Source organism: Pleurodeles waltl, chromosome 8, assembly GCF_031143425.1.
Source record: "Pleurodeles waltl isolate 20211129_DDA chromosome 8, aPleWal1.hap1.20221129, whole genome shotgun sequence".
Taxonomy (NCBI): domain Eukaryota; kingdom Metazoa; phylum Chordata; class Amphibia; order Caudata; family Salamandridae; genus Pleurodeles; species Pleurodeles waltl.
Genome location: NC_090447.1, coordinates 332661468 through 333238183, shown reverse-complemented (window position 1 = coordinate 333238183; position 576716 = coordinate 332661468). Strand labels below are relative to the sequence as shown.

Below are 576716 nucleotides of genomic sequence, written 5' to 3'. Positions count from 1 at the left end.
CTCTAAATTTATTTGGAATTCTAAACTCTCACATTTAAGCTATGCTAAGCTTAAAATTGCTCAAATTAATGGTGGACTTGGATTGCCATATTTGTTTCAGTATCATAAAACATTTATTTAAAAGCAAGGTTCTTTATTGTTCAGACAAGTTGATCCAAATAATACCCCGAATAACTTCAAATTGAACAAAAATTTGTTTCCCCCTTCCGGTAACAAGCACTACTATCTATGTCTAATTTCAAAAGGATTGCATGATTTTTCACTATTATCACATCCACTAAATTAATTTTACAAGAGTTGACTCTTTATTTCAATCACCTATTTTTGTGACTGCTAAATTATCTCAATAGCATAACCCTCTGGTAAAATGTAATCATACGATTACATTCTGGAAATCCTAGATTAAGCTGGTATTTTTTATTTGAGTGATATTTGTGATAAAGATATCTTTTTACCTTTTTCAGAACTAAAACGTAAACTCTCCCTACCTTTGGCAAATATCTGTAAGCATAATTGTTTATGTAACTCCATACTTATTTGTGTTCCAAACACTTTAGCCAAATGGACCTTGGGCCTGGGCTTGAGAGGGGTAGACTTCTTGGCAGTGAGAGGGGCATGAGCACTAGCAGGGGAGCAGGGGACGACTTGGAAGGGGAAGGGTTGGACTTGGGGAGGGAGGAAGAACGCTTGAGGGGATCATGGGGTGGGAGAGGGGTTGGGAACCAGGATAACTCTGAGAGGAACACCTTCTTAGACACATGTGGGGTAGTCATGGCAAAAGGATTTGGAAGTGGAGGGAGAGGGAGTGGTTTTAAGATGTATTGGTGTGGATGTTTTGGGTGCAGGTGCGTGCATGGAATGCTTGTGGGTGCTGGATGTCTGTTGGGTGGGTGAGTGGATGTATTTATGTGTCTTGGAGAAGGGGAAGGATCTGCAGGGAGATGCAATGCAGATGGGTGTCTGTAGGTATGGTAGATGTGTTGTATATAGGGGTGTCAGTAGTTGTGGTGGGTGAGGATGTGGTGACTGGGGTGGATGTCTGAAGGTATCAATCAATCAAAAAATGTATTAAGTGCACTACTCATCCATTAGGGTCTCAAGGCGCTGGGGGGGGAGGGTTGCTGTTTACTGCTCAAAAAGCCATGTCTTGAGGTGCTTCCTGAAAGTTAGGAGGTCCTGGGTCTTGCGTAGGTTGGTGGGGAGGAAGTTCCAGGTCTTGGTGGCGAGGTGGGAGAAGGATCTACTGCCAGAGGTGGTGCGTTGGTTGTGGGGGACTGTGGTGAGGGGGAGGTCAGTGGAGCGGAGAAGTCGAGTAGGTCTGTGGAAGTTTACTCGTTTATTAAGGTAGGCTGGTCCAGTGTCGTGGAGGGATTTGTGAGCGAGGATAAGGACTTTGAAGATGATCCTTTTGCTGATGGGCAGCCAGTGTAGGGATCTGAGGTGAGTGGAGATGTGTTTGTGGCGGGGGAGGTTGAGGATGAGATGTGCGGCTGCGTTCTGGTTTCGCTGGAGCTTTTTCTGAAGTTTGGCTGTGGTACCAGCATAGAGGGCATTGCCGTAGTCCAGTCTGCTGCTGATGAGGGCATGGGTGACCGTTTTTCTTGTTTCTAAGGGAATCCATTTGAAAGTCTTCCGTAGCATACAAAGGGTGTTGAAGCAGGAGAATTATATTGTGTTGATTTGCAGGGTCATGGAGAGAGATGAGTCTAGAACAAAGCTAAGGTAGCATGCAGGTTTTGGGGGTGGTCCGACGGCGGTGGGCCACCAGGAGTCATCCCATACTGTCTTGTTGGGGCCTAAGATGACGATTTCTGTTTTGTTGGAGTTAAAATGGAGGTGGCTTGCTGTCATCCATTTGGAGTCCGACGTGCAGGTTTGTTTTTGGTTGTGGAAGGGTTCCTGGTGAGGGAGATGATGATCTGGGTGTCGTCTGTGTAAGAGATTATGGTGATTCCGTGGGGGCAGAGGATGTTGGCGAGGTGGGCCATGTATATGTTGAAGAGGGTGGGGCTGAGGGAGGATCCTTGGGGACCCCGCAGATGATCTTGGTGGCTGGAGACCGGAAGGGAGGGAGGCAAACTCTTTGGGTTCTTGTGGCGAGGAAGGAGGCGAGCCAGTCCAGGGCCTTGTGTTGGATTCCTGCGTCAAAAAGGCGTGTATGGAGGGTTTGGTGGCATTCAGTGTCAAACGCTGCAGAGAGGTCCAAAAGGATGAGAGCGACGGTCTTGCCCTTGTCCACTCTGGTTCTGATGTCGTCTGTGCAGGCTATGAGGGCGGTTTCAGTGCTGTGGTTTTTGCGGAATCCAGACTGGGAGGCGTCAAGTGTGTTGTTTTCCTCTAGGAAGTGAGACAGTTGGGCGTTCACTATCTTCTCAGTGACCTTGGCGGGGAAGGGGAGAAGGGAGATGGGACGGTAGTTTGTGAGGTCTTCTGGGTTTGCTTTGGGTGTTTTGATGAGCGCGTTGACTTCGGCGTGCTTCCAGATGTCTGGGAAAGTTGCGGTGTCGAAGGAGCTGTTGATTACAGCATGGAGCTGGGGAGCGATGACTTGGCTGGCCTTGTTGAATATGTGGTGGGGGCAAGGGTCTGTGAGGGAGCCTGAGTGGATGGAGTTCATGTTTTTTTCGGTTTCTTCGTCGTTGTTTGGGGTCCAGGTGTGTAGTTGGTTGCTGTGGGGGGGCATTGTACTGTTGGTCGTGTCGGTGGTGACGACGGTGGGTGCTGATGCTGTGAAACTGTTGTGTATGTCTATGATTTTGAGGTGAAAGTAGTTGGAGAGGGAGTTGCAAAGGTTTTGGGTGTGAGGGGGGTCGATGGTGCTGGATTTGGGTTTGGTGAGCTCTTTGACGATGGCAAAGAGTTCCTTGCTGTTGTGTGAGTTATTGTCTGGGCGTTCTTTGTAGAATGAATGTTTGGTGGTCTGGATGAGTTTGTGGTGTTTGCGTATGGCTGTTTTGAGGGCGGAGAAATTGCTCATTGAGGGTTCTTGGCGCCATGCGTTCTCAATTTTGCAGCATTCACATTTGGAGGCTTGGAGTTCTGTGGTGAACCAGGGGGCGGTCTTGATGGTGCGGGTGTTGTTGTTTATTTTAAATGGGGCGAGGGAGTCTGCGCAAGTTGTTAATCATTGTGTGAGGTTGTGGGCAGCAATGTTGGGGTAATTGGTGATGGGGTGGAGCTTGTGTGAGTTTGGCATTCAGGTGTTCTTTGGAGACCTTGTCCCACTTTCGGTAGGTTGCGGTGTGTTGTCAGTGGTGGGTGGGGGGTTTCATGAAGGGGAAGTGGACGCAGTGGTGGTCAGCCCAGTGGAGTTTGGTGGTGTGGGTAAAGGTGACATGGTTGCTGGAGGTGAAAATTGCATCAAGCGTGTGTCCTGCTGACTGAGAGGGTGAGGTGACCAGTTGCTTGAGTCCAAGGTTTGTGAGGTTGTCTAGCAGGGTTGTAGAGTTGTGGTCGTGGGTGCTTTCCAGGTGAAAGTTGAGGTTACCAAGGAGTATGTAGTCTGTGGAGGTGAGACGGTGGGAGGTTATAGTATCAGTGATGGCGTTGCAAAATGGGGGGCGGGGTCCTGGTTGTTTGTAAATGAGGGTTCCTCTAAGGGTGGTGTTGGCGTTGATTTGAATTAAAAAGTGTAGGTGTTCTATGCTGTCTAGGGTGTCTTTGGTGTTGGTGGAGATTTTGATGGTGTTTTTGTGTATGATGGCGATACCTCCTCCTGGCTTGTTTATGCGGTCTCTACAGGAGATTTTGTAGCCTTCTGGGATGGCTATGGCTATGCCGGGTTCTGATGAGGAGTTCATCCATGTTTCCGTGAGGAAGGCGATGTCAGGGCATATGTTGTGATCAGGTCCCAGAGCTCAATGGCGTGCTTGTGGACAGAGCAGGTGTTAAGGAGTATGCAGTTAAGGTAGTTGCGGGGGTTGTTGTTGTTCTGGTGCGTGTTGGGGTTGTTGTTGTGTGTGTTGGTGGTGTTGGGGTTTGTGTGAGTGCAGGAAAAACGGCATGAGTGGCATGTGAATGGTCCATGTGTGTGCTTGAGGTTGGCCTGGGCGCAGGCAGGGCACTGCCCTGGTTTGAGGGCGTGGAGTTTGGTGGAGGAGTAGTACTGCCTTGGGGGGGTCGGAGCAGCGAGGGCCAGGGGGACCGGCTTAGGCGCGGTCCAGGCGCGGACGGGCGCAGACGGGCTTGCCTCTGGTGCGCCTGTGGCGCGCCAGCGGCTGCCATTAAGAAGGGGAGGTGGGAGTGAGGAGGCAGCTGGGAGGCTGGAGGGAATGGCCAATGTGGTCGGGCCGCAGGGGACGCAGCGGCAGGGATCGGGAGACCGGCAAGAGCCGGCTGGGAAACAGGCGGTGCAAACAACGAGGGTAAAATGAAAAGGAATTCAAAAAGGGTATAGGAGCAATTTAAAACTGCAGAAAACGAAAAACTATTTACAAATACCGAAATACACGCAATACAAAAAGCATAGCACAACTTGATATGCCTACCACTAGGCACCAGGGATGAGGCGCAGGCGGGTGCCTGCGGGTGGTGGAGGGCCTCGAACTCAGGTATGATATTGTGGTGACTGTGGGTGAGACAGATGTAGTGGCTGGATTGGTGAATGATAGTGTGGTGACTGTAGGTGTGTCAGGTGTATTGTCTGTGAAGGGGGTCTGTGGGGCAGTCTGTGTAGGTAGTGGATGTTGGTGTGTCTGCAGGTAGGTGTTGTCTGTGTGCCTGCCTGTGGTGGGTCTTGTGGTGCTTGTGCTTGTCAGTGGTACCCTTGTCTGTTGAGGTGGATGCATGCCTGTGGGTAAGTGTGCTTTAGCTGGGTTTCGGGAGAGGGATTTGGGATTGTGAAGAGGTAGGGGGGACAGTAGACAAAGGGAGACTGGCTGCCATCAGTGAGGAGGCCAGAGCCTGAAAGGATTTCTGGAGGCCAGCCAGAGCACTGTGGATGCGTCCAAGAACACATTGCTCTGTTGGACTTGAGCTGCCAGTCCCTGGGTGGCATTCACAATGGTGGACTGACCCACAGAGAAGGACCTCAGTAGGTCGATAGCCTCCTCACTGAGAGCAGCAGGGCTGACTGGTGCAGGGTTAGATGTGCCTGCAGCGAAGGAGATGCCCACCCTACTGGGTGAGCAGGCACGGGCAACTGGGTGGAGAGCTTCAATGAGGGTGGTGGTACAAGGGGGGTGGCAGACAAAGATGGTGATGGGGTGATCCCAGATCGGTCCACTACCACCAGGGAGTGTCCACTGGAGGATTCCAAATAAGAGGCGGTAGATCTGGCCTCCCCCGTGGCACCCCCTCACTCTTTGTCCCACTGGGTCCCTCGCTCTCACTGGTTGCAGATTCCTGGGTCCCGTGGGCTGCTGCTTCCCCCCTCACCTGTGCTCCTCCGTCTTCCCCTGGTGATGCTGATGTACACAAATAGAGAGATAGAGAGGGAGGGGGAGAGAAAGAGGGAGAGAGATAGGACAAAAAAGGGTTAACATATAGTTCACATACACACTGGTCAACAAGCACATCTGTGACAATACTTATCCTGGCTAGGCCATCGCAGGTGCCAATATATATTACCTACATCATGTCACAACATTTCACTATTACCCACACCTGTATTGCAACCCTCACACCTACATCAACTTCTAAGTAGGACAGCACAACTGGAGTTATCCACATAATGACTACAAAACCCATTTCTGCTGGCACAGCATGCCCTGGATGCAGAATCGATTGTACCCTGAATACACATCATACCTTTCCATGCCCCTATCACCCATTAGATGCCCAGATGACTGAACAAAACACTTCTGGCCACTACAGTTACAACACATGATCAGACCATGCCCTCTGTAACACATCTATTATATTGAAGACAACTCCACTCACAGACTACACAGCACCTGCCTGTCACATTACATGCCAGCCCAAATACTTTGTACAGTGATGCCCATGCAGAAATAAACACTGAATTGGCCATTACAAGTCAGACACCCAAACAGTTGACATCTGATGTGCAAAATAAGAGTCTGTGGTATAGCCATTTGAATAGTTTGACCCAATCATAGGGCCCGTTCACCAAAGACATATATATCACAACTGATCATTCTATCAAGTGCATTTACAAAGGCCCATAGATCACATATGACACATCCATATTCAATCACTGAGTGCAGTGTCCCATAAGTGTACTTCAGGTACACACATATTACATTATGGTCCACTTACAATGCCACAACACATGGAGTCACACCTGTCACACTGCACAACATGACAACTCCACCCTCAAACACCATTCCAGAAATGAAAATACTTGTCACAGAGCCCAGACAACACACATCTCAGCCCGTAAATGTCATGATGCATTAGGCACACATGGACCAACACCACTGCCTATACACCACTTACACATCCCACTACTACATGAGCCAGTCAGGTGAGACAAACTCAACATTAGTTTCATACATACATGCCATGTGCCATGCAATAGACCAACCTCTCCTAATCTGCCACTTCTGCTTGGCCAAGGCAAGCAGAAACGTCCCAGCCCATCAGATGTGCCCCCAAATTACCATGAGGACATGATGTAGGCAGTACCTCTGCAATGTAGCACATCAGTTCCTAATCATTGTTATACATCCCATACACATACCATGGTGACATATACGAGAACTATCTAGGCACTTACCACCTCTAGTACCATCCCATTGGTTTAACTGTAACATCCCCACAAGTATTGCACCTAGGAATGCATGATGTCTGCAATCAGACATCATCATGTATCAGTATCCCTGTTTGCCAAACTTCACATACCCTACAGTCAGCAAATAACCTATATATGGCAATACAGCTATCAAATCAATAATCCAGTCCCATGAAGGCCACATTTGTTGTGGAACTCTAATGACAGCCCCACATTCAGTCAAAACCATTACCAGTTCGTCTAGTCCCTGTGATCAAACTAGAATCACACAGTAGCATATACAGGTATGCTACACAGATGGGAGAGGACTGATACCTCAGAGCCACTAATGCAGATGGATGGAGCTGGTCATACCCAATGCTTAGGGTGATACAAATACTCACATGCATTGCATAGACAGGATGGTCTCACATATGCAGCTATGTCATTTGACCATCTCCAGCTTCCAGACATGGAGAGGTCCAGAAATGGGAGATATACATACACTGACAGTAAAGCATGCCAAAACGTATACTATATATACTGAGCCAGGGTACATAACACCCATTTCCAATAGATGATACACAGGATGTAATTACAACAATGCCACTTTGCCTGCAGTGAGGCTCATAATCCCCATTAAGCCCAGCTAGTGCCAGGATAGAGTCAGTACTCACCCCCTTGTGGCTGTTGTGCTGCCCTCAAACACCCATCCACCTGATGGAAGGCCACCACCAAAATGTGGACCATCAGTTGGGCCAGGGTCCAACAGGCACCGCTTCCTCATTGGGAGGACATCCCCAGCTGGGCCTCCGCGGTCTTCCGGGCCCAGCGTCTCAGGTCCTCCCACCATTTTCTGCAGTGGGTGCTGCACCGGCTGTGGACCCCCAGGCCCCGCACTTGTTTGGCGATGGCACATGAAATCCCTTTCGTCTGATGGGCGTTCACCTGCACATACAGAAGGAGAAAGTCAAGGACAACACATGACCCATACCAACAATAGTGGACAATACACATCTAACTCACCAAGTGCTCACATATGACCATCCTCTTGGCCCAAATGCCTCAACTCCATGCCCCCTGCATGCATGTACTCCCTCCCCAGTACCCTTACCCGTTACACCATCACACACACCCCTATCACACGTGACTATAGCATTGGGCTTACTTGTTCCTCTGGTCATACACTAGTAGGACCCTGTCCACGAGCTTCACTAGCTCTTCTGGGGTGAAGCCTGTGGCCTACCACCTGCAGGATGTGATATGATGGCTCACAGAGACAGGACACAGCAGTTCAGCTTGTGGAGGTCTTACTTGCAACTGCATCAGTGAGCAAAGCTGTAGAAAATGGCGGTCACAGCCAGCACATACAGGACCATCATCACCAGCATCACCACCAGCGGTGATTGCCATTGGCTCCAATCCTCCATAGGCAACAATGTTGTCCAATTAGAAGCTGCACGGCGGTTGCGACCACCTACTACCATGACAACATATGCCAGTGGACTTAGGTCACTGCCAACTGTCCTGTGCCGGTGGCCAGACGGCTGCCATTTTGTGCACATATTATGCCTTGTAGTCGCTAAATAAGTGTAGCATACACAATTATGTCCACACTGTGGAGTAGGCATATGTTGTGCCATTATAGTTTTGCTAATGCATGTGAGATGCATGTAACAGCGATGCTTCAACGTGCACATAATGGTATGTGTCAGCAGTGTGACGCATGTCTGTAGTGTTAGATGTGTGCAATGATGACATGTTCTGCTTACATGTGTGAAGTACTTATCACTTAGTACATTTTCAACTCTCTATCCTAGATACCCTGCCATGAGGAGATTAGACATACACCAGCATACCGACCATTAGTTGACCTTGTTACCATGGAGGACAGGCATATCATAAAGACCTATAGTCTGAATCGTCAGACCATCATGGATCTATGTTCCCAGTTGGAGCCTGATCTTTTGCCTACCATACGCAATCCATATGCCATCCCTCCCACAGTACAAGTTCTGTCAGTGCTATACTTTCTTGCTACTGGCTCCTTTCAGAATACAGTGGGCTTGACAGCAGGGATCTCACAGCTCATGTTCAGTCGTGTGTTGAAGGATGTACTGCGTGCTTTATTGAAACACCTGGACAGCTACATCAGGTTCCCCCAACATGGAGATTTGGCCTATGTGAAGGCAGACTTCTATGATAAGGGACACATCCCTCATGTGATGGGGCAATAGATGGCACCCACATAGCCTTGGTCTCTCCCAGTGCCAATGAACAGGTGTATTGGAAGAGGAAGAACTACCACTCGATCGATGTTCAGGTGGTGTGTCTGGCAGACCAGTACATTACACAGGTGATAGTCTGTGCATGACTCCTACATTCTAAGGAATAGCAATGTCCCACCCATGATGGCCTTGAGAGGGCTTGGCTTATTGGTATGTATACATTTTGATGTGCGTCTGTGTTATGGCACCTGTCATCACATTCTTCCCTGTGGCTGTACCTGTATTGTAACAGGTCCTACGTAGCTGCACACAGGTGACTCTGGCTATCCTAACCTTCCCTGGATGTTGACACTAGTGAAGTACCCTGCCATTGAAGGGGAACTCCATTTCAATGATGCCCACGGCAGGACGAGGCGTGTAATTGAAAGGACATTTGGCCAATTTCAGGTGCCTGGACGTCTCTGAAGGTGCTCTCCTCTACACTCCCCAAAAGATATGCCAGATCATAGTTGTCTGCTGCATGCTCCACAAACTTGCCCTGAGACGTCAGATACGATTGCTAGCTGGTGATGACGAGGCAGCTGGACCAGTGGCTGGTGATGCAGACATGGAAAGCGATGACGAGGCAGATGAGGATTGTGCAGCTGACTCTAGGACTGAGCTCATCAAACAGTACTTCCAGTAACATACAGGTATGCTGAATGTATATTTGCAAGTGATGTGTATCCATGTTGATCATGGTACTCCTGATTAGTATCATCAGTGATGTTGTAATGTGTTCCTATCCTTATGTGTGTGTTTGGGGAAGTGAGCACTTGAATGTAAGGTGCAGATTTTACATGTAATTTATCTTACATGTGTACTCACTGCAGGTTGCTAGATTCACATCTTCTATGGACAGACCTGTGCTGAACTATGTGTCCTGCATTCTCCTTTTCTTATGTTTTTCCACTACCCACTGACTGTGTTATGGTAATCAGTGCCTCTGTGACTTATGGCTTGAGGCATTCATGCTCATTAGTCGTTGGTAACTGTTTACAGAATAGAGTTTTGCACATGACAGATGGCAGCTACAGTGAATTGTCATGTATTTCTTGTGACTGGGGATGTAGAAATGTCAAGTGTTTTGCCCTGCTTCAGTGGCAATCTACACTGGGCTGGACAACTATGTACTGCATATGTGCATTGTGTGTTACCTTGCCTTCTATGTTGATGTATCTCTGTGTCATGGTCTCTTTTGCAGGTTGGATGAGTGAAATTACTGTAGTGTGTGCCTGGAATAGTGACTACCTTACATCTGCCCTGGGACATATCTGTTGTACTGTGTCTCCTGCAGAGGATGCCTCCCTCTGCTGTCCATTACACTGATGTTGGCTTAAGGGGGCATACCCACATAACATTTTGCAGACAAAACATTTGCACATATTCAAATAAATAAATATGCTGTTGCTGTGTTCAATAGTGTTTATAGGGCATGCAGGGGAAATGTGAACATACAATCTATGGTGCATACAGTGACAAAAAGGTGATGAGTGTGGTCATGGTAGCTGTAATCATCAGAGTAGGTGTCACAGCTGTAGGTAGCACAGGTCCAGTGTCCAAGGGCCATGGGGAAAGGAGTAATGTCATTGAAAAGTCAACAGGGTGTCTCACTGGCACACAAGGGAGAGAAATCAGGATATTTTAATTTTCTGGCAGTGGGCTTGGTCTTGGCACCTGCCTTAGCTGGGTGTATGGATGGATGTCCACTTTGCGGGGGGTTCATTAGCTATAGAGGGAGGGGTGCCAGAGGCCTGTGGTTCCCCTGGAAGGCCCCCCATTCCCCAGCTGCGGCAGATGTGGAAAGCTCATATGTGATGTGGTTAGTGGAAGGGGCCTGCTGGTGGGTGGTGGTAGCAAGCAGCTTGGTGTTGAGGTCCCTGAGCACCTCTGCAATGGAGGCAATGGTGGCATTGTGGGCCTGCCACTGCTGCATGACCCTCTAGTTTGAATAGAGGTGCACTGTTCCACTAGAAAGAAAGAGATAAGCTTACCAAAAGAGATTGAAAGTAGCGACTAAGTACTGAGTGAATTCAGAAGAATTCAGGAGGGCCCTCAAGCACCCACTTGGGTGACAGGTATCATCATCGGGCTTACTCCTCACCAGGCTGGTGCTGCAATGTCTGGCGGGCTACCCAGTATTCTGGGTGGCACTCAACCAATGTAGAATTACTCACCTGCTGCATGACCTCCTGGTGGTGTTCCCTTTTCAGCCTTTGGTTCTTCCCCAACATGGTAATAATCTGGCCCATCCTGCCCGGGGATTGTTGGTATACTCCCAGGACTTGGGAGATGGCTTACTGGTCAGTTGGCTCCCTTGGGTGCCCTGTCCTCTGGCCCACAGGTTCCTTAACATGCCTCTTGCCCCCATGTGCCTGTGCCCCTGGCCTGGTGTGCCCACTCCCAATGTCACCAGGACCTTCATTGTTTTGGATGTGAGGGGTCATCTTAGGTCCCTGTACTGTGGGGCACACTACTGATTTAACTGTCCTTGGGACGCAGGTTTGGGGATGAAGGGTTGGCTGTGCTGTTGATGCCACAGGGTGGGGGGTTGATCCGGGCAGGGTGAGGCAGGGAGTGGTGGACTGACCAGGTGTCCCAGATGGGCCAGGTAAGTCATCAATGTCCAGACATCCAGAGACGTTGTCCTCTCTGGGGCCTTCATCCTGAGGAGGGCTGGCTGTCTCTAGTAACCTCTCCATGAAGGCAGTGGCAGGGGTACCTGTGGATGGAGTGAGAGGCAGTTAACTGGTGGAGGTGTGATTAATTACCTCTTCGTCTGATGCGTAGGGTGGCTTGACATGATTCCCAGCAATAGCACTGACAGATGCAGCACTGCAAACATTGTTTGTGGATAGTGGATTGTGACATGTGTACCATGCACCATTGAGGATTGGTGTCAATCAGGCTAGGTAACTTTTGGTGGATGGGTGGGTTCAGGTCCTCTGTGATGGCTCACATGACAGGTGTGCCCTGTTTGCTTGTGGCAAATCAGGCTTGCTAGATGTGAGTGGGGATGGCTGTATATTGCAGCTTGGTGTCCAAGTAGGAGGAGGTTATATGTATATGTATGATAACTTGTTCTGTGTGTGCATTTGGTGCATGGGGTTTACCTTCTTACTTTCTAGCCTATGCTCAGTCCATTTCAGGGTCGTTGATCTGGATAACTGCCCATTAGGTTTGGTGACAGGGCAGTGGCTTTGTTTTGCCTTGTATCACATTGTATAGTGCCGTGGCATTGCTGTCATTGCCATGTAGTGGTCCTCAGTCAAAGCATCCAGTTGGTGGTGCTAGTGCAATAGTCACACATGCAAGAGATGTGCTGTGAAGTGGACATAGCAGGTTTTGATGTAGAGGGGCTAGTGCATTGTGGGAGTCGTAGTGATTGTCATTGGCACTGCTAACTGTGCACGTGCCAGGGACCGTGTGGGCATTGGGGCTGTATGGTGGTGTGGCATGCAGGAGAGGGCCATTAGGTGATTAAGAGGGAGGTGTAATGGGAGACTGAGTGAATTAGGTAGTGTTTGGGTGGTGTGGAAGCATGCTGGACAGGATGAATATGTGCCAGGGAAGTAGTAGTTAGCAGAATCCAGTCATCCGGGTATTCCAGTCAGACCCTCTGGGTGCAGATGTCCAAGACCTTCTCCTCCCACAATGTGAAATCTGGGGGGGGTCCACCGCCAGTCTTCTGGACGGCAATTTGGTGGTGTGATGTCTTGCAATGCACCTTTCCTCACTCTTCCTGATGTCCTCCTTTGTGTGTGGATGGTTACCTACTGAGTTTACCCTGTTGACAATTCTCTGCCATAACTCCTGGCAGTGGATGTTTGCTGGACCTGTGCTCCAAACAGTTGTGGCTCTACCCTGACAATTTCATCGACCATGACCCTCAACTCATTATCTGTGAAGCATGGGTGCTTTTGTTCGGACATGGTGGTGGTTGTGTTGCAGGTGGGGTTGTATATTGTGTGTGCGAGGGTGTGGTGTAGGGTCCTTGGTGGGTGGAGTTGTTTTATTTGTATGTGATGGTGGGTTGTGGTGTTTGTGTGTATTTGTTATGTCTGTATTGTGTTGTTCGTGCAGTTGTATGGTGTGTGCTGAGTGAGATGTGTATGTGTGCCTAAAGTGTAAAGGTGGCGTCTGTCGAGTTTTTGCCTGCTCTTGGTATAGGCAATTGTCATTTGAGTTGCAAAGGTTTGTGTGGGAGGTGTTATATTGTGCAGTGAGTAGGTGTGTCTGCTGTGTGTATGTGTGTCAGGTGTGGGGTTTTCGAACTGGTATTGTATTCTGTCTGATGTGAGTTTTTGTGTGTGGCTGTTCACACTGCCAATGGTTTTCCGTCATGATAGGACCATTGTGCTCATTTGTGGGTCGTACTCTGGTGGGTTGTAAGTTGTTGGGCTGGCGGTGCTGGTGGTGGGACCGCCTCTTTCCTGCCCACCTGTGTCCTAGCTGTGTCGGATTTTTGGCTGCTTAGTGGTGATCTTCAGTGTGTGACTCTTAATACGGTGATCGGATGCCCACCAACCTGGCGGTCTTTTGGCGGCTGCCACCAGAGCGGTTTCCGAAAAGACCCCCAAAGTCTTAACGAAGCCCCAAATGTAGAACTTACGGAACTCCGGTTAATACAGGAAATTTGAATCTGAACGAATACAACTATAGTCTCTTGGAAACGGTTCAAAGGTGCCAGAAGAATGTGTATACGTGCTGAACTTCTAAAGGCAGTAATACTTCCAAATCATAAAGGTGACACAGAGCAACACGCAGGTGTTTATTAGTCTTGTGACAAGACCCCTGGATGATGTAGGACCCGATTCACAGAGGTGTTGCTGTGAGTAGATGTGATTATCTCTTCTAGAACTCCTGACTTACACCTGAATTACAAGAGCAAGCTACTAGTATACCTGATTTACTCCTGCAATCCAGTAGTAAGGCATGTGTAATTCTAAGCAAATCATATGTGAATTGGTTGTATAGTATATAAGAGGTTGTGAAACAGAATGGGGTTGCCAATATCAAACTTTTTTAAGTTACAACATATGGGTGCAGTAGACCAGTACTAATCAAATACCACATAATGTGGCATGTTTCTTATAGTTTAGGGTCAAAGATGAACACATGGCTTTTCATGTCTGAGAACAAGAAAGTAAATTAATAACATTGACAAAAATTGTTAATTTGTATTGCAGAACGGGTGTTAATGACTATGGTCAGCGTTACTGCAATGTGCTGCCTATACATTTTTTGTTTATAAAGTGTGGCTTCTGAACATTGCACCGCATACTGTGAATCATTGATTAGTATAGAAAGAAGCCCCTGTCTTTAAATTATTTGTAGAGTCTAACAATGTATTTGCCATTAGATGCAGCTTGGGGGTTTTGGATGGCTTTGAGTAAGGTGTAATGTGTTGATGAGGTGAAAGCAAATAGAAGTATAAAGTAAAAGGATGCTCAACTTAAAATAACATTGCAATAACAGTAATCTAAAAAGGCAATTTTTTTAATTTTTAATGCTGTGTTCACATGATTTATGTACACGACAGTAAACTATAAATGCAATACAACCAGAAGAAAAATTGTGTATGGAGAATGCTGCACACATGGAAAGAGAAAGCAATGAGAAGAAATAAAGATATTTCCCCTTGTTAGGCCTCTGCCGGCAGGCGCACCATTTTGGTGCAAACCCAGGTTTAAAAGTCTTTGTAAATCTGGGTTTGGATCAACATACGTGGTGGCCATGCTCCACCCATGCCTAACTTTGAATTTAATAAACCAAGCAAATTACGCAAAGTGGCTTTGCGTGGCCAAGTAAGTGCCAAAATGATTTTGAGTTGGGCTGCACCACAAAAGTGACACACCTCCTATGCAAAAATCTTAGTAAATCTAGGCTTGATTAATTATGAGGGAGGAATCAAGCGCTTCTTGGTAGAGGTTCAATATTGCAATGGTAGAATACTGGCACGTCTCGGAAGCAAATACGTACTTTGGGATAGAGCACCTGTACTTCTGTTTTTCCATTTCAAGCACTGGGCTGCATCCCGCCAGAAGAGAGCAAAGGGGGTTGGGCATGGTGTGTAATCACTGCCACGAGATTAATCATGCGCTTTTTGCGCATGTATTAGTCTCTGAGGCATGTCACGTTGTTGCAGCTGCCTGATTGTCACTTAGTGCATTTCCCTGTCTGGAGGGCTGGCCTCCTCTCGAGACTTGTGCTGCTTGGTGTCCGAGGCAGCTGCTATGCACTGGGACAGCATGTTTATCTTCAGAGCCCTGGAGCTGTGGGTTCATGGATTTTATTCGGTGTTCCATGTTTCTCAGCACACAGGCACACAGGGACAATATATAACTCTGAATAACGGTCCAAATATATCAAGTGGAAACAATAGTCAGCTTCAATTACGCTTGCTAATGAAACTCATAAATCTTAATATGCTGGCTTAAACAAGTGAAGGACCAGTCAGCACTGAAAGAAAAGATTGCTGTTTATTGGATTGACTTATTTAGTAGAGACCGAGGTCTGAGAATAAGCAAAGGGTGATTAGTGCGCTAAAGTAATACCCAGACTGTATCATGATGGGCTTAGTTGGCTCAGCACAGAAACGAGGGCCTGCTTTTATGAGCTTAAAGTGTGTAAACTGTATTCATGTATCCAATATTTTCCTGAGTCAATGTTTTATTTTCAGACAATGCAGCAAGGAAACAGTGTGCAAAGATTGCCTCTTTTGACTTGTAAAGTTACCAGTGGGGAGTCTCAGCACTCATGGTGGAATTTCCACACTTGGGGCCTGATTTATGAAAAGTTAGCACCGCCTTTACGCTATTTTTGACGTAAAAGCGGTGCAAAATTACAAAATTAGGGGCATATTTATACATGTTTTGCGCCACATTTGTGTCTTTTTTTACGCAAATTAGTTGCAAAACGAACTCCATATATATACTTTGGCGCTAGACGGCCAGACAAATCTTGATTTGCACAATTGTTTAACACCTGGGTCAGGGAAAGCATCAGGGGACCTGTGGGCCTATTTCCATGGTGGAGGGACACCCCCATCGACACCAGAGGGACAGCGGAGGATGGGGACCCCATCCCAGGTAAGTATAGGTAAGTACAGGTAACAATTTTTTTTTTAAAGTGCCATTGCCAAGTACATGACACTGGGTGCAATGGCCATGCACATGGGACCCTGGTCCCCTGTGCTGGACATTGGGGTGGTGGGCATGACTCCTGTCATGTGGTATGGATGGTTTTGTGTCAGAAAATGACACTAGGCTGGTTAGAGTCTTTTTTTAACTCTAACCTGCCTAATGTCATTTTTTGGTGCAAAACACCCTTCTCCCATACCGCCACCCCCAACCGGCTTGCATCATTTTTTTTATGCTAGCCTACCCTTTGTGCCGGCTTGCACCATTCATAAATATGGTGCCTGGCTGGGGCTCAAGAATGGTGCAAGCCAGTGCAAAACTTTCAGATGCAAAACTGTTTTAGTGCAGTTTTGCACCAAAAAGTATAAACATGCCACTATGTTTTGTAAGTTTGTACTGCTTTTGCATCAAAAAATGACATAAAGGCGGGGCTAACTTTTCATAAATCAGGCCCTTGGGGCAGAATCCCTGTGCAGTGCACAATAAAATGAAATACCACTAAACAAAAAATAGCGTAAACAGACTAACACAAATCAGGTTACCTAATGGTCCACTGCTGTTGACAAAATCAGTGACTGCCAGTACATGAATGTTAAAGTGATAAGGCATTAGGCAATTGCAGTCTAGTTGCCTCTTTTAAGGTCACAGGGTGAGATTTGTCAATAGCCCTCATCGTAAATGGAAGACCCCTTGGGCTGGTTTACTACTAGACTATTAACATTATAATATCAATTAGCCAAAATCAACTACTATAATATTGTGAAGGTAAGTGTACATTGGGAACTATATACCTATTCTTAACTTCCTATATATGTACCATGACACTATATTTCAAGGTACACTGATATGGAGTTAAGAACAGTAATCTATACTTATGTATTCTTGTCGTCATGATATTTTGCTACTTGATATCTTGCCTCAGTATTTTGGGAGGTCAATGTTTGGCCTCCATAATCCAATATACTTCCTCAGGGGTAACCACCAAAACAATGGATTAAAACAGTTTCACAGCTCAAATCTGGTAGTATATGGAAAGGATGGTGGTTTTCTGCATCAGGTAGCCTGACCCAGTAATTCGGAATTACAGCATTGATGTTTTAATATCAAACTGCCAACATATCAATTCTGCAATATTGAGTTCCATGACTTCAATGAAGTATATAGATGTTAAACTGGATTTTTAAATATAAAGTTGCCTATATGCACTTACCTTGATAATAAAGTGATAATTGATATTGCAGAGTCAGTATTTGTAAATGCTGATATTTTGGTAGGTCATATTATGAAATCCAACAGTCTCAGCACACAGGCACACAAGGGCATTACATAACAGTCCAAATACAAGGATGTTGAGTAATAAGTGCATTTCCAAATTCACAAAGGAAATATAAGCAAGGTCTGGGAGTGCCCCATCACCCGGGAGTGTTGGTCCTGAATACTTGGAACTTTGTAAGAGGTGATTAGAATTCTGATAAATAGAGATCATAAAATGGCGATACTCTGGGGTGCTCTTGGAATGGAGGGCCCATGGGGCAGAAGCAGCTAGTAAACTTAAGCTGTACAATAGTCAAAAAAGATATAGCTCACTACTGGTGGTCAGGGGATATTCTTCTTTTTTAGGTTTCACCTGCATAGCGCTTGTACTGTGCTCTTTTGTATTGAAAAAAATATATTAAAATGGGCTTAGAACCTGCTCCATACTTATCTGAACTTACCATTTTTTCCTTCCAATGCCACTTGAATTTTCTTGCTTCTCACTGGCCAGCACATTGTCTGCTTTCTCTTCCTGCTCATCCTGTTTTGCTTTTATCCTTGCATGGAGATTGGACCAAGTACACCTTCTGGTAAATGGCCAGTGTCCTTCCACTGGCTACTCATTTGGCAGGTACTTTCTTAAAATCAATTCTGAACAACCACTCCATAGGAGTGCATGTGTTTGTAATCTTTTGCTCCTTTGCTGGAACATTATAAAGCGCAAACACAATAGCAGGTATTGTAGTGCTTTACATGTGCACCACTTACATTTCACAGGGACTCTCATTCACTGCATTCTCCTCCCTCCCACTGCCTCTCTAGGCCCGGTTACTTTCCCCAATGCTGCTCCTACATCCTGAATCCTGTATGCCTTCACTTGCTGTCTCCACTTAATATGTCCCCCTTTATGTATATTATATGTCCCCCTTTATGTATGCATCTTTGCATGGAACAACCCCTCCTGCCTCTGGCGAACCCCCTTTGTTCCCCTCTCCTCCCTCATATCCTTTTTTCCATTCTCGGACTTAGGCCCATATTTATACTTTTTTTGCTCCGCATTTGTGTCATTTGTTTGTGCAAAAGCGGCGCAAACTCACAAAATACAATGTGAGTCTCCTGTAGCCCAGTCCCTCTATTAACCCCCTCTGGCATCGGTGCTCCTCTGTGCCCTTTGTAGCCTCATTGCTCCTCTGAGCTCTCTTGTATCCCAATGCTCTGCTGAGCCATCATAAAGCTAAACTAATTCACTTTCTGCTTATAGACCCACAACACATGGACTCCCACAAAAATGCTCCTCTTCACTCTGCCCTTAAATTATTGACTCTGACTGACACCTCTATATCACCTGTTAAACACTTACACTGGGCAGCTTTTGGGCAGCTTTTGGGACAAGATGTATTGTGCACCTAACTTCTCTGAACCTCTTTGTTGTGTCATTGTTAGGACCCATGAAGTACTTTACATAGAATGTGGTTGCCATCTATGAAATACTCAGTTTTCAATCAAGGTGCGATATATGAACCCTTATATGGTACCTCTTTCGCTGCTTCCTGCTGCTATCTGTGACTTTATTCTATTTTGCATTTGAGTGATACTTCTGAATAGATTTAAGTGTGCACATGGGTGACTCCTCTGTGTGTCTCTGTACCATGCTGCTACCTATCCAATTGTACTGTTTCACCTTCTAGGGGATGTCTCTGAATTGACTTACCAAGAACATGCTGCCATCTATGAGTTGTTCTAGTTTACAAGTGTGTGCCACAAGGTAATTGTTAACACATGAGCTTATTACGCTTCATCTTGCTGCTACCTATGAATTGTTTTTAGTTTTAGACTAAGCAGTGCCCTTGTTAGCGCGTCGGACATTAATAAGTAAACTTACAAGGGGAGGCGAATAGGTCAATGAACCTTTTGACTCGCATTTAAGATGTTCCCACCATAGATTTAGTACATGCAGACCAATAATCAATAACCAATCAGTATCATCAATAATCAATGAAATCAATAACATATATAATCAGTTAGAGTCAGTAATTATCACACACCATGACCTTTCAGTCGTGAATAACCACACTTTTTAGTAAAAGTTAGAATATCTATTTCCCTATATTAACAATGCTAATGTCACGTAAAATAATCTCAAAATCAAATAATAAACATACAGGAACATCACCGGCTGCCCAAATCAGTGAAAGAAACGTAATCTAATCAAAGCTTGAACAATTATACATTCTAAGGTTGCGGTGCAAATTAATAACAAGAAGAACTGCACAAACGATATTACATACATTTAGATTCCGCAAAGGAAAGACATCAATTGTTACTCCGTATAGCAAACTCTCATTAGTGAGGATCCTTATCTAACACCAGATTAGCATTAGCATGTGGGGCTTCATGCAGAACAATTTAGTCAACATAAATTTAGAAAACATCTAACTATGGCTCTATCAAAATAGTGTGGTTGGTCCCTAGAAAGAAAAAGCAAATGGGCATAACAAAACACGTGCATAACGGTATACCTCTACTCAAGTGGATCAGCAAGCTAAGATGCTCTTCATCATTAGGACATCAGTTTGATCAGCAAGGCATCAGGATTCAGAATCAAAGTTCAGAAAACGCAAAGTCTTTAAGCATTAAATTAAAGCACATCTCTAGATGCTCAGTATAGTAGTGGCCTTTCGGCAAGAAGAAAATGGGCAAATGCGCTATCTTCCATCAGTGCAGTCTGGCTAAGTTAGATTTTCTCAAATTACTTTCCATGTCCCTATTGATTAAGGGATAGCATGTTCACACTTTGTCCAATAAAACTAAAACTTCAAATCTATAATTTCTACTGGTACTTAGTTCACATGTTGCTGATTGGCTTCTCTTGTAATGTCCTCATCGTCCAGCTCGTCAGGTAACAATACTGTTGCAGCATATACTCCAGTCAGTGTCTCCATTGCTCTCCTCCTAAGAAAGTCAGTCTTACACACATTACACTTATATTGTTACATTTAGCAAGAACAGCGTCTTCTAGCATGCAGTTCTCATGAGAAAGACTTTTAGCTACAAGCACATTTGGACAGTAAAGTGGAAAACTACAATTTTAATTCTCTTGTCACGGTTTCGGGCGGGTCTGATCAGGACTTTGGTTGGGACACCCCTTGAGGTCACCGAATATCCTAAAGAGGTAGTACACTGGGGCAGAGGAGCAGCTAAAGGCATACACGGAAAGGACAGCTATGGATAGGCACAGGAAACAGGAAAGTAAAAGCAGAGCAACCCTTGTGTGAACAAACAGGAAACGGATTACCAGTGGACAAACACGCTGGGGTTGTACACAGAGTAAGGCGCAGAACCTCCCACAGTGACAGGAAATCTCAATGCCTCTGTGCAGTTTGCTCTTACAGATAGTCACCCTGCCAGCCCCATAGAAAGGAGGCAGCAGAAGTGATTCTGTCTCTGGACCCTAGAGCACAAACAAGGATAGTACTTACATACACAGGACACGCTCTTGTGGGTCCAGCTGGAAACACAGTGACGATTCCTGAGAAAACAGCAATAGCACACTGTCACTGTTAGGCACGAAATACAATGTATAACACTGGATGGGGGCTGGAATTGCCTCCTGTAAACCAGGAGCCAACCCCAGTACACAGGAGGACACGTATACACTGGTGAAGACTGATAGAACACTTACCAGACACAAAGAACCAAGAAGAAACAGAAACAGAAGGGAACAAACAAAGAGGCAGAGGCAAGAACTAGGAACAGGCTCAGGCTGAAGCAAAGGCGGGTCTAGGACTTGAAAACAGGGCGCAAACTTCTGGCTGGGACAGACAGAGGGGGTTATTCTAACTTTGGAGGAGTGTTAATCCGTCCCAAAAGTGACGGTAAAGTGACGGATATACCACCAGCCGTATTACGAGTTCCATAGGATATAATGGACTCGTAATACGGCTGGTGGTAAATCCGTCACTTTTCCGTCACTTTTGGGACGGATTAACACCTCCTCCAAAGTTAGAATAACCCCCAGAGACAGGACTGGGAAACTGAGAACAGGCTCTGGCTGGAACAGGCAAGGACAGGACTGGAATACAGGGAGTAGGAAATGAGCAGTAAACAGGACTGGGAAACAGAGAGAAGGTTCAGGCTGAAACAAGGCAGGAGCAGGGCAGAGAAACAGGAAACAGGATCAGGCTGGAACAGAACAGGAACAAAACTGGAACACCATCCGACAAGGGGTCTGTAACACAAAGGAATCGAAGTCCGATGCACGACGGGGAGCTTGAGGAAATGGCTGCTTATAAGCAGTTCCAAGCTGGGCTGCACAGGAGAGGTTTCAGGTGTGTGTGGTTTCGGACACTTGCAAGTCCTGGAGGAGAGGATCCAGTGAAAAGGAGCAACTGGACTTCTCCCATTGAAAACAATGGGAAACAGAATCCGGGTTTTCCTGACTACCAAGCTGTGCATTATGGGATTTGCAGTCCCAAGAAGCAAATGTAGTCCTCCACAAGTGTACCATGGAGAAAAGAGAAACAAACAGGAGTCAGCAAGGGACTCTAGATAGGTGTTCAAGGTGATTCCCAGGCTTCTGACAGTCCCCTTACAGCGCCCCCTGGAAATGGGACGACAGAGTCGTAACATCTCTAAGCAGACATTTTATTAATGCCTAAGAAATACAGCTTGACATGAGGCCATGCAACTAGGCCAAGACCTTCTCTAAGTTAAGGCCTACAATTAATAAAGCTAAGACATAATGCATAACCCTTAATATGATATACTACTACATTAATCAAACATAAGCTCCATATTTCATATTAATAAGCAATTAATAGGTACACTTGGTGAACATTGACGGCCACTCATGTGGACACATTTTCAAATGTGTGCATTATTTTTCTCTATATTATTTCATTTTCTATGCAAATCCATCTCTCAGATACATACATATTCATTAATATTTTTATTAAAACACCTGCTCTATCAATCCCTCCACTGATGACTAAATGTGTCATCACACTAGACTATCACTCACAAATTTTTGCATCAGCTAAAATTCTGTCATTTGAATCCCTTCAAATATTTGTTCCCTTTTCCAATTTTCTTTGAAAAAAAATTCCCTCATAGATCTTTCATCAGCTCATTCAGTATCTATCAGGAGTATGGCTCCTGAAAATTTGTCAGCATGTTAACCACAATAGTAGAAAACTTGTACATTTTTATAGAACTCCCAACAACTCCCACTGAAGAAATTATTGCTCCAAATATATCTCCCACTATCCCAGAAGGAGACTCTCTCCTCTGTCTCATATGATGTAATTCAGTCATTTTTGGAAACTTCTTTAAGTCATTCTTTTGAAAAATCTTAGGGAAAACTATTCCCAAATCACATGTTCCATACCATCCTTTTGGAAGACGGTAATTAGCATTAGGACCACAGATGTAATATATCACAGGAATCACTGGATCCTGTCCATTCAAAATAAATGCCCATTTACTCTGAAACAAAAACACATTCTACATTCATTTGTTCCCACAAATAAAGTGTCAGTGCATGATTTAGGCCTATATGTACAAAGTTTCTCTACATGTTGTGCATCTAGAGCTAATTTCCCTTGTGTTTTAATTGCACTATAAGCATAATCATTCTTGTAAGTCCCTTTCTCTAACCTTTTTTTAATTTCTCCTTCAATGCCTTTCTCCTGTCATCAACCATGACAAACTGCTTCAGCAACTTGTCTAAACCTTGGTTGAACCAATCGTGCTTGAACAACCGAATCATGGCATCCCTCCCAACATGTGCTTGACCATGATAATACCTAACCATTTGAGACAACAGACTATTAAGCAAAACCAATTGACCCTCTTCTGAAACCCACAAGTCATCTTATCACTGTACACATTTAATTTTGCTCCATGAACGTTTTTCCTCCATCAACACAATTCTGCAGCATGTTTAATTCCTCCAACTTGTCAATTACTTTCAGTGCAAAACTTGGGCATGTTTCATCTTCTTCAGGTAATAGTTCCCACTTATCTCTGAATAATATACAGCTCAATGCGCAAAACCTTGTGACTTGATCCGCATATCCATTTTCCATTGACATGAAGTCCTGAGACTTCAGATGCGCACTGCATTTCACCAAGTCAATCTTTTCAGGTATTTGAATAGCATGCAACAGATTTTAGTTCTCTCACCATTCCTCACTGGTGAACCAGAAGAAGTCACGAAACCTCTCTGTGACCATAACTGACCAAATTCCTGGACTATTCCAAATCCATACTGACTATCTGAATAGATGGTAACTTTTAGCTGAGCAGAAACATGGCACGCTCTAGTAAGGGCTACCAGTTCCGCTGATTAGGCAGAATACACTTCTCAAAGCCAAGAAGCTTCCAGGATGCCAGTAATTGTGCACACAGCATATCCTGCTCACAGTGTCCCTGTATTGTCTCTTAGACAAGAACCATCAACAAAGATAATTTGGTTATTCTCTTCCAATCAAGTGTCTCTAATGTCAAGTCTCGGTTTTGTGCACAAGTCAGTTACCTCGAGACAATCATGCTTAATGTCTTCCAATTTTTCAATTTCAACATTCTCATTTGGAAGTAAGGTTGCCGGGTTCAGCATTGTACATCTTTTCAATGACACATTTGGTGACCCTAGAATACTTGTTTCATATCTGGTCAATCTGACACCAGTCAAATATTGGGTTTTCGTCTTTGTAAGTGAGATCTCAATAGAGTGAGGGACCATCACAGTCGAGAGATATCCCATCACAATGCCCTCACACTGTGTAAGGCTCTGTCGAACCGCTGCAACTGCATGCAAACAACCTGGTAAGGCTGCTGCAACTGGGTCCAAAGTAGCTGAAAAATATGCTTCTGGGAGGTTTACTCCTCCGTGGACCTGCATCAAGACAGATAAAGAACATGCATCACACTCATGACAAAACAATGTGAAAGGTTTCGTGCAGTCAGGCATAGCCAAAGCTGGAGCCTTGTACAGACTCTCTCTCATTTCAGTGAATGCTTTCATTCCAGCCTGGTCTAATACTATGGGATCAGTGACTTCTTTGTGAGTCAGTTTCTGCAATGGTCTCAAAATGACTGAAAAATTGGGAATCCATTGGCGACAGTAGCCTACTATCCAGAGAAACATCCTGACATCTCTCTGTGTAGTCAGGGGATTCATTTGCAATATAGTTGTAACCCTTTCTCTGGATATCTTTCTTTACCCCTTCTTAGTCTGATGACCCAAGTATTTCACTTCTTTCTGACAATATTGCAATTTAAGTGGGGCCACTTTATGACCATTCTTTCCCATATGGTTCAGCAAGGCAATTGTGTCATACTTGCACTCGTCCCTGGTTTTGGATGCAATCATCAAGTCATCAATGTACTGTACCAAGGTCGATTGGAAAGGCAATTCCACTGACTCCAAATTCTTTTTCAAGATCTCATTGAATATAGAAGGTGATTCTGAAACCCCTTCAGGAATTCGACACCAACAGTAAACTCAGTCCAAACATTTGAAACAAAAGAGAAATTGGCTGTCCTCATAAAGGGACACAGAGAAGGCTTGCGACATGTCAATGACAGTGAACCACTCAGCATCACTTGGAATCTAAAACATTATCACAGCTGGATTTGGCACCACAGGACAACATTTGAACACAATATCATTTACCTTTCTCAGATCCTGGACAATTTGAACTTTCCCATTATCAGTTAATTACATGGGCTGCTCAATACTTCCTTCAAAACCCCTTGTTTTACAAACTCTGCAGTTATTTGGGCAACCTTCATAAGGACATCTTGTGGCATGTGGTACTGGGGAATTTGAGGAAAAATAGCATTCGTCTTTACAGTAACTTTAACTTGTTCAACTCCCTTTATCAGAGGTATCTCATTGCCTGTCAGATCCCCCACTTTCTCCTTAATCGTTCCCTACAAATCAGGATGAAGCTCCTTCACTGTGAATTCTGGGAAAAATTAAATCAGAGGGTATTCAGAGGGTATTCCTCATTTATTGTCTCACACTCTGCCTCTGGGGCTTGGTCATCTTCATTATCGCTATAGGTTTGAATCTCAATTCCACCATTTGAACAAGTAATCAAGCATCTTGTTTCACACAGCAAGTCTCTTCCCAGTAGGGATACTGGACTTGAATCACAGACTCCGAATTTGTGCGATCCCTGGAAGTTGCCAGTTTTAACCTGAACTGGTTCTGTAATTGGGTTGGTCAAATTCTGTTTTGCTACTCTTACAATCGGAACTGTTTTACCTGAAAGGGGCAGGTGTGGAACCTCAACTGATTTTACTGTAAAACGTGTAGCTCCCGTGTCAACCAAGAATGAAACTCTGTGACCCATGACTTTTCCCTTCACATAGGGACCTCTCTGATCTACTTCTAAGGAGGTTGCAAGCACACATGGCTCCTCATCTGAACTTTCGCTCACCCAATCATTGTTTATTCCATTCTCACTGTGAAATGGGAATTGGTGTACTGTGTTATTACTTTGGTTAAGCTTCTGACTTGTGACCTGTTGAGAAAGCAGCATTTGCTGCTGCTCCATTGGGCTCAAGGTATTTGAATTTGCGGTTTAGGTAACATGGGAACCGGCTGTTGCATTGGCTGCAACTGTGTCATTTGTACACATGGCATTTGCACCTGCTGCATGGGTTGAAAATTCTGCATTTGATTCACAATAGTTTGAAGATTTAGATTAGGACCTCTTATTTTCGGTCCTCTCATGTTCTGGAACAAATTGGTGTCATTAGTTTGCTGAACAACACCCTCCTGCACCAACATCGGACACTTCCGTTTCCAATATCTGACGGCTCTGCAAGCGTGACAAGGCAACAATTTCTTAATCCCCTGCATGTCATTCTGAACTACTACAGTACCCAAGTCTGGTCCGCAATTCACATTATCTCTGCGACCTCTACCTCTCATCAGGGGCTGAAATACCATGTTTCCCTGCTGCTGTCGTGGGAGTTGTTGTGGAAAATTCCCTTGCATGCCTTTCTGAGCAGCTTTAATATGCAACACCATCGCCTTCTCTTTCATCTTTTTCTGCTTCAACATAATTTCATCACTACAGTATTTTGCATACTGCAACACCTCATCAATCAGCTTTGCTTGTCAGCAAATCAAATGACTCTTAATCATCTGGCTAGTTACAGGTTTCAATCCTTCCACAAATCTGAACACATGTCCTTCACTTCAATTGTCTCTGTACCACTGTAATGCTGAACGTCTGTAACAATCTCTTATAATACGCATGTATTGATTCCTTTGCTTCCTGAGCTGTCCTGTCAATTCTCTGCCAATCAATGTTCTTGGGCGAAATTCTCTCTTTCAAAAATTCAATCACCTTATAGCAATATTTCATTACTTCAGGAGATGGTGTACCTGCAATTTTGTATCTCTCTCTGGTTCTCTTGTTGGCCAATCTTTACTCCTCTTACGTTCTATCCATAGATCAGCTGGGACCACTATCGCTAATAAGGTGTTCAAATCCTCCCACAGGCACTTTGCAAGTTTTACAAACCTATCTGTTTGCTGGTACCATTGTACTGGCTTCTCTCTCAATTTTGGATAATCATTTGTAAATGATAGAATGTCACTTCTACTTCAAAGGACATGAACAAAATTCCCTTCTGGAATCTCTCTCATTGGTAAAATTTTCACTGGGTCTTAGTCTTGCTGCACATTTTCGAGTCAGCTCCAAAGAATCCCATTTCTTTTTGTCTCTTTTCTTTACCCATCTGCCTTCCCATTTGTCTAATGCTCCCCAAGTCTGGGCACTTTGAAGTAATTCTCTAAAGTGTGCCTTCATTCCGGAAAATCTCATGTATTCAAAATCTTTAGTCTCAAAATCTAATCTGTAACTCCTTTTCAGATGCTTCATTTTATCTATTTCTATGCCATACTTCTCTGCCAGGTCTGATAGCTTCTGATGCACATTGCTCACTTCCCTTGTAATCTTTGGGCACAGATATCTCCACTCTGCTTCTGTGTAGGATTTTAACTTGTTCACACCCATAGTTCCCTCAATGAGCTCACGCACTTCCATGCTTAGCCTAGTGTGATTCAAGTACTCTTCTCCCTTCCGAGCACTTTACAGGTTACTCAGCTTGTCTAACCATTAAGTCAAGTGCTGAACAGTCAAAACTTGCAACAAGAGGTTGCTAGCTTGGACAGGTGATACCTGCTGCACAACTGCATTTGGGGTCTGTGGTATCAGTAATTTCAAACTCTGACTAATGTGTGACCCGACCATAGTATCTGGAAGTACTCCGAATGGACTAATGTCTAACAGTGATCTTGATATGCCAAAAGTCTTTCCCACAGGAGAAACTACTCTAGTGTTTTCGTTATGACCTCCCCGATTACATTCTGTGTGCTGACACCCTGTTCACAAACGCTGGGTTTCTTTTGTGCAAATAAGGGTACGACTGGACCAACAGTAATATGTGGAGATATAACATCTGGGGTTGGTCTGTTACTTAAGTTACGTGGGAGAGTAACTCCCATGTTCTGATTCATCATTGAAGACATATCTGACTGTGTCCCTGTTACTGGAGTGAATTTCGGCATGACTTGTGGCTGCGCATGGGGCAGTAAAAGTGGAGTTGGCTCTTTCTGAACCAACACTGGTCTCGGAAAAACTTGTTCTGTAGGCACAATTAAGTTTGTGGCCATTTCCAAAATGGGTATATCAGGGTAAATTCTCTGGACCTGTGGCGGCTGCACCTGATTTTGTACCACTGGAATAGTAGGTGTATTAAGAATACTCTGCATCAGACTCTGTGTCAGGCTATTATCAACCTGCACCAGACTCATTGTCCCATTAACCTTTTTCGAGCTGTAGGGTCAGCACTGGACTATTCTCTTGTGCTGCAAATGGTGGTGGATGATTTCTAAATAACTGCGTAAGAAACTCATCGTAGTCTGACTCTTCCTCCGCTGTCGAGGATTTTCTAACCTCCTTACTCTCGGAAGGGCTTCTGTTAGACTTTCCAGTAGCTTTCCTGCTGGAAATAACTTAGGGCCAGATGTAGCAATTTCAGAATTTGCGATTCGGAAATTGCGAGTCGGTGCGAGTCCGAATCGCAAATTTTGAAGCAGAACGATGTCTCAGACACGTCTGCGAATCGCTATGGGGTCGCAAAGACCCACCTCATTAATATTAATGAGGTGGGTCGCATTTTGGGACTCCATAGCGATTCCCTGCACTCACAGGGATGGTGGCCTGCTGGAGACAGCAGACCTCCATGTCTGTGACTGCTTTTTAAATAAAGCAGTTTTTTTTTTTTGTAATGCAGCCCGTTTTCCTTAAAGGAAAACGAGTTGCATAACAAAAAAAATAACGAAACCATTTGGTTTAGTTTTTTCAGAGTAGGCAGTGGTCCATTGAACCACTGCCTGCTCTGAAAAAACATTTTTGGCAACATTCACAAAGGGGAAGGGGTCCCATAGGGACCCCTTGCCTTTTGCGAATGGGTTACCACCAGTGTGACACTGGTGGTAACTGCGAATTGCTTTGCGACCGCGTTCGCGGTCACAAAGCAATTTAGCATTGCGGTGCGAGTCGCAAATAGGAAGGGCACACCCCTTCCTATTTGCGAGTTGCATTCACATTTTGCGAGTCAGTACCGACTCGCAAAATGTGAATGAGCATCGCAATGTGCATTTTGCATGGCGCAAACTGCGATTTTCGCAGTTTGCACCATGCAAGATGTTTCCTACATCTGGCCCTTTATTTCATGCACGGTCTCGTTTCTCCAAATTTTCTGAGCGCTGTCCCACCTAGCCTCTGTTAATGTTTTTTCGTCCTTTCTCATTCTCCTCTTGAATTTCAGTTGCTGTTGCAGTCTGGCTACTAGCTCCCAGATCGCTAATGCCTCAGAATGTGCTGGTCTCGGAAGGGTCTTCAATTCATATAGCACCATCCTTAAATGCTGTTAAACCCTCAAATTAAACAATCCATTTGTAGGAAATGCTGAGCTTCCATCTTTCTCTGTCACTTTGTACCATTGCTTTAGTCAAAGACATGGCACAATACCCTTCTATTCCATTACAATGTAAGCTGGTGTACCTTCTGGTGGTGTAGCCTCGCCCATACTCGTTGCAATATACGTATCTCCCCTTGAAGCACTTTTTAAAGCTTTGAAAAATGTCTTCTCTTTGACCTTTATGTTATTCAAAATCAAATCAGGAAATGACTTTTAATCCCAGAATTCTCTTCACCCACCTTTTTGACCAATTGCGCCTCACGGACAGCTGCCAATCTGTGCGTAACACTATCTCAGCGGTGCTCCAATGACATCACAATCACATGTACTGTGGCTGACAAAGTCTGGTGGCTTGTCCTACCAAACTTCGATTCACACAAAACTAATGCAAAAATTGAGAGCACTAACCCAAAATCAAAAACCAAAGCTGCTCGTTCACTATAGGAAAGGTAACACAATTGCTTCAGAAACTTTATGGAGTTTTCACTGACAGCTCTTCCAGCTCTTCCAGCTACTCCTTCTTTCTCAGCTTCACTGATTCGCAAACAAAATTCGACCTGCACATTTCACTCTCAACTGATCAGTGGGTCTGTCCTGGTGCACATACGATTTACCAGATCTCAGTCGAAATTGTCTTTCACTCACTTTGACTCACACTCTGACTTGTCGACAATGCTCAATTGACCTATTAAACCAGACAAATTATAACATTAAACCAAGTGTCTCACACACTTTTCAAAATACTCCGTACATCAACAACCACTTGGACAATTGTGAGCACAAAGCGTCACACATATGTGAAGTTCGATGACTTCCCTACTCTCACACTGCAGAGTATGCACACTCCTTCTATAACATCATTTGGAGTACGCAAACTCCCTAAACCCTCACAAACATCACAATTTACCTGCGGTTTGCATAAGCTGTTCTAGTGCAAAACCTTCTCCATTCACACGATCACTATAATGCCGAGAACCTCCTCAAACAACCATTGGCAGGCTCCAAGATTCTGGGAAGTCATTTCAGGACTTAAGGGAACATTTTCTCTCCAATTTGTACCATTGAAAAAAGAAATACAAAACCTATACCGGGCATCTATAATGGGCTCTTAAGGAAACAAACCATCCTCTGCTACCACGTTTGTTAGCACGTCGGACCTTAATAAGTAAACTTACAAGGAGGTGCGAATAGGTCGATGAATCGCAATAGGTTTTGACTCGCATTTAAGATGTTCCCACTATAGATTTACTACATGCAGATCAATAATCAATAACCAATCAGTAACATCAATAATCAATGATAATCAGTACCATATATAATCAGTTAGAGCCAGTAATTATCACACACCAAACCTTTCAGTCATGAATAACCACCCCTTTTAGTAAAAGTTGAAATACTTATTTCCCTATGTTAACCATGCTAACATCACGTAAGATAATCTCAAAATCAAATGATAAACATACAGAAACATCACTGGCTGCCCAAATCGGTGAAAGAAACGTAATCTAATCAAAGCTTGAACAATTACACATTCTAAGGTTATGATGCACATTAATAACAAGAACAACTGTGCAAACGATATTACATATATTTTGATTCAGCAAAGAAAAGACATTGATTGTTACTCCATATAGTGAACTCTCATTAGTGAGGATCCTTATCTAACCCCAGATTAGCAGTAGCATGTTGGGCTTCATGCAAAACAATTTAGTCAACACAAATTTAGAAAACATCTAACTATGGCGCTATCAAAAAAGTGCTATTGGTACCCAGAAAGAAAACGCAAATAGGCATAACAAAACACATCCGTAACAGTATACCTCTCCTCAAGTGGATCTGCAAGCTGAGATAGCCTTTGTCATCAGAACATCAGTTTGGTCAGCAAGGCATCAGGATTCAGAATCAAAGTTCAGAAAACACAGAGGGGGTGATTCTGACCTCAGCGGTAAAAGGCCCTTACCGCCGGTCAGAAGTCCGCCATTATACCGCCCGGCTGCGGTAAACCGCCACGGTCATTCTGACCCGCAACTGGCAAACCGGCAAAAACCCGACATCCACGGAAGGCCGCCTCATCAGCGGGCAGCGATAAACTGGAGATTACCAAACCTCCACCGTCACGCCAACACAAACACGCCCATGCCATTACGACCCACGAATCCACGCGGCGGTCTTTCAACCGCGGTATTCCATTGGCGGTACACACCGCCGCGGTCAAAATACACATACCCTTACAAAACACAGCCACATTGGACAATTCGAAATACACACACCTGAGATACATACACACACCACTCCCACACACCCAATACATTATAAAACACACACCCACATCACTCACAAACCCCCATAAATCGAAAATCAGAAACAAGGCCCAATACACAGAGAGAGAGCACAGGGAACGCAAACCACAACACACACAGGAACCCAACTCCATCACCCACAATACATCTACGCACACATCACCACACACCACCACTCACATCACCACAAACACCACCCCACACCTCATCCACACCACCCCATGGCACCCCAAAGACACCCCAGGTTCTCGGACCAAGAACTCAGGGTCATGGTGGAGGAAATAATAAGGGTAGAGCCCCAGCTCTTCGGCACACAGGTGCAGCACACCACAATAGCCAGGAAGGCTGAGCTATGGCAAAGGATCGTCGACAGGGTCAACGCTGTGGGACAGCATCCCAGAAATCGGGAAGACATCCGAAAGCGCTGGAACGACCTACGGGGGAAGGTGCGCTCGATGGTCTCAAGATACAACATCGCTGTGCAGAAGACTGGCGGCGGACCCTCACCCACTCCACCCGAATTCACAGCATGGGAGCAAGAGGTCTTTAACATCCTGCATCCTGACGGCCTCGCTGGAGTAGCCGGAGGAATGGACTCTGGTAAGTCGAATCTCAACTACTTCACCCCCCCCCAACCACCAGCATGCCAACCCACACCCCCACCCTCACCCCCAATCCCCCAGCACACATCCTCCCTGCCAAGTCTCACCAGCTCAACCCACCCAACCCAACACCAATCCCTGAATGCCAACACAAACCATAGACACCCATCACCTATGCATGACCACTGCACATACCCATCCACCCCCCCAAACCACCCTCACATCTCCTCCCACAAGGGAATGCCAGCACTGGGGGACAAGGGCACCCACAAATCGCATGACATGGCACACACAATAGCAATAACCATACTCTTTTACCCCTGCAGGGCCCGAACGCCAACACACCGGCCAGGAGGGTTCAGATTTGTCCATCCCACCCCCACAACAGGCCCCCAGTGATGACAGCAGCTCTGTCGACCTAGAACCTGATGACCAGCCCGGACCATCGGGGACCTCTGGACAGTCGGTTCCCCACACACAGACACAGGCCACAGCAGACCCAACCCCCTCTGGGAATATCAGCACAGCTCCCACCCAGCGGGCCCATGCCTCTGTCTCCAGGACGCGTCAATCAGCGGTGTGTCCGCCACTACAGGGCACCCAGGCTGACCCACCACCCCAACAACAACAGGGACCTGGGGGCAGTGGTAGTGGGCACACCGCCCAGGGGACAGAGGCCCGGGGAAACAGGGGAACTGGGAGGGCTGCTGTGCGACAGGGGGGGAGGACAGGCCCAGGGAACCCACTCTCCAAGAGGCCCTCACCACCATCATGGGAGCATACCACCACTCCCAAGAGACGATGGCGACGGTACTGGCCAGGTTCCAGGAGATCCAGGCACAGCAGGAGGAACGCTACATGGGGTTCAGAGACGAACTCAGGAACATCGGGGCCGCAATGGGGACCATCGTCCTGGCCCTCAACCGGATAGAAACCACATTGCGGGACCATGTGGCACCACACAGGGCCCCTGTCACTAGCCAGGACCAGGAACAGCCTACCACCTCCGCCGGCGCTAGTGGACAGGAGGCCCCCACACAACGACAGGCCACCAGAACCCCACCTCCTGCTGAAGAACAACCACCCCGCAAACGGAACCTGAGATCACAAAAGAAGACAGAGTAGGATGCCAAGACCCCCGCCAGCATAAGATACCCCCTGATGTCATCCCACTGTCCCACATTGTCACCCTGTCCAACCTTAAACTGCCCCTGCTCCATCCTTCCACAGGCATATGGACAATGCACCTGTGAAACTGAGAACTGGACTCTGCCATGGACATTACTCCACCCCCTCCCATCACCGTTTTACTATCATGGACCTATATGTAGCACTAACAATAAATCACTATTTACACTGAAAATATTCTGGAGTCAGCTTGTATTCTTCACAAATGTATTACACACAACGGTTCAATTATGTTCAGTTAAATTGTGATGACAACTACCAATGTCAATAAGCTTTAGTCCATGGGCAAACAAAGCAGAAGTCACGCACTGGGTCATACAGCTCTGAAAAGGGAAGGGAAAGTCAAAAATCAGTTAAAAGGAACTGGGGGGAAACACAGAAAGTAGAGATGCAGGAGGCCTTAAGTAAATGTAAAATGGCGTGGGTGATTCTTACCTGTGTGCTACTGAAAATACTGTTGTATAACTGTGTCCCTGTTGTCTGTGTCGTCCCCGTCGTCTTCCTCCTCTTCACTCTCCACAGGCTCCACAGCTGCTACAACACCATCATCTGGACCATCCTCCTGCAGGAAAGGCACCTGGCGTCGCAATGCCAGATTGTGAAGCATACAGCAGGCCACGATGATCTGGCACACCTTCTTTGGTGAGTACATTAGGGATCCACCTGTCATATGCAGGCAACTAAACCTGGCCTTCAGGACACCGAAGGTCCTTTCTATGATCCTCCTAGTTCGCCCATGGGCCTCATTGTACCATTCCTCTGCCATGGTCCGGGGATTCCTCACTGGGGTCAATAGCCAAGGCAGGTTGGGGTAACCAGAGTCACCTATTAGCCACACACGTTGTCTCTGTAGCTGTTCCATCACATAGGGGATGCTGCTATTTCGCATGACATACGCGTCTTGCACTGACCCAGGGAACTTGGCATTTACATGGGAGATGTACTGGTCAGCCAAACAGACCACCTGGACATTCATCGAATGGTAATTTTTCCGATTTCTGTAGACCTGCTCATTGTCTTTGGGGGGTACTAAAGCCACATGGGTCCCATCAATGGCACCAATTATGTTGGGGATATGTCCAAGGGCATAGAAATCACCGTTCACAGTGGCCAAATCACCCTCCTCTGGGAAAACAATGTAGCTCCGCATGTATTTCATCAGGGCAGACAACACTCTTGACAAAACCTTAGAAAACATAGGCTGAGACATCCCTGATGACATGGCCACTGTTGTTTGGAATGATACACTTTCAAAAAAATGGAGTACTGACAGAACCTGCACCAGAGGGGGAATTCCTGTGGGTTGGCGGATGGGGGACATCAGGTCTGGCTCCAGCTGAGCACACAGTTCATGTATAGTGGCTCGGTCAAGTCGGTATCGGAGTATACTATGGCGTTCTTCCATTGTCGACAGGTCCACCAGCGGTCGGTACACGGGAGGATTCATCCTTCTCCTCGCAAGTCCCAGCGGACGGTGCCTAGGAAGGACAACATGGAGTATAGAGTCAAGAAACCCACAGGTACGTAACCACAGCTTGCACAGTACAAGAATCGCTAGTCAGTGAAAGGCTTGTATGTGTGGCAATGCAAGGCCTAGGCCTGTGTGACGCAGTAGAAAATAAGCCATGTGGGCCCTTGAAATGGCGGCTGCCTGACCTGTGAAGTGTGACAATGGGATGTGAGGTCAATGCGCTGGCGTGGCACACCGTGGCGGTAGGCGGTCGAAGACCGCTGTGCGAAGCCGCATTGGTTAACATTGAACCCTATGGGTTTCAGGAGCCAATGACGATGTGCGCCGGCGGTCGCGGTACGCACCGCCGCGGTACGCACCGCTGCTGACGTGACCGCCATTTTATATCTGATTAATCACTCGAGACCTGATCATCCACAGGAGAGGACCTATACTGCAAGTGCTGCTGTGACCTCGGTCTGGAAGAGACAATGGCTGCTGCGACTGGGGAAAGGGCCCCTGCCTTCACTTCTGAAGAGTTGGAGAAACTAGTGGAGGGGGTCCTTCCCCAGTATGCGCTACTCTACGGTCCTCCAGACCAACAGGTCAGTACACAGGGTGCACGTTGAATGGGCTATGCCTGTGTTGAGTGGGGTGGATATAAGATGGTGGGGTGGGGAGAGAATGACAAGTGCAAGGCACGACAGATGAGAGCATGTGCCACATGGCAAGGTTGGGGAGGGGGGCCAATCACATCTAACATGGGGAAAAATGATGATATTTCCTATTCCACCCTGTACATGTCAAATAGGTCAGCGCCCATCAGAAAGTCGACATTTGGCGTGCCATCGCCAAGGAAGTCCGGACCCTGGGGGTCCACAACAGACGGGGCACCCACTGCCGCAAGAGGTGGGAGGACATCCGCCGCGGGACCAGGAAGACCGCCGAGTCACTGCTGGGGATGGCCTCCCAACCTAGGAGGGGTGCCAGTCGTACCCTGACCCCCCTGATGTCCCGGATCCTGGCGGTGGCCTACCCCGATTTGGATGGGCGCGTGAGGACATCACAGCAGACACAAGGGGGTGAGTACCAGCACATTCAGCTATCTTTACGCGCAGTGGAGGTGCCTGGGTGGGGGAGGAGGGCTGTGGGTGACATTAGGCCAGGGCGCTTTCTGTAGTGTAGTCCTCTCCTTTAGCCATGGCCCTGTGCCCCCGCCCCCCAACTCTGTAGGGTGACAAGTACAGCTATCCATGGTCCTGCATCACCCATGTGCGCATTTGTTGTCCCTAGACCTGTTGGCCTAGTCACAAGTACTGAGTAGTGTACCCCGATTGCGCGGCTTAGTGCATGAGGCTCCTGTGTCTGTCCTCTCCGCCAACGGTGTTGACAATGCATGCACTCAACCTGTTTTTATTTCTCCCCCCACCCTTTTTCTTAATCGACTTTTGCATGTGTGCATTAGCATCATCAGGCGGAGGAGAATTGCCACCGGAGCACGAGGGAGCTGTAACTCACAAGGCCCCGGTGGGCCATGGCACAGACACCGAGGCCACCAGTGATACGGAGGGCGAGGGGAGCTTCACTACGGGGACCAGTGGTGACACCAGCGACACCGACACATCCTCGGATGGGAGCTCCCTAGCGGTGGCGGCAACATCCGTGCCCCCCACCTCTACAGGTACAGCCGCCACCCAGCGCACCAGCCCCGCCCTCCCAGCAGCCCCTCAGCCTTCGCTCCGTGCCCGCTCGCCCAAGAAGGCGGGCATCTCCTTCGCCCCAGGCACCTCAGGCCCTGCCCCTGTTACCCCTGCTGCCCTCAGTGAGGAGGTCATTGACCTCCTACAGACCATCATTGTTGGGCAGTCTACCCTTTTGAATGCCATCCAGGGAGTAGAGAGGGAGGTGCATCGTAGCAATGCATACCTGGAGGGCATTCATTCGGGTCAGGCTGCCCATCAACGATCGTTCAATTCTCTGGCCTCAGCACTGACGGCAGCCATTGTCCCTGTTTCCAGCCTCCCTCTTCTAACTGCCTCCACCCTGTCTCTGTCTCCTGTTCCTCAGCCTATCCCATCCACACCATCAGACCAGCCTGCACACACCTCAACACCCAAGGGCAGCTCATCCAGACATAAGCACCACAGATCACACAAACATTCACCCAAGCAACACCCAGATGCAGACATGCCAACAGCCACTACCACCTCTGTGTCCCCCACCTCCTCGTCTCCCTCCTCCCTCCCTGTGACATCTCCACTCACACCTGCATGCACACCACCAACAGCCAGTACTTCCATCACCAGCACACCCTCCAGTACAGTCCGCACACGTGCAGTCACCATCCCCACTGCCATTTACACGTCCCCTGTGTCCTCTCCCACTGTGTCTGTCACCCCCTCTTCCAAGACACACAAACGCAGGCAGCCACCCACCCAACAGCCAACCACCTCACGACAGCCTCCAGCCCATGCACCTTCACCCAAGGACAGCACACCTGACTCTCCTACAACCACCTCCTCTTCCTCCACTCCCATAATCACTACACCTACCCTTTACCTTGGTCCTAAAAAAGTTTACCTCTCCAATCTTAACCTCTTTCCCTCACCTGACCCACCCCCTCCATCTGCTAAGATTCCCAAGAGCACCTCAGCCACCACCAGCCCGGCTTCAAGTGTCACCGTAGTGCATGGATTTTTGAGTCCACCCTTTGCCAGCAGTGATATATCGGTCAGCAGCAAGGGGACAGCCAGCCCCCCCCCCTGGAAAGAGGACCCGTAAAGTAAGGGGCCGCCGCAAGAAGACTGACACGGCTGCCCCCAAGGACCAAAGTTCTGCCACTTCACCTGCCACAACGTCCAGGGGAGGCAAGGCCCCGAGAGCCACATCGAAGGAGGGCAAGGGCAGCAGGGCGGAGAAGTCAGCCAGCAGGAGCGCGGACCACGATTGCCCCACAAGCCCCATCCCGGGTGTGAGGGAGGACACCCAAGGGCCCAGGACACCGTCACCGAAGGGTCCAGCAACTGCACGGTTGGAGGGCGACTGAGCAGGGAGTCCTGGCCAGGTCTGACTCCCTTGAATTACTGGACAAGCACCGCTGAAGAGGGCCCCACCGTGCAGGAAGGCACCGCTGAACAGGGCCCCGCCGTGCAGAAAGGCACCGCTGAACAGGGCCCCACCGTGCAGGAAGGCACCGCTGAACAGGGCCCCACCGTGCAGGAAGGCACCGCTGAACAGGGCCCCACCGTGCAGAAAGGCACCGCTGAACAGGGCCCCACCGTGCAGGAAGGCACCGCTGAACAGGGCCCCGCCGTGCAGAAAGGCACCGCTGAACAGGGCCCGCCGTGCAGAAAGGCACCGCTGAACAGGGCCCCACCGTGCAGGAAGGCACAGCTGAACAGGGCCCCGCCGTGCAGAAAGGCACCGCTGAACAGGGCCCCACCGTGCAGAAAAGCACCGCTGAACAGGGCCCCGCCATGCAGGAAGGCACCGCTGAACAGGGTCCCACCGTGCAGGAAGGCACCGCTGAACAGGGCCCCCCGTGCAGAAAGGCACCGCTGAACAGGGCCCCGCCGTCTCAAGCACCGCTCCGCTGGGCCCTTCGTGTCAAGCACCGCTCCGCTGGGCCCTTCCTCTCAAGCACCGCTCCGCTGGGCCCTTCGTGTCAAGCACCGCTCCGCTGGGCCCTTCCTGTCAAGCACCGCTCCGCTGGGCCCTTCCTGTCAAGCACCGCTCCGCTGGGCCCCGCCGTCTCAAGCACCGCTCCGCTGGGCCCTTCGTGTCAAGCACCGCTCCGCTGGCACTTCGTGTCAAGCACCGCTCCGCTGGGCCCTTCCTGTCAAGCACCGCTCCGCTGGGCCCCGCCGTCTCAAGCACCGCTCCGCTGGGCCCTTCATGTCAAGCACCGCTCTGCTGGGCCCTTCCTGTCAAGCACCGCTCCGCTGGGCCCCGCCGTCTCAAGCACCGCTCCGCTGGGCCCTTCCTGTCAAGCACCGCTCCGCTGGGCCCTTCGTGTCAAGCACCGCTCCGCTGGGCCCTTCCTGTCAAGCACCGCTCCGCTGGGCCCCGCTGTCTCAAGCACCGCTCCGCTGGGCCCTTCCTGTCAAGCACCGCTCCGCTGGGCCCTTCCTGTCAAGCACCGCTCCGCTGGGCCCCGCCGTCTCAAGCACCGCTCCGCTGGGCCCTTCGTGTCAAGCACCGCTCCGCTGGGCCCTTCCTGTCAAGCACCGCTCCACTGGGCCCTTCCTGTCAAGCACCGCTCCGCTGGGCCCTTCCTGTCAAGCACCGCTCCGCTGGGCCCCGCCGTCTCAAGCACCGCTCCGCTGGGCACCGCCGCCTCAAGCACCGCTGGCCTAATGACAGTGTCGGTTCTGTGACGAGCTACTGTTCACGCTTCACTCGGGCCACCCTGCCTCCTCCATTACCTGTGGAGACTGTTATCCACTTGATAGACTGTGACTTTGCACTCCCCAGGATTGAACAGTGGGCAACCCACCCACTGTATAGACTTGAGAGACTGTGGCTTTGCACTCCCCAGGATTGAACAGTGGGCAATCCACCCACTGTAGAGACTTGATAGACTGTGGCTTTGCACTCCCCAGGATTGGACAGTGGGCAATCCACCCACTGTAGAGACTTGCGAGACTGTGGCTTTGCACTCCTCAGGATGGGACAGCGGGCATGGTGGCCCCTTCGTGGATCTGGCGTCATGGACTCATGTGGCTGTGGTGCCCCCCCTTCCCTTCCCCCTGAGGTGCCTGTAGTTTTATCATCTGATGCCCCTGCAGTGTTCTCTCCAACGGACTCAGGTCTCCTGTGTGGGCTTTGCCCATGTGTTGATACACATTGGCCCACGGACAGTTGAAATTTCAGTGACTGTGCAGGACTTATTGCCTCTGTTTATCGGTTACGCAATGTTTTTACTTGATTTTTTATAATTCATTTTGCTATTTTACCATGACTTCAATGAACCTATTTATACATAAATTTAGTTTCTCAATTTAATTAGGTCTTTTCATTATTCCGGGGGGTTTGGGTGGTGTCACTGTGACTTGGTGCTCTGCATTGGTGTGTAGGTAGTTGGGGGGTGGGTGTATTGCGTATGTGTGTGCCCGTAACCCTTCCTTCTCCCCCCTCCCCTGTGTCGTAGGTGCGGTACTCACCGTTGTCGTCTGCGCCGGAGCTCGTACTCGTGGTAGATGAGCAGGTAGACGAGAGCAGGTAGGATGTTCAATTCGGGTTCCAGGCTGTCCTCCTTCCTCGTGGAGTGTATAGAGGTGAGCGTTTTCCCGTTCGTAGTCTGTTTCCGCCGTGTTTTTATCGGCGGGGCTCCCGCCCCGGAAAAGGTGGCAGATTGGTGAATTGTGATAGGGTGGGCGGTACGTTGTCTGCCGCCTGCCTGTTGGCGGTGACCACCGCGCTGTTTGTTTGTCCCGCCGTGGCGGTCGGAGTGTTAAAGTGGCGGTCTGTGTTGGCAGTTCCCGCCAGGGTCAGAATTCATTTTTTTTGACCGCCTGCCTGTTGGCTGGTTGGCCGCCGCTTTATCACCGACCCCCAGGGTTGGAATGACCCCCAAAGTCTTTAAGCATTAAAGTAAAGCACATCTCTAGAGCTCAGTAAAGAATTGGCCTTTCGGCAAGAAGAAAATGGGTAAATGCGCTATCTTCCATCAGTGCAGTCCGGCTAAGTTAGATTTCCTAAAATTAATTCCCAAGTCCCTATTGGTCAAGGGATCGCATGTTCACACTTTGTCCAATAAAATTAAAACTTCAAATCTCTAATTTCTACTAGTACTCGGTTCACATGTCACTGATTGGCTTCTCTTGTAATGTCCTCATCGTCCGGCTCGTTAGGTAACAACATTGTTGCACCTTATACTCCAGTCAGTGTCTCCATTGTTCTCCTCCTGACAAAAGTCAGTCTCACACACATTACACTTATATTGTTACATTTAGCAAGAACATCATCTTCTAGCAAGTGGTTCTCATGAGAAAGACTTTTAGCTACGAGCACATTTGGCCAGTACAGTGGAAAATTCAAATTTTAATTCTCTAAGCAGATATTTTATTAACGCCTAAGAAATACAGCTTGACATGAGGCCGTGCAACTAAGCAAAGACTTCCGCTAAGTTAAGGCCTACAATTAATAAAGCTAAGACATAATGCATAGCTCTTAATATGATGTACTACTACATTAAACAAACATAAGCTCCATATTTCATATTAATAAACCATTAATAAGTATACTTTGTGAACATTGGCGGCCACTCACGTGAACACATTTTAAAATGTGTGCATTATTTTTCTCTATATTATTACATTTTCTACGCAAATCTATCACTCAGACTACATGAATATCCATTAGTATTTTGATTACAACACCTGCTCTATCACCCTAGAACCTCCAAGATTTACTTGTACCCAGTCCTCTGACTAGGCTAAGGACCTTAGATCCTGCTCAGCAGTGCTGAGGCAGCCGCCTTGTTCCTTCGTCTGCTTCTCTGAAGCCGCCTCCTCTCTCTCAATCTCTCTCTCTCTCTCTCGTTCTGATTTCTTCCTTTATTCTGCTTGTTTTCTTGCTGTTTGCCACTGATTTCACTGTTGCTGCTTTGATTCTTTTCACCCTTACTTGAATTTTCAGTGTTTGCTCTTTGCTGCTTTTCACCCTTGCTTGTGCTTTCACAATCGCTATTTGCTTGTTTTCATCTTCGCTTGCACTTTCACTTTCTGCTCTTTGCTTGTTGTCACCCTTGCCAGAGCTTTCACTGTCTGCTTTTTTCCTCTTTTACCCTTGCTTTGTGCTTTCAATGTCTGCTCTTTGCTGTTTCACTTGCACTCTGTGCCTTGTTTGTCATGTTTTGGCTTTTCTATTGTCGTTTTTCCTCTTTCTCACCCTTGTTAATTGTGTGTTGCCTCTCTCTTTTCTCTTACCCTTATTATGCATGTTTTTTCACTGTTCTTCTCTTTTTGCCACCTTGTACCTCTAATCCCACCCTTTTTTTCTTCTGCCTCTCTGGACTTTTTTCCTACTCTTGTCGTTCCTCTACCTCCTAGTGCGCTCCTTAACTAATTTCTTTCATCTCCCCTTTTTCCCTCTTCTCCTCTCCCATGCCCCTTCCAGCCCTGCCCAACACCCATGCTTTTTTCCACCTCTGTGACCTAATTCCTCTGTCAGCTGGCCTGGTGTTTTGGAATGCTCAGTGGGTGTTTTGTACCAAATGTGCACCAAACGTAATCCCGTCTGCATCCATCTATGACTCTTCTGCGCCCAGCACCAAGATCCTAGGTCCTCCATCCACCCACCATTGCTCCGCCTTGACCCTCCCCACTCTCAAACTCCGAATGCTGCTTACCACACTGTGGTACCACACCTTGCAACTCTAAAGGGGTGTTATCCAGTACCTCTTGCAAGTTTTCTTGCAATGTCACACACCCAGCACCAACTTCTCTTGCACCTACAGCACCCCATGCCCCTCTCTCTCACAGGGACAAGTCGCCTCCTACCAATACACCACACTCATATGCATGATCTTCAACACCAACTAACTCACATAGGTATGGAACCTGCTGCACAATCACATCCTTAACCTACTGTTCCTCACCAAATCCTGGCTGAAAACTCCATCAGCCCCTGACATCGCCTCAATCATCCCCACCAGCTCCCAAATCACCCAGCAGGGCTGCCAGCACAAGCCTAAAGGTCAATTCACAATTACTTTCAAGGATACCTCCATCTGTACCACCACCTTGAACACATCCACTGAACGCATCTAGCAGCAACATGAAACAAGTTCAAACTCCACATCACAGCCAACTTCAGCCTGAGTGGAACCCTTTTCTACAGACCACCAGGCCCCTGTACTGATTTCGTCAGCACCATCACCGATTTTTGTCACAGCACTCATCTTTGACTCTAGTGCCTTCATCTCCCCAGAGACACGAACTTTCACCTGGATGATGACGCCAACCTGATCTCAACTGTTCTACTAGAAACCTCAGAAATCTCGTTCTCTACAAACATTTAACTAATCCAACCCACTCCACCAGCATCTCCTGGACCTGATTTTTAGGACAATATCAGAGTTGAATAGCCCTCTCCGATAACCTGGAAAGACCACGCCCCAATCAAGTTCAGAACTGCTGTAAACCTAACACCTGCCTGATGGAAGCATCCCAGTGAAGGACAGGACCACCGCTCTTTCTATTAGCAGGCCCAAACACACCAGAAGCCTAATAAAAGCCATCACCAACTGCAAAAGCTGCATCACCAATTGTGCCAATACCCCGTCTCCCCTCAACAAACGCAAAATCATAAGATCCAGAAAGCAGGCCAGCTGGTACCCAGGGGAAGTTAGCATGACAGAGCATGACTGCAAGCAACTGTAGTACAGATGAAGAATGAGCCACAACATCAATGGTAAAAGCACTTTTAAGTCCACGTTTAGATGCTACTAACAACAGATATAGAACACACATTGTACTGGCATATCAAAGCCAGCAAGAACAGCAGTAAAAGGTATTTGCTATCATGAAACATTTCACCTCCCCAAAAGCGTCACCCTCTTGCAGGACCTTTGCAACAAACTCTGCAGCAAGATACCCTACACATACAGCACCTTTGACCCTGAACTGGTCTCTGCTGTCATCAAATCATATATTTCCATTTCAACCAAAGAAAAAACCTTGACCTTATGACAGATGAAACCACTGCCACTATAAAGTCTACAGCAACACAGGGCCCCAACTGACCACTGCCCCCAAAACAATGTCAATATAGGACTGAAGCCCATCAGCAAAGCTCTTACACCTATCCTCCATGGCTCCATCACCACATCTACCTTTTTGGACACTTGGTAACATACCACAGTCCTCCCAATACTCAAGAAACCCTCCTCAAATCCATCCACAGTTGCCAACTGCAGACCATTCTCCTGATCTCCATTCCTGACCAAAGTTCAAAAGAAAATGAACAACAGATGTCTTTACTGACCACCTCAGCTCCCACCAACTCCCCCACGCCACTCAGTCAGACTTTAGACCTCACTATAGCACAGAAACAGCCTTCATCATCACCACAGATGAACTCTGCATAATCTAGATGGATGAGACATAGCGGCCCTCGTCCTGCTGGACCTCTTTGAATCATTCAACATGTTCTTTCATCCCTTCCTCATCCGAAGCCTAGACAATACAAGGACCCGCTCGCCGCTGGGCCTGCTCCTTCCTCACAGGCAGCACATAAGCACTCACCCTTGCCCCTTACTCTACAGATGCCTACAACCTCATCTGTGGAGTGCTGTAAGGCTCATCTCTCAGTTTGACCCTCTTCAATGCTTATATGATTCAGCTAGTTAGAGTCATCTATATATTTATATATTGTTAGACCTGGAATCCTTGGTGTGGATTCCTCCTAACTTTATTACTCCAGACCAGTCATTTTTGCTGGCCTTAGGACTCTGTGTCCTTTACCGCTACTAACCAGTGCTAATGTGCTTGTGCTCTTTCCCTAAACATGGTAACATTGGCTTATACCCAATACGCATATTTAATTTATGTATAAATCCCTAGTACAATGCACTACTGGGCCTGCAGCACTGATTGTGCCACCCACCTAAGTAGCCCTACAATTATGTCTCAGGCCTGCCATTGAAGAGCCTGTGTGTGCAGTTGAAATTGCCATTTCAACCTCGCAAAATAAACTTTTTACTAAGCCCAAACTATTCTATTTTTGAAACATACGTCACCTGTAAAGTAGGCCCTAGATGGCCCCAAGGACAGGGTGCACTGTATTTAACAAGTGGGGGATGTACTTTTAAGTTGTACATGGTCTGGTAATGAGAAACTCTTAGATTAGTTTTTTAAGCCTGCAAGGCCTATCTCTCACGTAGGATAATGTGGGGGTTGCCTTATTATCATTTATAAGTGTAATTTCTAAATGGGAAGAGATACCTGTTTCATGTTTGATTTCTTTAGAATCCTACTTTAAAATCCTAACTTATGGTGACGTTAGATTTCAAATTACAATTCTAAGAATGGCACTTTTGTAAAGTTGGCATTTCCTCGCCTTAGTCATTTGGTTTGTGCAGCCTGCCTCTGGTCACATGACTAGTTGTACTTGGCAGTTGGGCTTTGTGTATTCCTCCTCGATAGTCACACAGTGGGAGCTTAGGTGTGACTGGATAGGCCATCACTGGCATGATTGGAAGGAGGAACTGGGTCCAGGCTCACTTATACCTGAATGGACTCCACACAAAGGGATGAAGGACGCTCCATTGTCAATTCGGACAGCTTACAACCAGGACACAGGAGGTAAGGAATTCCATGCACTTCAAAGACACTGTCTAGAAGTTTCTCCCACCTTCAAGAACCAGGGCACCCTTGTATAAAAGAAGGACCCCAGACACCACCACTTCAGTACACTTTTGGACCTGTGGATTCTCTGTCAGGAAGAAGCACTGTTGTGGTGCTGAAAGGACTGTACTCTTCTGAACTGCTTCTCTGATCGAGCTGGTGCCTTCCTGTACTGACCTGTTATCTGCTGCACTCTACCCTGGGGAGGAAGAACTGGACCTGGAACCCATCTTGCACCCAGAACTCCAGAGTACCTCAAAGGGCTAGTCTGCTGGCCTCCTGATCTGAGCCTCAGGGACATAAAAACACTCCCCAGAAGCCTCTGGCTGCATCTTCAATGTGTTCCTGACCCCAAGAGGTACCTTATTGGTCCTGGACCCTTGGTGTGGCTCTTCAGCTCTTACATTGAAGCTTTTGGGCTCTTTGCGACACTGAAGAGACCCGTTCCCACCAGAAAATCAGTGTGATCTGCTGCAAGCCTGTCTCTCCACATAGAAAGCATCATTCGCCTGCGGATGACCACCGACATGAACTAGCAGCCCACACATCTGCCATGCCTGGACTACTCCTTTCTCCATGCTGACTACCACCAGCAACACTCTCCGTGCCCCTGGCAAACTTTCTTCAACGTGGAGAGAACTCTTGGCACAAAACTTGAGAAGGCAAACCTTCAGTGGGACTAATCTGGGACTGTATCCAATCCATGCTTCATCATGGGCTGCTTGAACGTTTGACGTTGACCCATTCCAGCATGACCATATATCCTGGTTGGCGATTATGCTTTTAGGAGCTATTTTACAGTTTATTGATTACAAATTAATAACTCTGGTTCTACTGATTGGATTTTTGTCATTTTTATGTTCTTTACTTATTACATTCTGCTCTATTCCTTTACCCTGGTGTGGGAACTTTTTGTGTGGTGTTTTCCCTGTTTTACTGTTTGAAGTGTTGCACAAATACTTTACACATTGTCTCTAATTTAAGCCTGACTGCTCAATGCCAAGCTACCAGGGGTGTGAGCAGAGGTAAATTTGGGGTTTGACTGTACCTTCTCCTGACTAGGATTAGTAGTTGCTGCTTGACCAGGGCTCGACACCCCAATCAACCAGTAATCCAGTTTCTAACATGCATGTAGTGGGGGTTGGATTTCCTTTAGTAAACACCTAGAACATACATGCATTTATAGTTAGGACCATGTTTCCATAGGAAAAGCTTTTTTGGTTTCTCATTACAGCTTTGGTGCTGTTTTGAAGAATCTTCACAAAACGCACTAAAAGAAAAGATTAATCCACCTCAGCTCCTTCGTGGAAAGTTTTAGGTTGATCTAACAAGCTGAAACAGAGAAAGTGGGGGGAGGCTAAATTCATTTCCCCATTAATTTTTCCAACACAGCTACAGCCCAAACGGCACAAGAGCGTGGTCCAGAAAGTGTGTTGTCTGTGATCTGGTGCAAGTTTGTACAGTAGTTTCAGAGAAATCAAACTTAAATAAATAAATATTTTACACTGTGGAGGATCTGCAGAGCAGATAGATCTCAAGATGTGATCTGATTGGCTGCCACCGCACCAACAAAGATGTGATGGCATCATCTTAGCACTCGTGGACTGAGTCCCAGTCATGAAAAAAACATTTAAAAAATATATAATAGGGCAGGGTATGGATACCCCCGTGGCCAAAATAATAAAAAAAAAATGTTTTACTGCAAATTTGTGAATGCTCTATGTGTTGAAAACAATGCCTTCAGGGTGGGCCTGTACCCCTAGGGTGATACAATCTTTTGTTAGGAAGGGGGCATGTGGCCCCCTCCCAGGGCCTCTTTGAAGCACTGGAGACCCCATTCCCCTGGGGTTAAATGCAAATGAGGGATGGTGTGCATGCGGTGCCCCATTCTGAGCCTCTTTTAGACCCTGGGGACTCATTCCCCTGGGCTAATGTGTAATTAGGGAAGGGAGGATGGGCAGCCCCCCACCCAGCCTTGTTGAACCCCCAAGGACTATATGTTACTAGGAGTGGAGTGCATGCAGTCTCCCTTTTCAAGCCTTCAGTAGGCCCCAGGTTGCCATTCCCCAGGGATGACATTGAAATTGACTAGAGTAGAGCATGCATATCCTGCCCCCCTCAAGCCACTGTATGTTCCAGGGGACCCATCCACTGGGGCTTGCTCTTGTATGGTGTCCTTGGGACCCCAATCTCCCAGGACACCTTTCTTCTCCCGCCTGCAAGAGTGCAGGCAGGAAAGTTTAATGTGCTCCAAACTGGCACTCTTGCAATTAGGGAAAAATACAGAATTGCTCCTGCCTAGCGCTAGCAAAAGAAAACTGTTCCCAGGGAATGGGAGCAATGCTGGGTTCCATCTCACTCAGGGTGGGTGCAGAAAGTGAAGCAGATGGAGCTGTGGGGGCATCGGGGCTCTCTTCCACAGACCCGCAAATTGAGAAATGGTGTGGGGTGCCATAGGGGCCACTGGGGCACTCCATTCATCATTGATGACATTACTGTATCATCTGAAATGACATCTTTGATGGCAACACTGTGCACGGTGGGGACATGAGTTACAGTTACTTTAGGATGCAAGTTATAGTTATTTGAGATAATTATAACTTGTGAATTTCAATGGCTTTATTTGTGTAAAACAGTAGGTTTTAAACTGACATTTCCACCTACCTATAACGTCTCTTTAACCCTTGTTTTTTCAGGCAATGCATATTATATGTATACTTATTAAGTAAGAGTAAGTCTCCTTGCCTAGGAGGTTGTGGACAAGGAGTTACAGTATACCAGGGGATGAAGTAACCTGGGACACTGCAACGTATCCTGCCCCAGGGGATGGGATGCTCAGACCAATCATAGACTCAGGGAAAGAGGCACATGCCCCTCCCCTTATTGAGGATTATTAGCCACAGTAGATGGGGATCCCAGGGCCTTGTCAAGGCTCAGGGAGTGGGGAAACACCCATATCCCTTTAATAACAATGTTTCAGTCTCAGGTGATGGGATTCCGATGGGGTCTCTAAGAGGTATAGGAAGGGATGGTGCATGTCTCCTCCATTTTATGAATAACAGCCTTGGGGGATGGAGTCCTCAGGGTCTCATAAGGGCTTGGGGATGGAGGCCTAACACCCCCTTCCCATAATAATGATAATGTGCACCACCAAGTAAAGTCTCTTGATTTGTTTTAATCCTATTAGCTTCTTTGCTTTCATCACACTTCATGATTACAAAATAATGTCCCTTATGTTTGGATTTCTATCTGCTGAATATGTACAGTTTATTCACAGGTATTTGCATTTTGTTGTGTATTACAAGAAATTACATTCCTCAGCCGCTCCTTCACAAACTCTGCACCCCACCAAGATTGTCATATATTTCACTTTACTTTTTTTCTGTGACTGCAAAGTGAGTGTAATATGTAAACACCAATCTACAACATAACCTGACATTTGACCTCTGTCTTTGAAGTGCATTAAATGTGGCATGATAAATAAATAAAAATAAAGGCTCCTTTATGTGTTGCTTGGATTTCAACGACCCACCAAAAATCAGCTGGCGATCCACCAGTGGGTCGCGATACACAGTTTGGGAAACACTGGTCTAGCGGGTGAGGGTCATATGAGGAACAGGGCTCCCAAGACCTGTTTGAAATTCTTCTTTTAACAGAAAGAGATGCATGTTCTATTAACGTAACCTTTTCACACTGTGCTAGCGTGACAGACACCATTTCTTTCAATTTGTACACAACTGTGTAAACTGCTGTCATGTTTGTTCCATACACCATTCTTGACTGAGAAAAGTGAAAAAAGGGAAGACCCATTGTAATATGCCTACAAGTGACTTGACCCTCTGGACCCACGAACAGGAACTTCTGGGACAAGGAATAGTCGGTGGCATGATGTGAGGAGACTTGCTCCTCATGAGTTGGCCCTGCAAGTATGTCCTGAGGATTAGTGAGGATTAGTAAATAAAAGGTGGTTATCAGACCTGTGAATCCACACGGTTTCACTGTGCTTAACACGAAATCGACTCCTTTTAAACGTCCGCCCGGTGAAGAGCCAGTATCCTAGGGTGGCAGGCAAGGCGAGCTGGAAACCACTGCAAAGGTGTGCCTTTTAAGGCTATAAGCAGCCACTGGCCAGTAAGGGATGTGAAAACACCCCAGGACATCGGCATCATCCTCAGCAACCTTTTTTTTTTGTTGGAAGGGGAAGAAGGTCGATGGGAGCAGGGGCTAGGAGGGACAGACAGGCCCCCCAGGCAGATCTAGGTTTAAAGCCCCTCCCCTTTCTCACACACCTAATTTTAATTTCAGGTTGGCAGGTCTGGGTTTTACATCAGACAACTTCCCACCCATTTCAGCAGATTTCTCTCTTCAGCTAAAAGGATATGACACCCTGTACTTTGAGCTATTGAATTTCCTTTTTTTGATGCAGCTCATATTAAATTGTACCATTGGAATCTGCAATCGCACAAGAGTGATTTGAGAATTGAATGATATTTTCCAGGAAAGTAGCAATATGTAGCCATCTAGCCCTGGATAAACTAGTATTGTCTGCCAAGTGCTTATTGTGCTCTATGCACTACCTTGCCAAATGCACTGCATTATTTTTACATCATTGAGCTGTATTACAAGTTCTGTACTATTTAATATTTATTAATATTCGTTTAATGGGGAAATCACATGCACTCAATTATTTTAAACATAGGTTTCTTCCTAAGTGGCCTTAAGGACTAGAGCCTCCAGTCCTTTCTGTAATTGGAAGGGTCAAGTTGCTCTCGTCAAATATTTTTATATTAGATGAATCTTACTGCATGACCATTAGCACAGTAATGTCGTTTTGCTTAATCTCTGGTCTTTGTTTTCACTTTTGTGGGTGGCCTTCTTAGTCGGAGTACTCTGCTAAAGCTTTTGTTCGAACTTCAAAGGTTATTGTTGGCAGCTTAATGCGATGATTGAAGGTTGGAAACACTTAGCAGTGAATATCTTCTGCAGGCACACAAAGATATTTGGTAGCGAAACAATGGCAGACATTGCCAACTTTTGCACATAGTACTAAAAATGTCAGGGCATTAATTTGTCATACACTGAAAGCAAAGCTTTTGCTCTTGTTAGTAAAACCTGTGGGACTAATGTAAAGGAACCGTGACATAATCGTGCTCATGAAGCGTCCTGTATGCAACCCTTTTCTCAGTCGCCGTTTGCGACCAGTAAAAGTACTTTCCCCATGACACAATCCTATTGTGCGAGTCGGTAAACTGTTACCGACTCGCAAAATAGGTTTGCGAATTGCTATTAGGAAGGTGTGCCAAGGTCATCCGTTCCTCATTACGTGTCACAGGGGGGTGTAAGAACGTTTTGCAACCAAGAATGCGGTTGCCAAGCATTCACAATTATCAACAACTTCCCAACAACTTCAAGTTGGTAGTAAACCATTTGTAAATGGGAAGGGGTCTCCAAGGGACTCTTTCCACTTTTCAAATGGAGGTGCAAACATTTTTTAAGAGCAGGCAGTGGCCCCATGGACCACTGCTTATGCTTAGCAAATAAAAAGAACACTTTTAAGTTTTCTTTTTGTAATGCATCCTGTTTTCCTTCAAGGAAAATGGTCTGCATTCCAAAAAAGGATTGCTTAATTGAAAAGCAATCACAGACATGGTTGTCTGTTGACCCCAGCAGGCCACCTCCCTATGACTGTAGCCATTCCCAAATGGGTCTTAAATTGTGACCTGCCTCATGAATATTAATGAAGCATGTTTCTTGTGACCCATTTGTGAGTCTCAAACAGTGTTAAACACACTGTTATACAACCAAGTTTGCAATTTCCTAATAGCGAATCGTTAAGGGTTGCAATTAAGAAATCGCAAAGTGGATATTTCATACATGTGGCCCTTTATGTTTAATGTTATATTATACATTTGTATACTGTGCAGCATTCAGCAATTGCTTGACATCTTGACCTTGTCACGTGACTCAATGTTCAGTTAGTGGCCTGGGCTTTGCCAAGTGGTGTTGATGGATATGTTTCGGGTGGGGATAGTATTGCAACCTAACCAGAGAAAGGGCCTCATTCTCTAAGAAAGGACTCATTACTAAGTGGCGCAGCGCCGCACTAATAAGGTTACTATTAAAATGCAGTTTAGTGAATTCTGAAAAAGCTTTAACTTACAAAAATGTATAAGTTTACATTTGTGAATCAGGCCCTCAACATCCATAAGAAGGCTAACATCTTTACATACGCTCGACAATTGCTCTGTCAAGCCTAGTGGTCACTACATTGGCACAGTGGAATATGTAGGATCCAGCAGTGTAGAAACCATAGAAGAAATGCTTCAACAACATTACTTCTGTAATTTCAGAAAATCCCACATCGGCAGAAACTTTCTCTGCCCAGAAAAATGAAACCTCAGGTACACTCTCCTGACATGAACAAGCTACTGCCAGGAAGTTCTCAAGCCTGCCCAGCGATGGAGTCAACTCTTGCCTATGGCTACTGTGCCCACCTACAGTAATACACGAAGGAGAATTGTGATTTTGAAAGTGTCATGTTGGGAATGCTGGCAATCCCATCTAGTGTCTATCATAAAAAAGATAACAACCATGTAGACCCTAAGCACAATGAAACCTGGTTTCTACCTAATATGCCATCCACTAGGAGCAGGATATAAGATGTAAAGGGATATGCAAACTGTGATCCTATTTCTTTCATATTCATTTTCCTGCATAAGCGCTCCTATAAGGTAACTGCAGCATCATCAGAGCACACCTTCAAATCTCATGCTCAGCACTGAACATACTAGATATAGGCTACACTGTAAACTAATACATTTCCAACTAAACAACATTATTAAGTAATGATTCAGCCACCTCTAAAGTGCTATAAAAGGTATGCCACAGTATACAAATGTTACAATACAATACTATATAATACAGCACCTAGACACTATTCTAATAAAGTCACATTCTTTGCTATACTGGAGGTATTGGTGTGCTGATTCAATTCTCCCTATTTAAGGAAATCACTTGAAATGAATGTACATCTCCTAGAACTAAATAGGGGTAGGGAACTAACCTGTCTAACATGAGGAGACACAGCTTCCGGAAATAAACTGCAAGGCAGTGAATGGCTCCACATGCTTTTGAGACATGGGCCAACTTTGTCAGCTATTGAGTGATGTTCATTCTGCATTATGTTCCAAATGAAGACATAAGTGTACAAAAAGAATGTCTGTGGCCTAGAATGACTAAGGCCCTCGTTATGACATTGGCGGTAAAGGCCGCTTACTGCTGCGGTGGCGGCCGCCAACATACCATCGCTGAGGCAAACATCCATTTGCCAAATTATGACACACACACACTAAACCGGCAGAATACTGCCACACACACAAATCCGCCAGATCAAAGGTAAGTGGTAAAGTGTCGGTACGAACACCCACACCATCACACCCACAAAACATAGCTCGCCACATTATGACCCACGAATCACCACGATAGACATTCAAAGGCGGTAAACCATTGGCGGTACACACCGGCACGGTCAGAATGGCCACCCAAAAACAATACAACAGAACATTGGTGAATAGCAAAAACACACACCTGACACTACTACACACACCACACACACCCACAGCACTATAAAACACCCACCCACATCACCCATAGCCCTTTATGAACACAAAAAATAGCCAAGAGACAGACGGGCAAATCACAGACACAACTACATACACCACTAACACCCAGCCATCCGTCACGCACCCCACACTCCACCACATTATTCAACACCCACTGCACAACACACAACACCCATGTCCCCACAAAGGCACCCCTGTTTCACTGATGAGGAGTTGCGGGTCATGGTGGAGGAAATAGTCAGGGTAGAGCCACAGCTGTTTGGAGCACAGGTACAGCAAATATCCACAACAAGGAAGATGGAGCTATTTCGGAGAATTGTGGACCGGGTGAACGCTGTGGGACAGCATCCACGAACAACGAACGACATCAGGAAGAGTTGGAATGACCTACGGGGGAAGGTAAGTTCCATGGCAGCAAGGCATCAGCTGGACCCCCACCTCCATCCCCACAGCTGACAGCATGGGAGGGGCAAGTCTTGGCAATACTGCATCCTGGAGGACTCACTGGAGTTGCCAGAGGACTGGACACTGGTGAGTCAATATTTACTACCTTTCCCCCCCATACCTCCATGCCATCTCACCCCCTCACCCAAACTCACAACACTCCACTCCATCCCACACAGTGCACCTAAACATATGACTAACCCCAATGCCAAGCCCTGCATGACATACCCATCGCATGTACAGCCCTGCCAGCCCTGCATGTACACCCACCACCTACACATGCACAGCATGGAGAACTAACAATCCCACAATCCATCACCATACACAAACAAGGGGGGCAGGGCAACAGCAACGATATAGGGGAAACTAGGGATGTAGAATATGTCACAGACATGATACATAACATATCACTTACATTCCCGCAGGTGCCCCAGCCAATCCTATTGGCGAGGAGGTGCCACGACTATCCACTCCCCCAACAGAAGATGCCCCCAGTGATGACAGTAACTCTGGACATCTGGATCTGGAAGAACTTCCTGGCCCATCAGGGACCACTGATCAGTTGGACACCTGAGCCCACTCCGAGTCCACCACAGAGCCTCCCCCCTCAGAATCCGACACCACTGCAGTCAGAAGTCGCCTATCTTTATACACCATTTAGTGTCCAGCACAGCAAAGGTGACAAGTAACTCCCGCTCGCATCACACCGCAGAGATCTCGGGTGTGCCCTGATGGGATGGTTCAGTGCCGGGAATCGGGAGCAGCAGATGGAGGGCTGGGCACACAGCAGTTTTCCACTAGGTTTCCTGAGTGAATTTGGAAACAAAGGGTGGAGCTGAGATCCACGAGGCGCAAGGCGAGCGCCAGGGAGCACCAGGAGCCAGGAGCAATAGCCGCGGCGTGTTGCGGCATCTGTGTCCTTTTCCAAACCTGGTGGAACCCGTCTGGGGTCCAATACAGCCACAAAAACAGCAGTAACACCAAAAAAAAGCAAGAGGCGAAAAGCAAGAGACAAGAGAAGTGATGAGCAAGGGAGAGAAGCGTCTGTGTCCGCGCCCACTGAGCAGAACCACTAGGTAACAAGCTACTGTGGAGCTACCTTGGAGCTTTTACATTTAGATATTGATACACTGGAACATTTCGTGACATTGGGACACACTAAGTCTTTGATTATTCTCCCCTCTGCGTGCAAGTCTCAACTCACAACGTGAGACTGATACAAGTATAACTGTGACTCACGCCTCACGCTGGTCTGTGCCCTGCGCCTTCTAACTGGCACCCTGCAGTTCCCCCCTGGAGAGGAGCAAGTAGTGGGTAGTGGGGGGATCGGTATAAAGTAGGAAAGGCAGAGGGAGTGGCGGTGGTGGAAAGTGGCAGTAGTAGCAGTAGTGGAGAGAGGCATGGCAGCAGCAGCAACAGCAACAGCATGAAGCATGAAGGGGCACGGTGAGGTAGTCGCCAGTCTTGATAATCAAGCAACCAGTGGGCTCGTTCTTTCCGCGGCCTAGCCCAGCCATTTTTTGTCTCCAGTAACTACCAATTGCAGATCAAGCACAGGACAGGCGAAGATAAGGTGTCCTAGGAGAGCTAATGTGGGGGCTGGGAAAGTAAAGCCCAGAGCCTCAGGTGGAGTTGAGGTGGAGCGGAAGCGGCTGGCATTAGGCCAGTGCGACTTGTTCCTCTCAGGGGGTGCGGCTTGTTCCTCTCAGGGGGCCCACCCACCCTCCCCGGTCCTTACACAAGAATCCCCCACAGTCTGGTGCTTGGAGTATTACCACAGGCGGTAGTCATACAGCATATAGCATATAGCATACCAGCGAGCAAAGCTCGGCCACGTGGTACGTGTGGTACAAAGTAGGGACCGAATGTGAGTTAGCCTCCGGGAGTAACAGTTTGTAGTCAAGAAGGAGGGAATATACTCAAGACATTGCAACAAGAGGATGCCCAGAGAGACAATGGAGAAAGATCTGCTGTAACCCCATTGGAGGCATCAATTAAAGAATTTGTTAGGAAATATTTAAAAAAGACTCACAGTGTCTCACAGGTGACAAAGGGAAATAATATTTTTGATTTTAATCAGAGTGAAATTGAACAATCCTTAAGGAATGACTTTCAGACCTCAGACTCGTTGAAGATAGAGGACTTATTCCTGGGGGGGGGGAAAAGAGATTATTGGGGGAGGCTCTCGTTGGAACCTAGGCAATCTGCTGGGTCCGCGCGGTATGTGGGTTACATCTGTAAGACCAGCCCTCAGCAGAGTGGCTGGCAGAAACACTAGAACGAGTCCAGCTGGACTCTACATCCCTCCCAAACTTTATTGAGGAACCAAACAAAAGTCCAACCTGTAAAAGAAACAATACCAAAACACCACAATCAGTCTCTCGGCCTCGAAAAGGCAGACTGCAGAATTGCAGTGGACATGGTGCAGCTGGGAGCACCCGGACACCTCCGCACGAGGCCATAATTTAACCAGGTACAGCTGGGCACGAACACTGTGTGGATGAAGTCCAGATACTTCAGTTGCTTGTCCACGACCTCACAGTTCGCTGGATATTGTTGATCGGGTCCTGCCTGGGCTCATGTGGTCAAAGTCTATTTACAGTTTCTGATGCGGGTGCATCTGGAGCAGTGGGGAGTCCACTGTACACAGTTCTGGACGGCATTCTGACTCTGGAGATTGTCTACCTCCTAAGACTGCAGATGACGTGACGGCCTGGGGCACCTGGGAGTCCAGCGGCAGAGAAGCGGCAGTCTTCCCTCTCGTGCCAGACCTCCATCAAGCAGGAGTCTCCTCGAGGCCCTTTCGCGGGCTTCCACAGGACTGTGTGGACTGTGCTTGCCTATCTCAGGCCCAGCAAAAACGTCTCAGAGGAACAGCCTACAGGACCACATCCTAGTCTCCCATGGAGCCACAAGGGTTGTTGATGCAGGGTCCGCTTGCTCGAGCCATCCGGATTCAGGTGCTCTGGCCATAGTGCAAAGTCTTCAGGTGACCAGTCTCTCGATATGAGACCTCCGTGCTTCCGGATGCCTGATGTGGAGCGGTCTCAGATGCATTCTCTCCCAGCGAGATTCCGCTCTCACAGGAATTCATTGGAGGCCCTTGTCCCTGGATTGCGACGGGACTGCGTGGGCTGTGCGGGCCAACGTCGGCCACGCCAAAGGAGTCTCTCTGAACTCCCAACAGGGCCACGTCCTAGTCTTGTGCGACCCCAAGGGTGGATGGTCCAAATGATCTGGTCTGCTCTCACCGGCAGGCGTCTGGTTCACGGAGCTCATGGCAAGTGTTCAGATGATAAGTTTCTACGTTGCCAGACATGCCTTGTCAGCGTCGGTTCTTGTTGCTGACTGTCTCCACTCAGGTGGTGATGTGCTCCTCCTTCGATGATTGGGCGATGCACCACATCATGATGATGATGTTTTTTTCATCCTGTTGCAGATCAAACAGGTGGCAGCGGCTTCGTCAGCGGAAGGACCACTTGATGGACATAGGGGCCACGGCGGGTCTTGTGTGGCCTGTGCAGTCGGCGTCAGGGATGCCATCACAGCCAAGCAGCCGGTGACAGGTGACAGGTCGGTCGTACTGGGAAGCGTGGGGGACCACCCGCATCGCTGTCTTCAGTGACGTCTGCTCACCCCGGTGACTGTCTTGTACTGATGGGTACCTCCTCATCTGCTCGCACGAGTCCTCAGTTGTGTCACTCTACTTCCTTCCACTTTCACACCTGCGATGGAGTTGATCTGTGGTGTGACCGGTCTGTCACACTCTTCTCCTCATTTCTTGTTGGCATCGTGCCACTCTCTCTTCTCCTTGGTGTGGTGTCATGCCACAGGTCACATGTTGCGGCACATGGACCTTGCGCTGCACCTCCGCTGGTACATCTTCCTCTTCGTCCTCGATGTGGCGTTGTGCCATGGGTCACATGCTGCTTCACACGGACCTATCACTGCACCTTCGCTGGTGCATCTTCCTCTTCGTCCTCGATGTGGCGTTGTGCCACAGGTCGCATGCTGCGTCACATGGACCTATCACTGCACCTACTCTGGTGCATCTTGCTCGGTCGCAGCCTCTCACAGGCTGAGTCCTGCGGGTAGGACATGATCTGCTCTTCAGGCAGACCTCACCCGGTCTGGTCCGTTCCCGGATCCTCTTGGTGGACCTCTCTCTTCTCCTTCTCTTCACTCGATGGCGCCATTCTTGCGCCTTGAGGCTGCGCTGTTACGGCGCTCACTCCTGCCATCTGCTCTGGCAGGGTCGGTCAGTTCAGATGACCTGCTCACTGATGGGCCAACAGTGGCCATGTTCCGTCGCTGCGCGGCCAGCTGACATGGCCTCTTTTCCCGTGCGTTACGTCACGCTCTCGGGTACTCTCTCCATCTTCACGGACTTTACCCACATCGTCACATTCTCGGGCGCAGCTCTCTGTGCACGCTGCGCACGTGTCAGTCTCTTTTTTTTCTGGGCGTCCTGTGGCAACGCCTGGCATGTCCCTTTCTTGTCCTGCGGTGATGTCCATCACTGCTGGGTCATGTGGCGTTCTTTCGGCGGTGGCGGCGGACAGCTGCCAGGGGCTGCGCAGACCATGCGCGCTCTCTTCGTACCTCACGTGGCACTTGCGTCCATTTCTCACCGTTGCAGCTTGGCTGGGACAGCTGCAATCTTCTCCTTCCCTTTTGCAGCGTCGCTCGTGTCGCCCCCTTGTCATTTTTAAAGCATGGTGCGCGAGTGCACCATGCTTTAAAAATGACAAGGGGGCGACCGCCCGGCACAATTGGGCACTTCAAAACGACAAGGGGAAACGGCCCTCGGGCATTGTCATTCATTCTTGGTGCTCGATCGCACCATATTTTCACACGCGGCCGCAGCACAATCCTCATCACAATGCCTCTCACCCCAAGCAAGGGATAGCGTTATACTAAAAGGGAGATCTCCATTATGTTCTGCATTGGGAAAGGAAGAGAAGGAGGGTACTGGGGGAGGCGTCAGAGTTGTGAACAAAATAGAAACACTCTCGCCTTCTTCTCCCTTGGGTAGGCAGTCCACCTTTGCTTTAGATACCACTGCTGTACCTGCCCAATCCTTATTAGGTGTATTGTTCCTGATGCAGAAAACCTTACAGGCAATTCTAGAGGTACTGACAGCAAATAATGGCTTGGGTAAAGTACATAACAGTCAATTACAAGGGATAACTGAGGAGTTTAAACAAATTAACAGCAGTATGCCAGCACTGGTATGACCTGTGCTGGAAAGAAGGGATCAAGAGACTGGAAACCTAGATGAGCTCAGAGAAGGAGAGTTGGGAGATATAATAAAGTTATCAGAGCCTCCGTCAGTATATGTTTCTAAACAACCAATGTTGGTGATAAAAAGGAACCGAGGATGGGGGTGAGAGGATATAGATCCTACAGATCCCACCATAATCTCCAAAGAAGTAAGCAGAGTAAGCAAGGAAACATCAGGAGCAAAAGGCCCATAGAGAGAGGGGGAAAGGTAGTCCGGGATAAGAAATTAAGTACAATCCAAGGACAAGGATGGGAAGCGGTTGCCCCAATTAGGGGGAGCATGCTGAAAAGGTACCTAGTGTACCACATAGAGAAGACATTCAGTTAGTAAAGGGAAAGAAGTGCCTGAAAAGAATGGTAACTGAAGAAAGAAGGGAAAATAGGAAAAAAAAGGAAGAGAACAACGTTAGAAGACTGGTAAAAGGGGGGAAAAGTGGAGAAGTAGCTAATTCAGTTTGTCAGGTGAAGGGCAGGATTTTATCCCCACTAAAGGGCCCTGGAAATGAGAGGAGGATAGACAGTCCAAAAGGGAGTAAGAGTAGGTGGGTATATTTGGAACCCTGAGGAGGGGAGAATGGGAGAAAACGGCTGAGGAAGCTAAAGCCTTTCAATCGCACGCGCCTTCTAGAAGATATGGCCCTGTGCCCAAGCTTATGTGAGATTGGGTCAGAAGACACAAAGCAAATAGGGTTTACCTTAAACTCGGAAGGGGTGGGGGTGAAAAAGGCTCTCTTTTACTCTTAAGGTATCAGGAAATTGATATTGCAATGAGAGATGGAGTTAATGAAGGAGGGCATGAGATTGGTTCAATTAAGCAAACCAGAGCTAGAGGGAAGAAATAGTAGAGCCCTTAAGTGCCATGCAGGTCTGCTCCCCAACCAAGTGGAGTACAATTTGACAGGCTATAAAAATCAAAGAATGTGTGTGGATGGCAATAAGGGCAGATTACGTGTAACTGTAGTGACACAGCATAATGATCTAAAACTGAGAAATTGCTTTGAAACCCCTTCCAACCCCCCTTGAGAATTATATTGGAGGGGAGTTGAGTGATGTGGACTAGGAATTATGGGCCAGATGTAGCAAGCAGTTTTGCCCATTCTGTGTCTATGGGAAAATGTGTTCGTACATATGGCCCTAAGCTCTTCGCACCACCATCTGATTTTTTCCTGGAACTTAGGAGGCTATAAAAAACATTTAAAACAAGATCTAATTAAGGGAAGGCTGGAGAAGTGTGATATAATGTGTTTCCAGGAAAGCTGGTTGTGCGAAGAGCCTGAACCAGTAGATGGCTTTATGAGGCTCCTTAGGGGTGCAACTAGGCGAGGTCCAGGGTGTCCCTCCGGTGGCCTAATTACTCAGATTTCATCAAGAATAGCGAACAGACTTACAGAGGTAAAAACTAATTGTTGTTGGTCAATGGCGGGACAAGTACACCTTTACAATAATATTGAAGGGTCTAGACAGATCATGATAATAAATGTATATATACAACCAGGGTTGACAAATGATTACGATATCCAATGGGGTTTATTTGAGGAAGATGCGGAAGTGATATGTACAGGTAAAGTGGAGCATTTGATCTTAATGCTGGGGGATTTTAATCATTAACTAGATCATAATAATTGTGACCTGTCCCTAGTAAGAACCCTGGGATCCCTAGGTCTGTGCTGCATAAATGGACGCATGAATATGGATCGCCCAGCAAAACAGACCTTTCAAATAGGTAATCAGCCATGTGCTATTGATTATGGCTTCATAAATACTTGGCATTATGGAAAAGTATTAGAATTCGGAATTGAGCATATAGCGGGCAGCGATCATGGTCCCCTATGGCTAACAATTGGGCCAGTAAACAATGTCCAAGGAGAAAGAGAAAAAGTGCTGACACTGCAAGTAGAGTACCCACGTATGATAACTACCCAAATAACAGAAAGTAGCTTAAAAGTGCTTAATGAATTTACAGTAAATTATAGAGATATCAGAATGGAGAAAGATCCAAATAACGCTTTTAAGGAATATAATAGGGGAACTGGGTTAATAGTTGACTGTTTAAAAGTAAAGTTAAAAACAACGCAGGAGGAAAAGACGAAGGGAGGAGTACACAGGGTCAACAAAAATACATAGTATAACCAGGAGTGTAGGAACCAGAAGCGGAAGGTGTGGAAATTAGAAAGGGAATTTAAGAAAAAACGCACTACTGATGTATAACAGAACCTCCACATAGCTAAGCAAATTTATAAAATAATCTTAAGGCAGAGAAAATAGGAATATATAAATAGGAATTGGGAGGAAATGACAGATGTGATAAGAACCTAAAATATTAGGGGATTGTGGCAGTTAATAAAGGAGGGGAAAGCTACAGGAACTTTGCGGTGTTTCGTTGGTGAAGATTACTGGAATAAACACCTGTGCAATGTATATAGAGGAATGGATGCTGAAGGAGAATGTGAAGTTAATAGGAAGAGATAGGTAGGAATGTAAGATCAGCTTTTACCCTGCAAAAGCTAAAGTAAATAATTGCAGTGCTTGAATTAACCAAAGCTGCGGGTCCAGACAATTTTTCAGCAATAATAATAATAAATAATATCAACTGGTGGGCCAAATCCCCTTATGCCATGTTTCATAAAATGTTCTATTACGGTCTTTTCCCTGAGAATTGGAAAGGTGCCATTATGACGCCGATTTACAAAAAGGATGACCCAACACAACCAAAAAATTATCGCCTAATTCGTTTATTGGATGTCGGTGAAAAGGTTTTCACAAAGTTGTTGCTGGGGCAATCAAATCCTGGGCAGAGATAAATGACTTGATACCGGTAGAACAAGGCGGCTTCAAAGAAGGTCACTCGAAAAATGACCACTGTTTTAGTTTTTGGTCATTAGCAAATAAGTCAATTGAAGTGTGAGGAAGTTTATTTTGCTGTTTTGTTGACTTTCATGCCATGTTTGATTTGGTGGATAGAAAATTATTATGGAATATGTTAAAACGGTTGGGGTTGATTCAGACCTATTATTTCTCCTTCATGGTCTGCATTCACAAAATTGGGCCCAAGTAATTTTAGATACAAGTGGTTCACTCTTAAAGAAGATCCCTATAAGGAATGGCTTGCGCCAAGGATGTGTGCTGGCTCCATTATTATTCGCTATATTTCTGTCAGACTTACCAGACTTGGAGGTTAAAGGCCTATGCTCAAAAATTTATGAGGTTCATATTTCCTGCTTATTATATGCAGACGACCTGGTGATAGTCAATATGACGGAATTAGGACTACAAAGAAAATTAGATGTGTTTCACTCTTACTGTCAAAGGAAATATAATGGCAGTAAATATGGGTTCCTATGGCCCCTTGAACACTGGACCTGTGCTACAAACAGACTGGACCAATACCCTGGACTTACCTCTACAATCACATTGCACTATTCCATTTATATATTTCACTACAATAAACACCCTTGCACACAACTTGAGTGATAGTGCTTTATGTGAAGAGATTGTGCAATTATGGTAACAGTTACATCTTGTGGAAGTGACCTGAACACTGTGATAGCATGCAAATAATGACCTGCAGCTGTCTATAGTCATCACATCAGTACACAGTTGTTATAACACCAACATCCACAAAATCAGAAGCCATAGGTGACAGTCATTTGAGATGCAAAGGAAGTGAATGCCATCCTGCTACAGCCACACTGAAAACATAAATAATCAGAGGAATGGTCAGTTCCATTGTCTCACCTGTGTGTCATAGAAAGTACTGACGTATATCTGATGTTCTGTTGTCCACATCCTCATCCTCTGCCTCCTCATCCTCACTGTCCTTAGGGTCCAAAGCTGCCAGAGGGGCATTTCCAATCTCCTCCTCCAGCATAGAAGGCACATGTCGTCTGAGGGCCAAGTTGTGCAACATGCAGCATACTACAACTATCTGGTATCCATTCTCAGGGGAGTAGCACAGGGATCCGCCTGTCAGACGGAGGCACCTGAACCTGGCCTTCAGGAGGCTGAAGGTATGTTCTATGATCCACATGGTTCGCCCATGCTGCCCCTGGACAGTGGATTCCGGAGTGTGTCAGGAGTCAAGTTGGGCCTTGGACTGTGGCCATGTGGCCCTTTTGTACTTTGGACTGGCCATTGGCCCATTCTGGACATTGCTGCCTGCATTTATATTCTAATGGACAATGTAGTAGCTGTTGGCATCAAATTACAGTGTTTGTTGATAATTATGTGGTACTTGTTTCATTTTAACCTGTGTCCTGTGACATTGGTTTAACTCTGCAGCTGGTTATGTGTATGGTGTGTGTGTGTGAATGGTGTGTGTTGTGCGTGTGTTGTGTCATTCTCCTTTTCCTCCCTCCCTGCCTTGTGTGCTTGGTGGATGTACTCACCGTTGTCATCTTCGTTGGCGTTGGTGTTCCAGGAGGGCCATGGTGCAGAAGAGCATCGGGAAGACTTGAAGTTCCAGTTCCATGGTGGCGGTGGAGTCCTCTGTGTAGTTGTTGGTGAGTCTTTTGTTTTCTGTGTTCTGTTTCCGCCAGGCTTTTGTTGGCGTTGGTACCGCCCGGAGATCCTGGTGGCTTGCTGTGTCATAATATGGTGGGCGGTACCTTGTCTTCCACCTGGCTGTTGATGGTTACTGCCGTGGTCAGTGGTGTTAACGCCCTGGCGGTTGGTGTGGTACATTGGCTGTCTATGGGAGGGATCACCGCCATGGTCATAATTTGGCAGTAATTACCACCATCCTGTTGGCATTATGACCGCCACTTTAACAGTCACTGTCAATGTCATAATGACCACCTAAGTGTCTTAGACTGTAAGACATCAATAGAAAACAACAATTTTACACACATTCGTCTAGTATCTACCAACTTTGCCAAACTTATTGGGTATTCCACTCTGATTGTGGTTTTTTGGGCAAGTTTGAATGTGCAGCATGCATTTAATTTTTATCAGCCACCCCATCAAATTCACCCACACTCCGATTGTGGTCTTGGTGGCATGTTTGAATTTGTGGCATGGTTTTATTATTTCCAGCCATTTGTTTTGATTTGATTTGATTTAAAATTTGTAAAGTGCAAAAATTTCCCGAGGGCATCAAGGTGCTGTAGTTAAGGCAAACTGCTGGTAACAGAGTCGTAAACCATACCAAAACTAGATCAGGAAAATCTATAGGGTGTAAAGCCAAGCCTTAAGTGCCTTTCTAAAAGGAAAATGTTCAGCAATCACAGTCAGGAACTGGGGAAACACATGCCTAAGTATGGCTGCTGCAACTGAGAAGGCTTTATCTCCCCATTTCTTCTTACGAACTCTAGGTACAGAGACCAAATTGCTATAGCCTGACAGAAAGTTCTACCTGGAATATAACTATGAAATATGTAATTGATTCCAACAGGACTACAATGGTAAAGTGCCTTATGCACAATGCAAATGCCCTTAAACATGATGCATTTTCTGTCTGAAAGCCAACGCAACTCATCCAACCCTGCAGCGGCAGAATGACGGTCAGGAATATCCAGCACAGACTGGCCAGTGCATTCTGTACTATCTGCGATTTTGCTAAATTACCAGAAGTGGACTCCAGGTACAGAGAGTTTCAGTAGTCTAATCTCAACATGACTAAGGCTACCACAACCTGTTTCCGCTCTGGTATAGAGAGAAATGGAAAGATTTTCTTAAGTTTTCTAATGAGCCAGAAGCACATTGCCACTGTGCAATTGGCCTCGTTACTCAAGGATAGCTCAGTATCTAAAATAACCTAAGGAATCTGGCCACCAGCTACTGTCTGAGATTTACTTTTGCATGCCAAAAAGTAACACCCAGGTTTTCACCCCATTGACCTTAAGGAAATTACATTCCATCCATGCCATCCATGGCATCAAGTTCACCCACACTTCGATTGTGGTCTTGTGGGCAATTGTGAATGCGTGGCATGGTTTTAATCCTGATCACCCCAATTTAGCTACATTTTGTGCTCAAGGGAAAATATGAATTGTACATATTTGCTTGCATTTTCATTTAAGTTAGGAACACTTAGAATCAGACTAATAACTTTAGAGTGAGTGTATGATGAATACATGAATACTGAACCTAACACAAATTGAATATTAACCTGAGAAGCACAGGTGCCCTCACACTTAGTAACTTTGCACCTAACCTTCAGCAAGTGAAGGTTAGACATATAGGTGACTTATAAGTTACTTAAGTGCAGTGAAAATGGCTGTGAAATAGTGTGTGCACTATTTCATGCAGGCTGCAATGGCAGTCCAGTGTAGGGTTTGTCTGAGCTCCCTATGGGTGGCAAAAGATATGCTGCAGCCCATATGAATCTCCTGGAACCCCAATGCCCTGGGTACCTCGGTACCATATACTAGGGACTTATAAGCGGGGTCTAGTGTGCCAATTGAAATTGGTAAATGTAGTCACTGTCCTACAGTGTCAAATTTAAAAGCAGAGAGAGCATAAGCACTTAGGTTCTGATTAGCAGAGCCTCAGTGACACAGTTAGGCACTACGCAGGCATACACATTAGGCCACAAACTATGAGCACTGGGTTCCTGGATAGCAGGATCCCAGTGAGACAGGCAAAACACACTGACATATAGGTTTTTATCTATGAGCACTGGGGTCCTGGTTAGCAGGATCCCAGTGACACAGTGAAAACACACTGACACACACTCACAAACAGACCAAAAGTGGGGGTAACCATGCTAGAAAGAGGCTACTTTCCTGCAACCCCCCCCCCCCAAATGAAGGACAATAAGGCTAACCTTGGCCAGTTGAGACTTTATTGTCTAAGTGTTGATAAGTGGAGAGTAGATCTGCAATAGAGTGGTTACTCCCTTTATCATCCACTATCTGGTTACTTCCCTGAAAGGTTAGTATTCAGTAGCATACACGGTTCTGTCTCAAAGGGTCTAATTATGAGTGACTTGTTAAATTGCATGCCATGCTTGAACCCCTGTTTGCGCATTGGACAGAATGATGAGTTTGGTTATGTTTAATGCATCCAAAATTATCAGATGTATTAAATAAACCACCATTCTTTAAATTTCAGCCAGTCAAACAATAGGGGAAAATATACAGTATTTACCGACTCATGCGGATTTTGGTGTGTTAAACATCAAAATCTGCATGTTATTTCCCAAATACTCGTGACAGGTATTATTTATTAATCCCAATAAATAATGTACCCATAGTATCAATATCTATCAGTGGCGATAACATCTTGATTCGTAAGCAGGCCCATAGTGTGTCTGACCTGTGACTGATGTAGCCAAGCCATAACTTCTAGCAATATAAAATGCACTAGCCTATTATTAGGTCCAACAAACCACCCAAAAGCACAGAGTATGGGCGTAGGCATCTCTTAGTCATTTCTTCCACTCACTAAAGGATTATTGGCTTCTAAATTCTCTGGCCCTGGGATGAACTGCATATTTACACAGCCTAACTCCCCTCATGAACAGTGGTAGACTACCCAATCTGATGTAGATGTGGATGAGACACTGAGAGCTTGAACCAGCCTCAAGATAGAGACTCTTGGATGGTTGAGCCCAAAACAAGCTGAGCTTTCATATGGCTTTGGACTACCGATATAATCTAACCCCATGCAGCAACAAATAAAAACAGCTGTAATATTTATTGTAAAATGGGTGAGAGAAAGAGACATCTAATACGTGGCTGAACTGCCAAAATGGATCCAAAAAACCTGGGCTAGTCCAAGTTTCCCCATTTAACTAAATAGTGTGACCTTATGCAAATATTTTATTCCAATGAGTCTCTATTTCAGGTCTCACTTGAAGCAGTGCATGTGCTTTTGTTTGTGAGGCATTTTGCTTGTTTACTTGCAGGGAACACAGAGCCTGCCCATTGCTTACCCTTGGTTGGCTTCATCATCACTCTATTTCCTTGCTTTACTTTGGCCAGTGTGTATGGGCTTCACCTTCTCTTTGTGTTTTTGTCCCTCTTCTAGTGCATGACCTAAGTACTGCTCCCTTTCCCACAATCGCTCCAGTGCTCAAGCTTTAGGAGATAACTTTAATTTTACTTGAAGCACTTTATAAGAGTTCATGTGTTTTGAAGGCCATCTCCCTCATGTACTTCTCTCTCCTTTCTCGCTCTGTGTTGTTACTTGACTCTTCTAACTCTTCTCCATGTGTTGCTTTTCTTCTCCATGTTATGGCTTGCCCAATCTCAGCTTCCTGTGTTGTTTCTTTTCCTCTCCGTTTTGTTGCTTTCCCCCTCCCATCCTCCTGCTCCTTTTTTTTGTTATTGCTTGACCCCTCCCAACACCCTCTGTGCAGTTGCTTGCTGTCTCCCAATTCACTCCATCCCTTTATTTGCCCCTTCTGTCCCTTTCTCTTCTGTTGCTTAGCCCCTCCTACCCCAGCCCACATTGCCCCCTCCCATCCCATCTTACATTGTTGTTTCCTGCTTCCTGCCCCGTGCTGTTGATCACTCCCGCCCGTCCTGACTTGTTGGTTTCTCCCTCTCACCTGGTCTTGCCTTATTGCCTGAACCCTTGAACTCCACATTGTTGCTTACCACTTTACACTTCATCCTGTATTGTTGCTTGTCTGCTCCACACTAAAGTCATGCAAGAAAAAACAAGCATTGGCAAAGCCAGCATGTCTCACCTACACAACCAATTGGTATTTTTCAGTGTTTTCAGCCATGTTGCTCAGCAGCACCGCTGCTGTGCACCATGACTGAACGTTTTTAAAACTTAAAAAAGTGCTATGATGAAGCAAGCACTTGCTGCATCACTTTCAAATACATGAGTCCAAGATGTGCGCTATACCAACTCCTCTTGTGTTTGATTTAATAGACAATAATGCAGCTCCATCTTTAATAAGAATCTAGAATACCTATGGGATGCACAAGACAACTGCCTTGCCTCTTGATTTGTTGTCAGAGCAGAAGGTCTGAATGTGTTTAGGTTTGTTTTAAAATCAATGGGCCTGACTTGGATATTAGCGTGTGAGTTACTCTGTCACAACAGTGATGGATCTACCGTCCACCAATATCTGAATCCCATCATACCCTATGGGATTTAACTTTAAGTGGACAGGATATCTGTCACCATTGTGAAGGAGTAGCTTGTCCGCTAATATCTAAATCAGTCCTTAGGACTTTTAATGAATGTCACTGAGGGCAGTGATGTACTTTTTGAACTTTTGGGTTTCTTGGGACCCAAACTTTGGAATATTCTCTTGTCATCTTTTCAAAACTGTAACTCCCGCCTGCGATTCCAGAAATTGTTGAAAACTTGTCTGTTTCAACATACAGGTTTATAGTTCCCTTGGAGGTCCCGGTTGACAAATACTCTAATTTTAAGCTAGTGCTGGGAAACCTGTTTGGTAGCTATGCCCTTTATAAATTGCAAAATCAATCAATCAAATGGAAGTGAGACCATTAATTTGTCTCAACTCTACTTGTTAATTTATTTGCTAGTGCACCTCTAATCTAATCCAACACATTCCTCCTTCCTGAATGAGGACATTCTGAAATTGAGACACTGTATGGAGGAGAAGAAGGCATTGTTAGGTTTGGTGTTTACTTGAAGAATGATGGTAGGAGACCGGAGGCTGGCATTAGCCGCTATATCAAACATCCAAAGGTGGGATAAAGAAAACACTGCAGACAGTGCAACCATCTGTATGCGCATCCACACTGTGAAACTGCACACCCAGAAAGTCCCCAAGCAGACTGCAAGCGTGCCCACAAAGCAAATTCAAAGAAGGCCCTGGAAAGCCAGCGTGCGAAGTGCTCGCCAATTCAACTGAAACCCAGCCCCTGAAGCATCCCAGAAAGCATTGTGGCTGTGAGGCACAGCCAGAAAACACGCAAGCTCTTGCGAGACTGTAGCACCCATTTTATTGTCAGATGAGGCTCCAATGAGGCAAATAGGAACAGCCATCTTGAAGTCAGGCCATCCAGAAACTGCACAGAATAAAGTGAGGGTGGCCATTTTAGAGTCAGATGAAGCTGGAAAATCCATTGAAATAAACAGCAGGTGCCATTTTAAGGTCAGGCAACGACTACTATCAGCAAATTAAAACACAGAAAATGAATTACAATGCCAAGACCAGTACTATGTCTGAAGAGAGATCTGCAGAAAGCATCCAGAGCTCCATATTTCAAAGCCCTCTGCCCTTTAACCTTTCTGACTCTCAGACAAAGTGTGCAAGGTGGGAAAAGTGGATTAAGCATTTTGAACACTACTTGAGAGTGACATGCTAAAACAACATGGACAAACCAGCGAGAGACCTGTTCCTCAACCTTGTCGGGGATGATATGGAAGATTTGCTTGTGACGTTCCCTCCCGAATCAATAACGATGTACAAGGGATTAATTAAGTGTCTCACAGGCAGCTTTGATCTGCAGAGGAATGTTGACTATTAACGGTACACGTTTAAAACTGCATATCAAAGGGTGGATAAATTAATTGATGATTTTGCTATTCAACTGCGGAAGCTAGCGACCTACTGCTAGTTCCACAAGTTAAGCAATGAGGAAGCAATACAGATATGCATCATTAAAGGGTGTTACTCAACAGGTCTTTAAACAAAGACACTGAAAGAAGCATACACACTCGACAAAATACTGGCCATGGTTATAACAGACGCCAGGGCCACATCGGACACCATCAACATGGAAAATGGTCGAACAAGAACCCTGGAACAATTCCACTGCATGGCAGTAAGCAGTACCAACAAAAATAAACAGTCACCCCCACTGGCTAAGAATGAGAGAAAATGCTATTGCTGTGGATTGGCATAGCCCCACATTGGCACCTGCCCAGCCATGGGGCAAAGGTGTCGGAAGTGTAACATAGACCATCACTTTGCAAGCGTATGTAGGGTGGACCATAAGGCCAGGACGAGGTCCACGAAAGACCAAGGGCCAAAGCGAGTCATCATGCAAGACACGTGGAAACAGACAATCATAGTTCCTTCTCAGACTCAGACGTCACCCTACCACACAAAACCAATGAACATCTGTACCTCATGATGGAAGGTGCAGTTCCAGAGACACAGTCCGAATGCATACAGCTAATAAGAGACAAGGCATCATGAAAACTGTGTCAGTGGATCTCAGGATGGGCGGTCACACAGCACAGTTTGTGCTTGACAGTGGATCCACATGCAACATCATGTGTGCATCGGAAAATGTTAAATTGAACCCCAAGCAACAGGTATGGCCATCAACAGTTGATGCTCTGCAAAGGGCTAGACAGTTTTAAAGACCTGCAGGTCACCCTTTATATCAATGAAACAATAAAGCCTGTAGCTCAGAATCACCACAGAGTTCCAGCACATCTTCAACCGCAAGTGGAGGAAGCACTCAGGAGCTTACTGACACAAGACATCATTGAACCAGCTGACGGACCGACTCCGTGGATGTCCTCCATTGTTACAGTGCCAAAAAAGAACACACAAAAATATGTATCTGAGTGGACATGCATCTACCCAACACTGCCATAGAAAGGGAAAGACACCCAGGTCCCCGTTTGAACAACATGATCAGCTGCCTAAATGGAGCTTATGTATTTTCCAAGTTAGACCTTTGAAAAGGCTACCACCAGTTGGAACTCGACCCTCAGTCACACTACATCACTGCATTTTCCACACACCTAGAACTATTTTGTTACAAACACCTCAGTTTTGGTGTATCCTCCACAGCTGAAATCCTCCAGGAGATGGTGAGGAGAGTAATAAGGCCCATAAAAGCTGTCTGAATCACAGTCATGACATACTAGTGTTTGGCCGCACAAAAGAAGAACACAGCACTGCACTAAGAGAAGTGTGCAATCAGCTGGTGAAAACTGGGCTGACACTAAACAAAGACAAATGTGATCTGGGAAAGGAGGATCTCATTTTCTTTGGGCATATCTTTTCCAGGAAAAGAATGCAGCCAGATCCGAGCAAAGTGGACGCACTGCACAAAGCATGATCCCTGTGGAAGTTGCAGAAGTGAGGTAATTTCTAGGGTTAGCAAGCTACTGCGCTCATTACATCAAAGACTTTGCAACAGTGAGTGCCACACTATGCAAACTCACCAAACAAGGGCATCAGTTCATCTGGACACCGGAGTATGAACAAGCATTTACGGACATTCGGCATGCTTTCGCAGCGGTGGATCACCTTGCATATTTTGACACATCCCTGTGCACTGAACTCACAGTGGATACCAGCCCAGTAGGTTTAGGAGCCATCCCGGCCCAACACAAGCCTAGTTGCGAATCACCGAGGCACATCATTGCATAGTATAAGTAGAAAAGGCATACTCACAACCACAGAAAGAGAGCCTGGCTGTGGTGTGGGCATGTGAACATTATCACATGTTCATCTATGGAAAGCGATTCACAATTGTAATAGACCACCAGACACTGACCACGATATATGGTAACCCAAATGTGAATATTCCACTGCACACTGAGAAATGAGGACTACAACTTCAAAATTGTTCACAAATCCAGGAAAGACCACAATATAGCTGACTGCATGTCGAGGCACCGCCTGCCAAACACAAAACAGACATAGTCCATAGCTGAAGAATACATTAATGCAACAGAATACCCGAACACAGATCACAGTGGAGGATCTGTTACATGAAACAATGAAAGATGACACACTAGAAGCGGTAAAACAACTCATGATGCAACAGAGGTGGAGACACATGAACAGCAAAATCCAGGTCAGGGAAGGGGTCAACAGGAAAGGAGTGCTTGTGTTTAAACATGTGCAAGATGAACTGTCTGAAACAGAGAGAGGGATACTACTTTGAGGCACCACGATATGAATTTAACAGGCCCTTCACCGACAGACAGTCAGTCTAGCACATGAAAGCCTGAGAGGAGTGGTGGCAAAACTAAAAAAAATGCTGAGGGAGAAAGTATGGTTCCCAGGCCTTGACTGCCGGGTGGAGGAGATGATTCTGACCTATCATCTTTGTCAGACCACAGGACGGCTGCTCATGCTGTATGGTTGACACTGGCCATGGACTTCCATGGGAAATTGGACTCTAGTAGGTACCTACTGGTCATTATTGACAAATACTCTTGCCTCCCTCTAGTGCACCAAGTGTCGTCCACCTCAGAAACATCCACCCTACCTGTAATAGATGAGATATTCACAACCTGGGGCGCTCCTCAAATACTCAAAACAGACAATGGGCCACCTTTCTCAGGAGTTGAATTTTACAGATTCATGACCTATCTAGGGATATATCATTGGAAAATAACACCGCTGTGGCCCCAAGCAAATGGCATGGTGGAGTGTTTCATGGGCAACATAAAGAAAGCAGTACAAAGAGCCAAACTGATACAAATATCAGTCATCCAAGCCCTGTGTCAAGTACTCTGGGACAACCGAAACACCCCACACAGCTCCACAAGGTGATGCCCATCAGAACTGGTCTTGGGAAGGAGAAACAGAACTCGTTTACCTCAGCTGGAGAACAAGGCACTGTTGGAGCATAGTGCCATAGTTACACACGACCAATAGGCCAGGGAGAAGATAAAAAGGCAGGCAGACACACAACATCATGCAACTCTCTTCAGACTCAAGCCCGGACACCTGGTACTCGTGCGTCAGCAGCAGACACGAAAGTTGGACAGTTCTTTCTCTAGCCAGCCACTGACAATCATCGGGGAAGCAGGGTCTGCGTGTACGCGCACCAGCGCAACCTGCAGTGAACATAGATTGTAAGCATGTTGAGCTGTCATGGATCATTTTGCAAAACAGTGGTGGGGTAAATTAACTACATATTGGATGGTGGTTGCTGATCCACACTGATTTTTACACAATGAGCACTAAGAAAACAAGCACTGCCAAAGCCTATATGTCTTGTTTCTGTTGTAAGTCTTCACTAAAATGTAAGCAAAACTATTGAACTGAAAAAAGCAAACAAAAAAGTGATGGTTTTCCTTGTTTGCTGCATCTATGAGATAAATAAGTTGTGGTATGACTATTCAGAGTACTTTTGACGTGTAATATAACCGCTTGTCGACTTCAGTGCAGTCACTCCATGGGAGACTGAGTGATGCACCAAATAATCAATAACATGAAGTGAAACAGAAATACACTCTGGGAGGAGCCAAATGCCACTCTTTGTATATTTTAAAAAATTGTAAACAAGAGGTTCTGCAGGCAATATGCTGTTGAACCAGAGATAGTACACAGACATCAGAGGGCATATTTATACCCCATTTGTGCCGAATTTGCATAATTGTTTTTAACGCAAATTCGGCGTTAACCTAACTCCAAATTTATACTTTGGCGTTAGAACCATCTAGCACCAATGTTTTGGAGTGAAAGTCATTTTTTGCCTGCAGGAAACTACCTTGCGTCAATGAGATGCAAAGTAGGCGTTCCCGGGCAAAAAAAATGGCAATATGACCTTAGCGCCACATCCATCCCTGTGCTAAAATCAAGCATGGGACCCTTAAATAATGGGGCTAAGCCGGCTTAGTGCCATTATTCAATGCCTGGACCAGGGCAGGTGCTAGGGGACCTGTGGGCCTATTTCCATGGTCAAAGACCATGAAATGGGCCCACAGGTGTCCTTCCATAGCCCCAAGGATGCCCCCACCCACACCAGAGGGACATACCAGAGTATGGGGGGACCCCATCATCTGGCGAGTAAGGTAATTATAGGTAAGTATATATATTTTTTTAAGAAGTGCCATGGGGGGCCTAACTTGGGTGCTACATGGCACTGGGCCCAATAGCCATGCCCAGGGGACATGTGCACCCTGGGCATTGCCACTGGGGTGGTGGGTATGACTCCTGTCTTTACCAAGACAGGAGTCATGTCCATGGGGTTTGTGCGTCAAAGGAATACGCTAGTCTGGTTAGAGGCATTATTTATGCCTCTGCCCATATTAGCGTCATCTCTTTGACGCACAACCTCCTGTTTCCCCTACACCTCCCCACCTGGCTAGCGTCCTTTTTTATGACATTAGCTGGGCCTTACCGCTGGCTACCTTCATACCATAAATATAATGCCCGGCCCGCGTCTTGGGATAGCGCTATACTTTTTCATGGAAAAACTGCATTAGCGCAGTTTTGCGTGAAAAAGTATAAATCAGGACCCATGTATTTTCAATGAAATTGCACACAAGTGCCTGCAAATGTTATAAAATGTAAATAATGATGGCAATTAAAAGTGGAATGACTACATAACTTTAACTCCTTTGTACTAACATGATATTTTTGAATGTTTCAAAGACATGCTCAAGACCAATGTATTTCCTCTTGCTTGTAAGAAATATGGGTTAGAGGAGCTACCCACTAAAATGTAGATAAAAAGGATCCTCTCCTTTTGTTAGTTAGCTTGATAGAAACCTGCCAAAATCCACCCTTTGCCCTGCAGAACAGTTCATGGAGACTCAAGCTGCCCACAGCTAATTTCTCTGTATGCCCTGCAGCCAATCCTGTGCCTTATTTGTGCCGGTGTTTGCCAGTGTTCAGCTCCACCATTTATTCTTGGGCGTTGTGAAATCCTGCTGGTGGTAGGTTGGGCTCCATGTGAAGGGAGGTGAGGCAGACATTAGTCCCAAAAAAATTATATAAATTGCAATGCCAGCAACTGTAAGGCTCAAGATAGCAGGACAGAAGTTTACTCTCACCATGGCATACTCACATGACTTATCACATGAGCTATCAGTCAACCACTCGTTCTTTTGGGAATCTCACTTTTCGAGGGGGGGGGGGGCATTACACCTGGAGAGGACTCCATAAACCTGAAATGAAATTGTGACATTTATGGAGAAGGCGAAAATGGGCAGATGTTTCTCACCACCACCTGAGATGTGCTTACAGGTGTGAAAGGATGCTTAGGATTTTATAGCATATACTGAGGGCCTTATTTATACTTTGTGGTGCAAAACTGCACTAAGGCAGATTTGCCCCAAAAAGTTTTGCACTGGCTTGCACCATTTTTTAGCACCAGCTGGGCACCATATTTATGGAATGGTGCAAGCCGGTGCAAAGGGTAGGCTAGCTTAAAAAAAAATGACGTTAGGCAGTTTTGAGTCAAAATAAATTATTCTGACCAGATTAGCATCATTTTTTTACGCTAAGGGGCATATTTATACTCTGTTTGCACTGAATTAGCGTCATTTTTTAAAAACTTTAATTCAGTGCAAAACTAACTCCATATTTATACTTTGGTGCTACACCCGTCTAGCACCAAATTTATGGAGTTAAAGTAATTTTTTGGAAGTGGAAACCTACCTTGCCTTAATGAGATGCAAGGTAGGCGTTCCCGTGCAAAAAAATGACTCTATGGCCTTAACACCATATTTATACTCCCATGTAAAAATGGTGCAAGGGAGGGAGGAGGGGTCAAAAAATGAGGCAAAGCTTGCTTTGCCCCATTTTTTAAGACCTGGGTCAGGGCAGGTGTTAGGGGACCTGTGGCCCTATTTCCATGGTGGAACACCATGGAATAAGCCCAGAGGTGCCCTCCCTAGGCCCTAGGGGCACCCACACCCACACTAGAGGGACTGCGAGGATGGGGGACCACATTCCAGGTAAGTACAGGTAAGTGCATTTTATTTTTGAAAGTGCCATAGGGGGCCCTGAAATGGGCCCCCATACATGGCACTGGGTGCAATGGCCATGCTCAGGGGACCCCTGTCCTCTGTGCTGGCCACTGGGGTGGTGGGCATGACTCCTGCCTTTTCTAAGGCAGGAGTCATGTGGCATTGTAGGTTTAGCACCATAAAATGACGCTAATCTGGTTAGAGTCATTTCTTTTTACTCTAACCTGCCTAAACCCATTTTTGGGTGCTAAACCCTCTTCTTCTATACTGCCAGCCCCACCCGACTAAAGTCATTTTTTAAAACTCTAGCCTACCCTTTGCACCGGCTTGCACCATTCCATAAATATGGTGCCCGGCTGGTGCACAGAAATGGTGCAAGCCGGTGCTAAACTTTTTGGTGCAAAACTGAGTTAGTGCAGTTTTGCAGCAAAAAGTATAAATAAGGGCCAATATTTTGTAAGTTTGCGCCACTTTTGTGTCATAAAATGACGTTAATGCGGTGCAAAAAAAGTTTAAATCAGGGACTTGGTGCTAGATGGGTCTAGCACCAAAGTATAAATATGGAGTTAGTTTTGCACCGAATTAGAGTAAAAAAAAATGACACTAATTCGGTGCAAACAGAGTATAAATATGCTGCAGAGTATAAATATGCCCCTAAATATGGCGTTAAGGTCATAGAGTCATTTTTTGCACGGGAATGCCTACCTTGCATCTCATTAAGGCAAAGTAGGTCTCCACTTTCAAAAAATGACTTTAACTCCATAAATTTGGTGCTAGAGGGGTCTAGCACCAAAGTATAAATATGGAGTTAGTTTTGCACCGAATTAGAGTTAAAAAAAATGACACTAATTCAGTGCAAACAAAGTATAAATATGCCCCTGAATGTCTTGCTCTTATATAGATTAAAGTGGGCAGTCCCAAACCCTCAGAGTCAATATACTTACAAATCTAGGTTATTTATAATAATTAGCTTTGTTTATTCCAATCACTGGTGTAACAATCACCGTCATAATAATAAACGCCTCAGCTACTACAAATATTGGCAGAGTGAATAAAAGGTAAACCATCAGTCATTGCTCATCGCAGTACTAACAGTTAGTCTAAAACTACTGTTTTGGTTTGTGGCATTATTATATTGTATAGCTGTATATTTTGTTGCCGAATAATGTAATACCCACGCAAGCATATGGAAGGAAGGTTTTCAAATCCGTGTCTCATAACATTTCACCTAACAATCATTTTCTCCCCTTGCCAAATCGGGGTGATTATATTTCTACCATTCCTACATTACCATTTCTTTAGAGTAAGTGGAAGCCTACGTGCACAGAACCACATATTTGCAGCACGAAGTTGAAAGCAATGCTTTGACAATATGTTAGATACTTTTCACCCTGCTACCCATGGAAACTGAAGCTTGTAAGGGCATCATCCTGCAGAGCTTAGAGCGCTACTGTGTTTTAGCAAATAACTGTAAAATTTAATGTGAACTGCAGCAATGCAGAACATAAGATGGGACTTTTTTAGACAAATAAAACATGTTCAGGTTATATAAAATAAAGAAACGACAAGTCCTTTTTCTAAAGCCTAGTTCAACTGTGCCAAGTAAACACATACAACAATGCACCATTTAAGGAACAAAGACTATGAGAACATGCATTAAGGCCTGTAATACATATTTAACAGTGTCAACACATATAAAATAGTGTTGCATGTGACAATGCCACTGGTTATTTGAAGTTCCATATCACACATATTCATGGCCCGACATAGCAGAGGAGAGGGCTGTCACATTTGTAGTCCACTGATCTTCCCAAGATCACCTCCCATCGTTGACCATGCATTCACTTACGAGGTCCGTCTTCTTAGGCAGGCCACACATGTGCACGTATTTGTGCACTACGTCATTTACCTCACAGACATACGTGCAGCCGTTCCTAACCCAGGGCCTGATTTAGAAAGATGTGACACACTGCAAAGCAGTAAGCTCATATTTCATTATAGCCCTGGGGAGGTGGTGGTCCCTGGGGCTGTGAGAGAGGTCATCGGGCCTTCCCTATATATTAAAAGCATTTTCACCCCAGGGGTCGTGGTCCCCGAGGTGCGGGGGTGCACGGTCCCCCAGTCATATTTCATTATTCACCCCGGGGAGGTGGTGGTCCCCGGGGCTGAGGGGGGGGGGGCAGGAGACCTCCAACCCTATTAAAAAGAAAAGAGTGCCCCAGGGACCTGGCCTACCGGGGGCTTATTAGAAAAACAAGCGCAGCTGAGTCCCAAGATTGCTGCCAACACTTCCTTGTTGAAGCGTTGGCAGCAAATCAGATATCAGCATGAGATCGGGAGTGGTTGCAAATCCTTCACGTCCCTAGATATGCAAATTTGGGTTTCCTTAAATTTCTCAAAAACTGCTGAACAGATTTACACCAAATAACAAAACGTGCTCTTTCTGGACTAAGAGCTACCTTTCTGTCAAATTTGGTGTAATTCCACCCAGTATTTTTTGTGCTGTCTTTGTTCAGTTTTTCCCATGGGAATTAGTATTGAAAATGCTTTAAATTTCACCCTCCTTTATTGCAGTCCCCGCTTAATGGATAACCCCGAAATGTTCCAGACAGCAGCTCACATGACTGTCGAATGTTTTTGGAAAATGTAAAAAAAAATTGTGAAGATTTGTCAAGCAGCGGCATAGATATAGGCAAGCAAAAAACAGTTTTTTTTCATTGAAACTAAGTCCCAACTATACTAGATAATATATATATATATATATATATATATAATGTATTTATTTATATATATATATATATATATATATATATATATATATATATATATCCACTTCACCGCTGACACTGCCTTTCCACTTCCTTATCACCAGCGGTGCCTGACAAGATGCTGCGTCACTGCGTCAATAATCTCCACTCCGCTCCTTAATCCTAAGGAGTTGCCGAAATGTGTTCTGGTGTATGACTTGTTTGGCACATTGAGGATTAAACTTTGTTGTATACTCCCTTTATGGAATGCCTGGTCCTTCTTTGGATTAAGGATATATATATATATATATATATATACATACATGTTGTATATATATATATATATATATATATGTTATAAATATGTATATATATGCAAATATGTATATGTATATATTTATGTATACACACATATATAAATATATATGTGGATATGTATCTAAATACATATATATATATATATATATATATATATATATATATATATTTTCAATGAAAAAACAACAATAGTTAAACCTTTTTTACAATTAGGAAAACTTTATTTATTGCTTCTTCATAAACCACTATTAAATTATTCCTAAATTATATTAATACTTTAAATTTATAATTTATGCACCACTTTTAAATTAATATAATTTATTTGTTTATCAATAAGCCAAACAAACTACAGAAAACTTTACATTTCTAAAAGTATACTTAAAGTGGAGTGGCTTAGAGTGGAGTGGGGTAGACTGGATAGAGTGGAGCGGAATATAGTGGAATGTCATAGAGTGGAATAGCATAGAGTGGAGTGGCGAGAGTAGAATTGCGTACAGTGGAATGACGTAGAGTGGAGTAGCATAGAGTGGAGTAGTGTTGAGCAAAGTCGCATAGACTGGAATTGAATAGAGTGGGGGTAGTGGAGTAGCACACATTGGAATAGAGTACAGTAGAGTGGCATACATTTGAGTGGGGTAGAGTGGAGTAGCATAGAGTCAAATAGCATAGAGTTGAGTAGGATAGAATGTAGTTGCATTCAGTGTAATATCACATTGTGGAGTGGTTTAGAGTGAAGTGGAGTACAGTGGAGTAGCATACAGTGCAGTAGCAGAGAGTGGAATTGCATACAGTGAAGTGTTGTTTAGTGATGTGAACTGGAGTGGAGTACAGTAGAACAATGTACAGTGGCTTGGCGAAGAGTGGAGTGGCATAGTATGTAATGTGTTAGAGTATAATAGCGTACAGTGAAGTAACGTACAGTGCATTGGTGTAGAGTGCAGCGTACAGTGGAGTGAGGTATAGTGTAGTGGCATACACTACAATAGCGTAGAGTGGAATGGTGTAAAGTGGAGTGGTGTAGAGTGGGATAGAGTATAGGAGAGTGGGGTAGAGTGGAGTGGCCTACAATGGAGTGGCATAGAGTGAAATAGCATACAGTGGAGTGGTGTCGAGTAGATTGGCGTTAAGTGGAGTGGTGTACAATAGAATAGCATACAGTGGATTGGTTTACAGTGTAGTGGCATACAGTAGAGTGGCACTGACTGGAGTGTTGTACAACTGAGCAGCACATAGTGGAATACCATACAGTGGAGTGGTATACAGTGCAATGGTGTACAGTGGAGTGTGTTAGAGTGGAGATGTGTACAGTGGAATAGTGTAGAGTGGAGTGACCCCAAGAAAGGTGACCTGAGTAACTGCACAAACTACAGAGAGATAACTCTTCTAGCAACCACAAGGAAAGTGTTCAATAGAGTCACCCTAAACAGAATGACAGAACACGTTGATGCTCAGACGTGAGACCAACAAGACAGCTTCCGCAAAGATAGATCCTGCACAGTCCAGATTGCAACACTGTGCATCATCATTGAGCAATCAATGGAATGGAACTCAATTCTCTACGTTACAGTCATCAATTATGAGAAGGCATCCACAGAAGAAAAAACAAGATTCTGAAGGCTAACACAACCAATACAACTGCCGTCACTCTTGCTTGTGATGCACTTGAAGAGGTGGAGGCCTCCATCTATCTAGGCAGTGTCATAGACAAACAGTGGGGCACAGATGTTGACATCAAGGCAAGAGGCAGCAAAGTAAAAGTTGCCTTCATTCAAATGATCTAGGGCTCAAATGACATGACTCTGCAAACCAAGATCTGGCTTTTTAACGCCAACGTAAAATCAGTCCTTCTATATGGGGCAAAAACCTGGAGGACAACAGTGACCAACACCAACAAAGTTCATCAACACCTGGACTTGAAAAGACAGTGTTGCTGGATTGGTCACACGCTCTTACATGGAACTCTCAAGGAAAAAGGAAAAGAGGAAGGCCAAGAAACACCTAGCGCTGATACCTTGAGGCTAACTGCAAAGCGAATGGTTACATCTGGAGTCAGATTGAAAGAAAAACCTAGGACAGTGATGACTTGAGAGTCCTGGTTGATGGCCTATACCCCAGGAGGGGTAGTAGGCATAAGTAAGTAAGTTGGCCCTGGGTAGCTTGGCACAAAAAGCAGTCTGTATTAACTTAGAGGCAATGTGTTAAATATTTATGCAGCATGTAAACAGTAATATAGTAAAAACACAACAAAAGAAAAATTCCAAACCAATTTAGAACAATGGAGTACATTTTAATAAATGATGAGGTACCAAAACAACAAAAATTAAACCAGTAGAACTGGAGTTATGAAATGTAAAAGTTTTTTTAGTAAAAACTAGCATCTAATAGTTCAAAGTGTCAACTGAGGACACCTACGCGTGCGTGACAGATTCAAATTTTAAAAATATGGCCGACGTCAATTGAGTGAAGTTTGGATACTAGTAGTGGATTGGACCAGGTCAATGCATAGCTTCAGACTTAGAAAAATCTTGAGAGAAATGTTCTATGAAGGTAACATTTAATGAGACAAGGCTACCAGAAGTATCTGAAAAGGAAGTGTCATTGACGGATAGCCTTGGGTTGAAGCCGCAATGAAGACTATTACGTTTTGACTGTCTGAAATAGAATTCAGAAATCTCTGGCAGTGCGAGTCAGAGGACTGTAGCTGAAGACAGTTCCACAAGGCTTGCTACCCCTTTGGCGAAGGACCGCTGAAAAGGATTTGTTGCTGTCGAGAACAATGTGGCAGGCGAAAATGTGATGTCAATCTGACCAGCAGTGAACCTTGGGTGGAGCAGCGCATAGGTTGGTCCTGGTCTCACCCCTGGCTCTCAGCGACGTTTTTAGCACAAAACATTCTAACTCCCCACTTTTGGATTTTGTCTAGTTGGGCACCTTTAGCACCACTTCCAAAGGTCTTAAGGGAGGGGCACCACCTGGAATGTCAGCACCTACTCAAGCTGGGTCCATGTGAAGGTTAAAGATGAAGAAAGCCTTTTGTGCTCCTGTGGCTCTAAACAGCTTGCCAGAAAAACAATCCGTTGTGAGTCACTCTGGAAGTCCTGGGGGAGATGAAGTTCCTGTCCTTGTCTCCAGGCAGAAGGTAGCAGAACAACTGCAGAAAAGGGCAGCAACCTAGCAGGGAAGCAGTCTTGCAGATCAGCAATCCATCAGAGTGGCAGTTCTTCCAGCAGCACAGCACTCCTTTTTCCTGGCGGAGTATTCCCAAGTCTAGAAGTATAGTGACCAGATGGTGTCTGAGGTCCTACTTTTATACCCTGGTGTCCTGGTTCTGTAAGGTAGGAGAAGCTTATGGACAGTGACTTTGAGATGCATGTAATTTCCTGAATCCCCTGCCCTGGCTCCAAGCTGGCTGCAGTGGCAATGTGAGGTCATTGGGCCCTTTGTGCAAAAGCAGACCAGAGGCTATTCAGTTGCATGTGGGGCTGTGCTCAGCCCTGCCCCACCATCCTGGCTGCAGATGGCCCATTCAGGCACGCCTAATCTCTGTATTGTGTGACTGCCTGGGAGGAATTCACAAAACCTGTCAGTTCCAATCAGTCATGTTACCCAAGGCAGGCTGCTGGCAAAGAAGGGCCAAGGACAGGAAAACGCCAACTGTGTAAAAGTGGTATTTTCAAAATTGCAATGAAAAATATGACTTTACCATTAAAAAGTGTTTATCATCAAATTTCATAGTGATCAAACATGACCTAGCTACCTGTTCCCAACTGGAAAGCACAATTTATTAAATGTAATGAGGAATCCTCAATGTTATCTGATGGGATGGGGAGGCTTCACATTAGTGAAAAACAAATGTAGGAGTGTTTCAGTAGCGGGACATGTGAAACTGAAAATTATTTATCCAACCTTACAATAACACTGCATCCTGCCCTGTCCTATGGGCTACCCAGGGCCTACCTTGTGGGTGACTTACATGTAATAAAAGGGTAATTTAGAGGCTTGGAAAATGTTTTTTAATGCCAAGTTCACATGACAATTTAAATCTGCATTTGGGCTAGAATGGCAGGCCTGTGATATGTTTTAGGGTTCTACTTAAGTATGTGGCACAGTACGTGCTGCAGGCCCACTTGTAGCATTTAGTCTACAGGCCCTGGTTATATGGTATACTACTCTAAAATGTCATTACAAGTAAATTAAATATGCCCATTAGGGCATCAGCCAGTTTAGCCATGTTTTTGGGAAGTGAGCACAAGCACTTAAGCACTGATTAGCAGTAAACAAGTACACAGAGTCCTAGGGCCAACAAAAGTAAATTCAGCAAAAGTGGAAGGAAAAAAGCAAAATGTTTACGGGTGACCATGGGGAGAGAGCCAGGTCTAACAGCAGGTGAGATAGATGCTATTATAGTTAGGCAAAATGTTATTGGTCTTCACTGCCTTCCCCAAAATCCTTAGTTTTTTCCCCTCCTTTCCTTTTCTGTATTCATACTTTGCTTTGTAATTTTGTTTGGTTGGTCCTGTTGACCTATCAGAAAAACAAAATAAAATAATAAAATGTCAGAAAAGAAAAAAACTATTATTTTCAGAACTACTCAATTATTTCTCATTAAAGGGCTGATGCTAATAGTAACGATATTTTTCACAGGTTACTTACATATGTAACTGCAAAGTAAATAACTAATACAGACAAGTGGAAGGTAAGTTTCAGATACAGCATAGCAGTATTTGTACTTTATGTACTCAAATATAAAGCTATAACCACACTTACTTCTGGTTTGTATGTGTTTCTCAGACAGAAGTAACAAGAATGAAACTGATCTATGTCATCTCTCAGCACCTGAACAGGTGAAGATGATCATAATTTTATAACCATCATGAAAATCAGGGGAAAAACAAATCATACATATTGTGAAAAAAACATAAATACTGTGCACGTCTGTTTCCTCATCTAATCAATTATGTTCATATATGTAATGTAAACAATCATAATAATTCTATGAGTACATTTGTTTACATCTCATCAACGATGCCAGGCCACTTAATGATATATCTACTGAATGCTCTAACAGTCCTTTCCACCTTTCTGTAAAGGGTTGTACTAGAAGTCAGAATTTAAGATATAGAATTAGTAGATAAGAGTCTTACGAATTGTTGGGCAGCCTGTGATTAAATGTAAGAGTTTTATCATCACATTCAGCTCATCCTGTGTTGTTTTCTAAATATATTGTACAGTGCCCTAAAACTGTTGTTCCACTATGATGGAAAATAATGGCACTAAGAATAAAAGTTTGACCTGACAGAACTTTGTGTTGCTGTGAAGATAGTGATGAGGGTACTGACTTTTTGATCATTCACAGAGTGTCTTTGAATCCTGAAAACTAAATATTTTGTTGCCAGAGTTAAATAACGTGAGAAGGCTTGTTCTGATATACAGTTTGGACAAAACTTTGAGTGCACAGCATTATATATTCAATTTTGAAATGATACTGATTTGCAGTTTGAGATTGGTATATACATAAATCTTCACATTCTGTTATGGTAGATATTGAATACAAGCATTTGAAACATTAATTTTCCCAGAAGTAGCTTACTCAAAAAAAGGTCTGCATTAGGCTGAGTCTCATTAGCAATTATTTGTAGAACACCCACACAGAATTCCTGAGCATCTTGCTGTTGATTTATTGAGAACTGAACATTACCTAGGAACACATCAGTATCTCTAACAGCACTTGTAGAGTGTTATATGTGCTTGTGTGAGGGAAATAAGGCATGAAAACTAGTTAAAGTGTTGCACAAAGGTTGGTGTAGTTCTTTCACAAATGGTAAGTACAGAAGTAGATTTACAATAGCAGTGGCATAACAGTTAATGCCATTGACATTATGGATCTGGTATCCAGGTATTTCCATGTTTTTTTTTTTTCTTACAAGGTTCTTGAGAGTTGTTCGTCATTGGTGTGCAAAACTTTTTTTTTTACTTTTGAAAGACAGTTTAGGTTGTTATACAATTGGATAATCGCCGGGATAAGGATTATGGGGGTCATTTTGACTCTGGCGGTACGAGACCGCCAGGGCTAAAATGACGGAAGCACTGGCAACAGGCTGGCGGTGCTTCCAGGCGTATTACGACCGCGGCGTAGGGGATTACGAGTTTGCACCGCCAGGAAAAGGCTGGCGGAACGGGGAGTCGTGGGGCCCCTGGGGGCCCCTGCACTGCCCATGCCGCTGGCATGTGCAGTGCAGGGGCCCCCTGACAAGGCCCCATGCAGCTTTTCACTGTCTGCTATTTGGAGCCGGCTCCTATGTTACGGCTGTGATCCCCGCTGGGCCGGCGGGCGGAAACCAGGTTTACGCCGGCCGGCCCAGCGGGGATCTCCAAATGGGCGTTGCAGGGGTGCGGCCGCATTGGCGGCCGCACCTCGGTCAGATCTTGCCACCCGCCAAGGTCGTAATGACCCCCTATATGTTCTTTACACATTATTGTATTCAGTGACACAGGAACTGTCTGCATTCATTCTTATATAACCAAAGCCTTTAATATACAGTCCTGTTAATCTTTTTACATGGGATAAAGCAATGTTTTCTATTCCCTCTATGGAAATGGCCTAGCAAATGTTAATTAATGCATATTCCAAGCTGAGTCCTTATGTTTTGTGTGTTGTAATTGCAAAAGCCAAATAAAGAGGAAACTGTTTTCTCTTAATATGTAAATCTTTAATGAGCGTAACCTTGCTGATCCACTACCTATTTTTTGGTTCTTCTATGTGGCCAAATTTCACAACAAAAAAATGTAGCAGACAGTGAAAATCGCGAAGGGTGCAACTGCACCCGCCGCACCCCTGCAACACCGCCGGCTCCATTCGGAGCCGGCTTCTGGGTTGCAGGGCCTTTCCCGCTGGGCCGGCGGGCGCTCTCTTGGCGGTCGCCCGCCAGCCCAGCGGGAAAGTCGGAATGGCCTCCGCGGTTGGAATGAGGGGCTATATGTATTTTTTAGATGGATTTCCTATAACAGCATGCCTAGCAGATGACATAAAATTGTTGACTCTTCCTTTTTGTAAAATTTGACTTCGAAATCCAAAATAACATTTAGATAAATGTTTTGATCTGTTTCTAAATTTTCTAAAGCAGTGTTTTCCACACTTATGTGATTGAAATTGCTCTAACAGTTTACATTTTTTTCTGTATTGGGCATCTCTCAAGTGACATATTGTTTAAGAAAATGTAGAGAGAAATGATCTGAGTTATATCCAAATGTAGGTGTATCTTTAATCCACAAAAGCTTATGAATATGTGGTGCACCTCTTGTTTAATACTCTTTTCTGCAAAAGAAATCAAGTACCTCTCCATCGGGGAATTTTCTTCTTGTTAGTTAAGTAGTTAAACATAGTTTGAAATTTGTGGTTGAAAAATCTGAAATTATTTGCAGTATCTAAAGGACACAATTCACCTGTTGTCTATGAGGAAATATTTGGAAGATTAGCATTTGATTCAAGTACAAATCCACAAGTATTCAGCACAGCTTAAAGTTACAAACCAAGTAGGTGATCCTAAATTTCTGAGCATACATTTTAATTCTCCATGTCTTCCAAACCAATATTCATTAGTTCCTTGTTGACATGATATAATATTGATAAGTTATATTCCAGATTTTTGTCATTGGTTTACACCTTTTCTTCAAAATTATTAGCAGTTATGTTATTAACCCAAGTAACATATTTACAGGGACCTTGCACTGCCGCTGCGTCATTTTTTTTGTTGACACAGCGGCGGCACATTCAATGCTGCATATTTACAAAATGACACATTAGTCATAAGGCGTGACTTTCTCTGTTCTGCATACTTTTTTACCTGTGCTACAACCACCTGTGTCAGGTGAAGTTAATCCTATGCAAGATATGCGTTCCCTCTTAAAATCCAATGCAGACCTGATACATCCATTTTACAAGTTTTTAGGAAAGTGATGCATTATTAGAAAAGGATGCGTAGAGTTCAAAATGTGTCAAAGTTCCTACACCTCCTTAACCCAGGTGTAAAAATGACACATTGACTGTTCAAGAGAATTCTGACCAGCTGAAGTCACTTTACGCACTGGAATATGTCTGTATGTAATTTCCCCTCTATGAGTAGTGGGCCTACACATGTAACAGTCATGTTGTAGGACTCCTTGACCAATCTGGTACCATTGCACCCATGATTTCATCATCCACTACAGCAAGGCAATCTGACATGTACGTTTTGTAAAGGACAGGCCAGGATTGTCACTTTTCCATGGAGCAAGGGGTCCACCAAGACCAGGCTTGCGTACAGCAAAGACAAACAGGTAAATACACACATAATGTAGTTAAAACATGTATTGCCAATTCACATTCCACAATGTACTTGTATTCTCTTACATTACACTGTCACTCGCTGTGTCACACATACTCAGGTCTCTACATACACATATGTACACTATGCCCACTGAAATGTGACACAGACATACTGCATTCATTACGTCTTACATCCACAACCAATGTAAAAGTGTATGAGGGGGTATTCCACCATTTTACAGTCTTTTACATTGGTCCTAAAACATTAGGCTTCTTGCATTAATAAAAATTGATGCAGCACCTCTAAATTTTGATGCATCACTGAAGTTGTGCTAGTTCTGAGGCCAACTTCAGCGGTGTGCCGCCTTTGGGACTGATCTGTTATGGCAAAGTTCCCACAGATGCGTCAGAATTTCTGATGCACCTTGGGTCCTGAAGCCAGGGTGTCGTATATTGTAAATACAGCACATCCAAGGCATCGTAACGGATTCCTGTGCATCGTAAGTATTTTTGACACATTGCTGCCACAACACAGCGATGTATCATTCTTGTAAATATGCCCCTAAGTTTCAGTTTTCATCACAATTGCAACAACATAAGAAGTACAGGCAGTTCACTTTCATACAATAGTATGAAAATGTAGGGAGTATCTTGCTTTAAGCATAGGTCCTCTGAATACAATCTTGTAGCTCATATTCAGAAGCAGATATTTGTACATGATAATTATCATATTGTCCTCCTTTTCCATTATAAAGTAAATGTGGATAACATATGGCTTTTAGACTCTTTCTTAGAGACTAACTGGATGTCATCTAGCTTTTCTCATTTGATAGAGTTCTAATGCATCACCCATAATATCTCTGTATCTGAGTGTAGTAGGTGTATACTGTAATGTTCATATATCTGTTTAACATGGTCTTCTACTGACCTTTTCAATTTGCCTGATTACTATTTCATGTGTAGATGTTAAGTAGAAAAGCGGACGTGATCAACCTCCACATTTAAACAGTGTATGTATTATGATTACTAATTCCCGTACCGAAACACGTACCTTATGTTCTGCAACTCATTGCTTAATAAATCATGTAGCCGCTCCTCAATCTTAGAGAGAGTATTTGCATTAAGTGTGGGATCACTGTTGCCTATACCAAACCTTTAAATTATCTTTGTGCTTGCAATGTTCCATATACTTGTAATTATCTCTAGGTTTGACTAAAAGGCCTCATGTTTTTCCTACACATGTTTGTAGAAGTCTTGCTTCAATGATTACCTTTTTTCTGTTATTGTAATTATTCACATGCTTGATAATTATTCATGTGCCTTCAGACAGGAAGTTTCCAGTCACTTACTTTCCAGAGAGATTCATGTACAACCAATACATCCAGTCAGGGACTTTCCAGAGTGAAACATGTGCCCTTCTAGAAAGTATTATCTACCTATAAATATTCAGTCAAACTTGAGTCAGATGCTTGACTTTATTTTCTGAAAAAGAACCCTTATCCTCTCTCCTGGATCATCTACCATCACAGACAACTCTGAGCAGCTCATTAGACTTCTCGGATCCCAGCATTTTAGAAAAGACGTGTAGTGGGCAACGGCAGGGAATCCTCTTCGCAGCTGTAGCCATTCAGAAATTAGCTTTTGGTCATTCTGACATGTGAGGGCGTAACCTGCAATGAAAGGAAGGACAAGCAAAGAAGAGAAAACAAGGTTAGTGCACTATTCTTTGTTTCTCACCCACAGCAATTCTACAAAAAATAAAAACGTCAAGTCTTGTGAATAATCCCAGCATAAGACTTCCACACTATCTGCTGGAAGTTCAAGAGGCTATTTGCAAAAGAGAATTCAAAAATAAGAAAAGGAAGAACAGTGTACATAACAAGAGCATATTATGTAATCTCCAGCCAGGCAAAAAGCTGTGAACTGTTATCCAAAGCTCATGAAAGGAGTGGAAATTTCTATCCCACAAGAACTAAAGGAGTGCATATTTTCTGTGTTGTTATAAGCATCTCTGAGTGTGTGTTCTTCCAGTGCTCAAATGTTAGTTCAACTAAATATGTTAATGCATGCCAATGCTGATGTAGTGTGTGTGTTCCTTTCCTTTAGTTGACTCTCTTGCACACCCTGAAAGAGGAAGACACTTGGGGCAATCTCGAGCAGGATATCAAGCTGGACACCACTCAGAGGGCACAAGTCTTTGTTTCTTTTATTATTTAATCCCAACCCCCTCCCTCCTAGCATAGCACCTTATTTGAGGTTATCATTCCTTGGTCGGGTGTTGCCTTGGGAGAGCGTATAGTCCAATACCTTCCCTGCAGACAAGTCCTTCAGGTGAGTGGCCCGACAATATGTTGTTCTCCTCAAGGTAAAGTATGGCTTTTTGAAATTTGTCCATACTATTTCAATTCAATTAAATTCCAATAAGCTTTATTTCAGTAACTAGTACCATAAAAGCACAGAACATACATGAAGAAACACCATCACATTTCACATACATAAAAAAATAAGTTAAGACAAAGCTAAAATCAATACATACAATTATAAATACAACTGGGCCCAAAACTTAAACATAAAATTGCACACAGAATACTATGGCACCATATAAAAAAATGTACCTAAAAGATTTTAAAAGTTACAAATCTGTGCAAAATGCAATAATTTGTTCAGCAACCAACAGATACAGTACTGAGAGAAGAAGCACTTCCCTAGATAATTTACAGAGTTAGATGCAAAGATTCGCAATTTTGGACCACAGCTCCAACACAGTCACTGTACAGCTTTTTTGGCCCAACAGCACAGTGGTATTAGAAATACACACACTAATTAACAATTCATTCCACAAAATGTGCTGAACCATGTCCGTCATTGGTAAGGCAACCTGCAATTATGTAACACTATACATGCAAGGCAACTCCACATGAAGAAGGTAAAATCTTTGCTCCATTGATCCACACAGCTCCAAAGAATTTAGTGACAGCAATAACTAAAACATGATCAGTATTTGATTTAAGAATTCATAGAGCTATAGCAAACCTATGGACACCCAGCAGCCTTCAGGCAGGTGCAAGCCGCTTCCTGCGAGGGATTACATAAGCGGGGCAGACAAAAAAATAGATGGGACAAATTTTGAGTAGGGGCGTTACAAGCTGGGCAGACCACACTTACGTCAGATGACCAGCTGCTAGTGAATGATCTTAATGGTAAGGTTCCTACACGAAATTGGAAATACAGCATCCTGTCTTTAGAGGTCGAGATTATGTCCCAAAATACCTCATAGCTGTGCACATCCTTCAGATCAGTAAAAATGTGAGACAACTTAGAATGAATTGCACATGCAGTTCTTCAGAATCTATCATCTTCCAATACTTATTTTTAAAATCAAACTTCGAGGGAAATGCAGCAGTAGTTGGGCAATCCCAGAGCTTGCGCCATCCAAGTGAATACAGTGAAGCCTTGACATATCTAAGCCAGGGAACACTAAGAAAGCGATCAGATTCAACTACAGCTTGGAGGGCTTCGATAAATGAGGCAAACTACTGAGTAGTCCAGAGCCGTCTTCAAAAAAGGAGAGTACGTAAACAAGCTTTAGGGCTTATTCCCTTGATGCCCAAATCCTTGAAAAGAGGAAACAGTGGGGTACTCAATGGTAGACAAACAAGTTTCCTTAAAAAGGTATTTTCTACTGCAGATATTTCTTGAGCTTTGACATAGCCCCATAGATCCACACCATATAAAGTGGAACTGACAGCCTTATTTCCTGAGTTGTACTTTTTTGTTCCGCATTACCGTAATTTATTGACACAAAAGCGGCGCAAACGTACAAAATACAATTGTATTTTGTAAGTTTGTGCCGCTTTTGAGTAAAAAAAATGAAGGTAATGCTGCACAAAAAAAGTATAAATAAGGGCCTTAGTGTCATAGATCTGACGTGCTGGGTGAATCAGTTTGATATATGAGGTGCTGAAGTCCCTAACTAAAACCCCAGTGTATTGTTTTTGCTTCAGCGCCACCTTGGTGATATGGGATTTCCAAGACAAATTTTCAGATATTGTTAAACCAAGGTGACCAAAAGATTTCACAATTTCAAGCGGCGTGCATCCAAGAACTACATTCTCTTTGTATGATTTGTGGGGATTGAACGTCATCAGTTTAGTTTTGGAGGTATTGATCTCCAGTCCTCGAGAGACAGAACTCGTCAAATTGATTTGAGTGTTTCTGTAGACCAATTGGGGTCTTGGAGACTAAGAGAGTGTCGCCTGCAAACAGAAATACAGGAACTTTCCGTGCACCTATACATGGTGCATCTGCCTTCACCATGGCTAAAAAAGGTACAGTGCCATTGATATACAATGAAAATAAAGTTGGAGCAAGGACGTATCCCTGTCGTACTCCCCTTTGCACTGGGATTTTGTCAGTAAGCTGCCCCTGATTTGCCCACCTGACACATGTATAAGTATCCCCATGAAGGCGTATTAGTAAGGAAAGGAGGTGGGGAGGCATTGCCAACTCAAAAAGGACTTCCCACAGCTTGTTGCGAGGTACTAAATCAAACGCAGATTTTAAATCCATGAAGGCAACTTAAAGATTTCCTTTGCCAATTAAGACAGTTTTCCAATATAGCAGCAGGAATCTAAAGACTTGGTCAATAGGGAAATTTTCATACGAAATCCAGCCTGCAGAAGGCTGTGAATGTCATGGTCAGCTACTATTTAATTCTTGCCTTTTTTGTCTTTGTAGGTTCTCCATTGATTAAAACAAGCAGAGTTTCTTCTAATTTGCATTCATTTCCAACAGTCTGTACGTTTTTTTTCTTTTAGGTCTAGTGGAATGAAAACCACTTTTCCTCAAAGTGCATGTACTAATTCATGAGGGTTAAAATTTTCCAGATTTTAGTGCCATTCTAATAATGGGTTGAAAGGGATGACAGTTTGGATTAAAATACTTTCATTTGAAGTAGGTGTCCCTAATTCTGATGGTTCTGGATACATTACCAAATTGTTATGAATTGCATGAGATGTCAGGAAGTTATGATCCACTTTTCCAAGGTAAAAAGTGCATATTATCTCAACATCACAAACATCATATCTTGTTCCACAATTAGTTAAATAGCAACATTTTCCATTCTACTCAGTATTTATTTTTATAATTTTTCCAAGGAGATCAATCCCTTTTTTTTTTTTCATAACGAGTTCCTTGGCAGCAAATGCATATTTGTTTTGGTATTTCTGAAATGGTTTCTTGAAGTGCCAGAATATCAATTTTATAGGCCTGTACGTTAAGCAATGGATTTTCTGACAGATTGTGAGTGTGAACAACATCTGTAGAGTTACAATATTCAGAAACTGCATCAAAGTAGTTTGATTGTACTTAGTGTGCAATAGAGTTAACTTCAATTGGATTTGAGAGAAGTAGAGCATAAGTATGTTGTTCCAATTGTCCTGCTGCTTCTTTCATAAAGTATAATCTGTGTACAAGATTTTTTTTAAAGCAAGTAATGTGTGGAGAATATTTCAATATGATGTAAGTTGAGTAGCACATCTCATTTTGAAGGTATCTTAAAGAATATCCTTGTAGGCTAGTAATGCCCCTAAATGGACAGTTGTCTAAGTTTTGTAGTAATTACATTTTCGTTTGGATCTTTACTTAAAAATCATCAGAAATATCCTCAGTTTGTGAAAGGAAATATTTAGAATGTTGCACATAGAAGTGCAATTTCATTCATAGACATGCTTTTTTCATGTTTTTCCTGAATATCTTCCAAAGTTAAAATAGTTAATATTTTATTCAATACCTACCACAGTACCATTTAACACTTCATAATAATGTCCTTCATGAGTGACTGATGCTACCCAAGTAGTAGATTGATGGTAAGTCTCTTGATGAAAGAATGGTTCTGTGCTTGATGTATGTCTCCAATTTCCTTCAAAGAATTTGCAAAAGTTTAGTCTTGGTAGTTCTTTATTACGTAGTTTACGTAGCTTGTGTAATTTATATTTTCTCATTGAATGGACCAGGCTTTTGGTGCAATTTACGATAGAAATGAACAACTTTCTTTTTACAATATGGTGACCATATTGTTCCTTTATGGGTGTGTCTGTTGTTTTCCTTGCAAAGGGAATTGTTTGTACTGAATTAGCAAGTACACACATTATAAATTGCTTTGATATAATATTCCTAATGTTGTTCCTTCTTGTGACAAATGGCCCTCTTTTGGTATACTGTGATAGTCAGTACACATATAGCTTGTCTTTAAAACCTTTTTGACAGTGACATGCTTGTTATCAATAATATGGTATGCAAACAGGGACTCATTTTGTTATAGGCTTACACAAAAGTCTTTTTTCTTCCATACAGATTTTCTTTTTTTCTGTGTGCCCTGCTTGTGCCTTATTTCTCTTGAGTAAATTTCATGTTTAACTTTTGGCAGTAATTTTTGGTAGGCATTATCTGAATTTGTTGTAAACTTGTGTAGGGAAACAAATAGAAAGAGAATGTGTTATTAATATTATTTTTTTAAATTGAATATTCCCCTTGTAGTTTGAATGAGCAATTGTTCTTGTCATCACTACTTTACAGTATTATTTACCTGTAGTATTTCCAAATAATGTGCAGCAAAAGACCAATTTGTTAACATCCATGCAATGTTTATGTCTGGTGAAGGCATACGTTATAGATACCTTAGTGCATGAGTTAAAGGTACTTGAAATAGCTCTATCTATAACAGCTGAATTTGAATGGTTTTGTGCTTGTAAAATCTGAATATAACTATAAAGACCCTGTAACCTGAGGTTTTTAGTGAATTTCTACGTTTTTTTAATGTTAAGTAAGATGGCCAATCGCAATGTATGGTAGGGGGTTTGGATACAGGACCTGGCATGGAATTGTGCTGCCACCACCCAAGCTGGCTGTTCCTGCCCCCCTTCCTCACTGCCATTCATTATGCAAGTCCATGCCCCTACTCCCTCATTACAGCCCTGTATGGCTGTTGTTCTGACACTGCCCTTCCCGCCTGCCCTGGACAGTTAGCTTGCTGCCCCATTTACCTCCTCCCTACCTTCTGTTGTCTGAGTCAATGCACCAGCCCCCTCCCTCCTGCCTTGCATGCTCTGATGTCCTACCTCTGCCCCCTCCCTCCTGCTCTTCATGGTCTATTATGCTGTAACTGACCCGCCTGTCCAGTATGGTCAGCTTGTTGTGTTTGCCGCTTTCCACTCTGCTGTCTGATGTCCATGCGCATGGCCCTGTCCCCTCCCTATTGCTTTCCATGGTCTGTCGTGTTGCACCGCCATCCCGCTTGCCCTGTATGGTGTATTGTGCTGCTGAAACCCCTGATGCTTGCCCCGTAAGGGCAGGTTGGTACCACTGCCATCTGCCTCCTGCCCTCTGTTATTTGAGTCCCTACCCCATTCCTCCGATTCGCTGTGATCCAATGTACCACACTTGCCAACATTTTGAACTTGCTAAGAGGGAGATTTTGAAAACAAAAACCTGGGGAATTGATTTTCCCCATTGACTTACATTGAAGAAGAGGTGATTTTAGTAGGAGGCAGCTAAAATAAAGCCCTTTTGGGCCAAAAAACATTGTGAGTCTCCTGCCTGAATCAAGTCTGTTGGCATTTATGGTTGTGCTGCACTGCCTCTTTCTTGTGCCCTGAATGGTCTGTTATATTGCCATAGCCTGTCTTGCCTGTCCTGCATGATTGGTTTGCTGCCCTTTCCCCCCCCCCCCTTACCCTGCCCTCCATGGTTTTTTTGCAGTGCCACCCCCTCCCACTTGCCCAGTATGTTCAACTTGTTGACTCTGCACACTCCTCCCAGCCCTCAATTATCTGAGCCCATGCCCATGGCCTCTGCTTCCCCACAGTATTCTAAGGAACAACTAAATTGCTAACATTCTATATTTCATACAAAAGTGTGGCACACCTGACTTAATCTTGATATAATCAAAACTGTAATACGTAAAGCATTTCCTTTAGAAATTATATGCATGAGAGGGTCTTATTCCCACAGAAATTATGGTTAGTGCTCAAATAGCAACAAAGCACTTTTAAATTATTGGCTAGCTTTATGTCCCAAAAGGAATGTGTCCTTGTGTAATGTAACTGATGCTCATGTAAACCACTCCAATACCTTCAGGTCAACCTGCACTATGTAAAACTGCAAAAAAATGAAAAAATTAAGGGGCTTACTTACAAGCATTTTGTACTGCCACTGTGTCATTTCATTTTTTTAAATGCAGCGGTGGCGCTAACCCAACTTACAAAGTGACACTAAAGGCCTCTAGCATCACGTTTACCACCCCAGTGTCATTTATCAATAGCGTTGTATCTGTGTGTGTCAGATACCAACAATGATAAGCAAGGTAAGCGTTCCCCCTTAAAAATTGATGCTGCTGTGACACACCCGTATTTACAAGCTTTCAGAGAAATTATGCACGCTATGGAAAAGTCGTGCTAAGCATTACTAGTGTCACAATTTTAACACCTGGCCAGACCAGGCATTAAAATAACTCCTTGGTATGGGTACATAAGGAGAACACACAAAACACCCTGGCAACCTGGAGGACAACATGGATTTACTCCTACTACAGCTTGGGGCACCAAGAGGACCACACCAACCCCCACCATCACCACCATATCCACCAACATCACCACAATCATCACCAACTGCACCACAGAGGCAGCACAGGAGAAAGGAGCGCATCTACTGCTAGTGGACATCCCTTATTGCCCTCAGGGAGGAAGAGGTCATAACCGTCTACCGGCTGCACAGGGAGTACATCAACCAGCTGTTCCACTTCATTGCGGCCAGAATGCAGGCTAAATAGATAGGGTGACCAACATCCCACCACTGACCAAGCTCCTGACCGTGCTACATATGCTTGCGTCAGGCTACTTCCAGACCACTGTGACACAAGTGGGACGAGTATCACAGCCATCCCAGTCAGCACTTCTTCCCTATGTCCTGGATGCCATCATCCGCCTAACACCCCGCCACATCCTCTTCCCTAACATTCAACAACTGCAGCAGGAGATAAAACAAGGCTTCTATGCCATTAATGGATTCCCACATGTCCCATAGACTGCACACATGTGCAACTTCTTCCTCCTGCTGCTACTGAACACTTATACAGGAACTTGAAACATACCCACTCAATGAATGTACAGGGTATCGTTGACCATCGTGGGTTGATCCTGAATGTGCTGGCCAAATACCTGGGAAGTGTATATGATGCCTACATGTTCTGGCAGGCCATCATTAACCAAACAATCCAAGATGGACAATATGGATATGGCCTGCTTGAGATAAGCAAATAACAAGTACTTAACTGACACAATAACACATAGACATGGGCGACAAAATACACACATAACTGCCTGCCTGCATGGATAGGGACTGCAGGGTGAGGCCTCTGACACATAAATGCACTGTGCTCCAGTACACATATGTAATGCAAAACATCCTGACATACAGGTGAAGACATCTTAACCCAGTTTTACACATGTTGCATGATGTAAAGGCACACACCCATGCATGGCATCTAGGAAATCTGCCCAACATCTCTGTGTGCATAGGAGGTGTACCATGTACACTGGGGGGTGGTCACATGCAACACATATGGGCCATCACCTGTATCATGGCTCACACATCAGGGGCAAGGGGCCTCATGTACAAGGCCCTACTAGTACAATGAGCCACGGGAGTGACATTTTATTCACTCTCTGGTGGCACAGTGTGCCAATCCATATTTACAATGCCATGCAAAGCCACCTTGCGCAGCTTTTCATGGTGTTGTAAATATGGACACTTTTCACGCATAACACTATGTGAAAGGGTCGTTCCAGGGGTTTTGCTTGGGGTGTACCTATGCAACACCCATGGTAGCTGAAGGTATCTGATGCATTCCCACATTTACAAGGTTGGAAATGCAGCAGAACCTAACGCCACCTCAAGGGTGGTTTTAAGAGAGATGCAACAGGGAGAAATGTATTTACTTCTCCCTGTATCATCTTACCATGTGTGCTGGATTTTTGCAGCACTCATAGAAAGAGGGAAATACCTTTGTTTCTGGCTAGGAAGGTGTCCCTTCCTGTACAAAAACAATCCTTAGAATGCAGGCACCCATGTACCATGGTGCAAGGCTGCCTGTGTTGGCACATGGCAGCAATATGTGCAGCACTGGAGGGGGAAAATGCAGAAATGTGCCATATCTTGTAGACACAGTGCATTTATGCCCTTTCCCTGTGGTGTGTGGCAGCACAGCAAGCCATTTGCTGCACCATCCTGTGCTATGGGCCATGTAAATGAGGCACTAGGTGCTAGATGACAAAACACGGCCCATGTGACATGTAACTGTACAAATGGATATTGGCATGCAAAATAACTCCCATCTCATGTGTGAAGTGTAATGCTACACAATGACATCACATACCATGCTTCTGAGAAAGCAGCCTTGGCTGAAAGGTGCTTCTACATACACAAATTCCATCCTGAAAGCAAATGATACCACCTACAACCTCTGATGCAAGTGTGAATGTGTACTTGCTAGCCAACTTGTGTGTAGGTCTAGTTGTATGGACCCCAAATCTGCAAGAGGCCCCAAGTATTTTGCACCACTTCCCCTTTTAGAGACGTAGCACAGTGCAGGAAGTCATGTAGTTGGTCTGCAGATGACCTACAACAAATTGGCTGGCTACATGTGTTGTGTGTACAAATTGGGCACAATGCCACCACACATGTACATAATGTTTTTCACCATGACATGCAATCATGGATTGGGAAATGCCACTTGCCAGATCATGTCACTCAATTGAGATGCGTGAGTGCAAACTGTGTGGATGGCATCATGTCAATTGTAGGACAGTAAAAGGCAGGAACAAATGTAATGAATAGCAACACCAACATCTTGATGAACATGGACCTATACATGTTTCTGTGCCAGCCATGTCTGGCATGTCACCTACAGCTTAGGCTGGACCTACAAAAAACATTCACATCCACCTTCTGTCTCACCACACATGTATTGTGAACTCCAAACATTGAGTGGACTTGAGCGATGGGAATCTGCCACGTCTAAATCTGCTGCAGAAATATGACAGTCAGGAAGTTGAATTGTATAATGTATCTGCCCATGCACTGCTTTTGACATACCATACGGTGAGTGAACAGGCCCCTGGAAACTGCAATACACTGGCATGATCGACATATCATGTGGTCATAATTGGTGGAAGTGCATGATAAACTCAATGCACATAACATACATGGGCAGGACGTATGCAAATGCAGCAATCCAAAACAATGACATTGTTTCTTCTCTTTTATATTTCAGCTGACCAAGGTTGTGGCATCCAACAGTGTGTCATAACACCATTTGGAAAACCACAAACTGAGGCAGAAGAGGCTTGCAACCACACACACAGTCATAGGAGTAACATCGTTGAGAGGACCTTTTGTCTACTCAAGGGCCAGTTTTGCTGCCTGGACATTTTGGGTGGGAGACTCTTGCATTCCCCCCCTTCGTCTGCAAGATAATATTGGCCTGTGCAATATTGCACAATATTTGTGTCAGGGCAAATGTCCCCTGGGAGAAGAACAGGAGGCACCAAGGGAAGATGAGGAGGATGAGCAACCCCATCAACATGCCCTCCAAAACACTGCTGCAGGTGGACAGAGACGTGCACACATTGTGCAGACCTTCTTTAGTTAAGCACGTGACTGAAGGCATGACTGCCAAACATGTCAATAAATGAGTCAAAATAACATATGTCTTTTGTAGAGTCTGTCCCAGTCCAAATAAAAAAAAAACACACCCACATCCAGGAAACCATAAGTAGGCCACAACAGTTGTCAATCATGAGTGAACACTGCCATCATCCCAAAAGTACCAGACACTGATCTCTGAAATGTTTGGTGTGTAATATATGCATTGCCTGTCAAAACAAAAATGTTGAATTGAAAATACTTATATCCAACAATGAACTGTTGGTACAAAAGGAAAATGGATAGATATGAATCACCATGTGATGCATTACGGCCAAACTGTATGTCAAGGTATGTAAGTAGAAGATATAAACTCAATAGGTAAAAGAGTTATGACACTGGTGAGAACATACACTTATTTTGCACTCACATGTATGACAAATAGCAAGTGTATCACAGACAACAGTAGACCTGTATGTGCAGCACAGTGTCATACAAATATTTGATTATTTTGCATGCATACCAATCAATGGCATAGCACGTCACATACTGTTGCCATTATCTCTGAGTACATCAAGACACAGAATGACTTGTAAATATATATGGAACCATTAGCTGTAATGATCAATCCCCCAATCCACCCTACTCACTGTACTTCTGACAAAGGATGTAGGTGGTCATTACAACCCTGGCGGTCGGTGTTAGAGCGGCGGCAAAAACGGCAACAGGCCGGCAGAAAAAAATTGGAATCACGACCGTGCCGGAAACCGCCAACATAGACAGCCACTTTAACACTCCGACCGCCAAGGCGGTACAAACAAACACTGCGGCGGTAACCGCCAAAAGACAGGCGGAGGACAATGTACCGCCCACAGAATTACAACAGAAACACCTTTTCCGGAGCGGATTCACCACGAACAAAAACACAGCGGAAACAGGACTTGGAAGGGAATACGCTCACCTCTAAACACCCCACGAGGAATCAGGACGCCATGGAACCTGAGCTCCAGATACTGGCAGCCTTTATCTTCCTGCTTCTCTACCAGGAACAACAAAGACGGCGGCGAAGACCACGTGAGTACTGCACCTACGACACAGGGGAGGGGGAGGGAAAAGAGAGTGACACATACACGCAACAAGCAATACCACCCCCACCCTCACCCTCACCCACAACAACACACACACTAATACATCATGATACATTACAGTTACACCCCCCAACCCCCCCTGGAAGAATGCAAGGACAAAAGAAAATGAGTCAAATGATTGTAATATATTCAAATACATGAATCAAAAATATATACATATATAAAGATTTTCCCACTACAAACAAATATATACACCAAGAATATAAGTCCAAGGGATTCCACCATCATAGTCCGTGGACCACTGGGCCCAAAATGCATGGGTGAGGCCCACACTCAATATCCGAACAAGACAGAGAGAACACTGCTGGGGCATCAGATAGAAATAAAACAGGCACCTCAGGGGGAAGGGAAGGGGGGGCACCTCAGCCAGATGAGTGCATGACGCCAGATCCACGAGGGGGCTCCATGCCCACTGCTTTATCCAGGGGAGTGCAAAGCCACAGACTCTCAAGTCTCTCCAGTGGGTGGTTTGCCCACTGCTTTATCCTGGGGAGTGCAAAGCCACAGTCTCTCAAGTGGATAACAGTCTCTACTGGTTCTGGAGGGGGCCTTTTGCCCAGAGTGCTTCATCCTGCCAAGGACGGAGGTAGTGGATGCCTTTCTCCACTGGTTCTGGAGGGGGCTTTGTGCCCAGAGTGCTTCATCCTGCCAAGGACTGAGGTAGTGGATGCCATTCTCCACTGGTTCTGGAGGGGGCTTTGTGCCCAGAGTGCTTCATCCTGCCAAGGACTGAGGTAGTGGATGTCATTCTCCACTGGTTCTGGAGGGGGCTTTGTGCCCAGAGTGCTTCATCCTGCCAAGGACTGAGGTAGTGGATGGATCTCTCCACTGGTTCTGGAGCGGGCTTTGTGCCCAGAGTGCTTCATCCTGCCAAGGACTGAGGTAGTGGATGGATCTCTCCACTAGTTCTGGAGCGGGCTTTGTGCCCAGAGTGCTTCATCCTGCTTGTGGCGGCCTCACTGGCCTGCGGTGCTTGTTGCAGCGGTGTCCTGTTCAGCGGTGCTGGTGGCGGCGGTGTCCTTGGCAGCGGTGCTGGTGGCGGGGGTGTCCTGTTCAGCGGTGCTGGTGGCGGTGGTGTCCTGTTCAGCGGTGCTTGTGGCGGTGGTGTTCTTGGCAGTGGTGCTGGTGGCAGCAGTGTCCTGTTCAGTGGTACTGGTGGCGGCGGTGTCCTGTTCAGCGGTGCTTGTGACGGAGGAGTCCTTGGCAGAGGTGCTGGTGGCGGCGGTGTCCTGTACAGCAGTGCTGGTGGCGGCGGTGTCCTTGGCAGCGGTGCTGGTGGCGGCAGTGTACTGTTCAGCGGTGCTGGTGGCGGCGGTGTCCTGTTCAGCGGTGCTTGTGGCAGAGGTGTCCTGTACAGCGGTGCTGGTGGCGGCGGTGTCCTTGGCAGCGGTGCTGGTGGCGTCGGTGTCCTTGGCAGCGGTGCTTGTTGCGGTCTTGTCCGCCGTGCAGGTTTTCTCAGACTTGCCGGTTTTACTGTGCCCCTTCCCCACCTTGGATGGTGGCGCAGCTGTTTCCACACTCCCAACTGTACCCCTGGGAGCGGCTTTAGTGGCAGATTTTTTCCTCTCTCCCGCTGGGCACTGGCCAACTTTTTATGCTTTTGAGGTGGGGGACTGTCCGTGCTCTGGCTCTTTGCCACACTGGCTGCCCTGCTGCCTGGCGCACTCCAGAAGCCAGTTACTGCTGGCACCACTGTTCCCGCAGATGTTGTGGCTGAGGCGCTGGGTTGGGACCTGGAGAGGCGGGCCCTAGAAGACTGAAGGGGTGGGGGACGTGAGGGAAAGAGGTCAAGGTTGGACAGGAAACGTTTTTTGGGCACACTGGGACGGGTAGATGGAGGGGGGTTTGGGAGTGGAGGAAGAGGTAGTGGTTGTGGGAGGTGTACGTTTGCTGACTTTGGGTGAAGGTGCATGGGCTGGAGGCTGTCTTGAGGTGGATGGCTGTTGGGTGGGTGTGTGGCTGCGTTTGTGTACCTTGGGAGGTGGGCTCACAGACACACTGGGAGAGGACACAGGGGATGTGTGAATGGTAGTGGGGGTGGATAGTGCATGTGAGCGGGGTGTGGTGGTTGGTGTGCTGGTGCTGGAGGTAGTGGCTGACGATGTAGTGCATGCAGGTGTGAGTGGAGACGAGACAGGGAGGGAGGAGGGAGACGAGGAGGAGGGGGACACAGTGGATGCAGTGGATGTTGGTATGTCTGTATGTGTATGATACTTACGTGAGTGCCTGTGGGATGTGTGGTGCTTATGTTTGCCTGAACTTCCCTTGTGTGTTGACGTGTGTGCATTCTGGTCTGATGGTGTGCTTGGGATAGGCTGAGGTACAGGGGTTTGGGTCTGGGTGGAGGAAGTTGGAGGGGGGAGGCTAGAGACAGGGACAATGGCTGTCATCAGTGCTGAGGCCAGAGTCAGAAAAGCTCGCTGTTGGGCTGCCTGACCAGAATGAATGTCATCCAGGTATTCATTGGCTTGTTGCAACTGTCTCTCTACACCCTGGATGGCATTCAAAATGGTAGACTGCCCAACAGTGAGGGGCCTGAGGAGGTCAATGGCCTCCTCACTGAGGGCAGCAGGGGTGACAGGGGCAGGGCCTGAGGTGCCTGGGGCAAAGGAGATGCCCACCCTCCTGGGTGAGCGGCCACGGGGCAAACGCTGAGGGGCTGCTGGGAGGGCGGTGCTGGTAGGGGGGGGTGGCGGCTGTACCTATAGCTGCGGGGGGCACAGGTGGGCCCACCACCGCAAGGGAGCTGCCATCAAAAGAGGAGTCCGTATCGCTGGTCTCAGCTCCTGTCCCTGCTGTGGCGCTCCCCTCGCCCTCCGTCCCACTGGTGAATTCAGACTCCATTGTGTCGCCCTCCAGGGTCATGTGGGATGCAGCTCCCTCCTGCTCCGGTGCCACTGCTCCTCCGCCTGATGATGCTAATGCACACAAGGACAGGGAGACCACAAAGAGGGGGGGGGGAGACAGAAGAAAGACATGTTGAGTGCATGCAATACCACTACAGTTGGCGGACACTACAGATACAGAAGCCCCCTGCACTATGCTGTGCACTTGGAGTTCCCTAATAAATTACAGGGACATGGTTTACAAGGCTATGCCCGATTGCTGCACACATGGATGTCACAAGGTGTAGTTGGCTATGTACACAGGTGAGGTGGGGTGCCACAGGGCCTGCCTTCAGAAGGGACCTTGCCTACTAAACTCGCCCTGGCCTAGGGGAACCCACAGCCCACCTCCCCCACCCAGACACCTACAATGCATGCTGAATCAGCTAAATGAGAGTGTACTCACCCCCTTGTGGCTGCTGTGATGCCCTCAAGCGCCCATCCAACTCTGGGTACGCCACCGCCAGGATCCAGAACATCAGGGGGGTCATGGTGCGATGGGCACCCCTCCCACATTGGGAGGCCATCCCCAGCTGGGCCTCCGCCGTCTTCTTGCTCCAGCGGCGAATGTCCTCCCATCTTTTCCGGCAGTGGGTGCTCCGTCTGTGGTAGTCCCCCAGGGTCCGGACTTCCTTGGCGATGGCACGCCAAATATCCTTCTTCTGGTGGGCACAGACCTACAGGAATAGTACAGGGGAAAAGGAGAAGATAAAACCGTCCGCACCGTCACAGTCATTGGCCCACATCCCTACCCTAGCCATGACGCACATGCACTCACCGTCGTTTCATGCACGCCTCATTCTCCCCCCCCATCTTTCATCCACACCATTCCAAACAGCCATTGCCCATATGGCATGCTCACAGTGTACTCACCTGTTTGTCTGGAGGACCATAGAGTAGCGTGTACTGGGGGAGGACCCCATCCACTAATTTCTCCAACTCCTCCGTGCTGAGGGCAGGGGCCCTTTCCCCAGACACACGAGCCATTGTCTCTTCCAGACTGAGGTCACAGCAGCACTTGCAGTGTAGGTCCTCTCCTGTCGAAGATCAGGTATCAAATGATTGAACAGAGAGAAAATGGTGGTCACGTCCGCTGCGGAGCGTACCGTCACCGCCAGCGTACATCGTCATTGGCTCCTGGGACCCATAGGGTCCAATGTTAACCAATGCAGGATTGTGCCACGGTCTTCGACCGCCTACCGCGACGGTGTACAACGCCAGCGCAGTTACCTCATATCCCCTTGTCCCACTTTACAGGTCAGGCAGCCGCCATTTCAGGGGCCCACATGGCATTATTTTGTACTGCGTCACACATATCTAGGCCTTGCTTAAACACTAATACAGCCATATGTTGATTTGCAAACATTTTCCGATTAAGTTGTGTTTACGTACCTCAGAGTTGGTTGACTCTCTGCTCGCTGTTCTCCTCCATAGGCAACGTCCGCTGGGCCAGGTGAGGAGATGGTGCCATCCTCCGGTGTACAGACCGCTGGTGGACCTGTCGACAATGAAGGAGCAACATGTGATCATCACCTACAGACTTGATCATACCACAATCCTGGAACTGTGTGCCCAGTTGGAGGCAGACCTGATGTCAGCTGTCCGCCATCCCACAGGAATCCCCCCTCTAGTGCAGGTGCTGTCAGTACTCCATTTCCTAGCAAGTGGGTCTTTTCAAACAACAGTGGCCATAGCATCAGGGATATCCCATCCTATGTTTTCCAAATTGTTGTCCAGAGTGTTGTCTGCCCTGCTGAAACACATGCAGAGCTACATCATTTTTCCTCAGGTGGAGGATTTGCCCACAGTGAAAGGTGACTTCTATGCCCTGGGACATATCCTCAACATCATAGGTGCCATTGATGGGACACATGTGGACTCGGCCCCCCCACGCAGGAGTGAACAGGTGTACAGAAACCGGAAGAGTTACCATTCGATGAATGTGCTGATGGTGTGTTTGGCCGACCAGTACATCTCCAATGTGAATGCCAAATTTCCTGGCTCAGTGCATGACGCTTACATTCTGAGGAATAGCAGCATCCCTTATGTGATGGGGCAACTCCAGAGGCACCGTGTGTGGCTATTAGGTGAGGACATGGACCTTATACAGTGTAAATAGGTGTCTGGGTCTGGGGATGTCCCTATGAGTTAGTGTGTGTCTAACAGTTGTCCCTCGCCATTTGCAGGTGACTCTGATTACACCAACCTGTCATCGCTACTGACCCCTGTGAGGAATCCCAGGACAAGGGCAGAGGAACGCTACAATGAGGCCCATGGGTGAACTAGGAGGATTATAGAGAGGACCTTCGGCCTCCTGAAGGCCAGGTTCTGGTGCTTCCATATGACAGGTGGTTCCCTATTCTACTCACCAAAGAACGTATGCCAGATCATCGTGTCCTGCTGTATGCTTCACAACTTGGCTTTGTGACGACAGGTGCCTTTTCTGCAGGTGGATGGCCCAGATGGAGGTGTTGTGGCAGCTGTGGAGCCGGTGGACAGTGAAGACGAGGAAGCAGAAGAAGAGGACATAGACAACAGGAACACAGTGATCCACCAATACTTCCAGTGAGACACAGGTAAGAAGACAACACTGCCTACTACATCTGATTTAATTCTACTACCTCTCATCTGTCTGTCATTTTCACCCAGTGTATGGTCACTGAGTTGTCACTTTCCCTTACGATTTCACAGATGTGGGTCCCACTGTGTGACATCTGCTTTGTTTCCGCATGGACTAGAGCTGTATGACATAGGTATGTTGACAATACAATGGACACTGCTATTTCCCTCAGTTATTGCAAATACACAATTGTGAAAGCACAGACTGACTCCAGATTGTTTTGTGATTTAAGGGTGTTTATTTAAGTGCTAAATAGTGGAGGGGGTTGTAAAGTGGTCAGGGGCGATGGTGGAGGAATGTCCATGGCAGAGTCCAGTCTATTAGTCTCACAGGTGCATTGTCCAAAGGGGCATAGGAAGTGGAGCTAAGGCAGTTTAAGGATGGACAGGGTGACAAAGTGGGACAGAAGGATGACATTCAGGGTAGTCTCATTTCTTGGCGGGGGTCTTGGCCTTGTTCTCTGTCTTTCTCCTGGATCTCAGGGACTGCTTGCGGGGTGGTTCTCCATCTGCAGGGGGTGGGGTGCTGGTGTTGTAGTCCTGTGGCGGCGCCTCCTGTCCACTAGCGCCCGCAGAGGTGGTGGGCAGTTCATCATCCAGGCTTGTGTCAGGGGCCCCTTGTTGTGCTACAGTGTCCCTCCTGGTGTTGACGAGTTCCTTCAGCACCCCTACAATGGTGCCCAGGGTGGAATTGATGGATTTTAGTTCCTCCCTGAAGCCCAGATACTGTTCCTCCTGCAGCCGCTGGGTCTCCTGAAACTTGGCCAGTACCGTTGCCATCGTCTCCTCAGAATGGTGGTAGGCTCCCATGATGTTGGAGAGGGCCTCGTGGAGAGTGGGTTCCTTGGGCCCGTCCTCCCCCTGTCGCACAGCAGCCCTCCCAGTTCCCCTGTGTTCCTGGGCCTCTGTCCCCTGAACCGTGTGCCTACTGCCACTGCCCCAGGTCCCTGGTGTTGTTGGGGTGGTGGGTTAGCCTGGGTTTCCTGTAGTGGTGGACACACTGCTGATTGATGTGTCCTGGGGACAGAAGGATGGGCCCGCTGGGTGGGTGCTGAGCTGGTGTTTCCAGAAGGGGGAAGCTCTGTAGTAACCTGTGCCAGTGTGAGGGAAACCGACTGTCCCGAGGTCCCATATGGGCCGGGTTGGTCATCTAGATCCAGTTGTACAGAGCTGCTGTCATCACTGTGGGCCTCTTCTGTGGGTGGAGTGGACATGTTTGGACCCTCCTGTCCGGTGACGTTGGGTAGGGGTCCTACAGGGGTGTAAAGGCATGATTATTGCATCTGTGTTTGCCATGGTGTGCAATGGGTGGGTGACCCTGTCCCCCAGTGCTTGCATTCCTGTGTAGGACCTTGTGTGATGATGGTTTAGGGGGGTGTATGGGTATGTGCAGTGGACATGCTTTGGTGATGGGTGTCCATGTTTTGGTGTTACACGCAGGGCTTGGGTTTGGGATGTGTGGTAAGTGATATTGGGACATACGTGAGGAGTTGGAGTGATGGGGGTGAGGGCGAGGGTGGGGGTATGTGATAGCATGCAGGTGGGTGGGGGATGAAGTAGTGAAAGATTTGCCTTACCAGAGTCCATTCCTCCAGCTACTCCTGCGAGGCCCTCAGGATGCAGTATAGCCAAGACCTGCTCCTCCCATGTAGTGAGTTCTGGGGGAGGAGGTGGGGGTCCGCCGCCAGTCCTCTGAACCGCAAGGTGCGGTCTTGAGACCACGGAACACACCTTCCCCCGTAGGTCGTTCCACCTCTTCCTGATGTCATCCCTAGTTCTTGTGTGCTGTCCCCACTGCGTTGACCCTGTCCACGATTCTTTGCCATAGCTCCATCTTCCTAGCTATGGTGGTGTGCTGCACCTGTGATCCGAATAGCTGTGGCTCTACCCAGATGATTTCCTCCACCATGACCCTGAGCTCCTCCTCAGAGAACCTGGGGTGTCTTTGCGGGGCCATGGGGTGGTGTGGGTGATGTGTGGGGTGGTGTGTTTTGTGATGTGATATTTAGAGGTGTGTTGTGTGAGGTGCTTGGATGTTGTGTGAGTGATGGTGTAGGGTGCCTGTGGATGCTATTGTTCTTTCTGGTGGTGTCTCTCTCTGGCCTTCTGCCGCAATTGTTGACGTAAGGGTTTGCGGGTGATGTGAGTGTGTGTTTTAAATTGTATTGGATGTGTGGGAGTGGTGTGTGTATGTGTATCAGGTGTGGATGTGTTTTGTAAATGTGTGTGTATTTTGAGCGCGGCGGTGTGTACTGCCAATGGAATACCGTGGTTGAAAGACCGCTGCGTGAATTAGTGGGTCGTGATAGTGTGGGCGTATTCCTGTTGGCGTGACGGTGGAGGTTTTGTTATCGCCAGTTTATCACTGACCTTTGGTGTGGCGGACTTGTGTGGGTGTCTGGATTTTGGCGGATTCTGAGCTGTGGGTCATAATGACCGTGGCGGAATTTCCGCGGCCACGGCGGTAAGCGGCTTTTACCGCCAATGTTGTAATGACCCCCATAGACTGCAGCTGTGGGTGAGTTCTCCTCACAAGCATACCTATACGTAAAATCAGCGGAGTCATAATCATGTCCCAATTAGGACATGCTACATTGTGTAGGAGACTTCTAGAGTATACAAGTATTACTTCGGGAGTCAGGATTAGGGGTGGGCGGTGAACTCCGCTCCACTCGCAGAGTTTGCAGAGATTTTCCTACTCCATGCTCCGCTTAGGGAGCGGAGTTGCAAAAAACTCCACAGAGTAGAGCGGAGTTTTTTCCTCATTCGTGCTCACCAATGTTAAGTTGGCGACCACGAGCAAGGAAAATCTTACTCCAGACCTCCTCCCAGTGAGATTTCTCAATGCAGGCATTCACGGATGTTCGCTACTGCTTGCATTGAGAAACCTTCCATTTGCATTGAAGAAGCCTCCGCTCGTGGAGCCATTTACACGGATTATACAGTGCGGGACAAACACACAACGCAAAAAATCAGCGCAAACGGCGTGACCTAACACACTTTGCCACTTGCAGGACTCCATGTAGCGCAGCTGAGTTTTTTGGTCATTTCGCGGAGTTCTGTGTAGAAGAACTTTGCAAACTCCACCCAGGCCTAGACAAGATATGTTTGGGGGGTCAATTACCCTACTCGCCACCAAGAGCAACGAAACCAATACTAGTGTGATGCAAATCTCCCATGGTACAATGACAATGGGGGGTATGGAGAATGGTACGATGAGTATGGTGAAGATGGGGAGCAAGCTCAAGATTTAATATCAATAGCAGCAACATTTGCTGATGTACCAATACTACTCGTGTGTGGTACATGCATACATGACTCACACATTGTCAGAAGAGTGTGATTACAAGAAATAGTGTTACTATCGAAAGATAACACATATCATCACAACTAGTGTGTAGCCAAATTATCTGTCCATTCACAGTGTGAGAAAATCACAATGTGAGAAAGTCATCCTGTTTGCATATACAACCATATTTGAGTGACTGAAAATGTTGACTGACCCTGCATGTACCTTGGGTCTGCTAACCAGGCATAGGGCCACTACACTGAATAAAGGCATACGCAGAAGTGGTACAAGTACAACTTCCAACAACAGACTCCTGTAAATCTCTAGTAGATAATAGGGCAAGGGCAAATCAAACTACCAATAGGTCCCTAGTAGGTAATAGGTCAAGACAGAATGAAACTACCTAAAAGTCTCCAAATCTACAAACATCATTTAGCAATGCAAGTGACAATCTGGATGTGAATGGATACCCATCCCATAACAGTTATTCATGCACATTTGCTCTGCGTTGGAAAGTCATGGGACACGCATTTGTAGAAAGTTGTTGTCATTGCACTCACCCAAAATCATGGATTTGTTACTCACATACTTATGCCTGCCCCTCATAGATATAAACTTGCATCATTTGGTTGTCACATCAATGGGAGATTGTTCCTACTGTCCTTGCTTAGACTAGCCACCTATGGTGTGAGTTACATCAGCTGTCACAATGACTGCATGATACCTTTTTTAAAATCAATGTACATACCATATTCATCAGGTATGTTCACTCAGTCTGTGTGGCTTTGTCTCAGACTGCAATCCACACATATCCTTTTAATAAGCAGCCAGTGTATTAATCTCACTCAATGCAACATCTTCATGTTGTTCCTGCTTCACACACATACAACACCAAGATTGTAGTAATTGCTTTCATTTAGATGTGTTCAATTATGTGTAGTACTGATGTACATTCTATGAGACAACAATCCCAACAGATTTGTTTAGATGGGGATGTCCATGGGGGTGAACATGTCATGGGACATGTGTAGGAGAGCAGGGTGTTAGTGAGGAGACGGACCACCTTGCCATTAGGGAAGGTAGGCCACAATGACAGTCCACATATGTGAGAGGAGGTCAACAGTGGGAGATTCCAATTGAGATCGGTGCCAGGTGTTTTGGCACTGGTATGATCTTAAGCACAGAGCAAAGGAGAAAGGGGCCATGATGTACAGAGAAAAGCTACTGCGTCTTTTTCCTGGTTAAAGTTGCTTCTTCCACATCTTCATCCTCTGATGTATGTGGTGCCTCCTGTGACAGGGGTGTTGTAGGCGCTGAAGTAGAGCGAGGCACACATACATCTACATGAGTCTACATGAGCCCCCTCGCCAACATCGCACGCAAACACAACATCAACATCATCTCCTACGCCGTCGACACCCAGCTGATACTCTCCCTCACCAAGGACCCTACCATCGCCAAAACCAACCTGCAGGATGGAATGAAAGACGTTGCAGAATGGATGAAACTCAGCCGTCTGAAACTGAACTCAGACAAAACGGAAGTCCTCATCCTCGGAAACACCCCGTCTGCATGGGACAACTCTTGGTGGCCCACGGCCCTAGGCACCACTCCTACCCCCTCAGACCACGCACGCAACCTCGGATTCATCCTGGACCCGCTTCTCACCATGACCAAACAAGTCAGCGTCGTCTCGTCTTCCTGCTTCCTCACTCTCCGCATGCTCCGTAAGATCTTCTGCTGGATCCCCGCCGACACCAGAAAAACTGTGACCCACGCCCTCGTCACAAGCCGCCTGTACTACGGAAACACCCTATACGCAGGAACCACCACAAAACTCCAGAAACATCTTCAGCGAATACAGAACGCCTCCGCTCGCCTCATCCACGACTTACCCCGCAGCAGCCACATCTCCGCCCACCTAAGACATCTGCACTGCCTACCCGTCAACAAGAGGATCACCTTCAGGCTCCTCACCCCCGCACACAAAGCCCTCCACAACAAGGGACCCGAATACCTCAACCGTCGCCTCAGTTTCTACACGCCCACCCGTCAACTTCGCTCCGCCAACCTCGCACTCGCCGCCGTCCCTCGCATCCGGCACACAACGGCAGGTGGGAAATCCTTCTCCTACCTTGCGGCCAAGACATGGAACTCCCTCCCCGCCAACCTCAGGACCACCCAGGACCACCTCGCATTCCGGAGGCAACTCAAGACCTGGCTCTTCAAGCAGCAGTAACCCCCTCCCCGAGCGCCTCGAGACCCTCACAGGAGAGTAGCGCGCTTTATAAATATTATTGATTGATTGATTGATTGATACATCAGGGGCAGAAGATTTGGATGCCGTTTCCACGGCAGCTCTCATCTGTGGGCACACATGAGGCAGCACAGAAGCAAGGAGGAGCTGCACAGCCTGCAGCACTGCAGCAACGTCACAGTGAGGGGGTCCCAAGGTGGTAATGAAGGAGTCCTGCATCTGTTCGATGAACTCCAAGACATCTTGTATAGTCCCCAGCCTGCTGGCCAACTTGCTGGTGCCACTTTGTCTGCGCATTTCCTCATGCCTCTACCTCAAGACACCAGTGATGTCAGCCAGGGACAGCTGGAGGCCACAAAGCGGCAGTAGGTGCCTCATATGGAAGCTAAGTTGTCCTTATTCAGACTGAAGCTCCTCTGGACTCTTCAAGGGTACCTGCCAAAGTCTCCATCCCCACCCACACCGTATCTGCCAGTTCCCGCTGGACTCCTACTGCAGTTTTTTTGGAATGTACGTCTTGGGTCCTGGGAGTCCAGGACTTTGGTTGAGCTGGCAGGTGGTGTATGTTGAATGTTGGGTGGATTATCTGGAGACCCCACAATGCTGTCTAGCCTCCCTGCGACTGTGTGTCTGTATGGCACCCATAATTTGCTGGAGGGTATCCGGATTAATGGTTTGCATCTGGTCATATACATCATTGGAGAAGTAAAGGACAGGCAGCTGGCCAGGAGGTATGGTGTCATCCTCTGAAATGAAATGGAGATAAGTTATTTTTGAGCTCTGCTAGATGTTGACATGAGTGATCAAGTGTACAATGAGGTTTTCAAAGGAAAACTTTAAAGGCCTCATTTTCAAGGCCCTAGCAGCAGACTGCACAACTGGGGTGCCATTGAATTTGATGCTCCAGTGGCACAGTGTGCAGGCTCCTAATTTACAAGGCCACACCATGCCATCTTGTGTAGCTTGTCATGGCCCTGTAATTGTGTACCCCTTTCAAGCGTTACACTGTATAGCAGTTGAGTTCCATGGGTGTTGCTGCAGGTGTTCCCCCATAACACACATTGAATCCAAAGTAATGTGAAACACTCACAGTTTTAGATATCTAGAAATGCATCAGATTCCTCCACAACCTCAGGGGTGGCACTGAAGTGGTGCAACAGAGAGACATTTTAGTCTCCATTTTTTGCTATTACAATGTGTGGTCCATTCTGCAGCACACATAGAAAGTGGAAGACGACATTCATGATTGTTCACATTCAAGACAGTGTCTATTTCAGCAAATGAGCAAACACCCCTGCAACACAGGCTCTCCTACACCATGGTGCAAGGGTGCCTATGTTGGCGCTAGGAAGCAGTGAGTACACCAACTCTGAGAAAAGTACAGGTTATGTGTTGCATTTTGGTAAATACAGTGAATCCCTGCACTTTCAGAATGATACAGCCAGGCACAGCAAGGTGGCTTGCAGCACCACTTTGCATCATTTCATTATATATGGGACCCTGAGTTGAACAATGATATGTAGTACACCTGTTTTGCATGGGTATTAATGCACAGTTTTCCAAGATTTACATTACAAATAGATTGTTCTCACAGGCACTGAGTGCCTGCTCTTATGGGATGGGCTCTGTCCTACTGTGTACTTTAGTTCACTTGCATTACCCCATAAAATCCTGATGTGAGTTGTTTATCTGCAGAGTGACACACATCATATGACTCAGGCCCACGCCATTGCATGTGTACAGACTTCCACAGATTATCCGCTTTCGGGTCCTGGTGCACAGGTATGTTGCACATAGTGATCCTATCAAACTCATACATTCATTCTCACATGCCGAAAACACGTCGATCATGTACGTCCATATCAATGGGACTACATGGTATTTTGTTGTAGAGAGCAATTTTTGGGCTCTCAGCCCACATTGTTGCGGTGGCGTGAATGGTGACAAGTGCCTACATTTGAATCCCACATCAGTGGGCGTACCGACTTCAGCCTAAGTTCCTCCATGATTTGTGGTGGTTAGGGGCCATATTTATACTTTTTGACGCAAAACTGCGCTAACGCAGTTTAGCGTCAAAAAGTTTTGCGCCGGCTAACGCCATTCTGAAGCGCCATGCGGGCGCCGTATTTATTGAATGGCGTTAGCCGGCGCTAGCAGACCGGCGCTGCCTGGTGTGCGTGGAAAAAAAACACGTACACCAGGCAGCGCCGGCGTTGGGGAAAATGGCGTTAGGGCGTCTTAAAATGGTGCAAGTCAGGTTGACGCCAAAAAATCGCCTCCACCCGATTTGCGCCATTTTTAACGACGCCCAGACGCCATTTACATGACTCCTGTCTTAGTAAAGACAGGAGTCATGCCCCCTTGCCCAATGGCCATGCCCAGGGGACTTATGTCCCCTGGGCATGGTCATTGGGCATTGAGGCATGTAGGGGGGCACAAATCAGGCCCCCCTATGCCAAAAAAAAATATAAAAAATAAAATAAAATTATACTTACCTGAACTTACCTGAATGTCCCTGGGATGGGTCCCTCCATCCTTGGGTGTCCTCCTGGGGTGGGCAAGGGTGGCAGGGGGGGTCCCTGGGGGCATGGGAGGGCAGCTGTGGGCTCATTTTGAGCCCACAGGTCCCTTAACGCCTGCCCTGACCCAGGTGTTAAAAAGAGGCGCAAATGCGGGGTTTTTTGCCCCGCCCACTCCCGGGCGTGATTTTTGCCCGGGAGTATAAATACGACGCATTTGCGTCGCAGTCATTTTTTTTAGACGGGAACGCCTACCTTGCATCTCATCAACGCAAGGAAGGCGTTCACGCAAAAAAATGACGCTCATTCCTCATACTTTGGCGCTAGACGCGTCTAACGCCAAAGTATAAATATGGCGTTAGTTTTGCGCCGAAATTGCGTCGAAAAAAACGACGCAAATTCGGCGCAAACGGAGTATAAATATGCCCAAAGGTGTTTCTTGGTATCCCTTTGTTAAATCCCTGTTTGACATCCTCCAAACTGAACATTTGGCACAGTGAGACATTGTTGCATCCTACCCCTTCCTGGCATGTGCCACATGCTCCCCTGGTCCACATGACGTGTAGGCTCTGGTCCACCAAAGGGTTTTTCTCTGCCACCCCTTCCAAGGTGTGCCACAAGCGATGCCCAGTCAGACCCAGTGGAGCATGTGTATATGTGTAGGTACCAAGCAGTGCACATGTCCATTCCCACCTCCCCAGTGTTCACAGACTCCCAGTTCCCCCCCAAATGTAATTTTGCCTTGAGGAGTCTCACCTACCATGCAGAGCAGTAGCAGGGTTCCACCATGCCCACACATAACCATTAGTTTGTACACAGATGGTCCAGTGTTGTGCATTTCTGAGATCACCCATCTTCCAATGTATTATTTGTGATGAGTTCCCGTGGTCACTTCTATAGCAGCTGACACTGGTCTGCATTTCCCTGCCTGCCATGTCAGCTGGGTTTAATTTAGTTTCATGCAGGGTACAATAGACATGTTTCTTGCCATGTTGCTATGTGTGTATGTCTCCAGTTGCCCACACCTCGCCCCTCTCGCAGATGAGTTGTTTGTCCTGTGACACAACCATTCCATTCTGAGGATTTACGTCCTAGATTAGTGTGCACAGGCCCGAATGAGACAGAGTAGCTACATGGTGCAAGGATGCCTGCATTGGAGCTAGACATCAGTTGGTGTGCCATCACTAAGGAAAGTACAGGGAGGCCTTGAATTTCAGTGAATACAATGCATCCCTGCACCTTTAACATGCTGGCTGCACTGCACTGCGTAATTTCCTCGTACATGAGGCACAAAGTGAGGTAAACGTGGAATGATGCTGCACTTCACACAATGAAGAATGTGAGTGATGGTTCTGGCCTGGATGTGCTAACTGTGGGAGGTCAGTGCGCATTACATCTCTTTGCTGTTTAACCATAAGTGTGCCAGCATACTACCCTATAGCCTGAAGACAGTGTATTTTAGTGCAGGGGCATGGCTGCCTCCCTCTTTTGACATTGCCTAGTTACCATAATGCCCTCTTCTGTGACTTGCCCCGTGGTTGTTGTAGCTCATCATATGCTGCATCGTGCTGTCCTGAGACTACTGCCACCAACTCCGCAGGGATGACAGCTGCCACCATCTGCTCCAACTCATCCAGCTGCTCCTGGCGTGCTGGACTTCTACCTCCAGTCTGCAATATGGTTGCTCAACAGTTTTCCCTTTGTTCTGTGCTTGCAATCCTGCTAGCACTTCTTACCGTCCATGACTGTCCACTTCACCTCTGCCACACGTTTGACTTTGTCCACTATAGACTGACACATTGCCTCCTTCTTCCCTAACAGCAATTTGGAGGTGTTAAAGAGCTGTTGTTGATGCTCCATCACCTCACTGATTAAGATGTTGTTCTCCTCATCACTGAACCTGCACTTCCTATTCCTCTTTCCCTTCTCCTGGGAGTCTGCCTGGACATCCTGGCTGGTACTGGGGATGTTGGGGTTTCCCTGGGCTCCATGGTCTCCAGGGGTCTCTGCAGTGCCTCCTGTTTGTTTTGTTTTTGCAAAGCGATGATTTGTGGCTGTTTTTCCAATGCTTTAGGTGCAACAGTGACACTAGACTGGCTAGCGTCAGTCACTGTGACGCAAATCAGGCTAACATCACTTTTGCAGCACTAGCATCATTTTTTTAATGATGCAGCACACAGGCTGGCATAATTTTCTTTACGCTACCCCATCCTAATGCCATATGGTATCGTTTTTAAAATACGGCATAAACATGGCGTTAGGATCTGTCATTACAAGTGCTACATTTGGGCTCTTTTTTCACTTGTGCCCATCTTGGGAGATTTGTTTATTGTGAAGCTCCCTAATTTACTTATTTACTGCAGTATCCTCAGTAGAAAATGCTTTCATTTTTTCACTTTGATTCCATCAAAATGACGTTCAATTGTGCTACATTTCTGGCATAAATTCAAAATGTTAGCACTCTAGTTGCTCATTAGAACACTGTGAGCCAGGGAGTTAACTGGCATTCTGCTGTTGGTATTGAAAGTGCATGTTTAAGTCCTCAGGCCAGAATGTTTTCATGAAATAGAGAAGAAAGATATTTGAGAACTCATTTAAAACGTCCTACTTTTTCTTTCTACAGCACTAACCATAATTTGTATGACTAAAGTACACCCCTAGTTTTGTTCCTTTCTAAATTAAGGCCCATATTTACGAAAAATGATGCACAACTGCGCTAGCACAGTTGTGCGTCAAAATTCCTAATGCGAGCTACCGCCATTCAATATTAAAAAAATTATGCACAATGGTGCTAAGGAATGGTTAGCGGAAAACAACATGACGCTAACCATTGTGACATGCCGTAAGAAACAATTATGCTAATGTTGCAAAAGTAGCGCTAGACCGTTTTAAGTCACGTATTTTGACGCAAAACAGGTTAGCACCATATTTAACCACATTAGCGTAAAAAACTATGCATGAGCAAGGAAAAAAACAATTTGAAAGACAAGATGGAATATGCAAGCCACGAGAGACCCCAGGGAGACCTCAATCACCCAAGTACCAGCCAGGAGGATTCAGCAAAGTCCCTGGAGAAGAGAAAGCAGAAGTGTTGCTTTAGTGAGGAAGAGGATGACATCCTGGTCAGACAGGTGATGGAGCACCAACACCAGCTCTTCGTCACATCCAAATTGCCAGTTGGTAGGAGAGACGCCATATGGCAGGCAATAGAAGACAAAGTCAACAGCATGGCAGAGGTGAGGAGGACTGCCACCGATTGCAAGAAGTGCTGGCACGTTTGCAAGTGCAGGACTAAGGAGAAGATAGCTAGGAACCAAAAGGCAGCAGTGCAGACTGGAGGTGGAAGTCCTTCACCACAGGAGGACCTAGATGGGCTGGAGAAGATGGTTGCAGCAGTCATCCCAGAGGAGCTGGTCACTGGACTCGCCAGACAGCGCAGACTACCAAGAACAAACACAAATGTTTGGTAAGTTTCAGTGGGGAATATCTGGTATCTCACAAATGGCAGAAGGGAAAGGCAGATAGGACACACTCAAAGTATGCTAAAGGGTTGCATCAATACACAGGGGCCCTGAATCAAAACGCCCCATCGCCACCCTAGCAACACTTGTACTGACACTCTGGTGGCGCAATGCACTCCAACATATACACAATGTGGACATAAGCCACTCACTATGGCTATACTCCACCATGTAAATATGCAGCACATTGCCTGGAAGTGATGTGCAATTAGTGTGGCTGTGGTTGTGCCACAACAACCCCTATTGCATGTTGTCATAGCCCCTGATCCAACACAACTTGTACATCAGAGACTAGGACTGAAGTCAGTACCACCCCAGGAGTGGTATCAGGATGGCATCTTGCATCTTTCAGCACATCTTGCAGCACACATTGAAATCCCACCTTAGTAAAAATAGCTTGAATATGTACAGGAAGGGACATCTTTCTGCACATAAACAATTTATCCCCTCAACACAGGCACCTCTTCATCATGATGCAACAATGCATTTGTTGGTGCAGGGAGAACAAATCTGTGCAGGTGCAGGGGGAATTGCAAGGGGGTACTGTATTCCAGTGAACATGGCACATCCCTACGTTTCTAAACTGGTGGAGTGTTGTGCAACACAATTTGCTGCTGCACTGAGCTGTGCCAATTGAGCAAAAATCAGGCCTAAAATGTGCAACCTGTGGAATGCAAACCACACAGGGTAAACCCACAATAACTCGCACACAACTTCATGTGTCATTTGGGAATGGCTACACAATTAAACACATTCACACCTGGGGCATGTCTGTGAACATTATGGCCCTTATTATGACATTGGTGGTAAGTCCCGCTTACCACCATGTCCACTGCCGCCAACATACTGCAACTCTGGTGGTATACTTCTGGCCGTATTATGACACACACATAGCAATCCGTCACTATAAAGTCACACACACAAGTCCGGCAGCCCGTAGGTCAGTGATAAACTGGAGGTATCAAAACCCACACCGTTATGCCAACAGAACTACGCCAACAGCATTATGATCCACGAATCATCGTGGCAGACATTCAATGGCGCTAAACAATTGGCTGCACATACCACCGCACTCAAAATACACACACTCAAACAAAACAACACCACATTGGACGATTCAAACTACACACACCTGACACCCATACACACACCACACCCACACCACTATAAAACACACACCCACACTACCCACATCCCTTTATGACTAAAAACAAATGCCACTGGAGAGAGATACAGCAAAAGCACCCACACAACCAGAGCCATGGAACACCATCAGCCATACACCATCCACGTACCTCACAGCACACACCCCAACACATCACCCCACACACCATCACACATACCACTCACACTACACCCATGGCACCACAAAGACACCCCAGATTCTCAGAGGAGGAGATAAGGGTCATGGCGGAGGAAATCATCCAGGTAGAGCCACAGATATTTGGATCACAGGTGCAGCAGACGTCCATTGCTAGGAAGATGGAGCTATGGCAGAGAATCGTGGACAGGGTCAATGCCGTGGGGCAGCACCCAAGAACAAGGGAATACATCAGGAAGAGGTGGAACGATTTACAGGGGAAGGTGCGTTCCTTGGTGCAAGACACCAGATAGCTGTACAGAGGACCGGTGGTGGACCCCCACCTCCTCCCCCACAACTAACAACATGGGAGGAGCCAGTCTTGGCAATACTGCATCCTGAGGGCCTGGCCGGAGTAGCAGGAGGACTGGACTCTGGCAAGTCAACTCTATACTACTACTACCCCCCTATCTGCATGCTATCACATACCCCCACCTTCACCCGCACTCTCATCACTCCACCCCCTCCCACACACCCCACCATCACAGCCCCCCATCCCAATACCCAGCAATGCACGCAACAACAATGCATGGACACCACTCATAGCCCTGCATGGACACCCATCACCACAGCAGGCAACTAGAGAGAATCACCTAGCCCACAAAATAACTACTCACACAAGGCAAAGCTGACAGGGCACTCACAACTATAGAGGTCAGCACACCCATGCACAAGATGTCACACGCAGAAACAGTAACACCGCATTTACATTCCCACAGGTCCCACACCCAACGCCACCGAAGAGGAGGTACCAGCAACAACCATTCCCCACCCAGAAGAGGCCCACAGTGATGACAGCAGCTCTGCTCGCCTGGATCTGGATTCCTGAGAGGTGCAGGGTGGATTTGTAATGTTGTTGCATATGTTTGTGTGTATACTTCTGAAACCAAGAGGAACCTCTGCCAAGGAGAAGAGCTGGAGAAGCTGGAGGAGGAGTACTGCCCCTTTGCCTGTGAATGTGCTTTGCTGGGTTGGCCTGCAGTAGCGAGAGGACAAAGACTGACTTTTGGGTGACTTCCCATTGATGAAGAATCTCCAAGGGCTTGAAACTGAGCTTGCATCATGTTGTTGAAGTCTCAGGGACAAGAAAGATTTCTCTCTGCCAGCACTTGGGCTTTCTGCTGAGAGTCCTGCCTGCCAAGTGGTGCCCTAACCTGTCTCTAGGCCCTTGAAATGTGCAGCTGATGGAAAAGGACAGAAATCTACGCAAAGACCGTCTTGCAGGGAAACTTTCTACGCAGCACCCACTTCGCAGCTGAAAAACGAAGCATTGTCGGCTTCACAGCTAAAATCAACACTCCACCTGCATTGCCGCTGGGTGATCGGTGTAACGTGGCTGGGGAAATAACACGCAACACCAGCAGGGGCTGCTGTGAACGACACAAGCTCCACGCAGCGTGGTTGCTTGATTAGCCGTCATCTTCATCATACTCCCTTTCCCAGACATCATGCAGTGTTTGTATACTACAAATGTAGTGGCACCAAAAAAATTAAAGATAAAACTACCCCACCTGCCCCAAATACCCAAAAAAAATCCTACCGCTAGACCAACACCCCACAACATAGTGACAGATACAATACAAATACACTACAAAAGACTAGTTAAAATACAAATATGACACAGCAGCAACAGAGCACACAGCACAAAAACACTCACTCCAAAAACTCCAATCTACCAACAACACCAGCTCCAAACACCCTCACACAGTCACAGACAGTAAGACTGTGAAGTGAAAGTGAACTCACTGTACCATGTATGCAGGCAGGATTTCCTATTTCATCACCTCCTGGGCCTGTGTGTCACGTTTTCATTTATGCATTGTTTTTTTGGCTCATGACTTTCATTTGTTGATTCTTTCCCATTTTGCCTGACAAGGTCTGTGGACTTGCAACAGACGCTCAGGGGCCAGGCATCATTTTTCTGCATAGGAAAGTATGCAGGTTAATGTGTTTGCATCTAAACGTGTGACGCATGACAGTCATGCATGGTATTCTTTCCCATACAGGCTGACAAGGCCTATGGCCGTGTAATTGACGCGCAGGGGCCAGACATCATTTGTCTGGGCTTGCGGAGTATGGAATTTAGCTGTTTGCGTAAGAAGTTTTTGACACATGACGGACATAATGGAAATTATTTAGAAAGGCTTACAATGCACCCAGATTCACATACCATGTCACGGGGCTATGCAATTATGCTGTCTGCATGGAATGGCTACATGTGTATGCATGTCCGTTCACATCTTGACGGTAATGGTATGGTTAACCTATATGTTTGTTTATGTGTGTGATGCATGCAATGACTGATACCGTGTGAATAGGTGCATATGTAGCTAGACTGTGTCCACATATGTTAGCACATGTGTACTATGGGTGTACATATGTGTTCTACCACATATGTGTGGGTGTACCACATTGTTATGTCTGATGTACAAATGTACTCATACCAACAACACAATAGATATGATGGGCTATGCCCAATACATGGTAAAGCATATGACAGCCATGACAAATTGTACTCATAAGATGCAATGGACTACAGCTGGGTTGACATCACATTACCCCTGGCAATGTGTGTGCATGTGTGTCCACTCTGTGGTGTGTTGTTGGTTTAGCCTTCATGATGCTCTGCTACCGTGTGACATATAATTCCCCTTGCATCTTAGTTGCAGAACATGGTGTATACACATGTTTCAATGATGGTTGTTGTGTGCCTTGTTTGTGCAAAGATATGTGTAGTGTCATTTCAGTAACATATGCCACAGTGGTGTGTTCATGGGATATCAAACCTCACCTATCTATCTTCCTGCATGGACACATGGTGGACTTTGACAAATGCCTGTGTAGTCATATCAGTGCCACCTATGTTTCCGTATGTCGGAACACATGTGAAGGTCATTATTTTCTGTCAATGATCTTGTGATACATATGCAGTTACATTTGTGGTAAGTTGCCTTTTGTTCAGACTCCAATACACATTACCAGGCCTGTGCCATTTAAGTGGTACATGTGTGCAGAGATATCATCTGGCATATGTGTTCATGCCACCAACTAGGTACTCACAATCGACCACATTATTTTTGTTATGACTGTCACATACAATGTCATACCACCGTGTAGCAGTGTTGCAGTCTGGCAAAGATGTCAGCCTACTCTTCATCACTACTGAGGGAGTTTTTATGCCAACACAATCCCACGGTTGCATGTGAAGGCACAGGTTTACGGAGCTCCAGACTACTCAGTCCACTGTGCACATGCATCAGCCCACTGACAATGGCAATAGTCTATGTAGCCTTAGCAGAGGTGTTAGGGTGTTTTGGGAGGGGATCTAGCCTCTTCATGATTGCTATTCAGCAGAGCAATGCACAGTCCCCTGCAGACAGAGACATGCACAATTGTAATCAAATGGACTGGGATATACATTTTCCTATGGAGTACTTGATGTCAGCCTTCCCCTATCATGTACTTAGGACTGGCTACTTACACATGTAGGACATGTCTCATCATTTGGCATGCTATGACGGGCATGATTTTATGTCCTTAGTAATTTCCATGGGCAGCTTGGTTAGGGGTTGTATCTCTGATGTGACTTCTATTTTGGGAAAGTGCCAGGGGACAGATGGTGTTATCTGTCACTGGCTCCTGTCATGTTGGTATGTGATGGGCAACTAACAGGTTATAGTAATGGCAAACATGAGTGGGTTATGTGCTGACCTAGCCATCCTCTCTGTATATATGTTGGGTGATCACATGTAGACATTGATATGTTGCACAGTCAGTATTGGTCTATGTGTGCTCCTTGTCTACATTTTACCACATTACTTGTTAGGAATATTTTGTGTCCTACATTGCTGCCAATCTTTAGGATGCTTACACTTTGTACACATATTCTACAGCAACATTGTCCGGTCATACATGGACAGGATACAACATGTGACTTGTGTAAATTGCAGATGTACACAAAATCTACGACTGGCTACATGATAGTTACTGTCCCACTGTGTGGCTTTGTGAGATTTATTGCATACTACACACACATGACATTGCACCTGCCACAGCACTTGTGTCATCTCCAAGTGACTTCCCATGTTGTATTTCCAAGTATCTGTGGTATCTCTCAGCTGTTAATCCACATCCTTCAATGAACATGGATATGCATTTATTCGGACATTCCACAACCTATGTCATTCTTACCATGACTGTATGATGTTAATGTGTGAAATCGTCTCAGTGTTGCTTTTTTCATTAGCCACATATAACATATCTACTTGTACTCCCATTCATATTTGAATGGGTCTGTAACATGTTTGGACATTGCTGGACATACTTGTACAGCCCACACCTGATTGGCATGTTGGAGACCTAAACATATTAAGGAATTGTGTTACTGTTGGTACCTTGCTCTTGGTCTGGCGTGTGAGTGACAATGAGTGGTGTGTATTGCTATGCGCTGTGTGATGGTATAATACAGACTATACTAGGTTACCTTGCTGACACATGTCAACCATTGTTGGTACTTGCAAACCATTTGCTACCTAGGCCATACACCTGTACCTACATTTTCACATGCATATCCGGATTTGCTGTAGGCATGTGTCAATACAGCAGATTGGTGTGACAAGTGTGTATAGAATGTACATGGGGAGTGGAACACACTCTGCCTACATTCCACCTAGACAATAATTTGGTGGTGCATTGTCCCATTTTATTCTTAGATCCTGCCAATGGGCCATATGTTTAGATAGTGGTTCAGCACCCACTGCTGCTTCATTGGTCTGGCAACACATAGCATATTCCACAGCCAACGTGTGTGTGCCATAAGTGAGGCACAACACACCATATGTTAGGATTGGGTCCAATGGCAGTCCCAGGACATAAGCCCATGGATATACAGTGCAGGCTCTGCCTATAAAGTTGGTTACAAACACTGTACAGTAACTTAAGGTCCATACTTACCAATGATGTTCCCCCTTGTCACACATGCACAGTCCTGGCGTAGCAGCAATACGCATGAGATGTGACACTGTTCAGTTCCTACATTACTTAAACACCATTTGATAACAGCCCCTATGTTATGGATGCCCCCCTTGCATACATCCTGCCAAGCGCTGTGATGATGTGGGGAACGGGCTAGTGCACTTTGCCCACTTAACGGCATGTTATATGTTGTGGTGCATGGATCTAGGCCTTCAAAAGACGCATGCCTGTGAGATACGTGACACTGATGTGTGGCATGGATAACTAAAATCTCTTACATTACAAACTATGTTGCTACCATAGTTGTAACTGTTGTGTTTCTTTCTTGCTCTCTGAGGTATGAGTTACATTCCAATAGTAAATGTAGTGCAGAATGAGTAGACCATGGAGATTCAGGTGCCAAATAATATATTGGTGATATTTACAAAGTGATAATGTTTGTACTGTGAGTATGTGTAGATGTTCTGTACAATTTGTAGTCTACTACAAACACCTGCAGCAGTGTTTTGTAGTTCCCCCTCTAAATGTGCTGCACCATTGCCATCCTCCTCCTTGTTGAGGACATTTACTTGTTCCTCCAAGGGAACATTGGTCCATATACATATATTATGCAAGACTGCACATACTAGTATCATCCTACATACCAGTGGTGAGCATACAACAGGCTTTCTTCTGTCAGGACCAGGCACCTGAACCTTGACTTCAGAAGCCCAAATGTCCTCTCCACCACATTTCATGTCCTTCTGTGCCCTTCGTTATATGCACGCTCTTCCACCGTTGAGTGATTGCCAAATGGAGTCTTCACTCATGGCTGTATGCCGTAACCTTGCCCGGCTGCAAAGGAATGAGAAAAGATGTGTTGGTACTGCTTGATAGTGGTTTGGTATCTACTTTGTCAGTTGTTAGTTTTAGGTGGTGTGGTGACTCAGAATTGCTTCTGGTATAGTGTATGTTCCTGTTTTGTGAAATGATTTCATAGGTCTGCATTGATGGACATGACAATCTTGGGCTGTGGCTCAGGGACCTGGGATTGTAATATTCAATCCAAACAGATGGTTCAGCCTTTGCAAATATGTATTGTGTTGTCCATATTTGTGCCAGTGTCCTAATATTGATGGAACCTTCCACCTCCTTGCACCACAATGGTGTCATATGTAGAGATACCATGGTAGCCCTACAAAGCCAAACTCTGCCTCCATGTTACCATGTGGCACTACACATGCAGTGCAACACACAGTGACCCTTTATAGTAGGTGATAGCTTTGCCAGCCATTAAGTGTACTAAGGTGTGAATCATACATTTGTAGGATGATCAAATGTTGGTACAGTGGAATCTCCAAAGGCCCTATGCATGATTTATCACAGACACTTTCAATACATGCACAGTGCAGGCGTTGGGTGGGGGAACGCCATTCTTTTACATGGGTCCCCATGCATAGTGAATGAAAGGTCAGGTATGTCCTTTATACTCCTAGAGAGTCCTACAATGGCATCCATGATCTTTACAGTATTGCACAAACTCTGTGCCATGGTGGACCATTTTTTGTATATGGCACACACATGGTTGCATTAGGGGGCACTAAGGGTCGCAGTCACCATTTCATGAGGGAGGACAACGGTCAAATCAACATTAACTGCGTCACATCCTAAATTAGCACATACCGTGCCATTCCCACAGTCCCATAACATAAATGCACCATGTACACTGAAGTTGGGTTTGCATTGTTCAAATTGTGACAGCCTACTCACTCTTGTGTCCCTTAGATACCTACCGCTGCGGATGAATAGGAGGTGGAGACAAACAGATGTGTGGTGTGTGTTGGTGAGAGTGTGTTGAGTAATGTGGTGGGATGTGTGATGTGGGGGTCTCCTTGCAGTAATTGTGGTTTGTAAAGGGTTGTGGGTACTGTGGCTGTGTATTTTATAGTGCTGTGGGTGGGTGGGTGTGGTGTGTGTATGAATGTCAGGTTTGTGTTTTTTGTATGGGTCAATGTAGTGTTGTTTTGGTTTTGGGTGTCCATTCTGAGCGCGGCGGTATGTACCGCCAATGGTTTACTGCTGTTGAATGTCCGCCATGGTGATTCGTGGGTCATAATGTAGTGGGCATTGTTTTGTTGGCTAACAGTATGGGTGTTGGTACCTCCACTTTAGCACTGACCTTTGGGCTGGCGGATTTGTGTATGTGGCTGTATTCTGTCGGATTGGTGTGTGTGTGTCATAATATGGTGAAAGGATATTCGCCACCATGGTGGTATGTTGGCGGCTGTCACCATGGCGGTAAGCGGGATTTACCGCCAATGTCATATTGAGGGCATTACTGTTTTAAAATAACAAAACCACTGAAATTTCACAAGTTATAGATATCTCAACTAATTATAACTTGTGCCCTATAGTAACTAAGCTTTGTGCTCTCATCATGCACTTCTAGTTACCTCACATATTATATCACTCATGACATCTTATATGATATTATGGATAACATCATTCAATATCTGAAATGGCATCATTGATAACAACACTGAGCATGTCATTTTTAAAATTGTAACTTAAAATCTGAGTTAATATTAACTGAACTGTGCATGTCATTTTTAAAATTGTAACTTAAAGTCTGAGTTCATATTAAGTGGATTTACAATTACAATTAATTTGAGTGCTCCCAAGCTGAAGTTAGCAGTTATATATGTAATGAGATAACCCGCTGTTAATCTACAGGAGAGTTTGGCTTTACAACAGTCAAAAATGACTAGGAGATTTTCACTGTCAGGGCATGTAAAGCTTAAACACTCATGCCCTACTTTTTAAATGCCATGCACCCTGCCATGAGAGCATTTAGAGCCTATCTGATCGTGACTTATAAGTGCTAAAAAGGAAAGTTTAGGCCTGGCAAATGATTCATTTTGCCAGGTCAAAATGTCAATTTAAAACTGCACTACTGTCTGCAATGGCAGGCCTGACACGTGTTTTACAAGGCTACTGTAATAGGTGGCACTACTAATGCTGCAGTCCACTAGTAACATTTAATTTACAGTGCCTGTGCACATGTAGTATCATTAACTGGGGACTTATAAGTAAATGTAACAATCAGGTGTAGGCCCCTTTTACCATGTTTAAGGGAGAGAGCACAAGCACTTTATCACTAGTTAGCAGGGAAAGAATGCACAGAGTCCTAAAATCTAACCAAAAACAGGTTCAGCAAAAGAAGGCAGATATTTGGAGTGACTGCAGAAAGGGCCAGGTCAACTGTCATGTATTAATGCAAGAGTTAGAAATATTGTTGTGCAAGACTATGATTCCAAACAATTCTCACTCCATTAGGTATATTAAATGCCACTTTTCTCATGCTATATATCAATTAACATGTTGTCTGTGACACAGAATAGCATAAATTCTCACCAAAGTGGGCATATAAAACAACATTAAGGGGCTAATTCCGATATTGGCGGGCTGCGGTCGCCGCCCGCCAAGCGGGAACCGCCAGAAGACCGTACCGTGGTCAAAAGAGCGCGGCGGTCATTCTGAGTTTCCCGCTGGGCCGGCGGGCGACCGCCAGAAGGCCGCCTGCCCACCCAGCGGGAAACCCCCTTCCACGAGGATGCCGGCTCCGAATGGAGCCGGCGGAGTGGAAGGGGTGCGACGGGTGCAGTTGCACCCGTCGCGATTTTCAGTGTCTGCCAAGCAGACACTGAAAATCAATGTGGGGCCCTGTTAGGGGGCCCCTGCAGTGCCCATGCCAGTAGCATGGGCACTGCAGGGGCCCCCAGGGGCCCCACGACACCCGTTACCGCCATCCTGATCCTACAGGATGGCAGTAAAGGGGTCGGAATCCCCATGGCGGCGCTGCAAGCAGCGCTGCCATGGAGGATTCCCTGGGGCAGCGGGAAACTGGTGGACGCCGCCGGTTTCCCGTTTCTGACCGTGACTTTACCGCCGGGGTCAGAATGCCCCCGGAAGCACCGCCAGCCTGTTGGCGGTGCTTCTGCGGTCGTTGGCCCTGGCGGTCCATGACCGCCAGGGTCTGAATGACCCCCTAAGACATCAGAGTGTCCTACAAAAAGACTCTTAAATTGAAAGAGGTTCATGGAGACATTAGAAATGTGTGTATAGATCTTCAATATTTGTTAATTGGAGAAGAAATTGTAAAAAAAAGGCTTTTGTCATTTTTCTTCTTGGCATGGATGACACCAGGAAATCCTATGCTATGTTTTTAAGCAGGATGATAATCCTGCTAAAAAACTCCGCTAGAAAAACAGACATTTGAAAGGAGCAGATTTGGACTGCTGATGGTGATGTACAGTGTTGCATAGAAAACTGCTTCTCTCCTCTCTAGGAACTACCTAGAGTTTGCCGCTTTTTGCATAATTTATGCTGCACCCTAAGCCTGAGACGGCATTGTTTCGATTTATCCTGCTTGCCCTCTTGTGTCTGGACAAATCAATACTTCTCTGAGGAGCTCCAATAAGAGCAAAACATGTGTTAGAGGATACTTTTATCCATTCCAGGTTGGCTTTTATGGTATTTTACCTATCCAAAGCTGTCATACTGTGCCTAGAACGGGTTTTGTCATTGTTCAGCTTGGCATGGATGGCACACGCTAATAAAATGCTTACAACCTTGCTCTAAAAATGGCAAGGCTTTGTCACTTTCTAGCTCAGCATGGATGGAACTGTGCTAATCCTATGCTTCGAAATTCTGCTAAGAAACAGCCATTTGAAGTGAACAGACTTGTAATGTTGAAAGTGTTGTAGAGTATTCCACATAAGGAAGTTGTTTTCCACCTAAAACTTGAAAACTGCCCAGAGTAGTCTACTCTTTTTTTGTCTTATTTATGCAGCGCTCAACGTGTTTGTGCTAGTGTGTGTGTGGGCATGTGTGTGGAGATAGATAGATAGGTAGATAGATAGATAGATAGATAGATAGATAGATAGATAGATAGATAGATAGATAGATAGATAGATAGATAGATAGATAGATAGATAGATAGATAGATAGATAGATAGATTCATGCACCTGAACTCCTTTCTGGAAAGTTTCGAGGTGATTAAGTGGGCCTAGAAGAATGGAGGGCAAAATGTTGCTTTCCTATGTTAATTCCAGATCCGTTCTGCCATTTTCAAGAAATTTGCATTTAAAGAGGGGCTCCGGGTGGTCATAAAAGAGTTAAATATAAGGATATCTGGACTGTTGCTATGAAAGGAGGCAAGTCAATACTGACTTGTGAGCCACATTATGAATACCATGTTGTCGTAGCCATTACAACATTTAGGAACACGGTCCCAGTGTCCTGAAAATGAATGAGAAAATATATAATAGAGCACACCCTGACCCTCACAGTTATGAGTGGGAGCAAAGCAACATCCCCCTTGTTTGACTGACAACAACATGGTCAACAAGTTGTGGCAGCCATTGCAGGACTCGTCATGGTCCTCACTGAAATGCACTTTACAGAATGCCAGGTGTTGAAGATCACAGAAAAGAGCACATGTAACAGGTGAAAAGAGATTATAGTCACTATATAAATAATTTTTTACTTATTTTAGTAATTCTTGTGATTGCTCAGGTGGTTTGACCCTCTGCTGGGATTTAATGAAACATGTTTCAGATGAAACGGTTCTCTCGCTCATGTTTTTCTCTTAGAGGTTATGGAATGCTCTCTAGAAGCAAAGCTGTTGGACATTTTCATTAAGGTCACCTTATCTTCCTCAGCCACGTGAGAATAAAACCTGAAATTCTGAGTAAAACATCACTTCCAATAGCAGCAGCCTATTAGTTGATTCCTCGTGTTCTACTGCAGCTTCCCACAGTGTTCTAATAAAGTATTAGAGTGCAAACATTCTGGATTTATGAGAAAAGTGTGGCACAGGCGAACCTATCTTGATGGAACCAAAACTCTAAAACTGATAAACATTCTAACTGCAGACAGAAAAAACGTACTTTCAACCGGAAACAGTCTGTCAATTAACTCCCCAGGATTTTACTGCAGCATTTTGCAGCATTTTACTGATGCCTCCCACAATCTTCTAAAGCACAATTCAAGGCTAACCTTCTGTATTTATGACAAAGGTATGGTACACCTGAAACCTTCTTGAGGGAGCATCTGTTAAATCTAAAGCATTTCCTTTAGAAATTAACAAAATAAGGGAGTTATTTTCATCATAGAAATTATGGTTAGTGAACTAGAAAGCTAAAATGAGGAAACTTTTTATGTCTCAAATATCTTCCTTATCTATTTGAGTAAAACATGTAATGCAGAGAGAAATATGTACTTCCAACGCCAGCAGCACTCTCTCACTAACTAGTAATAAAATGCAGCACCACCTCAGGCTTCTAATGACCAACTAAAGCGCTACCACGTTTTATTCAAATATGGGATAAGAGCTGTTGAATTTAGAGCCTTTCCTAAATGCAGGCTGAAGTAAATGAGCTTTTCCCAGAGGATTAACAATGTGAGAGGAGATATGGGTTTTAGTGATGTGAGGGGTATCCCTGTTCCACATCTGTTTACTCACGATACCCATCTTCAGGTACCATATTACTTTTCTACCTAATTTTGTACAGCCGGTGTCCGGGTAATGGGTGTGTTTACAAAACGCATATACTCCTAATGCATCATAGGTATGTCACTGTATTGAACACTTCTAAACTTTTGCACTGAAGAGTAACTGTGTGTGCAGATGACAGTTGACGACTTGTGTTCAGCATGTTCCACACTCATTTTTTGGTTCTGCAGAAAAAGTGTCCAACAGGGCAAAGATTCTTCGTAGTAGATACTAAGGTGCATCTTTATACCCGATTTGCGCCAAATTTGCATAATTTTTTTTACGCAAATTCAGCGCATAACTAAATCCATATTTATATTTTGACGCTAGACCCATCTAACGTCAAAATATTGGAGTTTGCACCATTTTTTAGATGCATGAACCTACCTTGCGTCAATGAGATGTAAAGTAGGCATTCCCATTTAGAAAATGGTGCTAACACCATAGCCTCATATTTATCCCCCGTTCTAAAATGATGCACGGGAGGGAGGAGGGGCTAAATAATGGTGTAAAGCTTGCTTTGCACCATTACTTAACGCCTGTGTCAGACCAGGCGTTAAGGGACCTGTGGACCCATTTCCATAGTTAAACACTATGGAAATGTGTCCACAGGTGCCCTGCTCAAGCCTCAGAAACACCCCCACCCACACCAGTGGGGTATGGGTAAGTAATATTTTTAAAATAATTAAAGTGCCATCGGGGCCCAACTTGGGGCCCCCTGCATGGCACAGGGTGCAATGGCCATGCCCAGGGCCCACTGGTCCCCTCTGCTGGCCATTGGGGTGGTGGGCATGACTCCTGTCTTTGCTAAGACAGGAGTCATGTGGTATGATGGTTTTGCATCAAAAAATGATGATAGGCTGGTTAGAGTAATCTTTTTTTACTCTAACCAGCCTAATGTCATTTTTTGGTGCAAAACCCATTCTCTCTTACTGCCAGCCCCACCCAGCTAACGTAATTTTTTTTCTTACGCTGGCACACCCTTTGCCCCGGCTAGCGCCATTCTATAAGTATGGCGCCCGGCTGGTGCTTAGGAATGGCGCAAGCCGGTGCTAAACCTTTTGGTGTAAAACTGCCTTAGTGCAGTTTTGCACAAAAAGTATAAATATGCCCCTAAGTATTATAGGCAGACTTTGGTTATTAAACAGTATTGGTTCATAATGACAAGTTCTACATAACATAGAAGATGGTATGCACCAGGTACAAACCTATATACATTGGCTTCTTTTGGTTTACAAGATGGGCTCTGGGTGAGAGTGTGAGTCATAGTTACCTTAGGGCATGAGTTATGGTCACTTGAGATAACTCTAACTATAACAGGTGAATTTTTATGGTTTGGTACGTTTAAAATGTGAGCTTAACTTTAATGCCCATGTAACCTTTGTTTTTCTAAGTGAATTGTTATGTTTGTTTTACTTTTATTTCCTAGCTATAACATCCCTGTAACCTTTGTTTCTTTCAGTGAATTTTTATGTTATTTTCATTACAATACGCTAATCAAATCACGACCACCAGGCCCTGTGGCCAACCCCTTAGGCCGTGTGCAGCAGTGGTTGGCCTGTGGCCAGACCCTGCAGCAACCCCTATAATCACACAGCACTGTGCTGCGCATGGCCTTTGGCCATGCACAGCAGTAGTTGGCCACAGGTCCTCATGCCCCCTCCCTCAGCCAATTTCAATCCCTGGGACTACATCCACTGGGACCTGGCCTTCTAAAATGTATTTTTTGGGGGCAGATGGGGCCACATGCCCCCCTTTCCCCAGGCCAATCTTGCCCCAGGGTCCCCATCCCCCGGGTCATGGTCTAATATTTAGGCCCTGATTTATACTTGTACCTTTTGATGCAAAACTGCCCTAAAGTTTAGCACTGACTAGCACCATTTTTTAATGCCACTCGGGCATCAAATTTATACTTTGATGCTGGGTGGTGCTAAAAAATGTTTAGAGTCATTTTTTCCCCAATAACCATTGTACCTTGTTGTAAGGCTAAATGATATTAACGGAGGAAAAATGACTCTAATACGGTTTATGAAATGCACCATTTTTGCCCGCAATAGAGTCAAAAACAGAAGCTAATGGAGCAAACAGTGCATAGGAGCCCCAAAATGGATCCCAGAAGCCAGGATAGACCCCAGGGAGACCCCATTCAACCAGGAACCAGCCAGGAGGACACAGACAAGACCCAGGGGAGGGAGAAGAAAAAGAGAAAGTGTTGTTTCAGCACAGAGGAGAATGAAATAATGGTGAGAGAGGTGACGGAGAATCAAAATCAACTCGTTGTCACCTCAAAATTGCTAATTGGAAGGAGAGAGGCAATCTGGCAGGTGATTGTGGATAAGATCAACAGTGTGGCAGAGGTCAGGAGAACTGTGACTGAGTGCAAGAAATGCTGGCATGACAGCAAGAGAAGGACCAAGGAAAAAATGGAACGGAACAGGAAGGCAGCACTGCAAACTGGAGGTGGGAGTCCAGCACCACAAGAGGACTTGGGTGAGATGGAGGAGATGGTCACAGCGGTCATCCCTGAAGAAATCGTCACAGGGACACAAGGACAGGACAGGTCCGAACACCGGGAAACACCACAAATGCAGGGTAAGATGCATGGGGAAATATATGCTTAGATGTCAAGTGCAAGAAGGGGGAGCCACATAGGACTCACACAATGCTTGTCAAAGGAGCGCAGAGGGATACAATGCACATTAAGCAAGTTGCAACATGCCAACGTAAGCCTCACATGTATCTACGCCATGGGAGTGCTATGCACCCTTGACACAAACATAACCTGGACATATTAAGAACACCAGGCTTAAATACCTACGTGTACAAATGCAGCACATGGGATGGATGGCATGTATAATCACTGGTTGTGACATCACAATATCCCTTGCAAGTAGTCACATCAACACCACTAACAGCACCAAGACGTCAGAGACCAGATAGTCAGTCAATACAATTCCTGGCATTACTTCATAGTGGTGTCCCATGCAGTAACACTTTGCAACTGCATTGCCTCATTGCCCGTACGCATGTGTGCTGCATCTCACAGCACACAAGTCATTGCAACTGTCCCAACATTACTCAGGCATGTGCCGGTAACACCACCACACCACACATAGACAACACATCCACATGAGGCAGCGATCCCTATAACACGCAGCCAGGGTGTCCCCCGGGTACATGGAACAATTAACTCAACAGTTGCTGGGGGAATAGCAGGCTGGACCGGTATCATTGGTAACATGCCACTACCCAGACCATCTAAACTGAAGTTGTGTTCAACCACACATATTGATGCTGAACTGAAAGGTGCTACTACAGAAAATATGTACCACAGATATCAAACAGTAGGTCACCACAGTCACAGGCTGAGCCAACAACTATTTGGACACAACCATGTCAGACGCATGGCAATGGGGAAATAAACACACACATACAACACATGGGGTATGGCTGTCACATAATGGCAGTTAATTCCACATCAACTGGCGGGGAATGGTACATGGGCATTGGTAAGACTGCCAGTGCAGTGTTCCCATTGCACCTGGCAGTATGAGTCACACGTTGGGATGGTGGCAGGAAATATGTCTCACATGGTAGCTCTGTGGGGCACTTACTAGACATTATTGATGGATCTAACAAAGTCAGTGCCAGTTGTGGCCTGCATTGGGTGTAACAGGACACGCTGCACTCAGCCGTGCAATTCAGGCAGTGGAAAGGGCAAAGGGGCAAGGTATGGGACACCCTGCACTGCCCATGCCAAGTGCATGGGCTGTGCAGGGGCACCCAGGGGCATTCCACACCACACCACTTCACCAACAACCATTTCATCGGGGTTACACCACCATGCAAAGGCTGGAGGAAATGTGGAGACATGCCTGGAGGGTAGTGTTGAACGTATCACTGGTCTGGTGTCACAGGACAGATGCCATAGCCAGTCTAAGCTGCTGGTAACCTGCCATGTCCAGGCCCTTGGCCCATGGGGCATTACACATTGACAACATTTTCCACTACCACCTCTCCTGTAGGGGGTGATCAATTACACAGTGGCAGTCAGGTGCCCCTTGGACTGGTGCACATTAAATATGAATTTACCTCAGGCCCTGACCTCAGTACAACTCCTGTGAATTGGCTATGTCCATAGACACATTTACCATCAGGCTCTGTCACATAAAGGATGATGTACAGAGCAGAAATGTCATACCCATACTGCCCATCCCTGGGTTCAACCCTGTGCTTTTGTCAGATGAGCTGTACTGTCACCATGCTGCACTCATGTATCATAGTGCAAGGAGGGCTGCATTTAGGGGGATGACATAAGTGTTTAGTAAGGTAAACAACCAGCAAAGACAGGAATTGAAACAGTACTCTGCCAGGTTCATGAGTGCTATGCAAATTAGCAAACAAACACAAATGACAACATAAGGAGACATCAATGGCAACAAGAGCACAGTGTCCTGACAATGCCATCCCTGGGGTGGTGCAAGGTCTCAGCACATCATGGGTGTATGTGAAACATGTATGACTGTGACAGTTGAAATTATCCATTTGTGGTGCTGTGGCATGAGCACAGCAATACACATTGCAAGGCCTCGCCATGCAAATGGATGCAAAGGGAGGGTAGAACAAGATAAGAGGGCATTAAGACACAATAAGGATAGACAACACACTTAGGAGATATGACACAGCCAATAGTGGTAGCTGGGCTTCCATTCATGTGACATGCAGGTGGGGCATAGGGCTACAGACTGCAGCTATGATGTACTGGAACAATCCCTTAGAACTAATGGGCGCATAATAGGCCCCTAGCTCCACAGGAGTATCACTTTCAGCAATGCTCCTGTGGCGTTAAGCACTGCACTGTATTGACAAGGTAGCGTTAAGCCACTTTTTGTGGCATTATGTCATCTTGTCAATATGTACCCTCCTGATCATGACTGTGCATGGAAGGTGGTGCAATGGGTGTTGCTATGGGCGTGTCACAGCAACACCAATTAACTTTTGATGCTGCCTCAGATAAATGGAATATTATAAACTTGAGGTAGGGCCAAAACTCTAACGCCAGCCACAGGGGTTGCATTAGCAGGGTGCAACGAGGAAGAATACATTTATACCTCCTTCTTTTCTGCTTTTCTAATGTGTGCTGCATTCTGCAGAATGCATAGTAAGAGCAAAATGCCAGTAATATTTGTTTATGAGCGTGAAGGTGTTCCTTCATGCATATAAACAACCATATGTGAATGACGATTTGTCTCTTCTGTGTGTGCTGCATTCTCATCTCACACAGAAGTGCCAAAGCACCATTAGTGAATCTTAATGTGCAGGAAGGGACACCTTCATGCATATAAACAGTCACACCCCTCAACGCATGCATCCTTGCACAATGGTGCAAGGATGCCTGCGATGCCACTGGCAGCTGAATCCTGCACCAGTGTGCCCCGTATCCACTAACATACGGTGCATCCTTGTGTTAACAAAGTGACGCAGTGCGGCGCTGATTATTTTTACACAGCACTGTGGTGCACCACATTTACATCAACATGGGCCTAATATGACAATGAGCCTCAAATATCAAATCTGTGACCTGACTTGTCAACTGCCACAACACAGATAGACTGATTTTACACCATGTCATTGCAGAGGATGATGGATCTCCTACGGATCTGCCTGTCCTGGAGTACTCTGATGACCTGGATGACCAGCTGGCAAATATCAGCCAAGAAACCCTCCAAGAAGTCCTTGTAAACCTAAAGACACCACCTCCAGTTGCAAGGAGGAGTATTGAAGTAGCGGATATCCCACAGGCCCCACTTAGCACCCCAATAGTACGACCTGCCAGCACAAACACAGCAAAGGACTCCGAGGACCCAGGCACCAGCTTTGAGAGGACAGTGGTAGGAGTCCAGCGGGAGCTGGTCTAGGAGGTGTGGGTGGGGATGCAAACAAAGGCAGCCAGCCTTGAGGGGATGGGGACATGCAAGGTCACGGCAACAGAACAGACTACAGCCAAACGATGCACGCACTCCCCAATGAGTGGAGTCCAGGATTGTCTGAGGGACATAGCTGCTGCAATGAGGGAGAGGCCACAACAACTGACCTCCCAAACTGGCAGCAGCATGCTTGAGGATAAAATGGACTCCATGTACCGGGAAATGGTCTCTCTCAGGGCAGACCTGGCTGCCTACCACAGGGATGTTGCAGTTATACTTAAAAACCAACAGCTCCTCCTTGCTGCAGTGATGCCATATGTAGTGCCACAGATGGCAGCTGCCAGGAATTTGGACTCCACATCTGCAACACTGAGGTGTGTGTGGTCCCCTCTACCTCCCCTCTACCACCATCAAGGGTAGAGGAGGCACCACACACAACAGAGAATGAAGATGTGGAACAGATCATCTTCACCCGTAGGAGTTCCCGGGAGTACTAGCCCATGCCACATGCGCAGTTCTTCCTTACTCCTGTGCTTGACATAATGCCAGTGTTATCCCTGTTACAGATATTCACTCTTCCTGAACACACTGTTGACCTTTCTGCTATGGACTGCTATTGTCCCTAACTTTTCAATTGACAATTTATGTTCTCCTACACTGAAAGACACTTTACCCATACATGTCACATGACATGTCCCTCAACCCTGGACTTGTAATGTGTCCCAGTTTGATGGATTCCATGAATGGGGTCACAGACCTGGACATTGTTAATAAACACCACCTACACAACCAGAATGTTTATGTGTGTTGTGACACTTCTACTATGCCTAGTATTTGTGATGTGTGTAACATGTCTCAAGTCACAGAGTGTCAGTACAAGAGTGCATGAATATGTGGGCACATATCTATGCACATGGCACCTACATGTTGTACGTCGATGTTGGCTTTATATCCTACAAGCAATTCACTGATATGTGCCCACATGTTGAACACATGTATGCTACACCCACTACACACTGCAGGAATGGGTGTGAAACAGTAATCGGGCAATATCATCAGCTGAGGGTACCAGTAGAACACATTGGTGTGAAACAGAGGGCCTCAAACTCATGTATTATTGCCAATGGTCAGTTTAGCAGGATATTAATGAAATGTAGGCTGTTGTAAAATGTCCCACAATGCCCAAAGTTCTAAAAAAAAAACATACAATGTCAGCTGAATTCCCACACCTATCCTGTCCTATACATGGTCAACATAGTCAGCTTGAGTGGTGGGTACACTGGATGGCAGGTGCACAGGTAAGTAGATGTGTTGTAGCTGCCAATGTGACAGCTCAGTCCTAAGGTGGTGTTGGACATGTCAAGAGAGGGATGGGGATGCAGGATGGAATCCCCAAGACAACACACAATTTTCACTGTACACCCATGGGAAGACCCTGAGACCCAAGCATATGACACATGAAGAAAGGGAGTACCTAATATTATTATTTATTATGATAATGAAATAAATTTAAAAAAAGATATTAACACCTATCCTAATCTAACCTATCCTAACTATACATAACCCACAACATTCCCTAACTACTCTATGCTACACTTACCTAACACATTTAACAACATACTCTAAACATTCGCCCCCACCTCCCTTATAACACAGGACACATGCAGGACAACATACACTAAACTACACATTTACTAACTATGACTAAACAAATATATATACACATTTTTTTTATAAACACATAAAAGCCCCAACATCACCCCTCACCCACCCACCCACATAGTAAAACATAAAAAGTAGAAAACCCACCCCAAAACCTACTTATCCTAACTAACCCACTAACCTATTCTAACCTACAGCTAACCTCCTAATGCCCACAAAACAAAACTGAAAAAAAGAGGATGGAGGGGAGTGAACTTGGGAGGAGTGACATAATGCCATTAAGAGGTTGGCCCTTTTCAGTCTTTTCTTAATGTTCTTGATGGCCTTTGCATTCTTTGTCACCTCCTTTTCAATGGAGTCCAACGTTTGGAGGACCTGTTGTACATCCCTTTGTAAATTATTGATGGTACTCATGTCCATGGCAGCAGGTGTGGTTGGCTGTGTGATGGTACTAGAGGGTGCAGCAGCTGGAGCAAAATTTATATTGGCAGCTGTGGGCCCATGCACAGCTGTGGTGCTTGGTCCAGCCTGTGCTGGCAGCATGGGTCCCCCTTGGCTGAATGTCCACCACTCACCAGTGGATGTCTCCGAGTGATAGCGGCTTGCCATCCTCCTGACCGAGATTCCACTGTCAATCTGTGCCTATAGCGCACTGCCCTCTTCTGAAAGGCACGGAGATAGTCATTATTCATGTTGGCAGCTGTTAAAATGAGACAGGCAACCTTCAGTGTCAGCATTGTGTGGAGTATGTACAGTAAATTAGCTTACTACCTACATTGATTTGCACATGCACTCCTACTCACATTCCGGATAATACAATGTCCCTGATGGATGAAACAACAACGCTGCCTTGGCATCATTTGCTTGACACCATAGCCACCCACAACAAGATTAGGAAACAAACGGAATTAGCTTAGATTTTGTACCATGTGTGTCAATGCTAATGCAGCGTCAAATTCACATTTATCAGGGCCACTATTCCTCTTCATATGTGTAAAATAACATACATTACCAGAAACTTGCATCTGTTATTGGGAGTATGAGATGCTGTTGGTAACCATAAGGGTTCAGTGTTGATAGGTACACATGCAAGCCTGATCAAAATGACTGTCACCTATTTTGTGAGCATCACATCTAACTACACGTTTGTTGTTCCCACCCCCTGTGCCTCAGGGAGTATGGCCATGCAGATACACATCTCAACTGTCCAGGTCATCCACCAATACATGCCCACTCATACATGGAGTCAGAGAGTGGACCATATGTTAGGTGATGACAAAAATGAAACTGGTATTCATAGGTCTATCACTTCCACATTCATGTGTCCAGTTGTAGAAACTCATCAATACGTGATCAGATAATACCATTCCTCACACACCCATAACCATGCCAGCACACAATTGGACTTGACCTGCATGTACGCCTATTACATTCCATATAAGTGTCATGTAAGTGGAGTACAAAATTAGTGGCACCATGCTGAGGGACAATTGGCCACCCAATCCTACATGTACATTACAATACAGGGATGCAGCAATTTGTCTACAAAATGGTGCATCACTGTGTTGTCTGAATGATGGTGTGTTCCAGTGCCATTATATACACAATGGTGCACATCTATGTCACATATGGAGCTACATGTGGCTTGTCATGAACTTGGTTACACAATACTGGCCATTGAGCACCAGAAGCCTCACAAGATATGACTCCCTGCACCTGCATGGGGAACCACTTAAATGTGACAGTGTCACCTTCCAGCCTACTTTGATTTCTGATCATTTTTACAGCTCATCGCTTCTAGCACTGGGTGCAAAACTCATGACTCACTCACACAAAACACTTCAACACTACACAGGACAGACAAGATCACACTTACTGGATACATCTGGGTCCTCAAATCTTGCCACTTAGCCTATGGTGTAGGGGGGAGGGCCACCTGAAATATATGGATGGAAAACCATGGTTAGTATCACATCACTGTCACTACTAGTGGACAACATATGGCAGTATGTACTATTGCAGAGGAGTGAGGATAATTATCTTGGTTGTGGACAGTGCAGCAGACACACCACTGCAAACTCACAATGAGACTGACACTCAGGTGAATGACACCCATACATCTGCACTGTTACACTGTGCCTGAGACTCATGTAGTGCTTCAACCTGCAACCACCATTTGTGGCCAATCTGTAGATGATGGAACTCCATGGAAATAGGGGGAGTTGGGTGACAGATAAATGACATTACCCTATGCAAGCCAACTGACTCAGGTGTTCTGGCTTGTCCTGCAAGGCACACAGAGGCACTTTGTGGAGGACAAGCAGCTAAATAGTTAGTCTGCAATTTACATGCATTGATTAATCCATAACTGAAGTGTCACAGTAGGGTGATGACATCAAATGCCCCATTGCCAGTGCCCCCTAAGGCGGTTATGCCCCCTTTGTAAACATAATGTCAGGGATGACGTATGTGAAAATCTGACATTGTTGCACCACAAATGGATTGTTGTACTTTGTTATCACAATCCACTTACATATGGTTTGCTGGCGGTGTCTTGGCTTATCATACATGACACAATTCTGGGGCACAGATGTTGCCATGGCCTCTAAAATGTGTGACTTAGTGATGTATGTGCATGACTCATCTAACAACTGACTTCCATTGGTAAAATGGTAAGACATGTGAAGCCCATGTCTATACTGGCAGTGACACTTCATTCTGGTTGCATGCAACCTGTCCACAAGCATTGCATGCAGCATGCCAACACATCTGCTACTGTCATTCAAATGCAGTGAACAATAATTAGTTTGACAATTGGGTACTCACCAACAGGGCCACCAATCACCACACCAGGATGGTCCAGAAGATCCTGCTTTCTGGCCACCAGATCAGCCCAGTGATGCTTGAGTTGGTGGTTGTTGCGACTGCTGTGGTACACCCTCTTCAGGTGGTGGAGCACCTTGCCTCATCGCAGCCGCCTCGCCTCCATACAGTAGCCCTATATCACAGGGCCAACCATCTCTAGCATCAATGGGAGGTAGTAGGCTACCAGCCAAAATGAAGCCTCCCAGCTCCTTCTCCCCCATTCTGGTCTGCCTCCCCCTGCCAGACATTGCACTGGGGTACAAAAGTAAAATGTAGTAATAATAAACAGAAATAAGGAAAGGAAACTTAACACCCCAAAAAATCACTAACCCAACTAACCCACCTGTAGAACTAACCCAGACAGACACCCCACAGCACAGGTACAAGGTAAAATACAGTAGACACACAAATCCACAGACAATGGGACAAATAACAATCACATACAACAGAAAAAACAATAGGAGGGACACCACAAGATACAAAAAAGAGCAAGAAGACACCACCAACTCCAAGACACAACCACACAGTAAAAAGAGGCACAGGCTGTAAAGAGAAAGTGAAAGTACACCCACTGTACCATGCCTGAAAACAGGGTATCCTAATACATCACTTCCTATGCCCCTGCGTCACGTTTTATGTTATGCATGTATTTTTTGGACGCATCTGATATTTGTGTGAGTATTTCTGAAGCATTACTTATGTGTGTCTATTTATATTGACGCATTCCTTTATGCGTCGATTTAACAGTAAATCAGCATTGCGATGAGTGCGAAGGTGAAAATCACGCTAAGGGCCCATGGGTGAGGTACTTTGCGTTTGCAGATATTTTCAACACATTTGCGTCATTTTGTTTTATTCTTCCTGATTGAATGTTTTTGACATTTGTTAATGGATGCACCCTGTGTCAACATACAATTTGAGTGTGTTGGACTGCAGTATGGCATTGTGTGTATGGCCACATGTGGTAGTCCATTGTACAATGTGATTTGTGTGTGATTGGTCTGTTATACCAATGTGTGTGTTACAGAATCAGCAGCATCCAACTGTATACACGTCATGCATATGTATGTATGTGTGACAACAGTGTATCCTCATATGTATGACAGTCAGTACCATGCAAAAGTCATGGTATGTGATTGTAAATTGTGTTCACTTATGTGCTGTGTGTAGTTGTCTTACAGAGCATCACATTTCAGAGAACATACACAGCTCAGGCATTGTTGATGATGGCTGATGATTGCAATCTGGCAAATGTTACCCGACAACTGTCTCCATATGTTGATCTTGAGTATATAGATGACTTGTGTGTGGACTACACACATGTCTGACATGTGTACCTATTTGGTACATACTGTGATTGACACACCCTGCCTACATTCCAACCATATCATGTATTGAACACAATCGACAGTTGAAAATCATAATGTTTTGCATTGTAATTAAAATTACTTTGTTATGGACCTACAGCCCTAGCTTCATATGTTCTCATCCATTCTGATGTGCATTCCATAGACATGTCCGTGCAAAGTATGAGGTAATGTGTACCCTGATACGGGATTTGGCCCCATGGCAGTGGCAGGAGTGATTTCCAAGGATGTACTGTGCAGGCTCCATTTCTCCCATTCATTGTCATACCTGGGCTAATCATGTTGAGCATTGTCACAAATTATATCCCCCTCTTGTCACACATGCTCCATGCAGCTATTGCAACTCTCACACTGAGTTGTGTTAATGGTCTGTTCAAACACTACAGTCGCACCATATTTTGACATCCACTGCCTCTTGTGTGGGCCCCTTATGTAGCTCATTTTTGGACATGTTGTTGTTGTGTGTGATGAGCTATTGTTACACAAGTTGGCAACGTGGATGTAATCAATATGTTGTGGTCCATAAACTGTGTCTTTCAGTTGTCACATTCAAGTGATGAGGCTAATTGTAATGTGAGTGATGGTAGCAGTTCACTCTTACTCTTCACATGTGATGTTGCCACAGTACTCTTCAGATTAGTATTTGTGCCATGCTCCCTGAAGTTAGACTCATAATTCCTAAGGTATATGTTTAAGAGATTGAAGACACCAAAGCCAGTGTGAATAAGTGAGGTTTATTGACAAAATTTACAAGGTGAGTTACGTGATTATTATGTGAAGAAGTTCTGTACAATGTGCAGTCTGCAGCATATCCCAGCAGCTGTGTCGTGGTCTTCCCCCCTCATTTTCTTCTCCCCCATCCACCTACTCCTCAGGCAGGTCATCAACCTGCTCATATAATGGTACGTTCATCTGTACACATATGTTGTGCAGGATAGCACAAGTCAATATGATCTTGCAGACCATTTGTGGGGCATATAGGAGGCTGCCTCCTGTGATGTCCAGGCACCTGAAGCTAGACTTCAAGATGCCAAATGTCCTCTCCACAATGGTCTGTGTCCTCCGATGTCTCTCATTATATGCACGCTCTGCTGCTGTGCTTGGGTTGTGAAATGGAGTCATTATCCATGGCTGTATGCCATAACCCTGATCCGCTTCAAAAGATTACAAGAGTAATTTGTTGTTAGGGCTTGCAACAGGTATGTCATGTAGCATGGCAGTTGATATTAAGAGCTGGTTGTGGCTCATATGTATTTGTGGTTTGGTGTTAGTTCCTATCCTTGTGTGATCTTTCCTCAGCACTAGGTTGTTAGACATGACAAATTTGTGTTTGGGTCAAGGACCTAGAACATATGATTTGGATTCCACACTGATAGTCATTATGTATGTATCATACGTTGTATAGTGCACCTTTGTATCGGTGTGCTATCACTAGAGGGGAAATGACACATCCTCACAACACAATGGGGTTAGATGTGGTGGTAACATGGTAGCACTACAGTGCCTGGACATCCCATCCCTTTTGACATGTGCTGTTGCCGATGAAGTGAGACACTTAGGGCCTTTGAAATTGGCTAGTGAAAATGTACTACATGTCTCCGAAAATGCCTGCTCTGCCCTGCAACATTTCAACTATGCAAGAAACCCCCATGTGTGACATGTTACTTGGCAACCCTTTGTTGTCCCTTGCACCAGTTGCTCATGTGTAGCAGTGCACCAACGCTTTCTACCCTGCACCAGGGTACTTGGCTAGCTGCCTTGTGGAGGTGACTGTATCTCTGCAGGATGGTACACCGCCCTGTACATATGCTTTTTTATGACCAATTGGCTCTTTCTGTGTGCAGCAGTGTGCAGCATGCATTTGTGCCACATTCATCTGAATTCATAGCACAGTCTACTTCCTTTTCGCAACCTGCATACTGCACCCCTGGGGTGGTATTTGATGTTGGCACTTCCTCAGGTTTTAGGGGACAGCTACATGTGAGTCTGCATCATCATGATATGCTATGCATCTTGTCGTGACAGACCTGCAGGCCAATTTACAATGTGGCTTCAAGTAATGATGAAATGTTCATCTGCCAGGATGTACATATAGTGCAGGCCATGACTATGGAACTGTGGGATATTACATTGCTCTCTTGGTGTTCCTGAGTGGCAACTAATGTTTGTGTCAGCCATGAGGTGTCCAAGGATGTGTATCCCATTGTCTCAGGATGATCAACATAACTAGCAGTGTCTCTTCTATCTTCCAAAACATTAATATGCATTTCTACTGTCGACACATGCATAGTGCAGGCTATGGGATGTAGCTCAGCTACTTAGCAAATGTGTCCCTTGGCACAGTGCATGTGAGGTCAGCGATGTCCTGTTTTCTCCTACTGGGTCCCACTATGACATCCATGATCTGCAGTGTCTAACTGTGCCTCTGCCCCCCGTTAGGCCATTTCTTGCATCTGGTACAGACATGATGGTATTGTGAGTCAGTGAGTGTTGCATGTGAGGATGCACTACAGTAAGTGTGGATCCACTTTTCACACATCTGGCACATGGTATGAGATGGAAATTGATCTTGTATTCCTATGTGTGTGAGCCAATGCGTCAGGCAGATGTCCGTGCACACTAGAGGTAAATTAGGTATATGTTGATGAGATGCAGTTGATGTAGGCGCAGGTTGTGTGGTGTTTGATATTTGTTCTGGCAGTGATTTGCATGGCATGACTTGAGGCATCTGCACCTATTTGGAAGTTACATGACATGAGCATGGTGTATGCCTTTGACATGTCTGTGCTATTCTTTGTTTGATGTAGTGGTCTGTATAGTTCTGCTGTTATCAAAGTGTACGCGTCTGCATCTGTCCTTCCTGTAGTGTGCCTGTCAGGTTGTGGGTGTGTTATGTACATGTGGGTGTATGTATTAGTGATGTGCCCTAATTGTGCTGTACCGCAGCATGGTGCATATGTGTTATCACCTGCACATGTGTGTAACCCTGGCCATATGTTACTGTAGTGGTGTATGTCTTGTGTGTCCAACTTGGTTGGTGTGTTGTGTGTACATTACTAGATTTGTTGACTTACCCACAAGTAGGCCATTTCCAAATTGTCCATCCTGGAATTGTTCATTGATCGTTCTGTGCCGGAACATGTAGGCATAATGGACACTCACAGGATACTTGGCCAAAATCTTTATGAATAATCCGCGGTGGTCCACTATGCCCTGCACATTAATGGAATGCGTGTGCTTGTGATTCCGGTATAACTGCTCTGTTGCTGCAGGTGGTACGAGCCGGACATGGTTGCAGTCAATTGCACCTAGCACATGCGGAAAGCCATGAATTTGATAGAACCCCTGTTTGTTCTCCTGCTGCTTTTGCTGGGTGTTGGGGAAGCTGATGTTGTGGGTGCAAGGGAGATGATGGTGTCTAACGCCTTTGGCAGGAATGCAGAGAACGATGGCTGTGAGACACCAGCAACCAGTGCACCCATTGTTTGGAATGAGCCACTTGCCAGCATGTGCAGGACAGCGAACAGCTTTGTAATAGGTGGTATGTTGTGTGGGGTCTGCAGGCTGACTGCAATTTTTGGCTCAATGTGGTGCTGCAAATGTAGTATGGCTTGCCGGTTGAGTCTGTAAGTCCTAATAATGTCCAGGTCCCTGAGGCCAAGGTAGGCTGTCCTGGTTCTGAAGACCCTCTCCTGCCTTCTGCATTGCCTTTGTGGACCGCGTTATCGTGCTGGGGATTGCTGGAGTTGTTGCTGTCCTCTGCGCAGTCTAGCAAGATGTATCAGTATCACCTCCATCTTCTCCTGAAGGCTGTAATGTTGCTTCTGTGTGTTCTCCTTAAGTAGTGGTGTGTTTGCCTCCTTTTAACCCCTGCCCTGACTCAGGCGTTAAATTTTGACACAAATCGGTGTTAACATTATTTTTCCAGGAAGAAGACTGTTTAGTCGAAACGTGTTGTTTTGTCTTTTGTTGCACTGAATAAACTCGGAAAATGAAGAACTAATCCTTAACAGAATGCGTTGCCATCAAATCTTGGTTAACAATATATATATATATATATATATATATATTATTACCTAGCGGCGGGCTCTACTAGATAGTTATAGTTAGGACCTAGTTTCTATATAACAAATGTTTATTTACTTGCCTATATCTTTGGTGCCCCTTGATGTATCTTGAGGGACTCCTGGGGACCCACATTTGCTAGTCATGTCAGCTGTTGTCTGGAAAGTTTTGGGGTGATCAGTCCAGGGGGTGCTAAGGAAAAAGTGGGTTCCAAAACCGTTTTCCCTATTCAATTTTCCATAGGGATTTTGAACAGTGATAGCACCAAAACTACTAAACAGAATTACACCAAATTTGGCAGAAAGGTAGGCCCTGGTCCAGAAAGCAACCTTTTTAGGTCAAGCTCCCAAACGCTCTGGCCTGTTGTAATCTCTCTGTGGCCTTTTAGCCAGCCCACTGCACAACCAACACTATGACTCATTCATGGGCTTGCCTTTCAAAAATCTTTTGGTATCATTGGTAAATGCTTTATGTTTGTCCCTCCTTGGGGCGGTTATGTTACCTCCTTGGACATCAACTGTGTTACATGAATAATTGCACAATTGCCAATATGTTTCACTGCAAGTGAACTTCTTTTTCCTTTTGTGTCTCTTCTTCACGTTCATGATCATGGCAGCCATGGCGCTTTGAATCAGCTTGCTTCTGTAAACTGTTTTACTAACTTGAGGAAACACGAGACCCATTGCATTGCAAACGCTTGTTTGTTTTGGTGTAAATCCGTTCAGTAGTTTATGAGAAACTGAGGGGAAAACAAATTTGTATATGTAGTGACACAAAGGACTTGCAGACCCTCCCGATCTTGTGCAGAGGTCTCGTTGGCTGTCAACACTTCATCCAGGAAGCGCTGGCAGCCGTCTTGGGACTCGGTACCCTAGTCCCAGAAATACATGTAAAAAAAAAAAAGAAAAGGGGCCAGGAGCACCCCGGTTGGGACAAGTTACGGAGCCATTCTTTTTTTTTTAGTGCGGGAGGGGACCTCTGCGTCCCCCGCAGCCCTGGGGACCACCACCTCCCTGGGGCAAAATTGAATTTATGTGCAGCCGCCTCCGTGCTACCACTGATGGTACTAGAGACCGCCACCCCGCTGGGCCGGCTCCTGCTGTGTCCTGGGGTACCCACTCCGGGGACATAGCTGTTTACTGTGGCTTGACTGCAGCTTTGAAGTTGCAGTCAAGCCACAACAATCACTTTGGTGCTTGACAGTGGGACCTGTCAATCAGGTCCTGCTGTCAAAACCAAAGCTTTTATCTCTGTCCCATGCACACGTGCAGGGAACAGAGATGAAATGCTACATCAAGCAGGGAGCTGCTGTTAAAAGCAGCTCCCCTTCTTGCTGAAGCAATCGCACTGCAAGGTAAGCCTTGAGGTTTACCCACAATGCCAGATAGCCCGTGAAGGGCATTTTGCTAAATTAACAATAAGTAAATATGTAGGGACCGTGGGTGAGTCCTTGAGGGCTTCCTCACGGTCCCAGATAGCCCATAAAGGGCTAAAAAAGAAAAGAACAATAGTGTGTGAAAGTACTTAGCACTCAGGGTTCGAGTCCAGCTGCTTACCTCTTTTTTTAAGTACAAATGATTTTAATTTTTAAAACTTGAAGATACATTTTTTTATTTTAAATTGGACAGAAAAATCCCATTCTGAGTATATCATACATCAAAGCCTAAAAAACTCTCCCTCTCTCTCTCCCTCTCACTTTATTTTCCTGCGTTTAAAATGTGAGCCTAATTATAAATCCCTGTAGACTTTGTTTTTTTAAGTGAATTTCTCTGTTGTTTTTTAATTCTAATTCCTAACTATAACGTTCCTGTGGCCTTTGTTTTTTTCAGTGAATATGTATATATATATATATATATATATATATGTATATATATATATATAAATGTTCACTGAAAATGTCAAGAGTGGTGTATTATGTGAGGTCATAAGCAGTACACACTGAAGGCGTGAGTTATAGTTACTTCAGTGAACTATATTTGGTGATCGTACCCAGAATGGCGGCTGCAGAATTTCTCCTCATCTAGCTTCAGCCAATCAGAGTGATCACTCCCACTGGACTCATGGTAGACTGTCACTCCAGATATTTTTAACATGTCTAACTATAGTGTCACTTTAACAATTTTTAGAACAACCATAAAAATGCCTTTTTAAATGTTGTTAGGTGGGGCTGCTATGCCCCCGCAACATTTAAAAACATACTTGGTGGTGCCCTTGCCCCTTCTAGGGGCACCAGCAAGATCAACAAATACCAATAAAAATCCCTCACAGGGATTATGGAGCACTCCTTGTCTGATCAGTGAAGAATGTTTGGGGTGTCCCAGTCCCACCCAAGTAACCCACAGGTTGCTAAGCTGTTGGGTGCCGCAGAGGGAGCCCAAAGGTCACCATAGCCCTGCAGACTCCCCAGCCTGCCCTCATCCTGTCTTGTGGATGGAAGCCTGCAACATATTTTTCCTTTTTTCTTTTAACTATATTATACGGGTGCCCTGGTTTCACCTGAGGCACCCTTAACTCTGCTGGCAGTTGAGGGCCCAGAGAGAGGCCTATGGCCCCCGTGACCAAACTGACTCCCCTGCCAGCACTCATCTTAGGTGCCCGTGGGAGATGGTGTTACTATTTTGCTCCTGCCAAGCTGGGAGCAGCTTTTCTTTTGCCCCTGCCAGGCAGGAGCAACCTAGTGTTTTGCCCCCACATGGCTGGGAGCAGCTTTTCTTTATGCTCTTGCCTGGCAGAAGCAATGTATAGTGTCCTGGAGGATGGGATGCCCGAGACTGTAAAATATAGAGCCCTGGGGGATGGGGTTGCCAGGCAATTTTTGGATCAGGAGGCACCTCCACATACTTCTGTCCAGAACTTCATTCCCTGTGGCCAAACCGTGCTGGCCATGGTTTATAACATGTGCAATGTTACTTTGCCACCCAAAGGTGGGTTGAGTGCAGGCATGTTTGCAGGCCAGACCCTATGGCTATGTCCTGCTGCAGACAGCCGAAGGCCATGTCCAAATGTTCAAGAGGATTTGACTGTTCCAGGGGGATTCGTACACCCAGGTCCTGTGGGAAACACTTCAGTGCATGGCTGAAGGCTGGGTTTGGGGGGGTTGACAGCCTGCTGTGGTTTGGGCACAGGGCCTGGCCATAGGCTAAGCCCGGAGGCCAAATCCCATACTGCACTGCCAAAGGCCATCCACAGTGGAAGTTGAAAGTAAGGCGTACCATAAAAACCCTAGAAAGTCACAAAAGAAACATAGCAAAGGATAAGGGCTATTTAAAAATATAATATTTTGAAGTGTTGTCCTTTGGCATTTAACAGAAGTTGACCTAATGTTAAGGCTAAATAAAGTTTGAAAATGTGCATTTCATTTTACAAAGCAAATAATTCCATTCTCGTTCGCCTCACAGAAATACATTCTGAACTATAAACAATCCTAGATTTCTAATTTTTATACTTTTATTTTTATCTGTATAAACATAGGACTACAGTTCCCGAAATGCCTAAAAACCTGATTGAATGAGCTACTCTTCTGAAGTGGGACTGCTTGGGATCTTCATTATCTCTTCCTTCTAATAGTCAACATTTTTAGGGTCGAGCCTGAAGTACTCTGTCCCTGGTGTAATCTCTCTGTGGGGTTTTAAGCACATGTCAAGCCCATCAGTTTGGTTGGTTCCTGGGCCTGCCTTTTAAAATTAGCTTGATTTAATTAGTGATTTAATTAGTGAAAGGCATGCATACGTCATGCCTTTTCCGGTGTTTAGCCCACCTCGAACACACCGGCCAAATACTGAAAACATATGAGGCTTCATGCTTTCTGGATGATTTCGACACATTTTTTTCTCTTTTTTTTCGCACGTAGAGCGTTTTGCATGACATTGACCCTGTTACATGGATATTTGCACTTTTGCCGGTTACATGGAAAATTGCACTTTTGCCGGTTACATGGATAATTGCACTTTTGCCGATATAGTTCACTGTGAGCAAACTTCTGTTTCCTTTTGTGTGTTTGCTTTGCGCTGATGGCGGCCGTCAGCTCGCTTATGTGAAACTATTTTACTTTTCAGTTTATGTGGCAAGAAAAGTCTGATTAGCAGTTTACAACGCTAATAGTTTTAACTCGAGTAAACACGAGGCCCATTCATTGCAAATGCTTGTTTGAAATGTAACAAAGTTGAAAACCTCTCCAACTCTGGTCTTTTTAATCTTTTCTATCTTTAACCTTTGCTATAGGTCTATGCTTACTGAATATGCAGTATTTCCTTTTCTGTGTACATTGTCCTTACGGCCCTTCTGCATACATGGTTGTTTTCAACATTTAGGGGTCATTATGAACACGCCGGGAAACACCGTTGAACGTTGTGGTGATGGTGAACAGAAGACCACCATTGGCGGTGAACAGAAACCCGCCATATAAAGATGCAAAAATCTGAATCCTCCAAACAAATCCCAGCCACCAGTCAATGCCAGGACCTTGTCGGCGGAAATGCAGGACCCCCCACCCTGCCACCGCTGAGTACACAAACTCCATGCCCTCTAAATAATGATGCACAAATCACTGCGGCGGTCAGTGGAAGCTGAACGACCATTGGTGGTACAGACCGCCTCGGCCAGCGAGTGGACCCAACAGTAAGAAATGCACACATTGGCAAGTCTGAAACCCACACACCAGACACACATCCACAACACTATAAAACACTCACAGACATACCCCACAATCCTTTGCAATGACATTAGGACAACTGATACAGAGAACCCCAGAAGCAGACACTGAACGCCACAATACACGATACATACACCCAACCACACAAGAGCACCCTCACCTAGATCCACACAACACACCACACACAACACACACCATGGCAACCCCAAACACCCTCGCTTCACAGAAAGGGAGCTAAGGACCATGGAGGACGAGATACTGAAGGTCGAGACACAATTTTTCGGGGCACAGGTCCAGCACACACCATTCGCCAGGAAGATGGAGCTATGGCAGACAATAGTGAACAAGGTCAATGCAATGGGACAGTATCCCCGCACGAGGGACGACATCTGCAAGAGATGGAACGGCCTGCACGGGTAGGTGAGGTCCATGGCATCCTGTCCAGAAGACTGGGGGAGGACCTCCACTAACACCACCCGACTACACTAACTGGGAGGAAAAGGCACTGGCCATCGTGCACCCTGAGGGACTCACTGGACTCACTGGAGGAAAGAACTTGGGTAAATCCTCTACAATTACCCCATATCCATCACACCTGTAATGCATGCACTACCTCACCCCTCCAACAGTCACCAGGACCACTACCCCACCCAGGCCACATTCACAACATCCAGTCACCCTGCATCCCGACAAACCCACTAACAGGCCCACATCCCTCCCCATGTGCACAGCCACCTACCCCTCCAAGGAATCACAAAGGCACTACACCACCCACAATGCACCTCCACATCCTAAGCAAAATGCAATGGCAACCTCACAAAGGCACTTTGCATGGCCCAAAAGTGGAAAAGCCTGCACAAGACAGCCCAGACCTGTGCCCCCCATCCAATCATGCAATTGTAACAGACATGTACATTCCCCCCAACAGGCACCACCACCCATGCCGACCTGACGGACAGGACAAGGAGTGGCAGTGCCCCACGGGGAGACAGATGCACCACCCGGGACACTGGAGAAGGAACACTGGACAGTGACGAACACTCTGGCCCCTCACACAGTCCTGGAATGTCACCATCCAGCCGAACCACTCAGGACACCACTGACACCCCTACCACCTAGCAAACAACATCAGCCCAGGGCAACCATCCCAACACCTGTGTATCCAGGCCACAGACTGGTGGAACACATGGACAGAGGCCACAGTCACCCCCTACCAACAGGCAGGAAGACAATGGCCCCAGTACAAGTGGTACCACCAGACCTGTGCAGGGGACACAGGCACAGGGGGCTAGGCCCACTGGGAGGGCATCAGTGGACCAGCGGGGAGGCCACAGGATGGATGCTGTAGCCCAGGACGTGATCTCTGAGGTCCTGGGAGCATACCACAATACCCAGGACAGATTGGCCCAGATAGTTTCCACCCTGGAGCAGAGTCAAAGGATGCAGGTAGCACACCACCAAGAGGCCATGGAGCAGTGGAAACTGCACACTGCCACCGTGGCCACCATAGCAGGTGCACTGCTGCACCTTGTTCCAACACAGCCTGAGGCCCCCACAGACCAGGAAGCCCTAGCTACAGGCCAAGATACAGACCGGGCAAAAACATCAGCAGCAGCAACTGGACTTGTGCCACCATCTCAGGACACACAGGAGACCTGCATCCCAACCCGTACAGGCCAACACCAGGCACCCAAATGGTCCCTCAGGCCCAGATGTGGGACAGGAACACCAGCCAAGACCAAGGCCCCCTCAAAGAAGTGACTCTGGCAAGAACTGTCCTCCAAGTGTGCCACTGAACTAACGTCCTCCACACCGTGTAAAAACAACCCCAAAAACTGGAAATGATAGATGGACATACCACTACTGCCAACAAATGCTGCAACCATATAGCCATATTGGACAACCACCAGTAGCCCACTCCCATCACTGTAAACTGCACAATGTAATCCCTGCACCAAATAAAACACCAGTTCACCAATTACAATGTCCCCTGTCATTATGTCGAAACAAATGGAAGTATGGATGCAATTGTCTTATAAATCATGTATTCTTATCTGAGTAGTAGGAATTGCACCCCATACATAACATGTGGTTGTGCCAACAGATTTGTCAAACAATTCTACCATAATGTTACATGTCCTATGCAAACCTGGTCACAGTGACAATATCTATTGACCCAACACCCCCTAGATGAAAAGGCACACTGATGGTATGCTGCGCAGACAGCAATCTAATCGAATAGTCCCACATAGTTACTGGAAGTAGAGTTTTATCAGTTGGTTCCTGGAATGTACATCTTCCCCCTCCTCATCGTCACCATAACTCTCATCCACTCTCTGAAGAAGCTGGTCTGGATATACAGCACCCTCCTCCTCCAAGAGGGGGATAGAATTCCTCACAGCCACGTTGTGCAGCATGAAGCAGGCCACCACTATTCTACATACCTTTTCAGGCTCATAGGCCAGGGATCCGCCAGAGAAATGTAGGCAACGGAATTTAGCCTTCGGGAGACCTATTGTGCGCTCTATCACCCTCCAAGTCCGTCCATGGGCCTCATTGTAATTCCTCTCTGCATCTGTCCTAGGATTCCTCACTGGTGTCAGGAGCCAACGCATGTTGGGGTAGCCAGAATCACCTGAGAAAGGGGGCAAAACAGGACTGTCAATGACAACCCTCAGTGGCAGACAGCCTGGCTGTCTGCTATGTGCCAAAAAGTGTCAGACACACCTACCTATGATCCATCCTCTGTCCCCTTGTAGTTGTTCCATCTTGTGTGGCACACTACTGTTCCTCAGCACAAATGAATCATGGACTAATTCAGGGAACATGGCATTCACATGTGAGATGTACTGGTCTGCAGTACACACCAATTGAATGTTCATGGAGTGAAGGTTCTTCCTGTTTCTGTCCACCTGTTCACTGACTCTTGGGGGGATGAGAGCAATGTGGCTTCCATCAATGGCACCTATCACAAGGGGTATGTTGACAAAGGCATAGAAGCCCGATTTTATGGCATAGAGGTCAGCACTTTGGGGAAACCTCACATAGGACTGCAGGTGTAATACAAATGCATTCAGGAATCTGGACAGTATAATGCTAAACAGTGGCTGTGAAAATCCTGCACCCATGCCCACTGTCACTTGAAATGAGCCTGTGCCCAGGAAATGGAGTGCAGAGAGCATCTGCATTTCAGTAGGGATTGCATGTTGATTACAATTAGCCGGTCTCCAGTAATGCACAAAGTTCATGAATAGTAGCACAAGTGAGTCTGTAATTGATAATGATGTGCGCTCCACCATGGTCCGCAAATCAGCAAGTGGTCTGTACACCGATGGGGCCCTCCCTCGCCACAAGGGTCTGTACCTAGTAGGAGAATCGAACACATGTGAGGAACACACATACATCTGCCCACAATGTTTCCTATTCAGCACAGCTGACATGATTGTCACTGACACATGTGCATAGTAGGTCTGACACTGTAGCAACATGTCCTCAATGATACATCAGGACTGTTCATGTGAGCAAATGTATATTTGTTCATGTCTATGGGTGTTTGGGGACATTAGGGCCTGCATGGGGAAGATGAGGATTTAACAACTGCCTAGTTAGGGTCAAAATGTCTGTTCCCTGTAATCCAGAAATGTTGTGGTGGAAGTGACCTCATACTGCTAGCGGTTGACGTAATAGCGTAGGCGGTGTTTACCGCCGTGCGCCAATTCATTGGTTAACATGGTTGTCAATGGGGATTATTAGCGTATCATTATCGCCGCTGGCGGTGACAGTGCACACCTCCGTAGTGCATACGCTAACTCTTCACCCCAACTTCACTTGACTCCCGGATCTCGTGCATGCAGGTACTCCACTGAGTGTGCTGCTGTGTCCTGCCGCTGGTCATGGAAATGGCACGTGTGGCAGGAGAAAGGGCCCTGTCCTTCACCAATGAAGAATTGGAGAAGCTCGTGGATGGCGTCCTGTACGCCAAGCTCTACAGTCGACCAGAGGTACAGGTGAGTAGGAGGATTGGGGGGCATGGATGTGTGTAATGGTAGTAGATGGCTGTAAACATGTGTGCATGTTTGACACTGTATAGTCCAGGGTTCCTGACATGCTGTGTGTGTGTGTGCTGTTATGCTGTTATAAATGTCCGTTCCATAGTTGACGTATAACCAGCTGTATGTAATGGCCATTGTATGACCACTGTGTTCCTTTTTCTGTGTGTCCCATATAGGTCAGCGGCCATCAGAAGAGGGGACTGTGGCAGGCCAACGCCAGGGAGGCACAGACCCTGGGGGTCTACAACCGGCAGAGCACCCATTGTAGGAAGTGGTGGGAGCACCTGCGGCGCTGGGCGAGGAAGATCTGCGAGGCCCACCTGGGGAAGTCCTCCCAACGATGAAGGTGTGCCCGTAGGGCACTGACCCCCCCTTAGGCAATGCATTCTGGCAGTGGTGTACCCGGACGTGCGTGGGCACTTGAAGGCTGCACAGCACTCATAAGGGGGTGAGTACAGAAACCATAGTATGGATCCTTGAAGGATGTGTGAGTGTGCGGTGGTATGTATGCTGTCTAGTGGCAGGGACTCTGACAGATGCCCATCTATATAATAGCCCCTGTGGGGTGTAGGGTTGTAAGGGTCAGGTCTCCAGTACTTCAGGCCCTTCAGTGCTGTGGGGGATGGCTGTAGAATAGGGTGGTGGCCACTAGTCAGGGGCATAGCCATGTGTATAGTGGCAGGTGCTACATGGTCTAAAAGTTGCATGGTGGGTGTATGTGTGAACCTCTTCTGTACCTCCATTCAGCTATTTACAATTGTCTTTCCTGTTTTGTCTCCCCATCGCTGTTCTCTTGTGTTGTCTGTGTACATCAGCATCATCTGGTGAGGGAGCTGAGGCACCGGCGAGTGGGGATGTAGCAGCCCATGGTTCCACGGAGGCAGAGTCGTCCAACGCCAAAAGGACCAGTGGGTTGTAGGGCGAGGGAAGTACCATGGGGGAGGCAACTACCACTGGAGGTAGTGACTCTGATACCTCCTCCGATGGGAGCTCCCTGGCGGTGGCGGACCCTAGTGGGCCCACCCATTCTGTTTCATCTTCTGCCACCCCCCATACCATCACCACCCTCCCATTTGCTCCCCACTGAGTTGCCCGTGCCCACTCACCCGGAAGGGTTGGAGTCTCTTTCGCCCCAGGCACCTCCTCCCCTGCCCCAGTCAGCCATGCTACCCTCACAGAGGAGGCTATTGACCTCCTGTGAACCATCTCTGTAGGGCAGATAACCATCGTCAATGCCATCCAGGGGCTAGCATCAGAGGTGCAGCAGACCAATGCCTATCTGGATGACATTCTTGGTGCCGTGTCTGGCCTACAGAGATCTTTTCAGGCTCTGGCCTCCTCTTTGACAGCAGCCAGTGTCCCTGGTCTTTCCGTCCCCCGTCCAACCACCTCTACCCCTTCCAGCACCCCACTCCCTTCACCCGTCCAAAGCACACATTCTGACACACAGGCACACACCTCAACACACAAGAAGCACACTTCAAAACACAAGCACCACACCTCCCACCACAGGCATACACATAGCCAACATACACAGGCACACACACCAACATCCACTTCCCCCAGTGTGTCTGCATCTTCCACCTCCCTGTCTGTCTCCTCTACATGCACTCACACAGGCACTGCACCCTCATTCAATGTTGCTGACCCTATTCTTGCAGTCACCGCAAAATCAGACATCCATTCATGCACCCCAGACACCACACCTGCACTCACCACAACGACATTAGTTGACACGTGCAGCACACTCACCAAACTTGCAGACACACAGACAACATACATTGACACTGCTAGCCTGTCTTGTCCCACTGTGACCACCCCCCTCCTTCCAAGACATTCAAACGCACCAAAACACCCACCCATCGCACATCCACAACACCTCAGCATACTGTACAGTCACCTGCAACTACGTCACATACACCTACACCTGTCACAACCACTCCCTCTACCTCCATTCCCACGCCTTCCTCCAGGTCCACCCCAATTGCCCTTAAAAAACGTTTCCTATCACGTGTTGACCTATTCGAACCCACTGGCCCACCCTGTCTCGTCCCTAAACGTGCCCACCTACTTGCCCTGTCCACTCCTCCCACGTCACAGCCCACCCCGTCCGCCTTTCCCATTCCAGTGCTACCTCCCCTGTGAGCAAGAGACCCTGTGCTGGCCCTGGAACATCTGCCGCACCCCAGGCCAAGTCCGCTCCACCTGCCTCAAGGTCCAGATCCAAGCCCCCTCCGCCTTCCAAATGTAAGGACAAGCCCCCCCGTCCAGTCATAGGTCCCCACCCCCACCAGCACCTGCTCCTGTTCCCTGAGGTGCCTGGATGCCCCATTGTTGCCCATATGAGGTGGAGTACCTTTGTACTTGTGGAAGTCAAGTTGGGGCCAGTTTGGCCCATCGGACTACATACTCTGGACTGGCCATTGGCCTTATGTTGCACTTATGTTGCTCATTGAGCTGAATTAAAAATCATGTGTGGCCAGTGTTGTTTATGGCACACTCAGGATCCGTGGATCAACGTTTCTTTGTTTGGGGGTGCTGGGCACATGTGTGTACTTTGGGCAGGTTGGATTTGCCTTGCGTCGGGTAAGTACCTCTTGCTGTGGGGTGTATGGCTTGTGCTGTTGTGAGGGGTTCTTGGTGCGTTGCGGGGTGGGTGGAGTGGGTGGGTATTTAACTGTGCCCTTTCTTTCATGGTTTAGTAGGTTACAGTACTTACCGTCGTTGTCTTCGTCGGCGGTCTCGGTGATGGAGCTACATTGCAAGGAGCAGGGCTGGCATGATCTGCAACTCTCTATCCATGTCTGCTTCAGCGTGTTGTGTGTGCCTCCGGTAAGTGTTTCCTTTTATTTGGTTTGTTTCCACCTGGCTCTGCGTGGCGGTGCTTCCTGCCCCGGAACTGACGGCAGTCTAGTGCTTCATTATTTGATGGGCAGGTAAGACCTTTCTGTTGGGCTGTGGGTGGGCTCTGTCGTCATTGTCAGCACTCCTCTGCTGGAGGTGAGTGGTTTTCAGGCTGCCTGTTTTTCAGGTGGTTCATAATTTGGCGGTCCAGACTGCACCACTGTTGGCAGTTTACCGTCACTGCCGCTGGTGCAGTGTTTACCACTGTGTTCATAATGAGGGCCTTAGTCCTACTTTTACATCTGTGGCCTGCCCTGACTTTTAGTTTCCGGTCACCCTGTCACCAGACACGTACATTACTCTTATTGACTTCTCACTCAGTGTACCGTGATGAGGGGAGGCACTTGTAGAATGTGAGGAGAGAGGAAATGGGATTTAAAAAAAGTTTGCAGGGTGAGGAAGAGAAAGTCAACAAGTGGCAGCAAGTCCAACAATAGCATGGCAGTGCCAATGCTATTAAGAGTCAGGTTGGTGGGTTAATATGCAGTAGTAAAGTATTGTTTGGAGAGTGCATTTTCCAGTTTCTTCCTGAAGAACAGAGAATGTATTTACTGGATTTCGACAAGGACAGAATTTCGTAACCTTGGTACATACAAAGAGGAGGTCTGTCCTCTAATCTTCTCTTTCCTGGCTTCCTGTTCTTTAGTCTTGTGATGTTTTTGTTTCATATCTGCTCTAGCCCGCTGGAGTCTTCATGTTTGACAATAAGAAATAAGTTGTGTTACTGTGTTCTGCTTTGTATGTGGGGCAAAATGGCTATAAAGTAATGCAACTGCGAAGAGGGGGTTCAGTGGAACTTTCTAAGTGCAGGGGTTATCCTCTCAAATTTCCGAAGACCCTTGATGAGATCTACTTCTTTAGGTAAAATTGTGTCTTGTGGGGTTAAAGTGATTCTTCGGAATCGAGACAGATGAGTGCTGATGTATGTATTCAATTATTGATTTATTAATGTTTATATAGCGCGGGCATTAACTAAAGTAAATCATTACAGAAAAAAAGAGTGTACAAGAAACATATACAGCATTTAAAAGGTTGTAAGTGCCTGTTGAAATGGAGTAAGTAAGAGTACGCTTAGTAAGCCCACCGTGGGCGCATACGTGGACAATAAGGAAACAATAAAATAACTTTTTGAAACAACTTGGAAGTATTGGTGACATTATAATGCCAGATGATTATTATAATATATCTAATTGAGAGGATTTAAGAATAATTATTGTTATTTATCGCTTACATATTGTTAAGTTACTAAGGTGAACTACTAGCTAGATCAGTGCTTGACATTTATTTAATACAATTACCAGGGATTAGGGTTGCTGGTACGCAGGATCTTTTTTTGGGAGTATTCATCCTGTTCAGTGCACCTTCTGGCTAATTACTAGAGAATCAAGAACAGGAAGCGCCATCATACTCTGTGAAAACTTCCCTAAATGTAACTCTGTTGAAATGGAGGTAGTGTGGTTCCGTCTGAGGCGAGGCAGGACTGGCACCCAGAAAGCTGTTCCTAAACATTGGTGTAGGAGTAATGGCTTCACAGTGCGGATCATCGTAAAAAAAATGCTCGGCTGTTGTGACCTTATACACGATGTTTACATGATAATGCACAATGTGTCAATATTTTTCCACTGATTTTTCACTTGATGGGCAACAGCATAGTAAAGGGGATGCAGCTTCATGGCCGAACTTTTGCACTTGCCAAAGAACCTTTAATAAATCGTGGTCATGGATATCTATGAGGTTTACCAAACACCAAACGATAAAAAGGGAGCTACACGTGTTAGTAAGGTGAAAGCATTTCTTTGGTTCATCTGTATTTCATTTGCTCTATCTTGCAACATATGTGTTCCCTTTAAAAATGCTTAAAGATCGAGCAGTATTAAAATATCCACATATTAGAATTTTCATTGCTCAGTTCTGGCACTGTAGCACTAACAGGTGTTTTGTTTAGTTCCACGTGTATACGGGGGGCTGGTGCGGGGTGCTTCCAAAATGTACCAGTATGCATATCGTATGGTCTTCGAAAAATCCTTTGTAAATATACGAGGGAAAACGTTTTTGAAACGTCAACATGCACTTCGTAAAGCCTACCGCAGCACGCTCGTTACGCTCGTAGCTCTCTTTGCCCTTTCTTGCATGGCAGTAGTAAGTCAGTAACATAAGACTGGGGCAGACATTCTTAATGGCATGCCCCATCACCCCCTGCTGCTTAATGCACTTATTTTAGCATGGACTAGAAGCGCCCATGACTTCAGCAGATGCTTGCTTGTGGGCTAATAGGACATGATGGGCCTTTTCTGTCGGATGCCCTCCCACAATCCCCCTTCTTATAACAAATGACAACAGCTGTCAGTGACATCAAAGGGCTCAGCGTTCCACATCGCGGCAACAAATACGTGTTTACTCACCCCGTGTAACTCTCAACACACTGGGAAACACGTCAAGCACAGTGGTGCGGGAAGTGGGGGGGGGGGAGGGGTGGGGGCATTTCTGGAAGCTGGGGGCGTGAGGAAAAGCGTGTTATACAGACAGCAGGGCTCCTGTCACCATTTGAAGACCCTTTAATAAAGATACAAATAGCAGAAACATGCTGTCACGTGAACATCACGACAGCTACTTGCGGTTAAGAGACGGTTTTAATGCATGTAATGTAAATCTTCTGGTCATACATTCATATAGCCAACTATTTTAGAATAAGAAGGCTGTTTGCCGCTCCACGGACTTCTCATTCTAAATCCGACTGTCTTACCTGTAGGAATTTCATAAAAGCGATGCACTCGAACCGGAGGATTGTCATTGTGCTGCATGTTTCTTCACTCTGCTTTGTATTTCACTATGTGGGCATTCTCGTTCTTCTACCAGCAGAAATGATAAGTCGACTGCGTGGCAAGAGATTTATATTTTGCTACACACTTTTCAAATCTGAGAATATGGTCCAGGCCAGAATAGCAGGTTTAACACGGCTCCATTTTAAAGAAAGGAGTGCGAGATTGTAAAGCTGTATCTACAATGTGCACCGCATTATTTCCATTTGCACTTGCGGGATTAGGTGTGAAAATGTTCTGCTCTTTCAAAAGAATGCTCTGCCCCGTCCAAGACTTCCAAACGAGTTTTCTCACACTTCACACGTTTCCGCTGCTTTGTTCAGTAAATGGTGTCATGCAATTGTACCATAACTTTTATCGCACAAGTAAATGCGACTATGAACGTCTGAGAGGGGTGGGGGCGGAATGGGGGTAGACTCTCATCCAGTACTGACTGTAACAAGAAATAGACTCAGGGTCCTTCCTGGAACTACGGATACGTAATTCAAATATTACGTAAGACTGTCTTATAAAACTTTGCATATTCTGAATTCGAGACTCAATTATGACTGTAACATTTTTATTTTTTTGCTGAAAACTCTTAAGAGCTGAGATAAACGTAAAACGTACATGCATACGGAGAGCGTTCGGGCGCCAGAGAGGATACCGCACTCCGGCGTCTTTCTGCAGCATCTCTCGTGTTCTGGCAGCAATAAATACTTATATTTGGATGGCATTGATTCTTTTCAACTAAATCACTGGCGGAATGACTGAGGAAACTAAGGATATGCACATATTTCGTTGAAACAACATTTTTATTGGTAAAAGCATACCACTCGCTCTCACCTTAGCCCCGGCTTCACAAAACCTTTTGCCTATTCATGGGACAGTTTTGCTTTGACAAAATATTCATTATGTGGAGGTCAGAAATTAAGAATATGAACCTGATTTGCCATCTCTTTCTGCATTTGTACGGAAAAGTGTCTATGTTGCTACCATTGTTTAGTCAGCCCGGAGGCAAAGACGATGTAAAACTATTGATATCCTACTAAGTTCAAATTTCGTATTAATACGTGGAATTGTATGAATTTCGATTTTTTTCAGCCGATAACACAAAAACTAAATACATACCAAGGACGATATATACAAGTCTAAACAGTTTAAAATTGCTAATATTTTTGGGCAAACCAGGAATTAAAGCTTACACAGAAACATACGTTGATGGTCTTGAAAGAATCTTCTGCTTATTTTAAAGAAACAAATCATCTACTCTCAATAGAAATGGATGTTCCCACCTAGCCTAAACGATAAATGCAAATCCAAGTCATCTACTGCATCGAAAGAAAAAGAAACCTAAAAAAGGTCCACGATCTGTTAAGTCATCTTCTCTCACAATGAAAAATCTTCTGGTTGGAATAAGGCACCATATGTACTATTTACTGCAAAAAAATCGTTTTGTGCTCAGTAATTGATTTTCTGGACCAACCTATGTACAAATTCTTGGGTTCAGAAAATTCCGATATTACGGTGGGTCATTATCAGACCTACCTCTTTAATATACTCATGAAGTTTGTTAGCAATTATGACTCATGTTGGTTGAAGGCCATTAGAGGAATGGTGGCTGCTGGGGTCAGCAGGCCATCATGTATGTGATTGCCTTTTAATAAATATACACTTATTTTGAATGCAGCCAATTTTCTTTCAAATAAAAGTAGCTGCACAAGTTTACTTTTTGGTTGTTTGTTTATGAGTTAGTGGTGGTCCCACAGACCACTGCCTTCTTCTCAATAAATTCTGATTCGATTAGAGGAATTGTAACAGCTAAAAATAATGTAAAACCTTCTTTACTAAGAAGGATACTAAAGTAAGAGCAAATAGTAGGAAAACATTTCTGCATTTAAGACCTTCTTTAAATGTACCAGACACACCTGTATGCATTATTGCTTCTTCACGTTGAGGTACAAGGACACAGCTATCACTTATAATGACCCCACTAAGATCAGAAGGTTTATTGGAATCTGTAGGGGAAGAGAGACGGAAACATCAAAGCCAATTTTACCATGGGCATTTTCATATTAATATTTGATTGTGTTTTAATTTTAATATGAGGTTGACATGATTATTTCTTTCTTTGCATTATTTTTTAGGCCCAGACCAGCCAACCCAATGGCAGCAGAATACTGTACAATTGTCCCAGATATAAAGATGGTTTACCCAAAACCACAGGATGGTGAGTGAAGGCTAAGATTTCAATCAGGTTACCCAGTTCCAAAGTCAGCACCTCAAGCTACTATTAGACCACAAATTCTATAGCCTGATTATATAATCCAGTGTAAGCTAAAGTGATATATCCACTGAAAAGGCATGCTGTGTTCTTCTCAGAAATAATACAAGCTATTACAAGAGAAAAAAATAAAACAGGCAATCGTCTTGCTAATTGCTTGAAAATTAAGAAAGAAAGTGCTTTAATAAATACACATGATATACATATTTATATTGATACATATTTAAAAAATTGCTTTATTCACTACCATGAGTCCTTTTATTTACTGGATGGTAATCCTTCTACTGATGACATAGATACAAATGTATATTCAACTTGTGCTAACTCAGTTTCTGATAGGAATTTATCTGAATTAGAGCAAAACAATTATTTCAGACAAAATTTTAATGCATTGTCATTATTACAAAAATACAAATTCCTGGGTTCTGTATGGCTTTGCTGTTGAATTCTTTTCACATTTTTCCAAACTGTTATTACTGAAATGAAATAATTAAAAATATCCTTTAATTTCTTCATAAGGTAGATGGTACATTCTTAGAGACTATAATATATTTAAGTCCACAGCCTTATTTCTAAATTCTGAAAACAATACAAGCCAATCTCTCCTAGAGATTTATAAATACTTTGCCAGAAAATTAGCACAGCATTTAGAATTGTATTTATCACACCCACTTGGACGAGAACTGCCCAGGTTTATAAAGGTTTTTTCTTCTTTAGATAGTAAATACTAGAATGTTTCTCAATATAACTCACTGTGCACATTTTCAAATCTAATTTCACTATTATGTAACCTTTTTAAAGCTTCAATAGTAATCAACAAATCTTTCTCATCCTTCTTTAAGATGAGGAAAAGGTGCTAACCATTTCTCTCAAACATAGATGTAATAATGGGATTGGAGGAACTCAATACGGTCATGCAAGGCTAACATATCTATTTATACGAATAACATCATGTTCTATCTTTCAGATGCAGATAAATCAATGCTTTTTTTTTTTTCAGAGGTTACTCCTTTTTCATATTATCTGGTTATACGTCACATATTGATAAATAGGAACTTTTATCACATATGAAATATTAGTTTCAATCCATGTTTGATCAATTTGGCTTTTTCTGAAATACTACCAAATACATTTTGGGTATTTTATTCTCTAGGTCACTGAAAGAGAACATTCAATGTAGTTTAAATGATGTCTAGCAACAACTTACTTTTTTAGCAAAACAATGGTGTTAGACCTGACAGCCTTAGGGTGGTCACCCCTAACATTTTGCCTGCCTCCCTCTACTTTGTGAACACTGTTTTTGCTGGTTTTAGGACTCTGCACACTTTACCACTGCTAACCAGTGCTAAAGTGCATATGCTCTCTCCCTTAAAACATGGTGACATTGGTTGAGACCCAATTGGCTTATTTAATCTACTTGTAAGTCCCCAGTAAAGTGCACTACATGTGCCAAGGGCCTGTAGATCAAATGCTACTAGTGGGCCTGCAGCACCGATTGAGCAACCCACATTAGTAGCCCATTAACCATGCCTCAGGTCTGCCATTGCAAGGCCTGTGTGTGCAGTTTCACTGCCACTTCGACTTGGCATTTGAAAGTACTTGCCAAGCCTTAAACTCCCCTTTTTCTACATATAAGTCACCTTTAAGGTAGGCTCTAGGTAACCCATAGGGCAGGGTGCTATGTCGGTAAAAGGCAGGACATATACCTGTGTAGTTTATATGTCCTGGTAGTGTAGAACTCATACATTCATTTTACAGTGCTGTGAGGCCTGCTCCTTTCATAGGCTAACACTAGGGCTAGCCTCATTTACTGTTTGAGTGGTAGATTCTGTTCTGAAAGGAGTAACAAAATCATATTTAGTCTGGCCAGAATGGTAATACAAAATCCTGCTGACTGGTGAAGCTTAATTTAATATTACTATTTTAGAAATGCCACTTTTAGAAAGTGAGGATTTCTCTGCACTTAAATCCTTCTATGACTTACAATCCACGTCTGGCGAGGTTACTTAACAGCTCCCTTGTGCATTTCAGTCAGACACCCCAAAACACAGGATGCTCAGTCACACCTGCACACATCTGCATACTGAATGGGTCTTCCTGGGCTGGGAGGGTAGAGGGCCTGACACTTACATTTGAAAAGACAGTGGCCTGCCCTCACACAATGGCCTGCCAAACCCCCTACTGGGACCCTGGCAGACAGGATGGAACTGAAAGGGGACCTGGTGCACTTCTAAGCCACTCTTTGAAGTCTTCCCCACTTCAAAGGCAGATTTGGGTATTTAAACAGGGCCTCTGACCCTACCAACTCAGACACTTCTGGACAAGATACCACTGGTGAAGAAACTCTGAACAAGACCCTGCAACCTGCCAAGGGGAACTGCCTGGCTGCCCAAAGGACTCACCTGACTGCTTTTCTGCAAAGGACTGCTGCCCCGCTGTTGCCCTGCTGCGTTGCTGCACTCTGGCTCTGCTGAGAAGTGCTTTCCAAGGGCTTGGATAGAGCTTGCCTCCTGTTCCTTGAAGTCTCAGGACCAAAAATACTTCTTCCTGCAAAGATCTCCTTGTACAGCAAAAATTTGATGCACAGACTGCCAGAAACAACACACAGCCTGCATTGTGGTGAGAAAATCACAGCATGCCGAACCGGAACGACGCAGCCTGGCTCACCGAGAGGAGATTGATGCAGTGCCAGTGTTGCGACCGGAACTTCGACGCACGGCCCACTGGATCGACGCATAGCTGAGCCGGAATGACACACCCCTCCTTCCTGCGAGAAGAATCGATGCAGCGCCTGCTGTGCAACAGAAATTTCCCCGCATCGCCCACCGGATCGACACAGTTCCTGTGACTTTGTCCTGCACGCCCAGGATTTCTCTGTAACGTCCTCGGGGTGTCCGAATACCCTGCAACCCAAAGAGGATCCAAGTCAGTGCACTGGAAATCAACACAAAGCCTTCCCTGTGTGGAAAATTATAGACACATCGTCTGTGTGCACCCAGAGAAACCGACACATACCTTATCGTTTTCCACGCATCTCCTCCTCTGCGGTCCGTTGTGGAGAATTTGAACATAAACCAGGTACTTTGTGCTTGCAAGAGACACTTGTTGCTTTTTAAAGACTAAAGACTCTTTTTTATCATTCTCTAAGATGATATTTTAATGTGACCTGCATTTAACCAGATATATATTATATATTTTTCTAAACACTGTGTGGTATATTTTTGTGGTGTTATCCTGTGTTATTGCATGATTTATTGCACAAATACTTTACACATTGCCTTCTAAGTTAAGCCTGACTGCTCAGTGCCAAACTACCAGAGGGTGGGCACAGGATAATTTGAATTGTGGGTGACTTACCCTGACTGGAGTGAGGGTCCTTGATTGGAGTGGGGGTAACCTGACTGCCAACCCAAGTCCCAATTTCTAACAAATGGGACTAATTATTATTACTTAAGTGGTGTCATTTTGATGCTACTTTCTGTAATCTTATACCCATTATTGATGAATGTCCTATGTATACACAAATCCTTCTATAAGAAAATAAATATCAGTCTTTGAGATTTCTATTGAATATCAAGACAATTGTCTATCTCTTACTAAGTTTTCAAATGCAAAATAAATAGGTGGAATCTGTTTTACAGACTTTCAATTTTATCAATATTATGATCAACTTTCTATCCAAGATGAGCATCTTTTTTGATTTATTGACAATGATTTTATTACTTTGTGTATCTGGTTTCTTTTGGAAAAACCTTCCATTGCACCCTATCACTATGTTGAGTATATAACATTTAACCATGCCTATTTTGTTAATGATACTAAAAAATGCTTCTTACCTTTTTTCTATCTCTTTAAATAACTATGATAAAATTATAATTTTTTTCCAACATGGTATAACAAAAGTATTACAATATGTAATAGATCTATTTTCAGACCAACTTAGAGATAAAGAGTTAATCTGGGTTTATCAATTTACTGATTACGACATAAGTATTCAATTCTCTCATATGCAAAGCAGTTTTGTCTTCCCAATTTCATTAGGAATAATTATTCTAAAATTGTTACTGTCGTTACAAATACCTTAGATGTATTGAGGGGGTAATAACCAACACATATAAACACCTTGATGTTCATTATTCTTGCTCAAAAAGTTCCAGAGCATCCATAATATTTAAAATGTTGAGAAAGAATTAACATGAAAGTACAAAATAAAAACGAGACTTTAATGGGAAAGTGTTTTGAAGTCTACTTAGTCTGATAATGTATGGAATAATATCTGGTCAAAAATACCCAGTGGCTGCTAACACTCCACAGACATTATTTTTTACTTATAACAAATTATTATTCAGGCTCTCAATTTCCTATTTTTACTGATTTGTACAGGTAACTAAAGACAGAAAAACAACTGTTTCTCTGTACTTATTTTTAAATATGCAAAAACTGGAAAAAAGTATTCTATTGATTTATTCGCAATGTCGACCCTTATGACTTTCACCAACGGCTATGTGTACTGACAGACGTGGGTGTTAAAATGTTTTCAAATGCAGCTTTAAGCAGCTGGAGATTTGCATGTCTTTATGCTACAATGCTAATATTGTAATTCAGGTGTATTGCGTATGAGTAATGCATTCTATATGTATTCACTAAAGCACCAACCCATAAGACATCATGCTTCTCTGGTGATCTAGCTAAACCTGTGTGTCAGGGGCTGTTTGTGTTAACTCCTGGTTGTTTGGATAGTATTTGAGCAATCCAAAGTTGTAACAATATGCCTGGAATGGTAAGAGGCTTTTGTCATTTTTCTTAGCTTGGTGTGGATAGCACTAGATGATTAAGAGTTGTTCCTCCAGCTCCCTCAAACAGAACTCAATCTTTCAGACCTTCCTGTTACTCATACAGATGTGTTCGCTCCTCTTTCTATATAGGGAGAGGAGCACAAGTGCCCTTCGATTCCCAATATGAAGGTCAGTGGAGAGGTAGATTTCAATGGAGCAAATGAGATGTGATTATTAGGGTGAGTTAATTGCATCAGATCCTTAGGTTTGCCAGACTGTTCAAGGTGACAGATTGGAATTCTACACTCATCGTGTTCACTTAGCATTTCTCTTTCACATGGTTTTCTCCAAACAAAAACACAAGCTAGCTCAAGAGGAAATATTGTGGTTGCTGGAAAATGATGCAAACATATCTGTTTCAAATCTGCGCCTAGAATTTCTCAGTAATCTTGTTTTTAGGAAATAGGAAATGGTTACCATTCAGTGTTATATATTAGATTGGTATATGGCTTCATACTTTAGAGTCATTTTAAGATGGAGAGCATTCATTGTATAAGGGATTCTATCCTGGAACTGTGTAAGGGATTCTCTGCTGGGACTGACAATGACAATGATTCAGTCCGAGTTTATTTTGGGTAGTGCATTTCAGGTCAAAATACCTTCAGGACGTGAGTGGAAAAGTGTTAGATTAAATGATATTCCAGTAGAGCAACTCTATTTTGGGTCCTCTCCCATTAGAATTATGCCTCTGATTTATATCAGAAAGATCTGTAGTTCTCAAGTTGGAATCTGGAAGTGAAGAATTTGGATGTATTCTTTCTCATGCGAGCAAGCCTCTGAGGTTATGCAATTTCCCTCTTTTCCATGACTTGTAAGACCTTAGTTCACCTCAAGATGGACAGAGCAATTCCCATTCTCATAGCTCTCTGAGGCGTGAGACTCCTAATGGACTTTCTTGGTCAGCTTCTTAATCATGTATGAGTCCTGCATGCTGTAATACTTTAAGGACATCTGTAGCTGATTGTTTGAAGGAGGTCAGGGGTTTCTGGGATGTACTGGATCTTTCTTAGTAGTTTTGGTTAGTCTTTAGGGATTCTTGCTCCCTATTAACCTAATGCAAATTATAAAAATGTTTGGTCAGTCCAGATTTGGACATGTGTGCAGCAACACATTAATCCCATCTGTCCTACTGCAGTAAATATTGTTAACTTTTCCATTTCTTTTTTGTCTAGTGTTAAGACATATATGACTAATAATGCATATAGATCCTTCATTTCAGCTGGTCATGTTTCAGTCAACAGAGAGCCAGAGGGAAAGCAGTTGCTAGTGAGAAAAACGTTGTACTTTATATGGATTAGGAGTTCTCCTTGGTCTAGATATTCCGTTCTCTGGGATGTGCGGTGGCACTGAACTAAAAGGAGCAGAGGTCTGATAATGAGGAACATTTGGTCAGATGCACTAATATCAGAGTGCAAAATACAGGTTGCAAACTGGAACCAGTATTTGCACATCTGGTAAAGATTTTTAAGAACCAACTACTACTGTAATAGTAGGTCAGTTCTTAGAAATCTGAGTTGTAGTGGTTCAGAATCTGACCTACTTCATGAATACTAATGAGGTAGGTCACAAATTGTGACTCACAATGATTGGACACCATTAGATAGATAATGTACTGCTGGGGTCAGCAGACCACCATGTCTGTGATTGCATTTCAATAAAGTAAACTTTTATTATAAATGCAGCCTATTTCCCTTAAAGGATAACAGGCCACACTTGAATAGAAACATGTACTTTTTGAGTTTGTTTAAGAGTTTTCAGTGGTCCAGAGCACCACTACTGACTCACAAACAAACCTTTGTTAACATTAACAAAGGGGAGGGAGACACGGACAGCCTTCACTTTTGGGAATAGTTCAGTAACTTTCAATGGTTTACGACCAGTATTTGAATCATAAACCATAGATACACATGGATAGGAATATGATAAAAGCGTTTTGAATTGATTTAATGTGGATTGGATACAGCTCAGACCAATGCTTCAGGAGTTTCTCCTCATATTTTACTTGTATATACACAATCTCCTGGGGGATTCTTGGGTAATCCTATTTTTGGTTTAGTCTCGATTGGATGTAGCACACAATTGTGTGTCAATGGACAGCATTAGACAATTTTCCTCATGAAAAACATTAAATATATGCATTTTTGTTCAAATATGATATTATCTGTGCAAATTTTAAATATCTCAAAGAATTATATTTATATTCTTATAGAAATATTTGGGTATGCATAGGGGAATCATTGATAATGGGTATACATCAAAATGACCCCACTAAAGTAATAATAATAGGTCTCATTGTTTTACTAAAAAAGTAAGTTGCTGCTAGACATGAATTAAAAGTTGGATTTATTAATTTTTGTTTGACTTTTTCAATCAAATAAAAAGACAAAGGACTGACACTTCCAAACAACACATTTTTTTAATTAATAAAAAGTGTCACACTTTGGCACTGTTTGCGTTTTCCTCATTTCCTGTGTCAATCATTGCAAAAGCCAAAGTTTATGTATATGCTTTTAAACTATGTAGCTGTCATTGGAGCAAAAACGTTCCTTTTTCTTCACCTGCCTTTGTTTACACCTTCTACGGATTAGACCTATTCCAGCAGGTGAGTCTGTGACACAAAAAGTGCAAAAGCTACATTAAAGAGAAGGATGGACTGCCCAGCCCCCTCATATCGTTTCCTGGCCCTGATGTATAAGCAAGATGCAATAAGAGCCCAGCTTTGGCCAAGGGCTGCCTGAAGCTAGTCTTACAAAGCGAGAGGGCATTTTGCGATTTCTGTTATACCCAGGGAAACACAGCAAGGATACACATTTGTTAGCTGGTTGCCACAAGATGGAATGACATCTTATACTATGGCTGTACAATAAAAAAAAATATGTCCACACCTGTACGGACTCCATAAGCATACACTATTGCTGCTTGAAAGAAGGTTGTTCTGCTGTCACTCCACAGAGGACCTTTATGAGCATATACTAATGCGGGTAGTAACAAGATTGTTTCAAGATGGATTGAACAGTGTCTACTGAGCAAGCATAGCATAACACAAACCACTTCCTACGCTGGTTACACTGCACTCACACACGTTGTGTTTACCCATATGCTAGCACCAAATGCTTAAGCAACCTGCCTCTCTGTTTGACCCGTCATAGACATGCATAACCACATTGACAAAACCCGACAACAGCGTGACTCTGGTCCTTCTCACATATGGCGTCAAAACACAGACCAAAAGGCAGACACACATCCTTCTTTATTCTAAGAGTAAAAGTGGGCTCCTACTTCACAATGATGTCAAATGTTCTTTACAGAAGTGTTTCCTTCCGCTTTTTCCTAAATTAGAGTAGGGTCGCAAGAGAGTTGATGGACAATGTGATGTCAGTCCAGATCCTGGGTGCGAAGAATAAGAAAGCATGTTGCTTTGTTGACTGTTTTCTTTTTGCCCTTCTTTGTCTCTGGTCTGTTGATGCTATGGCTGTGTGTGTGCCTGGTACCAGCAGAAATGATGAGTATTTCAACCAGACAGGGAGGAATGCCGGTAATGATTTAGTCTATTTACCTCTGCCCCCACCCCAGGCAAAATACTATGAAACCTGAAAAAGAGCACCAAGTACAACCATTTAGAGCTTGCATATCTGGGTAGCGACTCAAGCCATCCAAGTCTTACTCAGGGAGGCGATGAGGGATTAATGACTCAGAACTAAATATATGCAATACAACATTTAATAAATCAGTTGTCCAGCTATTGCTTCATCTTAGAGAAGAAAAGTACTTTCATTAATACACCACACATTTCAAGACAAGTATGGGGACAGTGAAATGAGAATCCAACTGCGTGAAAATAAGCAAGCTCATAGTGATTGAGTAAAATGACTTTGGTCAAGGACATTGGTTGGTTGATAAATCTCTGGTGACCACCATAGTACCTGCAATGCTCTGATCATGCAATTGGAAGTTCCCAGGTGTGCTAAATATGTCTGTGGGCTCCAGCTGCAATAATACATTGACATGGCTGCCTTGTGTCTTTAGTCCATAAAGAGCATTCTTGAGCTGCAGCTGCCTGCTTATAGTGCTGCCCCCAACAGGCCCGGCTCTTGCAAGATATCTTTGTGGACTGCCGAGCAGTCACAGACAGGCCTGGAAGCAATTGTGAATCTCTCACACTGGTTACTGGCCCATAAAATTACACTCAAACAAATGGAGAGCCAATCCAAGGAGTCTCTGAGGTTGGGTCAAATAACACAAGCAACACTTGGAACTGCCTACATACCTGTAGCACAGAGCAGAGTATATTCCAGTTGCAATTCAGCTCAATAAAATTCACTACATTTAGGAGTGTTTGGAGGCCTCTGGAACATGGGGGATCCTCTCAGCAGCAGTGCTCCCCACTGCAGATATCAGCTAGTACTGTCTGCACGGGCAACCCCACCATCTCCCTCAGGCCGCAGAGTTGGACAAATGCACCCTTGAGGCCCACGTGGGGCATCCAGGGAAACACACACCATGGGAAAGCTTCAGTGCCAATCAAGAGTCTCTTGTAGAATTGCAGTGTCAAGGGCGCTTGTATCCTCTTAATACGTTCTCTTCCCAGGGGAGCCGATCTATCTATCTGAGCAGTCTCATCCTACAGGGTCACCTCCAGTGCCCCTCTCTCAGCAGCAAAGCAGGCTCACCATCCAAAGCAGATACTGGTTTCCTTCAGCAAAACATTCCTGACTTCCCAGGTGATGCTCTCTCACTTAGTTTGGAAGATGGCTGTCAGTAATACCAGCTCTTTATCTCAGCAGGTTTTTCAACATCCTGCTGGTTGTCACCTAGCACAGGGACATTGAGAAATCCTAGAACACTGCCTTGGAGTTTCAGTCCCCTTCACATGTTCAATTTCCAGACAGGGATTATAGATTCTACAGACACAGTCTGTGTCTTCTCATGTCAACAGAAAGGAGAAAGGGCGGGGAGTCTGTTGCTCAGAGGGACCCAAAACATGGGCAAATGAAGGGAAGAAAGCCTTCACAGTTTACACTCATTAGATGTTTGTAAGCAACACCAAAATAGTATCCATGCACTTCTAAAGAGACCACGTTCTCAGTCCTAGCACACCACCTATTAACTTGATACAGCCTGGTGAGCCTATACTATGCCACACACATATGCGTTATCCACTCACAATGGATGCCCTAAGGACCTGCTTGTCAAGACATAATGTAAAATTTACAAAGGTGTGACCAACAGGCCACATGCCCTATGCTGGTAGCAAAAAAAAGGACTGCGCAGATGCTTGCAATTCAACACCACCACCAATACCAGTCTAGGCCAATCCAGAGTCCTGACAGTAAGCATGTCCCTTATGAAAGGTGCCCTGCTCGTTCTAAGAAACCATGATTAAAGTGGACCTCAGTACACACACATTGTTATTGCGTGCAAGAGAGACAAAACAGGCAGAAAATACCAGAAAATCACTTTGTGGGTAATTTAAGGCATGGGTGCATGTAAAAGCATGTATGAGACTTTTCCATTTGAAGAATACCAATTCACCCATAAATGCATTTCAGTACTTCGTCAGTGACATGAAGTGTATATAAATGCATCTTTGTTATACCTTAAGAAAAATGCACTGCACCACTTGTTCCTTCCAAAACCTAGGAGGCAACTTTATATAGGTGCTCTATCAGTGTTGCATTGTCCTATGGCCACTGCCTTTTGAAGTGAAAGAGCTCTGTATACATGTAGATGAAAGGCTGAATTGAGAACAGGAAACTTTGGTTGTCTCCCTAGAAGGACGAGAGACTTCAGGATTGAGAAAATGTTTTCCCTTAAGAAAAAAGTAGCAGTTCCCCAGGCATGTAGAGAACCTGTCTTATTTAGCTCAGACACACAAAAGGTGATGAGAGGAATAATTACAAATAGTTTTACCACTGGCAATAAATTTGGGTAGCATTCTGTAAGAAAGCGGGCTATTAATTAAGGTGGATGTGAGTCACTTATTTGTCTGGGAAAAACACACTTAATTTAAACCTGGGACCATCCCCCGGATAGCTATTGCACAGAAAAGATCCGTTTAGAAAATCTGCAAAATATTTAGCACTAGCAAAACAACTAAAAGGTCAAAACACAACACAATCAAAATCTCACAACTAGTACATGCAAAATAGAGAACAATATAATTACTACAATGGCACCAAAGTAAACAAAAATCCAATAAGGGGAAACAAAGATGTGCATTTTTAAAGGTTTAAGGCTAAAGCACCAAGAACAAGTAAAGCTTCAATCTGTAGTAATTGGTCACAGTTTAGTGGGACCTAGGACAATTTCAGGTTGACTGCACGAAGTGTAGGTCAGATAAATCCATTGGGTTCATCATGGTGAAAGATCTTATCTCATGACTTAAGCCCTCATTATGACTTTGGTGGTCTTTCCAGAAGGCTGCTGAAGCCACAGGCGCCAGAAGACCACCAGTGCTGGTGGTCTTCCAACCGCCATATTACGAGTACTGAAGGATTTCTGCCATAATTTGGGCAGAAATCCTCCAGTAGTCGTGCTAGTGGTCATAGGCACATGGGTGGTTCCACTACCGGCCCCACCCTGCCAAAAGGACTCTGCCAGCCATTTTACGACCTGTAATACTGCCTGGCGGTGCCCTGATGGTGGGGAGCTGCCAGCGGTGGAAGCGCCTGATACCGTTCCCTGCCAGGTGACCTCCTTGCCGGACAAGGTAAGTCGACTGTCTGACAAGGGAGGGGGTGGGAAGGTGAGGGGTGTTGTCTGTACATGTGTGAGTGGGTGTCTGCGTGTGTTAATATAACTGTGTATGCGCGTGTGTATGCAAATGTGTATGAGTGTGTGTATAACTGAATGCGTGTGCATATGAGTGTTTGAATGCGTGTGTATGTGTGGTTGAATGCGTGTATGATTGTTGAAGTGAGCGCATGTTGGAATGTTTTTGTGAATGCAAGTATGGATGACTGTGAGTGAATGATAGTATGGATGGATGTGAGTGAATGCACATGAGTGAATGCGTGTATGTAAGTGTTGATGAATGAGTGTATGAGGGGTGCGTGTGGGTGTATGTCTGTGTGTGTATGCAGGGAGGGGGTGCTGTACTGAAAGAGGGGTATGGGGGCTGTGCTGGAGGGGGAGTGGGGATGCTGTACTGGAAGGGCGGTATTGTGATTGCAGGAGGGATTGGGGGAGTCGTCTGCCGGTGACTGGAAAGACATTTTCTGACACCAGTAGCTTTTCCACCAGGGTTTTCATGGCGGTGCTACCACCGTGGAAACCGTGGTGGAAAGCCGACTCGTGATACCGCTGCGGTCTTCGGTGGACCACCGGATCAGAGATTCTAATATCCGGCCCGCTGTCCAATTGCCCTGGAGGTATAGGCAGGGAAGTGGTGGGTTGGCAGAGGCCAACCTGCCACACTCATAATGTGACTGTCTTCACTGTCGGCAGTGAGACTGCCACCATGGCCCTGGAGGTCTTCAGACCGTCAGGGTCATAATGAGAGCTGTAGTATTTGAAATCATAACTCTCCAGCAGGGCAAGGTTGCAGGTTTTATGTTCTAAAGTCCTCTTGAAGCTGGATGACAGATGGATGAGGACCCTCTGAAGCTGATTATTTTGGCAGGAAAAGCTCTGAGCGGGAGACATTTTTGTGGCAGCCAAAGTTCTAGCATTGGGTGAATACATTTTGTGGCTTTGCCAGGTGAAGATATTTACTTTGGACTCAGCCTTTTATGGAGCTTAAAATCCTCCTGCTTGCTGAGCCTGGAGCTATATCCAATGAAGTCTTGTTGAGATGTTGCTGCAAGATCCCACTGAGGCTATGGAGATCAAAACATTTTCCAAGTCCCAACTTCTCTGTTTTTGTGCAGCTCCTCTAGGTCACTTCTAAGGCCACCAGGGCCTTAGGGACAGTGCTTAGGGCCATGACCCACTCCATCCAAAACCACCAGCAAGGTCCAATGCAGTTCCAACTGCTACTGGTCAGCTGAACACTTCATGAAAAAATTACTGTTGCAGCTTGTTGTGTACCTGTAGCCACACAGGAGGCCATCCAACTAACTCTTGGAGTCCAATTCATAGTCATGGGTAAATGTGGGAGCTAAGCCAGCCCTTCAGGTCTCCACACAGATCTCAAAGACCAGATCCAGGCCTCTTCTGTTCCATTGGTCCACACAGTGCTCTGCTGAAGTCTGGGTAAAGTGCCAACTTTGCAGGTTTCACTAGCCAGTGGGTGGGTGTGACTCCTGGACACTTCCTAAAAAATAAGAACAAAGTTCTGAGGGGGACGGGGACATAGCCAAGCCGCCAACTGTAATGGCCATGCAGCTCTGATGTTCCAGCAGAGGATCCCCTAACATTGGTGATTGAAGACGCCCGGGATCTCAGATCAGGCTGATGACACCTGATATGTGGTGAGGAGCAGGGTGGGCACTAGGTGGGGGGGCCGCGTCAGCACAAACAGGGGGAGTGGCTGCAGTATTTGCTGCAGCCCGTGTCCGTCAAGCTACACACCTTGGAGGCCCGAGGCGACAGGGGTCTCGGGTGAGACTGAGGTGGCTGGGCCGCCCTGTGGTTCAGTACCGCCAGGGGACGACCAGCTGTAGGCCCCCCACCCCGTCCCCCTGAACAATGCAACACCACTAAGAGATTCCAGCTGTTCCGACTATCGGGTGAGAGGGTTGACATGATGTTGCGGCCTGTTGCGGCCTCTTTCGAGACTGGCTAATTCACCCTCCTCTATGTGGGAGAGCTGACTTGTACACCGGGGCTGGCTTCCCCCCTCTTCTCTGCCAGCACACTGCGGTCTTCCTGCGGGGGTTACACCCCAGTTTGTACTGGGGCCTATGTGCATTTGATTGGCCTGGTTGGAGGTCTTATAAATATAGACTTGAGTGGCCAGACGGCCCGCACCTTGTGCCTCCTCTGCATTGTACTTTTGAGGGACCTCCACATATGAGGGTTCATTGAGTCATTTATCCATTGATCTTGTGGTGTCCTGCTGCTGTGGTGATAATTACATCAACTGCCTTTTGGAGATTCTGCCGGCTACTGCGTGGTGCTCCACCGGTGCGCTGTTAGGGGGCCACTGGTGGCCATGGGTCTTGGCAACCCAAAACAATAGAAAACATTTGAGAAAAACCGGCAAACAGACATGGCCACAGCTCCGATGCGAGATCCGGAGGAGGCCCAGAGTGGTCAGGTTTGTGACCGATCGTTGGGAGCGGAGGCCATATTGACGGGGTTGAGGGTTGGGTTTTGCGCCATTGACAACAGATTTGACTCCCAGACCAGACTCAATAGCATGAACGGTCGCCTCCACAAACAACAATCACGCCTGGAGGGTACGGATGGTAGAATTTCCGCCATTGCTGATGACACAGCATCACTGCGGAAGCCTATTGAGAAGGTGGAGGGGAGGCTGAAGACTGTGGCCATAAAGAACAAAGATTTAGAGGCCGAAGGCACCGCAACAACTTACACATTGCCGGAAGTGCTGAATCCACTGACACCGGCCGGCTTGACCACTTTGTAGAGAAGTTGCTGACGTATCTATTAGGGCACCAAGGCTTCATCTTAACCTTCATAGTGGAAAGAGCAGACCATACCTTCATCCCTAGACCACCCCCTGGGGCTCCTGCCCGCTTGATAATTTCCTGTCTGCTGAATTTCAGGGACTTTGACACCACCCTCCGACTTGCCAGAGAGAAAGCTCCTTTACAGTATCAGGGTGCCAAAGTGTCCCTTTTTCCCAATTTTACATCTGCGGTGCAGGAAGCAGGCGAACATTCACAAAGGTCAAAGCTTTACTTTGTAAAACTGGTGTACGTTATGGCATGATCTGTTCAACCCAGTTGAGGGTTGAGGTCATTGGTAAAACGTGGTACTTTGACAAACCCAAAGAGGCCATGATGTTTTGTGAGCAACATCCCCAGCCGACCAGCTCGCCACATGACTCTCCACGTGGCAATAATGATCCAGATGTGGGACCCGCCTCGAGCATGGAGCTCTTCCCGCCTGACTAGATGAGTCTTTTTGAACCCACACAGCTGCCAGTTTCGTGACCATGCTATCTATCGTTTGATTGTCATACCACACTACTTCTTAGGACTTCTCACCGATTCATTACCATGTTCTGTTTGGGGCAGTTTCACCCAAATTGCAACTGTCAATTTTACTTGCGTTGTGGGAGATTTCTGTGGTTGTGCTATCATGCTCCCATGGTTTATACTACAATCCCTTTTCTTAGTCTTTAGTTCTTTGTTTAGGGTCCTGTGGGTTTCGCCTGGTAATTGTAGCCCAGGTGTGGGTGGTGGGAGGGGTGTTTTCTGTTCTCAATTTATGCACTGTAATTTTTTTTTTGTTTTGCTATGCTGTCCGTTCCCATTCATGCAGTTTACGCACATGACATCACATGATCCACACAGAGGAACGGCGGCCTCCTTACACACAAGTGCTTTGGGACTTACTTTCATGTTTTGGAATGTACGCAGTTTAAACAATCCCCGTAAGTGCAGGATGGTGCTGCAGTACCTTCGCAGGCATGCAGCTCCTGCAAGAGACGCACCTTACATCTGACGTGGTGCCCCCATTTGCCATCACTTGGGGCCCCCACTGGTACTTTACGAGTTATAGCACCTACTCCTGTGGGGTTGGTATTCTGGTCCACAAATCTGTGCCTTTTCAACCACTGTTGGCCCGGGTGGATTCCGCGGGCAGATATGTATTGGTTGCGGCCTGTTGGAAAAGTGCAGGATCCTGCTAGTCAATGTGTATGCACCCAATACTGACGCAACTGAATTATTTCAAGACATTCACTCCCATATTGATCGCTTTGACGTAGATCATATACTAATGGGCGTTGACCTTAATTTGGCAATAGATCCAGCATTGGATACCACTTCTCATGCACCATCATCTAAGTCCTGCTCCCTTAGGGCGTTGAAGGATCTCTGTTCCACTTTCGCTTTTAGGACCCTTGGAGACCGCACACCTCTGGTGCGTTAGCATATACTTTCCACTCTGCTCCCCACAGCACCTGGTCCCGCATAGATTATTGGCTTCTCGTGGGTCCTGCTGCACAGTGGGCCACAGCGGTTCAGCATCTCCTGCGGACCCTATCTGACCATTTCCCAGTATTGTTATACCTGTGATCTGCAGCGACAGGAAATTGTGGAGGTCCCAGACATGGCATTGTTCGACGCACTGTTCTGTTCATCTTTGTGCTAATCAGTGCTTGACTTTTTTAAATTTAACGAGGGATCGTGGACACTTGGGTGGTGTTGTGGGATGTCTTCATGGAATATATCAGAGAAATTTGCATTTCAACACACGCTGGTGTTCTACATGACATACGTAATGGCCTTGCATGGGTCAAGGCGCAGCTCGCTGAATTCAACCGCGAATCCACTGATGTCGATACTGCCTCCCATCTGGGTCCTCGTAGGCTTCTGCTTGAGGAGCTTAGCGACCTGGCAGAGCGAGAGGTACAATACATGAGCAAGTATACTAAGGCCCGTAGATATGGGGAGGGAGACAGACCTGGGAGACTACATGCCAGATTTCTCCGACCATCTTGTTCCGTATCCCATATACTCGAAATTAAAAGACCTGACAGCAGTATTGCTGCTGGCACTTCTGAGGTTCTGGCAGAGTTTTAATAATATTACTCCAGTCTTTATACTGCGAGAACTGAACCTTTGGGTTGGGCACTACTGGACTATCTTGAAGACATCTCTATGGTCTGGTTGTCATCTGCCCAACAGCAATTCCTTAGTGAGTCCTTCTCTGTCGAAGAAATATCACAAGCGATAGATTCTTTGGCCGGAATGCATGCCCTGGGGTTGGATGGGTTCACCTGAGCGTTCTGCAAGCTATTTAAGGATATTCTTAGCCCTCACCTCCTCCCGGTGTACGCCAACGCCCTTGAGATTGGGGCCCTGTGGGAATCAATGAGAGAGGTGGTCATAGCTCTGTTGCCGAAACCTGGTAAAGACGCTCTAAATTGCGGGTCCTACCGCCCTCTCTCCCTGATTAAATTTGACAACAAGATTTTAGCCAAGATGATAGCCTCACGTCTATCCCTTTTGCTGGAGACGATCATCTTCCCTGCTAAGTCTGGCTTTATCCCGCACCACTCCACTTCCATTAACCTACGCACTATATTTGCAGTGCCAAATAGAATGTCCCCTGAGGTTTTGGCTGCGGTTGAGCTATTAGATGCTGAAAAGGCTTTCAACTCACTTGAATGGCTCTTTCTGCACGCAGTCCTTCGAAAGCTTGGGTTCCCCTGGGCCTACACCAAAATGATCTCTTTGCTCTATTCACAGACCACGGCAGCAATACGGCTTACTGGTGAGTTATCTCCATTTTGTCCTGTAACACGAGGCACACAGCAGGGTTTCCCCGATTCCCATTGCTTTTCATTCTGGCTATGGACCCATTAGTGCGCCCCTTTTGCCAGAGTCATATGCTTGGAGGGCTGCGATGGACTTCAAAACAGCTGTTGGTGTTGCTATACGCGGACAATATCTTGCTGTTCGTCCGTCATCCTGGGATCAACCTTGCATCAATATTGGAAGAAGTGACTCGATTTGGTGCTTTCTCTGGGCTCCATATCAATCGGGCTAAATCAAAGCTTTTCCCATTTACTGATGCTACCCGACTGCTTGAGACGGGGTTCGTTATTCACTTACACAGAGACAGGGAGCAAGTACTGCGGCTCAATCACGGGCCAGTGGTGGAGAGACTTACTGCCCAGGTAGACAGATGGGTGAAACTATCGATATCCATGGCGGGCTGAATATCACTCATTAAAATGGTGGTTCTCCCACAATTTTTATAACTGTTTTTAAACATTCCGATCCCCCTTACCAATTCCTTTTTTGCAACGCTTTGTAGCCTGACTACCCGCCTGGTGTGGGCGGATTGGGATTCATGCATTTGTTGGGAGGTCTTGACTCTCACTTATGAACGAGGTGGATTCAGTGTTCCGCACTTCCAGCTCTACTACCTTGTGGCACAATGTATCATCCGGCTGCTCGTCTCCCGTACTCTATCCCGGAGAGAGACCTTTGGCCCCTGTTCCGCTGAATGCCCTCCTGCCTGGGGATGTCCCTTTACATAGCAGTGACCAGCTGGGCATGCCGCAAGCTTGCACGTGTGCTTAACATGGACACGCTATATATTCTCCTGCCTTAGCACTCATTAATAATCCATTTATACCTATCACTCAAGAGACACTTGTCCACCGCACACTACGCACTTTCCACCTAGATACCTTCAGGGATGTTTTCCCAGGTATTGTCGCTACCAGCCTTGGAGGAGAGGATTTCTGTCTATTGACAAGATGGAAGATCTTTGACCAATATAACCTTTGGAGAAGATGCCTTGGTATAGACTTGATTGCAAAATGTATCATCTTTGTTGAAGTATTAAGTTGATGCTCGCATCAGAGTATCTGTAAACCTGCATTGGAATAAGAAAGCTGATGTTTCCCATCCTTTTTCGGATTTAATTTATATCTTTGCCTTGGTTGCAGGCTATTAATTATTGGGAAGGATTACAAAATTGATGAAGCCTGCAGTTTTCTGTATTATAAAACACTCAAGGAACTGCCCTGATGAAAACGGGCTCCCAAATTAGAGGACTACCTCCGAAACGCGCGTAGGCTTCGTTCCTACTTTTGTTGGTGCAGAGAACTTATGATTTGGTTATTATCAGACAAGACTGAGCGAGAATTGTTATTGAAACAATAGGATTATGTCATTTTGAATTGCTTTACGGCTATTGCCGAAAGAGGAAATGTTTATATTTAACTGTAATCAAATATCTTTGTGAGTTTTAAAAGCTGTATATGTTAATTGTTGTGCTATCACTTTTGTGTTGTCTTATCTTGTGTGGCACTTGGTCTTTGTGAGTCATTGTTGTTGTATATTTGTATACTCGTATCCATTGTATTTAATTGTTTATGGAATATTCATGTACGGCTCAGGCTTTTATTTGCTTAACTTCCCTGTTTTGTACGTGTATATTTATAGAGTGAAGACTTTTTGGTTTTTCTTTTTGTACATACACATTTAATAAATATTACCTTCGAACCCGTTTCTATAAGTTTTTGTTTTGTATTTGTTTATAAAGGTTGAACATTAATTGTAGCTCATTTTCTCCTTGTTTGTACTTATGTTTTCCCAGATGACCACATATTCTCACGCACCGCAGATATTCGATTCACTGATGGCAGGCACTTACAACATTTTGTAATCTGCCGGCTGCAGCGTGCTGTGCGGGCACGCTACGCCACATATCCTTTGGCTTCAGCAGAGTATGCTCTTCTTACCTTGGTGGCTACTGCGGACATGGGTGCCCGCTTGGTATCCAAACTTTATCTATCTTACATTAAAGCTCTTCCGAAACTGGACAATCGACTCAGGCAATCCTGGGAGAGGGATCTAGGTTGTTCAATATCGCAGAAGGTGTGAAACCCATGCTGCTCATAGACCAGGTTTGTTTCATCCAATCAGTGTCACAAATTAGTCCACTTTAAATTCCTTAGTAGAATATACATCATTGAGTTCCAGACATAAGGTTATCTGGCAACCGCTGAGAAACTACTTGCTTACACTTACCACTTCCCCTCCAACGTCTCAGGCACCTGTTGATGCCAGTCAAGGTATGGCCTACCCTGTGAACACTATTCAGTTTGTGTAAAGATTAATGTACTTATGTTTGCATGCCCGGCTTGTTCGCAGTTTTGTAAATGACATTGATATGTATGGCATGTACTGACAATTATTTTTCCCTCCCTTTGATATCACTTCCATGCTTGAACTGTATTGCTGTTTGTTTGTTCCCTGCATATTTCAAAATGATAAATAAAAATGTTTTTTTTAAAAAAAGTCTCAGGGACAACTCTTCCACTTTTCCTGCACATCCTGTTTCCCTTACTGCAAACTGATCCATTGTGCACTATTTTGAGGTAAATTCAACTTGTCAGAAGCTTTCTGCCACTGAAGGGTGCATGTGTGTCATCCATTTGGAAATTAACAGACTCCTCCTCCTCAGCTACACTAATCTAAATTCCTACAGAACAGAAGGCTTTGCTTCTACTTTCATACTTACCTATGGATGGACAGACATTATACTGATGCCTGTCTAGTTAATGAAGTCCCTGGACTTCCATTAGCTATCTTTCCAGAGTGGATAGCTCAGACATACCTCACACCCAGGTCTTCTTGTGAAAAGGCCTAAGCCATTGTTCCTGCTCTGGCAGTAGCTTTCACACCTTACTAAGAGGAAATAGGAGCACCCTACCTTTTGGTCAACAAGGTCTACTAAGTGTGACCTATTTAATATTTTAAAGCAGGTTTTTACCTTTCAAAATGTTTATATTGACAGAGTTGCATGCAAGTATAAAAATTTCAAGAATTAGGCTACACGTGCAGGCCTAAAGCCATTTTTGTTTTGTAGCCTAATGAATGGCACAACATGTGCTGCAGTCCACAGATGACTTGTAACTTTTCCATGCAAATAGTGTATTTCTTGCACCATATACTATAACCTTATTGAGAAGTTAAAGAGGCCAATTAGGGGTTAGCCATTTTTACCATGTGTTATGGGTCACCATGTCTTACGGGTCAGAGAACATAAACTGGGGCCTAGACAGGAATACCTCCATGTGCAAACTTAAAAAAACAGCAATAATAGTAAAAAATGGGGGTGACCACAGAAAAAAAGAGGCAATTTCTCACACATTTCACCACATCATCGGGCATATTTGCACCATAGTGCAAGGGTCCCTGAGTTGCAGGGAATGATTGTTTATGTGTCGGAAGATGTCCCTCCCGGCACATAAACAATGAATAATGGCGATTTGCTAGTTCTTTGTAAGCTACAGAATGCAGCACACATAGAAGTAGCAAATCGTCATTAATTAGTAATTGTTTATGTGTAGGAAGGGGTATCTTACTGCACATAAACAATCATATATGGCGTTTTGCTCTTTCTATGTGTGCTGCAGGATGCAGCACACATAGAAAAAGAAAAAATAAGGAGAAATAAAAGTATTTTTTCTTGTTGCACCATGCAAACATTATTTTTGGGCGCTGCCTCAAAATTACATTTCCTTGTAAATCTGGGGCAGTGTCAAAAAATAATGGGTGTTGCATGGGTACACCCACAGCAACACCTATTGCCTGCCTCTCTGCCGCAGAAAACTGCTTTGGGTAGCCTATATTTACAAAGAGGTGTTAAACCACAAAAAGGGGCTTAACGCCACCTTGTAAATATGGCGCAGGGCACAGCACCACCAGAACGTCACAGAAAATGGCACTAGGGGCTTGTAGATATGACCCATGATTTTCCTTCCATGACACTAAAGGCCTAAGTGGCAAAAGGTATGCCTATTGTGGGTCCCATGTTCATTGTGCCACTGCTACCAAGCTGCATTTGACTGAAGAAATCAAAAATTACGTTGCCCAAGATTTGATTTCTCGTACTCTGGCTCAAAGATAACCTGGCTTTGCAGTTCTTGCTTTACTGTTCCTATTGGAGCAGGGCCGTGGCTGAATTGCATATGGCTGGGTTTAATCTGACGTGACATGGTAGGAAAAAAGGTGGGCTGGAATGCAAACCAGAGAGATGCCAGTGATTAGACTATATGCAAGCATGCCTCCCTTCACCTCTTGAATGTTTTATTCAAACGAGTGCCTGAATCCAGCTGTTTCCTATCCTGTTGTGAGGAGCTTTCTGTGTCAAAGAATGCCACAATCATAGACCTGAAACTGCTTCTAAGGTTGACTGCAGAATGTGCTTAAAAGGGCCATGATGAAGAGCAAGACAAGAATCTCTAGGGGCTAAGTGCAAAGAGAGATGGGATGCTCATATTGACCACCCCAAGTATGCTGCTGGTGTCAGAATTCCCTGATTGAATCAGTGCTGAATCATTGAGACAACAATCACCACAGGTGCACCTCCTAGCATATGATCCCTGACAGGGAATGAAGTACCATCATCACCTGAAGGCCAATGTGCCTCCCCGTCAGTTCACAATAGCCTCACAACCAAGACCATTTCAATTCCAGCACCATTCCAAGACCCCTGGTCCCACCTACCTTTACCAGATTCCCACCCAGGACAGAGGGCGTAACATTACCCAAGCTGAGAGATTAAATCTGTAAGACTAAGGGGGTTCATATCGTTGAATTTATCTTCTGCATACTGTCAAACTGCACAGTGCACAGCACAGACATGTGCTAACCAAGAACTGAGCAAGCAATTAAAGTTGTGGACCCTTTTATATTTTCTTAAGTCCAGATACTGAGATTTGGCTACTTACCTTGCTGTAATGTTGTATGCAACAGATTTAGAATTAACTTAATCCATTAGCACAGAAGATAATACAAATTATCTGTTCGCCCTTATTCAGAACCTGATAATATGTAGACTGCTGATATATGATACTAGTCAGTTTATTCTTAATAGAAATACAATTGATCTATTTTCTTAAAAAGACAACCTTGTAGGGAAATTGATTTACTAAGTGATATATGTGTGCTATTTGAAGTGAATATTCTATCTCAGTACCAACCTTTTGGAGTGCGTTTTTTTACTTCACTACCTCTGGAAAGTCAAAGTCCTTAAGAGGAAGTACATTAAAAGCCAGTGCGCTTACGGTAGCATCTGGCTTCTGTGGATTACTTTTCATTAGAATTGCCCAGTAGCATTTGAGTTTCACTAGTGAGGTAGAACTGACTTGAAAAATTCAATTGAGATCTCTGTAATCACCATTCTACTTTCCTGGCTAGTGTGTGGCTAGGCTTTTGAAGTGGCAAATGGCAGACTTGCACTTCTGAAGAACTGAAAATGGTGTTTTTGAGAGGACGGTTCAGACTGTCTGCTGCCCTGATTTTATGCTTTTGGACCACCTGTTTTTTTACCTTCTTTTCAGTGGGGGAACCTCATAGTTTGGGACTCCGCCACAGTAAACTTATGGTAAAATGGACTGCATGTGTTTGCCGCCAGAGACACCTTATAAAGCAAGGCCTCCTATGACGCATCACAGATATAAGGCCCAGGGCTGGTTACACATGATCACGTTTGTACACATGTGTGCACACGTGAGGGCTGTGCAGGGAGTATTCTTGGCGTGCACAGCCCAAAAACTGCACGTAGATAGCCTGGTGCAGAAGGGACAATGCAGAGTGGGTGGTGACCTGAAGTAGGACTTATGAGATGGGTGTACACATGTGAGGAATAGATAGTCAGTGTGCTTACTGTCTTTTCATTGTAGTGACACTCCATAAAATGTCAATGGGAAAGGATGGTCTAGGGTGCAACTCCAGTTCCCTAGGGTCCACAGACTCCTGAGTTGCACCAATGCACACTGTAACCTGTATGAAAAGAATAATGTAATAGGTTACAAAAGCATTTCTGTACAGCTTATGGGTCATCCAGGAGTGTCATCTTTCTCTGACACAGCTCAAGATAAGGACCCAGTGTTGCTCTGTCCAGCAGCAGGAGGAGGGCATTGCATCACTCAGTCTGCTGTAATTCTGTGCCAGGAACTGGGCCTGAGAGGCCCAGGGAGGAAGTCAGGGAGGAGGGGCTGGGTCTCTTAGAGCACATGTGGCAACTAACTCCTGGACAAAACCATTGTGAGCTATCCCAGAAGACTGTGCAGGAATGTTGGGACAGGGGCGGAGAAGGGATGTGGCACATTTGAATAGGCCACAGGTGCAGTCCTGCTGGACACTTCTGCCCCAACTCAACAGGTCTTGCACAGGGAGGGCTCGCTCCCTTGGCTGTGCTTCTCTGCAGAACACTGAGACTGAAGGCTGATGTCATGAACAACTGGAAAGAAGAACATCCTGACTGTCTACTGGGCCAAGCACTCTGCCCCTGAATTACTTCTGACCCAGAGAGGTGCAAGCCAGGGCCAGGTAAGCCGCCGCCCCTTACACCCTCTGTGGATCCTTTGGGGGACAGACTGGGCCCTGGCGCAAGGAATGCGCACTGCCCAGAAGAAAAGAAGGCACCGAGAAGGAAGACTGGCACAGGGAGTCAGTGGGACTGGCTCCCTAACCAAGTTAGGAACCTTCCAGGCCAACAGGCCTGAAGGAAGTGCTCCTGATTGCAAGGGCTCACCACCTGGAGCGTAATGACAGCAAGATTGTGCAAAAAGGGCCCATGGGAGCCCGAGTAATGGCTGCCGGAAAGTCAGTGACCTTTGACCTTTCTAGTGCGAGTGGTGAAGTGCGAGGAGCTCCGTCACTGCCCTGGTCTCTGCCCTGGGGTTCGCTAGGGCCTAGGGAAGGCCTCCAAGAAACAGAGGAGTGGTGGGGAGTGCAGTCGCACTCCTCCCGTTGTAAAGAAGGGGCCTGGACCCCATCCCAGGGCCTCAATGAGACCAGCCCATTTGTGAAACAAAAGGGGGGATGCCATCACGCACACCCTTTTGCAATGGTGAGAGGGTCCCGGACCCCATCCCAGGATCCTGAGCGGCTAGAGCAAAGCTGGGGAGAAGGTAGAAGAAGGGCCCCAAACCTCATCCAAGGGCCCCACAAAGAAGAGAGGCCAGGGGATGCCATCGCACCCCCCTCAAAGATGGCCTCCGGCAGTGGGCCGGGCCAGCGGCTGAAGGAAAGCCAGGGAGCGCTAGTGCGCACCCTGTGCTGGTCCCGGCAAAGGAAGGGGACCAGGACCCTTCCCAGGGCCCTCAGAGTAGCAAGAAGGATGGCGGAGTGCCACTGTGCTCTCCCGTGTGACCCTCCTCCTCTTGCTCCCAGTGCCTGTGTCTGGTGGGAGCAGGGAGGGCAGGGCCACGGCACATGTCTACCTGAGGAGTGGGCAGACTGACCTGGGGCTGTTGGCTCCCACAGTAGCCTGTGAGTGATGCATGCCTGGGGTGCGAAAAGGGCAGCAGCCTGGGGGGAAGCGGGGGCTCCCTGAGCTGCCCTCCAACTAGGCAGAATCAGGTGGAGTGTCTGGGTAGGACCAGACACCTCAGGAGAAAGAAGAGTGTGGCGCGAGGCCACATGAGGAAAATCAAAAGGAAAGTGAACTGGCTCTCCCCAGCACAGCAGGAGAGCCACTAATTAAATATGCATGCTCTAGAGGGAGAGCCCCATAAGCCCTGCAGGGCCTGAATGGCTCAAGCACCAAACATGGTTGTTTTGAGCTTGTGGTGGTTCCAGGAAGATAGGTCACTACCAACATGACCCAAATGGATAGGAGGGCTGCAGGGGGAGCACAGCCTGCCCTCAATGAGTTGCCCTATGTCCCCACCCTAGGTTAGGTGGGACTTAAAAATGATACCCCCCCACAGGCTCCAAAGTATTTTAAATGAAGTCTTAGCTGGAACATCTGTTCTGGAGAGATGACACTGCACCCTCTAGGGGTTAAGATCATGGCTGCAGTTCCTGTAGCTTGAATTGTGATAACAACAGGATTGTTATAATGGTGAACACCCTCTAGGGGTGAAAGGCTGTAATGGTGGGTGTTTTTACAATAATGATGTCCTTTAAGGATTATGGCCCAAATAGTAACATGTTATGCTAAATGTGTTTTAAAAAATAATTGGTCACAGTGTTGAGGCAAATCGTATGACTTGTGAAAAGTCATATGGCAAGGCATCCCTTACAGGGAAAGATGGTATTGTGCAATGTTTAACAACCAAGTGGTGTCCTTTAGGGACTGTGTCAACTGCACACCAATGTGGAATAGAATGAACCTTTCCCACACCTTTTAGGGGTATGGTTAAACCGTGTAGATCATGTTGAGAATAATCTGAGAGTAATCGTAACAGCACAAATAATTCAAACAGGCCTATACATGTTTCTTGTTCATGCTTATTTGAGTAATGAGACTGCCAGCCACTAGGGATCAAAGTAGATGTACTTTAGTGCCAGTATTAGGTGCACTAACTTCAAGTTACAGTCAAATGTGCTTTGGGATACAAGTAAATGTTTTGCCATGTAGGTTGTTGGATTATATCTCCCCTTGGGAGAGACAAGAATGATTATGCAATGTCAATCAAAATAATTCCATCAACTTGTGTATATTTGTAAATTGTTGCATAGTAATGAGTAGTATGTGTATAATAAATGTACTTTTACTCTATAAAAAGAAAAAGCACAGACTGAACAATCATTATTGAAAGGTATTCTTGAGTGCTCGTGAATGGTGATGACTAGCCCACACCACCTTCCTTGAGTAAGCCTTGGATTTCTCTGCATGAGAGTCAAGCTCTACAATGGGGTGTTTGGTTCCCAGTGGGGGTCGGGTGTGGACCCATTACTTGTGCAGGCCACACAACTAATGACCCAACCTCCAATAGTATTATTCCAGACAGAAATGTGTGTATCTTTGGATTGGAATCATGAACTGAAAAAGAAATATATTTCATACTTGCAAATTAGTAGAATGATGTTAGAAGGTTTATAAGTAATAAAATGTAGCTCTTCTCTGAATTTTTCTGTCCAGAGTGCCTGTATACTGTAAATTTGTTTTGATGCCACTATCCTATAACAACAACTCAATAAAGACTTAAATGAGTTTTAAATATTGGAAATATATTCTGCGCCTCAGGCTACATGAAAAAAATGAGGGGCCTTTTCATCAATCCTTTTTGGAGCATGTAAAGTAGTAATCATTTACATACTCTTAGATGCCAATGTGAATTGGCCTCAAAACATTTAAACTCAGAATAATATGGAAATGTTCATGTACAATTAGTACAAACAGAAAGAACTATGTTATGTATGCACTTTTAGTAAAGTAGATTTGGGTGGTTCAGGGGCAATTCACAAAGGCACATAACATGCGTAAAAGTGTAAGAATAAATGCTTTTATGAATTGGCTCCATGCAATTTAAAACCCAATGCTATATTTTAGGTTTAAGTGGAGATATATTTCCTTGTTTCATACAACGCATTACCATTTATGACATTTTAAAATGAAAAATGGTCTATTTACACAAGCATATGTGTATGGGAGCTTTTAGCTGTCTATTTTCACCGTAGAACTGAAAGTACCAGATCTTTGGATCAGGAAACTGGTCTAAATTAGCAAAAAGACTCAGTTTAGCTTATACTAAGGCCAGTAGTGGGTCTTCCATGAGAACGGAGGAGCATGGCCTTGCTGAAAAAATGCCCCAGAGCAGCTGAAAAATAAAACGTAAAAAAGTTTATTTATTACCATTTTATTTTTTCAGCAACCTGCCCTGAGCCGAGTGTCCGGACAGGGCGGGGTAAGTGCTGCTGAGTGGTAGCAAGGAGCTCTGCACTTATGTTTTAAACTGTGCATGTCCCTTTGGCCATCCGTCTTGCGACGGGCAACTAGACATGCTTCTCTAGCCTAACTGTCTGCTCTTAACAGCTCTGAAGGCAGCAGCAAGATTGGGTAGCGCAGTTTCCTGGGTCTTGAGCGTCAAGGAGAGAAGACAGCAGAAAGAGTAGGACGCATTGGCAAGTCAGGTAGGTAAGTGCCATTTTAGATCGAGCGTAAGCGTTCGACCTGGTGCATACTTAAGTATACTTATAATGTGGGTTAAACCAATTTAATTTGTTGGTTGCAGTGCTCTTTAAATATTCTTGCTCACTAGTGGTCAGTTCTGCCTTTTTCTCCCTCCTTTTTCTGTTTCAGAGCAGTGACCAACTTCTGTATTGTTCTGCTTTGGTTTCTTTATCTGTTGCTGTGATGGACTATTTTTTTATGTTTATTTGGTGGTCCCTTTTTACTGTGCCTGTTTTAGGCTGGTAGCTGCCTGTCTTTTATTGCAGCATTTTATTCCTCCCACCTCCTCCCATGTCACTGACATTTGTTTTGGCTTTATTGCAGTGCTGTCCTTGTTTACCCGGCTGCTAAAATAAGCTTATTTTACTAAACAAATACCATATGCCTTTGCATCTCAAGGCAGAGAGTCCCTGTCTCCAGGCCCCTCCATGCCAGCACTCCTGACATCACACGCAAGGTACTGCTTATCTCCTTTATTGAGGCCATAAATATTCTCAGGCTGCTCTGCTAACCTCTTTAGAGCTTTGTTAAAATTCAAGGCAAAAATGGTTGCAAGACTTTTCATTCTGTTAACATACAAACACTGTCCTTGGCCTGAAGGGTGAAATTCCCTTTCTGTTTACATTTAAGTGGCAAGAAAAGTCCAGGTAGGAATTATGTAGTGTGGTGTTTTGATATTGGGATATTGTTTTACTGTGTCCTCAGGTGCAGTCGGCCTTTGTAAAAATACAAAAGCACTCTTGTTACACAGTACTGCTGCGACAGCTACGTTTTTAAGATACCCATGTTTGTAATGGCACAGATCAATGTTTTTTGTTACCCGGAGTTGACACAGGATCTGTGTGCGGTTTACGTCTACTAGAAACAAAAGGTTCAGTCACCAGAAGTCATGTCATTAGATGGCGCTCATCAACTGAACAGTCAGTATCCCCTACAGACAATGTAACTGCTTTATACCAGCTCCGTTGTGGTTAGAAAGGGTGTGACGGTGCTGATGACAACAACAATTGTAGATTTTATAATGACTTACATGAGTGAGGCAGCTTCCCGAATGTTACGTTGTTAGTAACCAATCCTACCTACATAGGGGTACATAGGGGTATTGGCAATTCCTGACAGTTCCTTACTGTTAAATGTAGAGCACAGCATAGTGGTCTCAGATATTTACCCTTTTTACTATCATAATTTAGTAATATCCTTACTTTAAAAGAATTCATCTGTATAGGTGGGATTGTGAAGATAAAAGCACTATTCCACATGTGCCAAAGAAACGTCACCAGTCTGTTTAAACAAGTTGCTCCAATGATGAAGAAAGAAGTCTAAATGTAAAATAAAAAATATATACGTGAAAGGCAAGTTCGGCACACTATGAAACAATGCTTATTTTATTTAAAATAATCCATGTTCCCCTTTACAATTTCATAGAAAAATAGTTTCTATAAAACCGCACTGGTTATTTTTGTAACAAAATACTGTCTACTAAGAGTGTTGCTTTGTAGTGCTACATAAATAGATATTCACTCTTAGTTCTGTATAGTAAAATTTGTCCACCACAGCCCGATCTCTGCTTCCTTCCGCTGCCTTTCCTGTTTGTATGCCCGTCTTCTGAATGACGAGATTCTTCCCTGTAGACACAAAAACAAGCAACAAGGTGAAGTATCCAGATGTTAATGATAAAGTGTTGTTAGTTTGGTGGCAGGGACTTTCAGCGCCCTTTTTTTGCTTTGCGTGTTTTTTCAGTGGTCAGTAATTTTACAATGAAAGGATTTCTTTGTTCATTTTTGCAGCTCAAAGTGGGTGTGTTTTGACTGTTTTGTTTTCCTTTTTTGTCTCTCCTTTGCGCTCATGCTCATGGCGGCCGTGGCGTTTTGAACTGGTTTCTTATGTCAACTGTTTTACTTTTCATTTTCAATTTATGTGGTAATAAAAGTCGAGTTAGGAATTTACAATGCTAATAGTTCTAACTCGAGAAACGGCGAACCCCAAATGCTTGTTTTTTATTATTTGAATGATACCCGTAATTTGCCTGCTCCACGACTCTAAATACATGGCAGCCACCACTGACTGGTGTTGCACAGACCCTTGGGGCTAGGCTTGGTTGGTAATACATGCGTTGGTGTTCTAGAGGTTGAGTGGTATAATTTCCTGGATGTTGCAATGGGCTCTGTACCTTGGAGAGTGTTTTCAAGTGTGATTGACAAGTGGGTCTTGTGATAAGGCTGAAACTATCGAAGGAATAGAAGAACAGTGACTATGTTTACATCTGCATCGATCCACCACATGTGTGACTATGAGATGAAGGACTCCACCCATTATATACATAATGACTGTTGGCTGATTCCCAAAGGTACTTACATGTAATAAAGTTACGAATGTGAAGTCTTTGCACTCATGGCAGAGTCTCTGCATTAATTGCAGAATCTATGCACAGTGCACTCATTGCAGTGTGCAGTGTGGATTTTCTGATCCACACTGCACAACCGCTTGTGGCGAAGTGCGGAGACTTCGCCACAAGCGCAGAGACTCTGCACTTGTAACTTTAGTACAAAAACAAAATGTACAACAGTGTTAAGTACACTGGTTCCTATTCCCAATGGGGTCGCAATGACCTACCTCATCAATATTTATAAGGTAGGTCACATTGGGAATGGCCACACTCACAGGGATGGTGGCCTGGTGGGGACAGCAGAAGTTCATGTCTGTGACTGCTTTTTAAATAAATCAGTTTTTTTTAAAGGCAGACCTTTTTCCTTAAAGGAAAACAAGATGCACTTCAGACATAAAAATTAAAGATTTTCTTTTCATTTTTTCAGAGTAGGCAGCGGTCTGTGGGACCACTACCTGCTCTGAAAAAATATTTACGCTACCATTCACAAAGGAGAAGGAGCCACTTTGGGACCCCTTACCGTGTGAGAATGGGTTAACTGTGATTGTTTTGCGACATCATTCATGGTCGCAAAATAATCATACATACCATTCAGAATTGGTATTAGGACAGGACGCCCAGAACATGCCCCTTCCTAATGTCGAATTGCAAAACCCAAATTGCAATTCAGTAACGAGTTACTGAATCACAATTTGAGCTTTATATATCCCCCAAAAAATGTTTCAAGTCGCAAATGGGACGATTCTTTGAATTGGCCCGTTTGCAGCTAGGAAAATGCATTATACACGTGGTCCTAGATGTCTTAAATCAGTGGTTTGCAACCTGTGGTACGGGACCCCTGTGTGTCCGCAAAGCCTCCGCAAGGGGTCCGCGACTGCTTAGAAAATTAAATAAGATTAACAGATTAGATCCCCATCTTTCAGTACTGACTCATCGGGGGTCCCCAGATTCCAATAGTGATCCTGTGAGGTCCCCAGAATCCAGTAATGATAACTTGGAGGTCCACAGAAGCCCCCACCTGCCCAAAATACAAAATAACACCATCCTCCCAACCGGCTCCTAAAAACCCGACCGCCACCCGCCTAAATACAAAATTACCCCAACCCCCTAAAAACAAAATAACCCCCACCAAACACTAAAAACCAAAGTACTGACCCCCACCCCAGCACCTTAAAAAAAATACAATAACCTAACCACCCCAAACCCTTCACCCCCGGCCCCCACCCCTGAAAACTACCCCCAACCCTACCCCAGCCCCACTTATCTGACTGCGTCTTCTCCCGATGGATCTTCTTTTTTCTCTGCCTTAACCACGCATGTGCATTGTTCAGCACATGCATGGTTACAGCAGAGAAAAAGGCCTGCGTTGTTCGGGCAAGCGTTGTTCCGCTTTCGTGAACAACGCAGGTGTGGTTCCGGATCCCGTTGTTTCCGGATGTTTCCCCAAAGCAGTCTGGTACACAGCATATTTTCCTCAAGCGATGATCCATGTACTATAGCAGCACAATACGGCGTGAGAAGCAGAAGATTGCTATGTTTTTTGTGCTATGAACTTTCATACTGACAAAGAAGGTTTGGTAGGCAAACACAATATCAAAGTGGTGAAAGTGGGAGTGGATGGAGGAAGAGCTAAGAGTGTTGGAAAGAGCGAGATGGAGGTGTGATTTAAGGTAGACTGCAGAGAACAATGGATTTGCTCTGTTTGGAATTTGGATGAATAGCAACAGAGTGGCAAAACAGAGTACATCCTATGTGGGAGGAGTGGCAAGAGAAGTGAGGGAAGTCAACTGTGAAAATGCAGCGTCTGATGACAGTGGGGTCCAGGGTAAGGGTAGACAAGTCTTCTCCAAAAAGGAGCTCATGTGCTACTGATAGCTCTCCAGCTACCTGTAAGTAGCTCTCCTGTGTGCAGCCTCATCAACTAAATTAGAATCTTGTGCTTGGTTGAATTAATATATATTCACCTAAAGTGAAAAACATGTATTTGAGACAGAAATGTGTGGTTTTTCAAAACTCATAAGCTCATTTGTGGAGAAAAATGGTTGAATTTCCAAGATATGTTTAAAGCTGATTTTTTTTGGTGTGAAATCAAAAGTTGTTGGAGAGATGTATTAATAATATTAACTTGGCACCAGGGGCATTGCACCTATGGCTGTTATGTATTTTACACATGTAGAGGCATTCCAAATTGACAAGGCATTTTTACATTACTGCTAGCAACCCTCCATGATGTACTGAAGTGACCTCTACTGGTAATTTTTGCATTTCGTGGCCACTTTTGTAATCTTGTCTCATGTGGTAGCTACTACTTCTCTAATAACAGAAGTAGCTTGGCAGGATTTTCAATGAACATAAATAGCTCAAAGGTTGGAAACCGCTGGGGGGTAGACGGTGATGGGGGTTGGAGTGAATGGTTACAATTAGATAGAGAGCCAAGCCTCTGATTGGTAAGCATGGAATATAAGCTAATAAAAGTACTAAAAGGGGAAGGAAATGTGTTTGCAAAAGGAAAAGATGGAGTGGAAAGGAAAGGAAAAGTAAGCAGAGTGCAGAAAGCAATATGAATGAAGAACAATTTGCAGAGCGATGCTGCACCAAAAATGACAAAGATACACAAATGATGGATGGAATGTGGAATCAATCAAGCATTCACCCCAGTCACAGATCTGGGTTTAACCCATCAATTCTTTTGCTCACCATGCCACCCCAGTTTGGACCCAGCCATATGCAAATCAGTCTTGACCCTGTTCCCCATGGGAACAGTCCAGCCCGAACTGCCAGGACAGGTCCTCCCTGGACTGGAAACAAGCATCCTGGCACCGGTTTCAGGGTATCACCCTTCACCAGACAGGCTAGCTTGAATCCAGTGGCACAGTGAGCCCGGAACCCACGTCTGGGCATACCCGGCGCACTTATGGCATCAAAAGCAAAGAAACACAAATGATAGACGGACCACAGTGCAAGAATATCTGTGTTGAGGCGATAGATTGTTTATGTGGAGGAAGGTGTCCCTTCCTGCACATAAACAATCTTCAATGGTGATTTGGCAATTCTATGGGTGCTGCAAAATGCAGCACTCATGGAAGTACCAAAATGTCATCTTCGATTGACTGTTTATGTGCTGGAAGGGACACTTTCCCACACATCAACAATCATTCATGGCGTTTTGCTCCTTCTATGTGTTCTGCAGAATGCAGCACACATTGAAGGAGCAAAAAACGAGGAGGAATAAAGGTATTCCTCCTCATTTTGCCATGCTAACGCCACAGATTTATGCCTTCTTGTAAATCTGGGAAAGCATCAGAAGCAAAGGGTGTTGCAGTGGAAAGCTCACAGCAACACCCATTGCATGCCCCTCTGATGCAGAAAACTGCATGGTGGGGACATATTTACAAGAAGGCGTTAAGCCACAAGAAGTGGCTTAACGCCTCCATATAAATATGGTGCAGTGAAAAGCGTCACCACAGTGTCTCTGAAAGGGATGATCCAGTGCCACCAGGGCCTTGTAAATCTTGCCCTTTGTGTTATGAATAACTTACAGTGTTTCCCAGTGTTTTAGTCCATGTGTTTGAAAAATGAAGGGTCATCTAATATTTTTGTCGTCTTACCCTGTAGAATGGGTTTTCATTTATTGTTTTCTCTTTTCCATGGCACCTCTATGCATACAAAGAATGTTTTATTCTCATGTAAGTTAACACATTTTACTCCATTGTTCTCCCTGGCCACCCTAAGGACGATTGCTATAGTTCATGTTTCCATAACAAGTGTTGGTTTTATTGGTCGAATGAATGTCCCTCGCTGGACCTGTTATTGGGAATGGTTTATGCATGCCATAATTTGTAAGTCACGTGTCAAAAACTACAATACAATTTGTTTAAAAACAAATTATGCCGCTGGCACCCGCTGACCCAGACCTTCACAAGGTCACCAAGGTCAAGCATAACATCTTCAAAGTGCAGCCCTGAATGGGATGTTAGTTCATTTGAATAATTAAAATACTATTTTCAGTTCTGTGAACTTGTTAACAGCGTCTGTAGATATGAACATGCTCCTCCTGTCTAAAAACTATATATTATCACCATTAGTGCCTGCACACCTTCCACACTCCACAACCACATATCGACTTCCCCTTCAGCAAACTTGCTGGTGAGCTGTCAACCAAACACAGGGCATTATTTATCCTTGACTTAAGTGTACATGGCAGCGCCTCACCTACCTGTCCTTAAAAGAATCTCTCCCACTCCATGTCTACCCAAGTACTATTGCCTGCATGTCACAGACACTTCTTTGTCCTCAGAATGCTTGTATTTCCCTTGCTTTGACCTGGTAGCACCGTTCAAATAGGAGAACCTCACCTATGAACTTTGGTTGGAGTACCGCATTCCTAGATCTAAGTCCGCTATCAAGGCATATCGCTTCAGCCTCAAAGGGCATCCACGGCTAAAGTCCCCTTTCTTTGACATTGCTTCTCCCCAATTCTTTGCCCCTATCCTCAGCTAACTGTTTATTTCTGATAGTGTACTTAATATTTTTGTCCGTTCCTGTCGAATAATCTCCACCACCTATCTGTGCTGCTACTAAGGTTCCAATACCTAATTTGAGGTTTTTGGCCCAAAGCATTTTGAAATATTCTAATATCCATTGAGCCTAGTGCTGTACAAACTTTGCTGTGCACAGCTCTTTTATTGCCATCTCTCCATTGACACCAATGATTCGGATTTCAAAACATGTTTTTAAGAATCAAGATGTTAAACTGTAATTTTTAGTGTTGCTTATTGAGTCGGTGTAACACTTCAAACTGCATTTCTCGTTGGACTGGAATGCCTGTGGCATCTTCGGAGCCTTATATGAGATTAGACTTTCGCTTTTTAATTATTTATTTGAAGCAATACAAGGTCCTGTGTCACTTAAGCCAACATGCAATATGAGAGTTGGCAGAGTTTAGCCCATCTTTCGTTTACCCACAACTTATAGTTCTCTTTCTAGCCTTTGCTGGTGTCATAATGTTTTGGTGCTTCAATGTGTAAACATTAATGTCCCAGTGTTATAATGTATGTGCTTCATTTGGCATATTTCAATGCCCATCTGAACAACTTAGGATTCTGATGTCAATGTTCCTCTCTGGTGTGCAAGATTTGAAGATTTCAAGTGTTCCCTAAAAATAAAACTAATTTCTGATGCATATTCCAGTCCTCTTCTAGCTCTAAAGCTAGGCCTAAACACCAAGCACTTGGCACCATATTAAAAAAGTTTTTGAAGTGACTTACTGTTGTGGTACTTCTGAATTCCAGGATTCAACCAGCGGCAAGTCAGGAGTACTCCTGGCTTATTCCTGAAATTCATGCAGTAAACTGAGAATACTACAAGAGTAAATCACGCCTTCTCGTACACCAATCTTTGTAAATCTGGCCCTGTGTGTGTCTTTGTCCTGAGATCGTGGGCTGTCTGTATCTAATGTTGCACACATGTGAACACTCTTCTATCAGTAGCGGTTCTATTAAGTATAACTTTCTAAGGGCCCGGCCTTACCTAGAGGTATGAGGGTAGAATAGAAGGAGCTGAAGTAGTGCCTTTTTAAATTTTTGTTGCACTTTTGTAGAAATCCTGACTTATTTGTGAACTCAGTATCCTGCTCTTTTGCAGTCTGCTTACATGCATACTTCGTGTGATAATATTGCCCTGTACATTTATGCATGCCTTGCTAATTTATACAAAGGTATAAATTAGCAAGGCATGCATAAATGTACAGGGCGATATTATCACACGTGTATTTTAATCTTTTATTCACAGTCAATTTGCTTTGATGCCTTTAATGAGAAACCAGTGATAACTCTGGCACCTTTGGAAACAAGGTGCTCTAAGCATGAAGCTTTCTATGAATATGTCAGGGTGCTGAAAAAGAAGTATTTCTACCTGATGAAGGCAACCAGATTCACAAAGGACCTGCTGTGAAAATCTGGAGATTTATTTCTACACGAGTTATGCCTATATTCGGATTAGCAGTGTATCCTTCTTGCGATTGTCAAAGAACTCCATGAGTAGGCCTGAAAATCTGTAGAATCTGGAAATGTATACCTATCACAGCTTTTAAAGCTGTAATAGGCATACTTTTTCGTGTGAGAAATTAATACACAAAAAAAAGAGTTTTTAGTTGTAACTTTGTTCTTTTATGTCCTCAAAGTTTTATAATATTGATTACCCTTTGAGAAGGACATATTTGCCTTCAGAAAAAGAAAAAAAAACGTTCCTACTAATCCCACACTTTTTGAACATTCCCTAGGAATTAACATCTTTTAAATACACTTACATAGGGGTGGGTGGAATTTTTAATTCGTCATTACTCTTGTAACGCAGAATTACTAATAAATTCTGCCACTCCACCAGCAGTGTTATTCAGCACTACTATAGACTACAAATACGTGTGCTGCTACATCACAATACCTCGTTCAGATACTATTCGGGATCCTTTATAAAGGCAAAAACCCCTAGACAGCGGTGACAAGAAGCGTGCATGCATGCCAGAATCCTTGGCTGTCTTACCCTAGATCATCACTGTTGCTCCTTACAAGCAGTGTTGCCAGATTTTAAAAGCCTTCTATAGCCCAAAGCTGTTGAACAACCAGCCCAAAGTAAGCCCAAATGAACCGGTCCCAGCCCAAAAAGTAGCCCAAACTTTTAACACTGAACTAATGCAATCGTAGGCTGAAGCAAACATTTTAAAGCATAAATCAAATTTCTATTGTAAGCAAATATGTGAAACTCACAGTGCCTAGATTATTCATTGCATTACACACTAAAAATGGAAATAAACATGAAAAAATGGTCACTCACTTCTTATGATGAGCAGCAAATTGGAACAAGTAGTAAATCTGGACTTGGTGAGAGACGTAAATCTTTGATTATGTGCACAGCAGTCCTTCTTTGACAAACCTTTTGACATTGAAGCTTGTAGCAGCTACTTTATTTTCTTTTGTTTGGAGACAGAAAGATGAACATCGCTTTGATCAAGTTCACAGCAGTCCTTTTGACACCAGTTTTGGCATTGGAGCCCTTTGTAGCAGGCAGATAATTTTCCTTTGGTTGCAGACAGAAAGCAAAGGCAGTAGCCACTTCCTAAGCCGCAAAATGCTTGTTTCAGAGTGCGAGGTATGCACCGGTAAGTAAACATGGCTGGTAAAGTGAAACTGTGAATGGTTCATTCAGTCACATACGGTTTGATCCTTTCTAGGATTCACAGCTTTTGGATGAACATCACTTTCATCAACTTCACAGCAGTCCTTTTGACACCAGTTTTGGCACTGGAGCCCTTTGTAGCAGGCAGATCATTTTCCTTTGCCCGCAGACAGAAAGGAAGGGCAGTAGCCACTTCCTAGACCGCCAGATGCTTGTTTCAGAGTGTGAGGCATGCACTGGTAAGTAAACATGGCTGGTAAAGTGAAACTGCGAATGGTTCATTCAATCACATACAGTTTGATCCTTTCTAGGATTCACACCTTTTGGCTGAACATCGCTTTCATCAACTTCACAGCAGTCCTTTTGACACCAGTTTTGGCACTGGAGCCCTTTGTAGCAGGCAGATCATTTTCCTTTTCTTGCAGACAGAAAGCAAGGGCAGTAGCCACTTCCTAGGCAGCAATAAACTTGTTTCAGAGTGCAACGCATCTACCGGTAAGTAAACATGGCTGGTAAAGTGAAACTGCGAATGGTTCTTTCAATCACCTACTCTGTTAGCTGCAGGTTGTTTCAAATCATTGGAATGGACATGGAATTTTTTATGGCAGTACTTGAATGCAGCCTTGGTATCAGCTCATTTTACATTCAGTCCTTTTAATTCAGAAACCACTACTACTCATTTTATCATATTGAGCCCACTTGCCCATGTTGCAATAATTAACCTGCAACTTTTTGGCAGCTGGGATAACCTGCTCAATGAATAACTATCTTGTTGAGACGACCGGGGACTACCTGAAACTGCAAGAGAAAGTGACCATTTCTACATCAGTACTGGCATAACTGTGGTAGTCCTAGAGCTAATACATGGCAATTGCACTGTCTTCATCGAAGTAAGGAAAGATAGGTTTTCCTGCTCTTGATACGTTTTGTAGAGCATTCTTGATGCATACCAGTGGTACACATAGGGCACCACAGAAAAGTGTAACTTTTAAGACATCATATATTGCTTGAAAAACATACATGGCTGGTGGTAAAGGGAAACTACAAATGGTTCATTGAATCAGGTTCCGATGCAATTCCGATTTCTCTCCTTTTCTAGCCATTTGATATCGTTTGTAGTGGCAGCAGAAAGGATCACAGACACACTAGGTGCATTAGAATGTGAATGCTGGTGTGTTGGACAATTGTAAATCTCAATCACGAAGGTTGCAAGGAGATGTGGCTGTAAAAGGGTCCAGGCGAATAGTTATTCCCTTTCACCTTTAGACAGGAAGCAAGTCCAACATCCATATTAAGACATGTACCTTTAAGTAGACAAAGCTGGTAACGGGAAACTGCGAATGACTCTTGGCATCATTCAAGGGTTGCAAGAAAGTTAAGTCCAGATTTGCTCCATTTTCTGTGCAGGACGGCTTTAATCCCATAAAGCTAAGGTAGCCGCTTACAAGTGTGTGATAGTTTTGACTATAGTACTTTAGGCACAAGAGCATGGGTTTTCACCCCGCCTACTTCCACAAAGCCACTGATCAATAAAGAGATATCCAGATGTTCCCAAATCTTGTTGCGACCTTTCTTCAAAATAGGGGTGCCAATCTCTACATCTCTTATTGGAATAACTGTGGTGATCTTAGAGTTAATACATGACAGTGGCAGAGGATCCATTAAAGTAAGCTCATGGAAACAATGGATGCCTGCAGCATCAGTGTAGTTATACACTTCTATTCATAAATTTACCAGGTCTGATGTCTTAGCAAATGAGCATAAATTGTTTTGGGACTTCAACCGTAGATCATCTCTACATCTGTACTGGCATAACTGTGGTAGCCCTAGAGCTAGTACATGGCAATGGCACGGTCTTCATTCGAAGTAAGGAAAAATAGGTTTGTCTGCTCATGATAAATTTTATTGCGCATTCTTGATGCATACCAGTGCTAGACATAGGACACCGTACAAAAGTGTAATTTCAAGATATCATGGCACATTTCTGGAGCGTCTTTCCTGCAGGATACTGTGCTAAAGTGTAATTTTAAGGCATCATTGTTCTATTAAACGCTCTACACAATCTGCCATCACTAGTCCTGTGTTTCGCAAGGCAAAATTAATGTCAGGGACAGGCCTCCGTCCAATGTGAGATACAAATACCTGTAGCAGGGCTGGCGTTTTGGTGAGTGGAAAAAACAGTTGTAAGTTTCTCGGATCATCAATTCTATATTACCTGGAATGCTCCTTATTGCTTTCTTAGCAATGATCTTAAAGAACTGGTAAATGCAGCACACAAGTTGCAAGGAAGGTTGCTTTTCTTTCAACAAGGGGAATGCTGAGTGATGCTTTCTGCACATGACGCTTGCCCCATCTATGCCTATTAAATTTCCAATCTCAAGGCTACAAGCTTCAAGCAAGTTCTTTACTTCAATGTCCGTAGCTTAAAGTAGGAGAAACTGGAGTATGGTGCTCTTCTGGGCTTGGCACCGCCAGCAGGATTGCCATGCAGTGCTCTGGGATTGACAGTGGCAAGAGCAGCTCTGAGAAAGTGTTCTTCTGGTCCTATCACTAGAGGGCTGGCAGGCATGGCTCCTTCTGCAGCTAACAGTGGTGAGGGCAAGTCTGAGAAAGTATTCTTCTGATCCTGTCACTAGAGGGCGGGCAGGCAGGGCTACTTTTTGCAGCGGACACTGGCAAGAGCAGGACTGAGAAAGTATTCTTCTGGTCCTGTCACTAGAGGGCTGGCTGGCTGGCACAGCTCTTTCTGCAGCTGACAGTGGTCGAGGGCAGGTCTGAGAAAGTGTTCTTCGTGTCCTGTCACTAGAGGGCTGGCAGGCATGGCTCCTTCTACAGCCAACAGTGGCAAGGGTAGGTCCAAGCTGCATGCATTCCTTGGGGGAGGGCTGAATTTCGCAACTTAAATCATACATACTGCTGTTACATTTTGCAAGCAATTGTGGGGAAGGCACAACAGAATAGGACACAATTCCAATGCGTTTCATTTCAAACTTTATGTAGAGAATATTTGATAGTTTTAGGCCTATTCTATTTCGTCTATCATTTTTCTGCGGCGTCATTTGGGAAAATACCCTTTCAACATGAGCATTGGATATCAGGAGTGTCAACATTTGTATAGCACCCATTGCAAGCTTGTGAGAGCAATGTTTGCCAGCAGCATCAGTATAGTTATACACTTCCATCCGGAAGGATTCCATGTTAGAATTCTCAGGAAATGAACATGGGGATATAATTCTCCACTGAGACTCTAGTACTTCCAATGGGTATGTGAAAAATGTATGTGGTAAGTCAGTTACAGGAGGTTTGCAATCTGCAAGCACTTTTTGGGGACTCAAAACTTCTAACTTTTTAAGCATGCTTAGTGACTCAGAAAGGTGAAATTGATATTCACATGCCAATACTCCAGGCACCTTTTCACAAGGCCGTCCTTTGAAACGGAGATGAGTTTACTTTCTTCCAGCTTCTTACGGAAAGCAAGTCACAGATCCACATCCTCTTGAGAAACATAAATGGCAGATCTTTGTAAATCTAGGCTCTGCATCTGTTCTTGATGATTACTGGTTTAAGTATCCTTTTCAGTGTAGACACGTACAGAGTATATAGGTCGCGAAAGATGTAGAGTGCATCTCCAGATTCTAGCTGAAAGATTTTATTAACAATCTTTATGTCTTGAAGAATAGGCTTTAAGAAAGTGAGGTAAAGTAGGTTGGTCTCATCGTGATACATTTCTTGGAGCATCCTTGCTGCATAGCAGTGTTCCACATAGGATGCTGTGCTAAAGTGTAGGCTTAAGGCATCACATTTTTCTAATAAACGCTCTACACAATCTGCCATCACTAGCCACCGTGTTTCACAAGGCAAAGTTCATTTGAGGGGTATGCCTCCGTCCGATGTCAGATACAATTCCCTATAGTCGGCCTGGCGTTTTGGGGAGTGGGAAAACCAGTTGTATGTTTCTCTGATCATGAATTCTACACTGCTTGGAATGCTCCTTATTGCTTTCTTTGCAATGATGTCCAGGGAGTGACAAATGCAGCGCACAAGTTGCAAGGAAGGTTGCTTATCTTGCAACAAGGTGAATGCTGAGTGATGCTTTCCACACATGACACTTGCTCCATCTGTGCCTGTGCCTATTAAAGTTTCAGTCTCAAGGTTACAACTTTCAAGCAAGCTTAGCACTGCATTTGCTATATCTTCTGCACAGGCCTGATTTAATTCTAGCATTCCAAGGAAGGTGCTTACTAATTGTTTATTCTTTGTGCTGAAATACTTCACACAAATGCAAAGCAGTTTTTTTACTTCAATGTCTGTTGATTCATCAATTAATAAGGAGTAAGGTGATGTTCCAATATCTTTCAGCATTCCGTCTTTGAAGTATGGGCCCAACACAGAAGTAATTAGTGCTGTACATTTGGTACGGTGCATTCGGAAGGCAGGGAATTCATCCTTCAAAATTTCACCATATCCATCTACATTATTTATGGATGTGCAACAAGCAGTTTGTATGGTAAACCTAATTTCTCTTCTTTTCTGGTCATTAGATATTGAAGGAATGGGTTTTACAAAGGATGCCATGTAAGCACTTGCTGAATTACAGTGAGAGCCGTGTTTTGTGGTTGCTGCATGTTGCTTCAAATCATTATAATGGGCACGCAAGTCTATATGGCAGTACTTGCAGGCCGCTTTGGAATTATCCGATTTGACAGGGGCAATCCATCTTTTTAATTCAGGATCCAACTGCCACTCTTTTCTGTATATTTTTTTATATTGTGCCCACTTGCCCAGGGTGCAACAATTAAACTGGCAGGTCAGCTGGGAGCTGATCAATGATGAACTATGTCAAGATGAGAGCCCAGGGGACTACCTGAAACTGCAAAAGAAATTGCAATCATTGTCCCTAGTTCACTGATAATCATGTGTAAAACAATAAAAAAAACACTATCTAGAATTGCCAATGGTTATTGAGCATACCTCTACTTTAAGTGTCCAAGAATGTCATGTACTTATTTTGGGGTACAACACAAGTGAATTCAATGGAGATACAAAGTGGTGTTGACTCTGCTCTGGGGCAAGCGATTTGTTTCAGGGCAGACAATTGACTCTTTGGATTTGTCATGTTTTGAAATGGAGAATGAGCCAAAGGATGGCAACTCCCTCGTGTTCAAGGTTAAATAAGAGGTATGCTCTAGCTTTTAAACTGGTTTTATAATAAAGCAACAACTCACTGATAACAGCAAAAAGTAATACATCTTAATGGACTAACCCTCATACTTACTCAACTTTTCATGCCAAACTCAAGTTTGTGGAAAGCAGACCCAATCCTGTTTTCCCTTTGCATTTTACAGTTCAAGTCCTGTTAATCCCAATATAATGTCAGCCCCAACATGCAAAGATAACATTTGCTACATTAGCTCCGTCATTAACCTATGATAATCAAAACCCCCCCAAATGGATTCAAAGCACAACCTTTGTTCTTTTCACTGCCTTTTATATGCACACGGTAGATAAAGGTGAAATGCAAGTAGCCATCTAGCATTCCCAGTGTGTATCTGCAGTCTGCTCTACTACTGTTCTACTTTCTGGACTTTTCATTAAATGGGCAGCAGACCAACATTTGACTCATTTCCTGCCTCCTTCAGACGTACTCAGGCACTACCCCTACACTTGTTTTAGCGGGCTACCTCTACCCTGGACAGTGGAGGTCAACAGGGCCTTGCAGAAAAATACATCCTTGTGTGAGGTGAAAAAGGTGGCTTGTGTGAGGCGATAGACACCCTTCTGCAAATTGCTACCAGAGGCCAGAACACAGTGACCTAAACTCCGTGAACTTGAACTTAAATTAATGGTAAAGGCTAGTGTTTTGTGTCAAATGCAAGCAATGGCTACGCTGAGCAGAGCATGACTACAAGTGATGTCAATGATTTAGGCACTAAGATCACAAACAGAACCATGCAGTGAGGCTAAGCACTGACCATGTACCTTCATTTTGCTTAGCTCAGCCAATGAGACCAGATTTGTGCTTGCACTGCATGCAACTGAAGAGAAATAAATGAATAAATCAGCTGAACACACAGCTCAAAGTGCATTAAAAACATATGGGAACAGTGATGCTGCATGCAATGGGGCGGGGTTAAACGTGTGGCTATAAAAAACCCAAAATATTCTCTTTCAGGTAGCCACATACATAACTCATGCCTTAAAATAAAAAATAAAAAAGTTAAGTTAATCACTGTATATTATGAAACCTCTATTAGTTAATGCACTGAAAGGTCTGTGTGTAACCAAAAAGCCACAGACTGAAATCTTCACTGCTGCAATGGAGAATTGTGTGTTGTGCAAATGTAAGTCAGTAGGTTAAACTTGCATTACTGGCAGTATAAGATAGACTGCTACCAAACGTACAAAAAGGTTTCAGATAAAATGGTTTAAGTAATACCCAAACTGAATGATTTATTTTTATTTAACTGCCCTGCAAAGCACGTACTGCGCAACTCAGCTGGTAACCCCCTTGCATTACGAGTCTAAAACAATAACTCTTTGTCATCACCAACCTTCATGTGATTCCATCCAGTGCTTAATTTGTGCTTGTTGTTTCCGGTGCAGAGCACCGGCACTTATTTTTGAGGGGCGGCACTCATTTTCCTGCCTCAAGCATTTTCTGCGAGCAAAAGACACATATGGGAAAGACGGAGGAATCCAAAAATGAAAAAGAGTGTCAGAAAGGGACAGAGCAGAAAGCTGCAGGAGTGAGGTGAAATGGCTTAAAATGGACTAAAGAGGCCCAACATGGCTTCAGGATTACGCTGCCCTAGTATTCCGTGTTTGCACATTTAATTGCAGCAGACGCGTGTTTAAGAGGAGAGCTTTGGACACGGCACGTTTTTATTTACAAATTAAGACACTCATTCTTATTCAGTCCTGCCATGCTTTAGATCCTACGCACTCTCAATCCACAATTAGCCCCTGAATATTAAAAATAAGGAATACATCTACTCACAACAAGTCACAAAGGCACAAATTGAAGGACACTTACTTTGTCTTCCGCAGCTGCCCACCAACCGGCCGCACGTCAGTGTAGGTAGGGGCCGTAAGTAACACCTACACAACAGGAAGAGGCTAGGGGGGTGTCTCCCCTCTCCCGAGCCCCAATCTCGCACCCTGGGGCTGGCTTTAATTCAGAGTCCACTCCAAGCGCACAATGGAAGAGACTTTTCGGGGGGGCACCACCACCACACCTGTGCAGGGTGAGGCTCAAGAGAAGAGCCACACACACACGAGACACCACCACGTGCGCAGCAGCCAGTGAGTAAGAGACAGTGTGCAGTGCGCACTTGCTGACGGCTGACTGACTGACGCTCGCAGCGCACGCACGCAGGCATTTTAAATAATGCCGCGGGGGCAGGCCAATAATTTGTGGCTGGGCCATCAATTGGTAGCGCTTTCGCGTGCTACTAGATTGACAGCCCTCTGCCCCAACAATTATTACCATCATCATGATCGCACTGTTCTTCTGATGTCTGTGCCACTCTGTGGCTGTGCGTGCTGTGTGCCGCTGTGCGCGCCCCACGCAGTCGCAGAGAAGAGAGAGGCAGCAGCGCTGCCGCACAGGCAGGCTCAGCCTCAGTGATGATGTCACACACTAGTGTGACGAGAGCGAGAGCCCAGCCCATATTCTTATAATCTCTCATGTGGGGGTGGGGTGGGCCTGGTACAGTGCATGTCCGCTGCTGCGGTGGCAGCGCCGCCCCGCAAACATTTTTTCGCACAGAGGGCTAATAATAGCCCAACAATTAGCCTCCCTCAATTGGGTTTTTTTCCCACACAAATGGGAAAAATATCACCCATTTGTGCAGGAAATCGCCCAATCTGGCAACACTGCTTACAAGGATACCTAGTAGTTAACCAGGGGAAGTCTTTTCCATTGACACCCAGACAGAGCGCAGCTTATCCCAGCTGCAGCAAGCACTTCCTGGGGTCACAATGTATACCTTGGTTGCTGACACCAATTAATGAGCTTCCTAACCACAGGCGCTCCTCTGGGCCAGTCAGCGAGTTTCTTGCTTCAAGGCTGTGTTCCATTTCGTTAGAATAGACTAGATGACAGAAATGTGTCAGTTTGCTAAAAGTGCTGCATCACACTTTTCAGTAAGATTTTATTATGCGGCCACTTTACAGTGCACATTTTTCCAATAAACGGAACAGCAACTCACTAGGAGCTCGAAAAAGGGAAAGATTCTAAGACAAACTGATAAATCTGCCAAGAGCTACCGTATTTCTTAGGGTATCAAAAACAAAATTGGAATTGGTAAAATAGTTTAATTTAGAATAGTTTGTATTTCTAATGTTATGTAAAAATGTTGCTTACTATTTTAAACACTCTTCAGTCGCCTCAGAATATGCTTTTTTATTCAAGTGCGGCATTCCTATAATGGAAACACACATGTTCGAAGATGGCTGTGCTACATCACTCGTGTTTTGCTTGTTTACCAGAGCGGGGGAAGGGCTCATATTGCAGAAAAGGGGCACTTACATTAAAGCCAAGCTGGGGAAGGTACATAAAGTAAAACAGGGTTGGGGAAAGGTGCATTCTCTAAAGCCAGGCACAACCTAGGGGCGTTCAAGATAAAGTGGGATAGGAGATGGGTGTAAACTGTAAAGTAGGGAAGGAGAGAGGGGTATTCACTGTAAAGCGGGACAGGAGAAAGGGGCAAGGAGAGAGAGGCATTTATTGTAAAGCGGGGCAGAAGGAAGGGGCATCCATGGTAGAGCAGGAGAGAAGGTTTACGGCAGGGCAGTGCAGGCGACAGAAATATCTACTGCAAAGAAACTTCTACTAGCTGGGCCCCAACCTGAAGGTAAGGTATTACGAAAGGGCATTCAGTGCCAGGCGTGGCTTTAAAAATGTCATTTGCGCCATGCAGTACAGTGCAAAGCTCGCCCAAGGGCCACTATTGGCTCTGGAGAGGAGAGGGCTGCACTGCGGGTCTGAGGAGCAAGGCGATGCCGGAGTGCATTTGAGGAGCAGGGTGCAGCACTGAAAGGTCCGTGGCAGCAGGGCACAACACTGAGGAGCAGGACAGAGCACACACAGGTCAGAGGAGCAGGCAGAACACCGCACTGACTAGTCTAGGCAGCAGGATACTACCTGAGAAGGAGCACACTGCTGGTATCCTTTTGCACAAGTAATTCTTGGCAGCAGTGCAAAGCACAGCCCGCAGCGCTGGCGCTGCAATAACTGTATCTACACAGACAGACAGTGGCAGGGGGTAGGTACACTGCAGGGCAGGAACTAGGTAGAGGAGAGTAATACACATCTCTGGGGACATAGGACTCTACATGGGTCGGATGTGCCAGCTCATCTTTATGCTGGAGTACAACTTTGCGAGATCCGCCCATCCCTACACTTACACTGCCTGACACTGCAGTAAAACTGCATGACTCTTTAGGTTGGGAAACTACCCAAAAGAGTTTGTTGAACAACCACAAACTCATGTGATTATAGGTGCTTACCAATATTTACAGGTGAACAAATGCCTGCCTTATAGTGAAAACAAAAATAATTTGTTTTCAATAATTTATGTTATGTAAAATATATTTTGAATTCTGTGGGGTATTATCATCAATCTTAACAAAGAAAATAAATAAAAATAAACATTTCAGAGAAGATACATTTTGAGGCAAGACATTAATAAATTATTATTTTCCTATCTTAAACCCACCATAAATAAATTAAAAGAAACATTAGTCAATAAAAAGTGGCTATTATTTTTTGTCAGATTTTCATGAAGTGCACAGCAAGAATATTCTGTTTATGAAGTGTCATATAGTCTTGTCGCGTAGGCTCTTATTATCCTAATGAGACTACTGGATTTTGAGCTGCAAGATCGTTCACAGTGTGGGGGACTAAGTCTGACCCACGGTGAAAGACCCTTGTCACTCTAAATCCGTGTTTTGCTCCGGCTAACTAGCAGTGCCTCATCTCTCCCAAAGGGAAGAGACAATTGGGCAGCCGAGCACATTACACCTTTAGTACTTCCCAGGGAAGTCGTGGTCACTCAGGTCACATATAGAAATGACAAAGGCAGTTTAAGTTTTAAAGATTGGTTTAATAAAAACAACTGCATTTTAGATAGCAAAGCGTGAGCTGCAATAACCAGAACTACACAACACAGTAGGATTGAAATAGTAATGGTGAGAGTGAAGCACAAGAATAAGCCTATCATAGTGCAACTAGATTATGTTCTCTCTAAGTTATATTCTGAGCACAGCATGTGAAGCTCTAAGCCTGCCTTTTAGGTCCCCCGGGAGGACATCAACCCTCATACCTGAGCAAAGGCCTGTAATCTGCATCAGCATCTGCAACGGGGCAGTCAGCATCTAGTTGTAGGTTTCTGGTCGGAATCTCCCTCTGACCTGTACTAGGACTAAGAAGTGTTTTTATAACTAACACGCAGATGTTGTAAGAAAATGTCCCTACGTACGAATGTGTATCTTCTACGAATACTGGAGACTAAACTTCTACCATGTTTACCGGCAATGTTCCAGACTGTAGCCTTGACTGAAGCACAGGGCAATCAAGAATGTATTATTTGAGAACACAGTGCTGAACTAAGCTAAACAGTGAGATAGAAGGAAATAAAAACAAGACCGTAAAACTGGTTATTGTAAAATAACAGTGCAAGGTTGAATAAAATGTATCTAGGGCAAAGTGCACAGCGGCCTAGTATGTTAATCTAACGTGCATGAAGCTATATTAAAAATGGCTACACTACACCCTCCCCTTGTCTGTAGAAAGTGGTTTAAGCCGAAGCTAAAATGCCCTAAGCTAAAAGATATTTAAAACCCTATTCACATTTTACCAAGCTAAGAGGACACACAAGCATACTAATTTTCAAATTTTTAGAATGTGCATGCGACCAAATACCAAATTTAAAGTAAAAATGTCAATTTAGAATAAGTCCAAATCAAGCATCAGTCATGGAAAGCAGGAGATTCTCCACCTCGGCAGATGACAAAACCGGTAAATCCACACCAAAAACTATCAAGGAGCAGGTGTGTTCCAGAGCCCCAGTGTTAACCAAGGCGGCATCCCGTGCAGTGCCTCCAAACGAGTTAATATCAACTTCCACCAGGAAGGGTATCTCGTAATCAGCTTCTCTAAGCAAACGCAGCCGCAGTGCGCATGTCTGGTAGTGAACCCTAATCGAGAACATCAACAGATCAGCATCACTCACTGGGGGACGTTGCTGTGAGAGACAAACGTCTAGTGCATGTGCAAAAGAGCACCAACTGCACTGAAACACGGGCTGCACACAATCCAAAACCAGTCTGAATGACAGAAACCACTCACACTCCAAGTGTTCCAGGAGTGCTGCTCCAAAGTGCTGCATCATGCGTTCACAACACAGCTGCGCTGATGGGAGCGCCCACATTCGTCCTTGTTGCAGCGGGACAGCCATTGCGGAAAAACAACAGCAACAACAAAATGTCGGCTAATAAAGCCAAAGTTATTGGAAATCCCCCAAAAATGCTTCCGAAAATTGAATGAATAGCCGAAGGTATTAAACGGAATATGGAAGAAAAGGTGTGAACGAAACCAGTACCAACAGCTTTGAAAAAATGTGCTAATCCAGCCGTGCTGGACGCATTAAATATACCTACCACGAGTTCACCAAAGTGTCTCGGAAAGTTCGTATTTAACAGGGACTGTATTTCCGCCGATGACCTTGCCACCTGAAGTGCGGAGGTCCCACGTGCAGATGTAAGGGCCACATGCTTCTGAATCAATAAAGCCTTCAGTCTACTTAACTTGTCAAAATTCACCTTGGAAGTAGCAATGTGAGGCCAAATGTCTACCGCCTCCCTAATTTTAGTGTGGGGAAACAAAATGTTCCCGCAGCAAGTAATGACCTTAGTGACCGAAACAACGTAAACTATTCCGGCATGCATGCCACAACAGTCTTCACTATTGAGGAGGACGTAGCTGCCGTTTGAAAGCACCTGGAACGTGCGCCTAATCAAGGGAACTGGAACTCCCTTTAGATAGCAAGCCAAGTTCGCAACCGAGGCATTACACGACCCATGCAAGGATAGCTGCTTACAAATCATCGAATGACTGACTGAAGTCTCACATTCACTACCGCTAAGAAAGGCTTCTTTCATGCCATTGAGGCATTTGTACGAGAAGGGAAGCTCCCACACCTCATGGATGTAACTATCTCCCAACTTTTCATATCTGCCTACCGGAACATGTTTCAAACAAGAAGTGAATTGTAATGTAGAAATAGGCAGATTAATAACCCCCTGTATCAACCACTCTGCTGAGGGAATCTCGGCCACGGTAAAAGGCAATCTTTCTAACTTTTCAATGTTGAGCATGACATAAGTCGCCTCTTTCTTAGCAATTAGTTGTTGTCGCGTCAAATTAAAGGAAAAAAATATTTCCCTGGCACTGATGTGCTGCCACGGAACGCGACCCGCCATCAACGTCTGAAGCGTCCAACCCAACTGCATAATGGGCCTGGTCTGACTCTGTCCATGATATAAAGAAGACATATCAGATTGTATAATGTCTATAGCGGAAGAAACAAAGTTGTTAATTGTATATATCCAGTCGGACAAGGTGTGAATTCCATTATCCACAACAGCTAATGCCTTTTTCATATTTTCCTGATCTATCTGCCTTAGCCGGGCTGCAGCCTCTTGTTGAGAAAGTTTCTATATTTCATTTTATACTTCATACAAGAAACGCTTCCTACATGGTCTCTTCGGACCTGACAAAAAATCTTGTAAGTCAGTGTTATTAGACAGGAGAGTGAGATGTGTCCTAACTGCATCTAGAGAGGATGATTTTAGCCATTGCTGGCACAATTTTCCTACACTATATGTTGTAATTATTTCAGCATGTTCTGGTGATACATAGCGAGGGTCTGACCTACTCGTTCGGAAACCCCTGAGGAGGTGACAAAACATTGATGACACCCGTTGGTATCTATTGGCCACAATAACCACCCACCTAGACGTGTCAGTGAAGTGTTAAATGTACCATTCTGGACCCATTCACTAAGCTCACTAAAAGTTGCATTTGTGTACTTTTGCCAGTTATTAAATTTTGTAGGGGCAGGTATGCTGGGCATGTTTAATTCTCTGATCGTGGCTAAGCCTAAGCAACTGGTCTGTTGTACTGTTTCGTTTAAAAAAAACATTTGAATGGGAATGAGACATGCTCTAAACAATGTTTCTCTACCCCATGTTTGCCAATTTCTTGTTCCCCAAACACTTTTCAAATCAACATTTTGTGACCAATATTCATAACCTTCAATTAATAACCGGGAAACAAAGGAGTCCGAATATATAAATTTTAGGTTGGTCAACAACATTTGTTTATCCTTAGTCGGAGTTATCTTAAAATAATATGACTCAGCATTCTTTTGATGATGCCCAGAAAAATATGTAAATTTATCAAAATAAGTTTTTGAACTCCTTTGCGGGGGAGTTGGGCAATGTTCCCATTGCGTATAGTCAAATATCGTTTTTGGACTGCTCGCTTTATGTATGAAATGGTGCCCATAATAATTATAGCAAAACATGCCACCATAATTGTCTTTAAACTGGTAAACATCCTCATTTTCATAGACAGTATAATATTGCAATTCTATCATTGAGTCAACTGTCTTCACATCCCAATCATCAGATACAATGCCTGGTATTACTATATCATTCATAGATAACTTCAGCACATACGGTATTTGAATTACTTCAGTGGGACCATATATATCAAACATTACTTTATCCCACACAATCCCATCTGGAATTGGCACTGCAGAAATGTTCACAAACGACAAGTCTCTTCGAACCTTATGTGATGAAAAATGTGGTTTCAACACCTCCTCTACCTGTTCAACCGCTGATCTCTCGGGAAGAAAATGACCATGTATCAACAGAAAAAAGGTAATGACAAATCAAATCCAAAGAAAAAATGCCAACATAGTCAATAAAAGCCACAGATAGTTCCATGGAAAAACAAAATACGTATCTTTGAGCCAATGTATCAGCTTACGTGGAACTGACAGGTCAGCAGTCGAAGAGGCAAACGAGTCCGATAGACCATCGTTGTTGTCGGCAAAGTAACCAGAGGCAGTTCGTGCAAAAGGCGTTGCCGTAGTCAATGGAGGATTTGGTGTTTCCCACGGTGGTACACTGTAGACAGCACTATCCGTCACGTTTGTAGTCATGGTGGCTTGATCAAATGTTTCTAAGTTGGTCGTTGTCAGTGGAAATAATGCGAGATCATCATCCACCCTCCCCAAGCTCGGAGAGTCAACAGTGTTGGTATAGACAACTTGAAGCAGAACTTCTTCTCCAGTAGTGAGAGGGATTCAGGAACTACTGGACATTCCTCTTGGTCGGCTGTGTAGAATAGGCCACATGTTGTAACTTGACATTGTCAATAGAAACAAAGCGATTTTCTTTGGCACCTAGCAACGGGGGTAGAATAACAGTTCTGGTACCGTGTATCCCCAACACAGGGACTGGTGCACGATAAGAAGGGCCAAATTATTTTTTCACTGCAACCTTTTCACGCACAAGATCCCCAACCCTGGGAATCCAGCCGGTAGGTGTTACTGGCACATCCTTAATTCCTGTGGAGGCAGCACTTTTAGAAGAGTTATCTTCACGGAACTGCTGACGATCATTTATGTCAAAAGGTGTCTCACACCAGGACCATCAAGATCCGGAACAAACATTCGTGTTCCGAACAGGCACTCATATGAAGTACGAACCCCCAGGGACCTTCTAGGCAGGTTATTTAGTGCTCTCTGAACTCCATACAGGTGGGTTAGCCAAGTACGACCCTTACCTAAGATTCTGGTTGTTAAGGATTGCTTTAAATCGCGGTTTAATCGCTCCATGACAGAATTTCCCTCGGGATGAAATGGAGACGAGTACTGGAGCTGGACCCCCAATGAAGCCATGGTGTCCCTGAATGCCTTTGACGCAAAAGCAGGGCCCTGGTCCGAATGGAATGCCGCAACTGCATATGTACCGACAAAGACTCACAAATCTTTAATAACAGTCCGAGCATCAGCCGAGCGTTGTGGCCACACCCACACAAATCTGGAGCAAGAATCCACAGCGACTAGTATATATTTGTATGCACTATCCGGTGTTAGTGGACCGCAATGATCCAAGTACACACATTGTAATGGTCTGTTTGATATTAAGAGGGGTGTCTGCGGTGGGCGCTTAGCTGTTGAAACTTTCATTTGTTGACAGATGTCGCAACAAAGGACATACTGCTTAGTCTCTCTATAGAGACTAGGCCACCAATAATGGGCCTGCAATAGCGAAATTGTAGCTGCCACGCCAGCATGTGCAGATGTCACCTCCTCATGCGCTGCTTTGATCAATTGTGGCCTTACATCTTTATTGGGGATGTCGCGTACGCCTATGCTACGCCTAACTTCAGCGTTCAGCATACTTCCCATGAAGTATTGGTACTTATTAGGAAATCCTTTGGGATAAGGCGTGCCATCAACTATAGCTTTTACGGCAGCCATAATGTCTGTGTCTGGTTTGGAACTCGAACGAGTCACTGCAGCTACAATGGCAACTGCCACTGCCGACTTTGCGGCTTCATCAGCCAAGGTATTTCCACCAACGTGTATTCCAACGCGTTGGTGCCCAAGTGTATGCACAACATGGACTTTGGGTAGCGTCTCTTTCATGTCTGCTACCTTCCCCCACAGTAGTCTGTGTTTTATGGTGTTGCCTTTCGAATCTCTGAACCCATTCAAGCGCCAGTAATGAAGGTATTCATTAAAGGACTGGACGCAATATTACGAATCACAAACAATCAGCGTGAACTGTGTCAGATCTGTATGTTCTAGTGCCATTAGTAGCGCTTTTAGCTCAGCCAATTGTGCCGTACAATCCCCTAAAGTCTGTGTATAGGTATGTTGGGGACAGAATTTCTCCGCTTCCATATAGCCACTCACAACCGCACATGCAGCAGAATATTGGTATTTCGTTCCAATCGCTGGTTGCGCAGAGCCATTGGTGTACATGACTACCTGATATTGATCAATAGAAATTCCTGAGTTTATAACTTTGGGTCAAAAATGTAGTCTACATCAGTGGCTGTTAAAGACGTAGCCTACTGTATCCATCGTGGTTGGAGTGCTTTTATGTTCAGGACGCTAGCTTTTGTAACAGCCTCAAGGGCCGGAATAGGAGAAACGACTATAATGCGTTTTCCCTGGGCAAGAGGTCTCTCTTTAATAACTGCCATCTGTACAGCAGTGAGAATTTTCTCTGTGGGAGCAAATCGTTGTTCAGCAGCGGAATACAAGTGTGACTTGTATGCAATCAGGACTGTCTCACCTTCAATAAATGTGACATAAGTAAACCCAATGGCCCCAGCTATCACCCTGATGACCAAATGTGTCTTATTGTCCCGTATGTGTAGATGTTTTGCTGCTAGCATATCTGCTTGTAACTCCCGAAGATTATGTGTATGTTCAATTGTCCAGAATTTGCTTGAAAAATCAGGACGTATTAATTCATATAAAGGTTTTATGTGTGTAGCATAATCAGGAAAGTATGTTCTGCCAAAATTTAGAAAGCAAAACAATGATTGTAGTTTTTTAATCGTATTTGGTGGTTGCAATTGTGCACACTTTTCTAAAAATTGTGGTGCTAGGCTCTTTCCTTCATTCGACCGCTCATATCACAGGAACAGGACGCTGAGGAAGGCAATTTTTGATTTTTTTAAATTAAAATTTTAGCCGATTTCGGCAAACCCTATAACAATGCGGGCTACCCGTCTTAAATGTTGTAGCAACTCGTCATCTGTGAGATATATATCATCCACATATGACAACGCTTCAGGGTCTAACTCGTGTAAAATAGCAGTCACACGAGCTGCAAACAGCCCTGGGCTGTTCTTAGACCCCGAGGCAAACAACAGATTTTTTTCTGGGAGCCTAGTGCGCTAAAGCTTGTTAAATCTCTGCTTTTAGGTGCTACATTCTGGCAGAAGAAACCATTTGAGATATCCAAAGTCGTTTTATATTTTTTCCGTACAATGTTGCTCATTAGTGCAGTGCTATGTGAATTTTGTATAGCATATGTACGTGTATGTCCGTTCAAATGTCTGTAGTCTAAGACTATTCTATAGGAATGGTCTGGTTTAGCTACAGGGAATAAGGGATTATTCATCGGCGAGACACAGGGTTCGATCACCCCCTGGTATTCTAATTGTGTAAGTATTTCTCTCACCGGTGCCCTTGCTTCATGTTTTTTGGGATACTGTGGTTGTGGCTGAGGTTCACCTTTAATCGGAATTACATGATATGGAGAATCCCTATCCCACCCTGATTTTTATATAAGGCAGGTGCTTGTGCTAGAGCCCATTTGATGCAATAAGACTTTGCGAGTTCCCCAAAAGATTGCGTGTATAGTGCGTTCAATGTCTCCTTCCAATTGTAAAGCCACTGTATACACCCTATCGGGTTCAGAGACACACATATCTGCTGTTTCAACTTGTATGAAGTCATCAGTTGTTTTCACCTCCAGATGCTCTAGAAGATTCCGGCGAACTATTGTGACCTGTGCCGCGCTGTCTAGCAGTGCTAGTGCCCATGTCTTGTTCTTCAAGAGAACTCTCTTCCTGAGTGGCATGTCTAACTGAGACTGCCGCTACCTTTTTCTTTTTAAACTGTTGTTTTTGTTGTATCGGTTTCTCTTCCTTCTTGACAGAAACCTCCGAACAACGTTGTGATTCCTGTCTTGGTTTCACGTACTCTGTTCTCCGCTCTGACCGCCCACCTCTCTCATTTCTCTTTTCCGGTGAGTCCTGAAAGGAACGAGATTGGCGTGTATCATTGAATTGATATCTATCAGGAGTTTTCAGATTATCCCTATTTCTGAGATTATGCCTATTCTGCGGGGTCTCCGTACGTGGAGATTCTCCTCTTTCCTTTTTAGGTGTCTGTTGTTTTTTCTCCCAGCGCTTCTTATTACCCTCAGGTTGATGTTTAGCATTTTCTTTACAAATTTTTCCTTGAAACTGAGGTTTTTGTGGTCTAGCCCCTAGGCTATCTTGACCGATACTGGAATATGTTTCCGCTATTATTTTTGGCAATTCCTGCTCCTGATCTAGTTGCGGGACGTCACGTAGATGCATACGCACCGCAAGTGCAACTGCCTCCCCTTTAAGATTACTTATTATTATTGAAGAAACCGTGGCAAAGTTGCCAATCAGTTGCATTCTTAAATCTAAGGCTGGGGCAGCCCCGTATTCATCCTTTATTTGTTTAAAGACTTCCGGTAGGTTGGCCAAGGTCGGCGTACCGTGTGCCGTTGTATAGAGCGCGGCAAACACTGTGCCCCAAGTATTACAATGTTCCACTGTGGGAACCATGCCAAATGGTAAACACATAGTTAATATTCTATTTTGACCTGAGGTCCCGTATGGGGAAATACCACCTCCAGCTTATTGATTTTCTGTGCCAGCCAAATTGGCGTCTCCTCCCGTTTTTCTGGAACTTTACCCATGATAGAGTGTACAGTCACTGGGTTTATACCTGGTGTTACTGCATGTGGTTGTGCTGGAGCACCACGCTCTGGGTTTGTATTTAGTGTCTGCATCACAAATTGTACTAAGCGTCTATATGTAGCCGTTAAGTCTGTATATAAACTACGAACTTCAGCCACCGGCATATTTGCAACCGCAGGATGTGGTGTATATGTGGCCAATAAAGGCCAGGTCGGGCCATCATTACTCAGTGGACCTAACCTTACTGGTAATATTGTATGGGATAGGGCACCATCAAGCCAATTATTATGTTCTTGATAAGATAGAGGTATCTCTAGGTATGCGTATGCCCTGTACTGGCCAGACGCGTTCGCAACCGTATATGTGTGAAATGTATTTGTATTCCCATCAACCGCTGGGAATGTGACCAAGGAGTAAAAAATTTCTGTTCTATAGGCTGCGTGGGAGGCCACCACAAACGTGACTGGACCACCCTGGATCGTAAGACCATGTGCAAGCAAATGTACTGTGAGCGGTTGTCTCATATTAAGAGCTATTTGTATTACCTGGGGATTCGCCATTAGAAAAACACCGAGAGTTCAGAGAAGGCACACCAAGACGGGGTCTTTCCTTTTAAGGTTCAAGCTTGAGCAACCATCCGCTATAATTAGGGTTACCTATACCCCGGTGGTGGAAGTCCTCAGTGCCAATGAGACCGAGAGAAACTGGTGGACCTGAAAATTAGAGCCAGACCAATCGTTGGCGGCGCCATGTCGTGTAGGCTCTCATTATCCTAATGGGACTACTGGATTTTTGGGCGGCAAGATCGTTCACAGTGTGGGGGACTAAGTCTGACCCACGGCGAAGGGCCCTTGTCACCCCAAATCCTGGTTGAGCTCCGGCTAACTAGCAGTGCCTTATCTTTCCCAAAGGGAAGAGACAATTGGGCAGCCGAGCACATGACATCTTAGTGTTTCCCAGGGAAGTTGTGATCACTCAGGTCACAACCAGTTCTCTCATACACAGTGCGGTCTCATATATAAATGACAAAGGCAGTTTGAGTTTTAAAGATTGGTTTAATAAAACGACTGCATTTTAGATAACAAGGCGTGAGCCGCAATAACCAGAACCATACAACACAGTAGGATTGAAACAGTAACGAGGAGAGTGAAGCATAAGAATAATGCTATCATGGTGCAACTAGAGTACGTTCCCTCTCTAAGTTATATTTTGAGCAACTTCAGGTTCCCCCGGGAGGACATCGACCCTCATACCTGAGCAAAGGCCTGTGATCTGGATCACCATCTGCAACAGGGCAATCGGCGTCTAGTTGTGGGTTCCTGGTCGGAATCTCCCTCTTATATGTACTGGGACTAGAAAGTGTTTTTATACTATTGATGTGAACAAACACCCCGATGTTCTTGGGTAAGAATGTGTACTGTCTACGAACCATTAAGACTAAACTTCTACCACGTCTATCGGCAATGTACCAGACTGTATCCTTGACTGAAGCACAGAGTGAGCAAGAATGTATTGTTTGCAAACACAGCGCTGAAGCAAGCTAAACAGTGTGATAGAAGGAAATAAAACAAGAACGTGAAACTGGTTATTGTAAAATAACAGTGCGAGGCTAAATAAAATGCATCTAGGGCAAAGTGCACAGAGGCCTAATAGGTTAAGCTAACGCGCATGAAGCTATAATAGAATGGCTACAATACAATGTCAACTTGTGTGTACATCTTTTGTTCAGTTACCATGACAGCTTGCCTTGGCCACTAGGTAGTGGCAGACTTGGGGTGCAATTGTAATGGCATGCCTTGCTGTGATATGTTATCTCAGAGATATACATGTTGATATGTGTCTATGGAGGTATGTATTGACCGTTATCCACCTATCTTTCCCTGGACCCCTCCATCTCTTTCTCTCCCTTTGTGTGCATCAGCATCATCTGGCGGTGGAGAAGGGGCAGAGGCGAGTGGGGAAGCAGCAGCCCACCGGAACCAGGAAGCTGATACCAGCAAGGCTGAGGGACCCAGTTGGACAGAGGACGAGGGGAGTGCCACGGGGGAACTGGATCGACCACATCTTCTTCAGATTCCTCCTTTGATGGACACTCCCTGGCAGTGGCGGATCCATCTGGGACCACCCCAGCAACATGATTGTCTGCCACCCCTCTTACTATCAACACCCTCCCTATAGTTCCCCACCCAGTTGCCCATGCCTGCTCACCCAAGAGGGTGGGCATCTCCTTCACCGCAGGCACCTCTTCCCCTGCCCCAGTCAGCTCTGCTGCCCTCAGTGAGGAGGCTTTTGACCTCCTGAGGTCCACCTCTGTGGGTCAGTCCACTGTAGCGAATGCCATCCAGGGACTGGCAGCTCAGGTACAACAAACCAATGTATTCCTGGAAGGCATTCATGGTGCCCTGGCTGGCCTGCAGAGATCCTTTCAGGCTCTGGCCTCCTCACTGATGGCAGCCAGTGTCCCTTTGTCTCCCGCCCCCCTCCACCTATCTCTTCCCAATCCCCAAACCCACTCCCAACACTCATCCAGAGCACACATTCACACAGGCATTCAACCACCTCAACAAACACAGTTTGCAGTGACAAACATAGCCACCACAAGACCCACCACCGGCAGGCACACAGACAACACCCACCTCCACACACAACATCCACTCCCTGCACTGACTCCCCCACCACCCTCTCCTTCACAGACACTACACCACTCGTACCTGCTGACACAACACAAACTCTCCCTGTTCCTGCCACTTGTACCATCATACCCACAGTCAGCACAATAACAGACTTGCACACATCCACCCCATTCACCACATGCGCACTCAACACAACTACCGACATACCCACATTCAACATCGTCCATACCTGCAGCCACTACCCCAACAGACAGTCACCCATCCAGTATGGCATCTCTCAGCACCTCCTCCCCCACTCCTCCCAAGACACTTAACGCCTGCACTCACCCACCCAACATACACTCAGCACACACATTCAACCCACACACGCACCTGCACCCAAGACACTGACAAGAACATATCTTACAACTACTCCCTCTCCCAAACGCCTTTCCCATGACCACCATTGTGTCCCTAAGAAACATTTCCTTTATGAGTTTTCCCTGCTCCCTGCTCCCTCACCCTCCCCCACCCCATGGTTCCCGGAAGCGCCCTGTGTCCCTCCCCAAGTCCAGCCTTCCCACCTCCCAGTCCTTCCGTGTCACCCCTGGTCTTGCCCATCCCCATGCTAAGAAGTCCACCCCCCAAGGCAAAAGCTAAGGTGGCCCCTACTCATCCCAAGGCCCCCCTGCCCAAACCCAAGGAGCCCCCGCTCAAACCCAGACCCAAACCCAAGGACCCCCTCCAAGGCCCAGACCCCCACCTCCACCACACCCAAAACACCCCTGAAGTGCCTGCCTCCCCCTTGATGCCCCTACATTGTGGAGGTCACTTTGTAGTCAGGTTGGGGACCTGTGTTGTGCCATATGTGCCATGGGCACAATTGACAATGGACTGGGCAATGGCCCTATTTGTATATAGGTTTGTGCCAAAATCCTGTTATTTTATTACATCTGGACAAACCTGCAGTTAGTATCGATGGTGACATACTTATCCTGCCTTTCCTTGGACATGGATGTGTTTTGTTTGGGGGATTTGGTTTGTATGTTTGTGAGTTGTGTGTGTTGGTTGTGCTAGCTGTTGTGCCTGGGCTGCATGTTTGTGTGTAAGCCTGCCATTGGTCCCGGTGCTATTGGTGTGTTTTGAGTCTGTGATATGATTGTGTAGCCCCATGCATGTGTGTTGCTGAGTTGTACATTGTACCTAGTGTGATGTGCTGTGGTGGTGTTGTGTGCCATTGTATGGTTGTTGTGTGAGTCCTTGTGTGTGGTGATGGCTATGTCATATGCGTTATATGCTGTGTGGGTGAGGTGTGACATTTGCTACATTGTACGGGTGTGTGTTGTTGATTTGTTGTGAGTAGGCTTTGTGTGTTGTTGTCACTACATGTTGTAATGTGTTGGTGTGCAGTTCTATGGGTTGGCAACGCATTTGTGAGTTGAGATTGTTATGTTGCGTGTGTAGGTGGTATTGTGTACATGTGTGTTAGCCGATGGCGGTGAAGTGTATGTGGGGTGGGTTGTATATGTCACATGTGTGTTGGCCCTGGTGTGTGTATTAGTCATGTGCATGTGTGTGCTTTGTGTGTGCATATGTGTAGGTGTGTGTGTCTTGGTATGAGTGTGTGGCAGTCGCATGCTGTCCCTAATGTGTGTGTGCTGTGTGTGTGTGTGTTTTAATACCTTTTCCTCCAGTATGTCCTAGGTAGGTGTACTTACGGTTGTTGTCTTCATCATTACTGGTTCGGGAGATGCAAGGCAATCAGGAGCAGTGGGAAGACTTCAAGTTCTGGTTCCATGGCGGCTCCGTACATGTCTGTGTTCCCGAAGGTGAGTGTCTCCTTTTATTGTATTCAGTTCCGCCAGGGTTTTGGTGGCGGTGCGACCGCGCCGGAAATCCTGGCGGTGTGCAACCTTGTAATATACTTGGGGGAAATATGGTTCCGGCCGGTCTTGAGATGCCTACCACTGTCCACAGCAGCCGCTCCGCACTGGCAGTACTGGCAGTGAAATGGCGGTACTCGGAGTGCCAAAGTCGTAATGAGGGCCTATGTGTATTAAATTTGAGTACAATTTATGTATTTTTAGGTCACATGTGCAAGCACTCTGACCTGTTGTAGTCTATCTGTGGGCTTTTAACCACACCCACCTCATGTCCATCACTGTCACTCGTTTGTGGGCTTGCCTTTTAAAAATCTTTTGTTATCATTATTATATTGGGAAGACCATGTCCACTCACCTGAATTCAAGGTTCCGCGGGAGCGAAGAGAATAAAACCATCACCCCTAAACACTATTCTCTTGTGTCTGAACTGAATATGGAACAAGCGAATAGTTTCTAGGGGAAAGAGATAGGGAGCAGGGATTTGGGAAAGGAAGAGAAACAAAAACACTGGTTCACAAAGGAGTGTCACTGTTGTTCTAAGAAAGTTGCTTCAGGGTTTGGTGCAGGAATTTTTAAGACAAAAAAACAAATAAAAAACAACAGAACTACAAATATCACAGAGTCTTTCAGCAACATAACAATAATTAATATAATTCGATTGAGCAATCACCGAGCCTTTCAGCAAAATTAGAATAGCTATTAGCACTTGAATGCTCAACTATTAAACACTCTTTTGTAACTCACAACAAAATCGTTATAAAATCAAACTTGGGAATTTGTCTTTTGTTATTTGTTTTCACACAATAGACTCGCTCCAAAAATAATCAGGATAATTTTGCATAGATATCGAGTGATGCTTTTAGGAGTTCACAACACTTAACTTCAATGCTGCCTTTAAAAATACTTCTCAAGCTGTCTTTGGAAAATAGTCTTTTATCATGGTTTTCTCAGCATCGACAAATGTTTTTCATAATCCACCAAAAGATCACTAACCTCGAGAAGGTTGAAAACAGGGGAACGAGAGGGGATTGCTCGCAAACCAACTTCTCCTGGAATGTTTTTGATTATTTGAGGGAGATGGAATACTGTTCGTAAATTCTCCAGCTGCTGCAAAAGGAATCCGCTCCAGAGAGGGAAGCTCCGATGAAGCCTCACACTTAAATGACGACTCCAGAAAGAATCACGGCAACTCCATCTAAACCTGGAACACTTGAGAGCGAAGGAAGACTTGAAGCCAAGCACAGGAAATACCTTGGGATTTCTATTTATAGACTGGTGGTGAGTCATCGGACACATGCTGGTGATGAGTCATGAATCACTTATTATGATAATTCAGATGAAGGAATTGTGGTGATGAGTCATCAGACACATGCTTGTGATGAGTCATCAAACACTTCTGATGATTCATATGAAGAAATTAGATGTCTCCATAAACCACTTGGCACATAGTTCACAAATGGAACAACACTTGCATTTATCAATATAAACAAACATACCATGTAGTGTTCCTCACTAGTTACAGGGAAGTGCTGTGCTGTAAACACATTCATGACATGTTTCATTGTTCTTCATGCGTGCTGATTTATTTTGTGAGGGTGCAGCAAGAAGCATGCGCGTGTGAGTGCCAGTCCTAACGACCCTCCTTGGGGCGGTTTGATTTCCACCTTGGCCATCGACCCAGTTACATGTATAATTACACATCTGCCGATATCTTTGACTGCGAGTGAAGTTCTTTTTACTTTGGTGTCTGGCTCTCATGGCTTTCTCCTAACCCTAAATAGTATATAATATTAAAATTCCATCACACTTGCAGGAGATTCCGAACACATAAATAAACTCTACAGGGATAGAACTGTGCTGATTCTAATTATGTAAATCATAAATTGAACTTTGCTACCGCAGCTCCTGTTTTGCGGACTTAAGGTGAATTAAGGTGCACAAAATGCTTTGAAAATCAGCCCCAGCATTTCACAGCAAGGTAAGTATTTCCACTGTTCCTTGGGGCAAGCTAGAATAAAGCCCAGACTGGAGATGTGTGACATCTGGAAATGGCAGCTTGAGTGGAGCTGGAGAATTGTACCCAATAGCACCGAAACACAGAAGGAAAAATGGCTTTTCACATGGGTGTCCTGCTCTGTCAGTATGCAGCAAATGGGGGCTTGAGTTGGGACTGCCACACTAGCACAAAGGATTAGGAAATGTATAGCAATGGTCCATTAAATGGGTGCAGCAATGCAGAACTGATCAGAATATCCAGCTGATGATAAAGAAAAAGAAGAAACTAACAGCATGGAGACAAGCAAGATGAAATTATGTGTTCTGCCTACCAACTTAGAAACAATTTAAAACAGGGCTTTAGAAGCCTTAGTGGTCCATTTTGCCCACGTACCAGAATGAAAGAACTTTGCCATATCACAAATTATTTTTGTTCACTTCTTACAAGTCCTTGCATAAAAATGAATGGAGTGCTATATTCTCTACATCACAAAAGTAGCCTTTTGGTGATATTTTGGCCTATTTAAGCAGACAGGCAACAGCTGAGGCACAAAATTAATACAACAATATAACAAGAAAAAGCAGCACCACATTGCAAGAGAAAAATACATTGTAAAATAATGCAATTCCACACAACAAATCAACGTAAATAATAATTCAAAAACAAAATCACAGAACAACAAAACAATAAACATTCAATACAAACCAACACATCGGCAATGTACATACAGCAACACACAAAAATATAAAACACACCAAAAACACAAGGTCAAAACATAGCAATACAATGCACCAATAAAACAACCAGCACACCCACATAATAATAACTACAGTGCACCAAAACAATACCACAAACAACACAAAACAAAACTTGAAAATGCTAGACAGCCCCACATCAGCAGAAAAATACAAGACACCAATGCAACAACTACAAAACTCCCACACAACAACACAATACATACAAAAACAACATTGCAAATTAATGAAACAACATAGCAGCACATAGCAGAACAACACACAACTAACCAGCACAATACCACAACAACACACTTGCACAAAATCACAGCAGCATTGAAAAATACACATTAAGAGTACAATGAGCAATAACATATTAATAGAACACAATTATAAATAATAATAATTCACTAACACAAAACCACAATTTCACAGCATTTTATTGGCATAGTTGTTTCTGCTGTGTTGTTTAGAAGTATTTTAGTCCTTTGTTATGTACTGGTGTATTTTCGTTGAGCTGGGCATGTGTGGTTTTGTGTTTGAATTACTGTGCTATTTTGTATTACATTGATGAATTATTTTGTGTTTCATTAATATTTTTTTAGACTGATGTTTCCTTCCTGGGTTAGTGTTATGTTTTGCTATTCTGTTACATTGGTGTGCACTTTGATGGTAGTCTATTGCCTGCCTTTTGTAATGTTGTGTTATTCTGCTGTTTAATTGTTTTATGTTACATTGTTATTGTACTGTACACTTAGGTCCTGATTACAACTTTGGAGGAGGTGTTAATCCGTCCCAAAAGTGACGGTAAAGTGACAGATATACCACCAGCCGTATTACGAGTTCCATAGGATATAATGGACTCGTAATACGGCTGGTGGTATATCCGTCACTTTACCGTCACTTTTGGGACGGATTAACACCTCCTCCAAAGTTGTAATCAGGCCCTTAATGTGTTAATGGTATCTTGTTATTTTAACCTCTTTTCAAGTTGATTTGTAGTTGTGTGTAAAGGTTTGCCAAGTTATATTTCTTTCTTATTCTTTTTTGCGCTTGTGTGGTGGAATTGAACTTTGTTTTGGCATTTTGTTATGATTGTGATCCGTTGTGTTTTTTATTTCCTTTACAGATTTCAGTAGATGTTGCTTTATTACCAGCCAAACATATCACATTCCCTAAACTTTGTTGTGATAAATAGCTACTCACCCTTTCTAAAGGTAGTAAAGTAACTCCATGTTTGCTCTTCATCCTTTTAGAACAGCTCAAAGCCATGGCATAGACCATGCCTTAACTTAGCCATTCTCAAGATTGCCTTATTTGATCTGGTCCTTGCTCTTCAACATTTAAGGTCTCCTGCCAAACTACATATGTGGTATAGGCCAGCTTCTTGATGAGCATATGACTTGCATGCTTCAAGCCGAGGTGTCAGACTTTGCAAGTGCAAAATCCGAATTCACTGTGAACAAAGGTGCATGGGGCTTCATAAAGGACATTATGAATTACAGTGCAAGTATTGTTATCTCTTGCAAGCTGCAAGGGAAAGGTGGTGCCCAAGAAGCATTCCTCCTCCATTGTGATTGTCAATGGAATGCACAGATGGTTTGCAACCATTTCTGCAGTCACGAAGCATGGAATAGTTATTGCATTCCTACAGGAGGTGGTAATCATTCAGAAGATGTAGGCTGTAAAGATTGACACCTTGTACTCTGTTTATGCAGGCTGCAAACATCAGGGGGTGCAGATAATGTTCACACAGACCACTGCATGCACTGCCCAATGTTACATTTGCAATGTGTGACTGTTTTAGAGCATTGCAAAGTCTGTTGCTTCAAGAGGCAGTGTCACGTTATAGGCATCTTGTGAATGTGAGTGCTGGGCTCTAGGCCTGCGGCCTGGGCTCAAGGCCCACAGGAGGTGGTAAGCATTCAGAAGATGTAGTTTTGTAAAGGTTGACACCTTGCACTCTGCGTATACAGGTTGCAAATGCCAGGAGGTGCACCTATTGTTCATACAGACCACTGCAAAAACTTCCCAATGTTACATTTGCAATGTGTTACTGTTTTAGAGCATTGCAACATGTGTTGCTTCAAGAGGCAGTGTCACAATATAGGCATTTTGTGAATGTGAATGCTGAGCTCTAGACCTGCTGTCCCTTGCAGGCCTCCTTCCGAATATTTGCTATTTTTCGCATAGAGTGTCAGGGGGCTGTTCACAAAGGTAAACTTGTATGTAAGATTACTCTTACACTTTTGAGTAACTTTATTACTTTTTACTATTCCCCATTATCAAATGTTAAGTTACTTTAAAGTGTTGACGTACAGGTCCCCATCCCGTAACATTAAATGCAGAGGTGTCAAACCTCTGAATGAGACACCCCTACATGCTACATTATCTCAGAATCTTTAGTGAAGATCTGGAAATAAACATGCACAGCTTATAGAATTCGTCTATGCCACTGTATTATAACTATTTAACATGGACACGTACCTAGATATCAACAGATGGTTGGTTATGGTGTTGTTAACAGAAGCTTTGGCATTTTTTACATATTTCTAGAACAGGCTTTTGCTTTAAGCCATAACCTACTTTTAAACATACATCTGTAACGCACATTTGATGCGCTCCACCTTTAGCCTTTTTAACACGGAGTAGTTCTTCCACTACAAACCTTAGAGGTTTGTAAACGTTGCACCATATTACTTTTAAAAGGCACAATTACACATGTCTCCAGGGCTTAGGCTAGTCCTTTGCTATAAACACGCACACATGTACACACAGTAACTCAATGCTGTATGTGACTATGATGTTATCACTGATGTCATCAGTGATGTAATAAATTATGTCATTTGAGGTGTCATAAGTGACTGCAAAAATCATGTATTTAAACAAGCCATCAGTGATGTCATATCTAACTAGTGTGCTAGTTTTTTATGGGCGAGCACAAAGTGCTCCGTCCATTCTGTAATCTCTCTTTGGGCTTGAAACCACGCCCATGCCACGTCAGTCACTTACATTGGTTCATGGGCTTGCCTTTTAAAATCCGCTTGCTTTCATTTGTGAAAGGCATGCATACTTCATGCCTTTTCCGGTGTTTAGCCCACCTACACAGCACCGGTAAGGTACCCAAAACATACGAGGCTCGATGTTTTCAGCCTGGAGTCTGAACGACTTTATCTGTTTATTTTCCACGCAGCGTGATCGCGCTGCATTTTTTTGTTGCTTTACAACGCTAATAGCTGTAACTCGAACAAATGCGAGACCTGTTGCATTGAAAATTCTGTTTTTTTATGGCTCACGTAGTGTCAGGTAACTGCCATTTTACTTTTTTACCTAATTTTGTACAGCCTGTGTCCAGCTAATGGTTGTAAGTGTTTACAAAACACATGTGCTCCTATCCTAGTGCATCTTTGTTGTGTAGAGGTACTGAACACATTATAAACCATTGCGTTGAATAATAGCTCTATGTGCAGGTGACAGTTGACAACTTGTGTTCGGAATGTTCCACAGGAGTTTTTTGGCTCTGCGGAAAAAGTTTCCAACAGGGCAAAGATTATATGTAAAACATATTAATTATTGTTAGGAGCTTTGAGTTATTAGACGGAAACATCTCAGCATGACAATTTGTACATGACATAGAAGACTGTGTGCACCAGGTACTAACCTGTGAACATGTTCTTGTTTTGCCTCAGAAGATGGGTTATCTGTAACGTTTTCACCACAGTAGGAAGGCTGAGGTAGCATGATCTTTATCACCTTCAGAACTTTGTTATTTTAAGCAAATAGTCACTCTTTGGGCATGTTTTTCATTGAGTGTACACTTACTAAATACTTTTTAATACTCTGTGGTGTATCTCTCAAGAGAGTTTCACTGTCTGCAAACAGTGTGGTACAGAGTAAACTCCCTCCATAGACTGAACAGTGTTAAAAGTACCTACTTTTTTCTACTCATATCCACTTTATTTCCCAATGTAGGTTGAGTGACTGTCAGGTGTTTGATACAGATTTAGAATGTCCTTAGCAGGACATTAGTTATGTAACAGGGCTTGAGCATCTGAGGTAACTTGGTTTTCCATGAACAGTTGTATATGCAAATTGAACACCATTTGCAGTAGTGATTACACTTTCATCTGTGGCTAATATGCAACATGAACTCAGCTACTTGTGAAGTGTATGGTGTAGGTTCAATTTTGTACATACCATAGGCTAGCTTTTCCTATGGGGGTTGGGTGTATGATAGAAGTAATGCTTCATATTATTATGAACTATTTTGCATTTAATTTCATAGCTCTAACACTATACCCGTTTATAAAGCAATGTGTTCAAAAGAAGCTTGGATGATGTCATCATTTAGGTCATTTGAGATGTCATCAATGGTGTCATAAATTATATTATAGAACATGTTATGAGTGATGTAATATATGAGGTTATAAGCAGTGCATGGCAAGGGCACAAGTTATATTTAGCTCTGCTAGCCATAACTGGTGACTTTCTGTGTTTTTTTAGTTCAAAACGTTAATGTTGTCAGCGACATTTTACCCTAACCATAACATTACATTAACCTTTTTTCAGTGAATTACTAAGGCTTTTTTTTTAACCAAAAGAGACACCTATCTACAAAGTTACATTAACCTGTGTTGTTTTCAGTGAAGTTTTTAACGTAAAGTAAAATTTTATTATCATATGTAAACTTAACACCGAAATTCACCAGTTATGTTTATCTCTGGTAGCTATAACTCATTGACTATGGCAACTATAACTCGCACCATCGTCATGCATAGCTATGTCATCAATGATGTCATTTCAGATGTTGCAGTGATTTTATCAATGATTTCATAAACATGTTATGAGTGGTGCAATATATGATGTAATTAGCAGTACATGGCAACAATGTGAGTTATAGTTACTTTAGGGCATGATTTATAGTTACTGGAGAAAACAATAACTGGTAAATTTCAGTGTTTTTTAGTTTAAAATGTTGAGACTGAAATTTTCACCTAGCATCACTTTAACCTTTGTTTTTTCAGTGCATTTGTGGGATTTTGTAACCTAAAGTAATATCTTGTTATCATACGTAAAGCCATTCCCTGCACAGCCTTGATCAGTGCACAGTGAGGGTTGACCAAAGGATCTAGCTCACAGCCCCCCTCCAAGCCTTTAGGGTACTGTGAACCCTATCCACTGCCCATTTTACTTAATTAAGGGAAGGAGGGCATGCAGCTCCCCTTATGAAGCTTCTATATGCACAGGGTCTCTCATCACTGAAGCCAAACTTCTTAATGTCAGAGAGGAGAGCTCATGGACCCCCCCTCCCTTAGCCTTTAGAGGCCCTTGGGATGCCATCCTCTGGGGCCTTATTTTTCAATAAAGGGGATTGCCCCCCTCCCCAATCCACTACTGGCCCTGGAGACCCCATCCCACAGGGCCTTTGGTTTTTGAAAAAAGGACCCCATTTCCTTGGGCATTATGGGGGTCATTTTGACCTCAGCGGTCTTTTTTAAAGACTGCCGAGGGACCGCCGTGCGGAAGACCGCCAGTGCAGGCGGTTTGCTGCTCGGCCTAATATGACCGTTGGCAGCTCTCCGTCCCTTTACGGACGGAGAGCCGCCAACAGCCATACTGGCGGGAGGCGGGGAAGTGGAGGTTGCTCCACCGCCACGCCAACAGAACACCGCCCAGTGAATCACGTCCTGTGATTCGCCGTGGCGCTGTTCTGTTGGCGGTGTGGTGTCGGCGGAGCTGCCCCCATGGCTCCCGACCCCTCCCGGAGGATCGACGGACCAGGTAAGTCGATCGTCCGTTAGGGGAGGGAGGTGGGGGGTGTTGTGTGTTGTGTGCGTGCATGGGGGTGTTCGTCTGAGTATGTAGAGGGGGTGTGTGAGTGCGTGTATGCTTGTGGGGGTGATGCGTGTTTGGGAAAGAGTGCGTGTATGTCTGTGGGTATGTCTGTATGGATGTGTGCGTGTATGTTTGAATGTGGGTGTGCATGTCTGACTGTGTGTGGATGTTGGCATGTATGTCGGTGTGTGTGCGTGTGTGTGTTGATGGTGCCTGCATGCATGTTGGGTGTGTGTGAGTTATGTGATGTTGGGGGTCGGGGTGGGGAGGGGAGCCCTGCCACCTTTGGAGGGTGGCCGGGGTGGTGAGGGGGTGTAGGGGAGGGAGTCGGGTGGGGGAGGTGGGGGAGACCCCCAGCAGTGCCAGGGAAGAAATTCCCTGGCACTGATAGTGCTTACCGCCATGGATTTCATGGCGGTTCAAACCGGTGGAAATCCACGGCGGTAAGCCGGGTCCAAATACTGCTGGCGTTATAGTGACGGCCGCCGGGCTGGAGACCCAGGTCTCCAGCCCGGCGGGCGGAACGGAGAACCAGTGGATGACCATGGCGGTAACCGCCATGGTCATAATTCCACAAGGTGAGACCGCCAGACTGTTGGCGGTCTTACCGCCGGTTCTCTGCCTTCCACCAGGGTCGTAATGACCCCCTATGTTTTTAATAAAATACAGCCTTGTTCTCTTGCCTTTTTCATAAACATGGCCCCAGGACATGGGGTAACTGGGCTCATATGTGGCAGCATGCTTCCTTCCCAAAGTAATCAAAAAAATAAAAACACCAACGGGTGTTGAATTTTTTATAACACATTTGCAATTTCACCAAGCCTCACAAGTTGAGTGGAACTCCTGCCAGATCATTAATTTTTATGAAAAAATATATGTATATTTTGGCCGTCTGACCTCCCATGTGGCCTAGTAGGGCAGGGTATCCCTACTCTCCCCTTATATTATTTTTACAAACTACAGTCAGGACAGTGGGCTAAGGGTCTGATTTAGATATTGATGGACAGGTTACTCCGTTACAAGGGTGACATATATTCCATCCGCCAAGATCTAAATCCCATTATATCCTATGGGATTAGATTTCAGTGGACGAGATATCCATCACCATTGTGCCAGAGTAATTTGTCCACCAATATCTAAATCAGGCCCTAAGTCCATGAGTCCAGCAATGGCTTCCTGCAACATTTTTCCTGATGTTGAAGGCAGTCAATTAGAGATTTGCTCATGTAGGAGCCTTGTTCGATCAGGTGCACGAAGGTCCAGGGGTAAAAAAAAAAACCTGGACCAACCAGAAGGCTCTAATTTTTAAAATTGGGGTTGAGGGTCTCTCACAAGAGCCCCTCAAACCCAACTGTCCAGGTATAGGAATATATTTGGAGCTTATTATCTCCAAAACTACTGAACACATTTACACTAAATCATAAAAACACACTTTCTTTGCCAAGATTTAGCTTCCTGCCACATTGAGTGCAATTTCGCTCAGTAGTTTTAGCTAAATGCTATCCAAAAAAGTCTAAGTGAAATGCATCAGGATTTTCTGTTTTGCGGACCCCCCTTTTTTCTCAGCCCGCTTAATGGATTACCCTGAAACCTTCCAGGAAAGACCTGAGGTAGGTGAACATTGTTTTGAAAATTTTGTGAAGATTCATGAAATGGCACCAAAGGTATTAGCAAACAAAAAACACTTGGGGGCATATTTATACTCTGTTTGCACCGAATTAGTGTCATTTTTTTTTACTCTAATTCGGTGCAAAACTAACTCCATATTTATACTTTGGTGCTAGACCCATCTAGCACCAAGGCCCTGATTTAAACTTTTTTTACACCGCATTAACGTCATTTTATGACACAAAACTGGCGCAAACTTACAAAATATTGTCCCTTATTTATACTTTTTGCTGCAAAACTGCACTAACTCAGTTTTGCACCAAAAAGTTTAGCACCGGCTTGCACCATTTCTGTGCACCAGCCGGGCACCATATTTATGGAATGGTGCAAGCCGGTGCAAAGGGTAGGCTAGAGTTTAAAAAAATGACTTTAGTCGGGTGGAGCTGGCAGTATAGAAGAAGAGGGTTTAGCACCAAATAATGGCTTTAGGCAGGTTAAAGTAAAAAAAATGACTCTAACCAGATTAGCGTCATTTTATGGTGCTAAACCTACCATGCCACATGACTCCTGCCTTAGAAAAGGCAGGAGTCATGCCCACCACCCCAGTGGCCAGCACAGAGGACAGGGGTCCCCTGGGCATGGCCATTGCACCCTGTGCCATGTATGGGGGCCCATTTCAGGGCCCCCTATGGCACTTTCAAAAATAAAATGCACTTACCTGTACTTACCTGAGATGGGGTCCCCCATCCTCGCAGTCCCTCTAGTGTGGGTGGGGGTACCCCTAGGGCCTAGGGAGGGCACCTCTGGGCTTATTCCATGGTGTTCCACCATGTAAATAGGGCCACAGGTCCCCTAAAGCCTGCCCTGACCCAGGTCTTAAAAAATGGGGCAAAGCAAGCTTTGCCCCATTTTTTGACCCCTCCTCCCTCCCTTGCACCATTTTTACATGGGAGTATAAATATGGTGTTAAGGCCATAGAGTCATTTTTTTGCACGGGAACGCCTACCTTGCATCTCATTAAGGCAAGGTAGGTTTCCACTTCCAAAAAATGAATTTAACTCCATAAATTTGGTGCTAGACGGGTCTAGCACCAAAGTATAAATATGGAGTTAGTTTTGCACTGAATTAGAGTAAAAAAAAAATGACGCTAATTCAGTGCAAACAGAGTATAAATATGCCCCTTAGCGTCAAAAAATGATGCTAATCTGGTCAGAATCATTTATTTTGACTCAAAACTGCCTAACGTCATTTTTTTTTTAAGCTAGCCTACCCTTTGCACCGGCTTGCACCATTCCATAAATATGGTGCCCAGCTGGTGCTAAAAAATGGTGCAAGCCGGTGCAAAACTTTTTGGGGCAACACTGCCTTAGTGCAGTTTTGCACCAAAAAGTATAAATAAGGCCCTTGGTCTATGGAAACTAATTATAACTACCCAGTAATATGTTTATCTAAAATATTACTGTTTTAAAATTACGAAGCTGCTAAGTGACTAAGAAGATGGACAGGCTGAGTAAACAGATGTGGAAAGGTGATATTTTATTTATTTATTCTATTTATGTATACATCTCTCTTTTTAACTACTTTTAGCCTGTTTAAAATTACTATGCCTCAAATTGCTAAAAAACAGACACCACTCCTCAAATTTTAAACCCTCTGTTTTCCTGTCTGAATTAAATTCTCAGTGCTCATGTAGTTCACCCTGTTCTTCAGGAAAAGTTTTAAACACTGCTCCTATTCCAACAAAATGCCTCACTTTTGTCTTGAATATAAAAAATGTTAGCGCTCTAATTGCTCATTAGAACTCTGTGAAGCCACTGCCATTGAGTACTAGGGAGTTAACTGGTGCTAGAAGTACATGTTTGAAATAATGAGGAAGGTATTTGAGTACTCACAAAAAGTGTGACCTCAGTTTATTTTTCTATAGCACGAACCATAATTTCCATGACCAAAAGAAACCTCTCATTTTTAAGTGTCATCTGCACAGTGTACATACGCTGTCTGTGAAATCTATTATTAACAATAAAAAAGCTTAAAAAAGGCTTAGAGCATTCCCATTGGCTTCAAGGTAACTCTTGTTTCCTTGCTTTTTATTGGTCAGTGCCTCCTCCTCCTCAACTCCCACTTTATCCTAGGGCTTCATTTTGTCCCTGCTGTGGAGCATGGACCAAGCACAGATTTCTGTCTGTGGCCAGTCTCCTTCCACTGATCGTAGACTTCTTCATGTACTTTTTAAAAACTTTTATACATGCACTCTTAAGAGCCCATTTGTCTGCAGTGCCTCTCCCTCATGCACACCCACCTTCCGCTGTTCCTGGTCCCTTCTTCATTTTGCTTTTCTGCCACCTTCTTCCCACTGTCCTTTGTTTCTGATCCCTGCCTTTACTTTCAGTTTTGCTGCCATTCCATTAATATGGCCTTTAGGTGCGACACACTTTTTTCATGAATAAAGAATGCAAGCAATCTAGTTGCGCATTACTACTTTGTGGTAAATCTGTATTTGATCACAAAGGAGTTATAAGACAGGATGCTGCTTGTATTAAAAGTGCACATTTCAGTCTGAATGTGGAAATTGTTTCTGAAATGGATGAGAAAGATATTTGGTAATGCACAGGAAGCATGTCATAATTTCAGATTTATAGATTTCTACAGCACTTACGATATGTTACAAGCCAGAGGAACCCCTTATTTTGATCTTTTACTGCAGTATCCTTTGTACGAAATTCATTTATGTTTTACAGCTTTCATTTTATCAAGATAATGTTCAGGTGTGCCACACATTTATCATTAGTGTATAAGGTTAGTGCTATAGGTGTTCTTTAGTCATCAGTGGTGAAGATTCAGTTCATTATTACGGAGTAAACTGAGAGTCTGCTGCTGGTGTTGACAGTTCATGTTTGACTTTGTATGTTAGAATCATTTACTGAAATTAATAAGGAAGAGATCTGAGAACTCATAGAAGTTGTGCCTCACTATCCACAATTTCTTTGACAAGAAGAAACGTCTCATTATTCATTTACTGCAATATCCTGTGTAGGAAATATTTCCAGAATTTTAGTACTCTAGTTGTTCATTAGAACACTTTGCAGCGCTGCCATACAACTCTCGGGAATCAACTGCTACTGTTGGATGTACAGGTTTTGCTCATAATATCTAACTTTATTCTCATATGTCTGAGAAATCGGCCGAAAACTTTCAATGGAGGAGACGAGGTGGGTGAAATTGTTTTTTGGGGAAATTTTTTGCATATTCTTAAATGGTGTCAAAGTTAGCAGTAACCACAAAATTGCTCTTCTCATGAAAATGGTGACCTAACCATATATATATATATATATATTTTAAAAAAAAACCCTTAACCTCTACCACTTTTGAACCATAAAAAAACCCTTACTTCATTTATCTCTACCTGCTCCTGAATACTGAAAATCCCTGATCTTACTTTCCCTATACCTGCCTGTGAACTCTAAAGAACCCTTACCCGTTTATCTCTACCCGCCACTGAACTGCAAAAGAAACCTTAACTCCCTTTACCACTTTTTCATCCTGAACCCTAAAAACTCCTTATCTCCCTTTACCTGTGTTCATCCTTGAATGGTAAAACCCATTACCCCTTTGCCTCTACTTGCACCATAAACCTAAAAACCCCTTCACCTCATTTCACTCCTAAACTATAAAGCTCATTTTGATGAAAAATGGCACACAACTGCACTCAGGCAGTTGTGTATCATTTTTCTTGACGCCGACTAATGCCATTATTTAAAGCCATTTGTGTGTCATATTTATGGAATGATGCACAATGGCACTAAGGAATGGCTAGCGTAAAAAAAAAGATGCTAGCCAGGGGGATGGTGTTAGGGGGAATGGCGCTAGTGGGACAGAAATTACTTTAGGATGGTTTGCGGGAAATGTTTTGCCGCTAGTCAGCTTTGTGTCATTTGCTGATGAACAAGCAGCCAAAAATATGACACCTGTCTAGGTTTAGACAGGAGTCATGCCCACCACCACAATGCCCACCACAGTTCCCTGGGCAAGCCCAAAATACTCAGTGCCAGGCAGGGGGCCAGTGTAAGGGGCCCCCAATGGCACTTTACAAATATAAAATATACTCACCTATACTTACCTGGAATGGGGTCCCCCCTCCTATAGTGTCTCTGTGGTGCGGGTGGTGGCGTTGCTGGGGCTTGAGGTGGGCATCTTAGGGCCCATTCCATGGTGTTGCACCATGTAAATATGCCTATCTGTACTCTAACGCCTGGTCTGACACAGGTGTTAAATAATAGTCCGCCTCCCACCCACTCGTCATTTCTGTGCCGGGAGTTGAATATGGCACTGGGGGCTAGCATCATGATTAGGACGGGAGCGCCTACCTTGCATCTCATTGACAGAATGTGGGTTCGCGCATCCTAAACATGGCGCTAACTCCAATATTTTATTGCTAGATGGGCCTTGCATCAAAATATAAATACGGAGTTAGGTTAGCACCGTTTTAGCGCCAAAATAAATGGTGCTAAGGCAATGCTAACCATCTCTTACTTTGGACCTAAATGTGTTACATAAGTAACCTCTTTGCTGTATAATTGGAGCATGACAATAGAAAATATTTTTGAGAGAGTTTTGGAGGACACAATTATGATGATGAAACCTGTATTTCATATGAGACTATGAAATATTTCCCATATTTTCCAATTCTCTGTGAAATAGGGGTTTTATCCGCAGGTAGCTTCAGGGGGTGTCTTGGTTGTGACACCCCCCCCCCTAATAAATGCTTTCATAGCTTAGTAGCTGGATCTGGTGCCTTGAGTCTGTGTTGTGTTTTATCAGTTTACTGAGTCCTTGTTGTTTTTTCTTGTTGTGTTGATTTCACTTACATATTTTAACTTGTTCATATTTTAAAACACACACATTTTAACTAGTTCACATTTTAACAAACACACACATATTATGTCCAGTTTCCTAAAAAAGTAGCACATCTACTGTCAGAGAAGCACCCCTTACATGTATCAAATTTGCTGCTTTATGGAATTCACAAACCTTGGCAATAGTAGGCTTAGAAAGCTGCACAGTCTCAGGTTTACAGGCATTCTAGAGGCATTCAAACACCCAAAAGGAGATGGGACTAATTCCCACAAATAGTCTAACCACTGGCAGTCACTCACGGTGACATTCCAAACCATCATTTTTCTGCTACTGTGCCAGACTAGACAGAGCACTGTGATTTAGGGTTTGGCAAACGGAGTAAAGACAGATATGGTGACAGAGGACTTTACATCAGTCATCCTGTCTTTCCTCCATCAGCCAAATTTAGAGGTCTGCAAGCCCAGCATACATCTGTATACTGTGGCATGGACTGACATGGAGGTTTCTATCAATGTAGGAAAAGTTTGATGGACAGCTCCAGCACACATGATGGCCGACCATTAAACTTTTCCAAAATGTTTTATTTTTGAAAAACGAACTTCCAAAGATTTTGAAAAAAAAACAACAAAAAAAAACATAATGACCACCACATGATGGGTGCTTTTTTCCGTGGCGGGGTGTGGGGTAATTTCTCTTTTTTATTGCCAGTCACCTCCAGGATACACCTGGCAGTGATGGACGGTAAAAAAAGTTAATCAGACTGTCCGCTCTAAATAGGACAGATGTTCATATTGTTTACCTATGATGGCATCTACCCCCGTTGGGCTGTGAAAGGAACGTTACACAGACTCCACCAGCGGAAAATTTGCAGTCCGCCTGACTCAAAATCAGGTGGGCAGACCACGAATTTGGAAGAGAGGGTACTCCATTACTGATCCAGTAGAGTACCTGTCCACCAAAATCTAAACCAGCCCCAGAGTCCCACTTAATGCAAATCAGTACTGACCCTGCCCCTCATGGGAACAGTCGAATTCCTGCTCCTCATGGGAACAGTGAATTCTCACTCATTCACTTTGAAGCCCACTGATTTTGACTGGAAATTTGAGAGTTCCCCTTCCCCCAAATCTAAGTGACTTTGCTTTGCCCCTGTTTTTTTACCACTACATTTTGTGCAATAAAAGCATTCCCACAGGATATCTAGGTGTGATTTTAAAGAATGGAAAATCTATGCAAACCTATACATACTTGATGATCTTTGGGTAGTAGGTATCCAGCAGACAATATTTTTAAAAGGCTGGTATTTGTGACTTAAGTATTCTTACCATGAGGGAAGTGTAGGCCAAGTCAAGTGAAAACCACTCAAATTTGCCCATAGCAGTGCAGGTACCACAAGCAGCAATAAAGCAATCTTATTTTCCCCAACATCTTTTGAAATTGATATACAAATGTTTTAAAACCATAGCCCATTCTGCACAGTGGCTTGTGATTTAGACTTAGCAGGCCAGCAAGTCAGGTGGCACTAAATTGAACTGACACTCTACCCTCACTGTAGTCCAAGAAAGGTACTCACCTGTTTCTCCAGTGCACCACTCCAAGAGGCACAGGCAGAGGCAAGATAGGTTATTTAGTTTAGGCACCAGGTGAGATTTGTATCATGTTATTCGTTATCATGTTATTCAGCACAGAGTGGCCTTGGTACTGACAATGGATTTACCATTCCCAAAAGTGTGGGGTCCATGTACATATAAAGGTGCACAATTGTTGCTATGTATATGGTTATTAAATTACCCACTTTTTCCATCAGCAGCTGTATGGGCAGCAGATACTTGACAACATGGGTTTGGAGGCTTAGTTTGATATAGATATTCTAGTAATCAGGTCTCAATGAATTTCTGAATAGTCCGCCACTTTTGGCACAGGATGCATTCTAGTTCACATTAGTTAGTTCACATCGTCTTCATATACACAACTATAATGACCTTCCTCTATTGTGTGACATGCAGATCACGGCACCACCAGCCTTGCCAGGAAGAGTGACGCAAACACAGTCACATTGATAAAGCAAATGCTGTGGACACAGACTTATTTCCAAACATTATGCTGCCTTCTAAAAGTAAAGCAACTTTAAAACACGTCCATGCAGATATTAAATACTTGTTACATAAGGGCATATTAGAGCCCCGCATTTTGGTCTCATGTATACATTTTTTAGTGTCCCTAGTCATATATTTCATGAGCAGGTGCCAACTTGGGGATATATGTACAAAACCTATTTTGACGTCACAAACAGCCTAATTCGCTGAATCAGGCCGTTTGCAACCGCATGAAAGGTTTTCACAATGTACACAAGCCAAATTGGGATTCAATATCCTGCTACGGAATTGCAATTTGGAGAATCAGGATATAGAAGGGGTGTGTTTGGGGCGTCCCTTCCTAATAAAGAATCACAGAGATATGTATCAATGTTTTGCGCATTATGGTCACAAAACTTTCACTTTTTAAATACACCTCAAGGGAGGTGGTAACCATTTGCAAATGGGACCCCTTTCCCTTTGTGAATGGTGTAACAAATATTTTAAAGAGCAGGCAGTGGTCTAAGTGACCCCTGCCTAGTCTTAAAAAATGAAATTTAAACGTTTCATTTTATTTTTTGAAACACATCCTGTGTTCTTTTAATGAACCTTAATGGGCCTCATACATTAGGAATTTCAATTATCGCAATCCCTAAAATGTGTACATATGGCCCTTAATGTATTGCACTGCAACCTTTTTGAACTTCTGCACGTTTTTTCTACTAAAACGTATGATCTCATTTTACATGGCAGTACTTCGGCTGTTCCTACTGCAGAATGTCTCAGTATGACAAACAATAATGTTATGAATACAAAACCAACATTTAAAACAAAACTTAGGATTGCATTGCAAGCTCCAAAGAAAGTACCACAAGGGCATTCACAACTTTAAATAGAAACAATATATATATTTTTAGATTCTTAATTCATTGGGGAATTTAACATTTACATCAGCCTAAACTATATTTGGCCCGCTGCGTATAGTCAACAATAGGTTTTAATTGTGGAACAAAACAGACACTTCTTCCAAATCCTCAGAAGCATCCACTGCTACTCGGTTATTGCTTTCTAGGCACCATGCATTTATGCTTAAACATTTTCTGCACAACATACATGGACCGTTACCAATAAGTCTTCTTAATTGGTTCTGGGCCAGAGAAAGCCAGCCCAGTATCAACAGAACAAATCACCATCATGTTTCACTTAATCCTATTTATTGGATGTTCACGTCTTCCAGCTCATTGATATTTGTCTAGTTCTGGGATGCAGAAAAGGGAAAGCAATCCACAAAATAATCCACAGTCTTTTTCTGAGGCCATCTAAACTCAGAACCCAGGAATGAAATGATACACAACAGTCAACTATATGGAATAGGGCCTGGCAGTCTCAATTGTTTCATATATGAGCTGAGATATATTCGTAATTAGAAAAATGTATTGTGAAGAGTGTGAACTCAAAAGAATCTACAAAACCCTCATCTCCAACAGCAACTAAAAAAATCCTCCAAAAAAGAACAAGATGGATGTCTGATTAGTTTTGTTCCAGGTGTTCTAGTGTTAGTTTGAGCAAGCCTTGATATGCTCATGTGCAACATCTGCCAGAGTTCAGGGAAGCAGACCTCCCATCAGAAGGTCTGCCACATAATCACATGTCCCTGCCAATCATTGGTAGGCCAGCATATGGTTCCTCTGTTGATGTGCCCCTAAGAATTGCATTCCTCACACTGGCATGATAGGATGTAGCGGTAGGTCGCCGTCAATCTTCGACCACCAGAGCAGCGCAGTCGCATGGCTTTTAGCTTGGAAGTCTGTGGACGGCAGCAGTGACAGGTTGATCGGAAGGGTTGTTTAAGTACTGTGCTGAAGGAAACCTGTGGGTCTGAGCGAGAAGTTTGACTGCAACGCCCCTCACATCGAGCCAGAAGGACCATCTAGAGGATGAGAAACGAAAAAGAATCAGAGATAGAAATGTTCTTTGATCTAAGTACACATACAAATCTGAATTGTGAACAGTTTGCATTACTCTTTCCTCTAGCTAAGTACTGGCCAATGAACTTAACTTGGACCCTACCACGAAATTACATTTTAAAGACACATAAACAGGTTCAGAAGGAGGATTAAGTACAGTGGATTAGGTTGCAGAATGATCTTTAAGCCAGGGAAGGATTTGTGGCCATGTATTGTTGAAGTGGAAAGCGGTTATCTTTTCAGGGAATCAAGAATGGGGCAAGCGAGCAATGGAGGATTTTTTTAAAGTGATTTGAAAGAGAGAAATCATGAATGATATAAGCTTACTTTTTCTATACAAATTTATTTTTGGTGAGATGGGGCATTGATGAGGCTCCTCCACATGCTGGATTTTCTACCACAAATTGGGGAAAATGGGAGACGATGGGCCTGGTAATAGAAGCACTTGAGGTGTATCTGCAAACAGACTTGACAAGAGAGGACATAAAAAGATTCTACCACAGATGCTTTCATATTGCAATGGTCAAAACTGATAGATGGGCATGTAAATATTTGTTCAGTCAGGAATTGAGGGCACAATGGAGTGCTTTCCTGATTTTCCTGGTAGAGAGTGAAGGAGCAGTGGGTATGTCTTGATCTGCTTAGGAGAGGACTTTGGGCGAGTGGTGCAGGAAGTTTCTTGTCTGACGTATGTATGTATAGTTCTGGTGTGTTTTCATAAGGTTGGGGTATATATACCACAGAATAAGACTTATTTTGTCTAGCTGGGAAGTTTGGGTATGTTTGCCCACCTTTCTAGGTTTGGCATTAGCCAAGGTTTTTTGATTTTTTTATAAGACTATATATGCATAATATACTTCCTTAAAGGTGGTTTTGACCTGTTCTCTTTATCAATTGCTCTGTTGTTGTGTCAGTCACATTTTGCTTCCACACACTACAGCATGGGGGGGGGAGGGTGAGCCCACTTCAGTCACTAGGTAATGTCACTTGGAGTGAATGCCTTTTGTTCTTTCAAAAGGAGCACATCTATAAATGAGAAGGTTCTCTTCAGTGCCAGTGTTTTGTTTTTACTTTATTACCTTTTCCCTTTGTGTATATAGTCTAATGAGACAGCAGGGGCTTTTCTTTTGTACCAGCTCTCATGTAGACCACAGGACACATTCCAGCCTTATTAGTTCCTATTTCCTTCTGAGGGTTTTGTAAAACTTGTTTGTAGTGACATTTGTATAGGACTACTACTATTTCAGAACATACAAAATTGTGTCCATTTGAAACTGTTCTTCTTAAAGTTTTCATTTTTTTGTTTGTGAGCAATGAAGGTAATTTCTATTTACAAAAATCTTACAAAAACAGCATCAACACAGAGGCTGAAGCCAAGAGATAAATTCTCTTTTTATGTCTGATGTTATCCAATTTCTTTTGATTTTACAAAAAATGTGCATGTAACAGTCAGTTACAGGGTTTTTCATCCATGAGTCTGTGGTGCCATTCACATTTTTCTTCCACCCACTCCAGCATACATTGAAGGGTGATGAATCATGTAACATTTTCATATATTATAGGGGTTCTTATAAATGTTTTATCTTTCTTGTGAATAGTTATGTACACAGAGAGCACATGAGCAATGTTTTTTGAGGAGACAGGTGTGCACAGACTTTCTTATATTTGTGTGGTTGTGATGCCAAACGGACAAAAAAGAAAGGTAGAACAATAGGGAAGAGACTAAAGGCAACAGGAGGCCTGGAGGGGATAAAAGATAGGGTAGTCAACAAAAAGGAGATACATTCATATAGACTGTACATTTTATGTTATGTTTAGGTATGAGAGAAGAATGATTGCAAGCAAGTGGGTGGGAAAGCCTCGACCAATGGATTTTCATTTTTTGGGGGCATGAGAAAACACTATGTCCATCTGCAGTTTTTTTCTCTTTATGAGCGAAAGACATTATAGCCACTAGTAGACTTTATTTTAGCGAAGGATGGATGCTCAGAGCCTAACATATGTCAATTGTTGAGAGGGCTCTGTGTTTGTGTTTTAAAATTTGAAAGATTCTCGACATTGGTTGTTATACCAGCAATGAACATAACCAATAATTATCTACCCCCATGAATCTTTCCAGAGGACGTAAAGAAAGCACACGTGCAGCCATCAATGAAGAGGAACACTTTGGTCTTTGAAGACCGTAATAATTATAGACCAGTTTTTAATTAAGATCCATCAATTTCTAGAATCCAAGCATTTGCTTTCTAAAGACCAAACAGAATTCTAGTCTGGAAGAGGTACAGAATTTACTTAATCATGATTTAGGACAATCTACAGAAACAGTAGATAAAAACAGCTTAGTGAAACTATTTCTTCTGGATCAATTGGCACCCTTGACACAGTTTACCATTGAAGCCTAGTTCTCAGACTCAAAGAAACAGACATTGATTGTACATTTCTTGCTTCCTATTCTCCTCAATGCTATACCAAACAAAAGCAGGAGTTCCGAAAGGATCTATCATCTCTCCTCTTCTCTTTAGCATATACATGAAGTGATCACCAGAACTGCTATATTTTACCCTTACCTGCTACAAAAATGCAGACGCCACACACCTACTACTTAAACTGGAAAACTCCAAAAACATAGTAAACTTATGTCTCAAAAATTGCCTCAAAGCTACAAACCAACTGATCAGATAGAACTTTCTTAATCTGAATGCATCACTTATAGAGAGTAGAAAAGTTGTCATCCATTAACTCTCTGGTTACACAAAGTAGGATACCCCAAAAGAAGTATGGACTTTGGAATTTTCATGGACTCTGCTCTCTTAATCAACTGCCATGTGGCCTTACTAACAAGCTTGCTTTCTTAACTATGAAGATATGTAATGTCTTTTTCCTCATCATGGATTTCCTCAAAAGAATTCAAGAAACAACATCACTTATCCTCTCAAATAGCGATTATGTGAAAGGATTGTCTCACAGGAACTCCAGCACAATCATGAGACAACCTCATTAAATAACATCAGAATTCATCTGCAAGGTAATTCTACATTTAAAGACAAACATCTCCCCTCCCATTAAGGCTCTTCACTAGCTACCAGTTACAAGAGGATTTTCATTCAAACTGTAATGTATTATTCACAAGGCACTCAACAAATGGTCCTCAGTACCTCCAGATGAAAATCAACAAATACCTGTTGCCTACAAATTTATGTTTCAGACTAGCACCACGATTAATCATATAACCTTACAGAAAGAGAGCGGTTGGTGGCACTACTATATCCATGCAGGCTGCCAAATTACAGAACAACCTTCACAGAAAAAATAAAGTCCATAGACACTCATCAGGAAAATGGTTAAGCGCTGCCTTTTCCTGCCCTGCCTTCATGGACACCATGACATGAAATTCTCTAAAACCAGAAAACACAAGACTTAGGGGGTCATTCTGACCCTGGCGGCCGGTGACCGCCAGGGTCACCGACCACGGGGGCACCGCCAACAGGCTGGCGGTGCCCCGTCGAGCATTCTGACCGCGGCGGTTCAGCAGCGGTCAGAAACGGAAAGTCGGCGGTCTCCCGCCGACTTTCCGCTGCTCGGGAGAATCCTCCATGGCTGCGGAGCGCTCTCCGCAGCCATGGGCATTCTGACACCCCCTACCGCCATCCTGTTCCTGGCGGGTCTCCCGCCAGGAACAGGATGGCAGTAGGGGGTGCCGCGGGGCCCCCATAAGAGGGCCCCACAAAGTATTTCAGTGTCTGCAAAGCAGACACTGAAATACGCGACGGGTGCAACAGCACCCGTCGCACCTTCCCACTACGCCGGCTCCATTCGGAGCCGGCGTCCTCATGGGAAGGTAGATTTGCCCTGGGCTGGCGGGCGGCCTTTTGGCGGCCACCCGCCAGGCCAGGGCAAATCTCAAAATACCCTCCTGTCGGGGGTAGACTGGCGGGCGGCCTCCGCCGCCCGCCAGTCTCGGAATCACCCCCTTAATCTTTCACTCTATTCAAAGAAAAGCGCTAATCAGCTTGTCTATAAACTATGGAATATCAATGTGTGTCTTTCCCAATGCCAGACCTTTTTCTAGCCCAGTCCCAGTTGCTTTTAGCGATGATTTTTACATATTTGTATCAACTTGTTTCTATTCTAGGAATACGAGGAACAAGCTGCTTTTTTAGTTAGCCTTTGCACTCCATGTAATCAGTATTTTATTTCCAAGGCTAAAGAACATGGTACACAATATGCTAGTTGTGTTGCCCAATCAGGAGACAGCTTCTAACAGTTAAACACAGCTTTGCATTGGAACTATACTTCCAATACTGTATGTGTTGGAAAATGGGTTATTGGTAAGGGCAGGTATGTACCTACACTTAGCAATAGGCCACTAACCTCCACTTAGGTCCAGTTAGGTCTCAGTAAATTAAACCTAGCTCAACCCTTATTAACTTGGCAACGAGCGACAAAGCTTAACTTAGAAGACATATGTGTAAAGCATTTAAAAATCACAAAAAAGTAAATAAGTAAAACACTAAACACAATAAAAATCCAACACCAATTTATAAAAATAGTTTAGATTTTTATCTTTCAAATGGCACCAAAACGAATAAAATCAGATAAGGGGACCTGGAGATATGATTTTTTTTAAAGAATGAATGCTTTCTAGCGCATTCAAAACAAAAAGCGCCAATCTGGTTATCTGATCGCACCTTGACTAGGACAAAGTGAAAGTTTAAGGCTAACCGCGAAGGAGCCTTGCTCGGCTACAGCCCACAGGAGGCCTCGGTCAGAAGTTTACCTTAGGACTTAGTCGTTTTTCTGGAGATGTTCTTCAGCGAGACCAAGTCACCAGTCCAATATGACCTCCTGGAACTCTTCTTCGGATACGCGTTGTGGGAGCCCTCAGTGGAGATTTCTACCTTCGGACTTAATCGTTTTTTCGAGGTGAACATCCTTCGACCGGGGCAAACCTGAATCTTGATCCGACGCCCTTGGAGCACTCTTCGGATACACTGCCTGGGAGATCCCAGTCAACTTCTTACGATCGGACTTAGTAACTTTTTCAGAGATTTTATTCACTGGGACGGACCTGCAAGTCAGGCCGGGTCACGGTTGAGGCAAGCCGGCTAGAGTTGCCACGGCGGGTCGGTCCCATTATGGAGCTTTTCTCCAAAAGTTCCCCAAACTTCTCCAAACTTCTGGATCTTCTTCCAGATGTTCCTTTAAGGGTCTTTTGAGGTCAACAGTTCACCCCAAGGTTCCAGAAGCTCTGAGATGCTCCTTGAGGGTACGGACTACAACTCCCAGAATGCACCTGGTGCAAACTCCTTGTTGACCACTGGGCAGTGGTCAGCTGGTTGGTTTCTTCAGGAGTTTGTGCAGGGGACTCTGTAGCAAACAGGGTGTCCCTCCTTGAACCAGTTTAAGCCAGGCAAAGTCCTTCTTGTGGTGAAGCCCAAGTGTGCAGCTGATGCAATCCTCCAGAGTGCAGTGTCCAGGTGCAGAGGTCCAGCAGGGCAGTACTTCTTCTTCTGTAGTTCTTCCTTGTTGGAATCTGATAGGGATCTGATGTGTGGATGCAGGTCTGCCAGTTTTATCCTTGCTCCTGAGTAAAAATCAGGGGGGTCCTGGTTCTCCAATCAGGGGCAGGGTCCTTCCCCCTGTGATGACCACTTCCTGGGAAGTGTGGCAAAAATCAATCCCAGGGAGCAACATTCTTCAAAAAGCCATCATGGCTGAAAGTGATTTTTGGAGGTTACATCTGGCTGAGCCCACCCACTGGTGTGGCTGCAAATCCTAAACACACCCCTCTCCTGCCCTCTCCTAATCTAATCAAGGGGGCACCTAATTGTCTGGGTTTGCAGGATGTGAGGGTGTTGCTGGGTTGCTCCAAATGTCGTTCCCTGCCTTTGAAGACCAGTTTGGCAGCCCTCCCCGCTTCCGGCTTCCCCATCTGCTGAGGAGAGATCTCCTCCTCCAGGCACATCTCTTTGTGTTGAACCAGGCCACTTCAAACCTCATCCAAGCAGCCTGGCCAGGCTGCCAGAGGCTGGCCAATCAGAGCAAAGCAGCAAAAGCACTGCAGGGCTAAAGTTGGCAACTTTTCAGGTAAAGTGTAAAACTCCTTACCTGAACAAGTTATATTAAATCCCACAATTGGAAGTTGTGGGATTTATTATAACAGTTGATTTGATACCAAACTTGTGGTATCTGTTACTTAAGGGGACTTTTAAAATTAAAATAAAGTCTCCCCATTCTAGCCTATGAAGGCCATTCACTACAGTGAGGGAAAAAACAATTTGGCTGTTTTACTTCACCAGGGCTTATAAAACTATTTTTATAAGGTCCCTGCTTATAGTTACATGGCACCCAACCCTAGGGGCACATAGGGTACAACTTAGGGGTGACTTATATGTAAAAATAAAGTAGTTTAAGACTTTGGAAGTACTTTTAATTCCAAAGTCAAATTTGCACGTAACTTTAATTTAAAAGTGTCCAGGAAGGCAGGCCTGCCTTTAAAATGACACTGGGCACCTCGGCAGTGCACCTATGGGGACACTACCTATCCTGGGGTCCCTAAACCTACATGCCCTACCATATACTAGGGACTTATAGGTAGGTTGACATAGCCAATTATAATTAGCCTAATTTGCATACTGATTGTACACAGAGCGCAGGCCCTGGGACTGGTTAGCAGTGTCCAGAGTACCATTAGAGTCAGAAAAACACCAGCAAAAAGTGAAAAATGGGGGCAAAAAGACAAGGAGGCTCTACAATCAGCCCTGTTTTCTCACAGTATGGTTTATAATATAAATGATGTATGGACCCAGGGGGGGGCAGAGGACAGTCCATCCACGACTATCCTGGGACACATGCTGTACAACATGCAGCTCGTCTGGCGCTGATCCACTATCCTCCTGAGAGGATTGCCATCTATCTCACCGACTAACTTCTGACACTCTGTTCCGGTATGGGGCTAATCCCTTCAATCGTGCCAGGCAGAAGGGTCCACCCACTATGCTCTCTGTCAAGACATACATTTAGGTAGGGACTTCTTGAACATCTAAAACTACTTACACCTTGGTTAGATTGTTTATTTTTTTACTATTTGTGTAATGCTGATTGCTTTGCTTCTATTGCCTAATTGTTACAGCTCACTCTCTATACACCATATTGCGATTGTTTCAATAAATGTATTGAAAACTTATCTCGCATCTTATGCACCGTAAGCTAGTCAGGAGTTATGCCAACAGTTACCAATGGTGTGGATGTCCCCCACACCTTGCTGTGTTGCCATCCTAAACACACAGTCCTGTTATCTGAGTGGGAACCATATAACATGGCGCCACCAACATATCAAGGTCAGGTACTTATATTATGGTTCTCTTGTGCAGCTTTCTCTTGTATGCCTAAGGTGCTCTATTCACCTAAATACAGAGATGTCTGTGGTGCTAAGGAAATATCCTTCTCAGCTATGTAGGTAGCACCTATATTTGTTTGCAGATTACTCAAACTTGAACTTTTAAAGGGATACCCCACTTAGTGTTTCCTTCTCTAGATTGCATTTTAAAATGGCTAATCCAGTAGTTAGTCCAGTAAATTATAGACCTGCTGTCCCACAGCATTTGCTTCATAATGGGCTTCCCAGTGGGGGCCGAGATGGTACGTTTGTGATAGAGGTACACAATGTGTACAAAACTGCAACATTTTACTCATGAGTCAATTTTTCTGCAATCGATGCCAATACAAACACATTCATACATACACTGTAACCAACATTTGACAACACTACAGAGCATAAAACTATTCAGAAATATCTCTGACATATCAGGAACATCAAAATAGCTTCCAAGGCGCCCTACTGCATGTTGTTGAACATGTTAAATTGGGTCTCCTCAGTAATGACGGGGCCACATGACCAGTTCTATCTGCCTACATACTACATCAAAATATGTAGAATTTAGCAGCAGCCAATCTGCAGCCATTATATTGCAATCTATTTAGGGTATATAGACAATTAATTCAGTTTGTAATAAAAATATTGAACGCTGCCCCAGCAAGGGCTGCTCCAGCTGTCCAACAACATTTAGCTACACCTGGTATTAACCAGTTGACTATTAATGCTATTATGGGTAAGGTGGCCACCAAACAGGAGGAAATTCTAATTTGGATTGCTCAAAAAACAAATCAGCTGGAAGCAGTGTTACCCCATGCTGGGCCTTATGATAAGCATAGAATTCTCACAATATGCATGCCATCTATAAGTTTACCCTCTATTTATTATTGTGCTATTTGGTGCACAGCGTTTGCTGCAAAATATACCATAGCTCATGGCCCACCGCCACTTGAAGTTTTTCCAGAGGTGTTAAAAGACATACAAAACTAATACGGGGTTGGCCTGGACTTGGAGATGAAATTAATTGGCAACTTTGCCATGGTATCTTCAAGTATTTTAGAAAAGATAAGAGGGGAAGCAGCAGCACTGGTGGTTCACCACCATTTTGTGCAAATTCCTTTAATAAATTGAGACTTACAAGTGTATAGATCGCGATAATTTTGGGGCTAGACCAAACAAGCTTCAGCTTAAAGGCAATCCTGAGAAGGATAATGCAAAGCAAGTGCAGGGGTCTTCTAAAAAAAGCTGGGACAAAAAATCTAATAAATATAAAATAAAATCATGGGGAGAACTCCTCAGCTGGAGACCCCCGAAAAACTTTATATTTTGCATAACCATGATAATTTAAAATAGCCTGACAGGTATCAGTATACAGATACACGTCCTTCTCATTCCTTTCAGGACTCAGAGAGAGTTGCGCAGTCAGAAAATAGACAAGAGGAGTACATGCAACCAAAAAAAGACTCACAATGCTTCTCCGATGTCATCATAAAGAAGGAAGAGAAACTTACTCAGCAAAAATCCCAATGCAAAAAGACAAAGGTTGTGGGAATTTCAGCAAAATATGCAACACATATCGAGACCATTACTGTGGAACAGGTCGTGGGCAGTCACTCTGCTAGACAGTACAACAGAGGTCATGATAGTTCACCAGAATATTCAAGAGTTTCTGGATGTGAGAGTAACTATCAACTACATAGAAGTCGGAAACCCGGATAGGCTTGTCGCTACTCCAGACCGAGTCTATAAATTAAACATACAAATTGAGGTGGACATAATGTGCACAATTAAAGTAATTTTATGGGAAAGAATAACACTTAGCTATGACATTCTCTTGGCTGAAAAAGATTGGCCACTGGAGTTTGTTAGAACGCCCCCACAAGGGAAAGATGGGATTTTACTGTCTTTCTCAGTGCTCATTTTAGAGCAAGTAAATCAAGTGTATGCCACAGATTGGGGTTTGCACTAGCCCACACACTATACCACAACCATGTGGGGTGGGATATACTCTCCTTATCATGTAATACCAGTAAGGTCAAGCCCGCAAGTGCAACCACAACACCCCATAAAACAAGAAGCAAAAGCTCATGTGAAGGAGAGTACCAGGGAGTAATTGAGCCCTATGCATCTCTTTTGAACAACCCTTTTTTCCCAGTAGCTAAGCCAGATCATTCCCATAGAATAGTCTTAGATTACAGACATTTAAATAGTCAGACAAGCACATTTGCAATACAAAATCCACAGAGTACAGCAATAAGGAACAACATTGCCCCAAAAAAATACAAAACAACCTTGGATATTTCCAACAGGTATTTCTGCCAAACATAGTGCCTGAAAGCAGCGATCTAACCACTTTTTAAATGCTAGGTTTCAAACTCCGAATTTGCTAACTTCCCAAGGGTAAAAGAACAGTCCAGGCCTGATCTTTGCCTGTGTAATATCAATATTGCATGATATTGATCAGAAGCATTGGGGTTTGGCAATGATATATATGTGATGGATGGTGACTTAAACACACATTTAGCCGGGGTAGAATGCATTGTTTTTGGACTTGCTGAACATGGCTATAAATTCAACTTTAAGAAAACAAAAAATGCCTTTCTCAGTTTCCTATTTTTGGAATAAGAGCTTTTAAGCAAAGGGAAGATCCTGACACCAGACTTCCTAGAGAGATGGGTACAATTACAACCACCAAACACCATAAAAAACTAGAGGGTGTGTTGTAACGTCCTGAGCTGCGGCCTTCGGAGCTGGGGGAACCAGATTTAAATCTCAGCATCTGCTCAGTATCCTGTGATTCTAGGTAAATGACTTAATCTCACTGTGCCCACAATTCAGCACCTTGAGACCCTCAGGGGTGATTTGCCACACTTTACAAATCATGGATTTATTTACAATTCTTGTTCGGATTCCTTAATTTTGACAGAATATAGATACCAGATTATGCACAATGCACAAAGCCCGTCCATAGTTTTCAAACAAAAATTGTACACCAGAACAGAAGCAAATACTCAGATTACTGACTGACATGCTTGAACCAAAAAATTTATTCACATGTGAAAACAAAATACTGTACATTTGGTCATCCAGATACTTCTGGGTGCTATTGGCTGTCATGTTCAATGAAGCTGACACAGTAAGGATTGCATATGAATCGCATTCATGTTTCAATGCTGAAATGTGTTTTGTATTTACTGAAAAAATACTGACTGCAGTTCAGAAGGCTGTCATTAACAAAAAAAGACTCGCTCAGGGAAAACACATCATTGTTGTTGCCCCAGTTCCAGCCTTACAGCCTGTCACAAAGGCTAGCATTCAAAATGCAAAATGAAAAAATTGCAAACTTAAGAGTTTTTCCTGTACCTGGAATATCCCATGCCCACTAATATATTTGCCTCTTGATGAACATAAATCTATTATATACACTGATGGTCAGCTCAACCTGCTGTAGGCACTAAACATCAATACTCTGCAGCATTTGCAGCAGTTTATGGAGTAATGAGGGATGGAGTGTTTCACCCTCAACAAACATTTCCACAGTCCCTTGGGGATTGCACTGCACGACTGGCTAAGCTAAAAGCATTGATTTTGGCCCTGTGACATGCAAATCCTGAATTCCCAACACTTATAGTGTGTGATTTGTACTTTTGAGTCCAGTTTTTCAATGACAACCTGCATTACGGGTGCCTCAATGAATTCAGAGACTCTAAAGGAAACACTATCAAGCATAAAGTGCTTTGGGGAAAGGTTGCAGAACTCAAAGACCATCTGCATGGGCTCAATTAATACATACATGGGCCGTCGACATGTTGGAAAACACGTTGTGGGAAACTCACTGGCTGGTGAAGCAGCCAAATCTGCAGTCGTTACTGCAACTGAAGCTGCAATCACTCATTTACATATGAAGGTGGATGAAGAAATACTAGCTGCCAAAATGACTAGGCTGTTGGCAATCCTCTACCAAAAGCATATCCAGCAAAATGTTCCTACCATTTAAGTTCCCACAAAATTCCATATGCAACCCTTCCATGGGTGGGTGATCATGTGAGTCCCAACCAAGACCGTAGGATATAACTGATTCACATGGGGATGTTGTTTCTGCCTATGCTGGTGTGGCGGCTACAATTACCATTTTACAAAATTGGTATTGGTGGCATGGTCTGTACAAACAGACAAAACAGTATGTCCTTTGTTGTGACATTTGCCAGTAAATTAAGGGTTCCACCATTAATCTCCCACTCTAGACACCCCTCTTAGTGTCACACAAGCCTATGCAGTGTGAGTACTCGGACAATTGTGCTTACTTAAATTCTGATGGTGCATACAAATATGTTCTACTTGCTGTAGATTCTTGCTCCAGATTTCTTTGGGTGTGGCCACAACGATTGCTGGCACTTGCACGGTTTTTAAAGATTTGCAGGTCTTTATTAGGACATTTGCAGTAGCTGCATTCCTCTTGGACCAGGACTCTGTCTTTGCCTCCAAGGCATACAGGAACACCATGGAAACCCTGGGTGTAGCTGAGCATTTCTCTTCTCCCTACCATCCCAACGGAAGTTCAATAGTGGAGAGAAAAAACAGAGACCTCCCGTTGTATGTCCCAGATCTTGATGGTCCTGGTGCAGTGGCGGCAAAATCTTTTTGACTGAAATTAACTTTTTCACTGCCTTACAGGAACTCCAAGACTTCCGAGATGAGTGTTCCACTACTCATGCCACTGCTGTGGAAATGAGAGCTACACCAGTACCTGCAGGTTGGATTCCAAATGTTGGGGATCTAGCCAGAGAAAAGATTGCTGTGATGAAATAATTTGGCCCATCATACCATGCGCTGATGCCAGTACTTGGAGTTCAAGGCACCAGAACTGTCATCTTGCCACCATTTGATGGTTGTAAAGGGAAACGCTTTGTCTCCATTGATAAAGTCAAATTGCATCATGTGGCCGGTCCTACATAGTATGCCACAAGTGCTCCAGGGCAGTTTCCTAACCCCTCTCACTGCTCTACAGGAAATACCACTTTAAGCATTAAACAACGCAGACATTATTGCCCCTCAACTGGAAAGGACTGAGAATGAACTTTTACAGAAAATCAGCTCAATGGTATGGTCAGCATTGGTACATTTAATTCAACACTTTCAGGTCCCAACAGGTGGTTCTTGTGGCCAGTGGGTGCAAATGGTTGTCATGCACATTTTATTAACTCTACACAGGGTTTTAAACCAAGCAGACTAGAACCTCATAATAACGAGACACAACATTCAGGAATTGTCCTACATACAGAGTAGGAAAGTTATGTCAACATTGGTTGCAACATTCCACCTTGACAGCTGTAAAAGAGAACCTCTCTCTCCTCTCTGATGGCATGGATTGGCAAGCTTTTTTGTTAGGTCCTAGATCACCACATTCTAAAATATTCTTGTATGCAATATACAATGAAATATGGAAGATTTCACAGAAGGATACTGCTGCTCGTTTAAGGCAATTAGACCAGGCAAATTTAGAGAAAGCATTAGCTGTTGTTGATAATGGGATGAATACATTGTCCACTTACATTTACACAATTAACAACATTGTGTCACCTGTAATTGATAGTATACAAAATATGTCAATTTTACAACAAGCCATAGTCAACTTAGATCCATAATGCAGCTGAGTTGGCCATTGCAGGTTCTGAAATCAAACTGCATGCATTGGAAGCATGTGGACTCAAATCTTCGATCTAACACGAAAACAACAGAAAATGGCAAAGAACAAAGCAACATACACAATGCTTAGTATGGAAAAGTTAGTTTCACAGTCGCTGAGACTCCATCAGCAGTGTGTTTAGTACATGGAGGTATCTCCCTGCCAGTTTCCATGTTTCAATTTGCCTTTCAATTACAAATGTATGAGTGGGGAAAAGGAAGTATTTCTCAGTGGTAGTGATTGTTAAGCTTCTGAAAGAAACTCACTGATTTGTAAACAGCTGACATTACACGGCATGTGTAATGTGTCGGTGGCTAATTTAGCTTGGTATTTGAAGGGAGTTACCGACCCTTGATTAGCCCAGAGTTTCAGTTACTTTCAAATGGAAGTTACCTAATGTTGAATGGTTAAGGCTGTTGTGGGATGAGAGCAGCTGTACTGTAGGTGATTTCCGTTTCTCAAATAGTGATCTTCTGTGGTAATGTGTTAGTTCCCCCTACACATGAGATTAGGAAGTTTGTGGCCTTCCAATCCTGCCTTTAATGTTAACAAGCTAAACCAACTAAAAGCACTATTGTTTCCTAAACATGTGGCGCTTACACATGTCTGTGAAACATCAGGATTGCAAGTGGTGAGGTCTTCCTCCGGAACACAGTTGCTTTTAAATATGAACTTTCCAAGGAACTTCAGAGAACTTGTGAGCCACACTTTTAATACTTCCAACCCAGCAGGTGATGTGCACTTTTTTAAAGACATTGGGTCTGGTTTTATCAGCACTTTCAAGAATGTCTTTGGAGCAATGCCATCCTTTAGATGCTGTCTGTTTTTTTGAGAGGCATACCCCTTGTATTGACATTATTATGCAGTATTTAACTATTATTAGTTCTGCTCTGCAATAGATGTCCCATTCATTTCAAAGATGCATGATAAAGCACTTTAAAGTATCTTTGTTGGAGGAACGAAACAACAACTGGTATTTGTCTTTTTGATCACTATGGTTCTACTGTGTGCAGCCTGTGTTCCTCTGTCTTTGGTGCCCTTTTGAGTGTGCACTGGACGTGTTTCTTGCACAGCAATTGGTACTATCTAAGTACATAGATGTTGTGATGTTCCTGTTGAGGGTTATTTTCTGGAGGTATCCTGTGAGAGGGCATTCTGGCCATGACTATTCTTGCACGCATTTTGTGCAACATGCAGTTTGGTCGGCGCTGAATTCCTTATTTCTCTTCTGTATCACTGTTATGCAGCAGTGCTGCATGATCATGTTTCAGTTCAAAAGAGAGAGACAATACCAGCAGTCAAATAAAGCTGTGCACTGAAGTTTGCATCAAACCACAGTGTTCACCTAGGCCTAGGAAGGATTTCAAGTGGCACAAGAAGGCTTTTGGATCCTCCTCAGTTTCTTGGCCAGGACACTGCTGTAACAATGGAGAGTTAGAAATGAGAACTCCAAACCCAGGGGAGAGAATATCACTGCAATGAGAAAAATATTGTGTTGTAGAGAGAGTGAGGATGAAAAAGAACTATCCTGGTCTGAACTGAGGTTAATGAGGAGTGAGGTCCAGATTTAGTAAGGCTTCCCCTAGCACAAACAGAGGCAAAATGACCCAAAGTCTTGCATGGTTAATATTATCCAGCACAAAGGTTTTTTTTGCAATGGAAAGGCAATAACTGCTTTGTGCTGATCCAAATTACTTTGCATCTAGTGGGTGTTCCTAGGGAGTATGAGTGCAAATACCTTTAGGTTTTGACTCAAAGCCCAATAAACTAAGATAGCCAGAACAAGCTTTTGTCAGAAAAATAACGTCTTCTGGAAGAAGGTGTAAACAAGGGGAAATGTGTTAATTTCTCCAAAACCAACAAACTGCGTGTGCACTGCAGTGCACATCACACATCCAATTAGTAGGATCCTTTAGACTTAACCTAGGCATAGGAATGTTTACTAGGAGCCTATGTTTCCTGTACAAGTGCTATACTAGATTGAAAACACTCATCCCTGTATCATTGTGTGTGATTGTGCATCACTCAAGGCAGCCTGTTTGCGCACCAGCACAGTAAATGACAGCAACAGACTCTGCACTGTTTTTCCACTTAAGCAATGCAGTACAGCAAATTTGTTGTGCTACATTGCATGAACAATTAGTAAATCAGAGCCAGAATCTCTGACAAGGGCCCCAACACGAGAGGTAAAAAATAGCAATGGAGGTGCCTGAATTTGTTCTGATAGAGGGAATATGTCCTTAGTGAATAGTCAAGGGGAAACAGGCTACATATTGACAAGAACAGTGGGGAAGTATGATTTTTTTGCTCAGGATGGTAGAAATCAAGCTACTTTATGTGCTCCCTAGAGATTCTGGGGGTCATTTTGACCCAGGCGGTCCGAGACCGCCAGGGCTAAAATGACGGAAGCACCGCCAACAGGCTGGCGGTGCTTCCTGCCCTATTCTGACCGCGGCGGAAGCGCCGCGGTCGCACCGCCGGGGCCGGCGGTTTCCCGCCGTTTTAGCCCCGCAGTTGATAATCCTCCAGGGCAGCGCTGCAAGCATCACTGCCCTGGGGATTATGACACCCCGACCGCCAGCCTGTTTCTGGCGGTTTGCACCGCCAGGAAGAGGCTGGCGGTAAGGGGTATCCTGGGGCCCCTGGGGGCCCCTGCACTGCCCATGCCACTGGCATGGGCAGTGCAGGGGCCCCCTAACAGGGCCCCGGCCAGCTTTTCACTGTCTGCATAGCAGACAGTGAAAAGCGCAACGGGTGCAACTGCACCCGTCGCACGGCCGCAACACCGCCGGCTCCATTAGGAGCCGGCTCCTATGTTGCGGCCTCATTCCTGTTGGGCTGGCGGGCGCAAACTTGGTTTGCGCCCGCCGGCCCAGCGGGAATGTCATAATGGGGGCGGCATGAGTGCGGCCGCATTGGCGGCCTCATGGCAGTTACCGCCTCCCGCCAAGGTCGTAATGACCCCCTCTGTCTTCTTATTATGTACTTCATTATAAAGATTTTTTTTTATTTTGCAGCAAGTATTTTATTGGTATCAATAATGTTTTGAGGAACAACAGTGAGAACAGTGACATATACGTCCAATGTGGACATCAAAATAAAATGCAGATGCAGAATGTGTAATTGCACTGGTATCAAGCAACTCTAGTATTTGAGGGAGAGGCAGGAGGGGGTGTGCATGCAATAGAAGTAGAAAGAAGGACCAACGAGGATGATGAGAAAAAATGAGGGGGGATGAAGTGAGAGAGGGGGGTGAAGAAAGATGAAACAACGAAACAAGGTGGGAGGAGATGGGTGGCAGGGAAGGGTTGGCCTGTTGGGCGGCGTCCAAGGGTTTTAAAATGGGGGTAGGAAGGAATGCAATGACAGGTAGGAGACCATTGCAGGGGAAGGAACTTGAGTCATGGCTGGCCAGGGCAAGTCAGGGGGTTCATCCTGAGGAAAGGGGGACCACATAAGAAGAAAGAGGTCCGCTTTGTCCTTTAGATTGCAATGACCTTTCATAGGATGCAGTTTTGTACATATCCGTAAGCTATTCCTCATGCTTCAGCAGCTGTGGGGAACTCGAGTGTCACATGATGCAGATCTTGACAGCTGCGAGGGTAGAGACAAGTAGGTGGCGGTCATAGCTTCTCAGCTGGGGGAGAGAAGTCAGTTCATGGAGAAGAATAAGATGGTTCGGGAGTGGCAAGGGCACATACATAGACTGCAATGACCTTCATAGGATGCAGTTTTGTACATAGCTGTAAGCCATTCCTCATGCTTCAGCAGCTGTGGGGAAATCCAGTGTCACAGGATGCAGATCTTGACAGCCGCGAGGGCAGAGACAAGTAGGTGGCGGTCATAGCTTGTCAGCTGTGGGAGACCAGTCAGGCCATGGAGAATAATAAGATGGTTCGGGAGTGGCAAGGGCACATACATAGATTGCAATGACCTTTCATAGGATGCGGTTTTGTACATAGCCGTAAGCCATTCCTCATGCTTCAGCAGCTGTGGGGAGATCCAGTGTCACAGGATGCATATCTTGACAGCCGCAAGGCCAGAGACAAGTAGGTGGCGGTCATAGCTTGTCAGCTGGGGGAGACCAGTCAGGTCATGGAGAAGAATAAGAGGGTTCGGGAGTGGCAAGGGCACATACATAGATTCCGGAAGCGTGGACTTCACCACAGACCAGAAGGGTTAGATGGCAGGACAGTCCAGTAAGATATGGACAATATCACAGGGCACATGATGGCACCACCAGCAGGTAGAGTGAGGCAGCAGCACGCGGGCTGGAGCCATTCCGGGGTCCAGTGCCAACCTTAGAGGATCTTAAAAAACTGAGTTTCATCTGGGTCTTCCGGATTCCCTGATCCAGGCCATCTAAGAGCCCCACCCAGTTCGCCTCATCATACTCCACGGTTGTTTTGAAGCTGGCCATTTGTGGCTGGGAGTAGGGGTGGCAGATCAGGAGAGTGTAGAATCTGGACATTATTTCCTTAAACTGACTCCAGGTGTTATGGTAAGAGAACACCAAAGTACAAGGGATGGACCAGGGCTGGTGGCCCAGTTACTTATCAGGCAATGACATAGTTGTGCATAGTGCCACTGTTGGGTATGGGGCAAGCCACACTTTTCCTGTAGTGCCCTGAAGGATTTGAGTTCACTGCTAGAGAGAAGGTCTGTGAGGGTTAGGGTCCCAGCTCCTCTCTAGGGCCCCAGACAAGCCTGGCATTCCCATGTGGATACTATCGCTGTTCCAGACATTAGCCTTGCCATGTAGGCGTGCATCCACTGAAAGGATCTTGTGAACCCACGTCAAGGTGGCATACATGGCCTTCAGCATGATGCTTGGGGACCCGGTGGTGGCGGTGACAGGAAGATAGAGAGTCTTCAGCTCTGATGGACAACCAGGAGCCTATTCTCGATTGTAACCCATAGCGGGGAATTTTGGAACCGGGGATGCATGTCCACCATTTGTGCCAGGTGCAGGTCCAGGCAGTAATGCTTCACAGAAGGTAGGCCTAATCTCTCTGCGGATTTGTGGGCAATAACCTTCTGGATCACCAGGCAAGGACTTGCTGGACCCCAGAAGAAAGTCTTAATGGCTTTGTTTATTTGATGGGGGGCTGAGAGTGAAATTATTAGGGGAAGCATGCCTTGCACATATGTGAATTGTGGGAGGATAACCATTTTCACCACCTGGCTATTGCTCTAGAGAGAGAGGTTCAGATGAGACCACTTTGCAAAGTCCAACTTCATTTGCTCCATAAGTGGGTCCAGATTGTCTACACCATGTGTTCCAGGCCTCTGTTGACCAGGATGCCCAGGTACCTGTGCCGGGCATTCTTCCATTGGAATAGAAACCGGTGATAATGGTGCATGTTGTAATCTGTGACAGTAGCAGGTCCTCACTCTTCCCCAGTTCACTTTGTAGCCAGATATCACCCAAAAGCATCAATGGTCTCCAATAGTGTGGAGGAGGGCAGGACTGGTAGGGTGCGTTGGATTTAATCTGCATATAAATAGAGCATCAAGGGGCCTCCAGGCGGGGGTATACCCACAATCCGGTGGTGCAAGGATGGCGCCAATAGTTCCACTGCAAGGAGAAATAGGAGAGTGGTCATCCGTGGTAGATATACCTGCAGACCAGGAAAGTGTCAGAGAGAAAGCCCCTGCAGTTGACCTGCGCCGAGGGGGAGCTATAGAGCCATCGCACTCTGGAGATGAAATCATCAATAAGACCAAAATTTCAGAGTGTGGCAAACAGGTCCCATTATATCCTGCGGAAGGCTTTCTCTGGGTCCAGCAATAGTGCCAAGGTCTCGTTCTGGAGATCTGCTGCCAGGCAGATCACATGGGGCAGCCTACGCAGGTGGTTGTGTGATGAGCAGCTAGGGAAAAACCAAACTTGTGAGCGATGAATAAAAGAGGGGAGGACTCGCTTGAGGTTGGTAACCAGTATGCAGGCCAATATCTTTCTATCCTTACCTTCGGGGCGATATCGGCTACAGAGGAAGCGGTCCTTCCCTGGTTTAGGGAAAACCAATATCAACACCCTATAAGATAGTAAATCCAAGGAACCCGAGCAGTCAGCCTCAGTGAAGGCCTCACAAAAAAAGTCCACTGCCTTGGGTTTGATCCATTTGTAGAACTCCGCTGAGAAGCTCTCCTCACCTGGGGCTTAGTCATAGGGTAGGCCTGAGATAACCTATGCTATCTCCTCCTTATTGATTGCACCCAAAAGCCATTCCCTGCCATCCTCTGTGAGGCAGGGTAAGCGGAGGATCTAGGAAAGCATTTGTCTGCACTGTGGCCGGGGCTATTTCCAGGGAGTAGAGGACTGTGTAGTAGGATGCTAACTCATCCTCAGTTTCTTGTGGTTTGGTGACCAATGTCACTGAGTCAGTGGTGACAGCGTGTATAACCATTCCAGCCTCCCCCTGCCTAAGCTGCACTGCCAGTAGTTGTCCCGCCTTCTCCCCTTGTTCGTAACTTCTGGAGTGCATATTCAGCTTTGGAGGTAAAGAGGGTATTGAGGTCTATGTGCATCCTCTCAGGGCTGCGCCTGATGTCAGGAAAAGGGTGGGCCATTTAGGCATTCGTGAGGTGTGCTTTATGTGCTTTTAGCGTCCTCTGTTGCTCCACCTTCTGCCTATCGGACATGGCAGCTTCTATCATCAGCTGACCCCTGATGGTTGCAGTCGCAGCCACCCACAGGGTTAGGGCTGAGTCAACCAAGCCATTGTTGTGCACACCACAATAGGTACATACATGGGCTTTGGGGTGGTTCTTGCCCACCAGGCGATTGTATATGGACAGGCTGATGAGCCAGGGTTTGGGAATTGGGCACGACAGGCCCAGGCCGGCCTGTAAGGCGATTGGGGAGCGGTCTGAGATCTTGCCCTCCAGTATGGAAGTCTCAGAGAGAAGGGGAAGTAAGGGGGATGAGCCATGGACCGGGGACAAGTATGTGTACTCCCGGTCCGGCAGGTGCAATAGACGCCATATGTTGTGAAGACTATGGTCTTCCCTGATGTATCCTATCAGGGCCCTTTCTGCATTGTTGAGTATATCAATAGCGCCAGCACGGTCCAGTACTGCATCCCAGGCCAGGTTCCAGTTCCCACCTATCATGGTGTTGGCCTTGTCAATCTTTGTCAACATGCGGATGAGTAGATGGAAGTCACACCTCTGGCCTGTGGATTCGTACACTAAGCTTGTGCATAGTACTTTCTTTCTACTCTTCATTTTGACGAAAGGATATCGGCCCTCCAGGTTGACTCCGGACTTATGTCCCAAGTGGGGCTTTGACTTTCATATCAAAATGACTACACCATGTTTTCAGGAGGCCAGCAGGCCATCATCAGCCCATGGAGGACAACAGCTATGGATCTCTTTGCCCACACATTCCCGTCTGAGCTTCTCAGCTACCACCTCAATAAAGTCTGTCTCCTGGAGGAGGGCTATGTCGGTGTTTTTGGAACTGAGGTAGGAGAGTACTTTCTTGCACTTGATGTAATGTTTAAGACCACTGATGTTCCAAGAAAGGACATTCAAGGGTGAGTGCGTGAGCATGGAGAACACAAGAACAGAGGTGGAGTCCGGGGGTTGTGAAAAGTGTTGGATGGGAGGGGCAGTCTGTCAAGTCCTAAAAGTAGTCCACTGTATGCAGAAAAAGCAGGGAGGGGGTATCTGTAGGCCTCAGAGGAGGAGGAGTGATCAGTAAAAAGAAGGTGCATAATAGAAGAGGTGCCTAAAAGAACCCAAGAGAGGAGGGGTAGTGTGAGAGAGAGAGAGAGGGAGAAGGAGAGGGAGAGGTAGAGGGAGAGAGAGAGAGAGAGAGAGAGAGAGAGAAAGAGGAAGAAAGAGAGACAGATAAGAGAAATAGAATGGGGAAGACAGGTGAGTGGAAAAGGGAAGAAGGGAAGAATGCACATACACAACACTGCAGTATAAAAAAAACAATTATTCAATACAAAGTACTGTGCAGGGTGCCCTAACAACTGCAATCGGTAGGTCTGAACTGAGCGGTCTCAGCGTCTGGGAGGCATGGGGCCCAGTGGTTGAGAGGGAGTGAGCGTGGGGGTAGCCAAGCCATGTAATGTATCCAGGGCAATGATGGAAGCCAGAGGCCCGGAGGACGGACAGGAAAGAAGGAAATGTCACTAGCAGACTCTGTCCAATGCCAGTGAGCTGGGGGGAGGGTAGTTGGGGAGAAAGGAAGGTAGCCCACACTGTGCCTCAGCACCAGGTGTGGTGGCACTCCATGGGAGGGCAGAGGAGAGGGGATGAATGGAGTCTCATGGAAGAGTGTGGTTGTCTGAAGCGTAAAATGGCAGGGTGCTCAGTGGGTGAGCAGGGTTGGTAGGGTGTCTGTTTATGCGAGCTACCAACAGGTGGGTCTGAGTATCAATCATGCAATAATGAATTATATTAAACAGATAAGCAAAAGATAGCCATGGAGAAAAGAGATCTCTCAGTAACAAACATGGACTTTATACTAATCGTGCAGGCTTCTGGAGGGGTGGGAGGGGCATTCAGAAGGATCAACACTTTGCGGCATTTGTAGAAGCTATCAGTCTGCAGGCAGCCCCGGCTTAAGTGGCGAGTGGGATTTGTCACACCCTCCTGCATGTGCTCTGCCACTGCTTTCAGTATCTTCTCCTTATCCTGTTGCATACAGTGGTTTTTGTCCTGGTGCAGGGTCCCTAAAGCTGTGATGCATGGTCCCTCAGGACAGAGGGTCCTGCTCCACAGCAGAGAGGTTATGGGTGCGCTGGGAGGTGTCCATGGTTCCGTCATGTAGTCTGTCCAAAAAGGCCTATCACTCCCCCTGGTCAAAGAAGTCCTTGGATTTGCTGACTGTGGTCATCCACATGCATGCCAGATCAGAGAGGCCAAATTTGATGTACCATTTTGTGGAGTAGTGGACGGAGGGAGAGGAAAGCCCTTCTACAGTCATTCTTCTCTTTGGAAAATTCTAATGCCACGTGGATTTTATGACCATCAAAGTCATAGGGTCAATGATCCCTTGCCACTGTCAGGATCTGTCGCACCTGCTGTTGTCGAAGGAAGCAGGCTGTAATAGGTTGTGGGCTAGATGAAGCAGAGGCTTGCCTCAGCCATATTCTATGTGTTCTTTACATCTCAAGTGGGGGCGAGAAGGTGATCCTGAGGATGGTTGGCAAGATGTTATGAAGAAAGCTTCTGACATCTGTGCGTTTTGCCTTCTCAGGGATCATGAAAAAGCCCACATTATCTCTGTAACTTCGGTTTTCAAGGTCCACAATTTTTTTGTGCAAGGTGTGGAGTTCCAGGTCCCTCTCCGGCAGGAGCTCGACACTGGATTCGAGGGAGGGCAAGCAGTGGCCAAGCATCTCCACCTAGTCGTGGAAAGACTGACTTTGTTTCGGTTGTGAGGTCTGTTATTTTCTCGTCCGTTGCCTTCAGTCCATAACCCACTGAAGTTATCTCTTTGAGGATCAGGACTCTGAAGGTCCTTGCGGAGGAGACAAAGGTTTTGTTTGGGAGACCACCTCTGTGAAGAGCTTCTGTCTCACCCATTTCCGAGACGCCATTCTAGGCTGATGTGCGGTTGGTCCTTAGCAACAAGCAATGTCCATGGTGAGGGCAATCCAGGTGCGAGATGGTGAAGCGGAGAGGCAGTCACTGAATAGATAAAGAACAGGTATGGCACTTTGTCCCCTGCCAAGGGGAGAGAGGAAGGGTCTGATTTGGGAAGGTAAGTCTGCCGAGACAGGTGAAGCAGAGAGTTTTTTTTCCCTGTTTGAGCTGTCCGTTGATGTGGGAGAGGCGGTACAGTGAAACATCTCCACGCAGAGCCCCTTGGTGTCAGGAGGGCCAATGGGTATAGGAGGGAAGAGTTCCGCAGTCTGTGGCCTCAGGTTCTGCAAGGGCTGCTGCAATACAGCCTGTATTTCCTCTTCCTCATGGTGGGGAGGATGCTAAGGGGTATTGGCAGAGGGCAGGTCCCCTTGGTGGTGTCCACCAGTGCCTGAAAAGGCACCGAACAGTGGGGTTCCCTTTGTTGTATTGTCGTAGGCAGACTGGGGTACCAGGATGTATCAGCAGCATTTCGCTTCCTCTGGTCATATTATGGTGGATGCTAAGGGTCAGCAGCTGCCCAAGGGTGCAGAGTCTGCATCCCGCTCGGGGGAGGTGTCCAGCGTGATGGGAGGGGGCAGGCTACATCTATCTGTGCATGCCCCAGCTCTGCAGGGTCAGTCATAGGGACACATCACAGGTGTGGGTGAGGAAGGGAGGTTAGCTGCTGCTGCTTGTTCTAGGCCTTTCTGGATCCTGGCATGGAGATAGTCTAGTCACAGAAGTTATTGCCAGGGAGCATAAGTGGCCTATGCCCCAGCAGTGAGAAAGCCCAAGGAGGTCGGATGGGAGGCCAAAGCCCTGTTGACAGCAGGGCTTCTCAGCCCCTCATGGGCGGGTTGTGAGGGGTGGGCCACGGCAACAGTAAAAGCACAAGGGAAGGGGCACTTTGAGCTTTCGCGCAACTGTGCAAGGGTATCAGGCACCATCAGCATCAAGGTGTGTTAGGCCCACGGTCTGATTAAAGGGGCAGACTCTGCTCTGCAGGCCTCAGGTTATGTGCACCAACTCTGCCGGAGGATCGGCTACTCACTGCAAGGGTGATTCCATGTGCTGCATGCCAAGGTCAGGTGTGGGCAGCTGTGGGTTTTGAACATAAAAATGAAAGTGAGACAGTTTTTAAAGACTGCATTGTAGAAGGAACGTCTTTTCATTGGAGGAAATTGCTGTATACCTTTATTCAGTACAAAGAAAAATGACATTATATGAACACTGCACAAGCCTATTAACTACTTGAACACTGTGCTAACCATATACACCACCTAGTTAATTGAACCTGACAATATTCATGAAATTCGGCATATTAAAATAAGATATGCCAGCAATTATGTGTGCAAGATTGAAGTTGGGGTTATATGTGCTGTTAGGACTATCCCTCTATAAAAACTACTTACAACACTTGTTTAGAATTAAAGTCATTATTTTGTTTATAACACTTAAACCTGCTGTTCTCCAAGTCCATGTTTCTAAACATGACCATCCTTATGTTAGACACTAACATACCAAGGCCTATATTTATCATTTTTTTGCACCGCATTTGCGTCATTTTGTGACGCAAAAGCGGCGCAAACTTACATAATACAATTGTGCACTAAAAAAGTATAAATATGGACCCAAGTGTGAGATCAATATGCCAAGAATAGCCACTTTTATTCCACAGAAGGCATCATACCAGAGGTGGGCTCTGCAAAGCCAGTGGTGCTGCAGTATACCTAAAATGACAATGATGACACCATAGTAGGCTTTCTAATGTCAAGCATGGCCACAATATATATATGCCAATAATGCTTACCATCATGGCTGGTGTGGGACTCCATGCTGTCAAGGAGGCCCTTAATATGCCATGTCTGGACAGTATTATGTTACTGGTGTAAACAACCATGCTAAGAATTCACTCAGTGTACCAATAATCTCTATCATGTTGTCTCCAGCATCACGCCAGAGGTAGCTCCATTACTCCAAGGATGCCACCAATATGTAATGAATGCCCACCTATGTGTTCGGCATAGATTCCATAACTTAAAGTATGTGCCCAGTATACTAAGGATGGGGCCTGTATCCCAGGATTGAGGTCCATATTATCAAAGATGCTCACAAAAACCATAAGTAGGACAACCTTATGTCTGCAAAGGGTATCATCCTTATAATCCGCAATACATGATGAATGCTTATCATTATGTCATAGCTTTTGTTATTACAGATGTGGTCTTCATAATGCCAAGACTGTCCATGTTATGACAACGGTAGGCATTGTTTTGCCACTGGTGTTTATGCTATGGTAAAGGGTGGTATTTGGAAACAGGAAATAAGATACAGTTTATCATAACAAAGGGGTGATACAGAATTCTAAACATTACACTTGACAAAGAAGCCCATGAAAGCCCACAATGAGCAATTTCCACAAGGAACCACCAGCAACTTATGTTAGGCACCAACATGCCAAGAATGTACTAAGAGGACTACAACTACTCACATTGCGGTGAGCACTATAGGGAAAGAATAGGGAGGAAACTGGCCAGAGTAAATAGCAACTTAATAATGAACTGCACAGTCCTTATAGAAAATAAGGGTTAACATTGATAGTCATTCTCAAGGCAATATGCTAGTTATACCCATTACAAAATTGCAAGGTAAATGTTGATATTAAAGTGGGTAAGGTTTGTTTTTTTAAATCTCTTTGTTTCATGTTTTAATTGCCAATCATACAACTGATAGCACAACTAGCTAGCAATAAAGTACATAGCAAAACAACCCCACCATAGGTCCTGGCACAAAGTTAACATAAACTATACACCGTCTCACGTGAGCTAAAATATAATAATACTAAAGCAACTGTACTTAACATTTGAATCTGTGCGTCATTATTCATTATTTTGATCAGACCACTAGGTTGAGACCGCATAACCAAGGGCACATCGGCCACAATGTTGCTCTAAAGTCACCTGTAGCTGTATGCTATGATACCCACACCTCCATGTCATAGCCACTTCAAGCAGCCACACATGTCGGCAGTGAGATCAATATCCAAAGACACAGCTACTGCTGTTTTCTGGTCCCCACCACCTACATCCATTAGATTGAATATACATCTGATGCTCATGAATGTGTTACAGGCAGAGATTAATCAATTTTGGTTCACATGGATGGCGGCCAGAACTGTTAACTTAATAAAGATTGCATTGGTCAAAAGACTGAATTTAATAACTATTAAAAAAAATGGCCAGTTCTACTGATTGACCCTACTATGCTCCTAAATAGAATGAAAAAATGTGGCAAGGGTAAATGGTGTTAATGGGTGAGAGGGGAGTTGACCTACCACCCCTTGTGGAGAAAAATGATGATGAGAATGGACACTGAGCAGCTGTAAATAAATTGCCCTTGCTGCCTCATGACAAATTAGTATAAATCTGTGTTTATTTTAGGGAGGAGGGCCTCTGGGCCCTGTTCATGTGGTAAGTGGACAAAGGATTTCTCGCCCGGGAGGCATAAACCAGGGTAATGACCAGTTGTGGCTGGCGACTGGGTAAAGTGGCGGGGCACGGGTGGGGGAACAAAATAAAGATAAAAAATTATATAAAAAAAATAACATACCTTAAGCACGCCGCCTCTCTCCACCGTACCGCAGGCACAGGCTCCGAGCATGCCTTGTGGCAAATCATGACGCTGCTCAGTTTAGTTTAGTTTTTTAGATTTATAGAGCGCGTAGTTACCCAAGGGCATCCCAGCGCTAATAGCAGCAGAAATCACGTACAGACGAGAAAACAAAAGTTAGTTACGAAAATAATGGTTTTAAGTTTTTTCCTGAAGATTCATGGCAGAGCTCCAAGGGAAGGGCATTCCAGAGATAAGCAGCCTTACTAAAGAAGGAGTTGCTACCCCAGGCTCTCTTAGACCGAAAAATGTGGACATACCTAAGAGAGGAAGACCGTAAGCTACTAGATGGAGTATATAGAAAAATCTGTTTTCTTAAAAAAGTTGGACCCCTACCATGTAGGGCCCTGTGAACGATACAAAGAGATTTAAAATGAATCCGCTCCTTGATGGGGAGCCAGTGAAGGGTAGAAATAGCTGGTTTGGCAGAGAAATATTTTGGTAACTTAATAAGAAGCCTGGCTGCTGCATTTTGCACTCTCTGCAGCTTCTTTATTACGTAAAGCGGAGAGCTAAGGAACAAGGAGTTTCCGTAGTCAAGCGGGGAAAGAATTAAAGCTTGGATAAGAATTCTTCTGGCGGTGGGAGGAAGAAGGGTGAGAATTTTCCTAAATGCACGTAGGGGACTAAAACAGGTGGAAGAAACTTTATTGGCTTGAGAATCCATGGTAAGCCGAGGATCGAGCCACACCCCCAAACTCTTAACCTGTGTTTTGGGCGGGGAAGATTGTTAAAAGTATCTGAGAATGATGAAAGAGGGAAGGCAGGGGAACCATTGCCTAGGACCAAAACTTCCGACTTCCCATCATTAAATTTAAGTTTGGATTCGATCATGCAATTAGTGATATCCCTCATACAGTGGGAGAGGTTATCCACAGACAAGTCTCCAGAGCTGGAGAGAGACACCACCAATTGAGTGTCGTCTGCATAAGTGACCAGTGAGAGGTTGTGAGGAGCGATCACTTTGGCTAACGGGGACAAGTAAACATTAAAAAGAGTGGGACTAAGAGAGGAGCCCTGAGGGACTCCACAGGTCAATGGGAAAATATCAGAGAAAAAAGTGCGGTCCAAAACTTGAAAGGATCTACCTTTGAGAAAAGAAGAGAGCCAAGTCAAAGAAGATCCTCCTACCCCTATTTGAGAAAGTCTGCAGCAAAGGAAATCATGACCGTGTCGAAGGCTGCACTCAGGTCAAGCAAGATGAAGCAAGCTCAGAGCTGTGTTGATTGGCTAGAGTGCCTTGGCTTGGAGCTTGGGCTGCCTCCCTCCAACCCAGCAACACAGTGCATGGCTGGAAAGAGCACAGTGCGCATCTGTGTTTAACCCCTTCTGTGCCTTGGACGAGATGATCTCGTCCAAGGCTACAGTTCCCCTGGGGGAACTTGGGGGCGCGCTAGCGCGCCCCCCGTGCACCCCCTTCCCCCCCCAAGTCGGGATGGAAGGGGAAGACTTTCCCCTTCCACCCCCGACCCCCCCCACCCCCCCCTGTGACGTCAGCGCGCGAGCGCGCGCTAATTTGTCACAGGGGCCTCCCTAGTCGCGCTGGAAGCTCTGCTTCCAGCGCGATTGAAAAAGAAATGCAAAAGCATTTCTTTTTCAATCACTTGGGAGGCCCGGAGGGGCTTCAAAGGGAAGGAAAAGTATTTCCTTCCCTTTGAAGTCCCTCCGAGGGTTTCAAAAGTCGGATTGCTTGCAATCCGGCTTTTGAAACCCCACTAGACACCAGGGATTTTTTTTTTTTTTATTGAAACAGACAAAAGGGAGCGACCCCTTGGGCAAGGGTCGCTCCCAGGGGGGGCATTTTTTTGAGAAGGCCTTTTCTGCCCCCAGGGGGGGCAGAAACTTCTAGGCACCAGGGACCATTTTTTTTTTTATTTTTTTTTTTTATGTTTCATTTCTTTTTTTTTGGGTGGGGAGCGACCCCTTAGGCAAGGGTCGCTCCCCTTGGGGGAAAATTATATTTTGGCCATTTCTGCCCCCCTTGGGGGCAGATTGGCCCATTTTGATGAGGCCAATCTGCCCCCAAGGGGGGTAGAAACCACTAGACACCAGGGATTTTTTTCTTTGCGTGAATTTCACGCAAAGGGAGCGACCCCTTAGGCAAGGGTCGCTCCCTGGGGGGGAGGGCAATTTATTTTAGGCCATTTCTGCCACAACATTTTTTGTGTTTTTTTTTTTTGTTGTTTCTTTTTTTAGAGATGGGGAGCGACCCATCAGGCAAGGGTCACTCCCCTGGGGGGCAAATTGTATTTAGACCATTTCTGCCCCCCTGGGGGCAGATTGGCCGATTTTAGGTCAATCTGCCCCCAAGGGGGCAGAAACCACTAGGCACCGGGGATTTGTTTTGTTGCGCCAATGTCACGCAGGGGGAGCGACCCCGTAGGCAAGGGTCGCTCCAGGGTGGGGTGGGGGTTGGGGGGGGCAAAATTATTTTAGGCCATTTCTGCCCCCCCGGGGGCAGATCGGCCTAATATTAGGCTGATCTGCCCCCGGGGGGGGGGCAGAAACCTCTAGGCGCCAGGGCAATTTTTTTTTTGTTTGTTTGTTTGTTTTTTTAGAGATGGGGAGCGACCCATCAGGCAAGGGTCGCTCCCCTTGGGGGGCAAATTGTATTTAGGCCATTTCTGCCCCCCTGGGGGCAGATTGGCCGATTTTAGGTCAATCTGCCCCCAAGGGGGCAGAAACCACTAGGCACCGGGGATTTGTTTTTTGGCGCCAATAGGGGGAGCGACCCCGTAGGCACGGGTCGCTCCCGGGGGGGGTGGGGGCTGGGGGCTGGGGGGGGCACACATTTATTTTAGGCCATTTCTGCCCCCCCTGGGGGCAGATCGGCCTATTATTAGGCCGAATTGCCCCCAGGGGGGGGGGGGCAGAACCCTCAGGGCACCAGGGCAAATTTTTTTGTTGTTTTTTTTTTTTTGTTTGTTTGTTTTTTTCGAGATGGGGAGCGACCCATCAGGCAAGGGTCGCTCCCCTGGGGGGCAAATTGTATTTAGGCCATTTCTGCCCCCCTTGGGGGCAGATTGGCCGATTTTAGGTCAATCTGCCCCCAAGGGGGCAGAAACCACTAGGCACCTGGGATTTGTTTTTTGGCGCCAATGTCACGCAGGGGGAGCGACCCCGTAGGCAAGGGTCGCTCCCGGGGGGGGATTTATTTTAGGCCATTTCGGCCCCCCCGGGGGGCAGATCGGCCTATTATTAGGCTGAACTGCCCCCGGGGGGGGGGGCAGAACCCTCTAGGCGCCAGGGCAAATTTTTTTTGTGTGTTTTTTTTGTTGTTTCTTTTTTTAGAGATGGGGAGCGACCCATCAGGCAAGGGTCGCTCCCCTGGGGGGCAAATTGTATTTAGACCATTTCTGCCCCCCTGGGGGCAGATTGGCCAATTTTAGGTCAATCTGCCCCCAAGGGGGCAGAAACCACTAGGCACCGGGGATTTGTTGTTTGGCGCCAATGTCACGCAGGGGGAGCGACCCCGTACGCAAGGGTCGCTCCCGGGGGGGGTGGGGGCTGGGGGGGGAATAATTTATTTTAGGCCATTTCTGCCCCCAGGGGGGGGCAGAACCCTCAGGGCACCAGGGCAAATTTTTTTGTTGTGTTTTTTTTTTTTTTTCGAGATGGGGAGCGACCCATCAGGCAAGGGTCGCTCTCCTGGGGGGCAAATTGTATTGAGGCCATTTCTGCCCCCCTTGGGTGCAGATTGGCAGATTTTAGGTCAATCTACCCCCAAGGGGGCAGAAACCACTAGGCACCGGGGATTTGTTTTTTTGGCGCCAATGTCACGCAGGGGGAGCGACCCCGTAGGCAAGGGTCGCTCCCGGGGGGGGTGGGGGATGGGGGGGGGGAATTTATTTTAGGCCATTTCTGCCCCCCCTGGGGGCAGATCGGCCTATTATTAGGCCGAACTGGCCCCAGGGGTGGCAGAACCCTCAGGGCACCAGGGCAAATTTTTTTGTTGTGTTTTTTTTTTTGTTTGTTTGTTTTTTTCGAGATGGGGAGCGACCCATCAGGCAAGGGTCGCTCCCCTGGGGGGCAAATTGTATTTAGGCCATTTCTGCCCCCCTTGGGGGCAGATTGGCCGATTTTAGGTCAATCTGCCCCCAAGGGGGCAGAAACCACTAGGCACCGGGGATTTGTTTTTTGGCGCCAATGTCACGCAGGGGGAGCGACCCCGTAGGTAAGGGTCGCTCCCGGGGGAGGGTGGGGGCTGGGGGGGGGCAAATTTATTTTAGGCCATTTCTGCCCCCCCTGGGGGCAGATCGGCCTATTATTAGGCCAAACTGCCCCCGGGGGGGGGGGGCAGAACCCTCAGGGCACCAGGGCAAATTTTTTTGTTGTGTTTTTTTTTGTTTTGTTGTTTTTTTCGAGATGGGGAGCGACCCATCAGGCAAGGGTCGCTCCCCTGGGGGGCAAATTGTATTGAGGCCATTTCTGCCCCCCTTGGGGGCAGATTGGCAGATTTTAGGTCAATCTGCCCCCAAGGGGGCAGAAACCACTAGGCACCTGGGATTTGTTTTTTGGCGCCAATGTCACGCAGGGGGAGCGACCCCTTAGGCAAGGGTCGCTCCCGGGGGGGTGGGGGCTGGGGGGGGAATTTATTTTAGGGCATTTCTGCTCCCCCCTCCCGGGGCCGGCTGAGCTAGAGGCCAAACTCCACAGGTAGGCACTTTGCAAAAAACACCTCTGTTTTCTGTGAAAAAATATGTTCTGTCCACGTTGTGTTTTGGGCCATTTCCTTTCGTGGGCGCTAGGCCTACCCACAGAAGTGAGGTACCATTTTTATTGAGAGACTTAGGGGAACGCTGGGTGGAAGGAAATTTGTAGCTCCTCTCAGATTCCAGAACTTTCTGCCACAGAAATGTGAGGAACATGTGTTTTTTTAGCCACATTTTGAGGTTTGCAAAGGATTCTGGGTAACAGAACCTGGTCCGAGCCCCGCAAGTCACCCCATCTTGGATTCCCCTAGGTCTCTAGTTTTCAGAAATGCACAGGTTTGGTAGGTTTCCCTAGGTGCCGGCTGAGCTAGAGGCCAAAATCTACAGGTAGGCACTTCGCAAAAAACACCTCTGTTTTCTCCCAAACTTTAGGATGTGTCCACTTTCGCTTTGGGGTGTTTCCTGTCGCCGGCGCTAGGCCTACCCACGCAAGTGAGGTATCATTTTTATCGGGAGACTTGGGGGAACATAGATTAGCAAAACAAGTGCTATTGCCCCTTGTCTTTCTCTACATTTTTTCCTTCCAAATATAGGAGAGTGTGTAAAAAAGACATCTATTTGAGAAATTCCCTATAATTCACATGCTTGTATGGTCACCCCGGAATTCAGAGATGTGCAAATAACCACTGCTCCTCAGCACCTTATCTTGTGCCCTTTTTGGAAATGCAAAGGTTTTCTTGATAGCAATTTTTTACTCTTTATATTTCAGCAAATGAATTGCTGTATACCCGGTATAGAATGAAAACGCACTGCAGGGTGCAGCTCATTTATTGGTTCTGGGTTCCTCGGGTTCTTGATGAACCTACAAGCCCTATATATCCCCGCAACCAGAGGAGTCCAGCAGATGTAACAGTATATTGCTTTCCATAATCTGACATTGCAGGGAAAAGTTACAGAGTAAAACGTAGAGAAAAATTGATGTTTTTTTCACCTCAATTTCAATATTTTTCTTTTTCAGCTGTTATTTTCTGTAGGAAACCCTTGTAGGATCTACACAAATGACCCCTTGCTGAATTCAGAATTTTGTCTACTTTTCAGAAATGGTTAGGTTTCTGGGATCCAGCATTGGTTTCATGCCCATTCCTGTCACTGACTGGAAGGAGGCTGAAAGCACAAAAAATTGCAAAAATGGGGTATGCCCCAGTAAAATGCAAAAATTGTGTTGAAAAATTGGGTTTTCTGATTCAAGTCTGCCTGTTCCTGAAAGCTAGGAAGCTGCTGAGTTTAGCACTGCAAACCCTTTGTTGATGCCATTTTCAGGGGGAAATCCACAAGCCTTCTTCTGCAGCCACTTTTTCCAATTTTTTTGAAAAAAACGAAATTTTCACTGTATTTTGGCCAATTTCTTGGCCTCCTTCAAGGGAACCCACAAAGTCTGGGTACCTCTAGAATCCCTAGGATGTTGGAAAAAAAAGGATGCAAATTTGGCTTGGTTAGCTTATGTGGACAAAAAGTTATGAGGGCCTAAGCGCGAACTGCCCTAAATAGGCAAAAAAAGGCCTGGCACAGGAGGGGGAAAAGGCCTGGCAGCGAAGGGGTTAAGCAGCTCTATCAAAATTAGCGGTTGGTATCTAAAGACAAAAACAAGTACACATAGCAATCAGTAAGATAGTCTTATACCTTGCCTCAGTATGGTTCAGCAAGCTGCAACAGTATTAGTCAGTTGGACATCTGTTTGGTCAGCATGGTATCGGACTCAGCAATAAAGTTCAAGATAGAAATGTCTCAGGAACGGACATAATAGAATGTTTCTTCTCGGCAACAAAGTTAGGAAAAATTGAGTGTCTCTCCTTGCGGTTCGGAAAGAATAGAGGCTATGAGTTTAGTTCAATGAAAGTAGAACCTCAAATCTAAGATATAACTAAACTGTCTTTCAAATGTCGATGATTGGCTCCTTATCTCCTGTTCCCGTTGTTGGGCTTGTCTGGTAACAAATTTGTATCTGCTTATACCCCAGCCAGTGCATCCATTTTAGTTCCTGGGAACATTGCCTTTACACACACTAAGTTTGACAAAGTATCAATAGCTAGTACACCATTTTCTAGCAAGCAGTTCTCATGGGATAGAAGTTTAGCTACTAGCATTCGGTCACTGCAATGGAAAGTTACAAACCTAATTCTGTAAATGGCCATTTTATGATTCATCTAAGCAATGCAACTTGACATGAGGCCGTGCAATTAGGCCCAAGACCTCGCTAAATTAAGGCCTATGATTAATAAAGCAAATACATAATACATGACCATTAATATGACATACTACTACATTAATCCAAACATGAGCTCGACATTTCACATTAATAAGAAGTTAATAAAGACACTTTGTTATTATTGGTGGTCACTCAGGTAGGCACATTTTCAAAGTTGTGCATTATCTCTCTATATTAAGTCATTTTCTATGCAGATTTAGCATTCAGAATACATGAATATTCCTTAGTAAAACGTCAGTGTTAACAATGTTAAGATAGGAGATGCAGAATGGGTTTATAGTTTGTTTCATTTTGGTCAGTGTAGTCCAATCGCCACCAGGGAGAGCAAATCTGTAAGTCTTTGTGGTTAGTCTTTTTGTCTATAAAGCATGCATATTCTAAAGTACTCTGCTTCTGCAGGAGCTCTTAGCTACCTACACATTCTAGTGGGCTCCAAGCTCTGTGAATCAATATGTCACCACCACCCACCATGCCTCCCCAGTGTCACATTTAACAGTTCATTTGCTGTACAAGAGTTGATGAATTTTCTGGCTTCCAGTGTCTTTCCTGAACTTGGCATGCCTCTAAAGCAGCAAACCAGTTTGAAACTGGTGCTAACTGCGACTGTTTTGCAACCGCATTTGCGGTCACAAAATAATCATACATACCATCTGGATTCAGTATCAGGAAGGGACGCCCTTGTCACGCCCCTTCCTAATACCGAGTCGCAAAACCCAAACTGCGATTCGGTAACAAGTTACTGAATCGCAGTTTGGGGTTTGTCCATCCCAAATAGCATTTTTCAAGTCGCAGGCGGGCCGATTCGCCGTTTGCGACTTGATAACTGCTTCGTACATCTGGCCCCAAGTATTTAAGTCCATTGATTATAGCACGTGCATTTCATGTGTGGATCTTTGGGTGCAGAGAGCACAGTGCTCGGATAAGTAAGTGAATTTATGAGCAGCTCTAGCTTTGTAGGATCCTTGAGCCCAGGAACCTCGCCCTTAGAATGTGGCAGGTTTGTAGCACAGTGCTTGAATTTTGATGTGTTTTCCCAGCAGCACTCTTACTCTCACAGCTAGCCACAAACTCAAAAGGATCTAAAAAGTGTACTTATGTTGTTTGTGAATTACTCTAGGACACTAAGCTCAGTTGGGTTGTGAATCTTGCTTGGCCCTAAGTCTCAGAAGTCTCTAAGCAACAGCTTATTTCCCCTCCAGCCCCTCTGCAGTCTCCGTGCTGAAACCCACACCTGTCTGTGTTTGCCTAAATTACCAATGTGCTACATCTCCCTGTTTAAATCCAGCCTTGTCTATGTAAAAAGACCTATGTTAGAATAATTTAATAAAGTACATATTTATGTTGACTTGAGCCACCAGCCATGATCACCAGTCATGAGCACAGCTCCCCATCAGACCCTTCACTACCCTTTAAAAAATCACGTCGCTTTCTCCTACCCACTGGAGGGGCTTGGAAGGTCTGTCCGCCCTAATCGGAAGCAAAGCGCTATGCACTGTTTTAAGGATGCAGTTGTTTTGTAATCTCCTAATCCTAAAAGAATTGTGCAGTGTTAAATGCTGGAAACACGTCTCCCATTTGAGAATGCCCTAACAAGTGCGCCTTTTGGATAGCAATAAATTCTTATTAGAAAAGACAACCTAAACCACTGTGCTGCATTTTAAATCCCAAATTTATGTTTCTCCAGACCACGCACTTTGAACATATACTGACCCACCAGTATGGATGACCATTGACATCTACACATTGTCGTCATGGGATACGTAACATTTCCTATGCATTGATTAATACACTTATCAGATTAATTTTCTGTATAATTTGTGTGATATACATCGCTCCCACACCCTACACTAGGATGCAAAGCACTCTAAAAGAAGTTAACTGCATGTGAAAGAGGGGCTATGGGAAAATGAAGGACATCGTTGTAGGGCGGTAGTGAGGGAATCCATGGAGAAGGTGATCAGTGGCAGGGTGCGCCATCAAAGATTGTCACATCTGGCACCATCAGCACTAAAGCCGGTCTTGAATTCACGTATTTCTTTCATCAGTCGCCACTCACCAGTAGTGAGGTCTCAGGCAGACTGCAATGGATGCTCTCTGCGCCCAATGCCTGCCCTTTCATATTTAAAGGTTTCATTTATTTTTACACTGTATACAAATGACCTTTCATATTTAAAGGTTTCATTTATTTTTACACAGTATAAAAATGACAAAAACAAAGCAGTGCTTTGCGTACATTTCAGGCTACTAAAATGTTTTGATTGCACTTTCATTACTTCTGGCTTGTGTCACACTGTTCGTAAAGCATCCCACAAAGGTAGTTTCAGGGACCGTTGCGTAGCCTTACCGTTTCCTCCTTATTTCTATAGACAACACTGAACAAAAGGGCTCGAGTCTCCCTGTGGCACCCACGGGCTAATTCCATCACATCACTCTCTGATTATTATTATTAGCAGTGATGTAGCAGGAGTCCCAAAGTCGTTCTCCATCAATTATTTTGTGTTTGTTATGTACGATGTTACCAACTGTCTGGGCCTTGGTGACTTGATCGTCCACTACAGAATAGAAACAGAGTTGTGTTATACATTTGGGAGAACCTATTTTAGTTGGTGGGTGGGTGGATGTGCTTGCCTTAGGGGTGTGGGAGGTTGCTCCCAGGGCATTTTGCAAGCAGACCAATTTTAGTCTTGGAGACATTTTTGACTTCCTTCTAATATTTTCTTCACTTTTGTTCATGTAAAATGGCATTTTGCATTCCCTTTTTTCAAAACTTTGCAGCACATATATACAGGCTCGCTCGTTATACTCAAGTACAAAATTTCCACTCCACCACTTGATTCATTTGAGACCATGGAACAGGACATTTTCAACTACGATGAAGAGATAAATCAATTCAGTGTAATATGTGATCTCATTTGTAATACATTATTGAGGATTACGTGGTTAATGCTGCATAGTTAATTGAGCTCACAACACGGCCACACTACAGTCTGCAAAGGTCCGATACCGCGTCAATGTGCAGCAATACAAGCTGGCAAATATAGTGAATTTGTACATCACTTTTCTTATACAACTGCCCTTGGCCATTTCTATTTTATGGTATTTCTATTGTACTTCATATTAAATCACAGTAGAAATGAATTTCAAGATGATTAAAACATTGTTTGGATGATTATTACAAAATAAAAATCAAGAGAAAAACAGGAAAGTCAAGCTAAAATCAACCAGTTGCCTGCAAAACGTCCATTGTGCTATCCCCGACAATGCCTATACTTGACACAAACGTGATAAGGACAAACATAACAGTTTGTTAGTGGATCCAACCTTATTATCTTTGTAGGTTTGGAAGTGCTCAACTACCAACACCCATGTTGCAATTTCATCGGGGGCATTTTCATCATATCTGGACAGCCTAATGTGCTGTTCATCAGCCACTGCCCACTCCAGGACATCTCTGATTCACAGACTCACTTGGGGCACTTGAGTATTCATCCAACCAATTGCCACCCTCTTTTGTGCCAAGAGGAAAGCAAGCTGCATAACTTTGTAAGACATTTTTCTGCTCTTGGTTTGAGCCACCACACCAATTAGATATGCCTGAGGTGTAATGGATAGATGAATCCCTATAGCTCCCTAAACCACAAAACCATCAGAAGCCACCACTTCCCCACATTGCCAGGCCAAATGTAAAAATGAGGCCTGATCCTCCCTATGCCTGGGACATTGTGCTACCCTTTATGGGTAAATTTTACTGAAGACATATGGGGTAATGTACGTGTGGTGCAGGTAGCTGAAATGATGAGCTTGAATCTACTATTGCACAATACATTGCAGAAAAGCATACAGACCCTACTCCAATCCACATTAGCAAATGGCTGAGATATCTCCCTCTCCCACGCCTAACAAGCTCACATTGGTGGGTGAGAGAGATCCCCCTTGATGGCCTTATAAAAGAGCGTTATCTAATGTCTACCCTCCCCCACCTGAGAAGTCCACCCAACACCTGTTACTTTAAAGGGGCTGCCCGAAAGGTACACTACACTTCTTGAGCTGTATTCTCCAGTTTCACATATTGTAGGAACTGGCATGCTCCTAATTGGATTTTATCCTGAGCTTCCTGAAAAGTAATCCAAATCTCACCAGGGCAGAGATCTCCAGCTAATTTGCAGCTATGCCCCCTCCACAGCTCCATAGACATGTCTTCGTCTATAGCATGAAAAGAAGGAAGGTCCCACAGTTGGAGCTCTTAATCAAAGGGGGCTCTTTGGAGCACTCTTTAAATCACCCTCACCCAGATGGCAGCTGTCTGCTGTATCAGGTAGGGAACCGGTGTAGTGCCTCACCCCCCACTCATAAGAAACCACAGCAGTAGCATGCCATTAGTTGTGCCCCATAGTAACCCTTTTTCCAAGCTATGCAAGTCTGTAAACCATTTCACTGCATGTTGCAAATGGGCTGCATACTAATAATGCTGTATTTTTGGTACAGCCAGTCCCCTGTCCTCAATATCTCTTTTTAATACCACTAAGGCTACTCTACTGCGGTAATGCACCCATAAAAAGGAGGTTAGGAAACTGTCTAGTCTTTGATATACCTCTTGATTAATGGGGTACAAAGAGTTCTGCACAGTATAACGACATCTAGGGCACAAAAGGAAGGTCAAAAGCCCACTTCCTCCAGTACAGCCTAACAAGCAGGACCAGTCCACTGTGTCAAAGGCTTTCTCCAAATCAATGATGACTAGTGCCATTTCCTGCTATTCATCCACTGTTTCATGTAACAGCCTACAAATATTAAGAGGCATGCTTCTACCCAGGAGGAATCTGCACTGATCTTTATGTTCTAGATCTCAAATTACGCCCCAGAGCCTGGTTGCTAGAGGCTTGCAAAGCAATTTTACATCAGGATTGGGGTGAGGGGTCAATACGAAGTGGGATCTCTGTTATCCCCTCCAAGTTTAAGCAAAAGGCATATGATACCCTCTCGCATTGTGAGAGCTATTGGCTTTGCCAATGTCTTTTAGCCATGCTGTACAGCATTTTTTGTAGTGCTATAAAGCATCACAGTGCTATTTTTAAATAACGTTCAACCATGCAATGGGGCTAAAAGTTATGGGAAAAGCACTATAACATCAGGGTTAGAGCTGTTAAAGCAGCATGAAAAGGTACGTATTAGGGGCTAAAGCCCTTCATGTCATTATAGATGTAAGTAGCGTGCCAAATGCTGGTATGTTGTGTGAACTGCAGAACTTAGGGCCTGATTTAGGTCTTGGTGGAGAGGAATACTCAGTCACAAACGTGAAAGATATCCAATCTGCCTTATTACTATCCCATGATATCTTATGGAGATTGTAATAAGGAGGACGGGATATCTGTCACATTTGTGATGGAGTATTCCCTCCACCAAGACCTAAATCAGGCCTTAAATCATTAGGGCGGAAAGCACAAAAAAATGTGGTCTGTTTATCTATCACAGCCCAATCTGATAATTATTCTTGTAATGTAGCGAGTCTAGCCCTTACCTCCCCAAACTCGATGTTCTCTTTTATTGTTGCTCCACCCATGTTTTGGGATTCCAGTCTTGACATTTTATTTGTGAACGTTTTCAGTATAATTCCAGCAGACAGTGATGTTACCTTTCTTAGCGAATCTTATTTGCCTACCGGCTGTATAGCAACATTCTACAGCACAGTTGATCGTTTAGTAAATTGGAATTCATGTGGACATGTCACTGTTGTGTGCTTTAGGGACAATACATTACTAATAAAAATATAATGTAACATGAAGTTGCATGTACACATTGTGACTGTGAACAGTGTTATGGTTAAAATGGAGTTGTATATATATGTTGTGAGCAATTTGATGGGAGATGTGTTGCCATAGTGCTTTTTTCATAGCGCTATAATGCAACACAGTGCTATATTTTCAGGACTTTCAGCCATGAACCAGGGCTAAAAGTTATGGGAAAAGAGCTAGGACCATGGGGTTTGAGGAAGTAAAGAAAAATGGAAAATGGAAAAGGGTACCTGAATTACAGTGTTATGAGCGGAGGGGCACTAATTAAGGTAAACAAATCTGTGCTTGGCCCATGCTCCACAGAACAACAGGAAGTGGCAACAAAGTACACCCTGGCTAATTAGGAGCAGCAAATGAGTGCCAATTAAGCCAAGGAATGGTAAGCAATGGGCGGGCTACAAGCCCTCAAGAGTCTTGCAAGTGAGAACGCATGTGCAAGCACATAAGGCTTTCGGAGGCTCAGCCCTAAAAAGAAAAAAAACAAAGCCTACCACTAATGTGTGAGAGAGGCCCTTCCCTGTACACAACTGAAATGGCAAAATTAATATCTCGCCTATTAACAATCTAGTAATCTCTATAAAAAACAAGAAGCACAATACTGTTTCCCCTTCCCAACCAATCAACCAGGATAGTGAGGTGTCCACATTCCGAGTCCCATCTGGGGTTGGCAGGCACTCCAGTACCATTTAGAACTCCCCTTATGAATATCTCCTAAGTTAAGCAAAGGCAAAGGCATCATAACCCCCCCCCCCAATCTGTCACCCTATTCTCCGACCTCACTCATCTATGGGCCCTCCATCATGGCTGTAGACCAGCCTTCACCTTCATGTGCTGTGTTGGCGGTGGCCATTGTCATGGTGCCATTACTCTGAATTACCACCCTCAATGTGTCCTGTCCCACAGCAGAAGAAAACTCGGTCAGTAGAGTAGTTCCTTTAGACTGCCTGCATCGGTTTGGGGTTCCCTCCAGCCGTGGCTGACTCCTCCTGGAGGCCCTATGTGCCTGTTCAATGACAAAAAAGTTAGATAGGTCTCTTGGTTTCAGCATGTCTTGCACCCGTTGCTCTATAAATTTCTCTGTCGATCTCTATCTGCGCATTCAGGGAAGACCAGAAATCTGACATCATTGGGGCGTTAATGACCCTCATCATCTTCTGCTCGGGCCTCCAACACCTCTGTCTAGGAGCAAACACCAGCCATTTGTTTCTTTAAGGTGGCCACTTCCACCTTGAGATGATCGATGGCCTCCCCGCCGCATGGACTTTCTCTGAGACATTTCACAAGTTTGTGCAGAGGAGAGTAACCTCAATGGAGACCCTTCAATCTTGCCAGTGCTCCCCTACAGCCCTGAATTTATGCCATCAGTGCCATCCTGGAGGGCACTCCCACTGATGACTCAGGGCTGGGGTCTCAGTGCAGTCCACCACACATCTGTCGATAAGCTCCCACTTGGGGCATCCTGTACAGTTCCATTCTGTTGCACTAATAGAGGCCTTGAGGTCTGCTTCTCCCAATATGGTAAGGAGTTATCAATTTTGCATACCTCTGATAGTACCCCTCTACCTAGGGGTGTAAAACAGGTAACAGGCACCAGCCAGGTGGACAAAAGCCACAACATAGGCAGATCATGCAAGTTTATACCACACCCCAGCAGGAAATTCCACAGATCCTCTCAGGCAAGAGGCAAAGTCAGGAGCCCACCAAAATTGACTGCCCCCAAGGGGAGGATGCCTCTGCTCACTTTGTCAATCTCAATGCGCAGTGGAGGGCAAATGATGTGCACAGCACGCTGAGCAGTAGTGTCAGTCCATTGACACTTCAATGTATTTCAGGTCTCTGTTGTCGGGGGAGGGGTAAGTGAGCCGCTAAGTGCACTTACTGCTTGGTGCCCCAGACGGACACCTTCTTGCTCTCCACTGGCAGCCTACGAGGGATGTCGCAGCAGACCCATCTGATCCCCATTTAGAAAGAAGGCCCGAACCCCTCTCTGTACTCGCAGAGGCCACCACACCAGTCACAGGTTTTCCCACTTCTGGTCCTGGGGAATGCAGCTCCTGCCTCATTGTCGACGGCCCTTCAGATGTGAGGATCGGCTGCCTCCAGGTGCCTCACGTGCCAGCTGAGGCTCCATCACCAGCGCAGGACCTCCACAGGCCAGGGGGCTGGTGAATATGCCCCCACCATTCACAGGTTCACTGATGTGTAGCACGAGGACCGGGACTCCAGAAAGGTCCACATTCTGCACAATGTAGCACGCTGGCCCCAGCGTCTTCTTGTTTAGTGGTCAGGCCTGCAGTGCTGAACCACAGTGCCACCACTTCTCACTTGGGTGCAGGAGTTAATTGCCTCCCAAGCATCATGCCAGCTTCAGGGCCCCAGAGAGTCACAACAGGTACAGAAAGCAAGCACATGAGGCCTTCACTGGGGCCCACAGCAAACCCATCCCTGATAGGTCCCTCACGGGCCTCAGTCACGGTGCATCAGAGAGCAGGTAATACCACCTGTGTCTGGGCATCCACCAGAGAGGGGATAGAATGTGGCCCTCAACAGGTATAGGCAAGGGATTCTTGACAGAAATGACATCTACAGCAGGATTATGCAGGATTCGTACGGGCCTCGTGAAGATCTCTTCAAGGACACGTCCTGTCGACCATCTATGAGACACAAAAAGTTACCAGGTGAAAAGTTTCTCCATGGGATTTGTTGAAACATATTGAAAAACTCTTCACTAAGGGCCCCATTCTGATTTCCAAATTATCTCCACTGTGAGATGTTAAGGCCCAAATTAATGAAACCAGTGTGTATCTCCCCTTGAGATAACGGGGATTACAAGTTTTTCCCCCTGAAAAGGCAATAGTATGCTCACATGGGAAACTGGGTCCAATTGAGCATATTTTCCCCATCTATTGGCATATAATGGGCCCAGGTCTGCTGGTATATGTTGGGGGGGTGTTTACTCAGCAGTGGGGAGATGTATGGAGTTGGGGACAGTGGGAGGTCATGGATCCTTTCAATTCAGCTGGGTTAGGGTTTTTCTGCTCCCCCAATTTGATGCACAAGGGTGTGTGAGGTGCAGGGCCAGCTTTAGGGCCATGCGAGCGGTGCAGCCGCACCGGGTCCTGACCTGAATTGGGGGCGCTGACCTCAGGGGTGCGCTGTGTTTAGCAATAACTTAGAAACTTGCAATTTAAAAGCACCTTCTGCAAAGTTCCTTGTTGTCCAGCCTTCAGGAAGCAATTAAAATATCACCATACCTCTTGTGATTAATGTTCCTGCTTGGGAGAGAGATGAGAGGTTTGTCTAGGCAGCTTTGACTCGCTATAAAGTAGTGTAGAGGGTTAATATGCCTGTTGCAAAGAACAGAACTATGGGGCATATTTAATAAAAGTGGCACTGCACTCAGTGCAGCACCACTTTCCTTGCACCCTTTAGCGCCCCTCCTAATGCCACCATGTGTGTACCGTATTTAACTTACGGTGCACAATGTTGGTAGTTAGGGAACTAGCACCAAAATATTTGACGCTAGTTTGGCGCTTTGCCGGATTTCACGTTAATTCTAACGTTAATTCTGCAAAGCACTTAGGGGCATATTTATACTCCGTTTGCGCCGGAATTGCGTCGTTTTTTTGACGCAATTTCGATGCAAAACTAACTCCATATTTATACTTTGGCGTTAGACGCGTCGAGCGCCAAAGTCCATGGAGTTTGCGTCATTTTTTAGCGTGGACACCTACTTTGCGTTAATGAGATGCAAGGTAGGCGTTCAAGTCTAAAAAATCGACTCCCAGGCATGTGCGTCGGATTTATACTCCCGGGCAAAATTCACGCCTGGGAGTGGGCGGGTCAAAAAAAATGACGTACGGCCGCTTTTGCGCCGTTTTTTAGCGCCTGCAAAAGGCAGGCGTTAAGGGACCTGTGGGCTCTGAAGGAGCCCAGAGGTGCCCTCCCATGCCCCCAGGGACACCCCCTGTCATCCTTGCCCACCCCAGGAGGACACCCAAGGCTGGAGGGACCCATCCCAGGGACATTAAGGTAAGTTCAGGTAAGTGTTTTTTTTTTTTTTTTTGTGGCATAGGGGGGCCTGATTTGTGCCCCCCTACATGCCACCATGCCCAATGACCATGCCCAGGGGACAGAAGTCCCCTGGGCATGGTCATTGGGCAAGGGGGCATGACTCCTGTCTTTGCTAAGACAGGAGTCATTTCTATGGGGGTTGGGAGTGAAAAAAAAATGGAGCAAATCGGGTTGAGGCGAAAAAATTGCCTCAACCTGACTTGCCCCATTTCTTGACGCCCAAGCCCCATATCCCCCTACGCCGGCGCTGCCTGGTGTACGTCGTTTTTTTCCACGCACACCAGGCGCTAATTTCTTTGACGCAAAACTGCGTTAGCGCAGTTTTGCATCAAAAAGTATAAATATGGGCCTTAGAGCCCCATTGAAAACAATGGGAGCCTCATTTTAACGCCTGCTCTGTGCAGGCGTTAAAAGTGTCGAAAAAAAGGCACAAAGATTCTTTTTAGATTTTAGATTCCTTTGTGCCATTTTGCCCCCACTTAATGGGAGAACACCCCCCTTGCATACATTATGCCTGATGCAGGCATAATGACACAACGGGTTACAAAGTAGCGCAATGCATGCATTGCGCCACTTTGTAAATATGGAGCAGCGATTTTGGCCTCATCAGGCCACATTAGCGTTAAAAAAAATTATGATAATGTGGTGCAAGGAGGCGCTAGGGACTCTTAAATATGCGCCTATATTTTTTGTGGATTGCTGAGTGGAATAGTAAAGCCAGCTTTTACAAGGCCTCTAAAACAAATGAATGTATATGAAATGGAGGCTTTTTGGATATGAGGGGCACATTGGCTGGGTGGTAGTGAAGGAATCCGAGGAGTTGGTCATAGGGTGGGGGCACCAAAAAAGATTGTTGCACGGGGTGCCACTAGCACTAAAGCTGGCCCTGGTGATGTGACAATAGCTGTCTGCAGCCCCCGCAGTTCCTCAGAGGTCTCTGGGTCCAATACTTCCAGGACCGGAATTATCTGGTCCAGAATTTGAGGATCTGATAATCCTGGTGCTAGAGACACAGGAAAACGTGTAGCAGTTCAGAGCAGTACCTGTCCCAGGAAAACTGTTCCAGGTAACTCATAATGAGGACTAAAGAGAAGATAGGAGTGATTGGGAATCAGACTCTTAAAGGTCCAAAAGATGTAGACAGTGGGGGTAGCAAATCCTATGCTTGCTACTACCAGTTGTCATCACAGGACATCAGCAATGGAATAATCATAAAGAAGAAGCAAGACAAGATGAAATTGTGTTGCCTTTACATTTTAAATGAAACAAGATCTTTGATTGTTTAAAAAACACCCCAGAAGTGTACTTACATATGTGTATTACTAAACCTGGAACAATTAATCAACCTTTGTGAAAGTCACATGATTTGTTGCCATTAAAAGAGCCAACATTGGGACAAGAGAGAGGCAGAGTCTTTCTGAACTATCACTAGTTTTCAGATATATTCTTTGTTAAAGAAGAAGATGTTTGACTCCCTCACAGAGTGCATGACCATGCTATTCCATCGATACCTGGCAGAGCCATTCAACTTAATAGGTTTTATGTCTCAAAAGGAAAAAATAAGGGTATTGTGAAAAACATTGATAAAATACATTGGAAAATGTATCCAATCTTCATTATCACCAGCAGGATCTCCTTTGCTTTCTTTAAGTAGCACAGAGGCAAGTCACACCCTTGATAGGCTGTGAAGGCCTCTAATTAGTGAATTATTGGATTAGGTTTATAAATCCTCAAAACAGAATATTTTCTGGTAGTATTGTGACACACTTCAATCGGCGTAATAACACATTTAAGACATACCAGCAGCATTTTAGGGTACAACTGTTTGGTCTGCAAAAAGCCTGATAGATGGTGCAGGGATTAATGGATTCATGGGTAATGATTATTGTAGTATCAATGATGGATTAAAATGATTATGTACCAGTGATTACATGTCAAAATAGAAAATGTGAGCTCTATGACTGCATTCGTAGGCATGTCATAACAATTTTGAATTTTCTTCCTATTGGAAATTTCAGTTGGGAATTGTTTGCCAATTATGCAAGTTTAGTTTGGTTTAGTGACACCTTTAACTGACTTAAAATGAATGTAACATGTTTGTGGAAATCAGGTGTGACAACAGTATTTATTATTTTTTAAAACAAGCCCTTTGATAAACTCAAATCAATCATAATGAGACATCTTGTTTGAAGACAGAAGTGCTGAAGCAAATGTCTTAGTTAGAAATTACTAATTAAATGTTTACATATTTTGAATAATGACATGTAGAAAAATGAAAAACGTAGAAAAATAATGTGCACGTTTGCAAATGTGACCCCGAAGAATGGCCACCAGTGTTCACGATATGTACTAAATTGTGATTAATATGTACGAAATATTGAAAATGTATTGGATTAATGTAGTAATATGTCATATTAAGGGTTATGAATTATGTTCTTGCTTATTAATTGTAGGCCTTAACTTAGCGAGTGTCTTGGCCTAGCTTGCCAGGCCTCATGAAGAAGCTGTATTTCTTAGTGTTTAATATAAAATGCTGACAGAGTGAACTAACTGTGAAAATGCTCATTGTTTTAATAAAATGCTTAGCAGACAGAAACTTTCTATGGGAACCGACGGCCAGGGGATGAGGTCTCTAGTAATGTATCCAATTGTGTGTAATGTGCATGAGATGTACTTTCCCAGGACGCGCACAAGAAGACACTGACTGGAGACGAAGATGCAACAAAAACGATACCTGACGAGCTGGATGATGAGAACATCGTAAAACAGACCAATCAACGACGTGTGAAGTGTGAAATATTAGAATTCATAGATTTGGTATATGGACACTATTGGACAGAGTAATAACGTATGATTAATTGTCCAATTGGAAATTAGAGGATAGTTTGGGGGACTTTGATTTAACAACATGACAGAGGAGACCAGATTCAGATTTGAGGAGATTTAGGCAGACCGCTGTCGAGAAGAAGAGACTTAAAAGAGATTCGAGATTCTGCCATTGGGCTCATACACTCTGACTGAGAGCCTGATGTTTTGCAGATCAATTGAGGACCTGAGGACGAAGACTAATTCTGCTTGCTGACCCATACCGTGGATAGGTAGATATGACAATGTGACTGAATTGCATTTCCAGGCCTTTCTTTTCTTGGTACCAACTGCGCTGCCTCAATATTTTCCTTTAGTTAGATGTTTTCCAAATTTATGTTTCTAAATTGTTTTGCATGAAGCCCCACATGCTAATGCTAATCTGGGTTAGTTGAGGCTATTCACTTGACAACTGACAATTGCTGGGACAAATGGTTGACAAACTATTTTGCTGAACTCTATGGAATTTGCAGCATTATTAAAAGTGGTTTTACTAATGATCTGTGCTGATGCTTTGGAATGCCTTGTGTTTCAAACTTTGATTAGATCATGTTTCTTGCTACTTGTTGATTAACAAGCATTATTAAATTAGTTTGATTTGAACTGAAGATTAATCTACATGACTTTAGCATTGTTAATAATAGGGAAATAAACTTACTAAACTTTTTCTAAAAGGTGTGGTTTTTCATGGCTGAAAAGTCATAGTGTGTGAAAATTACTGACTCCATTGATTATTGATTTGACTAATGATTACTGATTATTGTGCATTGATTATTGTCTCTGTACTGGAACCATGGAAAGAACACCTTAAACTAATCAAAAGGTTCATCGACCTATATGTGTCCCCTTGTAAGTTTAATTATTAAGGACCGACAAGCTAACAGTTATGGTAGCATAATGATGGTTAGTTCATTAGGGGCTTGCCATATGTGTTTGGTACAGAGTAATAGCTGTTCGCAGTTATGGTGGGGAGACCAATGGATAGTCTCCTTAAGAGCTTGCTATAGGTGTACAGAACTGAGTGACAGGTGTTAGCAGTTGTGTTAGGAGACTGACGGATAGGTACCCCTAGTTATGGTAATAGTTTAAAGATTGATCAGTTCGAGAATTCAGTATTATTGAAATTTGGATTTTGTTTTTCAAAATGGCATTTGTAGAGAGAATGATGTTCCCTTGAGCCCAGAAAGGAATTTCCCAGATCCTGGATCCTGCTAGTAGTGTTGGGTATGGTCCCGGCGTTCCAGTGATAGAGTGAGAGAGATAGGTTGCGCTTGCACAGCTTATGCAAATCACAGGTGAATTGTGACGGATTGGAGGATTTAGGGAGTCTGCGTACTCCAAATGAAGTTTTAGTAGGAATGTGCGTACTCCATAGTATGAGAGTAGGGAAGTCGTCAAACTTGATATGTGTGCAGCGCTTTGTGCTCACAAATTGTCCACATGGTTGTTGATGTACGGACCCTGCGTGGTCTAAGACTCCAGAGTATATTGACAAGTGTATGAGACACTTGGTTATATGTTGTAATCTGTTTGGTTTAGTAGGTTGGTCAGTGTGGTCAACATGTCAGTGTGTGTGTTAAAGTGGGCGAGAGGAAATTCCGACTGAGATTTGGTGAGTCCTATGTGCTCCAGGACAGACCCATTGATCAGTTGAGAGTAAAATTTGTGGGTCGCATTTTGCTTGTGAATCTGGGAGCCCAAGAAAGAGGAATAGCTGCATGAGCGAAAGGGCCATCAGTGAAAATCTGTAAGGTTTCTGAAGCAATTGTGTTACCTTTCATGTAGTAAATGAGCAGATTTGTTTTGAGTTTTTGGTTTTTGATTAGTGCTCGCAATAATTTGCATTAGTTTTGAGTGTATTGGAGTTTAGGAGGACGAGCCGCAAGACTTTGTCAGCAGCAGTACGTGTGTGTGACGTCATTGGAGCAGCGCTGGGAAAGGTTGGTTAGTGAGAAGAATCGCGCATGGATTGGTAGCCATTCGTGAGAGGCAATTGGTTTAGAATGCAGGTGAAAGGAATCTTGGGAGTAAAAGCAATTTCCTAATTTGAACTTGAATAAACAAAAAGTAGAAAAGATTAAGGCCCATATTTATACTTATTTAGCGCCGCATTTGCATTTTTTTTTTACGCAAAATCGGCGCAAACTTACAAAATACAGTTGTATTTTGTAGGTTTGCGCCAATTTTGTGTAAAAAATGACGCAATTGCGGCGCTAAAAAAGTATAAATACGGGCCTACGTTCTTCAAGGGATTGCCCTAAGCAGAGGTACATACATTAGAGCGACTGTAGGAGTCCTACCCCGCCAGAGAATACACCTACTTACATTGTAATGGAGGAGCGAGGTGTCGCACCATGTCTTTGGTTAAAGCAATGGTGTAAGTTGACAAAGGAAAACGGGAGCTTAGCATTTCCTGAGAATGGGAGGTTTAATTTGAGAATTTTGGAGCAATTGCGGATGGCGCTATACGAATTGAGGCCCCTTCCGAGACCAGCACAGTTTGAGGCGTTAGCAGTTTGGGAGCTGGTAGCTAGGCAGCAACTGCAAATGAAATTTGAGAGGAGAGTAAGAAAAGTAGAGAAGAACAGAAGAAGTGGAGATCAGTGACATTACAGAATGTTAAATTGTTTCCAGCAAAGCGCTAACAGAAGCCTCAACATTACTACAGGAGATGTAGTGCCCAAGACGCATAAAGCTTTCTGTGATATAACTCTACAGGAAGCCTATAAACAGCCTAAAAACAGCCAATTCCCTAAAAAAGGCATCTCATCAACTGTAACAAAACCTGGAAAGCACAATTATTCCTCCGGCCATCATTGAAAATGCCTGTTTACTACTATCCAAATGTTTATTTACATTCACAAATACATATAGTCTTAGACAAAATTAAACAAGCATAGAACAATTTTGCTTGTGAGCAACTATGATCACGAAGGTTGAGTAAGAGCGTTTCGTTGGGAGGGTGCCTGCCTAATTTGGTGAACATCCACAAACGTGATTTAGTGGGTAATCACAGATTTTTACTTCTGCATATTACTGCCCTGCAGACAGATGAAAATGCACTTCTGTCAAAGATAAAGCTAAGGAGATGATTTAGACCATGGCAGTCTAACTGCCAAGACGTGTTGACGACGGACCCAAGAAGACCATCAAGGTGATGGTGTTCCACCCGCCATATTTAGATGTTACAGCTCTGCAAGCTGAGGACTAGTGGTGGATTCCTAACAGAGGAAGACAAAAGGAATAGAGGTAAGTAATACACACACATTGTCCCTTACCGATATGTGTCCCCCTGTACTAAACACTACACAACACACCACATACACACCATCATCCATTACAATTCCAACACAACCTAACATGTACAAGCCGAAAACACACATTGACATACATCCATGAGACAACACACACACACCATTAACACTGCACCTACACACAACACAACCACAGCAACCAACACAACTACACACTCAACCTCACAGACACACCCACACATAAGCACAACTACACACATCACAACAACGTCTGCCACACAACAATACTCACCTGAATGTGTCATACAGCAACACAACATACACAACATTGGTCTCACATGCAAGGGACACACATACAGACACAACCACATTACACACCCAAGCACCCTTAACCTCAACCAGCCAGTCCACACATGCACACACATTTGTGTACCGACTCACATACACAATAGATAGCACAAACCTATCTGTACAAGTCCCTCTGCAATACGTACACATGGACACTATTGTCCAGTGTGAGTGTATCACCATTGTAGTGCCAGGATTCATTTTGCAATTAATTTTGACACCACAATGACATTTGTGTATGTGTGCGATATGTGTGTTGTTCCAGTGTGTCCCCAGCCATGTGTGACACTATTGTATTCCCAACATTTGCATGTCACAGTGATTTATAAAAATTACTGTGACATGTATATGCCTGCATTGGTCCAGACCTCCCATGCAGTGCCCACACAAAGTACCCTGGCAATGTGGTGTCCCTACCTTGGGCGACGGGAGGGTCGTGTCTTTTCCATGGGTGGGTGGCAGCTGTGACGGCAGGTGTTGTCTAGTCATGTCCAGTTGAAGATGAGGTGGAAAGGAGAAAAATTTGAGTTTTCACCCCTTCTCACCCCCAATCCGCCAACTCAGAATTGGAGGCTGGACTGCCACTTTTACCTTGGCGATAAGGCAAATCCAAATCTGCATGCTGGGAAGGGTGGCTGGGATCCCGCCGGCAACCACTTTCCCCTCTCCGCTGTCAACATGGGCAGTGTTTCTTGGCATAATGGTGGTTCGAAGGCAGGCTTTCATCTATGGGACGCCAACATCTAAATATGGCGGGCTGCCGTCACGGCAGCGGATGGCTTTCAGTCAAAAATTCGATGGTGGGACCCTTACCGCCAACATCTAAATCAGGCCCTAAATCTCTATCAACGGTGAGACGTAACAAAAGGATATTACTAATCTTGGTGGGATTTGTCAGCAGGAGTAAAAAGGTTTGGATTGAAAGGGTATATCCATTAAGAACAATCAATGGAACTGGCCTTTAGTCTGGTCTTGAGTCCTATAGATATCATTAAGATAACCTTGGAGCCATCTTACCAGGATGTCTGTCCTTTGAGGGGGGGTACTGTTGTGTTATTTGACTACCCTCACAGTGTGTACTGTGTGGGCAACGACACACACTCCTATAATCTTCAATAACTCTTGACTCTTCCACTGCAGAGGAGCACCCAGATACATTCAGAGTGTAGGCATCGCTTGACAGATGGCTTGTCAGTCACTATGCCTCCACTACTACATTTTCCCAGAGCACCACTAGACTCTCTTGAGACTTGCAGTGTTGGCAGCCATCCTAAATCTATTGAGTATACATTCTTCATGATTCAGATAGTTCCTTGCTAGACATTGTGCTTGCATCAAACGTTGTCAAGGACTGTGTTCTCAAAGAAGTACTCTGGATACATATTAGAGACAAAGGATCTAGACTTTGAGTTACACAATACTATTTGAGTCATTTTTTCTAGGATTATGAACTCCATTGCACCTATTGACAGGAGAACCTAGTGACTCCTCTATATTTTACAGACTTTGATTATATCACTTTAGGTATTAAGATATTGCCAGAGGTGGGGAAGTGAATCTACATTGCCCTGAGTGAAAGCACAACACTTGTGTATTTATTATGTGACAGCTGATGAACTATGTCTACTTACTCATTCAGGTTGCAGACTTGATTTCTATCATGCTGAAATTACTTATAGACATAAGAATGTGTAATACAGTTCGGGTTACTCAATACCTTATTTCCAAAGGTTACTTATATCTTTCAACTGTTGTTATGGACTTATCAGAAAGCGCAGCAAGTGGGTCAAACAGAGATTGCTCCAAGGTACATCAGGTCTCATAAATTAAATAGTAAACTGTAATATGATTTACCAAATACTAAGCTAATTATTTCCTGTTGTAGATATTAATGCCTCTGTGTGCATGTTGAGTCTGGCATTAAAAACAGATGCAAGAAAGACATGCAGTGTCTCTATTCCTCTCCTTCCCCATTCCCCATTTCCCAGCTTTTCTACCAATTGGTGTATATATTCCTTGCATGGTTGTCAGTGATTTCAAGGAAGCGAGGATACTGACATCACTCTTTATGGATCTGGATTGGAAGGTGAATTATACTCTCTTGATGGTGCATTCATTCCTCTTTTCAGATTTATTTTATGAACGTATGCCATGTAAGGCAGCTCATTCTCTCATTTGCTACCAGATGTATTAAGTCTTCATTGTTCTCAGATGAAAGAGATTTTGGATTATTCAATATTGAGGCAAATATTCTATGAAATGCAGCCTCAATTGGCTGTTGGCCATTGATGGCACACCCCATATAGTGTTCATGCTGAATATCTGAAGAAAAATATTTTATGCTACTATATTGTTCAATTTACATTCTAATGTGAATATTCACCCAGAAAGTCTGTTGAAAATTAGTAGGAAAAAGAAGGTTAATGACTGTGATGTCTTAAGCTGAAAACTGGTAGGTTTGAGTTTGTTTCTAAATTTAAGAAAAAGTAACTCATTTTCAAAAGTCTGTGAGCTTAGTTGCATGTTTCTCCTGACCTAACTAGTGGTACCTAGAGTAAAGCTTTCATAATATAGCAAATAGGTTATTCAGACTGATACTACTGAATTGGAGTCCCAATAAATGTAGGCATCTGATCGTGTAATGGCCTGTGAGATGCATGAACAACCTAAAAGTGAATATATTCTTATGGCTAGGAAATTAAAGCAGTGAGCACAATAAGTTGAGACATGGTTGTATTTGTCCTGACATCACAAAAGTCTATGAGTCAAAATCTACATGTGTTGTCGTTGTCGATTTCGAGTACTGTAGGCAGGAAGGCCAACGTAGCATCTATTGCCCTGATATAATATGGAAAAACAAAATGCAATCATCACAGGCACATGATGGGGAAAGGCTAAGAACACATCTGTGGTGTCTTCTGTATATGATTTTAAGCAGAATCACATGCATATTAGTTGAATGTTGAACACTGAATTGCATGATGTTGTTGAATCTATTACTGTTGGCTTTGAGCATTCTGAGTCAGTTACCTGTGATGGATGAGGTGTATACCATTAAAACTATTCTAGTGCCAAATTGTTGAAATTGTGGGCCTAAGATGACTTATATTTCTTATTGTATACATTGAGATTGTGTTGTGGAGCAGCATGCATGGCTTATGAGTTGTTTCGTTGAATGTATGTTCCGTGGATAAATGCTGATCCTAGGATGAAGTAATTCTAGACTCCAGACCATTCAAGACAGATTCAGATGCTCACCTAGCAATATGTTGCTCTAATATGGCTCATATGTGGCTTCCATTAGCTTGACCATGAACTAGAAAGTCCTCATGTTCCAACACAGCTGTACTGTTGACTGTCTTCAGCAAGATTTGTTTGAGAGTAGTAGTAGTACATTTTCTACACTTCATTTGGGTAAAACACTGTGATAAGATCAGTTGTGTCTCTCTGCCAGATATACACACTCCTGCAAAATTCTAATGACTTGTTCTTATTTGTTTTTAACATGCATCTAGAGAGCAACATTCTTCTTTTGTTTTTTCAATATAACACTTCAGAAAATTAGGGCCCTGAAAACCAGTCTGGGAAATCCTCCTAATTCTCCTGATTCTTCCTATATTGCAAAGGGAGAATCAGAAAAGGGGTGGCAGACAACAACGCACTTGCTGTCTTGTATTTGAGTACTGACAGGGTCATTGTGTTTGTAGTATTGTTGTACTTTATTCTGCATGATATGTCTTTTGAACCATTTGTTAGGATAGGTTTCTGTTGTGTTGTGGGTGCTTTCTGTCTTTATTGTTAGGCTCGGACACTGCATGCGACTAACCTTGTAAAGTAGTGTCTGTTTCCTCCTCCACGCAATAGGGCCAATTTGACGGTATCGTCTGCAACTGACTCCTTGAGTGCTTTTGATCTCCTCTAGTCAATGGCACAGAGCTCCTCCTATGCCCAATGTTTGTATCATTTTCATTGTGCCATTGAAGTCGATTTCATTGCCAGCAGAATTGCTGTTTATGATGATCGTTTGCCAGAATTAGTCTGTTAATTACTGATTTGACCTCGATATTGTTGCAACATAGTTGACCTTCCTGTACAGGGAAGGCAGGTTATGCAACACATGTAGCTCAAGAAGGTGAACTTCAGTTTCTTCTGCCTATGTCGTTATTCCACACTTCTCATAGTGACTTAGTGATCAGAGGAATACCTGCTCCTTCTGGTGGTCTTTCTGCTGCTCCTGCTTCTTCTTATGCTATTGTTCTTGCCTGTCCGCCCTGACTTTGCAGCACATTAGTTTGTGCTTGGCGGTTCGAGGTTTTCCAGACACATTTAACTTAGACTTGCTCCTCCAGCAAAATCAATTTCTAACTACTTTATTTATATGTTTTCATAGTGTCAGGATGCATTAATTTAAAAGAAATTAGTCATGTAATCAGCATGGTAGGGTAACATATTTTTTCAATCAATCAATCAATCAATCAGTTTGTAAAGCGCACTGCTCACCCATTAGGGTCTCAAGGTGCTGAAGGGGGGAAAGGGGCTGCTACTGCTTGAATAGCCAGGTCTTGAGGAGTTTCCTGAAGGTCAGGAGGTCCTGGGTCTGTTGTAGGTGAACTGGGAGGGAGTTCCATGTCTGGGTGGCGAGGTGGGAAAAGGATTTGCCGCAAGCTGTGGTCCGATGGATGCGAGGGACGGTGGCAAGGGCGAGGTTGGTGGATCGTAGCTGACGGGTGGGAGTGCTTGTTGAGGTAGGCAGGGCCTGCGTTGTGGAGAGCTTTGTGAGCGTGGACCAGGAGCTTGAACGTGATCCTCTTGTTGACGGGAAGCCAGTGTAGGTCTCTGAGGTGAGCTGTGATGTGGTCGCGGCGAGGGATGTTGAGGATGAGGCGTGCGGAGGCGCTCTGTATTCATTGCAGTTTCTTCTGGAGCTTGGCCATTGATCCTGCATAGAGCGCATTGCCGTAGTCCAGTCTGCTGTAGACGAGGGCGTGGGTGACCGTCTTTCTACTTTCGGTGGGGATCCATCTGAAGATCTTGCGGAGCATGCGGAGGGTATTGAAACAGGCGGATGAGACGGCGTTGACTTGCTGAGTCATGGTGAGAGATAAGTCAAGGATGAAACCTACGTTGCGTGCATGGGTGGTGGGTGTTGATGCGGTTCCTAGGGTGGCTGGCCACCAGGAGTCGTCCCATGCGGAGCGGTTAGAGCCGAGGATAAGGATCTCAGTCTTGTCTGAGTTCCGTTTGAGGCGGCTCATTCATCCAGTTGGGGATGGCATGCAGTCCGTCATGGTGGTTGGTCTAAGCGGTGGCCTTGGTGAGGAAGAGGATCAGTTGGGTATCATCTGCGTAGGAGATGATGTTGAGGTTGTGGGATCTGACGATGTTGGCGAGTGGAGCTACGTAGATGTTGAAGAGAGTAGGGTTGAGAGACGATCCTTGGGGAACGCCCCAGATGGTCGTGGTGGCTTCAGACAGGAACGGAAGGAGACAGACTCTCTGGGTTCTGCCGGAAAGGAAGGAAGTACTCTAGTCCAAGGTCTTTTGGCGGATACCTGCGTAGTAGAGGCGTGTGCGCAGGGTGTGGAGACAGACGGTGTCGAAGGCTGCCGAGAGATCAAAGAGGATGAGGGCAGCGGTTTTGCCTTTGTCAATCATGGTCCTGTTGTCGTCAGTTGCGGCGATGAGTGCGGTCTTGGTGCTGTGTTTCCTGCGGAATCCAGATTGGGAGATGTCTAGCGTGTTGTTGTCCTCCAAGAAGCGGGTCAGTTGGCCATTGACGATCTTCTCGATGCCCTCCGCAGAGAAGGGGAGGAGGGAGATGGTCTGGTAGTTCTTGAGGTCTCCGGGGTCTGCTTTGGGCTTCTTTAGCAGGGCGTTGACTTCGGCGTGTTTCCACATATCCGGGTAGGTTGAGGTCTCGAAGGAGCTGTTACTGACGGCCCGGAGCTGGGGAGTGATGATCTCGCTGGCCTTGTTGAGGATGTGGTGAGGGCAGGGGTCTGTAGGGGAGCCTGAGTGGATGGAGCTCATGGTTTTGCTGGTGTCTTCGTCGTTGGTGGGGGTCCAGGAGTTCAGTACGTTGGTGCAGCAGGGTGCTGTGGTGTTGGCTGTGTTGGTGGTGGTGATGGTAGGAGACGCCGATGTGAAGCTTTCGTGTATGTCTACGATCTTGCGGTGGCAGTAGTTTGGAGAGGGAGTTGCAGAGGTCTTGGGAGTGTGGACGGTCGGTGGCGCAGGATTTGGGTTTGGTGAGTTCTTTACTGATGGCAAAAAGTTCCTTGCTGTTGTGCGCATTGCCGTCTATGCGTTTTTTGTAGAAGGATCGTTTGGTGGTCCGGATGAGGTAGTGATGTTTCCGCATGGCTCATTTGAGGGCGGAGAAATGGTTCACTGAAGATTCTTGGATCCAGGCTTTCTCAATTTTCTGCGTTCCTGTTTGGAAGATTGAAGTTCTGCAGTGAACCAGGGGGCTGTCTTGTTGGTGCGGGTGTTGTTGGGTTTTTTGAGTGGGTCGAGGGAGTCTGTGCATGTTTCTAGCCATCGAGTGAGGTTGGGAGCGGCGGTGTTGGGGTCGTTGGTACTGGGAGGTGGAGCTTGTGCGAGGTTGGAGATCAGTTGTTTTTTGGAGATCTTGGTCCACTTCTGATAGGGGATTGGATGTTGTTGGTGGTGGGTGGTGGGCTTCAGTAGACGCAGTGGTGGTCAGTCCAGTGGAGTTCGGTGGTGTGAGTGAAGGTGATGTGGTTGCTGGAGGAAAAAATTGTGTCTAGCGTGTGACCGGCTGAGTGGGTGGGTGAGGTGACTATTTGCTTGAGGCCGAGGTTAGTGAGGTTGTCCAACAGGGTAGTGGAGTTGCAGTCGTTGGTGCTCTCAAGGTGAAAGTTTAGGTCATTGAGGAGTAGGTAGTTTGTGGAGGCGAGGACGTGGGAGCCGATAACATCGGCAATGGCGTCACAGAATGGGGGGTGGGGTCCTAGTGGTCTGTAAATGAGGGTGCCTCTTAGGGTGGTGTTGGTGTTGATGTGTACCTGACAGTACAGGTGCTCTGCAGTGTCTAGGGTGTCGTTGCTGTTGGTGGGGATTTTGATGGAGTTTTTGTGTATTATGGTGACTCCACCTCCAGGTTTGTTGATACGGTCTCTATGGGTGATTTTATATCCTTCTGGGATGGATATAGCGATGTCGGGTTCCGATGAGGAGTTCATCCATTATATTTAGGCTTCCATTACAAGTGAGGTGGAATAAGGCAAGGTATTTAGCACACCTGAATAATACTGTTGTCCCAGGGTGAGGTATTTACCATCTAAGAGAAATACTCTATGCCACGTTTTCAACTTGCAGCCCAGGCATAACATGCTAAATTGACATTTAACACATCAAAAGGTGCACTTTTTGCCTTTTTATTTACAGCCGTTTACCCTGAAGAAGTTTGGCAAGGTAGGCTTAATGGAATCTATCAGGGGAACACTGTTAGGGTGCAGTAACTATGACACAAATCATATTGGAATTTAGCCTTCAATTTTTTTTAGGACTTAATTGTACTTACCCAGCTATATTCATATGGTGAGCTACCCTTTAATTTAAACAAGTCAACTTCTGCCACAGCCGCTCATTCCAATAGCTGAACACTTACTGATTACCTGAACATATCAGAGTTAGCAACAGAGCCAACAGATTGAAATATCAGTGCACCTAAAGCCACAATTACCACTAAATAGACCCGATATCTGAACCACCCCAGGCTAGAAACATCTGGTCTGGTGTCCATCATATTCATGATTTGGTTGAATGTTAAAGGGTGGCTTTGTTGAGTCTGTTTTTAAGACTGTCAGTTGTTCCATGGCCCAAATAATCCAGATTGTGGTTCCTCACAACTGAATTGACATGGCTTCCTGTGTCTTTCACCTATGAGCAATGGTGAGTCTCACTGCTAATAATAATATGGGTGATACATTTATCCAATGAAGAAGAGAGAGGGTGATGCATCTTGTACCATGTGTAGTCCCAAAGTTAAACTAAAGGATCTGATGGTCAGGTCCACTTCATTATTCTTTCATAACCTTCTGTATCTCTTTCCATAAAGTCACCATCAGTGGAAAGGGTCAGCACGTGTTGTAGTGTATCCCTCTGTCCTCAGTCACTCCTGCACTGGTCAGAAACCCATTGCATTGCCCCCAGTAGCACTGGGGTGTAATACTAACGCATCATAACTTTGTATGCATTTTCTTAGAATTGAGAGAATGTGAAGTTTCCACCTGCCCTGTTCAATACAATCGACCAGGTGTCTTGGCATGGTGAGCTCCTAGCCCGTCTCCACACTGGCAACTTAACATAAATTGTTTATCGGTATGTTTTGTCAGGTTTGCCTCATTTAACATTGTATGTTTTGCCTGGTTTCGCTACGGCTCTTAGAGTGACAAACGTGTCAAAGGAAGAGGTATTATTTGGTACGATATGAAAAATGGAAAAGAGATTCTTCCAATTGACCATGGTAAAAAATACTAGCTGAAAACTGAGCAAACTCATAAACTTTAAATTTACAAAGTACAAGAACTTCGAAGATATTTTAAGTTACTCACGGAAACAGCTATTGGCAATCATAAATGGCTACAAATAAGTTATCTAGGTCACAATGGTGGCTTTTTCTAGGATGGTCACGTATCTGTGATCATGGGGACCTCGCTATTAGTCAAAGTGTTTCCTGTAAAGTGACTTACTAGGCCTGTCCAATGTCCAGTATAGCTGCCCACCCCGTTCATCTTAAAATGCACGGTATATATTTCACAAACTGTAATTTCCTCTAAACAAGTGTCTTCCTACTTCAATATTAATCTCTTTCCGAATTTATTGGCAACATTTGAGCTTTGTTTCTATCGTCTACACATAGCAGATGCACTTGTCATTCATCATATGTCAACATGTTAAAAGAGGAACTGAGAGAGTTTTAAAAAGGAATCAAGATAATGTATTTCCCCCATTGATGTTTATTAAAGCAGAGGCATTTCTCTGCGGGAGACTGAGAAAATAAAGCACTTTTTGGCTTAAAAAAATCGGGAGTCTCCCAATTGAATCAGATCAATAGGCATGTATGATTTATATTTATTCTATAAGTCTGGAAACCGGTCAGCGGCTTTGTCTTTTTACCCTAAATAAAGCTGGTTGAATCTGGAGTTTATATTTTTGGCAGGATTAACCCAGAAAGGACTGATAAGGAGTGAGGGCCTAATTCCTGACTTTAAATGTAAATGTTAACATATAATGATTATTTCATTGTAAGAATACGTTTTAGCAAGTGGTATGAGGATAAAAGACAAACGGAAGAGCTTAAGCCTTTTATTCTGATCTTGTTTTGTGAAAAGAACAGGGTTTCTACGGAAACAAGTGTTACGGCTCACAAATCATGAATGGTAGCTTAGATATGTGCAGTCCACATCATTCTAGACAATGATTGTGTTCTATATCAAACTGAGATGCAAGGCTGACCTATGGTCAGACAGAGCCCTGGCCAAAAAAAAAAAAAATACGCCCTGTCCTTGTCAACTAATTAAGTCTTTCCCGGAAAGCCAAATCACTCACCTTGACATTGCACTATCATTTTAAGGAGTTACATCAATGATCCAAGTAAAGGTTTCAAAGTAATCTGCCTTTCGACTTTGCTTTTAACTTTCCATTTCCTGATTTTATTGCAGGTAGCTCCATTAAGCACTCTCTTTTCCTGCTGTCTATTTTAAGCAGTGCATTTAAAGCACACTACATTTCCTATATTCCTACTCCTCTGGGCACGAAATAACAGCAAAGATAAAAGACACCAAATACTCTGAATATGGGCAGTCCATAACCACCTTCTTCTTTTCTTGCTGCGAAAGTTAAGTGCTTGTTGAACTCCGGTACTAAAATGCTGCGAATGTCAGAGCTTTGGGTGTTTTGTGGTATAGATGTCCTATTCGCATTGTTCATACCAGTTAAGACTGGTATGAAGCAGTTCGCGGGGCGAGGTGGCACGCGGGGGTATAATAAGCATTAAAATAAATAAATGAAATAAATCACTTACCTTGTTCCTTGCTGCTCCCGCGCCGCTCCTCTTCTGTCTTGCTGCAGGCACAGGCTCCCAGCCTGCCCTGCGGCCAATCCTGAAGATGCTCAAAGCAGCGTCAGGATTGGCTAAGAGCACCCAGCCAGGCTGCTCCCAGGCAGACTGGGAGCCTGTGCAGGCTCTCTCCAGCCTGGCAACACAGCGGGAGACAGCCTACTGCGCATGTATGTTTGGCTGGCCCGAGGTTTGCAGCTGCTGCTGTTGGCGGTGGGTCGATGCTCCTCTGCCCTAATGGAGGAGCCGCCCCTACTAGTATGTAGCACAGGCAATACCATGTGTCCATTTACAAATTGTCTAACGTATTTCAAAGCAGATTTAGTTGTGCGCCACATTTGAATATGGTTTGTTTTGTTTAAACACGAGCTTTCGTCAACCAAACAGCTCATCAACTAAAACATTGTAGCCTTGAGAGCACTTCACTACAAGGACAAAAGTTTTGTATTGTAAGCCTAAATATCTGCCTCATTTATCTGTAAAGAAATCAGGACTCTCCTTCAACAACTGACTAGGAGAATCTGCAATTTTGACTCTAAACCTCTCTGAATAGATGCATCGTTTGTGGAGTTGGCTTGGGCAGAGCGGGGGCCATGCCGATACAGGATTACAAGTCCCATAACCCTTAGCTACAGGACGCCCCATGTGACGGCGCCAGGAGGTACGTCAGCACTTAGCCCGTGAGGGGCTCCTGCTGCGCAGGTTAATTTGTTTAGTCAGTTGGGGCAGAGTGGGGGCCATGCAGAAGCAGGACTGCAAGTCTCGTAACCCTTAGCTGCAGGACTGCTCTGTGTGACATTGCGCCACAGGCTGCTTCCGCCAGCAAGGGGCTACCGCTGTGCTATGCATGCCCGGGTGGAAAACTGGGCCAAGAGCATACCCGTTTGCAGCCGTCCACGGCTGGACATGGCTGGGCCCCTCTCTTTGTCCTTCCCTATAAGAAATTTGCAATGTAGATTTTCCTAGTAATTTATGACGGAAAGTCTTAATTTTATTAAAGACACGGAGGCGAATATTATGCGTTCTTTTCTCACTTTAATTTTAACAGCAGCAGTCAAGAAACTACAACTCCCAAGAGGATTAGCTGTGGGCTAACCAATGGGAGTAAAACAGATAGTAATAATGAACCAATCGGAACAGGACATAAACCATAGAGAGTACCCTTGACTGCAAGCAGCCCTCTTTTCTTGAACAAGACAGTCAAGTGGAATTATAAAACAACTGGTAAGTAAGTCCAACAATTGCGAAAGACAAAGAAATGGCACACAATTCTTGAACAACGGTGAAAAACCGGGATGACGAAGGAGGAGGAAGGTGCTCTGGAGCGGGTTGTGGAGATGTTTCCAAAGGATTCTTCATGAAGAAGGAACTGATAGAGCCAACGGCGTTATCCGGAAGCTGGAGGCAGTGCTGGAGTCGCTGGGAGGGAAAGAGAAAGTACATATTAATAAAAGTACTGAGGTGGGATAATATTCGCCTCCGTGTCTTTAATAAAATTAAGACTTTCCGTCATAAATTACTAGGAAAATCTACATTTTATGACAAGACCGGAGGCTCTATTATGCACGTTCAAAGCTTGTCAATAACCAGAGAAGAAGCCGTTCTAACAGGTTTGCAATAAAACGTTTTAAACACATTATCATTTGACCAATCTGCCGACCTGAGAATGTCCTCTAAACTGGACCCAAGGGCGAAAGCCTTAGATGCCATGGCCCCCCTGGAAGAATGTGCCCCAAATACAGAAGTATCAATTCCTGCCAAGGACATAACCCATTTGATCCAGCGGGCTAAAGATGCTGAAGTCACTGGCTTGTGAGGTTTGCGGAAGGAGATCAACAATTGATTGGAAGAGGACGTTCTCAGGTTAACAGTTCTTTTTTTGTATTCTTTTAAACAAAGGCCCACACACAGTTTTGGTCTGTCAGGAAAGAAAGGGTAAAAAACAGAATGTAAATTAGTTTTGGTGCGTTTGGAAATGTGGAATAAAACACCTGAAGGTAAGAACTGGCGTGCCGAAACATCTAAGGACTTAACGTCTGAAGTCCTTTTGATAGAAATTAAACATAGCAACATAGTGAGCTTGGCGGAAAGCATTTTGAGGGAAAGAGAAGAATTATCTGGCCAGGAAAGAAAAAGATTCAGAACCAGAGAAACATCCCAGATGTGAGAATATTTAGCGGCAGGAGGCCTAGCGAGCTTGACGCCTTTCAGGAGACGGCAAATCAAAGGATGGGACCCAATAGGATTGCCGTCGATATGTGAGTGATTCAGGGATATAGCAGATCTGTAAAGATTTATTGTGCGGTATGACTTGCCCAAGCCCGCCTGAGCGGCTAGAAAATTAATAATTAAATTTAGATCTGCTGAAAAGGGATTGGAACATTTTCCAAGACACCAGCTTGACCAAAGAGCCCATGCCGATTTGTAGGCCCGTCTTGTACCGGGAGCCCAAGCGTTGTTAATGAGTGCTGAAGCTTCTGACGAAATAGCCCAGGGCTGTTGGGAAGACCGGAAATGAGCCAAGCTGAGAGGGTTAAGGATTGGTCGAGAATCAGATTGTGGGGCTGACCCAGAGGATCTAGGAGGAGAGATGGAAAGGACGGGAGTAAGATAGGGAAATCCACTGCTAGTTCGAGGAGGGGTGGAAACCAAACCTGGGATTGCCAGAAGGGAGTCAAAAGGACCAGAGACGCCTTCTGACGTCTGACTTGGTTTAGGACCCTGTTGATTAGAATAAAGGGAGGGAAGGCGTAATTGAGAGAACTGGACCAGTCTTGTAGGAAAGCGTCCGTAGCTAGGGCTAACGGATCCGGCCGCCAGCTGAAGAAATTGGGAAGCTGGGTGTTGAGCCTGGACGCAAAAAGATCTATTTGGAACGGACCCCACTTCCGTTTTATCTGGCAAAAAACTGACTGGTGCAATTTCCAATCGCTGGAATCCGAGAGATGGCGTGAATACCAGTCTGCATTGGAATTCAGAGACCCCGGAAGATACTCGGCTATGAGGGAAAAATTGTGGGATAGACAAAAATCCCAGAGACTCTTGGCCAGCAGGGCCAGAGGTCTGGATCTGGTGCCTCCCAAGTGGTTGATGTAACGTACCGCTGAAATATTGTCCATGCGAAGCAGAATGGAGCATCTTGCTCTGTGTTTTGTGAAGCTTCTGATTGCAAAGGAGCCTGCAAGAAGCTCTAAACAATTTATGTGCAATCTGGACTCCTCTGCGGACCATGAACCGCCAGTCGATATCGAACCACAGCGGGCGCCCCAGCCTGTGAGACTTGCATCGGATTCTAATACAAGATCGGGCACAGAGGGGAAGATGGATCTGCCGTTCCAGGCCTCTAAATGGGATATCCACCACTGGATTTCCATTACGGATTCCTGGTCCAAGGAGACGAGGTCGGAAAAAGCTAAGCCTCGACGAAGATGAAGGATTTTGAGGCGCTGGAGTGCACGGTAGTGAAGAGGCCCTGGGAAGATGGCCTGGATCGAAGATGATAGAAGGCCGACCACTCTTGCGAGTGTTCTGAGAGAAATAGAGCCCTGTTGAAGAGTATGGATAAGTTCTTTTTTGATTGCGGAAACCTTGGAACGAGGGAGAAATAAAGCGGCCGAAACGGAGTCTATTTGGAAACCTAGAAATTCGACCTGTTGGGAAGGGAGAAGAACAGACTTTTCGAGGTTTATGAGGAAACCGAGATCCGTGAGGAGAGAAGCTGTTATTTGGAGATGCATCAGTAAAGAGGTTTTGTTCTGATGCATGATCAGAATGTCGTCGAGATAGATTATTAGCCTGATGCCCAAGGATCGAAGGTATGAGACGACCGGTTTCAAAAGTTTTGTGAAGCACCAGGGTGCGGAGGATAGGCCGAAAGGAAGGGAGGAAAAATGATACGTTTTTGAATCCCAAAGAAATTGTAAAAACTTTCTGTGGGACTGATGAATAGGAATGGTCAGGTATGCGTCCTGTAAGTCCAGTCTGACTAGCCAATCGAATTGGAGTAAAATATCCCTGAGATGGATAATGGTTTCCATCTTGAAATGTCGATAGACGACAAATTGGTTGAAAGATTTGAGGTTGATTACCGGTCTCAGCTTTTTGTTTTTCTTGTGGACGAGAAAGATAGAGCTTATGAATCCGGAAGGGTCTGGAGAGCAAAGATGGATGGCGTTCTTTCTTAACAGAGATTGAACCTCTAAAGAAATTAGAGAGGACATTTCGAGAGAAAAAATTGGATGAGGAGGAAGACAGTATTGGTGGGGAGCGGCAATAAGTTCGATACGATAACCCTGAACAGTGGAAAGAACCCAAGGGTCTGTTGAGATAGACTTCCACTTTTGTAGAAAGAAACGAAGGCGACCTCCCACGGGAGGGCCAGAAGGTTGGCTTACCTTGAGTATTTGGCGTTCTGGAGAAACGCTGGCCACGATTGCGGAAACCCCTTGCTCTTTGTGGGTAGAAATGGGGTTTGAATTCCTGGGAGTAGGCATTGAAGGAGTTGGAATAACCTCTTGAGCCTTGATTTTTGTATGTGCGGCCGGTAAAGCGGCTCCTACCTCTACCGGCCCTGGAAAAAACACGTTGGTTGAATACTTTTTTCAGGTTTAGTTGTGCCTTATCTAAAGAGGAAAAGGTTGAGACGAATCGACTGACATCCTTGATGAAATTATCGCCAAACAGTTTGCCATCGGCCTGGATGCCGGGGTCCCGAGTGACCAAGTTAGCCAGTTTAGGGTCCATTCTAAGTAGGAGGCCTTTGCGTCTCTCATGGATAATGGCAGAATTTGCGTTGCCCAAAAGGCAAAAGGCTCTCTGGGTCCAAAGGGAAAGATCGAGGGGATCAATAGGAGATTCATCCAGTCTGGCTGACTCAGCTATATCAAAAATCCTTGCCAGGGGACCCACCACGTCCAGAAGTTTGTCCTGGCACGTGGTCCAGGCCTTGTCAACCCCCTTACGTGGATCCTTACCAAATTTAGTAAAGAAAGTGATGAGTGAGTCATCAATTGTAGGAGTAACCGTAATATTGGACTCCAACGAAGGCCTGGGACATTCAGACTTCAATTTGGCTCTCGTCTGCTTATCTAGAGGAAGCCGAAGACGGGAAGCGATATAATCACCTACGTGTTCCAGAGGAAGCCACTCTGTGGAGTTAGGATGATGGATTAAGGATGGATCAAACATTGGAACCCCTTCAGCGTCAACCACAGTGGTAGAGGGGCCACCTGACGCCATTTTGAAACGTTTAGGAGAAGACGGGGAAAAAATATCGTCAGGATTGTCAGATTGGGATAAATCATCCAAGTCCTCCTCATCTGTGTCCAAATTTTTTGAAATTACAATCTTTTTTGGCGCATTTAAATGTTTTAATTTTGATTTGCATTTTGACTGGGATGTCGTATTCTTGGTGGAATTCCCCTCCTTGGAAGGAGGCCTGGGAGGAACTAAGTCCTCGGTCTGGCGTGAGGCAAGCTCACTTTCTGTCTGTGCGCCTTGACGTGTTTGAGAGGAAAATAATTTCCGTTTTCTGCCTTCCCCTGCAGAATGGGCCATAGACTTGGACACCATGGACATAACTGAATTTTCAATATTTTTTGACATCTTGTCCATTGATGCTTTCATAGCATGTTTCACTGAGGACTGGATACATTTATTTAAGTCTTGACTAAAAACAACATCCTCCTCCTCAGAGGCAGATCTTGAGGGAGAACTTCCCATATCCATAATGATAAAGAATGTAACAGAAACGAAAGTCAGTAAAATAATCCCTGAAACCAAGCAAAAACCACTGTGGGAAACGAAGGGTTAAATTGGAGCAAAACGCTCCCGAACTGGTGGCCAAAGCTCCTCCCCGAGGCGGGGTTCTAGATTTCCTGAAAGTGGAGAAGGCGAAGGCGGAGTCCACCACGCGCGCTGTCTTCCGTAAACACGGAAGGCTGTGAGGCCGAAAACTAAGACGAGAGCCGTCGAAGAGGACCGGTAAGCGTTCTTCAACCGGCGCGCATTAGGAACAGCGCGCGCTGTCTAGAGGGGAAGACGGAGTGCAGAATAGAACGCTCAGAGGAGCGCGAGGCAAAAAAACGTCGTGTGCAGGAGAAGAGGGGGCGGGGGGGGGCCCGAAATATTATAACCGCGGTGCGGCGACAGCCAAATATAATTAGAATATTAAAATAACGCTGAAACTAAACTATCATAGCAAAACATAATAATTAACATGAAAGGAAAACATTAAATACGAAGCACGTCAAAGAAGAGTACTTATCTTGACTGCGAGCAGCAAGAAAAGAGGGCTGCTTGCAGTCAAGGGTACTCTCTATGGTTATGTCCTGTTCCGATTGGTTCATTATTACTATCTGTTTTACTCCCATTGGTTAGCCCACAGCTAATCCTCTTGGGAGTTGTAGTTTCTTGACTGCTGCTGTTAAAATTAAAGTGAGAAAAGAACGCATAATAGAGCCTCCGGTCTTGTCATAAAATTATGATTCTGTTTTCACATCCCAGGTAATGTGCTTGCAAGGGGGAAGTGCAAGGGTGATGAGAGTGCTGTTACTGCGCATTCCTCTATAACTATTGATAGCATACTAGAAACAGTTGTAGGCATTGCGACGAGTGAGATTGAATTGGCTGAGTGGAGGCTTTCAATGGCCTCTGGCACTCTTTTGCCCATGTCAGTAACATTGCCACAGGAAGCACCTTTACTGCTGCAAATATGGTCAGGGCCTATCTGCCAGAGACCAACACAAATATAATTGCTGAGCTTGCTCCTGAGCAGGGCAACTCTTCGTCTTTGCAGCAGCCTGTTACCACTGCCACCACTAAGCACAAAAGGGTGCTGGGTAAACCTGTGGCTGTGAAGCAGAAACAGCTCTTCTGCTCCTCTCCTAACAAGAAGCACCTGCTTTCCTGGATTCCGCCTTCAGTGTCCGTACAAAGTCTGTCTGGAACTAATCCTGGCCCCTTCAAACAGTCCATGGCCTCTCAGACTGGAGAGACCTATTTTTTTTACTTTTTAATGATGGAGTCATTGTGCGCAAGGATCGATAACATTCTTGACGAGAAACTTAAACCACTAATTGAACACTTAGACTGCCTCGAGGACCAGTCAACTAGCTACTAGACTCTACTTGCACCCCTCCTGTGGCAATCAGCGGAAGGTCTAGTGCTTCGTTCGCGGCAGAGCAGCAGAATGGGAGTGACTCTATTGTGGCATCTTCTCAGAGTACCTCTGGCATTGTATCTGTGTCTGGTTTGGGTTGTAATGGGCATTCCATCAGCTCTATGATCAGGGAAAAGGGAGGAACAGTTTCTATTGATACCGATCCCCCTAAAAAAATTGTAATTCTGGTCCATCTGAATCTATCTCTGTTCCCAGTGCGCATCACATCGCTGCCCCTCCCAAATAACTTTGAGTCTCCCACCTTCATCTTGCCCATATTTACTCATTCTGGCAGGGGTTTTGTCTCTCAAACGTGGTTATTAGGAGTCCTGGGAACAACTTACAAATAAGGTTGCCAACTGGTTATATGGACAGATGTTTTAGTGCCTGAGATAATTATGGTGAACCAGGTTGGCTGGCTCGGCCTTTCTGCAAAAAACATCAATGGGGGTTGCATTGTTGTAAATTTCAGAAGGTCTGCTTGTGTCCAAGAGATACTTAACAATAAAGAATCTTGCAGCACAATTGAGACTGAGGTTGTTACCCTCCCACTGGGTTATTTTTATAGATTGCCATATGTGAAACTGTTGGACCATTCTTTAAGTACCAATATTTTGGGTGGTATCCCCTGTTCTAATATGTTTTATGCACTTGGTCACCTGGAACAGGTTGACTGACTCTATAGGTGCCCCCTCACTATTATTCAGGTGCCCCCTGGGGATTAGGAGCCTATGATTGTTACTGAAAATCCCATCCTCCTCACTGTGGCAGAGGTTCAACAGGGGGCAGTGGGGCATTCTTCATCTGACATGCCTAACAAGGCACCAGTGCCTATTATAGAATGAGCTAACCAGTGGCCTCTGAGTTACCTATTAGCAATCTTATGGGATGAGATACTGACTGCCTTCGAATTTTAAGTTGGAATGTGGCTGGTCTCAGATCGAAGGTTGCCCTGTCCAATTCTTTATTATTTTATAAGGGGGTATGACATAACTTTGCTCCAAGAAATGTGAGAAACAATGTCCATAACATTTGATGGTTTTCAATTTTGTAGTGCCCCTACAACTCCCTTATGCAGTGGTCTCACCTCGGGGAGGGGGATTGGCAATTAGGGTCAGTACTGCATTAGGTGGAAATGTTTCTATTATTGAGCATAGTGACAGTAGCTTTCAAGCTATAGTTCTTACATTAGTATTAACTTTGTATATTGTGAATTTTTATAATGATTTTAATGCCATTCCCAACCCCAAATTTCCCCCTTTATTCAAATTCATTGCTCATCTGGCAAATGATGTGGCTTGTTCTGGGCACATGCTGCATCTCTGCCTTGCTGGTGACTTTAAGGTGAGGTTGGCCATCAACTTCAAGGACTCTTAGTTGGAATCTTATTTTAGCACTGTCCTCGTAGTGCTGAATTAGTCTAATTTCTTGCCCCCCTTGATATGGTCAATGTGATGGCCTTTTCTGGTTCACCCAGTAGTAAGGTTCACATTTTTAAGGGGCAAGGCAGATCGTCAACCATCGATTATGTGTTTGTTACCCACAATGTGGAGGATCTAATTAGGCAAGGTAAGGTCATTCCATCTAGCTATAATAACTATAATCTTATTGAGGCCATACTATCCGTTCACTTCAAGGGGAGGTTCAGGCAGAATATTGGAGCATGCAACTTGAAACCTAGTACTGACAATTTAAGACTGGTTTGGAGACTGGTGGACCTTGCTCAACCTTGAATGCAGTAATTAAAGATAATCTAGAGCTGTTTAATATGTGTCTGGCTTAGGAGTCCCTAGGTTTATGGGTGGTGGAAGCTTTTTGTTTTCTGGAATCAGGAAGGCTCTTCTGAAACCAGTTAAGCCTATGGTTGACACCCCCAGATGATTTAATTAAGGCCGTTCTGCAGCAAATCGGGCTTTCTGGTCTGCACTTGGCACTAATCCAAGGAATCCTATCTTAGTGGCGCACTTGCACAAACAATACAAACTGATTACAGCCAAGCACTGGCAGGATTTTGCGTCTTCACAGTGGGAAGTTTTACCCCAGGTGTCTGCTCGGAGTTTTAGCGGAGGTGTCTGCTCGGGGTAATAGCATGCTATTTTGGCCCTCCGAGTCAGATGTTAAGTGTTCTGAAAGATCGTCCAGTACAATTTCATGCCATATTGTTGCTAGCCCTTGGGAGGAACATTTTAGGGTTTAATACTCAGCCACCTCATCTCCTGCTTTTTTTCTCATAGATTATGCGTTGGTATCTTATTGTCAGACAACCTTAGAAGAGGTTGAGAAGGCTGTTAATCAAAGCGTGGGTGGAAAGACTCCTTGTCCATTGATCTTATTAAATATGACAGTGCTCTTTAAGTCCCTTTACTTACCAATGTTTTTAATAATTTACCCCACTCTCCTCTACCTGATACTTGGGTACCTCTATAATAGTCCCCATTTTAAAAAAGGAGTCATTCATCCATCGGCTTGTGATCTGCCAATATCACTTATCGATACAGCTGCCACAATTCTTGACTGAATTATTTATAATAGGATTATGACCTGGGATGTGGAGGAGTCTGTTTTGCACCATTGGCAATACGGTTGAGGTGCAAAACAGGTACCATTGAGCTATGTCTTAACCTTAACTTGGTTCTAGGCAAGTATGTGGTGGCGAAAAAAAGTCCCTGCTTTATTTAGCATTCATGGACTTCTCATCAGCATTTGATTGTGTGAATCAGGCCAAACTATGGCACTCACTTGCTGTGGGAGGTCTGGACATAGAGGGTCATTACGAGTTTGGCAGTCACTAGACCACCAGACTCACGGATGGCAGTAGGATCGCAGCCAAAACGGCAGTCCGAGTGCTACATTACAACCCTGGCAGTCGGGCCACCAGGGAACCGCCAGCTCTGCCGGGATCTGTCTGGAGGTGGTCCTAGTCCACCAGGGCAGCACTGACCCCCTTCTCCACCAGTTGCATGAGAATACTGGCAGAGAACAGGAGCAGGGGGCCCCGGGGGGCCCCTGCACTGCCCATGCACTTGGCATGGGTAGTGCAGGACCCCCTGGCCAGAACCCTCGCAATCTTCACTGTCTGTTTTGCAGACAGTGAAGATTGCGAGGGTGCTGGTGCACCCTACAGGCTACAGCAGTGCCCCTGGCTCGATTACGAGCCAGAGCTAATGCTGTAGCCTGTTTCCCGCTAGGCCTGTGGGTGAAAACTTAAGTTTCCATCCACTGAGCTAGCAGGAAGCTCTTATTAACTCCGGGGGGGAGGTCGTCATGTAGGCAGCGGCCTCCCTGTCGGGAGTATGGCAGACGGAGTTTTCCATCCGCCAAACTCAAAATCGGGCCCACAGTCTTAGTTCACTTTCTTGCTTACTTGTTTACTTGCAGAAAGACATGAGGGCCCAGGTTTGCATTAGCATGCAGGGAGATGTGTCAGGGGATATTTTAATCCATTGAGGAGTGAGACAGGTGTGTGTTTAGCCCCCTCTTCTGTTTATTTTCTATATTAATGATCTGCAATCACATTTGATACAGGCCACTCCTGATGTACCGGTTATACAGGGTACACCACACCCCACGCTAGTGTATGCAGATGATGCAGTTGTTGATTTTATGACCTCTCTGGATCTTCAAACTAATTTAAAAAAAATCTTATATTATGGCCTAAGTGTCGCTGTCTCTCGAATATGTCATATGGAAATCAGTACCTCAGTAGTATTAATAATTTACCTGGGTATTATTTGTTCTGCCCAGGGTTCACGGACTTCCAATATTGCTCAGCGTACCACCAAATTTTCAACAGCTAATAGGTCACTGTGCAGTCTTCCTCAGCCTAAGGGTGGGGGTTTTCCAGCCCCAATAATAAAAATATATAGCTCTCAAAGTGTCCCAGGTGTGGGGAATTTCCAACTGTATTGCCAATCAGCAGGAAGAGAACGGGTTTTGTAAAAGGTTATTATTGCTTTCTATCGGCGCCTTGCATTTTATCTGTCACATTGAATTAGGAATTTTCTATATTGTGTAGCAGATTATGGCATGGCTTGCCATTTAGCAAAATTTCGAGGCTGTTCTGACCAAAGAGATTATATGGGACTGTCTGTACCTTGATAAAGGTTTGTCTGTTCCGTGGATTGCATTTGTATAGAGTGAACGTACCAAATGTAATGCAAATTTTGTTCACTGACCCGTCCTCATGTATAGGTGTAAACAAGAAGGTTTTGCCAAAGTACTCCACAACCACAAGGAGTCAAGGTGTCTTAGAGTTATAGAGGGGAACTTTAGTGCAGATAAATATTTCTGTCTAAGGAAACTGAACTTTTTAACTGATTATATTTGTCTTGTTCGCACACGCTTGCATCGATCTTAGCTCTTTCATTTTAGGTATGGACCTATGCAATATTTGCTTTGTTTTCCCTCGAGAATTGTACATGATCTTGATTCCAATCCCTGCCCTTGTGGTGACTTATATGGTCAATCTATGCTGCATTGTATGTTTTGTTTGCAAATTGTATGCCAGCTCTACAAAATTATTTGTAATCCCACTCTTAAAGAAATATTGCTATGATATTGGTCAATGTAGACCTGCTTTTAGATTTATACTGATACTTATTAGTGAGGAAGTTGTTTTTATGTTGAGTTCCTTTTAAAGTCTTGTGTACGAGCTCACAGATCTATACTGTTTTAATCACTGTATTGTTTTAACATTTTCATCTTATCTCACTTTTTGGTGCTATGATCGTTATTTGTGTGTTTTTGTATACTTTTATGGATGTTAAAATGCACCTGATATTGAATTGAATTGAAAGATGCATCTACACATAATACCAAATAAAACAATATTTACCAAAGACCTATAGGTAATGTAAAGAAATATACCTAACAACCTGTGAATTGTTAAATATCCGCCAAATGGTCGTGATGGAATTTGTCTTGCAGAGTAAGTGTTCGGAGCAAACCACCTGTGGTGGAATGAAGCCAAGCTGTATTAATTCAAAACCAGCAAATAGTAAGGAAAATCTGGCAGCATCATGAGCTAGGTGGTGCTGCAGCATGGGGAAAAGTGGAGCCAGGTGATCTGTACCTCTCTTACATGAACATACAAGTGGGATTGTATCCTGGAAGTATTGTCTTTCTTTCTTAATGTATCTTTCATTCTTGTGCTTTTCATCTCTTCTTTAAAGCACAAAGGAGCAACAAGAGTGAGGAGGCGAGCAACAGTAGATTTCACTTGGGGAGATTGACACAGTAATGCCTCTTGTATCTCTTGCAAAACAAGACTGCACCCAGAGCCTAAATCAATGCTAATTCTGTCAGGAGAGGAAGTACATTAGACTGTGGCCAGCCCCACCTTTTGAACTCCAGAGTTGAATGAAAACTTCAAACCAACTTTTGTGTGCATCTGTTCCTGGCCAAACCTTATTATAGAGTACATGGATAAGAACGTGGCAAAGGAAGGAGCAGCCCTCCAAGCAGGATGTGACTGTGAACAAGTGCAGCCGCAAACTGCTGAAGCACGTAATAACACACAAAGGCCCATACGTTTGTGCTGAACTACCATTATAAAAAGGATGCTAATTCAGTGCAAAGAAAGTGCCCCCTATGGCACTTCCTTTGCGCTGAATTAGCATCTTTGTTTTATGCTAATTCAGTACAAACTTAACTCCATATTTATATTTTTATGCTAGACCCGTCTAGCATCAAAATATTGGAGTTAAAGTCATTTTTGGATGCGTGAAACCACCTTGCGTCAATGATATGCAAGGTAGGCATTCCCATCCAAAAAATGACTCAAAACCCCTAGGGCCTTATTTATCCTCCCGTGCAAAAATGGTGCATGGGAGGAAGGCGGGCCTAAATGATGGCGCTAAGCCTGCTTAGCACCATTATTTATGCCTGAGTCAGGGCAGCCATTAGGGGACCTGTGGACCCATTTCCATGGTCAAACCCCATGGAAAGAGCCCACGGGTGCCCACCCAAAGCCTCAGGACCACCCCCGGCCACACCCACACCAGAGGATGGGGGGGACCCCATCCCAGGTAAGTAGGGTAAGTATAGGTAAGTATTTAAAAAAAATAATAAAGTGCCATTGGGGACCCTGAAATTGGCCCCCCAACATGGCACTGGTTGCAGTGGTCATGCCCAAGGGACACTTGCCCCGTGCTGGCCATTGGGGTGGTGGGCATGACTTCTGTCTTTTATAAGACAGGAGTCATGTGGTATGGATGGTATTGCATCAGGAAATGACACTAGGCTGGTTAAAGGCATTTATTTTTGCCTCTAACCAGCCTAGCATTATTTTTGGGTGCAAAACCCCCTTCCCTCATAACGCCACCCCCACCCGGCCAACATCATTTTCCAAGACGTTAGCGCACCCTGTGCGCTGGCTTGCGGGATTCGATAAATTTGGCACCCGGCTGGCACTTTGGAAAGATGCAAGCCAGCGATATACTTTTTGCCACAAAACTGTGTTTGCGCAGTTTTGCATCAAAAAGTATAAATATGGGCTAAAATACATAAATGGTGAGGAAACAGAAGTATTGTAATCAACTCCATAGTTAGCCACCAAATTGGAGGGCTATAACAACTGTCATACTGCTCAAGATAATATTTCTAGTGTCCTTGCATGCAAAATAAGAGCAATGAATAACAGAAATATATGTTGAAAGTAAGAATAGATTCCTGCCTTTTTTGATGGATGAGAGCAAAAATTTATGTATTTCAATATACATTTAACAAAGTGAAACAACATTTACCCAACTGAACACAACCTCAAGTAAGATGAGGTAGACAAAGCAATCTAAATTAACGAAAATCTTGGTTTGATGAGAGAACTCCAGCTACCAAACAAGGGGACAGAGAATCCTTTACACGTTGCCTCCAGTTGGCCTCACAAAAGTGACTCAAACCATTGCAAAGTGTTGTATTGGAATTTGCTTTCCAGAGCAAAACTTGTTTTCTGCAATAAAGTACCCCTAAAGTAACATAAAATAATGCTATGCACTATTTTGCAAAACTTTGCAGTTAAGGGGCATACCATGGTTGGTAGTTGAGAGTTTCAGTACAAACTACACATGGATTTTGACACAACTTCCTATTTATTAACATTAATAGACACGGATTTGCATAAAGCATTATGTATACTTGAAGCATAAGAATGAGAAAAAGTTTTCTTTTCTCCAACGTTTCCTAACTTTGCCTGTGTCCCATAATGTACAGAACACAAAAAGTGGGAAAGTGTTCAAAACTGTTAAATTGTAGCATTTTGTAGTGCAGGTGTACCCTTCCAGTACAAAAACTGACATCACCTATTCACCCTTCCACTTTGGTGCAAAGATGTGTGCATTGCCAGAAAGCAGCCTAAAGTGCACCAGTGTTAGGGGAAGAGAAACAGCACCATATCATAGTAGATAAGGTGTTGTTTGGCTCTTTCCCTTTCACACAACACAGTTACTGTATTGTGTGAAAACAAAGCATATGTGCCCAAAGGTTTGATGAAATGTGATAAGAGAGTACAGACGAATGGGTGAACAATGAAGAAATCCAGGCAAACCTGGAAGGCTTGGGAAACAGGAGTCAAGAATGCAATAAGAGATTTTTGGGAATCCCAGAAGGGGGAAAGGAGACAGGGTAATTGCAAGATGATTATGAATTAACAAATGCAGACATCTTCGCCTGCTCTGGGAGGGAGTAAAACACAATGTTTATTTTAACATCAAAGTGTTCTCCAATGCTCGCACATTATGCACAAACATTGGGGTATGCCTCCAAGTCACTGGGTCCACGTAAAGGACAATAACTAAAAATAGGAAATGACCTTCCTATACATTACAGCTATATTTAAAACCTCTTTGACTTTGGGTAGCACTAATGACTTGATTGTCATTAGTGTGGGTCAGAGCAGGGCCAATTTTACTAATGCCTACCTGGGCAAGTTGGGTATTATTATTGAGATAAGTAATATGATGAAGCCATGGCATCTAACATAACTTGTGCCCAATTTACACAATCACAGTTATCACATCCACCTATGCACCCCTTTGTGTGATTGTCATGCCCAATAGCAGTTCATCCCATCCTGTATGGGCTTCAGTACACAGTGCTCACACCTGCAGAGCAAAAGATTTGTTATTTGTATAGTTGCTAGGTTGCAAAGATGTGCACTATAAATTCACTTTTTGCTTGGAGAGCTCCCTTCTGCTCACTGGACCAACAAACTGCTCCTACAAAAGTTTCTCCCAACTACTCATTACCACACAGTAGAGTGGAACCAAGCAGTTCCATCAAATAGGGGGAACGTTACCCGACACAAGCCCCGGGCCAGTTATAATTCTGGAGAATAATATAAACCTTCCCAACACCCTAAGCATGAGAATAATTAAAAGTCCCTCACCACTGGTCTTTAGCCATGCTTACATCTGTGTCTGCATTAGTAAAAGCAAACCTTGAAATTCTCTAACAAGCAGAAACTGGTACATTATTACCATTTTGCATATACAACAGTTGGCACACATCATTCTAAATCTGTACAGAATTTGACCCCTGTTTCTGCAAAAGAAGAGAAAACCTGTTATGTGTTTATAACCACTCTCATAAATGCGGTCCAGGAAAGACAAACACAACTGCATAGCCCCAGTTATCATTTATAGGAAGGGGTCCACAGATATTCTGTCTTATACCTCCAAGCCACCTTACCAAGATATCTGGTACATAAAAATACAAAGAAGAGATCCTTTTTTGACAGAATGAATGAGTCAAATATATCATTGTCTGGTAACTCCCTTGCTTAATTGATTCTACTCTGAGGCTCACACTTTAACCTGAAACAAGAGAACTGGTCATTATTGGCTCTATTTGCTGGACCCCCTTGCTTGATCAGACAAACAGACTGGGTCATCACCACTTCGTTCCCGATTAACCTTTGCTCTTGTAGAATAATACAATTCCATATTGAGATCAGGAATATATTAAAGTAGGGTTTGTTGATATAGGACTCACCTGTGATCTAGGGTTCCTTCTTGGAATGCTGCAACATCTCCTATACTGTGGCCACAACTAAGACAGTCTACATACCAGCCGCGGCCTGTCCTTTAGGGCGGAGGGGCCAACCCCCCACCTTTTGCCCCTCCTGAAGAGTGTCTGTCAGGCTGAGCAAAGGTCAGCCTGACAGACACTCTTCATGTTCAGCTCAGGCAGCCAGGAGTGAGACATGTGCGATTTGTGCAGACTCCTGGCTGCCTGAGATGAACTTTGCCCTGCTGAGGAGGTCACAGCTAATATGGGCGTGACCTCCTCGGTTCAGCAAAGGTTCCTTGAGGCCCTTCCACTCGGTGATGATGGGAAGCGTCACCCATTGACTTTGACCTGGGCGCTTCAGGTTTAAGCCCTGAAGCGCCCTAGGCGAGTGTCAAATCAGTGACACCTCGTCACAGAGTGGGGTGGGGTCAGAAGTCTCACTGACCCCATCGCACTCTGCGCCGAAGTTGGGACTGCTGCCTTCCCTCATTGGCTGACCTATGGTCAGCCAATGAGGGAAGGCAGCAGTCCCAACCCTCCTGGGACCTCGGAGCTGAAGGTAAGTGTGTGTGTGTTTGAATGTTGATGAGTGTTGTGAATGGATGTGCGTGTGTGAATTAATAAGTGTGAGTGTGAGTATGCTTCCCACCCACCCCCTTTCCTGCTAAAATTACCGTCCTCCACTGCTACATACACCAGAAGTTGCAAAATGATATGCATTACTAGTATTTTCCCTTTCATGGTACCACACCTGTTCTGAAGGCTCTGCCCCCATTTGTAATCAATGAAAGATCACACATTTGAGATAAGTGTGGAAAAAGTTATAAATTCAGTGTTCATTTTAAATTTTTGCCAACTTCATGAAATTATTGAAGTTAAAAAAGCACACATCATTGCTAATGCAATTTCCAAATGTTACACTCCTATATATTTAAAACTTTTTGCATAGTTCATATTCTTTCTAAGGCTGCTCGCCAGGATACCTGGTTATGAAGCCCTGCAGACAAGCCAGTTGCCTAAGACCTAACTACCTAAATATACTGTCCATCCAATCAGTTGCACGTGTTTTTGGGAAATGTCTGTAAATGTTGAAGGCTTAACTCACTGGAACTCCCTCCCACAGCATTTAAGACTTAGGGAAAAGTTTTGAGATTTTGCAGGAAACTTAAAACTAACGTCTTCCATCCTCCCATATGAACTAAATTACCTATGACATTTATCATTATGTCTTGTATAATAAGAAGTCCATAACGCCATAGAAAATACAAACTACAAGCCACTAAGAGGAATTACCAGAGATGCCAAGGCTACTATTGTTGTCAGTTGTTTGTTATGAGCAACAGTATCAAAGCCAGCAAGCAGATTGGAAAGAGTGATGACACATGGGACATAATTGTTATGATCCAAGATTTAAAATTAAAGATGAAGTAGAGAGTAATCATTTTATGTTGGGTCTTTGATAGCCTGTTCGGTGAGACATGCTGAGATTATTGAGACTATGGTGGCATTTAAGTCAGTTAAGCGCAAGTCTTTAGGGTGTTAATATAGGGTGTGGAGGAGTGAAACAGGTGATAGTAGGAGGAAAAGAAGGATCGGTGTAGGGTTTTATATTACAATGCTAAAAAATGGTGTATATTTCTTGAGCATTCAAACCTGCGATTTCCTGCTCAAGTTTCATTACAACCATGATTGTTAAACTAAAGACACCATCATTATTAATTAGTTATTCTTATGGATGCCCTTGCATGATGCTTAGAAGAAATATTTAAAGGATTGATTTATGAATGCCAGGGAACAAGTTAGGTTTCCAGAAATTATTAGCTGGGTAAAAGCTGCATTACTAGTTCATGAAGAAGGCCAACAATAAAATGAGACCGCATAACGCATCAAGAGAATAAGCTACCTCCCTTTTCCTCGCAGTACTTCTGACATATCACTTAATGTCCTAATCCTGTGCAATTTTAAAGCAAAAGTAGATGTTTGGGCGACAAAGGAAATAGAAAATGCCTAAAAAGATCAATTAATGGAATACCATTTTACAAAGCGTCAGTTTTGGTTCCACACATTCTTCCTTTATTTATATGTTGATTACCTTTGGTTGTACCCTATATATATGTTGATTACCTTTGGTTGTACCCTATTCATTTTTATTGAAGGGGTGCCGATTTGGAAGCACTATAGATATTCTGACTTTTATCATATTTCACAGCAATGCATTTACGTTGACTGTTGGTTACACAGCTCTTTTGAACAATAGGCATTAAGGGGCATATTTATACTCAGTTTGCACCGCGTTTGTGTAATTTATTTTATGCAAATTCGGCCCAAACTTAACTCGATATTTATATTTTGACGCTAACGCCGCCTAGCTTCAAAATATTATAGTTAGCGCCATTTTTAGGATGCACGAAACCTCCTCGCATCAATGAGATGCAAGGTAGGCGTTCCCATCTTAAAAATGGCGTTAACCCCCTAGCACCATATTTATACTCCTGTGCAAAAATGATGCACACGGAGAAAGGGAAGCCAAATAATGGCACTAAGCCTGCTTATGTCCATTATTTAATGCCTGGGTCTGACCAGGCGTTAAGGGACCTGTGGACCCATTTCCATGATGAAACACTATGGAATGGGCCGACGGATGCCCACCGTAACCCCAGGAACACACCTACCCACACCATAGGGACACCACAGGATGGGGGACCCCATCCCAGGTAAGTTCAGGTAAGTATTTTTTTTTTTTTACTTTTGGGCCCCAACTTTGGGCCCCTGCCTGGGACTGGGTATTTTTTTTTTTACTCTTGGGCCCCAACTCTGGGCCCCTGCCTGGGCCTTGCCCAGGGGACACTGGTCCTCTGGGCTGGCTATTTGAGGTGGTAGGCATGACTCCTGTCTTTCATAAGTTAGGAGTAATTTTTTGGGTGGTTGTGCGTCAGAACATGACACAATGCTGGTTAGCGGCATTTTTTTTGCCTCTAACCAGTCTCGAGTAATTTTCTGACACACAACCTCCTTTTCCAAAACCGCCACCCCTACCCAACTAGCATCTTTTTTTTTAGATGGTAGCCCAAGATTAGCGCCGGCTTGCGGCATTCCAAAAACATGGCTCCCGTCTGACACTCAGGAATGATCCAAGCCAGTGGTAAATATGCTCCTAGGTTTTTCACATAGCAGCACCAGGACAGTTGTCATAAATGTGAAATAATGAAAATTTTCCAAGTACCCAAGGAGCATATAGAAACAGAAGAACCAAATCTAAGAAGGACTGGGACACTGTTGAATGAATATCTTATTAGATGAGTTTTTCCTGCTTTTAAGTTATGTAATATAGAATGGAAATATTCAGAGTTATGGTGAACTTAAATGTTACAATGAATAGTTAGTGGGCAATCACACTTTAAAACCACATTTGGGTGGATTGATAAGGATTATGTCTAGGTGAAAGCATCTCTTACAAACAATCAAAAAGAGTACAGACAATCCTATGAAAAAGAATAGGAACAGTTTTGTATAGTCAACAGACTTTGAAAATAGATGATTAGTCCGACAAAAAGGAGTATGAGCTGGGACTCTGGGAGAACATTAACTCAGTGACTAACAAGTAATTTTCAAGCATTTATAATAGCCCTCTAATAAAGTTTACTCTTGAACAATTTTTTTTAAATATGCTGACCATTTTGGATCCAAACATTTTGCAGCATTTCATTGATTAGGTAAAACCATTCAAAGTCCGAAGAGAATGTCTACTTAGTTACTAAAATTGCCTTCAGTATGGTAAATAATGTTTTTACTCCTTGTGTACAAGCATATGGTAAAATGGATGGTAATCCATTAGACTTTCATTGGTGGCTTGATCCTTCCCATTATCAACCAAGGTTGTACTATTTAATATTGATAAACTGTTTCAACACCCCAGAGACACCGCTTGCAAAATTGATCCTAAGAAAATTAAATGTGTGGGTTTAAGAGAAGTGTCCCTCTCTCAAAGATCACAGTGAATTCCTTAGAAGCTACTGCACAATTGATTATTATATGATTCTCAAACCACTACCATATTCACCAAAGGCTTTTGGAAAAAAACATTATTTTCTTCCTCCAAAGAATTATTTTTATTTTGCACATATTATGGAGCAATATTTAACCACTCCAAACTGAGCTTACAGAGATTATGAGTAGGCTATGCTAGTTAAAGGTATAGGGAATTTAAATACTCAAAAACTAAATGTTATTGACAGGAAACAACTGTGAAAACCGTTCACATGGGGCTTCCGTTTAAAGGTAGCCCCATGTGAGTTTGAATTGGGACATCTATCTTGGATTGCAAATGGAGAAAGCAAAGGGTGTGGTAGGCAGTCTGTTTCAATGTAAAACACAGACATTGCTCTCTTGTTCAGTAATAAAAGCATGTGTAGCTAATGTAGCCCTTCTTGAAACTGGTGAAGGGTACTCTTCTTGGGGTCCTTAGATCTAAAGACATTTCCCATAAAGCATTTGTTGTTGCTCTTTATATCTTTTGTACTGGGAGAAGGTTATATAAAAGGCAGAAACAAAGTTACCTAACTTATTTTTTATTTATACATTTAAAGCTATTACATGACCACTTCAGAGGAGTAAACGGGCAGAACAAAGCATTCTTGAGCATACCCACTGGACCTATTGTTACAACAAGGCATAATTCCAAATTAACATTTACAGTCAGTTAATGCAGCCACCTCTGTCACGGGCAGCAATGACATCAGGAAAATAATTTTACACCATTGGGCACTAATTAAAGAACATCTCCACACACAAGAAGCACCTATATTCTCTTTCAAGAAAGGGAGAAACCGGAAGGATACTCTCACTTGTGCACTACTACCACAAATGCCCAAAGGAAAGGTGAACACACTATGGGATTTTCCAGCTGTTGTGGGTCACTATAAATGTAGCAATTGTGCGGCATGTAAAATGAGCTTCAATACAACTGAATTTTGCCATAAAGAATACACATTTACCCTACCCACGTTTACTAACTGTAACACACAGGATGTAATCTACGCAATTTGGTGCCCCTGCAGGCTATTGTACATCAGACAAACAACGCAGAAGGTCAAATGCAGAATCCTGCAACATAAAAAGCAGGATAAAATGTAAAACAATGGGTGTACCACTAGTAGAGCACTACCAAATGATGCAACACAAATGCGATGACATAAAATGGCAAATTGTGGAACAAATCTCCTTGGGACCAAGGGGAGTTGACAAGACTATGGGGGTCATTTTGACCTTGGCGGACGGCGGCGCCGTCCGCCAAGGTACCGCCGCTGAATGACCGCACCGCGGTCAAAAGACCGCGGCGGCCATTCAGACATTTCCTCTGGGCCGGCGGGCGCTCTCCAAAAGAGCGCCCGCCGGCCCAGAGGAAATGCCCCTGCAACGAGGACGCCGGCTCAGAATTGAGCCGGCGTAGTTGCAGGGGTGCGACGGGTGCAGTTGCACCCGTCGCGTATTTCAGTGTCTGCTTAGCAGACACTGAAATACTTTGCGGGGCCCTCTTACGGGCACCCCCTACCGCCATCCTGTTCCTGGTGGGAGACCTGCCAGGAACAGGATGGCGGTAGGGGGTGTCAGAATCCCCATGGCTGCGGAGCGCGCTCCGCAGCCATGGAGGATTCACAAGGGCAGTGGTAAACCGGCGGGAGACCGCCGGTTTACCCTTTCTGCCCGCGGCTGAACCGCCGCGGTCAGAATGCCCTCGGGAGCACCGCCAGCCTGTTGGCGGTGCTCCCGTGGTCGGTGACCCTGGCGGTCACCGGCCGCCAGGGTCAGAATGACCCCCTATATCTTAACCAAGCGGGAATTATTTTGGATAGAAAAATGTGGCACCATCAATGAGGGATTAAACACCATAGAAGATTGGCGTCATGCCTCTCTTTAATCCTTCCTGCTCCTTGCTAGTCCTCCTACAGATTTGGCACCCACACTGCCCCGACATATAGCAACTACCATTACATAAGGGGCCACTGACGTTTTATTTAACACATCCATCAGACATTGAGACACATATTCCAGACAATGACTATAACCTATAAGGTTTCTCCATATTGTTTATATGTACTAATGACCTTTTATCATCCGCCCTTCAGATATACCAAAGGGCCCTCCTAATCAGTAGTTGTCCTACTTTTGGACAATTTTCGATGCCCCTTACGACTGATTCACTTTGATTTCTCCCTATTATTCGTATGTTCTGTTGCCTATTCACGCAACACTGGGCTGTATAGACAGATCTGCCACCATGGGACAGAAATAGCCAGCATAGGCTCATGTTACGCATATGATTTGCTATTCATACAGATCGGTTCTTACTATTCGATCCCCTTTTTATAGTACATGATCTCTTATATTTCCCACATTATAATACATAGTGCGCGATCTTTAGACGCGCATCTCAGGCGGACCAGAAAGGGAACTCACGATCTTCCCCTTCATGGTTCCGCGCAGACAGCTTTGCTGTATTAGCTGCCGGCGGACCACAGAGGGGAATACTTTCCAATGGTAGGAGCGCTTGCTCCTTTCAACATGGAAGGTTTTTCCTAAAAAGCCAACACGTCGGACAAACGTGCGGCTTTATAAAATAATCCCGGCTACACGAGTAAAGGAACGGCGATCTATTCAATATCCCGGCTACTTGAGTGGACTTATTAACAATCATAAGTAAGTGCTCACACACATAGATTTATACAGCTGATCCACCCTCATATGCCTATACTTAGGCCATCCTTAATAATTTTATACTTTTTTAGATACCGTGAGCCTCAGCCTACATTTGTGCATGGCTTCCTGTGACTGAACTTCCTTGAAAGCATCCAACAGCATATTGTATCATTTGGATTGATCACAAGTAAGCGCTCACATAAATAGCTTTATACAGCTGCTCCACCATCATATGCCTATACGTAGGCCACCCTTATTGACTTTATACTTTTTAGATACCGTGAGCCTCAGCCCACATTTTTGCATGACTGCTTGTGATTGAACTTCCTCGAAAGCATCCATCGACACCCCTAGACCAAGCTTCACTAATTCGTCGGTCTAGAGTGAACTACTGCGCATGTAAGTAGTTACTGACATCTCCTTGATGATTATATCTCCCACCACACAATGATAAATAGGGTACAATTGTGTATGTCATTTTTCCATTAGGACGATGCCTCTGACCAGAAGATCGTAATCCTTCATTGGATTCCCTAGGTGAGTGCTTATACGAGGCCCCACCTACTATATAATTTATTGAGACTGAGAAAATAGGCCTTTACTAATACGGATATTCATACTATCCCTAGGTGCTACAGACCTGATTTCATTCCCAGTCCTGATGATGACCCATTACTGATTTATGTCTATATTTGTGGTCGAAACGTCAACATGATTTTGAATGTTGATTATAACTGTAAAGAAATTCTATGTGACTTCAGGGCTTCCTGGATTGACGGAGCCATTGGAAGTCCAGACTGTTCTTAAACCACCTTCTGTATACCTTCACTTTCCTTCACAATATTCACTTTCACTGAGTTTTGCTAATTAGGAGCACCTACCAACACAAATACAATCTTTTCTTGTGCCAAAAATGTAATGAAGAAACAAAAGCAATAAAACACTATTTATGCTACAAAGATTGAATATTTGTAATTGCTTAACCAACAGATCACCGTGGAAGTCTAGGAGTAATTCCCCCTTGCTTTGACCATATATTTACTTTTATTCATTACCCTCGTCAAAAGGGTTAGAGGCTATCGCATCCCGATCAGCACAATCACTGAGCCCCTCATCCTCAGCTTACTGCATAAAAGAGTTGGCTAAAACAAGTCTCTGGCTCATTTGACATATGTCATGAATGGTGTTCATAGTTTTTCAAACTTGTATACAAAGTCCCTCAGAATGGCTGTCAATCATTCCATCGCACAAATAGACCAAACCTTATCCCACCACTGATCCTAGTTGGTGATGCAGCACTCCACCAGCTATCACAATGTGAGCTCCCATGAGGAGAGGCACGATCAACTTTTACTCTGCCTGAGAAGGGGAAGGAAGGTCCTCCGCATCCGGGTGGCCTAATAGAGCCACCTAAGGCAACAGAGAAACATTGATATTGGTGATATTCTGTATGCACATAAATACCTTATCCCAAAAAGACTGCACTTGCGGGCATTACCATCATGTATGGATATACTTCCCCTAATACTACACATCCTCCAGTATTCATCAGACATGCCATACATCACTTTTGGATGGACTGGGCTTAGGTATCACCGTAACATGACCTTAAAGGCGTTGATCTTATATTACAGACAAAAGAAGGACTTTGCTGCCTTCTCCCATATCAATATCCAATCCAACTCTGTCAATGTCAGGGAAAGGTCTTGGGGCCAATGTTCAACATAAAACATATCTGTCAGAGAAACAGGCCTATTCAAGGCTTGGTACAGCCAGGACAGAGCCCTATGAATATCTCCCTCTGCCATTATATCTTCAATGCTCGTCATCTCCCACCTCCCTCCTCCCCTCACCTTTGAAAGATGGGGCTAGAGTAACAGCTGCGTGATCAGAAAGAGATCTGTGAGCCACAGCTGAAAATCATTGGTGCACTGGTCTCTCATAATAGGGGCCCCATTTGACTATAATTGGCCCAGACATAGGGTGTCACTTCCCTCCCAAGTCTGAAAACCTCCATCTGTTATCCCTGGGGCGAAGTCGGGATTACCCAGCAATGGCATCAGAGGGGAGGGATATGTAGTAACCCTACTTATCTTAACTTCTCTGAATAGTGCAGTATCACATCAGTCGCCCAGGCCCAGGACCCCAGGATGTATCACACCTGAGGAGGTAGCCACAACAAGTTAAGGAGGGGGAGCCAAGAACGATACTGCTCTAGGAGGCACCAGGGTTTGTCTACCTCTGGGGAGTACCAATTAAGAGCAAGTATGAGCTGCACCAGGCTGTAGCACTGAAAATCAGGGACTCCCAATCCCCCCTCAAGTGGGCCTTGCATCATAAGAGGCTAAACGGGGTGTTTTGTTGTTCCAGATAAAAGCCAAAAGTTTGGACCCTACTGTGTGCATTACCGACTGGGGATCTCCAAAGGAAGGCAATGAGAAAGATACAATAAATGTCAGTCATAGATTGAAACAGAAAAACATTTGAACACCTGTGACCCCGTCACCCCTTACCGCTAGACTAATCTACACATTCTTTACTTATGGCTTTAACAATGCTTGACAAACTAACCATTCTTCACTCTTAAATACATACATTTCTACAGCAAATACAATTTTATTACCATGTGTGCTTTTTCATTGTAACCCTAAGACCTCCATGTGTTCTATGCTGATTTTGTTTTCCTGCACTCATTGTGTAATCAGGTTTACAATCTATTTAGAAACACGTAGTAGGTGCCAGTGAGCCTGCATACCTGTAAGTCATAAATACATATGTGCTTTCAAAACATGAGTTAGCTTTTATCTACAATCTTTTCAGGTTACTTATTTCAGTGTTCTCAAGTAGACTTTTCATTTTATTTTGGTCAGCAATGGGTGTGGACTTGCTGTGTTCTTTTATTTCATACATTGTGTAGCACTTTCTGACAACGTCTATTGTAGTGTTATATTTTCATGTGCGTTTTCTACATTTCCTGTAACATTCCCCCCTTTAGTTCATATTTAAACTATTGAACCTAAGACTTGGTCTTTATTTGGCACTAAATAATAGACATTATTCTAAGAATCTACTACATGTGTTGGTCTCCTAATAGGAACCATCCCTCTCACCTCAGCACCTACTCTTTTGCAGAATGCTCTATGACACAATATATTACTAATAAGGCTAGAGTAGATGAAATCAGTGCTCCCAACAGCCCCAACATCAAGGTTGGCAGTAATGTCAACCACCCACTGAACTAATTATCTGGGGCACCTCCTTCATCTAATATTTTCTTTTGTAGATTAGCAGTGTCTGCATAACTTCTGATAACGTTCCATTATCTACAGTATTTGCTGGAATAAAGGTACAACACACTGTTACTTTTAACTTACATATTGCCCATTTCATGGCTGCTAATAGACCTGGCATCATTGTCGTGTTTTTCCCAAACTTGTTGCCCTTGACCTCTTGTGTTTTTGACCAATTATTTTCTTCCCTTTAGAGAACTGGGCATGTTACCACTGCTGCCCAATGCTAAGGTGTAGGCATTTGTCCTCTAAAACATGGTAGCATTGGCTTCTTCACAGCTGGCATATTTAATTTACTTGTAAAACCCTAGTAAAGTGCTCAATATGTGCCCAGAGCCTGTAAATTAACTGCTACTAATGAGCCTCCAGCACTGATCATGCCACCCACTACAGTAGCCCCCAAACATTTCTCAGGCCTGCCAATGCAGAGACTGTTTGTGCAATCTTGATCTGACACTTCTATCTGGCAAGTGCACCGACTTGCAGGACCAAATCTTCCATTTTATTACATGTAAGTCACCCCTAAGATAGGCCCTTGTTACCCCCAAGGGCAGGGTGCAGTGTACATAAAGGGTTGGACATGCCCTCCTTAAGTATAGCATGCCCAGATAGTGAAAAGCTGACATACCTGTTTCTCACTATTGCCACGCATGTCTCTCCCAGAGAAAAGCATTGGAGTGGCCTTAAAACATCTTTTAAGTCGAACTTCTCAATAGGACGAGATAGAAGTATGGAGTTTCTTGTGCATGGACTCCCAATTTAAAATCACAAATTATGGTGAAGTTAGATTTTAAATTGTAAGCCTGAAAATGGCACTTTTAGAAAGATGGCATTTTCTTACTTTAACCATCCTCTGGCTCTGCCTATCATTGAATACATGTCTGGGATGGATGACAGCTGGACTTTGTTCATTCCCATTAGACAGGCATACACAAAACAAACCTGAGTGTGGCATTAGCATGGTGATGGCCCATCATCAGGTTGATGTGTCTTTCTGGACTAAGTGGGAGGGAGGAGCTGACACATGCCTGTGAGTAGGACTCTGCTCCTCCTCACACAAAGGGCTGTCTAGTGTCTGGAGCCGGGGAGGGCAAGGAAGTGACCCTGGGGACTTCAAAGGACAGGTCTGGAAGTTTCTCCAGCCTTCCAGAACCTGGGTTACAAAGTGTAAAAGCTGTACCCCAGACCCCAATAGGGATTTCACTTCTGGGACCTAAGAGGGAGACTATGTCACCAGGAGGAGCTTGACTGTCAGGAGGGACTACCACTGGACCAGTTGCTGGGCTGGCCTGCTACACCCTGTCTACTGTGCTGCCAGGAGGGACCGCCACTTTGCTTTTGCTCTACTGTGCTGGCTTGCTGCACTAATGCCTGCCAAGAGGCACTACCAGTAAACTGCTGTTTTTCTGTGCTGGCCTGCTTGCACTGTGACTATGTACCAGTAGGGACTGCCCTGGTGACCTACGCCCTGTGTGTTGGCCTGCTGTTCTCCGCTCCCATGGGCTGTCAGAGATTTAAATCACCATGAGTGGCATAGCGCTACTAAAAGAATCATACTGCAGCCAGTGACTGCTGCCTCGGAGGCCGCCGGGTGTCATCTAAGCCTAGACAATGCCACGTCAGCCCTTACTTCTGCTGGGGGAGCCAGTGGAGGACCAGTAGCCACTTTGGACCCAGCTCAGCTCACTTCTGACCTGCGGGGCTGCCCGGCATCACCCTGATGATGTGGAGGCTCCCTGCCTTTGGGTGATCATCACCCAACCTTGCCTGGATGACACAGGGGCTCCCTGCCTCCCAGGCTCATCACTCGACCTCAAGTGTGGCTGCAGGACTCATCCAATCGCCGCTACCCAGGCAGCTACACCGTGACGTCTTCGAGCAAGGGAGTGCTTTGGATTTGGACAGACACCCACCTCCTTGGCAACCAGGAACCTCCACTTTGCAGCCAGAGCCAAAAAGACCGTAGGAGATGCGCACTCAATATTGACATGGACTGGAGCAAGGAGACCGTTCACACCCACACTGTACAGTTTCTATAAAAAGCACCACACACATTGTGGTAACATATTCCCTATGTTGGGAGCGCCCTCAGTTTCTCCCACAATCGCCAGACATCAGGAAGGGACACACAAGAGAAGCCACAAGGTCCTTGCCCCAAACCACCTAATTTGGACACCCCAAAACCATAAGCACCTCTCCAACACCCTGGGGGGAGGTCACATTCATCATTTATTAGAATGACATAACTAAATCCTCGTGCAACTTAATTCATGATAGGACACTTGATTAACTGACTGAATTTCTTTACTAGGTCTAAATTATCAAATAAATACTATTTTCTTTTTCTAAACTGGCTTTGAGTCTTTTTGTGGTGCCCTTTATTGTGTTGCTGTGAATAAGCATTGTACAAGTACTTTGCACATTGCCTTCTTTGTGCCAGGCTACCAGAAGGTAAGCACAGGCTGATTTAGAGTGGGTATCTGTCTCGCCCTGACTAGGATTGTGGCCCCTACTTGGACAGGGCACACACAGGGCACACCCCCTGCCATCAAGAGACCCCAATGTCTAACAGCCGTCATTAGGTTAAGCACATAATGGTGCTGCATCACCATTATTCTCATCATACGCAGCTCTTCCTTAACCGTGTTGAGGCCATTCTTGGTAGTGTTGATAGTCTTAAGATGTTCCAATTGAGTTATCTACAATCATTGAACTGTTGCTCTGGCCTGAACAAACATCAGCATTCTTCCAAAAAATATCTGTGCATCATTGAACAAATGGCACTCCTGCAGAATGTCACTCCAGGTACTTGTACAATAATACTATGCAGTTCTCTTCCTTCGATTGCAATGAGATGGCTCGTGGGGTGTTCATGCAAAGCTGTCAGATTAATTCCAGGAATTATTGAAACCAGAGCGTACAAAGTCGCAATGGTTCCAACCCAGTATGGTGGCAACTGGGCATACAGTAGTTCTCCACACTGCTAAGAATAGTCCATGAGGATGGAGGTGCACACTTGCATGTTAATGTTATCTATATTTTAGTGTTACAACCAATTTTTGGGCCCACATCAACAGTCCCATTTCCTCAGAAAAGGAACAGAAGTTAGTCTCATGACAGTCTGAGGATTCACTGTGCTATCTATCCAAGCGCAACGTGAAATGTAGTCATCCCAGATATGTGTGCACTTCTCTATCCCATCCTAGCCTATTTGATCCAATAGCTTGAGGAATTAGGGAGCACACAAAACAAGACTCATTAATATTTTCCAAACCTATGTCTAACATATGCCGATACCACATATTTTCCTACAAGTGAGTATGGGCATTACAGGTCACATTATTATGATAAGAAAGTTTCCTTTGTTTACATAAAATATGAGGACTAAAGGACTCATTGTTGTAGAAAAATAGAAATGATAGAATTGGGTGACAAAAGGAAAACAAAAAAGAAAAATACATATCTTTTGTGCTGTTCTTTCAAAAAAAGAAATTGCCCAAAACCAGAGGTGGATGTGAATATTTTAACAATTACAATCTTCTTCCCCACTCTTGTTCCATTTACATTGTTGATAAGTGTTATTGAGATGCTGGACATAAACGAACATGGGTGTGGTGTATCCAGGGTTTTCTGCCATCCACCTTCAGGGCAGCAGGGGTCACCATGCTCAGCATGATCGGTCCATTGAAACATGGCTCTCTCCATTTATGAGTGAAATTTCTCACAAAAACTTTGTCTCCTATGTGCACAACTGGGAGGTTGACCTTAATGCTGGCACGCTTCTCCTTTCCCTTAGTTATCTGTTTAGAAATTAACTTTGCAATTTTCGTTAATTTAGAAAGATGCATTTCATTATTTAGAAATTCTGCATAGCTTTCCCCCTCTACACTACTGGTGGCAGGGACTTGTGTATTCATAAATCTCCCTGTCACTATCTAACAGGGCAGCAAGTGATTCTCAGGACTAGGCGTATTCCTATGGGAAATGAGTGCCAATGGTAGTCAATACAGCCATTTCTTATGCAATGTTGCACATAGTTTACTGATCTTACTCTTCAAAATCCCATTTAGGCATTCAACAATGCCATTACTTTAAGGGTGGTACAGAGAGGATAACTTATGCTTTATCCTTAACTGTGCCGTAATGTGCATACATTTTGCGTTGACAAAATGGGTGCCATTGTCAGATCTTCTTCCCTCCCAGAATTCCCCATCATTGTATTGCTTCACTAATTAGAAAGGTAGCTGCTGATTTAGCATCACAATGAACGCATGGTCCTGCTTCAATCCATGGGAAAAGGGCAGGCCACAACTATAAGATACCTGTAGTTGCAGCACCTATCATGTCGCAAAGTTCATGTGAAGAACCTTAATGGGACCTTGTGGTTGTGGAATGTTGGAATTTATTACTTTCAATGTGGGATTAGGAGAAAACCGCTGGCAGACCATGCAGATATGAGGGTACATAGTAAGTATGCTGTGCAGATTAGGAACAAACCAGCCTTGTATTTGCATAGGCAAGTGATCTCTTGAAGTATGAGTTAGTAAAATGTAACTGATCAAGAGCTATCATAAGTAAGGCCCTTGGACATTAATGGTTTACCTGTAGATAGTTGTCTATAGATTAAGTAATTGCCTGATCGGGTACATCCTCTATCCTCCCATGACTGTTTTTCATGTTGAGGATCAGCTTCCTACAGTTTGCACAGATGTACACATGCTATCTTAGCAAAATGTGGTATATCATTGTATGTGATGGAATTAGATTCAGACTCAGGCGGTGAGGCAGTCTGAGTTACCAAGACAGAGACATGTTGTGATGCCGCTGGCACAAGTTGCGCTGTGCGTCTAGATGCATCTTTAGCTGCCCAATCTGCTAGTGCATTACCCTGACACACAAAATCTTGTCCACTGGTATGTGCTGCACACTTCACAACTGCCACAGTCTGTGGTAGTGCAAGTGCCTCTATGAGAGCTTCTATGAGTTTTCTATGCACAACAGGGCTTCCATCTGACTCAAGAAAATGTCTCCTACTATGTCTCATGACGCGGGAATGTACAGTAGTTGTCACATAAGATGAATCTGAATTAATTGTAATAAATGTTCTTTACTTAAGAGCGGCTCTTAGTGCTATCAGTTCTGCTGCTTCAGCAGAATAAGGCCTTGGTAGTGTCAACTGCTTCACTATATGGAGTGTATCAGAAAAGTAATGCTGTGGTGCCCTGAGTACTGCTTCCCCTGTGTATTTAATTCCTGTATCTTGGTCAAAAGTAGAAGAACCATCAATAAAATAGACAATACTATCCAGAATAGAGTCCTCTGTTGCTTGACCAGACCCATTAGGAATGTAAGTTGCACAATCATGCACATCATCCTCAGAATCTAATACTGGATGGACAAAAATGTTGGGTGTTCACCGTAAGACACTTCAGAACCCTCAAAGATGGTAGTGACAGTATCATTTCATATCCTTGCACTTTCTGTGTAGTCAGAGTAGTCTTCTGAATGATAACATACACTGCATGTTCTGTATGAATTCTCAAAAGTCCCCCAGTAACAATGAGGGTGCTTTTCTGCATTGCATAAGGGGCAGTAGCGAGAGCCTGTTCACAGGGTTAATGTTCTTTCGTCACTTGATCTAACAGTTCACCGAAATATGAAATGGGCTTATGTTCCAAAGGATATTTCTGTGTAAGGATGGCTGTCATCACCAGACCACTGTAACGGCAAAATAAATAAAATTCCTTGGTATATTTAGGAGACTCCAAGAGCATCTCTTATTCCGTTCTTTAATTTCTGAAAAGTCTCCTTCATCTCTGATTTCCATGTTGTCTTGTCATTTCTATCTTTGGCCCGTTGTATAGAAGGTAACAAAGGCGCAATCAGAGGTACTATAATCAAAAACTCATTGTCTCACATAATTGCAGAAACCAGGAAACCTCTGCATTCCTTTAAAAGTTTCTGGTTCGGTCACCTGATGAATGGACACAGCTCTTTCAGGGGTTACTCACCGACCAGAAGCTGACAACAATTGTCCTAAGTAAGGAACTTCCTCCTGACAATACTGAACTTTTGTATTTCTCTACTTTGTATCCACTTTGTGCAAGAGTAACTAGGCGAGATATATGCCCTCATTACGACCCTCGCGGTTTGTGGTAATATGGTGGAAAGTACTGCCAACAGGCTGGCGGTACTCTAAAAAAATATTTTGACATTGGCGATAGCAAACTCCAGCCGGACGGCCGTCACTGTACGGCTGGCGGGATTATGACCCCACCTACCACCATGGTTTTCCTGGCTTCCTTACCCCCATGAAAACCATGGCGGTAGGCACTATCAGTGACAGGGAATCCATTCCCTGTCACTGATAGGGGTCTCCCCCAACCACTTCTCCAGATTACCCCCCATTCTCTCCATACCCGCCTCCATTCACGTCCCCTTCACACATACACATGCAAACACACACCCATTCCCACATGCATCCACGCATGCATACATCCATTCACACACACACATCCGCACACACTTACATACATTAACGCAGACACGCATTCACGCATTCACGCAACACACCATACACGCACTCACACCTCCATACATGCACACACATTCAACACGAAACACACACCTGCATACATGCACGCACAAACATTCACACACACCTCCACACACACACACACACACAACACACCCTCCCCTGTCGGATCACCCACTTACCTGTGTTCAGGGGGTCCTCCGGCAGGAGACGGGATGGGGCGCTGCTGACACCAGCAGCATCCACCAGCAGAACACCGCCAGGCCGTATTATTGGTCATAATACAGCTGTTGACAGTCTACTGGCGTAGCAGCGCCACCTTACTGCCATCTGCCGGCATGGCCACAGCCGGATTTCCGCCATCCTTCTGGCAGAAATCCAGCTGTGGTCATAATACGGCAGACTGCTGGTAGCCGTGGCGATGGTCTTTTGGCAGCCATCGCCGTGGTGGTAGGCGTTTTTTACCGCCAATGTCATAATGAGGGCCATAGTGTCTTTTCTACACTGCTGCTTGGTAGGAGTACAAATCAGTATGCCACTGACATAATGAAGCAAGGGGCTGTCACACTGAAAATTTGACAAATCGTTTCTTACCACTCTGTTAAAAATACTTGGGGACTCACAATACCTTTGGAGCGAAAAACAAGAATGCAGATACCGAATCCTGCGATACAAGAACACTGTCAAAAAGTGACTGTCTGGATGAAGAGGGATGCTATAGAAAGTATTCTTCAGATCAATAACAAAAAAATACTCCTGAGTAATATTTGTCAGAATGATAGCTGGATCAGGAACAATTGGAAATTCTGGCACCTCTACATCATTTAGGGTGCCAGGTCTTGAACCATGCACCAAGTATTGCCCTTATACTTTTTAACCGGGTAAATTGGAGTGTTGCAAGGAGACACTCCAGGGTAAATTACTCCTTGCTCTAACAAGGTCTGTATAGTAGGGACAATGCCCTTGTCTGATTCCTTAGAAAGAGGACACTGTCTCACTCTGGGGAAGATAGCACTTTTCTTTAATGCAATTTGTAATGGTGTAGTGGTATGAATAAGGCATGCATTATGAGGACACTTAGGGCCTGATTTATTAAAAGTTAGCGCTACCTTTATGTCATTTTTTGATGCAAAAGCAGTGGAAACTTACAAAATATAATTAGATTTTGTATGCTTTCGCAGCTTTTGCATCAAAAGATGACGTAAAGGCGGTGCTAACTTTTCATAAATCAGGCCTTAGTCCATAAAATGTCTGTGACTTGGGACAGGTCAGTTTCCCTAATAGATTAAAAAACTCTTCTTTTGTGGATGTCCTCACTCCCAACACTGTCCTCAATGGTATGTTACTTTGAAAAACTGCAGCTGTTTTCTTAGAATCACAAAACAGTTGGTCATCCAATATGTCTCTAACCATTTTTCCTGGTTCTATAAAAATAATACATGCCCATAAAACATGATTATAGTTGCTGGTTATCAGAGCACCATTGATTGGTGTTATTTCTAAGGCCTCTCCTTGCAAAATTAGTTCAGTATCCTCCTTTCCCAATAACTCTGATGCCTGCTATGATTGTATACACTGCTGTTGTAAATGCCTACATATCAACAGATCGTGCTCTGATTTGGTATCCAGGAGGTTACTGCCATCACCCTGGAAGTTGAAACTCCAGGAGTTGAACAAATAATGGTACCATCAGATTCAAAATGAATAGTCATATTTAATTTGGCCATAAGACCTCTTCCTAATAAGTTAGCTGGGGCAGCTGGAGAAAATAATAAAAAGTCATGAACGCACCTCCCTCCTACTTCCACCTCCACCGGTTTAGTGAAAGGAACCCTCATTACTTCCCCAGAGAATCCCTGTGTGTCCATTAATCTGTTAGAAATCGGTAGGCTCCCCTCTTTAAAAAAGGATCTAGTTACTCCTGTATATATAAGGAATACCATCAAAGTGGGTTTCTTCCTCCTACAGAATTCATCTGAAAAGTATTCCCTTCTCTCAGAATTACACCTCTCTGTCCACTTTGAGGTGGAATCACTGTTGGGGGAGTTTAATAATTCTGCTGAGGCAGCACCTGTTGTGCTTGTGGAATTAGTGATGGCTGCATATTTTGTGATTGCGGCTGAGGTACGTATATGAATTGCAGATTAGGTTGTGACTGTACTGCTGTATTCCTTGACTGATTATAAACTCCTACCCTTCCATTTTGCTCATCCTAACTCTTAGTTCTACAATAACTAATAAAATATCCATACCTCTCACAGTAATGACATAACTGATACAATCTTTGAGGACCCATCCTACCTCTTGCTATTCCTCCTCGTCCTCTTTTACTACTTCCCTGTATCCCTACATTATCCTGTTGATGTGGGTATTGTTGTTGAGTGGTCCTTGGGACCGATCCCACAGATAGTGCAGTCATCGGAGTGGCAGCTGCTACTTCAGTTCCTTCCACTGCTCCTTTCTTTGCCAACTTCTGCTGTACTAATTTGGCTGTTAATTTGTCTATCACTTCCTCTTTGTTCCTCTTTTTTTCCAGTTTCTTTTTACAGAAATTTATTCTGTGCACTTGTATGTATGTTTACGGATTGGCTTCTAAGGCCACTCTATTATCAGTGCTATCCTGTACATCAAATGGTAACCCTTTTTCACCACATTATAAAATAATACAGTGTTTCCTCCTGTTACCTCCCAACCCTGGTCTACTTCTTGGATCCATTTCTTTTTTATCCTATTAAGGAACTGAGCATAATCCTCATTTGGATGCATTGACTGAGTCATAAGAGATCTAATATCTGGCCTATCAAGACACATCTTCCTGTTCGTACTAAATTAAATGGAGACCCATTATATCTAGTTTCAGTGAGGATAACATTTCTCACTCCAGCCTTTTGAAAAAACAATGTCTGTTTTATCTCCTATAAGTGGACTAAGCAGACTTTTTATGTCCCCTACTGCTAAGCTAATGCCATCAGTTTGTTTTCCTAAAGCTCTAATCCACTTTCCTGCTCCCTCCCTAAGCAGTGGCAAAAAACTTCAAAGATTTTTCTTGAAACATAATGAGGTGCCCCAGGTCCCTTACATGTCAAGGGCATCTGATATAACGGGGTGGTAGAACGCTAGGGATTATGCTATGTAGTATATTCCTGCCATAAATGCAAACACTTCCGCATATAGGGATAATCGCAGTCTGGATCTCCCTCTCCATAAATAATACAATCCTCTATATTTGCCATATTGTGTGAATCAAAAGATCTTTCTTTTGACCATGGATTCACCTGTTATGCTAGCCATTCAGTCCAATCCCCTAAATTCTCTACTTATGGCACACCACTGTGCCAGTTATTTTCTCCTTGTGCAACTGTCTCACTAGGGGTGAGATCTGTACTGTGCAAAGCTGAATGAATACTCATTTGCTGCATTGATCTATCCTGTTGTGTCAGTCCTCTCATAGCTTCACAAGATCCCAAGCCTGTGTCTGGTTGGCCATGCATTCCCTGAAATTGCAATCTCTCGAGCTCTGTCACTCGAGCTTTCCCAACTCTGGAAAACTTCTCTTGTTCTCCCTCTGTCATACCAACTCGATCAGATAACCCCCTTGCACTTTTGTTATTACCCCCGATCAATAAGGGGTCTTTCTTGAATATTAATATCATAGATAGAGTGCCTAACTCTTGGGGTTGAAGCAGCTCATCCATACTATATGCATGCTTATGTACGGGCTCTATCTTATTTGTTTATTTTCCCAGAATCTCCCCTACTCTCACTTTGCAATAACCACTTTTGAACACTTTCTAGTGAAACTATTACGCTCCCCTTCTCCTTCTGCCAAGGTAGCAAACTACCTTTAGTCCTATATTTTTCTTGGGATGCTGGACATTGTGCCATACTGGCAGTTCTGTCCACAAAGTCACTCCATCTAACATCATCTGCATTTCTTTGCTGTGAAGTAGACACTTGTTCCCTAACTACCCTTCCTGTTCTGTCTCTCCTCTGCAACAAATGTGATGTTGCTGATGAATCATGTGACTGGTTATCACTATCCCCTGAACTTTGCTTTTCACTTCTGTCCTCCTCGGGAGAGGATGGGTCTAAAGGTAGGGTGAACTGTGCTTCTAATTGTCCTGAAAACTGAGATTGATTTATCTTTGCTTGCTGCCTAGGTGTGCTCACATATTTTGACTGGCATTTGTGAAGCAACATCAGGGGTAGGTCTTGGGGATTGTGAAGGGGTCTCAATTTTGGGGTTCTCAAATCCCAATGTAGCTTCTTGCAGTTGCACCACCTTGGGAGAGGTACCCATAGAATAATATGGGGGTGGGGAAGCAGATGAGGTATTTGGGGTATTATTTTTTAAGGGGTCCTTAAATGTTTCACAAAATTCTTGCCACAGGGCTAGAACAGTTTCAAATTTTTGAAATTTGACTCCTCCATACTAACTCCTGAAGTATATAACAATATGCTCAGTTATTTTATCATCGAATGTCCCTTCTTTTGGCCAGTGATACATGTGTTTTTGGGTGGCTTTAGACCACTCTAAGCATTATTGTTGTAATTTTCTCTGATTATGGGGAAAGACCCTCTGCATATGTGCTAAGGCAGTCTCCATAATTACTCATCTTCCCAATATGTTAAACCTTTTTATCTATGTAGGCAAATATCACTCCTCTTTTAAAACATACACAAATAATTTTTTAAAGCAGGAAAATCTAACAATTTATGTCTTTGTCAATTATACAATACATATTAAAAGAACAATAAGCAACATTACATAACAACATCAAACAGTGGCCACTTCATTCATACATACATGCACTCACCATCAGCATAAAAAGAAATATGAACACACCAACTATTTTCTAAGTATGAATCACCATTTTTTTCTAAACCTAAACGGTAAAGACAACCAGCAACCCCTAGTCACTTCCCTCTGCGCCAATAGAGGATAACCTTTTTCTAACTATGCATCTCTCATACTACACAGTGAATTCTGGATATTAAATCCAGTGTACTAATTTGAGTGTCCAGATTGTACTTAAGAGGTACATTTTAACAACTTCAACGTTCCCGCTGTCCCTCTGTGTCAAACCATTAGACATGCATTGGCAACCCCCAATTTCAAATCACCCAAATTGAATATGTATAACTGGTTGTTAGGAATAGCAAGTTAACCATTAATGCAGTCCTCAATTAATCAACAATATTCTATTTTAAAGCAGTATATGCAACTGGTCGCCCCTTGCCACTTTTCTCTGCTCTCAGAGAAGATAACCTTTTCAAACTGTGCATCTCTCGGGCCACAAAATGACTTCCAGACATTAGGTCCAGGGCAGTAATTTGAGTGTTTAGGTCTTATCTAGAGGTCAAATTTAGCAACATCAGCTTTTCAGCTGCCCCTCTATGTCAAAAAGAAACACGTATTCAGTCCCCTATTCAGTACCTACATTGACCAGTGAAGCATTTATGTAGTGCCTTTCCTGATATTATGCAAAACATGTACACAATTTTGAATACAATACCCTTATGTCTCTATTGACCTTATATGTCTACATCTGTGTTTACCACTGCCATGGAAAATAAGTCATATAGTAAAAAAGAGCATGGAAAGTTACTCAGCATTTGCCCTCACTTTTAAAAGCTGGCAGTCCCCGGGCTTGTTTCTAGCCCCTGTGCACAGGCAAAACTTCGAAAACCACTGCGTCTTCTCACTCAGTAAAAGATGCGCAATAATCTATGCAGCATTTGAACACCCGTCACCCCATAACCCCTTGTTGGAAATGGCCCTTTCTGCAGGGTTATCCCCAAACTTTTTGCTTTTCCTCTCCTATTTGTCTGCCCTCTTTTTGTTGGCTTCAGGACTCTGGGCACTTTACCACTGCTAATCAGTACTAAAGTACACCTGCTCTCTCCCATACAACTTAATATAACTGGCTTATACCTGTTTGGCTTATTGAATTTACCTGTAAGTCACTTGTAAAGTGGTATAACATATACCTAAGGCCTGTAAATTAAATGCAACTAGTAAGCCTGCAGCTCAGATTGCGCCAGCCACAGAAGTAGCCTTTCAAACCTCTCAGGCCTCCCACAGCAGGGCCTGCATGCACAGTTTTCCGCTACACTGGCTTGTCAAGTCAAACTACTTGCCTGGCCTAAACTCCCATTTTACTACACCTAAATCATCCATAAGGTTGGCCCTAGTTAGCCCTATGTGCAGGGTGCTGTGTAGGTAAAAAGTAGGACATATGCCTTTATGTACTATATGTCCTAGTTTGTTTCTCACAACTGTGAGTGCTGCTCCTCTCATAGGATGGCATAGAAAATGCCATGACATATGTCTATGTGGTATCTTCTGATCTATGAGGACTACCATGGACATGTTTAGTATGTTTGGAATGGTACTGAGAAATCCTGCTTACTGGTGTAGGTGGATTTTACATTACTATTTGAGAAATGTCACTTCTAGAAAGTGGGCATTTCTTTGTGCTTATAACTCTAGTGCTTTTGCAGTTTGATTCCAATCCACATCTTTGTCAGAGTGACAGCTCCATTTGGTGTGTACTTCCTAGACAGCTATCACACAGGAGGGGCTGGGTGTGACAGAAGAGGCATCTGCATACTGATAGTCTTCCTGGGCTAGTGAGAGGGAGGGTCGTTCACACCTTACATGTCAATCGGCTGTGTCCTGCCCTCACGCAATGGATTGATTACCCCCCTACTGATGTCTGGAGATGGGGCTGGGTTGAAAGGGTATTGCCCTTGACTTGAAGTTACCCCCTGAACAAAGGCATTTTTAAGTATAAATAGAAGGGGCTTTGCCCCTGATGAGGAGAGCACTCATGGAACTGGGACCCAACCTCTGCCAGAGGGACTGCTGGACTGCACCAAGGGCTCAAGTGGACTGCTCTTCTGTTTGTTGCCCTGCTGCTTGGTATCTGCTGGGTGGCACACAGAACTCATTTGGATTCCTTTTCTGCTTGTTGCCCTGCTGCCAACTGCTCCCTGACCTTGGTTTCCCTGGGCACTGGCTGAGTACCAGGAGGAACTCCCCCTACCTGCCTTCAGGGTGCTGGCGTCTCTGTCCACTGTTGCCTGCCCTCTACATTTATGCCTCCCAGTACTCTTCCTAACTAGTGCGTAGCGAGCATTTCATTTTTACCTTCATTCCAAAACATCACAAGTGAGCGCTCGTCATTGCTGAGCATGTGGGAAGTGCTTATTATCCTCCAGGGTGCTTGGAGTTCTGTTGGAAGAAGCAAGTGTGGAGACCTTTTTTCGGGCTTTGCTCTAGTTAGGGCGGACTTCTGCATTCTGAGCTCCCTCCAACACCATGCTCTCTGGAGCTAGATAGCTGCTGCAGCGCCAGGGGGTACCCCTTCCCTTTGGCAGACCAGAAGAGTTTTCTTGCACACAGTAACACCCACCGGAGCTTGAACCAGCTGCCTAAGGGTACTACTGCAGGTCCCCACAATTCTACCCACTTCCGGCCACACCATGACGCACACTGTAGAGCTCTTCCTGTGTCCTCGCTGAGCACCAGAGGTGAGTGAGGCTCAGGAAGGCCATAAACCTTTCCATGGGGAGTCTTCCCGCTGCCGCACCCTTGCAGGTGGGGCTGTGATGTGCAGTGGTAGGGGTGGCAGTGTGGACCCACAATGTTGCCTCCGGGACCAATAACGTTGCCTTCACATGATCCCCTTGGTATAGCCCGCTCCTCTGGCCACAAGAAGGGAAGGAAGCCAACACTGCCTCCAATTTGCCGACTTTAAGGGACCAAGTGCAGCATGCCTTCTGGCTTCCCCGAATGCCCGAGCCTGTAAGTCACAGATCCGCACTCAGGAGCGAGGAGTCCACTACTGACCTGGCACCGCCAGCTCATAGAGTCCAAACACTGCCCTGTACCAAGTACTAGAGTACTCCAGAGGACTCACCAGGCCCTGAACCCCAGGGGGCCTGCAACATGTCCACAGTAACTGGACTGCCCCACGAAGGAGAACCAGAGTTGGGGTTGTGCGTACCCCAAGGAGGCATTGTGGGTCATGTTTGGTAGGCAGACTGACTATTTGGTGTGCAAGTATGGTGCTTCTCATTCCTTGATTTACTCAGGATAATGAGTATCCCTTCAGGTCCTGCATGATAGGCACAATACTAGAAATACTGAGTGATTCATATGGTGACTGCTATAACCAGAAAGTGGCACTATGTTGCCAAGTATGTCGTACTGATTCTTGTCATTGTAAGAAGCATTATTACCGCTCTCACATAATGTACCTAATATTCATAAGTTTTTTCACCAGAGGAACCCTTCATATGCATTAGTGGTGGTGCTGAATGTATAAGGTCATGACTTTGGCACTGTCATGTTACAGAGCTTTACTGCAGTAACCACATTTGGTAATATGTTACTGTACAGACCTATGATGGTTACAATATACGATGGCTATATTTTTATAACCCAGTGTGGAGTGTCTTTTGTGATGTATCTATTGTGTCACTGGCATGTGTGTTGCACAAATGCTTTACACATTGCCTCTAGGGATAAGCCTGACTGCTCTGTGCCAAGCTCCCCAGGGGGTGAGCAGGGGTTATCTTAGGTGTGTAACTCTCTTACCTTGACTATAGTCATAATTCAGGTTTTTCACCAGAGGAACCCTTCATGTGCATTAGTGGTGCAGCCAAATGTATAAGGTCATGACCTTGGCACTGTCATACTATGAAGCTTTACTGCAGCAACCACATTTGGTATTATATTATTGTCCAGACATATGATGTTTATAATATAAGAAGCCTATATTTTTTTATAACCCCTGTGTTGAGTCTCTTTTGTAGTGTATTTATTGTGTCACTGGTGTGTGTGTTGTGCAAATGCTTTACATGCCTCTACCAAGGGCGTGAGGAGGGGTTATCTTAGGTGTGTAACACCCTTACCCTCACTAGAATGACAGTTTCCGCCTGTCTTCGGTGTCTATGCTAGCTAACAGGAACCCCATTTCTAACACCCCTTCACTCTGAACTATCTTCTACACATATTTCACTTGTGGATTTAACAATGCTCGACAAACTACCATTTTGCACTCTTGAATACATACATTTTACAGCAAATACAATTTTAACACCCTGTGTGCCTTATCATTGTAACCCTAAGACTATTGTGTAGTCTGAGCTGCACTCATTGTCTAATCAGGTTAATCAGGTTTACAATCCATTTGGAAATATGAAGGGCCATATTTATAGGCCCCTAGCGCCACAGGAGCATTACTTTTTGTGACGATCCAGTGGCGCTAAGCACAGCGCCGTATTTACAAGGTGGCTTAATGCCACCTTGTAAATACGGCCCCTTCCCACGCTGCACTGTGCTTGGAAGGGGCATGCAATGGGTGTTGGTGTAGGCATGCCACAGCAACACACATTGCATTTTGACACTGCCTCAGATTTATGAAATTTCGTAAACCTGAGGCAGCGCCAAAATCTAACGCCACCCCCAGGGCTGGCATTAGCAGGGCGTAACGAGGAGAAATACTTTTATTTGTCCTTGATTTTTGCTTTTTCTGTGCGTGCTGCATTCTGCCACACGCATAGAAAAAGCAAAATGACAGAAATTATTGTTTATGTGCGGGAAGGTGTCCCTTCCTGCACATAAACAATCATTTGAAAATGACGCTTTGGCACTCTTGTGTGTGCTGCATTGTGCAGCACACACAGAAGTGCCAAAGCGCCATGAGTGATTGTTTATGTGCAGGAAGGGACACCTTCCCACACTTAAACAATCACACCTCTCAATACAGACATCCTTGGCAGCTAAATTTTGCACCAATACAGGGGGAAACGCGGGGGTGCGCCGTCTTCCCTTAAATACGGCGCATCCGTGTGTTTCTAAAGTGACGCAGCGCGGCACTACCAATTTTGGCGCAGCACCGCTCTGCACCACTTTTCTTTAAATCTGGCCCGAAGTATGTGCCAGTGAGCCTGTATGCTAAAGTCGTAAATACCTATGTTTTCTAAACACAAGCTAGCTTTTAACTGCAATCTTTTCAGGCTACTTATTTCAGTGTTTTCAAGTGAACTTTTCACCTTATTTTGATTAGTGTTGGAGTTGGGCCTGCAGTGTTCTTTTATTTCACACATCTGCGTAGCGCTTTCTGCCATTGTCTGTTGTTGTGTTATAATTTAGTGTGCATTTTCTACATTTGCTGTAACATTCTGTAATTCAGATTTGAGTGGGACATCTGAACATGAGAACCCGATTTGGAAATATTTTGCTTTGAATTACACTTGTAGCTCCGTGCAAGGAGGAGTAAGCCAAGAATACTAAACAAGGAAATTGCACCTACTTTACACCAGCAATTGTGAATCAGGTGCAGAAACACCAATCCAGAAAAGACATGACTTGGGAAATACCAAATGTATAAGTATATGCAAATATTACAAAGAGAAAACTGAGTCCTCTTTGTACATTTTAGGGTGTTGGACATTTCGGGACCAGATCAAAAGGGAATGTATAAGTATGGAAAGTACTCCAGCAGTATTACTTTATGTATTTATAAACAATTTTGTGATTCTGCCCTAGAGTATCTGACGTGGGTTCAGGTAAAAACAGTTGATGCCACAGACAATTATGTTAAATGTGATTTTTAGCAGAAAATTGATTATTGGTCGAGATACTAGGATTTTTACCTTGGCAATGTGAATAAAATAGGTAATATTCATAAATAATTAAACTCAATCTGGTTTTAAAATATTTATGTGAAATGTTTTTTAAGGCATGTTTGATTAGGCATTTCCTATTGCAATTTTTATAAAATATATTTGTAAAGATTAATGCTAACAAAAAGATTTCACTTGATGGCATTTTTAAAGCAGGGGACAAAGAATGTGGTGTGTAGAAGGAGTATTTGATTAAGTAACATAAAGGAAGGAAAGGATTTTACTGATTTAATTTAAAGGGATTTGGAGATGACATAGAGAGGTTGTCAGCTAGTAGTACTGCGAAGTGAGGCAGAAATGGGAAGGATGAGTCAATGTGTAGAAAAAAAGTGTCTGGTTCAGTAGATAGTAAAAGTGAGGAGAGATGTAAAACTTCCCTATAATAAAATTTGAGTGCAGAAAAATGTGTAGTCATTAGTAGCTGTGACAGGTGTTCGAGATGGAGATAGCGGTCTTGCATGTTTCTGGAGAGCTATTTGGTATGGGTATGTGGAGAGAGGGTATTAATTTCACAATGTATGTTGACCTGACAACAGGAAAGCCATAAAGGAAAAGTTGTATGCCTTAGGAAGATCCCTCTTTTAGATTTGCTAGCAGAGCTTTTCTCCAATTTAGCAGAGTAGGTTGCTCTCTTCATAGGAGAACTGGTTTTGAATTTGAAACCATATTCATCCCTTAATAAATCTTTATGGCTTGAAATGTAACCACTCTCTGTCTTCCTTGTGGAGCCGAATGTGCTTCACATTTTTTAAATGTATTGAATTCGATGATTTGCCTTAGTCGGAAAAAAGATTCATGAGAGAGTGCTCCAGGAACCTGAATTTGCGTGAAACAAAGCGCTCCATCAAGTTTACTTTCTCCTTTAAAGGTCACTTAATATCCTATCACCATTTTCAAAGTTATGTGCATTTCCTGTGAATGATGTCACAAGAATATGTTCTGGTTTAGAACTTCAGCCATTTGGCAATTCTTTTAGTTGTTTGGCCTGGTGTATTAACAGAGACCTCACCACTAGTTCATCAGCAGAAATTACTTTATGTTTTATTCCGCTTACAGCCTTTACATCTTGTGAAGAACTGAGATTTGACAGTGTGCATGTTTGCACAGGACAGATTCCAAGACATAGTTTTGGTAAGCTGTGCAGCTGCATGAATCTCCTGGGATACGTCTGCTGTTTTCAGGACTATGTTGCACATTTAACCAATAACTTCAATTATGTATCTCAACTACCCAATTTCTCAATTAAGTATTTATTTGTGTGGTTCATAATTTTACTTTATAAATCTCTGTACTTATGTGCTTCTCATTCTATTTGCTACCCCCACAGCCCTATAAAAAACAGCATAGAATTATTTTTGCAAACATTACTTTTAGAATGCTCAGATACAGAATATGAAGAAAGGCCCACCACGGAAAAAGGTTATTTCAGTGCCAGTAAATAATAGATGAGCACACTTCTGAACCACTAATAGGCCTCTGTGATATTTATGAATGAATGAGTCCCCCTACAACAAATATTCTGGACAGCAGGAGAATTAAACCCGGGAATGCCTTTTGCAGTTGACTGCTGTGTTGTATGGATTCAAGCATGTCCGCAATCACAGATATGCAAACATATTCAAACCTGCTCATCTGTTGAATAACCAGTAATAACATTAGGGCAACTACGAAAAACATCTTTACTTAATAGACGGTTAAATGACACTCTAACTTAAGTATACACTTATTTTTTCAACATAGCTTTCTACCCTGAACCAAGGAATGCCTTTGTATAGACTTCAGTTGATATCAAAATCCAGCTCAAAAACAATAAAATTGCTTACAATCAATTAAGTTAAATGTCTAAAATCATCAGATGTTTCATCCATATATTCACATGAATCTGTTAAAATGCATTGCATTTATACAATATAAATATTAATGTGGAATAATTTACTGAGACCTCTTAGGATCCAGTAACATTTCAAGCACAGTTAATAAGCTGACCAGTTACCTGAAATAACATTTTCTACTATATGAAGGCCCACTTGTGGACTATTGTCTCTATTTTTCACTATGACTCAGTAAAACAAGCATTGGCAAATCCAATAAGTCTTGCCTATTGAAGAGCGGACTGCAGTGGCGTAGAGTGTGGCAGAGTACAGTGATGTAGAGTGCAGTGCCATTGACTGCAGTGGCATTGAATTCAGCAGCTTGTAATGCAGTGTCATAGAATGCAGTGGTGCAGATTAGTGTGGTGAATAGTACAGTGCAGTTGTGCAGAGTGCAGTGGCACAGGGTGGAGTGGTGCAGAGTGGAGTGGCACAGAGTACAGCAGTGCAGAGTAGAGTGGCATAGAGTGCAGTGGCATAGAGTAGACTGGCACAGAGTAATGCAGGAGGAATGGTGTAGAGTTAGCGCCTTGAGACCCGCACGGGTGAGTAGCGCGCTTTATAAATGTTAATGATTTGATTTGATTTAGAGTTGAGTGATGCAGAGCAGAGGGTAGTGGTACAGAATAGAGTCTAGTGGCATTGAGGTCAGTGGCAAAGAGTGCAGAGTAGAGTTGAGTGGCATAGAGTGCAGTGGTGTAGAGTGGTGCAGAGTATAGCAGCATAGAGTGGTGCAGAATAGGGTATAGTGCTGTAGAATGCAGTGACCTAGAGTGCAGTGGCATGGAGTTGAGTAGTGTAGAGTAGAGTAGTGCATAGTAGAGTGGGATAGAGTTCAGTGGTGGAGAGTGCAGTGTTGCAGAGTAGAGTGTCAGGGTGCAGTGGTGTAGAGTGGTGTAGAGAGCAATAGCATAGAGTACAGTTGTGCAGATTAGAGTGCTGTAGTGTAGAGTGCAGTGACAGATGCAGTTGTGTAGAGTGCATTGGTACAGAGTGCAGTGGTTAAGAGTAGAGCTGTGTACAGTGCAGTTGCATAGAGTTGAGTGGCGTGGAGTAGAGTGGCATAGAGTCTAGTAGCACTGAGTACAGTGGAGTGGCATAGAGTGCAGTAGCATAGAGTGGTGCAGAGTAGAGTAGGATAGAGTGGTACGTACAGGGTAGAGCAGAGAGGCATGGCGTGAAATGGCATAGAGTGAAGTACCATTGAGTGGAGTGGTGCAGGGTGCAGAGGAGTAGTGCAAAATGGAGTGGTGCAGAGTAGATTGCAGTGGTGTAGAGTGGCATAGATTACAGTGATCTAGAGTAGAGTGCAGTGGCGTAGAGTGCAGTGACATAGAGTGCAGTTATGTAGAGTGCATTGGCGTGCAATCCAGTGGTTAAGAGTAGAGCGGAATGGAGTGCAGAGGCATAGAGAGGAGTACTATGTAGTAGAGTGGTGTAAAGTGCAGTGGCATAGAATAGATTGTTTCAGAGTAGAGCAAAGTAGTGTTAGAAGGGAGTGGTGCAAGGTAGAGTACAGTTGTGTAGAGTGCCATAAAGTATTGGTGTAGAGTGAAGTGGTGTGGAGTGCAATGGCATAGAGTGCAGGGGTGCAGAGTAGATTAGAGTGGCATAGAGTGGACTGGCACAGAGTGCAGGGGCATAGAGTTGAGTGTTACAGAATTAAGTGCATTGGCATAGGGTGTACTGGCAAAGAATGCAGTGGCATAGAGTGCAGTGTTGCAGAGTGGCACAGAGTACAGTGATGCAGAGTGGAATTCTGCAGAGTGGATTGGTGTGGCCTAGACTGGAGTTGTCTAGAGTGCATTGGTGACGAGTGCATTGGCATAGAGTAGAGTGGTACAGGGTAGAGTAAAGAGGCACAGCATGAAGTGGCATATAATGCAGTGGTGTAGAGTGGAGTGGTGCAGAGGGCAGTGGAGTGGTGTAAGGTGTAGTGGTGCAGAGGTGAGTGCATTGGTGTGGAGTGGTGCACAGTAGAGTGGAGTGGTGAAGAGTGGAGTATATTCATGATGTGGTAGCACACTGCCATTACAGACAACACATTTTCAATTGAAATGACCATTACATTTGCACATACAGTTTTACTAATAAAACTATACAGTGCACAAGCACAAATGTGTGGGAATTGCATCACCTAGCGTAATGAATTGCTTTGATTATATTAAAGTATTTGTTTCGAGCACACTTCAAAAGTAACAAAATTGTGCTTCACTGTGTTCCTAATTCTGATATATTCTGAAATACTTCAGTTTATTTCAATGTAGTCGTGTGCTAGAAAAAAAATCTTTCCTACCCCTGGTATCCAGCAAGATTTTCACATAAATCCTCTCTCTTTGAAGTCAGAGAAAGAAATGCAAACAAGCACCCTGAGAAGACAGCACCTGACATTTGACCTTGGTCTTTGAATGCACAGCAAATGTGATGAAATAAGAACAAGATTTACAGGCCTGTTTACAGAAAGGGAGCACTTGGAAGAATACTGTAAATAAGGTTTTGGCAAGGGAATGTACACACTCAACAGCCTAAAACAAATAAAGCCAACAAATGAAAAGCAAGAAAATTTGAGTTACAAACCACAAAGCCAATGGCAAGCTAGGGGCAGAATACATTCCTATGTCAGCTTTCTGAATGCTCCAGGATGTCTTTAGCAAACCGGACAGCTACATTGTTTGGGAGGCTGTGGCCTAAGAAGATCCCAAACATGTTCTGCTTTTTAAGGGGTATGAGTACAACCTCAAAATATGTTTTATAATTTCAATTGTAATCCACCGCTTCCTTTTAGATTTTACATATGCAACACTAAGTTCTCTCAATATCTAAAATTGTGATCTGCTAAACCAAAATCTAAGAAATTTCTGATCTGTATTTTGATTTGCGAGTTCTGGTAGACATTTTGTAGAGTAAAAATAGAAGACAACAAAGAACTTTCTTGGCTGGCTCTTGTGCTAGTGTTTGATTATTCCGGAACTTGAATATTTGCTCTCTTCTTTAAACATTTCTGGAGGTGGCAAAAATCTAATATTTGGGTGTTTGAAGCTGAGTATTCATACTAGGTAATGAGTCAGTGCCTGTTCAAACAACATCCTATGATTCAAGACTAAGGCAAAATAATTGAAACGATTTAAGTTGTATGAGATTTTCAATTTTGATCTACTAGATTTCATATCATTCTTTTGAATTGGGTCATGAAATTGTGCATGCTCAGATGTTCACAAAAATGATTTGATTGATTTTTAAATCCTATACACTTACAAATTTGAACGGGCTGTGGTGCAAAACATCAACTAAGCCTCATTTTCAAACACTCAATATTTTCCTTCTGTGAATGTCCATTTTAGTGCAATTATACAGTAATCAATCTTTGCTATGTTGACTGATATGTGGATTTGGGTACAAGATGTTAAAATATGAGCTGTCATTTGCTGATAAATAGGCATGAGAATGAATATATGAAATGACAGCAGCACTTTGGCACGTGAGAATCTAAACTCTCAAACCTGAATTTGTGAACGGATGACTTTTAATGCATTAGTGGAACAGAAAGGTATGAATTACTATTAAAGTACAAGTACACCACGACATATGTTGTTGTTGGTTTATTGGAATACAATAACTACACATGTTTTTGGCTAGAGATATTTTTTGCATATTTCACCAAAATGATGGTACAATTTTGCAGAAATGAAAATTTCAATAAAACATATGTAGATTAAATGTAAATATGCCATCTGTGTACAAACGTAGGCTTCTTTGTCTGACAATAATATGTCTCAAACAGGCACTTGTGCACCACCAAGATCATAGAAGTATGTGTCCTCACAAGTCCTTTCCCTGCCTGATGAGACCATATTAACTGAATTTGCATACCCCTTGCCGCCAATGACATCACAAGATGCTACAGTAAAGAGTATTTTGTTCCTTATAATAGATAATGGCATCATTCCTCTTCCTTCCTCGCTCCTTGTCTCTTAATATGACAGATATACTGTTGCTTCTGATAATTTGGATAAATGTGAAATCCGTACTGTGAAACTAAGCACAGCAATATGCAGTTTATAATTAACTGGAAAATATATTGTATGCAGTTCAGAGTAAACATGGTGCTTCCCCTCACTCTAGCTAGAGCGGCGTAATCAAATGTGCGGTGGGGGGGGCACCGCCAATTTACAGCAATGCTCACATTCCACCAAACACCTAAGAAACCCCATTGTGACGTCACATCTATCCTGTAAAGCCATGACCACAGGGCAGCAATGCCATTTTCAGATTGCAATCTTGTGATGTCACAAATAATTTCTAATAAGAGAAATTTATTAGAGGCTCCTATATCTCCGGTTTTGTATTGTGATACTGTCTCACAACACTGCATTGTAAAACACTGACTAGGGTGATGATGCATACAGAGAAGCCTAGCTTCCAACAACTGATCACCCAGTCCAGAGAAAAAACAAAAAAGTTTTTCATATGTAAACACTGTAAAGACAGCCCCGGATCAAACATTGTTTCCTTTCAGGCAACAAAGCTCCCTTCCAAATTAAAAAAAAAAAGTGCTCATTTTCTCCCAGCATCACACAACTCAACACCAACAAATAACCGGAGCAATTGACTGGCGACTTTCCGAGATGTGAAGGAAACAACACTCAGGCTAAGAATGCACTACAACGCACCACTAATGTTTATTTGCAATAGGCAAATGTGTATAATCTAACTTTGTAAAACTGAAACAATGGGTTCCACAAAGAGTTACAGAATAACTGAGAGACATTATAGTGAAACAACATTCTTCAATATGAAGTTAATTAAAGAAACCTGCACGATGGCCTTCTCAGGTTATGATAGTTAGCTATTCCAAGATCATTCTCAAGGCACTGTGATTGAGAGTCTGGACACAATCAAATTCAGGGAAACAGCTCACATACAAATAGATTAAACTTTTTAGCATTTTTAGCATTCATTGATAAACTCCAAATGATTATAACTCTCTATGAAGCTAGACAACTGCTGTGAATATGCATAATTTAGAAGTTGACCAGAGCAAGGCCGAACATGGTCTTACAACCACTGGCCACAGAAGACAGATGACACAAGAAAGAAGACAAACGGAGTTGCAATAAGAGCAGTAAAAGTACAAAGTGGGTTCGTAAGCCTCAGAGGAGGATGTTTCATTATTGTTTTGTGAAGTTGTGCTTTAGGCCATATTGATGTCATTGTGTGCACCACTCACTCATCATCTTTGTTTAATTCTAATGACTCCTCGTCTGCAATATGTATAACACTTACAAACAGGTTAAAACTCTTATAACGTGAGGTAAAAAGCACCCTCAGAACTATTAAGAATGAGCATAGTAGTTGCATTTTCATGCCCAGATCACTCATAAATAATGTCCAAAACCACAGTTATTTTGTTACACAATGTTAAGACACAGGTTTCTTGAAACGTCATGTGGCACTTGGGTCCTATACATTGAATGAATTTCTTCCACTTGTCTTGGAGAATCAGTAGTCAGCCCATCTGAAAGATGAGAGGTTTCAAAACAGAGCTCCTCGGGAAGTTGCAGGATCTTTAATCACAACTCCCTAATTAACACCTTGGCTAACATACACCCTTAACCAAATACATGTTTTGCACAATAAATAATACACTTTATTGCAAACAAAAATATTTTATCAAACTTATCCAAATCAAATCTTCAGGGAAATTTCCAAATAGCTCAAAATCCTTGTGGCAAGTATGAACAGTGTTATTTCTCTCAGCAAATCCTTATGTGGTGAATGTTGTAACAAACCAACTACTGCAAGGAAGATTATGGGATAGCAGCAGAGCAAATGGAAAATGAAGCAATACTCAAAATTTGGTTGAAACAACTGATGATTCTTGTTATAAAGTTTGAAGTATTAAACAGCAATATATCTGACAACTGAAAATATATTTTGCGTTAGTTTTGTTAGTGTTTAAATGTACAATATTGCCCCACGTTATCTCTATATTCAAATTTGCCTTTTGTCCATCTCTTCTAATCAAGGGATACACTCACTACACACTTCTGTCATTAATCATGCGGCAAATCCACCCTGACAGAAAAAGTGAAGAATTTAAGCTTTCGATTTGAGCTTGATGTTTCACTTAAGGTTCAAGTACTATCAGTAACCAAACGTTGTTCTTCAACATGACCCAGCTCAAGCCACTATTGCCCCATCTCTTTCAAAGTATCCACACTCTGATTGTTGGGACAGCAGTGAATGCCCATCTCAGTTACTGTAATTCCCACTACATGGGGTTTGCCAATACAATTTTGAATAGACTTCAGAGGGCTCAACATTCTTTGGTACTGGCTCTCTGGAAACTGTATTACTGGCTTCCTGTTAGAGGATGTATCACAGTTAAAATCCTATATATATCTCAAATGCTTCCATCAGATGACGCATAGTTAATCTCAGTTCACGCGGTGCAGTTCCTCTTCAGTTCAGACACTGCAGTTAATTGGAACATTGGAATGTTGGGAGCTATACGGAAAACAATAGAGTGCTCCGGGCTTCTAATGGCTAGAAGAAGCCTGGATCTCCAACATTCCAATTTTGCTCACAGCTGTTGCTGTGAATGAAGGCTTCACGGAGCCCGAGGGGATTTCAGTCCCCTCGGGCTTTGTGAGGCCTTTGTTTTATTTATTAGAACATTCTGCCATGTAGTGGCAGAATGTTCTAATAGCCTTATAGCACTCCGTAGCTGGGCTAAACTAGCATTAAAGTCCCGCTCCCTTGTTCAAAGGCTGGAGTGGGTCTTTAATGGCCAGCATAGCTTTCTACGGCAGGCTATAAGGCTATACGTAAATGCAAAAACAACAGATGATGGATAGAAGTGCCAGGTCAGGTCCTCCCTGGACCAGAAACAAGCATCCTGGGATCGGTTTCAGGGTATCACCCTTCATCAGCCAGGCTAGCTTGAATTTGGACCTGGCTTGGCAGTTCGGGCTGGACTGTTTCCATGAGTAACAGGGTCAACACAGATTTGCATATGGCTGGGTCCAAACTGGGATGGCATGGTGAGCAAAAGAATGATGGATTAAACCCAGATCTGTGACTGGGGGTGAGTGTTTACATTGTTCAGCACTCCGTCCATCATCCTTTTGTGTTGCTAAAGTTGCCCTAATTGGGAAGGGTATGCCCAGACATGGGTGGTGTGCTCACTGTGCCACTAGATTCAAGCTAGTCTGGCTGATGAAGGGTGATATCCTGAAACTGGTCTGAGATGCTTGTTTCTGGTCCAGGGGGGACCTGGCTTGACAGTCTGGGCTGGACTGTTCCCATAAGAAACAGGGTCAAGACTGATTTGCATATGGCTGGGTCTGAAGTGGGGTGGCATGGTGAGCAAAAGAATGATGGATTAAACCCAGATCTGTGAATGGGGTGAATGTTTGCATTGTTCTGCAATCTGTTCATAATCCCTTTGTGTTGCTAAAGTTGCCCTAAGTGGAAAGGGTATGTCCGGATGTGGGTCCTGTGCTCACTGTGTTACTAGATTTAAGCTAGCCTGGCTGCTGAAGGGTGATACCCTGAAACCAGTCCCAGGATGCTTGTTTCCGGTCCAGGGAGGACATGGCTTGGTACTTTGGGCTGGACTGTTCCCATGAGGAACAGGGTCAGGGCTGATATGCATATGGCTGGGTCCAAACCGGGGTGTCATGCTGAGCAAAAGAATAATGGATTAAACCCATTTATGTGACTGGCGGTGAGTGTTTGCATTGTTCAGCATTCCGTCCATCTTCCTTTTGTGTTGCTATCAGCCAATAGGTTCACACCCTCAAAGGTAAGAAAAAGCTGAAGACTTACTTGTTTAGATAGGGAGTAATAAGACCAGCTGGGAGGGACCTCTTGGGTGGTAAGCACTTAACAAATGTGGTCACTCATTCACTCATATGCCAATGCCTTTGAATCTAGAACTTACATTACCTTTGAGGTGCACTTGTGTACTGGATGATTTATGGAATCAACATAGTGGTGCCTCATACAGCGTGAAGGATCTGAGTCCAAAAGTAAACCATTGTTCTTTTTATTGTCTGTATCTCCCATGAGTGCCATCAAGGAGAGCATCACAATCCAGACAACTAGGACATGATATCCCATTGTTAACGAAAGCTTACAGGATGGGCAGCAGGAGGTTTCAACAAAAAAACCAAATAGAGGGGCAAGTTCCTTCAACAGATAAAGACCAGTCTTGTTCCAGGCTTGTGCTTGTCATTGTTTCAGGTACCCTGGATTCCTGTGATTGTTGTAATCCATCAAAGCAACTGCTGCTGTTCTGCAACAAAAGACAGGGAAAGAAAAGTATTATAATATGGCACACCACAGATACAGGCATCAAAACAATTAAGGAGGATTAGGAAATTAAAATCTGGACTAGAGATCATCACTCCATAACCATTAGTAGAGCTCTGGGACTTCAATGATTAGTCTAGCATGCTCCTTGATACAGATCTTAATACAGATTATTACTAATTTCACAGCATTTTGGAGCATTTTCTCAAAGGATAATTTGCTTGGTTAAATCTTATTTATTGAGTAAGCGTATAAATATAGGAGGCTTTTCAATTGACATCACAATTTCTGGAAGTTGTCTGCTTTTGACCAATGACATTTCGCTAATTAAGACCACATGTGCCTAGTTTTTTGGTACCTTTTGGTCCCTTTACGTTAGGAACCAATTGTTTTCAATAAAATCTCTTAATTAAACAACAGATGGTTGTTGATGTAGAGAGTATGGTAAATTCTTGTTTAGAAGGAAAAAGCTGAATCAATGTAATTGTGTTTTTCATTGATTCTAGATATGTTTGTGAAAGGTGTGGCTAAATACGTTCAACTATTTAAATTAGGTTTTGGTTTAAGTGAACTAGAGGCTTTTTGGACTATCCAGATAGAACACCAGGTGGTTGCCACTAAGGTTAAGAAGTGTTCATAAGATAAGGGATCGATTTTGAAAGTTTAAAACATACCATGTTTCTTTCTTGTCCTCTTATATCTAGCTTCAAGGAGACCATAGAATCACAGGGCTTAATAAGAACAGAATAATTTCCAAAATCACGGCAGGCTGCACATGGCGTCCATCTGTGGGTGGCAATGCAAATGTTCAAGGAAATGAATGTGTTTTGTGCTGGAGGAGTTGCCGGAAGTTAAGGCCTGACTCATTCTAGAAGTCCTTAAAGTAGAAAGATAGTGAGTGGGAGATTGTGCTTGCAATTGTTCATGCTGCCATGGAAACTCCAGATTCCCAGGGATTCGAAGTGTGTCATTATATTAAGGCTGGTTTGTAAAACCTTTTCGGTTCTCCCCTAATATAGAAGTAGTATGATGAAGCATATGCAGCTAAACTCTGTCTGTTCTTCATGGGTGTTGGAATGACACCTGTCAAAATACATGACGGTGATGGGAATATCTGGGCTCTCCTCATCGTGAGAAACATTACTCACTTTAAAGCTCATTATGCACCTATAAGTTGCATTAAATGCATGATAGGGTGATTCACCTTGCTTTTAGTAGTTTGAAGCATGTTTAAGCTCTAGGTTTGGGTGAACACATTTCCTTATTAATGCTGATTTGTATCTGTTTACCTTGTAAAGAGGCCAATGAATGAGCTTCTAAGCATTCAGGGGCATATGTATACTGGTTTTGCGCCGAATTTGCATCATTTTCTTTATGCAAATTCGGTGGAAACCTAACTCCATATTTATACTTTAGCGCTAGACCCATCTAGCGTCAAAGTTATGAAGTTAAAGTCATTTTTTGGACGTGGAAACCTACCTTGCGTCAAAGAGATACAAGGTAGGCATTCCAGTGCAAAACATCACTCTATGGCCTTAGCGTCATATTTATCCCCCGTGCTAAAATCACGCACGGTGGGAGGAGGGGTCAAATAATGGTGCAAAGCTTGCTTTGCACCATTAAATAACGCCTGGGTCAAAGCAGGCATTAGGGGACCTGTGGGCATTATTCCATGGTCAGAGACCATGGAAAGAGCCCACAGGTGCCCTTCCTGGTCCCAGGGACACCCCCACCCACACCAGAGGGACACTGCAGGATGGGGGAACCAACCCAGGTAGGTCCTGGTAAGTATATTTTTAAAATTATTTTCCCTCTCGGGATCCCTACCCTGGGACCCCCGGCATGGCACTGGCCCCCATGGCCCTGGCCAGAGGACATTTGTCCCCTGGGCATGGCCATTGGGGTGGTGGGCATGACTCTTATCTTTACTAAAACAGGAGCCATGTCCATAGAGGTTGTGCGCCAGGAAATGGCATTACTCTGCCTAGAGGCAATTTTTGTGCCTCTAAACAGTGTGGTGTCATTATTCGGCGCACAACCTCTGGTTCCCCCTACGTCTCGCCGACCCGGTTAGCGTCATTTACAATGACGCTAACCGAGCATTACCGCTGGCTAGCGTCATTCCTTAAATATGGCACCTGGCCGGCATCCATGAGTGGCTTGAGCTGGCGCTATACTTTTACACGCAAAACTGTGTGTAAAAGTATAAATCAGGGACTCAGTATCTTGGCCAGTGAAGATTTGAGGAAATCCTGAGTCAATGAAAATGCTCAGAAAGAGAGAGGCAGAACAGTACTCCTTCCCCTTAGCCTCCTGATCCTTAATACTCAGCAGCTATTAAAAACCACATGTTTTTTTATTTTAAAGCATTTGCAATGCAATAGGTCTCACGATTTCTTGAGTTAGAGCTATTGGCATTGTAAATTCATAACTGGACTTTTCTTGCCACATAAATTGGTCAACCCAGCCTCATAATTTCGTCTTTTCCTGCCAAATAATTCCAGTGGCCCTGCATTTAATTAAAGCACTTCAATTTACTTTTTTCCTGTCTTTGCAGCAAATATTGAAAACATTGCCATTTAGAATCCAAATTCATATTTGCCGTGCCCATTCCAGTAGAATACCACTTTCACCCGCACCTCCCACCTATCAGCGTTGCTGGCAGGCTAACACAATTTCCCAAAAGGCATGTACAGAGGAGAAATAAACCAGAAGGGTCACCCAAACATATCAAGAGTGTTCAGACAGTCATAGTGTAATTAGAATGTTAAGCTGGCCTGATTTATGATCATAATTGTAACGAGGAGAAACTATGAAAACATATACAATTATCATTTAAACTTTTATCAGAAATTAACTTTTGGCATTAGTCTGTAATGCTCAAAACAGCCCCTAGAGAACACCATAACAAAAATATTATTTTTAAGAAACATGGTTATGTAACCATATTGTTACCCCCTAGAAAGCACAACCCCATGAAAAAACAGGAGAAAGTAATGCACTGTAACCATATACTTAGTACCCCAGAGAGCATTTTTAAGGCTAAGAGGCCTACTGCAACAATATTACAAACAAGGCCTTTAAAACAACATTTCTTGTAGCTATAAAAACAAAAGTTCTAGCCATGAAAACCCTTAAAAGAGGTGGAATGGTGGGAGGGGTAGGGGGAGTTATTATTTTGAAGTCCCCATTAACATAGTGTGGTGGTCCAGCCAGAGATGGTGTAGCCAGAAAGAGCACATTGTGGTCAATGTTTTGAACTTGGCCCCTTTGTCCTAGGACCACCACAGTCTGAGTTATGAGCAAACATGTTTTGTAAAAGTAATGCCCTGCAAAGTATTATGGGGCACGTTTCTGTGACTCAGAGATTTTAATATGTTGCTATGACTTCAATTGTTAGAACAGCCCCTGGAGGACACCACAATGAAAATACCATTTGCAAGAAACATAGGGCCAGATGTATGAAAGCATTTTGCATTCGCAAACGGTTCGAATGCCCGTTTGTAAATGCAAAATGCCATTTCAGAATGTGTGAAAGACATTCTGAACGCAATTTTAAGGAATCGCTAAAATAGCGATTCCTTAAAATTGCGACCCTGTTTAGAGAGTCGCAAATTGCGACTCTCTAAATAAGAAATCGCAAATAAGGAATCCTTATTTGCGATTCCTTAGCACATGTATGAAGCAATTTCTAAATGCGATTTGGGCATTTAGGAATCGCTATTTACCACCAAGTTGAACTTGGTGGTAACCATGTGCAAATTTTAAAAATGTATTTAAAATGCATTTTTAAAATTTACATGTAAAGCACACATTCCCTTTTGGCATGTGTGCACCTTACATGGTGAAAACAATAATTTTGGGGTGCAGCAGAGGGGGCTTTAGGCCCCCTGCACCCTGGGGTTTTGCATTTCCAAAATTGCAATTTCTAGTTAAGAAATCGCAATTTTGGAAATGCAAAAAATTCACAGATATGGGCCAACAGGCCCATAAGTGCAAATGGGTCCGGTATCGCAATTTGCGATTCGGTAATAGCATTTGTGATTTTTAAGAAATCGCTATTACCGATTAGCAAATGTGATACATGGCATTTTGCAAGTCAAAAATAGCAATTCCTTAAAAATCGCTATTTCCGAATCGCAAAAGGCCTTCATGATACATCTGGCCCATAGTCATGTAACTATATAATTAGCCCCAAGAAGGCATAACTGCACAAAAAGAAAATAGTAATACAAATGCAAAAAGAAAATGTCAATAAATAATGCAGAGTAACCACATATGCAGTCCCTAAAGAGCATAAAGCATTACATTTTTTGGGGGACAGTAAGCCTATAGCAATGATATTACAAACAAGGCCCTTAAAACACAATCCATTCCCAACTAAAAAATATATAAGTTCCAGCCATGAGAATGCTTAAAAAGAAATTGAATGGTGGGCAGGGTTTTTTATTTAGGGATCACCACTAACATAGTGTTGGGATCCAAAGATGACTTAGACAGAAAGAGCTCATCATGCTGAACGTTTTGGTGGTAGTCCCATTGCCCTAGGACCACCACAGGCTGTGTTATGAGCACGAATGTCATGAAAAAGAATGCTTGCAAAGCATTATGAGTCGAGTTTTCCCGAGTGCAGTGAATATTGTAGAATTGGCTTCTACGCTGTGCCGGGAGAGCCGCTTTTGCTTTGAAGATTTCTGTTTTATGTAAAGCATATACCAATTTCAAGTGTTTTAAGGGAAGAGCGACAAGAAATTTCTATGATTAGGCAATTGGGAAGAATATGACCAGTGCTTCAATATACAGCCGATCGCCATGGCCTCTATGCAGCACGAAGGGGCTAGACAAATAAAAAAAGAAATTTGACCACGCTCAAGTATACTGCCAATTTGCAATGATCCATTTAACAGGGGAAGTCTGCAAGGCATGACAAAAACATGCTCAAGGCGGGACAAATGTAAAGCAATCACCAATGACATCAAGTGATTTTTGAAAGGCAAGCCCACGAATGAGTGTAAGTGATGGGCGTGAGGTGGGCGTGGTTAAAAGTCCACAATACTCATGTGGGACAAACGTCAAGCAATTACCAATGACATCAAGTGATTTTTGAAAGGCAAGCCCATGAACATGTGAAAGTGATGGGCCTGAGGTGTCAGTGGTTAAAAGCTCACAATACTTACAACAGGTCAAAGCGCTTGCGTGCTCGACCTAAAAAGAACTATTAGTTGATCAAGATTTAAAGCTGTTCTATATGACAAAATCATGGTACTTCTGGTTTGGGCTGATACAGAGGACTGGCTTTATCTGACTGACTTTTTTCTCAAACTTTATTCATTTTAGGAGGGCACATAACTATACATTGTCAGCAATGCAAGCAAAGGAGACTTTAATTACACATTTCAAGTCCTATTAGTATATACAGTTTTCACTAGTACCAGCCTCTCGGTGATAAACAAATTATCAGATATATTATCACAGTTAAGTCAACAACAATCAAGTTGTAGTCAAGTGTTAAACCCCCTCCCTTCAAATACCCCACAAAAATAACTATCATGAATGTGGATGGAAACACAGCAGAAATTGTGTGAGGAAGTTAAGACAATAGAATAGAGAAGGACAGTAGAGTAGTGCAATGTGTGACCAGTGGTTTGTCACTAACCCCTCTGGATATCAAATCTGGAAAAGGTGGAGCGCACTAGTACAAGCAGGCATGAAAAGGATTGCAGACCAGTCAAAAGGAATCACACCAGGGGGTCCCATTTTTGTGATTCTCTTGAAGTACATTGGCCATCCACTCCATTGTTATGGCCTGTCAAAGGTGTGAGGGCAACTGTGACAGCAAGGGAGCGTCAGGCTTCTTCCAGGATGTGGTCAGAGCTGCCTTAGCTGCTCCCAGGCATAGCCATAGGATAGAGTGGTCTCTGAAGGTCTGATATTTAAAGGGTTGCATGGTGCAGTCCTAAGAGGGCAAAATCAGGAGTGTTCAGAAGTGGAAAGCCCCAACCTTCTTTAATTTGGGATAACATCTCAGACCAGAAGGGTTAAGTAACGAGATAATCCCACCAAATATGTTTAAAATCCCCAATGAGCCCACAACCTCCCCAACATAAATCAGATGCGTTTGAGTATAACTTTCAAAATTTAGTAGGATATAAGTACCAATCAAATAGAACTTAACAGTATGCTTCTCTCATTCCCACTGAATGGTTGAATATAGGGATATCTCTCCAAAGTTTGTGACAGGTCTCTGTAGTGATCATTACTCCAGTAGTTTGTTCTCAAAAAGGTATATGACAAAGTCTGTTTGTGTGAGCGGTGGAGAGCAAAAGTGAGTAGAGGAAGGAGATACAGCCCTATGTCCCACCTTCCTTTCTGACAATTTTTTCTATTGGGGAGATATCCCTGGTGGCTACAAGTCTGATCAATGGCTGGAGTACCCAGTGATCCAGTTGGGTATAGTGGTATCTCTCTGTGTCCGGTAGATTAAAGTAATGTCTGCAATCTTTGAAAGTGAGAATATCATATCCATGGAATAAGTTTGATATATTGCAGCATCCCCCTCCCTCCACAAATCAAAGGGTCCCAGGAGTAGCGCCGTTGTAAATCCTGGGTTAAAGTATATCGGGGGACAGGGTGAGGAAATATGTTGTTCACCCAGTCGACTGGTTTATTTTGTCCCAGACTTTAGGAGTGGTCTTGGTCAGGGTGCTAAGACAAGCACTGAGTGGGCTGTCTGATTTTGATTTTCACATCACATCCCATATGTATCAACCTACTAGAGCTCAGTCCATATGAAGCCAGTGCTTGTGAGACTATCTTGCTGGCCATTCCAATACTGCACTCAGTTGTGTCGCTTTATAATATAGGGGAAATTCAGGCAAGGCTAGACCAACAGTCTCTCTAGATAGTGTCAATACTTGCCAAATAAAGCAAGTGATTAAGGACCAAAATGTAGAGAACAAAAAGTGTTCTATCAAAGTGGGGAGTCCTTGAAAAAGATAGAAAAGCCTTGCTAATCTTTATCACACTAATGTGCCAATGCCATGACCAATAAAGAGGGGCCCAGCATTTGGGATCACCCGTACATTGTTTTAAGAGCTGGGGTAGTTGGCTCTGTAGAGGTTGGTCACTCTAGGAATGATCTTGATTCCCAGATAGAGTAGGTCTTTCTTAGTCCAAGACAAGGACATGGATCCTGCTATCGCTTCCATCTCTCTAATGGAGAGAGTTAGGTTATGGAGGAAGGACTTGTGAAGATTGACTCAAAAACCTGTCATCAATTTACAAGGTGTAAGTTCAGTTTGCAGGGCAGTCAGAGATGTTTGCAGGGATGTGAGGGACAGTAGAATGTTGTCTGCGAAAAAGGAGATTTTGTGGTCTACCGAGCCAAATGAAATACCATGGATGGATTGTGCAGCTTTAACTCTCGATACTAGTGTCTCACTAAGAAGGGCAAATAAAAGAGGGGAAAATGGACACTCCTGTGTTGTGCAACATTTGAGGCTAAAAAGGTCAGAACGGACCCATTTACCAGCACGTGCCTCTGCGGGTGAGAATCGTTAGCTTGAACCATGGCTATAAATCGTTCCCCATAGCCAAATGCACATAGCTTGTGGAAGGGGAAGTGCCAGTCTACCTGGCTGCAAGCTTTTTCGACATTTAGTGCCAGGAGCACAGCCGGGATGTGCTTTTTAGTACATTTTTCAACCAGGTGGACCACCCTCCATAGGTTGTCATGTGTCTGGAGCCCCTTAATAAAACTGTATTAATCAGGGTGGACAAGTTCTGGCATGAGATACTTCATCCTAGTAGCCAACATCTTGGTATATAGATTGGCATCTAAATTCAACAATGCAATAGGTCAATAGGGTTCACAAAATGGGGGTCTTTCTCAGGTTCGGTATAACAGAGACGAAGGCCTCACCCATTGTATGTGTCACCCCATGGGAGTCAGCAATGTAATTAAATAAAGCAGTACCCGATCTGAACTGAAAGAATTTTAAAATTGAGACATGACTCATTTGGGCCCGGATGATTTATACAATGTCAATGGCTGCCTGGACATTTTCCTCCTTTATGGGACCTTTCAAGAGCTAATTTTGGCTGTCTGTCACCCGGGGGAAGCTCCACCCTGGCTAGGTAAGCCAACTGCACCTTCGCGTCCATAGGTTCAGAGGTGTATAATTGTTTATAGAAGTCTTGAAACGTCAAGTTCTTGTCCTCCTCTGTAGTAACGATCTCCCCGGAGTCTAGATGCAGTTGGCTAACATATTCATTTTCATTTTTGGCTTGAAGTTGGTGCGCCAAATTTGAACAAACCTTATTCCCCTGTTCATATGTCATTTTTTTAAGGTACAGTAGGGTCAGCTCGGTTCTATTCATGTATATGGCGATAAGCTTGCCTCGCAAGGCTGTGACCCTTCTTTGTAAGGCTAGGGTGGAGGAGGCCCCATGGGCTCGCTTCGCCAGCTGGAATTCAGCCTTGAGTGTCAACCTGTCTTAAGCCTTCTAATTTGCCAGGGCAGATATTACTGAGATACATTTCCCTCTAATAACCACTTTGAAGGTGTCCCAGGTAGTGCAGGGATTAGTGTCCTGATGATTATTCAGTTTAAAATGAAAATGTAATGAAGCTGAGAGTAGGAGCAGTGGGAGTGAGAGAAAAAAGTGTAATCACGGACTGTAGGGTGAGTGGTTCTCCATGTGTCTATCAAGCCTGTATGTAGGAGTGCCTGCTTCAGGCCTTTGAAAGGTTCCCAGTTTGAGTTTTGTGTGGGTTGGTGCTATCTAAGGCAGGGTCCCAGGCAAGGTTGAAATCACCCATCAAGATAATCTCTCACTTTCAAAATCGACCCAGTAGAGATAGTAGATAGTAAATAAAATCAGCTTGGCCTGTATCGGGAGCCTAGGTCTCGGCCATTGTGCACTTTCATCCCTTAATGTTGCCCTTGATCATCACTATCCTCCCTCTTTATCTGTCTTGCTGCCTGTCAATTGGAACTTTAGAGATGAATGAAAGAGAAGGGACACTCCATTATGTTTAGTAGTGGCTGATGATTTGTGTATTAGGTGATATGCCTTGTGTCGTAGCCTGTGTTCCTCACTAGGCTTAAGGTGTGTATCTTGCAATGCCACTATATTGAGTCTCTGGTCAAGTATGTATTTCCAAATGTTGTGTGTCTTAGCTGGAGAGTTAAGACCTTTAACATTCCATTACAATGTATTAAGACCATGGAGTTACTGCATTAATGTTGGCCTTTTTATATATAGTGTAAGTTGAACAATTACCCCCATTTCCAATGGTAGGAACTGTCCTAGACTTCCATCTCTGTCCCCCCTGCTCCCATTGCTTCATTATACATTGTATCCTATAATGCAGCATAAAGCAAAACAGCAAAACAATAAAACCTGGGACCCTAGTTCCCCCACAAGGATTTAAGATCACTTCTGACATATTAGACTTGGAGCATTTTGGTCAAATATCACTATAGTTTTCTGTAACATGCAAATGAGTTTTAAGGTGGCCCAGCAACCTAATAGTTCTACGGGTATGTAGAGGAGTCCCTGAGAGATCAGAATGTAAAGCTTGGCTCCAAGAATAACATCCTCCCATTAGCCTGCTTGCAATGACTGCTTCTCATAGAAATGTTTGTTATGAACTGGGCAGGTATTCATATATAAGGGTGGTAGTTTGAGGAGGTCTGTTTTTACAAAGGTCTCTGGTTAGGTAGTACATTTCTTTCGGGTGTTACTTTCCCCTTGGTGTTTCATGTGACATTGTGATTGCCATTGTCTTTGGCAGTGTTGCTTGCTGGTCAAGAGGATGGTTTCCCCATCTCTGCGTCAGATCCTTGGTGCTCAGAGAGTGATAACCCCAATAAGGTTGCAGCATCCCCCAGCCCTACAACGTGGTGGTAGATGTTTTGGTACTCAAAACAAAGGCCAAAATGGTATGTCCATTTATATTTAATGGGGTCTCAGAGAAGTCTGTCTGTAATTGGTTTAAATTGCAGATCAGTGTGGCAGGAGCAATGTCTGGAAAGAGAGAGCACGTCACTCCCTAGATTGACACTGTTTCCAGCTTCCGGGCATCCTGTAGGATTGATTCTTTAACTTTGAAGAAATTGAGTTTTGCTAGTACATCACAGGGCCATTTCCCCCTCCAGTAGCTACTGGGCCAACTGTGCACTGGATCTAGTCGCACTTCTGCATGGTTTTCTCCTAGTAGCTCGGAGTTTCTCCCAGTACCTCTGAGAATATGCCCACCATAAAAGATTCTAGCACTGGGGCCTTCAACTTCTTTTCCTAAATTACAAATCTGAATATTGTCTCACCAGGAGCAGTTTTCCAAGTCCTCACATTTCAAAAGGGTGAAGTGTAATAGGGTTCACTCCATCTGTCTGATACTCTGTTCCAGTCCCTGATATTTTGATTCGAGATCCAGGGTTCAGGTGCCTACTGAGTCCACATCGTATTGTAAAGAAGTAAGTGTGAAGTTGATGTCAGTTTTGAAGGTTTTCAAAGGAGGAGGTGAGATCTGCTTTCTGTTCGTGTCTAAGCTCTCTCTTAAATTCCTGAAGGGAGGAAAGGAGATCTTCATTAGTTAATGCTATTGTCTTACCAAGAGTGGTGTTGAGGCGAGAGTCCCTTGCTTCAGCTGGACAGAAATAATGTGACACCCTGTTGGATTGCATTTTTTGGAGGCATAGAGGCTGTAGTGAAGTGTGTGCTGGGGAGCACCAAGAGCAAAGCCAAGCACTGAGGACTACCTTTCCAGGAGCCATGTAAAATAGTCCTGATCAACCCTAATTAGTCAAGGGTGTTCATGCTGTGATGAAATTGCAAACAGACTGGGCATCAGCGTCTGGAGTCAGCTTTATGAGACTAGAGGCCTTAACTGGGGTAACTTGTCAAGTGGTCTGTTACCTTGACCCCAGTGAGCATTATGGAGCCCACAAGATGGCATATGTTTGAGGTTGCCAATACAGCAAAGCAAGTAGCAAGTTGGCACTCCCTCCTACAGTACAACACACAGCAAGCAGTAGGTCAACACAGCAATGCAGTTGCAGAGTGGCAGTCCGATCTGGCAGCCCAACAGTCCTTTTTCCTGGCAGAACTTTCTTGGTTCCAGTAGAGTTCAGATTTGATTGGGTTTGGGGTCCAGTACCTATACCCAAATGCGCCTTTGAAGTGGGGGTTCCTTTAAAGAGGACTTTGAAGATCACAAGGTCCCTGCCTTTCCTTCCCTGGCTCAAGGCAGTCTGTAGGGGTTTATTCAGCCCTTTGTGTGAGAAGAGGTGCAATCCTATTTAGGTGTAAGTGCCAGCTCCTTCCTCCCATCTAGCCCAGGAACACTCATCAGCCTTTTGATGGGCCATCAGGATGCAGATGCCACACCCAAGCTCCCTTTGTGTTTGACTGTCTAGAGGGAATTCAAAACACTTAGCTGTCATCTACCCCAGACATGCAGTCAGAGACAGACACAGGCACAGAATGGATAAAGTAAGAAAATGCCAACTTAGACACTAGACTCCATATGTCTATCTTTTCCCAAATGAAAATTACACCTAAAGGATGTTTCCAGGTAGCCCCATTGTTAACCAAGGGGAGAGATAGGCCTTGCAGTGATGAAAAACTACTTTGCCACTTTTCCACTACCTGGACATTCTAAACTTAAAAGTGCTTGTCCAACTTTTTAAAAACACTGCACCCTGCCCTTGAAACAATCTAGGGCCTACTGTCTGGGTGACATATATGTAATAAGAAGGATGGTTTGGGTTTGGTAAGTAGGTACACCTGGCAGGTTGAAATGGCAGTTTAAACCTGCACACACAACATCTGCAGTGGCAGGCCTCAGACATGTTTACAGGGCTACTGTAGCTGGTGGCGCAATCAGTGCTGCAGGCCCACTAGTAGCATTTAATTTACAAGCCCTGGGCACATGAAGTACACTTCACTAGGGACGTACAAGTAAATTAAATATGCCAATTGGGAATAAGCCAATATTACCACATTTTAATCATTTTAGCACTGAGGTAAAGTCCTAAAACCAATGAAAACAAGGTCAGAAAATGAGGAGGAGGAAGGCAAAAAGTTTGAGGGGGACCCTGCAGACAGGGCCATTTACAACAATATAGATGTTATTATAAATTAAAATAAATTGTGCTCTCATTGGAGCTCTAAGCTGAAAATCTCTTTTGGTAAAGTGGGCCAGGACAGCAATCACATTTCAGTATTAGTGCCTGTTTTCCCTGAGAGATATAACCACTTCTGATAATAAGGTACACTGGCAACTTTCAAAGTGATTACTCCTTTACAAATCTTTTTTTTTTGTATGATCCTGAGTTTCTGGAACTACTTCAAACACATACTCTTGAACCATGGCAGGGCTGACCTCAGGAACCATAAGTAGCAATGGCAAAAATAATCAAACCTGTCTTGCCCCTTTTATTTCGTCATGCTATCTCTCTTTCACGATCCATTCTCTCTTCCTCCCCATCTCTCCTCTTTCCCTCTTTGACCACTTTCTGTATACCTTCCTCCAACCGCCCTCTCCTTTCCTCTCTCTTGAAGCCTCCCCATACCTTCTACACAAACCTCAGGAAGTCCGCATAAGTGATGGAGGCACCAGAGCTGGCAATGGGCTTTTAAAACAAGTCTCCAAGGGCTCCAGCCCATTGGGGATATGCCCTGTGGAATAAAAGGCCTATCTAGCCCTGAACCAAGGATAAATCTCTAAAAGATCATTAACAAACACCTCCTTTTAATTATCAATTCCCTCTTCCAGTTAGGACCAATAAAGATTCATGAAAGTTATATCTATTCTCCCAGCTTCCCTTTGTTCTGAAATGCTGAAAAGATCAGCCATTAGTCAATTTGGGCTTTCGCAAGGTCCCTTGAATTTTTTAATAATTTTCACACCAAGCTCCACTCAGTAAATGGTAGAGCCCAATCCTGGTTTCAGTGCTGGATGTTGCCAGAGCCTGGCAAATTAATACCATATTGATGCACTGGGTTTGTTAAAGCTGCCATCTATATTTGAACCCTTTTACCATGGAGTTCTTCTGGGTCAACTGCACCAATCAAGGATATGTAGTTGACTTTACTGTGTTTATTCCTTTGTGCATCAGAACTGTCAGTTAAGTGCAATTCTACCTTTGAGTCAACTATAATATGGGAGATGTTCTATGATGGTGTACCTGTCGCCTCCGTATTTTAACACTTGTTTGATGCCACCTGCAGGTCTGATTCACTATGTAAGGGCTGACATAAATCTCCATATTCTCTTCTGGATGGATGAAGATCTTAATGTGTCCATAACCAAATTCAACAATCATGTGACAGAGATAAGTTGTTGGATAAATTATAACCAACTTACATTCAACAACAATGAGAAAGAACAAAGCAGCAAGTAATATTAGACGCACTTCCCCTTTTGTTTCTCATATATACCCACACATCTACACATATATGGTGCACACTCTATTAGTTCCTGGCACTATTAGAAACTTCTGCCATGGAGGTCATGAAAAAATATAAATATAGTGGTGCACCCAGTAGTAGGTCAATATGAAAGGACAACAAAGTCCCCTTAAATCCTTTAATTGTCTGTATGTCTTCCTTTATTTATGTTTTCCAACATATTCCTTTGTTTCCATAATCCAGCTGTTACAGCCAACATGTTATGTTCACTCAGTGGACTTCCTCAAGGGCTGCAATACAATACAACATATGAACTATGTCCTCAAATATCATTAAAAAACAATATGTTTGAAAACCAATCCCCAACACATGGGAACCTTTCCCATGATCTTATCCCCTATGCTATCACCACAAAGTGAGTGGTAGCACTAAAAAACTGAATTCACATGAAGGAGTATATTTTATAAATCTCAATCTGTAACAATTTTGAGATAAAATTGAGTTTACATAGAAGAGAAGAGAAAATCAGTACAATTGCAACAACAATATGTTGTTTAAAATCTGATCCAGAAATCACAGGTCATCCAGGAGAGCTGACTAAAAAGTGAAAATCCCATGACACGTACCATTGGAAATTCACCGGTAACTAACCTTTGAGTTTCTCAAGGGCAAGCACTCCAGCCCCTTGTAAATGTTCAATTTTAAAGTTCAATTTTTTGATGGAGAATTCCAGAATATGATTCATGCGCCCAAACCTCATATTTAGGGATGGGCCAAATCCATTACAACCACCTAATAATATGCTATGAATATTTCTATTGCATATTATAAAGTATATTGCACTAATTCTGTCCATAACATATAAATGGGATAGTTTTCTAAAAATATTGCATCATAGTGTGGCATATGTAAACAAGTGTTGCCATCAATGGCTCACTATAAGGCATATCCATTACTATCTAAAATAATATCAGCCATTTTTGTGCACCAATTACATAAAGATGCTCATTGACATGTTGCAACTTGTTTAAGTAACGGAGGTCAACTCTGACCCAAGTCCCAAAAAATTAAAAAAATCTAAAAAAAAAAAATGATGCTACTCTGTTTTTATCCGCCATCTTATAGTGCACAAGAATGCCATATGGCATGTTCAAATGGCAGGGTGTAGCCCAACCCCAACAGATATTATAGCCACCATAGAGCAATTATTGTGGTTAAAAGTTACATAGGGATGTTCCATGGTGTTATGCAACCTACCCTGTGTATGAAATGATAGTAGAAATCAAATAGGACATGGGGGATCATCATGCCAAACAAGAATAAAAAATTAGAAAAAATATATATATTCAACGGTCCTAGTCTGTTTTTATCTGCCATCTTTTCGTAGCCCAAAATTGATTGTCATCAGCCATCTTGTAATGGTTAGGAATGGCATATCGCATACTCTAACCTAAAGAATTTGCCATATCAAAACAAACCACAGCAGATATTATGACTACTGTGCACTCCAAATTTACATAATGACCCTCTCTCATTTTCTTTTTTTTATTAAAAAGAGTTTAACCATAATATACTTCTTCACTCGCATTGCACAACATCCGTATATTTATGTACTTCACTCTTCTCATTAGACATCCGTGTGATTTGTGATATAGTTTAGTAACCTTCCATCACTCCACAAGATACTTAAAAAACAATGGGTGTTTTACAACATGGGTACAACATAAACCAAAATTACATATGTAAAATATATTTCTACCCATTTCATTTGTCTAATTCTATAGTCAGAGGAAATATATAATGACGTGCATGACCCACTCCCTGCGTACCGGAATCCCTGTCCTACGATATGGCAAGAAAAAAGCTTCACAAAGGTTATCTCCTATCCCTAGTGGCAGGCACCTGCGACTATGAATCCTCACCCCACCCACAATTTTCCTACACTATCTGAGATGCATTCTGCCATTTTGTAGTGGTGAAAGATCAAATAGCCTGTATCATGAAGTTAATTGAAGTGGCATGGAATATCACCTCATGTCAGATTCTGTGTCATCCATAAATATTATTATGAATCGCAATCATGAATATAATAAAGGATTTCCAAAAAGTATAAAAATAACACTTGTACTAAAGAATCTCCAAATAAGCAATAATAAATACCTATGAGTCAGAAATCCCAAACTGCCAAGTAGTTCTCCTATACTGGCCAAAATGTCTTTCACCATTTTGTAATGGCAGGAGATCTAATACTCTCTGTGATGACATTAATAAAAACAGCATGCCACACTGCTATGTGCCGTGCTCTGTGTGTGAAAATTATATTGTACATCTGTAGGAAGTTGGCTCTGTATGTGCTATTTCAAAGTAAGGAATAGCATGCACAGAGTCCAAGGGTTCCCCTTAGAGGTAAGATAGTGGCAAAAAGAGATAATACTAATGCTCTATTTTGTGGTAGTGTGGTCGAGCAGTAGGCTTATCAAAGGAGTAGTGTTAAGCATTTGTTGTACATACACACAGGCAATAAATGAGAAAACACACACTCAGAGACAATTCCAGCCAATATGTTTTTGTTATAGAAAAATATATTTTCTTAGTTTATTTTAAGAACCACAGGTTCAAATTCTACATGTAATATCTCATTTGAAAGGTATTGTAGGTAAGTACTTTAGGAACTTTGAATAATTACAGTAGCATATATACTTTTCACATAAAACACAAATAGCTGTTTTAAAAGTGGACACAGTGCAATTTTCACAGTTCCTGGGGGAGGTAAAGTATTGTTAGTTCTTGCAGGTAAGTAACCCACCTACAGGGTTCAGATTTGGGTCCAAGGTAGCCCACCGTTGGGGGTTCAGAGCAACCCCAAAGTTACCACACCAGCAGCTCAGGGCCGGTCAGGTGCAGAGGTCAAAGAGGTGCCCAAAACACATAGGCTTCAATGGAGAGAAGGGGGTGCCCCGGTTCCGGTGTGCCAGCAGGTAAGTACCCGCATCTTCGGAGGGCAGACCAGGGGGGTTTTGTAGGGCACCGGGGGGGACACAAGTCCACACAAAAAGTACACCCTCAGCAGCGTGGGGGCGGCCGGGTGCAGTGTGTAAACACGCGTCGGGTTTCCAATGGGAGTCAATGGGAGACCAAGGGGTCTCTTCAGCGGTGCAGGCAGGCAAGGGGGGGGCTCCTCGGGGTAGCCACCACCTGGGCAAGGGAGAGGGCCTCCTGGGGGTCACTCCTGCACTGGAGTTCCGTTCCTTCAGGTGCTGGGGGCTGCGGGTGCAGGGTCTTTTCCAGCCATCGGGATTTTAGAGTCAGGCAGTCGCGGTCAGGGGGAGCCTCGGGATTCCCTCTGCAGGCGTCGCTGTGGGGGCTCAAGGGGGACAACTTTGGTTACTCACGGTCTCGGAGTCGCCGGAGGGTCCTCCCTGAGGTGTTGGTTCTCCACCAGTCGAGTCGGGGTCGCCGGGTGCAGTGTTGCAAGTCTCACGCTTCTTGCGGGGATTTGCAGGGGTCTTTAAATCTGCTCCTCTGTAACAAAGTTGCAGTCTTTTTGGAACAGGGCCGCTGTCCTCAGGAGTTTCTTGTCTTTCTTGAAGCAGGGCAGTCCTCTGAGGATTCAGAGGTCGCTGGTCCTGGGGAAAGCGTCGCTGGAGCAGGTTTCTTTAGAAGGCAGGAGACAGGCCGGTAGGTCTGGGGCCAAAGCAGTTGGTGTCTTCTTTTCTTCTTCTGCAGGGGTCTTTCAGCTCAGCAGTCCTCTTCTTCTTGTAGTTGCAGGAATCTAAATTCTTAGGTTCAGGGGAGCCCTTAAATAGTAAATTTAAGGGCGTGTTTAGGTCTGGGGGTTAGTAGCCAATGGCTACTAGCCCTGAGGGTGGGTACACCCTCTTTGTGCCTCCTCCCAAGGGGAGGGGGTCACAATCCTATCCCTATTGGGGGAATCCTCCATCTGCAAGATGGAGGATTTCTAAAAGTTAGAGTCACTTCAGTTCAGGACACCTTAGGGGCTGTCCTGACTGGCCAGTGACTCCTCTTTGTTATTCTCATTATTTCCTCCGGCCTTGCCGCCAAAAGTGGGGCCATGGCCGGAGGGGGCGGGCAACTCCACTAGCTGGAGTGCCCTGCGGTGCTGGAACAAAGGGGGTGAGCCTTTGAGGCTCACCGCCAGGTGTTACAGCTCCTGCCTGGGGGAGGTGTTAGCATCTCCACCCAGTGCAGGCTTTGTTACTGGCCTCAGAGTGACAAAGGCACTCTCCCCATGGGGGCCAGCAACATGTCTCGAGTGTGGCAGGCTGCTAGAACCAGTCAGCCTACACAGGTAGTTGGTTAAAGTTTCAGGGGGCACCTCTAAGGTGCCCTCGGGGGTGTATTTTACAATAAAATGTACACTGGCATCAGTGTGCATTTATTGTGCTGAGAAGTTTGATACCAAACTTCCCAGTTTTCAGTGTAGCCATTATGGTGCTGTGGAGTTCGTGTTTGACAGACTCCCAGACCATATACTCTTATGGCTACCCTGCACTTACAATGTCTAAGGTTTGGTTAGACACTGTAGGGGCACAATGCTCATGCACTGGGGCCCTCACCTATGGTATAGTGCACCCTGCCTTCGGGCTGTAAGGCCTGCTAGAGGGGTGACTTATCTATACTGCATAGGCAGTGTGAGGTTGGCATGGCACCCTGAGGGGAGTGCCATGTCGACTTACTCGTTTTGTCCTCACCAGCACACACAAGCTGGCAAGCAGTGTGTCTGTGCTGAGTGAGGGGTCCCCAGGGTGGCATAAGATATGCTGCAGCCCTTAGAGACCTTCCCTGGCATCAGGGCCCTTGGTACTAGGGGTAGCAGTTACAAGGGACTTACCTGGATGCCAGGGTGTGCCAATTGTGTATAACATAAGTACAGGTTAGGGAAAGAACACTGGTGCTGGGGCCTGGTTAGCAGGCCTCAGCACACTTTCAATTCAAAACATAACATCAGCAAAGGCAAAAAGTCAGGGGGTAACCATGCCAAGGAGGCATTTCCTTACAACATCACACTAATAATTAAGCCTACTAACAAGTAAAACCAATACTAAAAAAACACAATACCCTTGACTTCAGTTATTGGGTGTTGGCCAGGGCAGCATGATATCATGCTGAACTCCATATTAGAAATATATATCATTCCTTGCAGTCACAAAATTATAACTCTCACCAATGATAAACAATAATCAAACAAGCACTGACATAGCCAATTGGTCTCACCTTTTGGGCCTTATAAGTGTTTAGACATGCAGCACATTATCCTGGGTCTCTTGCTTCCCTCAACTAACTAGTGCTGGATGACACAGGCGAATAGAGAGATGTAGTGTTTAATGACACTAACAATGTGGGAACTTACTTATGAAAAGTGATGGGTTTCCCCGTGCATCCAGACATTTAGATTTAGATTGATTTCTACCATTTACAACAATGCAATATTCTGACATTTTAAATCGTTGTTCGATAGGTCAGTACAGTCATTGCACTAACCTAATACGGCTCCTCCATTCAGCCATTATTTCCCTTTGTCATCTCTATGATCACTGCCCATACACAACAATACTGACACAGAAGAAACATGTTAGCCTGGCCTCTTACCTTATGTTGTATACTGTAGTGGGCAGACAAAAAACGACACATTAACAAACCAATGAATGATGGATAAGGACTAGCAGAAATACCCTATGAGAAATATACTGAACATAACATTTAGGAAAATCAAAAGACAAAAGCTAACTCTAGACTTAAAAGTGTATTTTGTGCACTTTAAAACTGCCCACTCACTTTCAAGCCAAATATGAAGCAAACATAAGCTTAAACCCTGATAAACAGGAAGTCCCTGCTTGCCATTTACTGATCTCTGCCACAACCTGAACCACTACCCACCACCTCACCAGCAGTCACATCACTCTAAAGGTTTAGCAAAAGAAGGTCCAGCTGAGGCCATCCCTTTTTGCTGCTATGCTGATATACTGCTGCTCTGCTCATTTCCAGCTCACAGCCACCTGCAAGGCTGAACACATTCTACTGCACTATTGGGTGTCATTCCCTTTTCCGGTAACCAAAGAATACACAACCTACTAAATTCACAAAAAACACCAATGTCAACCACTGCAATTTGTCAAAAAAAGATGGGAATTCTAGAATTGGTCGAATATGACTATGCTGTGGTTGAATATGCACGTATAAATTAGACTGCAGGTAAATTGTATCAGGGATTCCAGTTAAACTTTAAGTTCCTGGTGAGACCCCCTGGTAGTATCGAACAAAATAAGCATGGCACCAGTACTGTGGCAATGACAATGCTACAGTCTATTTGAGAAGTGTCCATAATTCTTCTAAAGAAACCCAACAATCCGGATGATGGGTGCATAAACTGTGTACTCTATAAAATAGATAGGCGCAGTACAATACTGTTTTACAACAGAGAAGCAGGGTTAAAGATTTCCCTGTGCTTGGGTGCATTTATATGTCGTGGAAAAGGTAACAAATAAGCTATGTGGCATGCTGTAGGTGGTTAGGCAAGCAGCGAGTATTCCTGTGCTGTCGCTCCAGGCAGTCAGCGCCCTGTGTTATGCTGAAAGTGCTTCCCAAGTCACTGTGCTTAGACACTGGGATTCTAGTGAGCACAAAAGGGACATGTTTCTGATGTGTGTGCAATAGCCTTGAGCTCTAGGGCATGATATCGAGATCAAGCGACAGCTTCTGCACCCAAGTGACAGACAAGGTTGAAGCAGGACATAGGCTGCAAGAGCTGCATGAAGAGCTGCATGCCAGACAAAGGGCAGGGCATCCACCAAGTGCTGGGTGGCAGCCTATGAAGTGCTCCCATGCTCCCATTTCAAAACTCCCAAAGACTGCAGTGATATGGACACCCACACAAAGAGCAGAGCGAGGGGCAGGTCTGCATCCTTCACTGAACGGTGGGCTACCTCACTCGATCCCATTATGACTCTGGTCCTGAGGATCGAAGCTAACAGATTATTTTTTTTCTGTTTTCTCACCCTTGCCGTTTCTGTCTCACCTTGGTGGTCATGGCTGGCTCATGAGCAGCTCCATTGGCTTTTTAGGCAATAAAAATACATGTAGGGCTACAAATGAATGCACACAAAAGGGAGGGTGAGGTGGGATAGCTATAACAGTGTAACAGGCGAGGGGTATAGGACAAGGGAGCTCCTTTTATTTGAAGTCAAAGAAACTAAATTGCAGGTGCTCTCTTTTGACATTGTATTTGAAAAGATAAAAAGCAAGGATTACAGGCCTGCTTAGAGAACTCAGAGCTGCTGAAAACATTGGATGCTCAGAGCCACTGAAAACAGTGAGTGCTCATGTCTCAGAGCAACTGAATACATCGAGCACTTGTGTGAAATGCTTTGAGAGAAAGAGAAAAGGAGTCCCTAAACAGATGCTAATATTGTGTCAAGTGGAAGGCTACAAGTAATGCAGCGCTGCTCCAGGGGAGTGAATAAGTTACAAATGGAGGGGCAAATAATGCAGATTTACTCCTGGAAGCAAGTATTTTTAAAGGACATTGAAATAGACAACTGAAAAGAAATGGGCGGACTTGAAGCTCACAAAGTATAAACAACAGGCCTCAAGGGGCAACCGAAAAAATAATAATACAACTGAGCAATTACTTATGTATTGAAATCTCCTGTCCCAACAAGGATATCAACACCATATTGTAGTAGCTAGGACTCTAATGTATATAATAGCCTCAGTATTTAACAACAACAGCATGATAAGCTTCATGTTGGTAATAGGAAAGATCAAACAATCTCATTAAAATCAAAATATATTCAGGTTGAAAATTGACAACCTCTGTGATGGAAAATCAACATTAAAGCCTACTCTATGAATGTCACAAGAAATAAAAATAAACCTAACCTCAGAGCAGTAAATCAATCCGGATAGGAACCATGGGCAAAAATCCACACTCAGGTGATGTAATGTAAACAAATCAACAAGTCTGTTGTGACCATATGACCATATTCCTATTCTTTTTGTCACAATGAATACAGGTTCAAAGGAATTCACCTACTGGCACATGACAAACCAAAGGAAAAAAATAATAATAAAAAAACACAAAAAAGCACATTGCAACGGATTCACCAATACTGAAAATATGTTTTATTCTATCAGGAGCTTCATGAACATATAATGTCCCACTAATCTCATTAGAAATACTGAAACTCATTATCAGTATTATGTCCCTTCTCAATTGATCTTATCCTGCTTCATTCTGTCTCAGACATAACTCCCTATGCCCACCTCGTCCATTGTCCAATGTGTCATCATTTCCATGAAACCACATTTTGAAGTCCTCTCTATGTCATTCGCTGTAATGACATGTCATTGGATATTTCATGTCCCCATTTTTTTATTCTTGTGCATGTTCCTGGATGTGTGTTTTAAAGATCTAACTGTACTAATCACGCAGATTAAATTGCATTGACATCCAAATACATAGGTTACATATTTCATGTTGCAATTAAAGAAGGTTCTTGTGCCATATTCAGGTTCAGTGTTATATGAAAAATGTTATCTTATGTTTAACAAATCTGCAAATATTATAATCATTGCAGGTAAAGAAACTCAATGGGTGTTTGGGTAACCAAGCTTTCAAATTACGATAGTGAGTCGCATAACTGGAGCACAGCAGATTTTGTAAACATTTGCCCTACCTGTAGTTCATCCTTGATGTTAGACAAAAATGTTTCAGGCTTACTACAATTCCGCCTGATATGGACCCACTCACCATATGGAACATTTTCAACAACTGATCTGGTATGAACACTTGCTGCATGCAAAATGCTATTACAAGCTGTAGTTTTTCTGAACTTACATTCAAGTTGTGAATAGCAGACATTGTTTTAATCTCTTGTTCACTATCCTTCTGGGATGCACAAGAGAGTACATCAATTCTTGGCTCAAGCACCCATTCAGTGTCTCAGGTAGGTAACTCTGGTGTCACTTAGAACTTTATCTGAGACCACAAATCACTGCAGTCACTAAGAACTGCACATTCACAGATATGAGGAGACTTCTTTGTCTGTTTCGTTTGCTAAATTATTTCTCACTGGTCAATGCCTTCATCTCTTCAAAGCTTGACTACTACAGTGGACTAAACTTAGGCCATAAAAACACGCAGCTGACTAAAGTGGTAAAAAAGGGGTCCAAAATTCAGCAGCCTAAGTATTGCTCATTTCATTTTCACAAAGCCCAAGACATCTGCACTTTGGGCCATTGGCTCGCTACTAGTGACCAATTACACTGATTTCAGGCTATTTTGTATATGTTTCAGAGGTCAAGTTCAAGCTTTCTTTCAGACAAATTCTTCAATAATACTGCACCCACTGAAATGCACTTCTCAAAACAACACCTGGTTTATATTCCATTCTGCAGTCTTGCCTGCACTACCTCAGATAGTTTTCCTGTCTGGTGTCACACTATAGGACAGACTACCTGATGACGTCTTTCTTCTCACAATACTAGCCTTACAAAACAATGTACCCTAATAGAATCCACCTCACGAATACACCTAAGATTTGGAACTCCCTCTCTCCTTCTTTCAGAACCACCTCTTCTTATCTTGTGTTAAAATACAATGGAACATTATAGTGCTTCAAAAAAGCATCAGGCTTGATTGCGTACAGTTCACTTGTAAATACTATTCATTATTTTCTTTTTCCATAAATTATAATGCTGGAATGTTTTTTTTAAATAGAACCATATTTATCTAGGCATTCACTGCTTCTGGACAGAAAATTAGGCTGATCCTGTAATGCAAAGACTTCAACGATGAGCTGGAAGGTTAGCACATTTTTCATTGTGACCCTCCAATACACTGTCCACAGCTTTGAAGGGATTGGCTGAGGCCATGTCTACAACTAAGCATACAGTAATGCTCTTGACAGATACTTGTTTCCCCCCTTTTAGCTGAACCATGACGCAGGCCTGTGGACTGATTAAAAAAACAGTTGCCACAAAGTCACCCAATTGGACCAACCACAGATGCGGCATGGGGGCAAACTTCCCTGCTGCCTGTTCCTTATGCCGCAAGCCCCCTTTTGTTTATTTGCACGCATTGTCTCCCTAACCAATTTCTGTGGCCTGGTGGCCTTCTGCAGCATACCATCATCAAGGCCCGCCATGTCAACAGTTGGATGGCAGCAGTCCGCCAAGCAGTTCAAGTTCAAGTTCAGCTTTATTTCAGTAAGAAATATACCATAAAAGCACATATACAAACACTTAAATAAATATAATATAAAATAAATAAATAGTAACCATCACAGTAATCATTGGCTAAACATAATAAAATACAATAAAAAGCTCAATATAGATGCAGATTATAATCCAGAAACATACCAAAAACCTTTTACACAAGAGAGCCCTTTCCACATCAAACATTCATTGATGTATCAGCTACCAAAGGAAAATTTGTCAAGCAAGAAATATACAACATTAAAAACAATTGGTTTTGGATTTTAATCTAATATGCCAGATAGCCTCCAAAAATTTAGCTAAACTGCAAACCACAAGCACATTTGGGTCAGTCCTGCAGAATCTAAGGGCCAGTAGACGATTTCTAAATCCCATAGATCTGCAAAGTGGTAAAATCCAACATGACCTCTGCTTGGAATATGCTGGGCAGTGGAAAAGAATGTGCGCCAAACATTCAACAGTTCCACATCCTATTGGGCATAAATTAGTAGAATTATCAGATTTCAGCCATCTGGAGGTAAAGATACATAAGGGGAGCACCCCTATTCTAAGTCTAATATAAAGTGCTCGTGCTAAAGGGGATAAAATCGCATCCATATAGTGTTCAAACTCATAATGGCATTTTATCAATAAAAAACTATTAGTCATGCTGAACGAGGATATTTTAGCCAATTTGTCTACTTGTACATTCAACCAATACACATCCTTCACGACCTGGGTAGCATTTTTTAGCAAAGAGGAAGGGTCTGACCAATATTCTCCCAACCCAAGGTCGGCGAAGGATCTTTCGACATATTTAAGCCACCTGACTTTTTTTATAGCATGCACACTTACAAGTCGCTCAACCGAAGCCTATATGGGGTATAAATATCTGCTGACTACATCCGGATCCATTATAATACAGGTCTTAATGCCGCAATATGCGCAATCAAGTAAAGATTTAAGTCCATTCGGAACGGCAGCTAGGGGGTACTTCTAGGTACTTTGAGGAGCGATTTCACAAAGGAGTTTTCAGCACTTTCCACGTCTTCCAGGCAGCAATAACTCCATAACTCGGCACCATATAAGGTACCCCCTCTAGCTTGGGCCCTATATATTATTTCCATGGCAGGGGTAATTGCCAACCGGGAGGACCTCGCAGCATACCTCAAGATACCTCCTGACTTTTGTTTCAAGCTCATAAGTGACTTCGAAATATGGGTCTGCCATTTTTGGGAATCCTTTAATTTGATTCCTAAATAATCAAAAGCAGTTACTCTTTCTAGCAACACACCCTCCAGATATATAGGTTTCCTCATTTTAAGCTTTGTGTCCCCAAAAACCATGTACTTTGTTTTAGCTGCGTTGATTTCCAATCCGAGGTCTTTTCAGAAGGCCATGAACTTAATAAGCAAGTTGGAGAGCCCTGAAGCGGTACAAGATAGCAATAAAGTGTCATCTGCAAATATCAGGCAAGGGGTCTTTACTGTACCCATCCTTGGTGCATCATTATCGCAATCCAAAAGATAGGAAATGCATCCATTATGAACAAAAGTAAAAGGGTTGGGGCCAAGACACATCCATGTCTCACTCCTCTGCGTGTTGGGATCTCAGACGTTAGCTCCCCATTTATCACCCAGCGAATTATAGCAAAACTCTCAGTATAGAGCAGTTCACTAGATCAGTTTACTAAGTTGTGTCGGGAGCATCCCCACTTCAGGGCCTCATTGTGCTATGGGCAGCACCACGAACCAGAGCATTTATTCACACGCCTCCAGGTCCACAGTGGTGCTAACGATGTCCATGGGACAATTTGGCACTCATCTGCCTGAGCTCTTCACCCCTCCTACAGGCATGAACAGTCCAGCATTGCCTTTATATGTTCTGGCTGGTGTTATGGAACAGACCTTCATTTGCCGTTTTTGCTCTGAGTGAGGTGAAACTCGCAACAGGTAATCAATATGTGTGGGCCCACCATCCGGTGGCTCCTGTTGTTTGTTGACCTCAAACACATATGAGTGGCAGGGCAGGAGAAGCGCTCTATCAGAATGAGCTGAGCTGGAGCTGCTATGTACAGTGACTCACTTCATTGCACTCAAGACCACGCCCCATGCTGCACTCCATTGTGATTGCCTGTACCATAACATTTGGATGCATCCTTAGCGGCCTTTAAACGATACCAAATGATCGAGGATCTAGAGATAATAGAGCAGCACTGAGCAATGCCTTTGGGATGCCCTTCCTCAGAAGAGCTTTAAGGGCTGGATCTAATGAGAAGCGCCTGAAGAGCCCATCTAAATGGGGAAGGGGATTTACCAGAGAACGTCCCTAACCACATATATTATCATCTAAGCCGTTTCACTAATAAATAACTACACCTATTGGCGTTTCCAATGTTTAATTTTAAATCTTGAGTGATGCCAAATCCTCCCTCTAGCATTTTTCTCATTTTAAAGCGTGTTTACGTTTCCGGTTTCTGTGCAAATGTATATTTTTCTCTTTGTATGTTGCAGCCAGTTGTGGGATGTGCGATGGGTTCAAATAGAGTCAAAAATACTTTTTTTGCCACACTATTCATTTTAGTTTCTGCCATATACAAGTAAGTATTTTCTCAGGGTGATTCTAGTTCCATTAGAGAGTAGGCATGTTTTCAGCCACCTTGGCATTTACATTGCAGAAAGCGTACAGTCAATCAGCCTCTTTATTTTTATTTGCATACCTAGTCCGTCTTGCCCACACTTTGATGCGTCAAAGTTTTTAGTTAAATATTTTTAAATAATTTGACGGGAAAGGTCATCAGCGAATTAATTGATGTATTTGTATGAAAAAAACTACTTTATGGGTTCTCTAAAAACAGTGCTTAAAAGTAAACATCATCATTACAAACGAGGCCAATAAGAGAACGACGCTCAACACGTAATCCACCCTAAGAGCTCCAGATGGAGTCCCGGCAAGCAGTAGATTCTCGTTCTGCTGTTTTTGTTTAGATGCTTTTGTAGATCCTGGTTACCTACTAATAGTGTCAAACACGCGCTCATCTTATCTATAAATGTCCACTGTAATGCTCTCTAATTTTATCTTCTTTTGAAGGTCACTAGGCTCTTTTCTGGTGCAGAAGCTACTCTATTTGGCAACGACCAGGCTGAAGCCATTATGCCATCATCCCTGGCTTGGCACTAGCTACTTTTAAGTTTCAAATAGCACTTTGATGCGTTTTACTGAATTCGAAGGCTCTTGTGAAACCATCATGTTCACCCTCAAAATAGAGCATTTAATAAAAGCAGTGGGAGATGTACAGTTTGTGGTAGCAGTGCTGATCAACAAAGCTACTTATGGACCCTCATCTGAACTTATCACTTTATGACCAATAATGTTAAACGTCTGTGAATGTGTCCCTGTTCTTACCTTCCTCTTGTCCTTCTTAAAAGTGATTTCTCTATGCTTGACTGAGTACCTCAGCTGAATGTTTCTACTGGTGATTATAAAGTGCATTACTGGGTAAGCTGAGTGGCTGCCCCACTCTCACAATTCCACTAAAGTAAGCTATTGGTTATTTAGAACCACTGCTTAGAATCAGGTCAAAAAATTATAAAAGATCATGTGTGAGGGAGGCCCGTAAACGTTTCTAACGAGGAGCTGCAATATGATTTGAATGCATTTTCTAGCCTGTAAGGATAATTTGCCCTCCCTCGATTTTTAGAGTGGAGTACAGTGCTTAATTAGTAAATAACAACGTGCCGGTGCCCAAAGCCCACTTCTTAAACACGCGGCTGCTGCAATTAAATGTGCGAACACGGAATACTGAGGCAGCGTAATCCTGAAGCCATCTCGGGCCTCTTCAATCCATCTAAAGCCATTTCCTGCCCTTTCAGCTCACTCCTGCAGCTTTCTGCCATTGTGATGCTTTTTCGTTTTTCTATTCCTCCGTCTTTCCCATATATATCTTTTGTCGCAGTAAATGCTTGAGGCAGAACAATAAGTACCGGCCCTCAAATATAAGTGCTGTGTTCCGCACAGGAAACAGCAACACAAATTAAGCACTGGTAGAATTTTACAGAAGTGCAAGATGTCTATGTCTGGGAGAATGGTGTTGTAAAAAGATCTTTAAATAAAGAAAAATATATATATATTAATGGTAGTTGTATTTTACTTCTTTAGGCTGAAACTTAAAACAATTGTTTTCAAGTTTCTGTTTGATAATTTCTTAATGCCTTATCCAGTGCTTTAAATGGAAAGAAATAAGTGCAGGTACTCACCAACAGGAGGGGTGGATGAGGGTGGAGTTTGGGAGCAGGCATAAGGGCGGTGCTAAAGGCGAAACAAAGGGGCAAGCTATGTTTTTGACCTCTCCAAGCTTTGTACGCAAGAAATCTGCATGCATTGTTAGAATATCAGATGTATTTTCCCATTAGTTTTTCTTATGCTAATAACCATTTATATATCACTTACTAATAAGTGTTTATCACTACCAAAAGTAACCTTTTTTTTTAGCAACCCTAAAAACCAGTAACGTTCTAAAAATATGCCTTCTTGTTTGGAATCAGGTCCTTGATGCAGGTTCGTAACTCACGAAGCTATGTTACAAGTATGTTACAAGGATGTTAACTTGTGACCTGCAAGTAACAAAGGGATCTATGCAACAAAAACAGTAGCCAACTGAGCTATCTACATAAAAAATAAATATGTGATCTACATATTGCATGCTGTGCTTTTCAGCAGGCACGTTGCCCCTCTATGCAATTTTATGGTGCATTGTACCTTTGATTAGAATGCACACAGATTTTTCTAGCAAATGCTTTACCCACCAGAGTTATCCAGTTTACTGCTACTGATGAAGCAGAAAATGAAGGTTTTGATTTATTAACGCTTAAACGTAGTGCTGAAATAATCATGTGTGACTTTAACCGAACTAATTAAGATTGTACGGGGATAAAATGTGCCCTCAGAGTAGTTTGCCATCATTTATATGCGTGCTTTATATAACGTGGTGTATTAGAATTGCACTAATCCGACATAATCATAAACGTGTGCTACGATTTGCTTGTTTGAAATGTGTTAGCTTAGCATTACTTTAGCGGAGGCTTTGGCCTAGTTGCCTGGTCTCACGGTTTAGATGCTCGTATTTTTCCACTGTGCTAATAAACGTGTATTTTTGCTTGAAGCTGTACTTTTCCACAGAAACTGTTCACATGCTTATCTTAAAGTTAGTGCCAGCCTGGCATATTTTCTCTTTAATTCAAGGTCGACTTGCAGGTGCGGACAATGGAGGCTCTGAGAGTAAGCTAATTGGGAGACAATGTTGCAACTTGCGTACCCATCTCCAAGGATAATGTATGCTTAAGTAAAAGCTTGAGAACTGTCGTTTTTGATTGGTCAATTTGAAGCTAACCTATGAACCCTCCAATGGAGACCCTACAGGACTTGAACTGTTGTCTATAAAACCCAGGTGTACGAGAAGAAAAGAGAGCATTACTCTCTATCATCGGACATCCCGCCATTTTGACTTCGTAGCTATTATGGCCCACTCTGCTGCGACGCCATTTTGAGAGACTTTGATTCTTTCTCTAATCGAGAGAAAGAGACTTAATGATTCTTGCCCTAGAGACTGTAACTTTGATTTGATCCCTTTGCATGAAGTAATAGTTTTACCTTGCCGCCGTGAGGCAATTGCCCCGTTCACCCCTGCCCCTTTGTCCCGTCCCATGCTGATCGAGAAACGGTACCCATGATGACCGAAGAACGGTACCTGTGAGACGAAGACTTCCTTGTATGCTGATCGTAATTGGTAAATATGAAAGGAAATTGTAAAATTGCATTGTGTTCCTTTTAGGTAACCAACTGCTGATTTTGATAAGGGCCCTAGCTAGGAGTTTTCTAAATTAATGTTGCTAAATTGTTTTTGCATGAAGTCCCACATGCCGATGCTAATTTGAGGTTAGACGAGGATTCCATATGTCGCACGATGCAATTTGAGATCTTGTTATGCTGACTAAATGTATGCCATTAGTTCATTACAGATTATCGTATTAGTGATTTGCATTGCCATTATCGAATGCCTTGTGATTCAAATGCTTCATAGATTACACTTGTTTCGACGTTATGGACAGCTATTAATGTTCATATATGTTTATCATTTGGTGTTGAGACACATTTATATTGTGCTAGCTTTGTTAATATAGGGAAATAAATTCACTAACTTTGCAATAAACTGGTGTGGTTATTCCTGACTGAAAGGTCAGGGTTCGCCGAAATGTATTCTGGATTAATTGTAAAGTGTTATGTCGTTCAAGGTGTTGCTTATGTTCGTTATTGATTATTGATTTGATGCGACTGATCGATATAAGAGTACAGAGGGTTCCCACTAAGTCAAAAGATTCATCGGCCTAAAGAGCGTCCGAACACAGGTAAAATTATTACTACGGACCGCTCTATCAGTAGATGGTAGCAGAGGACGGTTACGTCTTTTGGGACCCTGTACTCTTAAAGTACATGGTGTTGAATTAACGGTTACGCATTTTGAGACCCCGTTCGAGAGGTTGAATTAGATATTTCTTGGATAAAACGGATTGACAAGATGATGATGGGCTAGGTCCACCGCGACTTTCCCGGGATCTCGGAGCTTGCGAATGGAGAGAACGGAGGTGTGGAAACAGCGTTGGCGGTACTAGTGATGGTATGAGTGAAGTTTGGGTTTTGCGCTTGCACAGCCTATTGCCGCAGGGTGTGTGAAAAGGTTGCGAGGATTTTTCTTTTTGAGGATAGCGGAGGTGCGACTCCGGGTGTAGAAGTAGTGAAGTCGTCGAACTTCATAGAAATAACGGAGGTGCGGCTCCGAGTGTGAGAGTAGGGAAGTCGTCGAACTTCATGTGAGTGTGGCGCTTTGTGCATAAAAAGGTCCACGTGGTTGTTGTTGTTGAGACGGGCCCTGCGAGGTCAAGAGACTCCGGAGTATGTTGATCCATGTTGTGGTCTGGGCGGTTTAGTAGGTTGATCGGGCGTGGTCAACGAGTCGGTACGTGTGTTAGGGAGTGAAAGAAACTTCGACTTCGAGCTTTGACAAGATTCTAAGTGCACTAGAACAGATCATTGACAAGTTGAGAGTAGGTCTGCGGGTCAGATTTGCTTGCGAATGTGGGGACTGAGAAAGACGGAATAGCGGCCGGAGGCTAGTGAAATGTCCCGAGGCTAGTGAAAGGTCCCTAAGGTCCTGAAGCGATTGTGTTACCCTTCCTGTAGTAAACCGACAGATCTGTTTTATTTTTTGGTAGCTCGCAATATATGCAAGAAGTTGTTACGAGAGGAGGTGAGTGAAGGAAGACTAGCCGCGAGGCTTTGTCAGCCGCAGTGTGTGTGAGTGTGACGTCACTAAGAGCCGCGCTGGGATAGGTTGGTTGCAGAGAAGGGTCGCGCACAGATTGGACGCAGTCCGTGGGACTCGATTGGAAGGGGAAAGGCAGGTGAAGAGTATTCCGGGAATTAAAGTCACCTATTGATTACAATTTTGTGGAATTAAAGTCACCTATTGATTACAGTTTTGTGGAATTGAAGTCACCTATTGGTTATAAACTTGGTTAAATAAAAGACGAGAAAAATGAAATTCTTTAAAGCATTCAGGAGCGCGATGAAGGGGGAGTCTTACATCAAAGCGAGCGTAGGAGAAGAGACGCCGCCCGAGGGTACACCAGCTTACATTGTAATGGAAGAGAAGGGGGTAGCTCCGTGTCTTTGGCTAAAGCAATGGCACAAGTGGACAGAGAAACATGGGAGCGTAGCGTTCCCGATACATGGGACATTCAATATAAGGATTTTAGAGAATTTGAGATTCACGATGTACGACATGAAGGTGCCTCCAAGGCCAGCACAGTTTGAGGCTCTAGCAATTTGGGAACTAATGGCCAGACAGCAACAGCAAAAGAAGTTCGAGACCAGAATGAGGAAGGTAGAAAAGACACTAGCAGATGCTAGGTGGGATAATGCACAGAAGGTGTGGAGGTCAGATGTATTACAGGGGATAAAATTGTTCCCCGCAATTACTAAGGAAGGAGAAGAGACAGGTAAGAAAGCCACCTGTAAGACAGACAGGAAGTGTTCCAAGGATAGAGAGGACGAGGAAAAGTTGAGAAGAGAAGAGGAGTTAGAGGATGAGGAGTTGATAATGCAATTGCTGAACGACCGTCCACCGCCTTATGCAGAGAATGGACAAGGTCCAAGTACCAGTTCTGCCCCTCCAGCACCGGTACAGAACAGTGAAACCCACAGTTCAGGAGCGTCATCGGGATCTAAGGACCCGAGTCTGCTGTTCACCCCGCAGAAACCGCAGGTTAGGAGAATATATCCAGACGTGCCCGTGTTGAAACCAGTAGAAAATTATCAGCCGCAGATGCCAGGGTACTACAACAGTGATAACAGTGCAGGAATGATTCTAGATCCAACAGTAAGGGGAGTACAGAATGGTTACAACCCAACAATGGCACAAGCTGAATCAACTCAGTTTTTGATGCCTCAAAAGCAGATGCAGGGAGGAAATGCACATGCTCAAATGATGGGGAGCCAGATGGGCATGCCGGCAGTGATGACCCATGGTGTGGGAATGAACATGCCACAGAACATGGGGAATGGACAGAACCCAGACGCGATATCACTACCCATTACTGTAGGTCCAGCGGTACCTCTGTATAGTCAGCCTAATTCGGGTCTGAACAGTCAGGGATCAATGCTGCAGAATGGGACAGAAAGAAGGTGCATAGAAAACACTCCAGGGATAACTCCGATAGCGGCTCAGCCAACTGGGTCTGGGTCCTTGATGGAGTTTAGTCCCATATGTGCTCAGTCAACACTGGTGCGGTCGAGCCCCCCACTGATAATACCTCTCACATCGAACACTGAAAAGCTGCCGCAGCCATCGATGGCAGTCGATGTGAACGCTACCCTGATGGGGGTGAATGCGCAACAGCTGACACAGTGGTTCAACAGTCTGAATTCCACACAAAATTCAGCTAGTGGGAAAGGAGAAGACTATATGAATAGGGTCAGGTTGAACATGGAAGCACAAGAATTGGTGGAAGGGACAATGGGTGTGAACAGGTTAGAGTCCTACACGGAAGAAGAGCTGAGGTATCTATGTCCCAGGATTACGAAGGAAGTGAACAAGATACATAAGAGCTTGCAGGAAGCAGCTGACAGAAACGGAGTTGACATAGACAAGACGAAACACTTGAGCAGGAGCTACAGGTTAGATTTTGGGACCACAGATTTTGAACACATGAGGTCAGCAGGCATGAAGACCCACCTTAGAGAATTGCTGCAGAGTGCACAAGTGTGGAGGTGCTTAGACAAATGGGAAAGCAGGTGGGTAAAGAGGAAGGAAAAGAGGAGGGACAGTGCTACAGAACACAATGAGAAAAGACCGCAGAGTAGTGATACAGTAACAATGTTACCAATGAGGGAGACAGCAGGGGGAAAATTAGTACATGTACCATGGCACAGAAGCGACATTCAGTCCTTCACGGACGATTTTCCCAAACTAAGAGAGAAGCCGATTGAATGGTATCAGCAGACTGATAGGTTTGTGAAGCTTGCAAAATGTCTCTGGGAAGACCTGAACACTCTGTTTGAGATTGTGGTTCCGGCAGATTTGTGGGAGGATTGCAAAAGAGCTGTAGGTTGGCCGACAAGTGAACCAGAGAGGGACAGGGAGACAGGTGCACCATCACCTTTGGTGATGAGCTTGTACTATAAGGTGATTGAGCATTTGAAGACTAAGGTACCCGCGAAGAACGTGGATTGGCAGAAGATTGATCGAACTGCCCAAGAGGCCAAAGAATCGATTCATAGTTACTATGAGAGGTTGTTGAAGGCGTTCAAGAATTACAGTGGCACGGAAACTATTGAGGCGAAGGACATGCTCCATTTTGTCTTCAGATTTGTGGAAGGGCTGAGGCCAGAAATAAGTCAAATGATAAAGTCACATTTGATTTGTTGGCAGTCTAAACCGATTGACGAAGTCCTGACTTATGCGAAATACTGTAGCGACGAAATTGAAGTGAAACAGAAAAGGTTGAAAGAGAAGGTGATGATGATGCAGCTTAAGGCAGCTCAAACAGGTTTGCAAGGTCTGCAAGGTCTGCAAGGCTTGCAAGGGATGCAAGGGTTCCAACAGCAGGTACCACAACCGCAGCTGCAGTTACAGGGAAACATGGCGTTTCAGCCACAGGCCAGAGGCAGAGGCAGAGGAGGTTTTGTGAATAATGGTCCGGATTTGAACACTGTTGTGACGGGTGTGCAGGCAATGAAGAAAGTGATGCCGTGTCACGTGTGCGGAATCGTCGGTCATTGGAAACGCGAGTGCCCGATGGTGGTGCAGGAAGGTGCAGGTGTAGGTGCAGGTGCAGGTGCAGGTGCAGGTGCAGGTGTAGGTGTTGGTCAGCAAAACAATGATGTCAATGCATTTCAGACAATGAGGGGACTGAAATTGAGAGGTCCAAGCCCAAATTTTCAGACTGTAAATCAATTGCAGGGATTACAACCTATGCAGCCGCAGCAGATGCAGATGCCTCGTATGCAGATGACGCAAATGCAGCCAATGCAACAGCAGTTACCTATGGTACCTAATCAGCAAATGCAAATACCCTTGGCACCAATGAGAGCAGCAAGTGATGGTTCCTCCGCAGGTAACGGGTCAGGTAATGAGTACAAATGGCACCGTACAACAGTTCCCATTACACAGTGAGAGTGGAATAAACAACGTATGGGAGAGTGAAAGTTCAGGAGAAGAAGGAGACTGTGTGCTTGCGGCATCCTTGGAAGTTGATCAAAGGGGTCCGTACGTAGAGGGAAAAGTAATGGGTCATCGTGTCTCATTCTTGGTTGACACGGGAGCCACACGTTCAACAGTTAAGAGCAGTGAAGTACCAAATTTGCCACTCTCAGGGAGGACAGTTCAAGTGGTGGGAGTAGCAAACAGACACCTGACGAACCCAATTACAGATCCGGTTCCAGTCAGCATCGGTAACTATCAAGGGGTGCATCAGTTTGTGGTATGTGACTCAAGCCCGATAGCACTGTTAGGGAGAGACCTGTTGTGCAAATTGGGTTGCTCGATCATGTGTTCGAACGAAGGAATAACAATACAGACGAGCAGTGATGGGGAAGAAGAGGACAGTGTAGAGGGGGATGAGATGGAAACTGTCGATGAAGAGTATCCTCTGATTTGTCTTTTCCCGATGATAACTGAAGAAGACATCCCAGCCGAATTACGGGAGACAGTCGGAAAGGAAGTGTGGGACATGACAGGGAAAGAGGTGGGATTGATGAAAGGAGTGGAACCAGTGAAAGTGACTGTAAAGCCCAATGCAATCTTTCCCCAGACCCCACAATACCACATGCCACAAGATACCCTCATGAAAGTTGCTCAACTCATTGACGAATTTGTAAAGCAGGGGGTACTGAAAGAAGTGTTAAGCAGTCCATGTAATTCACCAATAATGGGACTAATAAAGCCGAGTGGAAAGGTCCGACTCGTGCAGGATTTGAGGAAAATAAATGACATCATAGTCAAGTGCTGCCCTGTTGTACCGAATCCAGCTGTGATAAGTTTTCAAGTTCCTTGCGATGCTGAATGGTTTTCAGTCATCGATTTGTCACAAGCATTCTTTTCTGTGCCTCTTCATGAGGACAGCCAATTCCTCTTTTGTTTCAAATTCCTAGACAGAGTGTACAGTTGGTGTCGAATTCCTCAAGGGTTTTCTGAGTCACCGTCAATATTCAATCAGATCCTAAAGAAAGACCTGGAAGCATTAGAATTGCCATTCGAGTAAATTCTAGTACAGTACATTGATGACTTACTGGTTGCATCAAAGACAGAAAGTGGCTGCACAGCCGATACCATTGCTCTGTTGAACCATTTGGGAAGGAATGGACATAAGGTGTCTCCTTACAAATTACAGTTCTGTCAGAAGAAAGTGAAATACTTGGGTCACCAAATAGAGAAGGGGTCACGGAGAATAATGAAGGAAAGAATTAGAAGTATACTCCAAATGAGTCCACCAAAGACAAGGAAGGAGGTAAGGAAGTTTTTGGGAATGGTGGGATATTGTCGCCAGTGGATACCCAACTTCTCGTCTCTAGCAAAGCCCCTACTGAAATTGACCCAAAAGGATGCCTTGGATGAAATTGAGCTGAAAGGAGACGAGATGGATGCTTTTGTTGAATTGAAAGAGTGCATGTGCAGGGCTCCAGCTTTAGGTATGCCTGATTACACGAAGCCTTTCACATTGTTTTGCCATGAACGTGATGCATGTTCTTTGTCTGTCTTGACTCAAGCCCATGGTGGCGTAAACAGACCAGTAGCGTATTTTTCAGCTACTTTGGATCCGGTTGCAGCAGCACTCCCAGGGTGTTTGCGCGCCGTAGCAGCAGTTGGTATCAGCCTCACAGTGAAGGAATAGTGATGGGACACCCAGTAACAGTCATGGTCCCTCACTCAGTTGAGATACTTTTGACCCGCTCCCGAACGCAACACATGACTGGAGCGAGACTCACAAGGTATGAAACGATAATTCTGGGCTCACCGAATGTGCAGCTGAAAAGGTGCACTACGTTGAATCCAGCAACCTTGCTTCCTGGAGAAAATGCCGAAATTGAGAACGCTGAAGACGTCGAGCATGACTGCCTTCAGGTGACTGAATTTTGCACAAAACCTCGACCGGACATCAAGGATACTAAGCTTGATGAAAATGACCAAATTCTTTTTGTTGATGGTTCATGTCTAAGAGATGGGATGGGGATTTTGAAAGCAGGATATGCTGTATGTACTGTAACAGGTGTCTTGGAAGCGGGATGGCTTCAAGGAGTCTATTCTGCACAAGTAGCAGAACTTGTAGCCCTTACCAGAGCATGTCAACTGTCTGCATTGATGAAAGTCACCATTTATACAGATAGTCAATACGGGTTTGGGATTGTGCATGACTTTGGACAACTATGGTCGCAGAGAGGTTTCCTGACTTCTTCTTCGACTTGCAGGTGCGGACAATGGAGGCTCTGAGAGTAAGCTAATTGGGAGACAATGTTGCAACTTGCGTACCCATCTCCAAGGATAATGTATGCTTAAGTAAAAGCTTGAGAACTGTCGTTTTTGATTGGTCAATTTGAAGCTAACCTATGAACCCTCCAATGGAGACCCTACAGGACTTGAACTGTTGTCTATAAAACCCAGGTGTACGAGAAGAAAAGAGAGCATTACTCTCTATCATCGGACATCCCGCCATTTTGACTTCGTAGCTATTATGGCCCACTCTGCTGCGACGCCATTTTGAGAGACTTTGATTCTTTCTCTAATCGAGAGAAAGAGACTTAATGATTCTTGCCCTAGAGACTGTAACTTTGATTTGATCCCTTTGCATGAAGTAATAGTTTTACCTTGCCGCCGTGAGGCAATTGCCCCGTTCACCCCTGCCCCTTTGTCCCGTCCCATGCTGATCGAGAAACGGTACCCATGATGACCGAAGAACGGTACCTGTGAGACGAAGACTTCCTTGTATGCTGATCGTAATTGGTAAATATGAAAGGAAATTGTAAAATTGCATTGTGTTCCTTTTAGGTAACCAACTGCTGATTTTGATAAGGGCCCTAGCTAGGAGTTTTCTAAATTAATGTTGCTAAATTGTTTTTGCATGAAGTCCCACATGCCGATGCTAATTTGAGGTTAGACGAGGATTCCATATGTCGCACGATGCAATTTGAGATCTTGTTATGCTGACTAAATGTATGCCATTAGTTCATTACAGATTATCGTATTAGTGATTTGCATTGCCATTATCGAATGCCTTGTGATTCAAATGCTTCATAGATTACACTTGTTTCGACGTTATGGACAGCTATTAATGTTCATATATGTTTATCATTTGGTGTTGAGACACATTTATATTGTGCTAGCTTTGTTAATATAGGGAAATAAATTCACTAACTTTGCAATAAACTGGTGTGGTTATTCCTGACTGAAAGGTCAGGGTTCGCCGAAATGTATTCTGGATTAATTGTAAAGTGTTATGTCGTTCAAGGTGTTGCTTATGTTCATTATTGATTATTGATTTGATGCGACTGATCGATATAAGAGTACAGAGGGTTCCCACTAAGTCAAAAGATTCATCGGCCTAAAGAGCGTCCGAACACAGGTAAAATTATTACTACGGACCGCTCTATCAGTAGATGGTAGCAGAGGACGGTTACGTCTTTTGGGACCCTGTACTCTTAAAGTACATGGTGTTGAATTAACGGTTACGCATTTTGAGACCCCATTCGAGAGGTTGAATTAGATTTTTCTTGGATAAAACGGATTGACAAGATGATGATGGGCTAGGTCCACCGCGACTTTCCCGGGATCTCGGAGCTTGCGAATGGAGAGAACGGAGGTGTGGAAACAGCGTTGGCGGTACTAGTGATGGTATGAGTGAAGTTAGGGTTTTGCGCTTGCACAGCTTATTGCCGCAGGGTGTGTGAAAAGGTTGCGAGGATTTTTCTTTTTGAGGATAGCGGAGGTGCGACTCCGAGTGTAGAAGTAGTGAAGTCGTCGAACTTCATAGAAATAACGGAGGTGCGGCTCCGAGTGTGAGAGTAGGGAAGTCGTCGAACTTCATGTGAGTGTGGCGCTTTGTGCATAAAAAGGTCCACGTGGTTGTTGTTGTTGAGACGGGCCCTGCGAGGTCAAGAGACTCCGGAGTATGTTGATCCATGTTGTGGTCTGGGCGGTTTAGTAGGTTGATCGGGCGTGGTCAACGAGTCGGTACGTGTGTTAGGGAGTGAAAGAAACTTCGACTTCGAGCTTTGACAAGATTCTAAGTGCACTAGAACAGATCATTGACAAGTTGAGAGTAGGTCTGCGGGTCAGATTTGCTTGCGAATGTGGGGACTGAGAAAGACGGAATAGCGGCCGGAGGCTAGTGAAATGTCCCGAGGCTAGTGAAAGGTCCCTAAGGTCCTGAAGCGATTGTGTTACCCTTCCTGTAGTAAACCGACAGATCTGTTTTATTTTTTGGTAGCTCGCAATATATGCAAGAAGTTGTTACGAGAGGAGGTGAGTGAAGGAAGACTAGCCGCAAGGCTTTGTCAGCCGCAGTGTGTGTGAGTGTGACGTCACTAAGAGCCGCGCTGGGATAGGTTGGTTGCAGAGAAGGGTCGCGCACGGATTGGACGCAGTCCGTGGGACTCGATTGGAAGGGGAAAGGCAGGTGAAGAGTATTCCGGGAATTAAAGTCACATATTGATTACAATTTTGTGGAATTAAAGTCACCTATTGATTACAGTTTTGTGGAATTGAAGTCACCTATTGGTTATAAACTTGGTTAAATAAAAGACGAGAAAAATGAAATTCTTTAAAGCATTCAGGAGCGCGATGAAGGGGGAGTCTTACATCAAAGCGAGCGTAGGAGAAGAGACGCCGCCCGAGGGTACACCAGCTTACATTGTAATGGAAGAGAAGGGGGTAGCTCCGTGTCTTTGGCTAAAGCAATGGCACAAGTGGACAGAGAAACATGGGAGCGTAGCGTTCCCGATACATGGGACATTCAATATAAGGATTTTAGAGAATTTGAGATTCACGATGTACGACATGAAGGTGCCTCCAAGGCCAGCACAGTTTGAGGCTCTAGCAATTTGGGAACTAATGGCCAGACAGCAACAGCAAAAGAAGTTCGAGACCAGAATGAGGAAGGTAGAAAAGACACTAGCAGATGCTAGGTGGGATAATGCACAGAAGGTGTGGAGGTCAGATGTATTACAGGGGATAAAATTGTTCCCCGCAATTACTAAGGAAGGAGAAGAGACAGGTAAGAAAGCCACCTGTAAGACAGACAGGAAGTGTTCCAAGGATAGAGAGGACGAGGAAAAGTTGAGAAGAGAAGAGGAGTTAGAGGATGAGGAGTTGATAATGCAATTGCTGAACGACCGTCCACCGCCTTATGCAGAGAATGGACAAGGTCCAAGTACCAGTTCTGCCCCTCCAGCACCGGTACAGAACAGTGAAACCCACAGTTCAGGAGCGTCATCGGGATCTAAGGACCCGAGTCTGCTGTTCACCCCGCAGAAACCGCAGGTTAGGAGAATATATCCAGACGTGCCCGTGTTGAAACCAGTAGAAAATTATCAGCCGCAGATGCCAGGGTACTACAACAGTGATAACAGTGCAGGAATGATTCTAGATCCAACAGTAAGGGGAGTACAGAATGGTTACAACCCAACAATGGCACAAGCTGAATCAACTCAGTTTTTGATGCCTCAAAAGCAGATGCAGGGAGGAAATGCACATGCTCAAATGACGGGGAGCCAGATGGGCATGCCGGCAGTGATGACCCATGGTGTGGGAATGAACATGCCACAGAACATGGGGAATGGACAGAACCCAGACGCGATATCACTACCCATTACTGTAGGTCCAGCGGTACCTCTGTATAGTCAGCCTAATTCGGGTCTGAACAGTCAGGGATCAATGCTGCAGAATGGGACAGAAAGAAGGTGCATAGAAAACACTCCAGGGATAACTCCGATAGCGGCTCAGCCAACTGGGTCTGGGTCCTTGATGGAGTTTAGTCCCATATGTGCTCAGTCAACACTGGTGCGGTCGAGCCCCCCACTGATAATACCTCTCACATCGAACACTGAAAAGCTGCCGCAGCCATCGATGGCAGTCGATGTGAACGCTACCCTGATGGGGGTGAATGCGCAACAGCTGACACAATGGTTCAACAGTCTGAATTCCACACAAAATTCAGCTAGTGGGAAAGGAGAAGACTATATGAATAGGGTCAGGTTGAACATGGAAGCACAAGAATTGGTGGAAGGGACAATGGGTGTGAACAGGTTAGAGTCCTACACGGAAGAAGAGCTGAGGTATCTATGTCCCAGGATTACGAAGGAAGTGAACAAGATACATAAGAGCTTGCAGGAAGCAGCTGACAGAAACGGAGTTGACATAGACAAGACGAAACACTTGAGCAGGAGCTACAGGTTAGATTTTGGGACCACAGATTTTGAACACATGAGGTCAGCAGGCATGAAGACCCACCTTAGAGAATTGCTTCAGAGTGCACAAGTGTGGAGGTGCTTAGACAAATGGGAAAGCAGGTGGGTAAAGAGGAAGGAAAAGAGGAGGGACAGTGCTACAGAACACAATGAGAAAAGACCGCAGAGTAGTGATACAGTAACAATGTTACCAATGAGGGAGACAGCAGGGGGAAAATTAGTACATGTACCATGGCACAGAAGCGACATTCAGTCCTTCACGGACGATTTTCCCAAACTAAGAGAGAAGCCGATTGAATGGTATCAGCAGACTGATAGGTTTGTGAAGCTTGCAAAATGTCTCTGGGAAGACCTGAACACTCTGTTTGAGATTGTGGTTCCGGCAGATTTGTGGGAGGATTGCAAAAGAGCTGTAGGTTGGCCGACAAGTGAACCAGAGAGGGACAGGGAGACAGGTGCACCATCACCTTTGGTGATGAGCTTGTACTATAAGGTGATTGAGCATTTGAAGACTAAGGTACCCGCGAAGAACGTGGATTGGCAGAAGATTGATCGAACTGCCCAAGAGGCCAAAGAATCGATTCATAGTTACTATGAGAGGTTGTTGAAGGCGTTCAAGAATTACAGTGGCACGGAAACTATTGAGGCGAAGGACATGCTCCATTTTGTCTTCAGATTTGTGGAAGGGCTGAGGCCAGAAATAAGTCAAATGATAAAGTCACATTTGATTTGTTGGCAGTCTAAACCGATTGACGAAGTCCTGACTTATGCGAAATACTGTAGCGACGAAATTGAAGTGAAACAGAAAAGGTTGAAAGAGAAGGTGATGATGATGCAGCTTAAGGCAGCTCAAACAGGTTTGCAAGGTCTGCAAGGTCTGCAAGGCTTGCAAGGGATGCAAGGGTTCCAACAGCAGGTACCACAACCGCAGCTGCAGTTACAGGGAAACATGACGTTTCAGCCACAGGCCAGAGGCAGAGGCAGAGGAGGTTTTGTGAATAATGGTCCGGATTTGAACACTGTTGTGACGGGTGTGCAGGCAATGAAGAAAGTGATGCCGTGTCACGTGTGCGGAATCGTCGGTCATTGGAAACGCGAGTGCCCGATGGTGGTGCAGGAAGGTGCAGGTGTAGGTGCAGGTGCAGGTGCAGGTGCAGGTGTAGGTGTTGGTCAGCAAAACAATGATGTCAATGCATTTCAGACAATGAGGGGACTGAAATTGAGAGGTCCAAGCCCAAATTTTCAGACTGTAAATCAATTGCAGGGATTACAACCTATGCAGCCGCAGCAGATGCAGATGCCTCGTATGCAGATGACGCAAATGCAGCCAATGCAACAGCAGTTACCTATGGTACCTAATCAGCAAATGCAAATACCCTTGGCACCAATGAGTCAGCAGCAAGTGATGGTTCCTCCGCAGGTAACGGGTCAGGTAATGAGTACAAATGGCACCGTACAACAGTTCCCATTACACAGTGAGAGTGGAATAAACAACGTATGGGAGAGTGAAAGTTCAGGAGAAGAAGGAGACTGTGTGCTTGCGGCATCCTTGGAAGTTGATCAAAGGGGTCCGTACGTAGAGGGAAAAGTAATGGGTCATCGTGTCTCATTCTTGGTTGACACGGGAGCCACACGTTCAACAGTTAAGAGCAGTGAAGTACCAAATTTGCCACTCTCAGGGAGGACAGTTCAAGTGGTGGGAGTAGCAAACAGACACCTGACGAACCCAATTACAGATCCGGTTCCAGTCAGCATCGGTAACTATCAAGGGGTGCATCAGTTTGTGGTATGTGACTCAAGCCCGATAGCACTGTTAGGGAGAGACCTGTTGTGCAAATTGGGTTGCTCGATCATGTGTTCGAACGAAGGAATAACAATACAGACGAGCAGTGATGGGGAAGAAGAGGACAGTGTAGAGGGGGATGAGATGGAAACTGTCGATGAAGAGTATCCTCTGATTTGTCTTTTCCCGATGATAACTGAAGAAGACATCCCAGCCGAATTACGGGAGACAGTCGGAAAGGAAGTGTGGGACATGACAGGGAAAGAGGTGGGATTGATGAAAGGAGTGGAACCAGTGAAAGTGACTGTAAAGCCCAATGCAATCTTTCCCCAGACCCCACAATACCACATGCCACAAGATACCCTCATGAAAGTTGCTCAACTCATTGACGAATTTGTAAAGCAGGGGGTACTGAAAGAAGTGTTAAGCAGTCCATGTAATTCACCAATAATGGGACTAATAAAGCCGAGTGGAAAGGTCCGACTCGTGCAGGATTTGAGGAAAATAAATGACATCATAGTCAAGTGCTGCCCTGTTGTACCGAATCCAGCTGTGATAAGTTTTCAAGTTCCTTGCGATGCTGAATGGTTTTCAGTCATCGATTTGTCACAAGCATTCTTTTCTGTGCCTCTTCATGAGGACAGCCAATTCCTCTTTTGTTTCAAATTCCTAGACAGAGTGTACAGTTGGTGTCGAATTCCTCAAGGGTTTTCTGAGTCACCGTCAATATTCAATCAGATCCTAAAGAAAGACCTGGAAGCATTAGAATTGCCATTCGAGTCAATTCTAGTACAGTACATTGATGACTTACTGGTTGCATCAAAGACAGAAAGTGGCTGCACAGCCGATACCATTGCTCTGTTGAACCATTTGGGAAGGAATGGACATAAGGTGTCTCCTTCCAAATTACAGTTCTGTCAGAAGAAAGTGAAATACTTGGGTCACCAAATAGAGAAGGGGTCACGGAGAATAATGAAGGAAAGAATTAGAAGTATACTCCAAATGAGTCCACCAAAGACAAGGAAGGAGGTGAGGAAGTTTTTGGGAATGGTGGGATATTGTCGCCAGTGGATACCCAACTTCTCGTCTCTAGCAAAGCCCCTACTGAAATTGACCCAAAAGGATGCCTTGGATGAAATTGAGCTGAAAGGAGACGAGATGGATGCTTTTGTTGAATTGAAAGAGTGCATGTGCAGGGCTCCAGCTTTAGGTATGCCTGATTACACGAAGCCTTTCACATTGTTTTGCCATGAACGTGATGCATGTTCTTTGTCTGTCTTGACTCAAGCCCATGGTGGCGTAAACAGACCAGTAGCGTATTTTTCAGCTACTTTGGATCCGGTTGCAGCAGCACTCCCAGGGTGTTTGCGCGCCGTAGCAGCAGTTGGTATCAGCCTCACAGTGAAGGAATAGTGATGGGACACCCAGTAACAGTCATGGTCCCTCACTCAGTTGAGATACTTTTGACCCGCTCCCGAACGCAACACATGACTGGAGCGAGACTCACAAGGTATGAAACGATAATTCTGGGCTCACCGAATGTGCAGCTGAAAAGGTGCACTACGTTGAATCCAGCAACCTTGCTTCCTGGAGAAAATGCCGAAATTGAGAACGCTGAAGACGTCGAGCATGACTGCCTTCAGGTGACTGAATATTGCACAAAACCTCGACCGGACATCAAGGATACTAAGCTTGATGAAAATGACCAAATTCTTTTTGTTGATGGTTCATGTCTAAGAGATGGGATGGGGATTTTGAAAGCAGGATATGCTGTATGTACTGTAACAGGTGTCTTGGAAGCGGGATGGCTTCAAGGAGTCTATTCTGCACAAGTAGCAGAACTTGTAGCCCTTACCAGAGCATGTCAACTGTCTGCATTGATGAAAGTCACCATTTATACAGATAGTCAATACGGGTTTGGGATTGTGCATGACTTTGGACAACTATGGTCGCAGAGAGGTTTCCTGACTTCTTCAGGATCCCCAGTGAAGAACAGGGAGAGAATAAGGGAATTGTTACACGCCATTCAAGTGCCAGCCGAAGTTGCAGTGGTAAAGTGTAGTGCTCACACGAAAGGACAGGACTATGGGCCTCATTATGACCCTGGCGGGCGGCGGAGGCCGCCCGCCAGTATCCCGCCCTCCAAATTACCGCGCCGCGGTCAAAAGAATGCGGCGGGTATTACGAGTTTTCCCCTGGGCTGGCGGGCGGTTCCAGTTAAACCGCCCGCCAGCCCAGGGGAAAACGACCTTCCCACGAGGATGCCGGCTCGTAATCGAGCCGGCGGACTGGGAAGGTGCGACGGGTGCTACTGCACCCGTCGCGTATTTCACTGTCTGCAAGGCAGACAGTGAAATACATTTTGGGGCCCTCTTACGGGGGCCCCTGCCGTGCCCATGCCTTTGGCATGGGCACGGCAGGGGCCCCCAGGGGCCCCGCAACCCCCCTACCGCCATCCTGTTCATGGCGGCTTTCCCGCCATGAACTGGATGGCGGTAGGGGGGGTCAGAATCCTCATGGCTGCGGAGCGCGCTCCGCAGCCATGGAGGATTCCAATGAGCAGCGGAAAGTCAGCGGGAGACCGCTGACTTTCCGCTTCTGACCGCGGCTGAACCGCCGCGGTCAGAATGCTCATTGGAGCACCGCCAGCCTGTCGGCGGTGCTCCCGTGGTCGGTGGCCCTGGCGGCCACCGGCCGCCAGGGTCAGAATGACCCTCTATGTGTCTCTAGGAAATGCATATGCGGATCAAGTCGCAAGATTTTGTGCCTTGAACTGTATATTACTCAGAGATGAATGGAATTCAATAAGTGAACCAGAACTCGAACCAGCTGAAGCATTTGCCTTGAAGGTCGTAGATACAATAGAGGAACTAAAAGCACTACAGAATAATGTCAGGGAGGATGAAAGAGATTCCTGGATTAAATCACAATGTATAAAGAGACAAGACGAGTTATGGGTTTCACATGAGGGAAAATATGTTTTGCCAAATAGTCTCTTATCGCAGCTTGCGCGGTTCTATCATGGGCAAGCTCACCTAGGGAGAGATGCCATGATAAGATTGTTCAAAACTGATTGGTTTAACCCCAGATTTCGTCAAGCTGCAGAAGCAGTTTGCCATCGATGTGTCACTTGCCAGCAGATGAACCCAGGAAAGGGAACAGTTGTGAACGCGAGTCACATTGGTAGGGCAAGCGGACCTTTTAGTCGAATGCAGATGGATTTCATTGAGATGCCTGTGCATGGGGGTCTGAAATATGTGCTGGTGATTGTGTGCATTTTTAGTCACTGGATTGAGGCATACCCCACACGTAGAAACGACAGCCTTACAGTTGCCAAGCTATTGTTGAGGGAGTTGATACCACGTTTCGGATTTCCGTTCTCTTTAGAATCAGATAGGGGAAGTCACTTCAATAACGAGGTGATAAAGTTACTTTGCGAAGCGCTGAACATTGAGCAAAAGCTGCACTGTAGCTATCGCCCTGAAGCCTCAGGACTGGTGGAGCAGATGAATGGTACGCTGAAATCGAGAATGGCAAAAATATGTGCATCGACAAATCTGAAATGGCTGGATGCATTGCCCTTAGTGCTAATGTCAATGAGAAACACTCCTGATAGAAAAACTGGATTGTCTCCGCACGAAATTCTCATGGGCAGGGCTATGAGACTTCCTGCAGTTCCCGCAAACATGCTTTTGAATATTACAGATGATATGGTGTTAGACTACTGCAAAGGACTGGCTGACGTGGTTCGCTCTTTCTCTCACCAGGTGGAAGCGACCACCTTGCCACCGATCCAAGGTCCAGGACACGCACTGAAAGCAGGTGACTGGGTCGTGGTAAAGAAGCACGTGAGAAAGTCGTGTCTGGAACCCCGTTGGAAAGGCCCTTTTCAAGTGATCCTGACGACAACTACCGCTGTGAAGTGTGCGGGGGTTCCCAACTGGATTCACGCCAGTCACACCAAGAAGGTGCTGTGTCCCACAGATGAGGAAGTTGAAGCGCTGAAACTACCAGTGCCTGACAAAACAGTGCCGAGTGCTGAGACAGAACAAAAGCGAACTGAAAGCGAACAGGCAGAAGCAGGAGAGAAAGAGATATTCTCCGACGACGAAGACACCAACTCACTTGGGGGAGACCAAGGAGAAAGTTCAGATAGCGACGAAGAAGCTGCAGGTGACAAAGAACCTGAAGCAGCTGAGGGAAGCAAAAAGCCTGAAGCAGCTGAAGGTGACAAGGAGCCTGAAGCAGCTGAAAGTGATAAAGAGCCTGAAGAAAGTAACAGTGACGAAGGGCTCGAAAAAGGTGAAAAAGCAGGAGAGCCTGATCAGAGGAAGGCTTTCCCAGAAGCAGACGATACAGAAAAAGAAAAAGAGAACGTGATCGATTCCCCGGAAGAAGGGGACAAGGCAGAACAGAACGAAAAGGTTCAAGCTTCCACAGAAAAGGGTGCAGGTCCATCAAATGGACATGGTGCAAAGAGAAGACTGAGTATCTCACCAATAAAAGAAAAGGGTAAAGGAAGTTTGAACGAGGGAGGAAGGCCGAAAGTGAAAGAGAAAAGAAAGGAAGTGACTGTTGTGGAACAATCATCAAGTGAAGAAAAAGACTTGACAAAAGAGGAGAGTACCAGCGAAGCAGAATCGAAAAGAGAAGCAAAATTGAAAAGAAAAAGGATACCAAATAGGAGATATTCCGGTCCTGAATGGGCATATGCAGTCAATGATGATTGGACTGACGAGTTTGTATCTCTAAGCATCGAGAACGAAGAAGAAGAAGAGATACCAATAGAAAAGAAAAGTTTCATAGACTCTGTCGATTGAAAGAGTAGTAAATGATATTGCTCGCTACAATATAACGTGAAAGAAACAACCAGCTGAGACATTGTTAAACTGGATGAGACATTTGTTAAACTGATAAAGACTGAGTTATTGCCGAATTGAGACAAATGCTGCTAACCGATAAGTGACTGGCCTTTTGAAGAAGACGGTGTGAACATTGCGCTTGTTCAGCTTTGTAACTGAATTGCTAAATAGTTTCATTTATAAGTGCTTGTAGCTCTCTGATTCTATACAGATCATGACTAGGTACGCTACGCAAAATAACAGAAAGAAATATTGTAAATATGTGTGTATAGGCTTGGTAATTACATGTATAATAATAATAATGGCAATTGTGATTGGAATGCATGGAAAGGGTGAAAGTGAGAATATCGAGGCTTCTACTATTGCTCCTGTTACTGTCACTGAACTAACACCATTGAAAAGACTAGCATTGGATGAGAGGCTCTTGCACGATAAGAAAGAGCTTTCGTATAATGTTTTCTATCGCTTACTAACAGAGTATGTTGAGACTATGGATGCGAAGGATTGTTATGTGTGTACACAGATACCAACATCAGTAAAGGAAGGGGTAACTTATCACCACATGCCTCTTACATATGGGATTACGTGTAGTATAGTAATGTCTAGGTTTTATGGTCAAACTAACATACAGCATTTTTACTCAAATTATGATGTTACCTTTGCTTATGTTCCTATAATAGCACAGCTAAGCCAGATTGCTAAAGATTGGGATGCTAAAATAATGAGGGAATTTTTCGAGCCAATGCAACCTTTTGAAACAGCTCATGCTCATAGGGAGAACCTTACTTGCTCAGTCTCTGCTGTAGAAATAAGCTTTTTAGATCGCACAGATGATAGAAGGGCACAGATGAAGGCGAAATTAGAAAAAGAGCTGCATAAGAGGACTTCAGTAGATAATTATGATTTTGCTGCTATAAAGACACAGGGGAAAATAGCTTTAGATGCTTGGCATGTAGGGAAATTTTGTATATATCGAGGAGAATCTTATTATGACAACATTTTTGTAGGAGCGAGTGAATGCAAACATACGTTTATTTTTAAGGCCAAATGGACATTCATGATGAACGGACTTGACCCTGTCATTCCAGGTGTATATTACATTTGTGGGCATAATGCCTATTATCGTCTTCCAAAGGGATGGTGGGGGAGATGTTATTTGGGTATAGTGTTCCCAAAGGTTTATCAACTGGATGACGTATCGATGATTCAAAAGACATCTGGATCCCATCGTATCCAGAAAAGAGAGACCGCAGCTGCTGTGGTAGGTGATATATTTGGAGCCATGATTCCTTCATTAGGAGTTGTGTTGAATTCCATCAAGATACGAAAGTTGTCTACTATAGTGGATAACATGCTGACAAAGTTTTCAGATGCTATAATCCTGATAGATGCTGAGCTTGCAGCGGAAAGAGCTATGACTCTTCAAAATAGGCTTGCTTTAGACATTCTTTTAGCAAAGGATGGAGGCGTTTGCAAAATGATTGGTGCACGTCACTGTTGTACCTATATACCTGATAATAGTGTGAAGATTAAAACTATGCTTGCTAATCTAACAAAAGAAAGTGCAGATTTGAAGGAATTGTAAGAACCAGGAGTGTGGGAGAAGGTTGGAAAGGGACTTGCTTCAGTGGGACATTGGATTGGGGGAATTTGGAATGGAATATTATTGAAAATAATAGAAGGAATATTAATATTAATAATTTGTGTATTTGGAATTTGGGGAATAAAAAGGGGAATAATAATGATTATGGAAAGAATTAAAAGAAGAAAAGAAGAGAAAATTATGAAAAGAATGGCAGAAGAATACAAAGCGCAAACTAGGGGTACTAAAAGGAAAAGGGAACTGACAGAATTTTAATGGAATAAAATTTGTGGGCGTGGTTTGGTGTGATGACAAGTAGTCATCAGAGGAGGGATTGATGAAGCAGAAAATGAAGGTTTTGATTTATTAACGCTTAAACGTAGTGCTGAAATAATCATGTGTGACTTTAACCGAACTAATTAAGATTGTACGGGAATAAAATGTGCCCTCAGAGTAGTTTGCCATCATTTATATGCGTGCTTTATATAACGTGGTGTATTAGAATTGCACTAATCCGACATAATCATAAACGTGTGCTACGATTTGCTTGTTTGAAATGTGTTAGCTTAGCATTACTTTAGCGGAGGCTTTGGCCTAGTTGCCTGGTCTCACGGTTTAGATGCTCGTATTTTTCCACTGTGCTAATAAACGTGTATTTTTGCTTGAAGCTGTACTTTTCCACAGAAACTGTTCACATGCTTATCTTAAAGTTAGTGCCAGCCTGGCATATTTTCTCTTTAATTCAAGGTCGACTTGCAGGTGCGGACAATGGAGGCTCTGAGAGTAAGCTAATTGGGAGACAATGTTGCAACTTGCGTACCCATCTCCAAGGATAATGTATGCTTAAGTAAAAGCTTGAGAACTGTCGTTTTTGATTGGTCAATTTGAAGCTAACCTATGAACCCTCCAATGGAGACCCTACAGGACTTGAACTGTTGTCTATAAAACCCAGGTGTACGAGAAGAAAAGAGAGCATTACTCTCTATCATCGGACATCCCGCCATTTTGACTTCGTAGCTATTATGGCCCACTCTGCTGCGACGCCATTTTGAGAGACTTTGATTCTTTCTCTAATCGAGAGAAAGAGACTTAATGATTCTTGCCCTAGAGACTGTAACTTTGATTTGATCCCTTTGCATGAAGTAATAGTTTTACCTTGCCGCCGTGAGGCAATTGCCCCGTTCACCCCTGCCCCTTTGTCCCGTCCCATGCTGATCGAGAAACGGTACCCATGATGACCGAAGAACGGTACCTGTGAGACGAAGACTTCCTTGTATGCTGATCGTAATTGGTAAATATGAAAGGAAATTGAAAAATTGCATTGTGTTCCTTTTAGGTAACCAACTGCTGATTTTGATAAGGGCCCTAGCTAGGAGTTTTCTAAATTAATGTTGCTAAATTGTTTTTGCATGAAGTCCCACATGCCGATGCTAATTTGAGGTTAGACGAGGATTCCATATGTCGCACGATGCAATTTGAGATCTTGTTATGCTGACTAAATGTATGCCATTAGTTCATTACAGATTATCGTATTAGTGATTTGCATTGCCATTATCGAATGCCTTGTGATTCAAATGCTTCATAGATTACACTTGTTTCGACGTTATGGACAGCTATTAATGTTCATATATGTTTATCATTTGGTGTTGAGACACATTTATATTGTGCTAGCTTTGTTAATATAGGGAAATAAATTCACTAACTTTGCAATAAACTGGTGTGGTTATTCCTGACTGAAAGGTCAGGGTTCGCCGAAATGTATTCTGGATTAATTGTAAAGTGTTATGTCGTTCAAGGTGTTGCTTATGTTCGTTATTGATTATTGATTTGATGCGACTGATCGATATAAGAGTACAGAGGGCTCCCACTAAGTCAAAAGATTCATCGGCCTAAAGAGCGTCCGAACACAGGTAAAATTATTACTACGGACCGCTCTATCACTACTTATTGTGCCTTGAAATTCCTTAAGGTAACGGCCCCTGCTACCTGTTTCTCAAGATTAGTGAATGCTCAGGTGCAAAAAAAAGTGATCCATTCATCTGGCACTCTTTTCATTCTCTGCACTAGTGGGTATTTCTATCAAACCTGGAAAACAGAGTGGCTTTCCTTCAGTAAGCAGCAAAATCTCTCTCTCTCGCTGCCACTGGATGAGAAATGTTGACACAGAGACACTGGCGAAATTGCTGCTGGTAGCTCAGCCTTTCAACATACAATTTTATGTGGCTTAAAAGCAATGGTGGCCAGAGTAAACATGCTGCACATGTGTTCTCAGACAGATTAAAGGGATCTAATGGGCTTATCTGGCTACGCTCTATGTAATGAAAATACACACTGTGATCTGAGACAGCACACATGATGAATAATGAATAAACGTCTCCGTTGGATTATTCAAATTGCTTTACAATCTGTTGTTGGCATTACTTTGCAGTATTTTTGGTGATCCCATGTGTGTTAATTTTTTATAATAATTTACACTATATCCCTCATATACTTAATACGAGAAATGTCAGATATATTATTTCATTTTCATTTGTCGATGAAATAAATATTAAAAAGAAAAGGAACAGACATTCACTTCACTTTACAAATGGCAAATGTATCTTTCTGATTCAAAATACGACTACTAACATGAAGTCCTGGTCAGAAAATGGGGATGTTTACAAATTGAGTATGTTTTCTGTGCTTGTACCAAAATAACTTGTACCAGTGACCACCTGGGGGGTGCATAATAGATGAAAAATGTCCTGCTTTTGGCATGCGCTCACAGAATGCAATAAATTGCAACTATGAGTGTGAATCACACACACATACCTTGTAATGTATTACATTTATTGACTTTTTGTTACAAATACAGCCTTATACTTCCTTGTGACCTGTGAGCCCAGATAGTTTAGCTCAGGCTGCAAACATCTCTGTTCAGAGAGCATATCACATTTCACGGGACTTCTCTTCTGTTCAAGGTCGATACAAAAGGGATCAGACAGTTTGGTAACGAAATCCCATATTATTTATACTAGCAAATGGGCAATTCAGTTGGGGAGAGATGTTTAGTGATGGTGAAAGCAAGTGCAAACTTTCTTTCGTTCTGTCCACAGCATATTAAAAATACCTCCACAGGCAAAAGCGTTTTTTTCACTGGACAAAATGCTTGTTTTTGTTTTGTAGATCCACAACATCAAGTATTTGACTTCTGCATAGTGCTCAACTTCTTTTCTTGTGACACGTGTACTGGTGAATATGTGTTAAAGTCTAATGGCAGCAGTTTACATATAGCGATTTCAGCTACAGAAGAGTCATTGCAGCACTGTATTTTCGTGAACAATGCCTAGGCCTTACAGCTGCCTCTCTGCGCCCGCTGTGTAAGATTATAGGATACACTAAACTCCCTGCAGCCACACCCCTGCTCTGATGACATGCAGATCACTGTGGACTGGTAACAAGGGCAGCTGTTCTCTAGTGCAACTCAGCCCAGGCTCACACCATGATTGTGCTGAAGGTGCTGCCGAAGTACAAAGTGATTGCTGAACGGAGGGCGACATGTCAATTCCAGGGCCTCATGAGTAATTGAGTACCAGTACTCTCCTTGTTTGAGGAATATTGCAGGTACTCAATGGGAGAAAATTAAAAAGTGCCGCCACTCAGTACCAGTGAGTACCGGCCCATTTAAAGCACTGGCCTTATCTATATTCATTTTAAGTGAGATGATTTGCTAAAAGTCCATTAAAAGTGTAACACTGGCAAAATTTCAATCAACAATAACCAACAGTACTAATCTATTCTTGCACACTAACTTTAGGTAACTTGCAAAACAGAATTGCTGTTTGAGTTCAGAGAAGTGCATCGATACACCTTCTCACCCCACAGTCTCTCAATATTGGCCTATACAAGTCTGTCTGATACCAGAAAAGAGACGGTAAATAAATAAACAAGCATTGGAAAAACAAATAGGGCTCACCTTCGAGACATGTTGGCTTTGCCAATAATTTTTGCCAAGCAGTGCAGTATGGCTAAAGAGGAAATAAAAAAAGATGCTATGTCATGACTGCTGTAACCCTGATGGTGCTTTTTAGTTTTTTTTACTGATCCAAGTTGGACTTATAAATAAAGACAGAGCAAAATAATTAAAAAAATTGTGTGTGGAAGCAACAGGGAGAGCGGGAGTGGGAGCAACACGGAAGGCACAGTTGAGGGGAAAGCATTATGGAAAGCAGGGTCAGAATCAGCACTCAGAGACCAATTCACAAAGGGCCTCCACACTTGTGAGGGAGACCCGCAGTCATGACGGAACCTTCATACTGCATTTACCCATTGAGCATGTCCGGCCACAAGTGCGGCTCCCCTGTCATGACTGCGGGGCCTCTTCCACGAGTGTAGAGGGAACAGAAGCACACAGGTGAGAAAGAGTACAATGTGGAACAGAGAGAAGCACATGGGCTAGAAAGCAATATGAGAGGAGAAGCACACAAAGGCCAGCACAAACCTGTGTGGAGTGAGGTAAAATCAAATGGAAGAGAGCAACATGAAGTGCGACGGGGTGATGAAGAGAAATACAGGAGACAGCTTGAAAACACATGCACTCTCATTGAGTAACTAACCAAATAGAAAAAAGGCAATGCTTGAAAAGTAAGCAATGAAAGGACACAAGTAATGAGGCCATACTCCATGGGAGAAATAAACACAGGAAACAGAAGGAAAGCCTACACAACCAATCTTCAAAGTAAGATTTACTGGGTTCATAGGTTGCTTTAAAGGTTGTTAAAAGATGATGAGCATCTGCAGGAACTGAAAGCCTTCTTGAGTGAAAGATGGTGTTATTGGCAAGGTTAGGGTTGTTAGGCTGGTGGTGAAGGTGGTGAGGATGATAGAGCTGTTGTTGGTGGCAGTGGTGGTGGTTACAGGGGTTGTGATGGCTATGGTGTTGGGGTAAGGGTGGTGAGGGTGATGAGGGTGAGGATGGTGGTGTGGTGGTGAGGGTGGATGTGTTGAGGGTAGGGGTGGTGAGGATGGTGGTTGTGGGGGTGGTGGTGGCCATGAGAGTGGTGGTGATGGGGGTTAGGGTGGTGATGGTGGTGGTAGAAGGGTAGAGGTGGTGAGGGTATTGGTTAGGGTGGGGGCTAGGATAAGTGTGGTGGTTTAGGGTGATGGTGGTTAAGGGGGTGGTAGTGATGGTTAGGGTGGTGGTGTTTAGGGGAGTTGGGGTGCTGGTTAGGGTGTTGTTGGTGGTTAGGGTGATGATGATTAGGGTTGTGGTTGTGATGGTTAGGGTGGTGTTTAAGGTGGTAGTGGTGGTTTGGGCACTTGTTGTGGTTAGGGTGCTGGTGGTTAGTATCAGGTAGTGGTGGCTAGAGTGGAGGTAGTGGTTAGTGCTGGTGGTGGTTAGGGTAGGGTGGTAATCATTATGGTAGCCTGGTGGAGGTGGTAATCGGTGTAGTGGTGTTAGGGGTGTGGCGTTAGTCAAGATGGTGGGTGTTCGGTGATGTGGTGGTGGTTAAGGTGTTAATGGTGGTGGTTAAGGTGATGTGGGTATGGTTGTGGTGTGGAGGTGGTAGGGTGGTGGTGGTAGAGTGTTCGTGATGTGGTGGTGGTAATGTGGTGGTAGGATGGTGGTGGTAGGGTGGTAGGTATATGGAGGTGAGTGTAAGTGGTGTTTGGATTTGGTGTGCCTGCATGTGTCTGTGAGAGAGTTTCCTTAGAGTTTCCTTAGATGTTTATGATGCCCTATATAGTTCAAACAATATTTTTCCAAAAGCCTATCTGAAATATCATTTTAAACAGGCAACAGTCAATTTCAAGAAAAAAAACCAGCCTCGGTGGTGGGATAATTCACAGATAACATAATACCCTCATAAAATGTAACAATGAGACATGAAACGCTTTGAGTTTTGTTGATAACAAATGTGCCATATATAGGAATAAATAATATAAAGGGTAGTTTTATAGAGATTTATATTTGTAACTGCTTCTCCTCCTAAACACATTGTGCATCCAGAAAAAGGGTCCTACTCTTTGTCCACCTCAGTGATTACAGGGAGCATTTATTTCATATGTCGTTTGCCTCGCCAGGCCAACTACCAGCGTGCATGAGAATGAAAGCTGCATTGTGAGACCTGTAGTCACGCTTGCACCACTGCAATGAAAAATTCCACAATCGCAGAGACAAAGTGATGCTTATTAAAATGGCAGCTGTGTCTCAAGAGTCTATGCCTGTTATGTCCCCACTTGGCAACTACAGGCAGCAGTAAATGAATGTCTTGAAGGTTATGAAATTATCCCCATGGGTTAGTAGATGATGAGTCAGTGAGCTGCTTTAGGACAGTCACAGGTGCCTTGGGGGAATAGAGCCACAGTAAATGTTCCTCTTCTGTCTGACCTTAACAGTGACAAAATTACACTATGTGAAAGCTTTGTTGCCACAAACCTCACATGATGTGTCTGCTTTACGTAAAATGGGATTAGCCATGGTAGGGTCAACTCTGTTACTTTTACCCTAACACGGAGAGCGACAGGAGGGTGAAAGAGAGCATGTAACCACACCGAGCAGGACAGGAAGGGAATATAGCCTTCAAATACATGCACTCTTATGGAATGCTGCAAAATAAATTTGAAAAAAAGAGTACCTCTGAAAGTATGCGAGCAGTTGACAGAAGCTGGTAACTGCAAGGAAGCAGTAGTGGAGACATGCTCCATGAGAGGGACAAACACATGAAGACGAGTGAAGCAGGCATGAGCTAACAAAAGGCAAGCAAGGGAATGACAATGGTGATGAAACCAACCATTGTCAAGCAATGGGTGGGCTTTAAGTCCCTTCTAAGTAAACAAAATGTCTCACAAGTGACAGTGCACGCACTAAGGCAAAACTGTATAAAAGGATTTCCTCCTCTCCGCTTTTTGAATTGCGCATATAGTTTGGAGAATTATCAATTTTCCTCATTACCATAAATCTTTCAAAGGGTAAAACCCCCAAACTGAACCTGAAGTATGTAGACAGGGCAATATACAAATCAATATATAGCTTTCTTCTGTGAAGGTACTTCCATTGAATGTAATTTAGGTCACTGTTAGAGCCTATGATTGTGTTCTTCTCATGCAATGTCATTTGGAACCTCTGAAAAGAGAGACATTACTATGACCCTGCCTGAGTAGGACATTCTCTTAACTTCTGACCAAATATGTGTCTTACCAGGACCAGTTTGAGAGGCCCTTGTGCATTATAGCCAAATAAACCAGAGGATCTGTCCACAGTTTAAGATGTTACAAACGACTTCTTGAAAGGTTCTAGGATTAAATCATAATCTAACCCAAAAATGTAAGGTTTTCAGGGCTGCCACATCAACAATATTGTCCACCACAAACTCCTCTCTGAGCAACAAAAGAGGTGTTGATTTTGGGACACTACTTAGTTTCTGATGGAAGTTGTTTTTGGAGTACCTGCAAAACATATTTACATTTGATTGCCTCTTAGTTCAGCCCAGCATAATGTGCCTTCAATTTGTTTTTACTTGCTTTATATTCATGGGCTTCAGCCATCAAAATATATGCGTAGAACAAAATAAAAACTAGGAATGATTTTGAAGACAAAACCTCAGAGTGTTATGATAAATATGAGACGTTTTCTGATTTCCTCCCACCTTGGACCAGTTCCCTTTTCAATGGACAGGAAAGCACATTTCTTCTCATAAGACAAGAGACTTGACCAGCAAAACAGTAAAAAATGGGTGATAATTAAAAGCAGTAGCCAGACAAAAAATTAAATCAACCACATTTAAGAGTAGGACTTTTTGGAAAAATTCCAGAGACAGGAATGCAAACTCAGGAATACAGTACACCATCTTCTCCACTGGATAATACTTAGATAGATCTACATCCACAGTTTGCTTAGTCATTGATCTCCAAAGGTGTGTGCTTTGGCTACTATCAAGGTCTTGACCATAAAAGCTCACTTATTGTGATCATTTGATCATTCCAATCATCTGACTATGATTCCATCCGATTCCAGAAAAAAAAAATCATATTAATATTGAAGGCCAATTAATTAGCAGAGATAAAAAAGCAATCAAAAGATCAGAAGGACAGGATAAAGGTGAGGTGAACATTGAGGACCATCAAGGAGAGCATTTAGCCCCAGTAGACACGACAAAAAGCAGATAAACAATACTAATGGAAATTATCATTAGAGACATGCACTGTAAGACACACTATTCTGCAATAAAAAAAGATAAACCCATGAAGCCGGTTCACATTGCAGGGACAAGAACCAAGGAGGTTGGGGAATAAAGGAAATCAGCGGGGAACTAGCTATTGCTCATGAGATGGAGCATGCACTGAAGATGTCAGAATGTCAGCATATAATTCAGGTCCTCATATAGATCTAATAAGCTATACATCATGCCTTTCGTACATTTTCAGGTGCATGCTCCATTCCTACAACTTTACACCAGTGAATCATCTGGAGAGCAGGCATATGTATATATATATATCTTTATCTATATCTATATCTATATATAAATAGATAGATATATTTGTAGTAGGTATTCACCTGCCATTCTCAGGAGAAAATCAATTTCCCCATCCCACATTTATCGGTGTTGTTACTGCAAACATCTCACTGAAATGTCTGTAAATTATGAGAATCAGGATTTAGGAATCCGAGGCCAGTTAAAAAAATAGTCCAAATCCTACAACTATAGAATCATTTCTAAACACGGGTACATTTTTAACCCTCACCTGTTCTCCAAACTGTCTAGAAGTATGCCCATGGACGTCAATTCACCAAAATGCCAGGGGTAGCGGAAGTGACATCGCACACCCTTAACCTCGACTTTCACTCACAGACACATACTTACACATACACAAATTCACACTTCTCTCTCACATAAACACACTCTCACCAGCAAGCACGCACACATCACACATTCAAAATCATTGTTACTTACCTCAGCTGCTATAGAAGGGCATAGTCACGTTTTTAGTACACTTATAGAGAATAATATCCTATTATTCACTATATAATATATTATTATTCATTATTAGTATAATAAACAATTGACAGGAAACAAAGAGAGCAGAGCCCCGACTGACGTCCATAAAGATGAGCTGTCTCTGTGTTCCTGGCAATGAATTTGCCACCTCTGAAGCCAGTGGTCACAAAGGCAGTGCCAGAGGTCGCATAGGGCAAGCCATGAGTCGCAGCTGCGACCCCTGGGGACCCCAAAATGACGTCCATGAGTATGCGTGAAAGTCTGCGCCTTTTGCAGTACTGCAGGCATACTTCCAGGAAAGTCGTGTGTTTTTTCACAATGGTAATTACTCAATGTAAATTTGTACACATAGTGCACCTGAACATTAGGAGAAGCCAGTTCATTTCCACAATTGCAAATTGTTTTTTTTTTTCTTGTTGAAACCCATTCACCTACAACACGTGTGACGTTTGGGTGTGTTTCAGTCTCCTTCCCAGCCTGGAAAGAGTTTTACTCCAGCCATTTGCATGAGCAAATTTCCAGCCATTTCTATGGTGAGAAAGGGTCAGAGGGAAGTTTGTCAATCTGGTAGTGGGTGTTCAAAATTCTTCAAGGTGTATCATGGACTGTGGCACGCACTCTCATCCCCTTGCACTGGGTTTTCTCCCACCGAATAGTATGTGAGGGTTGGGTTATATTCAGCAGTAGTAAAGGATGTATGAGTGCAAGGTATCCTTTTGTGAATACCTTGCACTTGTAAAATCAGTCACTTGCGCTTAGAAGATAGTATTGCAAATGGCAGTTTCTCCAATCACAGGAAATATCGATGGGTGATAGCATTATAAGTCTGCCCCTACAAACACTAACTAAGTACAAATATTATATACTTGAATACAGTGACTGAAAAGATGCAAACATAAAGCTGTTGCATTTACCGAATGCGAGGTCCTTTTTTGGTGCATAAATAAGGGCCTGACTACTTTGGATTAATTGGGTGAAAATTGATACGAATAGAACTGATTAGTTGTGCAACCACACTAATCCACAGCCAACGTATTTTTCTAAAAAAAAAAAAAAAAAAATCCACTAGAAGATGAGATGAATGGTGACAAAAATAAGGAATTTCAGAAAAAACGGAAGCACTGATGACAATATAGCAGAAAAGAGTGGATTTGGCGAGATTGGAAATTTCCTTACGTGAACAAGCTGAAACCAGGATAACCAAACTAGAATTACGAGTTATATTATTGGCAATAGAACATCACGTCATGATTTGACAGAAATTTGATGTGGCGTTTCACATAAGTGAACTGTGAGCAGGTGGTCAAAGAATGAACGTAGCAATAAGTATTCCTTGGAAGATATCTGGAAAACTCTACTTCAGTCAAATTTAAATAAGAAATCAAGGGAATGCCAGAGTAGGAACTGCAGGTTATCACAGGTCTATAAAAGTGAACACCTATGAATGCTCAAGACCACCAAAGGAGTATGAGGAACCAGATCACCTATTATTGAAAAAAAAATTCACAATTGTTTAAGGATGTGCCAACTATCCATCCATAACTGCTGGTAAAAGGCAAATCCATTCAAGGCACATTTGTTTGATTGTGCACAGTTGTCCATATAAATGCTCAATTCAGTCCTGCAAGCCGCCTGCAATCTTCTATCTCCATGTATTGCCTCACATGTCCAGATACAGCCATATGCCTTAAGGTACAGCATCACAAGCTCAGGTAGTCTCACATGCCACTGCACCATAACACATGCAAAGGCACACCCTCATATACCCATATATAGACGACTGTACCATGACACATCCTTATAAAACATATGCTTATAAGCCCAGACACAGAAGAACATGCCCAGTCCAAGCATACACAGTGTGGAGAAGCATATGCTCTTTACAGTCTCATATACCAATTATATTCTTATATAACCATATATCTGCACTCTCAGATGCCTGATCACAGCCTTAAATAACGAGGACACTTGCCATACTTCTGAATAGGCATCACTTTCCCAACCTCACTTTAAGAGACTGCCATGATTTCAGGAAGATTAACAAGATTTAATAGGAACTGATTAAGGTAAAATTCCATGATTTATCATCCATCAAGAGAGGTTCATAACATGGATGTCAGTTCACCAAAAGCCAGGCGTAGCAGAAGTGATATCACACCACATTCCATCTTTCACTCACACACACATGCTTACACATATACACACATTCACTCATACACAAACTCTCTCTCTCACATAAACATTCTCTCACCCACAAGCACACACACAACATACATTTAAAAGTGTTTTTTACTTACCTCAGCTACAAGGAGATTCATATTCCAGGTAAATGTACTCCATTTTTTATTACACTGATAGTACATAATATATTATTCACTATTACTGTAATAAAAAAACTGATTGAAAGCAAGGCAGTGGAGCCCCAGGCAACGCCCATAAGGAGGGGCTGCCCCTTTGTTCCTGGAACTGATTTTGCGACCTCTGAGGCCTGGGGTCGCAGAGGAGGTGCCAGGGGTCGCAATGGTCAAGCTGGGGGTCGCAACTGCGACCCCTGGCAAGCTCTAATTGGCATCCATGGTGCATAACCTCCTAAATGGTGCCTCGGCTCAGTTCCATTTCTTCTGCAGCCCATGATGAGCTCTGTAAAAGGAATATACAAGACGTTTACGCTTTCTGGCCAGTTGGCTTCAAAACTGCTGAGGTGTTTTCATACTTATATGTTGGACTAAACATAGAGCAGATATAACTCATAGTGTACTGATAACAAGGAAAAGCATTCTCACATTGATAACTCTCTGTCTCTTTCATCTGACCCATGTCAATCAATTAGTCCTTGATACAGCAAATATTAAATACATGTATCTAGGTATTGTACCTAATAATGTAGAACATGTCTTTGACAGTATGCATTTCCTTTATCTCTGGCTCTCCCTTTTAAAGTTTGGAATTGGCCTTTAAAACATTGGCTGAAAACCAAAGCTTCAGCAAGGGCTTTAAAGCAAAAGTTCAATTTCTCTAATCTTCCAGGGGAACGAGGCAATGACGCAGGCTCTTTTACCTATTTAATTATCTTTTTACACAAACACCAAGTGCATATGTATTATTCAATCCAATACTTGTTATTCCATGCATTTGAGTTGAAGGATGGCATATAATATCAAAGTGTTAACTAACAGCCACAAATGCAACATCAAAGGTGTGGAAAGCAATATAACAAAAATAATGATAGAACAGATTACCAGGGCACTGGAAAGGTGAAGTTACATGTTCAAAACTTTCCAAACAGAGAGACAGTCATTGCCTGAACGAGTTACATTGCTTAAGTGCCATACTTATGTGAAGGAAGGATAATCTCAAATAGCACTTAAATAACATATACCGAAAGCTCTCCAAACAGAATGAATCGTTGATTTTCCGGTACAGCGTTCCTTTCATCATTGAGAAAACAGGCATTTTAAACAATTGTGCTTCCGAGGTTCCTCTTTAAAAAAAAGGTAAATACACTGTAAAATAATTTTTTTGTGTAAGGAAGCAGGTGTCCCTGAATAAGCCTTGGCATACATTTTAAAAATTACAAGAGACATAATTTATCTTTTCTGTTAGAATAAGAGCGTGCGAGTTTTATGAAATCCTCATTCAATGTTTATTGGCTCTTACCTGATCCAGAAGCATTTGCCATGTCCATGCAATGTATCGAGCTTTTTTAATACTTAATTTGCCTCGTTTCACAAACCCTCTGCAATTCAAAATATTTCAAGAATATTGTATGATTTGTTCAAAAGTGAATAATTGACTACATTTGATACCAATGTATGTTTCCTGCGGATCTCTTTTCTGTTAGTGCATATCCTGAACGGTAGATTACACTGTTAATAAAAAATAGAATGGAATAGTTATGAGAAATAATCTAAGCTCAATGAAAAACGTGTTTTTCAAGTAACATGTTTAGACTAAAATAAGCCCCATTTAATGGACCCAGTTTTGTTCTGTGCTGCAATATAAGCCATAATTATTGTGAAGTTATGTAAATGGTGGTTTAAAGATTAAAATAATATTGACTAGATTTAAGCAAAATTAATTGCCTAGTTTTCACAAATTAATACTAATTACCTCAAATTAAAGAACTAAGGAGAAACAAATCAAAAGACATTCGTAAATCAACAAGTGATGTTTCATGCATGAAAGCTAATCATGCAATATAGGCATCAGATAATCCTACTTGCAAATTATGTAGAAAGAAATGCCCTAATGAGTGGGTGCCCCGCGTTTGTCCACATGAACTACGTTCATGTCAGAGTTTCAGGATATCTACATATGATTTACTAATATCCAATTTATGTAAATGGGGGTCAAGATATAGTCAGAGTTTAATGTGAAAATCTAGCATGGACCATACATAACCTCAAGAACCACCTTCATAAATGAATGTATCTTTAAAAGGATTTGTACTACCTAACTGAAATTTTGAATAAAATTGCATGTAATACAATACTGTTTTGAAAATGTTCTTGGCAACAATTCAGGATGATTTCAGGTGATATTTGCACAGCCACTAAACATACTGGCAAAAAGTGGATAACAGTTTGTCTCTCTTCTCATATTAGATCTAGCTAGATACATATCTTGCCGTGCATACCGTTACCATGCATTGAATATGCGGTTTAATATTGTGACAGTTGTGCACCAAAGCGCACCTGAGACTCAGTTTTTTAAGTGCCAAACATTCCAGCAAATGCAGTGCTGGCCACCTTGGGCTTACAAAGCTACTGAGAAATGGAAAAAGGACAGGATAATTACAATGGGAGATATTTTGGAAATCGCCACTCATGGTCTGTGATGTTTCAATAGATGTTTCAGGGATCCTCCCTTGGAGTTCCTGCATCGTATACCTATAATGGCAGTAATACACAAGCTGTGGGACATTACAGATACAGAGCCGCAGACCCGCGGCTACTTGCAAGCACTATTTCTCATGGGTGAAACTTGGAGCTTGGGTGCCTGATGACAACAGTTAATAGAAAACCGCAAGCAAGGTCAAGATTTTGTGTTTTTTTGTGCTTGTTTTTTAAATATTAGTGATTAGTACACCTAGAACAAACTGACTATTAAAAGTTAGATTTCTGGTTGTAGTTGAGAACTGACCAAGAACAATCCTGCGATGTATTAAAGAAATAGTTAACAGCTGAATTTAAATACTACTCGGGTAATAAAAGTGCCACAAAGTCATTGCTATACTAGTGATAAAAAGAGACGCGTTTCTCTCCCTAGTGACCCTCGCATGCTCACAAATGTGTAGAGAAAATGTGCTGTTTGGGCTGGCGGAGTAAATCTCCGCAATAACTCTTCAGATATGCAGTCGCTGCTCTCCAGCTGCATGGACCCTCTGGGCAATCGCGAAAGTGTGGTAGTAATTATTCCAAAGGGTCGTGGAACCAGCTGGGTAAGTTAACAGCACTGTAAAATCTTAAAGAAAATGTTCAAAGGAGCCAAGTAAATCTCTGGTTAGGAGTCTATTAATACCGAATGTGTCAGCGACAAAACACTACAGAACACAATAAACTGAAGGCCATTTCCCTACAAACCACAATTTCCTAGAGGAATGGAGTGCGCATATTTTCACTGTGTGTGAATTTGTTCAGCAGTAAGTGTCGAATAACCAAAGCCTATTCTTCAACGTGCTTTCCCATTTGTATTTACTGTGTTTTATACACAGCCACTTCTGAGGCTGGAAATTGTATGATTAGGCTGATGCTTATTGTTATTATTATGTTTCTACTTCTTCTTCTTTGTATTATTTTTATTATTATTATGTTTATTGCTACTGTTGGTATTATTATTATTATATTAGCATTACAATTATTATCATTACTACTGAGTTCTATTATTGCTAAGAATGATTTGTTATTATTATTATTATTATATCAAGATAATAACAATCAGTCAATCAATCAGTTTTTGTACAGCGCAGCTACTCACCCACGAGGGTCTCAAGGCGCTGGGTGGGGTGTTGGGGGGGGTTGATGGGCCTCACACAAAGAGCCACATCTTGAGGTTCTTCCTGAAGATGGCGAGCGATGGGCTTTGTTTGAGGTGCAGGGGGAGGTTGTTCCAGCTCTTTGCTGCAATGTAGGTGAAGGATCGTCCTCCGGCAGTAATTTTGCAGATGCGAGGGATGGTGGCCAGGGTCATCTGGGCTGAGTGGAGGGATCTGGCAGTGGCGTGGATGGAGACTCGGTGGTTCAGGTAGGCTGGTCCTGCGTTGTGTATGGCCTTGTACGTGTGGGTGAGTAGCTTGAAGATGATTCTTTTCTCGACTGGGAATCAGTGGGTGGTCCTCGGGTGTTGGGAGATGTGTTCTTGGTGTGGGAGGTCCAGGATGAGTCTGGCGGCGGCGTTCTGGATGAGTTGTAGTTTTTTGATATTCCTAGTTGAGGTGCTGGCATAGAGGGTGTTGCCGTAGTCGAGCTTGCTTGTGACTAAGGCGTGGGTGACTGTCCTGCGACAGTCTGCTGGCATCCATCTGAGGATCTTCCAAAGTTTGCAGAGTGTGTACCAGCAGGAGGAGGTGACTGAGTTTACCTGGCGGGTCATGCATAGGCAGGAGTGTAGAATGATGCCTAGGCTGCGGGCATGCTCAGTCGGTGCAGGGGGGGCGCTGAGGGATGTGGTCCACCAGGAGTCATCCCAAGCTGAGGTGCCATTTCCGAAGATGATGAGATCAGTCTTGTCGTAGTTGAGCTTACGGCATCTTTCTCTCATCCAGGTGGCAACGGCTGCCATTCCTGAGTGGATGTTCCTTTTGGCCGTGACTGGGTCTTTGGTGAGCGAAATGATGAGTTGTTTGGCATCGGCATATGACACGATGCTCATACTGTGGCTGCGAGATGGGCCACTTATACGTTGAACATTGTGGGACTAAGTGACGATCTTTGGGGGACTACGCAGTTGACTGCTGTGGTCTGGATGTGTAGGGCGAGAGTCTGACTGTCTGCGTCCTCCCGGATACATTATCTTCTACTTATAATGAATACAAAACCATCTGCATCATTTACAAAATTATCCAGATTATCACCTCTGCTTACCTTTTAGACCAGCTCACCATCCTTGGTGATTCTAGGCACACCCACAGCCAAGAAATCATCAGACCAAGTGTAACATAGAAAAATACAAGGCAACAGGCCTTTTCATTCTATGTACCCAGGATCTGGAATGGTAATACAGTAACCATCACGACCAACCTTGCACTGCTCCAATTTAGGAAAGAAATGGAAGCACGTCCCATTAAAGAACATTACATTCACAAAACACTAACAGTTCACAAACCAGTAAACTCTATTATCATTTGTTGAATTTAGGCTTTTCTTTGACAGAGTTCAGCTCACACTTACCTTTTGCCTAGGTTCACATTATAGAAGTACTATATAGACTCATGCACACTAGTATTTCTTAAATTAGCACCACATATAGGCAGGTGCAAAATTGCAGTTCTATATACGTTGGATTACACCAAAGATGCCAGCAATGGAACAGATGTGTTGAATGCACCCTCACTGGATCAGTCCTAAGACAGAATGAATTGGATAGGGATGCCTATTAAGTATTTAATTTCCAGTAAAAATGATTTCTCTAATCAGAGACCATTATTTGAATGTCTTTTTAAACTCAGCGCCTTCAATGCTCTTAACTGAGGTGCTAAAAATAAGGTTGGTTCTCTTCAGCACCATTTCTGCTTCCCTTCACCTATCCAGGATCTGTCTGTTCATCCCTTTGCTTGTCTGTCCATCCTCCAAGCCATTTATGCATGTATATGTGTTGTCTACGACTGTTTGTGTATATAGTTTGTATTTTCTGGAATTCGATGTGAAGTATGTTGTTTTTTTGTGTATATCCTATTTAAATGTGGATAGCTATGTGTGTTGCCTGCACTATATGTGTTTTAGTTTGTGTTCATGAATTCCCATATATCTTCAGGTCAGTGTATAGGTAGATATATACCTGATATCTGTGTACATTGACACCTGTGTGACTATTGGACTATATGCAGGTTTGCATGCTTGTGTCGGTGTGTGCAAGTCTAGATGTTGGTGTGCATGGGTGCCTAGAGATGTGCTTAGGCGCTTGAATGGATACCGTCACTGGGCAGCTGTATGTGCATGCTTGAATCCAGAAATCATCTGAAGGAAAATGAACCTGCTTTCACTTTGCAAGAGCATAAGGTATTCAAATTGCAAACCTGTTGGTTTTGCCAATTATTGTCTTGTCAGAAGCCTGCATTATTTGGCTCCTATAGCGGCCCTCTACAGAAACCTTGAAAACTATTACTTTTGTTGAATTCACATATAAATCTTTATGATTATTGCAGGTTAGCTTTACCAAAGATCTCACTAGTGAAAGGACGTGTTGATTACACAGACGTATCCAATAGGCAAAGATCTCAATAGTGATAGGACAGTGTTGATTAAACAGGCTTATCCAAAAGGCCTGTTTATCGATGTGTAATTACTCACATGTTGAGGGCCTTCTATGTAGCTTAGTAGTGTTTTGTATATTGTAAATTATTAGGTTTGAAACTTTTGTCAATTTGTGTGGTACAACTGTAGCTGTGGAACAAATGCTTGATAGTTATATAAATGCTGAACTATTTCGTTGCAAAAACAAAACATTCTGGAAAACATGAATGTGTGAAAGCATTAAAACAGTGGGGCCAGTTTACAGGGGTATTTTTGAGTACGTGAAGTACTAATTCTGTAGCCTTACTTTAAGTACCCTTAATTCCTCTGTGAACTGGCCAAAAAATATCTAAATGTGAATATTCAGGAAATTGTCACTTACAATTGGTAGAAATAAAAAGGACTGTGCCTTCCTTACACATTTTCTAATGGGAATATGGACAGGGCCAACTCACAAAGGCATTTAAGAGTGCATGAAATAATAATCCTGTAGGACTATTTCATACACTCATTAATGCCTTTGTGACTTGGTCCCAGTGTTGTGTAGTACAATGATTACGTTGCTCTAAAATTGTTCTATAGCAGCTCACTTTTCAGCAATGATTTATAAACAAAATGAGCCATTTACAACTTAGTGCCTACCAACTATACTTAAGAAAAGCAGTAATTGTGAATTGCTCTGATTCCTGACTGCTGCTGCCATAGCTGTGCTTTGTTTCCTGTCACTATTGCTTATTTTTGAGCCAGTACAGCCTATATCAATTCACCTTCCATCCAACGGGCACAAGTGTCTGGGAGAGGAGATCCACCTGATGTGGCAGTGACTGGGGAGTACAGGGTGAGCGAACATCCCGGGGGAAAACCCACTTGAAGTTTACAGACTCTGCTGGGCACATCCTCTACCCCAAGGCAGATGCTTCAAAAGGGAAGTTTGTGTTCACTAAAGAAGAGTATGGCATGCTTGAAGTGTGCTCTGAGAGCAAGCTTCCTGTGGGACATGAGTGAGTGCTGGACCAGCTTGTGATCCTTGACATGAAGCATGGAACGGAAACTAAGAATTATAAAGAGATCACTAAGGTGAAGAAGCTGAAGGCCCTGGAGATAGAGTAGTACCCTCTCGAGGACCTGTCCAAGTCCCTTGTCAATGATTTTGCCTACATGAAGAAGAGGGAGAAAAAGATGAGGGACACCAACAAGTCTACAAATGTCCGTGTCTTGTATTTCAGCATTTTTTCCATGTGCTTTCTGATCGGACTGGCCACCTAGCAGTTGTTTTGTCCTGTGGCCCTTCTTCAAAGTGAAGAAATTGATAGAGTGAATAGACCTGCCCACATCAGAAGTGGGGAGGTTCCCCTTCCTCCTCTCACCTGTTCCGATGAAGAATAAGAGGAAGAGGCTTGTCACTGACCAGAACCTTTTTACGGACTCCCAACTCCTCTTCTGTGCCCGACCCAGTAAATAAACTGTAATGAAGGAGAAATTTTAGTGGCTGTGAAACTCCTTATCATATTGTGGCTGGTGCAGATTCTGGTGGCAAGGTCTTTGTGGTGCAGTTAAGGGTTTCATGTAATATTAGATTTGGGCAAAAGTGAAGTTTCCTCGGTTCCTGTTTTTTTTTTTCTTTTCTTGTCTGTTCTTTCCTAAATTGACACTGCCCAAACCCTTCTTTCCTTGGATTTTCCCCCTCCTCGAGCTGCTGAATTTGGCAGATATTGTTTGGATTAGAGTTCATGAGGTGAAACGTTATTGAAATCCCACCTTCTTTGCTACTAGAGGTGGGATATCGTGAGGTCAACTCTTTCTGGTTGTTCATGCAGTTCTGCTTGCCATGCTCTAGAGTAATGAGTGACGTGCTAATGCATATGTGAATAAAAAAATATTCACTTTGTTGCAAAGTGCAGAATATTTATGTTTTAAATTAAGCTTGAGGGCTTCCTATGCAGCACAAAAAAAGCCATTAAAGAGAACGCAAATGTGTAACATTTTGCTTACTCCACCTTAACATAAAGTCTTTGAGGGAATAACCTAAAGGCATTGATTACGGTGATAAAATCAAAACTGACTCCCACTGACTCCTACGGAGTGGAGATAATGCGAGGTAAAGATGCAAACCTCTTGAAGCTCATAATACGGACATGGAAGCAGGTGTTTCAGCTGCTGCCGTCTGCCTCCCCTTAACAAGTAAAACTTGAATTCTCCCAGGTGAAACAATGGCCAGCGAGATAAGGGTCCTTTGTCAGATGCTGCCACAGACTAAGGAGTGCCGCTGAAGATTCAATAGCACACTTCGGGGCATATTTATACTCTGTTTGCGCCGAATGTGCGTCAAATATTTTGACGCACATTCGGCGCAAACCGTGCACCATATTTAAACTTTGACGCCCGAGCCCGCAGATGTCAAAATTCCTCAGTGTGAGTCATTTTTTGGATGTGGTAAACTGTCTTGTGTTAATGACATGCAAGGTAGGCGTTCCCGCCCAAAAAATGACTTTAAGGCCTGGGCATCTTATTTATACTCCTGCATCATTTTGACGCACAGGAGGGGGCAGGCCTTAAAAAATGGCGCACAGCCTGATGTGCGCTGTTTTTTAACGCCTAGGTGAGGGCAGGCGTTAAGGGACCTGTGGGCTCACTTCCAGACCATGGAAGGAGTCCAGAGGTGCCCTTCCCTGCCCCCAGGGACACCCCCTGACACCCTCGCCCACCCCTGGAGGACACCCATGGATGGGGGGGACTCATCCCAGGTAAGTACAGGTAAATTGAGGTGAGTATTTTTTATATTTTTTATAAGTGGCATAGAAGGGCCTAATTTGGGCCCCCCTACATGCCACTGTGCCCAATGACCATGCCCAGGGGACAGAAGTCAAAAAATGGCGCAAGTCCGGTTTAAGGCATGATTTTTGCCTCAAACCTGATTTGCACCATTTTTTGACGCACAACCCCCATTTTCCCCTACGCCGGTGCTGCCTGGTTTGAGTCATTTTTTTTTACTCTGACCAGTCCGCAGCGCCGGCTAACGTCATTCCTTAAATAAGGCGCCCGCATGGCGCATAGGAATGGCATTAGCCAGTGGTAAACTTTTTGACGCAAACCAGCGCCGGCGCTGGTGTGCGTCAAAAAGTATAAATATGGGCCTTCGTTTGGGCAGAAATCAATCTACATCTTAAATATTGTAACTTAATTTTTCATCCTAGATACCAATCTACATCTTAAATGTGTTTTTACTAGTGTTTGTTTTTAGTCCTTACATATGTGGGTACGATATTATGGTTGATTGAACTGTGTTTGTTTATGGTTTTTATTAACTAATAAACTCTTTCAGTACATTGTGTGATCCTCTACATTGTGTAAAGTGCAGAATTAGTACTGATATAAACAAGTGCAAACTCTTTTCAAATGGAAAAAATTGATCCGTCCGTTTGTATTTGGTTGTGCAGATATGAGGTTTGCTAGGAAAGCATGAGGCAAAAAAGAAGCAACGGGATTTTTTAAATCCATCCACGTCACTAATCCAAAGAGAATGAAATAGGACACATTTTTTTAGAGGTTCTGTGATAGCTGCCATAATAGCACCACTGAACACTTTAGCACAGATGACTAGTTACTTTGCTACTTTATTCGGCATACTGAGGATAATTACATCAACTTAATGCAACAAAGTAGCAAGTGCTTCTGTTCTATTTCCAATGTGTCACAGGGAGCAAAAATGGAAGCTGCTACGTAATAACATTCAGCCATTATATTTGGGAAAAAACGTGGTTAGTACGGAAGCTACAATATAAGAAGCAAAATGACTGAATTGTTCTGGTATTTTGTATTATGGGTCATTAAATATCCAAAAAGTGAGTTATGTGCAAATTCCCTTCTCACACCCTTTCACACAAATGGCCGTATATCTGTCCTTTACTTACTGTAATGCAACTGATAAAACCACCAGTGAGTGGCCCTTTCACAGATAATAGCCAATAAATCGACTGAGTCTATTGGTGCTGGACTACAACAGATAGCATTATTCTGGATAATATTAATAAGTAAAACCCCATCTCTCAAGTGCTTGGAATATCTATCGCTTTACATTGCAATCTTTCCACAAAACCTGAATGAGTAGGGAGCAAAAGAAAGAGCTATTCTTGAAAAATAAGGCGACAACCTAGGCTTAGATACACTTAAAAAGTAGAAAAATCTTTGTTTTTTTCTGTCTTTCCTGCAGACAATCACCTTTAAATAGATCTACTGTAATTGTCTGTACAGTTTTGTCTGACGTAGACTAAAAGCTTAACAGCTTATAGAGCTTTTTCGTGGAGCCTCGAACATATGCTGGGTAGTCTGCACTTAAGCCTGACACCCCACAGACACTAACCTGTAAGCTTCTCTTCTCATTTTACTAGAATGCATTCAAACAGGGTACATTTCTTCGCCTTCTTTTCTGAGAATCTTTATCATCGTGTTGCAATGACATATAAGGACAGATATTTACAGCGATCAGAACTTTACCATTCCCAGCAATACAGAGTTATAGAGTTCCACGGGCACTAAAGCAAGTAAAGAAAACGGGTGGCTCTGCCCCAGCTGAGTAGAAGCAGACAACCATAACTGGCGTGCGTTGGGAACCTCAATCTTCAAGGTATTGATGCCACTTAACCAATTACACTAATGATAGCTGCAAGCCTTAGATTTGCCAAAACAGAACTCCAGTGGACTACAGGTTAGTTTTGGTGGTTGGAAGGAGAGACCCTTGGTTGAAAATGGATTTAAAGTGATTCTGAAACTCCACACAAATGAGTTATTTCATTATGACTCAAAGGATGTACACATCCATTTGTTCACGTGCTGAAGAAGAATTATCATAATCAAGTGGCAAAGCGCTACGTTGAAACAACAAAAGACTGGATTCGTTATTCTTGCATAGTTTCGGGATGATCAAGCACGATTCCCAAAAAATTTACAGACGAAATCAAGTCTCAAAATCAGAAAACTAAAGTACCCATGTAATGAGGCTTCACTTCTGCACGGAGATATTCCAGGAAACTATGGGCTGATGCAACAAAGGTTTGGTCATGAAGCAGCTGCTGTTTTTGCTCAGAGACTGCTTTACAACCCAACTTTCATATTATGCTGTAGCAGATGTGCACATCTGTTGCAGTACAAATAGATTATTCAGTAACAATCTTAAAGTCCTGCTCCATTAATATTAATTATGCAGGATTTTGACTGTGAATCCTAATAAACAAGCTACAAAACCCACTACAGAAGACTTTGAGGGACAGTAAATCTCTAATCAAGCATTTACGTTTACAGAATGCCTTTGCTTTATTTTATTATAGCCTGTGACCACCTCTGAAACTCGAGACCATGTTTGTTATTTATGTCTAAATCAAAACAATGTTACAGTTTTTCTTGCTGTTTTCATTTCCATGACATTTTTGGCTGCATTCATTTTCCCATTCTGTGTAGTTACCATTTACATTTTATGCTCTGGGTTAGGTTTTTAAAGTAAACATTTGAAAATTACTGTCCTACTTTGTGCAATCCTTGAATGTGGTATATAATAACAAACTGTTTAGATTTCCACTGTGTCCCTGACTTCATCTTGTGGGACTGATCATTACAAGGAAACATATCTTATACAGGATTGCTCAGTGAGTTGTGTATGGGTTGCTGCCCAACTGGATTTCTAATTCATACTGGTACATTGAAAACATCCTAGTATCAATAGGTTTCAAATCGATGCCTGAGAATTTGGAGGTACCCCCAGAGAACATATCAGAAGAACAGAATTCACAAAGCTTTTTCAATGAGTAGGTGGTTCTCACTCCAGGCTTAGAGGTGACATACTGTAAGATTTGCAGGAGTGAGATATGTGTACACGCAAGCTCTGTATGTGATTATGTGATTACGTCCTACTCCTGGAAACTTGAAACAGAAAATGCAAAGCCTGGATTTCACGTGTAACACATCTCAGACAGTAGTAGAACCCAACTACTCATAGACATACATTTACGAATGGAGCCAAGAGAGTTAACTTTTTGCCTGGCTGCAGATTTTTGACTTTGAAGTATTCACAAACTTTCCAAAACTAATTTTACACAACGATGCCAGTCACAGATTTATAGGTGTACATATGGAATCCTTAATGTGAACTCCTGACTTTGCCTGGGAGTAGACATTTCTGCATGTATAGTTTTACAAAATATGTATGAGGGTGGAGCCAAACCATGGACCAAGATGGCCACACATTATTGGAGCTCCAGGCTTGGGAGTTGGGCCAGTCCATATTTGGTCCCCACCATGAATTGCATTCAATGCCCCTGCCCTGTACATAATTGGAATGGGTGAACAGTTCAAAGGTAAGGCAGAAATGTTGGCAACTGTGATCCAAGCAGTGAGATGCCCACATGGAAAGCAGAGGGAGGGTGAAGCATTTGAAGATGAACGATCCTGACTGCCTCTATGCTGAAAATAACATAACAATACTGGCTTGCAAGTGTGACAGGAGGGAGGTCATGGGGAGGTGTTTCACTACCTGAAAGTATGGTGGTCCTTACCCCTCCCTGCTAGGTGCACCTCCATTGCACAATTCCAAGCCTTATGAGGCCCAGGGTCCAGAAAAATGCAAATGGCACCCTGTCTTGTGGCAACTGGGGTGCAAGGCAGAGAGCCCATGCTAAGCCCAGAGGTAACAAGCAATACCATCAGAGAAATAAAGAGTGAAGTTCTTTGACTAAGGAGTAGGAACGTTGGCAGTGAAAAACTAAGTGCAAGGCGACCTAACACACCCCAAGGGGGAACTATTCATAGCATACTTTAGAAGGAGGTTGTCAGTCATAACTTGAGTTTACTTGGCACAATTCTAGGTGTCCACAGGAACAAGACAATAGGCAATAGGGCTGTCAAAGCGGAAACATAACTGATGGCCCAACACGCCTAAAGTTCTACTTTAATTAACAAATGTGTAGCCCTTTATGTGCAAACGGATGCAATGGAAAATAGATCCAGAACATACAAATTGCAGAATAGGGGCCTTAGAAAGAGGACAGCACAGCACAGACATTGAGAACTTTTCCAAAACACTGTTAGCTGTACTTGAGTTTTCAAAGATTTGGTTGGATAGTAAATTGCATAGGCCCAAGATGCACTTAAGAAACAAACAAACCTCAAGACATCCTGACTAAGTTCCATAAATACAAATGCCAAGGAACTTCCTTGAAAGCCGCCTGGGCCATTGTTAAAAACAAACATTGGCAAAGCCAATAGGCTCGCCTTTACAAGGGCTATTGGCCTTGGAAATTTGATTTTGCCATTTTGTGCACCATTGTGGCTTTTGTTCAGCATGGCTAAAAGTTAGTGATGTGGAATGCCAATGAGTGGAGAGGTGGAGTAGAGTGTCATAAGGTGAATTTGTTGGTGTTGAGTGTCATAAAGTGGAGTAGGGGGAGTAGAGTGTTGTATAGTGGAATGGGGGAGCAGAGTGTTATACAGTGGAGTGGGGAAGTAGAGTACATTAGAGTGGATTTATTGGAGTGAAGTGTCATAGAGTGGAGAAAGGGGAGTAGATTTTGTAGAGTTGAGTAGAGGAGCGTAGAGTGCATTGGTTGAGTGACAGAGTATCGTAGAGTGCAGTTTCATAAAGTGTAATGAAGTGGGGTGGAAAAGGGTGGAGTGGGTTGGAGTGGATTGAGGTTGTGTGGTGTATTTGTTTGGAGTAGAGTGGGGTGGATTGGATTAGGGTAGAATGGGGTGGATTGAGTGGAGTTGGATGGATTTGAGTGTGGTGGATTGAAATGGGGTGAGGTGGATTAGATTGGAGTGTGGTATATCGGAGTAGGGTGGATTATATTGAGTTGGGGTGGGTGTATTGGAATGGAGTTATATAAATGGGGGAGGGTGAATTGGATTGAGGTGAAGTGGATTGGATTGGAGTGGGGTGAATTTGAGTGTGGTGGGGTGGAGTGGGGTTGATTTGATTGGACTGGAGTCGGATGGACTGGATAAGAGTGGGCTGGGTTGGATTGGAGTGGGGTGTGGTGAATTGAAGTGAGGTGGGTGGGAGTGGGGTGGATTGGAGTGGGGTGGCATGGTAGGGGTTAATTGGATTGGAGTGGGGTGGAATGAAATGGGTGTGGTTCATTGGATTGGGGTAGGTTGGACTGGAGTGGGGTGGATTGAATGAGGTAGGGTGGATTGACTGAACAGGGTGGATTGGATTGGAGTGAGGTGGGTTGGAGTGGAGAGGACTGGAGTGGGGTGGACTGGAGTGAGGTGGATTGGATTGGATTGGGCTGGATTGGAGTGGGGTGGATTGGATTGCAGTGGATTGGAATGGGCTGGATTGGAGTGGAGTTGATTGGATTACAGTTGAGTAGACTGGATTGGAGTGAGGGGGATTGGATTGAGTGGGGTGGATTGGATGGGGTGGATTGGATTGGAGGTGGATGGGTTGGGGTAGACTGGGTGGAATGGATTGGATTTGGGTACAATAGGGTGGGGTGTGATGGACTGGACTGCGGTGGATGGGATGGGATGGGGGTGGGGTGGATTGGGGTGGGTGGACTGGATTGAGGTGGATTGGAGTGGAGTCAACTGCACTGAGGTGGATTGGATTGGAGTGTGGAGGACTGGATTGGAGTCATGTGGTGAATTTTGGAATGGAGTGGGTTGATTTTGATTGGGGTGGACTGGATTGGGGTGGAGTGAACTTGATTTGAGTGACTTGAATTGGGGTGGATTGGACTAGAGTATGATGGAGTGGATTGGAGAGAGATGGATTGGATTGGAGTGAGGTGGATTGGAGTGGGGTGAATAAGGTCAATGTGGGGTGGATGGATTTGCGGTGTGGATTGGATTGGGGCTAAGTGGGTTAAGGTGATTTGGAGTGGGGAAGATTGGATTAGAATGGGGTGGTTTAAGGCTAGTTGGAATTGATTGGTGTGGGGTGGATTGGGTTGTGGTGGATTGAATTGTAGTGGGGTGAACTGGATTGGAATGGGGTTTAATGGATTTGAACCCTGGCCTGGATGAACCATTTGGTAACTCTGCTATAGGAAAGAAGAGATAAGGAAGATGTTAATGGGCGTAAAGAGATTAAAAGGGAATCTAGAGAAGGTATAAAACCCACAGTTGTGCGATATATGGGTGGTAACATAGACATCACTGTCCAAAGTTATTTGTTGATATTAACAAATATCCAAGATAGGTTTTATCTAACCCAAATGCGTTTTAGGACCCTGCATTTCATAGTAGCATTTCCAAAAATGGGGAATGGTCAAAGAACCTTCTGAATTGCCCTTGTGATGGCCAATTTGCACAATCCACTCAGCAAATTATGTTATCCTGTAAGATTTACTATGATATTAGGAAACGTTTTTTATAACCATTGCTAATAGATTGTTTTGTTTTAATGAAGTTTTTAATTATTTATGCAAGTTAAGTACTATAGAAATCTGCATTGTGTTTACAAAATGTATTGTTTGTGCAATAAAATGTAGGAAAAGATAGACATACTTAAAGGACCTACGTTATGAGAATGAGTAGCATGATAATAACTGACAACAGGATGGAATTATAGAATGCATGTGTCTTTGTTGTTATAGACTTTTACTTACATAAAATATGTATATTTTTAAACATAGGTTTAATTGCTTTTATTTGTGTATCTTTGATGGATTTATATCAAATAAAGATTGATTTGATTTATTGATCTAAGATTTAAGATAGCCGCCACATAGGGCTACCTGTAGATTTTGAATTTGTTTGAATTTTGGTATGAACTTTATTGTTCCACTACAATTTCTTCCAGTATGGAGAATAGGCACATAACAAGGAGGTATATCGCTTGGGTTTGCCCTGAATTTCAGGATAACTAGTACCCGGCAAGGACGTGTAGTCTCCTGCCTACGTCAATTTGGCACCCAAAATCTCCTTCACCCTAACGGGCTACAGTTTTTTCCATAACGTATTCGTATTCCACGCCAGTTGATCTGCGTAGCACGTGGTTACAACTGAGTCAGAGCATTATGCTGCCGAGGAACACCTAAGACCGAAAGACTGCACGGATTATTTCTATTTATGGGCATGGGACTGCCCAATTGCTCGGTATTTCTCGGCTGACTATGATGACTCTCCTTTCTGAGTCCTAGACTTCATTTTTCCTTTCTGACTCCACAGATTATTGCTCTCAGTTCCAGGACTGACACGAAACTGGAAGCTTGCAGTTATTTTGTTAAAACGAGGTTTTCGAGTGCCTGGGGAGTCATTAGAGACATTTAAGGTTATTGCAATATGCCTCACACAGCCCCACGGACCGCGCTTCTTAATTAGGAATAAAAGGAAGTGATCCTTATTTTTCAGGGTCCCCACCGAGACCCGTGCAGGTATTCCCTCTTTACGTAGTGTGAATCACGACTGGTGTTTGTAGACATTACATTATTTGCTCAGAAGTTTATGACGACTTATTTCATGTATACATGTTTGTCTCCAGATTTTGGGAGCATTTTGTTCTAGTTGAAGCCTGAGGTAGAATTATATTATATATTTGGTAAGTTGTGACTCCTTTTTCCTTTGGGCTGTCACTGCACTTTTTTTGTACCTTATCCCACTTTTTGGTGACTTCTGGTCTAGGGCTTCTGAGAGGCTTAGCATGTACCGGTTAAGAATTTAATGTTCTCCCCCGAGGGATGTAGTTTGGTCACCTTTTCTAAAAACAAGCTATGGTGGCATGACTAGGTCTCAGCACAATCACTATCCTTTGGGTGAATTTTCATATTAGGATAATATACTTATAGCACTGTGTGCCTCTTCTTTTTTGGTTATACCATGCTTGTCTCATGGAAACTGACTGGTATCTCTTATGATGAACTTTTGGACCTGGAACTATACTCGATATTTAAGATATTTTCTCCTTCTGGTAACATATGATTTATGGGAATTGGGAAGATGTATGATGTGATTACTGACATATAAAACCACTGCATATATATATATTATTTCTTATAAGGTATTCCCTTAATGATATTTGTAACTCCACATGCAATGGTTCAATTGTTTATGACATGGGTTATACCTGTTCCATTTATATGATGGGAACTATGTGCATAAATGCATTTTGTAAAAAATATTCTTACCTATATTTTCGTTCTTTCATTATTTTTTCTTTTTCTGTTCCTTATCCCCGCTACCCTATTAATTTCTTTATATATTTTTTTATTTATTCAACTTCCTTATGCTTACATTTTGATGCACAACAAAGCCTATGGTTGGGCATTATGCCACTTTTGTTACTGTCATTGTTGCTGCATATGTTTCTTTTATTTTGTCACTAATTGGTTTTGGAATGATTATTATGGTTCTCCAATTAGGTATTGATCATACTGTATATCCAGCCTTGAAAAACCCCAGGCTTGCTAGGCCACTAGGGGGAGAAACACGTATTGGCTGGATGGTTGTATGTTTAAAGAGTTATTGTGAGAACAATACAATAATTTATGCGATTGCATCTCAATAAAGGACTGGATTTTTGTATGAATAAACCTGGGAGCCTGTACCTACAATTGGATTGATATTGGATCAAAATATTTTGGGATTTTCAAATTTGTACTGTGCTACTGTAAAATAGGACTATATGATGTCTGGAGGGAACAACATGATGATGAAAACGATCCCCCATTTTGTCACATGTTCATAGGATATTTCCAAAATAGGTTATGCATTCTTCTCCACCCATCACATGTGATTGGCCTCCCATTCAGATATTAGCAAAGTTGTGATCTCGGATCGCCCCCAATTAATGTCACTCTGAGTCGACGGGGGAAAAAAGGTAAACTTAGGGGACTTTTCATCTCTCTCTTTTTACAAATGTTGTCCTCTGAGATGAAATTAAAACTCTCATTGACAACTACTTCAAAGACAATGACACATAAGAAACCCCAGTGAGTCTTCTTTGGGATGCTTTCAGGGCGGATGTTCAGGGAATCCGCATTATCAAGGTAGCCTACCTTAAAAAGACTTTAATAGCAACATATGAAACAAGCATTGGCATAGCCAATAGGTCTCACCTTTGGGACCTATTAGCTTTCACAATTGCTTTTCGCAGAACCGTACAGCACTGGGGAAGTGCGTGACTTGTGTACAGGCATGAGGACCAGCAGCGTAATAAGTATGGGCAAACAGCCAACTACTAACACTGAACAACAAAGGGAGAGGGGAGGAAGATTTCTTGCAGCAGGACATGCCTTTTATCACTTAAAAAGTGAAGGCCAGAGTGCAAGCACCCAGCCAACAGTAGGCCTAACAAGAACCAACAGCAGGAAAACAGCCTCTTGAGGCTCTAGTACAAGAGAGACAAATGCACACAAGAGCTTAAGTGTAACTCAGTTTGGTGCAAATAATCTTCTGATATCTATTTGTCTATTATAGTGAGTGTCACCTGCATAAAAGCACATATTTCTACTAAGACATTAATGAAGGTTCTTGGCAGCATTTACACGCTGCATCACAAGATAATCACCGCTAACCAAATTATCTCTCAGGTGCGTAGAAAAGACAATTGACTCATGGGTATCACCTTAAGCGAGGTTATTTATGCTGTTAAATCTTGTTCCTCATGAGCGAATGTGTGTAGAAACAATACTTTTCTCAGCAGCTAGGAAAAAAACACGTTAGGCCTACTGTAAATGTGAGTTATGTAGCGCTAGTACACAGTTTGGGCACATTCATCAATAAGCAGGAGTTCAGCACAAGACCAGACCACACACCAGTAAGTATTCTACGAGCTTTAACACTGTAGTGAGCAGGTCTTTACTACCAGTTAGTGCTTCTTTTGTGAGCAAACAAAACTGGTAGGTACACTTATCTTTACTTTGCAAGTTCTAAGAGTTTGGATCATACCACTTCAAAAGCTGCAATTGTCTGTAAATTAGCAGAGTAGTCTCTATGCGCTAGCGATAGGAACTATGTGATGTAATAAACAGAGTGCACCTGAAACACTCTGAAACTCCGTTATAAACCCAATTCACGTGGGTGTGTTAGCCAAGTGCTTTGTCAAGCAACTCCCAGCACAGAGGGAAAGGTGGAGACTCCCACTGAGAGACCCCTAAGAGAAGTCCTTGAAGTGCGCAAAAGTGACCCTACCTAACCATGAGTGGCTCATGCACACAGAGGAGAACATCCCCCCCACACACACACACACACTGGTTCCAGAACCCTGCATCAAGTATGTCTGTGACTACATTGTGTAATGTAACTGGTGCTCATGTAAATACCTTTCAGTAGAGTTCGGTTATATGAAACTGATAAGAAAAATTAATCAGGTTATTGAATAACTAGGATATCGGAAACTCAGTGCTCCCTTTTCACATTCTTTAGGGGGTTTGGGGTCATTTTGAACTATGCTGCAGCCCTGCACCCCTAACAATTGTTGCCACATAGTTGGGCATTGCCAAAAGGCCCCTGACACTGCCCACAGGTCGCTGTGGACCTATTACTCAGCATTACTTTGTTGTACTGGATGTCAGTACCTGGGTGTGGTACCAGGATGGCCTCTGTAGCTGACAAGCTGCTGACCATGTGAGGCAGATGGGATTTCTTGGTGCAAAGTTGCACGAGGCCTGCATGGAGCATGGTCGGACCAGAATATGAATGTGTCCACTGCTGGCGAGAGGCTGGACTCTTGTCAGAGAATAAAAACAAGGGGGAGGGTGGGGGGCTAAGCACAGAGGTCACACAGGGAAGGTTGGAGGAATGAATGTGAAAGCAACATGGGGCTAGGTGGAGGAATGGATACGAAGCAACACGGAGAGGACAGGAGGAACTTGAAAGCAACATGGAGAGCACAGGAGGAGGGTTTAGCAATGGGTACAAGCACACATGGTAAAACAGAAAAAAATGCAGATTGTAAACAAAATATGTTACAGAGATAAAATTACAAGTGCTGAATGCCAATATGTTGTACTTGATGTGAGGTTCCGGGTTTGGCACCAGGATGGCCGCCTCAGCCAACAAGCTGTGGAGTGGGTGAGACAGATGGGAGAGCCTCGAGCAAAGTCCCATAAGGCCTGTGCAGAGCATGGATAAAGCCAGGGGTTTTAAAAATAGTGATACGGAATGCTGCTAACGAGCTAGCCGGCAACATCAAATGAGCAGGATGGGGTAAGAGAAGAAACCGGCATGGATTGGCTGGGGAGGGAGAAAGAAACAGCCTTGAGTGAGAGCTAGTCAAAACACTCCTCTGAAATGCACTTTCACAATTAAAAAAAGTGTCCTTGAGGCAGACACTAAAACCGAACAAACAGAAGATGACAAATACTGGGGCGCTACTCGTAGGCATGTACGAAAAACAAAAGGGAAGGACAAAAAATAAACATTAGCCTCTTGGACGCAAGGATTTTTCAAGGACACATTATCAAACAAATAAAAACAAGAGGCAGTCTATAAGCCCACAAAGTAGATACAACATGTCTCCAGATGGTGCAAGCACTGTCCATCTGCAACCTAAAAATAGGCACTGGAATTGATAACAAAGAAGTAAAAAGACATCCCTTATCCTTAGGAAGGTTACTGAACTTAGGGGAAAAATAAGAACCCAGATATGAACAAAGTGGACCTCTTCTTACTAAAACTGAAACATGCATATTTTGCTCAGGACAATAAAGCAGGCCCCACCTTGCTTGATTGCTAAGAGTAAAACAATAACGGTTCTTTGTAAAAGACAGCATCCTTCATGATGGCACCAAGGTTTCTAGGGAGTATGAAAAATTGGCGGCCTCCCATTCTTTCTATTCGCATGTGTACACTTCTGAGGGGGTCCTATGTGCTCTTCAAAATGAATACCTAGGGTCTTGTCAGCTAGTCACAATCAATCCTCAACAACACACACAACTGGAGAAACTCATTTTGGTGGAAGAGATAAAGCTGATGACAAAGTCCCTCAAAATGAATAAAACCCTGATGACTTTAGAGGGACTTTTTATAAGCACTTTGAAACAATATTAACTCTAATCCAGGTGTAAAACTCTTTTAGATCAACTAAACTATCATCTCTTCTATGAATGAGGTAACCGTCTCCCTTCTGCACCAACAGAGTAAAGACCCAAAACAGATGTACGTCCTACCGACTCATAACACATGTGAATGTGAATGTCATTTTCGCAACCCTTTGAGAGGCAATAACGCCTAGTTTCATACAGATTGACAAGTCAAAATTCATTACGCATCACCAAGCACAACAATATCAGAAGGGTAATCCACCTGGTTGAGAAAGCAAAGAAGACAGCGGCCATCGTGGTCTTGATTTCCCTTAACCCAGAGAAAACTTTTGAACGTGTGGACTGTGGTTTCCTGAAACAGGTGCTAGAAAGGGCAGGAATTGGCCCACAAGTTACATCTGTGGCCCTAGCTGGGTACCAGACACTGACATCCTGCATTCTCTTGTCTTCACCTCTCTCGTTGACACACTAAGGCTCCCCACCGACCCCCCACTTTTGCCCTTAGTATAGAGCCCTTCGCATCACACCCACAACTTAAAGATGAGTCAGAACGGTCTTGAACATTATCTTTGCAACTAGGTTGGATCGTAAAGTCAACCAGTCTCCAGTAACCCAAACATACATGGACTCTGGTGCACTGCTTATTTAGCTTTATATGCTGTTATTTTCCCATGCACAAGGTTGAGTTTGTAAGTCACATTTTAGGTTCAGGGAAGGGAGCGTTTGAATGCATTTCAACAGTGGTTGCTTATAAATGAGAGGGGAGTCCAACAGAGGTGAATTTATTGCAGAAATTAAGAGATGTTACAGTCGATGCCTTGACACAGATTTCAAGCTGATCATACCATAATAAATCAATGAACTAAAATGCTTCTTCGGAAGTTAGTGTCACATACGAATATGCCGAATGGCACAGAAAAAAATTGTTATGAAAGTAAAATAAAAAGTAAAAATGCTTTGTGCCAGGAATATCCGGGCAGAACTTTTCGAGCATTTAATTAAAACAAAGAATGAAGGCATGGATGCCTAGCGCAAGAATATTATGATTGTATATTTTTAGAAGTAACGTTTTAAGGCTTTGAATCAAAGGCAAAGTAAGCTTTGGGCATAGTCATTGCCAACAAGAAAGGGGTGGCATGATTTGGCAGCTTTGATATTAACAAGACTTTCTTGTAGCATATAGTTGGTGTGTTTTGATTTACAATGAGACATAGAAGGGTGACTGACCCACCTCATTGTCGATCTGTGCCTGCTGCACTTGAGTGGGTGGCCGCCCTTGCTATCAGTGAATGGAAGGCTTGTGTCTCTGCAAGTGACAAACTTCAAACTAAGTAATGGAGCACGGTTCTTACACTTATGTACCAAATTTGCTTGCCTACAGAATGTTACAGTCTTCAGCTTGTTCCATCTGGATCCAGGTTTGAATTCCATCCATGGTTCAGTATCATGTCAATACAGGTAAATATCCCTGTGCAAAAAAAGTAGTCACCCTCTGTTTCAAAGCAAGCACCCTTAGGTTTATGCACCAGTTTCATGTTGAGCAAAGCTACCCAAAAATATAATGTAAAATCTTTACGTATGTATTTCTCTTATGTATGGTTATCTATCTAAATATTTCAATATTCCCTCCCCCATTGCAGAGAAAAAAATACCTAATCTCCCCACACCACACCAAACCACCACTCTATGACTCATCCTATTCCTCTTCCAAAGTATCCCCTACTTCCACTCTGACTCATCCCAAACCTCGTTATTACTAAGAACTCTCAGATAACGCTCTCCAAACTTTTCCCCCATCCATCCTTTATCCTATTTATCCAACTAACAGGCTATCTGACTCCTCCCAAACCTCTTTTACTATTGGGAACTCCCAAATAATCCTTTCTAAAATTTTACCTCCTCTATCTGTAAGAAATTGGGTCTCTAGTTGGCAGAGCTATGCACCCTAACCTAGTAGGGACCACAATCCTGTCGCACACCAAGGCAGTCACAGGCAAGCAGTTGTGAGGGGTGCAGTATAGTGGTGTGGAAATGATGCTATTTATGATGCATATTTACGAGTCCCTTGCACCACCTTTGCATCAATTTGTGTGATGCAACAGTGGCGCAAACCTTCAAATCATATCTATGAGGCCGTATAAAGGAACTTTGGATGGCTTTAGATGGCATCATAGATATAGAGTAAGGCAAGGCAGCACCAATCATTGCGTTGCTTTTCTATGCATTAGGGAGGCATTCCAAGGGCGTTGGAGGGGCTGTTCTCATGCAAAACCTGTGGAGTTTGATGCATTCCCAGATATACAAGACCTTGTATACATGCCAAAACCTTACTCTTCCCCAGGAGAGGCACAACGACGAGAAATATCTTTATTTCACCTTGTTTTTTTCTCTTTCCAAGTGTGACTCATTCTGCAGCACACAAAAGCCTACCAGGATTGTTTTTGTGCAGGAAGGTACCCCTCCCTGCAGAAAACCAATCCTGCACACAACTAAGGCACCCCTGCGCCGTGGTGCAAGGGTGCCTGAATGGGTGCAATGCTGCTGAAACAGCACCTGTGCCGAGGAAAGTACAGGAATGGATCATATGCCATAGATACAGCACAGTCCTGCCCTTACCCTTTTTCACAGGGCAGAGCAGCAAGGTGACTTACTGCACTGCCCGGCACCAAAAGCACATAAATATGGGCCTAAGTGTATTTATAAGTCTACCACTCTCCCGTGGTCCGCACAGGATTTTATAAACAACTCAAACCCTTCCCCACCACCTCAAATATTTTTTATGAATGTGCTTTTAAGTATAGAAAAGAAGACTTTGGACAGTGTTATGGGTAAGGACTAAAACATGTAAAGAAGTCTTGGTAAAATGTTGATATTTATATTGCATTGATTTGGCTCAGCAAAGGAACCGGAAGGGATGTTTGCCAATAAAGGTCTCCTCAGATTTGCAAGCAGAGGCAGCTAAATATAGCCCATAAAGGTCCAAAAGGTTGGTAGATATTTTGACTTCCAAATGTGTAATGTATTTGTCCACCCATCTAAAAGTGGTGAGGCTCCGTGCTCTGGCTAAGACCAAATGTGGGAGCGTTAGGTTGAGGATCTCGGATATAGTTTAGTGTATTTTCGAGCTCAATACCTCTTAGTAGGTTTCTAAATGATTTTACAGTTTAGGAAGGGATTTCTCAGAGTCATTAAGGGTCAAAAGCATTTAATCTGCAATATATTGGTTTATGCTGTTCCTTTTCTAAGTGGAAGTCAGTCACCTCCCTGTCCCTTCTAATTGTAATTTTATTCATATTGTGCTTACTACAAGTTAAGGCGTTGAAGCGATTTTCAGCGAGTAGCATGCTACTCTAGAACACAAAAATGAATAAGTGGTGGATTAGTAGCAAGAAATATAAATTGTTATAGGGAGTGTGGAGAGTGTTAAACATGTGAGTCTGTTAGATGGATTAATAGGATAAATGATTGCGTTAGACCTGGAATCCTTAGAGTGGTCTTACCCCAGACATTTTGCCTTTCACCACCTGTTTTTAGCTGTATCTTTTTTTGACCTTAGGACTCTGAGCACTTTATCACTGCTAACCAGTGCTAAAGTGCATGTGCTTCTCCCCTAAACACGGTAAACATAGGTATCGCCCCAATTGGCACTTTTAATTTACTTGTAATTCCCTTGTAAAGTGGTGCACCACATACCATGGGCTTGTAAATTAAGTGCTACTAGTGAGCCTGCAGCACTGATTGTGCCACCCACTTCAGTAGCCCTTAAACATTTCTCAGGCATGCCGATGCACTGCCTGTGTGTGCAGTTTCACTGCCACTTTGACTTAACATTTATAACCACTTGTCAAGCCTCAAATTCCTCTTGTATTATATATAAGTCACCCAAAATGAGGCTCTAGGTAGCCCAAAGAGCAGGGTGCCATGTAAGGAAAAAGCAGGACATGTACTCTTAAGTTTTATATCTCCTGGTATTGAAAAACTCCCAAAGTCGTTTTTCATTATTGGGTGTCCTGCTCCTCTCACAGGCCAGCATTCTGAATTGCTTAACATACTTTTAAGCTGTCATTTCTGATAAGAAAGGAGTAGCTGCATCATATTTTATTTCATTGGAATGGTTATAATAAATCCTCTTGACTGGCAAAGTCAGATGTATTATTAGTATTTTAGTAATGTCACTTGTAGAAAGTGGGCATTTCTCTGCTATCACTGCTCTGTGTGTCTGACAGTCTGTCTCCAATACGTGTCTGGTCTAGGCTGGGTGACAGCTCCATTTGTGCATTCCCTCCAGACACCCACAACACAGGACACTCAACTGCATATACATTCATTTGCATACTCATGGGTCTTTCTGGACTGAAAGGGTGGAGGGGAGCTCACACCTACACTTCAGGAGGGAAGTGTCTGTCCTCACACAAAGGGCTGATTATCCTGTACTGATAGTCTGGAGTCAGGGCTGGGTTTAAAGGGGGACCTATGCTCTTCAGAGAGATCCTTTGAAGTCATCCCGCACATCAAAGGTACTTTTGGGTATAACTACTGGGGCTCTTACCCACTGGAATCAGTACACTTCTGGACCTGAAAGAAACTCTGCTGAAGTAAAGGTTGCTACACTAAAAGGATTGCCACTTTGCTGTGCCTGACTGTTCCCAGGAACTGCTGCCCTGCTTTGCTGTGCTGCCCTGAAGCCTGCTGACCTCTGCCCTGCCAAAAGGAACTAAAGACTATACCCAAAGGGACTCCAAGAGCTTGCTGGCTTGCCCTCTGTTCTTCCTGAGATCACAGGACATCAAAGATCTCATCACCTACTTCTGGATTTCCCCCCTGCATCTGGGGGACTGCAGTGCTGCCCAATTGCCCCAGGTTCAGTGGGCTGTGTTCCCTCAGGCACAATCACACCGATTATGTCTTGCTACTGAAGCCGACTGACTGATCGTTATACCAGCTCCTCAGCAGGAGCACCGTCCCGGACAGTACTCTTCCTACAAGGTACTTTAGGTTAAGAGTGTTTGTATTGCCAGAATGGAGCACACATGAATCCCGAAAACTCAGGATACTCATGAAGAGATCTATATTTGGCCCTTGCCTTTGGGACCTAATTTGGAAGCCCAGAGGTGACAGACCTGTGAACACATACCTAAGGAACTGTACTGGCAGGACCCTACGCATTTGGGATGACATCAATAGCAACTTAATTTGACTGCTTACCCATCTCCTCATACACCTATCCACTTTAATCCATCTTTCACACTAGTACTAACCCCTGGGCCAATTGTCTTATGGTGAGTGATAAAGGAGTTATAAAACAATTTCTTAATTGTAAAACAGTTTTTAAACTGCACAAGCAAGAGAGTTTGCACTCTGCTCAGCTAAGGCATTGGGTGCCACACCTAACTGTTAAGGACAATGGTACTCAAGAACCCACACCAATGGAATGACACATAGAGCAGATTATGGGTTCCAGAGGGATAATCTCATGCTCATACCTGCTACTTAACTCTGAGATGCTATCTCCTAAGAATCTGCATGAGGCTAAGGCCCTCATTATGACTTTGGCTGTCTTTTCAGAAGTCTGCCAAAGCCATGGATGCCAGAAGACCGTCGGTCTTCAGTCCACCATATTACAAGTACTGCAGGATGTCTGCCATATTTTAGGCAGAAATCCTGTAGTAGTTGTGTTCGCGATTGGAGGTGCATGGGCGGTTCCACCACCGGCCCCACCCCCCAAAAGCACTCCACCAGCCGTATTACAACCTGTAATACGGCCTGGCAGTGTCCTGATGGCGGGGTGCTACCGGTGGTGGAAGCACCTGTTCCCGTTCCCTGGCAGATGACCTCCTCGCTGGGCAAGGTAAGTTGATCATCCGACAGGCGGGGTAGGTGGGAGGGTGAGGGGTGTTGTGTTTTCATGTGTGAGTGGGTGTTGTCTGTGTGTGTGCAGGTATGTGTTTATGCATGTGTGTATGGTTGTTTATCTGTGCATGTATGTGTGTATGCATGTGTGTATGGGTTTTTGTATGGGTGTGTGCATTGGTGTGTGTATGCGTGGGTGAATGCATGTATGAATATTGAGGTGAGTGCAGTATGTATGTTGAGGGGAGTGTAGGTATGTATGTTGAGGTGAGTGCGGGTCTGAATGCTGAGGTGAGTGCGGGTATGAATGTTGAGGTGAATGCATATATGTCAGTGTTAGTGTATGCGAGGTGCATGAATGAGTGTATGCAAGGTGCTTGAATGAGTGTATGCAGGGTGCGTGTGGGTGTCTGTGTGCGTGTTCGTGTATGCGGGGGGTGGGAGACGCTGTATTCAAAGGGTAGGGGATGGTGGTGGGAGGGGAATGGGGGCACTGTTCTAGTAGGGGGTAGGGGGCTGTGATATGGAGAGCGGGTGGGGGTATTGGGCTTGAATGAGGGTAAGGGGGAGTCATCTGCCAGTGACAGGAAATAAATTTCTTGTCACTGGTAGCCGTTCTGCCGGGGTTTTCGTGGTGATGTTACTACCGTGGATGCCTTGGTGGATTGCTGGCTCAAAATGCAGCCGGCAGTCTTCATGGGACCGCTGGTTCAGGGATGCCAATCTCTGGCCTGTTGGCTCCAACCACCCTAGCAGTACAGACAGGGATGTGGCTGGGTGGCAGGGGCCAATCTGCCACACTCATAATGTGGTGGTTTTCACCGCCAGTCCATTGGCTTAGAAACCCCGCCTCACTCATAATGTGGTGGTTTTCACCGCCAGTCCATTGGCTGTGAAACCGCCACTGTGGCCCTGGCAGTCAGGAGACCGCCAGTGTCATAATGAGGGCCTAAGTAGCACATAATTCTGGGAAGGGGATTAACAGAGCAACCATGGGCATGCATATAGAGGGATATGAACATAAATTTGCTTGGTGTCTTAGGCAAAGAGACTCAATATTTTTTATTTGTTTTATGATTGGTACATGCATCCAGCTAAACAACATAAACTTTTTCTCAAGGTATGCCCGGTATATTGGAGAGCATGTTGTAATGTGGGATTATAGTTGCATGTATGGTGGGTGTGAACTATGTTAAGGCCATTCTGGAGATGGGTACTGCAAATCCTCAGAACTATGCTAGTATATCACCTACAAGAGGCTTTTTGCTATGTTCTATTTGGAGTGTCCCCACAGGAGCTACAATATAATTAGAAGACAGATGAACTTCTTGCATGGAACTGCTTAAATGCAGTGAAAACCGCCATAGCAGCCTCTGGGAAGAAAGGGATGCTCCAGACACTACCCAGTGGCATCTTGGTTGCGGCATCTCATGCCTGTGGAGAAACTTTCATAGTACATGGATGTTGACAACAAAAACTGTGAGTCACATTGGGAGCCACTGATTAACTTTCTATTGGAAGGATCACTAGTAAAGATTTACTTGCCCAAACTGAAATCACTCCACCTCTTTTAATTTAAAGGGAGAGATATGTAATGCCATCTATATCCCTGCTATGTTCAATAGAGCTGTCCAAAGTGGCTCTTGCATGTATATCTTGTCCTTTAGAAACATAAAGAGAAATACCTGGATTTTTGATGCCATAATGTTAACATTTGGTGTGGGTGGTGAGCTCCCTCCGCTGGCAGACTTAGCAGAGTTTTTGTCACCAAGCGGAGCGCTGAGCTCAGCCAAAAACTCTGCTAGCCCTGGTAGCGGAGTGGAGCTCACTGGCGTGCACTGCAGCCTAGTTATGGGCCACAGAGCGCAAGCACAGAGAGTCTGCACTTGCGCTGTGTGGCCCATAATTGGGCTGTAGTGCGTACTCAGCCCAACTCGGTATAGAGCTGCTGCAAGATGCTGCACTGGCACCAGCTCCGGATCAAGGCCTTCCTCCTTTCAATATCCACAGCAGCCCGGGAGCAGAGGGAGGCAGGGAGCAAAGCCGTTGGCAGCGGTGACCCTGGACCAAGGTAAGACCTTTGTTTCGCTTTCTCTTCTACTTGCACACTGCACAAGAGACAGTATTTGCATATGGGGGGGGTTCTGTCCTTGGTAAAAAGGAAACATGCAGTTTCAGCCCCACTTGAAAAGAACCTGTCTCCCCAGAGTCAGAGGGAAAGAAAGTGGCGTTATCGGGTGCGGTGCTGAGGCCCGCAGGGAGATCTGGAGATCAGGTGAGCATCAGCTGCTGAGTGGTAGTCCGGCAGCCCCCACCAGATAGAGCTGTGTGTGTGGCCTGAGATAGTGCCTTAGAGCCCAGTGGCAAGCAAGGTTTGGCACTTTGTGAAAATACCAGGCTGCTGATGGTGAGCTGGTTTGCTGCTGCTAGTACTGGGCCCTAAAGAAAGGGCAGTCTGAGGCTGTGTGTAAGTGCAGAGGAAGCAATTGAAAGACAGGGGGTGTGCCTGGCCCTCCATAGCAAGTTTGTGAAGGAGGGCAGTTGGTGAAGGGAAGTGTGCAGGTGTGGAGAGCAGCAGGCTCCAGGCTGGTGGACTGTGTCAGCACAAGAGGCCTGAAACGGCATACCACCCTGGTCTGAATGAGTCCGATCTCAGAAGCTCTAAGGTTGGGCGGAAGGGTGATAGGGCAGGTGGCACTCTGCTACACGTTGGACTCTGCGGCATTCCTCTGAGTTTTTAGCCAACTCTGCAGAATTTCGCAGAGTAAAGCCCTGTGAGCTCCACGCATCCCTAGTTAACATTAACAAAAAAGTGATGGATGGAATGCTTAAATCAATCTCAGCCACTGATAATTACTGGGGCCGTATCGCAGGCAATCGTTATTTGCACATCATGCTACCTCGGTTTGGACCCAATAATTTGCAAATCAGTCTTCTACTTTGTAATAGTATTGCAGTAGGCCTGCTAGTCCTCAAAATTTGTAGAGCACTATGCCCTCTAGGGGCTACATATATGGTTACACAGCACTAATCTCTGCTATTCTGTTTTCTTGTCCTTTGTGCCCTCTATGGGCTGACTGTATGGTTACATGATCATGTTTCTTACAAATGCTATTTTTATTAAGGTGTCCTCAAGGGGCTGGTCTGAGCATTACAGTCAAGACACTACAATATTTGCTGCACTAGGAAACTCGCCCAAGAATGCTTTGTGGACCATTCCTTTTACAAAACATTTTTGCCCATAACTCACCCCACAACGTGTTATTTCTGTCTAGGTCATCTCAGGGTCCCCACACTAGATTGGGGAGGATCCAAAAATAATAATATAAAACTTTAAAATAAATAATGACAATATTTTCATTTGTGCTGCAAATAGAGGAAGAACGTAAATGGAAGTGCTTTCGTTATATGCAGGGCCACTAGAATTTTGTGGCAGAGAGAAACAAATTATGCGGCAGGGTTAACCAATTTATATGGCAAGAAAAGTCCAGTTATGCATTTACAATGCCAAGAGCTCTAACTCAAGCAAATGTGAGACCTATTGCATTGTAAATGCTTGTTTTGTATGCAGCACTCTGTGGGCTTTTATGTGTTCCCTTGATCCCTCTGCTTTTTATCCTGTCTCCCAAAAAACATACATTCCCTTTTTATGTCCCCCTGCCATGCTCACTGCTCCCTGCTCTCCGTTCGCAGCTTGCCTCTTTATTAATTTTTATTATTATTTTTTTAAGTGCCCGGCAGCTCCAAAGTGCTGACTAGTCACTCACTTGCTTTTTTCTGCTTGTAGTGCACATATTTTTCACTTTTCTCTTTTAATTTAACATTTTAATAAGTCATAATTATACATTGAAAACTATTATCAAAAATCACAATGCAATCGCACACACTTGTCAAGCCACAGTCATGTGTCACAACATACGTGCCACAACACATAGGTGTGCGTGCCTCACGATGCATTCAGATTCCCACATGCTCCACTCCCAAAACCACCATTGAGAGCAAGCAGAAGATTAATAGCATATACGTTTTTGTTTAGTTGCCCCCTACATCATATCAAGTTATGCAAGACACAAAAGGTACTGGGAGAAGCGGATCCAATGTTTTAAATCATCAGTCCCAACCGCATGTTTCCATGATCTGTGGGAGATTTTGTGAACACTGTAGAGAACCTCATCTAGAGCCAAGGTTTCCTGGAGCAATGGTGTCTGTAACTGATGAAACCGGTACTATTCAAATGGCTCAAGCTATTCCATGAAACTAAATAAAGGTAGGGAGCCCTTCTGAAAGGGATTAGCTAATGTCTGACAGTGCAACACAATTATATCCCGATTCTGAGTTGGCCAGTAATTGGAGGTGGAAGTATTGCTGTGAGTGATACCAATTCCATCCGGTATCTCCAAACCAATTACCACCCGTTCTGAGTTTTCAGTCCTTATTTATTTTAATAATTATTTTTAAAATGCTTGACTTGGAATTCCTGGGCTCAATAAGGCAAACGGTTCTCAATTACAGGCTAGTGCCTGTGCACAACTAGTTTCATTCCAGTGCCTTTCAGCATCAGGTAAAACTTGGTATTATGTGGGGAGATATGTCCCACATAGATATTATCCCTCATGCTTCTTGACTTGTAAAGGGCTCTAAGGTATTCCAACCCCATTTGTAATTGCATCTGCTATTTAGCCAGCCCCAATTTAGGATACAAGGCAAGAACTCTGATCAGTCATCTCTGTAGTTCCAGTTCCGGTAAGTCATCTGCCACCTTTGGTCAGACCCACCATTGCCCTGTAACACTCACATGTAATGTTATTTAAATCTCAAAGTAACTTTTAACGATTACATGAAAACTCCACTCTGCTGATTAGTGACTTCAAGGTTGTTGAGATGGGTAGCTTACGAGATTTTCTGCTTAGCTTTGGGGACTAAAGTAACCAGTTAACAATAATAATCAATGTATTGTGTTTGATCCTGGTACTCTTCAAGTATCACTTTAGCAGGGTGAGAGATACTATAGACTTGAATCGATTCAACAATGTAACCCTTCTCCACCCTTCACAAATGAGACAAGATATGCACCCTTAGTTGATAAAATGCTATATTGTGGGACAACATCCATGGGCTGCAGCACTCATGAAGGGATTAGCACATATGCCATTTCATTGAAAGGAAGAGTGCAGCAAAGAGGCAGTCAAGAGTTTCAATTACCACACCTTTAGAAACATCCTCCACTGCTTCTTTCCTAAACTGCTCCCTTCTCAGAGTATCATTGGTTTGCATCCTGATATATTTTGATAAAGAAGATTAGGAATTGTCTGCATTAATAGTAAAATCAACCCTAGCACAAATGCTCAAACCAGCCCTTCTTCCTTTGTCTCCTCGTCTTATTCTTCTATTTCCATCTATCTTTTCTCTCTCTCCCCTTCTCTCCTCTGTCTTCTCACACTCATTGCTTTCTCTCTTACTCCCCCTTCCCTCCCTCACTTTGGGAAATGGCAGGGTCACCAGCAGTAGCCCAGGGCTTTCCAACTGGTTACCAAGGGTTCCAACCAACCAGGGAAATACCCGGGGGATAAATGACCTGTTTAGTCCTGTTCGACTGAAGACACCTGCATTGCCCTGCAGCTTTAACAAGTGGATGATGTGTAAAAACCTTTACTTTATGATATTGTCTGACTCATCCATGAAGAGAAGCAAGATTTACCTAATCCTAGAGCCGGGTGTCCTCCTGCTTTCTCTGTTTCAGACTAGCAGTACTAAACATGCGTTCAATTTTCTTTGTAAATGTCCATAGATTAAACAATTCAGTTTTCTCCCACCTTGCTTCCTTAGCAGTAGGGTAATCGGAATTCAAGCCATACTGCTTCGAGTTATTTATGGGAAACATAAAAGTTAATGGAAAGAATTTGTGAACTAATCTGAGCCGTTCGTAGTTACGAAGGACTGCAGCACAGTTCTTCTTCCTTTCTTGCCCACCATGCTACTTCAGTCAGAACCTTATGATATGCAAATCATCCTTGTCCCTGCTACAGAGGTAACAGTCCAGCCTGAACTGCCAGGCCAAGTACTATCTGAATTGGAGTACAAGCATCCCCCAGACCAGTTTCAGAGTAGTAGGCCTAGTCAATGCAGTATAGATTTCCGTATTACGATGATCGCAGGACACACTTCTATGTATACCAATCACATTTAGGGTACTTTTGTTCTCATCTCAAGGGAACCAAGGATGATTTGTGTATGGCTGGTATCTGGTTAGAGTGGCATAATGGGTGAAAAATAATGGTCTGGGGTGCATCTCTTTTTTCACTTTGTTGTTTGTGACAGTTTGTTTTTAGAAAAGCATGTATTCCCATCCATTCCCTTCATTCAGCTGAATCTGAAATTTGCCTTTTAGAGGCCTTCACTCACATCGCTGTGGGTGAGTCATTTTATGCTTTTTATAGACATCACAAACTTTCCAGAACCATGGTGGAATGTCACTTTGGTAGTTTGGAGTGGGGTAGATCGGAGTGAAGTGGGTTGGATCGGAGTGGGGTAGAGTGGGGCAGGATAGATTTCAGTGGGGTGTAGAGAGGTGGGTTGGGAAGTGTGGGGTAGATTGGAGTGGATTTAGAGTTTGGTGAACAGGTTTACTCCATCACAAACATGACGGATATCCTGTCTGCCGTATTATGAATAAATTTAATTAAATTAACCAAAAGTACATATCCAGTGGCACTTGTAATACATCTGCTGCACTCTAAATCGGGCTCTAGGTCTGCTTAAGTTATGTTTGAGACACTTTGCATCTTTTTTAGGACTCTTTTAAGTCGAAAGGTACTAGAAGAAGACAAATGGGTGCAGTGTTTATCTTTTCAAAAGTGATGCAAACTACAGTATATTTTTTGAGAGGTGTGTATGAGGGCACAGGATACTAAACACCATTTGGTGCTCTTTCGTCTAAGGCCTATTCTCAGGTCACAAATTGTTCCTTGTCGTTTAATTTATTAATTCCAGCGCTCTTGAGTACATATGCATAATATTTGGAAGGAGAGAGATAAGTCAAACTGTCAGATGTTTGGTTGTGGAAGTGGCCTCCACTAAAGAGGTAGGACCTAGCAAAGAAGCGTAAATTGTCACCGGATGGAGTGGCTCACTTTGCTCTTCCTGATAGTTTATTTTGTTAATATATGTTATAATAATGTAATGTTTTCTTATGATTATGACCCTATAAAGGTATTAAAAATTAGAAATTGCTATGCACCTTTAACACAAAGTATCAATCTTTGTAATCAAACATACCATTTGTTTCTCTGTCATCACATTTCGTTCACTAAAATGCACAAAATATATCCTAAAAGCGATTTGCAATTTTTTAAATTAAAATACACTATGGGAAATAGCTAAATCTGCTCTAATACCTCGATAGGAGAACAACAAAATAAATTCCCTGTATTTAAAGGTCTAATACAATACTACAAGCTCTGATATACTGTAGCAATGGCACATGGTTTTATCTTATTCTTAGATACTTCTTTATTATTGCTCTACATCTTATTATATGTCAGAGTGCAAGGTAGAGTTGTTACTATATGGCAATATTGTGAATATATATTTTACATAGCTGAGTCCTGTAGGTCTGCCGCTCTCATCCAACACCAATGCAATGGTTTTCCTTGCCAATTGTTAGGTTATCATATGTCTGAGGCCCAGCCAATATAACTAGCTGTTACAGTCTTGCATTATTTGTATTAGCATTTAGTCAGTAACATCTCCATTCATATACAATACATTAACGTTCCATCGAGAGGCATGTTCAAATTAACAACAATGAGGTGGAATGGTGCATGAGCAAATGCCAACGATGGCAGGGCACTGTCTTTGTTGGACTGTAACAAGTTGTCAGTGGGGCTGGCTGCAGGTTTCTGCTCCAGTTGGCACCTCTGCTATTGATGCGTGATAGCAAACCAACAAAATGAGCTAGGCGTTGCCCAAGCTCCCATTTGATTTGAATAAATAACCAAAGATGAAGAACAAACCCACCACAACCGACTTAGAATCTGCTGAGAGAAACGGTACACTTGAGACCAAACATCAAGTAAATCTCAATTATTACACATGAACAAGAGTCTCCGAGCCATAAAAGGGAAGGTCAGCTACTTACTAATACAGCTTTACCACATAAAAGAAAGACTTGACAAGCGAGACACAACAGTTGACCTGACCAAACATAGGACCTCGAATACAGAAGACAATGCTGGAAATTACAATAAAAAAATACTCTGCATGGAAAAAGGCTTGAGCTAATGAAAGCAAAACAAAGTGAGGACGTGGGTGTATTCATGGAGAAATAATTACAGGATTCGGGAATTCCTAGGTACTCGGATTTATGAAGGGTGGAAAGGTTTGCAGAATAATACTTTTAGGGGTACTAGACAGATTGAACAATTCAAACATGTCTATAATAGAATGAGTGCACTACGTACACCCTTAGCCGACCCCTATCGTCCCCTAAGACACAGCAGATCATGATTTTTTAACCATACAGACCACAATATTGGCTCATGGCCAGGCAGAGAAAAGGGAGAATTACCCTACTAGAGATCCAACATCGCATGTTACTTGGATTTCACCTCATCAGTGAAAAAGGCTAACACTAGTGAAGCTGAAACTCAGACATTATGGGGTTGCCTACTCCATGCTGTGCCATTACAAACTAAAGGTGACACGAAAATAAGACTCACTTCTTAACTGATCTAGCAGACATCATTACATTTGCAAAGGTGCATCTCCATAAAGACAACTGAGGCATGACTGGACCTCTATATGAAGGCACAGCAACAAGTCCCGCGGAATCAAGCAATACAAGTGACAGGATTAAATGTTGGCACACTTACCAAGAGAATGCAACATTTCAGTTTATTGAACGGATATTAAGGATTCCATTAAATCAAGGGTGTAGCATGTGGTGTACATATCACCGTGCACTACTGAGGCTGTAATGTCCTTTCCCAGGGCAGTAACTAGCCAGTAGAATTTATTTAAAAAAGGACCAGCACAAAGGGTCTACATTTTTATACGCTATTCTCCAACACTGGCTAGCAAGTTTGGACGTAGAATAAATCAGGGGTAGTATAAATGAATGGTGCAATTCTTGTTACTTGCTATGAAGCTCCGTGTTTGAAGTTAGTCTGTAACAAAAACACGCTCACTTTTTTATGAATTATCCTAATTGAGTCTTCATTACAAGTGGCCCAGAGCAGTATCCCAGGTGGAATGTCACTTTGGTAGTTTGGAGTGGGGTAGATCGGAGTGAAGTGGGTTGGATCGGAGTGGGGTAGAGTGGGGCAGGATAGATTTCAGTGGGGTGTAGAGAGGTGGGTTGGGAAGTGTGGGGTAGATTGGAGCAGAGTTGAGCAGATTGTAGAGTGGAGTAAATGGGGTAAATGTGAGTGGGGTAGATTGGGGTTGGGTAGATTGGGGAGGGATAGATTGGAGAGAGTAGAGTGGGGTGGAGTGGGGTAGATTGGAGTGAGGCAGGGTAGATTTGAGTCTAGTGGGGTGGATTGGAGTGGGATAGGTTGGAGTGCAGTTGAGTGGGGTAGATTTGGGTAGAGTGGAGTGTAATAGATTGATGTGGAGTGGGTTAGATTGTGGCAGAGTGAAGTGGGGTAGATTAGAGTAGGGTAGATTGTGGTGGAGTGGGATATACTGGATTGTAGAGGGGTAGATTAGAGTAGAGAGAAGTTGGATAGATTGCTGTGGACTTTAGAGTGGAATAGGGTAAATTGGAAAGGAGAGGGGTAATTAGGACTGGGGTATATTGGAGTGTAGTGGTATAGCCTGGAGCGGGGTAGTTTGGAGTAGAGTTGGGTAGACTGGAGTAGAGTGGGTTGTACTGAGATACATTGGAGTGCAGTGGATTGAGGTAGATTGGAATGGGGTAGAGCGGAGAGGATTGAGAAATGTTGTAAATTTCACTGTGCCATTTCTTTGGGCCTACCTTCGTCGGAATGCCCCCTTGCATAAATTATGCCTAGTGCAGGTATAATGTGGTGCAAGGGTTTACAAATTGGCACAATGTTTGCATTGCACCACTTTGTAAATATGGCGCAGAAGAAAGGCCTCAAAAAATGAAGCTAGGGCAGGCAAGGTAGCGCTAGGGGGTTGTAAATACTCCCCCTTTGGCCTCTCTACTGGTGTTAATGCTGGTAATATTCTTGTTTAGACTGCTTCTTATTTCCTCAATTAGTGAGGAATGTGATGAGGAAGGCGGACGCAGAGGTAATAAATGGATTACTTCCCGACGTTTTTCTTTATTCCAAGTCACAACCTTCTTTGTCACACTTATGTATTCCTACCCACTCCCCCTTCTTGGAACTCGTTGCTACTAATGATACAGAAATTAACTTTAAGAAAAAAAGTATTTTTTTTATCAATGTTGTATGTGGAAGTGAAGCTACAAATACTTGTTTTGGGGAGGAGAAATGCTCAATCAGTGAAGAGTAAGACATGAAAAGATAAGATTCAGAGTGAAGATCACTGGCAATTAATAGAGACGTGTAAAAATGCTAATAATAAACAAAGTGCACTGCAACTAGATCTAACCTGTCTGTGCTACCTTTTTTGACTTTTGGTAGCTTTGTCTAAAGTTTTTCTTTTTCCATGTTGGCTTTGCAATGCTCACATATTTATCTTCCTGACAATGTTCAATGTCTTGCAAACCTAAAACCTCGATTATTTGACTTTGGACATGACCCAGTATTCCACTTTTCCCCACATCTCCTGTTTTGAGGTATAAGGTATGCCACTGAATTTCCGCTTTCTATTTGAATCAACGATTGTTTCAGCTTTCATTCAGGCTTTCAAATGTGGGACATATTGCACTTCAATGTTGAACATGCATTTATGAGTGTAACTAAATCAATGTATGAATTATCACAAGACAGCATTGTCTTAAATTATTTTGATCTCACGTGCGACCAGTGCCTCCCCTACCAATAGTACTTTGTCTTATTTTGATAGGCGTGACCTCTGCTCCCTCTTCCAGTCCGCTTAATCTAACACAACAAAAATGAATACGAGAATTGCAACACGTGCATGATGGCTGCCCTGAGATGGAGATGTTGACTGTTTAACGTTTTTGGAAATGGCAGGCGTTTTGAAGGGGCAGTGAAAGTACATCTTACGAGACCATCATGAGGAATGACAAAAAGCAATAAACAAGGAGAGTCAGGTGTGCTGCCTTCATTTGAATGGCAAAAGCTGTGCCAAATTTTAGTCTTAAAAACGTAATTAAGCTACTTCATAGTCTGCCATGTTAAATGTTAGCAAAATTATGGGTATTAGGTATTACACTATTCATTCACTGCACAAACTGTCCCTATCCTCGTCTGCATCTTACTGTTTTGCATCTTTTCAATGGGTGATGATCATTCTACCATCATCAATTTCAAATAGGATACAGTAAGAAATGGTGTGTGGAATCAGCTCTCCAGACAAAAAGTGTTTTTCCTGAAGGAGTGATTCGTATATACTGAAAATGACATTTTTCTGGCCTTTCTATAATAATTGGCACAATAAGCAGAGGGCACCCTAAGACAGGGACATTCCCTTGCCTTGGGGAAGATGAGACCCTAGGGGGCATATTGATCAAGGATTTTGCTTCACCCTGGCCCCACACAAAGGGGCGTAGGGCAATGCAAAACCTTTAATAAAATTTATCAAGATTAACCAAGTCATGCAAAGCCATTGTGTGTGGCCCTGCGTGGTTTGGTAAATCTGGAGTAATGCAAGGCAGTGCAAGTCACTGCCTTGTGTTACTCTGCCCAGTGGAGGCATTCCATGACTGGAGAATGGATGTTCGCATGCATCTACCCATTGATTCTGAAGCATTTTCAGATTTACCAATACTGGTTGATACTGCGTTGATTCTAGGCAGCAGTTTATGAACCAATCCAGGTAGAGAGCAGGAATGTGCCATAACTTAACACATATGACACATTCCTGCCTTCTCCCTTTCACGCAGTGCAGTGCAGTGCAGAGTTATTGCATTAAATAATCATAACTATGGCATTAGGTGCTTTTAGTACTCTTTACTGCACTCATGCCTTACTCAGTGACAACACTAGTGCATTTGCTTGATTGAACTGCCACTAATCTATCCATTAAAGAAGTAATCTACCTCACTCTTTGCTCTCGCAAACATAATCAAGTGATGGACTAGCTGACAGTCCTTCCACGCTCCCTCTACGAAGCTTACGTTAACTCCCTGAAAATGCTGCACAAATGCAATGATTCCTTGATTTTTTTGCAATAATAATTAAAGCATTGTTCAAAGGGCCCGTAGGATTTTTGTTTGTAGTCAGGCCTGGGTTGTACTCCTTGGCCCCCTTCTAATCCTCACAGACTAAAAACGTTGTCAGAATTGACCCTCCTCATTACTTTTTCATTTCTTCTAACTTAAATTCTGTGCTCCTGTTCATACTCTTTGTAAGTCACCACCTGCATACCAGGCAGGCCCAAAATATACACATGGCGACCAGATCAGAATAGAAGCTGTCTTCTTGTCTTATTAACCATGACTAATTTGAACCACTGGCCCTTTACTACCCGGAACTCAGCTGAGCTCTTGGTGATCTCTGCATCATGTGTTTGTAGATTGAACCCAGGTGTGTGACATGTTCTTACAAAATCGCAGGTGGACTCACAATTTATCTTCTTCCTTCCACGCATATTGGGATGTGAACCATTTGACTTGAATGCTGTGATGACTGAAACTCTAATGGTAAGGGCAAATCCAACACTCATAGCAGCACGTTCTCAAATTTCTGTCATGGTATACAGAGAATAAGAGCAACCTTCAGCTACTCTCCATAAATAGACACTCGACTCACACTGCATGCCATAAAACAGGTAACCATGTTATCAAGTGTTTACATTGTAAAATCCAAGGACCTAAAGACAATTCCATTTAAGCCCTAGCCATACAAACCTAGCTTCTTTGGCGGACAACACGGCTCAGATTATGCCAATTTCCAGGAAACCAATCTTGCTACCTTATCTTGCTAAAGAGAGATGTTATACTTTCAAGTGTGTGTTATAGCAACATAGAGTCTGTGTGTTCCTTTCTACTACAAAATGCCCTTGTAAATATCTGCACAGAATGATATATCACCAAACATTGGAGCGATCTACATCTTATGCTAATTGAAATGATAACATTAAAAATTTTAAACTATGAATGCCGACCAGCCTAAATTATGTCATACTATGTCTTGTTCCCTATAGCATGCCTGACTCCTGCAGCAGTGAGTTTAACAAGCATTGGTAAAGGGAATAGGCCCAGCTCGCATTTTGATTTCTGATTATAACATTTTAAGAAAAAACGACTTAAGGGGGAAAAAAAATAACTATTGGTTTGCATGTGCGATGCATCTCTGAGAAAATAATTTAAAGTGTGATAATGAGATGTACATTGGAGATGTGAAAGAGATCATCATGCATTACAATGTAATAATATTCCAATCAGACACTAGCAGGTGGTGAGACACATAATAGTCATGTTGATGGAGCCGAAGCTCACTCCATGTATTTTAAAGAATACTATTTTGTCAAGTCAGACCTAATAATTTATCACTAAGTATATATTTATATACCGGTAATACAAGTTGTTTTAGCCTTTTTATTTCCAATGTTATTTTTTTGCAGTGTTTTGAGCCGATATTATTACTTACTGTAAGTATTATCTCTACACAATTATCACTGATTACTGGCAGTCCCCCGCCCAAATAGTACAGAATACAGTGTAGTGTCTGACTAAAACAAATACACACATCATTATATTAGATACACATAACTCTGAAATTATCTTCAGTAATGGTTGTGGTTCTTTGTAATATGCTGATATGGGTCGGGTAGTACCTCAATTAGTATTACGTTACACTAGGCAAGCTAGCATATTTTCATAATGCTTAATTCCCTAACCTTTACACTTATGGTATAAACATCCCATCTCATATTTAACATTAATTAGCACTCTCTCTTGAATGCTGAGGTTGCTTGAGTCAAACAACATGCTAAGAGCACGGGCGTTAACTAGTGTTACCTGCCTGTATATTTTGATTAAAAATAACCTTTTCAGGGCAAATAACTGAATTAAAAATTAACGTTTCTTAAAATATTTTTTTAGAAATGCTTATTCTGCCTTTTTATTAATCTACAGTTAAAAGGCATGTGGCCCAATTCACGAAGGTAAGCTTAGGCTTTAGTCTAAGTTTACTGCTTCTGGGCATTTACGAAGGTAATGCTATGAGTAGTAACTTCACAGGTGTGAAGTCTTTGCGGAGTTTCAGCACTTGGGGCGGGGTCTCTGCACACTGCATACTGCAAAATTCAATTGTCTCACCAATCTTCTTCAGCACCTGTTTCAGACCAGTACTGGATCCAGTCAAGTCTTTCAACCGAACATGCTCACCTACATCAAGGACACTCAGATCATCTTGAAACTGAAGTATGTGAAAGACATCTCAGGACTAGGTCATTCTTCTGAGTCATCAACCAATGGCTGGTGAGAAATCCTCTTAAACATAATTCGTCTAAAACAGAGATGCTATTATGCTGTCCTATGATCATCTGACCTCAGCCATTGAAGTACCATTTGCAACATCAACACAAATGAAAAACCTTGACTTGATCATGAAATCCAGCTTGTCCCTATTCCTTCTATGCCATGCAAATTTTGTGTCATATCTTCCTGCATGTAAACTTCCTGCTGCAGTTTGAGACTATGATCACCCTTCTCCTGCCCCACCTTGACTACTGAAAGAACCCAGAGGACCAACCCTCCTATCTCTCATGACTGTAAAACATCCACAACACTGAGGTAAGATTTGAACATATCATCTATATTATCACACCCCAGCAGTCCTTTAAATGCTACACATGCACTACAAGCCTTCAAATGGCAGGATACTGCCAATGCTCAGGCTTCAAGACAATCTGGCAAACAAGCACTGGCAAATCCAACTCCTCTGTGACTGCATATAAAATACAGACATACTAGCTTAGTCTATGCTTTTTTAGCTGTGTAATTCCTAGGTCAGATTATCATTTTCAAATCTTTGTATTACTGCAAATAATTATTTTGTAAGCTTCTTTTTGATGTAAGGAATTAATTCACTACGGGATAGCCCAGGATTAGACATACCATGCAACTCTTAAGCTTGTCATCATGAAGTTTGTTCAGCAATGCCTCTTCTTAACACAGCAGGCTCAACCATCCTACAATTTCCCCAGCATTTTCCCAGCACAGAGGGTGACATATTTCTGGATATTTACCAGATGTGTTTTGGAGTTCCAGAAATTTTAAGTGGGGCAGAGCAATGTAACGTATCAGAGTTTGAAACCACTTGAAAGTATTAAGAGTCAATAGTTTTCCATTTAAAGCAAAGTTGAATATAGACCTAAGATACAAGGTAAAACATTTTACATAAGTGATAAGGTGTAACTTGGTTTAGCGGCATAAATTGCTCAAAATATCATCAATAAACTTAACTGGACAAATTAAATGAATCTCCCTCTAGGCTAGTCTCCTCTGTAAGCTACCCTGGAATGTCGAAGTTCACGCATTGAACTGATTGCTAATAAGAAGAGGTTTCATGGTAGGAAAAGAGAGAAAGCTGTCATAAAGTGTGATTGTCTGTTTCTTTCTATGAGGGGTGCCATTGGGGAGGACTAGAAACGGCTGCCTTTCAGCAGCGGTGAAGAAAGGAGAAATCACAACTTTTGCAGTGCAAGATGGGAGGGAATCATGACAGAGAACGTTTTAGACTATAATATTTATGTGTCTATTTTTAATTGTCTTCATACTCATCAGAATGGCGAAACGGTAGTCTCTTTGTATGGAATAGTGGTACAAGGGAGAGAACATATGGTTTTGCTGTGATCATGTGGTGGGTGCAGGACTGAGTTCTGTGTCATCTAAGCCTGGCAGTAATGGTGCCTGGTGGCATTCACTGACTATGTTATCATCTTGGAAAGAGACAAGTCTAAACAGTCTTCCTGAATTCCATGTGGTCTTGGGAGTTTCTTTTTCCTGGAGAAATTCCAATGTGTTGCTGTTTGTTTGGAAAATGAGGTTCCACTAAAGTGATTCTTCTTGTAAGAAGGAATGCTCAGCTGTGGTACGTGTCTGGAGGGGAATGTTCTCTTATTTTAATATCTTTTCAGCTTTATTTGAATGAAGGATTGACTTGTGAGTGGGCATGCACAACAGCCATCTTGAATTGATTTTTAATAAAGTATAACAAAAATAATGTATGTGTACGCACAAATGGCTGGCTGAGCATGTGCAAACATGAACACACACTAATGGCCGTCTTTGGATTGACTATGGAATGTCTTTATTGCATTTAACAATAGCAAAGCAAAGATGGCTACCGCTAGCAGTGCTTGCACATGAAACATGAAACTGCAAGAGACAGACAGGCCCTGGAGCAATGCCTGTAGAGGTGCCAATCCCTCACAAGTTAAAAAATATAAAATGTTTTTACAATGAAAAACATCGTTAAAGCACACATTGTCCCATCAGCCCTGGTACTCAAGGGGACTCTCTTTATAGATGATGTGCACATTGGTCACAAAGCAACATGCTGTCATTCATTCAAAGAGAACCAACGGTTGAAGTGGGCTGACCACTGCACCCATGCTAAATGCTGTCGTGGCTGGAAGAAAAGTGTGAATGACAATTTAACTGACCCTTGGATAAAGACCACGGAGCAAAAGGGCTCAATATGTGTATAGATTATTCATTATTTTTCAAAAGAAATAGCCTGGTGAGACAACTACGCTGTCTCAGGAGGTGCTCTGGAGCGTTCATTCATACTCCGGTAGAAAAGCAGACACAAGAAACCTAGACATTTGCTGTGGGTGCTCTATGGATTTTCACAAGTTTGCAGTATTGCAAAAATGGGTGAATAGCAATTGCAATAAGTTGTAGGCCCTATTTTGCAAATACTTTTACAGCCTAGGTTGTCATTTCACTTTGAGTTTTACCACCAGCTGAATATGCAAGCAAAATCTGAGTGAGTGCAATTAGTGCATCACTCATAATTAGTGCAGTATGCGTCACTGAAAATAGGAAAAACACTTTCTGATCGCCTGTAGGTTTCGTCCGAGACAGCATACTCTGTTTATTGTGAGACGTGTTAGCTTTTAGGTGGTTAGAGGCCACCCATTACTTACCATTTGTGGGCTTCATTGTCACTATTGTATGCTTGCTTCTGACTCATCAACGTACGTAAGCTTTTCTTGTGTTTATCCCTCCTGTGGACTATAGACACGTTACTTGTGCCCTCACCTTGCTCACTTTCTAGGTGCTATTTACTTTTTCCATTTAAGCACTTTATGATGTGCATGTGCTTCCCAGCTGTCTAACTCGTGTACTTCTTCCCCTTGTCCTTTTTTCTCTCCCTCCCTCAGTTGCCGTTCTTGTTTCACAACCACCCGTGTTAATTTGCTACTCAGCACTGCCTGCTAGCCATTGTCCAGTCCCTCCTGCCCACCTCCATTGTCTGTGTGTTTCCTCATTCCCTTTAGCCCACCGTCCATTTTTTGTGTATATTCCCATCCATGCCTGTCCACCCTCCTATGTCCCTGTGCTTCCCCACCTCCTCCTGCCCACTTTCCATTGTCAGCTTGCTTCCCCATCCCCACCATTACCAACTGGCTTCCCAGCCCACCCTACCACCCAGCATTGTCAGCTTGCTCCACCAGCCCTTCCCACTTAAACTCCATTGTCAGCTTGCTGAACCAGCCACCCCACCCAACCTCCATTGTTAGCTTGCTGTGCCTGCCCGACCTAGCCAACCTCTGTAGTCAGCTTGCTGGCCCATCATCTATCCCACTTGCTTCCGTTATCGGTTTAATGCCCCATCTCTCTCACCTGCCCTCCTTTGGCAGCTTGCTTCCCCAGCCCATTCCGCTCTTCATTGTCAACTTGCTGCCCCATCCCCTGCCACACACTCTACCTTGTGAGCTTGCTGCCCCAGCCTCTCCTGCCCTCGATTGTCAGCTTGCTTCTCCATCCTCTCCTGGACACCGTCTATTGGCAGGCTGCTTTCCCATCCCTTCCATCCTATTCTACGTTGACAGCTTGTTTTCCTACCCCTACCACCAAACCTCTATTTTTTTGTATGCTTCCCCAGATCCCCTCTCACCCACTGTCCATTTTTTCTGTGTGCCTTTCCATTGTCTCTTGCTTGTCGTCTCTCCCCACACTTGTCCTTCTCTCCCACACTCCATTACTCTATGTCCCCTCATTCCCCAACCTATTCCCCCGGTTAGTTTTTTTAATTTAAAAAGCTCATCCGCACTGGCTGCATCATAGCACTTTTCATATCAATATTTCTAGCTGCTCTGCACAGCTGCAATACACCTCGTGTAAAAATAATTTCCAAAGCCAAAAGCTCTCAGAGGCAAGACCTATTACTTTTGCTAATGCTTGTTGGTGCTCTGGTGGCCTCTATTTGAGGATGTGCACATTCATTGAAAGCAAAGGCAGCTGCAAGTAGTAAGAAATATCTACCACAGAAACTTAGTTACCATCACAATAACTATAAATACACAAACAGTGGCATGGATGACAAATGTTTCAATATAGTAAACTGAATTATAACTAAAACATCAGCATCGAGTGCATAGTGATCGGTATGTGGTCACTCCTGCTGTTTACCCGCTTAGTGAACCTTTGCTAATCTTTGACTGTTTGTCTCTGTGCATATTTTGCTGGATCCACTTACTCTGCATTTTTTAATATAAAAAATAGCAATGTAGATTTCAGCTGTTTCCCCTTACAATTTGTTTCCAAGCAGGTAGACATCAGGCATTCCTGATATCTATATTTTTCTCCAATGCTTGTGCTTATTTCAAGTTTTCCATTGTTTTCAGTTTAACACAGCTCCTTCTTGTCCCTTTTAGGTTTTGCTTGCACAGCGTGCGCTTGCAAGCTGTGCTTGCAAAGTCTTTTGTTAATAAAACAAACTTAAAAAGGGGCTTAGAACCCACCCCTGACTTACCTGAAGGTACCATGGGTGTATTCCAAGCACTCATATTTCCTTGCTTCTGAACGGCCAGCACATCATCCACTTTCACTTCCACTATGTTCTTCTCTTGCTGCTTTGCTGTCCTTGCCTGCTGTGGCTCTTGGACCAAGTGGAGCTTCTGGTCACTGATGACTGGCCAGTGTTCTTCCGCTGATGATTCACACTACAGGCACTTTTTTTTTAACATTTATGCACAAGCACTCAAAGTAAGTGCATCTACATGCCCTCTCTCTCCTCCTTGCAGTCATGCACCCTCTTCCTGGGTAATTCTTCCTTTCATCCCACAGGTATGCATATACCAGCTAGGCTGAACAAAACCATGCCACCAAAAGAAACCCTGAATTGCTATTTTTTCCCTTGCACTTTCCCTACCCTCCTCCAGCTCACTCGTGCTGCTTTAAACCACCGTCCACTTGCCGTCCATGATAAGGTGCTATTTCCAGAGCTGCTCCTACAGCACAAGGCTCTGAGGTTTCACACAAAAGCACAGTAAGTAAATATAAAACTTCTAAGATCCTGCAACTGCCGGAGGTAGCACATATTTGTCTATGTGTATGTCTGCACATATATGTATGTGCTTGTGCACTCTCACTCACCCTGCTCGCTTGAAGTTACAGATAATCACCAATCTCATGCCCCATATGACATCTTCCATCTTGTTTTCAGCCAACAGCACTTTGCTTCAGGAGTCCGATCGAACAAAAACTACAAGCCCCAAAATGAAAAGTGTGATTGGTAATACACAAGAGTTCCCTGCGGGTGAGAAGGCTCCAGTTATCTGATGTTGTGTGTTAAAAGGGACAGCTATTTATCACTGTGCTAGATGTGCATGGCGCAAGCTCTCGGGAATATTTTCTACTTGCAGCCGGCTGCTGAAAATTCTCTGGGCAATTCCCGCTATTGTTGTTGTCCCTCACATTCAGGTTTGAAGTTGCTGGCAAAGGTCTTCATAAAGAAAGACTATTTTAAGAAAAACAAAGAGGATTCTTCATGGCAGCAAGCTTGTTTAATTAGGGGCAACCCTTTGCCATGACACAACAATGCCATTACACACATCCTCTCCTTCTCCCAACAGATACACCCCGGCCTCCTAGAATGCCTGTGAGGGACGTAGGGCGATGGTCGGGGATACAGAGAAGACGGACGCAGATTTTTTTTAACCCTTTTTGTAGGGACTTTTCTTGTTTATTTTCAGGTTCTTGTAAGAGGGTAAATACAAATAGGATAGTGTCCTTCTTTTCCTTTTCCTTGTTCTTCTTTTCCTATTTTGGGGAAGGCCCGGGTCCTCAGGGTTTTTTTAATCTTCTCTCTGTCAGGTGGCGAGATTCAGAGGTCCTTCCTTTGTTCTGCGTTTTTCCCTCAGAAGAACAACAGAGGATACAGCAGGTAAGTGGGACGATATACCTTTGGTCTTTGGGTCTCTGTGTGTAGTGAGGGGAGAGGGGCGGTTGTGAGGGAGGTAGTGAGGGGTTTTAACAACTCTAATGACTCGGGGAGGTGCTTTCTTAAGTGCAGATAACTAAGGATTTTTGTGGAGGAGGGAGGTTTTTTTTTCCCCTTATCTAAGAGTGAGTGGGAGGGGTCCTGGGTGTCCTCCCTTGCCCTCCCCCCTCCCTTCCTTCCTCGCCTTCCCTCTCCCCCTTCCCTTCGTTCCCCTTAGTCTGAGTGCCCTTAAAGAGGGCCCGTACCTTGTTGAGCCACGACCCTCCTGGGCCGTGGCAGGCTACTTCGTGTCCTCCGGTGTTCGACGTTCCAGCCGGTTCCCCTCTGCTGGAATCTGCTTCGGTTCCTGTTCGCCTTCGCTGGGGTCTCCAAGGAATTCCCTCCGCTCCGGTTCCGCCGCGCGCCTCTCTCTCGCGGCGCCGTCCATTTTTAAAGGGCTGGCAACCCGGAAATCGGGTGCCGATTGCCGTCTCCGCCACCACGCGTCTCCCTGACGACGTGGGCGGAGATCAGGGAAGGCGTCGTCTACACGCCAGGTCTGCCTGTTCGTAGGCGAGGCGAGCGACGCCCGCCTACACACCCCTTCCCAAGAACGGGACTGGTTGAGTACCGTGGAGTCCGGACAGCGGGATAGAAAGTCAGCGGGATACTGCCGTGCCCCAGGTATGTGACGGACCTGGAATATAAAGGGTTGCAATTCAAGGAACCAGCGTAATACTCGGGCATTGGTATCCTTATGGGATGACAACCATGTTAAGGGGGCATGGTCTGTGTAAAGGATGAAAGGACGCCCCAGGAGATAATATTGTAAACACTCTATTGCCCATTTTATGGCCAGGCACTCCTTCTCAATGGTAGGATAGTTGAGTTCTCTAGGTAACAACTTCCTGCTGATGTATACAATGGGGTGATCATACCCTTGTTCGTCTTGCTGTGCTAATACGGCTCCCAATCCGACATTCGAGGCGTCGGCAAAAAGATGGAAAGGTTTGGAGAAATCCGGACATTTTAATATGGGTTCCGTAGCCAGGGCTTCCTTAAGCCATTGAAATCCACTGAGCTGTGCGGGGGAAAAAGGGGGCAAGGTGTTTGAGTACTGCTTTTTTAACAAATCAGTCAGAGGGGCTGTAATGGTCGAGTATTGAGGAATGAACTGCCGGTAATAACCTACCAGTCCCAGGAATGAACGGAGTTCTTTCTTAGTTTTTGGAAGTGGTATTTGTCTAATGGTGGCTACTTTATCTTTCTGTGGACTCAGTACCCCTTTACCGATGACATAACCAAGATAAGATATCTGGGTCTGTCCTATGACACATTTTTTGGGGTTGGCGGTAAGGCCTGCTTCTGCTAATGCTGAGAATACTTTCCCTAGGTGTAGAAGATGGTCTGACCAGGTGGAGCTAAAAATGACAATGTCATCGAGATATGCAGCCGTGAAGTCATGAAAGGGACGTAACAGCCGATCCATTAATCGCTGGAACGTGGCCGGGGCACCATGAAGGCCGAAGGGGAGAACGGTAAATTGGTATAACCCCGAAGGGGCAACGAACGCTGTTTTCTCTTTATCTGAGGGAGTAGGGGAATCTGCCAATATCCCTTCGTCAAGTCAATAGTGGTCATAAATCGGGCTTGTCCGATTTTTTCTAACACCTCGTCCACCCGGGGAATGGGATAGGTATCAAAAAGTGATACCTCATTGAGTTTTCGAAAGTCGATACAGAAACGGACCGACCCATCTGGTTTCGTCACCAGTACTATAGGAGAGCACCATGGGCTGGTGGATGTTTCAATAACCCCAAGCGATAACATTTTTGTTATTTCATCCTCTATAAGGATTTTCCTCGCTTCGGGGATGCGGTAAGGACGTTGACGTACAATTTTTCCCTCGGGGGTTCGTATTTGATGATAGACCCATGAAGTTTTCCCCGGCACTTCTGAGAAGAAATGGGCATGATTTTGGATTAGTTTCATTATTTGTCGTGTCTCTATCTCTGACAAGGACTCGTTAACCCTGGGAAATTTTTGGGGTTCTAAATGGGAGAGAGGACATAGTTCTAACGCTAGTGGTTGACTCGGGGTGATCAGGCATGCCAGTGCCGGTGTGGGATTTCCCTTTTCGGGTTCTTCCCATTTCTTTAATAGATTTATGTGATAAATTTGGCTCCGTTTGGGTTGGGTGTTTAATTCTACCAAGTAGGTAACTGGGGTGACTGCTCTTATTATCCGATATGGCCCTTGCCATTTGGCTATTAACTTATGCTCTGAAGTGGGACAGAGGATTAATACCTTATCGTCAGGTTGTAAAACCCGTAGCTTAGTACCCCGATCATAATAATGCTTTTGAGTGTCCTGTGCCTTTTCTAAATGTTGTCTCACATCCTCCCACACTGTCTGGAGATGGCTCTTTAATTTGTGGATATAGTCTAGGATGGGTCGTTCCTCGTTATTCTCCTCCTCCCATAATTCTGCTGCCATATCTAATAGATTCCTAGGTTGCCTCCCAAACACAAGTTCAAACGGGCTATGCCCGGTAGAGGATTGCTTGTGCGTTCTTATTGCATATAATACTAAGGGAAGTTTTTGATCCCAGTCCTTCCCAGTTTCACTCACTGTCTTTCTTAAAAGGCTTTTAATCGTACGATTGTATCGCTCCACTAAACCATCCGTTTGTGGGTGGTATACTGATGTCCTGATTTGAAGAACCCCTAGGGACTTACATATCTGTTTCATTAGTCCCGAGACAAACGGTGTTCCCTGGTCTGTAAGCAGTTCTTCAGGAAACCCCACTCGGGCAAAGAATGCTATCATGGCTTGTGCTACTGCTCTAGTGGTGATGCTAGTGAGTGGAATAGCCTCTGGATATCTACTCGCATAATCCACTAAGACGAGAATGTGAGTGTGACCCTTACTGGATGGTAGAAGCGGCCCTACTAGGTCCTTACCAACACGTTTGAAGGGGGTATCAATAATCGGAAGTGGCCGTAAGGGGGCTCTTCTTATGGCTCCTGGTTCTACCAACTGACATTTTGGACACTGGGCACAATATCGTCTGATATGTGCATATACCCCGGGCCAGTAAAACCGCCTTAGTAAATATTCCTCGGTTTTCTCTCGGCCACAATGACCTCCCCCTGGTTGATTATGGGCTAGGAAGAGAACCTGTGTCCTGTAGGGCTCGGGACCACGAGTTGTCTCTTTTCCCTATTGGCGCTAGTGAGTACTCTATACAGCAAGTCCTTATGTACCAAGAAGTAAGGACCTACCTCCCCAATAGGGGTAGCCTTAGCGGTTTTCCAGGCGTTCACTAGTGTAGGGTCTTTGTGTTGACTCAGTCGGAATGGCATGGGGGCAGTGTCTATATTGGCCACCAGTTTCCTTATTTCTTCTTGTTCCTGCATGGATGCAAATTTTTGTTTCTCTGCTCTCTTTTCTCGCCGGGTCAGTTTTTTCCTTGTGGGTGGGCTACTTATGGAGTCCTTCCAAAAAGGGGCTTTACCCCACCATTCGTCTAAGGGATTGTGTTTCCGGGTTTGATCAAGAATCTCGTGGAATCTCTGGTAATCAGTTCCAATAACGCACTCCTCTATTAATTTATCCATAAGCCCCACGGAGAGAGGGTCTAGGTGCGTTTTCCATCCAACCTCTACCCTGGCAAGGGGATACTGACTCCGGTCCCCATGAATACAGCATATCGAGACCCACTGGTCAGTAGTCTTTGGTGCCGGGTGTATGATACTACGGCGAATCACCGACTGACTGCATCCGGAATCAATCAAGGGGAGGACCGGAATCCCATTTATCTTAAGGGGGTACTTAAAGGATACATCACTTTTTCCCAGGCATAGGACTTGACCCCGCGTGACTCCTATTTCCATCGGTTCTATCCCCTCATGTTTTTTTGGACATCCGCGGGCGATATGACCCCACTCCCCACAACTAAAGCATTGGGGTTGGTGCATGGGACTTCTTTCCACGTTTCTTGAGGGGCCGGGTTCCTCAGTTATTCGTCTGGGAGGAAATTGAGGTGAAGGTATAGGCAATTTCCCCATGGGTCGGGTTGGCTGATGTTTAACCTCCCCGGATCTATGGTAGGCGCATGCCAATTCGACGGCCGTCTCCGTGTCTCTTTTGGGGTGTTGCCTTATCCAGTTTCGGGTGCTAATCGGTAGGGAATCCAGGTACTGTTCTAGGATTATTATTTTGATAACATCCGCACGGTCAGTCCCTATGGGTCCCAACCATTTTAATCCCAAGTCTTTCACCCAGTACTAATACGTCCGTGGGTCTTCATTGGGCCCCCATTTCACCTTTCGGAATTTGGCCCGGTAATACTCGGTGTCATGTCCCACACGCTCCAGAATACTTTTCTTTATCTCTGCGTATGGTGTGACGCCACTTGGGTTGGCCGCCTGATAAGCAGATTGAAGGGTGCCCATTAAGAGGGGGGCAACATATTGGCCCCATCTATCTTCGGGCCACTGGGCGGAGGAAGCGACTCTTTCGAAATTCGTGAAAAAAGCATCAGGGTCTTCCCCCTCCTGATACTTTTGTAGCACCGAACTTGGGACATTGGGATGCACCTTGCTGGCAGCGATGGTGTCTGTCAGTCTTTTTAATGCCGTCTCATGGACCAATTGGTTACTGGCCATAATTGTCGCCTGACTTTTTAGAGCGGACTGTAGGGCCTCTCTGTCCTCCTTGGCCTCTCTTTGTTGTGCTTCCCACACTAACTGGAGGTGGCGCTGTCCCTCTGCAAGTTGTTTAATCATATCCTCGAGACCTGGTTTATCCTCCATGGTATCGCTGACTCTGTACCCCGTTGGGGCTCTTTTTGATCCCACTTCTGACACCACTGTGAGGGACGTAGGGCGATGGTCGGGGATACAGAGAAGACGGACGCAGATTTTTTTTAACCCTTTTTGTAGGGACTTTTCTTGTTTATTTTCAGGTTCTTGTAAGAGGGTAAATACAAATAGGATAGTGTCCTTTTCCTTTTCCTTGTTCTTCTTTTCCTATTTTGGGGAAGGCCCAGGTCCTCAGGGTTTTTTTAATCTTCTCTCTGTCAGGTGGCGAGATTCAGAGGTCCTTCCTTTGTTCTGCGTTTTTCCCTCGGAAGAACAACAGAGGATACAGCAGGTAAGTGGGACGATATACCTTTGGTCTTTGGGTCTCTGTGTGTAGTGAGGGGAGAGGGGCGGTTGTGAGGGAGGTAGTGAGGGGTTTTAACAACTCTAATGACTCGGGGAGGTGCTTTCTTAAGTGCAGATAACTAAGGATTTTTGTGGAGGAGGGAGGTTTTTTTTTCCCCTTATCTAAGAGTGAGTGGGAGGGGTCCTGGGTGTCCTCCCTTGCCCTTCCCCCTCCCTTCCTTCCTCGCCTTCCCTCTCCCCCTTCCCTTCGTTCCCCTTAGTCTGAGTGCCCTTAAAGAGGGCCCGTACCTTGTTGAGCCACGACCCTCCTGGGCCGTGGCAGGCTACTTCGTGTCCTCCGGTGTTCGACGTTCCAGCCGGTTCCCCTCTGCTGGAATCTGCTTGGTTCCTGTTCGCCTTCGCTGGGGTCTCCAAGGAATTCCCTCCGCTCCGGTTCCGCCGCGCGCCTCTCTCTTGCGGCGCCGTCCATTTTTAAAGGGCTGGCAACCCGGAAATCGGGTGCCGATTGCCGTCTCCACCCCCACGCGTCTCCCTGACGACGTGGGCGGAGATCGGGGAAGGCGTCGTCTACACGCCAGGTCTGCCTGTTCGTAGGCGAGGCGAGCGACGCCCGCCTACACTGCCTTTCCCAGTTTTTTTTTTAATGCAACTTTTATAAAGCGTGAACACCACCGGAAGTACTGGAGTGCTTTACATGAGCACCAGACACTTAAGTTTACACACGGACACACTTAGCTTCACTATGATCACTTGGTAAAGGTTACTACAGGGCAAAGAGAGAGGAGAGCCTTGGGGGTTATTGAACAAGCGTAGTCTGCTCCCAGAGAGCAGAGAACTCTGCAGCCTTTTGCTGGAAACATGTATACCACTGAAATGTGAAAGAAGTTGGTCAAAAACACTTTTCCGATTAAAGACAACCCCTTTTGTTTTTTTAATTCCACTTTTAGATAGCGCAAACATCCTGCGAAGGTATTGGAATGCTTTACATGAGCACCAGTTACTTTACACAAGGACAAGTTCAGCTGCCCTCCAACTGTGCTACTCTCTAATTAGCATGGAGGTCTTCATTTTTTGTCAGTGTGCCAAATCTCTTGCCCTGTCTCACTCTAGTTGCCCCTCCTGTGACAAAAAAATTAACATTGCCACATAACTGTTGCATATGTGAGAGCTTTCTATCTCCACTAATGTTTTATTTCTACCCATGTAATACAGAAGCACAACTGCTGTACAATTTGGCCGAAAGTAAAGAAAAAAAGTGGCATGATGCTGCCAGCAGTTACCACATCATAGTGCTTTATTTTTTTTTACTTTTAGGCATGCTGAATCACATGGCTAAAAAAGCATTAGCAAAGACGGTAGACCTATTGGCTTTGCCAATACCTGTTTATTAGAAATCTAATTGATTTATAACTTATTACTAAAGTAGGTAATGCATTATGAATTAATTATTTATTATTGACTTTGCATCACAAATATAAATTTGCTTCTGGAAGCTAGTCGCGGAAAATACCTAGTGAATCAGGTCTGGTTATTGTGGAGTAACTCTAAAAAAAAGTCTAAGCTACTCACCGAAAAAGCTTTATGAATTGGGCCTGAGTTGGAAACTTCCTCCAAGGAACGACCATTAGCGTGCTACTCCCCCATAAAATCCATACACCATTACAAAACACTGGTCCACAAGAATATGATTACTTTTATCCATTGTAGGTCTGAATCCAAAGGAAGCATTGTTTTCACTTGAACCTTCATTTAAAAAAGAGGAATGAGCTTCTGCCCCCAAAGCTGTTGGCACTCAAGACAAAACTATCAACGCAGGATAGAGTCTTGAGACAGTATCACGCTGACAGCAATAAGGCTCAAATACAATACCATCCGAGGAATGGTTTCAGGCTGTCACAGACAAGACTCCCGGCCCAAAGGTTATTATTTTCTTGTGCTTTCTTCACACCTATATGCTGTGCACTTATCTCGGTTTTGCTTTGAAATGGAGATGCAGGTGTAGGCCACTTGTGATACACATTCTGTTTGAAAGAATGAAGACTACAGACAGTACATGCTTTCTCTTCTGCTTATGCGTTCGTGGTCCTTGGTGAGGGGTGGGGGTCATGGGAACAGACGGACTGCTTTTCAGACTAAATAACAAGACAGTACAGCAGCAATGAGTTGTACCTACATCTGTATAAACAGAGACATGATCAGCTCAAGGGACTTTAAATAAACTGATTTTTTTTAATGCTACAATGAAATGTAAATTTTCCAGTGTTCGGGTTATGATCACTGTTGACTTAGTGGGTGAGAACTGTCATGAGAGATTTCCTGTGTGTTTAGCTTTGGGAATAATAAAACTAATAATGAAGGGACGTTAATGTTTTTCTCACCTAACTGGTACTTAGGTCAACAATTGGTTTTCGAATCGAGTGCCCTTGTTTTAACCACGAAAGCCTTCAGCTAAGTCAAGGAAACTCAAATTGCATTGAAAGTGAATATAGCCATTTACAATTTGAGTATCTGCTACACAGGTAGTAACACCTCCTCTCTTGATATTAGTAATACTTACCATAAGAACGTTTTAAGAGGTCCCAGGGCAGACATGGGTTCCTGGGCTTCAACTGTGAGAATCTGAGGCTTATAACGCTGGTAGCCTGGACCATGACCTTACAACTGAGCCCTAAACTGAGCATCAAGCACATAACTGTTAAGGTAGTAAAATTGAGCAGTCCAGTCAATACTCTTGCTTAGAAAAGAAGAAGCGGATAGTTCAAAACATACATAAGGTGATACTAGTACCGTACCGTGTACTAGCACAGAAGGCAGTAAATTATACTTGAGTGATCGGAGGCAGACAGCCTAAGCTGTTCCTGTGGGGGGACCTCTTTTGTACTTTTAGTACCGCTGTTCACGATTATTCTTAGCAGTTCTTCCTTACAGGATGTTTGTGGGACAGCAAATATTTCCCTGCCTGCAACTGAGAACTACAACCCCCTTCACACCTTAGTTTTCCTCTGGGTTTTACAGTTACAGGCCCTGATGACTGGTGTGTGGTTACCAGTTAAGCTGCTAATGACAATGTAGTAACCAGTGGCAGTGGCAGGACCAGTCAAGGAGGCTGCAGTGCTGTTGCGGTGTTTGTGGCTTTACACAGCTTGAGGCTTAGGATTTCCCTCGGGCCGAGGGGCAAAACGTACCAACAAAATGTGCTAAGTGCCCACTTACTTGTAATAGTGAGTACTTAGATACAGGCGCAGGACTCTCAGATGAAGCAGTTCTCCTCCAGCATTTTCTTTGTGGGGACCAGACACTTATGTCCTGGTTCCCCACAGCTTCTTAGTTACTGGTGTTGCCATGGAACTAAATCAGGCTTGAGTTCTTCAGTGCCCTTCATCCACAAGGGTACAACGTCTGCTCACTGCAAGGACACCTTGGTTCTCCTGGACCTCACCCTCGCAGAGCGATGCAAGTTTTTCCCTGGTGCTTTTGTGGACATCTTCGTCCTGCCTCATTCATGGCCCATCAGCAGCATCTCAGTCATGCAAGAGCACCTTCATATGCTCCCTTCTGAGCAGTCGGTCAATTCTCTCCCTCAAAGCAGGTTCTAGGGACGCTTTTGTTGGCGATCCCATGTTGCTAGTGTCAAACCTGGAAAGGAGAGTTGACAGTAGAGACACAGAGAGTTTCTCAATCACAACTGCTGTGCAGCCCCGGATGCTTTAGCAAAATCTTTGCACACTGGCTGGCAGTTTCTCTCCCATTCCTATACTGAAGTTGCACACAATCGTTTTGCAATCCAACAGTCAATTATTTTATTCTACTCAGGCAGGTCCAGCCGAGATCTTTATTACAAACTGCTAGCAGCAAGGTGGTGGGTAGCTGTTAGTTCCCAGTCAGACAAGACCCCAAACAGTGCAAAAGAAAGGGAGCTAACCAAATTTACCTGTTAACTTGTAGGGGGTAGTTCAGTGGGTCAGGAAAAGGTAGGGAAAATCATTAAACTTTAAAGGGGTCCTATGCCTCCTTTCCTCCACACCACAAAATCTAATCCAATGCAAAGGATCCCTGAAATGCCCTTGAGAAGACCTACAATGCACACCTCCTTTCTGAACTTGTTCCAGCCCTTCATCTTCGGTACCACTGAGATGGAGAAAATTCAAAATGGATTTCAATGCGGTTATGGGCATTTATATCAAACACTCTCCACACAAACAACCTCTGCATACATAGTATGGTGCCATAGAGCATCCATATCTCACATGGATAGGCAAAGGACCCAGTTGCAGGGGACTTACTGGTCAGATTAAAAATATAGGAGGGAGTAGTTGGCATCACTCCCAAGCAGGACCAGGAAGAAGGCCAACTGTGCCTCTTTAATTATCTTGCTACATCCAATGCCAGTCCTTCACAGTCCAGCGAACTGATGGAAGTCAGATTTGACTTGAAAGGGGTACACTGTGTGCCCCTATTGAACGCAGTCTCCCTGCTTGAGGCTCAGACTCTGTCACCATTAGTACCACCAGCACCTCCACATGCAGGTCATTTGTCCTGACGCTGGATATCAAAAACCTAAAACTCACTATCATGAATTTGAAGCAGGGCTGCCACTTTCCAGGACCATTCAGACATTTCACAATTACTTCTTGTATAAATACTATAAAATGTAAATTAAACATTGTGTTCTAAAAACTTTTTGTGAACCCGTGTTCACGTCAGGTTTGCAAAACAATGTCATTTACAAGGGCAAATTCCTTTTTCTCATTCACAAAATTAAGAACATTGGCATTGTATGCACGGAAATGGGATTTGCTCTCAGAAAATTTCTGACATTTTGGTGGAATTTCAACCTGAACAAATCTAATACCAGAGTGTGAATAGTCGAGTTCCTAGGTGAGTCCACATGTAAAAATTAGTGAACATAACCATACTGAATATTTATTAGAAGTCATCAACTTTTACTGCATATGCATAAGAGAAAAATGGATGATCCAACAGGAACCAGAGATTCTGAGGGTAACTGTTTGGACAAAGTCTTTGTGGAGGCTATTTTAGAAAAAGCGCTTAAACCTCTGGTGGATATATTGAACAGTATTGGCTCCTCCTTAAAATATCTTGTGGAGTCCGCAAAACATAAATCATCAACCACCCGGAATGTGGCGGTGGACATGGAGTCCTGCCCCACAGGCCCATCAGCAGAATGCCATGTGACAGTCCAAAAAAAGGCCAATCAATATAAATCTAGAAGGTTTACACTGCCAATAACCACCCCATGGATCAACCAATTAACTATGTTGAGATTCCTCCAAAACCCATTCCTCTACCCTTAGGAAATTATGGGAGAGGGAGGGCTTTTGGGAGTTAAGGGTTTCAGAGGTCTGAACGAAATAGCTCTCCAAGGGAAGGCACACACAAGTTTTGCATTTACCGCCAGAGGGCACCCTCTATGTTATTGTTTTAAAAATTGTTCCTGAATTATCTAACAACACTATTGAGCATGAGTATCAACTGAAAAACAAAGTAGTTTTCTGGTTACAAAATTCACTGGAGGGAGCAATTACTGAGTGTTTCTGGAACTGTATTATTAGAGTGAGGAGAGTACAATGGTTTGGATCCAGTAGGAAAAGACTCCCGGGTGATTGTGCGGTGGTAAATTTTAGAAACCCCCACTAGATAACATGGCTACTAGATCAGTGCATGACCCTGCAGGATAGTGATGTCAATATTCAGGTGGTCCCAATAGAATATTTTATTAGCCCTCTACTCCTGAGTGTCGTCGACTAGGGGAAAACTCTAAATTTTCAATAGCCACTCAGAATCGCTATGGTACCTTGGGCTCCAGTTTGGAGGAAGTAGATTGACCATGGGAGAGAAATGGGTTTTTGACTCAGGCCCATTTGGCAACTCTGAGACAAATACCCTCTACTGAAATGGTGGGACCTAAAAGTAGTCCTTCGCACAAAGGTGATGTGAGTGATGATTAGGAGGGAAAAGGTTATGGAGAGAAAAAGGGTAACTTAGTCCCCGGGAAATTAGAGTGTATGAGTTCTGATGCTCATGAACCAAACTCTGTGATGCAATATTTGGAGGGTGGAGGGTCCGCCCAGGATCCCTGGCATTGGTTATTCTGGAATATGGCTGGTACTGGAGAGAAATATCATGATATTAATTGGCTTGCCCTCGTAAGGAATAAACAGGTAGTTTGCCTCCATGAAACATGGGCGAACAGAGATATCTTCATTAATGGAATTCAGTTACAACCATGGCATACACGTACATCTGCTGGGCAAAGTAGTTCGGTTTGCTGACCTTGATTAATATCTCCTCAGGAGCTAAACTGATCAAATATCAAACTGACTTCCCTTACGACCATCTACTAATTTTATCGGTGGAGGGTCCGCTATTGTTGGGTGGCCTGTTATTGTTGTTAGTCAACTTTTACCATAATCATTTTGTGAGATCTAATGTTGAGATCATATATGCCCTAGACAAGGCGTTCGAGGAGATGGTAGACTCTGTAAATAAGGATTTCCTAATTGTGAGGGGTGGCGATTTTAATGTCTCCCTTTGTCATATAGGGGATGATAAGATCTGTGGATTCGCTTGTGAGGATGGTGGCAATTACTCGCACTTTACTCATAACCTCTGTGGAGATCAGTTAAATAACTTGATGAGGATCTATGATTTAGCATTGACAAATGTAGGCACAGCCCATCCTTTAGTGCGGAGGGGCCATGCCCCCCCCACCTTTTGCCCTTCATGAAGAGTGCCAGTCAAGCTGAACAAAGGTCAGCCTGACAGACACTCTTCATATTCAGGTCAGGCAGCCAGGAGCAGACATGCACGACTCCTGGCTGCCTGAGCTGAACTTTGCTGGGCTGAAGAGGTGACAGCTCCTATGGGTGTGACCTCCTCAACACAGCAAAGGTGCCTCGAAGCCCTCCCCCGGGTGACGAGGGAAGCGTCACCCATTGACTTCGACGTGGGCACTTCAGGTTTAAGCCCTGAACCGCCCATGGCGAGTGTCAATCAGTGACACCTCGTCACAGAGTGGGATGGGGTCAGCAGTCTCACTGACCCCATCCCACTCTGTGACAAAGTTGTGACTGCTTCCTTCCGTCACTGGAGGCAGCAGTCCCAACCCTCCTGGGACCTCCGAGGCTGAAGGTAAGTGTGTGTGTGTGTGATTTTTTTAAATGAATTTTTGGTGCATGTGTGCATGTTTGAATGTTGATGAGTATTGTTAATGGATGTGCATGTGTGTGAAAGTATGAGTGTGAGTGTGCTTCCCACCCGCCCGCCCCTCCTAAAACTGCCGGCCACCACTGGACAAATGATATCTCAATGAATTACACCTCCCCTGACATTACTTTTTTACAGGGACGGGGCGGGGGTCAGTTATTGATCATATCACAATGTTAAGGTCATGGTTGTACAAACTCGATGCCTTTCAGGTAATCCCCAGTGGCTTTAGTAATCATAATCCACTGACCACAGCAATTTATAATGGCTTTAAGAAAAAAAGTTTTCAGAAAATGGGAGGTTCCATCAAACATCATAAGAATAAAGGTGTGCTATTCAGATGGCATCAGGTGGATACAAAGGTTCTCTTATCTTCCGTAGAGGCCAATAAGATGACAAATTTCGAAGTCTGTGTAAATACTGAAGTACCTGCAGCCTAGGTCTTAGGTGCTTTCACAGATATCTGTGTGTCAGTAAGAGCGCATCTAACCCTTCCAGTTCACTCTGATAAAGTCAAACCAGTAAAGTGGTTTGACAGAACATGCACACATGCCCATGCTAACCTCCTACAGGCAATAAAGGCTATCCTGAGGAATCAGACAGACGTTATAAGGTGTAGAGCACAATATCAGAAGGCAGTTGCACTAAGCAAAAAGGTGATTATAGAAGAGGCATGGGAGCAACTAGCAGATGCCTCAGCTGCAAATGATAGAGCTCGTTTTAGAAAGTAGTTAATACTCCTTTCTTCACCCCTGATACAAATAAAGGAGTTGAGGCGCACATTCCAGAGGATAGCTCGATCACTCACTTTACAAAGATGTATGCAAGTAATGTGGAACAGTGTGATAACACTGCTGTAAATGGTCTCGATAACCCATTACTGAGGAACTGGACATACAATTAAGTGAGGTGATATCGGCAATTAATGGTTCATCCTCCAATAAGACCCCGGGACCAGATGGTGTCCCAGCTGATCTCTTTAAAAATAATTTAGATCTGTGGGCCCTAATTTTGGTTAATCTGTTTAGAGCTGTCCTAAGCTCTGCCACTCCTCCAACATGGTCCAAAGCAATCATTATCCCAATTTTTAAAAAGGGGAATCAGAATGACCCTACGTGCTATCGCCTAATCTCCCTGATTCACGCCACCGCAAAAATATTTGGGAGAGCCCTTTTGGACCAGCTGGAAGCATGGGCTTTTGATAACAATATAATTTCAGAGTCCCAGTATGGTTTCCGGAAGGCGGAGGGTACAGTTGATCAATGCCTGAATCTTCACTTGTTTAGAGAAAAGTATGTGGGGGGCTAAACAAGGTTGTTTATATTTGGCATTTATGGACCTCTTGGCGGTGTTTGATAATGTTGTGAGGAGCAAATTATAGGCAATGCTGATTAACAAGGGGCAAACCCAAAGATAGTATCTCTGCTGGCTCAACTTCACAGTAACGTGGAAGCTAAGGTAAGATTTGGACAACAGGGAGAATGTACTAGCTCATTCAAGGTTGGTAAAGAGGTAAGACAAGGATGTGTCTTAGCCCCCTTTTTGTTAAAATTTTATATAAATAGCCTTGAGGAAACCCTGATAGATGAAAAAGCAGATCCCCCTAAGATTGCTGGTAGACCTCAACCAGTCTTAATGTATGCCGATGATTGTGTCCTTACGGGCAGAACCGGGAGGGGGCCTTCAAAAATTGCTAAAAACATGTGTGGAGTTTATGACTGCGCTACGTTTAACTACTAACAAAGCAAAGTCGTACACTATAGTTTGTGGCCACCTGAAAAGTAGTGTGCCCCAGTTTTACATTTCAGGCTCCTGTCTGAATTGTGTGAATACATTCACATATTTGGGGATCCCCTATGATAATGAGAGTAAATGGAACCATCTCAGACAGATTAAGAACATGCAATACAATCAGGCGGTTGTAGCTCTGCATAAGGTTATTTAAAAACTTTGCTGTGCTCCATTAAAGCCTATTACTACCATCTATAAGGGAAGGCAGACATCAATTGCGAGCTATGGTGCCGGGGTGTGGGGTTATATGGGTGCACCTGCGTTGCAAATCTGTGAAAATAAATTCTTGAGAGGTTTACTCACTTTCCTCCAGTGTACCTGCCATTGTTCCACACGAAGAACTGGGACTTCCGTTTATTGAGGATTTGATTAAGTTGTCCCCTTTATCCCTTTGGATGTCCCTTTGGATGTCCCTATGGACTAGACCCAAAGCAGCCCTTACCTAGTCATTGCTCACGGACTGCATGAGACTGGGTGGAGTACAGAGGTGAACGTGGTTAGGTATGTTAAAGATAGCCTGGGCAGTCTTAACAGAATAAATCTATTTCTTAACCCTAGGTCTATAACGAAATACGACGTTATAGTGGTTAAAAATGAATTTCCTGAAGAAATGATGGATGGTACATTGAGGCGCGAGCAGGGAAAGGCATGGTGGCAGCCTATCTTCCCCTATGCACTACTCCAAAGATTGAACCCTATCTGGGGCTGGCTCACTTCTTGGTGGCTTATTCACCTAAGGTATATCGCCTAAAGGATTTAATACTCTGCCCATGCGATGGACATTCAGAGCAATCACAAGCACATATGTTTCTATCCTGTAAATTTGATCATGAGCAGAGAAGGCCATTTTTAATTCCAACACTTAGGCTTTTAAACATTAGGCTGTGTAAGGAAGCAATGTTTTACCTGCAGTTACTGCATTCTGATACGGTGGTACGGTTGTTTACCGTTTTATTGTTGCACTGATAAAAGAAAGGAAAAAGAGGGGATCTAATTTGTAAATGTTGGTATTTCAGCTGGTTATGTGCACACTGTGCTATGATATTCATATTACTCAAAATTGATATTGTGATTTTTTAACAGATATAGGAAGAGCTTTAATGGTCTTCAAATGCTTTTAAATTTTTAGTTTGTATTTAAGTTTTCTTTAATTGTTCTTATGTCTTCTGTATGTTTCTTTTATGGATATCTTAAAAGATCCAAATAAAGATTATGACTGACTGACTACTGCATACCCTTATACACTTACTGATGTCAACAGTCAGTGAGAGTCAAATCCTCTCGTCCAGATAGGAGTCATGTTGTGGACCATAAAGTTTTTTGGGTAGCCTCTCTTACCTGTATCCTAAAATGTGTTTAAAATGCAGTTAAGACCACAAGAAACGTCATTATCTTGGTTGCAGAACTTTGCTGTAGTCATCTCGACATGGGAAAAGGAAATATGATGAGACAGTTTTATAGCCTATTTTCCTTGATAAAATTGTGCTTCAAAAATGTACTCTATATGTGATACACAAGGACACAAGGGGTTACATGCAACTAGACATCTGAATACTCAGACTAATTTTATATAATCCATAATAAATATTGACACTGAAAAAGCATGTAAGAGCTTGTATTGGAAGTAAGGGCCACACTGATAAATGCAGAATAGGCCCTGTCTTTTTAGGTCTCCACTAGACAGTGTTTGTGCTGTCTTTTCAAGACTGGTTGAATATACTTTGTGGGCCTCAGCCCACCCAGAGTCTTCCCATTTGCTGGCTCCATCGTCACTCCCATATTCTTTGTCCCTATTCATAGCATGCATGTGTCATGCCTCTTCCTGTGTTTTGCCCTTCCCGAGAGCAGGGACCATGTACTTTATCAACCCACTGGTCACCATTTTAACATCTGTCTTAAGAACTACTTATTTCTTTGTCTAAGAGCAGCTCACCCTCTAAGCTCCTGTGTAAATAGGTCTGTAAATCTTGATCTTATCACCTCACGTTTGCTGTTCATTGAAAGACTGAGTTCAAATGTCATATGCTGTTTTCCAAGGGCGCCTGTTTACTTTTCTTTGTCTGACTAAAGTTTGTGTGTTTTTTGTTCATGTCCCAGAGTTGCTTTTGTCTCTTATCATAGCAACCCCACACAGTTCACAAGTAGAGGCTTGCCTGTGAAATGTGTCCCAAGGCCTGGAGGCCATTGTGCACTATTTCCTTTCTCGTGTAAAGGCAGTAGAGCAGCCCTGTGTGTGAATCACGCCTAATCTGACCTACAGTGGATCAAGAACCTACTCTGCTGCTTGCTCATTCTGCACACAGTAAGTACTGTGGAAGAGAGTGCAGTTTCTTCTATTTTTATTATTTTAATCTGTGTGCCTGCATTGTTAATGAGCAGCTGCTTGTTTTCATGGCAGTAATCCTGGCTGCTTGTTTAACCCTGAAGTCCCCGCAGGAGCAGGCCTTGCTTGACTGGCTAGTGGAGATCTCTATGCAGGGGTTTGACACCTCCTTTGTCACCTCCCATGGTGCACTTTGGTCCATTGTATCACGTGACGTGGTGCTAGGGGAACTAAGCTATGGGTAAAGGGTGGAAGACACTTTATAAACTCTAGAACAGGGTCTAGCACTGCTTCCTTGAATATTTCATAAATGGTTTGGGCCATAGGATTAAGCCATAAGCTACCGGGATTCATTATTACTCCCCCCCCCCCCCACACCTTTCTCTGTATCTGCGACAAGTGTCGGTCTCTTCTGTGCTGACTGCCTGCAAACCTCACTCTCTTTCATCTGCACCTTCAACCATCTGTGCCACAATTGTAGGTCTTGGTACAATATGATACCTCAAGCCCTGTGACTCCTTTGCTCAGTCCTAGCTGTTTAGCCATGAGCAGTTTGCATTCTGGGACTTCTAGTGTTTTTTTGTTGTGCTGTATTGTAGGCAACATTTCCAGCATGACACCCTTGGCTGCCCTTTTGAGGGCCCCTTTAATTTCACTGAAGATGGCTAAACTCGTAGCTATACAAAGAGCCTCCCTGCACTTCGGGGGCCGGCAGGCAGCTCAGTGGCATGTGCTGTTGAGTAAAAGGTCCCTCAGCAGCTTTGTGCTTCCACAACCATTTTCTATGATTTAGCCTTTTCTGCTGTTTTTCAGATATTTGTTCATGGTCCTCCCTTGTATTAAAACAGTATTATTGCTACAGTATGAATCTGTCTTATTAGTTATTTTGTATACTCATGTGGTTTATTTTATATCCATTGCAGCATTAACTATATTTCAAAAAACTCTACATTAAGCCCTAGGGATCATTGTTTTATATATGCACCCCACACCAATTCAAAACAATCTTCCCCACTCTAATCCAAAACAACCTGCCCCATTCCAATGTTTAACCCCTACTGTGCCCTGGACGAGGTGATCTCGTCCAGGGCACCGGTTCCCGGGTGCCTTGGACGAGATCACCTTGTCCTGCACACGGGAACTGAGGGGAGCGCTAGCGCTCCCCCCTGTGCTCACCACCCACCCCCCCAAGGCAGGGATGGAAGGGGAAGCCCTTCCCCTTCCACCCCCGCCCCCCCCAACCCCCACCTGTGACGTCACTGCGCGATTGCGCGCTGATTTGTCACAGGGCCTCCTCCCGATCCAAAGAGAAATGCTTTGCATTTCTCTTTCGATCACATGGGGGAGGCCCAGAGAGGCTTCAAAGGGAAGGAAATGTATTTACTTCCCTTTCAAGTCTCTCTGAGCATTTCAAAAGCCGAAGGGGGGCAGAAACCACTAGGCACCGGGGATTTTTTTTATTTTTTATTTTTGTTTTACAGATGGGGAGCGGCCCCTTGGACTTCGGGTCGCTCCCCTGGAGGGGAACATTGTATTTAGGCCATTTCTGCCCCCTCTGGGTGCAGATCGGCCGATTTTTGCTACCCCAATCTGCCCCAAAGGGGGGCAGAAATCACTAGGCACTAGGATTTTTTTTTTGCGCCAATGTCACGCAGGGGGAGCGACCCCGTAGGCAAGGGTCACTCCCATGGGGGATTAGGGGGTGGGGAGAGCAAATTTATTTTAGACCATTTCTGCCCCCAGGGGGGGCAGAAACCTCTAGGCGCCAGGGCAAATTTTTTTGTGTGTTTTTTTTTTTGTTTGTTTGTTTTTTTAGAGATAGGGAGCGACCCATTAGGCAAGGGTCGCTCCCCTGGGGGGCAAATTGTATTAAGACCATTTCTGCCCTCCTTGCGGGCAGATTGGCCGATTTGAGGTCAATCTGCCCCCAAGGGGGCAGAAACCACTAGGCACCGGGGATTTTTTTTTTTTGGCGCCAATGTCACACAGGGGGAGCGACCCCGTAGGCAAGGGTCGCTCCCGGGGGGGGGGGGGAATTTATTTTAGGCCATATCTGCCCCCCCTGGGGCCGGCTGAGCTAGAGGCCAAAATCCACAGGTAGGCACTTTGCAAAAAACACCTGTGTTTTCTGTAAAAAAATGTGATGTGTCCACGTTGTGTTTTGGGCCATTTCCTTTCGTGGACGCTAAGCCTACCCACACAAGTGAGGTACCATTTTTATCGGGAGACTTGGGGGAACGCTGGGTGGAAGGGAATTTGTGACTCCTCTCAGATTCCAGAACTTTCTGTCACTGAAATGAGAGGAAAAAGTGTTTTTTTGGCCAAATTTTGATGTTTGCAAAGGATTCTGGGTAACAGAACTTGGTCAGAACCCCACAAGTTACCCCATCCTGGATTCCCCTGGGTTTCTAGTTTTCAAAAATACGCTGGTTTGCTAGGTTTCCCCAGGTGCCGGCTGAGCTAGAGGCCAAAATCCACAGGTAGGCACTGTTTTCTATGAAAAAATGTGATGTGTCCACGTTGTGTTTTGGGCCATTCCCTTTCGTGGGCGCTAGGCCTACCCACACTAGAGAGGTACCATTTTTATCGGGAGACTTAGGGGAACGCTGGGTGGAAGGAAATTTGTGGCTCCTCTCAGATTCCATAACTTTCTGTCACCGAAATGAGTCGAAAACGTGTTTTTTGAGCCAAATTTTGAGGTTTGTAAAGGATTCTGGGTAACAGAACCTGGTCAGAGCCCCACAAGTCACCCCATCTTGGATTCCCCTAGGTCTCTAGTTTTCAGAAATGCACAGGTTTGGTAGGCTTCCCTAGGTGCCTGCTGAGCTGGAGGTCAAAACCTACAGGTAGGCACTTTGCAAAAAACACTTCTGTTTTCTGTCAAAAATTGTGATGTGTCCACGTTGTGTTTAGGGGAACTTCCTGTCGCGGGCGCTAGGCCTACCCACACAAGTGAGGTATCATTTTTATCGGGAGACTTGGGGGAACGCTGGGAGGAAGGAAATTTGTGGCTCCTCTCAGATTCAAGAACTTTCTGTCACCGAAATGTGAGGAAAATGTGTTTTTTTAGCCACATTTTGAGGTTTGCAAAGGATTCTGGGTAACAGAACCTGGTCAGGGCCCCACAAGTCACGCCATTTTGGATTCCCCTGGGTCTCTAGTTTTCAAAAATGCACAGGTTTGGTAGATTTCCCTAGGTGGCGGCTGAGCTAGAGGCCAAAATCTACAGGTAGGCACTTTGCAAAAAACACCTCTGTTTTCTGTCAAAAATTGTGTTGTGTCCACGTTGCGTTTTGGGGCATTTCCTGTCGCAGGCGCTAGGCCTACCGACACAAGTGTGGTATCATTTTTATCGGGAGACTTGGGGGAACGCTGGGTGGAAGGAAATTTGTGGCTCCTTTCAGATTCCAGAACTTTCTTTCACCGAAATGTGAGGAAAACATGTTTTTTTTAGCAAAATTTTGAGGTGTGCAAAGGATTCTGGGTAACTGAACCTGGTCAGAGCCCCACAAGTCACCCCATCTTGGATTCCCCTATGTCTCTAGTTTTCAAAAATGCACAGGTTTGGTATGTTTCCCTAGGTGCCGGCTGAGCTAGGGGCCAAAATCTACAGGTAGGCACTTTGCAAAAAACACCTCTGTTTTCTTTAAAAAAATGTGATGTGTCCACGTTGTGTTTTGGGGAATTTCCTTTCGTGGGTGCTAGGCCTACCCACACAAGTGAGGTACCATTTTTATCGGGAGACTTAGGGGAACGCTGGGTGGAAGGACATTTGTGGTTCCTCTCAGATTCCACAATTTTCTGTCACCGAAATGAGTGGAAAACGTGTTTTTTTAGCCAAATTTTGAGGTTTGCAAAGGATTCTGGGTAACAGAACCTGGTCAGAGCCCCACAAGTCACCCCATCTTGGATTCCCCTAGGTCTCTAGTTTTAAAAAATGCACAGGTTTGGTAGGTTTCCCTAGGTGCCGGCTGAGCTAGAGGCCACAATCTACAGGTAGGCACTTTGCAAAAAACACCTCTGTTTTGAGTCAAAAATTGTGATGTGTCCACGTAGTTTTTTGGGTTATATCCTGTCGTGGGCGCTAGGCCTACCCACACAAGTGAGGTATAATTTTTATCGGGAGACTTGGGGGAATGCTGGGTGGAAGGAAATTTGTGGCTCCTCTCAGATTCCAGAACTTTCTGTCACCGAAATGTGAGGAAAATGTGTTTTTTTAGCCAAATTTTGAGGTTTGCAAAGGATTCTGGGTAACAGAACCTGGCCAGAGCCCCACAAGTCACCCCATCTTGGATTCCCCTGGGTCTCTAGTTTTCAAAAATGCACAGGTTTGGTAGGTTTCCCTAGGTGCCGGCTGAGCTAGAGGCCAAAATCTACAGGTAGGCACTTTGCAAGAAACACCTCTGTTTTCTTTCAAAAAATGTGATGTGTCCACGTTGTGTTTTGGGGCATTTCCTGTTGCGGGCGCTAGGTCTACCCACACAAGTGAGGTATCATTTTTATCTGGAGACTTGGGGGAACATAGAATAGCAAAACAAGTGTTATTGCCCATTGTCTTTCCCTAAATTTTTTCCTTCGAATTATAAGAGAGTGTGTAAAAAAGATGTCTATTTGAGAAATGCCATGTAATTCACATGCTAGTATGGTCACCTCAGAATTCAGAGATGTGCAAATAACCACTGCTCCTCAACACCTTATCTTGTGCCCATTTTGGAAATACAAATGTTTTCTTGCTAGCTATTTTTCACTCTTTATATTTCAGCAAATGATTTGCTGTGTACCCGGTATAGAATGAAAACGCACTGCAGGGTGCACCTCATTTATTGGCTCTGGGTACCTAGGGTTCTTGATGAACCTACAAGCCCTATATATCCCCGCAACCAGAGGAGTCCAGCAGACGTAATGGTATATTGCTTTAAAAAATCTGACATTGCAGGAAAAAGTTACAGAGTAAAACGTAGAGAAAAATTGCATTTTGTTTACCGCAATTTCAATATTTTTCTTTTTCCGTTGTTATTTTCTGTAGGAAACCCTTGTAGGATCTACACAAATGACCCCTTGCTGAATTCAGAATTTTGTGTACTTTTCAGAAATGTTTAGGTTTCTGGGATCCAGCATTGATTTCATTCCCATTTATGTCTCTGACTGGAAGGAGGCTGAAAGCACAAAAAATCGTAAAAAATGGGGTATGTCCCAGTAAAATGCCAAATTTGTGTTGAAAAATTGGGTTTTCTGATTCAAGTCTGCCTGTTCCTGAAAGCTGGGAAGCTGGTGATTTTAGCTCTGCAAACCCTTTGTTGATGCCATTTTCAGGGAAAAACCCACAAGCCTTCTTCTGCAGCCACTTTTTCCCATTTAAAAAAAAAGATGACATTTTCACTGTATTTTGGCTAATTTCTTGGCCTCCTTCAGGGGAACCCACAAAGTCTGGGTACCTCTAGAATCCCTAGGATGTTGGAAAAAAAGGACGCAAATTTGGAGGGCCTAAGCGCGAATTGCCCCAAATAGCCAAAAAAGGCCTGGCACAGGAGGGGGAAAAGGCCTGGCAGCGAAGGGGTTAACAAACGGTTCCATTCCAATTTGCCCCACTCCAATCCAAAACAATCATAAGTTATGGCTCTTCCTGGGTATAGCCCTCTCCAAGAACATGGCACAAAATTGAACACCACACCACATAATCCCACTCCACTACATGCCACTCCACAACACACAATATAATTACACATAATTACACTCCATGACACACAATCACACTCAACAAAATTCCAGTACACTCAATAACATGTAATTACTATCCACATAATTCCACTGCACACCATGCCACATAATTGCACTACACATAACTTTACTCAGCACCTCCCAATTCAAATCCAGTCCACATAATTCCATTCTACACCACATACATCCACTCCACTCCATAACACATAGCTAAAGACATTACCATTAGGAATGCCTATAGCTCTACATTTGCCAAGACCAACCGTCTTTGCCAATGCTTGTTTTTTTTTTTGGAGTAATGGAATCACTAAATCAGGATCCTGCTTCAGAAGCTATGGTAAATGGCCTATTCAGAGGCAATCCAGGCTGAAATCCTTGTTGTGGGATCCATACATTAAATGGCTTGTATAGCAAATCCAACAGCATGCTACGGTTCCACCTTTCTTCTCTTAAGATGCCTGTGCAAAGATTAAATTGCCTGTGAAATTATTGATTTTTGTCAGATCTCAGAGTATTATAAGAATACTGCTTCACATTAATAAACAATTTCGGAAAAGATCAGAACCCATGGTTCAGAATCTTACACCTCAAGATTTTATGGGCTCTTCACAAAGGTAAACTTACATGTGAGTAGGTCTACACGTGTAGGTTTACTCTTACAGATTGGAGTGGCTTTTCTACTTTTCGCTATTTAGCATTTACTAGTGTAAAGTTGCTTAAAAGCGTTCATTTAAATCTCCCCACTCCTTACATTCAGTGAGTGAATGCTAATTTACAAGTTTCACACTTAGGTGGATGTCTCCATCACTGGTGCGGAGATTTCCCTATAGTAGACTATAGGGAAAAGTTAAAAAATGTATTAAACTTAAAAATAATTTAGAAAAATATTATAATAGTTAAAATCATTGTAAATTAATTTAAAACATGTATTATAAATGTAGGACAAAATGAAAGGTTACAGTATTCTTATTTTAATTTTTAATTTATTGTTTAGTTTTTTCATTATATTCAATTAAACTAAATTATTTTTTCACTTTAAACTAAAAAATACCACCTATTGATGTATAAAATATATATATAATAATGATGTAGTAAAATTGTTTAAACTTAAAGTTATGCATAGGATTAATTTTTATTAAGTGCTATTTTTAAATAATAAATAATATTTTTAAATAATAAAGTTACATTAATGTTTAAGTTAAAAAGGTTGTTAATATATTTTATGATATACTAATATTTACATTATATATACACCTAGCAAATCTAGAGTGTCGCTGGTGTTGTAGAGTGCTCCTTACTGGAGCTGCTCTCCACCTAAATTTGGGAACTACCCAGAGTTCTCTCTTGTGTTTTGCATGATTTATGCATCACTCTAACCCTGCAAGGTTCTTGTTTTGACTTACACTGGGTTCTCCCTTGTGTCTGGACATAGCTAAACCTCTCTGAAGAGCTCTAATGAGAGCAGAACATGTGTCAGGGGTTGCTTTACTCATTCCAGGTTGGTTTGGATGGTATTTGACCAATCCGAAGCTGTACTACTGTGCCTGGAGTGGTAAATGGCTTTTGTTGTTTTACAGCTTGGCGAGGATGATACTGGGTTAATCCTATGCTTAAAGATTTTGCTGTATAAATGGCAAAAGAGTTTGGTACTCATTACAACCCTGGCAGTCGGTGTTAAAGCAGTGGTAATACCGGCAACAGGCCGGTGGAAATAAAATGGGATCACGACCATTGTGGAAACCGCCACTTTAACACTCCGACCGCCATGGCGGTAGAAACAAACACCACAGCGGTAACCACCAACAGACATGCGGAGAACAACGTGCTGCCCACTGTATTCCAAGACGCCTATCTGCCACCTTTTCCGGGGCGGAACCAACGCGATCAAAAGCACGGCGGAAACAGTACACAGAAGGGAAAACACTCACCTCTTGACACCCAACGAGGAACCAGGACGCCATGGAGCCCGAGTTACAGGTCCTGCCCACGTTGGTGTATCTTCTCATCTACCAGGAGTACGAAGGCAGGGGTGACGACCACGGTGAGTACTGCGCCTACAACACAGGGGAGGGGGGGAAGAGAGTGACACACACACGCAACACGCAAACCCCCACGCCCACCCTCACCCACAACAACATACACACAAATACATGCAGCAACATTACATATACACCCCACCCCCACCCCCTGGAAGAACGCAAGGACAAAAGGAAATGATTGTAACAATTGTAATCATGAAACATCAGATAGTCAAAAATCAAATTTCAGTATATACAAATATGTACATCAACTACACAAGTCCGGATAGTGTACCAATCATTGTACATGGACCACTGGGCCCAAAATGCATGGGCGAAGCCCACACTAGATACCTGACTGGAAACGGAGAGAACACTGCTGGGGCATCAGATCGAAAATAAACAGGCACCTCAAGGGAAGGGGGGGCACCTCAGCCAGATGAACACATGACACCACTGCTGCACGAGGGGGCTCCATGCCCATTGCTGAATCCTGGGGAGTGCAAAGCCACAGTCTCTCAAGTCTCTCCAGTGTGTGGTTTGCCCACTGCATTATCCTGGGTAGTGCAAAGCCACAGTCTCTCAAGTCTCTCCAGTGGGTGGTTTGCCCACTGTTGTATCCTGGGGAGTGCAAAGCCACAGTCTCTCAAGTCTCTCTAGTGGGTGGTTTGCCCACTGCTGTATCCTGGGGAGTGCAAAGCCACAGTCTCTCAAGTCTCTCCAGTGGGTGGTTTGCCCACTGCATTATCCTGGGGAGTGCAAAACCACAGTCTCAACAGTCTTTCCAGTGGGTGGTTTGCCAACTGCATTATCCTGGGGAGTGCAAAGCCACAGTCTCTCAAATGGATGTCATTCTCCACTGGTTCTGGAGGGGGCCTTGTGCCCAGAGTGCTTCATTCTGCCAAGGACTGAGGTAGTGGATGTCAATCTCCACTGGTTCTGGAGGGGGCCTTGCGCCCAGAGTTCTTCATCCTGCCAAGGACTGAGGTAGTGGATGTATCTCTCCACTGGTTCTGGAGGGGGCATTGTGCCCAGAGTGTTCCATGTGCAGTGTGGCCGGTACAATTCCCTCACCTGGGTGTGCGTGCCACGAGATTGGCGAGGTACAGGTAGCATGATACGTCATGGAGGCAGCGACATACCCCACACTGCTGCGGCTTCGCCTTCCACCTGCAGGTGCAAACAGTGATGGAAGTCATGCATCATGGAAGCTGCCCAGGGTCCAGGAACTCTCCTCCAGCCTCGGACGACTGACCACTGAGGATGGTAGCCTTGTCAGCGGTGGTGCCACTGTCCGAGTACGTCACGGGGCCGGTGGCGGTGCTTGCGGCGGTGCTTGCGGCGGTGTCTGTGGCGGCGGTGCTAGCGGTGGTGCATGGGTCAGCACCTGCTGAGGGACACAGCAGGACGTCTCCTGCAGCCTCAGATGGCTGCCCACTGGGGAAGAAGCTGGGGACTGTCGTTGAGGCTGTAGAGGTGCAGGTGGCGGCACAGAAGGTGTGACACTGGTCCCACAGTCGGTGCCACCATGCCCTCTCCTGACCTGCTCTTCTGCTTTTGGCCCTTCCCCACCTTTGATGGTGCCGCAGTTGTCTTGCCACTATCCCCTTTTGTTTTTGCTGAGCCCTTGGCGGCTGGTAGTTTCGGCTTCTCCCTCCGGGATCTGGGCACTTTTTTAACCTTGGCAGGTGGGGGAATGTCCTTGCCCTCGCAACGTGGCTCACTGGCAGCCCTGATGGGTGGCACACTCGATGACCCCGCAGTTGCTGGCACCACTGTGCCTAGGGATTTGGTGGCTGAGGTGCTGGGCTGGGACCTGGAAAGCCTGGCCCTAGGGGAAGGACAGGGGGAAGTTAAGGGAAGAGGTCACAGTTTGCCAGGAAAAGTTTTTTAGACACACTGGGACGGGAAGATGGAGGGGGTTTGGGGGTGGAGGAAGAGGTAGTGGTTGTAGGAGGTGTAAGTCTGCTCAATTTGGGTGAAGGTGCATGGGCCGGAGGCTGTTGTGAGGTGGATGGCTGTTGGGTTGGTATGTGCCTGCATTTGTGTACTTTGGGAGGAGGGCTCACTGACACACAAGGAGAGGACACTGGGGATGTGTGAATGGTAGTTGGGGTGGTGAGTGCACATGAGCCGTGTGTGGTGATGTGCGTGCTGGTGATGGAAGTTGTGGCTGAGGATGTAGTGCATGCAGGTGTGAGTGGAGACGAGACAGGGAGGGAGGAGGAGGACGTGGAGGAGGAGGACACAGTGGAGGCTGTGGATGTTGGTGTGTCTGCATGGGGATGGTGCTTGTGTGAGTGCCTGTGCGATGTGTGGTGCTTATGTTTGCCCGAGCCACTCTTGTGTGTTGATGAGTGTGCATGCTGGTCTGATGGTGTGCTTGGGATAGGCTGAGATACAGGGGATTGGGTCTGGTTTGAGGAAGTTGGAGGGGGAGGCTGGCCACAGGGGCAATGGCTGCCCTCAGTGCTGAGGCCAGAGCCTGAAATGCTCTCTGTTGGGCTGCCTGCCAAGAATGAATGCCCTCCAGGTATGCATTTGTTTGTTGCAAATGCCTCTCAACACCCTGGATGGCATTCAAAATGGTAGATTGCTCAACAGTGAGGGATCTCAGGAGGTCAATAGCCTCCTCACTGAGGGCAGCAGGGCTGACTGGGGCAGGGCCTGAGGTGCCTGGGGCGAAGGAGATGCCCACCCTTCTGGGTGAGCGGGCACGGGACACATGCTGAGGGGCTGCTGGGAGGGCGGTACTGGTGGGGGGTGGCGGCTGTACCTGTTGATGCGGTGGGCACAGAGGTCCCCGCCACCGCAAGGGAGCTCCCATCAGAGGAGGAGTCGCTGTCACTGGTGTCTGCTCCTGTCCCCACCGTGGAGCTCCCCTTGCCCTCCGTCCCACTGGTGGCTTCAGACTCTGTTGCTTCACCCTCCAGGGCCAAGTGGGTTGCAGCTCCCTCCTGCTCCGGTGCCAATGCTCCTCCGCCTGATGATGCTAATGCGCACAAAAACAGGGAGACCACAAAAAGAAAAGGGGGGGAAAGACAGAAGAAAAACATGTTCAGTGCATGCAACACCACTACCGTTGGCGGACACAACACACATGCAGCAGCCCTCTGCACTATGCCATGCATTAACAGTTCCTAGAAATTTCACCTGACCATGGGGTACGAGGCCAAAGCCCAATTGCTGCACACCTGGAAGTCACAGGAGCCTGACTAGTTGTAGATGGCTATTACCACTAGTGGGGTTGGGGTGCCACAAAGCCTGCCTCACAAGGGACCTTGTCTACCAAGTTCACCCTGGCCTAGGGGAACCCACTGCCCACCTCCCCCACCAAGACACCTCGTTATGCGTGCAAAGTCAGCTGAATGAGAGTGTACTCATCCCCTTGTGGCTGCTGTGATGCCCTCAAGTGCCCATCCAACTCCAGATACTCCACCGCCAGGATCCTGGACATCAGGGGGGTCATGGTGCCCCTTCCATATTGGGAGGCCATCCCCAACTGGGCCTCCGCCGTCTTCTTGCTCGAGCGGCACAGGTCCTCCCATCTTTTACGGCAGTGGGTGCTCAGTATGTGGTAGACCCCCAGGGTCCGGACGTCCTTGGTGATGGCACGCCAAATACCCTTCTTCTGGTGGGCGCTGACCTAGAGGAATGGTACTGGGGGAAAGGAAATTACTCACCCGTCCCGGACCGTCATACTCATTGCCCACCAGTTCCCACCCATGCCCTGACGCACATACACTCAGCATCCGAACATGCAGGCCTCAGCCCCCCCCATGTATCTTCCAAGCACACCACTCAAAGCAGGCATTGCCCATGCAGCATGCTCACAGTGAACTCACCTGTTTGTCTGGAGGACCATACAGTTGCATGTACTGGGGGAAGACCCCATCCACTAGTTTCTCCAACTCCTCCGAAGTGAAGGCAGGGGCCCTTTCCCCAGACACTATAGCCATCGTCGCTTCCAGACACAGGTCACAGCAGCACTTGCAGTGTAGGTCCTCTCCTGTTGAAGGTCAGGTATCAAGTGGGTGAACAGACAGAAAATGGTGGTCACGCCCACGGCGGTGCGTACCATCACCGCCGGCGTACATCGTCTTTGGCTCCTGAGACCAATAGGGCCCAATTTTAACCAATGCAGAATTGCGCAACAATCTTTGACCGCCCACCGTGCCGGTGTACAACGCCAGCGCCGTTATCTCATATCCCCTTGTCCCACCTTACAGGTCAGGCAGCCGCCATTTCAGGGGGCCACATGGGATGGATAATAACTGCGTCACACCTATCTAGGCCGGGAATACAGACAGATACCGGGACATTGCGGATTAATAACGTTTCTGCAAATTACACATTGTGATACCTTAGTGTTGGATGACTCTGCTCGCTGTTCTCCTCCATAGGGCACATCTGCTGGGGCAGGTGATGAGATGGCAGCATCCTCCGGTGTACAGACCCCTGGTGGACAATGGAAGAGAGACACATCATAATCACATACAGACTTGATTATGCAACAATCCATGAACTGTGTGCCCAGTTGAAGCCAGACCTGATGTCAGCTATACGCCATCCCACAGGGATACCCCCTCTAGTGCAGGTCCTGTCTGTACTCCATTTCCTGGCCAGTGGGTCTTTTGAAACAACAGTGGCCATGACATCATGGACGTCCCAGCCAATGTTCTCTAACGTGTTGTCCAGAGTGTTGTCTGCCCTGCTGAAACACATGCGCAGTTACATCGTTTTCCCACAGGTGGAGGATTTGCCCACAGTGAAAGGTGACTTCTATGCCCTGGGACATATCCCCAACATCACTGGTGCCACTGATGGGACACATGTGGCATTTGTCTCCCCCCCCACCCCGCAGGAATGAACAGGTGTACAGAAACCGGAAGAGCTACCATTCGATGAATGTGCAGATGGTGTGTTTGGCAGACCAGTTCATCTCCCATGTCAATGCCAAGTATCCTGGCTCTGTGCATGACGCTTACATTTTGAGAAATAGAAGCATCCCTTATATGATGGGGCAACTCCTGAGGCACCGAGTGTGGCTAATAGGTGAGGCCAAGGTCCCAATACAGTTGACATAGGTGTCTGGGTATGGGGTTGTCCCTAAGGGTTAGTGTCTGTCTAACAGTTGTCCCTCGACATTTGCAGGTGACTCTTGTTACCCCAACCTGTCATGGCTACTGACCCCAGTGAGGAATCCCAGGACAAGGGCAGAGGAACGCTACAATGAGGCACATGGGCGAACTAGGAGGATAATCGAACGCACCTTCGGCCTCCTGAAGGTCAGATTCCGGTGCCTCCATCTGACAGGTGGTTCCGTATACTACTCACCGGAGAAGGTGTGCCAGATAATTGTGGCCTGCTGTATACTGCACAACCTGGCTTTGCGACGCCAAGTGCCTTTTCTGTAGGAGGATGGGCCAGATGGTGGTCTTGTGGCAGCTGTGGAGCCTGTGGACAGTGAATAAGAGGTGGCAGAAGAAGAGAAATTGACAACCGAAACAACATCATCATGCAATACTTCCAGTGAGACACAGGTAAGAAGATGTCACTGCTTCCCACATCTCATACTATTGTTGCAGCTACCATAAGTTGGCATTTTCACTCAGTGTATGGACACTGACTTGTCACTTTGACCTTCCATTTCACAGATCTGGGTCCCACTTTGTGCCCTCTGCTATGTTTACTCCTGGCCTACAGCTGTGTAAAATTGGTACGTGCACAAGTACATTGACATTGCTATATTCCATAGATATTGCAATTACACATTTGTGAAAGCACAGACTGACTCCAGATTGTTTTGTGATTGAAGCGTGTTTATTTCTGTGCAAATAAGTGGAGGGGGTTGTAAAATGGGCTGTGGTGATGGTGGAGGTATGTCCATGTCAGAGTCCAGTCTATTTGTTTCACAGGTGCATTGTCCAAAGGGGCATAGGAAGTGAAGCAATGGCAGTTTAAGGATGGACAGGGTGACATAGTGGGTCAGAAGGTGACATTCAGGGGGTTCTTATTTCCTGGTGGGGGTCTTGGCAATGTTCTCTGTCTTGTTCCTGGATCTCAGGGACCGTTTGCGGGGTGGTTCTCCATCTGCAGGGGGTGGGGTGCTGGTGTCCTGTTGTTCCTGTGGCGGTGCCTACTGTCCACCAGCGCCGGCGGAAGTGGAGGGCTGTTCATCATCCAGGCTAGTGTCAGGGGCCTGTTGGTGTGCCACTGTGTCCCTCCTGGTGTTGAGAAGGACTGCCAGCACCCCTGAAATGGTGACCAGGGTGGTGTTGATGGACTTTAAGTCCTCCCTGATCCCCAGGTAGTGTTCCTTCTTCAGCCTCTGGGTCTCCTGAAACTTGGCCAGTACCATGCCCATGGTCTCCTGGGAATGGCGGTAAGCTCCCATGATGTTGGAGAGTGCCTCGTGGAGAGTGGGTTCCCTGGGCCTGTCCTCACCCTGTCACACAGCAGTCCTGCCAGCTTCCCTGTTATCCTGTGCCTCTGTCCCCTGAACCGTGTGCCCACAGCCACTGCCCCCAGGTCCCTGATCGTCCTGTGTTAGTGGGGTTGCCTGGGTTCCCTGTAGTCGTGGACACACTGCTGATTGACGTGTACTGGGGACAGAGGGATGGGCCCGCTGGGTGGGTGCTGTGCTGGTGTTTCCTGAGGGGGGAGGCTCTGTGGTGGTTTGTGACTGTGTCAGAGGAACCGACTGTCCTGAGGTCCCTGATGGGCCGAGCTGGTCATCTTGATCCAGGCGTGCAGAGCTGCTGTCATCACTGTGGGTCTCTTCTGTGGGGGGACTGGATCTGTCTAGTACCTCCTGTCCGGTGACGTTGGGTATGGGTCCTGTTGGGGTGTAAAAGTATAGTTATTGTATCTGTGTGCAATCTTGTGCAATGGGTGAGTGACCCTCTACTCCTGAGCTTGCATTATTGGCTTGGTCCTTGTGTGATTGGTGATTTTGGGGCATGAGTGAGTCTCTGTACTGGACATGCTTTGGTGATGGGTGTCCATGCATTGGTGTTAAATGCAGGCCTTGGTTTTTGGATGTGTGGGTTGTGTTAGTGGGGTATCTGTGGGTTGTTGGGGGTGATGGGTGTGAGGGTAAGGGTGGGGGTATGTGATGGCATGCAGGTGGGGTGTGGGGGATAAAGTAGTAAAGATATGTCTTACCAGAGTCCAGTCCTCCTGCAACTCCTGCGAGGCCTTCAGGATCCATGATCGCCAAGACTTGCTCCTCCCATGTTGTTAGTTGTGGGAGAGGAGGTGGGGGTCCACCGCCAGTACTCTGTACAGCAATCTGGTGTCTGGATACCACGGAACATACCTTCCCCCGTAGGTCGTTCCACCTCTTCCTGATGTCATAAAGTGTTCTTGGATGCTGTCTCACTGCATTAACCCTGTCGACAATTCTGCGCTATAGCTCCATCTTCCTTGCAATGGATGTCTGCTGCACCTGTGATCTGATTAGTTGTGCCTCTACCCGGGCGATTTCCTCCACCATGACCCTGAGCTCCTCCTCAGAGAACCTGGGGTGTCTTTGAGGTGCCATGATGTGGTGTGGGTGGTGTGTGAGGTGGTGTTGGTTGTGATGTGTAAGGAAATGTGTTGTTGTGTGTTGTTTGAGGTGCGTGGAAGTTGTGTAAGTGATGGTGTTGTGTGTCTGTGGATGCTGGTGTTGTTTTCGGTAGTGTCTCTCTCTGGCCTTCTTTCAAAATGTTGGTAGTAAGGGTTTGTGGGTGATGTGGGTGTGTGCTTTATATTGGATTGGGTGTGTGGGTGTGGTGGGTGTATGTGTATCAGGTGTGTGTATTTCGAATTGTCCAATGTGGTTGTGTTTTGTAAATATGTGTGTAATTTGAGCGCGGCGGTGTGTACCGCCAATGGAATACCGAGGTTGAAAGACCGCTGTGTTGATTCGTGGGTCGTAATACTGTGGCCGTATTTTTGTTGGCGTGACGGTGTCGGTTTTGGTATCGCCAGTCTATCACTGACCTTTGGTGGGGTGGACTTGTGTGGGTGTTTGTATTGTGGCGGATTCCGAGCTGTGGGTCGTAATACCTGTAGTGGAATTGCGTGGCCGCAGCGGTATGTTGGTGGTCATCTGCAAGGCGGAAAGCGGGATTTACCGCCAGGGTTGTAATGAGGGCCTTTGTCCTTATCTAGCTTGGCGTGGATAGCACTGTGCTGATCCTATGCTTAAAAACTTTGCTAGATAAACAGACATTGAGGTGAGCAAATCTAGAGTGTCGCTGGGGTTGTAGAGTGCTCCTTACTGGAGGTGCTCTCCATCTAGATTTGGGAACGACCCAGAGTTCTCTCTTGTGTTTTGCATATATATATATATATATATATATATATATATATATATATATATATATATATATATATATATATATATATATATATGTATGTATATATATATATATATGTATATATATATATATGTATATATATGTATATATATAAATATATATATATATATATATATATATATATATATATATATATATATATATATATATATACATAATAAGCTAATTTAATTTAACATTAGTTCATATGTGACTTTATTTCTTTAATATAAGTTCCTGCCTCCAATATTTGCTATTGGAGGGTGTTGCAGAACTAGTGGTTGGCCATGTGTGGTGCTGGACTGGACTTACTCCAGCTCTGAGCTGGAGCACATTTACAACTGTTTGGGTCTTTTTTGGCTGTAGTAACTATAGAAGTGCTCTTTGTGAACAGGAATAGGCTTACTTTCTTATGGGTTGGTGCATGTCCCTCCTTAAATACCCCCCTTGATTTCCCTTAAACCCTATTCTCTCCTGTCTATTCCCCTCATGTTTTTACATATTACCAATTGTTAAGCCAGTCCCCCTTATTCCTCTAGCATTTACTGATAAAATGCATATCTGATATCTTATTAAATATGTGTTTGGGTGTAGCAAAATGAGCATTTGAAAATGTTCTTGTTAAAACCAAAAAAACTCTGAAAATCTTGTAAAACATACCAAAGACAATAATGAAATGTGTATGCGTGCGTACTTTTTTCTTTCTTCCTGAAGACTAACCCTTCAGTATTTCAAGTACATTTGTTGAAATCTGGAACTCTGTATCAGATGCATTTGGGCAGACAAATCACCACAGTACAGCTGAAAAATGTTGACCGTCTCAAAAGAATCAGAAAGTGGAGCACTGGCAATTTGTTTCTGTACCGATTGTTTGAATTAACATGTACATTATTACTGGAAGTCAGTGTGTTCTAAAGGTTTTTCTCAAGAATGTACTGAAAACTATCTCACAAAGTAGTGCATTAATATGATTTGAGGATATTTGGGAAAATCAATAATTTTGTTAGCAGTTAAAGACAATGGTTTCTGAGAGGGATATCAGAAATGATTCCATCTCATTATGAGGAAAATCCCAAAATAGAGAACACCAGCTTCAGAGTGATAAGCCCAGCTTGGTAAAACTCTATATTCATGACTTTTCAAAAAAAGGAAAACACTTTTCCTGGAGCACAGGTAGAAACATGAATTAAGTAAATGTTACAAGAAATCAAGAAAGGAGAAAGAGTAGCATGTGAAACAAAGGTAGATGGGTTGGAGATACTTTTTAGGGGTGGAATTACTAACATCTAGTTGGAAAAAGGTAAAATGCTATAGGTATATACAGAAGTACTTTGGTATAGGAAAAGTGGCTAAGGTATATGCTTGGGTGAATATACTAGGATTTAGGCCAGGCCACTGAAATAATGCTACAATGGCAGACCAAATTATGTGGCAGGGTTGATGAAATTATTCAGCAAGAAATAGTAAGTTATGCAGCATAATGCATCACATTCTGTAGCAGTGCTATTTCATTTTTTCTCACAGATGAGCCCACCCCAATGCCAAAAAAAATCATTAAAAAATGTGTACTCCAGGTACCAGCTAATCCTGTAGGAGTCTTTGTGGCCCTCCCCTCAGGTACTGTGGTATTTTCACGGGACCGACGTGACCTGCCCATGAAGTACTGCAGTACTCTGGTGGAAGTCATACCACAGGACCGTGTAATCTTCACTGAGCACCATCACAGCGGCTACACATCAGAGCTTGACTGAACCAATTTGCATAAGTATCCTTTCTTGAGTGTTCCACACATTAACCTCAGAAGAACTAAAATTCTACAATTAGAATCAATTATGTGTTAACAAATTGGTCATGTGGTACTTACATTGACATGCCCAAACATGCTTCTGAGCCCACATTTGAACCCAGCTCAAAATGTGTCATCTCTCCTCAGAATTCCTATCAGGGATTCACCCTTCCACCATCCTCAAAAATATCTCTCCACATATTCTAATAGAACTATACTATCTGTCAACCTTCAAACACTCCAAACCGCCCCATATTGCAACCATATTGCAAAAAAGTAAGCTTTACAAAAATTGTTAATGAACTTCAAAGACTCTAGATACAGACAGGGAAACATACAGAGAAATGATGCACTGATAATTTGCATCAGATGAATCATATAAAAATAAATTAATTAAATGCCCATTTTGTCTACAGCCTTTGAACTGCTTCAATTACATTAAGTTAGAAAATGAAAGGAAGCTTTAAAGAACATGCCTCCTCTCTATAAAGTTGTTGGAAGAAAATTGTTTGACAATCTGGGTGCATTCTTTTCCCCATGGATAAAATACATAATGTTATGGAAGATGCTCAACGGAAGCAATTTTTTTAAGTTTGGGTACATACTGCAGCTTTCACACAAGGTACTGATCAGTCTAGTAAATGGAATGGTTTATGAAAAAGTTGTATTATCTCTGCAATCACGCCTGCATTGACAGCCACTCAGTGAATGGGTACTTATATAGTGAGTTGTGTCAGATGTAAGTATATCTTGGCAGTGGGATTGCTGGCTACCTTGCACATGACTTTGATCAGTTTGTAAAGATTTGTCTCAAGAGTAGAATCCATTTGAACAGCTCTTCCCTTCAAGCATTCGGGAGAGTATTGCGACTGTATATTAACAATTCACACATTTGGATCTACCTTTTCTGTAATCCCTTATGGTTGGTGTTTATAGTAAGCATATCTAAGTTAAGTCTCAATTAACCACTTTATTTACCATTAAAGAATGGGTTTTTGGCATCTGACTCAGGTTTAACTGAGTAATCTGTTTAGAAATGGTTGGAGACTGTTGCCCAAGTTTAGAACTCTGTTTATCGGCACTGCTATAATAAAACTGAAGAAATGCTGCTGTGTTGTCATAAGGTCAAAATATGTATTATAACATCCCGTGACTTGTTTTGCTAAGAAATGCCTAAAGAGCACTAAACCATTGCTTCACACATTTATGTCAGTCTTCTAAGAATCAACATTTAGCATGGACATCAACTGAATTTCCTTCTAAGAATTGTTTTTAATTATCCAAACATCTTTCCTGCAGAGTGTTCATCAAACAACTTCCAATGTATTCTCAATGGAAAGTACTACTCAATAAAAGACATCTAGGCAGTTTCAGCACAAACTATTTGTTAGACCTGTTAGCCTTAGGGTGATCTTCCGCCAAACTTTTTGTCTTACTCCTCTATTTTTTCTGCTCTCGTCTTTGTTGATGTTAGTACTCCACACACTTTACCACTGCTAACCAGTGCAAATGTCTGTGTTCCCTGCTTAAAACATAGTAACATAGGTCTGTCCCCAACTGACATATTTAATTTACCTATAAGTCCCTAATAAGGTGATACCCCATGTACCCAAGGCCTGCAAATTAAATGATACTAGTGGGTCTGCAGCACTTATTGTGCCACACACTTAAGTAGCTTTGAAATATGTCTCAGACCTGCAAATGCAGCCAGTATGTTCAGTTTAAAACTGCCATTTCAACCTGGCAGAATAACTCTTTTGCCAAGCCTAAAGCTTCCTTTTTAATACAGATAAGTCACCCCTAAGTTAGGCCCCAAATAGCCCACAGGGCAAGGTGCAATGTATTTAAAAAGCAGGGCATGTACTTTTAGGTTTTACATGTCCTGGTAGTAAAAAACTCTTACATTAGTTTTTCACCATTGCAAGGTCTACCTCTCCCATAGGATAACATTGGAGTTCCTTTGTTACATTTAATGAGGATAACGTACAATTGGGAACAGGTAAAAAGTTCATGTTTGGAGTCTTTGGAATTGTAATGAGAAATCCTCTTTCATGGTAAAGTCAAATTTCGATTACTCTTTTGAAAATGCCACTTTTAGAAAGGTTGTAGTATACCAAAGGGCAACTCAGTATCCCCTTGTGGGCTTGGGTATCTATGATCAAGTAAAGTAAGTAGTCAACAAGGGAGTTGTTTAGAGTAAAACTATAGTACTTAAAAGTATTGGGGATGTCCTAGGGTGACATCTTAATTCAATAGATTACAGTTTTAGAGATTATAAGAAGTTGAATGAATCACAGCGTCAGACGTATATATTTTTACAAATTATACCAGAATCAAACACATACAACCCATCTCTCCCTTGGACCATTCACATCATTCCCAGAACTTTTGTCTTAATGCTAAGACTGATAATCTATTGTTGTTCTGAGAGAGTGGGTTATTAGTACATTGCCAAATGTTAAAGAACAATGTTAATATGCATAAAAACAATGTCAATGTGTGCCATGATATGTGCCAGCATGACAGCAAACTTACATCAGTGTTGTCAAATCAAACCAACATGACCTCCCATCAACCCTGAGTCACAAATACATGGTCAGGCAAGCCCTGCGACCTAGGCCAAAAGCAACTGATTGACATATAACAGGTAGGGTAAAATGTAGCCTATAGACAAATGCTCGAGCAGGTAAACCCCAGCTTGATCCCTCACATAGGCAATAACATCACAATAGTCGCAGGAGAATTTTCCCCAATAAAATACATTTGGCCGGAGGGGCGCACGTTCCCAAAACACCATAAAATTCAGATGCCACATCAAGTTAGGAACACTCAATCCATCAGAACACAACACACACACAACATGCAGTGATGACGTGCTCCCCATGCTTGACATCTGGACTTGTTACCTACTGGCCTGCATTTTGTCCTCGCAAGGTCGAGACCCACCTAAGCACTTTATCAGATTTATGACTCTATGAGTAGGCCTGGATTCATTTCCACAATGTATAGAATTGTTTTATAACCCTTCAAGAAATGTATGTACTATATGTTAGCATTTATGTTGAACCCCTTTATTTTTTTCCTTTGTTTGATTCTAATATAATTTTTTGGCAACTTACATTGTCTGACTTTTAGAAAGTTGCCATTTTTCTGCATTAACCTTTAGTGCTTGCAGCCTGTCTCTGGGTCACATGACTGGGTGTGGTCGGGAGTTGGTCTTTGTGTATTCCTCCTAGACCGTCAAAATAGAGCAATTAGGTGTGCCTAGATAGGCCATTACTGGCAGAATGGGAGTGTGCAGTGAGGCACAACCCCACTTACATCTGTATAGGCTGTGTCCTGCCTTCACACAAAGGACTGCATACCCTGTGCAAATAGTCTGGAGCCAGGGTAGGGAAGGCAGGAAACCTGAGCATTTCAAAGGGAATCCTCTGGAAGTTTCTCCCACTTCAAAGAAGGCACCAGGAATTAATATTAGGCCTCAAACACCAACTCTTCAGTACACTTGTGGTCCTGTGGAAGACTCTGCTGGGAAGAAGGACTGCTGTGCTGCTGAAAGAACTGCCACTCTGCTGGACTGCTGCCCTGAAAGACTACTGCCTGCTGTGCTGACCTTCTGCCCTCTTGCAGGCGTGAGAAGGAATGGATCTGCAACCTCTATCCAGGACCACAAGAGTGACTCCAAGGATTAGTCTCTTGTAACTAGTGCCTGGACTCTGATACTGTGAGTTGTTTCCTGCCAAGTGATGCCACCCCATTCCTTGGCCTGGAAGTAGGCCTGGAGGTGCTCTGCCAGTCCGTCTGTGGATCCAGCACAACCAATGCATCTCCTCTGCTGTAAGGCACAACACTGAGAAAAATGGACGCATCACCTCTGTTGCGAAGATTCTTCCAGTGCAAGGACTCCACATTTACCTCGCAGCCCGCAACCTCATCGGAACCACCTCTCTGCAATACATCACTGACAAATGCCCTCTCATCGCAAGACTCCCGACGACGGCAGCCTTGATGACAGTGAAGGGCTTCTCATTGCAACCCACACAGTCTCTTCAGAACCAGCCTGTGGGTGAGCATCTTCGACACTGGACTTCACATGGCAAGTTTCCTTCAATGACAGGCTCCTCAACAATGGCGCAGAACCTCAGAACCTTGCATCACAGCTCTCTGGAACAGAAACTACTTGACACATCTCCCACCCGACACTCACATCCTCTTGACTGCGTAATGCAACCTAGATGCTTGACTGTACAATGCACCACAACCAGGATTTAAGGTACTTTTGTTCAGCAGTCCTAACTGGGTCCCTGTAGCCAGCCCGTGCTCCATTGTGGTTGGTCTGAAGTTGTGACTTTTTCCCAGTCCAGCATGACTAGCTGTCCACAGTTGGCGCTTCATGCTTGTTGGTGCTATTTTCACTGGAATTTGTAAATCTGCGTTTCTCTGGTTCTATTAAATTATTATTTTTTGCTTTGGTCTTGCTTTATTTATTAAACATTACTTTATTTTTTTCCAATTTGGCATGGGATCCTTCTTTTGTTTTGTTTTCACGTTATTATTGTTTGAAACGTTGCACAAATACTTTACACTTTGGCTTCTGAGTTAAGTCTGACTGCTCTGTGCTAAGCTCCCATAGGGTGGAGCGTGTGTTAATTGGGGGTTTGCTTGTGACTTTACCCCCTCAACCAGTAACCAAATTTCTTACACCGTTGTTCTAGACACACCTACAAATGTTCTTCTTAGAGAGACCCTAGTAGCAGTGCTTGAAATGGAAAAATTAAAGTGCAGGTACTCTGTGCCAGAGTACCTGCTTGTTTCCCAGAAGTGCAGGTACTCTCCAATAAAAAGTATTACGTTTTTCTTGAGATGTGCCGGTACTCTCCCTCTCAAAATAAAAAAGTGCCGGTACTCCGTACCGGACAGTACCGGCCCATTTAAAGCACTGCCTAGTAGAAAGAACCCATACACCTTTATATGCACGGCATGGTACCAAATAGTTACTGAAATGCAGACAAATCAACTGCACTATCACACACCACACTAATATATATAATAGAATCATTCAGCTAAACCAGAACAATTATCCCACACCTGTGTGGCAACAACATGGTATCTCAATTATCTAAGGGGATAGTGATATACATATAGAAAGCACTTTACTTAATGGACACCCGTCCACCCAAATCAACGAAAGTACCTTGGCACAATTATCCACACACACAAGACACTACAATTGTTTTCTCCTCTCTAATTTATTTACATTGACTAATCCACACAAAACACTTTTAATCTGAACAATGTATAATATATATACGAACATCCTACAACCAAACACCAACAAACAACAGACGCGGTTGAATGATGACTCTGCCAGAACCTTTCATAAAAACTGCGATAGTATAATAATGGTTCTAACCACCTTTCAAATATCCATAACAACATGTAAGTAAATGAATAAAAAGCCGTCGGTGCATTTAAGGGGGTTGAAACGGGAAGTACATGGAAGCTACGGTGTCTGGATGGTAACGTCCAGTTGATACAGCTAGTGGTTCGGCCGTGAGGAAGGGGTATACCATGGGCCTGTGCCACCCACAGAATCCTGCTTTGATTTGGGCTATGAAGCGTGGCGCATGTACAGACTGCCAGCTGTTCTCGAGGCTTACGGCCTTGCTTTTATTGTTCTGCTAAATTAGCGGTGAGGCATGAGAGGGATTCCCAGCATACTACTTGTTTACATAGACATTTTAATATGTTCCACACTCTCGCACATAAAAAGGAAATAGCAGCTGATCGGGGCCGGGGCAGACGGACTATTTTTTTACCCTCGAGCATTCACTTTGCAGGGCTGTGGAAAATCCAGACGAGGCGGGAGCCGCCGATCACTCTGGCTACAGCTGGGCTTTTATCAGGGATTAGCAGGCGTTACGTGGCCGATGGAAAGTGAACGGCATCTAACGCCAGCACAGCCAATTATCCTTTGATGGTGCCCGGGTCAGGGATTGTCAGTCACACTTGGTGGAGCCGTTGCGCGCGCTCGCACAGAAGCACAAAGGCCGTGAAATAATGATGACGAGGCAATGCGCTGCATTACGCACTCCTAAACTGGCGCAATATGAAATACGAGGATGGCAAAACACGAAATCGTCAAACCACCACACAAGCAGAATAATACTTCAGCGGGGTAATGTAAAATGTTAGGACTTCCTGCAGAATGTGATGAGGGACCCATGAGTCTCTATTATTTCACATATAATCATTGGCCTTTTTCTGAATGGGGGTCTGTTACGTTTGGTGGGCGCTTGAATGGTTGGGGGTCCCAGATGGTGCAGAGGCCTGACTTACGCCCCGTAGAACCTATGTGCTGTATTGCAGAATTACATGAAAAGATAATCATTCCTGGTTTAGTACGTATACCTCGTACATCAAGGGGACAACATCTCTTTTTTACACTAGCCTAAAATGACCCAATTCCCCGAATCGTTATATCGAAACACTACGAAATTGTAAAGCAATGCGTACTCTGCATCCTGGAGGTAATTCCAGTTGACTGTTTTTAAATGATTTCTGCTGCGCCGAGTTAAAGTTTATTCGTATTTTGACATTGGACTACACACGCACCCAGTGGAAAGAAAGAATCTTATTTTAAAGATTAGCAACTCCATTTGAAGCTATTCAACACTGCTAGCGACTTCTTAAACGTAAATAGAGTCAACTGATTTGTTTTTCTATAAAAAAAAATAAGGCTATGTCAAAAACGTTGAAGGAGCAACATGATCCGAAAGAAGCTTTTTAGCAGAGGATAGTCAGAATTTCTGACAATTTATATCACAAGACAGAAACATCACCAAATATTTGGATGGGTTGAGGGAGTTTTTAGATCGCAAATACGTGACTAATACCAGAAACTCGCACACACGTAAACAACCATAACCACAAAATAAAGCGCTTGTATGAAAAACAAACATGTTGGACTTGGAAAAAAGATTTGCAAGGGCGTTATTGAGATGATTCTTAATTTTAGTACACAAATACGCATATAAATTTGCCTAAACATCAGCACCTCTCCCCCCTCTTTCTTACTGCCTTATATAATACTCATGTTACATCTACCCAAGGCAATAAAATGTAATTTAGACACATCCTCTCTCGTCTGGGTCCCACAGCTATTATTTCCACATAGTAAATGTTACTGTGCTGCACAGTGTTTGAATTTCAGGCACGAAACAAATTAGCATTTTCTGCAAAAGGAAAATCTGCGCAGGTATGTAAAGCTAACTCCCTTTCCACAATTCACGGCGATGCCAGCCTTTGCCCTTTTAAGAATAGCAGGTCGGTGACGAATACGGACGGCTTCACGGTCCACCTATTGTGCCAAGGGCTGCTGCGTCTAAGTACCGTTGATGTGAAACACCTCTGCGTTCAACATTGTGTGACTGTGTCCCATTTTTTAACTAAAGGAAAATATGACTGTATGAAACCAAATTTCCCTTGCATGAAACAAGCGTGCAGTAATCCTTCAGACATTACTGAGTGGACACGTACTCTACTCTGTACGTCCGACTTGCTTCTGTAAGCACCAAAGAACATGATTGCACGAAAGCTCCTGAATGCACAGGATAGCACCTCTCAAAAATGAAATGCAATTATTGTGATGGTAAATCAAATTTCGTAGCTCGCTTGGCTAATGCTGAGGTCAGAATGTGGCCTAATACTCACAGGTTCGGAGCCCATGGTGGCCAGTTTACCCATCGGGTTTATCCTTCCGACCTCTTTAAACGAAGTCGGTCAAATTAGGTAACAATAAGCACCCGGGGTCCGCCCTGCGGACCTGTGCATTCTATAAATAAACCCAACTTTGAAACATGTACACATTTGTTATTTTAAGTATAATCGATGTTGTAGGAACGCCACACTTACCTGGTCTTTCAGGTGCAAAAGACAGATATGACCTATTCTTGGTGGGAATCACATTTCCCTTTCGTCCGAAAGATGCAGTCCCATGAGCGCAGAACTACTTTCAAATCATCAAACGCCAGTTCGCCACCGGCGGGCTCTCTCCGCTGTCCCAGCCAGATGTGTGCAGCCACCTCACGGTGCTCTGCCTTCGTGCACACAGGAGCTCAGAAAAGTGCGTCACTCACCTACCCTAAACGGGCAGTTCTGGACCACCTGATTCAGGCAGTGACTACTCCAGGCTCTGGACTGCGCATCTCCACACCGTCTGCGCACATCCACTTTACAGCATGTGTTGTACCGAGGGGGGCTAAGCTGGCTACTAAATATACTCCTGTGTGGCCGAGCCAAGACAAACACCAAGGATTTCCTCATAGCCTGCAGCCAATCAAAGCCATACATTAAAGCCTTCCTAATCCGTAACCAGCACGCCTCAATCCACGACAAAGCTGATGCAAATATTATTGCGCAAATTAAAAGTGGTGCCACCTAGCATGACAGGGGATACCAGAAATAAGCTTTGCCCATTCTTTCAAGACATTCTGGACACTCTTGCTAACGGCTGGCACAGGGTGGGTAGAGGGTGGGCAGTCACGGGTGAAGTAAAAGGCGCAGATCTGTACCAGAGTGCAGGTTAACACACCACACATTCCAGATATTTAACTGGTGGGGACAACACTTATAGTTTAGTACATTTTGAAACTGGGGTCGTTGTAATTCGATCTAGGACGCGTGAAAGTGCATGCGGGACTTCCTAAATCGTTCTTACCTTAAGAAAACGTTACGCCCTGCTCAGTTGGAAGAGTTATCAAGAGTTCCCACAGTGTAAAAGTACAATTTTTCTTCGGTCTCTCCCCGCTGCTGTCACACGGGCTCCCCTTAACCCTTGTAAAACACAAACGTTCCGAACGCTCCTGTATAAGCGAAGAGAGAGGGCGAGGGAACGTCAAATGGAAAAGTGCCATTGCAGTCATATATCAATCAGGCGCGCGGGAGATCCATGGCAAATGGAAATTCCACAGAAACGCGAAGCCCTTGTTATCTGGGAAATCACTAACCTCACCAGCGAGGTTCGCCCCTTATGGGAATTATTACAAGGAGAGCCATAAATTGCAAAAAACACACGTTTTATCTAGTTGTAAGAGACATCAAATTACTTCTTAAAAGCCACTCGGCATCAAGTAATTTCTTGCAAAATAAATACAAAAAGTGTGCTTTCGTGTGTGTTAAAAGTCCATCCCACTTTGTTATCTTGTGGGTGTCAGTTAAAGTAGGATGAAATAAGCATGGATCTACCAAAATGCCTTGCCTGCCTGGCCAACAATTCCGCCACCTTTATTTAGAGATGCCGGATCTGCCGGAACGTCAGTTGATCTTGCTAACAGAAACCCCTTGTCAGATTCCCTCCCACTACATTCATTCGGCTCCAAGGCATCACACGACCCGCCCCATTTATAGCCAGATATTTCAATGCTGTTTAGGCCCTGAACATGGCAGCACAGGCCTGAAAAATGCAAACACTGAGAGAACAATTTCATCAAGATAGGGGCATTTTTATTTGGTTTTCATTGATTTTTTTTTTGCATAGGTTTGTTTCAGAAAAACAAAAAAATAGGGTTGACCAGGCGCAAAAGCATGGCAGCCTGGTAGGTATTCATAATTTCGAGAGTGCTGCTGTTGGAATGTGTCTTTTAAAAGCAATATTAATACGAAAAACTTGCAATATATTGTGTGATGAAGCTGCAAAGAAATTGTGTTAACGTAGAAAATAATGCACACGTTTGAAATGTGCCCACGGGCAGTGGCTACCAATGTATACGAAGACTAATGAAAAGGCTTATTAATTCTGTTATTTATGCAATAATGTTTGAATTTGTATTAGTATATCATAATTAGGGTTATGTGTTAAGAAATTGCTTTATTTAACAAGAAGGGCTTTAGCTTAGCGAGGGTTTGGGCCTAGCTGCCTGGTCTCATATTGAATTGTATTTTCTAATGTGTAATGTGCTGTTTTTCCTGAAGGACACAAAGCTGTACTTTTCCAAGAGCTCTATGTGTGTAGCCGTAGTAAATTCTTTCTCATGAGAACCGACTTGCTCAAGGTGATGTTCTTGCTTGATGCAACAGTGTAATTCGAGCAGGTGCAAGGTTAACCGTACTAGGAGAAGACAATATAGACACTGACTGGAGCGCAAAGTGTAACATTTCCTACCTGACATTACAACCGTTGAAGACATCAGTAGCATGGACCAATCCGTGACATGGGAACTGTGAACTGTGGAAAATTCTAGCAAGGTGCTTACCAGAATATTGGACAGAGATAATGATGCACCAAACTTTATCCAATGAGGAATTAGGGAATAGTTAGACAATTTTGATTTAACGGCGTGACTCAAGAAGAAACCATCCATTTTGTCATTTTCTGCATCCCCATTCTCCAAGCCCACACTTTAGTTTTAGTGTCCTATCATCTAAACCATCCTCTGCCCACATTTTGCTTGATATTATCTTCTTCTCTATCTGAGGGAAGTAATATGTTCCTTAGCTATGCTATTTCGAGACTTTGTCCCGCCCTATCTCTGCTGATGGTGAATCGACTGATGTCCTGAGGACGAAGACTGGCGCTGCTTGCTGATCTGTTGAATTGGTAACTATCTGATGCAAATTGTGATTGTCTGTTTGCCTTTTCTTTCTAGGTACTAACTGCTATTTTGATAGATGCCTTAGTATAGATGTTTTCTAAATTCATGTTCACTAAATGTTTTGCATGGAGCCCAACATGCTAATGCTAATTTGAGGTTAGTTAAGAAGCCCAACATGCTAATGCTAATTTGAGGTTAGTTAAGGCATTCACTAATGCTGTGTGCAAATAGACAAATGACTGAGTTCTTGCTTTGTTGAACCATGTACTAATGAGACTCTGCTAAGTTGATTCATATTATATGTTGTGTCTAAATACTGAATGAATATAGTATATGTCTTGATTAAGTTGTGCTCTGATTGCTAATTAGAAGTGCTTCTGATGTGGTTTATTGATATTGAAGTTAACAGACATGACATTAGATTGTAACTAATAAGGAAATAAATATCCTAACACTTAACTAAATTGGTGTGGTTATTCATGGCTAAAAGGTGATGGTGTGTTCAATTATTGATTCCTATTGATTGTTCTATTGAGAAATTGACTGTCATTATTGGTTGCTCATTGATTTATTGATTGGTGATGCCAAGAAAATATCTCGTACTGGAAAGTCCCCAAACGTGGTCCAAAGGTTTGTCGACCTAAATGCGTCTCCTTGTAAGTTTACTTATTAAGGCTCTGACGCGCTAACAGTTTTGGTAGCAGAGGATGGTTTGGCCCTTGCCAGCCCCAGTACAAAAGATTAACAGTTTTGGTAGATATTGATGGGTTTGGCCCTGTGAGGCCCCAGTGCGAAAGGGCACGCTAGTAGAGTTGAATGAGTTTGGTAGTAAGCAAGGTGTACTGAATAAATTGGGGTGAATAATTTTCAATGATGCAAATTGGAAAAAGGATGTGTCCCTAAGTCCCAAATGACTTTCCCGGAATCTCTGAGCTTGCTGAAGGGAGTTTGAGTATGTTCTCGGTGTTCTAATGATAGTGTGAATGAAGTAGGTTGTTGCGCTTGCACATCTTATGCATATCGCAGGTGAATTGTGATGTTTGTGAGGATGTTAGTCCAGATGATGATGTTTTAATATGAGTGGGCGTACTCCGCAGTATGAGAGTAGGGAAGTCGGCGAACTTCATGTGAGTGTGGGGCTTTGTGCTCAAAATTGTCCACGTGGTTGATGATGATGTACGGACCCTGCGTGGTCTAAGAATCCGGAGTATATTGATAAGTGTATGAGACACTTGGTTTATGTTGTAATTTGTGCAGTTTAATAGGTCGATAGTGAAGTCGACTAGTGAGTTTGAGTCAAAGTGAGTGAATGAAAACTTCGATGGAGATTTGGTGAGTTCTAAAGTGCACTAGAACAGTCATCCATTGACAAGTCAAGAGTAGAATTTGCGGATCAAATTTTGCTTGCGAGTGCGGGATCAGAGAAGGAGAGTGTAGCGTCCGAGGCTAAGCAAAATCTCTGTAAAGTTCTGAAGTGATTGTGTTACCCTTCCTGTAGTAAACCGGCAAATTTGAGTTTTAATTTGGTTGGTGCTCGCAATATATTCCATTAGTTTTGTGTAAATAGAGGGCGGGAAGACAAGGCGACAGACTTTGTCAGCCGCAATGCGTGCGAGTGTGACGTCATTGGAGCCGCGCTGGGATAGGTTGGTTAGGAAGAAGGGTCACGCTCGGATTTGGCAGCCATCTGTGAGAGGCATTTGGTTGAGAAGGTAGGAGAAGAGAATTCTGGGAATTAAAGTCACTTCCTGATTTGATTGTGAACAAAATAAAAGATGAGGGTACACCAGCTTATATTGTAATGGAGGAAAAGGGTGTCGCGCCATGCCTTTGGCTGAAGCAATGGTGCAAAGCCACGGAGAAAGAGGTGTGCTTAGCGTTTCCTGAAAACGGAACGTTCAATTTGAGGGTTTTAGAAAATTTGCGGAGGGTGCTAAATGATCTGAAGCCACCTCCGAGACCAGCACAGTTTGAGGCGTTAGCAATCTGGGAACTAATGGCGATACGGCAACAGCAACAGAAATTTGAGAGGAGAATGAGGAAAGCTGAAAAGACACTAGCGGAGGCTATATGGGATAGTGCACAGAGAGTCTGGAGGAGAGAGACAATAGATGGAGTTAGGCTATTTCCAGCGATAGCCCAAGAGGGTGAAGACTAAGGGAGGAAAGCTACTCGTAAGACTAACAAAAGTCCTTCCAAAGACAAAGAGGTTAGAAATCCCTGGACAGAGGTAGATGACCCAGATGATGACAAGTTCCATAATCAGTTACTGAATGATCGTCCACTGCCATATGCGATAGACGAAAATGGCCCAAGTACCAGTACATGTCCTACAGGTTCAATACAGGAGAAGGCGACAATGAACCAGACACAGGTTAGTCCTGTCCCGACACAAGTCACGATGCAGAGTAGTTTTGGCGTGTTCACCACTCAGGTTATGCAACCTCAGTTGCAACCGCCACAGGTTCAGAGGCTTTACCCTGACATACCCATTTTAGAGACTACCACTAATTTGATGGTGCCGATAGAGCCAGTATATGGGAGACCAAAGTTGATTCAGACCGAACAAACTCCACCTTTACTGCCCCAGGTGCAGCCGCAAATGATCCCGAGATATACTTCGGTCACAGGACCACAGTCAAACATGACACCAGTGATGAGCCAGAATATGGGAGTTAGCCTTCCACAGGTTTTGGGAAACAGACAGACGCCGATGCCATATCTTTGCCTATTATGGTTGATCCACCAGTACCATTGTATTTGCAGGCGAGGCCTAGAGTATGCGATCAAGGGGTAATGATACAAGATACAACAAGAGGAGGGTTTGTAGGAAGCCCCCAAGGGACGTCTCCAGTGGAACCGACCTTTGAAGGATCTAGATCCTTGCTAGATTTCAGTCCGATCGGGGTTTCCCCAGATGCCTTGAGACAGTCAGGTTCGAGACTGCTGACGCCGCAGATCTCGAGTGTGGATGTACCACAGACACCTTTAGTGCAAGCTGGGAACATCTCATTGCAAGGTTTAACAGCACAACAGCTGACCAACTGGTTAGACAAGCTTAATACCCCACAGACTGCTCCTGCAGCAGCAGGAAGGGCGGAAGGAGAAGAGTACTTGAACTATGTGAGGTTGGGCATGGAAGCCAATGAACTCGTTGAAGGGAGCATGGGTGTGAACAGGCTAGAGTCATACACGGAAGCAGAATTGAGGTACTTGTGCCCAAAGTTAACAAGAGAAGTGAGTAAGGTGCACCAGAGGTTGGCAAATTTGGCAGACAAGTACGGCATAGATTTAGAGAATACCAAACATTTGAAGAGAAGTTACAGATTCGATTTTGAGCCAAAGGATTTTGAACATATGAGGTCTACTGGGATGAAAGCGCACCTCAAGAAGATACTGCAAAGTACGCAAGTCTGGGGAGCCTTAGAGAAGTGGGCAGGCAGATGGGCAAAGAAAAGAGACAAGAAGAAGAGTGATTGCATAGAGCTGCCAGCTAAAACATTACCAGATACAGGCACAGTAAAGATGTTACCAATGAGAGAAACTGCCGGAGGGGTTCTTGTTCATGTACCATGGACTAGAGGCGATATTCTGTCATTTACGAATGACTTCCCCAGGCTGAGGGAAAAACCAATAGAGTGGTACCAGCAGACAGACAGGGTTGTGAAGCTTGCGAAGTGTCTTTGGGAAGACCTGAATATTCTCTTTGAGATAATAGTTCCAGCTGATTTGTGGGTTGAGTGCAATAGGAGCGTAGATTGGTCGTCTGAGGAACCACCAGCAAGGGACAGGAACACAGGGGCGCCGTCTCCTGATGTGATGAAGTATTATTGTAAGGTGATTGAGTTTCTGAAAATGAGAGTTTCGCCTAAGAATATTGATTGGCAGAGGATTGATCGAACAGCCCAGGAAGTCAAGGAATCAATACATTCCTATTATGAGAGGTTGTTGAAGGCGTTTAAACATTACAGTGGCACAGAGGTTATTGAGGCGAAGGACATGAATCACCTTGTGTTCAGGTTTGTGGAAGGGTTGAGGCCTGAGATTGGCCTAATGATTAAGAATCATTTGATTTGCTGGCAAGCAAAGCCGATTGATGAGGTGTTGCAGTATGCGAAGTATTGTAGCGATGAAATTGAGTTGAAGCAGAGAAAGTTGAAGGAGAAAGCGATGGTGATGCAAATTAAAGCAGCACAGACAGGGATGCAGGGAGGTTTTCTACAGCAGATGGTACAGCAGCCGCAGGGAAACAGGATGTTTCAGACACAGGGGAGAAATAGAGTTCGAGGAGGTATTGTGAACCGCGGTCCAGACTTGATCGCTGTAGTAGTTCAAAACGATGCACAGGGAATGAAGAAGCTGTTACCTTGTCATGCTTGCGGGGTCGTTGGACACTGGAAGCGCGAGTGCCCAATGATGGTGCAGGATGGTGTCATTCAACAAAGCAATGATGTCAGTTCATTCCAAAATGTGAGAGGACCAAGATTGAGAGAGCCAAATCCAAACTTCCAGAATAATGTGAATCAAATGCAAAGTTTTCAATCCATGCAGCAGGTGCAGATGCGACATATACAACCAATACAGTTACAACAAATGAAACAGCAGGTCCCCATGGTACCTAGACAGCAAATGCAAGTGCCTTTAGCTCCAATGGAACAGCAACAGGTGATGCTTCCTCAACAGGTCACAGGTCAAAGAATGAATCAGAATCACACAGTACAACAATACCCATTGCATGGTGAGAATGGAATAAACGATGAATGGTCGGTTGAGAGTTCAGACAGAGAAGAGTGCAGGCTTGCAGCATCCTTAGAGGTAGATCAGAGAGGAGCCTATGTTCAGGAGAAGGTTATGGGTTTCATTCATGGTTGACACAGGAGCTACAAGCTCCACAGTCAGAAGTGCAGAGGTTCCGAAACTGCCCCTTTCGGGACGGACAGTTCAGGTAGTAGGAGTAGAAAACCAACTCCTGACTAACCCGATCACAGATCCGGTTCAGGTTGAGCTTGGCACTTTCCAAGGATTGCACAGATTTGTGGTTTGCGATTCAAGTCCTATATCCTTATTGGGAAGAGACTTATTGTGCAAGATGAGGAGTTCAATCACCTGTGAGGGAATTGAGGTCCAGATAAACAGTGATGATGAAGGGGAGGAACAAGGTTCATAGCCTGAAACTGAGACAACAGATGAGGAATATCCTCTGATTAACTTCTTTCTGATGTTCACAGTGGCTGATCTCCCAGCAGACTTACAGGGAACAGTTCAAGAAAAGGTGTGGGATTTGACAGGGAAAGAAGTAGGGTTGATAAAAGGAGTAGAGCCAGTCAAAGTCAGTGTGAAGCCAAACACTGTGTTCCCCCAGATACCGCAGTAACATATGGCGCAAGATGTCCTTGTAAAGGTCCCGCAAATCATTGCATATTTTGTGAAACAGGATGTCTTGAAGGAGGTGTTGAGCAGTCCATGTAATTTTCCAATAATGGGACTGAGAAAGCCTTGTGGGAAGGTTCGGATTGTCCAAGATTTTAGGAAAATCAATGACATAGTGGTGAAATGTTGCCCAGTGATGCCAAATCCTGCTGTGATTATGTTCCAGATTCCATGTGATGCAGAATGGTTCACAGTAATTGATCTGTCGCAAGTGTACTTTTCTGTGCCTCTTCATGAGGACAGCCAATTTCTCTTATGTTTTCAATTCTTGGACAAGTTCTACAGTTGGGGTCGAATTCCTCAGGGGTTTTTGGAATCACCTTCTTCTATATTCAATCAGATACTGAAGAAGAATTTGGAGTCATTGGAGCTGGATTTCCAATCGACTCTAGTGCAGTATATCGATGATTTATTGATTGCGTCCAAAACAAGGGACGAGTGCAAGTATGATTCGATTGCCTTATTGAATTACTTGGGAAAGAATGGACACAAGGTGTCCCCAAAGAAATTGCAATATTGTCAGAAAGAGATGGAGTATTTGGGTCATCAAATTGAGAGGGGGGTCAAAGAAATTATGCAGAGAAAGAATAACTGCAGTGTTACAGATGAATTCACCAATGACATGGAGAGATGTTAGGATGTTCCTAGGAATGGTGGGCTACTGTCACCAGTGGATCCTGAGTTTCTCAGTTATTTCTAAGACATTACAGAGGCTGATGGTCAAGGAGGGTCAGGATGCTATAGTTTTGGAAAATAAGGAAATGAGAGCGTTTACTGAGTTAAGGGAGAGCATGTGCAGGGCTCCAGTTTTAGGCATGCCTGATTACACGAAGTCTTATGTTCTGTTTTGTCATGAACGCAATGCATGTTCTTTGTCTGTCTTGACACAGGTCCATGGAGGTGTAAATCGACCAGTGGCATATTTTTCAGCTAATTTGGACCCAGTTGCAGCAGCCTTACCAGGTTGTCTGCGTGCAGTAGCAGCAGTTGGACAAAGCTTCACACAGTGTGAAAGCATAGTGATGGGACATCCCCTAACAGTCATGGTCCCTCACTCAGTTGAGATCCTTTTGACACGAACGAAAACGCAGCGCATGACTAATGCAAGATTGACCAAATATGTGACGATTATATTGGGGTCACCAAATGTAACTTTAAAGAGATGTACAGTGTTGAACCTGGCAACTTTGCTTCCAAGTGAAAATACAGAGGTTGAAAATCTGGAAGATGTAGAACATGATTGTCTTGAGGTAACAGAAATGTGCACCAAACCAAAAACTGATATTAAAGATAACCATTTGGAAGAAAATGATCAAATTGTCTTTGTTGATGGCTCATGTTTGAGAGACTCAGTAGGAGTGCTGAGAGCCAGATATGGTGTATGCACGATTTCTGGTATCTTAGAAGCGTCCTGGCTTCAAGGAGTATATTCCGCTCAAGTATTGGAATTGGTAGCTCTTACTAGGGCTTGCCTTGTCTCTGCTCAGATGAGAGTCATTATCTATACTGATAGTCGCTATGGCTTTGGAATTGTTCATGATTTTGGCCAGCTATGGTCACAGAGGGGTTATTTGACCTCTTCTGGTTGGCAAGTGAAAAATGGTGAAAAAATTAAGGAGTTGTTGCATGCGATTCAGTTACCTCATGAAATTGCTGTGGTGAAATGCAGTGCACACCTGAAGTCACAAGACTTTGTTTCAATGGGGAATGGATATGCGGATCAAGTCGCAAGGTTTTGCGCATTGACCTGTATATCGTTCAAGGATCAATGGGAATTGTTACCTGAAAAGGAAAATGAGACATGCACAGGTTATGCATTGAGGGTGATTGACACGTTAGAAGAATTGAAATTGTTACAGGGCCATGCCAGCAAAGATGAGAAGCGTTCTTGGGTTAGGATGCAATGCATACAAAGACCAGATGATTTGTGGGTTTCAGACGAAGGGCTTGTAGCTACCGCCCTGAAGCATCAGGACTAGTGGAACAGATGAATGGTACCTTGAAGTCAAAAATGGCGAAAATGTGTGCAGCCATGAATTTTAAATGGCCCGACGCATTACCTCTAGTGTTAATGTCAATGAGAAATACACCTAAAAAGAAGACAGGACTGTCTCTGCATGAGATTCTCATGGGTCGAGCTATGAGACTGCCCGCAGTGCCTGCGAATGCTGTTGTGAATATCACGGATGATATGGTGTTGGACTACTGCAAGGGTCTGGCTGACGTGGTCTACTCTTTTTTTCACCAGGTGGAAGCTACCACCCTGCCACCGATTCATGATCCAGGACACAACCTGAAAGCTGGTGATTGGGTTGTCATCAAGGAACACGTGAGGAGGACTTGCTTGGAGCCACGTTGGAAGGGTCTCTATCAAGTGATATTAACGACTACTGCTATGAAGTGTGCAGGGGTTCCGAACTGGATCCATGCCAGTCACAAGAAAAAGGTGACATGTCCAACTGATGAGGAAGTTGAGTTGTTGAAAGTACCAACAGCAAACATGGAAGTCTCAGGGCCGGAGAGTGATCGAAGGGGAACTGAGACAGAAGGGGAGCCTGCTGAGGACGGCTTGGTCACTCCACTAAGAGACGAGGGAGAAGAGACCTAGAGAGGTGACGGTGAGCCTATCTAAACTGAGGCAGCAGGGGAGCCTAGTCAGAGAGAGGCTCTCCAAGAAGCAGAAGATTATGAGAATGGGCCGGAGCATTTGACAGACCCAGAAGGCTAAGGAGTTGAGGGGGAGGAGAATCGGAGTGTCCAGACTCCTGCTGAGCAGGTTGCAGGTTCATCAAGCGAAATCACCATAGAGCGAAGAGAGAAAGAAGGGTTGCCACAGGAAAGACTAAAGACTAAAGAGACACTGAAAGGAGACAAGTGGCCAGAGTTACAAGTGAGGAGGGGAGAAGTGGTCGTTGAAGATGCAATAGAGGAAGAAGTTGACACCACAAGGAGAGAAAATCTAAGTGAAGGAAAGTTGCAAGGTGATCGCAAGTTGAAAAGGAAAAGAGTAGGGAATAGGAGGTACGCAGGTCCGGAATAGGAGTATGCAACGACAGCTGTATGGCAACAGGAGTTCTTGGAGTTTTGTTTTGATCGAGAAGTCCCAGGTCAATACTTTGGTACCTGAGTCCGGACGAGGAGACTGAAATTGGTGTAAAGATTGAGCTAAAGAAAAATTGAAATGAGAGAAAAGAGACTGAGAATTTATCGGATGAGACATTAAGATACCTGAATTGACTTTTGAAAACCGATTTTGACAAGCTGCTAACCTGAATTGACAAGGGATCCTGGGAGAAAGATTGAAAGCTGTAAATAACTGCTGAAAGAAGATTTTGCTTGGTTTTACTTTTTTGCAAGAGAGAATTATTAACCGTCTTTTGTTGTTGTCGTATTAAATAACCATCTTCCACTTTCTGATTCTTTACAGATAATGGCTAATACTACGCAGGAGGGTAGAGGGAGTAGGCGCTGTAAATACTTGGGTGTTGGCTTAAGTATTGTGTGTGTGATATTCATTGTGGTTGTGATTGTGAGTTTGACACTAATGGATAAGAGTGAGACTAACAATGCTTCAGTTCCTGAAACTACTACTGTACTAACAGCTTGGGAGAGGTTTGAGCTGGATGAGAGATACTTACATGAGGGAACTAATGAAAAGGGGGAACTTTCTACTAACGTTTTCTATCACTTGCTGAGTGAGTATGTTGAGACGATGGAAGCAAAGGATTGTTTTGTGTGTACACAGATTCCTGTTTCGGTACAAGCAGGGGTTACCTATCATAGCTTGCCACTAACCTATGGGATAAGTTGTAGTCTGCTACTAACAAGATTTTATAACCAGGAGGAGATCCAATATTTCTATTCTAATCATGAATTTGTGTTTTTTTATGTGCCTATAACAGAGGATTTGAGTGATGTAGCTAGATACTAAAGTATAAAATTAGTTAAAGGATTCTTTGAGCTGACATTGACAATTAGTCCATCGTATGCTCACTACAATAACTTGACATGCTTGCTTACACTTGTAGAGAAGAGCTTTTTAGATCACATGGATGATAGAAGGAGAGCATTAAAAGGTAAATTAGAGAAGGGATTACAGCAGCAAGCTTTTGCTAGTAATGAAAGTTATGGTGCAATTAGAGAGCAAGGGATGTTAGCTTTAGATGCATTACACATAGGGAAGTGTCGCATGGGCTCTCATTATCCTAAATGAGACTACTGGATTTCTAGGTAGCAGGATCGTTCACGGTGTGGGGGACTGAGTCTGACCCACTTGGAAGGACCTCTGTCACCCTCAATCCGGTTTTGCTCCGACTAACTAGCAGTGCCTCATCTCTCCCAAGGGGAAGGGATGATTGGGCAGCCGAGCGCATGACATCTTTGGAACTTCTCAGGGAAGTCGTGGTCACTCAGATCCAAACCAGCTCTCTCACTTACAGTATGATCTCATATACAAATGACAAAGGCAGTTTGAGTTTTATAGATTGTTTTAGTAAAACGACTGCATTTTAGATATTAAGGCGTGAGACGCAATAACCAGAACCATACAACACAGTAGGATTGAAATAGTCATGAGGAGAGTGAAACATAAGAATAACGCTATCATGGTGTTAATAATTTCTACTCTCTCTCAGCTAGTTCTATTTCGAGCACAGCATGTTAAGCTTCTAACTTGCCTTTCAGATTCCCTGGGAAGACATCAACCCTCATACCTGAGCAAAGGCCTGTGATCTTGTTCAGCATCTGCAACGAAGCAGTCAGCGTCTAGTTGTGGTTCCCTGGTCGGAATCTCCCTCTTGCGTGTATTGGGACAAGGAAGTGTTTTTATAACTAACATGTCAGTGTGATCACAAAATGTCCCTACGCAAGAATGCCAAAGACTAAACTCCTACCTCGTCTATCGGCAATGTACCAGACTGTATCCTTGACTGAAGCACAGAGTAAAAAAGAATGTGTTATTGAGAACTCCAGTGCTGAAGTAGGCTAAACAGTGTGATATAAAAAATAAAACAAGACCGTAGAACTGGTTATTTGAAAAATAACAGTACGAAGCCGAATAAAAAGCATTTAGAGCAAAGTGCACAGAGGCTCTAAGCTGAGAGAAAAGGAATAAAATACATCCAGGGCAAAGTGCACAAAGGCCTAAAGCCTGAAGCTAACGCACAAAGGATACTTAAAACTGACCACACTACAGAAGCTTTGTATATCTAGGCCGAAATCATATTATGACAATGCGTTTGTGGGAATGAGTGAATGTAAGCATGTGTTTTTGTTTCAGAGTAAATGGACGTTCATGTTAAATGGACAGGATCCAGCGATCCCAGGGATCTACTATACATGTGGGCTTAATGCTCATTACCGTCTTCCAAAGGGATGGTATGGGACATGTTATTTGGGGATAGTTTTCCCAAAGATATACCAACTTGATGATTTAAAGACGTTTCTGAAATTGTCTGAATTACATCGCACTAGACAGAAAAGAGAGACCACTGCTGGTGTAGTAGGAGACATATTTGGGGCGATAATTCCTTCAGTGGGAGTTATCTTGAATTTAATAAAGATTCAAAAGTTGTCTACTATTGTGGATAACATGCTGACAAATTTTTCAGGGGCTATACTCCTAATGGATACTGAACTTGCTGCGGAGAGGGCTATGACTCTTCAAAACAGGCTTGCTTTAGAAAACCTTTTAGCGAAAAATGGCGGAGTCTGTAGAATGCTTAATGAGAATCATTGTTGCGCATATATACCAGATAATAGTAATGAGATTAGACGTATGCTTACTAACTTGACTAAGGATAGCACAGACTTGAAGGAATTGAAAGAACCTGGTGTTTGAGAGAAGGTTGGACGAGGTTTTGCTTCAGTGGGAAATTGGCTTAGCAACATTTGGCATGGGATATTGTCTAAAATAATACAGGGGATATTGATTGCTATAGCTTGTCTATTTGGATTGTGGGTGGCAAGTAAAATTAGCAAAAGGATAAAATTGAAAAAGGCGAAAAATAATAAGAAGAGGGAAGAAAAGGAAAGGGAAAAATTGCTCAGGGAAAAATCAAAGGGGAAGCCAATAAGTGAAGAGATTGAAATGACAGAATTTTAACTGATGTAAAATATGTGGGGAAGGTTTGTGTGATGACAAGAGTCATCAGAGGAGGGATTGTTGGAGTGTGTCTTTTAAAAACAATATTAATCCAAAAAACTTGCAATATATTGTGTGATGAAGCTGCATAGAAATTGTGTTAACGTAGAAAATAATGCACACGTTTGAAATGTGCCCACGCGGAGTGGCTAACAATGTATACGAAGACTAGTGAAAAGGCTTATTAATTCTGAATTTTATGCAATAATGTCTGAATTTGTGTTATTATATAGCATAATTAGGGTTATGTGTTAAGAAATTGTTTTATTTAACAAGAAGGGCTTTAGCTTAGCGAGGGATTGGGCCTAGCTGCCTGGCCTCATATTGAATTGTATTTTCTAACATGTAATGTGCTGTTTTTCCTGAAGGACACAAAGCTGTACTTTTCCAAGAGCTCTATGTGTGTAGCCGTAGTAAATTCTTTCTCATGAGAACCGACTTGCTCAAGGCGATGTTCTTGCTTGATGCAACAGTGTAATTCTTAACAGGTGCAAAGTTAACCATACAAGTAGAAGACAATGAAGACACTGACTGGAGCGCAAAGTGAAACATTTCCTACCTGACATTCCAACCGTTGAAGACGTCAATAGCATGGACCAATCCGTGACATGGGAACTGTGAACTGTGGAAAATTCTAGCAATGTTCTTACCAGATTATTAGACAGAGATAATGGTGCACCAAACTTTATCCAATGAGGAATTAGGGAATAGTTAGACAGTTTTGATTTAACGGCGTGACTCAAGAAGAAACCATCCATTTTGTCATTTTCTCCATCCCCATTCTCCAAGCCCACACTTTAGTTTTAGTGTCCTATCACCTAAACCATCCTCTGCCCACCTTTTGCTTCATATTATCTTCTTCTCTATCTGAGGGAAGTAATATGTTCCTTAGCTATGCTGTTTCAAGACTTTGTCCCGCCCTATCTCTGCTGATGGTGAATCGACTGATGTCCTGAGGACGAAGACTGACACTGCTTGCTGATCTGTTGGATTGGTAACTATCCGATGCAGATTGTGATTGTCTGTTTGCCTTTTCTTTCTAGGTACCAACTGCTATTTTGATAGAGGCCTTAGTATAGATGGTTTCTAAATTCATGTTCAGTAAATGTTTTGCATGAAGCCCATCATGCTAATGCTAATGTGAGGTTAGTTAAGGCATTCACTAATACCGTGTGCAAATAGACAAATGACTGTGTTCTTGCTTTGTTGAACCATGTACTAATGAGACTCTGCTAAGTTGATTCATATTAAATGTTGTGTCTAAATACTGAATGAATATAGTCTATGTCTTGATTAAGTTGTGCTCTGATTGCTAATTAGAAGTGCTTCTGATGTGGTTTATTGATATTGAAGTTAACAGACATGATATTAGATTGTAGCTAACAGGGAAATAAATATCCTAACACTTAACTAAATTGGTGTGGCTATTCATTCCTGAAAGGTCATGGTGTGTTCAATTATTGATTTCTATTGATTGTTATATTGAGAAATTGATTGTCATTATTGGTTGCTCATTGATTTATTGATTGGTGATGCCAAGGAAATATCTCGTACTGGGAAGTCCCCAAATGTGGTCCAAAGGTTTGTCGACCTAAACGCGTCTCCTTGTAAGTTTACTTATTAAGGCTCTGACGCGCGAATACTGCTCACTGAGTTAGTGGAAGCTCTAGTGGCGACATTTCCCCACCTTTTTGACCAATATGTCAGGATGAGATCTTCAGGGCCAGCAGAGGCCAGTTCATGGCAGGCAGCAGTAGCTCAGCAATAGGCCCACTAAACTCTAAATCATGGGCACTTACCTTTTTTCAGGTGCCAAAAAGTATGGTCGGTGGTATGGCCAAGGTCCATATTAATGCCAGGCGGGTGGGAGAAGAGCGCTTAGGGGGGTAGTTTTAAGTGGACTTAGGGGAAGCAAATCATGGACAAATCATGGAAATGGTGTGCCCTCTAAATAAAGATCCTAGTCTTCAGAAAAGTGATCGATTTGGCACTGGTGTTTTATGCTGTATCTGAGTTGCTCTCCATCTACATCGCCTTGGGGTAAGCCTTCTTTGCTTGCTATTGCTATGCAGGCTCTCCCACTTGATCATATTGTGTAATCAGAAGTAATAGCTTTATTTCAGTTTCCCTCTTTTTTTAGGTCTCACGTAGACAGTGCAGGTGCTGTCTATTTGAAACATTTTGTTTACTGGCTTGGGTCCTCCCCTTACTTACAATTGGTGAGCTTTAAAGCCACTTTCGATTGCTTGCTTCCTGCTGTTCAGCTCTGCGGTCGGCACTTCCCACTTCTTGCATTTCACCCTTCCCTAGAGCATGGCACAAGTACTTGTGTCTTTCCACTGCTCGCACTTTTGGGAGCTATATTTTTCTTTTTGTTGAGCGACTCTACAGAGTGCATCTTTTGTAGCTGGTTCTGTCCTCTGCTACCTCCCACCCTCTCATTGTCAGTGTCCCCTTGTTTATTTAGCTTTCCCCACTGTTTGCAACTGCATCTCGGCCACATCCTTACTCAGTTTTTTATTTTTGGAAAAAAACATCTTTGTCTGAGGTTGTATGTTTAACATGTGACCGGAAGGGACCCTGCAAGAGTGTTTGTTTATTCTTCCCAGCAGGGGTCCCATGACAATCCACTTGTCTCTCATTTCACTACTGGCATTGTTGTCCGGGGGGGTGGGGGAGGGAGAAAGCATGAACGTTTCTATGTTCATGTTAAAAAACGATCACTTCAAAAATACTTCTCAGTGAACTGATAAAACCTAATGTACTAAGGTGAAACACTTCTGCATGGTAATGAAATATCTTTTTTGAATTTTGAAGACATTTTATTGTAGTTTTACATGTTTATTGCATGATGTCCTAAAAAATGATGGTTGTCCTAAAGTTAAGTTGTGCAGGATGCCACCTCATTTGCTTGAGTTAGCCTGCCAATAAATGTTTACCAATTTATTTCACATTTTTCTCAATGTTAGTGATCGGTCTAGTAAACAGCTGTACAGAGCTGCTGTTCACCAGATGGGCCACATTTGAAGGTCAGAACTCCCGCAAGCGGCCCTCAGGCCGTACTTTGATTAGCACCACTCCTTAGAAACCAGTGCAAACTTACTTATAGCATAAGCAATACACTGAGCAACTGGAATTATGTAGTAGCCATGAGCCTACTTACACAGCAGGTTTGACAACATTAAGCACCAAGAAAAGACACATTGGCCATCATTATCACAATGGCGGTAAATCCCACTTACTGCCGTGGTGACGGCCACCAACATAGAGTCGCAGAGGCGAACATCCATTTGCCATATTATGACACACACATGCCAAACCGACAGAATACTGCCATAAACACATATCTGCTAGAACAAAGGTCATACCTTTACGCCAACAAAACAACACCCACCACACTATGACCCACGAATCACCACGGCGGACATTCAACGGTGGTAAACCATTGGCGCTACACACTGACACGGTTTGAATGACCCCCCAAATACAGAACCACACAACATTGGCCAAAACCAAAAACACACACCTGACACTGATACACACACCACACCCACCCACCCACAGCACTATAAAACACACACCCACATTACCCACAACCCTTTACGAATAGCAAAAATTGCCACAAGACAGGCACGAATATCACAGAGACAACTACACACACCACAAACACCCATTCATCCATCACGCACCCCACACCCCTCACATTACTCAACACCCTCTGCACAACAAACACACCACACAACACCCATGTCCCCACTAACGCACCCCTGTTTCACTGATGAGGAGTTGCGGGTCAATTTGGAGGAAATAGTCAGGTTAGAGCCACAGCTGTTTGGAGCACAGGTACAGCAGGCATCCATTGCCAGGAAGATGGAGCTCTGGCAGAAGATTGTGGACAGGGTGAATGCCGTGGGACAGCATCCAAGAACAAGGGATGACATCAGGAAAAGGTGGAACGACCAACAGGGGATGGTACGTCCTGTGGCAGCAAGGCACCAGCTCACCTTACAGAGGACTGGAGGTGGACCCTCACCTTCATCCCCATAGCAGACTGCATGGGAGGAGTTAGTCTTGGCAATCCTGCATCCTGAGGGACTCACTGGAGAAGCTGGAGGACTGGACACTGGTGAGTCAATATTTACTACTTATCACCCCCATACCTGCATGCCATCTCACCCCCTCACCTTGACTCCCATCCCTCCACTCCATCCCACACAGTGCACCTACACATGCGACAAACCCCAATGCCAAGCCCTGCATTCTATACCAATGCTATACCAGCCCTCCCAGCCCTGCATGTACACCCATCACCAAAGCATGCACAGCAAGGAGTAATAACAATCACACAATATATCACCATACACAGAAAAAGGTGGCAGGGCAACAGCAACAATAGAGGGGAATCTAGGGATGTACAATATGCCACAGACATGTAGCATAATACATCATTTACATCCCCACAGGTGCCCCAGCCAATCCCAGCAGCGATGAGATGCCACCACTATCCATTCCCCCTACAGAAGATGCCCACAGTGATAACAGTAACTCTGGATGAACTTCCTGGCCCCTCAGGGACCACTGGTCAGTCGGCAACCTCAGCCCACTCCCATTCCACCACAGAGCCTCCCCCCTCAGCATCCAACACCACATCACCCACCCAACATCCCCACACCTCTGTCCCCAGGACACGTCAATCAGCAGTGTGCCCCCCTGTACAGTGACCCCAGTCCACACCTCACACCCAAGACAATCAGGGTCCTGGGGTCAGTGGGCACACCATTCAGGGGACACAGGCACAGGGGGACAGGGACACTGGGAGGACAGCTGTGCGCCAGGGGGAGGAGAGGCCCAGGGAACTGGCTCTCCAAGAGGCACTCACCAATGTCCTGGGGGCTTATCAACAATCCCAGGACAAGATGGGTCAGATCCTTACCAACATGCAGGAGAACAAATGGCTACAGGAAGTACACAATCAGGAGATCAGGGAAGATTTGCAGGCCCTCAACACCACTATAGTCTCCATAGCAGGGTGCTGGCTGATATGGCCAACATAGCTGCAGCTAGTGGACAGGAGGCCCTGCCACAGGACCCATAGGCCAACCGCACCCCTCCCCCTGCAAAGGTGAACCACCCCGCAAACGTTCCCTGTGACCCCGACAAATGCCAGAGACACTTGCCAAGACCAAGACCACTGCCAGGAAATGAGACCCTCTTGAGTGTTCCCCTTGTGTCCCACCTTGTCACCTTGTCCACTTTGAACTGCCTTTGCTCCCTTTCGTATGGCCCCTTGGACACTGGACCTGTGCTACAAACAGACTGGAGCAATACCCTGGACTTTCCTCAACCATCACCCCATTCCATTGCACTTTTCCATCAATTATTTGCACTACAATAAACACCCTTGAACCCAACTTGAGTGATAGTGTTTTATGTGATGAAAATGTGCAATTATGGAAACAGTCACATCTTGTGCAAATGATCTGAACACTGTGATAGCATACAAATAATGGCCTGTAGCTGTCTGTAGTTATCACATCAGTACACAGTTGTTATAATACCAACATCTGCAAAATGAGAAGGCATAGGTGACAGTCAGTTGAGATGCAAAGGAAGTGAATGCCATTCTGCCACAGCCATACTGAAAACATCAATAGTCAGCGGAATTGTCAGTTCCACTGTCTCACCTGGGTGTCATTGGAAGTATTGACGTATACCTGATGTTCTGTTGTCCACATCTTCATCCTCATCCTCTGCCTCCTCATCCTCACTGTCCTCAGGGTCCACTGTTGCCACAGGGGCATTTCCAATCTCCTCCTCCAGCAGATAAGGCACATGCCATCTGAGTGCCAGGTTGTGCAAAATGCAGCATGCTACTACTATCTGGCAGACCTTCTCAGGTGAGTAGCACAGGGATGGAAGCATCTGAATCTGGACTTCAAGAGGCCGAAGGTACGCTCGATGATCCGCCTTGTTCGCCCATGTGCATCATTATGCTGATTCTCAGCCCTTGTTATGACATTCCTCGCAGGGGTCAGGAGCCATGATAGGTTTTGGTAGCCAGAGTCACCTGCAAATATTTTTGAAGGACAAACATTAGCCTTACAAAATTATATGGGGATAAATCATGAAGGCATACACTGACATACATTGCATGGGGACTTGGGCTCACATATTAGTCACACCCTGTGCCTCTGTAGTTGTGCCATCACATTTGGGATGCTGTTATTCCTCAGGAGGAAGGCGTCATGCACGACCCAGGATATTTGTCATTGATGTGGGAGATGAACTGGTCAGCCAGGCACACCATTTGGAAATTGAGTGTTTGAAAACTCTTCTGATTTCTGGACACCTGTTCATTGTGGTGGGGGGGACAAATGCAATGTGTGTTCCATCAATTGCCCCAGTAATGTTAGGTATATGTCCCATTGCATAGAATCCTGCCTTCACAGTGGCCAAACTTTCCACCTGGGGGAAAGCCATGTAGCTGTACATGTGTTTGACCAAGGCAGACAAAACCCTTGCCAGCACTATTGAGAACATTGGCTGTGTCATTCGTACTGCCAAGCCCACTGTCAATTGGAAAGAACCAGTTGCCAGGAAATGGAGGACTGATAGAACTTGCACAAGAGGGGGGATCCCAGTTGGATGACAGATAGCTGATATCAGATCTGGCTCCAGTTGAGCACACAGGTATGTGATAGTGGCCCTGTCCAGTCTATCGGTGAGCATTATGTGCCTGTCCTCCAGTGTAGCGAAGTGCACAAGTGGTCTGTAGACGGGGTATTGTCTCCTCCTCCTATTCATCTGCAGTGGTAGGTATGTAAGGGACACAAGAGAGAGTAGGGTGTCACAATTTGAACAATGGAACCACCACCTCAATGTACATAGAGCATTATTGTGATAGGACAATGGGAATGGCAATGTATGTGCAATTTATACCAATGACGCAGTTCTCAATTATCTGAATGTTGTCCTCCACGATGAAATGGCGACCGCCTTTCCTGTATCTAGGGGCAGGTGGAAGTGAGATAACTCTGCCGGCATTGGGCGTCATGGTGGAAGGTGGTCTTGCACCGCCGTGTTATTCCGCATTGGCTAATATGGGGCTCTATGGAGTACAGTGGCCAATGGGGATCACCGGCGGCGGCAACGGTGTACACCGCCGTGGACGTGACCGCCATTTTCTGTCTATTACCTCACTTGATTCCTGACTTTCCTCAGGACAACACCTACACTGCGTGTGCTTCTGTGACCTGTGTCTGGATCCTGCCATGGCCCGTGTGACTGAGGAAAGGGCCCCTGCCTTCACTTTGGAAGAGTTGGAGCTCTTGGTGGATGGGGTCCCACCCCGTATGGACAGGTATATGGGCCTCCAGACCAACAGGTGAGTACACCTTGGGCACGATGCATGTGACAAGGTTGCATTGAGATGGGTATGCAATCATTGTGTTATTTGTGGGTGTGGTATGTCTGGTGGTAGTGTAAATAGTGGGCGCTGGGTGATGTGGGTGCCAATGGAGATGGAAATGGTATTTGTGGGCCATATGTGTGACAGGCTGGATTGTATGTGTAATGTTGTCCTCCTTTCTGTATTACCTCTGCAGGTCAGCGCCCACCAGAAGAAGGGATTGCGGCGTGCCATCGCCAAGGACGTGTGGACCCTGGGGGTCTACAGCAGGCGGAGCACCCATTGTAGGAAAAGGTGGGAGGACTGAGACGCTGGGCCCGGAAGGCCGTGGAGGCCCAGCTGGGGATGGCTTCCCAACGAGGGCGGGGTGCCCGTCGGAACCTGACCACCCTGATGGCCCTCATACTGGCGGTGGCCCACACAGAGCTGGATGGGCGCTTGAGGGCATCACAGCAGCCACAAGGGGGTGAGTAGAGTGAGCGTAACAATAATTATTGGTAGGTGGCAAGGGATCCTGGTGGTGGGTTTCAGTTAGTGGGTGCCCCTTAATGCCAGGTCAGACATTGCAACGTGATCCATCTAAAGGAAATGGGTATATTGCAAAATCTAGTAACCTAGCTAGGTTGCATTCCATGTCAGACAGGGCTTAGTGGGTCCCAGGAGTGGCGCAGTTGGCAGTGGTCGGCTCTCATCTTGCTGTGGCACCAAGCCAATTGAATGCCAGTGTGGTGCATAGTGCACAAACCTGATCCCTGTATGTGATGGTAATGTGTATTCCAACTGTGGTGTTGGTGCTGTAATTGACCCAGTGCTCCCTTTCTCACCCCTATTTTTTTCTGTCATCCTGTCCATGTGTGCATTAGCATCATCTGGCGGAGGAGCAAAGACACCAGCGACAGAGGAAGCTGCATCCTACAGGACCCAGGAGACAGAATACACAGACGCCGAGGGAACCAGTTGGATGGAGGGTGAGGGGAGCACCACTGCGGAGACAGGAGGTGACAACACTGACTCCGATTCCTCCTCCGATGGAAGCTCCCTGGTGGTGGCGGACACCTCTGGGACCACCCCAGCTACAGGTACAGCTGCCACCCCGTACCAACATGTCCTCTCAGTAGCCCCCCATGAGTTGGCCATGCCCGCTCACCCAGAAGGGTGGGCATCTCCTTTGCCCCAGGCACCTCAGGCCCTGCCCCAGTGAGCCCTGCTGCCCTCAGTGAGGAGGCTATTGACCTCCTGAGATCAATCTCTGTAGGGCAGTCAACCATTGTGAATGCCATCCAGGGGCTGGCATCCCAGATGCAGCAATGTGATGCATTCCTGAGGGCATCCACGGTGTATTGGCTGCCCAACAGAGATCGTTTCGGGCTCTGGCCTCCTCTCTGATGACAGCCAGTGTCCCTCCTATTACCACTTCCCAGTTGCAGTCGCCTCAACCCCAACCCATCCCATGTATACATACAGACAAGCATGCACACAAAACAACATCACACAAGAGTGGCACAGACAAACACAGGCAGCACACTTCAGGCCACAAGCACTCACACAAACACCAGACAGTTGCACACACAACAACATCCACTGCCTCCACTGTCTCCCTCTCATGCTCCTCCTCCTCCCTCACAGTCACATCCGCACTCACACCTCCATGCACTGCATCAACAGCCACCACCACCATCACCACACCAAGCAGCACACACCTCACTTTCAGACTCCTCCACAACATCCATCCATGCCTCCCCTTTGTCCTCTTCCACCCTGTCTCCCCTCTCCTAAGAGACACAAATACACTCTCTCAGAATCCCAACAGCTATCCACCACACATCAGTACACTGCCCATGCACCTGCACCCAAGTCCAGCAGACGTACACCTCCAACAGGCACTCCCTCAACCTCCACTCCCATCCCTCATCCCACCCCACCGTCCCTAAGAAGCTTTTCCTTGCCCAACTTTACCTCTTCCCTTCCCCTCCACCCACTGTCCTGCCCATAAGAGCAGGGTCCCAACAACCCAGCCCAGCACCTCAGCCAAACAGTCTGCCACTGCTCCCATCAAACCAACAGCTGTTTGCACAAAGGGGCCCCAGAGTGTGACACCTGCCACTCCTACTGTGAGCACACCTCCACCTCAGAAAGGGAGCACTAGGCTGGTGAAACCCAAGGAACATGAGACAGGGACTGTGGAGGCACCTGCTAGTCGTGGAGGCAAGAAAGGGAAGGTTCCCACTCCACTACCCAAGAAAGGGAAGGATCCCACTCCACCACCCAAAAAAGGGAAGGTTCCCACCCCACCAAAAAGAGAGGCAAGAGGCCCCCTCCAACAGCAGTGGGCAAGGAGCCCTCACCTCCAGCTGAGGCAGGCAGGGTAACACCTCCACCAGCAGTGGGCAAGGAGCCCTCACCTCCAGCAGAGGGCATGTAGGCCACCCTCCAGGGACTGTTGTACAAGTTCCCCACCTCAGAGACTGTGACCTTGCACTCCCCAGCAAATAGAAATGGGCATGGAGCCCACTCCAGAACCAGTGGGCAAGCTCCCCACCTCAGAAACTGTGACCTTGCACTCCCCAGCAAAGAGAAATGGGCATCGAGCCCCCTACAGAACCAGTGGGCAAGTACTCCACTTCAGCTGAGGTGACCCCCACCCCCTTCCCCCTGAGGTGCCTGCCTATTTCCAACATGATGCCCCTGCACAGTGTAGTGCAGATATTGTCAGGAAACAAGTTGGGGCTTGGACTGTGCCCTGTGGCCATGTGATCCTTTTGTTCTCTGGACTGGCCATTGGCCCTTTCTGGACATCTACTCCTATTATTCTTTTTCACATAGACAATATGCTGGCTGTTGGCATCAAATTGCAATATCAATTAAACCTAAATGTAGTCCTTGCATTATTAGGACGTGGGTCCTGTGACACTGGTTTTCAACTGCAGCTGGTTGTGTGTATGGTGTGTGTGTGAATGGTGTGTGTTGTGCTTGTGTGTGTGTCACTTCCCTTTTCTTACCTCCCTCCCTTGTGTGCTAGGCGGATGCACTCACCGTCATCGCCATTGGTGTTCCCGGTGGAGCATGGCATAGAAGAGAATCCGGAAGACATGTAGTTCCGGTTCCATGGCGGTGGTGGTCTTCTCTGTGTCTCTGATGAGGAGTCTTTTGTTTACTTTGCAGTGTTTCCACCAGGTTTTGATGGCATTGGTACCGCCCCGTGAATTGTGGTGGATTGCTATGTCATAATATGGTGGGTGGTACCTTGGCTTCCGCCTGGCTGTTGATGGCTGCTGCCGTGGTCAGTGGTGTTAACACCCTGGTGGTTGGTGTGGTACATTGGCTGTCTATGGGAGTTGTCACCGCCATGGTCATAATTTGGCAGTGATTATCGCCAGGCTGTTGGCTGTATTAACACCACTTTAACATTCACCGCCATTTTCATAATGACCACCATTATGTAGAATTATACTGCACAATTCGTATTATCTTGATATTTTGACATTTTAACACACATAGATAGCAAAGGAAGCCTAAACAATGTGCAAAATACAAAAGTTTCTTATTTAAGAAAAATAGACCCAGTCACTAGACCTACTGTAAGTGTTATTCACTAAAAGTTTGTGATTATGCAGGAACACTATTTTACTAAGAAATATAAATGTGTGTTTTACAAGAATTGTATCACTGCAGGCTAATTTTCTTGTTGGAGTTAGATGGTATTACTGCCCTCAACAGAAAACAGGCCTACATGTGCACACATCTTGAAATACGTTTGTATCTTTTATTCGGCATATCTCAGGTTGCAAAACTGATCATCAATTTTAGGGTTACTCTGTGTCTACACCTGGGGTTTTAGAAACACATTTTTCCACTAAGGAATGGTCCTGCACTATGGTACTGAACGTTACATATGTGTAATGCATGTACCTGCATAGACTTAGAGTTTAAAAGGAGAATTAAACGATGCATTGAAAGAACCGCTAGTCTGAGAACAGTATCTGTGGTATAGCATGAAATTCCACAAATAATGCAAACAACATTTTCATTCTAACAAATAATTATTATTTGCAACTATTTGAATCACCCTTAGATATGTACTGATATTTTGATGATGATGGAGACAAAAGTCCTTCCCCAGTCCATCAGTGCAGGTCATTCATACTGTTCGCGCAAAGGTTTCACCGCATTAGTTCCGATTTAATGCCCGAATAGAGCAGCTGGTATACGAAAGACGACCAATCAACTGTGTCATTGTGGTATTATTTCACAAGTTTAGGTCCGTTTGACCTAGAATGCTTTTAAAAAATAAATTCTGTATATTATGTAGCAACAGGAATAAGCGGGAAATTCAGTAAATCTGTAATGAGGCTGGAATCTCTGCCGCTACTTAGGGGGTCAATGCAGCCCCACTCCCGCCGCGGCCATCAGGACATCCCCACTGGGCTGGCAGGCGGAAATCTGGTTTCCGCCCACCAGCCCAGCGGAGATCTCAGCCGCAACACAGGTGCCGGCTCCAAATGGAGCCGGCGGTGTTGCGGCCGTGCGAAGGGTGCAGTTGCACCATCGCGCTTTTCACTGTCTGCACAGCAGACAGTGAAAAGCTGCATGGGGCCGTGGCAGGGGGCCCCTGCACTGCCCATGCCAGTGGCCCCAGGGGCCCCGCGACTCCCCTTTCCGCCAGCCTTTTCATGGCGGTGCAAACCACCTTGAAAAGGCTGGCGGAGTGGGACTTGTAATCTCCTAGGCAGCACTGCAAGCAGCGCTGCCCTGGAGGATTACTCCAGCCGGGACTAAAGTGGCAGGAAACCGCCGGTCCCGGTGGTGCGACCGCAGCGCTTCCGCCACAGTTGTAATACCAGGGATTTCACTGCCAGCCTGCTGGTGGTGAAATCCGCCAAAACAACCCTGGCAGTCTTTGACCGCCAGGGTTGTAATGACCCCCATAATCTCTTAGCTCTAGTGACCCAGTAAAGGTACAACATAGTTTTGAACAGTGGCACTCACCCCTGCACAGTGACACACTGAAGATATGCAGCTTCACGGAGAGGCAGAGGTGATAAGCTCTTCCTCTTTCGTTTACAGAGATCAATGATGGAAGAGAGAATTTATTTCACAAAGGAACTATGGGGCAGATTTAAGAAAAGTGGTGCTGCACCAAATGCAACAGCACTTTTTTTTGCACCCCTTAGCACCCCCCTAACGCCACCATGTGTGCACCATATTTAAAATATGGTGCACCATGGAGCAGGGTAGAGGCAATAGCATCACAATTTTTTATACTATTCGGGTACGGTTCAAAATGTTGGTGCTAATTCTGAACAGTACATAGGGGCCCATTGTATCCAATGGTGTGCCCCCTTTTAACGCCTGCTCTGAGCAGGCATTAAAAGTAGCCACAAAAAATGACACAGTGGAATCTCTTAGATTCCACTGCACCATTTTTTAGGTCACCCTAACGGGGGATCGCCCCCTTTGCATACTTAATGCATGACGCATGCATAATGTGGTAGAAAGGGTTACAAAGTGGAGCACTATGCATTGCGTCACTTTTTAAATATGGTGCGGCAAATTTTGAAGACTAACGCCACATTAGCGTAAAAACAATTATGTTAATGGGGCGCTAGAGCTTCTTAAATCTGGGCCTATGTCTTATGGACATCTCTCAACTTGTCACCTCTCAGATGTCGATGGTTTGACATGAAGAAATGCTCCCGCTCAAATTGTCCGTTTGAAACGTTTTTTTAATAATGAATATTTAGATACTCAGAAGCTGAAAAAGTGATCCCTTTCCAGTATATGATGACAACAAGGTCACACAGTCCAAATTAAATTAGGGTCAATTGAAAGGTGTCTCTTACACTATAGTTAGGAACAAATAAGGATGTCTAACTTAATTTCTTGAAGAAGTACATGCATTTCGGAAGGTATGTGCCTTGCACTCTGAGTTCCCTTTCGTTCAGACTCATCAGAATACACAAGAAAGGATTATGGGTCTGATACATTATCTGGCTGTGGCATTACAGTGCCCACCAACATCACTCCCCGGGTCACGGGGTACACAAACGGAAAAGAAAACAAGTGTAACTGTGCGATGGTCATTTGTATGATTCCTTGAATATTGGTTTTCTACACGTAGGTTTTATGACTGTACGACGAAACAACGACTTCAAAAACAACTACTGCCTTAACAACGAGGTCGGAACACCGACCTCGTTGCTACTACTAATGATTTTACCACGAATGCCTTAACAACGATATTTCGTTGTAAAGGCATTCCTGATAAAATCATTAGCAATAGGCACCATTCACCCTACATCCCTCACCCCACCCCCCCAACCCCACCCCAACACCTAAAACCCTCTGACCCCCCACCCACTCCCCAAAACCAAAAACGCCCCACCCCCCCAACCCCACCCCAAAACCTAAAACCCCCTGACCCCCACCCACTCCCCAAAACCAAAAACGCCCCACCCCCTCAACCCCACCCCAAAACCTAAAACCCCCTGACCCCCCACCCACTCCCCAAAACCAAAAACACCCCACCCCCCCAACCCCACCCTAAAACCTAAAACCCCCTGACCCCCCACCCACTCCCCAAAACCAAAAACGCCCCACCCCCCCAACCCCACCCTAAAACCTAAAACCCCCTGACCCCCCACCCACTCCCCAAAACCAAAAACACCCCACCCCCCCAACCCCACTACAAAACCAAAAACACCCTGACCCCCCACCCCTCCCCAAAACCTAAACCCACCACTTACCTTCGCCAACTCACTTCTTTGTACCTTAACCACGCATGTTCGTTGTTCAGAACATATGTAATTAAGGCACAAAAAACCGGAATCGTGGTTAAAAAAAGCGTTGTTGCGCTTTTGTTAACCACGAATTTCGGAAAAAAAAAGTCGTAAAAAAGGATGTTTCCGAGGTTTTTTTTTTCTACTGAGCAGTGAGGGCGGGATTCCTGCATCGGCTTCTGTTAAATGGACAAGCTCTTCCTATTTACAGGAAGAAAATATTTTTTTATTACTACAAGTGTGCATAGTAAAAATATGTAGTGCTTGTGGGCCACAGCTCCTGAGCAGCACTATGCGACGTTTATAGTAGACAATGGAGGAAACCTAAATTCTCCACACGTCTAATATCTGTCATTGTGCTTGGCCTATCAGAATAGAGGCACAAAGCTTCACACTGGACACACATTCTTTAGAGGTGGGGCATGACAGGCATTCTTCTCTACTATTATTATTGTTTTGAAAGTATATTTTTTAGTTCTTTCAATAGATATCTTCAACTGTCTGCCCCCTCAGACATTATTTGAAGAAAGTGCCATTCGCGTTTTGGATCTGACTAGTAGATTATTTCAGTCTCATCATCATCATCATTATTGGCTAATAGGTGCGCAGTCTGCCTTAAGAATGCTTCCCTTTACAGTGCGCAGACAGTAAAGGAAAGAGTCAATATACTGCAATGAAGGCACATTTGTGCTCCTAAAATTGCTTCCATTCAACTTCTGATGTTCCTGCAGGGATAGTTGTGCACCTTGATGGGATTTTTTTTAACCTAAATGTGATTTGCTCCAAAATATTACATTGCAGCTCACTTTGTGCTATTAGTCGTTTTGCACCTAAGGGTGATTTCCCCCATACATGAGAGTTGTACTTGTAAACGTTAACTGCACTCATACAGATGTTTTATTGTATCAAGGCTGATTTTCACCTCAATGTTCTGGCAGCGTAATGCGATGTCGTGCTCATTCACGTCTTTTAAACCTAATGTGACTATCACTTTTTCTCTTTGTCCTGAGCATTTTTGGTTACAAATATGCCATACCGCTGCTGACATTGTACCAAGGTTGATTTTGCATCTGTATTTTTGCGTACATAAATAAGAATTTTGGGCCAGATGTACAAAACTTTTTTGTGCTCGTAAAAGACCGTATTTGCAGAATCAGGCGGTTTGCGACTGCAAAAAAGCTTTGTCTTATGTAAAGACCCTATGTTTGCTATTCAGTAACATATTACTCGATCGAAATGCAGTCGCAAAACATTTGCAGCTTACCACCAACTTCAAGTTAGTGGGAACCCATTTGCAAATGGGAAGAGGTCCGCAAGTGACCCTTTCCCTTTGTGAATGTGGGTGCAAATATTTTTTCAAAGTACGGACCAGTACCTACTTTTAAAAAATAGAAAGAAAACTTTTCATTATACTTTTTGAAATGTATCTCGTTTTCCTTTAAGGATAACGGGCTGCATTTCAAAAATAAAAAGGCAGTCGTAGACATAGTGGTCTACTGACCCCAGCAGGCCACCATCCCTGTGACTTTGGCCATTCTCAATGGGTCGCAAATAGCGATCTACCTCATGAATAGTGATGAGGAAGGGCTATTTGTGACCAAATGAGAATCCCTAAATGTGTCTGAGACACATTAGTACATTGCTGTTTGCGATTTCCTAATTATGAATCACAAAAATTAGAGGGCATATTTAAGAAAAGTGGCACTGCACACAGTGCTGCACCACTTTTCTTTCACCCCTTAGTGCTCCTCTAATGCCAAAATATGTGTGTCGTATTTAAAATACGGCGCACAATGGCGGTAATTAGGGGACTAGCCTCTGAATTTTTGACGGTAGTCTGGTGCTTTGCAGGATCAGCGGCAAACATTCTGACGCTAATCCTGCAAAGCACCTAGAGGTCCACTGTACACAATGGAAGCCTCCTTTTAACGCCTGCTATGAGCAGGCAATAAAGGAGGCAAAATATTTCCTTGCACCATTTTTTTGCCGCCCCCTAATGGGGGTAGCCACTTTTACATACATAATGCCTGGCACAGGCATAATGTAGCACAAAGGGTTACAAAGTGGTGCAAAGCATGCATTGCACCACTTTGTAAACATGGCATGGCGTTTTTGGCCTTCTAACGCCACATTAGCGTAACAAAATGAAGCAAATGTGGCATTGGAATGGCGCTAGGGGCTCTTAAATATGCCCCTTAGTTCCTTTGTTCCCAAAAGTGTTTTTTCATCTAAATGCATTTAGCAAATTAAGGTGTTATTGCACCTAAATGTATTTCCATACTGATAATCTTGCACTGCGTATGATTTTGTACATTTATGCACCTATACATGTTTTTGCACCTTGAGGGTCAGATTTACAAGGCCCTTACGCCCCTTAGCGCCACACTTGTGGCATTTTTTTTGCCACAAATGTGATTCTAATGGGCCACTACCATAGCGCCATATTTACAAGGTGGTGCAAAATAAGTTTGCGCTACCTTGTAAACCCTTTGCGCCAGATCATGCATAATATGTGCATGATGTATGAAAAGGGGCGTTCCCTTGTTAGAGAGTCACTAAACATGGCACAATGGAATCTACAGGAATCTACAAGGAGGCATTAAAATGAGGCTCCCATTGATTTCAATAGGCCTCCTAAATCTACACTGGATTAGTGTAATTGTTTTACACTAATCCATTATAGCGTTATAATGGTGAAAAAAAAATGATGCTACTCCCCCTAACATGCACCATGGTGCGCCGTATTGTAAATATGGTGCTTCCATGGTGGTGTTAGGGGGCGTAAGGGGGCATCAAGAAAAGGGGAGCATCACTAGTGATGTGCCACTCTTTTGTAAATATAGCCCTAGGTTTCCTAAATGCAGTTTTACATCTAAATGCAATTTTGTACCTCAATTTGGTTTTCTACCTAAAGGTGAATGGTGCTCCTAAAAATGTTTCCTGAATCATGCATGGGTGGTACCAAGGACGAGTTTGCACAGTAATATAATATTGCTATTACATGTAATACCACAATCTAATTGTAAGAACGGCGATGTGGCGCCCTACATTGATTTTTGCATCTAAACATAATTTTGCTCCTAATTTTGAATTAGGCTCCTAAAATATTCCACAATCATACTAATTTTGGACCTCAGTGTGCTGTCAACAAAACACAAGCAGATATTGATGCACTCTATTGATCCGAATGTGACCTCTTTAACTCAGATTTTCTCACATTACCGAGTGATACTTCATGGTTGCACATTGCAACTGCTGCTTATTGAGTTTTCTTCCTGACATCAATAAACAACTGATTTTTGTCGAATTTATAATATGTTAGAGCGGGTAATGTCTCCTACTTGTTACACAGGCACGTTAACCTGTCCTGGATGCCTAACTGCATGTATATGTGGTATCCTAACTTTTTACTTGGGCCTGGTGTATTTTAAGCAGATGCGCAGATATCTTAGCCTGTCTTTGACCATGAGGTCTTGGACCTGTCCTATGACCTGGAGAGGGGCACTATGTGCACCTCCATTATTGGCAGTGGGCTACTGTCTCTGTAATGGGTTTAGAATTTAAAGTGGCGGTGGTAGCATAGCATGGTTATAGGAATCATCAGTGTCATCATACCTTTTTATTTGGGTCTCTTTGGTTGGGGACTACTGGCTCACCTGTGCAAAGTCCTGCTTCTATGTGCATATCCAGATCACAGCGCTGACATTCCGAGTGAATGTTAAGCATGGCTGTGTTTGTAGCCAGTGTAGTACATGCATGGTGTGTGAATGAGCCAGTGCATGGAGGTTAGTGGGATCTATTTTGGATACCCCTGGCCTAGCACAAGATGACATTTGAGGACTGTGCACCCAGGCAGTGGAAGTGTATTGTTGACATTTCTGCAGCTTAAGGGAGGAGACCCACGCACTGATATGAGGGCAAAGGAAACAGGGCTCCTTAAGACAGTTTATGGTGCGCTTTGGTTAGCAATGACCTGCTGAATAGTCTACCTGAGGATTGTCATTTGGTTAACAGTAGAGTAGAAAGTGGGGCTGCAACTTTCCTGTGAAAGATGCAGAAGCCTCTAGGCGACGCCTACCCTTTTGTCTTTCTATGATTACTCTTTCATTTGAGCTGATGACAGACAGGTGCAGATACATCTCATTGTGCATATGTTGTGGGTGCGTCAGGAAGAGGACTGCCTCAGTGCTCCCTGCTGTGTGAAACTGCATTCAATACAAAGGCTGTGACTGGGAAGCAGCCTGAGATGAACACTTGAAAGAAGCCCATCCTCAACCTGCTTCTGCAGATCAAGACAGTAGATCCACATCCAATGTCTGGATGTTGCATATAAAAGTGGAACCCAAACCACCTCGCTTTATTTCAAGTTGACTATGACAAGGAAGGGAATATTCTGCAGGGTATGGGCTGTGGTGCAAAAAGGGCTGGTATCTGCTTGACAGTCAGTCTCTCAGAGTTTAGGAGAAAATTACCTGAAGTCAAGATTTCCAACTGGTGTAGCTGTGTGTCTGCCACGAAGCACTTAGAAACCTGCCTGCCAGCTGAGAGTGGCCTGTCTTGCCCTGCAGCAGGAAAGACTGTCTAGAAACAGCAAGGTCCAGCATGTCCCTGGTGGCTGTGAGATTCCCAGTAATACGAAGGAGAAACTGACTGAGATCAACTTGGGAGGGCCCTGGTGCTTGTGGAACCCCAAGATTCACACTCTGGTTTTTGGTGGGAACTGTGATACTGAGATCCTGTGATTGACCAAGGCCAAGTCAGGATGGTGATTCCATGACCCCTGAAGGCCCAGTAATAAAACTGCGGAATTGCTGAAGGTGCGAGTGGGTATCTGTAGTACAGGGGTGCCCAAATAATCCTCTAGAGTTTATGCTATCATACAGTCGTATAAAAAACCTGAGCCCCCCTGCAAAGTACAAGGAGGGGGGCCCCCACTCAGTCAGGAGCTCTCAAGCCATGGCCCTACCACTCTTGCAAAGCGTACTGTGCTGAGGGTTACCCCTGGAGCTTGGAAGCCCCCCTGCACCACAGGGATCGGAGGGCTCTTACTACACCACCGCTATCATATCAGACAAAGAGAAAAAACTCTAGTTTGACAGTTCTACCTTATGGTGCTTAGTTGACAAAAATACATGTATTATTATTCGATATTTGAAAAATCTCTTTTCAATACATTAATTCAGTGCTTACATGAAGGTACCTCCTTTCAAGATCCTCATAACACCTGAACAAATATCTCAAGTATGACCATGCAATTTGAAAATTTCACAACCATTTATTCTGCAGAACATGTAAATTGAAATGTTAAAATGTTCAATATGTTAAACACATTGTCCTTCTATATAACACGTTAGTAGACTATGGGCCAGATGTATCATCACAGCCCTTTGCGATTCGGAAATAGCGATTTTTAAGAAATCGCTATTTCCGACTCGCAAAGTGCCATGTATCACATTTGCGAACCAGTAATAGCGATTTCTTAAAAACCGCAAATGCTATTACCGAATCGCAAATTGCGATACCGCCCCATTCGATTTTTTGCATTTCCAAAATTGCGATTTCTGAACCAGAAATCACAATTGTGGAAATGCAAAACCCCAGGGTGCTGGGGGGCTAAGGCCCCCTCTGCTGCACCCCAAAATATTTTTTGGGGACATGTAAGGTGCACACATGCCAAAAGGGAATGTGTGCTTTACATGTACAATTTAAAAATGTATTATAAATGCATTTTTTAATTTTGCACATGGTTACCACCAAGTTCAACTTGGTGGTAATTAGCGATTCCTAAATGCCAAAATCGCATTTAGGAATTGCTTCATACATGTGCTAAGAAATCACAAATAAGGAATCCTTATTTGCGATTTCTAATTTAGAGAGTCGCAATTTGCGACTCTCTAAACAGGGTCGCAATTTTAAGGAATCGCTGTTTTAGCGATTCCTTAAAATTGCATTCAGAATGAATTTCATACATTCTGAAATGGCATTTTGCATTCGCAAATGGGCATTCGCGCTGTTTGTGAATGCAAAATGCTTTCATACATCTGGCCCTAAGAGATGGCCAATCCTAAATTCTGACTATGGTTCGTCTGGAGATAGTCCACTGTGTCCCAGTCTGCAGAGTTTTTTCATGCATTATGTATCCTAGTAGGGTTAAGACGATGGTCTGCAACTAAATTATTCCTTTGGCCTTTCAAAGTGGATTTCTCATGATGTGTGATGAAATAATTTTGGTCCAGCAATTTATGGCCTCCTCAGGAAATAACAAGAGAATGTGTCTCTGCTTAGAAAATAGAAAGTAACAATGTACCTAAGTCCTGTTCATAGTACTTTAATTAATCCCAAAAATATTGATGTGCACTATGGTGTTCAAAAACATCAAGTAGGGCAACTTATGTGGCATGCAGAAGAAAACGTGAAATTATAGATTATGCAATGCAATGCCAAATAACCAATTTCCATAAGGGAGCAAATACATTTGAAAGTCAAACTGGAACTATGTTCAGGACCATCCAGGATGTGGGAAAGGCATCCTTTTTGCCCTGATCGCCCCCCAAAACTTAGGACTGATACTGTTGGTTACTGACTCTGACTGTGCCCTGGGCACTGCTAACTAGTCCTAGGGCCAGTGCACTGTGTAAAATCATATATGCAGATTAGATCTAATTATAATTGGTTCTGACAACCTACCTGTATGTCCCTAGTATATGGTAGGGCATGTAGGTTTAAGGAACTCAGCATAGATAGTGAACCCATAGGTGCACTGTTGTGGTGTCCAGTGTCATTGTAAAGGCAGGCCTGCCCTGCTGGCTGTTTTTGAGCTAAAATTAACCCAAATTCGTCTTTGGAATTAAAAGTACTTCCAAAGTCTCAAACTACCTTATTTTTGTAAATAAGTCACCCCTAAGGTCTGCCCTAAGTGCCCCAGGGTGGGGTGCAGTGTAAATTTAAGCAGGGACTTTATAAAATATGTTTTATAATCCCTGGTGGGGGAAAAACAGCCACATTCGTTTTTCCCTATTGTAGTCAAAAGGCTCCATAGGCCAACATTATGAGACTTTATTTGAAAATAATAAAGTCTCATTTTCAATAGAAATGAGCCAAATATTGCACGTTTGGTATCAAATTAAATGTTATAATAAATCCAACAACTTGCCAATGGTGAATTTAATATAACTAGCACAGTGAAAGAGTTTTAGAACTCGTTCTGAAAGTTACCAAATTCAGCCATAAGGTGCCCTTTCCTGATTGGTCAGCCTCTGGCAGCCTGAGCCAGGTTAACCTAATGAGGTGTGAAGTGGACTGCGCTGACACAAAGGAAGCATCTGGTGGATGGAGAACTGCTACAGCAGATGGGAGAGCAGTATGGGGGAAGAGTAGCCAAACTGGTCTTCCAAGGATGGAAAGCCACTTGGGACAGAAACTGGACCTCCTCCATTTCTTGCTACCCACAGATTACTTTAGGAGAGGGGCTGGAAGGGGTATGTTAAGAGAAACTTAGCAACATCAGTGGGCGGACTCAGCGAGAGCTAAATTCTAAGATTGCGTTTTTGCCATCTTGGATTTTTAGTGAATGTTGATACCTGAGATTGATTTTTGCCACACTTCCCAGAAAGCGGTCACCCCAGAGGGTGGTAGTTTGCAGTGCATATTGGACAGGAGCACCCTCATGCCTCCCAATCCTAGGAGCAAGGATAAATGTGGCAGAGCTGCCCCACAATTCAGATCCCTGCTGGAAGAAGATACTGGACAAGAAGGACTGCCCTGCTGGACCTCTGGTCTGCACCTGGACATTGCACTGACAGGGACTGCACCAGCTGCACACTGGGCTTCAACAAGAAAATGACTTTGTCTTGCTTCTGCAACTCAACAAGTGGATTTCCTGTAAGCAACAGGTACAAAGGAGCTGACCAGAGTCCCCTGCATCAACAGCCCAGCTGACCAGTGTCCAGTGGCCATTTGAGGATTCTGACCAGGTGCATTCTGAGAACTGTAGTCTCAACTTCCAAGAAGCAACTCAGAGCTGCTGGAAACTTGGATCAATTTTGTGGACACTTTAAGGATCCACAAAGGACTTTTGGAAGAAGATCCAGAAGTTTGGAGAAGTTTGGAGCAACTTTGAAAAAAAGCTCTATAAGATGACCGATCCATCGACAAGAGTCAAGCCGGCAATGTCGAATTGTGACCTAGCCTGAATTTCCGATTCGTCCAGCTGAAGTTCTGGAGCTTTTCCCCATTGACAAGACTTCCAGGAGTTGACTGGTACCCCACACTGAATCACGCTGGCGCTGTTGCCTTACAACCCGGCCTGAAGAGGCGCCTCGCTCGACAACCAGAGAATAAGTTCCAGAAAATGTCCAAGTGTGAAGGTAAAACTTTGACTGAGGCTCTCCCTCTCAGTGTATCTGAGCAGGGCTCCATCACGGTCAACCTCAACTTTTGACTTTGCCCTGGTCGAGTGCAGCCTGATGTCCCTGGTTGGCGGTTTTGTTTTTTAGGCACTAGAAAGCTATTTTTCATTTGATCTTTAAAAAGTCATTGGTGTTGGATTTTTAGTGTGAGTTGTGTTTTACATATTTTCTGTTTTGTTGTTATTAAATGATTTACACACCTGTCTCCTAAGTTAAGCCTAACTGCTCGTGGGCCATGCCACCAAGGGTTGAGCAAGGATTAATTAACTGAAACCTTGACTGAACCTAGTGGGGGGTTTGTGGCCTATTTCTAAGTGTAGGTACCTACGTACCCTTAGCAATAGCCCAGTTTTGAACACAGGAATAAACCACAGTATAGGAGACCGCAAACTCTGTAGCTTGAAAAACTTCCTCGTAATTACCAAAATAATGTAGTTCTGCTGGAGGGCAGTGGAATGGAAAACAAGATGAATTTTGCTTCCCAAATGATTTGTGTAAAAGGGTGTCTAGTTGCAGAAGAGGAAGGCTTAGAGTGTCTTCAGAGAAAAAAAGCAAGAGCGCATCACCAAAACGCTTTTTTCATTTTACCAAAAGGCTTCTGGTAAAGACATCAAAGCAGGTCAGCAGACAAAACATCACAGCCAAAGTTAATATGGGCAGAGGAACATGGTGGTAAGGGATCTTAACTAAAGCTCATTATGTTCAACAGGCACCAGAGAAAAATCTCCTACTTACTCCTCGCTGAGGTTGGAGGGCTCTAATTATTCTAGATGGAGAATAATTAGCAAAATCAGTCTGTCACAAGACAAATCTCGGGCAGCAGTGCACTTGTCCCGCTGGCCTGTGCTTGTGCAGGCATATGCCCGTGCTCACATATAATGGCACAAACATGAAAGGGGAAGATCCTAGGACTAAAGAGGAAACGGAGCTCTTCGAGAAAAGGAACATAAGCCACCGTCTTGTAGTGGGTTGTCTGAATAATTGGCTCAATACAATATGGCCCCCATTACAACCCTGGCGGTAAATGCTGCTTACCGCTGTGCAGAAGACCGCCAACATACCGCTGCAGCCGCAGAATTCCGCTACAGCTATTACGACCCACAGCTAGGAATCCGCCATAATACAGACACCCACACAAGTCCGCCACACCAAAGGTCAGTGATAAACTGCCGATAACAAAACCTCCACCGTCACGCCAACAGCAATATGCCCACACTATCACGACCTATGAATCAACATGTCGGTATTTCAACCGCGGTAATTCATTGGCGGTACACACCGCCGTGCTCAAAATACACACACAAATACAAAACACAACCACATTCGACAATTTGAAATACACACACCTGATACACATACACACACTAGACCCACACACCCAATCCAATATAAAACACACACCCACATTACCCACAAACCCTTACTACCAGAAATTTGAAAGCAGGCCAGTGAGAGACACTACCTAAAACAACACCAGCATCCACAGACACACAACACCATCACTTACACAACATCCACGCACCTCAAACAACCCACACCAACACATCCCCTCACACATCACAACATACACCACCTCACACATCAACCACACCACATCATGGCACCTCAATGACACCCCTACAGGACCCATACCCAATGTCACCGGACAGGAGGTGCCAGACATATCCAGTTCCCCCACAGAAGAGACCCACAGTGATGACAGCAGCTCTGCACAACTGGATCAAGATGACCAGCCCGGCCCATCAGGAACTTCAGGACAGTCAGATCCCCTGACACTGGCACAAGCCACCACAGAGCCTCCCCCACAGGAAACACCAGCACAGCACCCACCCAGCGGGCCTATCCCTCTGTCCCCAGGACACGTCAAACAGCAGTGTGTCCACCACTACAGGAAACCCAGGCAACCCCACTAACACAGGACGATCAGGGACCTGGGGGCAGTGGGCAAACGGTTCAGGGGACAGAGGCACAGGACAACAGGGAAGCTGGGAGGACTGCTGTGCGACAGGGTTGGACAGGCCCAGGGAACCCACTCTCCATAAGGCACTCTCCAACATCATTGGAGCTTACCATCATTCCCAGGAGATGATGGCAACGGTACTGGCCAAGTTTCAGGAGACCCAGCTGCTGCAGGAGGAACACTACCTGGGGATCAGGGAGGACTTGAAGTCCATTAACAACACCCTGGTCACCATTGCAGGGGTGCTGCAAGACCTTGTCAACACCAGGAGGGACACAGTGGCACAACAAGGGGCCCCTGACACTAGCCTGGATGATGAACATCCCTCCACCTCCGCCGGTGCTAGTGGACAGGAGGCACCACCACAGGAACACAACACCAGCACCCCACTCCGTGCAGATGGCGAACCACCCCGCAAACGGTCCCTGAGATCCAGGAACAAGACAGAGAACATTGCCAAGACCCCCACCAGGAAATGAGACCCCCCTGAATGACACCCTTCTGTCCCACTTAGTCACCCTGTCCATCCTTCAACTGCCATTGCTCCACTTCCTATGCCCCTTTGGACAATGCACCTGTGAAACAAATAGACTGGACTCTTCCATGGATATTCCTCCACCATCCCCCCAGCCCATTTTACAACCCCCTCCACTTATTAGCACAAAAATAAACACACTTCAATTACAAAACAATCTGGAGTCAGTCTGTGCTTTCACAAACGTGTAATTGCAATAACCATGGAATATAGCAACGTCAATTTACTTGTGCACATACCAATGTAACACAGCTGTAGGCCTGGAGGAAATATAGCAGAGGGCACAAAGTGGGACCAACATCTGTGAAATGGAAATGCAAAGTGACAAGTCAGGGTCCATACAATGAGTGAAAATAACAGACTTATGCTAGCTCCATAAATTGTATGAGATGTGGGAGGCAGTGACATCTTACCTGTGTCTCACTGGAAGTATTGCATGATTATGTTGTTTCGGTTGTCAATATCCTCTTCTTCTGCCTCCTCTTCTTCACTGTCCACAGGCTCCACAGCTGCCACAAGACCACCAGCTGGCCCATCCTCCTGCAGAAAAGGCACCTGCCGTCACAAAGCCAGGTTGTGCAGCATACAGCAGGCCACGATTATCTGGCACACCTTTTTTGGTGAGTAGTAGAGGGAACCACCTGTCATATGGAGGCACCGGAATCTGGCCTTCAGTAGGCCGAAGGTTCGTTCGATCACCCTCCTAGTTCACCCATGTGCCTCATTGTAGCGTTCCTCTGCCCTTGTCCTGGGATTCCTCACTGGGGTCAGTAGCCATGACAGGTTGGGGTAACGAGAGTCACCTGCAAATATCGAGGGACAAATGTTAGACACACACTAACCCTTAGGGACAACCCCATACCCAGACACCTATTCACACTGTATTGGGTCCTTGGCCTCACCTATTAGCCACACACGGTGCCTCTGGAGTTGCCCCATCACATAAGGGATACTGCTATTCCTCAAAATGTAAGTGTCATGCACTGAGCCAAGAAACTTGGCATTCACATGAGAGATGTACTGGTCTGCCAAACACACCATCTACACATTCATAGAATGGTAGCTCTTCCGGTTTCTCTACACCTGTTCACTCCTGCGGGGTTACCAATGCCACATGTGTCCCATCAATGGCACCAATGATGTTGGGGATATGTCCCAGGGCATAGAAGTCACCTTTCACTGTCTGCAAATCCTCCACCTGAGGGAACACGATGTCGCTGCCCATGTGTTTCAGCAGGGCAGACACCTCTGTGGAAAACACATTAGAGAACATTGGCTGGGACATCCCTGATGCAATGGCCATTGTTGTTTGAAAGGAACCACTTGCCAGGAAATGGAGTACTGAAAGGACCTGCACTAGAGAGGGGGTATCCCTGTGGGATGGCGGATAGCTGACATCAGGTCTGGCTCCAACTGGGCACACAGTTCCTGGATTGTTGCACGATTAAGTCTGTATGTGACTATTATGTGTCTCTCTTCCATTGTCGACAGGTCTACCAGTGGTCTGTACACCGGAGGATGCCGCCATCTCATCACCTGCCCCAGCAGACGTGCCTTATGGAGGAGAACAGCGAGCAGAGAGTCTGCCAACACTGAGGTATCCCAAAATGTCATTTGCACAAATTTATTAATCCTCAATTTGCCTGTAACTGTAAGTATTCCAGGCCTACATAGGTGTGACGCAGTTATTATCAATGCCATGTGGCCCCCTGAAATGGCGGCTGCCTGACCTGTAAGATGGGACAAGGGGATATGAGGTAACTGCGCTGGCATTGTACACCGTCGGGGTCTGCGGTCAAAGACCGCGGTGCAATTCTTCATTGGTTAACATTGGGCCCTATGGGTCTGAGGAGCCAATGATGATGTACGCCGGCGGTGACGGTACGCACCGCCGCGGAGTGACCGCCATTTTCTGTCTGTTCACTCACTTGATACCTGACCTTCAACAGGGGAGGACCTACACTGCAAGTGCTGCTGTGACCTCAGTCTGGAAGCGAAGATGGCTCATGTGTGTGGGGAAAAGGCCCCTGCCTTCACTTCGGAGGAGTTGGAGAAACTAGTGGATGGGGTTCTCCCCCAGGACACGCAACTGTGCAGCCCTCCAGACAAACAGGTGGGTACACTGTGAGCATGCTGCATCGGCAATTACTGTTTTGAGTGGTGCGGATGGAAGATACATGGGGGGGCTGAGGCCTGCATGTGTGGATGGTGAGTGTATGTGCGTCAGGGCAAGGGTGTGAACGGGGGGCAATGAGTATGACGGTCCGGACGGGTAAGTAATTTCCTTTCCCCATTCCTCTAGGTCAGCGCCCACCAGAAGAAGGGTATTTGGCGTGCCATCGCCAAGGACGTCCGGACCCTGGGGGTCCACCACAGACAGAGCACCCACTGCCGGAAAAGATGGGAGGACCTGCGCCGCTGGAGCAAGAAGATGGCGGAGGCCCAGCTGGGGATGGCCTCCCAACGTGGGAGGGGTTCCCGTCGCACCATGACCCACCATGAGGTGGGAAGTGGGTTCCCCTAGGCCAGGGCGATCTTGGTAGGCAAGGTCCCTTGTGAGGCAGGCTATGTGGCACCCCAACCCCACTAGTGTTTAGAGCCATCTACACCTAGTCAGGCTCCTGTGACTTCCAGGTGTGCAGCAATTGGGCTTAGGCCTCATACCCCATGGGCCTGTGATTAATCTAGGAACTATAAGTGCATGGTGTAGTGCAGAGGGCTGCTCACTGTCTGTTGTGTCTGCCAACAGTAGTGGTGTTGCATGCACTGAACATGTCTTTCTTCTGTCTCCCCCCACCATTTTGTGGTCTCCCTGTTCTTGTGTGCAATAGCATCATCAGGCGGAGGAGCATTGACACCAGAGCAGGAGGGAGCTGCATCCCACTTGGCCCTGGAGGGTGAAGCCACGGAGTCTGAAGCCACCAGTGGGACGGAGAGCGAGGGGAGCTCCACGGCGGGGACAGGATCAGAGACCAGCGACACGACTCCTTCTCTGATGGGAGGTCCCTTGCGGTGGTGGGCCCCTCTGTGCCCACCGCATCAACAGGTACAGCCGCTAACCCCTCTACCAGCACCGCCATCCCAGCAGCCCCTCAGCGTGTGTCCCATGCCCGCTCACTCAGGAGGGTGGGCATCTCCTTCGCCCCAGGCACATTAAGCCCTGCCCCAGTCAGCCCTGCTGCCCTCAGTGAGGAGGCTATTGACCTCCTGAGATCCCTCACTGTTGGGCAGTGTACCCTTCTGAATGCCATCCAGGGTGTTGAGAGGTATTTGCAATAAACAAATGCATACCTGGAGGGCATTCATTCTGGCCAGGCAGCCCAACAGAGAGCATTTCAGGCTCTGGCATCAGCACTGATGGTAGCCATTGTCCCTGTGTCCAGCCTCCCCCCTCCAATCTCCTCCACCCAGACCCAATCCCCTGTACCTCAGCCTTTCCCAAGCACACACTCAGACCAGCATGCACACACATCAACACACAAGAGTGGCTCAGGCAAACATAAGCATCACACATCCCACCGGCACTCACACAAGCATCATATCCATGCACACATACCAACATCCACTTCCTCCACTGTGTCTCCCTCCTCCACGTCTCCCTCCTCCCTCCCAGTCTCATCTCCACTCACACCTGCAGGCACTACATCCTCAGCCACTACCTCCATCACCAGCACGCCCATCACTACACGATGCTCACATGCACTCACCACCCCACTACCATTCACACATCCCCAGTGTCCTCTCCCAGGGTGTCAGTGAGCCCTCCTCCCAAAGTACACAAACGCAGGCACATACCCACCCAACAGCCATCCACCTCCCAACAGCCTTCAGCCCATGCACCTTCACCCAAATTCAGCAGATGTACACCTCCTACAACCACTACCTCTTCCTCCACTCCCAAACCCCCTCCATCTACCCGTCCCAGTGTGTCTAAAAAACTTTTCCTGTCAAACCTTGACCTCTTCCCTTATTCCCCCCCGGCCTTCCCCTAGGGCCAGGCTTTCCAGGACACAGCCCAGCACCTCAGCCACCACATCCCCAGGCACAGTGGTGCCAGCAACTGCGGGGTCATGGAGTGCGCCAACCATCAGGGCTGCCAGTGTGCCACGGAGCGAGGACAAGGACATTCCGCCACCTGCCAAGGTTAAAAAGGTGCCCACATCCCAGAGGGAGAAGCCGAAAACACCTGCCATCAAGGGGTCAGCGAAAACGAAAGGGGATAGTGGCAAGACAACTGCGCCACCATCAAAGGTGGGGAAGGGCCAAAAACTGAAGGGCAGGTCAGGAGAGGGCATGGTGGCACCGACTGAGGGACCAGTGTCACACCTTCTGTCCACATCCACGCCAACCTGTACGGCGGTGAAAACCGCCACCTGCACCGCCACCTGCACTGCCTCCGGCACGTCTACATCCGCTGCGACAGTCCCCAGCCTCTTCCCCGGTGGTCAGCCATCCGAGGCTGCAGGAGACATCCAGCTTTCTCCCTCAGCAGGTGCTGACACATGCCCCGCCGCCACAGACCCCGCCGCCAGCACTGCTGCTACAGACCCCGCAGCCAGCACCGCCGCAACAGACCCCACAGCCAGCACCGCTACCTCAGACCTTGCAGCCAGCACCACCACCACAGACCCCGCAGCCAACACCGGCCACACTGCAGGTGGAGCACTCTGGGCACCAAGCCCCCTTCAGAACCATTGGAGTATCACATCCACTACCTCAGTCCTTGGCAGGATAAGGCACTCTGGGCACCAAGCCCCTTCCAGAACCAGTGGAGTATCACATCCACTACCTCAGTCCTTGGCAGGATAAGGCACTCTGGGCACCAAGCCCCTTCCAGAACCAGTGGAGTATCACATCCACTACCTCAGTCCTTGGCAGGATGAAGCACTCTGGGCACCAAACCCCATCCAGAACCAGTGGAGACTTATGTCCCCTGGGCATGGCCATTAAGCATAGTGGCATGTAGGGGGGCACAAATCAGGCCCCCCTATGCCACAAAAAGAAAAAAAAAAATACTTACCTGAACTTACCTTAAGTTCCCTGGGATGGGTCCCTCCATCCTTGTGCGTCCTCCTGTGGTGGGCAAGGGTGGCAGGGGGTGTCCCTGGGGGCATGGGAGGGCACCTCTGGGCTCATTCCGAGCCCACAGGTCCCTTAACGCCTGCCCTGACCAGGCGCTAAAAAACGACGCAAAAGCGGCTGGACGTCATTATTTTTGACCCGCCCACTCCCGGGCGTCATTTTTGCCCAGGAGTGTAAATACGGCGCACATGCCTCATTTGCGCCGGATTTGCGTAGTTTTTTTTGGCGCAAATTCGACGCAAAACAAACTCCATATTTATACTCTGGCATTAGACGCGTCTAGCGCCAAAGTTCATGGAGTTTGCGTCATTTTTTAGCGTGGACACCTACTTTGCGTTAATGATATGCAAGGTAGGCGTTCCCTTCTAAAAAATGACTCCGAGGCATGTGTGCCGTATTTACACTCCCGGGCAAAAATGACGCCCAGGAGTGGGCGGGTCAAAAAAAATGACGTCCAGCCGCTTTTGCGTCGTTTTATAGCGCCTGGTCAGGGCAGGCGTTAAGGGACCTGTGGGCTCGGAATGAGCCCAGAGGTGCCCTCCCATGCCCCCAGGGACACCCCCTGCCACCCTTGCCTACCCCAGGAGGACGCCCAAGGATGGAGGGACCCATCCCAGGGAACTTAAGGTAAGTTCAGGTAAGTATATATATATTTTTTTTTTGTGGCATGGGGGCCCTGATTTGTGCCCCCCTACATGCCACTATGCCCAATGACCATGCCCAGGGGACATAAGTCCCCTGGGCATGGCCATTGGGCAAGGGGGCATGACTCCTGTCTTTGCTAAGACAGGAGTCATGTCAATTGGGGTTGGGAGTAAAAAAAAAATGGCGCAAATCGGGTTGAGGCAAAATTTTTGCCTCAGCCTGACTTGCCCCATTTTTTGACGCCCAAGCTCCATATTCCCCTACGCCGGCGCTGCCTGGTGTAAGTCATTTTTTTTGACGCACAACAAGCAGCTCCTCCGGCTAACGTCATTGAATAAATACGGCGCCCGCATGGCGCTTCAGAATGGCGTTAGCCGGCGTTAGATTTTTTGACGCACAACTGCGTTGGCGCAGTTGTACGTCGAAAAGTATAAATATGGCCCTTAGGGCCATATTTATACTCCGTTTGTGCCGGATTTGCGTCGTTTTTTTTGGCGCAAATTCGCCCCAAACGAACTCCATATTTATACTCTGGCGTTAGACGCGTCTAGCGCCAAAGTTCATGGAGTTTGCGTCATTTTTTTGCGTGGACACCTACTTTGCGTTAATGATATGCAAGGTAGGCGTTCCCTTCTAAAAAATGACTCCGAGGCATGTGCACCGTATTTACACTCCCGGGCAAAAATGACGCCCGGGAGTGGGCGGGTCAAAAAAAATGACGTCCAGCCGCTTTTGCGTCGTTTTTTTGCGCCTGGTCAGGGCAGGCGTTAAGGGACCTGTGGGCTCGGAATGAGCCCAGAGGTGCCCTCCCATGCCCCCAGGGACACCCCCTGCCACCCTTGACCACCCCAGGAGGACGCCCAAGGATGGAGGGACCCATCCCAGGGAACTTAAGGTAAGTTCAGGTAAGTATATATATTATTTTTTTTGTGGCATAGGGGGGCCTGATTTGTGCCCCCCTACATGACACTATGCCCAATGACCATGCCCAGGGGACATAAGTCCCCTGGGCATGGCCATTGGGCAAGGGGGCATGACTCCTGTCTTTGCTAAGACAGGAGTCATGTCAATGGGGGTTGGGAGTCCAAAAAAATGGCGCAAATCGGGTTGAGGTGAAAATTTTGCCTCAGCCTGACTTGCCCCATTTTTTGGCGCCCAAGCTCCATATTCCCCTACGCCGGCGCTGCCTGGTGTAAGACATTTTTTTTGACGCACACCAGGCAGCTCCGCCGGCTAACGCCGGCTAACGTCATTGAATAAATACGGCGCCCGCATGGCGCTTCAGAATGGCGTTAGCCAGCGTTAGATTTTTTGACGCACAACTGCCTTGGCGCAGTTGTGCGTCGAAAAGTATAAATATGGCCCTAAGTCCCTTAAATGTGAACTGATTAACCCAATAAACTCCAAATTTCAATGCCGAAATGCGGCGATTGCAAACATGATACATCAACCACTGGGGATGGACATTTTATCAGTCTAACCAGAAAGCAAAAATTCTTATATTGGTGGTGTCCTGGATTATATCACTGCTCATCTCACTTTCTCAACCGATCATATTAACCTGGATGAAAGGCAAAGACCGTGTGGCATCCCTTCTCAAATGCTTCCTATCAGACACAAACCTACTGCAACATCACGCCTCTCTCTACCCACAATAAGGCCTCAACCTGGATTCGTATAGCGAAAAACCCAATATAGATATCTAACTTTATCACAGTCGATTGGTCAGACCATTTTTTGATTTCCTTTAAAATCCTGATTATAACAGCCCCGGCTCAAAACAAGAGAAAATGGCAAAATGTGGTGACCATAAAGAAATTGACAACAATCATTGGCAACGCCAAAATATTTGGTTTTAATGTTCTGATGCATTCAAACATAGACATGTACAAATGTGTATTGACCTTGCCATCTGGCTATCTAATCTTTCTCTTTGGACACCTACCATGCCTGTGCCTCATTTTAATATTCTCCCTGCTTACAGTTCTGCAGTATTTGTATTTCCTAAAACGGCATAGCTGTTGCAATTGTACTGCTTATCCTCTGAATGTAAAAAGTAGGAACAGATTTAAGCAATAGTCCGGTATCTAGGGCCATCCGACCAAAATAGATTTTAGTTACACCTGGTGAAATACAATGATTTGATTTTCAATGAAAAGCAAGTCTTGTTCAAGGATATTCCCGTCAAAATCGTTTCCATTTCCACTTCTTTTTTAACAGAACTCACTGAGATTCATAAAATCGCAATACACTTAAAAAGTTCATTTTTCACATTCCACTCCCATTTGATTGGCCTAGCCACACACGAGTGATACCGTTTTTATCAGGGGTGTTTGAAATCATGTAATGTTTGCTGCCATTTCAAAAAAGTCAAACAATTATGTAAATTATGTTTTTAGTGAAATTTGGTTTGTCAGTATATTGTGTGATTCTTTCTTGCTAGGGCATATCTGGCACTACAAAAGCAATGTTACATACCGGCAGGGGACTATTTCTAGCAGAAAATGCCGCTCAGCAAGATTTTTTCTCCACAAACCAGTCTTCTGCAGGCAACAATTACAAACTGTGGAATTTCTCTAGGATATAGCCATCCCAACATGTTACGATCTATTTATTTTGGGAGAAGTGCGGGCCATTTCCAATTGACAGCAAATTTCAGTGTTTCACAGTATAGAAATGTGAGAAAAAGTTTTGTTTGCAATAGTGCAATTTTTGCAGAGCATCAAAGGTTAAGAAAGTGGCAGGTTCTCTGCATGTGAGACATCTCTGCATATCTCCCAGTCTCTAGTTTAAAAAAAATGTCGGATATTGGTAGGATGCTCTTTGCAAATGTCTTTGAAAAACATATGATCAAAATGCACCTAACATTGTTGTGGTTTTCACCTGTTCCTCTCCCATGTGATAATCTCCTTTACATATGTGGGTTATCCCTTTTATTGGAAGTATTGTGTACATGCTGTGCAGTAGAGCATTTGCAATTGGCAGCAGGTTAGTGTTTTACAGAACATAAATATGAGAAAATTGTGTTTTCTCAACAGTAGGTTGACCACTGCAGGGCATCTTGAGTAAAAAAACACTATCGTGGCGAATGCAAGTTATGTCTTAATTTGTTCCAACCGGTGTGTAGTTAATAAATTGTCAGGATTCGGTAAATGCACCCAGACATCAGGTTTCCTTGGGCCCAAAAAAATAAGAAATTCTACATGCCAAATGTATATGAAAAATGCACTCGATAGGGTTGTGATTTTAGCCCGTTCATCTGAGAAATATGCAACTCCATACATAAGCCTATCACTTTTACTAGGAGAAATGTAGGAATAAAAGCCCGAATTTAAGAAAAGTGGAGCTGCATCCAATTCAGCACCACTTTTCTTGCTCCCCTTATCACCCACTACCTCCACCATGTGAGCACCACATTTATTATGCGGTGCACCATGGCGCAAGGTGGGGGCAATAGCGTCAAAATTTTTGACGCTATTGATGAACTGTGCAGGATTAGCGCAAAAATGTTGGTGCCAATCCTGCAGAGTACATAGGGGCCCATTGAAAACAATGGCATGCCCTCTTTTGATGCCTGCTCTGTGCAGGCATTAAAAATAGCCTGCTAAAAATGGCGCAGTGGAATCTCCAAGATTCCACTGCGCCATTTTTGTAGTCTCCCTAACAGGGGAACACCCCCCTCGCATACATTATGCCTGGCGCAGTCATAATGTGGCTCAAAGGGTTACAAAGTGGCGCAATGCATGCATTGCGCCACTTTGTAAACGTGGCACGACAAATTTGGCCTCATTGGGTCACATTAGCGTCATAAAAAATTAGGCTAATGTGGCGCAAGGAGGCGCTAGGCCTTCTTAAATCTAGGCCAAAAGATGGTATGACATTTGCCATAGAATGTAAATTTGTGTGTTTCACACACATAAATATGGTTTTATGTTCCAAAGGTTTGGTATTTGCGGATCACACTTGGTAAATACATTTGGTGGGATCCACACAAGTCATTTGTCTTTAGATTTGCCAGGGCCTTGGGGCCTCTGGAGTTTCTATGTTGCCCTGGGTGTCAGGCATTGTGTGACATTGCGTACTGGGGCACTGCTGTCCAGTGCCCAGTGTATGTACTCTGACCCCTAAAACATGTAGAAATTAACTAGTCTCTGATTGACTTATTTTAGTTTTCTATGAGGCCATACTATATGGTGCCAAATATAAGCATCATACAACAGCAGAATAGGAAAGGGGCTACATTAAAAATTGGTCAATTAGACACAAACAAGCCAACAACATAGGTATAAAGTGCAAAAATGTTGAGGCACATTGGTAAGGAGTCTGGGTAAGTGGGATACATAATAGATAGTATAAGTACAATACCGGTGCAGATAATGAAATATACAGTCATTCTGACAAAGAAGGTAGCACAGAAAAAGGAGACTACGCATAGACTTAGCAAAAATGTGTTATAAACATCTTACTGTGTTATGATTTGCCATGTTTAGTAAATTATCTTCAAAGTGGGATGTGAAGATTGGAAGAGTGGGGGCAAATCTCACATCTCTGGGAAGGGAATTCCATAATTACAAGGGCATTCCATAGAAGGGTGTGTTTTAGAGCAAGGGTCAATGAGTTGAATGCAAGTAAATTGGCCAATTTAGTAATATTAGAAAATAGGTTTGGATGCTGCAATGTAGCAATCCAGTTTAGTGGGAGAGTCTTGCAGCTCTTAGGTGATAGTAGAAATGTTGCTTGTTGAGCTTTAGTTTAATTCGGAACATCCAGAGTAGATTAATTTTGTCAATATTTAGATTTAGTTGAACATCATCTGCATATTGGGGAAGGTTGGTGCCTGCAGTAGGGAACATTTTTCCTAGAGGGTTCAACGTACAGTTTGGAGAGTAATGGAGCAAGGACAGACCTATGCAATACACCATATGGGATGGCAGTGGGATCCGTGAACAGTCCAATGTTTTCTTGCATTGATGTTTGGCATTAACCAGTTCAGTATCATACACTTGATGCTGTGGCAAATAGTTTTGAAGGTAGCTGACACATCAAGGAGTACCAGCATGCAGAGTTTACCTTCATCAAATATTGGAAGAGGGATATCTATGAATTTAAGCATCGACTTTTCATGCTGTATCCTGATCTAAAGCCATGCTGGTGCAAATCCTCTAGCTGGGTTTCAGATGTGGCAACATTTATGCTTGCAAATAAATTATTTTTGACTGGATAGGAAGGCTAGTGATGGTTTTGTAACTGTCAACATTGTTAGAACCTGTATTTATTTTTTTCAGGAGAGGACAAGCATGACCCATTTTGAGTGTCTCAAGAAATGTTCCTTGACTTAGAGAGGAGTTCATTTTTGAAGTCTGAAAGACAGGGATGAATCTGCAGTTCCTTATCAATATACAGTGGCAAAGGGTTTGCAAAATATGGTTAAAGCTTGGTCTTAGAGATGACTGTTTTAAAAAAAAATCCTAAATAAAATTGAACTACGATTACATGGTCTAGGGCGCTCTGTTGGAGAGAGAAGCTACTTAGAATGAGGTTTGTGTGCCAGTCAGTGAACGTCTTCCCTGATCTGATGTCTATGGGCAGTTTCGTCCAATTTGGAGCTGTTAGTGGAGTAGTCATTTTGACTTGTGTTGTTCCCATTCAATTTTGATGAGTTACCTGGATCAGTTTAATGCATTCTTCATTTTGTGGCTGTGGAAAGATAATTTAGTCTGCATTAGGTTCTTTACAGGTTTTCCCTTGATTAAAAAGAGAGATACATTTAGAGGGAGATGAGGATTTCCTGCATCTCATTTCATAGCACATAACATTATTGTTTGACGATTTCTGAATTAAAACAATATGCAATCATGCACTTTGATTTTTGTTTGGAGCAGTTTGGTTGAGATCTCAGTTGATTCATAATTATAGTGGGTTGTAAGAACAGGGGGATATGTGACAGAATATGAGGACAGAATACATTGAGTTGAGAAATTTGTGGTTGATGTTCTTCATATCACGAACAGCTGTTAGTTCCTTGACACTGCTAGCTTGGTTGGGCAGAGTTGTGTGGAGAATGCCATAAATAATGGCAAAAAGGCCAGACCAACCAACAGGGACAGAGTTATGCATAATGAATGGTCTACTATCGAAATCTAGAAATCAAGTGTCTTCTTTGGTGGAATTCAGGACATGCTACGTTTTAAAGAAGAATTGTTTGAGTTAGATTATACGCGTGTTGCTCGATTTATTCCATGGAAGTGTAAAGTTGCCAACTGATATGTGCTTGCAGGGTGAACTTGATTTGGTTGTCATGAAATCAATGGGTCATCCCTGAAATAAGTTACTTCAACTAAAGCCTTTTCTTGCCAGTGTCCACGAGACAGCTTGGGAATCTTTTTGGAAATTTATTAATAAGAGAGAAATGTATGTATTGTTTCATTAGACTTGCCTGAGTCTTCTGGGAGTGCTACACCTCTTGGTAACAGAGACCTACATTTTACTTATGTGTGCAGGACATGATTGCTTGTCTCTATATTGATTCTTCAGGTGTAACTGGAAACAACTATGCAGCCTGTCTGACTGATTGATAGCTATATGTCTATGTAATCCATCACAAAGCTTTCCTCAAAGGAGAAAAGAGTGAGGGTAGAAGTTTGCACCATTGCCTTTGCTTGGTTGTCACGCTATGATCCATTAGTGTTGGAGTGAGAAGTTTGAGCCAATCCAAGATATGAGTCGACCAAGAGAATATTTTCTACAGTTCTTAGAAATCTTCATCTAATTAGCATTCATTCTTGACCAGGCTACTTCCAGAAGAACTGTTGTGTACGCCGAACTTTAATCATGACCAGTTTCAAGGTGCTGTCATCATCAACCAAAAACTCTCGTATTACTGATGTGTGAGCACAATGATTCTATTCTCAGACCCTTTCTCGTGCCAAATCTGCAGCACATTTCCAACCAACGTCTGTGTGTCAGACATACCAAGGAAAGTGTGACTTTTGCATATAACTCAACACCTTTCAACATATGGGCTGGTTGTTCTATTTTGATCTTTTTATACCCATGTTAACAGCTGATCATTTTAATCACACCATCACTTTAGAATTTCCTTTTCTGAATATAATTTTCTATATTTCAGAACTGTTGCTGAACGGTTTCTAAAAGATTTTGACATTGTCTTCTTCAGCAGTGCTAACTTAAACTCAGTCAATCTACCACAACCGTAAGTCAAGCGACTTCCAGGCATCCCTGGTTCATCTTTTTGAGTAAATGGCAGAAACCTGGTTCAACAATAAGTTTGCTCTGGCCCCAGTCTATGGTGTTACTTACTACTCCTCAAATAAAAGAGCTAAAAAAGTCCTTACATTAGCCCTGCCTATCGAAATCAGACTGTCTATGTATCAAATTCATTAATATGGACACTTTGCTAATAACCTATTTGTTCTAAACCTGCTTCAGTATGTAACTGTATCTGTCATTACACCGAGGCTACAGTCCATTCCCTTCCCTTTCCTTTCCCCTATCCTTCCCTTTCCTCTTCCCCTTGTGCTTCCGTTCTCTTCCCCCTTTCTTTCATACCCTTCCTTCTCTCCCCTTCCCCTTTTCCACCCTTCCTTTCCCTTCCTTCCATCCCTCCTCATTGGCTAAGACCTATTGATTTTAGTAAAATAATACGTATAATATACTTGCTTGACGGGGCATTCAGCCGGCCCTCTTTATCCACTAGCCTGTTGTTGAATCAGACACATTTTTCATTCAGCATTCAGCATGGAGCCCACTTCAGCCATTTGTTGACTTCACTATGAGTCATGCCATTCTGATTCTTATAAGGAGCACCTCTGAAAAGAAAGTAGTTCCCATGAGAGCCAGGGACCAGTATGGCCAATTAGCAATGTGTGTGTTTTTAAAACCGAAATTATATTTTAGACTTTTTTCCGGTTTGTTCAATATTGTAGAGGACTAGTGTTTTATAAAACATGTGAAAACAAGCATTGACAAAATTAACAGTCTATAAGCCAATGCCATACCTTTTTTTAAATACTGTTAAACATAATGTTTTTATTGCTCGTAGCATTCACACGTGAGCTTATTGAGCCTGATAGCTCAGAGGTGATACCATATTAATGTTTGATTAACATTACAAAGAAAAGTAAATGTTTCCAAATATTTAAGTACATTACCCATTCGTTCAGGCCTGGTAGGATGTGCCTATTCCCAATCTAGGAATTCCTCATTCAGTGGTTTTAAGCATGCTTTTGCCCACCCACTAGCTGCTGCATTTCGATGAGAAGCAGATGTGAAATGAAAGATAATATATGACGAATTGCGTAAAAACTGCCAGACAGAGCAACATGTGCCCATTAGCACACCTTGCTCAATCTGTTTTGAAAATTTAATGAAAATATATGTTATGCCAGTGAACCTACATATGTTTATTAATGACATATTACCTGCCTTGTCTCGATGTGATTTAGTAACTTGCATTTGCCACATGTTCGATTCCCTGAGCTCCATAATTTGTAGCTGTGGAATACACTTCTGCATGTGAGGGTCAACTCTATGTGTGTAATAATTACACAATTCTACTTTTGACCTGCTTTTAGAGGTCACAGAAACTCTGTCTATTTTGTAAATCTGTTCCCTGACATCTACAAGAGACACGTCTCTCTCACAACCCGTTCAAGAGTCCTGCTGTACAAACACTCATTCACAAACCAGGAAACGCAGTTTGCACACCAACTGGTTCGCAAATGGGAGCTCAGTTTTCGATGCGACCTATGTGCTAACTTCTTTCAGCAAAAACTGTCAATTTGCCATTTCCTATGGACCACTGTCTGCTCCCCCAAGGCTGCCAACACAATTCCCAAAGACAAAGCTCACCCACAAGGACAGTGTTATCTTTGTAAATCACTTACCACCCAAACTTGGAGGTCCTATGCTATTGTTTTGACACTTTTAGGGATGTGGTAAGTTTATAATTGTAGTTGTAAATAGCAATGGGCTTACTCTTTTGTGGGTGTGTTTGTAGTAGCTGTCTCCCCCCTTAATCACTCCTCAAATTTCCTTACCCCCACCAACTATGTAGTAATCATTCCCCATTGGGTTCTCTATTTACAGCTATTGCCCCTTGTTCCTTTTATCGTACTTGAGTAGTATTACTGATATATTACTCCAGGTACAACAACATGGAGCTTGTGAACAGGCTTCATTGTTCATATTATGCATGTTTGGAAATAGCTTGGGAGAGGATGCGACCTAACTCCCAGAGCTGCCGACTTTGGAGTTGGGGAACCAGCTTTGAGTCTCAGTTTCGGCTCAACATCCTGTGATTCTGGGCAAATCACTTAATTTCCCCGTGCCGACAGAAATGAATGTGTCCTTGTATAATGTAACTGGTGCTCATTTAAAGTGCTCCGATACCTTCGAGTTGTGTTCGCGCTATTTAAAACTGCAAAAAACAGAACTGTGACCGATTGTTATGTTACGTTACAAGCACTCTAACAAACATTTCCAGTTCTGACCAGAGTCAAAGTGGTTTGTGCACGTTGTATTTGGTTGCGTTTTGTAATGTTTTAGAGGAGAGTCATTGTGGATTTGGGTGTCAAGTTCCGGACAGACTGGTGTATTATTTAGTAGCAGATTACATTATGCAGAGATGCCCAATTGAGGTTCAGTCACTCGGAGGGATAATCCATCCACTGCATGGATCCATGTTTCATTCCTTGTGGTGAGAGTTCACCTTTCAAATACACCTCTAATTTTAGGATGTCCAACCCCATAGAAGAATGTCAGAATAACTTCTGGCTAGGGAAATGGGTCCATTTAGATTTGCAGTATGGCATTATAACCATGTCGATAGCTTGAAAATCTGGCATGGACAAGGTCTTATATTGAACAGCTTTAATGTGCAGAATCATGTGTATGAATGTGTTCGATCCTGTCAGATTGTGTTCCCAGAGTTCAGCTGGATGTTGGAATGATCAGATACTGTTCACCCATTTCTGATAAAGGCTTAAATGGCTTTAAGGTGCTGGAGGTTGGCATGGCCAGATGGTGATGTTCACTTAATATAGCTGAGTGTTAACCTGGTCAGATACTGTTCCCTCAGTTCGGCTAAAGATCTGCATGGGAAAATGATGGTGTTCTCCCATTCTGTTTGGAGGTTGACATGGCATGATGGTGATGTTCACCCAATCTGGCTGGAGGTTGGCATGGTGAGATGGTGATGTTTACCCAAACCCATTTGAAACTAATGACCACATCGTTTATTCTATTTTGCTACTTTAATTTATTTCTGCAAATTGCAGCTTTTCAAAGTAATCACAAGAAGACATTTGCAATTTTACAAACACATAAATGAATAAATAATTGACTGACAGCTACAAACTGGCATACCTATCTCTTTAAGAAAAGTTGCCATTGCATGTGTGAACCAACTGCTGTAGGTGGATAGGAGGTCAAAGGGGAGGCACGAGGCCAGTCTCTAGGTACAGTGACCATTCACTTCTACTGGTGATAGATATGTGGAATGCAGCTGAAAACATCATTGTAGCTTTTTGTGCTGAACCTTACTTGCATTTTTTTACCAATACATCCAAAGATCAAACAACATCCCACTCACATGGCAGGTATGTAGCCTTTACTCCACAGTGATTACTCCTCATGGCCTTCACTCTGCAGTCTTCACCACACAGATAAGTACCATACAGGTAAGTGTTGTTACCTTTACCACACAGTACCTTACTCAGCAAGTGACTAGATAGATAGATAGATAGATAGATAGATAGATAGATAGATAGATAGATAGATAGATAGATAGATAGATAGATAGATAGATGACCTACTGGCGGTCGCCAGTAGATAGTTATAGGTAGGACCTAGATTCCACAGAAAAAGCATTTTTGACTTGCCTATATCTTTGGCACCCTTTGCTGAATCTTCACAAAATATTCAAAAAAAAAAGTGTGCCCACGAATCTTGCTGTGCATTGGAAGTTTCGGGGTCACCTGTCAAGCGACGGTTGAGAAAAAGAGGGGGAGGCAAAAAAGTGCATTTCCTATTTTAATTCCCATTGGACTTTTGAACACAACTACATCCTGAACCACAACAGAATTACACCAAATTTGGTAGAAGGGTAGTTTTTGTTATGCAGATTACAGTTTGTGTTATTTGGTGTAAATCCGTTCAGTAGTTTTTGAGATATTGAAAAAAACCTTTCAAATGCAGTTTACTTCTCTACTGGGGAGCCTGGACTGGTTGCTTTGGTGACCCGTGTATCTCTAATACATTTTATTTCTGTAGCACAGAAATAACATGGCATCAAAAATGAAAACTGCTGTGGTCAGGCCCACCTCTTTGTGATGCAGATCTGGGGCCAGAGCCAGGCACTGTCAGTGAGAGAAGTAAGGGCCATATTTATACTTTTTGACGCAAAACTGCGCTAACGCAGTTTTGCGTCAAAAAAATTAGCGCAGGCTAACGCCATTCTGAAGCGCCATGCGGGCGCCGTATTTATTCAATGACGTTAGCCGCCAGCGCTGCCTGGTATGCATGGAAAAAAACGACGTACACCAGGCAGCGCCGGCGTAGGGGGATATGGAGCTTGGGCGTCAAAAATGGGGCACGTGAGGCTGAGGCAAATTTTTCGCCTCAACCCGATTTGCGCCATTTTTTTCGACTCCCAACCCCCATAGAAATGACTCCTGTCTTAGCAAAGACAGGAGTCATGCCTCCTTGCCCAATGGCCATGCCCAGGGGACTTGTGTCCCTTGGGCATGGTCATTGGGCATAGTGGCATGTAGGGGGGCACAAATCAGGCCCCCCTATGCCACACAAAAAAAAAAAAATGACTTACCTTAACTTACCTTAATGTCCCTGGGATGGGTCCCTCCAGCCTTGGGTGTCCTCCTGGGGTGGGCAAGGGTGACAGGGGGTGTCCCTGGGGGCATGGGAGGGCACCTCTGGGCTCCTTCAGAGCCCACAGGTCCCTTAACGCCTGCCTTTTCCAGGCGCTAAAAAACGGCGCAAAAGCGGGCGTACGTCATTTTTTTTGACCCGCCCACTCCCGGGCGTGAATTTTGCCCGGGAGTATAAATACGGCACACATGCCTCGGAGTCAATTTTTTAGACGGGAACGCCTACCTTGCATCTCATTAACGCAAAGTAGGTGTCCACGCTAAAAAATGACGCAAACTCCATGGACTTTGGCGCTAGACGCGTCTAACGCCAAAATATAAATATGGAGTTAGTTTTGCGTCGGAATTGCGTAAAAAAAAACGACGCAATTCCGGCGCAAACGGAGTATAAATATGCCCCTAAGTGTTTGGTTCAGCTGCTTGAAGGGTTGCGGTGTGTACCACAGTTGGGGGCATATATAACAGCCCCTAACACCACCAGAGTGCCGCTCCGGTGGCGCTATGCCCTGCGCTATATTTACAAGGTGGCGTTAAGCCACTTTTTGGTCATTTAACTCCACCTTGTAAATACGTCCCCTTCACATGCAGCACTTGGAGTGGAAGGGGTGTGCAATGGGTTTTGCTGTGGGCGTGCCACAGCAACAGCCATTGCATTTTGACTCTACCTAAGATTTACAGGATTTCATAAACCTGAAGCAGCGCCAAAATCTAACGCCACCCCAGGAGTGGCATTAGAGAGGCACAACGAGGAGAAAAGCTTTAATTTCTCCTTGTTTTTTGCTCTTTCTATGTGTGTTGCATTCTGCAGCACACATAGGAAGAACAAATCACCATTTAAGATTCTTTTGTGCAGGAAAGTGTTCCTTCTTACACAAAAACAATCTTCCCCTCAACACTGCCATCCTTGCACTGTGGCACAAGGGTGGCTGCGTTGGTGCACAGCAGCAAATTTAGCACCGGCGCTGGGGGAAACACAGGGCTGCGCGTATTCTAGTAAATACGGCGCATCCCTGCATTCTGAAAATGACGATGAACAGCACTGCCAAATTTGGCGCAGCTCCATGCACCGCCATTTACGATTAAATCTGGTCACTGATAGCAACTTCAGCAAGTTTTCTGTCTTTTGAAACAGACTCTGCTGCCCACCGGCTAGAAAAGTGGCCTGCAACCCCTCTCTGACCGTGTGGTGGTCAGATGGGGCTACTAAGAAGTCAGTCACTTTAATACCTAGGTGGTCATTACAACCCTGGCAGTCGGTGTTAAAGCGGCTGTAAAACCGCCAACAGGTCGGCGGTAAAAAAATGGAATTACGACCGTGGCGGAAACTGCCAACATAGACAGCCACTTTAACACTCTGACCGCCGAGGCGGTACAAACAAACACCACGGCGGTAACAACCAACAGACAGGTGGAAGACAATGTACCACCCACATTATTACAACAGTCCAATCCGCCACCTTTTCCGGGGTGTCTTCACCGCGAACAAAAACACGGCGGAAACAGGACTTGGAAGGGGACACGCTCACCTCTACACACCCCACGAGGAACCAGGACGCCATGGAACCGGAACTTCAGATACTCCCAGCCTTTATCTTCCTGCTCCTCTACCAGGAGCACGAACGCAAGCGGCGAAGACCACGGTGAGTACTGCACCTACGACACAGGGGAGGGGGGAGGGAAAAAACAGTGACACACACACACAATACGCAACACCCCCACCCCCTCCCTCACCCACTAAAACACACACACAAATACAGCATGATACATTACAGTTACACACCCCAAACCCCCCTGGAAGAATGCAAGGACAAAAGGAAATGAGTTGAATAATCGTAATATATTCAATTACATAAATCAAAAATATTTACATATATACACATTTACACTATAAACAATTATATGCACCAAGAACAAAAGTCCAAGGGATTCCACCATCATAGTCCGTGGACCACTGGGCCCAAAAGGCATGGGCGAGGCCCACACTCAATACCCGAACAAGACGGAGAGAACACAGCTGGGGCATCAGATAGAAATAAAACAGGTACCTCAGGGGGAAGGGAAGGGGGGGACACCTCAGCCCGATGAGTGCATGATGCCAGATCCACGAGGGGCCTACATTCCCACTGCTGTGTCCTGGGTAGTGCAAAGCCACAGTCTCTCGAGTCCCTACAGTGGGTGGGTTGCCCACTGTTCAACCCTGGGGAGTGCAAAGCCACAGTCTCTCAAGTCTCTACAGTGGGTGGTTTGCCCACTGTTCAACCCTGGGGAGTGCAAAGCCGCAGTCTCTCAAGTCTCTACAGTGGGTGGGTTGCCCACTGTTCAATCCTGGGAAGTGCAAAGCCACAGTCTCTCAAGTCTCTACAGTGGGTGGGTTGCCCACTGTTCAATCATGGGGAGTGCAAAGCCATAGTCTCTCAAGTCTCTACAGTGGGTGGGTTGCCCACTGATCAATCCTGGGATGTGCAAAGCCACAGTCTCTCAAGTGGATAACAGTCTCCACTGGTTCTGGAGGGTGCTTGGTGCCCAGAGTGCTTCATCCTGCCAAGGACAGAGGTAGTGGATGTAACTCTCCACTGGTTCTGGAGGGGGCTTGGTGCCCAGAGTGCTTCATCCTGCCCAGAGTGCTTCATCCTGCCATGGACAGAGGTAGTGGATGTAACTCTCCACTGGTTCTGGAGGGGGCTTGGTGCCCAGAGTGCTTCATCTTGCCCGTGGCAGCCTCAGTAGCGTTGTTATCATTGGCACTCACTGTCCTGCGGTGGTGCTGGCGGTCTTGTCCTGGGCAGCGGTGCTGCTGGCGGCGGGGTCCTGGGCAGTGGGGCTGGTGGCGGTTTTGTCCTGGGCAGCGGTGCTGCTGGCGGCGGGGTCCTGGGCAGTGGGGCTGGTGGCGGTTTTGTCCTGGGCAGCGGTGCTGCTGGCGGCGGGGTCCTGGGCAGCGGGGCTGGTGGCGGTGTTGTCCTGGGCAGCGGTGCTGCTGGTGGCGGTCTTGGCCTGGGCAGCGGTGCTGCTGGCGCTCTTGTCCTGGGCAGCAGGGCTGGTGGCGGTCTTGTCCTGGGCAGCGGTGCTGCTGGTGGCGGTCTTGTCCTGTCCTGGGTAGCGGTGCTGCTGGTGGCGGTCTTGTCCTGGGCAGCGGTGCTGGTGGCAGTCTTGTCCTGGGCAGCGGTGCTGCTGGCGATCTTGTCTGCCGTGCTGATTTTCCCAGACTTGGTGGTTTTACTGTGCCCCTTCCCCACCTTGTATGGTGTTGCAGCTGTCTCCACACTCCCAACTGTACCCCTGGGAGCGGCTTTGGTGGCTGATTTCTTTCCACTCTCCCGCTGGGCACTGGCCAACATTTTGTGCTTGACAGGTGGGGGACTGTCCGTGCACTGGCTTCTTGCCACACTGGCTGACCTGCTGCCTGGTGCACTCCAGAATCCGGTGACTACTGGCACCACTGGCCCCGCCGATGTTGTGGCTGAGGTGCTAGGTTGGGACCTGGAGAGTCGGGCCCTAGGAGACTGAAGGGGTGGGGGAGGTGAGGGAAAGAGGTCAAGGTTGGCCAGGAAAAGTTTCTTAGGAACACTGGAACGGGTAGCTGGAGGGGGTTTGGGAGTGGAGGAAGAGGTAGTGGTTGTAGGAGGTGTACACTTGGTGACTTTGGGTGAAGGTGCATGGGCTGGAGGCTGTCGTGAGGTGGATGGCTGTTGGGTGGGTGTGTGGCTGCGTTTGTGTACCTTGGGAGGTGGCCTCACAGACACACTGGGAGAGGACACAGGGGACGTGTGAATAGTAGTGGGGGTGGTGACTGCAAGTGAGCGGGGTGTGGTGGTGGGTGTGCTGGTGATGGACATAGTGGCTGAGGATGTAGTGCATGCAGGTGTGAGTGGAGACGAGACAGGGAGGGAGGAGAGAGACGAGGAGGAGGGGGACACAAAGGAGGCAGTGGATGATGATGTTCCTGCATGTGTTGGATGCTTGCGTGAGTGCCTATGGGATGTGTGGTGCTTATGTTTGCCAGAACTTCCCTTGTGTGTTGAGTTGTATGCATGCTGGTCTGATGGTGTGCTTGGGATAGGCTGAGGTACAGGGGTGTTGGTCTGGGTGGAGGAAGTGTGAGGGGGGAGGCTAGAGACAGGGACAATGGCTGCCATCAGTGCTGAGGCCAGAGTCTGAAAAGCTCGCTGAAGGACTGCCTGACCAGAGTGAATGCCCTCCAGGTATGCATTGGTTTGTTGCAACTGCCTCTCTACACCCTGGATGGCATTCAAAATGGTAGACTGCCCAACAGTGAGGGACCTGAGGAGATCAATGGCCTCCTCACTGAGGGCAGCAGGGGTGACTGGGGCAGGGGCTGAGGTGCCTGAGGCGAAGGTGATGCCCACCCTCCTGGGTGAGCGGGCACGGGGCAAACGCTGAGGGGCTGCTGGGAGGGCGGTACTGGTAGGGGAGTTGGCGGCTGTACCTCTAGATGCAGGGGCACAGATGGGCCCGCCACTGCAAGGGAGCTCCCATCAGAGGAGGAGTCGGTATCGCTGGTGTCAGCTCCTGTCCCCGCCGTAGAGCTCCCCTCGCCCTCCATCCCACTGGTGAATTCAGACTCTGTAGTGTCGCCCTCCAGGGCCATGTGGGATACAGCTCCCTCCTGCTCCGGTGCCACTGCTCCTCCGCCTGATGATGCTAATGCACACAAGAACAGGGAGACCACAAAAAGGGGGGGGAGAGACAGAAGAAAGACATGTTGAGTGCATGCAATACCGCTACCTTTGGCGGACACGAAAAACACAGAAGCCCCCTGCACTACGCCGCGCACTTGTAGTCCACTATTCAATTCCAGGGATATGGGTTACAAGGCTATGCCCGATTTCTGCACACATGGATGTCACAGGAGCCTGACTAGGTGTAGTTGGCACTGTACACAGGTGGGGTGGGGTGCCACAGGGCCTGCCTTAAGAAGGGTCCTTACCTACTAAACTCGCCCTGGCCTAGGGGAACCCACACCCCACCTCCCCCACCCAGTCACCTACAATGCGCGCTGAATCAGCAGAATGAGAGTGTACTCACCCCCTTGTGTCTGCTGTGATGCCCTCAAACGCCAATCCAACTCCGGGTACGCCACCGCCAGGATCCTGAAAATCAGGGGGGTCATGGTGCGACGGGCACCCCTCCCATGTTGGGAGGCCATCCCCAGCTGGGCCTCTGCCGTCTTCTTGCTCCAGCGGCGAATGTCCTCCCATCTTTTCCGGCAGTGGGTGCTCCATCTGTGGTAGACCCCCAAGGTCCGGAATTCCTTGGCGATGGCACGCCAAATGTCCTTCTTCTGGTGGGCGCTGACCTACAAGAATTGTACAGGGGAAAAAGATAAGTAATTACCATCTGCACCATCACAGTCATTGGCCCCCATCCCTATTCTTGCCATGACGCACATACACTCACCGTCCTTTCATGCACGCCTCATTCTCAACCCCCTCTATCTTTTATCCACCCCACTCCACACAGGCATTGCCCATACAGCATGCTCACAGTGTACTTACCTGTTTTCCCTGGAGGACCGTAGAGTAGCATGTACTGGGGGAGGACCCCATCCACGAGTTTCTCCAACTCCTCCATGCTGAAGGCAGGGGCCCTTTCCCCAGACACACGAGCCATTGTCTCTTCCAGATAAGGTCACAGCAGCACTTGCAGTGTAGGTCCTCTCCAGTCGAAGATTAGGTACCAATTGATTGAACAGAGAGAAAATGGTGGTCACGTCCGCGGCGGTGCGTACCGCCACCGCCGGCGTACATTGTCATTGGCTCCTGGGACCCATAGGGTCCAATGTTAACCAATGCAAGATTGCGCCGCGTTCTTCGACTGCCTACCGCGGGGGTGTACAACGCCAGCGCAGTTACCTCATACCCCCCTGTCCCACTTTACAGGTCAGGCAGCCGCCATTTCATGGGTCCACATGGCATTATTTTGGACTGCGTCACACATATCTAGGCCTTGCCTAAACACTCATACAGGCAAATTTCGATTTGCTAATATTTTCAGAGTAAGCTGTGTTTACGTACCTCAGAGTTGGTTGACTCTCTGCTCGCTGTTCTCCTCCATAGGCACCGTCCGCTGGGGCATGTGAGGAGATGGCGGCATCCTCCGGTGTACAGACCGCTGGTGGACGTGTCGACAATGGAGCAGCAACATGTGATCATCACCTACAGGCTTGATCGTGCCACAATCCAGGAACTGTGTGCCCAGTTGGAGCCAGACCTGATGTCAGCTATCCGCCATCCCACAGGAATCCCCACTTCAAGTGCAGGTGCTGTCAGTACTCCATTTCCTGGCAAGTGGGTCTTTTCAAACAACAGTGGCCATAGCATCAGGGATGCCCCAGGCTATGTTTTCCAACGTGTTGTCCAGAGTGTTGTCTGCCCTGCTGAAACACATGCGGAGCTACATCGTTTTCCCTCAGGTGGAGGATTTGCCTTCAGTGAAAGGTGATTTCTATGCCCTGGGACATATCCCCAACATCATAGGTGCCATTGATGGGAAACATGTGGCCTTGGTACTCCCCGCAGGAGTGAACAGGTGTACAGAAGCCGGAAGAGTTACATTCCATGAATGTGCAGATGGTTTGTTTGGCAGACCAGTATATCTCCCATGTTAATGCAAAATTCCCTGGCTCAGTGCATGACACTTACATCCTGCAGAATAGAAGCATCCCTTATATGATGGGGCAACTCCAGAGGCACCGTGTTTGGCTATTAGGTGAGGACATGGACCCAATACAGTAGGAATAGTTGTTTGGGTCTGTGAATGTCCCTATGAGTTAGTGTGTGTTTAACAGTTGTCCTTCACCATTTGCAGGTGACTCTGGTTACCACAACCTGTCATGGATACTGACCCCCGTGAGGAATCCCAGGACAAGGGCAGAGGAACGCTACAATGAGGCCCATGGGCGAACTAGGAGGATTATAGAGCGGACCTTCGGCCTCCTGAAGGCCAAGTTCCAGTACCTCCATATGACAGGTGGTTCCCTATTCTACTCACCAAAGAAGGTGTGCCAGATCATCGTGGCCTGCTGTATGCTTCACAACTTGGCTTTGCGACGACAGGTACCTTTTCTGCAGGAGGATGGTCCAGATGGAGTTCTTGTGGCTGCTGTGGACCCTGTGGACAGTGAAGACGAGGAAGCAGAAGAAGAGGACATCGACAACAGGAACACGGTGATCTTGCAATACTTCCAGTGAGACACAGGTAAGAAGACAACACTTCCTGCTACATCTGATTTTAATCTACTACCTCTCTACTGTCTGTCATTTTCGCCCAGTGTATGGTCACTGAGTTGTCACTTTCCCTTACGATTTCACAGATGTGGGTCCCACTGTGTGACATCTGCTTTGTTTCCTCATGAACTAGAGCAGTGTGACATAGGTATGTTGACATTACATTTGAAAGAGCATTTTGCCACTGTAATTGCTAATACACTATTTCGAAATCACAGACAGACTCCTGATTGTTTTGTGCTTTAAGGGTGTTTATTTAAGTGCTCAATAGTTGAGGGGGTTGTAAAATGGTGAGGGGTGATGGTGGAGGAATGTCCATGGCAGAGTCCAGTCTATTAGTCTCACAGGTGCATTTTCCAAAGGGGCATAGGAAGTGGAGCTGGGGCAGTTTAAGGATGGACAGGGTGACAAGGTGGGACAAAAGGATGACAATCAGGGTGGTCTCATTTCTTGGCAGGGGTCTTGGCATCGTTCTCTGTCTTTGTCCTGGATCTCAGGGACCATTTGCGGGGTGGTTCGCCCTCTGCAGGGGGTGGGATGCTGGTATGGTGGTCCTGTGGCGGTGCCTCCTGTCCACTAGCGCCGGCGGAGGTGGTGGGCAGTTCATCGGCCAGGCTAGTGTCAGGGGCCCCTTGTTGTGCCACAGTGTCTCTCCTGGTGTTCACGAGTTCCTTCAGAACCCCTACAATGGTGCCCAGGGTGGAATTGATGGATTTGAGTTCCTCCCTGAACCCCAAATACTGTTCCTCCTGCAGCCGCTGGGTCTCCTGAAACTTGGCCAGTACCGTTGCCATCGTCTCCTGGGAATGGTGGTAGGCTACCATGATGTTGGAGAGGGCCTCGTGGAGAGTGCGTTCCCTGGGCCTGTCCTCCCCCTGTCGCACAGCAGCCCTCCCAGTTCCTCTGTGTTCCTGGGCCTCTGTCCCCTGAACCGTGTTCCCACTGCCCCAGGTCCCTGTTGTTGTTGGGGTGGTGGGTTAGCCTGGGTTCCCTGTAGTGGTGGACACACTGCTGCTTGACGTGTCCCTGGGGACAGAGGTATGGGCCCGCTGGGTGGGTGCTGTGCTGGTGTTTCCAGAGGGGGGAAGCTCTGTAGTGGCTTGTGCCAGTGTGAGGGGAACCGACTGTCCCGAGGTGCCAGATGGGCTGGGCTGGTCATCTAGATCCAGTTGGACAGAGCTGCTATCATCACTGTGGGCCTCTTCTGTGGGTGGAGTGGACATATCTGGACCCTCCTGTCCAGTGACGTTGGGTAGGGGTCCTGTAGGGGTGTAAAAGCATGATTATTGCACCTGTGTGTGCCATGGTGCGCAATGGGTGGGTGGCCGTGCACCCCAGTGCTTGCATTCCTGTGTAGGACCTTGGGTGATGATGGGTTGGGGGGGTGTATGGGTATGTGCAATGGCCATGCTTTGGTGATGGCTGTCCATGCTTTGGTGTTGCATGCAGGGCTTGTGTTTGGGATGTGTGGATTGTGATATTGGGACATGTGTGAGGAGTTGGAGTGATGGGAGTGAGGGTGGGGGTATGTGATGGCATGCAGGTTGGGTGGGGGTGAAGTAGTTGGAGTGATGGGGGTGAGGGTGAGGGTGGGGGTATGTGATGGCATGCAGGTTGGGTGGGGGTGAAGTAGTAAAGATTTGACTTACCAGAGTCCATTCCTCCAGCTACTCCTGCGAGGCCCTCAGGATGCAGTATAGCCAAGACTTGCTCCTCCCATGTTGTTCATTTTGGGGGAGGAGGTGGGGGTCCGCCGCCAGTCCTCTGAACCGCGATGTGGTGTCTTGAGACCACGGAACGCACCTTCCCCCGTAGGTCGTTCCACCTCTTGCTGATGTCATCCCTAGTTCTTGGGTGCTGTCCCACTGTGTTGAACCTGTCCACGATTCTTCGCCATAGCTCCATCTTCCTAGCTATGGAGGTGTGCTGCACCTGTGATCCGAATAGCTGTGGCTCTACCCGGATGATTTCCTCCACCCTGAGCTCCTCAGAGAACCTGGGGTGTCTTTGCAGTGCCATGGGGTGGTGTGGGTGATGTGTGGGGTGGTGTGTGTTGTGATGTGTGGGGTGATATTTAGAGGTGTGTTGTGTGAGGTGCGTGGATGTTATGTGAGTGATGGTGTTTAGTGCCTGTGGATGCTAGTTTGTAGATGGTGGTGTCTCTCTCTGGCCTTCAGTCGCAATTGTGTTCTTAGGGGTTTGTGGGTGATGTGGGTGTGTGTTTTATATTGTATTGAGTGTGTGGGAGTGGTGTGTGTATGTGTATCAGGTATGTGTATTTCGATGTGTCCAATGTGGCTGTGTTTTGTAAATGTGTGTGTATTTTGAGCGCAGCGGTGTGTACCACCAATGGAAAGATCACCACGTTGATTCGTGGGTCGTGATAGTGTGGGCGTATTCCTGTTGGCATGACGGTGTCGGTTTTGTTATTGTCAGTTTATCACTGACCTTTGGTGTGGCGGACCTGTGTGGGTGTCTAGATTTTGGCAGATTCCGGACTTTGGGTCATAATGACCGTGGCGTAATTCCGTGGCCGCGGTGGTGTGTTGGTGGTCTTCTGCATGGCGGTAAGCGGCTTTTACCACCAATGTTGTAATGACCCCCTAAGTCATGTAACAAGATGGCTGCTGTTCCTCCAGCTGGTAAAACGTACTTAGCTTTTAAAAGTAAAAGTTCAGTGTTCAGTTTAAATAAACCTTACTCTTTTGCCCACCCATTCCATTTCAGCCATTCTGGCCAACCTCAATTGTGCTTACATTAACTCCTGCTCACTCTGTCTCCAGTACATTCTCAGAAGCAGCTGAGGCATCCCTTCTGAGTTCACAGGGCTGGCCAGGCCTTTATACTAATTCCTGCTTTGACTTGTTCTTCATCTCTGCAGGGCATTGTCTTTCTTTCTCTAGTTAATGACGTTGCCAAACAGCTTCTGTATTCTGTCAAAAAGCACTTGATATAACTATAGTAGCATGGTTTATAAAGCACCACCCTGGGCTCTTTCTCTGGATGGTTACTTGCCTGTGTAAAGCTTTCTAAAGTAGTAAATCTAATAATGTGACGAGCAGGAAGAACCAATGCGAGCCACGGATGCTGGAAAACTCATGACCACAGCTATTACCAGTTACCCCTAAAAGCTGTGTTTCTAGCTTCTTCAGCCCGTGCATGCTCTGGACAACATGTCTGGGTTCTGCAACATGATTAAGTACTACAGTACTAGGTGGGTGCAATATATGCAAGGGGGGCATTCCCACACACAGAGGCACAAAAGAATGTCACAGTGAAATTTACATTTCACTACCCCATTTTTTCTATCATTGTTAATGCCTGCTAAGAGCAGGCATTAAAATGACGCACCCATTTTAATCAATGGGCAACCGTGGTGTCATTAGGTGGGGCGGAGGCGACACAAGAAAAGTGGCACATAGGGACCAATGCACCAGTTTCTAGTAAATATGCCCCTACGTTTTTCTGCCAGCTTGAGGAGAGCAATTGCACGTCTCTCCCCCACAGACTCTTGTGGCACATTAAATATTTGTGTGTTCAAGATACCATGTGTGCGGGGAGCAGGGGCAAGACCCTGACAGTCTGTCTTCAGTCACACTGTACCTGAGCTCTCTCCGACAGCTAGCTCAGGACTCTCTAACTCCAGGGACACAACACAGGACATTGCAGTGCAGCACACAGTCAGGGAAGTTAGGCACCTGCACCAGCCCCTTCTTAGTATATAAGTGGAAGCCTGGCTTGCTGCATTGGAGAACTTCCAAAGAAGCTGAACGTATGTTTACGGGCACCAGCAAGAGGCCTGGTTGTCAGCTACAATCACTAATACTGCCTGCTGCAGGCCGGTGCCTCCCCCCCGCCTCGCCTGGTGGATACTCTCTCCAGTCGGGAGATGCTTCAAGTGGTACATATAGGTAAGTGCAGCAGTTAGTGGTTAGTAGTTTGCTTGCGAGGAGTCAGTGTGGTGATGTCTTTGTTATTGGGAGCAGGTCACACACTCATCTCTGCAGCATGTGCACTAACCGAGTAGGCTTCCTGTATAGGATATTGTACTGAAAACCAGTGGGGTGATTTTTAACTTAATTCAATATTGAGATGCACCATCCCTGAGTAATGGTTTGTCAGGCTGTGCATTTTTCCTTATGACAGGTTTTGTGCATAATTCTCATCTTCTGAACAGGTATCATAGCCTAATATAACCCGACCGTCTGTTCCTGGGTTGTTGTAGAAAGTGTCTGTATCCAACATTTTAACAAAAACAGCATTAAAACAGAAAGAAGATTGAGGGACACCTCCCTTCCCTGAATAAAATAAACATCTCTCTGAAACCTTACAGCTCATCTTTAATTATTCTAAATGGCATGTCTTAATTATGATGTATGATATTTAGCAATCTCTAGCTCCCTCCATCTGTAAATCCAAATCATCAGCATCCCATGAAATCCCATGAAATATAATATGATGCTCCTTGGATTATGTGCACTAAAGTTGCGTCCCATGTGTTACACCAATTATATCTACCAAAATCCACCACGAAATCAAAGAGTGAGTACCGATGTTGATATGCCAATAATGTGACTTATGAAAGGAATCGTTTTAATTTTCTGAGACAATTATTTGTTTAGTAGATACTCTTGAAAAGGACTCCGGGCACCGTAGACAAAGGCATGAAAAAAAACTTCAATTTTACAAATATATTATACTGATCAGGGGCAGTAGGTTGTGACCTTCCATTTTAGGACATTAAAGCAGTTTCAATATCATTTTTTAGAATGTGTTATTGCCTAATCGGCACAATTTATGGTACTTTTCTCTTTTCCCTGTTTTAATTGCTTGAGGTTATTCGTAAGAAAGTGTCACTCTAAGTGTCACACATTTTGCAGTTGAATGTCACTCCTAAGTACACGAAAACCATAGAAATGTCACACATAAACAATCTGCAAACTTGGCAGCTATGAACAGGACAGGTGGCACTATAAAGCCTGATATAAACCTCGATTTAGGTTAGTGACTGCCCTCCTCACATGTGCGCTGCAGCCGTAGAAAAAACATTATGAATCATCTCGTTGGCTAAGACACTTTGATAGCATTACAATATCATGTGTGTGCCCCTGAAAGCTCAAGCTCAAGCAGCTGGATAAATAAACAACGCACAGCTGTGTAAGGCAAACACTTTGTTTTGTGGAAATACGCAACTTCTGCGCAATCAAAACATGTACCCCTGGCTCCCGACATGAGGACAGAGCCGAAGTCCTCACAATTTTCTGCCAATAGTTGCACTGTTAAGCCAGACGATAAACAGAACTCTGTACAAGAATGAAGCAATTGCCTTTATTTCTATTACTATCTATATGTCGGATTGTATTGCATGATAAAGCACCAACTGTCACACAAAGAATAGCTTCAAGGCGCAGCCAACACATAAAAATATGCATAAAAAACAAAGCAAACATAGCTATCCATAGCCAACAAAAACAAAAAAGTGTCACTCATATATATTTAATTACTAATTATAGCCTTTCATAAAGCACCAACACCCCTTGTGGCTTCTATGTAGCACAACAGATTAACAAGCAGAAAAAAATACGTGTGTCATTTCAGTCCAACCCAGACAGGAATAGTGCTCACTTCTCTCATATTTTCTTCAGTTTCTGCTTTTGAATGCCTTATGTACCATAAAATGGCAAATCCATACCAGCTCCCTCTTCATATAAATCTCATGACACCTGCATAGGTAGCAGGAGGAGAAGACTTTACATGCTAGTGATGATGGGCGTAGATTCTGCTATGACTTACTTTAGTAGTACTCCAGAATTCCAGAAGTAATCCTGAATCACAAAGCCAGACGCACTGCAAGAGTAAGTCACACTTAGTCATACACCAGTCTCTGTAATTCGTGCCCAAAGATCCCTCTTCTTTTCAAATGTCAAAAAGTTCGTGCGTTGTGAAGTTCCTTTGGCGACATCATGAACTTTATGCAGCATGCTAGCATGAACAATCACATGAAAAGATTATGTTTAAAATGCAAAGCAAGGCATGTCCCCGTGATTTTGCTATATACGTCTGCCCTTATCTAGGGCATTTCTTTACAAAATGTTAACGTGCTCATGTCAAATAAACAATTATTTTTATATATATCACATGGAAAATACCTAGACAATAGAAACCTTTAAATAGATTTGATTTTTTTCTGGTTCATCTCTCCTATTTTTAGTACATTGTAAAGTTCATGTCCAATTTATATTTTGTAGTCTATCGGTTTTAGAACTTTGAATAAAAAATGTTTTGTGGAAAACAGCATCATTAATTGACAAAAAAAAAGAAAACTAATAGAAAACAAATCGTTGGGATTTGATTCTGATCAACATTTGGCCACAAAATATATGTATATTGGCCACTCACATTTGTTTTTCGAAACATGCACTTCGAAAAAGGTCATATACAGTTTCATTTTTCTCTATTATTAATAAAAGCACCTGCTGTGTTCGCCTCCTTCACCTTCTCGTCAGCGGCTAGTATCATAGTTCGTGCATCTATGATGTGTGATGGCAAACCACACGGATCTCTCAAGTTGGAACAAACACAATTCACTAATTTGCTGCCCTCCAGAAAAATGACTTTTTCCGGCCTCTCCCGAGACTTTCGCTATCTCCCCGCCCAAGGTGTTACAACTCAAATTATTTCCGCAGCCTGATGCTATTTTTGGCAAATATTATTCACCACATTTCGACAAGACCCTCGAAAATGTAGAGCAGACCTTTTTTTCCGTTCACTGTGGAAAATTCCCGTGGAGACCCTAATGTGAACTTTTGAGCACTGTTGTGGACTGACTGAATAGGATCTCGCGGAACATTCCGCTCTTGTGATGAATCTTAAGCAGGCATTCCCGATTATTTGTCATAATAAAAACTCTTCGTAAACAGCAACCCCTCATCGAAAGATTAATTTTTTCCACTTTTCCCCAGTGTATTTTTTTCTATATGAAATGGCAGCACGTCTGTTAACACCCGTTGAGCATGATTATCCATGGTCGTGCCGTGTGCTATCTTTACTTAAAACTTGGGAATCGAACTTGGTCATGCTAAATTTTGATGTTAGTCAGAAGTATGTCAGTGCAAACGTGAAATGTCACGAATTCTTGGGAAAATCTTGAAAAGCCATTACCACTTTACCAAACTATTTTTCAGGATTATGTTACCTTCTAATATTGAACTTCCTGACACTTGTAATAAATAGTAATAGAGACGAGCAACATCATATTTTTGTATAATTAGAGATTGAGAGGTTTAATTTACATCCAGCGTCGATCGTAACCAAATACCTAGGTCACCAAGGTTTTAATATCGTTTTCACATTTAGAGGTAGTGGGCGGGGAATCGAAGAAGACATGCAACCAGGGGTCAGATGTAGTAAAATTCTGAATTGCGAGTCGCAAATTGCGAGTCGCAATTCTGAATGTAGGATGGTGTCCCTGACACCATCTGTGACTCACAAGGGGGTCGCAAAGGCCCACCTCATTAATATTAATGAGGTGGGTCGCAATTTGCGACCTCCTTGCGAGTGGCGGCACTCACAGGGATGGTGGCCTGTGAGCCTTTATTTTTTAAATAAAGCAGTTTTTTTGTTGTTGTAATGGCCCCTGTTTTCCTTAAAGGAAAACGAGATGCATTACAAAACTAAAAAATTAAACGTTTTCGTTTCATTTTTTCAGAGCAGGTAGTGGTCCATAGGACCACTGCCTGCTCTGAAAAAATGTTTTTCATGCCGTTCACAAAGGGGAAGGGGTCCCCTGGGGACCCCTTCCCTTTTGCGAATGGTTTACCACCAGTGTGACACTGGTGGTAACTGCAATTGTTTTGTGACCGCGTTCGTGGTCACAAAACAATACAACAAAAAACCCCTTCCTATTTGCGACTTGCAGTCCCGTTTTGCAAATCAGTAACCAGGTTACCGACTCGCAAAACGGGGATTGGGCTTCGCAATGTGCTTTTTGCACGTCGCAACAGAGAAATTCGCTGTTTGCGACGTGCAAAAAGTTTTGAACATCTGGCCCCAGAAGCCTTATTTAAGGATTCGGTTGAACATCAGTGAATCCTAAATTGCAAATCGCAGCAGTAACTTAGCCAATGTGTCATGGGACTGTCGCGGGGAAGGAAGTTCCCCCATCGACTGCTGTTGAATTATAAAATACAGCAATAATCAGGGTACAGTGGGCCCCTGCACCTGCTACACTAATGGAAGCTACGCTCTTGGATAGCAGGTGTGCAGCGTAGTCATTCCATATTGGCAAATGGGGTCTGTGGAGGGGGGGTTGGGCGTGTGCCACATGTTCGAATGTGTGCATGGGAAGGTGCGACAGGATAGGCATATACATAGAAACATTAGGGTGACCATAAATTTACATTAAAAAAACGGGACTTTTCACAAAAATAGAGGAAGGACTACAAGTT

General features: G+C 44.5%; 1 protein-coding gene and 1 pseudogene across 5 annotated transcripts; one reads left to right on the top strand and one right to left on the bottom strand.

Moving 5' to 3' along the window:
- Positions 1-240137: 240137 nt before the first annotated feature.
- Positions 240138-574113, bottom strand: NDP (norrin cystine knot growth factor NDP). Of its 5 annotated transcripts, none has more exons than XM_069204196.1 (4): positions 574063-574113; positions 406961-407012; positions 353766-354114; positions 240138-240870 (listed from the first exon to the last, which is right to left on the bottom strand). In XM_069204196.1, the coding sequence occupies exons 3-4, from the start codon at positions 353937-353939 to the stop codon at positions 240643-240645; spliced, it is 402 nt and encodes a 133-aa protein (XP_069060297.1). In that variant the 5' UTR covers positions 353940-354114; positions 406961-407012; positions 574063-574113; the 3' UTR covers positions 240138-240642. The 5 variants fall into 5 exon arrangements, with proteins under 5 accessions (XP_069060297.1, XP_069060296.1, XP_069060294.1 ...); XM_069204195.1 differs by lacking the exon at positions 574063-574113 and adding an exon at positions 504861-505073; XM_069204193.1 differs by lacking the exon at positions 574063-574113 and adding an exon at positions 504056-504622.
- LOC138249517 (transmembrane emp24 domain-containing protein 10-like) lies at positions 406487-421751 on the top strand (annotated as a pseudogene).
- Positions 574114-576716: the final 2603 nt, after the last annotated feature.

Coding starts and splice junctions, on each gene's coding strand:
- NDP (XM_069204196.1), bottom strand. CDS start 353,939: ATGGGATATCATGTCCTAGTTGTCTGGATTGTGATGCTCTCCTTGATG. Junction 240,871..353,765: donor TACACAAGTGCACCTCAAAG/GTAATGTAAGTT, acceptor CTCATCCTCTAG/ATGGTCCTTCTGGCTCGATG.